Source organism: Xenopus laevis, chromosome 3L (genome assembly GCF_017654675.1).
Source record: "Xenopus laevis strain J_2021 chromosome 3L, Xenopus_laevis_v10.1, whole genome shotgun sequence".
Lineage (NCBI taxonomy): Eukaryota > Metazoa > Chordata > Amphibia > Anura > Pipidae > Xenopus > Xenopus laevis.
Window position 1 is genome coordinate 77,296,150 of NC_054375.1, and position 576,716 is coordinate 77,872,865.

General features: G+C 35.8%; 2 protein-coding genes across 9 annotated transcripts; both read right to left on the reverse strand.

The window, feature by feature from the left end:
* Positions 1–21,825: 21,825 nt before the first annotated feature.
* On the reverse strand, positions 21,826–457,193 carry grm8.L (glutamate receptor, metabotropic 8 L homeolog). Of its 3 annotated transcripts, XM_041586418.1 has the most exons (11): positions 456,406–457,193; positions 443,651–444,450; positions 278,089–278,305; positions 163,056–163,191; positions 162,450–162,604; positions 161,909–162,046; positions 118,029–118,229; positions 76,003–76,139; positions 61,089–62,024; positions 28,790–29,036; positions 21,826–22,324 (listed from the first exon to the last, which is right to left on the reverse strand). In XM_041586418.1, exons 2-11 carry the CDS (start codon positions 444,173–444,175, stop codon positions 22,275–22,277), a joined length of 2,742 nt encoding a protein of 913 aa, XP_041442352.1. In that variant the 5' UTR covers positions 444,176–444,450; positions 456,406–457,193; the 3' UTR covers positions 21,826–22,274. The 3 variants fall into 3 exon arrangements, with proteins under 3 accessions (XP_041442352.1, XP_018108078.1, XP_018108079.1); XM_018252589.2 differs by lacking the exons at positions 443,651–444,450; positions 456,406–457,193 and adding an exon at positions 334,353–334,592; XM_018252590.2 differs by lacking the exons at positions 443,651–444,450; positions 456,406–457,193 and adding an exon at positions 305,203–305,304.
* A 19,403-nt stretch (positions 457,194–476,596) lies between these two features.
* Positions 476,597–497,555, reverse strand: znf800.L (zinc finger protein 800 L homeolog). 6 transcript variants are annotated; one of them, XM_041586419.1, is made up of 6 exons: positions 497,232–497,555; positions 491,301–491,409; positions 490,748–490,853; positions 483,426–483,521; positions 482,681–482,824; positions 476,597–480,930 (listed from the first exon to the last, which is right to left on the reverse strand). In XM_041586419.1, the coding sequence occupies exons 2-6, from the start codon at positions 491,316–491,318 to the stop codon at positions 479,273–479,275; spliced, it is 2,022 nt and encodes a 673-aa protein (XP_041442353.1). In that variant the 5' UTR covers positions 491,319–491,409; positions 497,232–497,555; the 3' UTR covers positions 476,597–479,272. The 6 variants fall into 6 exon arrangements, with proteins under 6 accessions (XP_041442353.1, XP_018108080.1, XP_041442356.1 ...); XM_018252591.2 differs by lacking the exon at positions 490,748–490,853 and adding an exon at positions 491,550–491,647 and having other exon boundaries at positions 497,232–497,551; XM_041586422.1 differs by lacking the exon at positions 490,748–490,853 and adding an exon at positions 491,555–491,647 and having other exon boundaries at positions 497,232–497,259.
* Positions 497,556–576,716: the final 79,161 nt, after the last annotated feature.

A 576,716-nucleotide genomic window follows, 5' to 3' on the forward strand; every position in this document is an offset into this window, starting at 1 on the left:
TGCCCAGGAGAAGTAACCCATATCAACCATAGCAATCAGCAGGTAGAAATTGCGGGTCACCTGTTAAAAAGCAAACATGTCATTGGTTGCTATGGGTTACTGTTATTGGGCAAACCTAGCACCTTTTATTAAATACGGGGGGCTGTGTCCAATGTCTGTAATTGTAAAGCTATCTCACATCCCATGGAGAGGGGATCAAATGTAACAGTGCTTTGCCTGTTTCCTAGCTAAACAAGATCTAGCCTAGCCTAGATGGGGTTACATTATCTTGAGTTATTATTCTTCTAAAGCCAAAAGAAACATTGTTTTTAAAGCAGAATCACTAATTACAGTTAGTAAATCATTGGAAATTTCTCATTCTGATGGGGGTAGAAAAATTAAAACAAAAACACCCAAAACCTTTCAAATGAAACTGAATCTGAAGTGGCTAACGAATACCTATTAGTCACTAATATACTGTACACTAGTCACAGATTTTTTTTGTATTAAATTAAAGAGATAACAATGAAAAAATAAAATGAAAGAAGGGATTGTGAAATTTAGATTTTATTTATATATCTTAATATTGATATGCACACTCAAACTATGTATATAATGTATTTGTATGCATGTTTATAATATTGTGTGTACACCCCCAAAGAATGTTTGTGTTCATGTCTGTGTTTTTGCAGTACATTGATTAATCTCTAGGGGTTCTCTCTAGCCCATACAGTTTTACTCCACCTTGTATTCATACCTATAGTTCTGCATTTTATCGTGTCACTCTTCATTCCATTTATTGCCAACAATATCCCTACTGAGAATTCTGTGAAATTAATTGCTAGAATTTCCATTAAGGTAATTTTTTTAGCAGTACAGATATGAAAGGCAAGCTTCCTTGGCATTTAACTCTCTTGAAAGGCATTTGCAAATGTGGGATCTCAGGTTTAGGTGGGATTTGGAATATAAAGTCCTTGCTGAATAAATTTCAAATACTTTATCACACAGAGGTTTGAATACTAAAACATATAATTGAAGTTCTAGGTTCAGTGACCCCTCAAGTGAATATCTCAGTTAACAAAGTTTATAAAAAAACATGTTGCTTTTGGGTGAAAATAATGTTTACCAATTTGTAAAGTAATGTGGTTTTTGAAAAAAAAAAATACTATTTTTCTGAAAAAAGATGTTAGGCTTGATTTACAAAGCCAAGAGCAAAGTGAAAACTGATGCAAAATGATTTTTTACAGGCTGAAGGAGGTCTCTGATGTGCACTATGCACACAGCTTCAGAGAGACCAATGCCAGTAATAAAGAGCTTTTATGTGTCAGATGCACATAGTCAGCACACATTCCCAGGTTCTGTACAAATTTAGAATGGGTTTTAATCAGATTCTAATTCCTAACTGTAGCTTCATGGGAGTTTTTCATGGGAGTTTTTCAAGGGTAGTTTGAGCAAATACTCAAATTTTTGGGACAAAAAAACTTGACTTTTTCAAGATTGAATCCGAAAATACTCCAGCTAAAATCTGTTGAGGTTATGTAGAAGTCAATGGCAGAAGTCCCTTTAACCATTTGAAGATATTTTTTGCCTTCATGATTTTTGAGTTTTTTATGGTGGTTTGTGCTCGAAAACTCGATAAATAAATAAATTTGAGGTATTCATGTTTTTTCCCCCCAATTACTTTCAATTAAGTTTTTTTGCATTTGTTTTTTTTTTCATAAATCAGCAAACATTTGAGGTGTGGGTTTATTCAAGGTAGATAAAAAACCTCACAAACTCGACCTTTGATAAATCACCCCCTAGGTGTTGGCAAATGTAAGGCTTTCTGTTACATTTCCATTGTTTGTTTATTAAAATGCATCAACTTATGTAATGCTGCAGTCTTGATTAAATGCTATAACTCGGAAAACAAAAAACGTAGAAATACCAATACAAAACATGCAGTATCTCTTCGGGGCAAGTCATCATTCATTGCAATTACCATCCATTTGGCATTTAAAAAAATTTTTTTGTTGTTTTGTGTTTTATTTTCATTAACCTGCAAAATGTTTTTTGCTTAGATGCCATTCAAACACAGATATTGTGAGTTTTAGATAAAACTAATCATTCTGTCAACCCCTGTTCTGAGTCACCATGGAGATAATGTTGACAGATGAAAATTCTCCCGAGGAGTGATAACGTCCATATATCAAACCAATGGAAACTTACTTTGCATTGTCAGATAACAAAATTAACGTAAATGCTAGGAAATAAGAACAGGCACATTCAGTGGTCTAAAATCCCCAAACACTATTTTCTCAAATTCAAAATAAGATTTATGTAATTGGTGCACATATTGTTCACTGCTTAATACAGTAAATGCTGTTCAGTTAGTTCTGCACATAGTGTACTGTACACTGGAAAGAAGAATTCTCTAGGAATAGGCTGTAGATGACTTAAATGTCATTATTCAAATTTTATAAGCAAATGCTAAATGTATTTCATATTTTTTCAAAATACAACTTTAAATGATTTACATTATGATTTAGTGTAATTGTGTCAGATTGGCAGTTATGCAACAAATGTGGGAATAAAGAGAAATCACAATAGCAGCAGATCAGCATTACACCTTTCAGTTGCCAGAACATTGTGATTTTACAGTAGTTGCTCTTTGAAATGAAACAAAAATAAAAACCAAAGAGATTAAATGTAAGAGTATAATCAGGTATTGGTCAGCTTGACTCTATGAAGTAGAGGCCAACAAGTTTAAGTGCTTAAGGGTCCCTCCACCCACCATGACCTGACTTATGTAAATAATACACTGAACACATTGCATGGGATTGAACTGGCCACAGCGCAGTATTTATAACACATTATTTCCATTTGATACCATTTTATTAGCATATACCATATTAACATTAATAATTATCACATGGTCAAATCAAAATATAATTCAAATTTTCCAAGTTACCTCCACCTGACCAGTAACCCGCACCAGCAGCAAAGGAAACTGACTCGGTGGGCACGCAGTGGATCCTACATAAAACCAAGAAATCATTAACACCAAAATATCCACAGGGGAAACAGCCCTCAAACTTGGGAGTAACATCTCATAAGGTAAATAATCACCTTTGTCCATTTATTTTCCCAACTGCTGTAACCCCTTGTATATGTCTTGTACTTATATATTTTCAAAATATCATGCCTTACCTCCAAATGATGCTGTGACACTAATAACTGCCTTCTTAATGGTAGGTGGGAGAGACACTCTTTCCTGCACCTGCTTAAACTCAAAATGCCAGCAGCTTTGGCTTCTATTTTTCCAGCCAAAGCCTCCCATTGGCCAGTGCTTTCATTCCCATGCATCCTTGGTCATGAACCATTCAGCCTTAACTTAATTGGGCCATGGCTCACTAGAAGAGCAGTTCTTTGAAAAGCTTGTAGTGCTGTTGAAACGCTCAATAATAATGGGCAGTAGTGTGAAATTTACTTTGATATTTATGACTGAATTGTAGTGGGGCGATGTGTGCAAATGGACAATTAGAATCATAAGGTACAGTACCAGGTAGTTTTACTGGCAGAGTCTGCACCCTGAACCCTCACAAACATAGAAGTTTATAATGGAGATTAACTGTAACTGAGACATGTAACGACCTGTAACGAGTAAAAGATGCTACATTTACAGAATTGTTGTGCTAGATGATTTATCTAAGGAACTGCTCTCCTTGATAAAAGCCTTATTGATGGATGGAGGGACCCATATTGCATTGACAAATACAAATGAATCTCTGGCAAATGGAATGAGAAGGTGCAATGCTGATTGGTTGTTATTGAGAATTATCTTTATTCTGACATTTGTTTTGTTTATATTTAACCCTGCACACCATTTAGAATTACTTCATGTACCTGAGTGGGGGTGCTTCTGTATAATGACTAACCACTATTATCTTTTAAGAGTTTTTTGGGGTGGCAAAAGTTAGACACCCCCAAGTGATTATATATACTTACCTCACACCCCGGGCCGGGGCTCCTATCAGGAGAAAACTGCATTTGTCTGGGGGTTGTATAATGGAGCACTGTGATTGATTCAAATCATGCCTTGTTATCCCTTGCAACTTTTGAATTTAGTACCGTTGTTAAAAACTGTGCTTAGTTTATATCTCAATATCACAACTAATCAGTCGCACATTTTTAACATTGTATCCTGTTCATGTTTTTATGGGACGGGGAAGTACTTTTTTTAAAGATGTAGTTTTGTCTACATGATTCTTTCATGTAATGATTGATAGTGGCCTTACAACTACCAGGGGGACAACTAAATTGGTTTCATAAAGGTTATATAATTTGGTTCATTTCTTGGAACTACGCAATGAACTATGGCAGTAGGGAAGATGCAATGAGCAACAAGCAAAAATAAAAACGAGAATATAACGGTAAACCTATAGGAAGTGGGTGAATGCAACCAAGCTAAAGTAAATGACATTGAAAAACAGTATGTCAGAGGTAGCAATAAAGCCAGCACTAAAAAATGTATGAACTTTCAGGTAATTATGGGTACATTAATAATGATTTACGATAATAATCTATTTTCTAATAATCTATTTTCTGTACTGGAACAATTCATTCCAGTGTGAAAAAGATTTTCCAGATGTATGCAATAGGATAATGCCCAACTGAATTTGCATTGGGATTAACAATTCAGATATGTACTGGAGATCAGTGCTGCCAGTTGGCTCCAATACTTCAAAGAACCGAACATCTTCAAGTGCATAAAGCAGTATAAGACATTTCAACAATATGACAAATTGATCTGTTTTGATTAATCTGTCAGTTTGTAAAACCCTTTCCAAACAATTCAATTATAGTAAATCTGCCTCAGTATAGCTCCTATGGATGAAGCTTATTCAATCATGTATGTCCCAGAGTTAGTCATATCTTTGCTTCCATTATGAAGTTGCATAAATAAAAAGCATCCACATTTTCACTACATGATAAATGTATAAAGTTATTTTTGTCCTGTTTCCAAACTATCTGTAACATCAATTATGGTGCCCTGGAATACCGGTTATTTTGTTTATTTGCCGTGTCATGTGGTGTATTACACAATATGCATAGTCTGATCCCCAACCTTGCGTGTGCAATATTCAGAAGTAAAAGGAGTTGGGGAGCAACATATGCATGAAAAATGTTCTTGGGCTGCTAAATAAGTGCTGTGATTGGCCATTTGGTAGCCCCTATTTGGATTGTCAACCTACATTGAGGCTCTGTTTGGCAGTGCACCTGGTTTTTATACAACCAAAACTTGCCTCCAAGTCTGGAATTCGAAAATAAGCACCTGCTCTGAGGCCACTGGGAGCAACATCCAAGGGGTTGGAGAGCAACATGTTGCTCATAAGCTACTGGTTGGGGATCACTGCTCTTGTGGGTCCCCAGTGTATAAAACCACTCCATTTCCTTTTGGATCAACTTTTTGTCTAAATTATCACCCTGTCCCTCTCCATGCACACTGTCAATACCTTGAAATTGAATGCCATAGATTATGTCCATATGCATACAGCAAATGTGTGGAGCAATACTTGAAAGTAAATTTCCATTTACGAAATCTGCTATATGTTCTGATCAATGTATTTTTAACAGCCTTTTGGTCTTCCCTATGTATTTCGTTCCACAGAAACATGTGAATAAATAAACAACAAAAGTTGTGTTGCAGCTTATGTGTTTGATTTCCCAGGTTTTACCATTGGCCACAAAAGTTTTGGAACCAGAAATATATTTGCATTGCTCACATCCTCTACACTTACTGTATAAGAACCTGGATATTTGCAGCACTTCTGACTCCCCTTCAGTAAGATTGTCCTTTAAACTTTTATTCTTCCTGTAAGAGATGTGAGGGATTGTATCAATGCACTTTTTCACTCGGCTGTGACTTGACAAGATGTGCCAGTGTTTATTTATTATCTCCCTTATGTTGTTACTTTGTGCCTTTTACATCAGGATTAACCTGGTATAGTCCCTGTTGTGTGTGTTCCCACTTTTGTCTGCTGTAGCTCCATATAGTAGAGTAGAGAGTCCCTAGTTTGCATTAGCTCTTCCTGGTAGGCTCTATGGAGGGTCCAGGATTTGTAGCCCTGATCTTTAAATATTGTTTAGCTTGTAATTTAAATTTAGCATCTGAGGTACAAATTCTCCATAGTCTTAAATATTGAATTTTTGGGATTCTTTCTATAAAATTATGGGGATGTGCTGAGGAGGTGTGTAACAAATTATTACTTGCTGATTCCTTACAATATAGATATGTTTCAGTCTTACCCTCACTGTTTACCTCCAAAGTCACATGTAAAAAGTGCAACTTGGTCCTTTTGCAAGTGTACGTAAATTTCAAAATTAAATTCAGATTTAAAGTTTCTACAAATTCTGGGAGTAGTGATGGGGGACTCTGCCAAATTAAAATATCATCCATATATCTATGCCACGGTAAAATGTGGCATGTATATTTTTCCGTCATGGTTTCACTGAACAATTCAGCATCTGGGAGCTGAAAAGTTTCACGCAAAGCTTCTATAGTATATGAACCACTGGATGTCAATGTAGAATTTATTCTGGTTATTTTATGGTCTATCCGCTGTTGAAACAGCCTAGATTGAATACCCAGAATAAAGAGAGAGTTTTTCAAAATTGATGCAACTGGTATGTGTGGTGAAAAGAGGATATGTTACAATGCCAGTGAGTCCCAGAATCATAGGGAGTGCTGTAAGTAATAGCTACAATAAATGTGCCACTGAGGTTTGGGTATCCAAAATAGTGATTCTACATTAAAGGGTTCTGTAAAAGTATTTTCTTGGAGTGCCCAAAGAGGAGCTAAGGACTGTCCGTGAAGTAAAGGAACAGCCAATAATTGGGCTGTCTGATAGTAGGTGTATAGGTGTGGGAAACCCAGGCCATCAGAGTCTCTGGATCTATAAAGAATGATATTTAACCCTTGGGTGACCCCCCCCAAACAAAGGAAATCAATTTTGCTTCAAAGTGCTTAAGTTCAGTCCATTTGATCAGGATTCAAATGGTTATGGTCATCTTTATGGATGATGGTCATCTTTATGGGCCAAATTCTCCACAATCCATGAAATATGGTAATTGTCTCTATTCTCCACAAGTTTTGTGATAGTTTTTAAAATCTAGGCGTCATTGGTTTGGTATAGTTGCTCAGGGGAGCCTGGTAATTGGACACCTAATAGAGATATAGAAGTTGCCATTGAGGTCAGGTCAGCAGCTTAACTGCTTCATTGGAGCATTTTATATCAAGTGCTTCAGTTTTGTCATGATTGATGAGAAGACCAAAATGTTTCCAATTGTGGTAAGCAAGTTATACAAGTTAGGGAGAGAGATCAAGGGCTAAGTGATTAATAGTGTGCATCCACAAACAAACTAACTTTATAAGCAGTTGTTCCCACTTGACTACCGGATATGTCAAGGTAAGCTCTGAGTAAGGTAAGCAAAGGGTTCAATCTCTAAATTGAATAAAAGTGGGGAGAGAGGGCACACTTAAAGAGTATATTGAGAAATAAAAAAGCGGATGAAGTGAATGTAACGTTCCATTTCTTTAACAATTTGTTCACCTTAATTTGTTCACCTTAAAGGGGTTGTCCACCTTGAAACAACTAGTTGGTTTCAGATAGATCACCAGAAATAACAACTTTTTCCAATGACTTTCTATTTTCTATATGTGACGGTTTTTCTAATATTGAAGGGTAAAGTGTCATTTCTCTCATTCTGAAGCAGCTCTGGGAGGGGGGGTCGCCAATCCTGTAAACTGTTCTAAATGGATACATTTAGTTGATACATTTCTTATCTTTGTCCCTGCTGAGCAGAATCTCTGGGTTTCATTACAGGCAGCTGTTAGAATTGATACAATTGTTGCTAATACTCCAGAGATGCTGCTGAGAAATATATCAACCCAATGTTGCAAAATAATAACAGTTCAGAGTCTGCACCTGAATTACTGAGCTGCCAGACTGAAACACCAGAGACAGGGACATTAAACTTTAAACTTAGATTTTGGAAAAAACATAAACAATAAATAATGGAAAGTATTTGAAAAAAGTCTTATTTTCTGGGGAACAATCTAAAAACAACTGAATTGGAAAAAGTGTTTGGAAGGTGAACAACCCCTTTAATGGGGTTTTATTACATAACCCCTTTATTTGATACATTTCTCAAGTATTTTTGGAATATCAGCAACTATTGTATCAATTATAACAGCTGCCTTTAATGAAATTCATGATTTCTGCTCAGCGGGGCAAAGATTTGAAATTTATCTACTAGTAAATCATTTTAGAACAGTTCACGGATTCAGTGACCCCCCCCCCACCCAAAGCTGCTTCAGAAAGTCATACTGTGAAAAATTAAACTTCATTGAAATGAAATGTCAATATTAGAAAAAGGGTCACAAATTGAAAATAGAAAGTAATTGAGAACTACTGTACCTGAAACCAATGGAACTGAAAAAACAATTATAAGTAGCCATTCGTTTCAGCTGAACAATAGTTTTTACTAAATGTATAATTTAACATTCTTCATTACTAAACATTTTAATTGAGTAGTCTATTTACATTTTATGAATATTCTACATAATAAAAATCCCATTCACCTAAACATACCATTTCAGTAAAAATTCTTTTCAGCTTAATCTTCAGTTTCACTAACCAACTATACCATATAATTGTAATATGCATTCTCTTAAAAAGAGCACACAAGGGAAATGATAGCATACAAGGGAATGCTCGCATTTTAAAAGTGGAAATCTTAAAGAAATTAATGTTTGTTAAATGTGTACGAGTACAACTGAGGTTCATACACAAGAGAGCTGTCTGCCATTTGGAGTTCAGAGTGAAACCTATATGTCTTCTTTCTGCTATATTCGCTAAATAGATTATTAATTGGAAAATTCTGTGTATTTTAGAAATTATGTTTTCCTTAAAGGGATTCTGTCATGATTTTTATGGTTTACTTTTTATTTCTAAATGACACTTACATTGCAAATAATTTGCTCTACTATTTAAAATGTTATTCTTGAACCAACAAATGTATTTTTTTATCTGTACTATTGTTGTGGAGGCAGCATTGTGCCTGAGCTTTGAGAAGGGGCTAGCAATTCAGGATGAAACTGCTTTGAGACCGCTATTGTGTTTCCCCTTCCCATTGTATTATACCACAACATGGGTTGTGTTTGCAGAGCTACCAACTAGTGGTAGACATGAGAATAACACACAAGCAGGAAAAAATCACGGTTTTTCCTGCTTTAGTGCTATTCTCATGTCTACCACTAGGTGGGGCTAGCAATGCAAACAAATGCTTCAGATGAGGTGTCAGGTAGCTGCTATCTGGTTAGCTGCCCATTGTTCTGTCGATAGGCTGCTAATGGGCTGCTGGGGAGAGAAGGCAGGGTGATATCACTCCAACTTGCAGTGTAGCAGTAAAGAGTGAGTGAGGTTTCTCAGAGCACAAGTCACATGACCTGAGGGTTACCGGGAAACTTACAATATGTCTAGCTCCATGCCAGATTTAAAAAAATGAATTGTAAGGACTCACCCTTGTGGTCTAGTGGGTGGCGGAGACGCCCGGCACATGCTGCCGTCTTCCTCTAGCGCCGGTTTCCCTATGGTGCACGCCGCAGCACGCTTCCGGGTTTATGTGCCGGTGTGATGACATCATCGCGCAATGGTGCGAAATTCAAAGTATTTAAAGGGGCTTTGTAGTAAAACACATTACCCATTGCTAGGGTCAATTTCGGTTGTTCCTGGTGCTACTTCTAAATGATTCCTGTTGTTCTTTTGGTTACTGACCCTTGCCTAGCCTGACTATTCTGAACTCTGTATCCTGACCCTTGCCTGGCTGTTTATCCTGAACTCTCCTAGCTGACCCATGCCTGTCTGACTATTCTACACCTTCCAATCCTGATTCCGGCCTGTCTGACTATTCTACACTCTCCAATCCTGATTCCGGCCTGTCTGACTATTCTACACTCTCCAATCCTGATTCCGGCCTGTCTGACTATTCTATGCTCTCCAATCCTGATTCCAATCTGTCTGACTATCCTACCTCCGCTTGTGCTGGCCCGGCCTGCCTGTTCCACGCTGTGTTGTCTGGCCTACCTTCCTAGTGGTGTTCTTACATCCAGTATCCTTGGTGAGACGATCGTGCCCCTTTGCTCTTCCAGAACCTGTAGCTTTGCTCCTCTCTTAATAAGACCTGACGGCATCCAATTAGCCTAGGGCTCCTCCCGAGGTGAAAGGCGGCTGTTAAAGGCAGAAACAAGAGCCGAGACCAGGAAACATAGCACTGGTTCTGGATTTCGGGTGCCGTTCAAGACATGAATATAAAAACAGATTTTAAAAAAACAGATTTCAGCGCAGAATTCTACTGGAGCAGCACTATTAAAGGGTTGAAAAAAACATGTTTTCCTGTGACAGTATCCTTTAATTTAAAATTCAGCTAACATCAATATTACATTTTAGTACATAATAATTTTACTTGTCTATCCTGTTTCAGTGAAAAACAAACAGCTGTTTTTCTCCAGATCAAGGTCTCTGTGTCAGACTGAAATGTTGAGTAATAAACCTTTCTTTTTTTACATTTATATTTTTGTCAGTTCTTTAAATCCTAAGAGAGTTTTCCTTGATCCGGTGTATTTTTTTGTACTAGTACCCAGGTTTTCTTTCTGCACATGGTGTACACCCTTTGGACTATTTTATAATATATTGTAGTGTACTTTCCATCGAGTAATACTACACACATCAAAACCATGAGAATGAATAAATACACAAAATATCAATCACTCAATCTCTATTAAGGCCACAAGGATATACTGTGTTCAGCTTAAGACATTTAAGAAACCTCTTTATTTAAATCACCAAATCTTATATCAGGAAAGACCCTATTTAGAAACTGAAATTATACAGTTGTTGATCCATTGTGTTTTGATATTGTTGCTATTATGTGCAATGTCATTATTATTAAAATGTTCCACCACCCTTTTTGACAACATCTATTTGGTTTTTCCAATATAATGAGCTCCACACAAATGGCCAGAGTTACCATAGTGTTCAATGTTGAATATAATGGAATCATTAGAGTGAAAGAATTTCATATATTTGCAAGCCCTATATCTAGTGTGGCCACACATCTGACCATGACCCTGGTTCCTGTTTCTTCCTACTCCCAAATCATTATAGATGATTACAAAATCTTACAAAACTGCCTGGCTAGGAGGAGACTCACCATGGCTTAAATGAACAGTTCAGTGTAAAAATAATAAATGGGTAAATGGATAGGCTGTGCAAAATACAAAAAATGTTTCTAATATAGTTAGTTAGCCAAAAATGTAACGTATAAAGGCTGGAGTGACTAGATGTCCAATATAATAGCAGTATCCAACTTCCTGCTTTTCAGCTCTCTAACTCTGAGTTAGTCAGCGACTTGAAGGGGGGCCACATGGAACATAACTCTTTGGTGAGTTTGTAATTGATCCTCAGCATTCAGCTCAGATTAAGAATCAGTCATGACTCATGTGGCCCCCCTCAAGTCACTGATTGGTTACTGCTTGGTCACCAGGGTAACCAGTCAGTGGAAACCAAGAGAGCTGAAAAGCAGGAAGTAATGTTCTGTTCTTTTATGTCACTCCAGTCTTTATACATTACATTTTTGGCTAACTAACTATATCAGAAACATTTTTTATTTTGCACAGCCTATCCATTTACCCAATTTTTATTTTTATAATTGAACAATTCCTTTAATACATCAGTGTCTACACACCAACACATCTACACTTAGTGGCCTGAGTTGAGTATTCAGATAAAAAAATGTTAATCAAGCCTGAGACTTATAAAATAACATACATTATATTGCAGAGTGTACTGGCAGCTATCCACTTAACATCCCTAAAGTTCACTAGAAAGCTAGCTCTAACATTTTAAATCACTTCTGTGGGTTTTGCACATAAAATGGAAAACGAAACACAAAGTTGTAATTTATCTCCCTCATTTAGCCTTAACTAATGGTGCAATGTCAGTAATGAAATGGGATATAAACTCTTGCATAGCCTTGATGAATTGTATCTGCAATAAGAGTACCTAAGTCAATAATAGATGGGATCATTGTCAATCCATCTGTCATTTCCTTTGTGAGTTGCTTAAAAAGAAGTCTTTTCAGGCTTTATTGTAAAGCAGAATCTGTGTGAAGCATGTCCATATCTAATTAACAAAAATCATTAGCAGAAACTCTAGCCTTGACACAAACTACAAAGGCCAATTTTAGCACTTCAAGCTTGTCCTGATTATTGAAGAATTAAGGTATAGTTTTATGTAAGAGGTCACAGTTGTAACCAGGAACAACACAGTTAAAAATCAATGATGAGTAAATACTTGTCTAATATGCAGCAGTGTTTAGCTGTGTTAGAGCTGTCCAAGCAGATACAGACACATGATGACAGTTATTGGGAAAGAGGAATATGATAGTGCACTACCAAAGGCTTTATTAAGATGAAGCAGATATGTGCACGTGCTTTCAATTCCTTAATAAAATGATGCCGTTTCACAGACCTCAATTTATTCAGAGTGCATTTACATGTTGTCATTACTTTTTACTAATTTTCGATCTCACGCAGAATTTTGTGTTTAAACTAATTTTTCCCATTAATCAGCTAAAAGATACTGCAAAAAAAACATGCCCAATTTTTGGTATTCTATAGACTATAGTATTAGATAACTACACGAATCTTTTAATAAAGCATTCATAAAGTTTATCTATAGAAACAAGTCAAATCAACTGGACATGCTGTGTTTTTTTCCTTGATGACGTTATACCAGTCATCCAACTGGCTTTCTCAATTGAGAAAGCCAGTTGTATGACTGGTGAAATGTCTTTAAGGAAAAAAACACAGCATGTTCAGTTGATTTGGATTATTTCTATAGATATACCATGACCTGGATAAATTAGAATCTTCACAAACATTCATGAAGTTATTGAATTCATTGAACAAAATTACCTCATTGTGGAATGTGGGAAATGAAAATGGTTTCAAACAAAACAAAATTAGAAGCTCAAAGAGGAAGATGGGCATGTGGTTTTTTTTTTGCTTGTTTTGTCATTTTTCCTTATGAAGAAAAGTTTCTCTAGAAGATTGTGGAGCTGAAAATGGTGCAAACTAAAGCAAATCTAGGATGCTAGAGTTCAGCAGTGGAAAAGCTAATGCAAACCACCAAGAAACCATAAACTTTAAGTTAAAAATCATGTTACAAAATATGTTTGTAGGAATCTATGACCTGCACACACAATTTGTTCTAGAAAATAATTGCCACCTAGCAACAACGTATGAGAAGGTGGCATGCACGCAGAGATGCCGGAGAGTTTAAATAATTTAATAGTTAACTCCTGCTGGTGAAGTAATGGTACACCTTGCAACAAAGAACCCAAAATACATTTAAATGACTCCCTATGTGAAACACCTTGGGTAAAACTTATCTTGAATAATACATAAAAATGCTGGCTTTTACATTTCTTCACAATGACACGAGGAGTCCATTTTACCTGCAGTGATTCACATACAGTAGGGAGCAATTCAACTCTGTTGCATGTGGGGAGATTTCTCCAGGGCAACAATGGATTCTATCTGCTGTTGCCCTTAAAATTAATAGGGGCATGTGAAAATTTGAAATTAGAACTCAACACAGAAACATTTACCCACTTAATCATGTGCGATTTTTAGAAGCATATTTATGAATGGGTAAACGTTAGCATTCACTATTAGATAAATATACTTCTAAAAATCCTCAAGGAATGAATAGAAACTGGGTGAATTTGTCTGTAGTGAGTTCTAATCTCATATTTGGAAAAATGTGGCCAAACAAATAGATTTACTCCTCTATTGTAAATTTAAACTTTAAATGCATTTCTCTTTAAAACTGAATGGATGACCCTTTTTGTGACCCATTTATAGCAAACAGATTCAAATAGTTTAAACACCCATATAGGCCTAAGTCATACATCCCATTCCTAAGGATTTTAACCTGATTACAAAACCAAAAACACAAGACTTGTGAGACTTGTACTTGATAAAAGCTTTTTACTTTCCACTTTCTGTTTATACATGTAATTCTCTTTGCACCCTTTGATTAATATGCCCATTAATCCTTCATGAATCCAGTAATTCTTTTACCTTTTATCTAAAATAATTTTAGGTTGGGTATATGATCCAACCACTAAGTTAACTGTGTTATCAAATATGGTTTATCCACACATGGATGGCCAAATTATATTAAAATCATTGAGAAGTGCAGTCATATGACTAGAGAAGTAGCACTGTATCCAACTCATGATTCAATAACAAAATATGTGTACCAGTGGGAGCTTTTCATTTTAGTACATAGTACTCATAAAGACCATAGTACCAAAATAAACCTATTTACAAAGAGTGTGCCTGATTTGTGAAACACTTTGCATACTATAGGCATTCTACTGAACTCAAGACATTTAATATTTTACCTTAAGCATCAACAAGACTAAACCTGCCAGGAGGTGTATTGCCATTTTTAAAAAGTATTTATGGGTATATACCAAAAACATTGATTTATGGCAATCTGTCTAACCTTCATAATGAAATATATTTTGGATGCTTACATTATAAAGTAATCTTTTAAGTTTTCCCATTTAGTACTTCAGATTTCAGTCATAATGGAAATCATACTGACAGCTTCAATTGCAAGGTTAATATTGATTATTTTTTGAATAATAGAGCTGTATCTTGTATTTTCCCAGTTCTGTGACACTATTAAAATAGAGATGTGATTATTATTGAATAAAGGTCTACAAATACCCCTGTGCATAACACACTGGGCCCAAATAGTTTCTCTAAATTGACATTGTTAAATCTTTTTTGAATGTCATTCTGGAACTTGAATGTTATTTTGATTGCCTGTCAGATTTCAGCCATCACTTTTTCTGAGGACATATTGTGAAAAAAAAAGTTTTAGATTAATAAATAACCCACATTAAGTGAATCTTAGATGTTGTACTGTATATATCATTTATATCATTGATATAATTGGAGTGCAACTATAGTTCTGGGAGTGTTCTGACTGTTTATTGCATGTTACCATTTTTCCTCAGGTCATGAGAATCAACTCATTCTTGGAGCAGGTTTGGCACTAGTGCTTTGAGCATTGTATAAGAAACAATTTTGAACAGCATAAATCCTGATACAGGTATTGGACCTATTATCCGGAATCATCGGGACCTGGGACTTTCTGGATAACAGGTCTTTCTGTAATTTGGATCTTCATACCTTAAGACTACTAGAAAATAATGTAAACATTAAATAAACCCAATAGGCTGGTTTTACTTCCAATAAGGATTAATTATATCTTAGTTGGGATCAAGTACAATCAACTGTTTTCTTAATACAGAGAAAAAAGAAATGATTTTAAAAAATTTTGGATTATTTGATTATAATGGAGTCTATGGGAGATGGCCTTTCCATAATTCGGAACTTTCTGGATAACGGGTTTCCGGATAATGGATACCATACCTTTAATAAGTAAGGGCATGTGGTTAGCACAGCTGTGTTTTGTGCTCTAACAGGTCCTTTCTTTCAAGTTTGACCATAAGCATAAATGTTCTATTTGGGCTTCAGTTTCTTCACTTGGTAAGCGTTGGTATGTCCCATTATATTGGATGACATGGAGGAGGCCAGGAAAATGGAAAACTATCATACTAAGGGCAAGATGCAATTAGATAAGAGTTTCCATACCATAGTACCATTTATTTTAATGGAGTTTGCAAAGGCCAGAGTTCTGTAAAATAATAGTTTAATAACATATCTTGTTCTGGCATTAGCACTTTCAAAATAGGTGGAGGGACCTTTTACTGTATAAACAAAATTTATCTACAAAGATTTAAGAACAATTATACACAGATTTCTACACATATTCTAGTGTAAAATGAATACTGCATCCTTAAAATTAGGCACTTTTCTGATGACGATGTATAATCTATATATTCTTATTAAAAATATAGTTACATTCTTGCTTGCAGTGTGAAGGCACATGCCTATGATGGTCATTTAGCACAATACCCCAGACACAGGGGTTCAAAATCATACCATTAATGCTCATTAATTAAGCACTTGCATCCAGGTCATAGCTGTGCATAGAGCAGCACTTGTGGGTGCAAGGCACCACCATCTCTGCCTTCTTTCAACGGATAAGTGGTTAGGACAGGGCACCGTTTTTTGCACTCTATGCCCGCCAGCACATGCTTGCTGTGTGACATGCAAGTTTGGGGGCTAATAGGGGCTGGGATGCGGAATGCTTACATTCCACCCCTCTTAAATATAGTGCTAAACTCGGGCAGCTCTGTATTCATCCAGAAAGTGTTGCATATATAAAGTAGCTGATTCAAGGCCTTTTAAGGAGAAGGAAAAGTTAAAACTAAGTGGCTTATCAACTCTATGATCATAACTTTGTAACTAAAACGCCTGTTTTGTAAACACATGCACTTGCATTTATACTAAATGACTTATGAGACAGGGGACCAGGGAATGTGCATTGAAAAGTAGCACTTCCATTATACTTAAATATACTTTAACTTAGCCTTTTGAGTGCTCCCACAACCCCCCCCCCTTTTTGTATGTAAGCCTTATCAGAAAGGTCCACTTAAATATACCAGTAAACCCTCAAAGTAGTGCTGCTGAGTCCTCTGTCAAAAGAAACCATGCATTTTTTCCTACTATTACACATGGGCTTCTGTTTCAGACTTCCTGCCTTCAGCTTAAACCTCCTTGCCCCGGCCATGAGCATGCTCAGTTTTCTCCTCTACCCCCTCCCCCTTCTCTGCTTTAATCTGAGCCCAGAGCTATAAGTAAGCAAGGAGAGATTTAGGCAAGAAACAATGTCATCAAGCTAATACTGCAGCTGCTATCCTAAACAACCAGAGAGCTTCTAAAGCTTTTACTCAGGCATGGTAAAACATTCTACAGAATAAATATATCATTCTAGCTCGCACTATTGCAGCTAATCTATTGGCAATAAAATGCCTCCATAGAGATAAGATAAGCTTTCCTTCTCCTTTAACAGGCTAAATTAAAAACAACATGCTTTTGCTTGGACTAAGAAGGGAGGATATCTTGCTTTCCTACTGGAACTGCCTTGTGGTTCATTCATGGTGATTTATAGATTAAAACAAAGTCTGCATCTCTCTTCCTCCACTTCTGCTTATTGAAAACAGCAGTTAGAAGACATAAAAGCTGCCTAAACAAACAGAGTAATGGAGTACAGTAGCACAGTAACAGGTACTTAATTTGGGCTAGTTTAAATAGCCCACACCAAACAACCAGCAGGTTTCATTCACGGTCTGCTTTTTGAAAAGCAAACATCTAATGGTTAGTTTTGGTTATTAAAGGAGAAGGAAAGGTTAAAACTAAGTAAGCCTTATCAGAAAGGTCCATCTAAATATACCAGTAAACCCACAAAGTAGTGCTGCTCTGAGTCCCCTGTCAAAAGAAACACTGCATTTCTTTCCTTCTATTGTGTACACATGGGCTTCTGTATCAGACTTCCTGCCTTCAGCTTAAACCTCATTGCCCTGGGCAAGAGCATGCTCAGTTTGCGCCTCTTCCCCACCCCCCTCCCTTCTCTACTGTAATCTGAGCCCAGAGCAGGGAGAGACTCAGGCAGGAAGTGATGTCACACCACATTAATACTGCAGCTCCTATCCTAAACAAACAGAGAGTTTCTAGAGCTTTTTACTCAGGTATGGTAAAACATTCTACAGAATAAATATAGCATTCTAGCTTGCACTATTGCAGCTAATATATTGGCAATAAAATGCCTCCATAGCTTTCCTTCTCCTTTAAACCTTGAAAGAACTGTGTTTCTTTTGTTATATTATCCTTTTTATTATTAATGGCTTCTGGTCACCAGTTTTCTAGCTGTTGCTGTACAACCCCCCCCCATCCTAGTCACACAAGAGCAACATGCACTCAAGTTTTAAAATGTATAAACAGTCTGTAAGTCATGTAACTGGTTCTGGTAATATTATTCAATTACCTAGAACAGTGCTGTCAACTGGTGGTCCCCCACATGATAGTCTGCCTGCTGTGCCTGCTTACCTTGTGTACATTTTAAATACTCTGCCTGCCCTATGCTCCCTGTGTGTGCACCATACTCTGCCTGTGGCACGTGAGCCTGGTAGGGTTTGTTAAAATTAACAAGAACCTATTTGTTAATGTCTCTTAATTTTTTATGTTCTTTGAGCAAATTGTTTCATTAAAGCATGGAAGCACTTAGTAGTAGAATAGTGTTATTCTTTCTTAGATCATATCACCCAACAGTACAATGCAACCTTCCAGCACCTCACAGCTGTTTAATTGTTTTACATTTATTCAAAATAATTATGTATTCTGTATAATTACTAAGGACTGCGATTATCTGTCAGTATTTGCTTTTCACTCAAATGAAGCATGATACCTATTTCTTTCACATTAGGAGGAACAATTCACTTTCTTCATTGTAAGGCATGACTGACCCTTTGTCAAATTAAACGCATATACTGGGAAAGGAAAGTTTGTAACTGTTAAGAGTTTGTTTGTTTTTTTTCCAAATACGGCCCCTCTGTTTCTCTGCATTTTTATAATTAAAAGAAAAAAACATTTTCATTTTGTACAGTTCCGAAGCATATGTCTTATAACCATTTTATTAATAAGACTTAAGGTGAATGTTTATCCTGTCAGCTATGGCTGGATGTATGGTGCTACAAACCCATCAATGTTGAACTGACCCCAAAGAATTAAATATTATTTTATTTTAACACACACTTATGCTCCAAAAAGCCTTTTTTAATGTATCCTTGTAACTTTGTGTTCACTGGGTAAAATACATTCTTTATGACTGCTTTCTAACTCTAGGCCATACTGGCTTTATGAAACCTACCTACCTACACACTTACCTACACATTACATTATTGGTGAGTCAAACTTTATAAATGAATCTCCGTAATTTAGAGGAAAATCTATTAACAGGATCATTGAGGCTCTTCAGACCATTAGTCCAACAACTCTACTTCATAGGCATGCTTCTAAAAATAAATAAAATATATTTTTTATGACTTCGCTCTTTAACTATATGCCGTACTGGCCATACTGGCTTTATGAAACCTAAATTAGATATATATAATATATATATATATATATACAGACCATTTGCAACTGGTGGACTCTGCAAATTAATCTCCAATGACTGTGTGCTGGTTTGAGGAAAATAGTATTATATTAACAAAAAAGAAAACTGCACCAAACAGGACTTCATATAGTGTCAAAAAAACAAAAATGTATTTTCAAAGTTTCGGCTCTAGTGCTCGAGCTGTCTTCAGGAATAAGATTTAGGTTCATAAATATTTGGACAGACAACTTTTTTTCCTAATTTTGGTTATGTACATTATCACAATGAATTTTAAATTAAACAACTCAGGCTTTCAGCTTTAATTCAGTGATTTGAACAAAAAGGTTGCATAAAAATGTGAGGAGCCTTTTTTTTATCACTTTTCAGGGGCTCAAAAGTAATTGGACAAATAAAAAAAAACTGAAAATGAAATGTTAATTTCTAATACTTTGTTGAAAACCCTTTACTGGCATTAACAGCCTGAAGTCTTGAACTCATGGACATCACCGGGCCTTTACTGTAGCGGCTTTCAATTGCTGTTTGTTTGTGGGCCTTTCTGTCCAAAGTTTAGTCTTCAACAAGTGAAATGCATGCTCAATTGGGTTCAGATCAGGTGACTGACTTGGACATTCAAGAATATTCCACTTCTTTGCTTTAATAAACTCCTGGGTTACTTTGGCTGTATGTTTTGGGTCATTGTCCATCTGTATTATGAAACGCCTCCCAATCAATTTGACTGCATTTAGCTGGATGTGAGCAGACAGTGTTTCTGAACACCTCAGAATTCATTCGGCTGCTTCTGTCCTGTGTCACATGATGGATAAACACTAGTGTCCCAGTGCCACTGGCAGCCATGCACACACCCAAACCATCACACTGCCTCCGCCATGTTTTATAGATGATGTGGTATGCTTTGGATCATGAGCTGTTCCACACCTTCTCCATACTTTTTTCTTGCAATGATTCTGGTAGAGGTTGATCTTGATTTAATCTGTCCAAAGAATGTATTTCCAGAACTGTGCTGGCTTTTTTAGATTTTTTTTTAGCAAAGTCCAATCTAGCCTTTCTATTCTTGATGCTTATGAGTGGCTTACATCTTGCAGTGCACCCTCTGTGTTTACTTTCATGCAGTCTTCTCTTTATGGTAGACTTGGATATCGATATACTGCAGAGTATTGTTCACTTGTTTGTGAAGCAGTTTCTCTTCACCATGGAAATGATTCTGCAATCATCCACTACTGTTGTCTTCCGTGGACGTCCGGGACATTCACCAGTGCTTTTTCTTTCTTTCTCCGGATGTACCAAACTGTAGATTTTGCCACTCCTAATATTGTAGCAATTTCTCGGATGTGTTTTTTTCTGTTTTTGCTGATGAAGGATGGCTTGTTTCACCTGCATGGAGCGCTCCTTTGACTGCATGTTGTCTGTTCACAGCAAAATCTTCCACATACAAGCACCCCCCTCAAATCAACTCCAGGGCTTTTATCTGCTTCGTTGATAATGACATAACAAAGGAATTGCCCACACCTGCCTGTGAAATTGCCTTTGAGTCAATTGTCCAATTACTTTTGAACCCCTGGTCCCATTACTTCTGAGCCCCTGAAATGAAGTGATTGTTTTAAAAAAAAATGTTTTAGTTCCTCACATGTTTATGCAATCTTTTTGTTCAACCCACTGAATTAAAGCCGATAGTCTGCCGTTCAACTGCATCTGAGTTGTTTCATTTAAAATTCATTGCGGTAATGTACAGAGCCAAAATTAGAAAAAAAAGGTGTGTGTGTGGGTGTGTGTGTGTATGTGTGTGTACACTTACCTACACATTACATTATTGGAGAGCCAAACATTATAATTAAATCTCCCGTAATTTAGAGGAAAATCTATTAACTGGATCATTAAAGCTCTTCGGACCATTAGTCCCACAACTCTACTTCATAGGCATGATTCTAAATTAAAAAAGTAAGGAAATAATAAATATAGTATTTATTTCACTTATGTGTTCCTTAATTTATGATGATATGCATTTTATAAATTATCGCATTACAGGTTTTAGACTATAATACTTAATTGAACCTGCTGGTGTAGGGATAAGGATTTAAGGTTTTTGTATTTTTAAATAGTGATCCAATCTGAGGCCAATCAGAGGTCATTTTAACAATGTCCAGAGCAGAGGCATGTTATAGATGGTAATGAAAGCAGCAACAACCTGCTGTGCTGGGCAGTAATATTTCAGATCTCTTACATGCTGGAACTATTTTTAAAACTAGAGAAATATACCAACTTTTACTTCCCTTAAAATGATGGATGGATGAATGGTCATTGTCCTGTTTTTAACATGTGTGTCAAAAACTTAAGTTCTATATATAATGTAAAAGCTGTGTTATTTTTGATTAATTCAAAGCTAAATTGAAATAACAATAAAAGTGATAATTTTTAACCCTGGGGGCACAGGTGCTAATTGTAGCCTTTTTTACATTTGTGCAATGTGTGAGGCTTTGCAAAGAAGTCCTATAATGTGGCAGCACATTTTTGATATACTTACCACAATCAAAAATGTCATATACAGTAATTAACAGAGCAACAAATCAGGCTTAAAAATGAATTTGTTATTTGATGAAAAATGGGTAATAATGTTGTTTTTTTTATCACTTCAACAAAACAAGTCTCAACATTTGCAAAACATTCCTTTATTAGAAATATCTTTTGTATAAAAATGTGCATGCTTAAACCATTGCATTTATGTAACACAACCCAGGGCTTCATGTCAATCAGCCAATACAATGCACAAACTCATCTCCTATACAGACAGAACAATATAGGACAGGAATGAAATTCTCACAAATCACAAAACGAACTTACAATAATGATGTAACATATGACAGATTTTTTTTTCTTTTTGTATTTCATCAAATGTGAACAATAGGATTTGCTTAGTCAATTCCACATCTTTTCTTTTTTCATTCATGTGCTTTTCATTAAAATATTTCAACACTATATTTCAAAAATAAATCCAGGCATTTCTAGCATGTCCATTGTGTTTACTTTGTTTTTCCAAATGTTGCTCTTGGTTGTGATTGTAGAACATGGATGATCTTTTCCATCGAAGATCACATTTCAGTTTGCATGGTTGCTGTAACTGACATATGTGGTCTTGGTTGATGAAGCTATAAAATAAAAGAAAGTCATTATTGGATAATAATGATTTAATGGCCATTTCCACATGTAAATTAGCACCCCAGTTACTTGTTACAAGAATTGCTGGCCTTTCACTTATGAAATTGTGATACAAGTGGTTTGTAGTTTAAGTAATTATGTGATAGTCAATACATAGCATATTGACCCAAGGTATTGAGTTTTATTTTGAACAAGAACTATAATGAAAAGGAAAAATGGAACATAAGCGTCATCATACTGAAATAAGAAACTTTCTTAATATGATCAATTAAAGATTCTGTACAGTTTCTGAAATATCAAGTTAATCTTCACTATCAGCATCTCAGCATCTGTCTTCATTCTCTCCTGCGGGAGATTGGTTTCATTTACAAATCTCATTTATCTTTTGGAGGCTGACTCTCTTACCGTACTTAGCAGATATATTAGAGCTCATTTAAATAACTGATTATGATGCAAACAAAATCTTACAAAATAACTGACTTTGGCACAAATCTTGCATGTACACAGGCATGATTTCTTGTGATTTTAAAAGATTGAGCTCTAATACATCTTATAGGCAAAACAAATTCCCCCTCCCCCAAAAGGCTGTATTAGACCCAACTGTCCCTCTTGACTTCAGCATGAAGAGAGACAGATGCTGAGAGGGGGATAATGAAGAGATACTTGATTTGAGAAATGGTGCAAAATGTATAGATTATTATAGCGGTAATTAGAAAATGTCTTATTTCGGTACGATAAAACTTATATTTCATTTTTATTTTTATCAATAGATCCCCTTTAAGCTGAATTTGACTGAAATGTAGGCCTGTTCTTGCAACCATTAAATGCGCTTACATTAAAAAAAAAAAAAAGTTATAAAGTTATAGAACTAATCGTTTCACATGTTAATGCAAAATAACATTAACATATACATGTGTAGATGAGTATGATTTGGTTGCATATGATTACAGTTTCAAGTTGTAACTTTTTTTTTTAATGCGGTAATAGCAATCCAAAATATATCATTGCATTTACTAAAGATAGGGTGGTGAACACCACAAATATGGTGCTTGCCTTTATTTTTAAAGTACATAATTTAGCATGCTGTGTAAAAAGTGGAGCAACCAATCAGATTTTTCCTTTTGTTTTGTAACTGCTGAAATCCAATTGCTGATTAGTTCCCTGGGCAACATCACTGGTAGTGATGGGCGAATTTGGGGCGTTTAGGTCCGCCGAAAAATTAGCGAATATCCTGCGGAATTCGCGAAATGGCAAAATATTCCCGAAGCGATTTAGCGAATCGAGCTAAATCACGCCTGCCAAATAAATTCGCCCATCACTAATCACTGGTAATGCTTCAATCAACTTTTTACAAAGCATGATAAATATAGTAAGCCCCTAAGGGTTTTTTCCCTTAGCTACCCTTTATATCATCACATATAAAAATTGGAATAAGCATCTGTTAACATAGGTCATAATAAATATGTGATTATTCGAAATAATATTGCATTACCATATATCATTCATTTTAAATGTGAAATACATCACAGTATTCTTTCATCTGCTTACAGTGATCTATTGCAAAACAAATTAATACAAATGCATGTGTAGACTTTGTTATAGCTTTATATTCTAGTTTCCCACTGTAAGTGTTTTATTTACTAGCTGGCTTATCCTAAAGCAAAGGTTAATTGAGAGCCATTTGCTTAACTGAAATGTAGCTATTTGTAAATCTCTATTGCTGGAAGGAGCCCAAATGAAGTGAAAAGATATTGATTCAACTATTGATCACACCCTAATTTTCCTTAAAGCAGTCATTTTCACTTCCTCCCAATATTTCGCCATTGAAGATAAAAATAATGCAATTTACTGAAGTACAGTCACAATGGCATTTTGACTCTGCATGTTTAAAACACTTACTCGGTGACATTTAGATGTAATACATGGTTTTATAAATAACAGTGCTGTGTATGTCAAGTGCCCTGAAGTGAAGGATTTGAATGTTTGTATCATCTGCATTCATTTGTAAAAGGAACGAAGACGTGCATAATACTGGGGCTTTAGGGACAACAATTAAAAAAGATACATCACTTCTATGAATCCACTATGGGAACTGACATTTTACAAACTGCTTATCTATTTCAAGCCAAAAGCAGCCAGGCAGTTGTAGTTTAAGCAACCACTGTTGCCTATAATTAAAAATGCAATTAGTAGAGCTGCCTCTTGCAATGTGATATTTGCATTTTTGCTGTTTTTTTATCAGATATCTGCAAAAATATGTTTTCTTTTAATTCCAATAGGCCATGTTATAGATTTTGCAGTCTCTCACTATGTGCATGCAGTACATATTAGCAGGTGAAAAACATTTGACATTTAGCTCCATATAACTTCCATACAAGATGTTCAACAATCTTACTATATTGTACAAGTATCGGTAAAGTACAGTTTAAAATTATTTTTAATTGTCAAAAAAGAGAAAAGGGGTAAATTAAGGTCAACAGTAACACAATATTTTTTTTAAATATGATAATGAATGTGATGTTAAAAGCATATCCTTAATGAACTCATATTTATATTTAATTAGATCTATAGTCTTCTAAGTAAGTCTTACAGCATTTACAAGCTAGAGACAGCAAATATGCTGCCAAGAGCAGCTGTTTCATAAATTATAAATTATTACAGCTTAAAGAATATAACTAAATAATCCTTATACAGAGTAAGATACAATCGCGTATCTACAATAGGCTACACATTAAAGGAATTGTTCAGTATAAAAATAAAAACTGGATAAATGTTTCTAATATAGTAAGTTAGCCTAAAATGTAATGTATAAAGGCTGGAGTGACTGGATGTCTAACATAATAGCCAGAACACTACTTCCTGCTTTTCAGCTCTCTTTATTTCAAATGATTGGTTACCAGGCTGTAACCAATCGGTGACTTTAGGGGGGGGGCACATGTGTCAAAACTATTGCTTTTATATCTGAGCTGTATGCTAAGGATCAATTGCAAACTCACTGAACAGTTATGTCCCATGCGGCCCCCCTTCAAGTCGCTGACTAACTCAGAGTTAGAGAGCTGAAAATCAGGAAGTAGTGTTTTGTTCTGTTAGACATCCAGTCACTCCAGTCTTTATACATTACATTTTTGGCTAACTAACTATATTAGAAAATTTTTCATTTTGTCTATCTATTTACCCAGTTTTTGACTGAAAAATTGAACTGTTCCTTCAACACAAAATGTATCAACAGATAATTATATACTATATTTAAGCAAGACATTTACCAAACGTATTCTTATCAGATATCAGATATTAATTGATTTACATGTAGTATATAATTGATAAATGTAATATTAGTATTTATTTTGCTGGCACATTACTGCAGAATGACTGTGCTTACAACTAATTAAATGTGTGTGTAGTTTAGTTTTGTACTACTTTCCTTTATAAATTCTTTTATTTTGGTTTAAGTATATAATCTGGCTGTAATTATCACATAAGCTCCTTAACAAAGTTAAATTACAAGTGGATTAATCATAACCAAAAATACAAATTTAGGGATAGAAACTAAACACAAGCATAGTTTCTCTCTCTGCCTCGAGCTGTCAGACTTTTCCTTCTTTCCAAACTTTCAAAGACCCACCTGTTTAAAGAAGCTTATTCAATTTACCTTAATTAATCAATCATTGCTGTATCATAAATCACAAAATTGTTTCTAAAATCCTAATGTCTCAATTGTACCCTAACCTTTAGTTTGTAAACTCCTAATTTGTAGGGCCCTCTTCTCTTATTGTACTCTGTAACCCTTGTTTGTTATCCACCATTTATTCCATGTTTGTTATAACTAAGGTAAAGCACTGCGTATCTTGTCGGCGCTATATAAATAATCTAACCCGCTTGGATCTAACCCGCTCGGTTTTTTAACGCTTATTTATTATTACATTTTTCAAAAAAAAAAAAAAAGCTCTGATTTTCACTATTTTTTCATGAATTTTCCCTGAAATCTCCTTATTTTTCTGAGTTTTCACATGAAAGCTCAGAAAACATAGTGAAATTGCCCGAAACCCCTGACACAACCAAAAATCAATGGGACTGTTCCCATTGACTTTTATGCAACCTCGACAAGTTTGAGATGCCATGTTTTTATATTCGGGGTTTAATAAAAAGTCAGATTTTATTAAAAAAAATTATGAATTTTTCGGATTTCAGGGAATTTCGGGTATTCGGAGCTTAGTAAATAACCCCCTAAGTATTATGATACCCACTTCTAACAGGGCATGGTTATTGGGCCCTTCTAGTAAACTTTGTACCCCACTGAAAACACAATGAACAGTGGCAGTAGCTATGCAATAATTTGCATCCCATCACCCTGCACATGATAAGGGTAAGCAGGGCCGGAACTAGGGGTAGGCAGAAGAGGCACATGCCTAGGGCGCAAAGGTTTTGGGGCGCCAGGCACATACCTCTTCTTCCGCCTTCCCCTAGCTCTGACCCTGGCAGTTCCTCCTCTTCGGCGCGTATCTGCTCTCTTCCGCCCACACACGCTTGTGCGCTTGAGTCTCCACAACCGTAGCATCCTCTGTGTGCTTCCGTGCATGCCCACGTACGCACTTCTGTGCATGCGCACGTACGCGCTTCCGTGCGTGCGCACCTATGCGCTTCTGCGCATGTGCACAATCGATTGAGGAGTGGACGACCTAGCCGGCTGGATTGCCTAGGGCACCCAGCCGGCTTGGCCCGGCACTGAGGGTAAGGCTTCCCTGAAGACCCACCCTTTTATATAAAAAGCTAATTTAGTATATACGAATAGTCATTTGTTATGACTAATAATGTGTTGCTTTACCCATCCACCCGTAGTCTTTGAACTCATATCAAATTTGTGTTGTTATACTCTTTTAAATATTTTCTACAGGATTTATGGATTCTAGAGGAATATTTTGTATGAAACAAAAAAATGTTTAAATGCTAATGTAGCTTAATAAACCATTTCCTGTTGTATTTTTTTCAAGTAGATGTTCCTTTTTTTATTAAATGTCAAAACTAAACAAGTTGAAATGCAAATTCAAAATAATAAATAGTGTGTGCATACCTAATAGGACAGCATTTCTTTCCAGAGTACATTTCTTTTTAAAAATCAATACAAACTTCATCTAAATTCTAATTTATTCAAAATTTACTATTAAATGTCAGAGAATAGGATGGGGTACACCTTTGTGTTTTTCTAAGCTAAGGTTTTTGAGTAAAAAATACAATCTTTTTCTGAAACGTTCAAGAAATTAAAGATAAAGATAGTTAAAGATAAAGATTATAGCTGTCATCTTTGGGTGTTGGAGCTGGCATGATGCCACCCCAGTGTGTGATGTCATCAATCCGGCTTGGCAGATTTCTGTATTTTTATAGATCTGAAATGCACTGTAAGCTATAAATATAAAATTTATTTTACAAAGTGACAAGTTTCCTTATGTTAGCTCTCTCTATATACTGTATAAACACATTACTTATTCTTCATATACTGACTTAGAAAGCTCTCATGGCTTCTTCTAGCCAGAGGTTGTTTCATCATTTACAATAGTTAAGGACACTTTGCTTGTATAAAAAGTTGTGGTGAAATGTAATTAAATTATGTGATTAGTAATATCTATAGTTGATTATTATTGGCTGCTTAATCTTTTTATACGACTTTGGCTACGATTGCTAAGTGCACTATGAACAGTCCACATTTAAAGAATTTGGACTAGAAAGGTTTTCCAAAGAGCTCACCATGTTTGGCCTTGTCAAGCTGTTTGCAGTAACATAACACGAATAACTGGGTAAGTTAGGGATCAAGAATTCATGTTTTTCTCAAAGGAATATAGAAATTCAATTTACGTTAAACACAAAATTAGGTCCTACTATATTATCAAGCTAGTCCATTTCATCTTCATCAGGGCAAGATGAAATGGACATGTAATTAAGAAGAGATATTGGGTACCTAAAAAACCCTAAAACGGACTACTTCAGTAAATGACATGAACAAAGACCAAATAAAACAAATATAGTTATAATCTATAATTTTGCCTTTCTTCTATCTTTTCATGATTTTTTTTGCTGTGTGTTGGCAGTGTGAATAGAATAGTGAAAATGTTCTATCTGGTCTAACTTTTTAGCATAGCCCTGTGACTCCCTAGCCAGTCCATGGATACATCTGGAACATCTGGGATTGGCTCTCTCAAATCGGGGGGGGGGGGGGAGAGGAGCAAACTTGAGCATTCTCAGTTTGCTCCTCTCCCCTCCCTGTTTTAATCTGAACTCAGAGCTTTGAGCGAACAGGGATGAGACGCTGGCACAAAGTGATTTAACAGCAAGCTAATATGGCAGCCTTGGTAGCTTTCCTTCACCTTTAAAGGTCCAATTTTCAATTGCATTTAAACCCACAGAATAGTTATGCAGTTACTGACTCAAAAATTTAACTGCACATAAATAATCAAGTAACTTACTGTTTGTTTCAAGGCTTTCACAGAGTTCAGTTTTCACTTCACCATTTGGCCTGTCATTTCCCTTTTGGATCAGCTTGCTTTGCATGGTGGCCGCGGTCACAACTGCTTTGAAACTCCTTTTTCGTTTTTGAACATTCTGCTCTGGATGCAAAATTATAATGTAGACCTTGGGCATGTAAAGCATACCCAGAGATACAGAAGCACTTAAACTCATGGAAATGGTCAGTGTAGTTGTCTGGATATACATCTGTTGAAACAAACAGAAACAAATGAAAATTATTAAATATCTAAAAACTGTTTTGCAAGAACAGGTTTTATTGTGTTTTGTTGGCATAGTCATTTATCTGATAGGACTTGAGTCAATAGTTTTCATTTCAACCACAGACATTTTGCCCTTTAATAACTTGTATATTAATTACCCAGAGATGCAAATCTAAATTCTTAAAAGTGTTTTTTCTGAAGTATAGTGTACAGGTGCATGATCATACCCAAATTAACCTCTAAGGCAAATGAAAAAAAGATGCCTTGTCTTAGCAAACTGTTAAATCTGGAAAGCTGTTATATAACTGTCAAGCACAATACATTTTGTCTTCAGCTAAATAGCCTTGAAATTCAGCAGACTTAGTTAAATTTAGTAGTATACCAAAATAATTATGATATGCTTTTTACTCGTGCATAGAAATAGTTGCAAAGAATTTTCTTTTGAAAAAGTTATTCTAGAGAGCACGTCTATCAAAATAAAATTGCCTTATTTCTTACCTAATGGCTCATGTTTAGCGTGGTAGTGTTCTGGAATGCAATGTTAAATTGAATTCTTACAAACCTATATTCTCCTGCTTGTATAGTCATATTCATTGTCATATTATTATATCTACTTTATTAGTATAAAAGGAAACAAAAAGAACTTTACGGTTTTGCGTTAAACCAGGTATTGAAGCTATTAAAATGACATACTATAATTTATAATATGTTTCCATTAAAACATTAAAGAAATGTTATAATATTGTTATAGCAGTTATCTTGCTGGTTCAAGGAATATCTTTGCCAACAGCTAAGGAGCATATTTTTCAAAAAGCATGCAAAATTCTGCACAAATGTAACTACAAAAATCCCCCAATCTTAACGCCTAAAAACGTCAATAGCATAAAAAAATATATTTATCTTTATAATATAGCATGGCAAAACAATGAAATGGTGTTGTATGAGATATCTCCAACGTGGTGGAGAAATATTACTTTATATTTGGTCAAACAGAGTTGCAAACCATATTTGTAAAAAAGTTGAAAACTTAGCATATATATTCAATGTAAAAAACATGTAGACAACAGGTTTTTAAATAGATACCCGTCCATACGGAGATCTTATCACAAAGTTTTGGGTGCCCACTGCTCCCTTTCTCAAATAGATCTCTGTTCAATGCATGAACCACTTTACCCAGAAGCTATCTTAAGCCTTGCACTACCATGGGCGGTGGAAATTACGCCGTCCATGGTAGTGCAAGGTTTAAGAGAGCTCATATATAGTATATAAAGTTCAATAAAGCACAGCACTTCTGTCATTATTTCCGTTGCTTTTAATGAAGTTCACATAACAGTGATATATAGTATCCAGACAGCAACGTTTACTTTTCAGAAGAATCCACTTACTATATCTAGCCAGAAATATCTGGTCTATCTATCACAATTTATAGGGTAAATCAAGTCACACGATGCAATCACATAGTATCTCTTACAAAAAATATAAACCATTAAAATCTATGGGCCAATACACATTACCGAGCATCCATAAATGTTTACAAAACATTAAGGAGCATATAATAAACAATCAATGCAACTGTAAATATGTACACATTTCCCCCAAAAATATATATATATATATATATATATATATATATATATATATATATATATATACAGTGGTGTGAAAAACTATTTGCCCCCTTCCTGATTTCTTATTCTTTTGCATGTTTGTCACACTTAAATGTTTCTGCTCATCAAAAACCGTTAACTATTAGTCAAAGATAACATAATTGAACACAAAATGCAGTTTTTAAATGAAGGTTTACGTTATTAAGGGAGAAAAAAAACTCCAAATCTACATGGACCTGTGTGAAAAAGTGATTGCCCCCCTTGTTAAAAAATAACTTAACTGTGGTTTATCACACCTGAGTTCAATTTCAAAGGTTATAAAGCCATTTCTAAAGCTTTGGGACTCCAGCGAACCACAGTGAGAGCCATTATCCACAAATGGCAAAAACATGGAACAGTGGTGAACCTTCCCAGGAGTGGCCGGCCGACCAAAATTACCCCAAGAGCGCAGAGACAACTCATCCGAGAGGCCACAAAAGACCCCAGGACAACATCTAAAGAACTGCAGGCCTCACTTGCCTCAATTAAGGTCAGTGTTCACAACTCCACCATAAGAAAGAGACTGGGCAAAAACAGCCTGCATGGCAGATTTCCAAGGCGCAAACCACTTTTAAGCAAAAAGAACATTAAGGCTCGTCTCAATTTTGCTAAAAAACATCTCAATGATTGACAAGACTTTTGGGAAAATACCTTGTGGACCGACGAGACAAAAGTTGAACCTTTTGGAAGGTGCGCGTCCCGTTACATCTGGCGTAAAAGTAACACAGCATTTCAGAAAAAGAACATCATACCAACAGTAAAATATGGTGGTGGTAGTGTGATGGTCTGGGGTTGTTTTGCTGCTTCAGGACCTGGAAGACTTGCTGTGATAGATGGAACCATGAATTCTACTGTCTACCAAAAAATCCTGAAGGAGAATGTCCGGCCATCTGTTCGTCAACTCAAGCTGAAGCGATCTTGGGTGCTGCAGCAGGACAATGACCCAAAACACACCAGCAAATCCACCTCTGAATGGCTGAAGAAAAACAAAATGAAGACTTTGGAGTGGCCTAGTCAAAGTCCTGACCTGAATCCTATTGAGATGTTGTGGCATGACCTTAAAAAGGCGGTTCATGCTAGAAAACCCTCAAATAAAGCTGAATTACAATAATTCTGCAAAGATGAGTGGGCCAAAATTCCTCCAGAGCGCTGTAAAAGACTCGTTGCAAGTTATCGCAAACGCTTGATTGCAGTTATTGCTGCTAAGGGTGGCCCAACCAGTTATTAGGTTCAGGGGGCAATTACTTTTTCACACAGGTTTGGATTCTTTTCTCCCTAAATAATAAAAACCCTCATTTAAAAACTGCATTTTGTGTTTACTTGTGTTATCTTTGACTAATAGTTAAATGTGTTTGATGATCAGAAACATTTTGTGTGACAAACATGCAAAAGAATAAGAAATCAGGAAGGGGGCAAATAGTTTTTCACACCACTGTATATATATATATATATATATATATATATATATATATATATATATATATATATATTATTAAAGAAACACATACAAGTTGTAATCCTTGTTAAGTGCACCTGATTGCAGGGTTTTTAATCTGTTGATCCAGTATACCTCTCTACATTTGAGTCGCATGTTTCCATTTGATACTGAACCAACGCTCTGAGAAATGATTATGCACTGTGTCGTTTCCCCTATATACGTAAAACAGCAGGGGCAGTGTAAGAAATAAACACAAAAATCAGTGTATAATAGTTAAGTATGTCTATATCAACACTATCTATTCTAATATTAGAACATTGCAGTTCGAAACTACGTTGTCCACACCTAAACATGCCCATGCCTTATTGCACAATGTACATAGTCTTTTATAAGAAACAAAATGATATTGAAATGATATGAAATTATATTTTTATAAGAGTTGTTTCTAATATTTTTTGGAATTTGTTTCATATGAGGATATGGAACAAATAGATTTATAACATTTATATTTTCTAACATTTACATTTATATTTTCTTGATGCTGTCCACTATTTTTCAAGCACCTCATTTATCCCAAGAGGAGGAGGACACTGTGCTTCTACTTCCAAGTTATTTCAGTGATCTCTTAAGGGCTTTCAAGCCCAGAGCTTGATCTAGCACATGTTGCCATCATTGCAGTCCATCACTGACCAGTGTCGGCTCTCTTTACCTATGTCTGTCACTTTTCCTGTCTTATATTATTGTTTGCCTAGACTGTCTTGTTTTTTCACCTTTACTGTTTCTTTTTCTGAACTGAACTGCTTTTTGCCTGGTTTATTGAATAGTTAAGATAAAATATATTTTATTTTTTTTAAAAACCCTTACATCACAATAGATACATTGATTTAGAAAAATGCTTTTTTTTTGGAAGGAAAAGAACATTTTTACTGGTCATTTTCTGTAATTTCTAGGAGCACATTATAATAGTAGAAAAATAGATGTAATAGTGGATATAAAATCTAGGGGCGGCATTTATTTGGACCCTGCAAAGGATTTTGGTTTTGAAGTCAAACCTTTGTTTTAATGCTTGGAACAAATAACTGAGCATTTAAACATATCCTTATCAAAAATATGTTAAAGGAGAAGAAAAGGCTTGGTGCACTTGGGGGTGCCAAATGTAAGGCACACCCAAGTGATTGTATTGACTTACCTGAAACCCCAGCCGGTGCTCCTATTAGCAGAAAACTGGACCAGCCCGGGGTTATACCAGTGAGCACCACGGAGTGATCCACTTAAGTCTTCTTCTTTCTTCAAATTTCCCAGGGAAAATAGACGACTTTTTAGTTAATGTTAAAGTTTGGCTTTTCATTCTACTGCGGATGCGCAGCCGTGCGAAGAAGGAGGAAGACTGCTCCGTGGTGTTCACTGGTATAACCCCGGGCCAGTGCATTTTTCTGCTGATAGGAGCACTGGCCTGGGGTTTCAGGTAAGTCAATACAATCACTAACATTTGGCACCCCCAAGTGCACCAAGCCTTTCCTTCTCCTTTAAAGGTCAGCAGCAGCACTAGGCTATGACACCTCTTTAAATTGTTGATCTCTTATGCATTTAAAGTGGAGAGATAATATTATAGATAAATATTGTCCATGCTAGAATGATTCTTGTTAAAAAAATGGTAAAGGGATAATTCAACTTTAATGACTTTTTGTGTGTTATAGTGATATTATGAAACAATGTTCAGTTGGTCTTAATTGAATGAATTTTTTTTTAATTATGTAACTTTTTGTTCAGCAGCTCTCCCGTTTTGAATTTCAGCAGCTTTATACTGTTGTTAGTTTTCAATTTTATATAAAAATAACAATGTTTTATAAATTCACCACTCAATATAAAAGGTCATACATACAAAAATCATAGTCAACATTTATTGCTAGTGATGCTAGAAAAATGTCGCCATGTACAGATTCGCCACAAACTTTCGTGTTCTGCTGCTGGCGCCATTTTATCCTTCTGATATCCTTCCACATATGAGCTGTCCCGCTATCTATAAAAGGACATACACATAAATATATAATATTTTAATGTGGGATACAGAGCACTCAGATATTATCTGTTGGTGGTCAGATTTATTATTAGTTGTGCCTGTGTTTGTAAGCTATTAGTTATATATAAACTATAGATGGTACTTTTTGCTAAAACAGCAACATAGTACAGTAATACAAAAATTATGTGCACAAAAATTTTGTTGCCGCAACAAAATATTTGCAACAAACAAGTTTAGCAAATTTGACAGCAGTTTCACAAAATTTTGCTGAAGTGAAATGGGACAGATTCACTAATTACTATCACTCATTTCATAAATAAAACACACTATGTATATAGATGTATGTAATATAAGCATGCTTAAAAAAAAATAAATTGCAGATATTTCTAAAGAGAAATTCTTAGCCAGAAAATTATTTAGGTCACTGTCCATCTGTTATTTTCTCTGCCGTATAATTTGCATGTACAGTACCTTAAACCTATTAGTGAATTGTGTGTTGTTTCCAAGTGAAGGATAAATCAAAGCCAACTCATCAATGGACCCAGAGTTAAGGTGGCCATACACGGGCCGATAAAAGCTGTCGGCAGCTTATTGGCCCGTGTATGGGGGCCCCCGACGGGCTTCCCCGATCGAGATCTGGCCGAAAGTCGGCCAGATCTCGATCGGATGGGGTTAAAAATCCCGTCGGATCGCGGCCGCATCTGTTCGTTGATGCGGTACCGCGATCCGACCGCCCATTTGCGAGCGCTAGGATCCGATCGTTGGGCCCTAGGGCCCACGATCGGATCAGCCCGATATTGCCCACCTCAAGGTGGGCATATCGGAGGGAGATCCGCTCGTTTGGCGACATCGCCAAACGAGCGGATCTATCCGTGTATGGCCACCTTAAGTTTATAAAACTGCCCACCCTGAAAGATTTTATTAAGAGTCATGATCAAGTGTATTTTCCTCACACTTCATTTCAAACTATAATTTTCTGGATTCGTATTTGAAAGTATGATTACAGATCAAAAGCGCCTGCCCAGGTGTGTAGAAAAATCTAAGATCATTACTGATCTTAACCAATTTAGAGCATGTATAGCTTTGAGTTTTGTTTTAAAGCTTTCACTTTTACAATGTGCTTCTTTTTCTTTTGTTTAAAAACAAATTTGATTAAATTTGTAATATAGTAATGCAAGTACCAACTTTAAATTTATATAATGTATATGTAAGATGCAATAACATATGAGCTTCTGCAAATACTAGTGCCATTGTACTTAAGAGTGATCTGAATTGTCAGTGTCAGAAAATTAGGTCACCAGGTACTTTTTTTTCATATTTAGATGACAAAATAATTGATGAATAGTGAAAATATCAATTAATTTCTCCTGTTGCATCTGAAAAGTTCCATAAGTTTTTCCATAAATTATTTATTATTGTCCTCAACAGAATTTACAAAAAAATATCCAATCTATCTATCTGACTGGCTGTCTTAGTTCATCAATATATATGATGTAAAGAAATGCGTAGTGTCTAGCCCTCTAATGTAATAAAAGACCAATTTAATATTGCTTTCAGCGTGAGCAATCTATAAATTAACCCCATGGGAGTTTCCTCAGCATTTCATGACAAAAACCCTTGCAATCTAAATCAAATTATCTGAATGGGCTTTTAAAATGAAGAAAAACATTTGCAGGTTTTAGGCACCTTGGAGGCTTACATATCAAAAGTGCAATTGAGTGCAATTTTAGAGGGTTTTTCTTGAACTCAGAATTTAAAACAACTCAAATGTTTATTCATTAAAAAATCAGACGAAATATCAATAAATATATGTGTGTGCATATATATATATATATATATATATATATATATATATATATATATATATATAGGCTTGAATGAATAAAACTGTGGAAAAAAATAAAAACCTTGGATTCATGGTTTACTCATCATATCTGGTGAGATTAGAAGTTTAACATTTTTTTTTTTAAAAAAAAAAACTTGAATAATTCAAACTATATAAATAGTTAAAATTGTGGCTAGGACAGCGTTTAGATGCCAAAGTTTAAATTCAAGTTTTTCATGTTTTTTTTACCTAATAAATATCCCAAAATGTATATTCTATAAACCATTATTCAAATTCATTTTAAGAAAAAATGTTTATCACTGGAAAAAAATGAACATTTATAAAAAAAAAAAAACCTTAGTTTGCCCAGCTGCACAAATCTATAAAAACCAATATGCCTGCTTGCTTTAAAACAGGGACTAACATTCTACTTGTTGATTGGTTGACATAAGTTACAGCACCTCAGCAATCTAGAGGCAGATTTATCAAAATTCTGCCGTATTTCTGAAATGAGCAAAAGCTATGGTTTACATAAGGAGGCTGTAGTTGACTGGACCTAAATAGAACAGAAGCGGAGGAGATGGCAGATTATAAAATTAAATGGCACCTCATGACTGCCTTACAGGCCCAGAGGTTAATGAAAGTCAGCCAGATGCTTGGGGTCCCTGGTTCACATAATAGCAGAGCCTTCTGTTCGGTATTGATTATTCAATGTATATGTTTAATGCAGTTGTCTTCAAATGATCTGGCTCAGCTACGAAGCTTTTGGGGCAAAGCCATAGAAAAACAGCTGCCTTTAAAATGCAAAGCATTTTTCACTGCCAATAAGAATTCATATTGACAATACTTTATGGGGTTATAAATCCCACCTCCATATAACTGCTATTTGGAATTTGGAATGTACTGTAGCTTGTTCACTAAGAATGTTCACTAAGAAGGCTTCTAATTTTAACAGCCAGTTTTTGACCTTTTTAAAAGAGTTGCCTTTGATTGTTGACTTTGGCATGCAGCAATCAAAGGCATAAAAACAGTTGTATATTTGATAATCCAACATGTAAATCTTAATAAATGGTATTAGCATTAGAAACAAGTGCATTATTTTAGTAATGCTTGCATCTTTGGATACCTATTCTTATTCAACAGTTAACAGCTTAGGCTATTGACAAAAACTGTATCTCTGAGGCTAAAGTGAATGATAAAAGAGCCAGTAGACCAAGCAGTGGTCGAGTAGTAGTCAAGAACCTAATACATTTGTTCATTTTACAAAAAATGCATTTTCATATTCAATCACCATAAAGGTTTTGAGCTCCTTTATATATTCATAATGTGGTTTTATATGATATAGAAAATGTTCTATTGCCATTGATTTTTTTTATATAAATTTCTAAATTGCACTGTGACCTTATTAAAAAATTCTTTCAGCTTTAGCATCAGTACTGGAAGATTTGAAATATTCATTTCTCTTTCACTTATATAGCCTGAAATAAATAACCATATTTAAAAATAAAACAGTGAGCCTCATTAACCATCAATACACATAGAAATCCAATTGTAGCTATTCAAACACAGTCGGGCTCATTTATCAACACTGGGCAAATTTGCCCATGGGCAGTTACTTATAGCAACCAATCAGTGATTAGCTTTTTAAAGTCAATGGTAAACAGAACAATGAATGCAGCCATTTGATTGGTTGCCATGGGTTACTGCCCATGGGCAAATTTGCCCAGTGTTAATAAATGACCCTAACTGTGCCTACTTGCACTCATCTATATTGTTGTGACTAGTTTGGCCAAAGGTACAGCATGTTTTGGCACTAGGGAGCACTGTCGTATTCTTTAAGATGAATGTCATGCAATTGAAGACAGTGCATTCATGTGCCCACCTTAGCTGACTGGAGCAAAGTTTTGCTTATTTGCACAACATTTACTGCTTTTTGTTCTTATCTGTTTGATTACAGTGGCTTTTCGTAAAAGAGTTGCGTTTTAGAGTAGAAAACCTGGCTAATTGCACAAATTTGTTGCTCTTTGTACCTATTTAGTAAATAAGCCCTAGTGTCTTTATTTTCAGATTCATGTTTACTTTTATGTTCTTATACAGGTGTTCAAATGGCAAACATCTGCCTCCAAATCTGGCGCACCGTGTACAAGATTATACAATTAATACATTTACAACCAATAAGAATTTATAGCAGATATCACTGACAAACACCTCAGCAGATAATTCTCTGTGCCTTATTAAAATGCTTGTGGTTTCAGTATGAACATATTCAGATCATGTTATATATGACAGTTAAAAAAAAATCCACAATTGCTTTTGATTTTTAAATAATAGAAAATGTACAACTCTCTCAAGCAGAACTGACAATGGTAAACACTGACACATTCTGGAAATGAACACAGGTTATAGAAGCATATAGAACTTATTTGCTATCATAGGTTTAAACTGCACAAGTTCATTGAGACGAATAGTGATTTATTGCCATTAAAAAGGGGGGGGGAGAAAGGAGACTGGAAGACAGGAGGAGAGAGACAGTGTGGGAAAACTTTTTGAGAAGGAGATGGCGTGGGGGATAGAGTAATGACTCATCTTGATAGTTGTTGATAGAGTTGATAAATATACATGTACTGAAAAAAAATATTACAAAACAGATTTTCATATAATTTTTGTTATATCTATGTACCTTGAATGTTGGTTGATGTGTTAATCAAGCTTGTTCAATAATCATCTGCTGGCACACCATGTCAGCCATGTCAAGTGCATTGGCAGATAAGGAAATGAAGAGAACCTGCAGTTTCTTCTTCACTTTGTGCTATTTCAGGCCAAATACTGTAGAACAAAGCAATAGCAAAGTGGCCTTGACTTGTATGACCCCTTCCTAAGTTATCCATCCATGTTGACATGCAGGCTGACCAGTTGTTTACCATACAGGATCAGCATTTGTATGACTGGGAAGGAGACACAGACAGAGCTAGGACAGAGGGGTGAAGAGGGCAGCTTGGTATCTTAGCATTTTAGACTTATCTGGGTTGGAAGATTTGTAACAAGCACAAATGAAAATAGAAAAACTACAGATAGAGAGACAGAGATAAAAGATGGAATAGGGACAGGGAATATACAGTACAGAGAGAAATAGGACAGGGACAAAGGGATACAGTACTACAAGTAAAGTTATTGACGTAGGTGTAGAAGTGATAGGGAGGTGGCCAATATGGACATAGGAAAGCAGAAAAGAGATAGAGGGAAGCGCAATAGGGCAGCAGTTCCCAAATTAAGATTGGAGCAGTGGGGGGGGGGGGGGGGTGTCAGTCTGCATTGCCAAGATTTGAGGAGTTATTTTTGCTCTTGTAAATCCATATCTCATTTTACTAAAGGACAATATCTTGCTGGTCCTTCTGTTACTGACTGGAAGGGCTTGACAAATGTAAACTCTCTCTGATAATGTATTTTATGATTTCAGAGACCATACTGAGCATGTGCAGTGCCAGACATACTTAAGTCCTACTAAAAGTTGGGGGTTCAAGTTGGGGATCTGCTGATGACTTGTAGATCATTTTAAATAATCTATTACTATTAATGGGTTGCTGAACCTCTGGGTTTGTACAATAATTTCAGTATATAAATTGTAAAATTTATAACCACATTCTTTTTAGGCTTCAGTTCTTCTTTAAATGTAGTAGCTCACTGTCAGCTACTAACTAATATTATTAGGTCTTAATAAATGTTTAATTTGTAAACTAGTGTTTTATCTGTATTTTGATTTACTGTAATCATTTTCAAACAAGTATTTCATTAAAGCTTTGTGAACTTTGAACACGTGATATTTGATTCTCCCTTGCCTGGCTTATGTGTGCATCATGAAATCTGACATAGATAAGACCAGGTAAGAAAAAAAATAATAGTCAAAAATAAAAAAGTACAAAAAAGTGTTTGGACAGTAACCAACCCCTTTTAAGCAGCATAGCTTCTGTTGCTGACAATTGTCTTGAGTAATCAATCATTTTGCATATAATATTTTTCTTTGATTTCTAAATCTTAAATTTGATTGATTCATTACTCAGCACTGTTAATTTATTATTGGTTTCATTCCATACAGGGGTATATTTTACTACAAAATTACCATTATACTTTTCTAAAAGTTCACACTTTTAATTTGTATTCAGTATATACTCACAATTATAACTGTCAAATAGATTTTAAAATGTCCAGGATGTGGCTGTGGTGTGCACTTAGCAACTGATTGTAAATCCAGTGCCAGGTGCAGAGTACAGCGCCATAGTGAGGTTGGTAAGTATAGGGCAATCAGACGGCACTCCTTAACTTTTGCTTCTGAATGATGTGCAAGTTAGGAGATGGGGTGAGGATAGTAGGAGGCATGCCGATGTGCCTCTCCCCACCTGCCAATGGAAGTCTGTGTTATATTCATGGAACACAAGCAGATCTCTGTTCTGCTGCAGAAAAATGCAGGACAGGGTGCAAATGTACACCAAACTAGCTAGCTTGGGCCTGTTTTTTTTGTAATAGACCGCTTTAATATTTCTAAATGATTTTCATATGGTGCAGCTTTATTGTTTTCTACATATTTGTTTTCCTTTTAATTAGCTTAAATATATTGTTTGTTCTTCTTCAAGTATTTATTTTATACCAAGACGGAAACTCATTTTTCTCATCATGAAGATGCTATTGTTACTTCGCTCATAAGGGATCTCTGTTTTTCTCGTCCCTTATTCTACTGCTGGGTAAATTAATAGGGCAGTCCCCCTACTGCCAATTTATCACATCTTTAGTCTTTTTTGTTCTCTTCCTTAGAACCCACCTGTCTTTCATTAACAGAGCTCCCTCCATATTTTCCAATACTTTTTTTCTTGCAGTGATAATTCTGAATGCATGTTGATTTCAATTGCCACACAGATTGTCCTTCACCGCACACAAGCATATAGTAAAATAAGAGATATATATAAAGATATATCTGAACAATGCTGGCACCTGTGTAAATGATTTGTAGTATTTTTATTATGTGCCTTTCATTTTCATGGTCAAATGAAGGCTTATTTGAATGCCAATGAAAGGCACAGAAGAAAGTGGAGCAGGAGAAGAAAGTGGATACTTAAGAAGAGCGCTAACAGTTTAATAAATAAAGGAAAGGTTGTTCATTTATTGGGCAACTCTGAGAAAGAAGATCTATTTTTCGCAAACATATGCCTCATATTAGTTTTAGAGAAGTTTAATAATAAGCTATAATACAGGTATGGGACCTGTCATCCAGAATGCTCAGAACTTGGGGTTTTACAGATAACTGATCTTTACATAATTTGGATCTGCATACCTTAAGTCTACTAGAACATCATGTAAACATTAAATAAACCCAATAGGCTGGTTTTGCCTCAAATAAGGATTAATTATATATAAGTTTGGATCAAGTACAATGTACTGTTTTATTATTACAGAACAAAAGTGTATCATTTTGAAAAAGTTGGATTATTTGCTGAAAATGGAGTCTATTGGGGAGGGCTTTTCCATAATTCAGAGCTTTCTGGATAGAGGGTGTCCAGATACTATTTTTTCTGCTATTTAGACAGAAAGAAGACATATCTGCAACACTTATGTTGTTGTATTGTTTGTATTATATAATGACATAATTTAATGTCCTAACTGGAATATTGCATACTGAGAAAATTCTCTCTCTCTCTCTCTCTCTCTCTCTCTCTCTCTCTATTTCAATCCAAATGTTGCCATTGTTTAAACACAATTGCATTTACTGTCAGTCACTTCATGAAATGTGCTTAAAACCAAACTATCATCAAAAAAACTGGTAAAATATCAAATATATTTTCATAGCACTATTAAATACATTTTACCTAAGTATCAATCAAATGCAGAATAATCTGTAGAATTTGAGAAGGAAAAATACATTAGCATATCCTAATTTTCTTACAGCTCAGTGAAAACACACTGTGATAACAATGTATTCTTAAGTGGAATACATGATCAAAGCTAAGCTTTTCATTTAATAGCTTAAATTGCTTTAAAATGCAGAAGAGAGGACAGTATATGGAAAGTTTTAAATTACACTGTGTTCAGAAGTTTTGGAAAGTGTAAAAGTTATTTTTCAGTAACAAACAATTTTGTATGTGGAAAAATAGGTTGGGTGGCAGCTAAAACAAACTAGGTTCCCCTGGTGTGGAAAGTTAGAACTTGAAATTTGTTAGCATCAAGTACAAGGAATCGTTTTATTATGACAGAGAAGAAAAATAATTTCAGAATTTTCAATTTGTTTAAAATGAACTCTATGGGAAATGGTCTTCCAGTAATTTGGAAACTTTCTGGATAACAACAAAAACAATTTTAAGAAGTTTAACAGTGCTTATGGGGCTGATTTACAAAAGGTCGTTATTCCTTAATGCACAGTTTTGTGCATTATTTAAGGAATGGTTTATCAAAGTATTTCTGCATGCGCTAATAGACATATTGCAAGCGTTAATTCTACATTACCACAATGCGGTATTCTAATCGCATTGCCATATTTATAGAATAGAATTAATTGTAATGCATAATTCACAAACATCTTTTAAGCGATAAAAGCATAAAATAGTGTGATAATTACTGTGAAATTGAATGCCTCCCAGGAGTAGGCATTACCAAACAGATGGATTAATAGAGGAAGATGTAGTGAAGAGCTGTAGGACATTTTCATGATGCCTTCGGCAGGTCCAGAATGCACTACGTTCTGTATCGTGAAATTGTATAACGTTTCCCAGGAGAAGGGATGACTGAAATACTGTAAAAAGAGAATTCAAGGCACTTTTTCGACCTTTTGTGAATCTGCCCCTATGCGTGTTAAAGCTAATAGGTATTTTTTTATGGGAATATCACAGGTAGTGAGAGTTGGTAGTTTTGTTTCTAATACTATCATAATAAATACAGGTGCTTTATAAGGATGTGTACTTAGTCCTTTGCTCAATACCCATGATTATGTGGCCATATCCAACTCTAATTCCATCGTAAAATTTGGTGATGACAGTAGTGCTGGTCTTCCTCTTATAAGGCGGAAGTGGAGAATCTAGTATCATGGTTTTTAAGAGAATTTAATTTATTTGAACACCAGCAAAACTAAGGAGTTGGTGGTTAACTTAAGTTGGAAACAGCAGAGGACTTACTCCACACTTGCTATTGGTGGGGCTGCAGTATAGAGGGTGAGTAGATTTAAATATCTAGGGATCCAAATTTCTGAGGACCTGAAATGGTCTGAACATATTCGAGCATAGTCTAAGAAGACCAGACAGCGTTTCTATTATTTAAGAAAATTAAGGAAGTTGGAGTTTCAGCAGAAATTTTTATATTGGTGCTTTGGAGAGGGTTCTGAAACAGAATATCAGCTCATGGTTTGGGAATTGTGGTGTACAAGATCATAATAATTTACAGTAGGTGATATGTGTGGCAGAACATTGCATTAGATTGCTTTACCATCACAACAAGGTATTTATTTATGTAAGCGGATGTAGAGCATTCAGAATTATTAAAGATAGAACTCATCCTTATAATTATCTGTTTGACTTAATAAAATCAGGAAAACATTTTAGAAGTCTTAAGGTCAGAACAGAGAGATTTAGAAAAAGTTTTTTTCCTAAGTTAATTAGGCTTCTTATTCATGATATGCCATGATTATTTTGGTTTTGGTTACCCTCTGGTTTCTGTATTTTGTTAACAATATGGCTCATTGCACTTTTGGTACATATTGTTTATAATATATGCACAATGCACTCAAATGTATGGATATTGTTAGTTTTTCACAGTAGGAAATTTAGTATGTATTTTCATATTATAAGCATAACGCAGCTGTGTTTTTTGAAAAATATGGTACTACATTTTAATATATATTTAGTATGTATTGTTTAATGCATTGCATTGTCATTGTTTGTTGTATTTAAGCACTATTGCACTTTATTTCTTTATTTCTTTTAAAAAAATGTTTGTTTGCAATAATGTGTTATGGTAATATTCAAGAATTAGACCAAAACAGATGGGACATTAATTTGAAATTGTGGAGATACATAGAAAATATATACTGAGGCAAACTCATTTAAATATGGTAACTTATTTTTAACAGATTATTACCCTATAATGTTATGTTGGCATTAACAGTACGATTTAACACGCGAAAATATCTGAATAGTATGCGCCCCAGTAAAGAATATACATAAATCTACCCATGGCAAAATATGATAGGGAAAAAAAAGGAAAACATTTTTAGTGGTTGTACTGAATAGTTTCCTCATTCGTATTCATTAACGATAGTCTGCTATAAAGATTGTTGTCTATGATTTATTATTGCATGACCACAATAATATTAACAGAGCAGAGAACACATGGTTGATTTCAAGCAAGAATCCATGCCTAATAGAGTTTACTCTCAAAACTGCTGTTGCTTGAGGCATAGGAAATAATGTACCTTGCTATGAACAAATGGAACCAATGCAGAAATTAACCATGTGTACCTATTTCAATTTAAATTATGATTTCACACAGTTCTAAGTTCTTTTCATTTTGTGTCAGAAAAAGAATTCTGTTTTAGAGGAATAAATAATGGATAAACTGAACCATGTTTTGATTAAGGGTTTTTAGTACAGGTATGAAATCCGTTAGGGAAAGGCTGTGTCCCATATTTCCTTTTTCCCTGTTATAATAAAGCAGTACCCTGTTTTTTATCCCAACTAAGATCTAATTAATTCTTATTGGAAGCAAAGCCTATTGGGTTAATTTATAGTGATGAGCAGATTTTTTGTGAAAAGTTTGCAAAATTAAGTCAATAGGCGACAACTGCATTAAAATCAATGATATTTCTTGTGGTGACTTTTTGACTTTGTCAGCAACTTTTTTGTCCAAATGCATTAAAGTCAATGGGCATTTTTTTCTTATGGCGACTTTTTTTTTTGTCTCGGCAACAATTTTGTTTTGGCAACTTTTTTGTTCAGGTGGATTTTTGCCACAGTTTTACAAAAAAATTCGCAGATGGGAAATGCACAATTTTGCTGTGAATCCAAGCCTGGCAAAAAAAAATATATTTTTTCATCACTATTTATTGAATGTTTACATGATTTTCTAGTAGACTTAAGGAATGAAGATACACATTATGAAAAGACATTTTATCCAGAAAACCCCAGGTCTTGAACATGTAGGGTAGCAGGTTATATACCTGTATTTCATTTGAGCCTTAATACACAAACTGCATTAAACTTCATCCCACCACTTATTTCCTATGGTAGGATATTTATTAGGGTAACAGTAGATTGAAAGCAATACTGATGCATCTCAATAAAATGCAGAGGAACATTACAATAACCACCATGCACACACAAATTTAGTTTTACTATCAAATACATCTGAAAGGGTGAATGCACATTTAGTTAGTTTATCTGAGCTGAAAAATAACTTAAAACCTTCAGTGTATCACCCAAAAATGACAGCATAGGAAAAAATGAACTTGTAAAAATGAGGTTTTGTCCAAACGATCTCCACCTGTGTAGCTCACTTTCCTACTCAGGCCACACCAGCCAGGCCAAACTTGTACTCATGCAAAAAATGTAGGATAGGAAGGAGCATTACAATCCGCAGACTTGGCTGCAAAATTCCTTTATTGTCACATGTAGTGACAATAAAGGAATTTTGCAGCCAAGTCTGCGGATTGTAATGCTCCTTCCTATCCTACATTTTTTGCAAAAAATGAACTTGTGCCTTGTGCGCCTATCCCTCAATCTCTGTTAAAATTAAAATACACACAAATATACATGCATACATGTAAATGTAGCCTTGAATATTACTGCAGCAGTGCCTACTATAATTTGCTTGTAAGTGCCACTTAAAATTATTATATGCGGCTATATAATATATACACCTTTTTAACAAACAAAATAAGCAAAATGTATGTGGGTATATAAAGACTATAGATATTTTATTAGACGACAGTAACAGAGTTTTGCATTCCTACTTACTGTCTCCTCTATAATTAGATGAGTTATGCAGTTTAAATAGAAATGATGAGTTACAGTACAGTATGTATTAACAACCCCTTCCTTTCACCCCATTGTTTAACCTTACAGATAAGCTGAAGTCCATTATGCAGGAGGATTTAACTATGCAGATGTAATTCTCTACTGTGCAGGAACCACTACGTTGGAAACAATCAAATATAAATATTCTTATTTATTACAATATATTTATGGGGTTATCAAAGGTCTAATTTTAGAGGTTTTTACACCTTAAATGAACTCATAATTCGAATGTATTCTTATTTTAAAAAAAAAACTCAAATGGAAAAAACTCCAATAAGTGAGTTCAGGGTTAACCTGAAAACTCAAATTGATTGAATTTCCGGCAGGTAAAAACTTGAATCACTCAAATTGATTGAGTTTTCTGGCAAAATCCTCCAAAACTCAATCATGAAAGCTTTTAGCATCAAATGGTTCAAGGGACCTCTGCCATTGACTCCTACATGACCTTGACAGGTTTTAGATGGAGTATTTTTGGATTCAAGCTACTTCCATTGTCCAGGTTTAAAAAATTCTAGTTTTTTTAAAAAAAAAAAAAAAACTCAAACAATTGAAGTTTTTTCTTTTCAACAGCAAAAAATAGTTTTTGGACCAAAAAATAACCAAAGGTACCGCAATAGACTGAGGGGAAAATCATACCTTTCTTTAGTATTAAATACTTATACAGCTATAAGACAAACCTCATTAATTTTAAAAAGGTGCTTAATTGCTTATAAAAAATGACTGGCATATGCAGTTTTCTTTGCTTACACAAAAAATTCAGTAAGTTCTATCTTACTCTTAGGGGCACATCTATTAAAGGTCAAATTTTCTGGCCACAGGAAAAAAAGTTAATTTTTGAGATTTCTTATGGGACAAAACTGCGACAAATCAGAATCCGAAAATACTCCAGATAAAACCTGTCAAAGTTATGTAGAAGTCAATGGCCGATGTCCCTGTTCTTGCGTTCATGATCTTCGAGATTTTTGCGCATTTTGATGCTGTTTTTTGTGCGAAAATCTGAAAAAGTGGTGGTTTTCGAGCTCCAATTCTAAAAGCATTCTATCTTTTGTTTTGTTTAGCTTATTGTATTTTGTCTAATGCTAAAACAACTTTTCATGGATAGAATAGAATGCCAAAAATTTGCCTTTCCAGAACAGTTAATTATTATTGGAATAGATTTAGTTCACCTTTAAGAGTGAAATCAATTATTTGAACTGAAAAATGCCTTAACAATTAAACTTTAATCCTTATTTATTTCCACAGAACGTGGACAAAAATACACAATTTTGCTCTTTCATCAATCAAATCCCCCTTTTAGCTCCAACATTCCTTTAGCTAACAGAACATGAATGAACTGTTAAAAAGACAAATCACTTAAAAAATGCATTTAATCTCATAGTTTTTGATTATGATTCTAAGATAATGAAATGACTTACAGATTACTAAAAGCTTTTCAGCAACCTAGAACTCTTTTTTTAAATCAATTGTTCCCTACTTTTTGAGCAGATCTAAATTATGAAGAAATTAGGAATCACTGATACAATGATAATTATCAGACAAATGGGATGAATGTGCTCAATTATTTTGCACATATGGCTCTAAGTGTCACAGTTCAAGTACTTGATGTGGAAAATATTAAATGAAGTGTTCTTGTTTAGAGGATAATTTTATTTAGCAACCTCAAAGCAGTACATAATTCAGTTACTCTGTCACATAAAATGATTGAGGCTTAAATATGTAACAGCTGGTTACTGTAATGTCTGCATTTCTGCAGGACAGCCGTTGGCAAGGCAAACATACACGTACACATTCAATGTATTTTGCCTGTAACCTCCTTGAAATGAACAAGGCAACCACAACAATGAGTGCATAGAAAATAATCACATAACTTGCACCAGCCTTTAGCCCTAGAAACAATGCATATGAATCTAGACAACATTACAATGCCCGATGAGCTAATTCTGAGGATTTTTGTTTCCTTTGTCTATTAATAGACAACAATAAAAATGATCATAATTGCCTTCCACAGCGAATGGTTCATTATTCTAATTCTTGGAATATTCTGCTGTTTAGATAATAGACACAGGACTTTTGTTGTAGGGAATCCTTCAATATACCACATGCTTAAAGAGACAGACACAAATGTGAATGAATTTTATACATTTGTGAAATATTACTGACAAAACATTTTTCTCTTCGTTAAATGGCTGATGTGCTAACAACTAGCATTTTTTACCAAGCAGTAACAATAAAACATTATTTAGGGTCTTTATATTTGCTGCTCTGGAATGATTCCTCACAGAGAGGAAAATACATGCAATATGCTCAAAGAAGTTAAAAACATTTCAACAAGTAACACTAGTATCACATTTAATACATTTGACAATTCATTAAAAAATGTTCCAGACTAAAAAAAATTTTCCTGCATATTTGAAATATTGCATTTGGCATTTTTCAGATCAGTTCCTTGTACTAAGCTATTGTTTCCACTACATACATTTCAAGTTGTGCAAAGTTTGGCCAAATAATATGTCAGCTGTTCTATTGTTTGAACTTTAATAAAGATAGTGTGTATCTTTAGAAGTGTGCTTCTACAGAATAGAAATGCTTTGATAAATTCTCCTGAGAGGTAGGGAAAAAGAATCATGAACAGGATACAGTGGACTTAGAGACAACATGTACAGGATACCATAACACAACCATATATCTCAATTTTAAATTAGATTGTGAACATTTCTGGCTCAGTGGGGTCATATAATGTGATTTACATCTGATTATTGAGGTTAGATGGTGTCTGAGGTATAAGGAGAGTGAATTTGCAAAACAGGATGCAGAATCAGTATACCAGTGCATACTTCTGACAATGACTTAGTTGGTCAATGCCTGCTATGGGTACCCACTGGTTAATACCCACTCGAGCTTAGTAAATCTGCCCCTATATGACAGTGTGTTGGGAGTTTCCTTAACTGAGAAGCGTCTAGGGGTGTTTGTAGATTACAAGTTGTCTAATTCCAGGCAGGGTCATTCTGTGGCTACTAAAGCAAATAAAGTTCTGTCTTGCATAAAAAAAGGCATAAACTCAAGGGATGAAAACATAATTATGCCTCTTTATAGGTTCCTGGTAAGGCCACCTGGAGTGTGCGGGGCAGTTTTGGACTCCAGTCCTTAAGAGGGATATAAATGAGCTGAAGGGAGTGCAGAGATGTGCAACTAAACTAGTTAGAGGGATGGAAGACTTAAATTATGTGGGTAGTTGTCAAGGTTGGGGTTGTTTTCAAGGGGATATGATTACACTTTACAAGTACATTAGAGGACATTATAGACACATAGCAGGGGACCTTTTTACCCATAAAGATGATCACCACACCAGAGGCCAGCCCTTCAGACTAAAAGAAAATAACTTTCATTTGAAGCAATGTAGGTGGTTCTTCACAGTCAGGACAGTGAGGTTGTGGAATGCACTGCCGGGTGATGTTGTGATGGCTGATTCTGTTAATTCTTTTAAGAGTGGCTTGGATGATTTATTGGGCAGACATAATATCAAAGGCTATTGTGATACTAAACTCTATAGTTAGTATAGATATGGGTTTATATAATTTATCTGAGAGTATGGTGGGGTGTAGGTATGGATGCTGGGTTTCATTTGGAGGAGTTGAACTTGATGGACTTTTTCAACCCGATTTAACTATATGTAACTATATTAGGCCACAGCAACAATCTATTTAGAGTAGTTGCTGTGTTTTACTGGATTAGGGATACAATTTGCCATTTTATGTTAGCTGTTGTACACTTTATAACAAATGTTGCTTTTTTACGGAAAACTGGATTATTTTTTAATTCAAACACATTTGTTAAAGTAAGTGTAGAAATACATAAAATCAATAAGAAATTATAATTATGCTACTGTTTAAACTAACACTTTGGAAATTTCACTGTATAATTGCCAAGCATTGTTTAGTAATGAACGAACTACCAGTGATGTCTTAGAATTGTGTCATCTACGACCGCAGAAAATATAATTCATTCCAATTATTGTGTCACACTTTGTTATTTAGCATATACAATCTGCCAAAAACTGTATAGATGAAAGCTGATATACTTAAAAACATATATTATCCTTGACATAAATGTCAAAGAAAAGTTTCAATTACAATGCTTGCCTTTGATAAGACCAAATGAAAACAGCACATTACTACTCCACTGCATTTTAGCTTTGTATCTCTACTGTCAATAATTAGCTCTGCAAAGGTTTAAGCCTTTAAACCTTCACTACCTATAATTAATAGTGTTCACTGTAAAAGATAAGAAGAGGTGGTTATTAGACTGTAAGGTCTCCATTCACTTACCAGCTTAATGTGGCAAATTTTTCAATGACAGTACATAGGCTGTAAGCTAAAATGCACACTAGAGACGATTAACATTTTATCACCCACTCTGCTCTATAACATTTAGCTTCTTCCGGAGCAAGATATCAAAATGTAAATCCATGGTCAGCTTATTAATATGCATACCATAAATAATTTGACTGCATACACAAGCATTATGCTAATTGCCTCTGTTGAGCTAAGCTATCATAATTATTTCTTAACAATGCCAATGGCTATTGATAAATAGTGGAATGGCATACAACACACCTTGGTATGTTTTATTTAAAAGCCAACAATGTAAATAGCAAGCATGTTTGACCATGTGAATTGTATAGTAAAAATCCAAGATAATCCAAGGTATGAGTATTTAGAGTACTCTAAAATATAAATGTGTACCTTGTACAAAAGGTTCACTAGTTTATAACAGTTCACAAGTTAAATAATGGGAATGAGTTTACTGCACATTGCTTCTACCCAAAATTTCAGAGACCACCAAAGTATATATTTAGCTAAGAATTTTACTAAACAGAACTAAAAAAATAAATAAAAAATATTGTCACTTTATCTGCTTTAAATTTTCCAGTAAAAGTGCCAGTTCAATCCTTATTTTGTGTTACAATAATGTAGCTGTATCTAATATTAAAGGCAGTATTCATTGTATAGGGGTATCCACCTCAGCAAATATTAAAGGTAGATGAGAAGGTAGAAAAATAAACTATTTCAGAGCTATAAGCACAGGCAACACTTAGGGGATAGGAGTACTTTATCCCTCCCATGGAGAGCTACCTCAGTAAAGACATAACAAAATGCCACCATAAGACTTTTGTTCTTACACTAAGCAGGGCAAAAACTGAAACTGAATGTAAGGTGGCCATATACAGTACTGGCCAGTTAAAGCTGCTGATCTGGTCAGATATCACACATCTCAAGTAGGGCACAATGTGGAAAGATCTGTAGTGAAGGGCGAATCTGTGGCGTTTCGCCAAATAATTAGCGAATTTCCTGGAAAATTCGGGAATCGAGCTGTTTTTTACGTCGTTGCCGAAAATGCGCCGGCATCCAAAAAAAGATGCCGCCGTTTATTTTTTTTGACGCCGATGAATTTTTGCGCCAGTTTCGCAAATTTATTTGGCAAATCGCGGGAATTCGTGCCTGGCGAATAAATTCACCCATCACTAAAGATCTGCTCTTTTTACAACTCCGCCATACGAGCAGATCTTTGAATGTATTGCCAGCTTTAGTCACATTCATCTCTATCAAACACAATAAGCTCTAAGGGGCAGGGACTTCCATCCTTTCATCTCCTTGAAACTATGCACTCTTAATTGTCACGTTACTCTATTTATTTGTATTGTAGTTTGTACTTATTTGTATTTATTATTGCAATGATCTGCTTGTTTTACTAATTTATTGTTCTGCTGTACAATGCTTTGCACTAAAGTGGTGCTATACAAATAAAAATATACAGACATACATACATACATATACAATCAATACAAATCAACAGTCCACTGAGTAGAATCTGTATAATGAGCTAATCCATACCTTCCTGATTTTTATAAGCAGAATAAAATATAATATAAAATAGGATGGAAAGCAAGCTCAGAAATGGCACATTCAAAACTAAAGCTCTAAAATTGCTATAGGGCACTATTCACATACAGTTCATGCTATAATATAATATAGGATGGAAAGCAAGGACAGAAATAGCACATTCCAAACTAAAGCTATACAATTGCTATAGGGCACTGCTCATATACAATACATATGTCTATATTAAACATCTCTAAAATGTTTCTTTCATTTTGGCACTGATTGATCAAATATAGAACTGGGCATTTCTGAGGGATTGCCATCAGTTACATATTTTGCCTCTAGTGATATCTTAAAATGCAGTTTCAAATGATATGCCAAATCAATAGCCAGTCAAACACATCACTGACAGCCTGCAGCTGTAAATTCGCACAATTAATGCATATGTACAGTGTCTAACAGTATGTGAGGTGTAGGTGTGTGAGTGCATACATGTGTGGCAGAGCCCCCAAGGGAGAGGAGAAAATGACTCCCAGGATTTATTTGTTCCAAGAAAATATGTGTGTGCCCTTGGTGGACCCAATCACATAAAAATAAAAGCATCATATTTTAAAGGAATCAACTATCATTTCAAAATTACAGACCAGTCATGTGTGAGTGAGCAAGACGAGTGCACAAATGAACAAAAGCTGATCATTTCCCCATGAATAGGATTCTACATTCTCCATATTTAGAACATTTTCCTCACACTTACTGTAGGAACGTTTTTAATAATTCACACATTTTTAAAGAATATAACAATTATCACTCAGTAAAATGTACAGAGCATTAATAAATGACCCTCTGTTTCTGGATAGTTTTCAGTGGTCCTTGATACCCCTAATGCTATAAATTTGAGATATCTTTCTAAAGGGTTAAAAGCAATGTGCTGCACACAGAAGATGCATAGACACAAATGAAGTACAAATCATGACAGCTAGAATATAGTTGATGGTATCTGAATGTAATTTATTTGTGATTCATAGTTTTTTCAGGAATGAGAAGCTTACATTTGCAAGGTACCAGAGTGGAAAATAACTATTTAAATTGAGAGATTGACAGCATGAAGACCATTCATTGAAATAAATGATAGAAGGCATTAAAGAAAGAAAATTGATTATAGCTAATGTAAAGCCTTTTCCTGTCTCTCTCGTTACGATAGTAGATGTTGTCTGAGAAATCTTAAGTGCTGTTCAGCCAAGCTGACATGTAGAAAATATAGATCTAAAATCAAACAAGTGCAGTGGTGTAGAGAAATACATCACTTCTAACTAACCTGCCAGGTTACATCTAACTTACTCCCTTCCACACTGTCAGTTTTAACAGAATATGAGCATGAACTGTAGGGAAAAACTAATGGAACGGACTTTGATGTAAAATATTATATGGGCTCAAAATACCTCTACTAATTTTACATTTTAACATTATAATTTAAGTATAGTTTATGTTGTTTCTAATTTAAAACATAATATGCAATCAAAATAAACTGTTTATTCTTAAATTTAATTTATATGTTTGCAAAAACATAATTGTGTTAAACTTTTATCCGTGCAAATAACCAGGATTGCTCTCAAACTTCTGTGAATAGCCCTAAGGTACACATTAAATCTTGGCTGTGCCTCTTAACTTTATTAGTAATTCTGTCTAGATAGCACTAGATAAATCTTTCAAAGTATAAACTGTTTAAGGGCGTCCATTTGGATATGTTAAGGGATGTGATGACTAAGCCATGTTCTGGTTAAAAGACAAATTTTGGATGACACTGGGCTTCCTGATGCATATTCATCACATAGAGTTTTTTCTCACTGGAAAGTGTCTCACTCAGTAAATGCGTTGGGTCTTTATGAGAATAAATGTTGCTGCTCAAAAATTCGAATATATTTATTTAGGCATGCATGTAAATTCGAATTCACAGTAGAGCAGTATCAGTATAGGTATGAAGCCTATTTATGAGAAAGTTGTTACCCAGAACGTTGATTTGCTTTTTCCTTGAATTTCTTTGTAATTATAAAGCAATGCCATCTACCTTAACTTAGCCAGCATAAATCCATGTTGACTACATTATCAATCAAATATTTAAATATCTTAGTAGAAACGTATATAAATAATGTAGTAAAATAACAGAACCCCCTTATAAAGAAAAGCCCAGGTTCTATGTATCCCAAATAAGAAAATCTGCACACTTTGCTTCATATAAATAATGGTGTTGGGCTAAGCATATAAGAGGTTTTTAAAGTTGATACCTTTGACTTTGATTTATAGCCTGTGGCATTCGACTTATAGCCTTTTTTAAACAAGTTACAGTAAGAAGTATGTTATTATACAGTGTAAATTAAATGTGTTTTTACAAAAAAATACTGATACAAAAAGCTTCCTTTGAAATTCTCACTAAGGTGGGTAGAGTTCTATGACTCCATACCCATCTGAGAGCTGACATGTCATAATGCTCCCTATTCTGCCACTGCCCAGTTTGCATTATTGCTGATTATATTAAAACATGCGAATAAAGCATATCCTGGGCTTTAACGTCTAGAATTTCATGACTACAGTTGCAATCTTCTGATCTTTCTTTCTCTGCCAAAATACATTGTGAGGAAATTGGAATAAACAATTATGTGTGTAGCTAAAGTGAAATTGTTTGCTATTGCCTGTGGCTATAATAGCCATCAATCACAGCCATTTAACAAATGCCAAAGACAAAGGGAAAAGTGCAGAAGCAATTCTTCTGCATATACAAACCATTATTTAGCTCTTTATACAAAGAACTGTGCATTATGTAACAGAGCTAAAATATCCGTGACCTCATATGACAAACTAAAAGCAGTAATTATACCACCTAATGTAAATAATAGAGAAAGGAATACTGACTACCGCTGAACAAAATGCACAGGCAAGTGAAAAACAAGACATCTAAACTAATTTATCCAAGGTACACTCAAATAAGTGATTTATTATATGGAGATAATAAATTTGTATAAATATAAGTGCATTATCACCTAACTGTTAAATTGCTGTACATGTTGTTCATTTACAAGGAACACTATCATTTTTCCTCTTTAGATTATTTCTTGATTTCATGCATCTGAGTGCATCCATTACCAGGAGTGTTAACAGATAATTGTATTGAATTACTATGTAAAACACATTACTATATACTTTACATTGCAGAGCTTTTCACAAACCCAGGATGCATAAATCCAGCATGATATATAATAGCTGTATTTAAAGTAGATAGAAAGAAAACACATAGGCACAAATAATTCAAAGTTTGATCTGGACTCCCAAAGATTCGAAGGTGAACAGAATTTTAGGAGTTGATTCAACTGGCTTATTGATTTGATAGACCAGTTCAATCAGTTTGATAAATACTAATGTTTATCATTACCCAAGGCTACAGGACCATTGTCAGGATTAATTCCATACATTCCACATGCAATTGGATTTGTTATTCAGGATGATAAATCCTAAAATTGTTATAGATTAATTTGAATCAGTTCAAATTTTTTTTTTTAAATAAACCTTCCCCATAATCATGCCTCTGGTGATTCTTATCAAAAGAGCTGTATTTATTTAATGAAAATACCCTAGGGAACAATAATAGAGACTGATGGGGTCTTTTCTGAAGCAATTGCCCTCAGAAGACATTCAGGTTTAAACATGTAGTCAATATGTGCTAAATAAGTTCCAATAGGAATGAATAGAATGTGAGTTTTTATTTATTAAACTCAAAACTCACATTTTGATAAATCTTCCCCTGATTGTCAGATGGCAACCTTAACCTACCAGTCTGACTGTCAATTGCATCTCCAATAATTTCTATGTACTGCAGTTGCCTGGACATTGCATTAAATGTGCACATACACTTTGTCTGACAAATATTTATTTCACCTGGATTGAAATATGTATTGTCCCCACAATTCAACATTGACTACCTGAATCAAAGGTAGTAGCTTAGTAGTACTCTTGCCATACTCACTCAACAAAAAATCAGTTTATGCTCACTCGGGTATTGTATTTATGTGGCTAATTACAAAAAAATTGCAAAAAAATAGATTTATAATTTTATGGAAGGAAAACTAAACTAAACATGTTAAGCTCAATAAGCTTAACAATGGCTGAGCCTACCTTTAAGCTACAAAGGCACTAATCAATCTGTCTGTGAGCAAGTTGTTGAACAATTGACAAGTAGAAGACTGTTTCCCTTACGGTCAGAACTTGATAGTTCAGGACAAAGGTGTCCAAAGGCTCTTCTACATATTGCTACTTTTTTTATCATCTAAGATAAGGTTACAAGGTTGGCACCCTTCATATGTTATAGATCTTTTGTCTAATCATTTTAAATAAGTATCATACTTAAGACAGTAAGAATAACCTTAACATTTCTTTCCTTCTAAAGTTTTCCAATGGACTCTCTCGTGGGTGCAGAATTTGATCATAGTGTTTGGTTAGGTACAATAAAGCAAATGTGTTTCTCTCTCTAGAGCAGACCAGGGTATCTTCCATCTTAGGGGCACGTAAACAGGGATTATGATTTATATTTCTGTAAAATTAATTAGATAATATAGATATTTAAAATGGTTATCTTTCCAATTGTGTGCGATAGAGATTTGAAAAGGTAATATCTGGTCAAAATAAAGATAAATAAAAAATGTAAGGGGTTAAATCTTTTTACATTTGTCTTTTAATAACAAACTTTACAGCACAATTTATTTTCTTTGACTAAAAGGTTCAGCATTTAAATCACATGAGAATAATAGATCCCCAGAACCTCTAGTCCTTGGTGCAGAAATTTGATTTACTTAATGTGTAACCTGGGAGAATGAGCCACTGATAACACAAATGGGCACATAGTGCTTCCGCCAATGACTTGTAAATATATTTCTCCCCTTCAAATGAACAGTGGCTTACTGAACGATGCACCATAATTACACAGAGATAGTTGCTAAGCAACTAGAATGAAATCGGAGCAGAGGCCTTACCGAAACCTGTGAAACATCTGGCTAGTAGTCTTTAAATATAGAAAGGTACAGTCTTTAAACCTTGATGGCAGCATTGCAATGAGCGTATACGAATGTCTGCACATCTGTGGAAATGTTTATGATGAGTTATGTTTCTAAAAGGGTGATTTATCTAGCATGAAACCCATTGATTATTTGACTGTAGGCAATTTAAATGGCTTTACAGCTTTCATGCTGTGCAGATTTATTAAATCGAATGTTTAGAAGCCCATAGTTAAATTTACCAACTTAGAGTACAGTCTACAGAACAGACACTTCATATTATCAAATATTGTGGCTGTAACAGCCATAACAATAGAAGGACCCAGCGGCTAGTAGGCTGCCTGCATATCTGAAACAAGATGGTTGTTTAAACTGGCATAGCCTGATTGATTTCACAATTTCACATCTCCTCATCCATGTAAGTTTTCCCCATCCTTTGCTTAATCAGCACAACTGCAATACATGCCTCCAATGCAGCAGATTAAGAATGATTTGCTTGGGTGTGGACATACCCTTTTAAATGCAACACAGCAGGGTTTATGTCATTTTATTAACATTTTTTTCATTTTCATCTGCATAAAGAGAGTGAAAGTCTCAGTAATGCGCCAGTAACAGGGATCTATAGCAACCAATCAGCAATTATTTGAAATGGTAATGAGTTGAAAAATGAGGGCAAAGACCTCAATGCTATGTGAGACTTAGCATCAAAGTTAGTAAATTAGCTCCTGTGGTGAAATGGAAGTGTCTCTAGACTGTAGAGAAGTATTTTAAACCAGAATGCAAATCTTGGTGTGGTTGCTAGATACAGTAGCTCTAATCAATGAGAACCTATTAAAGTGTAATGATCATACAACAGAATTATAATACATTTGTGTCATACAAGATTCCGCTGACACTATATCCCAGGTCAGAGTAATTCTCTAGTGACTCTCTAGCCTCCAGCAAACCATACAAGAAAAGAATGTAAAAAATGTAAGTCAGTACAGAAAATACATTAAAGACAAGTATCAATGAACAGATAATGGGAAAATGTGAAGGGAGACATTCTATTACTGTTGTTGGATTAGGCATAAATTTGAATTTTCTTACATTGTGTTGATTATGTACTTCTTTAGGGAAAATGACTACTGTTTTTTTATGGTTATAAAAAGAAATGTACTTTTGGCCATCCTCAAGAATATGATGTCTGTATGTATTTTTTATGCAGTGGTGACCACAGAATGCAGCTTTTAACTGGTTGTAGTTAAGAAAATGATCCTGTAAATTTGCCAATCATGAGCAATTGACTGACGCCTGTCTAAAAAACTCATAGATATTCGTATTCTTTTTGGATCATTCAGCGTTATTTTTCATTTGTACTTTTTTATTCAGATCTTTAAATAAATGTCATTACATTTGTGGTTTTAGAGAAAGTGAGTTTAGTTGTATTTTCGAAAACCTCTAAAACCACTAAATTACGACCATTAATAAATAGGTCTCCACAACTTCTGTAGTTATTCTCTGAATGCTCCTTGTATTTGTGGGTAGTGTTGTGAGAGCATTTATTTATTTATTTCAGAAATGTAAAGAAGATGTGCACCCAAATTTTATTTTAATGTGTATAATAAGAGCAAAGGAGGGAATTGGCAGAAGCTGTTTTATATGTTTTTCTCTGTCATGCAAATGTGGTTTTCTGTTATTTGGGTGCATACCATATATTATATATATATATATATATATATATATATATATATATATATATATATATATATATATATATATATATATATATATATATATATATATATATATATATATATTCATTTCATGTTCATTTTAAGAGCTGTATTGTAGATCAGTGATGTAATTCTACTGTGCAACTGTAATCACAAAAGGGACACTCATTTTTCAACATAGGTAAATTTGCTCCTGGGCAGTATCTCATAGCAATCAGATTTTCAGCCAGCTGAACATAGAACTATGAAAACCAACATCTCATTGGTTGGCATGGGTTACTGCCCAGGTCCAAATCTGCCCAGTGTTGATAAATGACCCTTTAGAGAGATATAATTTAATATTTTTATCAGAAAACAACTAACAAGCCATGGCAGCTGTAAGAAAATTAAATTGTGTTTTTTATGATATAATGTACCTGGGAGCTTGTGCAAGATAGTTATATAGACCAGTGCAATTGACCATCCTCTCTAGGGTCTCTTTACCCCCCTCTCCCACCATGCAAGTAAAATTCTTTATGTGAAAAAACATCTTTACATTTATACAGGCCCCAGTGCATTCAGTGGCATTTTAAATGTGTGGGTTTAATGTTATTTGTGTAAAGGTGAAAAGTCAGTCAAGTTACAGTAAGTTTTGCCAAGCCATTACTGAGGATACAATACAAGTAGCAGCAAACTTTGTTTCCTGAAGCTAGGAATATATAAAAAAAATCAGCTAAAGCGTCAGTAGTCACAACAGCAAACATTATTGATAGTGGGAATTTCAGCCAGACCTTCCCCACAGTCACATAGTTTACTGAGAAATCTAAACATGGTCTAAGGTTTAGTATAACATTTCTGTCATGTAGAAGAACATCAAACAACAAATGACTGCAGATGTTTCCTTGATTTTAGTATATGAACCTTCAATTTACACAGCAAAACAAACTTCAAAAATAGATAAATGTGCTACTGGCCTGCTGAAATATACTGATTATTGTCTTGTTTACAGTAGATTAAAATATTTGCAACCACAGGCAGTAATGTGTTTCTCAATTGTATAAACAAATAAATATGATGATACAGAGAAAATGTAATAAAATGCGCTTACCCTGGTGGTCCAGTGGTGTGCCCCTGGCATGCGGGGGCGTCTGCCATGTCTCTGGCAGGGATGCCCGCCGCATGCGTCCAGTCTGTTCCTGTGCCGGCTACCCTTAGGGCGCAGCACGTGTTTATTATTTAAAGGTACATGCGCACGTGTTTATTATTTAAAGGTACAAGGCACAGTTTGGATTTTCACTTTACCCGTTATAGGAGTTTGTTCCTGGTGCTTAGCTTTTGCTATTCTGTTCCTGAAACCTGCTTTTGATTACCTGTTGTGACCCATGCCTGTTCCTGACGATTCTACCTTCTGAAATCTGACCCTTGCCTGTTATTTGACTTCCATTCTGCCACATCCCTCTGCTTGACTTCCTAGTTTGACCCTTGCCTGATATCCGACTCTGTTCCTGTTTAACCCTTCGGCTTGATTTCCTAGTTTGACCCATGCCTGCCTGACTTCATTGTATTCTGCCTGCCTCGACTCGGCTTGTCCTGATTACGATTCTGCCTATCGCCTTATACCTTGACCTTCTGCCCAAAGACTTTGCTATCCGGTCGTGCCCCTTTGCTTGTCCAGAACCCCTCGCCTTGCACCTCTCGTTTTAAGACCTGGCGGCATCTGAGAAGCTGAGGGCTCCTCCCGAGGACAAAGGCGGGAGCCGGGACCAGGGTGCTTGGAATCGGTTCTGGATTTAGGGTGCCGACCGTGACAGAAAAGTGGAATATATATATATATATATATATATATATATATATATATATATATATATATATATATATATATATATACACATGCTATTATTGCTATATATTATTTAAGATTCTTATCTTAAAGTCTATTAATAATAGCTGGAGTGCCTGGATCCTTGATGAAGGTCCTAATGAGGACTGAAACACTAGACTTCTGTATAAATGTGTAAAAAATAAAGAGAGTACTGGTTCTGGAATTAATAATTCCATAACAATCGATTGTTGTATATACTGTTGGTGTATATATTAAAGAAATGTGTCAACAGGTGTCTTTCCAGCTACTGTGAATTAAGATTACAAAAATTGTGAATACTACCAGTTCTCGCTGTATAACAGTCATAAGAACCATACTGAAAAGTTCTAAATGCGCAATGTAAGTAAAACTTGACTTTATTATTTTTGTTTTGTATATAAACAATTAAATAATTATTGCAAAATGTTAGTAGTTTCATAATATACACTGTGGCATATATTATTATAAAATCAAATATATTATTTTAAATATGAAATGTTACCTTTTGATTTCAAAACAGCATTCTAGAATGCACAGTACTTTATAAATACACTAATAAAATTAACATTAACAGGTTAATTAGTACTTACCCTTTCTGCTGACTGAGCTGTTCCAAAAAATATTGGAATAAAAGCTAACCAAATGATGCAGGTGGTGTACATAGTAAATCCAATAGGTTTGGCTTCATTGAAGGTTTCTGGCACCCCTCTAGTTTTAATGGCATAAACAGTACATGTAACCATTAAAAGAATACTGTATCCAAGAGAGCAAATGAGAGAAAGTTCAGATATGTCACATTTAAGAACTCCCTTAGCATTAACTGGATCAGGTGTTCTTTGTTCTCCATAGTCTATTATAATATGAGGAGGATCTACAACAAACCATATGAAGACGCCAATCAACTGAACAGATATAAGACTAAAAGTGATAACCAGCTGAGATGCTGGACTTATAAACTTTGGGGCAGTAACAGACTTTTTTCCTTGCTCAAATATTCGATGAATTCTGTTCGTTTTTGTAAGTAATGCAGCATAACTGAAGCACATGCCAAGTCCAAGAAAAATACGTCTCAGCGAGCAAACAAACATGTCTGGAGTGCCAATCATTAAAAAAGTAATGGAATAGCACAAAAAAATCCCTGTCAACAGCACGTAGCTGAGCTCACGGCCAGATGCTCTAACAATAGGTGTATCGTTGTATCTCACAAAGGTGACAATTACAAATGTTGTTGCCACAATTCCCAGAATGGCTATAAAGACAGGCACAACAGCCCAAGGAGAGAGCCATTCAAGTTTGATAATAGGAATTAGTTGGCAGCCTGTGCGGTTTGCATTTGGTTTTTGATCTAAAGGACAAAGTTCACAGGTCAGTTCATCCGCTTGATAATGATAACCGTCACATCTTTCACAATGCCAGCAGCAGGGAACTCCTTTCACAGTTTTCTTTCTTTCTCCGGGCTTGCATGGCAAGCTGCAAACTGAAGTTGGTTGCGTATGTTCTCTGCTTCTCCACTGCATGTCTTCCACCTAAACAAAGAACACAACACTTTCCTTTCATATCCATTTTACTTTCCAAAAAATGACAGATCAATGGCAATACAATTTAGGACAACAGGAAGCCCTTTCTACAAAAAGATAAGTTACAGGCTATATTTCACATATCCTGAGTAGGTTTGTAGAAAGTTTTTGTTTCTGCAGACTTATTTTCAAATTAAAATAAAGTTAATAAAAGTCGACTAAAGTGAGTTAATTTTTAACTAAAGACACATTTAATAGCAACAATCTATGTGAACATGTAATACAAACTTCCTTGACATAACAAGAAATAATGTATACAAAAGTGAACATTACTTAAATCAATTTTTGTTGCTGTTCATAATGTATATTATGTAAACATTATTATTATATTTTATTTAGATCCACTGCTCTTACCTATTTAAAATTGTACAGCTTAAGGATAATGGCCATCAAAAGCACCATCTTTTCAGCAATATACAGATGCAGCCACTTTGGTTTGTCTGTTTGACACAGAATAACTAAACACAGATATCCCATTTATCTCATTTAACACAGAAAACTGCGTCACAACATCCCATCTAATTAAAGCATTCACCATTGTTCACAATGGTGCTTTGGTATGCTAATGGAAAGGTTAAATGCATTAAATGAGTTAAGATGACTTTAGATAACGCAGTTTCTTCAATTAACCATGAGTCATGACGCATTTATCTCACAAATCCAAGTGGCTTCATCTGTATATTAACAAGTTGGGTTCAAAAAATAAATTTCATAGAAAGGCCACCTGTTCCCAAAGATTGGATACTTGTGGTCTTTTTACAAACTTTTTCTTTTACTGGTTATTTCTCATTAATATACAGCCTGTGAGTTTGTAGCACTGGTAGGTAGTGCTAATGAGACAGAAGTGTATCTGCTTCAATATATTGTACCTACAAACTTAGTCATAAACCCATTTTTTTTTATTGTGTAGTGCTCACACATTTTATCAGAACACAGCAGTTTCCATTTAAAATAGTTGTGTAGTGCTGAAGCATTTTATTAGAACACCGCTGTGACCATTTATACTACAAAACTCCATTTCTGCCACTGTGTTTCAACGCATTACAGAGGAGTCGAGCTGCTGTTCGGTAATTTTGAAACTAACACTGCTTTTTCTGCAGTAAATGGTTATTCATGAATAAATCTTGTTAAAATTGTATTGGTGAAAGTGTACAAAAAATTAAATAAAAACTCTAAGCATTCAAAGAATCATTCATTGCAGACTTCAAGCACACTAGGATAGCCAGATTATTGTGGACAGATAAAGATGTGACCCCAGTGTAGCTTGAGATTGGACCCTGACCCAATAAATGCTGACGAAGGACTTCAAAAACCAACCATTTTGAGTGATCATCATTATATATAAATGTGATGGGACTTGCATAGTAAGGCTCATTTATGAACACAAGAGTACAAAACAATTCCTATTCACAAAATGATTTGCTTCTATACGAGCTCCTTTCAGCTAGTGCCATTGTGCTGTTTCAGCAGATTTGACTATTTAAATAAAATTGCACACAAGGTACAAATTACAGGGTAGTCACGGTATTAACATCTGCCTTGGGGAAGGGATTCTTCCAGGGTTCCCATATAATGCTGTGCCTACTAACACAACTTAAAGTTGCACCTAGTGAATTATACACTAATGATTTTGTTGAAGAACCTTGCATTGGTGAGTCAGAAGTGGCACCATTGATGCAGACATGCAACTTGCTTACCAACACACCTGTATCAGCTTATTTTAATTGGGAAAAACAACTAAAATAAAACAAGTGAAGGTAATGTTTAGCTTTTTATAAAACCTGTATAAAGTACAGCTCAGTGCTGCTGAATGAATAACACCAACAATTAAAGCATGAAACATTTATTTTTGTTTTGTGTGTGTAAAATTGGTGAATTATTTTAGCATAAATTGTAGATTTCTGTTATGTTTTATAACAGATATAACCCTTTCCTTTCTTAAAAGGGTTGTTGGCCTTTGAGTTAACTTTTAGTATGATGTGGAGAGTGATATTCTGACAATTTGCAGTTGGTTTTCATTTTTTATTATTTGTGGTTTTTGAGTTATTTAGCTTTTTTTCAGCAACTTTCCAGTTTGCAGTTTCAGTAATTTGGTTGCTAGTGTCCAAATGACCTTAGCAATGATGCATTTATTTGAATAAGTAACTGGAATATGAATAGGAGAGGGCCTGAATAGAAAGATGAGTATTTCTATTCAGTCACTTAGTATAGCACATGACTGTATACATCATAACATAGCCAGATTGCCACTCATTCTTTTTAGAAACAGGCACATAAACCCCAGGTATGGGACCTTTTATCCATTTTTTTTGTCCATTTTTTTGATGCCCGCAAATTTTCACTGGCAAATTATCGCGGCAGTTTGGCGAATTTATTTGCCGGCGTTGAATGCGAGAATTCGCCGCCAGAATGCTTGGAACATGCGGTTTACCAGATAAGGGGTCTTTCCATAACTTGGATCTCCTTACTCAAAGTATACTCAACATTTAAACATTAAAAACCCCGATAGGACTGTTTTGCCACCAATAATTTCTTTTGCCATATTTTTTTGTTTTCATGTTTTTCACTGCAAAATGCATTGCAGTCAATAAGTGTTTTTTTTCTCACGCCAAAATGCATTTGAGTCAATAGGCTTATTGCAATAGCAATTGCATGCCAAAAAATGTAGCTCATTACTAGTAAATAAAAGCACAATATTTAAAAGCATAAGTAATTTACTTTAAAGTGGATACAGGATCCTAATGATGTCGTGATGATATTAAAAATCCAGTAACTCCCTCCAGATCTGCCATATGCAGGGATTATTCAAACAATGGATATAGCTATCTTTCTAACTCCACTAACATTTTTAATAGTTTATTTAAGGAACTTCTATACTACTAATGTCATAATTTGAAAAAGGAAGGCTGGTATTTTTATTGCAAAGCTGACATTTATAAAATGGAAAAAAAATGTCCCAAACTTCAAAAAGCCATTCTTAGACATTAGAGTAAAATGTGATAAGCTGGAAATACTGCCAGCACATATTTCTATTACTTGATCCAACCGTTTGTTAAGATATTATTTATTTCAACTGTTCCACAGAAAACTTTATACTTATTCAAACTCATATTATCGATCAAATCTAGAAATAATGCGCATATAAAGTGCACATTATTATGGATGTAAGAGGACATAGCACATTTGGCATTTACTGTTTTTTCCCTGAAATTATCAATGAAATAACATTTGTGCACTATTTTTCTAGGGCAAGTATTTGTTTAGATTAGTAGTTTAATTAGAGAAGCATTTAAGTTAAAACTGTGACTATCTGAAACTAAAGGTGAAAAGTTTGCAGGGTTGTAGTAAGCTATAGCAACTAAACAGTTGTTTGCTTATACATACAGTAGTTTCCCAGTAAATGCTACCTGCTGAATGGATGCACTGTTTATTACATTACCACCTAAGGGGCAGAAGAATTCCATGTTTCACATTTAATAACACTTTATTGACTGTCAGGGAATGTTTAAACAACTGTGTTCATCTAGACAGATGAATGTGTAATGTCATATACAGGTATACGATCCTTTATCCGGAAACCTAATATTCAGAAAGCTCTGAATTACGGAATGGCTGTCTCCCATAGACTCCATTTTATCCAAATAATCCAAATGTTTAAAAATGATTTCCTTTTTCTCCGTAATAATAAAACAGTAGCTTGTACTTGATCCCAACTAAGATATAATTAATCCTTATTGGAAGCAAAACCAGCCTATTGGGTTTATTTAATGTTTAAAGGATTTCCTAGTAGACTTAAGGCATGAAGACCCAAATTACGAAAAGATCCGTTATCCGGAAAACCTCAGGTCCCGAGCATTCTGGATAACGGGTCCCATACCTGTTACTCAATTACTTTCTTTGTGGTGGAAAAGCTTAGTCACAGCATAGCGTTCTAACAACTCTATTAATCCTTAACGCCAAATGCAAATTGGAAGGGTAATTACTGATTTAAATAACTATTTATCAAAGATATATGTCCCGTGACTCATATTTCATATACGTCCGAAATTTATTCAATTAACATATTGACATATTAAAAGTTTGTACATACTGAGCCCATGAGACCAACCTTGCACGTTTCGTAACCTTTCAGTACTTAATCATAGCTGTTTATGATTTCGATTATGATTTAGACAACTATTCTGTGCTGGAAAGATTCACAGATGAAATTCTTAATCTGTTAATTTTTTTACAGAGAGGTAGGCATCATCTGTTTTATCACCCACAGTTAAATATTCAGTACCACGGGTGATAAATCTCCTGAAAAAGACTTTCCATTGAATAACATTATGATCACCAGAAGTAAAACTTAGCTAATGAACTGAAGAAGCTGCTCGGATGAGTAGTGAAACGTCTTCATTGATTACTCAGCAAGTCCAGTAGTTTTTAGATTTACCTATACTAGATATACTGAACAGTGGCTTTTTTGGTTGGAGCTTTTTGTCACCAAAGACCCAGAAAAGTCATGGAAAAAAAGCATGACTTTTTTGGATCTATTATGCAAAATGGCAACACTTCCAAATCCAAAAATACTCCAGCTAAAACCTGTTGAAATTATGGAGATGTCAAAGGCATATGTTCCTTTTACAACAGGAAGATCTTTCATTACTTTATGGTTTTTGAGGTTTTCATGTGTTTTTTGCACTTTTGTTCAACAATATGAAAAAGTAGTAGTTATCATGCGACAAGTCGGAAAAATCAAGTTTTTCATAATTTTTATGCAACTTTTTCCCGTTTGGATCTTTTGATAAATACTTGATATAAATGGAAATGAGTTTATTCATGGTTTCTTAAAAATAAAAAACATTTGAGATTTAGTAAGTTCCCCCTTAGTACTCTCAGCGATCTAGCGTAACTACAAGAAATTGCCTCCCTTCACATTTTCAATTAATCTTGATAGGGAGTATTTAAACATAGGCAACAAGTCTCCCCATGTGCCATGGCCCTAAAGATGTAGAAGAAGGTTACTTTGGCAATATAATTGGTAAGATACTCATGGTACTGTATTACCAAATGTCAGTTGCCATATTAGACACGTTAAATGTCTTTTAACAGTCATTTCAAAGATGATTCATTCCACTTTGTTAGAGACAGGATTTCATAGCTTCTAATATACATACATATCAAAGCAATACCCCATTCCCACAGTTTCATTAAATCTTTAATCTGTGTACAGTTAATTTTCAGTTACTCAGACACATCTGCAGTGTTATCACTAGTTTTCAAGATCACCATAGCCTCACCCTGTTATAAATACTTAATTGGATGAGGCTCTTGAGGTCATGGATTTAGACTACTGTATTTTATTACATTTATAATTATTGAAGAAGCAGTCTATCTGCCAATGGGAATACATATTTGCTTATGTTCAGATATATGAACATTTATAGGTATAGAAGGATAGATATAACATAATGAAAATAAAAATAAGGGTAGCTCAAGCTTTATTTCAACCAATCTACTAAATGATCACACAGTCAGGGACAATGTTCCCTTTACATTGAGCATATTATTGTTTTACAGTTAGCTAAATATGTAATGCATGCAATTATTTTAAATTCATGCAATATTTTTTCATTCAAAGAGTTAACATTTTCTCAGTATGCATAATTCAAAATATATGTAACCCAAAGCATCCATTTCTCCGACAGAAATGGGAAAAAATAGAATGCATTGCAATCACTACACTCTGAATACATTAGTAAAACAAGTAGAAACTAGAGGACAAAATAAACAAAAAAACTAATGTGATAATGATAGCCTAGTAAATAGCAGATAATAGCATGCCTTTACTAAAATAGCAACAATTTATATGCTACCATGCCTGAAACGCATCTTATGCAGTTTGGTTAAGAGCATGGCATGGCATCGCCAAAGGAAGCCACTTGTGGTGGTACTCCAGGCCAGCAGCCCAGACATACCATTAACCACAATATAGATGTTCTTAAAGCTTTTGCAGTGATTGGTATAACCCTCAGAAGAAAAATTTAGCACACGTTTTACAAATGTTAGGGTGTAGGATATTTTAGGATATTAAGTATATGAGTGGAAGGTTAAAACAGGTAGAAGGTATTAAGAGAACAACTAAAAACCTAACAAATACCAAGAAAAAGCAGATTGCAAAGAGATTATCCTTATAGTGGGAGAGGAAGCTTGAAAAGCTGCAGTTAATGTAGCTTTAATGCAAGGCAAACCAAAGGAAGAAAAAGTCAAAGGAAAAGGTATGGACTATGGAAGGACATCAGTTGAGTCTGGGGGGATTAACAAAGTAGGTGATATTAATGAGATTGAAGTGAAATGTGTAGAGCAAAAGTTCAGAGAAAAGGGAGAGATCCATATTTTTAATCTGTTGTTTTATTGCTGCATATTATTTCCTGGAAGCTGAATTGTAATCTATATTCAGTTATGTACATGTATTTAGTCTCAGAATACAATTTATAGTGTGATATGAAATGGCTATTATATTTTTAAATGTCTACACTTCTCTCTTTGTTTCTTACTTTTTTTTCTAATCTCGGCAATATAGTGAGTAAGGGCTCCACAGCCTAAAAGACCTGCTATGGTCATTGTGACAGAATGCTCTAACATAAAAAAAGCTAGAAAGTCAATCAAAGTGCTTGTTAGGAATTCAGGTCTTTGAGAAAAAGGATGGATGCATAGAATCACTCTGCATAATGGAAAATATCCAATTTAATATTATTTAAGAATAAATATGACCATTATACCAGACTAGATAATTTTTTTAAACATGTATATGACCAATTTTTTGACTATGCTTGTACTAAGCATATGTTCAAAAAATTACAAAATAATACAGACAAAGAAATAATGAATAACCCATAAAAGGAGATGGGATGTCTTGGTCTGAAAAGATATGTTTGCCCACAGGCAACAAAGTACCCCATGTGCCATTGCCTTAAGAGCTACAGCACATAGGTGAATACGTTTTTGTTTTTTTCCTGGATCATCATATCCCATAGACTCCATTTTATCTAAATAATCCACATTTTTTAAAGATATATCCTTTTTCTCTTTAATAATAAAATAGTACCTTGTACTTGATCCAAACTGAGATAGAATTGAGATAAGAATCCTTATTGCAAGCAAAATCAGCCTATTTGGTTTATTTTATGTTTAAATGATTTTCTAGTAGAATTATGGTATAAAGATCCAAATTATAGAAAGATTAATTATCAGGCATTCTGAATAACAGGTCCCATACATGTATATCCAGTGATGGTGCAGGAAAATACATAATTTAATATTTGCCAATGTCTGAACTGAAGTAGTAAGTCCCATTTATATAGGGGCATCTTTAATTAGGTTTGATATGCTTGCTTGATATAACTGGTGATCAAATGCACAATATTCAACAGGGAAAAGTATAGTGTAGTAGTGTACAAAGCTATACAAAGGTTGTGGAAGCTATTAATGTGGCCCTATACACCAAGGAAACACCAATCTATTGTGATGCACTTGATCAAAGCCTTTGAAGTTACAGTAGATTAGGTTTGCCAATCTTCCAGCTTCCCACAGGGGGCAGTGAAACAAACCTTCATCTTCTGATTGATGTAACTGCCAGACTAGCCCATAGTACTTTGACAAGCAATATTTTACAGATTTTAAGATTGTACTGCAAAAAAACACTACGAAACTTCAGCTGGTTTGAAAAACACACACAAACGGTTAGTTCTGATTATCACACAAATCGTACATTTTTTCTTAGGGAGTCATTCCCAAGAATCAATTTTGTTTAGAAATATTTATATTTTGCAAGTAACACTGCTGTCCTTCGTTACAAATATTGTACATCTCTTTATATTGTCATTAGGGATGGGCAAATTTTTTCGCCTGGTTTCACCGAAAAAATGAGGCCTATAGACTTGTATGGTTGTGCTGCAAAATAAAATGATGCGTGTCAAAAATTTTTTGTTGCGCAACAAATTTTTTTTGACGCCCATAGCCTTTAATGGGCATCGGCGACATTCCGCCGGTGGCACATTTTTTGCGAAACGAAACAGGTTCAAATTCGCCCATCCCTAATTGTCATCATATGTCATCATATGTAAAGGGACCTGCCATGCGACAGCGACTTTGTACCAACTGAAGTTTTATCACAACACATCAGTAACATATATGATGTCATTATCTGTCTATACCTTTTTAGAAAACTAAAATATGCAAATTAGGGGTGGGAAGGGGAAAAAATGTTACTTCCTTGTTTTGTGACAAAAAGTCACGCGATTTCCCTCCCCACCCCTAATTTGAATATTCAAATTTGAATATTCAAATTAGGATTCCAATTCAGTTAGCCTGCCAGAAGGATTCGGCCGAATCGGAATCCTGCGGAAAAAGGCCAAATCCTGTCCGAATCCTGAACCAAATCCTGGATTCGGTGCATCCCTACAAACAACATTTATTTCCTCTATTCTGACAAATCCCAAACTTTAAAAATGTCTTCTGTTTATTAATCCCTCTTCCATTGTCGGACTGGGATGCCAGGGGCCCACCAGAAAACCTTAGACCATGGGCCCACTTTCCAAACTATTATTCCTCCTTTTCTCACTCAGCCTCTTTATTCTGCTAGTCTTTTATCTACCAACTATATTCTTCCATTATTATGGATTTTTTTCCCATAACGAAATAGGGAATGACCATGAAATAGGCAAAATGTTTAGAAACATGAGGGCCCACTGACACCTGGGCCCACTGGGAGTTTTCCTGGCAACCCTGTGGGCCAGTCCGACACTGCCCTCTTCTAATTGATTCTGTTAAGAGGATGTACTGTAGGTCAACATATTGATTCCAAAGATATCTTTGGATTTTTGCCCTAAAATTTTATATAGTTTGTAATACACTTAAGGGCCGATTTATTAAGGGTCAAAATGAATATTTAAAATTTTTTTTTTTTGTCAAAACTCTCAAATTTGAATTGTGAATCATCCAAACTCGATTTGAGTTTTAACTCAAATTCGAATTTGCAATGTATCATACTCTGGTTGTTTAAGAACTTGAATTTGACTATTTGCCACCTTGAACCTGCCAAATTGCTGTATAAGTCAATGGAGAGGTTCAGGGATCAATTTGGTGATGTTTCCAGCTTTCCTGACATTCCAGTTTTCTAGTTTTTCTAATTTGAATCAAATTCGATTCAAGTTTTAGGGCCAATTAAATTAGTCCGAGCTGAGAAAATTCTATTTTATTAATAAGTTTAGATTCAAGCTTAAAAAACTTAAAAAACTCACATGAATTTAAAATTCGACCCTTGATAAATGTGCCTCTAGAAGTCAAATTTGCTTGTAAGGATGCCTTGCATATTAATCCAGCATCTGCCAGTGCATTCATTTTGTTTTTGTTTTCTTCTGTTTTCAGGCCATAAATATTGGGGGTTTCAAAGATATCCTATTTCACAAAACCCCAATATTTATGGCTTGATAACAGAAGAAACAAAACAAAAAATTTCCAATAACGTTTTATTTCCTCTATTCTGACAAATCCCAAACCTTAAAAATGTCTTCCATTTATTAATCCCTCTTCTAATTAATTCTTTTAAGATAAACTCTATTGATTCCAAAGAGATCTCTGGATTTTACCCTAAAATGTTTATATAGCTCATATGACACTTGAGGGGCAGATTTATCAAAGGTCGAGGTGAATTTTTCCGAATTTCGAGCTATTTTTGGTGTACTTCGACTAGGGAATAATCCAAATTAGAATATGTAAAAAATTAGAAATTTTGAAATTTATCATGTACTGTCTCTTTAAAAATTCGACTTCGAACATTCGCAATCTAAAATCTGCCGAATTGCTGTTTTTTTCAATTCGAAATCCGACCCTTGATAAATATGCCTCTTGCAGTCAAATTAGCTTGCAAGGATGCCTTGCATATTATTGTTAGAAATCTATAAGTATTCCAAGCATCTGCCAGTGCATTTATTTTGTATTTGGTTTCTTCTATTATCAGGCCATAAATATTGGGGTTTTGTAAGATAGCCATTATAAGTGTTTCTATCACTAACCCTAACATATACAGGTGTGGGGTCCAGGGCCATATTTACAGTATATGTGTGGTGTGTATAGGCAAGGGCTTAATCCTAGTGCAGCAGCTTTGCCCCCCCAGTAACTGGAAGTAATGCATGGGAAATTCTGAGCTTTTTGGATAACATTTCTGTACTTCTGGTTACCCATGACATCCGTTGTGCCGCATGCCACACTACAATGCACCTTCTGTAATAAAAATTAAAAATCACCCCAGCCACTGCTGAATTTATACAGCAAGTCTCCTGCTGCTGTCTCTGTTAAAACATGGTTATGATGTACTGGTAGAAAAATACCCAAACATAAGGTATCATTTATTAATGACATGTTTTACCTTTCCCCTAGCCCATTTCCCTATTGTGCCCAAATCCACAACTGTCTGCATGCAAATTGTTGTAGAGCTTTGATTAAGAATACATATAAAAAGCAAAGCTTTCTGCTGACCATTTAGTAAGAAATATAGGGGAGATTATACAGTATTCTAGTAGTTCCTATTTTTAAGATAGCTAATGAAATATTTTTACATAAAAATGTACAAAATGTACAACAAATATGCCTTTTGTAATGTATTTACAAGGTAGTAAAAGTGATAATTAACAGTAATAATTTTTAAATATCCAAAGCAATATCAATAATTTTTGCACTCAGAATGTGGTATATTAAAGTAAGGAATCTCTTTGAAACTGATTGCTATGACAAGCAAATTATTACACAAAGCTCTAAATTTTCTGCATGGTAAATTCTTTATGCATCTGCAGAGAATATATATAGTTTCTACTGAATGTTGCTGTCAGTGGAAAATGTACAGGATTAGTAACCCACTTTTACAATTTTGTTTTTTCTAGCAGAGGTTTACTGAAGTGAAAATATTGTGTTTCATGCAGCCTTCCATAAGAGTATTCCCAACTCACTTTTGCTCAATTGCCTAATAAAAAGCACTATTTGTCAACATGGGATTTATTTTTAAATGCAGTGTCTAAAAGAAAAATTAACACAACAGTCTTTTGTTTGACTTTTACTCCATATAGTGCATGGCTTTTTGATGCACTAAAACCTTAACAAGACCATTAACAGTTTTACCTAGAATATGTTCTTTTTGAAAGCATACTGAACTCTGGAACATGCCATCTGTATTTCTTGATAAATTCTTTCCCTGATGAATATTGATTCTAGTCTTGTAGAGATTGCCCAGTAACAGGGAGAAAAATATAAAAATTAAATAAATGGACCTCATCTGGCAGTTCATTTGAACACCTGAGTCTATCCCAAAAGAGACGATAACCTCCTCTGAGTTCTAAGCTGTATTTAAGCCAACACATTTTGCAGCCAGTAATATCTTTTCAAATTTTATATTGAAATTCCTTTTTTTTATTACATCACCATAACAATCTATTGCAATGAGAATGATAAATATAACATATCCATATGATATACATAAACCCAATACCTTTTTTACATGGAAATCATGGATTTCCCTGAATTAATAAAACATGAATGAGCTACAAAATAAAAAGAATAAAATTACAAAGTAGGAAGTGAACAGCATATTGCATTAAGCATATCATGGCCTTGATTCCAGTCAGTTCTAATGACTTTAGTAAACTTGTCTTAGAGATTGAAAGAGAGAAAAGGGCACTTATAATAGCAATAACACATAAAATATAGATTTTATTAGACTGGTTAAAATTATCACACCAATATTAAAATATTATAAAACCAAGATACCCGACAACCAAGGCACAGTGTATATTACTGTGGGAGGTACAGAGGTATCAGTCAACATTTACTAGTTTCTCCAAATCTTCATATACTTCTATTCAGCGTTAGCTGATGGTTTTACTTTATCTGTGTTGAGGTAATCTATGTGAGTAGGTGCAGTTCAGCACTTTTTCTAGTATGGAATGATCACGGACAATTCTATATCATGCAATAGATCTTCCAAGATCTGCAGCTCACTGACAGCAGGGGGCTCAGCAAATCCAACTAAGTACAGCATGGCTGGGCCCCCTTAAGACTCAACCTATGGGGCCCAGAATGATTGTCCCCCCCTGATGGTGGCCCTGACTTAAAGGAACAGTAACACAAAAAAATGAAAGTGTATGAAAATAATAAAAATATAATGTACTGTTGTGCTGCAATGGTACAGCTTGCGTGTTTACTTCAGAAACACTATAATAGTTGATATAAACAAGCTGCTGTGTAGCCATGGGGGCAGCCATTCAAAGCTGAAAAGGGAGAAAAGGCACAGGATGCACAACATATAATAGATAAGCTCTTTAGTTTAAAATGGTATTCTTTAGAACTTATCTGTGATCTGTGGCGTATCCAGTGCTTGAATGGCTGCCCCCATGGCTGCACAACAGCTTGTTTATATAAAATACAATAGTGTTTGTGAAGCAAACACGTTCGTTTTACCAGTGCAGGGCAAAAGAACATTATATTGTCATTCTTTTAAAACATGTTTTTGGCATTACTGTTCCTTTAAGAAGACAGAGGCAGGAGGAAGTACCTGTCCTTTGCATGTTAAAGATGAAACCAAAATTATTTTCTTATTAAAATATCCATACTTTCACTTTCAATTCAGCACTTCCTAGATATCTACTCACTCCTCACATTCCTCCTCACTGTCTATAATCGTGTAACCTGTGCATGGGCATTAGGTCCCCTCATTGCGGAGCATATACAAGATTTTGGGCTGATACAAAATTTGCCCTAAAAAAAGTGTCCACAAAATGGTGCCTGCCTGCTTGTTAGTTACCAGACTTAAGAATACAAGTTTTGCTTAATTAACATGGTAGAAAATGATTTGGAATGATTTCTTTGGTTGACAGGACCCCTTTAATATAAGGCTTTCTTCCATTTAATAATATTAAAATATTGAAAAGTAATGGGGATTATATAGTTGTGTGCACTAAAACTTTGTGTTTATAGGTATTACACATATTCAGTGTAACTTTTTTTACTGGCCTTAACTAGTAGATTTTTATGTGCAGGCTTATTAATGGATCCTAGCAAAGGACTGTATTTGTTAGACTTATTTTTTGAAAAGTATATTTTAGAAAAAATTAAGGGTGGCATTCAATACATCACTGGTAAGTAAACAGGCACTGTCAACACACTGAATTCCTTAATTTTAGGATTATAGCTAATGTACAGGAGACAGTAGAGCAGAGAAAAAGGATTTACCAATCAAATATTTACTGGAGTAAAATAAAGCTTCTTATTATGCAGTGAAAACAAAAAATATCTTCAGAGCAAATAAATGCATCCCACTTTAGTGGATTTATGGTAATTAGAGCATTAGGACATTGATGTTATCTTTTTCCACTTTAGTATCTTACAGACGTTTCCTTTTTCTGCACTAAATGAGTAAATGGGTCATAAAACATATTAAACAGTAAGTCTAGTGAACATGTGGGCTTTCTGCCATTCTTAACCACTGTGTTGGGTCTGGCATGAAAAACTTGGCTGATTTTGGCAAAGAAAGGTAAGCCTTTGCATTATCATGCTGTTATGTCGAGTGTGTTTGAGGCGGAGACGACACAATGGTTCCAGATGTGAAAAGAAGGAGGCTACTGCCCAAGTAGGAATTTTCAGCAGCCTGATTTCAGCCCATATGTGGCACTGGAAACCCCCCCCCCAGAAAAAAAAAATATTTTTGTTTAGTATACACTTTGCCAAATACAAAAATGGATATACCAAACTGCACTCTCAAAAGATATACAGAAGTTTTCAATACACTAAAAGTATTTCTTTAACATTTTGATTATCATGTGGACTATTTATTTTAAACATTGTAAATATAAATGCAACTTTTTTTATACTAATGTAATTAATTCACATTGCTTACATTTAGATGTAATTGGTTGGTCCATTGTCCAATAACCTTGTATTCTGCCGTTCTGTTTGTTATTTGGTATTGGTAGATATCATATCGCCCAGGAGCATCCCCATTTTCATTGAATGTTACTGGTGTTCCAGCACTTCCTAAGAAAAAAGTAAAAGGTAAACTTTGAAGCATACTTATGTAAGAATATGTTGAATTAGCCATGTATTGATTTGTATTTTTCTATTAAATTATTATTCATTAAAGGATGCCCCACTGAATACTTGAGTTATAGTGAGTTTTGTTTTTCACATTCCATAATTTTACATTCGTTTCAAAGAGCCTAAAACAAAATATTAAGAGAATACAGAGGAACTATGACAGGAAGGCAGAAAGTAAAGAAAATCCTAATTATACTCAACACTTAACCAAGGCACTGGTCATTTGAAGATAGTAGCATAAAACTATGCATCTTAATTCTTTTGTATAAAGAACATTATGCTATAGGTTTTATGATAGTCACCATATAAATAATATAGTATATTGTATATGTTTGAATTCAATGTGAGGTTTCCCTTAAAAGTAACCGTTAAAAGTAAATTATTAGTATTCTAGGCTTTCATTTTTTATATTCATTTTATAACTACATCAAATTTGATATATAAACTATTATTCAGCAGGACATTATTTGAACAAACTGAAATGAATCTAAACAAAAAGATAAGAATAGAAAAATAACCACACAAATCTAGCGCCACACTGAATCTGCTTTCAGACATTAGTTGTCAATGTCACTGACCCTGGCAACCTGTTGTTATTTTAAATTTGAGGTTAGAGAGAGGAAAAAATGAAAGCATAGAAAAAGTGGATTAATTACAAAATAATAATAGAATTCTTGGCTGCAATGCATGTTTTGGTTGCATAAAAAACAGGTGTACTGCCAAGCAGAGCCTACTTTAGATTGCTTGTACATATAGGGGGTCACAAATAGCCACTCACAGACCTTATATGGCACCGCCTGCTTGTTTTGCTCTCTAACTCTTTTTACAACTGAATGTGGCTCACAGGTATCCCTGCTCTACAACTTATTACATTTGTTGTGCCATAGTCATATCATAATCTGTACTTAGATGAAAAACTACCCTACCTTGCACAATACACAAGAGTGGACTTGGTCTGTTTAGCTATTATCTGAGCTTCAATGATGGTGCTTAATTTTGAGTTTACAGATTAAAAAGAAACTATACCTCTAAACATTGCAGATTTCTATAATAAAAAGTCATATAAAACAGTCCATATCTAAAATGCTGCTTCTACTATTAATAAAGCCCTTTAAAAAAAAAATGAACTTTTCTAGCAGTTTTTGTTTATGGCTAATTTCATATAGTAAAATTGCAATTTTAAGTACTAATCTCCACCCTTTGGCTAGTATGAAGCACTGTGTTCACACACAAGGGCATGCATACCAATGATGTGGGGGTCGATAAAACAATCGGACCATGCCCAATCCTAACTTGCCCTCTCCAAAGTATATAAATAAGTGATGAAGGGAAGGAGAATGTTTCAGAAGATACTTGATGACCCGTTAAAAAATTGCCATTTTTGAGTTATATTGGGCAAATGATTTTGCACCCATATTTAAAACAGTTATTAAATTTCTTCTGCAATCCATGCAATTCCCATGAACTATTAATGCCATATACACTTTGACTATTTTATATTTGCTAGTGGAAAAGAAAGTCAAGAACAAAATTTGTATGTGTAAGTAAAAGATTTTTAAAGTTGGTTTTATCTTCATATGCTTGCTATCTGTCATGTAGTCTTTTTTTCATACAATCTTGTGTTCGCACGAGTAGCTTTATAATGCAGACTTATGGTAGCATCCAAAACTCTACTATTTATGCTGACTAAATGATTTATGTTTAGAGTTTTGACACAAAAAATACACCTAAAACAAAATCTCTTGACTCAATAAACAGCAACATTCAGAAGAGGAAAAACTGGCTACAATTCATTTCACAGAGAAGCAAAGCATAGTTGAAAGCAACAATGAAACAAACAGAATTACAATTATGCCGAGATTTGGTTAGTCAGAGTTCCACTGTTAAGAAAAATACAAGATGTCAGCAGAATGCTGGAAGTAATTTTTCGTAGAGTTGCCGAATAAGGAGAGACAAGTATTTTATACAACATTAATCCTGAACTTAAAAAATAAAATAGGACCTGCTATTTACTTTTATATATGTTTATTTTGAAGTTAACTCACATAAAAAACAAATACAAAATTAATTGAGGGGAAAAGGAGAGTTGGGATGGGGATAAAGACAAATTAATCTTTTATTAAAGGTGCTGCATGTTCAACTTGTGAATTACACTTAAATTTGCCTCACACTATTTTTTCATTGTGTGCAGTCAGATAATGAATGCATATTTACCGAAACTCTGCTTAAAGATTTATGATATCTTGCGTCAGTCACTGACACTTGTAAGTGGAAGTAACATACAGTAAAAGCAGATCAAGGAATGCAAAGTCCCAGCCTTACTGTACTGTGGTTATAGATTAACTGTGTGATTCTATGCATCACTGTCCTTACAATTGTGCTAACATCTTGTGCTAAATATCAGATAAACACAATTTCCACAAATTATTATTTATTGATTGATGCGTTAAAATCGAACCCAGTCACAAGCCCTAAATGCAATGTCACAGCTTAGATGATGCCCCTGTAGAAAGAAAACAAATTGCTCTTTTCTTGTGTTGACAGTGACATGTTCTATTTATAAAACAAGCACTAAAGAAAGCAACTCCTTTCAAACACTTGTTGACTCAAAACAATGTACTTTGTGGGGCATGTGTAGTTTAAACACTTCCTATCCCTCCTATGTTGTCACAACATCCATTATATACAAACAAATTCACCAATTTTAGCAATGCATATGGAGAACACTCCATAGGATCTTCAAGCAACTGAAGTTTGTTAGAACTCTTAATTTAAAAATAACTTCAGAAAGAAATCTGCTTTCTAAAAAAAAAAAAAAAAAAATTATATATATATATATATATATAGATATATATATATATATATATATATATATATATATATATATATATATAGATATATATAGATAGAGAGAGAGAGAGCGAGAGCGAGAGAGAGAGAGTTAGGTTCATAAATATTTGGACAGACACACATTTTGTAATTTTCTAATTTTGGTTCTGTACATTACCTCAATACATTTTAAATGAAACAACTCAGGTGCAATTGAACTGCAGACTTTCAGCTTTAATTCAGTGGGTTGAACAAAAAGATTGCATAAAAATGTTTGGAACTAAAGCCTTTTTTCAACACAATCACTTCATTTCATTCCCTTCATTTCAGGGGTTCAAAAGCAATTGGACAATTGACTCAAATGCTATTTCATGGGCAGGTGTGGGCATTTCCTTTGTTATGTCATTACCAATGAAGCAGATAAAAGCCCTGGAGTTGATTTGAGGGGGGTGCTTGTATGTGGAAGATTTTACTGTGAACAGACAACATGCAGTCAAAGGAGCTCTCCATGCAGGTGAAACAAGCCATCCTTAAGCTGCAAAAAACAGAAAAAAACCTGAGAAATGCTACAATATTAGGAGTGGCAAAATCTACAGTTTGGTACATCCTGAGAAAGAAAGAAAAAGCACTGGTGAACTCAGCAACTGAAAAAGACCTGGACATCCAAGGAAGACAACAGTGGTGGATGATCGCAGAATCATTTCCATGGTGAACAGCCAAACAAGTGAACAAAACTCTCCAGGAGGCAGGCGTATCGATATCCAAGTTAACCATAAAGTGAAGACTGCATGAAAGTAAATACAGAGGATGCACTGCAAGGTGCAAGCCACTCATACACATCAATAATAAGGCTAGATTGGACTTTGCTATATAAAAAATATCTAAAAAAGCCAGCACAGTTCTGGAAATACATTCTTTGACCAGAAAAATTATGGAGAAGGTGTGGAACAGCTTATGATCTAAAGCATACCACATCATCTATAAAACATGGCGGAGGCAGTGTGATGGTTTGGGGGTGTGCATGGCTGCCAGTGGCACTGGGACACTAGTGTTTATCCATGATGTGACACAGGACAGAAGCAGCCAAATTAATTCTGTGGTTTTCAGATACATACTGTTTGCTCAAATCCAACTAAATGCAGTCAAATTGATTGGGAGGCATTTCATAATACAGATGGACAATGACCCAAAACATGCAGCCAAAGCAACCCAGGAGTTTATTAAAGCAAAGAAGTGGAATATTTCTGAATGGCCAAGTCACCTGATCGGAACCCAATTGAGCTGCATTTCACTTGTTGAAGACTAAACTTCAGACAGAAAGGCCCACAAACAAACAGCAACTGAAAGCCGCTGCAGTAAAGGCCTGGCAGAGCATTACAAAGGAGGAAACCGAGAATCTGGTGATGTCCATGAGTTCAAGACTTCAGGCTGTCATTATCAGCAAAGGGGTTTCAACCAAGTATTCGAAATGAACATTTTATTTTAACAGTTTTATATTAACAGTTTTTTAATTTGTCCAATTACTTTAGAGCCCCTGAAATGAAGTGAGTGTGTTAAAAAAGGCTTTAGTTCCTCACATTTTTATGCAATCTTTTTGTTCAACCAACTGAATTAAAGCTGAAAGTCTGCAGTTCAACTGCATCTGAGTTGTTTCATTTAAAATTAATTGTGGTGATGTACAGAACCAAAATTAGAAAAAAGTTGCCTCTGTCCAAATATTTATGGACCTAACTGTATATATAGACATAGACAGTGGTGCAACTTCTTGAGTATGAGGGGTGCAACTGTGCAGCGCTCTGCCCCAAGTTCCCTGGAAGTCCTATTGACATCAGCTGACATATATAAACATATTCTAAAGGAAATGTTTTTTTGTCAGATGACATTCAGTACTGCTATTTTCCTTCTAAAAAATTATTGAAATAATGATTTTTTTTAAATTGACACACATCTTGTCTCTTCTTTGACTTTTTAATTTGTCCTTGCTCTCTCTCTTTGTTAGCTTAAAGATAATAATTTCATAGATTTTCTTTAAGTAGCAAACATTAAAAGACATGAACCCCCCCCACACACACACACAAATATGTAATCAGTGAACAGCCTCTTTGAGATCTGGTTGTTAAAATGTTAACAGTAAGGCTGCAGCATCCCTTAAATCACTTCGAAAACCTCTAACTCTCTCTGCCCCCTCCCTCCGGTATTTACTTTGGCCATTGGCTCATGAGTATGCTCATTTCTTCTCAGCTCAGATTAATGAACACAGCCTCTAGACTAACAGCCAATGAAGAGATAGCATTGCTGTTCTCATAGACACTCTAGCTGTTTTCTCCTAACCACCAATCCTGAGCTCAGCTTAACCATTACAGTGTTCAACCCCAGCAGAACTATTTATCAATGTATGCTGTGCCTGTCTAAACCTTCATTCTGCATTGCATGAACTTTACAGCGTACATGTTCTGTTTGCAGATGTCAATGTTACTGAGGTGTCAGAAAATGGTCGCCGGGTGAAAGCTGCTATTTGTTTTAGGAAAATGTGATGGTACTGGCAAATGGAGGGGATATAAGCAGTACAAATAATGTGGCTTGGGTTGGAAAAATATTCCCAATTAATATACATGGTAAGAAAATGTAGGCTTTACATGTCCATTAAGGAACAAATCGATTGAAGGTTGAAACAAATTTAGTTCAGTCTGCTGGTGATCAAAGACTCTCAAGATTTTTAATTCCACATTAGGAGAGTGCTTTAGTCTATATTTAACTGTTCATTACAATATACAGTATGAACACAACATTGCTCTTCATACAGACCCTTATATAGCCTCATTTTTAATTTAAGCACATAAAGCTGTCATATTGCATCTTCTGCAAAGGTGAAAACAAATATCCTATAAATACTCCACTGAGCCAGAACCATGGTGACTAACTGTCTCAAAATGACAAAACAGAATAGTTGCGTATAAAAGCAAAAGTCTTTTGAAAGCCTCTGAAGGACATTAGTGTACCTTATGAACAAGAATATATACACATTTCTCTCTCTCTTTGTATACATTTGCTAATATCTATTAGAACAGTCTAACAAGCACAGTCTTTTTTTAAATGGACATTTTTTTAATCACAGCCAATTCCTAGAGGCATCATAAGCCAACACCAGTCCAAATAAAAAGCACTTTAAACTAGGATGTGATTGGGATGAGAGGAAGTACAAGGCAGATCATTTTGGATGGATGCTGGGTTTTCATTTGGAGGGGTTGAACTTGATGGACTTTGTCTTTTTTCAACCCAATTTAACTATGTAACTATGTAACTATTTTGTGCATAAATTATTACAGTATTTTCAGTTGTGAGAATGCTTCACTCTGCAGGATCCTGACATTTACCATCTGCCTACTATTTCTTTTGCAACCTATTGTATTGTAAGTTCCTTAGCTATAAACCTTGAATGTTTTCAGGAGTGAGTGTAGAATATGCATCTCTCAAACTCCGATGCCATTTTTCAGTCTTTGATATTTTACAGCTGCCATCTGTCTGCAATTCTCTTTGTGATATTTTCTTTGTATCTATTACAGACTAAATTTTATATCCACACTAAATGTAGAATAAATGGTTAGCGCTAAAAGCATCAGAACAGCACAGACTCATACCCTCACATTTACTACCACTATACAAAACAGAAACAAAGCCAGAATGTCATTCATCTTCTGCAAAGCATTCATGCTATTATGATGTTTAACATGAATACATTTTTACAGGGCAGTGTATATCTGCTTGTTCAGAATTATCCTGAAGTAAACAATGCATCTCTTTAGTGACAGTAGATATTCAACAACATAGATTATGTACTGTAAAAGAACATAAATATATAGACAATGTAAAGAATGTTTTGCCTAGAACAAAAAATGAAGGTCATTACCCCATAAAGTATTGCTTATTTTTTCTGGGCCCATGCAATATAGAGCTTATAAGTGGTCAGAAAGTTCTATTAAACACCTTACAATAGAGTATAAAAAAAACCTTTTGCATAAAAATTGGCAAAGTGATCTAAACAGTATACAACCCCATTTTCAAAAAAGTTGGGGCACTGGGGAAAATGTAAATAATATAGATGAATTACCAAAGTCTTTGCAATTTTATATTAAAACATTTAAACATGTTGCAGGCATTCAATTCAAAATGAGCATATATTGTTCAGAAAAATAAATATAGCATTCAATAAATATGAACAATACCATTTCTCAGTTTCAACATCTGTTATCTTATCTTTGTACTGTTTGCAATTAAATATAGGGTTTAAATGCTTTTCAAATCATTACATCCTTTTTCGATTCATGTTTTAAACAGTGCCCTGACTTTCTTGGAACTGGGGTTGTTTATTAATATCTTAGATTACTATTTTAATCAATAATTACTGAATGCTTTCATAATTGCAGGACTGCCTTGTTGGGTACTAAAAAATTTGAATAACTGTGAATGTAAATAACAGTATAATACCACCTAAACACACCACTGGTTCCATTCAACAAGCCAAAGAAAACTGTTCAAAGTTACAAAAAGATTTTTTAAAATTGTCACTCTTAGATTAACTGCCCATGCATTGGTTACATCTCAAATTCAGATTTTCAAATCAGTCATTGTTCACATCTGTAATCCTCCCTGTATTGTTCACACCTGTTGCGCCTCTATTGTTCACACCCCCTAAAATCCTGTACTGTTTACACCTCACACCCAGACTGAAAGTGCCCACATTGCACTGTTGTTCACCTGTTCACACCTCATACAAACTGCTAGAGGGGCACCAGCACTGTGTCGCTGTATGTAGCATAGTATAAACTGTTCATTTTAGAGTCCTGATTGGTCTCCTGCTGTATTCTGCTTGCCCTATGTTCCATGTGTGTGTCATACTCTGCCTGCCCTATGCTACTTGTAAAATGTGAGCCTGGTAGGGTTTGTTAGTATTTAGAAATCGTTGTTAGTGGCCCCTAAGGTGTTTAATCATGTGCTGGGGGGTGCTGTGTTATCCACAGGGAAAGAGGCATATGGATTTAAGGGTACATTTTAATATGTATTCACATATGAGTGATGAGTGATGAGTGATATCCCTGCAGTGAACACCAACAATTTGGTTTTTGGAGTGTTACCACCATTAATGTGGATATGTTCTTAAATGTTACTGTGGGTGTAACATGGGTGTTTTTTAAAACGTTAAACTTTGGCTTCCATTATTAGTCCTCCACAACGTAGGCCAGAAAGATTCCGGCCTTCAGTACCACAGGAGTTGGACAGTATCTCACTGTTGGTACATATTTCAGCTTTCTGGTTCCTACTGTAGGTTAAAAGGGGTTTGTTCACCTTCCAAACCCTTTTTTCAATTCATTTGTTTTCAGTTCACCAAAAATAAAACCTTTTTTTCAATTGCTTTCTATATTCTTACCTGTTTCTTCTAATAGTGAAGGTTAAAGTTTAATTTTCACCTTCTTTTGTCTTTCTGAAGTAATGCTAGGAGGGTGATCGCCAACTCTGTAAACTGTTCTAAATTGATAAATTAGTTGATACATTTCTTATCTTTGGCCCTACTGAGCAGAATGCCTGAGCTTTATTAAAGTCAGCTGCTTAAAAAACAGAATGAATTAGTTTTAAAACATTTAATCTGAAATTTATTCAGGACCAATAGAATATTCCTAATTGTTTTATAGAAGCATACATAATTTTATTCTATATAGTACATATACTAATTGTATTCTATATGATTGCCAATGAACCAGATATCATACTGTCTCTTCCTACTACTTAAAAGTGACTAAACAAAAATGTTACAAGTTTTAGGTAAAATTTCATATATTTGTAACCTGTACTCATTCAAAGGGTTTGAATACATCTCCTCAACAGGAGTCTGAGGGGTGTTCTGTAATAAATGGCACAAAGTTTGCCCAGAAGCAGTAACTCATAGCAACCAATCAAAAGGTAGTATTTGCATGTCATCTGTTGAAAGGAAAGATCCTATTGGTTGCTAAGTGTTACTGCTCCTGGGCATACTTAGTGCCTTTACATATGGGGGTTTGACTTTCAGTTACTTGAAACAGACTAGACATTTATAAACTGGAGGGATGCATGGGCTAGGTAAGAAATAGCTGGACATTATGTGGCAGTCATTCTGTCAAACAACTGGTCATAGCATAGCGAGAGAGAATTTACTCATTTAAACATTACTTTTTCAACCTGTCAGCAGTTAGATTGTACCAACCCAGTAGGGATGAGCAACATTTTTTGCAGAATTTCTGTGAGTAAATTACGCACATGGATGAAAAAAAAAGTCACATTTTTGGCACACAATTTGGAATTTTGCAAAATTCGGCAAACCGATCAGATTCGCCCATCACTACTACCCAGCACACAATATAACAGCAGTGCAACACAGCTCTGTAACTGCATACTGAAAAAATATGTTCCAGATGCTATTAAATGCTACATCTGAAAGCCTTTGAAAATAGGTAAAAACTTCAGACAAAAAAGGGAATAATTAGAGAGAGAAATGTTAGCGTTACCAACAGAATGGAAAACAACAGATAAACATGTGAATGTAGGTTTGACAAGTCACTCTCACCACCTACATCCTCTCCCCTTTCCTAGTTGTACTTCTATGATGTGCTGAACTAGCCATGCTTAGATATTATGAATACAGCAGATCTACACATATCAGATGATCTGTCTTAAATGTTTTTCTCAGTCCCCAAAATTGCCACAGAACCAATAGCCCTCTCCCAAACATTCTATAAGAGAAGAAAATAGGTCTTGTTTGTTAAAGCGGAGGATGTAAATTCAAGGCACTAAGGGATGAACATTACTCTCCTTAGAGATTACAGAGAACTTGGGCTGGGACATAACTACACTCTGCAACGTGTGCGATTGAGATGCATGTAAAACAAACAAGGACTGAGTAGGAATTAAGGGGTTCTAGAAGAAATTATCTATTCAAAATATCCCACAGAAACGAAGGAAAGGATTTCACTGTACCATTTTTTAATTTTAAGACATTAATAATTTATATTGATTTAAAACTATGGTATATGTCAATACTTAGAATTGTCTTATTATAAATTCAGAGACAACTTATTCATCTATGTGTTCTTACAACCACATATCACTTAGTCATATCCTCTCAAAGAATAGAGCTTCCAAATGTTAGCCTACAAAATTCATTATCATGAGAACTAACACTTTGAAATATAGTACAAAAGCTTTTGCTACAGTATGTGATATATTTATCAGCATGTTTCTAAAGCATATCAGATGTGCACAAAATACAAAAATATGTGGATAAATGCAAATCTCTAAATTTAAGTAGACTGACTGAACTTGTTTCCTGTGTAAATATCAATATGATTATTAACCCTTTGCCTGCCAAGCACGTACGGCGTACGTGCTGGCAGGCAAATGCTCAGGCTGCCAAGAACGTACATTGTACGTTCTTTAGCAGCTGAGCGCTCTCTCTGCTTCGGCGGCTTTTGCCGCCTCCGCAGAGAGTGGGGAGAGAAGACAGCCCCCTAGGCAACGAGGCTGGGGGGCTGTCAAGTCGGATCTGCGACTCGATTGTCGCAGATCCGACTTCAAAGTAGCAGACGCATCGCATGGAGCGTCTGCTACTACACTCACCTTCTTCCTGCCTGCAGAGCCGCCCACGCACTTCCTGCTGCGCAGCAACTCTGCAGACACGCTGCCAGGACTCCTCCAAAGAAGACAGCGATTCTCCTGCTCCAAAAACGGTAAGTGCACGTTTTTTTACACACTTACCTGCACCTACACATACTTACAGTACATTTATGCATTTTAGTAAAGATTGGAATTTTTTTAAATTTTTTTTTTTTAATTTTAGCACACTTGGTCCCTTTTGTACAGTTATTTACACTTATTTACACTTATTTACATGTATTTGCACACTCAGATAACTTTTATTAGTGCACAAATATGTATACACAAACAGGTGTTTTTTTTTTTTTTTACGAATTCATTATACTGTTATCTTTTGTTTTTTTTGCCTAAAAACGTGTTATTTTGGCAGCGTGACTATTGGATAATCGATTTCGGCCACTAATTACGCTGTCAGAACAATTATTTTGTTATTTCATTGATTTACGCTATTTTTGTGGTTTTATTGCAATTTTATCCCTGCATTATTGTTCCCTATGTATCTTTAGTATCGTTTTGCTGTTTGGTGCTTTGGTATAGAAAGATAGATTTTACTTAGTTTGATCCGCCAAAATATGTGCTTTCCAAAAATATATGGGTTTCTGGGGGTCTTTTTACAGTTTGGGGGTCTTACGGCACATAACGTACAGTTAGGGTTCTCTTTTCTGCAGCTTAGTTGGCTAGCGTGAAAATTCATAGTTACGTTTTTCATTTGGGGTCCATACACAACACATACTTTGGTAAATCTATACATATTGGGCATCAAACTATTTATTAGACCTCTGACGTCCATATTTAGAGAGATTTTTCTTTGTACGTAAAACATTGTGTCCGATAAATGCGGCAAACTGCAACATTTTTAGGCGATTTTCAGAAATGTTGTAAAAACCTATATGTTTAGAAAAGCTTTGCAGTTTGGTAGTTTCGTGTAGAAAGACGTCGTTATCTTTGTTGGAATCGGCAGAATGTGTACTTTCCAAAAATGTATGGTTTTGGGGGGTCATTGCTGTTAGGAGGGTCTTGAGGCAAATAATATGAAGTCAAGGGTCTATGTTCACAGAAGGCGAATGGGCAGCGGAGAAAACTCATATTCACTATTTTTATTTGGGGTCCGCACATGCCAGCTGCCTTGGTATATCTATGCATATTGGGCATCAAACTGTTCAGTAGACCCTTGGCATCAATATTTATGGTGTTTTACAATTGTATGTAAGAAATTGGGTGAGATAAATGCGGCCAATTGCAATATTTTTAGGCGATTTTCAGAAATGTAAAAACAGTTGCTTTTATCGCCAAATTTAGGAAAGGCTTGCGACTTGGTACTTTGGAGTACAAAGACATGCATACCCAATTTGGATTCGCAGGAATGTGTACTTTCCAAAAATATATGGTTTTATGGGGTGAACGCACTTTTTTCTACCTTTGCCCCCCCCAAAACAATGTAAATGTGTTGATTTTGCAGTACCTGAAATGACAGACCATATGGGGGTCTTTGTTTTGGGGCCCCTATACGCCACGTGCTTGGGTACACCTATACATATTGGGCATCAAACTGTTCAGAGGACCCCAGGCTTTCATATTTGGGGTGATTTGTCTTGATACCTAAAAGTATGTGGGTAATACAATGCTGCAGGGTCGAAATTTTGAAGTCATTTTTGGAAATGTCCCCAAAATCACCAAATTTAGGAATGGTTTGCGGCTTGGTACTTTGGAGTACAAAGACATGCATACCCAATTTAGATCCGTGGGAATGTGTACTTTCCGAAAATATATGGTTTTCTGGGGTGAACTTACTTTTTTCTACATTTTCCCCCCTCAAAACAATGTAAATGTGTTGATTTTGCAGTACCTGAAATGACAGACCATATGGGGGTCTTCGTTTTGGGGCCCCTATACGCCACGTGCTTGGGTACACCTATACATATTGGGCATCAAACTGTTCAGAGGACCCCAGGCTTTCATATTTGGGGTGATTTGTCTTGATACCTAAAAGTATGTGGGTAATACGATGCTGCAGGGTCGAAATTTTGAAGTCATTTTTGGAAATGTCCCCAAAATCACCAAATTTAGGAATGGTTTGCGGCTTGGTACTTTGGAGTACAAAGACATGCATACCCAATTTAGATCCGTGGGAATGTGTACTTTCCGAAAATATATGGTTTTCTGGGGTGAACTTACTTTTTTCTACATTTGCCCCCCTCAAAACAATGTAAATGTGTTGATTTTGCAGTACCTGAAATGACAGACCATATGGGGGTCTTCGTTTTGGGGCCCCTATACGCCACGTGCTTGGGTACACCTATACATATTGGGCATCAAACTGTTTAGAGGACCCCAGGCTTTCATATTTGGGGTGATTTGTCTTGATACCTAAAAGTATGTGGGTAATACGATGCTGCAGGGTCGAAATTTTGAAGTCATTTTTGGAAATGTCCCCAAAATCACCAAATTTAGGAATGGTTTGCGGCTTGGTACTTTGTAGTAGAAAGACATGCATACCCAATTTAGATTCGTGGGAATGTGTACTCTCCGAAAATATATGGTTTTCTGGGGTGAACTTACTTTTTGCTACCTTTGCCCCCCCCAAAACGATGTAAATGTGTTGATTTTGCAGTACCTGAAATGACAGAACATACAAGGGGGGGTCTTCCTTTTAGGGCCCCTATATGCCACGTGCTTGGGTACACCTATACATATTGGGCATCAAACTGTTCAGAGGACCCTAGGCTTTCATATTTGGGATGATTTCTCTTGATACCTAAAAGTATGTGGGTAATACGATGCTGCAGAGTAGATATTTTGAGGTGATTTTTGGAAATGTCACCTAAATCACCAAATTTAGGAATGATTTGCGGCTTGGTACTTTGGCGTAGAAAGACATGCATACCCAATTTGGATTCGTTGGAATGTGTACTTTCCGAAAATATATGGTTTTCTGGGGTGAACTTACTGTTTTCTACTTTTGCCCCCCCAAATCGATGTAAATGTGTTGATTTTGCAGTACCTGAAATGACAGACTATATGGGGGTCTTCATTTTAGGGCCCCTATATGCCACATGCTTGGGTGCACCTATACATATTGGGCATCAAACTGTTCAGAGGACCCTAGGCTTTCATATTTGGGGTGATTTGTCTTGATACCTAAAAGTATGTGGGTAATACGATGCTGCAGGGTAGATATTTTGAGGTGATTTTTGGAAATGTCACCTAAAGCACCAAATTTAGGAATGGTTTGCGGCTTGGTACTTTGGCGTAGAAAGACATGCATACCCAATTTGGATTCGTTGGAATGTGTACTTTCCGAAAATATATGGTTTTCTGGGGTGAACTTACTGTTTTCTACTTTTGCCCCCCCCCTAACGATGTAAATGTGTTGATTTTGCAGTACCTGAAATGACAGACTATATGGGGGTCTTCCTTTTGGGGCCCCTGTATGCCACGTGCTTGGGTACACCTATACATATTGGGCATCAAACTGTTCAGAGGACCCTAGGCTTTCATATTTGGGGTGATTTCTCTTGATACCTAAAAGTATGTGGGTAATACGATGCTGCAGGGTAGATATTTTGAGGTGATTTTTGGAAATGTCACCAAATTTAGGAATGATTTGCGGCTTGGTACTTTGGCGTAGAAAGACATGCATACCCAATTTGAATTCGTGGGAATGTGTACTTTCCGAAAATATATGGTTTTCTGGGGTGAACTTACTGTTTTCTACTTTTGCCCCCCCAAAACAATGTAAATGTGTTGATTTTGCAGTACCTGAAATGTCAGACTATATGGGGGTCTTCCTTTTAGGGCCCCTATATGCCACATGCTTGGGTACACCTATACATATTGGGCATCAAACTGTTCAGAGGACCCCAGGCTTTCATATTTGGGGTGATTTGTCTTGATACCTAAAAGTATGTGGGTAATACGATGCTGCAGGGTCGAAATTTTGAAGTCATTTTTGGAAATGTCCCCAAAATCACCAAATTTAGGAATGGTTTGCGGCTTGGTACTTTGGAGTACAAAGACATGCATACCCAATTTAGATCCGTGGGAATGTGTACTTTCCGAAAATATATGGTTTTCTGGGGTGAACTTACTTTTTTCTACATTTGCCCCCCTCAAAACAATGTAAATGTGTTGATTTTGCAGTACCTGAAATGACAGACCATATGGGGGTCTTCGTTTTGGGGCCCCTATACGCCACGTGCTTGGGTACACCTATACATATTGGGCATCAAACTGTTCAGAGGACCCCAGGCTTTCATATTTGGGGTGATTTGTCTTGATACCTAAAAGTATGTGGGTAATACGATGCTGCAGGGTCGAAATTTTGAAGTCATTTTTGGAAATGTCCCCAAAATCACCAAATTTAGGAATGATTTGCGGCTTGGTACTTTGGCGTAGAAAGACATGCATACCCAATTTAGATTCAGGGGAATGTGTACTTTCCGAAAATATATGGTTTTCTGGGGTGAACGTACTGTTTTCTACCTTTGCCGCCCCCCAAAACGATGTAAATGTGTTGATTTTGCAGTATCTGAAATTACAGAACAAACGGGGGGTCTTCCTTTTGGGGCCTCCTATGCCACGTGCTTGGGTACATCTATTCATATTGGGCATCAAACTGTTCAGTGGACCCAGGATTTTATATTTGGGGTGTTTTACATTGATACCTAATGATGTGTGGGAGATATGTTGCTGTAGAGTGGAAGCTTTGAGGTCATTTTTCAAAAAATTCACCAATTTCTATAAAACACTATAACTTTAGGAAACAATTGCAACTTGGTGGTTTGGAGTACAAAGATATTTCTACCCATTTTTGATTCACCAGAATCTGTTCTTTCTAGTAATGGGTAGTTTTCTTGGGTAAACCTACTGTTAGTGGAATGTTTGGCCTTGAAATCAAAAGTATGCCGTTTGGGGAGTGTTGCTTTGGAAATTTGGTTGTGTACTGCTTGTAGATTTTGAGCTATACAAGTGAGAAATCTCCATAAAACTATATATATTTGGTATTGTCGCGTTCAGGAGACATAGACCTTTCTAAATCAGCTGTGTTCTCGTACGTAAAATGAATGATGTTTCTGATATATGTGATTGTTCTTCGTGCAACATGATTTTTTTCATTTTATTTGACACTTAGAATCCAATATTTTTTTAGAGAAGTAGAATTACACCAAAATTCTTGCATATTGTGAAAGTTCAGGTTGTCCTGAAAAAAACAATATATTGTTTTCCTGGGTTAACTAAAAGACCACCCCAGGAAAGGCCCTTAAAGTGAAAGAGTGCAAAATATCTAAAAACTGCTTGGCAGTAGATGTTCGCATCTAGGACAAAACGGCTGGCAGGGAAAGGGTTAACCCCCTAGCATAAAGAATGTAAATGAATTTGCTTCTACCAATATCTATACTAAGCCTTGCTGTTTCCCTTCAGAACCTGTTTCTGTTGCTCTGATATTCATGGAAAAACTGAAATGGATTTCAAAGTATTAATGTTTGATTTGCTGTTGTTAGCTTGTTTAAGATCCATGTGCTTACAGAAGACTCAGAACACACAGCAAAACCGGATACTGATTAATGTCTGTTTTAGATTTATAGAGACTAAATGTAATTGCAAAGTGCTTTTTTATCTTATACACGAGCAGCATTTGCATGTTTCAGTTAAAATATATAAGGCGTATATATCAAAGATTGATACAGCTGACATGATTTGAAGTGCATGACATATTTGCTCAGAAAATATGGTGCTTATGGTGTCAGAAAGACACATTGCAGATTGAATGCATATTTACAAATATTCTTTTAAAGAGACACAAAGATAAGAGAACTGCTGTATTTATGTGGGAGCAATGAGCAGGTGCTGAGGGCAGGAGCTATCTAGATGTAGTAACAAGACAGCATAGCAATTAGAAGATGTTCATGAAGAGAGCAACAGTAAATAAAAATGCAGACAGCTAAGCAGAAGTACGGCATGTCAGATTATGCTTCTAAAAGAAGAACAGGGATGGAGCTATACAAAAATAAACAAACAAAACCTACTTCTGTGATTTTCTTCTCAATGGAGCAATATATGTTGAATATTAAAAACATTGTTTTAGGCTAAATATGGTTTACATGAGTTATATATGATCTATATAAATATAAAATGTTTAGGCAATAAAACCATAAAAATTTATATGTATCAGAATTTGCTGCTACAAACTCAGATCAAAGCCGCTCGGGTTTTTTTAAGCTTATTTATTATTACATTTTCCCGAAAATTACCTTTGCGGGAAAAGCTCAGATTTTTTTCGGGAATTTTTTCACTCTAAAATCCGAAAACATTGTGGAATGGCCCGAAACCCCCGACACAACTAAAAATCAACGGAACTGTACCCATTGACATTTATTCAACCTCAACAGGTTTGAGATGCCGTATTTTTATATTCGGGCTTTTTAATAAAAAATAAATTCCGAAAAATTTGTGATTTTTTTAAAAGCCTATTATAACACAAAAAAAATCACGAATGTTTCAGATTTCGGGTATTTAGTAAATAACCCCCTATGAGTCAATACAATGGAAAATCTTATTCAATATTCATATCAGAAACTATTGATAATGTCTAGAACACAGTAGACACATATAGTATATACTGTACATGTTTACTTATTGCAGAACTTGGAAAAAATACTGTGATTAATGAAGTGAGCAAAATTGGCTTCTGTGAAGTTGCCTAGTTGAATGTATAGTGATTACTACTGTATAAAAGGTGCACTATAAAACTGGCAAGCCTCACTGAAACTCATTAACAATGAAATAAATACAGTCTCACTTACTGTATATTTGTATTATTATTATTAGTATTACTACTCAGAACTACTCCACTTTGTTTTAATTGTTAACATACCTAACGGAGTCTTGCTTGCATAAATAATTCAACAGACCTGTTCTATTATCTGGGCAGATGGTACATAACGATTAAATCCAGGTAAGCCAATTCCTAAGTCAGTGGGAAGTACAGCTGTATATTTAACTCTACACAGGATCTGCAAAGGTGATTAAAGCGAATGGACATTACTCGGAGCGATGGCATAATCATGGAGTGAGATTGATCGAAGTCTTGAGTGTGTAATACTGACTGAGAAGAATAGAAATTTGGCTGTGAGCCTGGCTTTAAAACCATATGCAACCAGTACCATAAGGACATTTCCCTTATTAGAACATTAAAATTTTTTTTAGTTTTTTTCAAAGTAAAATATGTTGATGGCAGACATTGTTTCATTGTAACAAAAATAAAAAAAAATATAAAGACGTTATATTCTGTAGAATTACTGACTATTAATGCTTACACCCTGTTATTATAGTTCATACTGTAACTAGTGATGGGCGAATTTGTCCCTTTTTGTTACGAATTTCCCACTAAATTCAAGAAACTGGCGAAAAATTCTCAAAGCGGGGATTTTGACGCTGGCAACAACTCGCCGGCGTCAAAATGGGCATCTGAACCATAGCAGACATTGAAAAAAACTTTGATGATGGCGTTGAAACAGTCACCGGTGTCAAAATTTTTTAGACGCCGGTGAATTTTTGCCAGCGAATTTATACGGAAAATTCGTAATTTATTCGCCCGCGGTGAAACAGGCAAATTTGCATCATCGCCCATCACTATTCATAACATTAGATAACAAGCAAAATAATCTTTTAGTTCATATTGTTATATATTTAGTTGATAATGATATGCACCTTATAGTCTCTTCTTTGTCAGGGGCTCTAAATTTAAAATAAAATAATTTTTATCTATACAATTTTGCTTACTTATTATTGAGGGGGGCTAAATTCATTCAGTGCAATTACCCTGGGTAGCAAGAAAGACTTCTACTTTAGTTTTAACTTGCGCTGGTCTGATCAAATGACCAAGCTTGATGGCTTGTGTTTTTGGTTTCTCTCAAAATCTACAATCTGAATCTGGTTAAATTAAACAGGTGCTATAGGCTTTCTAGCAGCAACTCATGACCAAAAAACAGGAGGCACATATAACCAAATATGTCTTAATAGCCTTTATGTCTACTTAAAATAATCGCTGACTCTCTTGCATACATTGACTATATAACAGTTTGATAGAATATGCTATTCTGGGACCATGCACGTCATTGATAATTTAGCTGGAGTAATAATATAAAATAGGTTCATGTAGTAATGCATTTTGAATGAGTAAAATGGCTATTTGTGGACAAATATGTAATTTTGAAAACTGGTTGAACTGTTTTCTCAGATAATGAGTGATGCATGTTTATATTTCCTTAGATTTTTATTTACAGTATGCAGCATCTCTTCTGTAATTAAGAAAATATATAGAGACTTAAATTGAGTGAGTGCAGCTGACAAGCCCAACATGATTAAGGTTAAAAGCCTTTTTCCAGAAATGGGTTAATTTATCTGTGCATTAGTTTTTTGTATATGCATTTAGATATTGAGCTCATAGTCATTTTAAAATGCATTATACACTACATTACCTTTTCAAAATGTTAAACTTAAATATGTAGTATGCCTTTAATTCTTCAGGGACATATAACTATTCAGTATGCTATGTAAAAATTATGTTAATTTGACAAACAGAACCACAAGCTAATGCCTGTTATTCCTTGGAGGAAATTAACCAAAAACTCCAGCAGTATATGTCCAGCCTCTATTAAAGTACTTACAAAACAATTATTAAAAATAACTGCTTAATGATTTTGAAGGCAAATTCACCATAATATTACACACACCTTGTGATAATGTGTTTTGTATTTTAAAATGAAACTTGATTGCAATGTTTTCCTCATGATTGCTAGCACATTTATTAAATACAAGTAGAAGTGAACAAAATGATTAAAAAACTTTAGAAATTCTGTGGAAAAGATAAATAAATGATAAAGGGGCTTCTGCCACTTTCCTCAGTGCACTGAGAAAGGGGACACACTGGCAACATTGTGGAGCACATTTACTGAGGGTCGAAGTGAATATTTGAATTGAAAAACTTCGAATTTCGAAGTAATTTTTTGGTACTTTGACCATCAAATAGGCCAAATTCGACTTCGACTTTGATTAGAAGTGAAAATGCTTAGACTATTCGACAATTCGATAATCAAAGTACTGTCTCTTTAAAAAACTTCGACACTTCGCCACCTTAAACCTGCCGCATTGCTATGTTAGCCTATGGGGACCTCCTAGAACATATAGCCAACATTTGGCTAAGTTTTTAGAAGTCGAAGTGAAATCTTAGGATCGTACAATTAAATTGTTCGAATTGTTCGATTCGAAGTATGAACGTAGTACGATGTTATAAATCCTACGAATTCGACTTAGAATGTTGAACAAGCCTATTCGATGGTCGAATTACGAACTTTTTTGCTCTTCAAGATTGACCCTTAAATCTGCCCTGTGTGGTTAAAAGTTATGAGCGAAAATTCACATTTTTTCACAGCAATTTTTTTTGTGGTGACCTTATTTGCACAAAACACAGAAGACTATTGGCTTTTTTGTAGCAGCTTTTTCGTGCACAGTACAGTACATTGGGTATATGGATGTTTTGTTGCCAAATTTAGAAATGGTTTTGGGAAAATATTAGCTAAAGGCAAAATTTTAACGCAAATCCATACGTATCAAACATTTTCACTCCTTACTAGCAGTTACTTGCTCATAGAGTGGGTACGCCACTTTGTATTGATTATCACACATAGTAAAATTGTAGAAGGGACTGTCTGCCCTGCCTTATTTTACATAAAGTATTAGTGATTGGTAAAACTATCTACATGATAATTGCCTTTTAGTAAAAAAAAACCCTCAAAATCTCCTAGCGAGGATCTTGAAACTGATAATCAAGTTATCAACTGTCATTTTTATTTATTTTAGAGCTTTCCTGTAATGAAAACAAAAAACATTTACAATAAAGGCTTCACTTATGGAAATGATTTTGTTTACCTGGAGACATGAGGGCTCATTTAAGAATGCTAACACAAGTGCAAAGCATTAAAACAAAATAAAGTGTAAATGGATGCTATTGACAAAACTACTTGTGCCCATACATGCTCCTAACCTATTTAGAATGCTCTGTAATGAAGAATATACAGTAATTAACAATAAAAGTAAAGATTAATTCCATCCAATTTTAAAGCTATGCAATCTTATTCATTTAAGATTACCGTAATAGAATTATTAATAAGAAAAAAAAAGTTGAGTTTTACCCCTGCCTCTGCATTAAGCCTCTACATTTTGCTGCTTCTATATTTAATAAAGAAAGATAAGTTCCAAATGTTGACCATGGATATATTTATATAAATGTGTATATTTATTTTCATATACACATGAACATACAGTAAGTATTCCTGGTTATAATAGTTCATTAGATACATTAGTCTAAAGAAAAGTCTGAATTGCTGTTTTTGAGTAAGGAAATGTTTTAACCCTCCGAGGCAAATTTGGAAAAGCTTTAGAATGGGTTCTTTGCATTCCTCTACATTCACTAGATGTTAAGCAGAATTTATTTGGCAAAAGTTTGAACTTGATGGACATACTCACATGGCTTGTATATATGGCCACAGTCATTTTCAAATTTCAAAGATTGATGAGTCATGTGTTTCAATTAGTTCTGCTCTACAGATAGAAAGTGAGGTGCTTCATCAGTTTTCCTTTAAATCAATAGACTTAAAAAAAAATGTATATATATATATATATATATATATATATATATATATATATATATATATATATATATATATATATATAACCTCCATTGGATGTGGTTTTATATATATATATATATATATATAATATAGTCAGGTGATCCCACTGGTGTCTAATAAAAGGGCAGCCAAGTTTGGGAGTTTTACTTTGAAAGCAGCTAGTAAGTTGCAGGTAAAACGTATTCGTCCCTTTTATAAAATGTATAATTAAGCCATAGAATTCTTAATGAATCAGATGAAAATTGAGCATAGGACTGGCCAGATATGGGATGACTTTGACGTAGTTGGCCAGCTTAAATATATTGCAATATATGGACAGACAATCCCTGTTTTGTTTAAAGGGTAAGGCATTTTTCAGTAGCAGTATGCACAAAATGTCTCTGTCTTAAATATAATGATAATGGGTTGAGTGCAGAGGAATCTTGTATTTGTCTATATGTATTTTGTGGTCACACCCTCATTGCACCCCCGCCTAATGATTTTAAAAACTAGTGGTGAGCACAACTTTCCCCTGTTTGTTATAGTTATACAAGAGCAGTGACCAGCTCCATGTTGTAGCTCCCACCCCCTCCAACTATAGTCAGGTGATCCCACTGGTGTCTAATAAAAGGGCAGCCAAGTTTGGGAGTTTTACTTTGAAAGCAGCTAGTAAGTTGCAGGTAAAACGTATTCGTCCCTTTTATAAAATGTATAATTAAGCCATAGAATTCTAAATGAATCAGATGAAAATTGAGCATAGGACTGGCCAGATATGGGATGACTTTGACGTAGTTGGCCAGCTTAAATATATTGCAATATATGGACAAACAATCCCTGTTTTGTTTAAAGGGTAAGGCATTTTTCAGTAGCAGTATGCACAAAATGTCTCTGTCTTAAATATATTGATAATGGGTTGAGTGCAGAGGAATCTTGTATTTGTATATATATATATATATATATATATATATATATATATATATATATATATATATATATATATATATATACACACTGTATAGTGGTTGGTGCAAACATACAGATTTTACATTGTTATGCTAGGAAGTCACAGGAGATATTTGATAATATAACCGTATACTATGTGAGGATTTAAACTGCATTGTTGACAGTGACAAAGGCTATAATGGAAATTACAGAAACTATGTGAATGAGCTTCATCATACAAACACATGTATTCTCTAAAATATATATATTCCCTGTTTTAACTTTAAACAAGGACTATGGTACACCTCTTATTAGTTTACTAGCCAAATAGGGAAGCAATTATGAGACACAATCACATGAATTCATTCACCATATTATCAGAGCAATCTAGATTTTTTTTCATTACAGGTGATAGAAATTCCATATATGAGGCAATTTATTTCTTGTCATTTGATAAAGGTTTGAACAAATAATATATTTAAACTTCAGATGATAAAAATGACATTTGATCATGGATAATAAGTTGATGATTGCTAGCACTGCTGTCACTTTATATTATTTTTCTGTCATCGCAATTGTCAGTATAGTCGAGGCAATAAATTCTAATATTTTCTGGATTTATTTTTGGAATTGGATCACTGAGCTGGCTGCACCTTCATATGATAACCATTATTGATTTCATTGGGCAGTGTAATTTTAGAGAATCACCGCAAAAGAAAGTAAAAGAACAGTAAATGCACTGCAATATATATATATATATATATATATATATATATATATATATATATATATATATATATATATATATATATATATATATATATATACACTATAACAAACAAGGGAAAGTTGTGCTCACCACTATATTTTAAAACCATTAGGTGGGGGGTGCAATGAGGCTGTGACCACAAAATACATATAGTCAAATACACTCTCTTGTATTTGACTATATATATATATATATATATATATATATATATATATATAGATCTATATCTATATATCTATATCTCTCTCTCTATCTATCATCTATCTATCTATCATCTATCTATCTATATCTATCTATATCTATATCTATATCTATCTATCTTTATATATTATATATTATAAGTCATGTTTCTCATTGTTATAAATAAGTGGGTGAGTTTAAAGTAAGTTTAATACACAGACAAAATTTGTTGGGCTAAAGCCTATATCCAAGTCGAAATAGTGCACACACTTCAAAATTGTGTTCGAGCATGTGCAGACAAACAAAGTAATTACATATATAAAATTGTCATTGTGAGTAGGGATGTCGCGGACTGTTCGCCGGCGAACTTGTTCGCGCGAACATCGGCTGTTATAGGCGTTCGCGTCAAAATCGTTTCGACCATTCGATCGCTAAAATCAAAGGATTTTCGTTCGAATCGAACGATCGAAGCTATTGGATTGAATGAAATCATTCGATCGAATGGCTTCGATCGTTCGATTCGAACGAAAATCGTTCGATCGAACGATTAAAATCCTTCGATCATTCGAATCGAACGATTTTCGGATGTTCGAAGTTCGCGAACTGTTCGCATTTTTTGCCGGTGTTCGCGAACGGCGTTCGCGAACACATTATCGGCAGTTCGCTACATCCCTAATTGTGAGCAAAATGTGCCTACAAACAGCAAATAGGTTTGTTTATCTAATAAAATACAATAATAAAATATAAACATTTATAAAAAAATAATTTTATAATATGGTAAAATACAAGCAACCAGAAGCTCCAGTAATTCAACCATCAACTCTCAGACATGAAATAAACTTTTCTGGCAGATGCTGCCTTATTCTTCTTATTATACATACAGGCATTGGATCCACTGTCTGGAAAGCTGTGACATATGGGAAGGCCATCAGCCATAGGGGGGAATATAATTAAAATTGCAAGCGATGTTTAAAATTGTATTTTTCTAATGTTGCTGCTTGCAATGTAAACTCATTTGCTGACTATTGCTAAACAAACGTTAGCATTAACACCTGCTCTGGAGTTTCGTTAAATCATTTGTCACAAAAAAACCTTTTTATTTGCAAATTATTATTACATACACTGCACATGTTCGCAAAAACTACTTTTCCAAGAGAGTTGTTGAGATCTGAAATTGGTGTGCAATGAAAATCTCGGTCACTAATGTTCTAGTTCTCTTTCAGTGTTTACTCTGTGGCATCCTCTGGTATCATTTCTCATGAAATCAAAGCACCAACGTATCTCCCCTATCAGAACCTGATATCTCTCTATTTATGTGCTGTATGTATACTAAGAATTGAATAAGCTGTCATCTAGATGGACAGTTCTAGCTTTGTGTTAACACAGGAATTGTGTTACCACAGAAACTAAAAGTGCTTTATTCCACCAGAGTGGACTTCTTCTAGGACTGACCAGAGGTGATTGTTCTACTAGGCACAGTTTTGGCTGATCTGCTAGAATAGAATGCTGTGATTTTACTAAGCTAACATTCCATATTCTCTGGCTCCATCCATGTTAGCATTGAAGGACAATTCACAAAATAGTTCAAACTCAAAGTATTAAAATACTTTTGGGTTTTAAAGATAAAAGTGGCATAATACAAGGGATATTTCGTGAATTTATTTTCAGCATTTGTTTTTCCTTAGAAACAGTTTTACAAAACAGTCTTCCAGAATGACCTGCCCTTTTTACAGAATGTTTGATGACTACAAACCATACACTATCCATCCAGTAAAACAAGTAGCAATGTTTTGACCATAGATGATTACATCTGTAAAGCTGGTCTAACAATTTGCATTCATTACATTCACTAACTTCTAGACAAAAATGAAAGACTGTAAGAAATAAAAACACAAGGCTTTTAGACTACAAAAATAGATAAATGGAACTGATTTATCTGAATTCATTGTAATTCATGCTGCATGCCTTGAAATATGTATTTGTGACTAAATTACCTCTGCCTTATGCCTGGATTTGAGTCATATAGTTTTATGATCAGAAATACACTGTAAATTAAAGCTAAATTTGCTTGTCTGTTTGCACAAACTTTTAATGTACATTGGCACCTGTTCCATTGAAGATTATTGTGTAATCTGACACTTAGTTCTTATTAATGTCTTGAACTGAGAAATTATACCAAAAATTTGTAGTTCCGGTTTCTGGCTTCACCCAATGGAACTGCTCTTCTTTTCCTCCCATGTCCTACAGCTTTTGTACCCCTATATGCTCTTATATTTCTGCCCCTGGCACTTATATACTCCATTTCTACAGGTCTTCTCTCTCAGAGGCTCCTTGGAACCCTCTTATTTCAGGCTCCAGAGCACTCTGCACTCACATTGCATTAATATTTTGCTTATGTATATGTGGGAACCCGTAGAGTTAATCCTATGGTCTAAGGGTTAATTCCCCTCCCTGGGAGACTCATTGCCTGAGATACGGGTTTTCTGCCTGAAGTTTCCAGGGGCAGAGCCTTTGGATTGGTGCAGCATGACTGATCACAAAAGGAACCACAAGGTGGTGCTGTGCAACCATATAAAAGAGGATGCCATGTGCTCTGTCAGCCATTACAGTTTCAGGTTACAGTGACTGCTGTTATCTGCTGTAGATCTTTGTTGCACTTTGGGATAGTGACAACACCGGCAAAATGTAGGCCTTCAGTGGAGTGCAATAGGCCTGCCAAAGGCTGGGCAGGATCCTCCAGTGCCTGGATAACTCAACTAAGATGGTTTGGAGTTTGGATGCCGGATTTCTGTATTCACCTTTGGAGATGGGTGAGAGATGCAGTTCAGCAGGGATGTTGTTTTGTGCTTGCGCTATAAACAGTGCTGGGAGCTATGAATGGTGGATCAAACAAGCTGCATGTGTTTCATGGAATGGATTCATTGCTTCATTGCTGTGGATGCCTGCTCCAGCTCTGGATGAGCCTACCCATATGTGTGAATCCCCAGGGTAAGGTGTGCCATGGGGAGGGTAGAAAAAGAGAGGATCCGGGATGGTTTCTGTTTATGACACAGGCTGTTGTTGATGCCTGCCACCAGAGAGCCAGTACCTAACCGGAGGGAAGGGTATTTTGGGCTGCTATTGCTACTTGGGAACTATTGTGCTCTTTGGGGAAAAGGGACTGAGACTCTTTGTCTGCCAATGGAGTTGCGGGACTTTGCCTGGCATGGAGGGCCAGGAAATGGACTGCCATAGGTTCCCATGGGAGTGGGTTATTTGATATGATGTGAATGTGTTTTACTTTCCCTTTAATATTACACTTATTTTATATAAAGTTATATTGTTATATAATAAAGTGTGTGGGTGATTTGTTTCCTAATGGGAATATCCTCAGGAGTATTCCAGGACCCCATTAGATTGAGGCACTGCCAGAGAAGAGTTTTCCCAGTACCTTTCAACATGCAAAGGGAACTCAGGACCCGAGTTGGTAAGTTGGTACAACCTTGGCACCAGGGGGGTCGCCAAGAGTGTGTTACATATATATATATATATATATATATATATATATATATATATATATATATATATATATATATATATATATATATATAATATATATATATAATATATATATATAATATATATATATAATATATATATATAAAGTTTTTGTGTGTATGCACTCTTACCAGATTTGTAGTTGCTTCGGGTGCGTAGGTCAATATTGGTATACAAAATGATTGAAGGACTCGCACACCATTCTTCAGTGAATAAAACTGTGTTATTTTATTCTTTTATGCATTTTCCAACGTTTCGGCCCCCATTTGGGCCTTTATCAAGGATATATATATATATATATATATATATATATATATATATATATATATATATATATAAAACTCATATATAACAGAGATTTTAGACTAATTTTCCCTCCTTTAAGAGGGGTGTGTTGCTTAAATATCATGTCTCTAGGGGTCAGTTATCAAATGGTGAAACAGACTGTCCACCAGAGGAAAAACTCTACCAGTCTGTATTAATTTCTTTGGGATTTTTTAGATGTATATCTTTCAGGGCCTGTGGTAAGATATATTTCACCTAATATGCACCTAAATGAGGACAAAGGAACAGCCAAAAGTAATTTTTATTCATCTCTGCATTTATGAACCCCTACTATTAAATACAGGTAAATGTATTCCCCACAGTTTCTATATAAGAACAACTAAAAAACTTTCACTTATTCACACCCTGGCGGAGAGTTTCTTTTTTTATTTTATTAAGGCGTTAACTTGAAAAAAAAGTTGAGTTTTTGTTTTACTTGGGTGTTGAATCATTAATAATAATGTACCTCTATTTTTAAATGACAGCAGCTTTTATAGTGTAAGAAAAACAAAAATGTACAGCATTGTAAATGGAACATTTTACAACAACATCCACACTCTAAAATTCCAAATGATTTTACTGAACACATATTCAAGTGGCAGTTTATTTTCGTTCTTTTCCTAACAGCTTTGGTGTATACAAAAATCAATTGGCTGCTGGTTTGGAAAGCCACATGAGGTACTTGCCTAGCATTTCCATTCAGCAAATTAACAAGTATCACTGCTTAAAAACAGTATAGACAAATTGCAAAAAAGTTTGAGATGAGAGCAAGGTATTTGAAACTGTATGTTGTAAATAGCAATACATCTTTCATGAGCCCTCTGCAATGTTTAATGATTGTAAATAAAATTCCAAATCCCTAAGTACCAATTAGGGAATATTTCAAGCAGTATAAACAATGTCATCATTATATATATATATATTGTCATTAATCACAATAATTGCTGCCCACGAGAATTTCTTTCAATTATCTTCATTTTGGACCACTTAAAAAGGAAAAACATTTAACTGAATAACATTTTGAAGTTTCATTTTAAGATGTTGCCCTTCTTGGAAATTCTTTGTAAAATTAAAGGTGTATGGTTAAAGGGCAAGTCAACCCCAAAATAAAAATCTGCCTAATAAAAGAAAACATTATTCTAACATTCATTACAAATTTTCTATGTTTTTTAAGGTATTTGTATATGTATTGCTATTCTATTTAAAGCAGTGTTTGTCGGTCCCTTTCTAGTCTCTGCCCTAATGTCTAAGACTGTTGATACAATGTAAGACAATGCTGGGGAACCAAGACTGTTGCAACATTGTTTAAAAAGTAACATCTGGGAGTTAAGCCACTGCTGCTTTTAATAGCATTTTCTTTACAAATAACTTTAAAAGCACTGAAAATCTGTAATAAATATATATGGAAAGTTGCTTAGAATTATGTTTTCTTTTATTAGGAAATTTTTATTTTGGGGTTGACTTGCCCTTTAAATAAAATAAAAAATGCAGACATGCTGTATTATGCAATGCTACTTAACTAGGAACAAGTTGCTCCAAGCATAGAATTACTCTTTCTTGCACTTTCTGTCCCTATATCGGGGGGGGGGGCAGCTCTAGTACTTTGGTTTTTAATAACAATAAACTGGACACAAGTGGTCCTCAAACCACAGTTATTCATGAGGGATGGGAGGCAAATGACTCCTTTATGTTCCCTTACTTGCATGTCATTCAGTGAGATTTCATTCTTTTTGTGTTTTTCAGTAATGTGGTTACAGTCTGAGATGTGATTTGCATGTCTCAACACTATGGTTGCCACCCGGCCGGTATTTAACCAGCCCAGCCGGTAAATCGCCAGCTAGGGCCGGAGACAGAATTACAAATTCACCAGCAATCCCTCCCTTCCCTGACCATCTCCTCTGACAACCCCTTATATGAATAGGCCAACCTACTCCCTTCCCATTTCCCCACCAGGTCTTTTCCCCACTCACCCGTCCAGTTCCCTGCCCAGTGATGATGTTGCCCCGCCTCCTATTTAACATGCCCACTCCTCAATGGCCCATGAGTCCTTATGTAAAAGTTAAAAAGTTCAAATTTTTGGTTTTAAGGCAGTGCTGTATATATATCAAGAGGCATGTAAATACCTTATAATTTCAGAAGACTTTACACTGCATATCTTGTATTGTGAATGGCTCCTTTTAGCCCTTCTCATCTTAGCCAGGTTGGTTTCTCAGCAGGGACTGTAACCCTCCCATTTAGGTGGTGTTAGCTTGCTTCTTCCAAAGTTCTGCCATAGAGTTAGACAGGGAAAAATGTAACTTTATCATGCTTACCGTGATTTCCTTTCCTGGACAACTACTTGTCAGCAGCTTGTCATCGATTTTCAGTATTCTAGAAGTTTGCCACTAGATGGCAGATTAAGGGTGAGATTGGGAAAATAAAGATTTTGGGAAGATCCTTCTAATGAGAGCAGTGAGGCAGGGCTATAAATTCTGACATGGAGTTTTCCAGGAAAGCAAAATTGATGTAAGTATTGGTAGAATTGTCCTTACTGTGCTTGCATTGTCTTTCTAATTTATTACTTTATTATCTTATGACCAATAAGATACAAATAGATCATATATTATATATTCTTATAATACAGCATATCAATGTGTGTCTTCCTGGTCTAATATACTGTATAAATATTAAAATTTTTGAATGTTACTTAAAGACTGAGTCACTGCCTATTTTTAACTGTATATTTCTATTCTTGTAACACAATTCAGAGTCCAAAGAAAATCATTTATGTAAATGATGTGTAACTTGTCAAATTGATCAATATCATGTTAACAATGAATGGAGATATATTAGAATGATAGGAATCAGATCATTTTGTTAGTATCTACCATCTTTTGAATAAACGTTTATCTAAAAATTATATCTTTAAAAAAGATGAGGATTTTTGTGATTCTCAGATCATACTGATACTCGTACCTTAAACAGTATAATAAACCATACAAATCTTTTTTGAAAAACGGAAGCACAAAAAGATTGGATGCTTTACAATATGTTAAAATAAAAAGGCACACAGTGTACAAGTTATTGCATCTTAAATTTGATTTTAAATTGCATCTGATTTGGCAAGCAATGGCCTAAATTATCTCTGTGCTTTATAGTCCTGCTGTCACTGGACAGAATTTTAACAATAGTGTGAGCTGTCTGTATAGAACATACAGTATGTCACAAAAAAGATGTAATGGGCTTGGGTCTGCTATCTGCCTCTCATTAAAGGGAACCTGTCATCCAAATAAATAATTTAAAATCCTATTTTATGATGTTAGTCAAGCAAAATTAAATTAATTTATACTATATAGACTATGTAAATCTTATTTTTTTTATTCTTGGACTTCAAAATCAGAACAAGCAGGCAGGTGGCATTTTGTGGACAATGTTATTAAGGCAAGGTTTACATCTCATACAAATCATATTTATGCACCCAAACTCTGGCTACGCAATTAAATGGTGAGAAGGGAGAGGGAAAGTTGGAAGTGCAGTGACAAACGAAGTTGCTCCAGCTTAACAATTAACTTCTGTGGAATAATAGTATTAAAAGCAGAGCATTGAATAGCATTCTCACATATGAATTACTTTTCTCCAAATGTGACAAGGTTAAATGGAGGGTGGTTAAAATAGCATCATCATTGGACTGGTTTTAACGATAGGCAAACTGGAGAGGATCTAAAAATTAGGAAGCATACTTTTAATATGCATGACTACCATCTCAAAGAACTTAATATCAATCGGAGTAAGTGTGATGGGACGATAGTCATTCATATTAGTATCTCTCACAACCAGCCATATTACTGCATCAAAAATGAAATGGAATTAACTGAGAAATGCCTGTTTTTCTTTTTTCTATGATCCATCACATATTTTTTACAAAAAAAAAAAAAGGAACCTCAGATATAATTTACTTGTGAAAGAGGTTAAATATTACATAAACCAGATAGCATTTATTCACATTAAAATCCTGTAGTACATTTATCAGGACTTCCCTGGGAAACTAATCCTGAGCTATTGTACACACTTCCCAATAATGTTTGACAAACATAGACCAATCAAAACAAAAATGGGTGACATGACAACCTTCATATTTAAATATATTGGTCCATTTAGTGCACTTAATTAAGGTAAATAAAAACATTACAGCTTTGGTCACCTTGTCATATTTTTTTCATGCAGTCCTTCGACAGATGCATATTATAAGACTACTTGTGTAAAAATATCATGATTCGAGATGTACTAACAATTCAAAAGCCAATCACAATACCCATTTTTTGAATTCAATAGTTTACTTGTCTGCTGTTAAATTTCTAAAATGTCATCAGTGTTTTTCAGCTGCCAATTGAATCATATCCCCAAAATTAAAATTCTATGTCATGTGCAGCTGACATGATGACACTTCTGTGTCTCCACACCTGCATGACAGAAATTTATAAAAAAAAAACTGCACAGCAATGCTTTACTAGAAATGATCTGTGCCACTTATTCCCCCTACTAACAAATCAGCCCTGCATCTTAATGTGATAGTTATCCTTCAGATTACCCCAAAGCTTAGATTCTCAACAGCAACTCACAGCACACTGAGCATGTGCAGTGCTATTGAAACTCAAACAAAGTCCTAACAAGATCCAAGATGGGGAGCTGATGTGGACAACTTTGAAGGATGTTACCATTATAGGGCTGCTGAAGATCTGGGCTATTACAGTAAATTTGATGAATAAAATATATAATCTCTAGCCAAGCCATATTCTTTTTTAGGATTTCATGAAGTAGACAACTGCTCTTACTGGCTACTCTGCTTCTGTCTCTCACTCCTAGAGAGTGATATAACAGGAAATAGTCACCACTTTCCACTGATCTCCAATCTTTTTCTTAATGAGGCCTCCTGCTTCAAGTTCCTGAAAGACTCCACCCTCCTCATAGCAGACACCAAAGAGACCTAGTATACTCTATATTTTTCACATTAGAAAGTATCCAGAATTCAATTGAGCCTGCAGTGATCTCTTAACTCTTGCAGAGTATGTCCAGGCAGAAGATTAACTCATACTCCCCTATAACTTTATAGTGCATTAGATTTGGGAGAAAATGTAAATATTATACATATATAGTCAAATGAACAACAAGAGTAAAATATATATGCATCTAAAGTATAATTAAAATGAAATACATATTTATAAAGCTGCAATTTTGAGCTCTTTTTATTTATATCCCATTTAAATTACACCACCATTTTACATGTCAATGAAGGTGGCAAAGTCTTTTTATGCATTAGCGGCATTGCTGCATTTGGGTGTGTGGATGCCTAATCACAAAATAAAGTTCCAGGAAAAACATCAAAATTAATAAGGAAATATATACTAGTAATGCTGATTGAAATATTTTGAATTCAGTACAAAATTGTCTATCTACTTTATTGGGACATAACATTTCAATGGACTTGCAAATTACAGGCCTGCTGGTCATGTATTCAACAATAAAGAATTGAGAACATTGCCTGCATAGCAGTTTTGCTTGCTGAGATATAGTATTTACTTTGAAAAATCAAGTAAGCCACTCAGCACCCACTGTCATCTGGATGTTACATTCAGAATAGCTCACACTTTATTTTCTCAGTAACACGTGAAAACATCATTTCACAATGATTAGCCTTTCTGAATGCCTAAGGTTTATTGAGATCATCGTTCTAATTTTAAACTCCAGAATTCCAGTTCACAGCACATGCACAGCTCATGGCACAGGATGCTGCAGAATCTTAGCTGACAAATACATTTGCAAGATTATTACATGAACTCAAATTAATCAACAACACCTTGACTGATGTTGACTGTCTTATGATGTAACTATGTTTTTTGTGAAATTCATGTTCCCCTTTGTAAATATACCAAAACAATTAAGATAATAGCAATGTTTTTTTTTTGTGGAATTAAATTGAATGATCATTTTTAGCTATTTGACTGAATGTCAATGCTAACTTAAGGTTAGCTGCATACAAATAATTGACCACATTGCTCTTTAAAACTAGTAGAAAAGTATAGTATAAAGGGCATTGTAAGGTACTATATTTTAGCATGACTATTGGCTAACTATAAGAACTGCATACAGATCAGCTTATAAGGAAGTAGTCTAATAAATAATACACTGATTTTTTTATTGTCTATTTAAAAAAACATTTTTTAATAAACAACAATAGAATAGCTTCAAGGCAGGAATATGTGAAAGAGTAAAGGAAAAGGATGGAAGAGAGTAAAAGATGGAAGGCTTGGGTATTTATTTCAGGCAGTGGATGTCACAGGAAATTCTATCCAGGGATGCCAGATGTTCTCACATTTTTGAGGACAGCCTCTGACACAGTACAGTATGTTTACTTGTATAGTTCTAGCTGTAGATTTATTTGTTTGATACATCTGGATGTTGGCCTGGGTCTTTTTTGGCATAAAAGAGACATCATAAAATAAAACTATCTTAGTCCTGAGCACAAGGGGGTGTACCAGTACAAGTAGGCATGCAATTGGATACAATACTTGAGGAAACAATAGGTCAAATAATTAAGAATGTCATAATTTATCTACTATTTGCCGGATAGAGCATAGCACAATTCACTAATTTGTGTTATTTTATGAAATCAAGTTGTACAACTATAGATTTGTTTCTTTTTAATTAAAAACCACTTATATAGTTAAGTCAAGAATGATAACACATCAAGGGGAAATGATTTTTAATACACTGGCTTTCATGTAAAATGAAAACATTGTACAGGTATGGGACCTGTTATCCAGAATGCTCGGGACCTGGGGTTTTCCGGATAACGGATCTTTCCATAATTTGGGTCTTCATGCCTTAAGTCTACTATAAATTCATTTAAACATTAAATAAACCCAATAGGCTGGTTTTGCCTCCAATAAGGATTAATTATATCTTAGTTGGGATCAAGTACAAGCTACTGTTTTATTATTACAGAGAAAAAGGAAATCATTTTCAAAAACTTGGATTATTTGGATAAAATGGAGTCTATGGGAGACAGCCATTCCATAATTCGGAGCTTTCTGGATATCGGGTTTCCGGATAAGGGATCCTATACCTGTATCTGTAAACTGTTCTGTTATACTGAAGCTTTACTGCAGTCAATCATTATCTAAATTAGATAAATAAATAATCCTGGGGACTTCTAACATCTGTGCATAATTTCAAACATAAAATGAGTCAGGGGTGACCTTGTCAGTCCCATTGGGCTTTCCTAAGCTTAAAATGATCCATTCCATTTGTGATACCTTTGCAGATTCAGCTGCTCAATAAAAGGTTATGACACTTAAATTCCTCCAGTGGTTGATCATTTTGAACAGTGTTGTCTACTCAAGCAGAAGGTTTACCATCACCTGACAATACAATACAATACAGGCCAAAGCCTGAAATCCATAGGGAGCTGGTCCTTTTCATTAACATTTTATTAATAATACCATGTACTAAGCATACACCTGATTGTGTGAACAATCTTGGATGTTATAGAACATCAAAATTATAAAGGGAAAATATTACATTCAATTACTTCTGTTAAATCTCGTATCAGTAAATTTGATATTTTAAGATGTATTATTGTAAGTTTTCCAAATCAGGCATATTTAATTGCAGGAATAATAAGAACATGAAAAATATTATGCATGCAATATAAGGCCAGGTTTTTTATCCTGTACTGAGCATCAGCTGTTTATTTCAGTCTATTAAAATATGATCCAGAAAATTACTCTTTGGCTATGATTGAGGTAGGAAGGTTATCTTTATGAAAACAATCAACAGAAATTAGTGAATTGCCGTTGCCTAAGCAAGGGAGTTTTCATGAATACATTCATCAGATCAAAGAAACATTGACATTAACTACTAATACTATATACTAAATGTAATATAGGATGTTTATGGAGTTTTTGTCTCAGGATTATGGACTCTTCAAATTCAGAAATAAGTACGCAACAACAATAACTAAAGATGCCAGTTTCTGAAACAATACAGCAAGTTTCAGCATTCAGTTACTTGTGTTCTGTTACAGTTTTCAAAAAAACTAGGTTTTAGTTGTTTAATATTTGCTATTTGTAAATATATGTCAGTAACAGTAACGAAATTGATTGGGTCACAGTAGATTACTTGAATAGTATGAAGTCCAGACATTAGGAAAATATTTTGGAAACTTTACTCTGAAAGTTTCCATAGGCCTATTATATGCACAACCCTTTGTGTTCACATAATGGCGTACAAGGAACTGTACTGTTTTCTGTACATAATGCCTACCTATCTATTTACTGTATCTATCTATCTATCTATCCATCCATCTATCTCTCTATCATCTATCTATCTATATAGATATTAGATATATACTTTATGTGGATGGGTCATAGCTCCCTGGAATGCAAGCTTTGTTACCTGTTATTTAGTATACATAAGGCAGGAGTGCCAGATGATTCAATAAGCAAGGAAGCCCTGTACTCATATGCTATGCAACATATTGTCTGTATCTCATGAATGTATTTTGTACTTTACATCTTGCCCCACAATGAGCACCCACAAGCAATGTTGTATTATTTTTAACAGCCACATTATAGAGTGCCAGTGTATGCAGGCACCTAATTTATGCCACTTGTATGTAAATAGAGGTTTCCTTTCACTTGACAGCACTGCACTCTGCATCTTGTGCAGACTTTTTTAAACTGGGTTTTAATTCAGCAATATCACAAATACACATGTAAATGACCACTAAGAGGCATGATTTTTCACTCTTCTGTGCTCTTGCACTTGTATCTGACCATTTATATGTTGTGTAAACAAGTCTGAATGCAGAGAGAAGATAAAAAATATTTAAAAATTACAAACATGCACACACACATACAATATACACACTATGGAACTCAAATATAACAGTATGGGGTTAATTTATTAAGTTTTGAGTTTTTGCGGTAATGCTTTTGGTCAAAAACTTTTAGAGATGTATTATACCCCAAACCTGGAAATAGCTAGAATCCAAAAATACACCATCTAGAACCTCTCAAGGTCATGTAGGAGGCAATGGTAGAGGTCCCTTTAACCATTTATAGATGTTAATAACCTTTAACCTTTAACCTTCATGATGTTCAAGTTTTTTTCAGAGGGTTTTTCACCAAAAACTCGATTAATTAGAGTTATTGGGTTTCACAACTCAAAATCAAGTTTTTTCCTTTCTATTTTTTTCTTCATAAGATACCATTCGAGTTGTGAGTGCATTCAAGTTTATTGAAGTTCATTCGCAGTATAAAAAATTCTAACATTCAACCCCCTATATGTCTCATGAGCAGACTGCCATAATACTGTAATTATTTAAAAGCAAACTAATAAGAGGTTAGACCCTTAACTGTACTTCTTGGGGGCCCTAGAATGAAGATTTTCTACCATAAATTTCTTCTAGCTGTCCAAGAGGTCCTTTTATCACGCATTACTGTACTTTAGGCTGCCAAAAATATACTAGTGATGACAATAGTATACTAGCTGAGCAGGCCATAGCTATGTAAAGTACAGTATGCTCAATCAGTATTATAGATCACATACCTTACATACCTTCATTCTTTAGTCAAAGTATTTATTCTGCTTAGGTAGTACAATCATCATTATCATTTATTTATATACCACATACATTAATTTATAATGACCAAGGACTTAAACATTTTACAAACAAGGGTTTACAGAGAATAATACAATTTGATGGCCTTACTTGCAAGAGCTTACAATTTACAGTACAATCAATATAATGGATATATGTGTTCTTTATTGCAGCTGCCCTTCTCTGGCCCATTCTACTAGACATGCCTAGACACTCCAATATAATGTATTGCAGTAACCTTATTTAATTATAATAAAGTGCCAAGTGCAACAAACTGTGCCATGTTTATTTCATAAATAAACACGGGTTTGGAAAAGTAACGTGCTGAAAAACTTTCAGGTAAGTTAGACCAAGGTTTAGGAAACAACTCAGTTTGTTGCACTTATAATTGATTTAGGGTACTGTACATTAGTATCTATTTGCACTTCCCTACAGATATTTGTTTTATAGAGGCTCAATGGAAAGTAAAAGACAATCTCATACAAACAATATAAATACATGTCGATACTGATATATAGTTAACAGTCTTACTAAGCAAACCTCTGCATTTTTTTTACTGAAAAATTACTTAAGGGATTATGTATTCTTGTTTTGAAACAAAACTATTTAAGATTGTAAGGGCATCAATAATGCTTATTTATAAAAAATATATTTTTAAAGATGTGCTTGCAAAGCTGGAAATATTTTTGTAAATGTACTGTAATTCAGGTGTTGTAATGTCACTGACACCTCGGAGGTGTCAGTAATTAACCTTGGTAATGTTGTCAATTTTGCATTTCAGAGATATGTATGTCAAGGAAAGGTCTTGTGGTTATAAACTGAACTTTAACTGACATGTTACATCATTACCGAGGTTGAAAAATGTCAACTTTTTCTGTTCCTTTGCTGATCTACAAAACTGCAAATAATAAAAGTTGCTTTGAAAAAAGTCTTCACTTTTGTCAACCCCCCAAAATTCTGCCGCTTGAAAAAAATCTCAAACTCTGACAAATTGGACAGTAATTGGATGAATATGTTAAGATATTTTCTGTATAATATTCAATTACATTGTTTTTTGCCATCATTGAAGTATCTGAATAACTTTTATATTCCATGTCATTTAACATGATAAACTCTTTCTTTCATTGTGGGTAACTTGAAAAGTGATAGACTATTCTAGTAAAAGGTCAGTGGTTTGTATGGGAAACTGTAATAAAAATAAGATAGGGATTGGAACATTTGTAAAAAAATACTAATAATAAAAATTTGGTTTATGGTTAATTTTTATTATGGTTAATTTGTGTTACATAGTCACATAGTTACATTGGGTTGAAAAAAAGACAAAGTCCATCAAGTTCAACCCCTCCAAATGAAAACCCAGCATCCACACACACACCCCTCCCTACTTTTACATAAATTCTATATACCCATACCTATACTAATTATAGAGTTTAGCATCACAATAGCCTTTGATATTATGTCTGTCCAAAAAATCATCCAATCCACTCCAATCCAATCCAATAAAGGCATTAACTGAATCAGCCATCACAACATCACCCGGCAGTGCATTCCACAACCTCACTGTCCTGACTGTGAAGAACCCCCTACGTTGCTTCAAATGAAAGTTCTTTTCTTCTAGTCTAAAGGGGTGGACTCTGGTACAGTGATCCACTTAATGGGTAAAAAGGTTCCCTGCTATTTGTCTATAATGTCCTCTAATGTACTTGTTAAGTGTAATCGTCCCCTCGCAAGCGCCTTTTTTCCAGAGAAAACAACCCCAACCTTGACTTGTCTACCCTCATAATCTAAGTCTTCCATCCCTCTAACCAATTTAGTTGCATGTTTCTGCACTCCCTCCAGCTCATTTATATCCCTCTTAAGGACTGGGTTAATGTTAATGTCAATTCTTTATTGCAGAAGCCACTCAGATACATAGTGACACATTGTTTTCAAGAAAATGTATAAGGTCCAATTGCTTTATACTTATTTCTACTAGATACTATGCATAACCTTACAGTTATCAACACTGAACCTCATTTGCCAGTTTGCTGCCCAGTTTACCATTTTAATCAAGTCACTGTGCAAAGTGGCAGCATCCTACATGGAATGTATAGTTTTGCACCATTAAGTATCATCAGCAAAAATAGAAACAGTACTTTACTGTGAATACACAACTCCAGGTCATTAATAAGCAAGTTAAAAAGCAAAGGGCCTTCTACAGTCCCCTGCATTACTCCACTAACAACACTGGTCCAATTAGAAATTGTGCCATTTACCACCATGCTTTGTAACTCGCCAATCACTTAGCACCATGCAAGACCTCCTGAGAAATGAAGTAAAGAGGTTTGTAAATCACAGAGCTAAGCTTGTGATGGTACCCTGAAATTAATATCATCCAGTCCTGGACTTTTGTTTACTTTTACATGTTCTAGTCTCTTTTGAATTTCCTCCTTTGTCACCCTTATACCAATACTTATAATATTAGAATTGGGTCTATTAAAAAGGAAGCCTTCAATAGCTGGGATCTCAGTTGTGTAAATGGAAGAATAATAACAGTTCTGAATTTTTGCTTTTTTCCCTGATCTCATCAACCAATTGACCTTCCTTTCTTAATAAGGGTCTCACTCCTTCTTGCTCAATTTTTTTTTAGTATTTATATATATTTAATGAATAATTTTGATTGATTTTAATCTTCATTGCAATACCCCTTGTCATCTCTTTTTTAGCTTGTCTGATTTATTTAAATAGTTTATTGGCCTCCTTGCACCAGCAAGCTTTTTACTTTATTTATCTGTAAATACATTTTTACATTTATTTAAAATTTTTACATTTATCTGTAAATCAAATTTTCTAATAATGCTATTCGCTATCAGCTCCATCTAGAACTTCTGTTCCAGAGTTAACCCTTCCATCTTCTTAATCTGGCAAATCTGTAAGGATGCACAAACCTCAGATCAACCTCCCTATTCCCTTTTCCCACATTAGACTTTCTAACTGTTACAATGTTACTAAATGTTAATTCAAATGTGAGCTGTTCCTTAAATATTTGCATTATGGCATTTTTATTATGATAAAATTAACTTTGCAGAAAATAACTTCTAAAGACTATGTTTTGTGGTAAGGCCTTCTATTTGCTGAGATCAGAATTGTTCATGAATCAAGTTTAAAAAATATTTGAGAAGCTTAATACCAATCAATATTAGAGTTATAAAAGCCCCATAATCAAAAAGTGTTTTATAAGTTATAAACCACCATAATCAAAAACTATTTTATACATTACAAAATGTATTACTCTTACTTATGTTTTGTAAATAACACTGGGTGCCCATTCAAACAAATTTGAGAATTATTAGAAATACTATATTAAAGAGTATTTAAGCATCAGCTCACCTTTGAATTAACATTTAGTAACATTATAACAGTTAGAAAGCCTAAGCTTTTCAACACACATAGAGATCCCCTCATTTTTTAAAGTGTACTTAAAATCAAGTTTCACATACACAACAAATGTATAAATTCATACAAATCTGGTTATTAGCTAGATATTTAAATATTGATAACTAGCAAAAAAATAATTTTGAGTGACTATCACCTGGTCAGATAAGAGAGCAGTGAATACTCAAGATTAAAAATCATTTTGGGTTGAGAAATTGAATCAAGGCACTATGTCTTTCTGGGTCAAAGAACTTGATTGCTTTAGACCAAGGATGTACTGTATGTTGCTAGCATAAGTCTACTATTTTGCCAAGCCTGTAGGTCTAGTTAGAATATGAAATATTATTAAGCAGAATGTGAAAGCAACTAAAGGGTAAAAAATTGATTCTAGGATATATATAATTTGTCAAGGTAATATGTATTAAAAGTTGCATGATTGCAATTGTGGACTCTCTAGTGGACTGTTAGAAAATCTGGCAATTTTTACATCCACTTAAATAATCTGTTGTATTGATTCCCCTTTTAGGTCTTCACACAAAGATGGAAATACAATAACTTTCACAAAGAGAAAAACAATTAGTCCAAACAAGAATAAAAAATTGCATTTCAAAATGTGATATTCTTCCTTAGACTGTTGATTGCACATTGTGAACTTTTAAGAAGTGCTTGAAGATTTCATAATGTTTTGGAGCAAACATAACTTTTTCAGAAAGAAGTTTTATTACACAAATTGTGTACAGGCGCAAACTGTAAAATTTGCAATCATTCATCCGCTGTCGGAAATTGACACTAAACAGTTTCCAGGTTCACAAAAGAGTAAAGACATACATTTTCACATTGTGAATAGATTTTCCGTTACTGACTTTTATTACATTCTCCTAAAAATGTCTCATATCTATTTTTGAATGTGAATCATCCCAAGAAATTTATAGAATGGCTAGAATTTACCTGTGAGTACAGTATCTGGACAGTGCTCCCTTGACAATGGTTTTGTACTACTTGTACTACTGCTCCTGAATATCTATGGGACACTATTCTGTAGTAATTAGGTTGGGGGGCACATATTGTAGGCAGTTTAATCTCAAATAAATTTCAGCCAGTAGAGATATCCCAAAACTAGCTCCTGCTGCCTCACATTTAGTAAATGCCTGTACCAGTGGTGCCTTTTAGTCTTCATTCATTAGAACATCTTCATTAGAACATCTTCAGGCTGAAAAGTATCAGTTCTGTTGCTTGTCAGGTCATTCCCATCAGAAATGTAGTTGGCAGCTGTTCCAGCGGTTTCTTTGCTGGCTGAAATACTCTGGTGAGAAAATGCTCCACAGGCCATCAGGCTTAGTTATCAAATGTGTATTCAAGCCTTATCTTATAATTTGCTTATTAAAAAGCTATGGTTCACTGAAAAAGTATGCCTATTTTATTGGACCATAGCTTTTTAAGAAGCAAATGAATGAACGATGTATTATCGAGGATCTGGAGTGCTTAAGTCTAATTTAAAATAAATGCTTGTACTCAACATTTTTATTCATTTAAATTAAGAAAGGTATTAAAAGCAGTATGAACAAATGTTTGCATGAAATGGCTTTGACTTAAGAAACTGACCTCAAAATACTGCACAATTTGATGGCTTGTAAAGCAATTAGGATCAGAATAAATCTTTCATCAGAATAAGTCTTTCACACTCACAAAAAGAATTATACTATGAAAATGACATTAAAAGCAGGTAAATATTTGACAAAAGATTATGTCAATGCACTTGTGTTTCTTAAAAGTTTCTGTCCAAAAAAAATATAATTAAAAATATTTAATTGTAATTTTTATTGTATACTGATTATTAAACTTACCATTGAAATTAACTGCCCGAATGTAACTGAGAAGCTCTTTTCCATCAATAGTTCTCATTCGTGGGCAGAGTCCAATATACCCAGGGCAGAGATCTTTGTGCATGTTATTCAGTGCATAAGCCATTGAATATACTGCATCTATCACAAACTGGACTTTTCCTTCCTGTTCATAATTGGAATGCCGACCAATTCGTTCTAATCCTGTAGAATGAGAGAATTGTATTATTGTTTTCTATAAAATAATTATTTATCATTTATTACTTATTTAGTCTTTCAAAAAATTTGTTTTTTTTAAGGTGGCCCAAAACTAAATTATGATGGATATAATGCAAGTAATGAGATGTATATAGGGTCGTTTACAAGCACAAGTACATGCTAAATTAGACACATTTCTGATATAAACAATATTCAATAAAGATACTTCAATTGAAACATGCTTAATGCACATCTGTATAGTTGTGCTATATGCCAATGTACTCATCCAATCGGCTCTGATAGTGTGCAAGAGTGCCTATACTGGCGAACCCTGGAGATAATTCTACACTGAAAATTGTTGTAGTTCCAACAATTAGTTGCATCAATAGGCACAACATACTTGCTCATAAGAATCATATGGCACAGCAGAAATGACAAAATTCCCACTTTGAATATGCAATTACATCTTCCCATGATGCTGTAATTCTGGGTACAAGGGCTGCAATCGGGGCTACAAAATGGCTATTTTTGTCTGAAAATTGCACACTGCATCTGGCATGTAACATTATAATATCTGTTTCCCTTACTGCTTCTCAAAGGAACCAGAAGAACATCTGCTGTTTTAAAGGTGATTGTGGCTGGCATGTGCATTAACCAGACCATTTGTCCTAGACTTTTACCATTTTGTTTTTGGCAAATGGTCTGCAAATGTTTTTTAAGAACATTGCTACACTCTAAAGCACCTGACCTGTCACCCTTGGGTGAAAAATGTATTCTGCACTTTTTACTTTAAGTAAATTGGGAATTTTGTCTATTGAAGAAGCAATGCATAAACTATATTCATTGGTAATGTTTTCAGACATTTTTGCAATTGTATCTGTTATTTTTCAGAGAGACCAGACTGCTTACTATAATAGCATACTAGCACATATGGCCTTTAGAGGTGCACTGAATCTGGGAATCAAAATAGGCTTTGCTGGGATACTAGAACTTTTTGAAGGTTTAAGTTGCAGTCGTGACTTTAAATGTTTAAGTGCTTTAAAGGGACTTTCAAAATGCATCAGTTAATAGTGCTGCTCCAGCAAAATTCTGTTCTGAAATCCATTTCTCAAAAGAGCAAGCAGATTTTTTTATATTTAATTTTGAAATCTGACATGGGGCTAGACATATTGTCAGTTTCCCTGCTGCCCCTATTCATGTGACTTGTGCCCTCATAAACTTCAGTCACTCTTTACTTCTGCACTGCAAGTTGGAGTGATATCACCCCCTCCCTTTCTCCCCAGCAGCCTAACAAAAGAACAACTCACTAACACAGATAACAGCTCACTAACACAGGATAACAGCTGCCTGGTAGATCTAAGAACAGCACTCAATAGTAAAAAGCCAAGTCCCACTGAGACACATTCAGTTACACTGAGTTGGAAAAAAACAGCCTGCCAGAACCCAGTTACATCATAAATTGCTGGCTTTTCTGAAATCGCATGACCAGGCAAAATTATGTGAGATGGCTGCCTACACACCAATATTATAAAATTTTAAAAAATTACACTTGTTGGTTCAGAAATTAAATTTTTCATGGTAGAGTGAATAATTTGCAGTGTAAACAGTGTAATTTAGAAATACAAGACAACACCATAAAAATCATGACAGAATCCCTTTAAAGCTCTGGACAATTGAACATGACAATTCTTGTTCACAGGCAATTTATTTATTTCCCTACTGGCCATATTATTTTTAATTCATGTAATTTAAAATTAAGAGCCAGTCATAGCCAAAGCCTACTATCTGTGTGAAGTACATCTTAAGTTCCATCCATGGGGATATATTTTGCTTTCACTGTCCAGTTAGATTCCTAATGTTTTATTCTTCTTACCGTTTGCACCAGGCTTTTGGATAATATTTTATCATGCACTGTTATTCTTTGGGGTGAAATGGATAATTTATTTTTTATTTTATGTGTAAAGGAAAGCAGGACCTGTCATAGAACAAGGTATTTAACTCTGAACTGAGCTCAGCACTCCTACCTGTATACATTTGGGGGCCGATTCACTAAGGGTTGAATATCGAGGGTTAATTAACCCTCGATATTCGACTAGGAATTAAAATCCTTCGACTTCAAATATCGAAGTCGAAGGATTTGGCGTAGATTGAACTATCTAAGGATAATTCCTTCGATCGAACGATAAAATCCTTCAAATCGAACAATTCGAAGGATTTTAATCCAACGATCGAAGGAATATCCTTCGATCAAAAAAAGTTAGCCAAGCCTATGGGGACCTTCCCCATAGGCTAACATTGACTTCGGTAGCTTTTAGATGGCGAACTAGGGGGTCGAAGTTTTTTGTAAAGAGACAGTACTTCGACTATCGAATGGTCGAATAGTAGAATGATTTTTAGTTCGAATCGTAGTCAAAGGTCGAAGTAGCCCATTCGATGGTCGAAGTAGCCCAAAAAGAACTTCGAAATTTGAAGTTTTTTACCTTCGAATCCTTCACTCGAAGTTAGTGAATTGGCCCCTTGATGTAAGGGTATGGCCCTATACATTTACATATGTAAAAGGGTAAGATTCCAATTACACACATGCACACACACTCATATGGGTAAAGAGACCATCAAAAATATTTTGTTTACTTTGCCATATGCTTTCAAATTATTACACTAGAACAACAGAGTTGAGAAATGAAAGAATACAGGAAATACAGAGATCTGTTATCTCAAAAAATGTAGCAAGGAAGGAAAAATGTTCAGTATTTCTATTTCTACTGTTACATAGAAGAGAAGAAAGTAAAGGTGTTAGAAAAAATGTGATAAAGTCATAATATATTAGTAATAAAATACAAAGACAAAAATGATACAAACAAAATAATAATACAAAACACATGATGGCTCGAAAGCGCAAGGGGGATAATTAAGTATATTTATATGTTTCCAGTGTTATGCTGTGATACATGATATAATCCCTTAACAACCAAAGTTATATGCAGTATAAGAAATTGCTTATGTATTTCAGCAGGGTAATACATTTTAGGAGGTGTTTAAGCATATTTTATTGACACTTAAAAAAACTCTACAGAGAATCTGAATCCAGGTTAAATTGAATGCTTCTATAAAGTATTGCTAAAATTTAAAATGTATAATTATCAGGAACAAATAACTTGGGAGGCTTTTAGATGAGTTTCTCCTTGAGCTATTTCTGTTGTTCCTCTTTATTTTCTCACTTTTTAGGCATAATCTTCCTCTAGCTTTACATCCTAAATTCCATGCCATTCCTTTCATATGATGGTCAAAACAGAACACTTTATTGTGCGAGTTTGCAAATATATCTCTGATAATAAACCATTCTACCTAATAAAAAAATCTTACATTTTAAAATACATACTTCATATTGTTGGACATCATGGACCTATATAGTAGAACAGATATGATTAATTTAGAAGCCATTCTTCAAGATTACTGCTAAAACTCCATATAGGCCAATGAATGACAACTGCATTCTGTACCTCTTGGAAGCAAGGAGTATTACTCAAGGTTAATAGCACATAAGGAATTTTGACCCCTATTGCCATCCAATGTAAAAAATGTGGCAATCAGTCAATTTGTGACAGGTGGACCTTCATGCAAAAATGTTCAAATAAGTGTATTTTACTATTTTGCACAGCTGTCACTGCTCCTTGTCCATCAGCCAGGGCATTTAATTACATTACAAACAGACATAGTATTCCATTGGGCGACAGGAGCCTAATGCTTCATGTGCCATTTGAAATTAATATGATTTAGGAATTTTCACTGGTAAAATATATAATGATAATTTTATTGGTTTACCTACATACTGTAAATTTATACATTCATAACATTTATGACAAAAGATACACTGTACAGAAATTTATCCAGAAAGTTATTATCCAGAAACTTCTAAAATTACTATTTCCCTTATTTATACAAGCAATTCTTCATGTAAAATCATTTACAAATGTATTTTTATTTAGACAATACCTTTGCCTTGATAGCTAAACTAGCATAAATTCATAGTAATGCTGAAACCCACCAAGGTTTTTATTTTAATATATCAATGATTTATAATAGCTTTAAGGCATGGTGATGCAAATCCAAATGCAGGAACCCTGTATTCCCAAATATTCCAGATGTTATTGGGTGCTGTGTATATGATTTTTAGTTTTTTTTTTAATTTGTTCAGTATGAATCTAATAGTAATTATTTTCCTTATAGATATATAATAGGAGTAAGGGTTTAGCGTGCCACCCTATTACAGTACCACTTACAACCAAAATAAGCAGCACTTTTTCCATACTAAAAAAAAAAAGTAAAAAAAAAAACCTTACACAGAAATAGTTACATATTTGTAAGTGTATGTCAACACATTTGAAAAACGTATTGGCCCCATTGATTAATTTATAATGCAGCCATTTCTTTGATGTAAGCTAGGTCAGGTACTTACAATAGTGCATTTCATCTTTACTAGTTATACACTGTGACTTGTGTCTCCTTTCTGTGCTCTGTTATTGAAACAAGGCAAAAAGTTTAATGATAGACCTCTCCTTTAAATCGGCATATAACAGCCTCCTCATTAACATTTTATTGTATATGTTTAGATTCTGCAAGAGATATAGACCCTGTTACATACATTTTTGGATTGGACATCAACATGAAATAATACATATCCTCATTATATTAAAACAAAGGACTATGCATATTTTTAGATTTGTAATTTTTTTGAAGCACTAAAATAATCAAACATGTCAGTATTTCAGCTATCCATTCCACAATGAAACTTTTAAATAAAATTAGTACCTTTTGCTGGGATGATATCCAATGAGAGCAGAGCACAGTTAACAATAAAGGGCCTTGTGCATTAAGAAAGAAAAACTTGCAATTGTATTATGCATCTCAAAGTCGCTAAAAATTAGAAAGTTTCTGTAGCTAAAATTGTTATCAGCGTTTGCTTACTGCATCAAGAATAAGCTGTCAATTGCCAAGCAATGCAACACATCTTTATTACATTACATTTGAATAAAATAATACAAAACGATACACGGGGTATGCTAAGTTATTCTGTTTTGTGCCATGACTTCTAGGCACTAAGGATCTCAGTGCTTTAAAGGGGACCTGTCACTCTAAGATATCATTTTAAATCCTGCTCCGTCATGTTAGTTGAGAAAAATAAACTTTACATACATAACTTACATTATATAAATGTTTTAAATCTTGTTTGTGGATATTGACAAAGTTGAGCTTGCACTTGGATGTAAATTTGATGCAATTATGCTTAAAAATTTGGCTGGCGTTATTTCTGGCATTCAGCTAGTGATGTGTGTGCCCGATATTTTCAGCAAACTATGCTGCAGAGAGTGAGGCATGCCACTGTGAGAAGCCTGAAGCTACTGCCTGGACCTACTGCCTGGTTCAGAGGTGACGGTAGCAAAAGTGTTCCCCTGTGTTAATAGGCACAACTAAACTTGAAGGATGCTGAAGGATTCGCAGCAGTTTTTATATTTTCTCCATTAATGAAAACTTTACTTTCGGGAACATTAAGTTCTTTGTACTAACTCCCAATTCTTGCTCCTAATGCAAATCACATGTGGGGAGAACAGATTTGGATAATTGTTTTCCACACAAATCAGTAAAAGAGCGATTAGGACATGATATACGACACCCTAAGAATGTAGGTTGACTATATAAATATTAAAGTTTGGCACATTTGCAAATACATTAGTAAATCTAAAACCCTTAATATTAACAGAGTCTTAATAAATCAGCCCCTGGATTGGGTATAATCTGTCAGATGAGGGAAGTAGGTTACTGAAACACTGAAGTTAACTGCAGACTGTATTAAAGATATAAGAAAAATTAGGCAGGTGGAATTAATGCTGGAGTCCATGATAAACAACACAGCAGATTATGCAAAGGTTACCAAATTATGTTAAAATAAAGGACACTCAAAAAACTTGTTAGAATGGTAACAAATATATAATTTTGTAATTTTGTTGCAATCAGTGCATCCCCAGAACTTGCATTTTAAGTAGTGACTATGGGGCAGATTTATTAAAGGTTGAGTTATATTTAACTCGAAAAATGTGTGTTTTTCAAGGGTATTTTTCAGTCAAAAAAACCTAAAATGTTTCTGGTTTTTAAAAGTTCTGTTTTTTTTTAAATACTCCAGCTAAAACCTGTCAAGGTCATGTAGAAGTTAATGGCAGAGGTCCCTTCGACCATTTGAAGATGTTAATAGCCTTCGTGATGTTTGGGGTTTTTTGGTGGGTTTTTCTTGATTAATTTGAGTTCTTTTCCCTCACAAAAATTGATTCATTCGAGTTTTCGAGTTTTTTCCATTTGAGTTTTTTCTTAAATTAGAAAACATTCCAGAGTTCAATTGAGGTATATACAAAACTCATAAACCTCTAAAACTCAACCGTTGATAAATAACCCGCTATAATTTTTTGACATTTTTTTCAACTTGCAGTATATTGATTTAAAGTATTACTAATCTATAGCGCTGATTAATGATTGATCAATACTCACATTCAGTTAAAACAATGTTAGAAGTGAGTTCCTTAACTTACTTGCGTTTTCTAGTATGAATGGCTTTGGGGGTTTTTTGCTTATGGTAGTTTTTTTTCACACAATAGAAACACAGGGGAGCTAAGTTCCTGACTCTCTCAATCTTTCTAACTTGAAAAAACCCAATTGTGGAAAAAACTGTTGCCAGAAAAAGCCAACAATGTGATTGTTTATATTTCACTTAGAAGCAGTAATGGAGAAGAACTACCTGCAACTATGATAGGTGCACACAAGTATATTAAAGGTATATGCACTGTATAATAGGCCCAAACATGGAATATAATTAGTGAAATACTTGGGTTTCCTGAAGTGCACAAATAATTATGAACCAAAACTTAAATTGCCATGCTTTGTGGTAATAAAGCATGTTTATGCAGAGTACAATTTAGGAACATTGACATCCCTCTTATCCTCTAAAAGAGAATGCCAAACGCCATATATTTGACCATGCTTTAGGTAGATAGAGAAATCAAGATGTGGAGATTTTTTACAAATTAGTTATTTAGCCTTTGTATCAATGGAAACAACAATCCATTCTGCCTATAGATGTTATAAAAATATTTTCTTGTGCAGTGCAGAATATTACAAAAGAAATAACAGTTTGGAACCACCTGTCCACTATAATAATTTTATTGTGAATGTTTGTACTTTGTGGCAACACAGCCAATCTCTGAATCAATGCTGTTTCTAAAATTATATGAACCATAACTGTAAGTCTTAGGATGTCAAAATTCATCATTACTTACTACTTCCAGAACATTTTAAGTTACTTATTAAAACTAATAATTTGAAGAAAATATTCATTCTACAAGTAGAATGTTTTTTGGTGATGAAACGATAATTAAAAAGTAACAATACAACCATTTTTGATTATTGCTCCAATTTTGTATGTCAAATTTTATAAGTATATTAAAATAGAACAACAAAAAATTACACTGCACATGCGGCTTACTTAAAGTCCCATCATCTTCTAACCTAAATGCCTGAATGTGCCATAAATTAAGGATTATATACAAAATAAGTATCTAATACATATTTTTCAGAGTTGGTTTTACCGCCTAAATCTGTAGACGTTAATATAAACCATTAAAACCTTGCTATGTGACTTTCTTTCTTACATCTACATTCCCTTTTGTTTATTCCTGGTGAAAATCACATTAGAATGCAGTTGTTGACTTTGAATAAAATGGTTTTCAGAATAAAAAAACAATTCAGTGCTAAGTACTTAATTGCATTTTATACAACTGAGCTATTAATGACTTACAGATAAAGCGCAAACCAATTTTAGAACATGTTAACCGTGTTTATTAAAAAGTAGTAAGGTTCTATAACTTAACAAGTTATAGAAGATTGGTCAGAAACAACTGCCAATTAAATAGCTTCTACCAGGCATGAAACGTTCACAAATGAAAATGTATAAAAAAAGTGAACAAACAGTTGTCAGATTACTCTAAAACTGTTCCTGGCCACATAACAATGATGTTTGCATTTAAATTGCTTTGCTTGAAGATTGTTGTTCTGGACACATTACTGGTAAAAAAAAAATTGATGAGCAAACTTGAGGTTTGTATTTTATATAACTTTCTACAGAAACTTTCTGCAAATTAGTTCACTGTCCTTTTCAAATTCCTTAGAAAACAGTTTTTTTTTACAGGCTGAATAGACAAATTTTTGTGCATGTTTATAATTGGGGCAATGAACAATTAAAATTTGTAGAGTTTCTAAATCTATTGTGCTGATATCTTCTGCTATGTATGGAGTATCTAGGAGTGCTTTAACGCACACACTTTTTTCATATAATATTTGATATAATTTTGCATTTAACATCCATTTAACAGGTATGTATACAAACACCATTTTTGTTTTAATAGTGAGTATTTCTTTAAAAGAGTATATCTATTTTGCATCTTCATTCTATTTTCAGTTGCCTTAGGAGAGTGACTTAACATCTAATTATCTTGTTTATAGAATTGTATGAATTTTTCAGATTTTCTGCCCGAACACCACAAAATATTTTGATTATTGCATGAAACCCAGTACGAATCAGGATATCTTCGGGACTTCTCCCATTGACTTATATACAACCTCGGCAGGTCTGAGATGCTGGATTTTCGGATTCTGACTTTGTCCATCCTCGGGGAAAATAAATCCTGAAAATTTGTTCGACTTAAAATTCGGATTTTATAGTAAAAAATACTAAAAATGTTCGAGTTTTTGGCATTCAGACTTTAATAAATAGCCCACAGAGTGTTGTCATTCATCAGTGCCTTGCACCAAATGAACATTACTGACCGTGTTCTTTGTTATTTTCACCCTACTTTTATTAGATTTGTAACCATGAAGAATATAAAAATCAAGGCATTTTTCAATATATAGACACTAAGGAGCAGATTTATAAAGGGTCGAAGTGAAAATTTAAATTTTCAAATTTGAATTTAAGTTTTTTAAGTGGAATTTGACTAGGGAATAGTTAAAATTTGATTCGAGTTTTTTAAAAAAAATTTAATTTGATTTCCAAAATGCATAATGTACTGGCCCTTTAAGAATTCAAATTAGACTATTTGCCACCCTAAACCTGCTGAATTGCTGTTTTAGACTATGGGGGACATACTGGGGTCAATTTGGATTTGTTTGCAATCTTTCTGAAAATCAAGTTTTTTTCAGAGAAAAAACTTGAATTGAATTTGATTCAAATTCGATTTGAGTTTGTAAGTCGATCCCATTCACCCGAGTTTAAAAAATTAGAATTTTTGGTAAATTTTGATTGGTAATTTCTTCTGAATTTCAAGTTTATGGGAGTTTTTACTAACTCTAAATTCAACCCTTGATAAATATGCTCCTAAGGGTTGAATTGAAAATTTGAATTTTCAAAAAAATTTTTGGTTAAAACTGTCAAATTCAAATAGGGAATTATTCAAACTCGATTAGAGTTTTTTTTAAAAAGAATCCAATTAGATTTCGAGATTTATCATACTGTAACACCTATTTGGGCCATACGGGGTTAATTCACCAGCTAGTGCACTAGACCATGGGTTACACGTGACTAACACTTGAGGCTAGGGCCTTCGCTATAATGAAGATTAAAGGTGTGGTGTAGTGTAACAGGCTACTGAGCAAAAGACTTGGGTGCCAGGAGGTTCTTAATAAAACAGGAACAAGGTTTATTACTATGCACGAAGCAAGTGACCACAGGTTTAGTAAATCACAGTGAATCAGAGTAAATTATGCAGGCACACATCATGCAGTTTACACAGGCTGACACTCCCTTAGGACAGACTTGGCAGGTATCCCACTTCACCTCTGCGACATATTCCGGTAGTGGTCTCTGGATCAACCGCAGGGCAATCACTCTCTCCTGATTCCGTCTCCGCTGGGATCCCTATACTACATGCAATATGGCCTGGGAGAGATACCTCCAATCTATCACTTCTATGTTGGAGCTCAGAACTGATCTTTTTAGCTCAACCCTGACTATCTTACACCCCTAGAGCATACTAGTACTGGGAGCTACACTTGCCACTTTCTATTCCTCATTCACAGGGTTGCCTGTTCCCCGAATTGGACACATGCCTTCTTCTGGGCCTAGCTGTACCCAGCCCCTCTGAGCACACCCAGCTGGATCACCATCCAGAGGCGAAAGAGGAAGAGGCCACTCCTTACACACACTATATTGCAGTGTGGCAGGAAGCCACCTTTTATAAATGTGCCTCCCCGTGTATAACTTTGCCTTTTATGTATTCAAAAGAATGCAAACATTTAAAAAAAAAAACAGTAATTGCAAAGTTTGTTTAAAATATTGCTATCAATATCATACTCAAAGGAACAAATAAATTATATTTTTTGCCTACAGTCTATATAGCAGTCAATATTTCTTACTGTAATCCATCCAAACAGTGAAAGCAGAGCTGCACAAAAATATTTACTATATGTTTTATTATTATGTTTATAATTCTTATTTATTATAATCCATATACATAATTTTTAAATTTCTAATGTTTTTAAATTAAATATCCAACTGAAATTAGAGGAACACACACACACACACAGTTTACTTGTTTTGTAATTAAACTTTTTGTACACCTAGGGGCAGATTTATTAAAGGTCGAGGTGAATTTTTTCGAATTGAAAAAATTTGAATTTCAAGTTATTTTTGTGTACTTTGACTAGGGAATAGTCCAAATTCTATTTGAATTTGCAAAAAATTAGAAAATTCGAATAGCAAAGTTTATCATGTACTGTCTCTTTAAAAATTAGACTTCAACCATTCACCATCTAAGACCTGCTGAATTGCTGTTTTATCCTATGGGGGACCTCCTATAACCCATTTGGAGTTAATTAGTATTCATGCAGAATAATGAAAGCTGTTATACAATCTTGTTGCAGCAACATGATATAAAACTAGCCGTTGATATTCAGACTATAATTAGGGGAAGATTAATCAAGGGTTGAATTTCGAGTTCACAGGAGTTTGTAAAAAATGACCAATCGAAATTTATCAAAAAAAAAAAAAATCGAATTTTTCAAACTCGGGTGAATGGGATTGACCCGCAAAACTACAATCTAATCCAATTTTAGACACCCAAAAAGTCCAAATTTTCATGAAATCTGTAAAAAAGGCAGATATGTTTAGATGATATTGTCAAATTGCAAATTCTGCTATTGACACCAACAGGACCTTAACAGGTTGAAGATGGAGTATTTTTCGGATTTGAACTTTTTGCATCCTCGGGTTATAATTAACCTCGAAAAGATTCCAATTTTTTTCCCACAAAAAATTTGGATTTTATAGTAAAACATTTTTTTTTACCTTTTAGCATTCGAACTTTAATAAATAAACCCCTTAAAAAGAATGTCTATTCTTTTAGAAAATTATGCAGAATTTGGACCGGATTGCATGTGTCTGGGGTTCTGATGTATGAATAACAAACTTGGAGTCATTTAGACCTTTGAGGCAGTTTGCAATGTGCAAAAAATGGATGCAATGTGCTAATTTTTTGCATCTTACATACTGGCTTTGTATCTTTAAGCACAGATTGTTACAACATTCTCCTCCCCATTCATGCCACCTTCCATATATATTTCTTGAGAAAGGTCCTAGATGGGGACCTAGATGGTCTGTTTTATTTTAAGATGAATGAATAAAAGTGAAGATTTTTTTCATTTTTTAAAAATCTCCAGTGTTCATCTATATTTTGGATGAAGTTTGTATAATTAGCATAGCATAGCACCTGGGTCAATGATTCAGTGTGGGAGTGCTAGACCTACTATAGATTGTGTGTGTGATATATGTATATAATTGTCTAGAGAGAGGCACACACTCACAAGACTTATGATGGAAAAAAAGGTGTATTTTATTCAGCAAAAAAACTGCTAACGTTTCAGCTAGCACTATTTGACAAAGGCTAGAGTGGTAGCTGAAACTTTAGCAGTTTTTTTTCATAATAAAATACACTTTTTTTCATCATAAGTCCTGTGAGTGCGTGCCTCTCTCTAGACGTGATGCTTATTCTTTGGCCTTCTGCACCCAGGAAAAGCTAATTTTTTAACACGAGCTGTGCCGGCACTCTGCAGTGTATATATATATATATATAACAAACTAGGGAAAGTTGTGCTCACCACTATTTTTTAAAAACCATTAGGCGGGGGTGCAATGAGGCAGTGACCACAAAATACATATATACAAATACAAGATTCCTCTGCACTCAACCCATTATCAATATATTTAAGACAGAGACATTTTGTGCATACTGCTACTAAAAATGCCTTACCCTTTAAACAACACAGGGATTGTTTGTCCATATATTGCAATATATTTAAGCTGGCCAACTATATATATATATATATATATAAAATTTGCAGAAGTATTGTGGACTAGTTATTAAATGTTACAAAACACATGAAAATACACCAGTTTGCAATATATTGGATAAAATGTCATGTATTTTGGTAACTGCCACACAAGAGTGCCTTTCTTTTACACCTTCTTGATTTTAGATATACTTCACAGTACATATAATCAGCATTAAAATAATTTAATAGAGGTTTATAGTGGATATGTTTCTCCTAAGCCAAAGAATCGTCAAACCACTAACATGCTTTAAACTTTATGAGCTGTTCATAGAGTTTGAAAGAATTCAAATATGCATATCAAATAGCTAAAAGGCTTTGCAATTTCATATAGAACATATTTATTGTATCTGTTCAAAGAAGCAATATTAGCTAGTTAAAGGCATCATTAGAACAAACCTTAGAGAAAATAATTCAACAGATTTCACCAATTGACTCCAAATAGGTTCTAGGAGGTCCCCATAGGCTAAAAGAGCAATTCGGCAGGTTTTGGATGGTGAATGGTCGAAGTTGAATTTTTAAAGAGAAAGTGCATGATAAATTTGAATAGAATTTGGACTATTCCCTAGTCAAGGTACACAAAAATAGCTTGAAATTCTGTTTTTTTTAATTCAAAAATTCACCTCGATATTTAATAAATCTGCCTAGATATGCTGTTTAGAAGAGCAATAGTGGTGAAAATTAGTCAAAATATTATTACTATAACTATTATAACTATATGTTGTAAGGTTTTGTGGTACCAATGGTTCCACAATGGTTTACATTTCAGCCTATAAGAGGAAAGTAAGCAGGACATACTGTACACTTAGGGGGTTATTTATCAAAATCTGTTTTTTTTTGATTTTTTAAATAAAAAAAAGTCAGAACAAACTAGAATCCACTGTATGAATGTATTTATCATTGAAAAAACTTTCTAAAATCGGGAAAAAAATTAAAAAACTGTTTTTGTGAAAAAAAAAAAAAAGAATTTTTGGGGTTTTATGCCATAAACACTTGAATTTTTCATGAAATCGCTTGAAAGCCCTGAATTTTTTTACAAGCTTGGAGATGTATTTTCAGATTCGGGCTTTTAGCAGACTCATATTCTGAAATATCCTCTGAAATATCCATATTCTGAAATATCCTCTGCTCAAGCTTCCATTCAACAAATGTTTTACATTCACTTTTCAAAGGTATTATTATCTGTACAGATACAGTTGTCTGTAGCAATTCCAACAATTTCATCCGATAGCTTAGATGTTTGGCAAATAGAGACAGTGAAGTCTATACCAAACAATTCTTTGACAGGAACTATAGTTAATATATATTTTACACATATATAATATATACATTATGACATGTTGCACATGCTCACAAAGTATTTGTGCCCTTGATGAACTGCATTAACAAATTAATCAATCACACATCAACTTTAAACAACAAATACTTGACTCCATGTCTGCTGGAGGAAAATTGATCCCACTGTCTCTCTTATCGGGTCTGTGTATAGCAGTGACTAGGAGAAATGCAATCTACAGTCACCCTCTGAGATTTGTTTGCAATGATGCCACAGATATACTTCAACTAAAAGGAAAATGGACCTAATCTCTCATCACTTTACATAGGGTGACTATAAAGCCAGTAGGGACAGTTTTAGTATATCGAATAGCAGCTTGAGGTCAAATTAATCATTCCTTGATTCTGTAGCTTGATGGGTGGATCCACACTGCAGTATGAGGAACTAGGATGTTATTTGTGTTTAATTTACTATCATATCTTGTACAATACTGCACAGCAATGTAAATATAAAATTGTAATGGGTAAAAGAACAACACAAAAAATACCTCTTCTATAAGGATTAAATATGCAAAGCATTCAAAATACAAGCTTTATTATTTTTTGTGCTTAACAAAAGAAACCGCGATAGCTAAAATATATGCACTAGCCTAATTCATTTATTATTATTATCTGTTCAATCACCAAGCACATTCCCACTTACATTAGCTTATTACAACATTCATATAAACACCAATATTTTTTAATTGAAAAAAAAAAAAAAAAAAAAAAAAAAAAATTATATATATATATATATATATATATATATATATATATATATATATATATATATATATATACACTAAATACGTTAATTTTGAAATAAATTATAAAAATCATAGCCCTGATACTATAGTTAAAGGAGAAGGAAAGGCTTCGTACACTTCTTGGGGTGCCAAATGTTAGGCACCCCAAGTGATTGTATTGACTTACCTGAAACCCTGTGCCAGTGCTCCTATCAGCAGAAAACTGCACCAGCCCGGGGTTATACCAGTGAGCACCACGGAGCGATCCTCTTCTGTCTTCCTCTTTCCTTTGCACGGCTGCGCATGCAAAGTAGAACGAAAAGCCAAACTTTAACTAAAAAGACGGCTATTTCATTCAATTGAGCATGCGTTTTCCCTGGGAAATTTGAAGAAATAAGAAGCCGGAAGAGGATCGCTCCGTGGTGCTCGCTGGAATAACCCCAGCCCGGTGCAGTTTTCTACTGATAGGAGCACTGGCCCAGGGTTTCAGGTAAGTGTATTTGTAATAAGTGATAGTAAAACATTTAATCCCTCCGGCATTACATACCTATTTACACGACCCAAAGGAATACAGCCCCCACTAGTATCCTCAGGAAAAAATAGTTAAAATATATGGAAGAATAGTAGTGAGGCACCATAATGTAGTATGACCAAATGTCATTTTATAACAGATTTGTAAAATTTTTTAATTTTGCACTGTCCATGTAGTGTCAAATGTACACATGCTCCAGCTAAATTACATATTCTGTAAATGTATGTATGCAGATAGTACACTTTTAGCTGATGCATTAAAACATGTGCAATGGCTCTTGCACAGTAATGTGAATAAAATACAATTGCACTACATCTTTGTTGTCGGTATGTCACCATTTCCAGTGCTTGGTGTCAAAATTATATCTAAATAAACTGGTATATTTACCCATATCTTATATTCTGGTATCAAGAACCCATTGCTTCCATCCAGAGCAAAAGTAATCAATAAATCCGGTAAGTGGGAAATGATACCAAAAGGCGCAGGAATTCTGCTGCAAGGTGCCTTGATTCAACTACTGTACATTTTTTCGAGCTTAACTGCTCTTTATCAACACTTGATAAAGAGCTGTTAAGCTCGAAACATGTAGTTGAATAAAGGCACCTTGCAGCAGAATTCCTGCGCCTTTTGGTATCATTTCCCACTTACCGGATTCATCAAAATTATATCTGCACATAATTGTTTAGGTGCAAGTACATTATGCCTATCAACACAGTGTGTAAAAGAAACGGATCCGCACACACACCGATTAGTGCAGTCGGGGATTATCCCCTTTTATTCAGCCACCAAACCAACGTTTCGAGGGGGAACACCCACCCCAACACAGGCCATTATGGGAGCCCTTTAGCTATTGCCACCACTAATGAATGCCATACATTTTTGCAAAGACTGCTGCAAACTTTGCGCAACTACAACTGTGCAATTGGAAATGAGCGCATTATGATATAAAGATGGATGTGTCTAAATTAGTGACTGGCTTGTTTCTGAGTCTGCAAAAGATGATAAGTAATTCTTGGTGTACTCAAATCATCTGCTCTTATTTACCAAGAATAAATAAAATTCCAGTGGATTTATGAAGCTAAACTTTAGCAACACTCAAACAAGCAAGCCCATCCCTTGTGAAATCAACACAGTATTATCTCAGGGTTCAAATGTCAAACTCTATACTTCTTTTCTAGTTTTGCCTGCTGAATATGAGTGCAACCATTTTTTTAGGGTTCATTTACTCCAATTAATATGCTGAGGGACTATCAGAGCTTTAAATATCTTAGTTCTTCAAAGTTCTATCCTTCAATCCCTTTCAGGCCTACTTGCCACTCGTCTTTGAAAGGTACAGGCCTGCTATTACCACCCATTTTGGGGTGCTTATTCTACCTTTTAAGATTCTTGCCACAAATTATCCTATACTTCTGACTAAAGCCAATAATTATCCTATACTTCTGACTAAAGCCAATAACAGTCTCTTGTCATAATGAAAAAAAAATTCTGTTCCATATGAAAACTGTACCTTTTGATTTCTATGGTTTCTAATGTACAGTATGTCCTGCACAGGCACTGACAGATACTGCAGTGACATTTATTTTTGACCTTGCTCCGTCTGTTTATAAGAAGGAGCTATCCTTGGTTTGGTTTTCTTCATTCCCTATAGCATTCAGATACTGAAGGCTATTTTTTTCCATCTAAGTGATCTTTCACCTTCATATACTACTAATGGACACTGTTTCTGTCTTTGACATGCAACTTGGCTCAAGACTATGCTGAATTGCTGCCTCTCTTAACCTGGACCCATCTGATAACAATTTCTCTCTCTACAAACAGGACTGTTTCATTGTAGTGACTTCCTGAGAAATTAGATTCTGCACCCTGGGAAGAAGGTAATATTTCTGCACCCTGTGAATTAGGTACATTTTTTTTATAATATTAGGTAAATAACAATATTAGCATTTTATAGCCTTTCCGTTACCTGTAATTATTTAAGTAGCTGCATACCATTGTATATAAAAGATAATAAAAATATATAATATTATCATAATACATACATTGATATGTTTCTTAACATATCTCGCTATACTGTAAATGTAAAATTGTGGAACAATGTAAAAACCAAAGCCTTTATTATTTTCTTTCTAGCAAATAATGTTGAATTTGTATACAGAGGCATATTGGGTCCAGGACAATAAGCAATCTCTAGAATTCAGACCACAATCAATTCCAAACAGAAAAAAATTGGTTTCTTTATGCTCATTTCCTAGATCAGCATTTCCTTAGCAAATGCATCATTCAAGACAAACAATGAATAAAATTGATAGGAAGTAAACTGTAAGGGCTCAAATATACGGTTTTTATGAATAAATGCATATCCAGGTCAAGTTCCATAATACAGGGAAACAGCTTATAGTACATTTATAAATAGGACTTTTTAAAGTCATTGTTCTCAAACTGCATTTTAACTTTTGGCATACAGTAGGTATTATAGAAGGAGGAACAAATCTACTCAACTATTATAGTTGTGCTGATCACATTTATTAATAAAAATATATTGCAGAGCAGCCAAAAATTTTTTATAGTGCATACAAGGAAATTATATTTTACACAGTGAATGCAACGATTTCTTTATCTGCAAATATATTAGGGAAAAGCAAACAGACACAATTCTGTGTTTAATTCAAATATAGAAGACATGGAGCAATGGAGAAAGTAAAAAAAAGATCACCTTTCTTTAAGAATAATAGCATTAGCAGATAATAATAGCAGATTTACTAAGCTCGAGTGAATCCAAAAATATTCGAATTTCAAAGTAATTTTTTGGGTACTTCGACCAATCTAATTGGTCAAATTTCGATCGAATCGAATGATTCGAACGATTCGAAGTAAGAATCGTTCGACCATTCAATAATCTAAGTACTGTCTCTTTAAAAAATCCTTCGACCCAAATAAAAGCTACCGAATTGAATGTTAGCCTATGGGGACCTTGTAGCACTTTTTATGATCGAATAAAAATCATTCGATCGATCGCATACAATTTTTATTCAATCGTTCAACCGAACCTTTTGCGCTAAAATCCTTCGAATTTGATATTCGAAAGGATTTTACTTCGAGGGTCGAATTAGAGGGTTTTCTAACCCTCGAAATTCGACCCTTGATAAATCTGCCCCTTAAATAGATGCAATTCCTAATGCCACACAATCAAGATTTGTGCCGATGAAAATGCTGCCAAAAAATGATCCGTTCACAGAAGCTAACTATCGTATGGATAAACATACTTAAGAATTACAAAACCAATCATTATCCTCCATAAATGTTGGAATAATAATAATAATCACAGAATTTTTGACTAGACATGTATAGTACAATATGTACTGATGGAGTACAGGGTCTGTCAATCACAGGGCATGCCATCTCATCTTACTGAAAACAACCCATAAAAATTGCTACCATAATTTCTGCAAAACACCCTTCTTTGCAAATCATTTCTTTATGCTGAAAATATTAACATTCATGTTCCGTGGAATCAGCCATACCCCTCTGCCCTGTATCTTTGCCCTCATCTTCAGTTACAGACATCTGAGCAACAATTTTTTTATACATTAATAGGATCTTTATACAACTAGCAACAAGACATCAATAATGTACCTGCCTGTCACTGAAATTCGATGCCTTGGCATACATGAAGCTCTGCTAGCCATCTTGAAATGATTGCTGAAGGCCTGCCTTTTCAAGTAACTGTGACGGTTCCCTGAAGACATCTTCAACCCTTTAGAATGTAATCTCATGCAGACAGGACCTTCGGGCCATATTTTTTTAGTCTATGTCATTTGTAATATTGTTGTACGATTCCTGTCTCAGATATTAATATTGGCTATTCCTATTGTGTCATCAATGACAATTTAGAATAGCAAAGCTATGTAGAGAGCTGTAATGTGTATCTCTGGCACATTTCAGTTTAATGAAAAAATAAATTAGTTTATTGAATTAAAAATACATACAGTGATGTGCCAAAATTATAAACGGGAAGAATGAATAGAGCATGCTATTTTCACACTTCCCTGTTTAGCTCTCTATGCTAAATATTTAATCCACCTAAATGGTGAACAAATGTGAGACAGTGATGTTATATTTTATACATCATTTCATAATAACCTTCAAATTACCATCTAAACTATTTGGGGGGGGGGGATCTGTCAACAGACAAAAACCAAATCGACCAGTGAAGTGTGGCAGCTAGGTCTTTATTAAAGGGATATGCAGAAACATGTTTTTTTCAGTTAATAGTGCTGCTCGAGCAGAATACTGCATTGAAATCCATTTTTTAAAAGAGCAAACAGATTATCCACATTAATTTTGAAATGTGGAATGGGGCTAGACCTAGCCAGTTTCCCAGAAGCCCTCATGCCATTTGACTAGTGCTCTGAGAAATTCAGTTACTCTTTACTGCTACACTTCAAGTTGGAGTGAGATCACCCAAACCTCCCCCAAAACCTCTACCAATACCAACACCAGGAACTTTTTCAATAAAGTCATATTCCAAAAACTAGTCTAACATTGACTTCTAAAGGTTGCCCCCATATCCATACTGCATTCTATATTGGTAACTCACTCTAAGTCTACTAGGATACTGCTTAGACATTAAATTCCACTGGCAATCTCTGCAAAACTCCTATGTCATCATTTGAGGGATCTTTGACAGTCATATAAAGTGATGGGGAACAGAGACATCCTTGATAGTGAAGGATAGACTCTTTCAAACACAACAGCACATGGGGATCATTTTGGTAGTGAATTATAAGTGACTGATCAAGGAAAGAAGCATTTGATAATGACAAGGAGGTCTGTTGATGTATGACATGGATCGAAACTAGGTTGTCACATAGTAATATTACCATTTACTGCACCATTTTATTCCCCTAGGAATTTCCGCCAGACTTATGCCTTTTGACAATTCTATGAAGACATGGGGAACAAAGACACCCTCGTTTTCTAGGGTCAACTTTTTTGCCTACTGTTTTGGCCTTATCAGGTAGTCATCTTAGCTCTGCAAGTTTATGTCTTGGAAATCTGAAAACCATCTCATAGAAATCAATATCAGTTCCCAGAAAGATAATCCGCTTATCTTTATCCACCAGTATTGTTAAAGTCATCTGTTACTTGATGGAGGACCAAAAAAAAAGAAAGACCAAGTAGCATTGTGTCTGTTTCATCACCCAAGCACATGTTATTTTTGAATTATTAACGAATAATCAGGTCAGTGGTCCAGCTAATGCAAAGTACAAGTTAATTAGGTAAACATATTTTTAATTATTTTTTTTTATTCCTTTTGCTATCCTCCTCATTACAATATTCTCCTGTAGTTCATATTTCAGAGTATACTGCACAGAACATTACAGATACATAAATATATGCTAAATAACAAACACCTAATACAATAGCAATTTCACAATAGCTGGGTCATGGAGTTTTATTCATAGTTGAAAAGTTCCAACAAACTAACATTTTGATTACATTTATTGTATCTTTTTTCCAAGAATAGTTTTTTACTAGAACTCATTTTGTTTAATGAGGATTCATATCTGGCATATTCTTTAAGATTATGTATACAGATCATCACATGATAACACTGCTAACATTGAGAGAATTTTACAAGAGAATTTTTAAATGTTTAAATATGTATTGTTTTTTTTTACTTACACATTACAAGACAAGATGTTCCAGAAAGATACACATATTTTCACTGGTGTTACTTATTATATTTCTTTTTCCAAGTACATATATCTTATGAAAGATCTCAGTAGTAGAGGATTTCAAGTGCAATGTTGTTTATTCATTTTGGGTAGAGCAATTACATCACATTTGAAAAAACACATGATACATTAAGGTTGTTATTTATCAAAGGTGATGTTGATTGTTACCTAAAAAAATTGAGTTTGAGTGTATTTTTCAGTCAAAACTAGAATTTTTGGGTAAAAAAGAACTTGAATTTTTAGGGTTTATTTAAAAAAACTCAAATTTTTCGAAATTTATTATACCCCGAACTTGAAAATAGCTTGAATCTGAGAATACTCCAGCTAAAAACTTTCAAGGTCATAAGTAAGTCAATGGCAGGGGTCCCTTCAAACATTTGAAGATGTTTGTAGCCTTTATGATGTTTGGGGGTTTTTCGGTGGGTTTTGCTTGAGAACAAATTTTCACAACAAATTCACTAATTTGAATTTTTTCCATTCAAGTTTTTTCTTAAATTAGAAAATATTCGAGTATTTTTTGTATAAAAAAACCTCACAAACCTCAGAAACTCAACCTTTGATAAATAACCCCCTAAATAACAGTGATTCGGAGGTCAAAACACAGAGCTTGTAAATCCTACAAAGCAAGTGATGTTTTAGCATCCAATGCTAATTTCTGTGAGATAAAGGTGACTCAGTTGAGCAGGAATGATGATCCCACAATGTCGTTTTGGGCATCTGGTATTCTGTTTCCTGCACCATTTGCGACTCACTTTTCTCTATCTGTTCTGCAAGATAGCATGGATGGGTTAAAAAGCAGTTTCTAGTATTTCTTTCCTTTCAAGCTGAGCTGCTAGGGGAACTGACACCAATCATCTTGCTTCTTCTTAAAATACATATAAAATGAACAAATTCAATAGTGGAAAATTAAACAAGAAACAATGGTTTGTTTTTATTGCCAAATCATGGAATGTGGAATGGTAACCTTGCCCTTCTTGCTTCAGCCAAAACAAATGTGTTTCCTTTGAATGGATAAGTGCATAATAAGATAAAAATAACAATGTCTAACAGAAGCATATGATAAATTATACATGGTACAAAAACTTAACAATAAAGACTATTTTATTCAAATTGGTGTTATTACAACATAGAGTTGGCATAGTCATTTTACTGTGGGCTTGAACACAATATTTTTCATTACAGTGAAGGTACCAATATTAATAAATGCAAGCTATGTATCAGTTTCAGTTGACTGCATTTCAAGATTTTCTGTCATAGAAAGTATAACAACATATGCAGATTAATTCTGAAAAGGAAATATATTTATATAGAATGGTACTGACAAGAATTGCATTGAAAATTGAACAGACAGAAATTGTAGTAGTTCATATTGAATTTCTCATAGCAGTAATGGCAGCATATGGTATACAGCTCAGAGCTATTACTATGGGACTAAAGGAGAACTAAAACCTAAAAACAAATATGGGTAGAAATACTGTATTTTAGATACTGAACAGCCTAAATTTTCAGAATCTCTAACAGTAATAATTTGGGCCTTCAAAGTTATCCATGGGTGGTCATTTTAGATTAGGTTAGGAGTGTCAGTAACATGCACATGCTAAGTGTGTTGTGGGCAGCTGTTGAGAAGCTAAGCTTAGGCGTTATTTCAAAAATGATTTCTCATATCACAAAGACTGATTTTTACATTTTGATGGCAATTGCACTGGTTTCTGAGCTAGAATATAATGGAAAGCTGAATAAATTAACATTGTATTACTTTTATATACAGTACCTAAGGTAATTGACAGCAACACAGAGCATGTGTTAGGTGTATTAATAAAATAGTAAATGGGGAACTACTGGGGACACCCTCATAAACTGAGACATTCACTGCTAAAGCACTGTGGTTATTTTAGGTTGTTACAGATGCCAACAACATAATGGGCAGCATTTATAGTCTACTTCTTTGTTAAGCTTTTAAAGGTATTTGTAAACCCAAGCCATGATATCACAGGGATCTGTCTGGGATTATTTATCAAAGAACAGTTCTAAGTCAACTGTAAATTAATGCATTGCATCTATGTGCAAATATTTTATGCCTATATAATGTATTTACCTGTTTTGCACTGAAATGGGGTGAGTGGTGGTTATGTTAATATGTTGCTTTTATTTAATATTTCTTATCTCTGCAAAATTTGCATCAAAAAAGCTTTTGCAGATTTTTCTACAGAAGCTTTTCTAAATGCATTTGAACCATGTTTTGCAAATTAAACTTTCAAAACAACTCTTCTATTGTTGTTTTTATCAAGCTGTGTTAAATAATTTATGTTGGAAAACTAGTAGAAAAAACATTGTAAAATAATTTATGACATGGCATAACACTGTCATCCTAAGAAATAATTCCAAATACAGACTATTTTATGGTGTTAGTCAAGAATAATATACTTCACTTAAACAATATAAATTGGGAATTTTTCATCTTGTTTCTTTTATTCTTGCAAAATTACATCAAGCAGGCAGGTGCCATGTTGTGGACACTGTTATAAAGGCAAGCTTTGCATCATTCCAAAATGTTGTTTATTTGCTAGAATGGGGCACCTGTTACCCATGCACATACACTGGCTACACAATAAGAGGGCGAGGATAAAGGGGGAATGTGGGGAGTGCATTGACATATATAAAGTGTAGAATGAAAAGTGAAAGTAATTTCCTGCCCCACCTTTATGCCCAAAGCATTTATAACAGGTTTAGCTTTTTATGTTTGGGTGACAGGCCTAATTAAGTCAGGGAGCAAGCAAATGACTGTTGAAGTGAATAAAAATTACTGTTGAAGTGAATAAAAATGACTATGAAGTGACAATCAATCATGGTTATTTACAGTGTTTTCATGGCAATTGCAGCTTTTGTTTTTCCTACATAATCTCTAAAATGAATACACAGATGCCTGACTTTTGACCATGATGCCTGACACCTACTGTATACTTTTGGTAAGTCAAATACAAGTTGCAGCAAATGCTTTTCTTTCTGCATTTGTGAATGAATGCCATGCAGTGTTAACAGCATTAGCACTCACTTACTTTTCACTGAAGACAACCCGATTGCTTGTTTAGATGCAACCTGCTAAGGAAACCAATCTCAAGAGTGGTGGTAATTCCAGAGTTGTGTGAGTCCTTTGAGCCCAATAGTTTTCAACTGCAACTAATTCATCAGGCGCACAAGAAACACCTGTCCTCACACTGGGGACTGGGGACAAGGATTGCAACAGGCATCCAAAAACAGCTGAACTGGACGCAGGGCAATCTCTCCCCCTATGCTGAAGCTCAAAACTTGTCCAAGCAGAGCATACACACAGCCTCACTAATTACTGCAGCTCCTTTACTTTCCACAAAATATATTTTAAAATGTTAAATTATTTGATTAGAATGTAATCAGAGATGGGCTTCCCATAATTCAGAGCTTTTTGAATAATGGCATAATGGATCCTATACCTGTAGTTTGTATTGTTCTACACAGTTTTGAGTCAATGGAAAAAAAGAGGCATTACTTTGAATCTCATTCCTTTTACAAAGTAATTAGGCCTTAAAATGAAATCCCAAATTGCATCACTTTTACATTTTGAGAATGAACTTACAATTTATATCTATATTCATTCTTCCCATGATCCTTCTATCTATGTTTATGTAAAAAGTCACATATGAAAAAAAATATTCTTTCAAAAGGTACTTGCTAAGGTTGTTCTCAAAGTTAAAGGTAACTGTAATTTGGCTGTGCATGCAAAGATTTGGTTTGGTACATCAATGGGCAGTTTCTACGGCCCTTCCTGAAATGCATTTAGATGACAGTCAGTATGGTATGTCCAAACAAATATATGATTTGTTAATGTTTGTTTTTTTCAAAGCATAAAAGTCACATCCTGCCAAACATACAGAACAATGATCTGTGACAAATAACTTCCATTTCACAAACAACCCACTGGGCTTACTAGTCATATAACACTCACATTTTTCTGTGTGTGGCTGTTTCAAATATGTAGGGGCACATTTACTTAGCTCGAGTGAAGGAATAGAATAAAAAAAACTTGGAATGTTTTTTCTGGCTACTTCGACCTTGGACTTCGAATTGAATGATTTGAACTAAAAATTGTTCAACTATTCGACCATTCGATAGTCGAAGTACTGTCTCTTTAAAAAAAACTTCGACCACCTGCACCTTAAACCTACCAAACCTCAATGTTAGCATAAACGAATAGTGCTAAATCCTTCGACTTTGACTGTCGAAGGATTTAACTTCGACAGTCGAATATCAAGGGTTAATTAACCCTCGATATTCAGCGCAATGTAAATGTGCCCTGTAGTGTAGTCTTTTTGTGAAAATGTGTAATTTTAGAGGTTTTTGTCTATTTCAAATAAAAAAACCACAAATGTTATACATTATAAAATATTTTATTTATTACTTATTCTTTATTAAAAATTCTGAATATAAAAACTTTGGCTGAATAAAATTGTGAAAAAAACTTCAATATCTCAAAATTTGTGATTTTACAAGCACAAAAAAATTGAAAAACTCAAATTAAACAAATAGTTGAGATTTTGCCTAGGACAGCTCCTATACACTTCTACATGACCTTACACGCTTTCAGATGCTGTTTTACATTCAAGGTTTTTATCTTAATGAAGTTATAATTCCAGTTGACGAGTTTTTATGAGTGCAAAAAAAAAACTTGAATCACAGCAACAAGCCAGATTCAAACATTGATAAATCAGCCCCATAATCTAATGAAGTGTTTTGGCAAAATAAACCAGTTTAGCACGAAAAATTCGAAAAAACTTTTTTTGGGTTAAAAAAATGTTTTTTATCTTTAAAAACTTGCATTTTTTTTATTTATTTTGATTTATTAAACCACAACCCTGGAAAAAGCTTGAATCCAAAAATACACCATCTAAAACCAGTGTTCCTCTAAGCTGTTTGTTAACATACATATACACAATGTATTATACCAATAAACAAAAAAATGTATAGAGCACAAAAAAATTCTATACACATACTATTTGCTTGGGCCAACTTCACGGTTATGTTAAAACAATCATATCTGCACACCCTTATAACAGGAAATATTGAATATTGGACTTTAAATTCTTTACAACTATTTTTTTTTATCTCTAAGTAGTTGGCAACCCTATAAAACTGTAGAGAAATAATTCAGGAAATAATGGTTAAAGGATCAGTAACATTTAATCTAAAAATTATATACTGTTACTCTTCCCTGTTGAAAACTGTGCTAAGGTTTGCTTCAAAAACTGGATTATGGTTTATACAAATAAAGCTGCTGTGCAGCAATGGGAGCAGCCATTCAAGTTTGATAGGGATCAGATAAAACTTTTGTATTCTACAGAGCCTATTACCAAAGGTGGGAATTAAACATGGATGAAATTTTGTTCATGGATTTCCACACATTTAAAGAATGAAAACATTTCCCTATTAAATGAGTTATTTGTAGATGTTGAATGAACAGATAGAAGCTGTAAATATATAACTTTTTACCCATAAAGCATCAAGCTTATCTTAGATCCCATCTATCAATTCCTCATTATAGCTGGCTTTAAATCCTGCATACAGTATAATATTTGAATTGAATTTATAGCAAAAATTGATTGCATCTAATAAACAGGCATTTTGTATTACATTACATCAAATAAAGTTTATTTCCATGTTAAAATATAATCAGCAAATGTTTCATTAGATGTGCTAGTCTTTATGTTTTATTGTTTTTATAAAGTAAATAATATACTGAATGATTAGAATAGATTAATAAAAGTCTTAAAATAATAGGAATGTATTGCCAAAATGCTTCTTGATGTGTGTTCAAAACAAAAATATTTTAGGCACTGGGAAATGACAAAAAACACACAAGAAAAAAAAGCAGAAAGCACCCTGTTAAGAACCATTGATTTTTTTTTACTGTAGTATTTTGAGCATTCAGAAAAAAACTCACCAAAATAAGTTTTCCAAAAACCATATTTAAAAGTAAAAGCATTATAAATAGAAGTCACTAAGCTGTTAGAGATGCATTAAAAAAGTTTTCTCAATCTTTACCTAAAATAACTCACCAGTAAAAGCATTAATTAAAAAAAATTAATCTTCAAAAGGCAATGTTAACAGAAATGCTTCAAGCTTTGGCAAAAAGCACAAAAACAGAAAGCACCCTACGAGTCATTGATTTTTTTCATGTAGTGCTTTGTGTGTACAGAAAAAAAAATAAGTTTTCCAAAAACAATATTCAATAGTATTAGGTTTAACTACTTCAATGAAAGAAATAGTATGCTGCCTAGTTATTTCAATAATTAACAAACTATCAATAGTACCATTATTATTTATCCCATTAGTTTCTTTATTTGTCATGAGATTTTTTTCATGTGTGGTTCTTTGCCATGCACATTAAATTTTCCAATTGCCAGTTTATTATGACATGGCAAAGCATTACTTAAACAAATACGCCATATTCTTTCTGCATCCATTAACTTTGTTATGACTCATGAAATCAAGTCAGCATAATGCTGAAATTTGAAATTAGATAGATACTGCAAGTGTCTTTCAGGTTATGTAATTTTTCTCAGTGATTGCTTCCTTAAGCTTTTAACATATATTAATTTATTTGTACACATATCTGGAACATGAATGTTTAACAGTATATTTGACAGCATCGAGTTTAAAGAAAATTAAAACTTCATTAAAATTAACATATACTGTAAGTTTTGTGGTCCAAAGAAATTATAATGTAATTTATCAAGTAGCAGAACTATCTGGTGCAGCAATCAAAAGACGATATTTCAAACCATAAAAATTTGGCAGTTTCATATGGAGCTTTTATTGTACAGCACATTTGGAATCTGGCATTTATTTTTCAGTCATGGTTGTTAGTTTAAAATAGTTTTTCATCTTTTGAGTGTCGCATGTGTGCATTATTGAACAGAACCGTTTTGTAAGATATATACAGTATGTTGTATAGCGGTATGACCTCACCAACAAAAGTCAAAACAATATAGAATAATGCACCCGAGTTTAATATAAGTATTGGAAACATAATTCTTCATACAGAAAATTTCTGTGGATAAATTATAGAATAAAATTCCTGCCGATTAGCACCGTTTGTACTTTTACTGGGTGAGGATGTTAATGGAAAATGTTTAATGTGTCAGACAACTATATCAATCATATAAGGATGAGGGTCTGGCACTGTGCATAAGGCTGCAGGGCAATTCAGAGTCATACTGTACATTTACTGCTTGGGTCTACAGAACTAAAAAAATGCAGCTTTGCTTGCCCACAGTTCCCACTTTGATCTTGAATTGTGGCACAGCACCTGCAATTCTACAATCTACAGTCACTGTCAGATAACACTTATAGGCTGCTATATAAGTAGTGCTATAGAAACTGCCTTTCTGCAAAATATCAGGTATCTAAGATTTAGAATACTTTTCACAAATAAAAATGTATCTAATGCATGTATCACAAAAAATAGTATTTCTATAATGACTAACATTCAAGTCTTGACTGCTAAGCATTTTAGATGACAAAGTATCTATGGCAACCACTAAAGCAATGAAGTCAGATTATGGGCAAAATGTACAATTAGAATTTTTAGCTGCCAGTTGCCTAACTTCAAAGTTCGCACACACACTACATTTTATTAGTATCATGTTATTTTTTATCATAGAAAAGAATTTAGAGTTTTCCACTCAGAATAGCAAAAAACACCATTTTCTGTTGCCTAGATGGGGGACACAGGCACCATGGGGATGAAGTTCCTGTTGCTTGGAGAATGGACACTAAGCTGTTAAAGTAGCTCCTCCTCCTGCACTGGGCTTCATCCTCTGCCTACTTCCTTTACCCACTTTAGTGTCCTCAGGAGGATGGATGGCAACAAGCTAGAAAGATTCATGGCAAGAAGCAAAGACCCGCTGGCAATGGCAGTAGACGCGTTAGTGGCACCATGGCCATTTCACCGGGTATACGCGTTCCAACCGCTGGCACTGATCCCAAGAGTCATCAGAAGGATAAAGGAGGACGGTACCGAAAGAATACGGATTCTGGTCACACAGGCCTTGGTTTGCGGAAATCGTCAGACTGGCAGGCGACGCTCCCTTCCACCTTCCAATCAGAAGAGATCTATTATCCCAGGGGCCGACACAGTTCTCCACGGCCGGGTTTAACGGCGTGGCTCTTGAGGCCCTGATACTCACAGATCAGGGGTTCCGAAGAAGGCCATACCTACGTTACTGAAGGCTAGAAAGCCAGTATCAGCACGGGTATGGAAGGCCTTCATATCCTGATGTGAGAACAATTCCAGGGACCCGCAGGTCATAAATGAGGGCAACATACTCTGGTTCCTCCAGGAGGGCTTCGATAAGGGCTTAGCTCTTAGTTCCCTAAAAGTCCAGGTGTCAGCCTATCCATTCTCTTCAAAAAACAGCTGGCTGTGCAACCAAATATCAACACGTTCCTAAAGGGTGCACTGAGACGGGTCCCACCATACGGTCACCCAATCCCTCCATGGGATCTAAATCTCATTCTATCAGTGATGCAGGATCAGCCGTTTGAACCTCTAGAGGAAGTGCCATTACCCACTTTGACAGTGAAAGCAGTATTTCTCCTGGCCATTACATCAGCTAGACGGGTTTCCGAGTTGGCAGCCTTGTCCTGTAGGACTCTGTTTACAATCTTCCACAAGGATAAGGTGGTGTTAAGAACAACTTCAGAATTTCTACTGAAGGTAGAGCCTAAGTTCCATATTAATCAGGACATATTAGTTCCTTCTTTCTGTCCAAATCCCAAGACGCCACTGGAACGTAAACTGCACACATTGGATGTAGTTCACACGCTACAGACATACATTTCAGCTACTAAGGATATAAGAAAAGTGGATAGTCTGTTCATCCTACCAGAGCGACCTAGGAAGGGCTTTCGTGCGTCAAAGGCCACGATTTCAAGATGGATCAAGTCGGCCATCCTCCGAGCTTACACAGTCAGGGGTAAGCCTCAGCCCTTCGGAATTCAAGCTCACTCTACCAGAGCCCTCAGCACTTCTTGGGCAGTACACCACCAGGCTTCTGCTGAACATGTTTGTACTTTTATTTAATGGTAGGGTTGTCCTTCCTTCTTCAGCGGCCCAAAAACTAAAGGGTAAAGGAAGTAGGCAGGGGATCAAGCCCAGGGCAGGAGGAGGAGCTACTTTAACCGCTTAGTGGCCATTCTCCAAGCAAAATGAACTTCATCTCCATGGTGCCTGTGTCCCCCAATGTAGGACAAGAAAAAAGGATTTAACGGTATGTATATAATTTATCTTTTTCTATTATACAGAATGTTAAGACCTGGGGTTTCCTAGAAAAGGAGCTTTTTTTGTAAGGTGAAGATGCCTCAAGATTAAGTATTAACAAACTTAATACGATTTTTTTGCAGTTAACATTACATTACATTACGTTACATAGTTACATAGTTAAATTGGGTTGAAAAAAGACAAGTCCATCAAGTTCAACCCCTCCAAATGAAAACCCAGCAAACATACACACACCCCTCCCTACTTTTAATTAAATTCTATATACCCATACCTATACTAACTATAGAGCTTAGTATCACAATAGCCTTTGATATTATGTCTGTCTAAAAAATCATCCAAGCCATTCTTAAAGGCATTAACTGAATCAGCCACCACAACATCACCCGGCAGTGCATTCCACAACCTCACTGTCCTGACTGTGAAGAACCCCCTACGTTGCTTCAAATGAAAGTTCTTTTCTTCTAGTCTAAAGGGGTGGCCTCTGGTACGGTGATCCACTTTATGGGTAAAAATGTCCCATGCTATTTGTCTATAATGTCCTCTAATGTACTTGTAATGTGCAATCATGTCCCCTCGCAAGCGCCTTTTTTCCTGAGAAAACTACCCCAACCTTGACAATCTACCCTCGTAATTTAAGTCTTCCATCCCTCTAACCAATTTAGTTGCACGTCTCTGCACTCTCTCCAGCTCATTTATATCCCTCTTAAGGACTGGAGTCCAAAACTGCACTGCATACTCCAGATGAGGCCTTACCAGGGACCTATAAAGAGGCATAAATATGTTTTCATCCCTTGAGTTAATGCCCTTTTTTATGCAAGACAGAACTTTATTTGCTTTAGTAGCCACAGAATGACTTTGCCCAGAATTAGACAACGTGTTATCTACAAAGACCCCAAGATCCTTCTCATTTAAGGAAACTCCCAACACACTGCCATTTAGTGTATAACTTGCATTTATATTATTTTTGCCAAAGTGCATAACCTTGCATTTATCAACATTAAACCTCATTTTCCAGTTTGCTGCCCAGTTTTCCAATTTAGACAAATCACTCTGCAAAGTGGCAGCATCCTGCATGGAACCTATAGTTCTGCACAATTTAGTATCATCTGCAAAAATAGAAACAGTACTTTCAATGCCCACCTCCATGTCAATAATAAACAAGTTGAAAAGCAAGGGACCTAGTACAGAGCCCTGCGGTACTCCACTAACAACACTGGTCCAATTAGAAAATGTTCCATTTACCACTACTCTTTGTAGTCTATCTTTTAGCCAGTTCTCTATCCAGGTACAAATACTATGTTCCAGGCCAACATTTTTTTAATTTAACCAGTAACCTTTTGTGTGGCACTGTATCAAATGCTAAATTTTTTTAATTTAACCAGTAACCTTTTGTGTGGCACTGTATCAAATGCTTTAGCAAAGTCTAAGTAAATCACATCCACTGCCATCCCAGAATCGAGGTCTCTACTTACATTCTCATAAAAAGAAATTAAGTTAGTCTTTCGTAATAAATTAGTTTAGGAGGTGCCGAAGTGTGCGCACAAAGCACTGAAGGGAGGGGGGAGGACAGAGGAGCGGTGTCGCCGAACCCTTATTAAAGACACAGCCGGAGCAGATTTTACTGTAGTAGAGTCGCCTATTTATGGTTAGTTAACTCTGTAACCTTTCATTTTTGCTGATGAATGTATATTAGAAAAACGACTAATATGTGCCCATGAATTAATTGACAAACTTTATTGTGAAGGTAAACCACCCATTTAACACAAAAAATAATGTACAAGGTTTAAACAATGTTCCTGTGAATAATAGGTTGTAGTTTATATTCCTAATCAATGGACAATTCTAAAAGCACTTCTTGTGAAGTTGATGCTACTGTTCTACCATAAAACAGTGGACCAACTTTGGGGCCATACCCACCCAACTGGTAGAAGACATAATAAGATATTGTCTTCAAATGCCACTGTGCACATAAGAAATGCTGTAATACCTTAAACTAAATTAAATGCCTTTACTCTTTCCTTTAATAACCTCTGTTTCTTTCAAACCAATATTAATATTATATTTCTGTTTTACTTCTTCTGGCTAACAGAGTTCTGTGAAATAACCGAGGCAGAGATAAACCTTCAGTCCTGCTGGAGTTTGTATTTTTTATTTGTTTGTTGGTTTGAATTTTTTTAAAATTATAGTAGATATTGATTCTTTTTCAGTACAATGTTCATTTCAAGTGTTGGATAAAAGATCTGACTCACTGCGATGACATGTATGGATGGTTTTTGAATGGAAAGACACTTGAGCCTTAATAGTGAATGAACGACAAGTATAATTTACCTTAAAGGGGATGTAAAGGCAAAAAAATTAAATCCCATTTTTACTTTCTTTAATGGAAAAAAAACTTATCTCCAATATACTTTAATTAAAAAATGTGTACTGTTTTTATAAGAAAACAGACTGTATACAGTGAAATGCTCCCTGCATTTACTTGCTCTGACTGCCGTGGATAGGAAACTTTAGATGGTCCCTAACTGCTCTGCAGGGAAACGATAATAATTATGAACAGCAGGGGGCAACCCCCCACTTACTTTACAGCCATGCAGAACTCAAGCAGCTTTGTTTGTTTCCCTGTAGAGCAGTCGGCGACTGTGTAGAGATTTGTATTGGATTTATTTTTGCCTTTACAGCCCCTTTAATGTTTCCAACTCCAATGGCAGGGACAAAGATCATGGAGCCAGATTTAAACATAAACTGGGAATCTCATTGAAGGATTATTTTGCTGCAGTCACTGGTTCTGCAGAGTTGGAGAAAGTATGTATTAAACTATACAAAAACTAAAAAATCCACATTAGATTGCATGACAACACAGGATCCAGTGCAGTCTGCATATTCTGATTATTAATAAGTCTTGCTGTATCGGCTTCTGGCAGATAATATTTGACTTGTGCTTGGTCAATGAGTGATCCAAGCCGCTATCAAAGGCATTAATAGAATCTGCAAGTATAAAATAATCCAGGTGGGGTATACCACAACCTTATTTCCCTTACCATGAAAAACCACCTTCAAATGGAAGATCTCAATCAATTTGATGTCTGAGAATCATAGCACTTGAGAAAATAATTTTCCTGTAAAATGGTTTGTAGTGATGGGCGAATTTATTCGCCAGGCACGAATTCGCGGCAAATTTGCGCGATTCGCCGCCAGCGAATAACTTCGCAAAACGCCCGCGAAAATTCGCCGGTGACAAAAAATTTTTTTCTAAAAAAACGGACGCCGGCGTAGAAAACGGGCGCCGGCATAAAAAAACGTGCGCTGGCGTCAAAAACGGGCGCCGGCGTCAAAAACAAGATGGAATTTCGCACGAAATTTGCAAATTTTTCGGCGAAGCGAAACGGCGCAAATTCGCCCATCACTAATGGTTTGCAATGATACAAGAATCCAGTTTTGATTTGTTTCCTGATTAGAAAAAAAATACTAATGAAATACTACAGCTGAATAAACTTTTAAACACACTGTGATTTGGGCGAACCAAAATAATATCCTATAAGTCAGCTGATTTATAAAGTTTGAATGATTAAGCCATTTAATCGATTATTTAATTGCATTAAAAATATCAAACTCACTACAATTTCCTCCAAGTTATGTGTACTAAGCAATTTCTGTTGACATTGCTTTGCCATTTCTCCCAACTTAATGCCCTTAAAATAGTTTTCACAATGATCCGCTAGCAGTTTCGCTACCTTCACCTCACTTCGTTAACTTAGAACTATGTATAAAATCCCTTGATACAGCAGTAGTGTTACATTAAGCATCATGCATGCATAACACCATCTATGTTACACTGTACACTAATCAACTTTCTATTAAATAATAAAATAAAAAATTAAATATTTGTAGGCAAATTTCATTAGTGATAAATGGCTAATGCAGTTGTGCCTTTGGGAGTATCTATATTTATCAATTTCTTGTCATGATAGCAGAAGCACGAGTCACTCTTACTCTGACACTTTAATTATATACAGTAAATGGTTTGCAAAGAGAACTTGGACACAAAATTCATAATTTCCTGCGATTAAGCGACAAGACTTGGTTCAAACGACTGTTATGGTTCCTGCAAGAATTTTCTCAAGCTATCAAGTAGCTGTGGAAAACTAGGGGGCACATTTACTAAGCTCGAGTGAAGGATTGGAATATAAAAAACTTCAAATTTTTAAGTATTTTTTTGGGTACTTCGACTATAGAATAGGCTACTACGAGCTTCGACTTCGATTCAAACGATTCTAACTAAAAATCGTTCGACTATTCGACCATTCAATAGTCGAAGTACTGTCTCATTAAAAAAAACTTCAACTACATACTTCGGTAGTTTAAACCTACCGAGGTACAATGTTAGCCTATGGGGACCTTCCCCATCACTTTGCTAAGTTTTTTTTGATCGAAGAAAAAACGCTCGATCAATCTTCGAATTAGAAGGATTTAACTTCGAGGGTCGAATTCGAGGGTTAATTAACCCTCAATATTCGACCCTTGATAAATGTGCCCCTAGAAGTAACCTATTCTGTATGTACACTTTATTCAATAACAAACAATGAAACAGCTATCCCTATATAACTGAAGAGCCCAAAAGTCTTAAAGACAAATATTGGAATCACCATTTATCAAGTGTTAAAAACATATACCCCTACATATACCCCTACTATACAGGCACTGATAATCCATTTAAATTGTTTTGCTGGATGCTTTTAGATCTGTTGTTAGTTAACATTTTTGTAGGAACCTCCAGGATTATTTGATAAAATATAAGAGCCCTGCTTTATCAGTATAAATAAAAGTTTTGTGTGTATGGTAAATTTTTTTTCCATTGACTTAGCCAGCCATTATATTTACCTTAAATGGTCGTGCACTGGTGGGTAAAACAATGTTAATGCCATGCAAAAAAAAAAAAGTTGGTATTTTACCCTCCTTTTCAGTTTAATAAAGCTATTTTTTATAAATACCTTCTTCATCTTAATAACCAGTTTGATTTTTTTGCTCATACATTGGTATTATTTCCTTGTATATTACAGCATGTTTGTGGGTAAATGGTAATCTGATTCTGGACATAAAGGGCAATTTTTAACCCAAAAAGATTCCAAGCTTTTTTTAAAAAAAAGGTATACTGCAATACAAATACAGCTTTTAGAACAGCATTTTCACAGTCTGTAAATTGGGCTGCCCCAACCCTGCCCCCCCCAGATACCCCATTCTCTGTCTCCAATCTGTTATTGCCAGAGTAGGGGAACAATGCCACAAGTATCCACCTTCAATACACCTCAGGCAAATATCTAGAGGCTTATGCCTTTCATATTTCAACACTCCTATACAATTTTGTTAAGTATCACATCCTTAGTTCCTATAAACAGTACAGTACAATGTAATGGATGACATACTATAGTGGGAGTGAATTTGGCAAATATCATTACAATTAATATACCAAGCATTTCTATTGTTTTGTCCATGCTCATTAGAAATGTGTTAGAAAGAGCCAGCCCTATCTTCAGTTTTACCAATGATGAATGTATTGGAATACTGAAAGAATATATTTCTATGTCAAGTGACAGGTTGGTTATGATGTTTGTTTAGTGTGGCTGATAAATGTTCTTATTATCTTGGGATTTAGTAATACTCCTATAATATTCTTATTCGTGTTGTTATCACAAATAAAACACACACATAACAATACAAATGTTATTATAATTTAAATTAAATGTAAATGTATTCTTAAAATAAACCCGTACTTAACTTAGATTAATTCAAAAGAAATAATTTGATATTTTATATAGGAAAATGTACTTTTAAGTTATACAGTTAAATGCAACACAGCCAGACTAAATAAGAAAGTTCATCAAAAATATAGGCAATGTAAAAACAGATTTTATTGTCCATTTATTTTATCTTAAGGGTATATTAACCATATTTAAAAAGTAATGCTATGTTGTCTCCAAGACCCAATTTACTATGAATGTATGTTTTTTGATAAAATACCAAATTTAAGGTGGGACATCCAATTAAAATATAATAACCTGCTACAATATCCAAACATGATGGTAAACACGATATTGCCATAATAGCAGCCTTCAGTGGCTAGGATCCTTGTTGGATAGTTTTACTCTAATGCTTACTATGTTGGAAAATGTAAAGTTATGTGACTTTTAATTTATGGTTAATAAATATGGCTGCTGCCTTTTAACCCATTAAAGAACGTGTCCATTTACTTTTTTAGTAATGAGGGCGGCAAGTTGCTAGGGAAAGGGGGACCAAGATATCATGCTGCCCATGTCATGCACATTTGAACAGAATTGTACTTTTATTAAACTTTAAGCCCCATTATAATCCCTGACATCCACATGCATACATGTGTATACTGTATGTTATGCGGACAGGGAGATATTTCAGATTTTAATACTGCTGCACACCATATACTGTATAGAAAGGATTTAAAAGGATTCTGTCATGATTTGTATGGTATATTTGTATTACCGTATATACCCGTGTATAAGCAGAGTTTTTCAGCATCCAAAATGTGCTGAAAAAGTCTACCTCGGCTTATACTCGGGTCAGCGGTACCCGAGTAGCTGAGATTGCAGTAACTTTTAATCATTCCTATACCAACAGTACACTTGGGGAGAGACTGCAATATCCCACAATGCCCTCTGTTGGTTATATGAAAGAATAACAGTGACTGCAATATCACACAGCGCCATCTGTTGGTTGTATAAAAGAATAACAGTGACTGCAATATCACACAGCGCCATCTGTTGGTTGTATGAAAGAATAACAGTGACTGCAATATCACACAGCGCCATCTGTTGGTTGTATGAAAGAATAACAGTGACTGCAATATCACACAGCGCCATCTGTTGGTTGTATGAAAGAATAAGTGACTGCAATATCACACAGCGCCCTCTGTTGGTTATATGAAAGAATAACAGTGATGGCAATATCACACAGCGCCATCTGTTGGTTATATGAAAGAATAACAGTGACTGCAATATCACACGGCGCCCTCTGTTGGTTATACGAAAGATTAACAGTGATGGCAATATCAAACAGCACCCTCTGCACATGGTAGTGGGACAGTGGGACAATGCACACAGTAATCCATTTGGCAATTCTCTGTCACCATCAACTTTGCAAAGAAGTCCGGTTGATCGCTGGGGGGTCGCTTTGGCAGAATGTGCGCTACTGGGAGACAGGGCTGTAGTTGTGTCTAGGCTTATACTAGAGTCAATAAGTTTTCCCAGTTTTCGTAGATAAAATTAGGTACCTCGGCTTATACTCGGGTCGGCTTATACTCGAGTATATACGGTACTAAATTACACTGTGTTCATTGCACCTAATTCATTCTAACTTTTAAAATGTTATTCTTGGACCAGCCATCTCAGGTCATTTTGCCTGGGCATGTGCTTTCAGATAGGCTATTGTTTATCCTACTCAATATAACTGAAGGAGTTGTTACTTATCCGGACTTGGGTTTTTACTATTGAGTGCTGTTCTCATATCTACTACTAGGTGGGGCATGGGAGAATTTTAGCAATGCAGGTGTCAGGGAGCTGTTATCTGGATGGTATCTACCTTACCATAGTTCTGCTGAAAGTCTGCTTGGGGGGGAAAGGGTGGGGTTGATGTCACTCCAACTTACAGTGCAGCAGTAAAGAGTGAATGGAGTTTATCAGAGCACAAGTCACACAACTGGGGACACCTGGGAAACTAATAACATGTCTAGACATGTCAGATTTCAATATTAAATATAAAAAAATCTGTTTGCTCTTTTCAAAAACAGATTTAAATGCAGGATTTTGCTGAAGGAGCACTAATAACTGATGCATTCTTAAAAAACTTGTTTTCCCATGACAGAGTGCACAGTCACAGGGGAAGAGACTACTTGCAGGCAGAATTGAGCTGCACCTCTAAGTTGTATGATTCAAATCACTCTTTTCAAAATGAACTGAATCAAATCAAAGTATAAACTAATGAGCATCTGGTGGAAACTGATTGCAAAAAAGAGTCACTGCTAATAGAACTGAATAAAGTTTCTAATGAATTGATTCACTCATACCAACTTGCAATTTACATCAGATCAAAGAGAAATAAAATACCTTACTGAAATAGGGATGTGGCTTTGCATCAGCAATTACATCCAGGTTTTCCACCCAGCTGCACAAAAGCCTTGTGCATATACAGCACCTTTTTCATACATGGCATATCTATAATATAACACCCACATTTGTGACACATCAGTGTTCAGCTGAAATAAAGCCATATATGTCAGATGTTTCCTGATTCATCTACCTCACAGCAAGGATCTGTGGGAATTGGCTATAGACTTTTCCTGTTACATTGCATAGTGAAAGAGACAGAGAGAGAGAGATTGATTTTGTGAATCTCCAGGAATATTAAACCTGAGCGTTGATATTTTTTTCGATATGATTGACTTTCTTCAACAGAGTTCTTTGATATTTTGTTGCATACACTGTGGCATTGCAGAAATTAATACAATTTCAATAAAGGTAAATTATTCGTAAAAAACAGATCTCTATTATAAAGTGAAAACAATGCAAGACACTGGACACTGCCTACCAGTTAAACACTAAGGTACCTATTGAAAAAGCATTTGCATTAATAAGAAAAAAATACAACTTCCCAATGTAATATTCTTTATATCAGTTTTATCACAAATTTGAATTGAGATCTATCTATCTATCTATTCATCTATCTATTTATCTATCAGTCATTTACTTTTTAGCAGTAAAAGCAAGCTTTAATAGAAGTCTTCAGTTACCAAACTAACAACTGTTCTAGTCCAAAGTGCACCCAAGTGTAAACCCATTATCCACCTATGACACTTCTCTTTCTGTAGTTCCTCTTTTGTTACAGGAGAGAACATACAGCAATTATTTCCCTTGCTCCTTTCTAGCATTTTTCTCTTAGTACCTGTAGAATCACTAGGAAAGTATTTGTGGTTGAGCCTATTTGTGTCAGTAAACATAGTCCACCACAAAATATTTGTAGCTGTCCTGTCCTGAAACCTTCTATACCAACCCATCAGTATTCAATTCAAAAAATCCCAGATATAAATTGTAACTGTTTGTCACATATTCCTATTGATGCTTTAAAAATACTAACACACACAGTTAAACCATTTCTTCTTTATTTTTTATTAAAACCTTTTAAATGTCATTGGAAGGGTAGAAACATCTCTGTCTATTAACCTTGCATGGTATAAAGGACAGATGTGACACTGAAAATATAGAATTAAGTTGTGCTCTTTGTAGGGAACAACAAAATTGATTACCATTTTAAAATCTCAACAATACTTTTTCAGAATTTGCCTAAAATATGTGTGAGAATACCTTTTGGTTCAGTGGGCTGGCAGGGACACCAGCCACTCTCTCTGCAGTGATGCCCGCAGCACTAACTTCTTCAGCACATTTGACGATCCCTGTTTGATGCCGTGTCTGTGCCGATTTTGGGTTTTTGCTCTGTTCTTGATCCTTGACCCTTGCCTGTCCCTAACTACTGCTACTTTGCTGCCTGTACCGACCTTTGCCTGTTTACTGATAACTCTTGTGAATTTTGATTTTGTACTGTGTATTGTTGGTTCTGACCCCGGCCTGTGACCCTGACTATGACCAGGGGTGCTCCGCCAATGAGGCGAGTTGAGGCTGTCGCCTCAGGCGGCAGCGCCCCACTAGGTACCAGGGGCAGCAAAAATGCTGCTCCTGGTACTTTAATAGCGAATTTCCGGGGGAGGGGGGCAGCATCAACTGCTGCTGCCTCAGGCAGCGGAAGGGCCAGGATCGCCCCTGACTATGACTCTGCCTACCGATCTACCTTCTGGCCCATCCTGACCATCGACTATGCTTCCAGTTCCCCATTCTTCTACTATATGTTCTGTTCCCTAGTCTGCCCAGAACTCTCTCCTCGGTCCTCTCACATTAAGACCTTGTGGCATGAGCAGAGGGCTCCTCCCCATACCAAAGACGTTTGCTATAGGCAGAGTGAGCAGAGACCGGATCCTTGGGGTTAGTTCGGAGTTTGGGATACCCTACATTACAACATAATTTCTTGTAACAGTAGTATACTACAGTATCAACAGATCATTGAATTATTCATATTCACACAAGGGGGCTCATTTATCAACACTGAGCAAATTTGTCCATGGGCAGTTACCTATAGCAATCAGTGATTAGCTTTTTGAAGCCAGCTGCAAGTAGAACAGTGAATGCAGTAATTTAATTGGTTGCCATGGGTTACTGCCCATGTGCAAATTTGCCCAGTGTTGATAAATGACCCCCACAGTGTGTACCAAAGGATCATCATCCGTGCAGGCACCTGGGCATGTCATGCCATATAGCTCTTTATTTTGCAGTACCCGTGTGTAAAATTGCCACCCGTGGCTAGTGATCAACCATTACTGTACTGTAAAAAGTAGGCATATTCACACTGGTGCAATGAACAATGGCACACTTTTATTGAAAGCAGCTTCTTGCAGAGAGGCAGGTTACACACTCAAGGATATTAATTACACAGTGAGCATTTCTCCAAAAGTTCTCCACTATTCACACTCTCACTCACCCTTCTTATCCTGAAGGCTCCAGTGTTACATTCATGCAGAAATGCACTAGCAAAGTGCAAATAGCCATTATAGGGATCCTTATGCTTCTTCCCTGCTATGTCATGTCCACATACAGAACACAAGTATCCCAGTTCTCATTACAGCCCTGTATGTTTCTTATAACTTAAGACTGAAAGCTCTCAATTTCCTAACTGATCTTATATATCCTCAGGGACACTACCCTAATCATTTCACTCCTCATCAGGACAACATGCTGTTCTTGCCTAACGCCTAAAGTCTAACTAGCCTCTCTATCTTTCACTTGTAATGTGAGCTCACACCCCACTATCAGCCACTTACTAGTCCTAAGGAAACCTCCCACCTGGATGGGCCACCAAAGTCTTCAATTCTGCCTGCTCGATGTTCTTAAGCCAAAGAGGAAATGCACTGCCCCAGCACCTCCTTACCTAAACTGCAGGGGGCATTCCCCTATAGACCAAATTTAAAGGTTGGCACCACTTGCTGGCTGCACTGTAACATTTCCCAACTATTTACATTATGAAAAATAAAAGCTATATAAAAAGTTTTATAAGATAAAAAAATAAAATAAAAGTTATTTTTTACATCTTTACAAATGGTCTCAATCCCTGTTATATAGAGGACTGCCAAGAGGCCAAAGGGCAGTAACAAGGTCAGGTTGATAACACCTTTATAAAACAATATCCTCAGCATCAATTTGTTTATACACTAATGTAATGGCTAGCCAGCTTACTCATTAAAACCTACTGTAAAAATAACATATTATTAAAAAAACAGACCCTTAGTTATCTGAAAAGTAATACATGAACAATAGTGCATGATTTATAAAAAAAAGAAATTCCCAAATATAGATGATCGCTCATGAAAATTTATTTATAAGAATTGTTATGTAGAGGAACACATAAATAATGCTGGGTAAGTTGTATACTACTCCAGGCAAGTATAATGGAGCACTGTTAAATAGGACTGCAATAAAGTATTGGGATTAAAATTACTAGCATATAATCACATGTGCTGCAGAAAGAGTGAGGCATTTAAAAAGATGATAGCTAAAATGTGAATTGTACCTTACTCATTATGAGACTGGAATGTTACCTTGTGCTTATTCTCTTTGATTTATATAATGGTGAAAAGACCAATGCCGTTTTTGAGAGTATGCTCAAGGTTGAACATATATATATATATATATATATATATATATATATTTATTATATATAGAGAGAGAGAGAGAGAGAGAGAGAGAGAGAGAGAGAGAGAGAGAGAGAGAGAGAGAGAGAGAGAGAGAGAGAGAGAGAGAGAGAGAGAGAGAGAGAGAGAGAGAGAGAGAGAGAGAGAGAGAGAGAGAGAGAGAGAGAGAGAGATTTGTGTAATTATGCAGTTGACGGCAAAGGTGAAAATAATGTTATCAGTTCCTTTTTTTTATCCCCAAGGATGCACTTTAGCAACAGCTAATTAAACCCAATAATACTGATAAAAAGCATTGCATTCATCATAATACACCTCCTTCTGAAATTGTGTTTGGTCTCTTTAGACCCACTTGATGGAGTAGGGGGTTGGTTTTGGAGAGCCAGAGGTAGAAGGCCTCAGTAGGAGAAATTTGCATCAGAAAGGATTTTACTCTTTTTTTTACTCTTACTCTTAGAGCAAAAGTTAGGCTGAGGGCAGTCAGAAGCTTCAGCAATGAGAGTAAGTACAATTTGGGTGTTACTTGCAGGGATGGGGCCTCAGATGATCTATAAAATCTTATATAACATACAGACTGCTATGTAAGGTACAAGGCAGACTTTTTCACAGTGTTTGTACGTTTTTTTCTGTTTACAAAATTAGTATTGGATACAATTAAAAAAATGGTGTGACTTGTTCTGATTGGCTACCACCCCTATAAAAAGCATGTAAAGGGATGTAACCATTAGTCTATGAGTGAGTGCCCCACAAGGCACGAAAAGCATTAGGCTATGTATGTCTTTTTTTTTCTAGTATTGGTACCCTCAGACTGGGGTTTATGCAGGGAGACCATATGCTATTATTTTCTTTGATTTGATTTGGCACAAATTTATTTATGGAACAAACTTTTATGCACAAAATTTACTCCATTTATTTGAGCCTGCTTTAAGTTCACATTTTCAGACATATTTGTTTTGCTCCATGAAAAGGACTTTATTTCTGTTTGGCTGAATACACATAAGACAAAAGCATACACCAGCTTGGACTTTACCTGTTGTCATCATCTCCTATCTATGCTGCTGTTGATACTACAATAAGTAAATAGATATTTTATGCATGGGATCCATTATCCAGATATCAGTTACCCGGTAAGCTCCAAAAAAAGGCTGTCCCACATAGATTCTGAGCAAATAATTCTAATTTTAAATGAAAAATATTTCCTTTTTCTCTGTAATAATAAAACAGTACATTGTACTTGATGGTAACTAAGCTGCATACATTCATATTGGCTGCAACTGGTGTTAACTTAATGTTTAATCAGTTATTAATCAATTATAAGTAGCCTTCAATATTGGGATTTTTATGTTCAGTCTTGATATTTAATGTTTTCAGTTCTTTTGTTCTCCATCAATACTCTTTTCCTCTTATTAATATATATTGTTATATATATCAACAATATAGACTGGATGTGATAACAGCTTCTGGTGTTTTTGTTATTGTACTGTACATTATGTCCAATTAGGGTCTGCAGGTCAGTAACCAAATGGAGAATCTTAAATGTAATTGGTATTAAATGAAATCGATAAATATTCTGTTTTATGCACATCCATGGTGCTTATAGTCAAATAAAATAAACTGTGAAAAACTTTCTTAAAAGCTTTTGATGGTATTTTATAATGCTGTTAGTTTTCAGAATTTTTCAAAAATTTAGATTGAAAACAAAAAGTGTAATTAGACATAAATCTTCAGAAAACACTGAATTATGGATCTCTCTAATCAAAAGTCACAAATAATTATGTGAAAATAATACTGTATATGTTTTGCTTACCTGTGCATTTCTTAAAATGATTGTTTCTTTTACCATGTGATCCCAACTTACATCCAAAATTTTCCTCCCAAAATTCTGCAAACCACACATTTCTACGGTTATTAGCTAAGGACCGACTACGAAAATATCTATCAAATCCTGTGTTGTTAAAAAGAAAAAAAAAAAACTATTAGTATTGGACATTAAACTAGGCAAGAAAGTTATTTAGTCGTTTTCAAATGACTTTGTTTTGTCATACAAGTCATACAGATGTTAATGAGGTCTTGCTGCCAATCTTGACAATATTCCTAGATTCCTAGTTTTTGCACTGTGTATATTATGTGGAATAGACATTAATGGAAAGGGATACACCCTTACTGATGGAACTGGAGAAAGTGTTATAATTTACAATTTACACAGTGTAGATTAACTGGGTGAAAGAAGACTTGTTAACTTCATAAATACACTAAACCAATCCCTAATAAATCAGACTGCACTAGTAAATAAAGGTATGTAAACTTTATGTCAGTAGAACAAAGTAGGAATATCTTGTAAATGTTACCATCTATTGATGCTCTCTTTGGTAATATTGTTACGGCTCCTTCAGCTATTTCTTCTTGCTGGTACACTGGTGAAATCTTAGAACCCCAGCTGTCTGAACCAATCCAAAGAAAATGGCCAGTTTGATTGTTTCTTTTGGCTGCTTCCAGAATTCGTCTGCATTGCAATAAAAGAGAAACAGAATTGATTCCAGTTGTGAGAGATTACTCTGATATAGTAAATTGCCAAGAAGAGAAAATAAGTTAATTCCAGAAAGTAACTTACACCTCTCTGGGTCTAGAGTTCATGTTAATTTGTTTCATTCTAGCTCTAATACGCTTTATGTCATCTATCATTCTCATCTCATGTATCTCATTTAATCTCATGCCTTAATCCATAGGATCTTGTAAAGTTACAGCAAGAAAGATTGAAGGTCCCAGTGGAAGACAAGAAAAGCTTTTTGTTTAAATGCAGCTGAGATTTTCTACACCTCAATTCTCACATGCAATTCTGAAGCACGGTAATATAAATGTGCTAAGAACAAGAGAGTGTGCTATAATTGTGCCTAGCTGTGATAATGACATATAAACAAGAAACAAAAGCAGGGGCATAGAGAGAAACCTATTACCTTATGTCATCTTCATTTGCAAAAATGATTATTGCACGTGCATTAGGGGTTTCCAACAGGCGTTTAATGATTTTATCAAATTCTCCTAGTTTGGGCTCCCGGGGGATTTTCAATGACTGTGCAATGCAAACACCACCTGTAAAGACATGATATTGTTCAGCCACACTTTAAAGGATTAGTGATTTATACACTCAAGACAAGTTTGGATTATAAAAACAGCTGAAAAATCCATTTCTGTTATGTTCCAGACATAAATCTGTTCATAGAACAAGTGAAAATATAGAAAATATAGAAATATTTTTACTTTGTTTATTGGTAGGGTTTTTTTTTCTTTTGGAGCAAATGTCATGTAGAAAATCTAGTTTAATAACACTAAGGGGCACATTTACTTAGCTCGAGTGAAGGATTAGAATGAAAAATACTTCGAATTTCAAGTATTTTTTTGGCTACTTCGACTATCGACTACAACTTTGAATCGAACGATTCGAACTAAAAATCGTTTGACTATTCGACCATTCCATAGTCAAAGTACTGTCTCTTTAAAAAACTTCGACCACCTACTTCGCCACCTAAAACCTACCGAGCACCAATGTTAGCCTATGGGGAAGGTCCCCAAAGGCTTTGCTCGCAATTTCTGATCGAAGAAAAATCGGTCGATCGTTGGATTAAAATCCTTTGAATCATTCGATGGAACGATTTTTCCTTCAATCGTTCGATCAAACGAATTGCGGTAAATCCTTCGACTTCGATATTTGAAGTCGAAGGATTTAACTTCGACCCTTAGTAAATGTGCCCCCAATAGTTTATGGAATAACCCATGTAGTTATGCTCACTTTAGACAACAGACCGGGATATAAATGGTTGTTTGCCGTACATTCCAATTGTTTGTAACAGAGGCTTGGAAATTGCACAGGCCTTGGTTTACTTTTTAAATTGTTAATGAAAGAAGTCTTTTAAAGGTTGATGCAGAAGAACCAACATTGCATATGCTGTGCCCAAAGTAAATGCATTGCATTACAACAGGTGGTGGGTCTGGGTAAAAGTCGATACATGGATCTTTCCTCACAAAGACAAGTTGCAGGTATCATTTTCATACACCATGCACAACAATCATGGTTGTATGAAGATGTGTTAAAACTACATCCTCCTAGAGAAAAACAAAAACTGAAAAGTGCAATCAAACAATTCAAATAACAGGGTTTTTTATTTACATGATATCTGCTTCTTGCTAGACGAATGTTACTTTTAACCTAAATGAAATCAAACACATTTTTAAAGAAAATAGTCCATATTATTCTACATCCTATGGGGCAGATTTACTTATGGTCGAATATCAAGGGTTAACTAATATTGAATATCGAAGTCGAAGGATTTAGCGCAATTCGTTCGATCGAACGATTTGAAGGGTTTTAATCCATCGATCGAACTATTTTTCTTCGACCTAAAAAAGCTAGCAAAGCCTATGGGGACCTTCCCCATAGGCTAACATTGACTTCGGTAGGTTTTAGGTGGCGAACTAGGGGGTCAAAGTTTTTTTTTTTTTTAAAGAGACAGTACTTCGACTATGGAATGGTCGAATAGTCGAACGATTTTTAGTTCGAATCGTTCGATTCGAAGTCGAAGTCGAAGGTCGAAGTAGCCAAAAAAAAAACATTTGAAATTCTAAGATTTTTTTATTCTATTCCTTCACTCGAGCTAAGAAAATGGGCCCGTATATGTTTGGTGGTCTTGTGTCAATGAATGTTGCAAATAGTACATTTATATTATTTTTATATTTATTATATAAAATGATGCTTGTAATCGATTCATTATTTTTTTTCAATGTTTGGAAAGAATTAAATGATACATCTTCCATCCCTACAAATATCAATATAAGTTTATTGGGGTTTAGAAATTTATGAGGCAAGACCAGTTTTCATGCAGACCTTTATGCAACAGTATATTTGTACATTAGGGACAGTAGTGTAAGACTTGAGCCCAGGCCCTAGTACCCTTTTTAAAGGGGAACTGTCATGAAAAACAAAATGTAACATGAGCTTCTTCCTTGGAAATAAGAGATGTAATAATTAAGTGTGCTTTTTGTCTACATTTAAGGAAACAAATTGACTCTGCCACAAGGCTGAGAGAGATAGTGATGAGTACCTTGATTATTAGCGAAGTTATTATATAAATATATTCATATTTGATTTTAATGCTTATATGACATTTCCTTTTTTATGATAATCCCCCTTTAATATATCCAAGTTTATTAGTTTAACATTTAAATTGTCAGTTAGTACTGAAAGTACAGTGAAATGAGTACAATCTGCATGACTGACTTTATTTACATGATGTCTTAGAAGCTAATAAAGAGTTATGAAAAATGACATTAAAGAATTAATATTTACTTAGAAGTTATTTAAGCCATTTTCAATTAGCTTGGATTAAACTAATGTACCCAATTAAACAGTTAGCATGCTCATTTTACTAAAGATACTGACGAGAAGATATAATCTTAAAAAAATGCATGTCATTGCACCAAGCAACTCAACAGCATGTGACCTTCTAATGACCAGTAGATGCTACCTGTCGTTTGGTCGCTATCACTTAATAGACCTGGTGCTTACTTTGTGAACTTTATTGTATTAATATAAAGACCATAAAGAACTTGCAGACATGGTGGACTTGGTAAATGCTTTTTAATTGCAATTTTTAAATGTCTTTAATAGGAACGAGTGATCTTTTTCACCTGATATAGTTTTGCTGCACGATTCACATTTTTGCCAGTTGTGTAAAATGGTCACAAATCCACCATTTGTTTTGTCTTTGCAGTAAAAAAAAACCTGACATCATTATTTTACACCTCTTTTCTTTAACATCAACAAATAACAATGGCGTCCACCCAGCCCTCTCCTTGTCCATGTGCTGTGTTTAGAAGAAATTGGCATACTATTTTTTATATGAAGAACAGTTGAAGCATAGAGGAAAAGAGCTTCTCTAACAAGGAAGGGCAAAGTATATGTTATTGCAGAGCTAAAATGCCTTAACTACAATGTAATTTTGCCTTTCCATTGACTAATGATTTTGGCATATTTTTAGGGGCCAATTTCACTCATCACTAGTCTTTAAATTAAATGTAACATATAAAGTATTTCACAGTATTCAAATAAAGCTAAAAATTTGTTTACATAAAGAACATATGCAAACTTTAATTAACCGTGATAAAATGTAAACTTGGCTTTGTCTTGTAACAAGCATAACATAAACATCCCCTCATATGAAACAGCCATGCAGAAAGCTGAAGGTTGATATGACCTGTGTGACAGAGCAATTCAACTCAATCTGTAATAGATATGTGCTATCAGTGATTCTTACTACTGTACCTCTGGAACCACCTGTGCGTAGTAACACTGTGATACGATACTACAAGTGAAATTTATGTAGGCTTCTTGTCTTACAGCATTTAAGTGGACACTATCATCAGACAAATAATTTTGAGGTCTGACAACAGCATGACTATTTTCTATACAGTATATAAATAGATTGTGGTTATGGAAAAAAAAAATTGAACTTTGATAAGTTACTTTTGTACTTTCATGATATATTGTATTTCCTATTATTCATATTCTTCCTGTCTTTCAAAAAAATAAAATCTTTCATCTTTAAAGTCTGTATAGAAGATCATTCTGTAACAGCGATTAGAGATCTATCTACTAAATAAAGTTTACTGGTCCACTGTCAACCAGACAGCTTACATATCTTGGAATAACCACACATTTTCTTAATATAGTGATTCACTCTGTCCTATATTATTGATCTGTTTAGTAAACTGAAACAGATCAGAACATGTTTCTGCTTTGGCTATGGATATTCTCCTCCTACAAATCTATACAGATCCCCTCCTCCTAATGTCAACACAGGATTAACCTTCCCATTCACACAGACACACAAACAAGACCAGTAAAACACTAGCTTTACACATGAGAAGATGGTAAAAACCAAAAGTGATGATGATGAAAAGTAACAGCAAAAAAAAGGGCTAAGAACATAGAAAACTTACAATACAGATCATACAAAAGAAAGAACATAAAAGATGGAAAAGGTGGTAATTAAAACAAAGATATAAGAAAATACATATCATACAAAAGAAAGAACATAAAAGATGGAAAAGGGGGTAATTAAAACAAAGATATAAGAAAATACAGAAAGAACGAATGGGTAGTAGCGGAAAACATAGCAATGGCTGACAGAATTAAAAGTTAAGAAGAGAAAAACTAATTTAATAAAGCAAGCACAAGTGCAAATTGGCAGACAAAGACATTATTTTCAAATGTACTTGCAAAAATACATGCGCCTACCAACTTGCATCAAGCACCAATTTTCTGGTTCATCCTACTCTGATTAATTATTTGCAATTGGGATTATGGATGCTAGGTAACCATGGAACAACCATCAACCCCACAGTAATTCTAACATTCTTCTAGCAGGTTATATTCATGGACACAAATGACTATCACCAAGGTAACAAGGCACTAATGCTGTATATGATGTCATGCACAATGGCACACTGGATTTGATGCTAAGCTCTGAAACTGCTGAAAATGGTGTGTAATTTATAAAATGCAGATACATTTATTGGTGGGTAAGGGCTGTTGTTGGGTAAATACATTTGGTTGCCACAATTTTCTCTTTTCAGAAGAATTTTTAGTTTTCAAAATCTACCACTTAGAGCCCATTAGAACCAATTATTATTCATAAAGACAGAGGATGCAACTTCAGCTGAGCATTGGTCATCTTGCATATGTTTGGATTTCTTTCCAAACCCCAAGTTTGGAAGTATTAAGTCTTAAATTACAGTAAGTATTAAGTCTTAATTAAAATGTTTCCATTAAAAGGAGAATCATATTCTGTTTCGATACCTACATTATCTCCTGTGGAGAGAGCATGGCTTGACCTGCCTATTACTGCTAAGGAGGTAGAAATGGCCATTCAGAAACTCCCTTCTAAAAAAAACCCTGGACTGTATAAGCTCCCCCCCTGGACTGATACATATCACTAGCACAAATAATAGTCTCTCGCCTCCTAGAGACTTTTCAAGTGGCCTGGGACTCTCAATTTCTGCTGCCATATTTTGCTGATGCTCTCATAGGGGTCATCCTAAATGGGGGCTGTGATCCAACTCTTTGTAGCTTACATTGACCAATATCCCTCATAAATACCAATGCTAAAATATGGAAGACCTAATACACCCAGGCCAATCCGACTTCATGCCTGGGAGGCAACTGACTTTAATCTCTGTCATCTCTTCACTAATCTACAACTCTCAAACACAAACAAAGGTTCCAGAGTAGTGGCCTCACTCAATTCCGAGAAGGTGTTTGACTCGGTAGAGTGGGACTACCTCTGAGAAGTACTTCATAGGTTTGGCCAACAAATTCATTCAGTGGGTCAAAATAATGTACAGGTCCCTGGTTGCCAAGGTTAGGGTCAAGAACTTTAGCCCCCCTCTCTTTCAATTGTCATACTTATATTTATGCATGCTGCTAAACATAAATACTACAGTGTTGCAAAGGTTTATACACCGACAAATCAATATGGAGCAGGCACTCAAGAAGGCAAAACTTCCACCAGGCAAATGTTCAGATGTTCAGATGTGAAAAAGTTTTATTGTGTCAGGCTGCTTGACACAATAAAACTTTCTCACATCTGAACATTTGCCTGGTGGAAGTTTTGCCTTCTTGAGTGCCTGCTCCATATTGATTTGTCGGTTTGTCCGCCCCCTGTGCTGAGGGCTCCGGGGCGGTGCACCTGGGCCACTTCCTTGATGTGGCGAGTAACCATTATACTAACAAGAGACCCTACAATACAGAAGCTTCTTTCAAAGGTTTATACACCCCAATTAAGCCCATTTTAAATAAATGATTACAGGCAACATACCAGCAAAAAAGGTCAGCAGATTAAAGCAAGCCTTTTGATGGTAGCAGACAAAAGACTGGAGCTTTGCACACTGCATAAATTGTAATGCCATGTTCTGTGTCAGGTTTCCCTTTAGTCTTGTCACTAACTGAGAGCTATAAAATTAATCCTAGAAAATGTTTTCTTGTTAGGTGATAAAGGTGATACAATTCTGACAATGTAATCTTAAAAGATACATAAATACAGGGGTCTGAATACAAAAATGCACCAGGTCATATACTGTATGCACATGCTTAAAAAATACATTACAGACCACCTTTTTTTTTTTTTTAAATAAAATGAACATACTGTATGTTTACATTCAAATTATTGAAACTTGGCATAAGCTAACAAAGAATTCAACTATATACATATTTATCACATGGTTCTACAATCAAATCAGTCAAATTTGCCAAGTACATACAATACCAAGGTATAATGATTTATCAGCTTGTTTAAAAAGTAAACTAATTGATAAATAAATCTGAAAATTGTCCAGAGTATCCAAATTTCCGACATGTGTCATTTATGCTTCAAGATTTAACTTGGTCACAGGTCAGACAAGGAGTAAAAATTCCAACACCTCAATGGCATGTCATTGCACACAAGCCTTTCCCTTCTTGGTCACAGCTTCTGTGACTATATTTAAATCCAGCTTTCTTATTTCACCAAATTATGTATTTCTGAATATCAGCTTTGGTTATGGTTTTTTAAATATCCATGAAAATCATACAAATTTTTGCCAGACAATGACCACTCTTCCGTTAATTACTTTTTGCCTTGTATAGTGCTTATACGTTAGTATTGTTTCCCTTGACAAATTGACTTCATTTATTTGTCAACCACGCTTGCCATTTTGAAACCAACTAGTGGAGTTCTTTCAAAAGCTGTAGAAACACTGTTCCATTTTTATAAATATTTTATACAGATATATACTTTTCAAAATGAACTTTTGAAATGAACTGTAGCAGGTTCTACTGGCATTTAGTAATTATACATGCACTCATTTTCAACCTGTAGTTCGAGACAGGTCTGTTTTATTGTGTATGTTTAGAAATCTGCCCATTGGATCATAAAAACTGGAATGACTTCTAGTAAGTAGTATTAGTATATACAGATACATACTGTATAAACAAAATTAAATATAGTTAAACAATATGCAAAGCAATATGTTAGTACAGAAGCCACACAGCTTTCCCATGTAATATCAGATGTATAATCACTTATATATATATACACACACACATATATATATATATATATATATATATATATATATATATATATATATATATATATATATATATATATTTATTTGATGTTATTCTGTGGATGCTTTCATTTACTTTTATATAACAATAGGGAATTAAACAATGAACCACTATACCATTGGAAAAAGGAAACTATATATTAAATCAATGATTCCAATTGTGAGGATTGCATATATACTGTATATATGCAATCCTCAGAAATGGAATCATTTTTCCAATGGCATAGTGGTTCATTGTTTAATGTCCTATTGTTATAGAAAAGTAAATGAAAGCATCCACAGAATAACATCAACCATTTATTATTGTGTGAATAAATGAGTGAATTGGCACCGCAACTATTTTTTGTAAACCAATCCCATGGACACAGGTAAGTTTAAGTGACTGCAGACTGACTTTATAAGTAACTTGATAGGGGATGAAGAATGTTTGTCTGAACAGTGAAATCTCAAATAACTCTAGAGACTTCATTTGCTCCTGAAATCAATAGATGCCTCTCCAGATCCTACTTGGATTACTTAAGAGGCATCACTTGCAGTGTAAATTAAATGACATGCCTAAAAGTTAAAAAACGTACAAGCGTTTTGATCATATAATTTTTTAAAGTTTACTTTTATTAATCATTGGTTACTGATCTTATTTACTTCCAAATGTTCATTGATATTTTTAATGTAGCCTGTATTAAGGTCCATCACAATCTCATGTTAGGTAAAGGCCCAACTGCAACCACAAAAAAAACAATTAGTTGTGTAAGAAAAGCCCCACTTTTATGAGGCAGAAAGAAATTTATATAAAACCTACTGGCAAGTAAAAGAAGAGTATGAACAGACTGGATTGAATTAAAGTTTTCCATTGCACTCATTTATATTCTATAAAATTTTCCCCAGTATGACTATTGCCTTGTCTTGTTTATAAGTTGAACAACAGGTATTCTTTCATTGTTCCCTGAAGTTTATATACTAAATATTCTTTTTTAGAAGGGTAAGTGGGGATGTTCAGGTTTCTAGCAATTAATTGACAGTAGCTATTTTACCATACTGTTTCACTATACAAAGATTTGTAGACTGCAGGCTGGGCTTCCTATAGAGGACCAAAGCAGTGCCTTGAGATTTTGATGCAAATACAAGTTGTTTTTACAAATTAAATCTTTTATGTTCTAATAATATATTTGGAACATGATATACAAATCAGATAAGAGATGTATTCAAATACCATCAGTAGTATTCATATATTCCTGACTGTCAGAAAGAAATTTTAACAAACTGGCACATTTTCTGCCTTGACAAATGTACCAATTCATCCAAATTAATTGAGCAGTCAAATGCAATTCATTCCTATGGGATGTTATAGTGCAGTAGTAACATGGCTCTATAACACCCAAACCAAAAGCTGATGTTAAAAAAAGATCATTGAGTTACAATGAAATCTTACAGGAGAGTCTTCAATTTAATGAAATAGCACAGATATGGAGGTATCGGTATTTAACGTTAAAATTCTGTTAAAAAAAGCATCTCCATCATTGAAACATCTGCCCCAAAGGAATACCTGCTAATTGCTGTTAAGTTTGCAGTACCGCTGCTCTATATGAGTACACAGCAGTTTCTTGGATTTTGGCATCAGATCTGAAACATTTGTACAATTTGATTTTCACTTGATTTTATAGAGTCTTTTCCCAACCTGCCTTTTTCAACTTATTTTATTGAACTAAGATAAAATTGTGTATGGTAGTTTGGTTGAACTTGATTTTATAAAAAGATTAAATAAATTAGAGTTTTAGTAAATAACCCCCTTATCGTAGTCCTTACTGCCTCTGAGTTTTACATTTAGCTTCCATGCCACCCCAGTGGGAGTCTCTGAATTCATTTTATAGAAATAGCTAAACAGAAGTTTACAAATCAAAATGTTCAGCCTTAGCTATTTAAACAGTTCCAGTATGGCAGTGATATACTGTATATATAGTGAAAGACCAGCTTTTACTAAGCTATGATTTATAGCTTTCCATGACAGTTTACTGGCAGTTGTAGTACTAGCTGTGTTGTCATCGATTGAATCTCACTGGTAAAGGCAAAGGGCAGAGTAACTCACTTTGGAGCAGAGATTAAAGTATTCAAGCTGTTTGGACAAAAAAGCTAAATGGACAGGTTCTTGTGACAATTAAAAGCAATGTTGGATTCAAAGAGAAGGACTACAAGCAAGCTGTAACACCTTACACAACTTTTACTGTCCTTATTAGAATCTACAAATCTCAAATTAACCGAACAGAACACTGCCAAGTCATTGCAAACACAGCATGCTTAGAGAAGTAGAAGTTAGAGAATATTATACTAGATAGGATTCCAATGAAGTCATTGACTCAGTTAAGACTTGACAGGATTGGCACTATAAGGGGAAACAAAAATTAGAATTTCACTATGTAATATTCTTTATTAAACAGTTACTATTATGCTATTTGAAGTTGAACAATTTTAGGACCTTCTTGAAAGTGTATTTAAGCAATAATTTGTATTACAATTACGGAGCACTGCAAATGCGCAATATGGGAAATTGGTCACTCAATGCATGTTTATGTTCACAAAAGCTCTATTAGATTTTCATAAAGGAAAATTTGCCTGTATATATTCTAATGACTTTTATTCAATCTCTCCATTTTTTACACAACTGCAGGCTCTAGAGCCATTAACAGAATCAATTAGCAGAGTTTTTAGTTTAAGACAGTCATACACAGACAGATTTAAAATACCAATCAGACAGAGGCAGCAGTTTCTCTGCTCATGTATGGCCCCTCCTCAATGTCCTCCCTGACAGATATTCGACTCATAATATATCAGATAGGTTTGAAAATTCTATCAGACAGGACCACAGTGGTGTATTGATGCAAACCTTTCCCGATGGGCCTGCACAGGTTTCTTCGATGGTTGACCCAAACTTTTAGATTAGCCCAATGTTTCTTTCTAAAAAAATATGGGCTATTTAAACCAACTGCATCCACCCAAAATGAAAAGCTGAGGCAGATGATACTCAGGTTTTTTTCTGAATCAAATGGAGCAGAGGTGTTTAAAACCATACTTCATTTTACAAACCATTTTTTTTTTTTACTTAGTCAGTTTTTTTTAGAACAATAGGATTTAAGAATGGGTCTTAATTCTACTTCTCTTCCCTTGCCAAATATATTGCCTTATCACACTATTAATTTCTATAAATGTTTTAGGTGGAAGATGAATAGTAAAGGTTTGGAAGAGATAAAGAAAGTTAGGGAGAATAGTAATTTTCACTGTATTAATTCTACACAGCCATGTAAATTGTTTGTTCCTCCATTCCTTCATAATCCTACAAGTTTCGTTAATTAAAGGTTTGTAATTCAGATCATATAATAGCTTGTGTCAGACAAAATCCGAACCCCATGTACTTTATGCTTACTGGTTGCCATTGATATTAGTTGTTTTAATTAGTTTGTTATGTTTATAGACAGGGCCTCTGATTATTCCAGAGGCCCTTTGGTCCATGTTTCACTGTTGGGCAATTGTGGCATCCTTGGAGTTTGAAAGAATTGTAGCCATTCATTGAGATCCATCTCTCTGAGGTCTAGTTCATCAAGGAATGTAGGTAGGTCATCTGGTCCAATGACCACAAAAATGTCCTGTTGTTTTTGGTAACTTGTAGGCTGAATGGGTTGCCCCATATAAAAGAAAGATTGCTGTCTTTAATTACTGTGATTAGAGGTCTCAAAAGTTTCCATTGTTGGAGGGTGGACCACAATAGATCTTGGATTATTAGAATTGAAACATTCTGGAAGATTATAGTATCTTGCTATTTGATTTCTTCTTTTATTAGATATCTGGTCAAGCGGCAAATTACATCTCTGGGCTTGTCTGTTGGCAAGCCTTTAAGTCGTAATGCTCTGTGTATTCTTTCTATCTCAAACCTGTTTTTCCAGGATATGGATAAAATTTTTTACCACTGTGTCTTGGAGACTTGTGCTGTCAACTTGTTCAGGAAGGCCTCTAATGTGCAGGTTACAACGTCTCTCACGATTGTCCAGATCTTCTGGACGTTTTTGTAACGAATAAAGCATTTTATTGTGTGTTACATTTGCCTGTATAAGAGAGTCTGTGGCAATTTACACAGATTTTTGTCTGGTCTCAGTTTCTGACAGGCGCGAATGTAAAGCTGAAATCTCAAGTTTCATATCTGCAACCTCATCATTTTCAAGTAATATAGAGTAAAGGTTCGGGCTATGCGCTTGTCCTTGCACCATCTTAGTTCGATGTGACGAGACCTCCAGGTCTGTGCCGAGAAAGAACTGCTTCAGCGAACATTGTGCTTCACTCACTTTTGGAGTTTTAGGATTCTCTGATGTTGTATCCTTAAGTTTGTTGTGTTTGCCCATGGTGGGAATGAGGGAGAGACACATTTTTGGGTGAGACAAGCCTGGAGACTCTGGATTTCGTGTCCACAATGCTGAGCTGCTGGCCACACCCCACAAACCATGTTCTTAACCAGTTTCAATTCAGCATTATAATAAATATTATGGAAAACAGTGTATAAACCTAAACACAAACTACTGCCACAAGTTTATTATATACTACTTTATTGAAGTTTATTAAAAGTAAAATAGGCTTAAACTTAAAAAGTGATAGAAGCAACAAATCAAAAAATATCACAATATTATGCCAACAGAAGTTATTTTTCAACTTGAAATGACCCCTGTGCTCCTAATCAGTGTTTGAATATTAAATTTGTGGGATTAAAGAATCAGGGTCTGATATTCTTAATGTTACACTGGTAAGGATTATGCTGCTAACAATTTACAGCATTCATTTGCATTTGTAGAAGTACAGTATGCTGCTTTGTTAATATTAGACTATTTATTTATTATACTAGAAACACAATCTGCTTTCTTACAGCACAAACATTTCAGATTCTAGCAGGTTTTCTCTTTCTTGCAGAAACGGGCAATTACCACAATGTTTTAAATAATTTTAATCTGTGCAGTCCAGGCCACTCTATCCATGCCCATTGCTGCTTTAATTAACTGCTAATGACTTCCCTGTCATCTTATGATTTTTTTTCATAACTAGCAAGAGAGGGAGTACAGATTGTTTTCGGTTTAATATACAGTAAACCGAAAAACTGAATTTCTTCTATCCAGTTATTTTGTCTTAAAACCTTTATGGCACTAAAATTTACCACAGTTTAATGATGTGATCTATTATATTTAAGTTTTCATCTAATAATTTAAGTATTTTAAGTATTGCCATTGATATGGATTTAATTAGTACATGGGAAAAAAAACAATTATTAAAAAATTAAGATTTACTAGTTTTAAAATAATATTATAGGAAATTGCAATGCAGTAATTTGGAGCTTTCTGAATTTTATGGTTCCGGATAATGAATCACATACCAGTATATTTAACAAGTTTATAGTAGATGTTATTGTATTATGATAGAAATGTGTCTAACTACTGTATAACACATTCTTGGAACACATGAACAAGCATAGAGAAATAGGAAAACAATTGTATTCCTTATGCTATGTGGTCTCTAGTGCTACCTCCTTAAGTCACTTGTATATAAGCCAACATGCAGTTTGCTTAAGTTTCTAATGATTTCTATATTTTTACAGATTATAGGCAATTATCTTTTGACCCAGAATACAGTATGTACAATATTGTTGCCTGAAAACACATATAGGTTATATGCTTATTGAGGATATGTCAACCATGATCAGATTCGATGTAATCGGGTAAACAGGGTCTAAAAATATTCAAATACAATCACTTAAAACTTAAAATGTGCAATGCAATATTTAAAAAAGTTAGAAGTGATAGAAGTTAAGATATGGTAGATATAAATATTCCGTTTTCATTCAAAATTAAGTTTTGTATTGTTATATTAAAATTGCTGATAATTATGTTTTTTTTATTAATTCAGAGATACACAATTTTACATTAAATGGTAGTGTTTTGGAACATCCAGTAGTGTAGAAGGTTTAGAGGTTATACAAATTACCACAGTGTGGGTCTGCATGATGACTTATCTCAGCACACTGGTGCTGTAACTGCTAACGGTAGCTGGTTTCATTCTATTCCATCAGGGCAAAAAGATAGATAGATTTATATAAAACAAGACAGTTGACATAATGTATTTTATGAAACAGCTGTTTGGAAAGTAAGGTTTTCCCAACTCTTTTTAGAGATGTAATATTAATTATTTATTTTTCATTTATTTAATCAAATCTTGGAACTGAATATGGCAAATAAAAAAAAAAAAGGTTCCAGGTTAGGTGGCTGATTTATAAATGTTGGAATTTTTATTTTTTTGTACTAAAACACAAACTTCAAATTTGAGTTTCATTAGTGACTTGAGGGGGTGCCTGCATGACCTGCATGCTGTTTGGCCCCCCTTCAATTTGCTGGCTAACTTAGAGTTAGAGAGATGTAAAGCAGGAAGTTGTGTTCTGGCTATTAACCATTCATTCCAGCCTTTAAATAATTCGTTTTTGGCAAACTAACTATATTACAAACATTTTTTATCTATTTACCCAGTTTTTATTTTTACACTGAACTGTTCTTTTAAGCACAAAAATAAAATTTAAATAGTTGGCATAGAAAAGTTGCCGAGTTCACATAGAGTGGGGGTTTCCTAGGCAAAATGTAAGCAGTTTTTTCAAATACATTTTTTAAGCGTTTTTTTTCCTGAGAATCAGTAGGGGCATTGAATCATGAGTAGGGTATGAATTTGATGTATTTCAGTTTTTGGGTTAATTTTTTATAAATGAATAATAATATTTTAAAGATTTAAAGATTTTATTAAAAAATGGTTTTGCTTTAACTACATCACAAAAATCAACAGCTGTTCAGGAAAGTGCAACAGTTAGCATCTGCAGCAACCAATTTTAAATAGCAAGTAAATAGTAATTCAAATTGAAAAATGTGTATATATATATATATATATATATATATATATATATATATATATATATATATATATATATATATATATATATATATATATATATATATATATATATAATATATATATATACACACACACATATATATATACATATATATACACACATATATATATACATATATATATATACATACACATTTTTATATATATATTTATATATATATACACACACACACACACACACACACACACACACACACACACACACACACATATAAATAATATTTGAGTTTATATTGAGGTGAGTTTAAACTTCAAATGATTTAACGTTTTAAAATTGTATTTTTGAGGTTCAGTGCAACTAATACTGTTATCCAGATTCCATGCAGTGTCTCTGTTTGTACACTGCCTAGTTCAGTAGCCAATCTTCTGTTTATTGAGTCACAGTACACAGCAGGTCATAAAAGCTTCATACCACTGACAAAAATTTACATTACTTTCTACAGTGCATGTACATGAAGTAAATTATCAGCACAGTGCATTTCCTTTGGCAAAATAGTAAGCTGTGTGAACATAGTGCATGTGCATACCTATACTAAAGTTTAACATCACTGTAGTTCGATAAAATGTGTATTATTTCCTGCAAACATAGTTATACTTAACTGAAAAAAATGTGTAATTGAAACATAGTAGATTTAAGTTTTAATGCAGAGTTCTAAACCCAATAAATTTCCCTGGGGATACCTAGATTTGTACACCAGATGGAGTTGGGGCACGGTTTAGCGTAACTAGGCTTGGCTGGGGCATTTTATGACATATTTAGATTCACATGAACTATGTCACTATATTATCTCTGCACAACATCTGTCTGCCTGATACTTTGAGGCATATTCAGCAAATTATGAATTGAAGTTTACAGTTTTTTTCACAAAAGCTTGAAAACTTACTGAAACGTGTGCTTATTTAGAAAAAAAAACCTTGTATTTAAAAAACTTCAAATAAAACTGGCGGACAAAAAAAACTCAAATTCAGCTAATTCACATTCAACATAATTTTTATGGGTCTTCCAACTCTCCAAGAAGTTTGAAAAACTCAAATGAAAAATGTTTGCGTAGGACAACTTCCATTGACTTTTACATGAACTTGCAAGCTTTTAGATGCCAAATATTTACATTTGAGTGCTTTTGCACTTCATAAACCACTACTATTTAATTTGAATTTGTTAGTTTTAGTTTTTAGTTTTGTTAGTTTAGTTTTAGTGCAAAAAAAACTGAATCACTGAAATATGTAGGGTTAAGGGACATGTAGCACAAACCCACCCCCCAGGCACATGTACCACATACTGTACATTCTCTATCTTTCATTCATTTGAATGAGAAATGCTGGAAACGGGCAGTTTTGAGTCCAAAAAAATCTCAAAAGAAGCATCGTGGATTTTGAACCATGTGATCATCAGTATTAAAAGGAATTCAAATTAAATCTATACATTACCACTATTTTATCAATACATTATTGAATAAATGTAAATGCACACAGTAGCTTATCTTGAATATTTCACCGGCCTAGCAACCAATAGTTTAATTTTACCATTATCAAAAAGTTAACTACAGGTATATTCACTTATCTATTGTAAAGTGGTATACCAATTTCAAATCAAAATATGTATGTAACAAAAAGCATTTCCTAATAAGGCAAATCTTGAGTTTGTCCTGGGACATTTATTATGTGTTAATCTAGGGGGAGAAATCACCAAGGTGATACATGGATATATTAACATAATTAAGCTTTAACAACAATTAGAAAACTTCTTGATACTGCTTTAAACCGTATTGACATAAATGGATAATTTTTATCAATTAAAGGACTACCATGAATATATTTGTTGTAAGGGTAAAATACTTGTTTACCAGCTTTTCTTAAGCAATAAACTATAAACGGTATTCTCCAGTGGGTAGTAAATTGGCATTATTATGAAAATCATGTAGAAATCTTCAATTTATTATGAGATTAATATTGCTAAATGCAATTTGGGGAAGGCACAGTATGCACAATAATGTGCTGTGCATAAATGAACTGCATTGGTCAGATGAGAGTAGAACAACATGAATGGACTTCAGACAGCCCTGACCTAAATGCCAACTAATCTACTGGGGGATGAACTGTAAAGAAAACTGTAATGCAAACTGCAAGCTAGGACTGATCAATTAACATCAAAGTCACTAATGCTCTTGTGCTGAATGCAAGTACATATATAGTGGAAAATCCTCCCTGGAAGAGTAGAGGCATTTTTAGCAGCAGAGAGCTGGACAGGCAGATATCTGGTGCAAACATTTTCCATGTCATGCAATAAATAATATGGTTCAGATAAAGAGCTTCTTACAAATAACTGATGCTTCTATTTAAATGCAGAATAATAATGGTGACTTGAAACAAGTGCCAAATAATCTTATTATTCCTCTATAAGTATTGCATGCATATAAAATATGTTAAAATGTTAAAATATTTATCTGGAATGAATGAATAAATTGTTATTAAGATGGCATATGTTGACAGCATTTGTATGCTTTAATATTTTAGCAAACTTTTTAGATCTGAATAAGAAATCAGAAAAAGTAATCATTTTCCCCTGTTAGGTCATCATTTTAAAAACATTCTTTATGACAAAAAAGCTTTTAAACAAAGTACAGTAATTTGCCCCTACCTTTTAAAGACAATAATGTGCACTGCTTAAAAGCTTATTTTTATTACAATGGATTTAACTTAAAAGTGCAATTAAAATATGCTTCCTCTCTAGAATTTCATTGCTTGAGTAAAATGTTGCCGAGATACAGTATTTCATGCAAAAATATCTTTACAGTATTACCAAAGAATTGGAGAGAAAGAAAAGAGGTTAGTGAAGTTAAACATAGCATTTAGTTCTAAAGCAAAACAAAGATTTTATTTGTGCCAGAAAACAATATGTAATGTTTAGTTAACTAAATACTGTTTAGTTGAAAATACTATTTTTTATAAAGATATATATATTGTTTTCTTGTCTGAGATAATAGTTAATTCTGCTTTCATCTGTAACAGGGTTCTAAGAAATATAGAAATCGGTTGTACTTAATAAAAGTACTAATTATTGATAATCATTCCTGCAGCTTGGGCAGAAGAGGAGGTTAAGAAATAACTATTCCAGTGATTTCACCTTTTTTTATTTAGACATTTAATATGCATACCTAGTTTAATACGCATTCTTAAATATATTTTCTGCAAGATACAGTATTGCCATCATTCGTAAACTAAGTATTCATCTTTTAAAAGCAAATGTAAGTAAATATACAGTAGCCCCATACTTTTAAAAAATGGCAACTGCATTTCATATGTTAAATGTTAATGGTTCCAACATTTGCAGTATTTCAAAACACAGCCATTTGGTAATCTTGACTAATTTGTGGTGGCCTATTTATCAAAGGTTAGATGTTAGTGGTTTTAGAGAAACTATGACTAAACTCACAAACTCAAAATTGAAGAATGTCATGACATTTATAAGTACCGAATAAAGTATGAACGGAAAATTTCCGTTGAGCGATGCACTAAAAAATATGAAAACCTCTAAAAATTCAAATATTTGGCAATTCGTAGCAATCGAAAAGTTTCGAAACTGAAATGGTCCAAAAGGATAATTGCAGCTCCCATTGACTTCTGTAGGACTAGACAACTTTTACCTTGCAAAGTTTTGTATTATTAGTATTCGTGACTTTTATACTGAATAAATCTCAAATTTTTAGAGCTTTAAAAAAAAAAATAGGAAAACCAAACATTTTTAGAGATTCATGGACATTTTTTTTTAAATTGTAAATGAGCCCCATAGTGTAAAAAGTAGCTTATGTCTTGGATTTTAGGGGTAATTTATTTATCAACTGGGATACAGTGCACACTGAAAGGTCTTCTGCCCAAAATCCATTGTTTTCCCCAGAATTCCAGCATTAAAGGGGACCCGTCACCCAAAAAAATTAATTAAATTAAACTTTAATTACACTATATAAATTATTTGAATCTTGCGTCCTTCAGTCTGGGATTTCAAAATTATAGCAAGCAGGCAGGAGCCATTTTGTGGACACTGTTATTAAGACAAGCCTTGTATCATCTCAGAATCCTGTTTGTGCACCAGAATGGGGGACCCGATGTCCATCCCCATGCCCTGGTTACACAATTAAATGGTAAAGAGAACGGGGGAATGTGGGGAGAGCAGTGACATCTAGGAAGTGCTGAATGGAAAGTGAAAGTAATTGTCTGCCCCGCCACTATGCCACTGGCATAGAGGAGGGGCAGACAATATTTGATTGACAGCTGAGATTTTTAAATGAGCTTACAACAGCTATGAATGCTTTAATAAAAAATAGAAATTGGATTTCATGTTTAATTTGAAAAGGACTTTTATTATACAGATTTTTGTGTCTGGGTGACAGGTCCACTTTAATGAAGGCGCTGCAAGCTATTGCAATATTTTATGCCAGATAATGTAGGTGCAAATTGTTTGCCAAATAGTGAATATATAGGCTGGACAAGGGTCCTACAAATAAGAATAATTTTGAAGATGTGAAATGTAAAGTGCATGGGTGCACTGTGCAAAGGCATCTCTATACTTACACAATATAAAGTTAGGTGCCTTGGATTTTTTAATACTATACCTGATACATGTCATGTTTCAAGTACAAGTTAACATAGGTGTGAGTGTATTCAGATGGATGCAAGACTGTGTGTGCATATTGACACTTGTCCAAACACGTTCCGCACACATCCACTTTGGTGTGCTGAGCACCATTTTGTCATATCATATCATGCCCAAGTGACACCATAAACGGTGCCCCCGGCTGCTGTAGTTTTCTGCTAATAGGAGCACCGGTCTGGGGTATAAAGTAACCTTACATTCACTGGGGATGTCTTACATTTGGTACCCCCCAATAACTAAGACTTCCATTCTCCTTTAAAGCAAATTCCTTTCTAACTTCCTATTAAAAAACTGTGCATTGTATTTCCTAAGTGATCCTATGATAGAAGGGGATCTTTCCTATGTACATTTTTTAATTGTGTGCTAAAATATTAGTTAATTTCTAGAAAATGGTTTTTTTTTTGCTTTTTTTAATAAATTCTTTATTTTGGTTTCATGCAAAATACAGAAAATACTTTGGCACAGTTCCAGTATATAGTACAGATCTCGTACCTATACATCACTAGGAATAATATATGTTATCTGTATTCTACATATCATGTAACCACTTTTTGTAAACATTAAACCATAAAATATAATATCAAACTGTGTTGGGCATATCTTTAACATCACATTCATTGTCATAGTGGTAATTGGAGGAGTGAGCACATGTGAGAGAAGTAGTCAGTTAATATATAGTTAATGAATACTTTGATTTAATATCAAGGGTCTCGCAAATGCTATTGGATGATCTTTGAGCTTTTCACGTTATAAGGTTTAAGTATTCAGGCTTTTCAGTAAACTGGAGCCACTAGAACCATTTCTGTGTTAAGTTTTCTTGCTGTTGCGAGTTGCTTGCCTCTGTTTTGTATTGTTCGAACTGGTAAATCTCGTTCACTTTGAGTGCCCAGTCTTTAAGTGTAGGGATTACTTTTGATTTCCAGAATAAAGGTATCAATGATTTTGCTACTGTAATTAGTGTTGAAATAAGTGCTTTTCGATATTGTGCTGGGGACATCTCGTTGCAATGTAGTAAGAAAAACGATGCTGAATCGGTTATTGCCATGTCCGTGAATCTGGGTAGTATCTGCTTGATTTGGTTCCAATAAGGTTGTAAGTTAGGGCAATGCCACATTATATGGCTAATAGTTCCATTAGTCTGTCCGCATCTCCAGCATACATCTGGGAAGATCCTGGATAATACGCTTGGTACTCTGTACCATTGTGAGAGTAATTTGTAGTTATTTTCCTGTAGTCCCGCATTTGGTGGATCTATAAGAATTTGTTATAATAAGTTCCCATTCCGCGTCGGTAAAATGCAATTCAGTTCTTTTTCCCATTTTCATTTAAAATTACTCGCTGGTGTAGAGGGGCGACTTATCATCAATTTATAAATTATAGCAATTTCATGGGGAGTACGCTCTGTTTTAGTGAACAATTGTTCAAATGGGGTATCCTCTGATCCTGTAGCGTCAGTAATCATCTTAGTGCTTAAGAAATGCCGTATTTGGTACATCCTTAACCTCTCAAGTGGCGTGATCTTCTATGGTGGTAGTATATTAGTTAAGGGTTTAATGGACCTGCCGTTAAGTAATTGAAAGGCCCATATTGTTTCTGTTTGGGTCCAGTTCTTAAAATGAATGGGTTGCATTCCTGGAGGGAAGTCTTGATTGTGTAGTAGCAGAGTTAATCTGGAATTTTCATTAATAAGGAGTTTCTTATGTTTCAGTGCATCCCAGGTGTTGGTAATTTCTTTGGTAATTGGGTTTGGTGATTTTGGTCTACAACGGGAACTTTTGGGCAACCATGTATATGTTTCCAGTGGGTATTCATAGCCATCTTCTGCCACTAGTGGCCATAATTTGAAGGTTGTAGGTATCATTAAGTCAATCATCCTTTGTAAGACCGCAGCCTTGTAGTATGCCCAAAAGTCTGGAAGACCCAAACCTCCTGCATCTTTTGGTTGTGTAAGGTTATCGAAATTTCTGTCTGGCTTTCTGATGCCTCCAGATGTAGTGGGAGATGATAGTTTGTAACTCTTTAAAAAGCGATCTGGGTATCTGGAATGGGATCGTTTGGAACAGGTATAGAAATCGAGGGAGTATATTCATTTTAATGATACCGATGCGGCCCGGTTTGTCCCAGTGTTGTAACTAGAAAATGTTTTTAAGCATTTTTGATATGTTTCCTTTGTCCTATGAAATAATCACAGACATATCAACTTGAATCCTTACTTACTATCATCACTCCATTGAAATACATAGAAACGTGACCTGAAACACTCCAAGCAGTCAAGCAGGGAGAAATATGGAGGAGGGAGGAAAATGGAGGAGGCAGAACAGGGACATGGTTCAACTTCTTATAATATGTAACAAGGAAAATAGGTCAGTGCAACATATTAACGTAACTAGCAAACATTTAAAAAAAAAAACAAAAAAACATGGAAGTCTTTTTTACAGTTAGTGATAATTCAAATGTATCAAGTCACAGCTGCTGTATTACAGGTACTGTTGCTTTTGTAAATTGTTACAATTTCCTCACCCAGGGAGTAGAAGTTTAAGAAGCAGTCCTGTAACTTAAATCCAGGGCCCTCTGTCTATCTCACTGTGCTGAACAGGCCTGTTGATGCTGACAAGACAGGGATTGAAGACAGTCCTGATTCCTTAGATTGCATAGCAAAGCACCTCAAAGGTAAATCAGTTTATACTTGTAAAGTTGATGATACAGACATCCTCCGTCTATCCTGGTTCTGATGTGCCAGCTTTAATACAAAAATAATTCACAGAAGAACTGCAGCACTATTGAAGGGAGGTCTAATTCTACCACTTGTGCCCTGTGCCGTTCCATGCTGGGCAGGCGCCCTAGGCAGACCGGGCAGTCGCGGCACCTGTTTAGCGTGCGCATGCGTGAATTTGCGATATATCGCGCATGCGTGAATTGAAGTTCGCGTGCATGCACAGAAGCACAAAAAGCGAGAAGAAACGCAGAGAGTCGGGCAGAGAAGGGAACCAGACTTGGGGTAGGCGACATAGGAGGTACGTGCCTAGGATTTGCATAGGTTTAAATTAACCATCAATGTATCCTTCACTATCAAAAGGTTTGGATTCATTTATTTTCTGACAGATCAGTTTACACCACAACACATGCAGGCACATATACACACCATTCTTTGGAGTTTAGGAACTTCTGCAAAAGTTAAAAGTCTTTTATTTAAAGTCACAATCATCTACAGAGTAGTTACAGCTCAGCAATATATGACATTATTGTTTTCATATTCATATTTCGTTGATATCATGACATGTTTCCCTGCTCCTTTCTTTCTCTCTTTCTTTCTCTCTTTCTTTCTTTCTTTCTCTCTCTTTCTCTTTCTTTCTTTCTTTCTTTCTCAAATATTTTTATCCCTTCCTACTCCTTTCATGACACAAGATCGATGTACAGTACAATGAATTTAATACAAGACCTTTGTGATATGTTAAAAAAACTGAACCCTGCATGCGGACTTTAATCTGCTGTGAAACAAGTCTTAAGCACAAAGCTTACAACATACTTATGTAATGCCAATCTGGGCTATCCACACCACAGATATTGAGCAGAGCATGGGTTACATTGGGCTCTCCCTTCAGGATCCGGGCCTTCGCTATGTGGAAGTTTTCCCTCTAAGGTGTAGTGCAACTACAACACTCAGGCTACTGTGCATAAAAACATACAAAAGATTGGGTGCCAGGAGGTTCTTATGATGCAAACAAAGAACTGTTTATTAGCCATACACAATGTCCAAAGGTTTACTCACATCACAGTGGATCAGAGGAAAAAGGCACAGGCACATCACATGCAGCTTTAAATGTGCTGACACTCCCTTAAAACAGACTTGGCAGGTATCCCACTTCACCTCTTCAAAATATTCTGGTACTGGTCTCTGGATTAACCTCAAGGCAATCATCTCTCCTGATTCCCTCTCCGCTGGGATCTCTATACTACAGGCAATATGGCCTGGGAGAGATACCTAGAGAGATGTTGGAGCTCAAAACTGCTCTTATCTAGCTGAACCCTGACTACGTTACACTCCTAGAGTGTACTAGTACTGGGAGCTACACCTGCCACTTTCTATTCCTCATTCACAGGGTTGCCTTGTCCCAGACTTGGACACATGACTTTCTGGGCCTTGCTGTACCCAGGCTCCCCTGGGCACACCCAGCTGGATCACCATCCAGAGGCCAAAGAGGAAGAGGCCACTCCTTACACACACTATAGTGCAGTGTGGCAGGAAGTTGTCATTATAGCTCTTGGCCAATAACACTGAGCTAAGAGAGGGGCCTTAAAGCCATAGGGGCAGATTAACCCCCTATAGGCCTCTACACTTACTTGCTACCTGTACTTCTACTTTAACATTTAAGGACATGCCAAATGTACAACTCAGTCTCCCTAAAGGTGGCAATAGACATTTTCCTGTGACTTTGATTCATATGATAATATCTGTGCTTATATAGCCACCTTTAGAATGCAAGCACTTATGCCACACAGGAAAAAATACTAGGGTAATTTATAAACGCAATGCAAAATTTGCACTTGGACAGCAACCAATGAAAACCAATCAAGTATTTGCATTTTTTGTTCTACCTGCGGCTGGCTAAAAAACGTAAATACTAGTTGGTTGCTATGGCTTACAGGCTAAAGACAACGTTGCTCAGAGATATAAAGGAGCCCTGTGTTGTAGCCACTTACAGAACAGATTCATTAAGTAATTAAGAATTAAGTCATTTGGATCTTTATACAGTACCTTAAGTCTACTAGACAATCATGTAAACATTAAATAAACCCTATTGGTTGGTTTTGCTTTTAATAAGGATTAGTTATATCTTAATTTGGATTAAGTACAATTACAGAGAAAAAGGAAATCATTTTGAAAAAATTAACTCAAAGCTTTCTGGATAATGGGTTTCCTGATCATAAATCCCATACCTGTAGAATCAGATTCCCACTCACAATTTTGAAAATCATTTTAATACATAAGGCAGTAATGACAGGCAGAATTTAGTCACTATTAAATCAAAATAGCATGTAAATATTTCAGATTTAACTTGGCGTTTGATTTTTACAGAGTTTATGTCAAGCCATGCAGTTTTTTTTTAAACTAAGCCATCTGTGTGATCTACAACCAGGGGAGTTACAACATGTCATTTTCAAACCTTTAAACAATTAACGTCAGATAGAGACATGTTCAAAATTAGATGACTCTTTACAGAAGAGCAACAGCTTGAAAGTAAGATAATATTACTTGAGGGCTTTTCATTTATTTCAGTATAAATATACATTTGTCTGACTAAACATCTAAAAGGTGATCATCTAACTAAGAGTGTAGGTACAAATATTTGTTGTATTCGCTTAAATTAGTTTACTTTCTATGGCTGCCCTCTATGAAATCAAGAACTATAATGAGGCCTTGTCTATGACTATGCTATGTCTCTTTGTGATTGAAATCTTCAAAGGCTATAATAATATGTAATATAAATCCATAGATACCTATTTCTTGAATTATATTATACTGTGTTTGCCAGGTTTGCACTACTGTACATTAAAATCTATATACTGTATTGGCAATTACACATATAAGTTAGTTATATGTATGAGATAAGAGTATGGATTTTATGTAAAACAAAACTACACTACATTCATTTAAGGGAAAAAGGCTGAGCAAACAAAAATAAGTTAGTAATGGAATATGCAGAGTATGCAATAATTGTTACTGAACCAACTTACATATAAAAAAAAATAAACAGCCTTTAGTTGCATAAGCCTACATACCTATCATTTGCCACTGCATTATTTGGGGGCCCATTTACTAAAAAGCAAATTTCATTTTTTCCTCTAAAAAAAAAAAAAATTGTGGTTTCCTATTTTTATAGGAAAGATTTATTTAGGGGGTTATTCATCAAAGGTCAAGTTTTAGAGGTTTGTGAGGGTTTTTTTTATATACCTCGAATGATCTCAAAAATCGAATGTTTTCTTATTTAAGAAAAAATTTGAATGGAAAATCTCGAATCAGTGAATTCGAGGTGAAAAAAAAGGCTACGAACATCTTCAAATGGTGGAAGGACCTCTGCCATTGACTTCTACATGACCTCAACAGGTTTTAGTCAATGGGAGCTGCACTGATCCTTTGGAACTGTTTAAAATCAATTTGGACTTTAGAAGTTTTTGGATTTTTTTTTGCTAGGAATTGTCTGAAAAATTAAAATTTTTAAGGGTAAAAATCAACTCGATCTTTGATAAATAACCCCCTTAGTGTAAAAACCACAACAAAAAAAAAACCCACTACTACAAAACTTTGCCAGGTAAAAGTTGACAAGGTCCTATAGATGTCAATGGGAGGTGTGTTGATCCTATTTTAAAACAATTTGGACTTTAGAAGTTTTTGGGGTTTTTATTCGCTTGGAATTATCAAAAAAAACTTGAGGTTTTAGGGTTATTTGAGGTTTTAGGGTTATTTGTATTTTTTTAGCATTATATCGTTATAGTCGTGGTTTTAAAAAACCTCTAAAACCGATAAAATCTGACCTTTGATAAATAGTCCTCAACTGTGTCCTTGCTTTCATGTTTATTCCACAGGTGATGTAACAAGATTTTTGGAGAACTTTATAGTGTATATGTATAGCCTTTTTTTCAGTGAGATGGTGCACATACTGTATTCAGAGTATTGCTGTGGCTTAAACAGTAGTGATGGGCGAATTTGGGGTATTTCGCTGAAAATTTTGCAGTGAAATACATGAAACAGCGAAAAATTAGCAAAACGGCGCCGGCATCTAGTTTTTGACATTGGCGTCCATTTTTTTAATGCAGACACAAATTCGCTGGCGAATCATGGGAATTCGACACGAATTTGTGCCTGGCGAATAAATTCGCCCATCACTATTAATCAGGTCTTGCAAGATATAACATACAATCAGATATGCTTACACACAGATGCATTACTAAATCTAGTGCAAACTTTTTCACTTTTATTACATTACCCCACGTAATTTACTGTAGATTGTTGCACATCCACTGCAGATTTCTTAATGATATAAAGGATACCAAGCAGTTCATGGTGACAGGAATTATTTTATTTTGGGAATTACTGATGAGCTACTTGAGTCACCTTCTTCACAAAGGTTCAGAATTCAGCACAGAGTGTGCGCCTTGTGATTCATCAATCATAATGGCAAAGGTTTACCTAAGCAGAAAAAGGAGCAAGCAACTACATGTAAACAATACACGACTATGTGTCAATGTATTCCACCATGTATATTCCACCATGTATCATCATTAGCTGCTCCACAAAAAGAACATTTAGTTCAGATAAAAATAGTACCTAAGTATTCTGCTATTAGAGACAGTATCATATAAACACATTAATTATGTTTAATCGTGACCTCCAGACAAACTTCAAAAATCTTTGACTCTTATTATATTTATTCTATCTTATTCTACCTTGTGCAGTTTACATACAGTAAAAATCATATATCTGCTGCAAATATTTTAAAGTAAGTGGCCAAAAGTCAAGATAGAATAGCACATTGTAAATTACATTTCCATCTTCCAAATAATGCATTCTGTTTATAACAATATTGTCACAAATTTTAGTTGCAAACACCCTGGCTGTCATTATTTTACATGATTTCCACATATAACATACTATTCTAATTAGGGATGCACTGAATCCAGGATTCGGTTCGGGATTCGACCAGGATTCAGACTTGCCAAATAATTCTGCAAGGCCGAACCGAATCCTAATTTGCATATGCAAATTAGGGGTGGGAGCGAAATTGCATGACTTTTTGTCACAAAACAAGGAAGTAAAAACATATTTCCCCTTCTCACCCCTAATTTGCATATGCAAATTAGGATTCAGATTCGGTACGGTATTCGGCTGAATCTTTCGAGAAGGATTAGGGGGTTCGGCCGAATCCAAAGTAGTGGATCCGGTGCATCCCTAATTCTAATGCACTGTAATATGATATCGCAAAACTAAGCCCTTATTATTGTCAAGTATCATATTCTAATATGAAGTAAATTAAATATGCCCTTTCAGTAAATTATCTAGTCACAACAAATACAAACTTTTGAGAGTCATTTATTAAGGCAATGGTTCTGTAATGTTTTACTTCATGTTGATTTAATGCTGACATTATCCTGATAGAACAGAAGGCTGTGAGCAGTGAGACCCATTTGAGTTTTTTAAAGTACACGTTGCTTACGGTTTTAAGTATGACATGTATCAGTTATCCTACATGCTGCTGATCAAGAAAGAAGTTGTATATTTCTAAATAACAAGGAAATACATTTTAGATAAATTACAGAGAGGGCTATAAATAATCTTAAACTGTACACTGATTTTGAGGTGTTTACATTTGCAGCATATTTATTGGCATTTGGCTAATCCTCAAAAAGTACTTTTAAATAATATTTCAGGCTGCGGACGTTAGATCAGCCCAGCCACTGCACAATATTGTCTGTAATTTGGGATAAAAGGGAAAAAGCTTTACTTGCATTGATAACACTAATAAAATGTGCAGAGACTACACTGGCAAAACAAATTATTTTTAGACTGGACTGCAGGAATGTACACGCCTAGTACACGCATGGGACCTGTTTTCAAGCATGCTCGGGACCTGGGGTTTTCTGGATAAGGTGTCTTTCTGTAATTTGGATCCCTGTACTTGAAGCCTAATAGAAAAACATTTAAACTTTATATAAACTCAGTAGGATTGTGTTGCCATCAATATATCTTAAATGGGATCAAGGTACTGTTTTATAATTACAGAGAAAAAGTAAATCATTTTTATTTAGAAAATTTGAATTTTTTGATTAAAATGGACTCTATGGGAGATAGCCTTCCCATAATTCAGAGCTTTCTAGATAATGGATTCCATACCTGCACTTGAAGTCAACAACAAGAAACATAGGTATGGGCCATATAAAACTTGTTTAATATAAATATTATATGAATTATTAATGATTACATTACATATGTCAATTAAGAGATATTATAAGATTTAGCTGAAATAAGTCATCTTAATTTTAATATGTATATATATTTAAAAATGTAATGTCATTTTGTCACACAAAATCAGATTTCTGTGCATTTAAGTATTTTATAGGTTCAGTGGATTTGCTTTGTCCATTTCTGTTAAATAGTCTCAATTTTTAAATCTGGACATCTTAACATCTTCAACAGCAGTGAGCAAAGTGCAATTTCGAGCACAATCACCATTTTTTCCCTCAATGAAGCACTTTCCCCCATAATGCCAAAGTTATTGTGGTTGTATGGGGGAAATGCACCTGGTACAATTGCTCTGCGTCTACCGCAATCGCCAAAACTGCACATACTGCATCACAAATCAAATGCAACTGCACTGTAGTCTCTCTGGCATAATTTCTGGTGTTTGGCGTGCAAGTGACATCTGTGTTTGATTCTGTGTGATCACAAGTGTATTGTGCTTATTGATGCTGGGTATGAAGGGAACTCTTGAGCTTGTCAGGAGGTCACTGTAGCTACAGGGATACCCTGCCTCATTAGGTACAGCAGGCAGGAAGGGACAAGAGGCACTGAGCACAACTAGGCTGATGTGCACGAAGCACATATTGATGCAAGTACCTTTAATCAAATCTTGTGAAGCTCAGTGTCTTACCAATAGCATCCTAAACATAGCTGGAGCATATCTACAGACATATCTACCTAGCATTCACAACAAAATATACAGTAGATGTAGGGGCACATTTACTTAGCTCGAGTGAAGGATTAGAATGAAAAATACTTCGAATTTCGAAGTTTTTTTTTTGGCTACTTCGACCATTGAATTGGCTACTTCGACCGTCGACTACAACTTGACTTCGAATCGAACGATTCAAACTAAAAATTGTTCGCCTATTCGACCATTTGATAGTCGAAGTACTGTCTCTTTAAAAAAAAACTTCGACCACCTACTTCGCCACCTAAAACCTACCGAGCACCAATGTTAGCCTATGGGGAAGGTCCCCATAGGCTTTCCTAGCAATTTGTGATTGAAGGAAAATTGTTCGATCGATGGATTTAATCGTTCAATTCGAAGGATTTAATCATTCGATCGAACGAACAGTTTTTCCTTCGATCAAAAGAATTGCGGTAAGTACAGTAAATGTGCCCCGTAATGTAAACATTCCCTAGTGTCCCAGAGTAAAACTAGATACTGTAAATCATTTTAAATCAGTTTTTCCCATTGGGGTGAAATAAAGTATATGTTTATATACAGATATAGAGCTGACTGGTGCTTATATTGGTGACAGTTGCTATCAGAAAAAAACTGTTGATAGTATGGCTCATGGCATATGGGTGCACTTTTCTCAATACAGTTCCAGTGTCAAATACCAAAGATCCCCGAGCACTCCCAAATTCCCCAGGGAACATTATGGAATATGTTCTTAAGCTACGAAGAAAATAGTCAGGCATAGGATCACTGATTTCACCATTGTGCTGTGTGTACATAACTAAAGATAGGACATTCTCTCCTCATGGCTCACACTCTGTGTTGCTTCTTTTCTGGGTTTTCCTTTTATGGAGGAACTTGTTTTGGGTTGACTTATGCAATAAATAAATAGTAATATACTAGGCTTCGGCATGACATTATTTAGCCTTCAAACAAATCATTTTCCCAATTAAATGATGCTATGTGGCCCTTAGGAAGTTTACTTTAACCCCCAGATAAATTATTTTGTGAAATTTTCTGCACACTAATCCTTGAAAACCTCATACATATCTTATCATTCAGAAGGAAAAGATAAACTTGGAATAGCAAATAAGACCACAGGGGGAAGTTTTTACTGCATAAAGTTAAATTAACTTACACCCAGTCACCAATACATAATACATGTCCATGGATAGAAACAAAAGAGTTTGATTTTAACTAAATTAAAGAAAGTCCAATAACCTATTTGCTATTATAATGTTCTCATGCCAGCTCAGTGATAATGTTAACTTATTCTGATTCTTCTGAGACACACTGGTATGCAATAACAACTTGCCTGACAATTGGATTCTGCAAGACAAACATACTAACAAAAGAATCTTGCAAAAATATTCATTTTCTAAAAGTAGTTTACCAAAGAAAATGCCTTTCCTAAATTAATATTTTAAAATAAAAATGTATTTTTTTTTTTAAACAAAAAATTACATTACTTTCCCTAGGAATTGAAGTATTACAGTCTTAAAAGTATAAGTCCTTAAATTTACTCATAAGCACTTATGTATATAGGATTAGAATACTACTTTATATGTCTGCATGAAGGAATATAATGGTTTATAAATGTGCCCATCTATTTAAATATCCATTTGCATCCACTTTTACGCACACACATATACAGTATATCCCATATAATTATATAAAATTTACACGCAAAAAAGCTGCATGTTTCTCTTCAGAATGTATAGACAACTATAAATCAGCTCTTACAACAATATACTGTAGGGACCCATAGGGTTAACATATCCCTATGGCTTTAACCTTCCTCCTTTTTCCTAGTTGCTGGGCAAAAGCCCATGTATCTATTGTAATTTAGATACACATAGATATATAGATATCTATAGATATATAGATATATGTATCATGTATCTAGTGTAATTTACATATCCTTATTGGCCAAGAGGTGTAATTACCACTTCATATAGTGTGTGGAAAGGGGTGGATCTTCCTCTTTTGCTGCTGGTGTCCTATCAACTGGTTGTTCCCATTGAGCCTGTGTACAGCAAGGCCCAGTAAAGCCATTGCCCTAGAGGGACCAGTACCTCTTGTGTCTGAGTCAGGGAGCAGGGAACCCTGTGAATGAGGTTAGCTAAAGACAGGGTTATATCTGTTATAGACATTGTTTTACAACATGATGTTCATTATACCTTGAGTTTTGTGTAGTGATGAGCGAATCTGTCCCGTTTCTCTGCAATTGCATTAAAGTTACACTATATGGTAATTCTGTAAGAACCCAAATTGAACTTTGACAAAGCTACTCCTTTGTGTTTGGAATCCCTACTTTTGGCATATTACACTACACTACAATGGGAGACTAACAGAACTTTAAAAATAGTTGTCTAGGGATAATACATTTAATCCTACCATTACAAATATTACAAATTATAAAAATTATGTATTATGGCACACACAGAAGTGCTAGATCACTAAGGGGTAAAGGAGCCTGCATGCCTCCCACCTCCTGCACTCATGAATACAGCACTGTCAAGTGCAGCTTGAGTTGAAGGCAAAGTGCAAAAAAAAGGCAGATTGCATTCATGTTTGCACTTTGCTCCTTGTCTTTGTAAATGTGCCCTAAATCATAAATATATAAAGGAATTGTATGGTGAGTCATTAAAAGCCAGTAAGATCAAAGAGACTCTGTATACTGTGGGAAAGTACGCCACATGTGGCTTCACTAAATTCAAGCACAGCTGTGGCCTGTTCTCACTGCATCATCGCTATTATCATTTATTTATATAGCGCCAATGAGATACACAGTGCTTTACCTTAGTTATAGCAAACAGAGAATAAATGGTGGATAACAAACAAGGGTTACAGAGTACAATAGGATCAGAGGACCCTACAAAATAAAGTTTACAAACTAAAGGTTAGGGTACAATTGAGACATTAGGATTTTAGAAACGATTTTGTGATTTATGATATAGCAATGATTGATTAATTAAGGTACATTGAATAAGCTTCTTTAAACAGGTGGGTCTTTAAGCAGTGCTTGTCACTCATTAAAAGTTAGTCAGATGATGGATGCTTTCTTAACTGTGTGTCCTTAAAATCTTAAATTAGGTTAAGTTTGAAGGCCAGGATTTCAGATTTACTTGTGTATGTATTTCTATTTGTCTAGGGGGCACATTTACTAAGCTTGAGTGAAGGATTCAAAGTAAAAAAACTTCGAATTTCGAAGTTTTTTTTGGTACTTTGACCATTGAATAGGCTACTTCAACCTTCGACTACGATTTTGACTTCGACTCGAACGATTCGAACTAAAAAATCGTTGGACTATTCGACCATTCGATAGTCGAAGTACTGTCTCTTTAAAAAAAAAAAAAAAACTTTGACTACATACTTCGCCACTTTAAACCTACCGAGCTACAATGTTAGCCTATGGGGACCTTCCCCATAAGTTTTCTAAACTTTTTCTGATCGAAGAAAAATCGTTCGATCGATCGTTTAAAATCCTTCAAATCGTTCGTTTCGAAGGATTTAATCGTTCGATTGAACGATTTTTACTTCGATTGATCGATCAAAGGTATTTTACTTTGAGGGCTGAATTCGAGGGTTAATTAACCCTCGATATTCGACCCTTAGTAAATGTGCCCCTAGGTGTCTGTCTCACTACACATACTTTGCCTACTACTATACTCCAATCTCAGGGGCACTGCTACCATAATGCAACTTTAAGAGCCAAAATTCAATTTTTTACAGTGCTTTTCTGCATGGGTGATGCGGCTCCCCTTCACCCCCATTCACCCCCCTTCAATGCTTAAAAAATAAGCACAGAGGGAGGAGGCATTAGAAAGGCTGCCTCAGGCAGCACAGGGACCAGGATTGCCCCTGCCAATGGGGGGAGGGATCAACCATTACAATTAGGGGCAGATTTATCAAGGGTCGATTTTAGAGTTCATGGGAGTTTGTAAAAACTCCCATCAACTCAAAATTCAAAAAAAAGACCAACGGAAATTTACCAAACTCGGATGATTGGGATCGACCCGCAAACTTGAATCATATTTAGAATAGATAGAATAGTTTTTTCTCTAAAAAAAAACCCCCTTGATGTTCAGGAAGGCTGCAAACTACTCCAAATTGATCCCAGGAAGTCCCCCATAGGTTAAAAAAAAAAACAATTCGCCAGGTTTAAGGTGGCGAATAGTTGAATTCTAATTCTTAAAGAGCCAGTTTTAAAATCTCGAATTGAATTTTAACTATTCCCTAGAAATCCAAAATTCTAATTTTCACTTCGACCCTTGATAAATCTGCCCCTTATTCTTCCTACACCAACAACAATCATATCAGCTTCCATTTCTGCCTGAAATCACAGAAGCAAAAGTATGAGAGGGTCACACAGAAGTACCCTATTATTTCTCTTTTATTTTGCATTTACACAACCGTAGCAAAAAACAATAGCAGAAAACAAGTTCTTTATTTCAGTCTTATTTTGTGGTATCAGTTGCTTTTTTCCTGCAATTTTTTTTTCAATTCCAATCAAAAATAAGAAGCTCACTTCTTAAAACTTGTGAGATTTTTATACGACAATATCTGATGGATTTTTTAAAAAAACATCTTAGGAAAACAACAATCAATGTGATATAAGGAACTCACTCTGGCATTGATTATCCTGAGCCTGGTGCTCTAAGCTATAAATATACCCTTCTGTGTAATAATTTGTGTCTCTGACACTCTGTGAAAGACACATTCAAAAGCCATGTAACTGATTTTCTATTAATATTTTAATATTAATATTTTATTTTATTAATATTATTAATAAATAATACAAACAGATACTGGACTTTACATTTGTAATAGTGTGTATATGTGTTATGTTACATTGTTTTGTATGTGATATAATACATATCAACAATATTACAAATTACAAAGTACTTAAAAAAATGCTTTTGTAAATATATTTCATTAGGCAAACCCACCTAAAATAAAATGGATAACCTATATAAAAATGTATTGATAATAAATAAATATTACTGTAATTGTGAACCTTTTCTTGGCCAATTATAGTCGACAAGCTTCCAAGAGTAGCTATTCATCAAGACTAGAATAATACTACAAACATGACAAATATATAAGGTGCCTTTTAAAAGCTTGTCTAATACAATTTATAACCAGCCTAATAAAAAGATTGCTCTAATTAAGCTTGTGCTCATTTATATTCAAACTTTACCCTTCCTGTTGCATGAATACCAGAAATTCAGTTTAATGTGCTTTATATAGTACTGTTCTGGTTATGTTCTTCATCCTTACAACAGTACTTTCATTATCTTTTATACAATAGTTTACTATAAAAGCTGGAATAGGCAACCTTTGGTTATGGAGTTTTTGAGAAACCACAGCTTCCATAATATTTAGCACCAACATAAATGATTTGTAGCTTGAGTAATTCAGCTTTTTTGAACCTATGAAAGTATTCAGTGATCCATCCATCATTAGAAATTTTATTTCAACTTTAACAGTTTGTATCATTGCAAAGTGTATGTAATAAATTGTCTTACGGAAAAAGTCACCTTTAGAGGAGAAGGAAAGGTATAATCATTAACATTTTAGGTGCCCCAATAATTTTAATCACTTACCCGAGACCCTGAGCCACTGCTCTTGTTGGCAGAACTGCACCACCTGAGTTACTTCTGTAGGAGCAACACGTCACAATCTTCTTTTGCTTGTTCGTTTATCACTGTGGCCAAGCCCAACCTTTTCCTTTTAAGTATAGCTTTTCACTCTGCTGCACCCCGACCAGAACAGAAATAAGATTTAGAAAAAGAAGAAGATGGCAGCATGGTGCTCCTGTAGTAGGACCTAGGCTGGTGCAGTTTTCAACTTCTAGGAGCACCAGGGTCTCAGGCAAGTGATTATAATTAGTGATGGGCTATTTGGACTACTTGGTCCAAATGCATTAAAGTCAATAGGCGTCCGAACAATTTTGACACTCGCCAATTTTGACGCACACCAATTTCCGTTGGTGCAGTGAATTTTTCGCCGGCGAATTGTTGCCACAGTTTCACTAATGTGCTTGCGCCAAAACGCAGAAATTCAGTGCAAATTCATGTCTGGCGAATTTATTTGTCCATCACTAATTATAATCAGTGGGGGGGGTTCTTAACTTCTTGATATACCTTTCTTGTTTAAGCAGGTCTTAAAAGCTTCATGCACAACTTTCAGTAAAATATTTGTCTAATAAATATATTACATAGCCAAATGCATATGTTATCTTACAGTAACAGTCAGTTTACTAAGGTGCGATAAGCAGCGATAATAGCCTGCACCAGAAAAAATCCAGAAAGTCCGCAAGAGCAATTTTTCTAGGCAGGAAATGTATAGTAAAAGAGGAATATAGTCAGTTTTTTAACATAAGCAATGAAAATTTGTGACTGCACTGGGAAAGAATACTTATAAATGTGTTTTTAGGGAAGACAAATTAATATAATGGGAAAATAATTTATTGCTTAATTGGCCATTTAATAACAAAATATATACCTGTTATAAATACTATTTTATATAAACCCATTCATATATCAGTGGTGCCAAAAAATTTTTGCAAGACCTAAATGAGTGCACTTTAGTAAACATGCTAACAGGGTTAATTTTTTCGCAAGAATATTCCCACAGATATTGGGCAATGGGTTATAGACAATTTTGAAGAACTTCAGTAAATGGACCCCTAAGGTGTTGTATACAGAACCTTGGTGAAAATCTAAGCCATTCTGCAGCTCCTCTTTATTTTCTATGCTTTACAGTTTTTATATTATTGAACATTTTGTTTGTTTACACTCTTAATTTTGCTACCGAAAAACAGGCAGTTTGTCAACGACCATAGTAACCAAATTATATTTAAAATATATAGCTAGCAAGAGTCAAAAAAGTTCACCACAAAAATAGAAAATGTAAATCATTTGTAGATTGTTTCAGAAAATTATTGTTTTTTTTATAATAATGCAATAATTAAAGGTGAACGGAGACTTTAAGAAAGGTTAAAAATTTACATTAAGAGCAATGGATTACATGCTGAAAAATAGATTAGCCCGTCATAAATCATTTAAACAGTATGCTCCATGTTATGATCAGATTGATGTTCCTCTGTAAATCTTGTAAGACACAAGCAGAATAATTACCAAACAATTTCAGTCCAGATAATGCAAACGTTTCAATTGGTAATTTAGACAAATTTACAGCAACAAATAAATATGTCATGCTAATTAGCAGTTTAATTATGGTGCCAATAATTAATGAAAATGAGTTATGCTGGAACACTGAGGAATGATTCAATTTCAGATGTAATGCATAATTAATGTCACCCAGCATGTTACAATGAATCTGGGAATCCAGCACTGAAAGTTAACATTAGAATTTGGGAGTGTATTTTGAATTAGCTGAAAAATGTTTCTTTAAATGTTATCTACTTGTCTCTGAATGCACATAAATATAAATGCAAAGGTATGTATATAGAGTTTCACCAGCTATATGATTATACATACATCTTTTTTCTTAATTATAAGATCCCTGTGAATATAAATTGAGGATGAAAGTGACTTTTTAATTTAATTCCATAAATTGTGGTTCTAAAATATTCTGCCACTGGGTTAGGACTCAGGAGGACATGAGCAAGGGTTTTTGTCATCAAAACCAGACTCCACTATTATATTATTATATATTATTGTTATATTATATTTTCCCAACAGTTTGTGATGTGAATAGGTAAGAGGGTTGTCCTGAAACTTTCTGCTACCAATAAGACGCTTTTAACAAACATTTGAATTTTTTTTTTTTTAGCAGATTAAAAATTGTTCTCTTAAGAATAATGTTTTTTTAAAAAAAATTATCTAAACATTATAAAGTGTAAGAAGAAACTCTATTAAAAAACTTAGGCAATCAAAAGCAGTCCAGGTCCTATAGAAGTCAATGAGAGCTGTGCTTAGTCTATTAGACATTTTTTAGCCATTCTGGCTGACTGAGGTTTTCGGATTGTAACTGCACATATCATTCAGACGATGTACAGTACAGATTCCTAAAAAACAGAACAGACATTTTGCATAGTGATATCTCTGAAATGGTTAATGCTATTGTCCCCATTACACATTTAAGGCATTTTTGGGGTTGCCCACATTTGTTGGAAAACAAATATCAGGTTTTCTGGATTTGTTACCTTTCTTTCCTATAAATAATGTGACAAAAAGAAATGGAAGGGCAATCTGGAAAACACATACAGCTCAGACTAAAAATTATTTGTTAAAAAGTAGAAAAAATCTTTATTTAAACAATCATCTCAAGCCTTTCGCATTTCATGTCTGTCTGACATGCAAAATGAGCAAGGCTTCAGATGATTGTTTAAATAATGATTTTTTTCTATTTTTTAACCAATTATTTTTAGTCTGATTTGTATATGGTTTCCAGAATGCCCTAAACTTTTTATTTCTTTCTGCACTGTTTATCCATCCCCTGGGCTGAGGGTCTGGGACAGGTGAGTTTTCCATAAGAAGTAGAAGTAGTACATTTGCATTTTGGATTAAGAATGTGACATCCTGCCCAGAGTTGAACTAGAGACTCAAAGTTTGCTGTGCAGTCTGAAATACTAAGTTCTAAATGGGCAGATTCCCAGGTCCATAGTTTTAAGCTTGCAGTGCAGACATAGTCTGCTATAATTGTTATTTATAAGTCCAAAGTTGTTCTGACAATTCCATTAGCTTCCTTTAAAAAAGCCCCAGCTTTGAAATCATTCTCGTTTGTTGTAGGTCAAGTCTGCTTATACCTGGGGACTCTGAATCCTTAATCCTGACCTATATCTGATTCCTGTCTCTTGACTTGCCCTGTTCTGGTCACCAGTATTAATCTCTTGGCTTTGACCTTGGTTTGTTCCTCTTTTACAGTTTGCATCTTCACGGTTGATTTCTCATTTTTTGAAGTCAGGATTTTTTTTTCCCCTAGAGCATTAGCATTATTTAAGAAAAAACTTATACAGAATAGTCAGGTTTGTGTTTTTCATGGAAAACAAATTCACATTGTTCCAATAATTTTCTATGAGACTGACATCTCAAATACAGTATTTGAATAAACTGGGGGAAAAAATAAAGTTGCTAGAGACAGTTCCCATTTAATTCAAAACTTTCTTGTGTTTACTTATTCTGGCAATTTGTTGTGATTTTTTTCTTTAATTAATCTTGTGTAGGGAGGTTGTGCAGTATCCTTGTACTTAGCCCTCTTCTACAGCAGTTCTCTGTAGTGGAGCAGGCACAGAGCCTGTGTCTGTGTGCTGTAAGCCATTGCCTAGCTGCTCAGTGATCTCAGGGCTGCAGGAAGTTACACAGCAACCTGGGAGAGGAAGAGGAAACAGGAGAGTCTGACAGAGGAGAGTCTGGTAGAAGAAAGCCTGGCAGAGGAAGCCACAAGGTGAGGAAAGAATAGGGTTGCCACATGTCTGGTTTTTGACCCCGACAGCCCAGTTTTTTGGAAGACCTGTCTGGGTCAAAACTGTCTGCCCAGTTTTCCAGATTAGTAAAACCGGGCAGAATTTCCTGAGAATGACACTTCAATAGGCCAATCATAGCCATGTCATAACCCTGCCCCCAACATCACCACCCCTGCTAAATCACATCCCACCTCCTGCTATGTCACAGTCCCACCTCCCCACCCAGAGTTAGTCAGGAGGAAAGGTGGCAACCCTAAGAAAGAAGATCTGAGAGCTGCCAGTGGGCCCAGAGTGCATTACCAAATCCGACTAGGTAGAGGCACTGCACTAATAAGTACCAGTCTCTCCCAGTACCACTGCAGAGTGGCTCAGGTTTGTCCCGTGCCATCAGGTGAGCAAAAAAAGCATTTAACGAGTGAAAGTTATAAATCAGTATTTGATAAATATGGTTCTTAAAATCCCAGTGCAATTTAACTATCCAGAGAGGTGACAATTGAAACTCACAAGATTGTGAATGCTGCGTAGTTACTGTGATAGAATTACCAAGGTGTCATGCAACTCAGCGAGACAGGTATTACTTGTGAGAGTTGCATGAATGGTTTGAAGTTATTTGAAGCTGCAGAGGTAAAGATACTAGAACAGCATTGTATGCAGCAGACAGGAGGTGTCGAAGCTCCCTCCTCTGTTTAGGGATGGTTTTGAATAGCCTTTTTTACACTTCGTTCAAACCAATGGTCTTCACTGTCCAAAATGTGAACTTTCTATCTTCAAAGGAGTGTCCCTTGTCTTTTAGGTGTAGAAAGACAGCTGAGTCTTGCCCTGTAGAGTTCGCCCTTCTATGCTGAGATATCTGCTTGAGGAGCAGTTGTTTAATCTCCCCAAGGTACAGATCTGTGCACTCCTCACTATACTGGACTGTGTATATCACATTGCTTTGTTTTTCTTTAGGTGTTGGATCCTTCGGGTATACCCATTTTTGTCTCAGTGTGTTGCTACTTTTGAAAAACACAGGCATGCGATGTTTGTTGAAAATCCATCTGAATTTCTGTGACACTTTAGCTTAGTGTTTCAACCTGTCTTGTTTTGACCTGGACAGCCTGGTTTTTGAAAGGGCTGCCTGGGTCAAAACTGCCTTCCCAGCATCACAGCCCCAGCCCCATTGCATCATGGCCCATCCCCTGTCAAGCAGGCCAAAAGGTGGCAACCCTACTCCAGCTACATATGGAATGATTATGTTGGGTTTACTCTGTGTCTCAGGGTTATTATATCTTTTTCTGTTCTTGTTGGGCTGTTGTGTTGCTGTTTGACAAAGGCCCGGTCTGGGTAGCCACAAGATTTCAGTTACTTCCCTGAGATGTTTTCAGCCTTATGAAGAAATATTACATCTTAGATCTGTTATTGTATTTCTTAATTTAAGTTCTGTTTTGTATGTCAAGAATAGTTTGTTTTCTAAAAGCTCAATATCCAGTAAATTTTTACCTTTTTATAAAGTTATCTAACAGATTACTCCTGCACACACTTGGATATAATGCACAAGGTCACGCAACCTGAACTGTTCTCTGTGTCATGATTTACAGCAGATAAATGATGCCTTGAGTCATCTCAGTCTTACAAGGTTCATGTTACAATCTGTATAACACGAACCTTGGTACTGAGATTGGTCCAAAGCATAGCACAGTAGAGGGTTTAGACAGTATCGTAGTGGTAAGTTGGCAAGGAGTCAAGGCCAGTGGTTAACAAACAAAATAAGAGACAGACATTGTCAATAACCAGGAAAGCAAATATAAGTCAAGGTTTTAGGCAAGATACTGCAAACACATAACTAGCTAAGGAATGTGTGTCAAAATGGGCTATTTGTGCTAGATGTAAAGTCTTAGAGCTGCTCTCCATACATCACGCATGGGCACAGTATAACTGCTGGTAGAAAATCATATGTAGCAAGTAACTGAATGGCTCATGATGTAAATTTTAAACATTGAACCATTGCACAATACATGTACAGAAGAAATATTGTCACAGTATGGGTCAACAAATGAATGCATATATCATATCATTTGCAAGCCCAGATTTACGGCGAGGCTGCAAATGCCCGGGCCTAGGGCGACAAAAATGAAGGGGCGGCATGCAGGGGTAATCGCCTCAATCGTAGAGCACTAAGCGATAGGGGATTGCTGTCCCACTAAGAAAATATGCGCATGCACGCAATCTTGCTGGAGGGACATTGGCCTCTGGGCGCTCTCTAGGCAAATCCACGCCTGATCATTTGCAAACTAGAACTTTTGTAGGATAATGTCAATTGAAGTGGCAGAACAGTGTGTAATAATGAAATGTGCTCCTTCCTTGTTTAATTATTTCAAAGCTGGTATCTTTTGATCTCTTTACTGGTAGAATATATCAAATATGAACCCAGAAACAGAATATACAGCCCTGGCAAGATGGTATTTTATATTGTTTTTGTAGATTCTATATTTGTTGGCATTTAAAGGGTTTAAACTAAACACAGCTTTTAGTAACAGTCTGCAAAAAACAAAGTTTTCAAATATTTCTTGTGCACTACAAAGGCAGCTTGTATTTCAGTGCTAGTGTTCCTTTCTGAGCCAGTTGCTTGATAATCTGGCTTTCTGGTGTCACTTGCTGTAACAATGAGGGTGACCAACACAGATAGCATACGATATGGATCATAAACACTAAAGCACCGCTACTAAAAATTATTGTTTTTAGGAATAGATGTGGGATATAAACTGCAGTCCATTCGAAAGCAGCAAAAGCTACTTAACCAACACCTGTTCTGCATGCCCTTTTCCTGTCTCTTCTTGTTTGGTAGCTTTTTAACAACAGAAACTCCATTACAGCCCAGATGCTTAAATATTATTAGTGACTTGATAGCCCATTGTAAATGACATTATTGCAAGAAAGTGTGTTTTTATGACAGAAGCCTATGTACGCATATAATTTATTTGTATTTAGCCTATTTGACATTGCAGTTTACATATAGTATGCAAGTGGGAATACACTAACCAAATTATATTTGTATTAATCCTTCATTGTATATTACAATTTTATATAGTATACTATTATTAGAAGTCACCAGGACATTCTATAACTATAGAAAGGCATGATGTTGTAAGCTATGCACCTTTATACAGGCATTGGAACTCTGAGGTGTCTTCTAATATAGGTATGGGACCTGCTATCAAGAATGCTCTGGACCTAGGGTTTTCTGGATAATGGATTTTTCTGTAATTTGGATCTTCATATCTTAAGTCTACTAGAAAATTCAAATAATAAATAAACCCAATTGGCTGGTTTTGCTTCCAAAATGAATTAATTATATCCTAGTTTGAATCAAGTACAAAGTACTGTTTTATTATCAGAGAGAAAAGGAAATAATTTAAAAAAAAATTGGATGATTTGGATAATATATAGTCTATGATAGATGGCCTTTCCTTAATTCAGAGCTTTCTGGATAACTGTTTCTGGATAAGGGTTCCCATACCATCATCTTCACATATTAAAATTTTTGATTCATCATTTCTATATGAAACACAAGATTTAATGAGTCATGTGACATCACTGATTATAACCGATTACATCACTGCACCCGTGTATAATCATTTCTTGTAATGTCAGTCAACAAAGCATTTGCTTGCAATGGTTTAGACAATAAGAATGTCAAAATATCAATAAACTAATGTCAATATCAGTAACCCCAACAGTAGGTATTTCAGACATTTATAATTATGCTACCTGTTTATATTTATGAATTTTTATAGATGAATTTCTAAAAATGCATATTCTGTTATCTGTACATAAACTTAAGTGTTAATTAAATATGAATACTATTAACACATATAAAAGAAGGAAAATGTAAAAGTGTATTTAGGATTATAATACACATATTTTAAATAAATATAATAAATCTCAGGCATTGCATACATATTAAAACTTAAAAAATTACACACAAATAATGTGTAAAATGCATTATAATTTTTTATGTCCTAATAAAATGTTATCACTTTGCAAGTGACAGCCATTGCATATACTTTTGTGAGGTTTTAATTTCAACATTTGCTTTAAAAACACAGAAAAAAATCCATCTGAAACCATAATTCTAAGAAAAAAAATCAGTTACATATTTATTTTCTAAAATAGCACAAAACTATGGGACTTCCATTTTCCCCATGGTTCCATTTAAAGTATTATTTATTTTGCCATTTACATTCTGCTGCAAGCCTCCTCTTCTTGTGATCTAAGAAAGAGTCCTCCACTCCTGAAATCCTTATCATGGCTTTCCATAAAGCAAATGAAAACGTACAGCCTCCTTCTCATAACTTTCCAAGACCTTCACAACCCCCACTACCACTTCTTTATCCTGCATTAAACTTTTGCCCCTCTTATATTATAAATAAACCCAAAGACCTGCTGGAGCATTTGTATACCATCTGACTTAGTAAGTGCACTTGAGAGGCAGAGACAACCACTGTAAATCACAGTAAGTGCTAGACAATTATAAAGTAAGCTCTATGGGCAGCAACCTCTTCCTCCTTCCTGTTTTCCTCTTGAACACTTAGCACTTAAACTTGATTATAACTATATTTTGTATTTACCTTTTATTTGAATATTAATTATGATTCTTTGTTATTATTAATTTTGGAGGCAAGTCACCCTGTTTTTTCCCACAATTCTAGCATAATTGCAGATGTGAGGTGGAGATGTATGTGACTCAGTTGCAATTGATGCAGTAAAATGCACACACTTGTGCATGCTCTTTTATATAAATTAAACACAAATGCTCTAAAATCTTTACTGTTTGAATGTATTAATTTACCTTGCTCACGCCTGACAACAGTTCATTTAGTAGTACATTCTGTACACTATCCAGTAGTATCCAGGGTTCCCACAACAGGTTGTACCAATAGATGCACCAGACTTGCACCCAGCACATTGGATGCAAATGACATTTGAATATGAGCTAAAGAAGAGAGGCAACCTTTACTAGATGGACCCGATTAGTGTCAAAATGAACAAGCAAATGCATAACTGCCAACTGTCCCGTTTCAGCGGGACAGTCCCGCTTTTGACAGCTCAACCTGCAGTCCCGCATTTGTACTGAAAAATCCCGACTTTCTCTGCACTGAACAGCCAGAAAAAGATACAAAGCTTCTAACTTAATTGGCTTTTGGCAGAGAGCCCAGAACAGCCACCAGGTGCAAGTAAAATACTTTTGTAACAATTTTGAGATAAGCAAATAAGTAATTGTAACAATTTAGATAAACAGGTCTCTTAGGAAAAGTTAGACTCACAGCTTAAAAAAATTCTTGTCCCTCTTTTTATATCCAAAATGTTGTGTCTGTTTTTACACATTAAGTGCAACTGCAGTGGGCACAATTCTACACTCGACTGCAATTATGCTGCAATGAAAATGAAAATAACATGACAAATGCACTTGCAGTCATTAAGGATCCCTTATATCTGTCATTTGACCACCTTATTTCTGTCAGAACGGTCCCATTTTGCATAAGGTAGATTTATCTCTTGTAATGTATAGCGCCATGGATAACATTGGCCCTGGGTTTTTTTTTTGGTTTTTTTTTTGCTTACTTACTAAAAAAGTTGAATTCTATAAATAGCTTACCTGTTATCTGTTCCTTTTATTATAGCAGCAGTGGTGATTGGCCTATTGTTGTTATTGAAGTCTGTCTCTCATGATACATAGTGTATATTTTATATATTGCTGGTAGTTAAGCTTTTTAAGGGTGCACAGGTATCAGCAGTAGAAGTTGAGTAACAGGACTGAGCCAGTACAAATGTGAGTTGCAGTTAAGGAATTGGTCCAGTCAGTTTCTGAAGTGCAGCCCTCATTTGAGGAAGGGCTGAACTAGTCCCTAAACATTTGAGCTGCATGTTTGTAAGCTGCACCTTCAACAAATAGTGGGAACACCCCACATTTCCATTTAACAGGTACAGATTCCATTTTTATTTGGGCTTAGACAATTATTTCCCCATAATCTATCATATACAAATAATAGTCAAAAATTTTAAACTGATAGTACGTCTATAATATGCCATACTTTGATTACAAATATATGAGCCTATATAATATTTTTAGTTTTAGTTTTACTGAGTAGTTGTTGGCTGTAATATATTTTTCTAATGGAATAAACAATTTCATTTATACCATAACGTAAGAGAAGTATTTAGTATTTTACCATAGATATGCAGTTTCTTTGTTGCACGTATTCTCTTCTTTAATCAGCTTTGGTCAAGCCTCTGATTCTTTCAATCTGCTTTACAAATAAGAGATTTAACTACCACATCAGCTAAGCAATACAGTAGCAGATCTTGTCAGTTTGTCCTTTCTTTCAAGGAATGCAGATATACTGCCCTTTTCAATAAAGGAAATCATAATAGGCTTAGGAAAACACTAAGGAGTCATGCATGTTAACCTAGACAAAAGAATGTTAGAAGTTTAAAGCATTCTAGTTTAGTACAGGGAATTGTAATCCACATTTGTGCTAAATGCTTTGAATGTGCTCATTATGCAAAAAAGTATAAAAGCCAAGCATATTTCAACTCTATCATCCGTCTACTGGGAATCATAATTAAAAAGTATTTTGGCAAATGCAATTTTAGTCAGTATTTAAGCAAGTGAAAAGAAGAGTCAAGCCTTGCCAATGTGGCATTATCTCTGAATTACAATGTGTAAGACATTTGTGAGTCTTTTCAACAGGAATTCTTGGAACAAAGCTTCATTCTGTTAAGCTAAGGAAAGATTTGAATACTACCTCTTATCATGGCCACATAAGGCACTTGCTAATAAAGCAAATATTTAAATCAATTTCTACGTGAATTACTAAACTAATTAAAACCATAAACCACAAACAAATAAGTTAAAGTAATTCCATTAATAAGAAAGAGGCATTCCTTTTAAAATGGACAGAAAATATGTAATATGAATATATAATAGTATTCCATTTATTGCAACATACAAGGATATTAGATGTCCCAAATGTGCTCTATGAATATACAGAAACAGGTTGCTTAACTCCAATGTGGTTACTTACATATATCAAAGCAGGTAAAGTGTTTGTTAATATGTGAAAAAATCTGCAATAACCTGTAATGCAGTGCAGCTGGGAAAAGTTTTGCTCCTGAAAGAGTTACTTTCGGTGATTGTGTGGGGTGTATTTCCTGTCTACAGGGCCGGATATTCCCTGAGGGCACCCAGAGGCCAGTGTCCTCTGGAGCCTCCAATGAGCAACCAAACATTCTCCGATGTTTTGGGGAGCCCATCTTCAGACCAATCATAGTAGTGATGTGAGGGCTGGCCCAAAACCCGAGGGGCCAACAGGTTTACCTGCGGGTTGGTCAGGTTCAGACGTCACTCGCACAAAGTACAGTATTCAGACACGATTGAACTGTGCACCATTTCTGCATGCAGCATTGTCTATTTATAGAAGCACATTTGTCCCACCCCCCTCCATGTCATCAGAGACGGGGCAGATCGGGCATGTGTATATAAATAGAAGCAGACACGGTACAGGTCAGGTTCAGGTTTTCAGCGGTGGGTTGGGTGCGGGTCGACAATGTGTTGACCCTTCACATCACTAAATATTAGAGGCTGGTCTACCCTGGTGGTTGACTTAGATATTGCCTTAACTATTGACATTTTGAAATAAACTTATTTTACCTCCTTACAAGCCTAAACAGACTAGCATGACTAGTCGGCCTACTATTAGCTCATTTACTACATCTGTCTCAAGGAAATTTCAAGTGCCTACTAAACCCAGAGGCTTTATTATGGTATTTTCTGCAATGGTGTGAATTGTTACATTCCTTGTAGCAGCGACTACCCAGTTTAGTACCTGCACCAAACTGGGAAGTGACTGGTTCAAGGGATGTAACAATGCAATGTTTCTAACTGGCATAAAGGTTCACAGATCTCAAGTGTTCATCTACATATTCCAAAATTAAAATGGCGGCAGTAGTAAACTGATCACATGTTTCATAGTTAGTTTATACACTATACCTTTCAGAAGACCATTGTTTGGTATAGAATCTTCAGAAAAGACATGGATGAATTGCTTAACTATAAAAAAGTACCCCAATTACATTTTGCAGTTGAAAATAATTGATTTCCCAGAAATTTTGGAATTGAGTGAAATGATCTTTCTTGGATTGCCTTAAGGGTTTAATAAAAATGGCAAAAAAAGATGGATATGGACAATATTAAAAAAGGCTGTAATAATGTAATTTAGTCTCTCATGATTAAATCATTTAGAAAGATGTGATCCTCGTGCATTTCTCATTTCATCTACAGTGGAAAAAGCAAGTTTAAGATCCATAATAAAAACTCAATTGAATTTGAAAATACAATTGTATTTGTGATTTATTATCATATTTCATTCCATAACTAATGTGTGTTCTAATTATTCTTTCATTTGGTCTATTTCATATTGGAGTTCTTTGAACATTTTACTTATTTCATATGAAATGATACACCTTCTAAATCAAATTTGTCTCAGTTTCGTTGTCATTGTATATCAACAATAAATCCATTAAATCCATTTAATTACCAGTCAAAGTAAGGAGCAAACTAAATTCTTTTCCATGCCTATTTGTTATTCATAATATATATATATATATATATATATATATATATATATATATATATATATATATATATATATATATATATATATATATATATATATATATATATATATTATATATATATATATATATATTTATTAACAATGTGTGTGTTTATGTTAGAAGTAAGTTTGTTTGGCATCAGTCTTATGTACTTTCTTACAATACTGTATATGTTACACATGTCTAATTCAAAAATTACTGTGATGCTGTACAAGTGAAAGGGATAGTACTAAGCTTTAACTGATCTTACTTTAGCTGCAGGCCATAAGTGCTCTCCTTTTATTGCAGTTTTTTCAGCTGCAAAAATTTGAATGGCATCTTTATGGTCTAATATTTAACATATGTTTGCGAGAACTGACCAGTTATCATAGCAGGAAAGTCAAATAGTAGTAAACACAATCTCTGCTTCACATGCTGTGTACTTTGATGGGGTCCCAAGTGATTTCCTGACCTGATAGTGTTCTGAAAGAATAATGTGAGGAAACAGCTTATACTCTCATCTATATCAGTGTTTGATGATTGTACTATCCCAATAAAAATATAATATACACATTTCACTTATATGTATGCTATTATCAAAGTCACGTATCATTTCTGAGAGCACCATAGCCTCTATAACTGATTTCGGAATTGTAAAAAGAAAATTCATCACTAAAGAATTTATTTATAAGTTTATTTGAAAAAAGTACATTAGTAAAGTTGGGTTAAATATTGTGAAAGTTTGTGATATAAAATTTATAGTTGTATAAAACGTATATACCAGTTACCGGTAGGATGGTTTACTTTTATAGATATGGTCCAAATTGTTTGTATCCTCTTCACCATGATTTACTAATCAACATTATCTTCAACCATGATATCTAAATCTACATTAATGTAAATAATGGTATATCAAAATTTAACTAGACATCACTAATTTAGCATACCCACAAATGTAAATGCAAAATGTTAAATGTTTTAATGAAATCTCTGAGATAAGTAAGACCTAAGGGATCATTAATTAAATAGTACACCCCTTGGCGCTCATTCAACCACTATAAGACAGGCTCCTTTGCACCCTGTACATGCTGGTCCTCCAAAAATTGGTGTATGAATGATGTACAAATTAAGGTATGGGTGAGGGAGGGTTGTGGAATCCCCTTCATAAATACAATTGTACTAAATGCAGAAAGAACTGTATTTTTGAGGGAACACAGGTCCTTGCGATCCCTTCTGGAACTCCAGAACCTGTGAACTGTGGGCTGCACCTGTTTTATAGAGTTTGTTCCCTGCCCCGCCATTGATAAATGAGCCTTTTGTTTCATAAAAAGTAGTTAATGTATTTTCCACTTACTAATGTGTAGTAATGTGTAATGTATACATTACAGAATGTTGACTAACAGCAATTTACTTTATATGTCTATATGTCTATCAGAAAACATTCTAAATGGATAAAATGTAGCTCAAAAGATCTGGTGTTAGAACTCAAAGAGGAATGGAAATTGAGACCATGATAAAAAAAAAAAAAAATCAGTTCTAAGTGCAGGGGAAATGTGTAGCCAAGTCAGAATTAAGGGAATATAAGATTCCCTGGACAACATTAAACATATTGTAGATTCAGAGGGCAGTAACTGAGAAGAGGAGAAGGTTGACACTTCTTTATACATTTCCAAAAAGGTAACTGCCCACCACTACTGACTCTCCCACCACCACCAGACTTGTGCCCCCCATTACTAAGCCATCTATCTATTAACTCCTTAGGCCTTGCCCCCTCCTAGCCCAGTACCCACTTATACAATGTTTAAGTGATAAACTAAAGAACTGTTTTTATTCAGAAACAGAATTTTCTTTATTCAACTTTTCTAATCTTTTATTTATAAAAGAAGTTTAATAAACAGCATATGAACAATGCCAAAATCAGACGCAACAGCAACAAATGCAAACTTTTAAAAAAGTTAAAAAAGTTTAAATCCTATGGTTCGCCTCCTCACAACCATGCCATTTGTCCACAAACCTCCAACAGAACTGTCGTTTTTAATGTATTTTCAAAGTGCTTTGATAAAAGTCCTTCTTTAATCAAAGCACAATGCAGGTATGGGACCATTATCCATAATGCTCAGGACCTGGGGTTTTCCAGATAAAGAATCATTCTGTAATTTGAATCTTCATTTCTTAAATACTACTACAAAATCCACTAAGGATTAATTAAATCGTAGTTTGGATCAAGTACAGGGTACTGTTTTATTATTACAGATAAAAGGGAAATTATTTTTAATGGAGTCTATGGGGCAAATTTACTAGAGGGCGAAAATTCACTAGAGAAGTAGCTAGACTAGCGCAACTTCGCACCCTAACGCCTGATGAAGTTGCACTCTGGCAAAGGGGCAAAACTACGCAAATTTACTACGTTTTTTTTTCTGAATGTTACATCTTTCGCCAGTTAGACCAGGTGAAGTGCAATAGAGTAGATAGGAGTTTGAAAAAAAAAAAAGTTGAAAATTTTTCTATGTCCCCAAAAAACCCTGGATTTTTTACCTTTTTAAAGGGTGATAGGCTGAAAAAGATCAAATTTTTTTTAGGGTGCCCACCTTCCCCCCTACATTTGATAACATATGGCACCTTAACTGTACTGTGGGCACATGTGTAGGGCATTAGAACACCTCTATATAATTTTATTAAGTTTCCCTGGGCTTCTGTAGGGTTCTGTATTTGCTGCAGAATACATGTCCATTTAAACTTAAATTTCGTGCCGTATGCAAATTAGCCTTAACTAGCGTAACTTTGAAACGCTGATCATAACATCGCTAACACAACTTTGCAAACGATTGATAACTTGTGCACAACGTTGGATGTTCGTGAATTTGCGCAGCCCTGACGAATCTACGCCTGGCAAAGTGCGGCGGAGGCAACGCTGGCGCAAATTCAGAGGTAAGTAAATTTGCCCCAATGGGAGATGGCCTTTTGTAATTCAGAACTTTCTAGATAATGGGTTTACGGATAGCAGATCCAAAACATGTATTATATTTCTATAGAGTATACAGTGGGCACATTCAAGGAAGTTTTTGCCGGGAAAGCAAATTTGGCTCTAGAGTACTGTGATTTTTGAAAATTCCTATTTTTCACTAAAATGGGGAGCTAATCAGCTTTTGGCACCCACACCATGTCTAGGAGCCAATTATGGAAACAACAATGAAAAAAAATAGCTTACTTAAAAAAATACATAAAATTAGTATTCACTTGTGAGTTTCAGAGTTAGCATAGTAAAGTTCATAACCGTACAGGATATGGGCTACAAGGATTAGTGAGCACAAACAAAAACCTTGTTGTTGGAGTGAAATGAGCATGTTTATGCATTTTATGCAAATGTATTTATATCTTTATGCAAATAATGTTTTCATGGAATCACTTGTAAATTCATTTTGAGGTTATACACAGGATTTTTCAATAAATGTATTCCTGGTGGATTTAGATAATATAAACCTCCTGCAAACAAAGGTTGGAGCTTCTAAGAGAGGAATTTTCTTTTACACACGCAAAATACACCTATGTTTCAAACAGCATTCATTTAAAGGGGTGATTTACCTTAAGCTAATTTTTAATGTCATAGAATTTTTAGCAACTTTTCAATTGGCCTTCTTCTTCTGACTCTTTCCAGCTTTCAAATGGGCAGGACTGGATTAAGTCAGCATTCACTGCCTGCCTGCACCCTCACTCCCAACCCCCTCAGGATCGCGTGCACGCATTGGGAAGGGACGCACAGCCAGGTATCCGCCGTCCCAACGTCACCCTTCCAAGCGCAATCTGTGGCAGAGGGGTTCGGAAGCATACTAGTGAACTGTGCTTCTAGACCCCATTCCCCATGTGAGGCTGGGCAGGATGCCGTCCCTTCATCTGTGCCACCCTAGGCCCGGGCCTTTGTGGCCTTGCCACAAATCCAGGCCTGCAAATGGGGACGGGTGACTGACCCCATCTAAATAACAAATGCTCTCTAAGGCTACACAACTATTATTATTGATACTTTTTATTACTCATCTTTCTATTTAGGTCCTCTCCTATTCATGTACCAGTCTCATATTCAAATCAATTCATGGTTTCTAAGGTAATTTGCACCCTATCAACCAGATTGCTGAAATTGGAAACTGGAGAGTTTAATCAATATTCATCACTATTAATCATACTCAAAGTTAACACGCGATAAATCAAGCCTCCTTGCCAGGTGATCTAATTCTTCTCCATGTCAAAATGTAAGCACATTACTCACACAGTTTTGCTTCTTGCCCTATTTGGTATGGCTGCTTATATATATCCATAGATGTTAAGTTGTATATACTGCAAAATCTATAATATATATTATTATAATTTATAACTTATTAAATGGCTATTCATGATTATTAGAAATTGGTGTTATAACCTAATAGCACCATTACCTTGTTAGCAATGTAAAAATGTTTGAGAATATGGAATGACTTTATCTACTCTTTAAGTCAACTTTAACTTTCACCAAGGTCTTTCTAAAAAGGAAGAATTCACTGGCATTTACACAAATGTTTTAAAGTGATGAAGTGGACTTTTAAGTGATTGTATGGCACTATGTTACTACTATTTGCTTCCACAGTTGCCTTAAAGTTACTGAAGACCTCACAGTGCACCACGGAATTTGAGGCTTTCCTATAATTACAATCTATAGCCTATAAGTGCAAATTGCAGTGGCTACTCCCATTGTACTGCCGACTGCTGTTTCATAGGGGTGAACACAGTTACATAGTTAAATCTGGTTGAAAAAAGACGAAGTCCATCAAGTTCAACCCCTCCAAATGAAAACCAAGCATCCATACAAACACACCCCTCCATACCTTCACATAAATTATATATACCTGTACTATATTAACTATAGAGTTTAGTATCACAATAGCTCTTGATATTATGTCTGTCCAAGAAATCATCCAAACCCCTCTTAAAGACATTAACAGAATCAGCCACCACAACATCACTTGGCAGTACATTCCACAACCTGCTATTTGTCTATAATGTCCTCTAATGTACTTGTAAAGTGTAATCATGTCCCCTTGCAAGCGTCTTTTTTCCAGAGAAAACAACCCCAACCATGACAGTCTACCCTCGTAATTTAAGTCTTTCATCCCTCTAATCACTTTAGATACATGTGTTTGCACTCTCTCCAGCTAATTTATATCCCTCTTAAGGACTGGAGTCCAAAACTGCACTGCATACTCCAGATGAGGCCTCACCAGGGACCTATAAAGAGGCATAATTATGTTTTCATCCCTTGAGTTAATGCCCTTTTTTATGCAAGACAGAACTTTATTTGCTTTAGTAGCCACAGAATAACACTGCCCAGAATTAGACAATGTGTTATCTACAAAAACCTCTAGATCCTACTCATTTAAGGAAACTCCCAATACACATCCATTTAGTGTATAACTTGCATTGATATTAGTTTTGCCAAAGTGCATAAACCTGCATTTATTAATATTAAACCTCATTTTCCAGTTTGCTGCCCAGTTTTCCAACTTAGACAAATCACTCTGCAAAGTGATAGCATCCTGGTTGAAACCTATACTGTAGTTCTGCACAATTTAGTATCATCTGCAAAAATAGAACCAGTACTTTCAATGCCCACCTCCAGGTAATTTATAAACAAGTTGAAAAGCAAAGGAGCTAGTACAGAGCCCTGCAGTACTCCACTAACAACACTGGTCCAATTAGAAAATGTTCCATTTACCACCACTCTTTGTAGTTTGTCTTTTAGCCAGTTCTCTGTTCAGGTACAAATACTATGTTCCAGGCCAACATTCCTTAATTTAACCAGAAATCATCTATGTGGCACTGTATCAAATGCTTTAGCAAAGTCTAAGTAAATCACATCCACTGCCATCCTAGAATCGAGGTCCCTGCTCACCTTCTCATAAAAATAAATTAAGTTAGTCTGGCAAGATCTATTATGCATAAAACCATGCTGGCACAAACTCAAAGTATTATGATTTTCTATGAAGCCCAGTATCTTATCCTTTATATATCATTTATATATATTTTAAAATATTTCCTAACACTGATCTCAGACTAACTGGCCTATAGTTTTGAGGCTAAGAACGGGATTCCTTTTAGCGGCAGCACATTAGCAATTCTCTCTCGGCACCATGACAGACCTCAATGAATCCTGAAAAATTAAGTAAAGAAGTTTGGTAATCACAGAGCTAAGCTCGCTAATTACCCTGGGATGAATACCATCTGGCCCTGGATCTTTGTTTATTTTAACATGTTCCAGTCTCTTTTGAATGTCCTCATGTGTGAACCATGCATCATTTGTTGTATTACTTGAATTGGGACTATTAAGAAGGAAACCTTTATTAACTGGTTCCTCATTTGTGTAGACAGATGAAAAATATGAGTTCAGAATCTCAGCTTTTTTTGTTCTCATCAACCAGCTGACCAAACTGACTTTCCAGTTACAAATACAGCAAAAATTAGCTGTTGGCTTCACTTTGTCAACATATGTAATACAACTGCCTGGTTACCAACCTGGTATTCTATGGTGCTTCCCTGCTAACCTAATCACTTCTTACATCATTTAAGAGTTAGCTGACACTAATTTGCCACATTACATATCTAAGATGCCCCATGTGCCAATTTTTAAACAAGTAATATGAAGCAAACATTTGTCAAAATTATTAGTTTGTTTTGTTCCTGTTTTGTCTCCATTATTACTAGACACATATTCTTTATCAAGATGTTATTGGCATAATTAAAGTCCCAGCTAGTCTAATTAATATTTAAGAGCTAAAAATATAAACTAATAAAGCAAATGTACGAAATTTTAGTTAGACATTTTTCTTTTGAATGTCTTTAGCAAAACAAGTTAAAACCTTAGTAAGTATTACAATATGTTCAAACCAAGAATAAATGCAAACTTGTAATGCACTCTGTGCCAACAAACTATCAGGCAGCCAGACACACTTCTTGTGCAGCTTGATGGCAATGGCCATTTTCCCTTGGAGACCTCCAAGTATGATTTAGCTTTCTGAAAATTTCTTATTTGTCTACACGTTTCAGTTTTTTGTATAGTTCTTTATTTAGCCGTTTGTTCAGCAGCTTTCCATATTGGAATCCCATCAGTTATTTGGTTGCTAGTAAACAAGCAATGTTTTGAATGAAAGACTGGAATGTGAATAGAAAAAGGCCTGAATAGAAAGATAAGTAATAGCAAGAAACAGTAGCCATAAAATTAGAACCTTACAGAACAAACATTTTCTGGCTGTCTAGGTCAATGACCCCCATTTAAAAACTATAAAGAAGTAGGAGAAAGAGAAAATATTCTGAAAGCTTTAAAAATGAAGGCTAATGAAAAAGTTGCTTAGAATAGGACACTCTAGTCTATAACTACATTTTAACTTCAGAAAATGTTGATAGAATTAATTTTTAATTCCAGTGATTTCCTGTCTTTCATAAGGGTCTTTTATAGGTACTTCTAAAGCTAGCAAAACCAAGAGAAATGGTCATTCAGTTTGCACTGCCTCTGTATGTTAGGTCACCAATTTATGAACCTGATTCTGTGAGAGTATTAGCAATCAGTGGCTATGGAAAGTCATTGGCTGAATTAAATTTGAACTATTAGTTATTTTTTAGATCACTAATAATTAACAGGTTCTAGAGATGAGAAAAAGTAAAATAATATAATAGTTGATAACTACAAGTTTAATATAAAAACAAAATTAAATAAAGAGCATTGACAAACTTCAAAATGCAAGCTGAGAATATTAATGGATAGTCATCAGTTTTTTTGTTTGTTTTTTTAATATGTGACAGATGCTGTCAGCAATACTTCTTCTTTAAAGGCAGTCCACCTCACCTTCTTAAATTATGTGTTTTGCACCAGTTTTTCATACCAAACTGCACTTTTTCTGGTTGCTGTTCTATCCAGTTTTTTGTTCAATTCCTGTATACATGTTTATCAATCTGCCAATAAGTGTCATAGTAGCAACTATTAGGTTTGGGAAAAATACATAGGGTTTCGATTGATGTTATTCCCTCTTATCATTGATTTTGTCTCTGCAAGGTAAAGATATATAATGACACAATTTACAATCAGACAAGTCTTCAGCAGCTATTGTAAGGATTGTGCATCAGCTGGACCTATGCTATCGATATAACACCTAGGTACAGAATTAAGCATTATGCATTCATTATTTTCCCATGCTGTGATTTATATGAAACTGCAAGAATTATGAATTCCCATATACAGTAGGCACTCATGTGTAAGTAATCCTGGTTGTCTAGGTGCAGAAACAGCCAATCTCATTTAATCCTGTGTAAAAAAAAAGTCGGCACTCACAGGTCTTATTAAAGGTCAATGCTTCTTTATTGTGGGGAGACTGAAAGTGCACTGAAAGTGGACCTGTGACCCAACAAAAATTATTCCAAATCCTCTTATCATGTTAATCAAGCAACTTACACTTTAATTACACTGTATAAATTATTTGAATCTTGTTTTCTTTGGTATGTGAATTCATAATTATAGCAAGCAGGCAGGTGCCATTCTGTGGACACTGTTATTAAGACAAGCCTTGCATCATCTCAAAATCTTTTTTGTGCACCAGAATGGGGGACCTGATGTACATCCTCATGCACTGGTTATACACTTAAATGGTAAAGAGAGAGGGGAAATGTGGAGAGTGGAGTGACATCTAGTACATGAGATATATATATATATATATATATATATATATATATATATATATATATATATATATATATATATATATATATATACTCTCATATCAGCTTAATGTATTAGAGCTTGAGCATGAAATTTCATAGATTTAATATTGATTAGGCTATGAATGCTATCAGATTCGAGTCCATTGAGATCCAGCGTTCTTTATTGCTGTAATTGTTATCATTGTTTCAAAAAAAACTCCACCTGAGTAGGCAAACCTAGTACCTTGTAAAACAGAAATAGTGAAAAAAAGTATAGTGATAAAATGGAAATGGGATGAAAATGACAAGCAGGAAGAAATGTTAATTCTATATATTACAAATAAAAATAAGTAGTAACTCTAATTATAAGGGGAGTGCAATAGAATTTACTTTACTGTTTTCATTCAGCTAATGGGAGTGAAAAGAAGAAACCTTGTTGGGAACGCATCTGTTCATCTGTATACGTTGTCATATTAAAACGATAAATCTTCCCAATTTGCTCTCTCTCTGCCTCTCTCTTCCCTTACAGTATGTGACATTCAAAATAAATGTACAAAAATGTAACCAACAGTTTTGAGACTTCCTCATCAGGAACAGGGGTGAAGGAGCACAGGAGAGACTGGGGAGTGTGGAGGGAGGGTAATGGAAGTCTAGGGGGGTTGACTAGTGTAATGTCACTTCTGATAGTATCAATTTTGTTTTTGAAGTGCTCTGCAAAATCTTGAGCAGAGACAGATGGGCATGGAGGGGTTGGAGAAGGGGAAAGGAGAGTGTTAAAGGTGGAGAAAAGTTGTGTTGTTTTTTTAGAAAGGGAGTGAAGTGAAGTAAAGTAATAAGTGAAGTATGTTTGTTTGGCTTGGAAAATGCTGGTGTTATAGGAGCATAGGGCAGATTGTAGCGCCAAAAGTCTGATTCTAAGCGGGATTTGCGCCAGCGATGCTCAAGTGCACGTGAATGTCTTTGGAGCACTTCTGTATGAGCAGTATGCCAAGGTTGAAGTGATTTGGGTCTAGCACATTTAGTTTTTGCAGGCGCAAGCTCATTAAGGGTGAGTGTGCTGTAGTAGACAGAGGTAGCCACATTAGCACAAGAGATGGCTGAGATATTAGAGTGAAAAGAGTCAAAGGAAGAAGAGAGATGTGACACATCTAGAGCTTGCAAGTCATGGTAGGTACATGTTTGGGAGATAGCAGGGGGTTAGGAGGGAGTTAGTGAGAGCATATTGCGATCAGGGGAAAATGGTGAGTTATTAAAATTGGTGGTTGAACTGAGTCTGGTAAATATGAGATCCAGAGCATTACCATTGAAGTGAGAGGGGGAGTCTGAGCACAGAGACATTACACACCAGTTGTTATTTTGACTGATTATCATAATTGATTGATATTTATCAGACTGGTCTATAGAACTTTTCAATTTGCCAGATAGATTTTTAAAAATTCCTGACAATATTGAGGAGCTGATTTATCAAAGGTCGAATGTTGGAGTTTTCTTTGCAATACCCAAATTGATCGAGTTTTCGGTGGAAGAAAAACTTGAATCGATTGAATCAAGTTATCTATTCAGGTTTTCAGTCAAAACCCTCCAAAAGAAAAACTCGAGCAGGCTGTTAGCCTCTTCAAATGGTTCCACGGACCTCTGCCATTGACTTCTATAGCACCTCAACAGGTTTTAGGTGGTGTATTCAAGCTATTTCCAAGGTCGAGATATAATAAATTTTAAATATTTGAGTTTTTTTTTAAAAAAACTTGATTGATTCAAGGTTTTTTTTAACCCGAAAATGTGAGTTTAGACAAAAAATACAACTCAAATTTTCTTGAAAAAACAACTTGAATCTTAATAAATCTGCCCCTGAATGTCAATATTTGATAAATCAGCCCCTTAATGTATATGCTTATCTAAATATAAGCCAAGACATTTTGGATTCTTTGTCTTAATGTTATCGTTGCTGTATATTATTATGAACGGAAAAAAATAAGAGTGGAGCTACCTTCAAAGCTGGTGGTGGCTCCAGGGTTACCAAAGCATCAACAGCGGCCCTTATGCAACAAGAGGTGGGAAAGATTCAGAGGCACCAATAGTAACTATGAGGCAGTTCAATAAGCAGCGAATGACATACGTATCTATAATGAATGCAGATGAACCGTAAAATGTCTGTGTTCCAATAAACAGGATAATACAAAAATTTCAGTTTATAAAGTTATTGCTTTGACAGCAAAAAAAAAACCGAATATGAAATATCCAGACTTCTTAAGTATTTTAAAGAGAAATGTTCTTAAACCAATCACCATTGCCAGGTTCAGATCATCCATAATGTATTTATTTGAGTACAACTTTTATTACACTCACATTTTACCTAAGTTACAGATAGTGTTAGCACTGCGCTTAATTTAGATATAAATTAGTCTCATACAGACTTTTCAGTTTTTCAAAGGAGGATCTAAAAAAATAAAATAAGACTAAATCAAACAAATGTGCTCCTCTGTTTAAGCATTGCTGCAGATAAATTCTGAAATCCTCAGGCATTAATAATTTGGTCCCCTTGATATAAAACACTAAAAGCTTCTTTGCCAAGGATTACTAAATATGCAAAGGGAAATAAATTCTTTTATAAAAGGCCTCTTGCCCCTGGACATGAAATGTATACGATTCTGTAGTGAAGGACTGAAGTAATTATCTACCCGAGGGAGCACTTCAGCCAATACTGTCTCAGAGTAGATGGAAATCTTTACTGCTCTTATTCCCTTGCAGAAGGAATGAATCCAAAAAGTGGCACTTAGCTTAATACTTTTGTGGAGGTTTAATACAAGACTCTTTGTCTTCAGAGTTGTGTATCTTATACAAAGAAACATCATTGTGCTCCTGTGGGATATCTCTCTGACTTTCTTCAGCTTTTTTCCCTGTTCTTTGCAAATATTTCAGCATGTATCTTTTAGTACATTCTCCTAAGGATTAAAAACCAGATTCATTTACATATTAAAATATGTCTGAATGCTTAATATACTGAAATGCAAAGTCCTGTGTTATTCTCCTACTATTTTTCAATTTTATGTGAGAAAAAAAAATGTTGAGCTTGTTGACCCCATTAAAAGTGATGGGTAGTGTTTTTTTATATTTGAATTTTAAATAAAAAAGCAAACATTTGAGTTTCTTTAAAATTATTAGTTTATTTGAAGTGGAAACCTCTAAAAATACACAAATTTGAATTTTGATAAACAGAGTCAGTATCAAGTACCTTGTATACTGATGGAATGACTTTAAGAGGTTATTTATTAAAGGTCGAGTTGTGTTTTCTCAAAAAATTGAGGTTTTTGCGGTTAGCTTCACTTAAAAAAAACTACGATTTTGGGGCGGACACAAATTTTTCCAGATTTATCATGTTCCAAGGCTGCAAAAAGTCTAAATCCAAAAATACTCCAGCTAAAACCTGTTGAATTTATGCAAAAGTCAATGGCAGAGGTCCCTTTAACCATTTGAAGTGTTTTTGCCTTCACAATTATTCGATAAATTTCGAGGTATTCACAGGTTTTTAGCCTATAAACTCAATAAATTTGAGGGAGTCATGTTTTTTCACTGATTGCATTCAATCGAGTTTTTACATTTGGATTTTTTCATAAATAAGCAAACATTCAAGTTTGTTTAAATTGTGAGTTTATTCAGGGTAGAAAAAAACCTCACAAACTCGACCTTTAATAAATAACCTCCTAAATTCTGTTTCATTTCAACTATGTGCGCATCTGGATTCTGTGATTAGGTGCTGTATTGCTGATACTAGAGGATTATTATGTTGGCAAGGGACACTGAACCTGAATCTTTGCACAAAATAGGGTGACTACAAACCATGCGTGTAACACAACTTTCGCAAAACATGTTTGTGTGCAATGTTGGGCCACAATAAGAACTAAACTATGAGTTTTCATACTAACTTCTTTGTGTGTACCACAATTTACTATACTCTTAAATCTGTGTGCACAGGCACAGCCAGAAAAAATATACAGTATATACAGTATATATATATATATATATATATATATATATATATATATATATATATATATATATATATATATATATATATATATATATATATATATATATATATATATATATATATATATATATATATATATATATATATATATATATATATATATATAGATAGATATCATGGTTTGTTTATCTCAACATCTCATGTATGAACTTATTGTTCTTTAGCCATTGAATTTCAGAGGCTATCTTGGACCTAATGGTGTTTACATTTATAGTTTAAGATCATGACAGTTTCTTCATGATAGGATGTTGAATGCACTAAGGTACTAAATTATTGCTGTTAAGGGTATTTAATTTACAGTCTTAAATGCTACTATTCTAAAAGTGTAACTTTATCTACAACCCTAATTTAATTCATAAAGGCATAAACAGCAGAGCGCAATATAGAGCTCTAGATAATCATACTCCAAGATTATTAACTGTGAATAATTAACTGAAAATAACACATTTCTTTAAAGCACTTAACGAGTGAGTAAAGGAATGAAATAGAGCATGATAAATAGGAAGGAAGAGGCAAATATACAGGAAGAGATTATGAATATTGTATATAGTAGGATGAAACTATCCTATTATATTTTATTAATCTGTAAATATTCTCTTCAATAGTGAGGGCCTTCAGGCAACAATTAAAACAGCAGGAACAGATGTCACAAAATCCAGTTAATTAAAAAGCAGAATGATTCTTCTACTTCATGTTACCTTGCTAAAGCTATTTGTCAGCATATCTTCTAAAGCAAAAGGTGGTACAGGTATTTGATCTTAATGATGATAATTTGATTTTAATACAAAATACTTGGACCTGGAGTTTTCTGTAATTTAGAACACTGTGCAGACCAAGACAGACTGGCTTTAAAATGGAATCCTAAAACATATGCACTAGCTTGGTAGGGAAAAATTGAGTATAATATATGTGGAAATCTGTAGTTCCTTGTGCCTACGTCTTAAACAGATACATTTTATACCAGACAAAAGTCCCCAAATATTAATTGTATTCATTTTTCTTTTATCTTCCATTATACTATATTCCTATTCTCTTTATTTTATACTTAGGGGCATATTTATTAAGGGTCGAATTGAAAAAACTTCGAAGTTTGAATTCAAAAAGACCAACCGAAAAAAAGTCGAAGTTTTTTTTGGTCAAATAGCTCAATTTTTGATCCAGTAGGTCCATATTCGGACAAATTCAAAATGTACGAATCGAAGGAATAAGGCATTAGATCGCATTTGATTCAAAGGTTTTTCTCAAAAAACTTTGATTTTTCAAAGTCCACCAATTGACTCCAGATAGGCCATAGGAGGTCCCCCATAGGCTAACACACCAATTCGGCAGATTTTAGATGGCAAATGGTTGACGTCAAATTTTTAAAGAGACAGTACATGATAAATTTCGATATTCTAATTTTTAAAAATTTTCAAATTCGAATCAAATTTGAACTATTCCCTAGTCATAGTACACAAAAAATAGCTCAACATTTTTTTCTCATTTGAAAATTCACCTCGACCTGTGATAAATCTGCCCCTTATTGTCATTTGTTCATTGCCCTCTCCCTTTTGCCTTGTCATAAAAAAAATTCTACTCAACATTTTCCTGTTTCTTTTCTCACCTGTCTAGCCTTTTGCCATTTATTTCTGTGTTCAAGTTCTGTCTTCAACTTTTTTTTAATCTTTTCTTTGTTTCTATCTTCATTTACCTCATGTCTCCTTTTTTCACCTTGTGTTATCCTTATCTGTAAATTTTTGTGGCCTTCCTTCTCATCCTCTTTTCCACTTATCTCACAGTCCTCTACTACTAGCAGTCTTTTTCTAGTGGGAATACATTTTTGAACACACTTTATTTTTGTTAAGAAGGAAAGTAGATTGCAAAAGAAGTCTAAAGATAATTAATGAAATATAGATCTTGATTAATTAAGCTGATGATCCATAAATATATTATCAGCACTGTTGCACTTTACTTGCGTCATAACAGAAATGTTCAGACACCTAGGAGGCAGCGGGGATGCCTGCGACCTCTCTCCTAATTCGCAGTCCTCCTCTTCCAGCGAGAATCTGTTTGGTTTTGAAACACACATCTTTTGAGCGAATTTAAAATATTTAATGGAGAACTATCGCGAAATTTTAATTTAATATACGCTTCTGCTTACTGAGATAAGAAACTTTGTAAATACAATAATTTAAATATTCTGCATCATTTCTGAAATAATCAAGTTTATCTTCACTGTCTCTCAGCATCTGTTTCTCTTCATGCAGCAGTTGGGTGTCAGATATTCATTAACAGTTAGATTCAATATATCTTGTAGGGGGGCTTCAGTTCCTAGTAGATGTATTAGATCTCATTCAAATAACTTACAAATCTAACAAAATAACTGCCATTTTCACAAATTCTGCATGTAGAGAGACAGGATTTCTGGTGATTTTTAGAGTGAGCTCTAATACATCTTCTAGGCAAAAGGAGCCCCCTTATAAGATATATTGGATCTAACTGTCAATGAATATCTGACACAAAACTCCTGCATGAAGAGAGAATGAAGAGGAATATTGAAGATGAACTTATTTCAGAAACATTTTAATTGATTGTATTTAGAAAGTTTCTTATTTCAGTATGCTTAAGCTTATATAACATTTTTATTTTCGTGATAGTTCCCCTATAAAGGCACCACATACCTATTCACATCATCTAATGTCAGTCCATTTCCTGTTAATTCCTGGGTGTGATTCAAGTCTGATTATTTGTTCTTTGACCATTGCATGTGCCTGACTTCTGCTAGTTCACACTGCCTGTACTGACCTTTGCCTGTTACTGACCATTTTCTTGGATCCTGACTTTGGACTGCGTTACTGATTGGTATTGACCTCAGCCTGTCCCTCGACCACGCTTCCTCTTTCCCCGTCCTTCCTGTCATACATTGAGATTACCTTGTCTGCCAAACTCTTGCCTTGGTTCTCTTACTTTAAGACCTGGCAGCATCCGAGTCAAAGGTGTATCGCCAAAGTGTCCAAAAGCACCCTGTGTGCCATTACCTTCAGTGTACACATTTATAAGACTCTGCTGCTACTGGGCATAGCAGGATAATAGAGGACCTTTGAAAGTCCATTGGATTTATTTGAAAATTTAATGATGGATAAAGTGGATTGCAGGAGTTTTCTTGAGAAATTATATATATTATGAGTTCCGTATTTAAATGCATTCTTTATGCATATAAAAGAAATGTAGAAATTCATGAAAAATATATTAACATGCTGGATTATTGCACTGTAAATTGCTGTTATAATGTGATCTCATTACAGAATTAATGAACAAAAAGGAAAATGACACACTGTCACTGCTGAAAATATAGCTCAACATTAGCACTAGTCTTTTTTTTTTCCTTTGGACAAGTAAATGAACTCTCATAATAAACTCTAGATTATTATATTTGCACTTATATGACTAAAAATATTTTTTGCCTCTAGGGCAGTAAGTAGCAATGCATTTTTATTCCACTTTGACCAAATTTTGATTGTTAATTGCTAAGACATTTTACCATTGGTGTAATTAGAAATAGAGAAAGATGTTATAACAATGATCAGACCTATTAACAGAAGCAAATTAGCAATTCATTAAAATTGCTTTCTAAATTAAGAGGGTAGAGACATTATTAAAGAAAACTTCAGCATTAAACCATAATGAGTGAAACATTTGTCACAGATAAAATAAAATGTTAATGACAACAATGCAAATTAACTGCCAGCTAACAATACTATATAACATAGATTTACAATGAAAAATATATAGGGGCTTGTTTAGTAATATTTTTGCAACTTACACTAGTATAGCTAAAGGCAAAAAAAATCAGTAAGTAGTTTTAATACAACTACAAGTTAAAAAATTCAAGCAAAGATCTCCTTGGCTGCCATGGACCACTGCACAAGAGAAATGCCATGCCTTTGTTAGTAAATTAGCCAATAATAACTGATGGAGAGATGCCAACTCTAAACTTGTATGCATGTAAAAAATATAACATCTAAAAAATTTGAGAAAAAAATGATATACTAAATCATTCCTGTTTGTGATCTATTAATGGTCTAAATAAAGTACAAATACCAGGGATTGTAAAAATCTAAAGCACACATAAAATCGCACTATTGTGCAATAAAGTTTAAAAGGAATATCGGGCAGACAAAAATAACACTCCACCTAATGTGGAAACCAACAGGGGCACACTATGTTAATCCAAATACTCTCTCTCTCTCTCTCTCTCTCTCTCTCTCTCTCTCTCTCTCTCTCTATATATATATATATGGTGCAGATTGCATTTAATAACTTAACATAAAACGGAAGCCAAATGGTTACTCAAAGACATAGGGTGGGTAGTAAGTATATAGATATTCAAAACACGGGATGCCACACTCGAATATACCCCAATCCAGTTATAGTAACTTCTTGATTAATAATTAAAACATTCAAAAATAAAAAAGGCTACAAACACCTTATTCCAACACGTTTTGAAAATATTACTCATCCAATTCTTCAGGGACAGGTGTACATGTGGCTTCAAAATCTATGTTTACCCATAATACTTTCCCTTTTTATTCAATCAGAGTAGAAAGCAAATTCCATGTACCTAGACTGAGGCCATAACAACACACAAAAAAACGGAGTCACCAAAAATTATTCATTTCTATAATTTTATATACCAAATCACCTGAGGGGTAGTTTACAAAGTGCAGGACAGGGCACAAGATGTAAAAAAGGACCACAAACCACCATTTGTTTGCACACTTGCACCTTGCCATTCACTTTTTTACAGTGCAGAGACATGATTGTTTCCCATGATTGCACCCCTTAGTGTTCTAACACTATGATCCAGGATCATAGTAAATATACTCTACTGCAGTCAAGCTTTATCTTTTTTCCAATTTCTTGGCTAAATCAGTCACATACCAGTCCAGACATGGAATTATATACTCTCTAAGATAAAGCATAACTACAGCTTTTGTCAAAAAAGCAGACTAAATCACGTGAATGTGAAAACGTCACAAGCAAGAATTGCACCCATTATATTGCCTACAGTATCAGTTTTATTTCAACTTGGCTTTATACAGCTGTAAGTCTGCAGTGCTTTAGTGTATACCAAATCTTTACTAATGATAATAATCAGCATCTAGTTGATGTAAGGTTTTACATGTATTACCAAATTTTTATTCCCATTTATTTAAAAAAAGACTTGCATTTTTCATAATTACTATATATGTTTGTCAAAATATTAAAGATCAATTCTTCTTGAGTTTGAGAAATACAGTAATAGCCATAATACATATAAAAAGCAATATTATTTATAGTGTACCAGAATATCCTGAAGCCCTTTAAAAGTCACACAATTACAGCAGCATTATTAATTATCTTAATTATTAATAAGTGTACATGCTACTTCTTTATACTGGATTTTCTAATTTACAATATTTTCTAAGACCTTCACCATCTGTTTTTTGTACATCTCATTTAACAGATGACATTCTTCTTTCTAAATCCAGAAGGCCTTTACTTTAATTACATTCTACTTGATCTTTCCTACAGCAGCAACCTTCCTTGCTTGCATTGTATTGCTCCACCGATGCTTGGAACTTGCAATTAGATAATACTGTACATATTTACATCAGAGCACTGATGAAAATCATGAATGCCATAAATAACCTTAACAGGTACTGTATGGTACACAGAATGTAAAATCCAGAAAGGCTACAGCAGACTTGTTTGTGTCCCAAAGAGCTTAGAGGACAAACTCAGAACTCAGAATAATATTGGAAATTCATTAGTGTCGCTTTCTGTTATGTCCATCTTTATTTCTTTCTTTATAATGTTGCCTTTTTCATATCTTCTACTAACAACTTCTTCCCAGATATTGCATGATGTTCATTGCTTCTATATTGGTGTAACAATAGAATACTTAGGTCTTGCAATTCATCTTTTAATGCTATGAAATATTAATAGGGAAACCAGCAATTTCTTTAGAAAGTGTGGGTGTTCTAAAAGGCACAATAAAGTAAAATTGAAGTTAGGAAGATTAATGTAGTAAAAGTGTTGTAGAAAGAATGTACAATTTAATAAAGCCTTACTAGTTTTATGGATAACAAATTTTTGTGCAATTTTGTGTTAAACTGTCCTTCTGGAAGCCACTTTTAAGAATTAGGAGTATTATTAAGGAATCACACAAATCTGTCAGGACAACTTCGCACAACTGTACTTAATACATGAGACAAGGTGACACCAGAAACTTGATTTTATTTTGTTTTAGGAAAATATAATGAAAGGTCACAAAATGATGAATGAAGGTGATAAAAAGAAGGAAAACCAGACACTCCAATAATAATGTTCCGTAGAGAGGGAAATGTGAATAATACAGTATAAGTAAAACCATAGTAATATTGTTTCTGTATAAAAGGCAACACATATAAGCTTTAATTACATAAGACATACAGTGTATGACATATTTGTGTTACCCATGGAAAATCCAGTTAAAAGTGCATACAGTAAAATACAGTAGATACATAGAACATTCCTTACTACATCAGGAGAAATTGTTGCATGGTTTGCATCTCTAAAATAAATGCAAGTATACTTGGGTAGGGATGGGCGAATTTTTTGGCCTCGTTTCACCGAAAAAATGACGCCCATAGACTTGTATGGAGACGGGCGTCCAAAAAAAAAAAGACGCGCGACAAAATAATTTCGCCGCGCGACAAATTTTTTTTGCCGCCCATAGACTTTAATGGGCGTCTGAGACATTTCGCCGGCGGCGAATTTTTGGCGAAGCGAAACGGGTCAAATTCGCCCATCCCTGCTTGGTAGCAAATAATACAATTAGACATCACAGTTCATACTCTTAAAATGTCCCATGAAATGTAATGAACTACTGGTTTAAAGATTTATTAGAACATACAGTAGTTTAAGTTAGAGTAACTACTGATAACTTGATCACTTAAATATCTGTTGCTTAACTTTTACATCATAACTCTTCTCATTGAAATATTCTTCATATGCAGCCTACAAAACCCTACAATTGGGAGCAATGCTGTCATGCTCTAATGAATTTGGAATGTTTGTTATCTAGTATTTATGGTAACCACTTTTGGTACACAATAAGCTATTGAGGTAATTTGAAACATTAGCAAAGTAAGAGGTTGGCACAAACTAGACCACAGAAGAAAAAATGTTCCTTAAAACTATTTATTATAAAGTATCTACTGTACAGCCTTTTAAAAAGAGAAAAAAGTCTGAGGGCACATGGAGCTTAGCTGCTTTCAGCCTTTCAGAGAAAAGCTGATCTGCTTCCTTCTGCAGCTCTTTTTTAAGTGCACTGCAAAGTACAGTTTATTTTTGCATGCAGGTATACAGAGCAGAGTTCGACCCATAAAACACAAAAACAGGCACTTCTCCATGACCCTGCTCTGAATCAGAATATGTATTTTTCAGTGCATTTAAATGTACGGCTGTAGGGAGTGGACCATTTTCAGAAAACCACAGGCTGAGAGCAGCAGAGCCAATCTCCATGTGCCCTCAGCCTCATGTTTCGTCCCACCAAAGGGCACTTGATGAAGACATTTTGGAGTCCATTTATTAAACTTCAAAGTTATCTGGTTAAGATTTTTAAGGAAAAAACTCCAAAGCTGCTAAAAATCAGAATCTGAAAATACTCCATCTCAAGACTTTTATGTAGAAGTCAATGGCAGATGTCTGTGAAGTTGTTTTTTGACATCGTGATCTGCATTGGATAATCCGTTTTGGTATGATAATCTGATAAAAATCAGGTTTTTTGTTTGATAATCTAATAAAATCAAGATCTTTTTGAAGCACCAATCGTACAATACAAATTGACACTGTTTTTTTCTCTCTGTTTTTTCAAAAAAATTATTGATAAATGAGTTCGATTTGTGGAAGGAAATTTGGTCGACTTTGTTTTGAGTACCTTTTACTTGATGATAACTAAGCTACATGAATCAGTATTGGTGGCAAAACAATTCTTTTGACTTCATTTAGGGTGTTATTTCTCAAAGGTCGAATTTTAGACCTCAAATTAACTCAAATGGTTTCTAATTTAAAACTCAAATGGAAAATACTTAAATCAGCGAGTTAACAAATCAAAAACTCGAATTAATCAAGTTTTCGATCAAAACCCTCTGAAAAAAACCTGAACATCATGAAGGCTACTAACATCTTCAAATGGTTCAAGGGACCTCTGCCATAGACTTCTACATGAGCTCAACAGGTTTTAGATGGTGTATTTTTGGATTCAAGCTGTTTCCAGGGTTGGGGTATAATAAAACTCAAAACATTTAATGGCTTTATTTTAACTTAAAAAAATCTAATTTTTTATCGGAAAACACAACCCTTAATAAATCTGCCCCTTAAGGTTCAAATGTTTTGAGCATATGGTATGATGATCAAAATAACAAAACATCCATTAATCTGAAAACCATGCAAGCATTTCCAAAAATAGGTCTCATCTGCTAGAATGATGTAATATTGGTTCAATGTGCAATACCTCTACATGAAACCAATTTTGTTTGCAACTTGTTACATAACAGGATGTAAATCATCAGTACTCATTAATTGTATTAATAGTATGGAACCTTTTTTGTTTTCCAGCTGCATAAAAGCATCAGTATTATAGTTATATGTGTAAATCATTTTGCAGACCATGGAACAGGGCATACTCCTTTACTATCAGTAATAGTTGCAATATTGTCAAATTTCACAGTTAGTTGATTCTTCTACTAAGATGACATGGTTATCAAATTTTGAAAAACAAATGTTAGAGTGATAAAAAGATAATGCCTTTTTCTTTTATATTTTTAAGAAATTATACATAATTTCACCTAAATTTCTTTGATGTCTCAGAAAGCACTCTGTGTAGTTCAAGAAAGTTTAGAGACATGTTGGGAACTTTTCTTTTTGCTAAATTGCTAGAACTTTGCTATTAAAATGAATATAATTTCTCTATATGAGAACTTTGCAGAGAGCAGTATTTATACCTTTGTTTCGAGAAAAGAAACATAGGCTGAAATTTCTGTTCGGTACCACATTGCAATGAACAAAGCTGTGAGCAAAGCCGAAATGATTGTTATGGTATAGTTTGTATTACTAAATTACATTGTGTACATTGCATATAATTAATTCTATCATTAACAATTTTAACATTGAACCAATAAGTGTATATTTTTTGTTTTAATATTGGTTTGTAGGCAGCCATCTCAGGTCATTTTGCTTGGTTGTGTGCTTTTAGAAAGAGCATTCACTTCACTATGGAACTATTTTCAGACTGGCTATTGTTTATTGCTAACTAGAGGAGTCACAGAGGAACTGGGATTTTACCATTCCTATTCTCATATCTACCAGGGAGCTGTTATCTTGTTGTGGAGTTATCTGGTTACATTCCAATTCTTCTGCTGATAGGCTGCTGGGAGGAAAGGGAGGGGAGCGATATAACTCCAACTTGCAGTGCAGCAGTAAAAAGTGACTGAAGTTTATCAGAACACAAGTCACATGACTGAGGGCACCTGGGAAACTGACATGTCTAGTCCCATATCTGATTTCAAAATAACAAAACTGTTTTAACCACCAATTCAATTAAAACTTAAAAGTTTTAATTGAATTGGTGGTTCAAACTGTTTTATTATAGCACTGCACTTTAAACCTTTAATTTTTCTGTGATGACTATAGGGTAATCAGTTAGATTGCACGTAAACATAGATATTGTTTAATAGGTAGTTGGAACCATTGAGAGACTGCTGAGCTAGTTTGAGCAAGTGGAGTACTTTTTCTTCTTTTTTATTATTGAATCAATCCTTACTGACTGAGGTCAGACCTCTGCTTCAACCGCAGGATAAATAAATTTGGAAAGGGATCACTTTTTGTTTAATTGAATATTTTATAGACCTTCATGTTTGTCTGAAAGTGACAAAAGACTACTAGTTCATATAATGATATGAGTACTTTTGGAAGAATTACAAGATTATTTAACTGAAATGAATGGAAGATTCAAGGACAGTATATTAAGGGGGTGATTTATCAAATGTCAAGTTCATTTTTACCCCCAAAAAAATGTAATTTTCCAGGGTATTTTTTAATTCAAAACTAGAAATTTTCATGTGAAAAAAAAATTGAGATTTATTTTACCCCGAAGCGGGAAAGGTTGAGTTGTGTTTTTCCTAAAACATTTGAGTTTTCAAGGGTAGTTTTCCGTAAAAACTCAAATTTTTGTTTAAACAAAATACGAATTTGTTCGAGATTTATTATGCCCCAATGCTGGAAATAGCTTGAATCTGAAAATACTCCAGCTGACATATGTTGATTTTAGTAGTTTTGAATAAGTCAATGGTAGAGGCCCCTCGAACCATTTGAAGATGGTTCATGATGTTTGAGATTTTTTCTTGTGGGTGGGTTTCACTCAGAAACTCAATTAATTTGAGCGATCAATTCGAGTATTTGAATTTTTTCACCCCAACTATACTGATTCAAGTTTTTTACATTCAAGTTTTTTCATACTTTAGAAAACATTCAAGTTGTGACTTTATTCAAGGTATACAAAACCTCACAGACCTCTAAAACTCAACCTTGGATAAACAACCCCCTAACAATATCAATAACCAACTTTAAAACTGAGGAAGCCAACGTCCATTGGAGTAAACAACTTGAAAAAGAATTCTGAAATGATAATCAACACTAGGGGGAGATTTATCAAGGGTCGAAATTGAAAATTCGAAGTAAATTTCAAGCAATTTTTATGTACTTCGACTAGGGAATAGTCCAAATTCAATTCGAATTTGAAAAAATATGAATATCAAAATTTATTATGTACTGTCTCTTTAAAACTTCGACCATTCGCCATCTAAAACCTGCAGAATTGCTGTTTTAGCCTATGGGGGACCTTCTAAAACCTATTTGGAGTCAATTGGTGGACTTTGAAAAATATTTCTTTAAAAAAATACTTTGAATCGAATTAGATCGCATTCGATCTTACTTCAAAATTTGACCTTTGATAAATCTGCCCCTAGGGGTATTACATTATGCTTTGCTGGAAACAGAAGATGATTTTATCTAAATAGCAAATAACCCTGGCAGAACAGAACCAAGGCAGTTCAAATAGTTGGTCCATCCTTACTATTTAAAATTGGTCAGCTACAATATTCTGGATACTCTGGAATGTACATTATTACATGATATGCCGATTAATTTATGGAAATAATATATTTTATATTCTGGAACTGTTCTAACTTTGAAAGACTACTTGAAAAAAAAAATCTTGCATTTCTATGCACCAAACATATTTGACAGATTTGTCATTAAAAACAAGACATTCCAAAAGCCATGTACACTGAACTGTAAAAGTACCATTTAACAAGCTGCAAAGCCTGCCAGCCATACTATCACAGTCCAGTAGAGTCAAGCACAAATTGCATTTAGCACCCTCTCTGATATTTTATTGCTTGAAAATGATGCTGGCACTACTGTTAATTCATATTTAGCTCTGTAACATTATCTGCAAATCAAAAATACATCCAGTCATGCAGTCAACCAACGCACTGATCTTGTGACTCTCAAACACACCCAAATATATTTAATTTACTGAATTTAATGAGTAAAAACATTAAAAACGTATATTAAATATACAGTTTAGTGAGAAAGGGCCATACACTGAATTCATTTATGCACACAGATTTATTCTTGAATATAATTCATACTAATTATAAATACGTGAAAGGAACATAAATCCTGGTTAACAGAGTGAGCTACAAGAGACCTGTCTGACAAAATATTCTGCAGACTTGCTATTCAATTTTCATCAATTAATGGTAGTACGCCAAAATAAAAGCTATTTTTTAGTTTTTAAAGCACATCAGCGACATAGGCGGAGGGTGATTTTATTGTTTGGGGAGGCTAAAGATGGACATACACTGTCTGACTTAAAGCTAATATTATATTCTCTGCTTATGTAAAAATGTCCTACCCCAACTACCTCCCACTTATTCAATGAGAACCGTGCAGAAATGCAGTTGGAACTATTTTTCCAGTCTAAAATATTCAGGTTGGGAAATGCCAAAATCGACACATTGTATAAAAAGCAAGACAGGCACAGTATATGATAGACACACCAGGCACGTTTTACCCAGCAGGTCCTGGCACCCCAGGCACAATATATGCAGTGTATAGACACCAATTATATCTTGATGCACACCACTTACTTGTCTTAAGAGGGTGCATTCATTTCCCAGACCGTTTCCAGGTTAAATGAGTATATATAACATACACAATAGGAAACAGCAGATACTGACACACCATATATATATATATATATATATATACAGTTGGAACTGACACAAGAAACATATGAAATGAAAGGAAGTGAAACACTAGGGTTAGGGGTGACAGGGACTGGAACAGCAGCTGCTGTAGTTACCCTCAGAATGTATTTTATACCTGCCAGAGTGTTCTGGAAATCACTGCAAATATTCTCTTACTATGGAGTAAACAGTGTACCTTTCATCCGTCTTTACATCGGCTGGTGCTTCCTGTCTGTAAAGTTTCTGAGCACTACCTACTTCTGTAGCTGATTGGATCATTTGTATGTCTGTATAGAAAGCTGTGCTTTCATTGGACAAGCTGAAAGCAGTAACAGCCAATCAGAGTGCAGCTTCTTTCTACAGAATCTGAGTCTAAAGGTAGGACGGGATCTGTCTACTGCTGTTTAAAGGGCCAGTGGCAGTCAGCAACAGAGCAGGTTTTATTTTTATTTTTACTTGTCAAACAGGTTTGGGGAGGCTTAGCCTCCCCTAGCCTTAGTGAAAATCCGCCCATGATCAGCGATGGTTTTTTGGTTCATCAACTCTTAGGACTGCTTATTCTGGTATTTCAAAAAGGAATAAAGGGCAGCATGTGACTGCTTAATTTCCTTTGTAAAGGGTAGCATCGACGAATTGCCCTTTATGGTTTCCACTCAAATTTCTGGGTTCTCCAGTTTATTCCTTTTTTTTTGTACCTTTTTACTATAGTTTCCATCTTTTGCTTATCCTGACCCTTGGCCTTTGAAGTAAATGGAAAATAACATTTGATATGTGTGGAAAAGATGGTAATATACTCAATCCAGGGCAACCCATGCATGTATGCACTCTTCTTGTCTGTTGCATCAATATATGATTCAACACCTTTTTTTCCCTCTTGCAAACAACAGTAGCAGGGTTAATTTAATACAGTAAAATCCTTCACAGTATTTTCATGAGAAAGCTTATTCTTAATAGGGTCACCATAACCAATATTTTAAGTCACAAAGCCAAACCTTTTTATGGCTTCAAAATTAATCTATTTTCATAAATACCTTTACCATCTGTCATATAAGGCCACTTATACTATACTTGTGTTAACTATTTTTTACTACCAACACCTCTCCAGCACTTGACTTATCAATACCTAGATGCTTAGGGTATCCATTGACATTTATTTGCTAGTTAGAATCAGGTTTTCCTTATATGAACTACCATAGACAACACTTTCATGAGGTTTCATTATTAAACTACAATTGTAATTCTCATACCGATGCTTCTGTTTTTGGCTTCTTTAAACTTACATATTCACATATGTCGGCAGCCCTTCTCCTTTATACTCCTTTTATTGACCTGTTAAATTATTCTGCCAACTCTCTTTTGCATAGTATTTGAATTCAATGCCAAAGCCTTCAAAGAGCATTCACTTATGCTGCAGTTATCACTGTCAGTATATCCATCAAAATAAAAATAGACAAAGATTCCCTTCTCATTCTTTAGCTGCTAATCTGTACTTTTCCCAGGAATTTTCTTGCCTTGGTTACCACGCTATTTACAAAAATTGCATACAATTTTAATGCAATTACAGGAGCTGATTCAGGTACATACTTATGAGCCACTTGTTTACCTAGGTGTTATGAGTTGCAATTAATTCAATCATTTTAAATATGGTATTATTACATATTGGACAATATATTAAACTGTTTAACAGCAGATTGTTTGTGCTTTTTAATATCATCCTAAATATTTCCACACGTGGGTGCAAATGTAAGTAATTTCCCAAAATATATTTAACTCCTCATTTGAAAAAGATGTATTGGTCTATAAGAGTTATTAATTTTTAACCTTTCAGATATTAGTTTAAGTGCAAAGTAATTGTCCATGAATATGGCATTCATATTTATTATGAACACACTTCTTGTAAATAAAAGGCCTTGGGCTGCAATGACATTTAATTTATTTCTGGTACTGCTAAAATCTTAGTGAGTCTGTGACAGTCTCTCCTTATGTGTAATTAATTATATTGATCGAATTGTAGCTGCTATAATTTGTTTTCTTGGATAAAGTTGCTGAAGAAATACAGACTTTTCAGAGTCATTGAATTCATTTAGTAGCAAATACACATAAGAACACAGTTGTGAAAAATAGATATACCCTTCATGTTTACTGCACAGTGAAAATGGGCAAGACAAAGATGATTAGTTATTAGAGATGATCCAACGCATTTTGTAATGTAGGGTATTCTATGGATATTAATTTATAATTGTGCTAAAATCTGAGAGAGAGTTTTATATGTTGTACTTATCTAAACTTGAAACCTATGGGTCAATTTCTTTGTTTAAATATAGTCCTAGATTGATTTTGGCATGTTGTTATCCAACAATTAAAAGAAAACATGCAATTCCCAGTGTGTTGGGAAACACTCTCTTCGCAATACCTTGTTTTTAACTGAATCTACAAAAACATGTATTGATAAAATATGTTTTAATACCAAGCCAGAGTTTAAAAACATTATGTAATGTTAGCAAGCCCCATATGAATGCTATTAATTTTTTTGAATCCTATGAAAATGTCAAATAATTCTGTTTTTTAATTACAAAGCAAATTAATTAAAAAATGTAATGAAGAATACACTGTAGAAAATAAATGATTTACCTACAGTTAAATGTTCTTAAAAATTGCAATACACTTTGTAAAAGAATAGTTTACGTATCTTTAAATTACATTATGTTCTTATAACAGGCATCTGCATCAATAAAATATAGGCAAGGTAAGGTTACAGAACTTATTAAATCTTGCAGGACCCATTAATGCCCTATATTGCCCTGTCTAATGTTACACTTTGTTTATTGCCACTGGATAAAACATCTGAAGTTTTTCATTGTTGTTTGTCACAAGAAAGAGATGCTTTTGCTTTCAATTTTATCTTTGTTATGTCCAAACAATTCTATCTAAATTCTAGTTCCTGCACTGACCCTGTTTATTGATTTCTTAACCACTCTGTCTTTGCTAACTCAGATACCCAATCTAGCAGAAAGTAGAGCAAGTTAAAAATCAATATTGATTTTGTTAAAAATGGCAATATAATAGCCTAAAAAAGAATAATATCAGTCTAAATATTTCTTTAACTCTCCACCTATTTAGGTGGTTCCCTATCTGATTGTTTACTCCCCCCCCCCTCTTCTCAACCCCTTCTCTCAACTCAATTTTCTCTACATCTTTACTACCCTTTCTTTTCCTCCCATGAACATTGCCAACAACAACGAATAATGGGCGACTTTGTAACTGTATAAACATGATGCATTTAATAACGTAATGTCTAATGGTATAACATGTTAAATCAATAAAAATCTTTATTATAAAAAAAATATCAGTCTAAATATTAGTATATCATTATGCCATACACCAGTATACAGAATAAGCAGGCTATAGTGGAAAAAAACTTAAATCCTGATGAGCATGTCCTTTGTATATACTTATGCATAATACATTTTTCCACTAGGCCAAGGTAAATTTCCTATTTTGTATAATTCAAGCTAAAAACTAAAATAAACCTTTCGAGAACATGTTCAGTATGTGTTCAAATACAAAATTGCTTACTTTAATCAATGTCAAAGTACTTTCCCTGAAGAGGTTTCTTTCTAATAAAGGAAGAGTTTACATTATATTGTTACACTACTTCTCTGAACAGCACTTGATATAGTCATTCTATTTACACTGCCATTCGCAAAGCTTCATTGTAAATAGAACTATCATTTGCATGATACATAATTGCATTATACATAAAGCAATTGAGATAGATATCACAAAGAACAAATACATTCAAACCTTAGACAGATACATGTGTTATTAATCACATGCTTTTGATGGCATCTGCCTTGCTGATATTAAGTAGAAAAATCAATGTGTAGATTATGTATACATTTTATGCTTGATGAAATGATCAACCATCCAAATAACGGTATTAATGAGAAGTAGGTGCATAATCTGGAAAATATTGAACAACTTCTGAATTTTAAGAGCAGAGAAAGGCAACGAGAGGAACCGCATGGCGAGAATAGACACTAGTCTAGAGCATATTGAAGACATAGAGATTTAAGCATTGTTTCATAAATTTGATAACTCGCCATAACACCAGTAATCTTTTTTTGCCCCATTGCATATTGATTCTTCCACTTCTGTTTCAGGTGGTTTATATCAATGATCTCCCAAGTAGCAATGCACACAAGAATCTGTTTTGCTGTGTGGTTTGCATCAGACTTGTTTTGAAACAATACAGCATGTAGCTAGTTTGCTTGAGGCATGCAGTATAATGAAAATTCTCTAGTAAAAATAAAGCACATACAAATGTACAAAAGAATGAGGAAAAATCAATTTTGACCCTTGAATTACTGTACATATGAAGTAAGAGATACATGAATTTGAAAAAAAATAAATATAGTAAACATTCATGGCCATCAAACACAAGCTTTCATTGTGGGGGAAACTCAGATGACAGCAATATATGCCATTTCCATAATGAAACACTCCATGGAGAACAACCCCTATTTCTATATACCACCATATTAAATCTGAAATGAGCATTAATCTCATTTATAGTCTTAACCTAGCAGCTGAGCCTTTATTCTTCCACTGAGTTCTTCAGGTCAGATTTTGGCCTCAAGAAGTAGTTGTAGATTATTTAGAGGCAAGTTTCATAAATACAATAATAACTCCAGTCATTGGTTTATACAGCCTTTTGCAGCAATGCCATATCCAATGATTATTTTTACTGCAAGCTTCATCTTATTAAATACTATGGAATCTGCAAATAGTATAGGTATGGGATCTATTATCTGGAAACCCGTTATCCTGAAAGCTCCAAATTACAGATAGGCCATCTCCCATAGACTCCATTTTATCGAAATACTCCAAAATAATTTCCTTTTTTCTGTAATAATAAAATAGTACCTTGTATTTAATTCAAAATAATATATAAGTAATCCTTATTGGAAGCAAAACCAGCCTGTCTGATTTATTTAACCTATACACAAAGTATGAAGATCCAAATTATGGAAAGATCTATTTTCCAAAAAAATTCCATGTTCTGAGCATTCTGGATAAAAGGTGCAATACCTGTACTATTATTTTAAAGTTGCATGTTGCGCAAAAATATATAATTATCTAACTCTAAATAATAATATGCTCAGTAACTTCCAGTGCTCTGCATTTTGCAGGATTATTGCCAGAGACATATTATATAGAAAAAAATGAGGTTGGGGTAAAAAGTGAACCACAAAAGATTTTTTATATATATAAGATTACAGATAGTTTAGTAAATATCAAGCCAGAACTCTAATGCTTGTGGATCTGTTTTGAATAGGACGGAGCTATACTTGAAGTTTGACTTTACTAAAGAAAGTGATATAGAGAGACATGAAACAAGTAGAGTAGTAATCATCATTCAAAGGGAGCACAGTGTTATCTGTTTTAACAAAGCATGATTTGTAGTCTTCAGTCTATCATTGAGTATGTTTGCTGTAGTGGGATGCAGTTAGTATTATAATGCACACAAGCTTTAGCAATACTAGCCTCTTTGTGAAAATGCAGAAGGAATGGAGAACTGAATTATCAATCCTTTATTATCATATCTACCATCATTGTTTGCTCTTCTGCGTCGTGACATCAATAGTGAGAGGCTACTGCTATTTACTATGTATCAAATAGCCCTTTTTAAATAAAAAAGAGTAAACAGCTGTTTTTGATTGAGACCATGAAGGATACCTTCATTTATCCAAGACATTATACAGGTATATAGTATCTATTAGTGGTTAGTAGAGTGGCTTTTAAGGGAATCGGTGCAAAAGCATTGCCCTTATCCCAACAGGAAGTGACACAGCAGCTAAGGAGTGGCAGGCAGGAAAAGGAAGTCACAGATATTGGCAAAAGAAGAGAGCCTGGCATAGAGAGCCGCATGGTGGACAGAGAAGGAAGCAAGAGAGCTGCTGGTGGGCCCAGAGGGCTGAGAGGCTGCACCATAAGTATTCATTTGGATCGGGCTGGCACAGGGAAGCCAGATACTGTGCCTGGAAAGACAGAGTGTGAAAGGAATCCAAACTGGAGGAACAACCAGCAGGAGATTCCTATCTGAGCATCCAAAGGGGCTGGTAATAGCACTGTATGACTGAATGTGCTGGATTCACCTGGAGAGAGCTCTAAATTATTCCAAAGAGGATTTGTGAGTATCCTGGTTAAAGGGACAGTACCCAAAAGAGGCGCTGAAGAATAAAGAGACTGTGTATTAAAGGACTTTGCTTTTATTAGTTAGGCAGATAGTTTGGCACTAGCAAGTTAGTAAGTGAGGCCCTATTGCCACCAGTTATGAGTGCTTCATGTACTTGTTGGCCATTTATTTTATATAAACCGTTATTTAGTTTAACCAATACTGTGTCTGTGTTATTACTGTATTCCTAGTGGGGCCACCCATAGGTGCATTCCTGGATCCCACTAGGTGGAGGCACTGCGCTAGTAAGTACCAGGTACCCAGTCTCTCCCAATACCACTGCGGAGTGGCTCAGGTTTGTCCTGTGTCATCAGATAAGCGCCACACATGGAGTCTAACACCGACAAAGGGGTGTCGAAAGGGTTACAGCTTCTGTAGTTTAAATGAATAGATAATTCTAATGGTGTAAAGGCCATGTGACTCATATCCCCAGAAGCTGAGGGGAATATAGAATTTTACCATTTTTCTCTCTGTATAATTTATAATCTTCTTTTTCTAAAGAGCTTGTTGACAAATAAGCCAATACAGCTTGTCCTGCTTTTGTGCTGCTATCGTTCTGGGAAGGCACTTAGTATACTAAAGCTTTTTAACAGTATTCAAAACTTTTAAAATCTAGCGTTATTGTGCAGTGTAATCAGACCATTTGCCATGCACAGCAAAAAGGAAGCAAACAATGTAGCTTAATGTTTCTTGAACGTCTGTATTTTACACTTGATCGCTTTGACTCCAGGGAAATCAAATTAAGAGAACTACTGGTCATCTAGCACTGCAAACTAGAATTTACCTCTATTTCATTAATTGGCTTTTCTTTGACAATGAGGAATGGGTACGTCAGCACACCAAAGGTGTATTTGTATTTTTCATATATTAGTATCCAAAAACATGGCATTGTTTATATCATTATAACATAGAGCGTAATTAAATTATGAACAATGTAGAATCATTTTAGTGTCATATTCATGAGTTATAAGCCTTAAGTACAATTTAAATACACATTACACATCTGTCACACTGTCTCTATGGTAAAATCCACAATCCTGACATTTTTATGGTCACAGTGCCTTTTCTCTAAACACACAGTGTATGAAAGTGATACAAGTTACTCAGTTAATTTTGTTCAGAGTAAATTTGCGTAATTGCAGTGGCTAAATGTACTGTATATTTGTAGGGGAATTCAAATGATTTTGGTAAAGGCAGCACCCAACTGCACCATCTCTGATTAAACACTTTAAAAAGAGTAAAATCCGTATTCGGCTATTCACAGTATAATTTATATTGCAAGTACTACAAATATATAGCCACGCAGACTAAGCCATTTTAGAAGGTTCATTTGCAGATGCAGTTAAATGTGCACAGTGTAAGATTCAGATGCCAATCATCATGTTCTTTTACCCACAAAAGAAACATTGTATCCAACACAATTTATTCAAGATTAACCAATATGCAAATTAACACAGATTTCTGTAAATCACTTGCAAGTGCTATAGACATTTGTGTTCAATTTTGAATTGAATTTGCCATATTTTCCCCTACAAAGTAGCCACTACTTCTTCACAATCCCATCATTGGTACGCTTGCATTTTTCAATGCAGGTTGTTGCTAAATGCTTGTAGTGTGTATGGCAGTACTTCCTGTGCTTGAATGTCCTTAGCATGTGGTTCTTTGACTGCAGCTTACTGAGGGAACCCTGGAATTACCACTACTTAAAATGTGGCTGCAGTTCCTGGGTGCCCCAGTGTAAATTGCTGTACTTTCACAAAACAGTGGACCAGAACATACATACCGGTGCCAAATCTAAATATATGGAAATGCAATATTAGTAAGCACACTTGCAGCTGCAGTTGAAAATGAGCCCTCTAGCCTTTTCTTTACAGCAATTCAGTCATTTCCCCAAGAAAAATGTAAAAATGAATTGAGTGAGGGTTGTTTTTATATCTGTACTCATTGAAGAGCATGTGCAGTACACCTACATAGACATTATTCTTGATGCAGTTTTAGAATATCTCTCTCTCTCTCTCTCTATGTATGTATATATATTTCCGTAAATTGGATCTTCCTACCTTAATCATGTAAACATTAAATAAACCCAAGATGCTTGTTTTGCTTCATATAAGGGTTGATTATATCTTAGTTTGGATCAAGTACAATGTACTATTTTATTATTACAGAGAAAAAGAAAATCATTTTTAATAACGTGGATTAATTGGATAAAATGGAGTATATGGGAGACAGCCATTCTGTAATTCAGAGCTTTCTGGGTAATGGGTTTCTGGATAACAGATCCTATACCTGTAGTTATATTGTTATATTTATCCATAACAGAATAATTGTGGAACTAGTGAAATCCATGCTTCATAAAGTATGAATCTCTTTCTATCAAGATGATATTAATTTAAATATTTGCACTGGGGATAATTTATGTGAAGAACTTAGATGTAATAGCTGTCTATAAACAGTAAGCCTGAAGTCAATTCCCAGAAAGATAATTAACATACAGGATTTCTGCATGACTCCAAATGCTTTCGCACTGTTTTCTATGCTGGCACAAGCATTGTAAATATTTAGTCACAACAGGTTTATGTATTCCCACCCAGATAATGGTTTTGTAGATTACTGTAGATCAGGTTCTAGAAAGTTTTTTGTTACTCCTTTATCAGAAGAACAGATCCATCGCACTTTTATTTTTATAGAACATATATGTTTTCTTCAATAGATATCTACAGAAAGGTCTTATAGTCTACTTTCATTTCAGTTTCCTCTGGCAGACATGTAGCCAAAGTATTGAAAATTGCTTCTGCAGGCAGTGTAAAAGCTTTCAACAATCATGATATACAGTTAGCATTTTGTTTTAAGCAGGGAGATGCAGAAACATTGCCAGCTATTTTTTAATGGTCTGTCATCTTAACTCTTTTTTAAAATCGCTAATCACCAGCTGTGTTAATGAAATTAACCTTTAAGCCAAGTGGGATATAAGAGTTTAGAAATATGGTTCTCTTATTTCCAAATTATTACTCAAGACATAACTGTTTATTTAAATATATAAATAGAGGGGATCACATATTGTTTCTCTGTATGCAAGCACAGCAGCACTCCTTAGTGTTCATGCACATTGTGTGTAGTGCAATGGTACTCTGCCCCTTGTGCTGCTAGGCATGTTTGCCAAATCATGTGCAAGTTAACTGGCATTTCAGGTAATTCCTCTGTGCCTCTGCATATGAGAGAGGAGTGTCTCTTTGAGATTTATTCTAGGAGCACAAAGGGCTGCAACTTGCAAAGCAATAAGTCGGGCCATGTAAGCAGTGTAAGAAACAGAGTGCTTTGCATACATTTTTTTGCACAATTCCCAAAGTTTAAATTAATAAGCCCTAGAGAGTCAAATGGCCCTTAAAAAATAGAGGCCAGTTTATTTAAATGCAATTCATGCTATTCTACATAAATTCAAAAAAAAGATCAGTTGGGCAACATGTCCATATTTGTGTATATATTAATATTATAACACACACGTATACAGTATATATATCCTATAATATTTTTATTAGCAATTTTATCATAGCACTGTCTAATTAAAGTTAATTGGTTTCCCAAAACTGGAAAATAATTTAAAAGATTTGTTTTAAAAAGGATGTTAACTTCTTATTAACTTACAGTTTGATACAAAGCAGTGTATAATTTGCAGGGTAGTCTTTGTCATGTATAAAAAGTCTTAAGAGAATATCTACATCATTGTGAATTTCCATGACTTCTGCATTGCTTTGAATACTGTTTTAACCACAGTAATGAGAACTGCTCTATCTATCATGATATCCGTGTCTTTTTTTCAGGTGCAAGGGAGGAGTTTTAATGAGTATATAGTCAAACTATGTGGCAGGTTTTTGTAATTCCATTTTTTTCAGTATATTATCTAAAGGATTAATAAAGCCTGTCATGGCTTTATTTATCTAGTTGTGAGACTGAAGTAATGTGAACATTTTAGAGGTAATTACTGGGTATAAGTCCTTTCCACTTTCAAATGTGAGAGACTATTTTTTTTATTATACTGAAAATATTTAGCTTGTTATTATGCATTTACAAATGAAGCGGGCTTAAGTGAAATAATTGTTGTGTCAGGTGCACAATTAAATTCTGCTTGATCTGTATGAGATTCATTCTGTAGCTTATATACTGTACAACATGTGGCTTTTTAATTATATAAGAAGGTACAGTACATTGCAGTATGAGCAGTCCTGCATTTGCAGGTTGCAGAATGTCATGGCCATTGCTCTGACACCAGTGTCTCCAACTATGAGTGGGGAAGAATAATAGTACACTAGTAATATAGTAATAGTAATATAGTATAATTATCAATCTGTTTTCATCCTTATTATACAGATCCAAATGACAGATACAGTATGAGTAGATTTTCTGGTACAGCCTAAAATAATCTCGTTGGAATGATACTGGCTAGAGCTGGCCATACACCAACCAACAAAAGCTACCATCTTGGCCCCTGTAAACAGCAGTTTGTCAGCCTGCGTTCTAGACTGTCTGCCCAACTAATATATGGTGGAAAATCATGTCTTAACATTCTCAAAAGTCTGTTAATGATTGCAAACAATATTTTTATTGGATAACATTTTCTAGCAATAAGCAAACAAGGAAACTCCATGTTTGGACATTGTGAGGTACAGCCTGCATGTTTTTGGAGTTTGGGTGGAAACCAGAGTACCCAGAGGAAAACTAGACTCATTAACTTTTTGAAAACAGTGCCCTGTTTTCAAAAATGTAATACATTTAAATTCAGGATCTAGCACTGCTGAGCACTGACAAAGGATAGCTTTCATAAAAATGCAAATAAGAGTTCAGTAAACGTGTTCTGTTATTATTGAGAGTTCATCAAATAGTTATAAAATAGAGAATCAAATCTGGGCATTGGTGCATGCCTAATAGAAAACCTGAAAAATACCAGCAATTTTGAATAACTTGACAAAGAATCTGTAGATGAAGGACTCCCATGAACAATCTTTTAGTAAAGTAAAGGCAGATCAGCCTCACAAACACTAGCGATGCCTTTTCTGTGTGTTTTTAGGATAAATACATTTCAGCATATTGATTACTGGCACAAGATACTGTAGCAGAGGTGACACTAGAGAATTAGAATACATCAGCTGTACAACATTTTATTTTACCTATTTAAATCATTTGGTAAAGTCTGTTTTAAAGTCTTTTGATTTGTCTATGTCTACGCAAGTGTGCTATGAATAAATAATTTGTGTCTTCTCCATCCATATTATAAATATAACACCTAAATTTCTTTTGTTCATCAGTTGTTGCTTAAATTTTTTAGTAATAGTGATCCCTTTGGTGGACAAACTTTAAGGGGCCTATTGATTAAGGCTCACATTTTTCTGGTCGAGTTTTTAAGGGTAAAAAAGGAAAAAAATCGATTTATTCTGCTCCAAAACTGCTAAAAATTTGAATCTGAAAATACTCCCAGCTAAAACCTGTCGAGTTCATGTAGAAGTCAATGCCAGATGTCCCTTTTACAACTGGAAGATGTTTCTTGCCTTCAAGATCCTCACAGGTTTTGGACATTTTGATTTCAGATTTCAGCATTAAGAGGCTCCATGATATATTTGCAGTACCTTCGTTAAGATTACTCAATAGCTAAATGAGGTAATATCTATAAAATAGCTCAACTTTCAACTGAAATGTAACATGATGCAACTTACTCTGCCTGCACTGGTTTCCTGATCTGCTGCTCCCTGTAGCTCCTCCACCACTGAGTGGGCTAAGCTCTCACAGGGAAGGAGGGCAGAGCCACAGACAGAGAAGACAAGGTACGAAGTAAAGTACTACAGCCACAGGGTTGGGGTTTAGGTGAGAGACACTTCAGAACATTTTTTTCCAGACACTAATTCACAAAGTGAGTGGAGTGGTCCTTTTGAACTTTAAGTTGAGCAGCCCACTGGGCAGATTGTCAGTCCCTAATAATTATGTCTTCCATTCCTCTAGCCAGTTAAATTGCACAACTCTGCAATCTCTCCAGCTCATTTATATTTCTCTTAGGGACTGAAGCTCAACACTGCACTGCATACTCCAGGTGAGGCCTTACCAGGGACCTATAGAGAGACAAAAAATGTAATTGTTATCCCTTTATTTAATGCCCTGTTCATTTGCGTTAGTTGCCACAAAATGACATTGGCTGGAATTAAACAACTTATTATCTACAGCCTATAAACTTGTTCTGGTAACACTATTGAGTTTCTGTCACTATGCAGCACTAAGATGGGGATTCGGTTAATGAACCTACTGTAAATACTAAATGGGTGGAAATAAATGGAGGGACCTAAGATCATGATGCCTGCTGTATGGGCATTGCTGATGAAAGTGTTCTAGAAAGTGTCTTGGGGCTAGTGAAATCCATACTTACACAGCTATCTAAAGGGCTGGGATGGGAGTATGGTGATTGGATGCTCAGCACCACATACAGTATCAGTCCGTCTTTCTTATACTGGGCTATAATGGCATGGATTAGTATAGCCGGTGAAACTTCTGAGAGTAAGGGTGGTGCTCTCTCTGTCCTTTGTGGGAGAGCTAGTTTTTGGGATATTAAATGTTTTTATTTTGTCACTACAATGCAAGATATGTGGAACACTTGCTAATGAAGAACGTTGTTTCACATTATACTCATGACTATATATAGTATTTCTTATTTATTAAGCTAAACACAATGTTTATTGAGGGTTATTGATGCAACAAAACACTGGGTGAGGTAGTGCCATGAATTACATCAGTCTTTTCTGGTATTTAACTATCACTGCCGGGGGGGGGGGGAATAGGTTTCCTGAAGATGGCTCCGGTGTTGAGCCGAAACATTAAATTAAAGTATTCATTTTTTTGGTAAAAAAATATATACATAGCTCTTAATTATATAGCGCCAAAACAATTACATAGTGCTTTGTGGCCATTTGTTTATCAGTCCCTACAGTCCCTGCTCCAGTATTTTTACAGAAAAACAACTGCATAAAGACTGACAGTCACTCATTATTCAGTTGATTTCTCTAAATATTTCAAGTATTCTATACTTTAGTGCTTTTTATTATAGAAGTTGCATTTGATTGTTGTGCATTTACATATCAGCAAGCTTGGCCTGAGGCACATATCTGCATAAATGTGGTTAATTACAATGTCTTCACAGCTCTGTAATTTTCTTTGTAGATTTGTAATGACATTTCTACAACCACTCCTTTAAACTGAAATTGGATATTTAAAGTTTAATGCTGTAGATGCATATAGTACTGGCAAATAATTAAAATCAAATGATTAATTATCCCAGCGTATTTTATAAGTTTGCAGTAAACTGCCTATTTATACTATACCTATTGTGGATTAATATATATATATATATATATATATATATATATATATATATATATATATATATATATATATATATATATATATATATATATATATATATATATATATATATATATATATATATATATATATATATATATATACACATAAGAAAATCCCCCTCTCATATATTCACAGAAAAGCATGATACTGGTTTTCATTAATTCATTATCTAAAATGAATAAAACTGCAATGTGAAAATATTCTGATTACACATTCTGTATATTTTCATATAGCAATTAACTGAGATAATGGTTGAGTTTGGGCAGGGACTACCAAAAAACTATGAAATAGACTAGAAGCCCCATAAATGGGTACTAAATACTGGAGTTATACCTCACATCTTATTACTAAAAAAGTAAAACAGGTTTAACTATGCAAGAATAGGGTGTAAATAAATACTGAAGTGATCTATGGTTTACAGTAATAAGTAAGTAATAAGAAGTTGCTCTGAATACCTAAGCTGAATATAAATAGATTTGGAAAATGTGTGTCTTTACTGACCACTTAAATGTTGGTGTGGGTGAGACAAAATCTTGGAGAACATAAAATTGACTTTCAGAGATTGAAAACTGGTCCTACTGAAATAAAATCCACTACATGGATTAAATGCTAACACTTAGGGGCCCATTCATTAAGTTCGAGTGAAGGAATAGAAGAAAAAAAACTTCGAATTTCGAAGTGTTTTTTTGGCTACTTCGAACATCGAATGGGCTACTTCGACCTTCGACTACGACTTCGAATCGAACGAAAAATCGTTCGACTATTCGACCATTTAAGAAAAAACTTCGCCCCCTTAGTTAGCCACCTAAAAGCTACCGAGCTCAATGTTAGCCTATGGGGAAGGTCCCCATAGGCTTGCCTAACTTTTTTTGGTCGAAGGATAATCCTTCGATCGCTGGATTAAAATCCTTCAAATCGTTCGATTCGAAGGATTTAATAGTTCGATCGAACGATTATTCCTTCAATCGTTCGATCGAAGTATTTGCGCAAAATCGTTCGACTTCGATATTCAAAGTATTTTCATTCCCCAGTCGAATATCGAGGGTTAATTAACCCTCAATATTCGACCCTTGATGAATTTGCCCCTTAATATACTGTATCAGAACATAGGGGCAGATTTACTAAAGGGCGAAGTGACTAACGCTAGCGAAAATTCGCCAGCGTGATGTCAATTTGTTACTTCGCCGATTTACTAACGGGCGCTGGCGTAAATTCGCTAGCGAAGTCGACCTACTCTAGCACTACTTCGCACCCTTACACCAGGTGTAGTTGCGCTAGCTAATTCACTAACTTGCGCATTTTACTGAACGTTACCTCTTGCGCCAGACTTGCCTTCACCACCTCAGACCAGGCGAAGTCCAATGGAGTAGATAGGGATTGTTTAAAAAAAAAAAAAAAAAGTCCCAAAAAATGCTGGCGTCTTTTCCGTTTTTAAGGGTGATAGGCTGAAAAAGATCGTAAATTTTGGGGGGCACCCTCCTTCCCCCCTACATTTCCTAACATATGGCACCTAAACTATACAGTGGGCACATGTATAGGGCAAAATATCAACTCTATTTTATTTAATGAAGCTTTCCCATGTTTGTGTAGTGTAATGTATTTGCTGCTACATATACGTCCATTCAACTTTAACCTGACGCCATATGCAAATTAGCGTTCTCTAGCGTAACTTTGCTTTGCTTGATGAATTAAAGCTAGCGCAAATTCACTACCGTTCACCTCCCTGAGCGCAACTTTGGATTTTAGTGAATTAGCAGTGCCCTGGCGAAGTGCGACGAAGGCGTCGCTAGCGCATTTTCCCTGCTTAGTGAATTTGTCCCATAGAGAGAAGTGGACTGTATAGTTAAAAGCAGCAACTAACATTTCTGCATTGAGTGAAGCATACTCAAACTTTTTTGAATAATTAAAAACTGTTTTAGGGGTTCTAAATAAAGTATGTCCTCTATTATTACAAAATGTGGCTTTATGCATGCTTATCATTTTTCACAGGGAAAATTAAAGGGATACTATTGACATACTGTAATTGCACATTTGATAAGATGAACAAAATGAATAGATCTTGTGTTGAATATTCTATGTCTTTTATTTTAAAAAAGCCATTATAAGTTAGTAATAATGTATTTTTTCCTAAACTCACTAATCCCTCTTCCCTATACACAGGTGTTTATTTAAAGGGAGATAATGAGCTCTGTACAAACAAACCTTGAACTGCAGCTTTTGTTAGGCTTTGCAATAAGGAGCACCTTATTTTACTAAGGAGTATTTGCTTTATCAGACTCTATTCAGCAGAACCAGAAACTGAAAAATATTGCCAATACGTATGTTCACTACAAGTCCAAAACACTAAGCTCATGTTAAAATATAAGAATACTGTTAATGGGAGGAAAGATGGGAAGATATACAGTATATCATATGATAAATACAGAAACTAAAATGGTATGTCAGGACCCTGCATATTTTTTATAGTATTACACTCAGCATAACAAAAAAATACTGTATGCACTTCTTGAAAATAAATTAGAAATACCTCTTTGTCAGTTTCACACTCAAAATAGATTTTTCCACTATGTATCTTCCCCTAATTTTGTAAACTTCTATCATCCAAAACAGTTGTATTAATATTAAGGGCAGAATGTTCAAATATGCAAAGAATTTACAAGAAAAAATAAATTGTGTTGGTTTACAGTTGATTACAAGCCAAAACTATTAAGCGCATATTCTGTAGTTATTGATAAGTTCGTCAATACATGACTTCATGGAATAATTATCACATGAACCATCAGTTAAATGAAGTAGAATTGGTGTGTGATATTTTTACAGAAATACCAATAATCCAGTAATTCTAATTAAAAGGATTAAAATGCTTAACTTCACTTATATTTAAATAAGCTTTGGAGCATTCCCCATAGTCCCCCCATTGCATATTAGCAGATTTATTCTGCAAGAAGGCAGAACAAACTACCATGCAGTTATAATAATGACAAATTTTCCCTTAAGTGGTCATATACCTTTAAGATCACTCCCATAGAAATAGCCTCTCCAACATATATGAAAGCTACAGTGTGACCAATTCTTTAGTAAGAACACACTTTTCCTAGGACTGCAACCAAACAGTGAGGTAACAGCCTATAAAATCTTGGCTAGATAAATCAAGTACTATTATATTTTACTATTCTATAATCAGCCTTGGAGTGTTCCCTCTTGCTTTGCATTTTAAGTTTTACTGATTGATTACCTAACTGTATAAACAGCCCAAATCACTCTTAAAAAACAAAAACAAAACTCAAGGAGGCTGATTTATCAATATTTCAATTTGGGTTTTTACCTTGATTAAGTTTTTTGTGCTAAAACTCACATTCACAAATTATAAGTTCAAATCAAGTATCTATGAAGCTAAAACAGCTCAATGTAAATGTTTGCAAGGTCATGTAGAAATCAACGGGGGTTGTTTTAGGTAAATATATATATATATATATATATACACACACACACACATATACATATATATACATATATACACATATACACATATACACATATATATACATACATATAATTTATATTTTAATAGATAAGATAACATTCATGTTTTTAAATTGTGAGTTTATTTGAAGTAGAAAAAAACTCTACAATTACACAAATCAAATTTTTTATAAATTATATGTTTTCAAAGATGTCCTGATAGCATTTTTAGTAGAAGCAACAGATGGTTATTAACTAAGGCATTGCAGAGTGCTAGGGATAGTTATTGCCATTAAAATGGCAATTTTACGCCACACTATTTAATCAAGTGGCCAACCTTGTCATGGAGACAAAGTACAGGGGGTAGCAAGAAGAGGAAGACCCCTGACCTCATTAAACATTATACTTTATACATTGATAATATTACCATTCTTTAATTATTCATATTGAGTAAAGAGTTAGCACATTAGTGGAAGAAAGGTTGTGGTCATTTACTAGGGATGCTTCAATTAAGCTTGATTCATCTGTACAGGGTTAGGTAAACAGTTATAGTGACCAAGTGATTTTAATTTCATGGCAGAAAAGAAGCTGAATATTCTTCTAGAGTTTACTTTTTTAAAGATATGTATCTTCCAGGATATTGCAATGCCATAGTTGTTTGTGAGGCCAGTATTCCCACATATTGAAGATATGAAAAGCAGCTCATGTAAAAAGAATAGAATAGGTAGGCAATATGCCTTCATTTTAATATATTAGAATATACAATATAAATAAATCATTCTAATGCAATAAAAAAGAACGGATATGTGTAATGTGGAGATTTTTTTATTATACAATAATAATAGTAGTAATTTGCAAAACAAAGCAAAAATCAATTCAAGTATTTTTGAATGCTAGTATGTAAATGAATTTCACTCAGTACAATGTAAGGTTCAGCTACAGGCTTTTCATATGAAAATGTCATGGGTACTGCAAACTTTATGCCATGATTAGCTAAAGAGCAACTGAAGAATGACTGAGTTGTTGGCAATTCTATTGAACTTGTTTGGAATGAATAATTAATGCATGTATCCTTATAGTAAATGGCCTTGAATTCACTTGTAAAGCATTCAAATGTTGGCTGTAAACTACTGAAAACAAAACAGTGTTTTTGAGCAACACAGTGTTGTCAATGATGAAGGGAAATTGACATTAAAAACAGAATGTATATGTCAGGAACAGAAATCATCAGAAAAACTGGCTTTCTAAAAATGAGAGACTTTGCCCATCTACCACATTATGTGTGATTTTGGTAAAGATGAAAGATAACCTTATTCACCTTTATTTCCTCTTCATTCATTGCAGGTCTATTAAACTTCAAACCAAATGACTAGTCTATAATAAGGAACACATTAACTTAGGCCAATCAGTGCTAATGGCCAGGTTCGACTGCAACATTGTTAGCTGGAAAGTACAATCAGCATTTCCCTCTCACTAATGAATACTTCTCCTACTCACTGCATTTCACAAATCTTATTATGCAAAGAAAGAAGCAAAAAAGATACCATTGCAAATTGCAAAGTGAAGGCAAGTAGAAGAACTGTTTGTTCCTATGCAAGAGTTTGAGCCTGTGAATAACATGCATATTTCTTCCATAGAGATTTATAGTGATGGTATAGCAGCATGTAATTTGCATTTAAATAAAGCATCTTTTAAAGCAATAGGTACAGCAATCTTTCCAATGACAAAGGTGCAAACTGAATGAGTAATAAGTGCCACAATTATTTTCCAGTTAACAATAACCCTTTTGAATTTTAGGTAAGTTCAGTGCATAGAGAATATTTCAGAAATATGCTTCTGATTATGGGCAAGACCTGTGTTGTGTTAGTAACTATGTGAAATGCCATTGCTACTTTATAGTACAGGAGACAGTGATTTAAGCAGCTGACAGCTATAGCTTTCATTAGGTTTTATTTGTGAGGTTTTGAAACCGTACATAAAAGCTCTCTCTAATACTCAACATACAAAGCTGTTTTTACCTATGAGAATAGAAGCTGTTCGGAGACCCAGTTTATTTATGAGCATATCATTTTCATTTTTTTCATAATTTTTTTCAAAGGCGACAGCAAACATTTCCCATGATTAGTTGCAGTGGGCATGCTAAACAGATATAAGGTTACCAATAGTGCAGCTGCTTAATCACACAGTATACAAAACCTAAATTCCCATTACTACCTTCTCTGATGTGTGCTAATGTAATAAAACCATTGCCCCGGCAGATGGAGGCTTCATTTCTATGGTATTAGTCATTCATAAAAGCCTGTCAGGACCTGTGCTACTTTCTACCCTTTGTGAAATACTACTGAGTAAGTAGTAATATGGTATGCAGAATTGCTTTCTCTATTACCTTACACAGCATGACTGATTTTGTGGAGCAATTTACATGGTTAGTTGATAGCATATTGCAAGAGAATCTAAAATACAGAGGCTTTACAGAAAGAGTACAGATAGTATGTTATAAGTGCAGTGCTATGGGAAAATAAAATGATCATCTAAATTGTTTTAACTTTACTTTGTCTCTCCCAAGTCTCATTAAAAGGCATATATCTTCTCATACACAGTAGATTGTGAAGTCACATACGCATGCAACAAATTTTAGTGATTCATCTGTTCATCATTCACAATCATCCTTTTCCTTCTATCACATGCTTATTTACAAGTTTTATTTCAGTGCTGATTGGGATTCAGAGCTGGATTATCTGGCTAACATATACTGCAGCAATGGGAAGGTTGCTAACCTAATAATAATACCAAGGGATAAATACAGCTACAGCTACACTGTACATTCCACATTATACAAAGCAATCTTTGCCTCTGCAGAAATGGTAAGTAGTGATGGCTGAAATTGAACCATTTTGCTTCGTAAAAAATGCGGCAAATTCATTGAAATAATTGAAAGCAGTTTAACTGGCAACATATCAGTGTGGTATGGCAGTATCACACACTCCGAAGAGTGGTAAGAACTGCTAAACAAGTGATCACCACTAAACCTCTAACATAATCTGATTTAGACATTGCCAACTGGGAGTAAAATACTATTTAACAGCTTCTTTCCAAGAGCAGTCAGACAAATTGCAAAGGAGTCCAGATGATAAGAAAGAAACAATCTTTAGGACTCATCTCCTGAACTCACTGCACTGTTTATGTTTTCCAATATATATTATGTATATAGTACTTACTGCACTTTATGATTGTACCCTGAACTACATTATGCTGCACAAGAATTCCAAAGTACGTCTGTACAAATGGCAATAAATTCCTACATGACGTAAATGGACGATTTTTCAAGTTGATAAAATGTATTTTTTCTCTGTAATAATAAAACAGTACCTTCCACTTTTTCATGGATAAGCAGCATGAATCCACTAATGACAAACCAATCCTACTGGGCTTATTTAATGTTTAAATCATTTTTAGCAAAAATAAAGGAGACATTTTAATAAAATTCACCAAGAGAAAAAAAAATCTGTACAAATAACAAATAAAGTTTGCTAATGTAATATTCTTCATTAAATGTGCATTTTAATGGCACATTGCATTTTTGAGTGTTTATTATGTAAAAAAATCTAAATTTCTTCCTTTAAGATTGTGATTTTTTTCTGTGATCAGATTTTTTTACATGTTTTTTGTCAAATTAAATTTTTATCAAAGATTAAAAATTTTGGCACCTAAAATTTACTGTGGTTATTTTTGAAACATCGCAAATGGTTACAGAGCTTTAATGCAAAAATTCATAAACCCCTAAACCATCAACATGTTTGCAAAAAAATAGTATCCATTCAGGCAAAAAAAAGGTAAAAAAAAAAGTGAGTGCTCTGTTGTCTTTAATTTTGTTAATGGCTTAACAAAGTTAACTTCAGTTCTCGCTATCTCTTTGGTGCAAATCCCACACTCTGGAAAGCAAACCATAAATACATATTTCCTATTCTTCTATTGTCATGGCCAATTTCCAATAAAAATATTAAATATTTTGTTGACCCTAAATCCAGGATGATTACACCTAGAAAAAAAACCTGCATACATACAGAACATGCATGATTTTTTCATAATAATTTTGAATCTTCTCTGTTTCAATGTTTAATATTTACCAAAGCTCTAACCAGTAAGAACATTTACATCTTTAAAAATCCATATGATGCAAACATTGTGAATACTGAGAAGGAGAATCCATGTTTTTGTTTCCTGCACAAAGCAAACTACGGTTTATGCCATGATTTGATAACATGCATATCATGCTCAACATGTCTTGGAGAACATTCTTTTTTGATACAAATGAAAATGTACGCGTCTCATTATGACTATTCATATGTTCATTATCTGCATTTTATATTTTTTATGGCATTGCAAATGCACATAGAATATATGGACATACGTTGTGTATTCTAGACTCTAATGGTTTAATCAATTGACCATTATCAATGTTATTCTCTTAAAATGTAATGAACACTGACAGTAACATCAGTTGAATTCTATATTTAAATTTCATTTGCATGATTTGTTTTTGAAAATTTTAGTCTGTAGGTTTTCTGGTATTATTTAGGTTGTTTGCTGTTTACCAAACTGATCAATACAAATTGAGTTCCCTTATCTAATACAGTCTTCACTCTTAATTACCTTAATATTTTCCTTTGAATTTGTGTCCCTCTACCTTTATGCAGTTTTGACTTTCCTCTCTGCTATGTTCCGAGCAGCATATGCCGAGCTCTTGCCTTGCACCTCTCACCTCTTGCAACTGAGTGAATCATCCAAGAGGCGCCTTTTAGCTTTTGTGTGGGCTTATTACAAATGAACTGTCTGAATCATATAACACTGCTATTTCACAAATGATATGTACAACATTCTTTCTGACATTTTCATTCTCAAGTTTTGTTTTCTCTTCCTACCTTTTTCTTTACTTACCTGTCAGTTTCCTCCTCACCATCTGTATCTTCAGCCATTTCTAATTCCCTTTCTGTTCATACCTACTCTCTTTTCTCTTCTATTCCCTTTTATGTATTCTGATAATTATACTTATCTTTTATTCCACTATTTTATAATTTGCAATATTTTATTTTAAATCTCACCCTGTGGTCTGTTCTTCCACCTTCAATATTTTCTTTTTTAATTCTTATTTTTGATCCTCCTAATCTCCCAATCCTCCTCCTTTTTTTGTTGTAGAATTTGTATTTTTATTTCATCTTCCTCTGCACAGATCTATTCTTTGATTACCACTCTCAATTCCAGGATAATTTTTCTGACAGTGAAGAAAATGTTTAATGAAGTGACATATCTACTGTATGAAAACTCAGTCACCTCTCTCACTTCAACAGCATTCTTCAAGATTTAGCAATGGGTGAATGTTAGCATTCACCATTTGATCAATATGCCTTTCAAAAGCCCATAGAAATTAATAGAGGGTGGTGGAATTTTACTGTGAACTCAAGTTTAACACTTTAATAAATCTGCCTCTAAATAAACCCCATAGGTTTGTTTTGCCCCAAATATGGATTTATGCAGTTTAGTTACCATAAAGTATAAGGTACTGTTTTATTATTACTGAAAAAAATAAAATGATTTGCTTAAAATTGAGTATACAAGAGATGGCCTTCCATCTCTGGCCTTTCAGAATAAAGGAATACCATACCTTTACTTGGGAGGTTTGTGAACAACTGAAACAGGTGCAAGACTAGTTCACAATAGTCACAAAAGCAGAAAATGCTTTGCACCATGTTTGCAATTTTAATTAGGGCAGTCTGAAAGAAATTAGTTTTTTGACCATAAGCATTTTTTCATTCCTGAGAATGAGACACATTTTAGTCATTTTGAGTCTACAGTGGTCATTCTTTCACCTTAAGCTGAAGTTGCCCTCACTTACTTCTCTTGAATTAAGGTGCAAGAGAAAGGTGCGTGAGTTCACTCAGTCTGGATTAAACTGGCAAAGCAAAAGCTCCATATCCACTTGACAGTATTTACTTGGATATATTTCTTGGTCTGTATGAGCCCTTATGTGAAAAACACTGTTTGGTAAACTATGCTACTTGTATAAACAACGGTAAATTTCCAGAAATTAAATATAATAGTACTAAGAAAACTATGCATACTAGAATAACCTATGAGACCAGGGCTTATGAATGACATGCTGCATAGCTACATTGGCAAAGGGACAGGCAGGAATTTAGATTGCTTTCTCGGCAAGTCATTGATTTTTATACATTTCTGTCAAAAATATACCCCTCTGAAATGTGGAATAAGGAAATTTATGTGAACCTCTGCCAAAGACCTTTAAGCAGCATAATAAATCAGTGGCAGCCTAAAGCCTGCTTTAGAACTAAATTTTGTGACATTGTGTGCTTCAAACGCTTCTCTTTCAGCAATCAAACATCAATTTAGATATTCAGATAAATTACAACTCACAGGTTCTTCAAAATGTTTTCAAATAGTCGTGCTGTGTTTAGCTATTTTAGAAAATATGCAATTTATCAGTAAGATCTTGTTTTTCTGCTGAAACAGAACAGCAAGCTGCACATTAAAAGAAATACACATCTTAAACAATATTCCTAGCTGAGGCAATACACATTTTAGTATCTCTGTCTGGAGTGATCACTAGAATGCATTAATGTTCTTGTACTGCTTCATACACATTATATTATAGCAGCATAAGACATTTCTAGTTTTAAAGCACTTGCTGTACTCTGTGTACAGCAAGTGCTTTAAAACTAGAAATGTGTTATGCTGCTAATTTGGCATGCTTGTCTTTATATGAGTGACTGCCTATTTTCCACACATTGTTATTTCCTGTTATTTAGTACACATATTTCATTGGTCTTAAAGTAGAAATTCTGTTTCAACATAGATCTAGCAAATATCTAAAAATGAAAATACAAACTATCCACTATAATCAACAACAGAAGGCCTAAGGCAATTTTTGGAAAATATACATGCTTATTAAGTGGTATACTAATTATATCACAAATTAACGGGTATTTTTCAGGAGAGGCAACTAATTCTACTATTATAGGAGCATGTTCATCAAATAAAGAAAATAGGGAGATAACATGCCCCTAAAACTCCTCTACAAGCAATGCAAGGCTGTGGAGTTAATTTCTGGCAGTGGCAAATTGCTAAATATACTCCATATTATACTTGAGCTATTTAAGTACAAATTTTTATTTTTCATAGGAACTGCATACAGCAAAAGAGTATACAGCTGACTGAGCCATAAGCATTACAAAGCAGTGCTTGTCACCAGTAGTTATGGGGTTAATGGGCAAGCTGTAAACTGTTAAAAGGTAAAAATAAAAAACTGCATGCAATGGCACAAAAAAAGCACAACTGTTATTTAATCTATTTAAAAAAACGTGAAGCCATTCACACCTATTTCTTCAGTCAGAGCAGGATTATTTGATTGATAGGTCTGCCCTGCCTGCTCCTTGGCTTGTCAAAACTTGAAAACAAATGAAAGACTTGGAGTGAGATGCCACACTGTAGCAGTCCTTTTATTGTAATATTTATGTCTGACGTGCTACCCTCTACTAATTCCCCTTTCTTTCCACAAGTAGCTGACTATTTCTGACAATTACTAAAATATGCTGTGGTATAGAACCATCCTTTTCTGGGTAAGTGTATAAAGGAAAACACTTTAGTCCCTATAGTTTCCCAAGGTGCAGTAACTCATAAGCTATGAGAAGTTTTTACAGGTAGCATTAAAAGTTAGCTGCAGATTGGTTACTGTAAGTGATGAGACCTGTGGCAAACTTTGCACATCCTCAAAGGCCAAAAAAGAAAACTTTGCTCTTATATTCATGGTCTAAATCACCTAACCCCCCTCTAACATAACAGAATCTATTTTAGATATCAACTATAATTTTATTGTGCACCAACATGTCTTGCTTGTTGAAGATTAACTTTGGCCCATCTAATCAATTATTTCCTTAAGAAGATGAAAGATGGAAGTAACTAACTCCCATGATCCTTAACCAGTCATTAGAAAGATATTGATAATTTTAATTGTAGTTTTGCAATAATGTGAGGTTTGAGGTATCTGGGAATGCATGATGTTCTGCGCATTTGGTTGCATAGAATAGTTCTAATGATATATTTTACAAATTCATTTTTATCATATCTAATTGCCTAATATCCTAAAGTCTTTAAAGCTTAAACCTGTATAAGATAAAAATGTACTTATTATTTGTAAAGTTAACCTCTGGCACAGCAGATTCCCACTGGGACTTCTCTGGAACTCAGAAGGTTATAAGTGGTCAATAATTCACAGTGATAAGTGATTTTGAGAATAATGCATACTTGCATAAATTTCTTACGATTAAAAGATGTAGGAATTAAAACATAAATTATTCAAAGCTGTAAATGTGGCATGGAATTCCACAGTACAAGTGGAACATTTTTTTTAATGTATGAATTACTGCATACTGAAGAGAAAAGAAACAAGGACATATCTGCAGATTTTAGCAGAGATATACCTAATCAAGTCAGGCTGTTCTATTATATTGGTCTAAGCAATACAACATCATTGAATTATGTGTTTTGTGTCACTAGGCACCTGATGACATATTTATATCTAAGAAATGTTAAATTAAAATTCAGTACCAAAGAGAATTATGATCGTGCTACATGAAAATATATCACTGTGATCCCTGTTCATTAATTCAGTGGAAAGAAAACTTTTTGTACCGTACTTATAATATATGTGTGCAATAGGGTAAATGCAATCTTAAAGTCTCAAGTCAACCAAAAATGATAGAAATCAACATGCTGTATAGATTGGTATCAGATTTGCAATTTAGCGATGTTCATTGTTATGTACCAATAAAATGAATATATACAGTATCTGTAACTGGCACCAGTGTATCTGTTTGAAATAGTCCTTTATTGTGCCAACTGGTTGTTCAGAAGGGGAATCACTGTGGACCAACTTTACACTTCTCTAGATTAAATTAGCTGCTCTATGAAGAATACAATGCAGTTTTGAAAATATTTTAGATTTCATATTCTTTGAGAATAGATTACATACTAATATCAATGCAGCACAACATGAAAAACTGAATAAGCATTACAGGCTTAGTAATACCAGGCATCAAAACTGCCCAACTGTAGTGCACACTGCATCACGGATGTACATATGGCAGCATGCTGTGTGCAACATGCAATTTTCAAACTCATGTATCCATGTCTGCACTTGACACAATAACAGTATTTGCACACAATTGAAATGTGTAGGAGCACCTACTGACCCAACATGCAAGGGGTACCCTGGAAATACCTCCTTCTCGTGGAAGGTGTAACAAACAGGATACCCTTGCACCAAGCAAGCTGTGCCATGTGTTTTGCTTCTTCCACCATATTCTAAAAAGAAAGCTCAGTAGATATATCAATAAAGGGCACAATTATATATGAGCCCAAGTATGAACAATTTTTTCCCCTTGTACTGCACCTTCAAATTAAATATAAACCTTCACAACTTCTAATTAAAGCATTTTTTATGTAGACCATAAAAAATGGTAAGATCAAATTAATATTATTCCGTGTTCATGTTATTTAAGTTGGGAATTGCAAAACCATAGAAATGTGTCACAAGAGTGTACATCGTGTTATCCCAGAGAGACCGTACAAAACAATGATAAGTACAGATGAATATATGTACTGATATAGACTACTTGTGGCCCAATTTTGCACCATCCCCTGAGGTATTTCACTGTAATGGATAGAGAACATTTATAAATATTAAACTCTGAAGAAAAATCTTATTTGTATGCATGTTTAATAGTACAGAGAACGTAAGGATGGCCCAAGGGCAGTAAAGTACAATATATTATTGCAGTTGTTTTGTTATCCTGTTTATATTAAACACAACCACAAAGCACATACATATTCTATCATTAGCATAAAAATAATAACCAAAAAGCCAGTTCCAATAAATTCCTGGAAGAATCCTCATACTTTAGCCTAATTTGTTTGAATTCTGAGCCAAAAAAAATTTAAAGGAATGTGTAAGTATTTTCACACATACATGTACATCACACCAAATAAAAGACACACACAGGTCTTTTGTACAAGCCTCAAGCATTAGGAAACCAACACATCAGTCAAACTGCAATCTCTCTTCGGAGATTAAATAGTGGTTCATTATTCAGTGCATTTTGGACTTTCTCCATTAGGCCTGTGAATGTAACTTAACTTTTGGCCTGGACATATTTTTATGCACCAAGGCACAAGACACCTGCAGTGAGAAACTGCACTGTTACCCTCTTATGGTACAATATATCTTTCTGTAATCATTTTTTGGAGGCTTATACATGTAACCAATGCACCCCATAATCAGTGTGATAGTTTTCCTTTCTACTACCTACTATATTGAATGGTTGTTGGGTTCAGATGACATGTTCAGATTAGAGATCAGTTACAAGAAAAATCCTTTCCAGAAAGGATGAGTTTTAACCTGCTGAACCTGTTATTGAAACAACTGTGGTTCAATGTGATTTGAAAAAAAATAAATCTTCAGCACAATTCAATTTCTTTTTCTCCTGCCATTAAAACAAAGTTAAAAGATTTAAAAAAAAATTAATTAAGAACCCAAGAATAAAATCACATATAACCCTAATTTAGTTAGTCTCTTTAAATAGCAATTAACCCTTGTCAATCCAGGGGCCCTGAGTCCCTTTTGTGTATGAAAAGTACTGGGAACTGGGATTTACAGCACAGTGCCTCACCTAGGGAACACTGAGAAGCCCACTCAGGGGATTTCCACTAGGAAAAATAAAACACACAGTTTGCAAATGAAACAGATTTAAACTTTATATAAAACAGTAGTGAAATAACTTGGGCAATATAATGCACAATGCACTCCTGCACTGGGGACACATGGGACCTATCTATCTCACTATTAGGTACCTGACTGTTTCTCCAACACATTCCATTTTCTTATCAAAGTCCCAATCCTCTGGAAGGGGTTAATGACCACACAGTTTAGTTTGATTGAAATATCCCTTCCCAAGAGCTCTTATACCCCAGGTAGCGGTACCTTTCCCAAAAGTACCTCTCCCTTTTTGGAACTTAGCAGCCGCTCCCACGTAGCAGGTAAATGCACAAGACCTGTCCTCAAACCGGGGCCCCACGTTTGTATCCTTGCCAGTATCCTTCCTTGGGTGGCTCACTCACCAGGGTGCTCTCAGAGGCAGTCACACTAGAGATTACAGGCAGCTCTGCAGCAGGATCAATCTCACCAGTGGCACCTTTCTCCTCCTGAGTCTCTAGCAGCTTGGCAGGGAACAGTATGGGATCTCTCTTCTATAGATGCAGCAGCTTCTCTGTGCTCACAAAAACTGATTCTGGCTGGATAATGCAGCATAAAACCCCTGTTATTCTCTGTTGGAGACCCTATACATTTAGCTCCAAAGTTAGACACACCCTCTTTCCCAAGGATGCACTGGGATGCCCAGCCAATTGGATGGCTCTCCAGCATGTAACTGGGCTGGATGATGTCACAGACAGAAAAACAGGGGAAGGATATATCTGATCCCCTACACACATATAGTATAGCTATTAGTAAAATATTGAATTCAATGTACAAAGTGTTAGGAGCAACTGCTACAGTATTGTGGTTCTTAAAGTCAATACACTTAAGTGAACCAATACAGAAACCTGTGGGACCGCACAAAGAACCATACTTAAATAGAGAATGTACCAGTGACAAACACACTTTGTAAACAATCCTTCAGCCCGTTTCCTATCAATGTGCAAACAGCATTATTAATTCAAACAGACCTTAGTTTAGAAAACAAACTTTCACTTTGCAATATATATAAAACGTTTTTTTTTTTAAATCATTTATATCACACCTCCAGGAACCCACAGTCCATGTATCTACTTAGTACATTATATAAAAGCAACTACATTTTATAACATGCTTTGCACTTCATAGACCCATGTTTTACTTCGAATATCTTACATGAGAATATAATCTTGAATGTGATCCTTTACCAAACTTTCAATTAACTTTCCCACTTTAACATTTATGGAACCATGATTACCAGGCTGATATTTTAATCCCCTAAAATAATTAAATTGCATCTGCTTTCCTTGAATCTATTGGTATTGTTATTTATCTTGTATTTATAACCTGATTACTTGGACATGGTCTATGAAGGTTTTCATTCATCCAGGTCATGGTATATGTAGAAGTAAATCTAGTGCAACTGGCCTTGCTGAGTAATCATCGAAGACATTTCCCTAATCATCCGAGCAGCTTCTTCAGTTCAACTGACAGGTACGGGAAGTCCTTAGCATATATATTCTTCCAATAATCCAGTCACAATGGTGCAGTGTAACTATCTAGAGAGGTGACCGCTGAAACTCACAGAGGTTGTGAATGCTGTGTAGGTACTGTGATAGAATTACCAATGTGCCATGCAACGCAAAAAGACAGGTGTTACTTGTGAGAGTTGCATAAATGGAGGTATGTGTCATGATCGCCGCCTGGAGCAGGTCCTGGAGCTCCGGGCGGCGCGTCCTCCCCTGCCGGCATCGCTCCCAAAATGGTGGCGCCCATGGCCGCCACGTGGGTAGCGGCGCCGGCGCAATGACGTCAGCGCGCCGACGTCGGCGCAAGGACGCCAATGACGTCACAATGGCGCCAAATTCAAAATAAAAACGCTATCTAGACGCCAGAATGGCGCCCAAGTATAGGAAACATTCCCTAAGTGTATCCTGGGTTTCCGGTGTGCTGATATTGCTAATCTTGTTCCTGATTACTTATCTTGACCCCTGCCTGGACTTTGGACTTTGCTGTTATCTGCCTGCCCCTGAACTCTTGCCTGGATTCTGACTACTCTTTGGATTAACCCTTTGGACACCGCGACCTTGCTCCCTCAAGAGGGCTTCCTCCTCGATCCTGACTACCTCCCTGGAGGGATCTCCTGGCTCCCTGACAGTATGAAGTTTGGGGGGCATTTATCTCTCTAAACCTTGAAATTTCGAGATTTAGAAAAAAAAAACCCACAAAATACTCATAAAACATTGGCAAGTAAAAGCAGTCAAGATCCAATAGAAGTCAATGGGAACTGTATTCATCCTATTGGATATTTTTTTAGCCATTTGGACTTTTCTAGGTTTCCTGGTTTTTTTTCGCTAGTAATTCTGCTTTTTTTCATGCAACTGAAATCAGACCAGAGAGCTATAAAACAAAAAGGTATAGCAAGGTAAATTCAAATTGAACTATCCCTTTAACCTAATCCCATCATTTTTCTATTTCCAGATTATTAAATCAATTCATATTTCTTACGGTTGTACAAAGAGGCTTTCAAAATTTCACAATATAAATTAGAAAATCCCTGTACACGTTTATCACAAGCTTCTCGAGCCAATATGATTTTCTTCATGCAAATCAACAATAATCATTGTTACTTCTCAATTTGCTAAAATTTGGTGTATAATGAATGTGTCCCTTGCCATTTCATAGTGCTTTCATCATTTGTTCAACCATTAAGATTTGACAAGGATTTTATGTAAGAGCTTTCGACTAGTGGGCATATTGGGATTACATTTGGTGCACTGGTGTATAAAAGATATTGCATTTAGAGCATGAAATTATCTGAATGAACAGTGGATGCAGTTTTTAAAGGAACATACAGTAAATGAATAATATGGTATTCTGAAATACTAGAAAATAAAGAAATAGAAAATAACAGAAAGTATTTTTAATAAAGAAAACAGATTATGTGCAAGGAAGAGTTTGCCCAAGGAAACAGTTAAACCATTTTGTGGACGATTATATGTTTCTAGTATAAAGGAGGAAATGCAAAGCTGTTTGGATACACTTTTTTGGGCAGTAGCTGTTCATTTCATTTTGCCCATATTGGGGCTGAAAAATGTAAGCTGTACGGTATATACTGCATTGACATAATGTCACTTCTTTATCCTAGTACTGTGTATTGGTTTGTTTTTCTTCACCTAAAGTAAGCATGGTTTCTAGTGATGAGCAAATGTGTCCTATTTTGCTTTGCCAAAAAATTTGCAAAACTATTAGAGTAACAAACTACATTAGAGTCTATGGGTGTTTTTTTATGGCACCTTGTTTCTACTCTGGGGCTACCAATAAAAATTGAGAGGGCAAAATCACATGCATGTTTGCTCATTATACTGCTGGACTGGACACATGCCCTACATTGTTAGAGAACCCCTTTATCCACTAGGCTTGTACTGATTTATTTACAGAAAAAAAAGTCTCCCATGTTGCCAATTTCTTAAAAACATGCCTGCAATTTTGACATTACCTCCATCGACCGGTAATGGTATCTACTACTACACTATGGGGCAAATTCACTAAGCAGCGAATTCACTAAAATCTGAAGTTGCGCTCAGGGAGGCGAACGGTAGCGAATTTGCGCAAGCGTAATTCGTCAAGCAAAGCAAAGTTATGCTAGCGATGCCTAATTTGCATACGGCGCCAAGTTAAAGTTGAATGGACGTATATGTAGCAGCAAATACATTACACTACACAAGCCTGGGAAACCTTCATAAAATACAATAGAGTTGTTATTTTGCCCTACACATGTGCCCACTGTATAGTTTAGGTGCCATATATTAGGAAATGTAGGGGGGAAGGAGGGTACCCCCAAAAAAAATGTACGATCTTTTTCAGCCTATCACCCTTAAAAAAGGAAAAAACGCCAGCGTTTTTTGGGAATTAGAAAAAATGTCAACTATTTTTGAAGCAATCCCTATCTACTCTATTGCACGTTGCCTGGTCTGAGGTGGCAAAGGCAAGTCTGGCGCAAGAGGTAACGTTCAGTAAAATGCGCAAGTTAGTGAATTAGCGTAGTTACGTCCCATTCGCCATAGCACAACTTCGTCTGGCTTAAGGGTGCGAAGTAGCACTAGAGTAGGTCTACTTCGCTAGCGAATTTACACCAGTGCCCGTTAGTGAATTGGCGAAGTTACGAAATTACGTCACGCTGGCGAATTTGCACCAGCGTTAGTCACTTCACCCTTTAGTGAATCTGCCCCTATGTTGTTGTTTAAGCAAAAAGTACTATCTATAGTATATATTACTACTACCTTACAAACACAGGCACAACTAATAATAAATCTGACAGCCAAAAGATAATATCTGGGTTCTTTGTATCCCACATTAAAATCAATAAACCATATATTTACTGTATGTGTATGTCCTTATGTAGATAGTGGGCAGCTCAGATCCCTTTGGTTGATGTGGATAAAGAAGGATAAAGTGATGTATGCATTTCTTATACGTGCTTTTGTTTTCGTGCAAAGCGAAACAAAACTACAAATTTTTTACTCAATTTCGAAAAGATTTTTACGAAGCTCGGAAGTTTACGAGGGAATGGTAATGGTTTCTGTTTCCAATTTTGAACACATAGAGGCCTGTTTATTAAAGGTCAAATTTTGGAGGTATTTGGAGGTATTAAAGCTTTTGAAGCCACAATTAAACAAATTTTCTCTAAAAACCACGAATGCCATGAAAGTTATTGAAAACTGTTAATGAGGAAAAAATGTTGCCTAATGCATTAAAAAGAAAAGAAAACCTCAAAAATTTTAGTTTTTCTGACTATTACAAGTGAAAAAAATCCTAATTCTCTAAAAGTCTGAATGGCTAAAAAAAGGCCCAACAGGATCATTGCAGATCCTATTGGCTTCTATATGACCTCAAATACTTTTACTTGCAGGAGTTTTGTATTAGTGTTTTCCATGATTTTACACTTTACACTAAATCTCAATTTTTTATAGTTTTAGAAAAATTTAAAAAACACAAATTCATGAAAAAAATAGAAATCCAAATGTCAGTAAATAGAGTTAACCCAAACTAAAACACAGCTCTGGCAAACAACACAATAGAGTGGGATTTAACAGTCTCAGACTATTCTGGCAGCTGCACAGGGAAATTAAACAATTTCATTTCCAGCATACAGCAATGACAGTATGATCCAAGCATGATAAAACAAAGGAAAAGACAGAGCTAAAAATCACAGTTGCCTATAAAATCTTCAACTGAGCTGCAAAGTACTGTTTAGAGATACAAATCTAAATACATTCTTACAAAGTAGAATTACAGTAGAATACTATGTATTGTCTTATGGCTCAGTGCAGGCAATGGAGAATGCAGGGAATGTGCATTTTTATCATCTGGCCACACCAGTGTCTTTATAATGGTGTAATATACTATATGGCCAAAAATATGTGGACACCTGACTCTCCAAAATATCATTCTCAAACCAATGGTGTTAATATAAAATTGGTCCTCCCATTGCTGCTATAACAACTACATTTCCAGAAACGCTTTCCACTAGATTTTGAAAAGATGTTGGGTATCAGGTCTTCCAATACATCTCACATGTGTTCAGTGGGGCCCTGAGTAGACTACTCCCATCTCAGCAAACCAGTTCTGTATGAGCCATATTTGTGCACTGGTGTATTGTCTTGCAAAAACAAGGACGGCCCTTTAACCAACAAATTAGGAAGTACAGAATTCTTATGGATGTTATTCCATGATGCAGAGGTACTTGTGTCAGCAATGATGGGTCTGGAAAGCATTCCACTACATTATTTCTGTTGCCAGAATCATTTAAAGTTACTGCACATATTTTCTGGTGTGTTATGTATCTACGTGTGTACATGTTTTTCTATAGCAATACTATAAGCAGTATGAACATAAACAGTACAAACAAAGGCAGTGCCATAAATAAGCAATTAACAGTATATTATTAAAAAAGACTAATCACCATAAAGACATCTGGATAGAAGGAGCTCTGTGTCCCATAGATCTAACAATATAAGTGGGTAGTTAGTTTTTAGACATAAATAAGAGGTTGATATGTGCAGACATTCTTAATGGCTATGGCAAGACGCACAAGTAATCATGCATTTTACTACCTGTTAGACTTAAATCTAGGCTCTGTCTGTTTACTTCTTGTGCCTATAGATTTGTGTATTGTATACTTTGAAAGTTGGTTTAAATGTTTATGGAAATCCTTTCATACAAATTAACTCAGCTCTTCCACAGAGATTTCTGCTAAAAGCCAATATACAGTACTTTTCATTTAACGTAGGTACTGTAAAATACATTTTTGCTCATTAGTGCCATTTCTTTAAAGTACTAATGAAACTTTGAGTTAAATATGTTTTACTGCTTTTTAACATATGGTCATGGCAGATGAACTGAAGGCTCTGCTATTAGAATAAATATGCAAGTATATGTCTAATTTATAAGTAGACATATACAGTAAAGACAGTAACTTTTTCTTTAAAGAGAACTAAAGCTTAACAAAAGAAATAGCTAGAAATGCTGTACATTATGTTGTGGGCTTCTGTACCAGCCCAAGGCAACCACAACCCTTTAGCAGTAAAGATCTGTGTCTCCAAGGATGCCCCAGTAGCTCCTCATCTTCTTTTCTGCTGATTCACTGCACATGCTCTGTGCTGCTTACTGAGCTTAGGGACCCACTCACAATATACAGTACACATAGAATATAAATATCACAATATAAGGTTATTTAGTAATTAATACAAATAATTACTACATGACATCACAGAAAAAAGTACAACTAGCATCAGAATTTACAGCATTGTAGCATCAGTTTATATTACAGGCCAATCTCATTTTCTGCTTGATAATTTGTGACAACCCCTAAGTTTAGCTTCTCAACAGCTGCTCAGAGCCCACTGAGCATGTGAGTGTCACAGACACTTTCCAAGATGGTGACCCCCTGTGACAAGTTTGAAGTGTTGGATCATTGCTGCTATTGAGATACTGAAACTTTACGCTGGTGCAATAAGTGCAGTATATAAAATATGGCATTTTTAGCCATATTCATTTATAAGGTTTACTTCTCCTTTAAGGGGAACTAAAGCATGACAAATATATTACAATAGCTTTCCACTCACTAGCCCACATGTATTGCTCTAAAGATGTGTACCTTTAAAGATGCCTAAATTACTCCTAATCTGCTCAGGCGCAATATTCTGTTCTGTTCAGGCACAATACATAGTTTGGTGTTGCTGCTGTCACTCAGTTTAAGTGATAATAAACTATATACTGTGGAGAAAGTGAGGTTACATCTCCCAAATGTATTTCCAAACCTAATAAAGGCTGTTAAGGAGGAACATAACAACTGATGAATTGTGTACTACTTATGAATGTAGGTGAATATTAAAACTAATATAATTTATTACATCCACTAAATGGTTAAACCTCTTAAAAACGCTTTACAAACTTGTAGGCAAAACTTGTGAGAGAGGCCCCTTATCATATAATCAGAGTATTGCAAACATTACTGTTGGATACACAGCACAATGTGTCAGATGTAATTTTAATCCAGTCTAGCAAAATATTCGGTTTTTGAGCCATTTCCATGTACAATTTCCAATAGTACTAAAAAAATAAAGACTTTTTTCACTTACTTTCTATTGTTTTATGATTTGTGATATATTATATTAAGTGGCCTATTAAAGAATCTTACCAAACTCTTATCCCGGGTACTAATTACCCAAAGTAGTGGCAGATCACTGTCTGGAGAGGTGCCCTTTGGAGCTCCACTTAAGGAAAAGGCTGAAAACTGGGAGTTCTCTTATGTATGCTGCATATTTTCTCTACTCTTACCCTGCAGAGTCTACCTGACCATTGGTGCTTGTGAGTATACAGTATGCCTATCGACTATTGTTCTATGTTCTTGCTTATCACTAATTGAACTCCTACATGGATTCTGTTCTTTAATACTGTAAATAAGTTCTATGGTTAAGCTGCAAGAACCACTGGCGCCCAATTATTGTGCACTGCAATGAGTTACAGTTATACTACAGCCTGCCTCCACACTGTTGCAAGGGCTTATCCCCTGACAATCAAGCTCTCATCCAGAGCATATATTGGAGTAAAGCTACTAGCTGAGAGTAACAGTGCAGCTCATTTTACTATAGCCTTACATAAAATTCATTGGTGCAGCTATAAAATCTTTCAGTCTGCAAGAGAATAATTCATAGGATGTATGTGGCCTTTCATTTCACTTTTCTCACCTGCTTTTTATTTGTTTTCCATATCATATTGCTGCCAATACACTAATTTTATTCCATTAACAGGGAAATCCAAAATGATTTCAAATGTGTAAGTGATTCACCCGTTCACTTTCTTTTGAATAGACTGATTAAACTGAAGCAGTGTCTGCATAAACAACTTGCCTGGCACAAAACAAAATACAAAGAGATCTCTGTAAAAGCTGTCACAGTGTATTCAGACCTGCTTCCATTGAAACCACTTTGTTTTTATCTTATGGAATATAATGAGAAACAAGGAGTGAGAAAAGTATGCTCTTTTATGTTTGGCTCTTACTATGAGAAATGCCATACGATCTCTAAGATTCACAATATTCAATATTCACAATAATATTAGAGGTTCCTGGTAAGGCCTCATCTGGAGTATGCAGTTCAGTTTTGGACTCCAGTCCTTAAGAGGGATATAAATGAGCGTGAGAGAGTGCAGAGACGTGCAACTAAATTGGTTAGAGGGACGGAAGACTTAAATTATGAGGGCAGACTATCAAGCTTGGGGTTGTTTTCTCTATAAAAAAGGCGCTTGCGAGGGGACATGATTACAGATTACAAGTACATTAGAGGACATTATAGACAAATGGCAGGGGAACTTTTTTTTACCCATAAAGTAGATCACGTACCAGAGGCCCCCTTTTCAGAAGAACTTTAATTTCAAGCAAGGTGATTCTTCACAGTCAGGACAATGAGGTTGTGGAATACACTGCCGGGTGATGTTGTGATGGCTGATTCAGTTAATGACTTTAAGAGTGGCTTGGATGATTTTTTGGACAGATATTATATCAAAGGCTATTGTGATACTAAACTCTATAGTTAGTATAGGTATGGGTATATAGAATTTGTGTGAGGGTATGTAGGGGTGTGTGTGTGTATGGATGCTGGGATTTCATTTGGAGGGGTTTAACTTGATGGACTTTGTCTTTTTTGAACCTGATTTAACTATGTAATTATGTAAAATACAGTTTTTGCATGATCAACTGTGAGCTCATAATATAACCAAACAATATTTAATGATGTGAGAATGCACTACAGAAGCATCAAAATGTTAACTGAACAATGAAATGCTTCATGTGTAGTACAGGTATGGGATCTGATATCCGTAAATCCATTATCCATAAATCTCCGAATTACAAGAAGGTCATCTCCCATAGACTACTTTTTAATCAAATAATTAAACATTTTTTAAAATTACTTCCATTTCCCTGTAATAAGACAGTACCTTGTACTTTATCCAAACTATTGGAGGCAAAATCCTAAGGTATGAAGACAACAGGTCCTCACAACTTATATATATATATATATATATATATTAGTGTATAATTTGTATTCATCCATGTATATAGTGTTATTCTACAATTCTTATTTATCAAGTGCTTAATCCTCCATTTATTAAGAACACACAGATTGCTACTACAGAATTAAACAGTCTACTCAATAAATTTGGCCTCCAGAATGATGTACTGTAAGATAAATGATGGTTGTGTAGTTAAGTTGTGTAGAGAAGTATACCCCATGCAATTCAATACTTTCAATCAACCTATATAAAAACAAGGGAAACTTTACTACTGAAAGTTTACTTTACATATCAGAATTATCTTTCTGCCTTGAGAACACAAAATTCAAACAGTTCACCATATTATTTTTTTATTAGAAATATAAAGTTTGTATAAGCCTGTGTTTATTTATTTAGAATGCCAATCACCTCTCTCATTTTGGGTCAGATTCGATTCTGAGAGGAAAAGGTTTTGTCACGGTCGGCACCCAACACCAGAACAAATGCCAAGCACCCTGGTCTCGGCTCGTGCTTCACCTGTAGTGTGACCGCCTTTGGCCTCGGGAGGAGCCCTCAGCTACTTGTCACCAGAACTTAAAGGAGAGGTGCAAGGCTAGAGGTTCTGGATAGGCAGAGGGGCACGACTGTTAGCGAGAGTCTTTGGGTAGAAGGTCGTCGTACAAGGAGTTAGGCAATAGAGTAGTCAGATCAGGCTGCGTCGAGGCAGGCAGAGAATAAGGGTAGTCGGGCAGGCAAGGGTCAAACCGGGATATCGATCAGAGGGGTTACGCAGAAGAGGTAGTCGGTGTTCAGGCAATGGTCAGGAATCAGAGGTCAGAATAGTCAGAAGCCAGGCCAGGGGTCACAACAGGAATCAATACAGAGTAAACAGAAGCTCAAACGCACAGAAGCACCAGGAACAAGATCCTATAACGGGCAATGTGAAAAACTGCTTTGTGGCTTTAAATATTTAAAATTTCGTGCCACTGCACGCTGACGCCACACGCCAGCGCGCATGCCCAAACAAATATGGAAGCGGCGCACCGCGCGCGCCCTAACAGTATCCCTATTGCGGCCCTGAGGAACGGCAGTGTGGCGGGCATCCCCACGAGAAGGCTGCAGGCGTCCCTGCAGACCTCCTCCCACTAGGCCACCAGGGTGAGTCATCACAGGTTTATTACATGAAAACACTACTAAAGAATAAAAGCTGAAGAAAATACTGGAAAAAAAACTATTTGGAAAGAGTTTTTTCTCCTAGAATTTAATCTCATCCATGACCTTTCCTGCAATAAACCATGAGGTAACTTTTTCTCACTGAATTGAATCTGGATTTTTGTTGGCTAAATGACCCAAAAGGGACATGGTGCTATCATTGTTATCATTTTATTGTTAATTTTTTCTCTCTTGTTATTATATATAATATATAATTATTATTATATATTTAAAAAAATAACATTTTACTGTTGCCATACAAAAAATTGTTGTTGATCATCCATTTTTTGTAGTGATGGGCAAATTTGCGCCATTTCGCTTTGCGAAATTTGCAAAATGGCGAAAAATTAGTGAAACGGCGCCGGCGACTCGTTTTTTGACGCAAGATTTTTTTTTTGACGCCGGCGAATTTTTGCGGACGTTTTGCTAATTGCGCAAATTTGCGGCCAGCACTAATTTTTTGTACTATTATCCCTTTTTTGCACTATGGCCCCTGAATACTGCATAGTTGCCTTTACTATTGGTAATTGTTGCTCTATTCATACCAAATCCATCTGTACTGTGGCCCTGAATACTGCATTTTTGCCTTTAATATTAGTAATTGTTGCACTATATTATTCCTTCTACTTTTACTTTCCAATATATCATGTCTATGTTCCCTTGTTCATCCAATTTGTTGATTTTATGACCCCCCTCGTAAACCTCTTTAAACAAACGTAGTGCTGTGATCATATCTTTGGAACTATCTTCACTCTTGCACTGCTCTGGTCCAATGACACGGCTAAGCGATTTAATTTATTTAACTAGCTGCAAACAACTCTAATTCCTTAAGCTGGCCATAGACGCAAAGATCCGATCGTACGAATCGTGGATTCGTACGATTTTCGGACCATGTGTGGAGAGTCCCGACATTTTTCGTCCGTCGGAGATCGGTCGTTTGGTCGATCGGACAGGTTAGAAAGTTTCTGTTGCCTGCCGATAATATCTCTGCGTGTATTGCCGATCGTACGATTTTCAGTGGGAGACTGTCACTAGTGTTGTCAGACATAAGTATCGTACGATTGCTGTCAGGGGCAGAACATTGGGTGATCTGTTCTTATTTGATCGGAATGGTAAAGACTTTGATCTGAATGGTTAGTGGAGGGTCGGGAGATGGGAAAGTCCGATCGTACGTTGATTCGTACGATCGGATCTTTGCGTCTATGGCCAGCTTTAGTCCTGTGTCCAGGAGTGACCCAGCCTGATCTCCCTATATCTTACGACATAATTTGGGAAAGCAGCATGTAGGCATTCTGCTCTCCCCTCGTTGCCACTTTAAACTAATCTCTACACCTCCTTCCTTCTTGTTCCATTCTTTTGAGGTGCATGCAGTTCAACTGTTCTACCCTCTTGCTGCACATGTGGCAGTTGTTTACAGACCTCCTTCTGCTAAATCTTCTGCTACATTACTCTCTGGCTTTGAATCTTGGCTCTCTTTTTTCCTATGTTCTGACAGCCCTACAATTATATTGTGTGACTTCAATTGTCACATAAATGACTCATCTCAGTCCTGGCCATTACTATTTCTCCATCTAACCGCCACCTTTTATCTCCAGCAGTGGAAAAATACAGCAACCCATAAGAATGGTCACTTCCTTGATCTGGTATTTACTAAAAACTTAAATCTTTCTGCATTTAACAGTAGTCCTTTTCCTCTTTCAAATCATCATCCTCTCTCTTTTTCGATCTCGCACACTCCCCCCTCTGCTAGCCTTCAACCTAAAATTCTGGTTTATATCACCCATGCTGTTGATATAACTGCTCTATATAATTCTCTCAGTTCTAGTCTCTCCTCCTTCTGTGCTTCCTCTGATCCGGATTCACTCGTAAATACAAATCTGTTCTGTCTGCTGCTATCAATACCCATGCCCTTCTGAAGCTACAATGCAGTTGGACCCACAATCCCCCTCCCTGGATTGACTCTCAGATTTCTGTGGTCCTGTACATAAACGGCAGAGCGCATGTGGTAGAAATACTGTAAAAAAAAAAAAAAAAGCAGACTCCTCCACTATAAATTTCTTATGGCCTGCCTTGGTACTGCCCTATCCTAGGCTATCCTATCCTATACAATGGTACACTCAAAATAATAAATCCAACCTATGACATATGTTTTCTATATTTAAGTCACCGCTTCATACCTCTACAAATGAGACGCTAACATTTGAACACCTACCAGGACAATGCTGACTTTAAATGCAAAGTCAATTCCATCCACAAGCAATTTTCCCACCCTTCAGATACTCTCACCCTTCTTCTTTCCCTCTTGAACTCTTTTGACCTTATAACTGAGTCTGTTTCTGTATCAAACCCTCTCCTGTCTTTCCCATCAGCAACTTGCTCACTTGATCCCATGCCATCACCACTACTAAAACAGTGTGCTCTGACTGCTAATGCCAAAGGACATTGCTCAATTCTCATTCTCTTGGACTTATCTTCTGCTTTTGATTCTGTTGACAACTCTGTTCTAATGCAAATTCTTCATTCACTTGGTATTAAGGATCAAGCTGCATCCTGGTTCTCTTCCTACCTTTCTGACAGCTCATTCTGTTACTTTTGCTAATAAATCCTCTCCCCCAGTTCAGCTTAGTGTGGGGGTGCCCCAGGGTTCTGTACTTGGCCCTCTGTTGTTCTCCTTGTACACTCTCTCTTTAGGAGACTGTATATTTTCATTTGGACTTAAATACCACCTGTATGCCAATGGCATGCAGATATATTTATACACCCCTTCACTAACCACTGAAGTTCAGAAACGATCGCAAACTGTCTATTAGCTATCTCATTATGAATGAACCAATGCCATCTCAAGCTCAACATGGCTAAAATGGAGCTCATGGTTTTCCCATCTAAATCTAGTCCATCTCTTCCATTCACTATTACTATTGATGGCATGACCATTAACCCTGTTAATTCAGCATGCCCGGGGAGTCATCTTTAACCAGTCTCTGTTCTTTTCTCTAATCATCATATTAATACTACTGCCAAAACCTGCCACGTCTTCCCCCACAATATAGCCAAAATACGCCCCTCTCTTTCACACATAATAGCCAAAACACTAATCCATGCCCTTATCCTATCTCATTTGGACTATTGCAAACTCCTACTAACTGGTTTTCCTGACTCCCAACCTTCTCCCCTCCAATCAATCTTGAACTTTGCTACAGGATCCTCTTGCTCTCACCTAAGCGGGAACCTGTTCAATCCCAATTAAAATCCTTAGCATGGCTTCCTGTTAAGCAAAGGATAGCATATAAAATCCTTCTGCTAATATTCAAATGCTTTCACTCCTCTGCTCCTCACTACATTTCTTCACTTGTCTCACTGTATGTGCCTGGCCATCTCCTCCAGCTTCTTTTCACACCATCTCATTCCAAAAATTTCTATCTTGCTGCCTTACTGATAAAGGGAGGTATCCCAAAGCATGTTGTGATTCACACAATAAAGGTGTTCTGCAGGTTGATAACTGCGCATCATCAGTTTTTTCCACTCTTTTACTTGAAAAAGAATAGCACACTGATGGGGAGTGCAATCTAAATCTATTTTACTTATAGGGGTAGTTCATCTTCACTGTTAGCTCAATAACTTTTTACCAATTTCAGTCCCACCCCAACCCATTTCCCATGAACAGTTCACTAATACAGTTGCCATTTATCTAAAAGTGATAATCATCATCATTAGCTGTGAGACTTCTTGAATACTGTGCCAAACACAAGTAGAGCCAATATTAATGCTGCAGTATTAGACCTATGAGAATGTATTGCCAAGGTCTGTCACAACACAAAACAAAAAAGAGGACATTTTCATAACAGCTTTTGTAGAACATCAGCTCATGTAATTGTGAAACTAAAATACCTATGAGAGGCCTGTCACAAAACAACACAAAGTAAAACAGAGAACATGATCGTAACAGCTATTGCAAATCATCAGCTCATGTACTTGCATCAGTACAATAACTTACTCATGGGCTGTTCATTACACTGCCCCTAAGCACTTAATGCAATTTAATAAGACATGCGGATTGACATGCAGACACATGTATATAATGCACATCATAACAAATGTATTTTTCAATACCTGAAGGTGGCTATATCTGCAGATACGTGTGTGTGTGTGTGTGTGTGTGTGTGTGTGTGTGTGTGTGTGTGTGTGTGTGTGTGTGTGTGTGTGTGTGTGTGTGTGTGTGTGTGTGTGTGTGTGTGTGTGTGTGTGTGTGTGTGTGTGTGTGTGTGTGTGTGTGTGTGTGTGTGTGTGTGTGTGTGTGTGTGTGTGTGTGTGTGTGTGTGTGTGTGTGTATTTTTTTTTTTTTTGTATAGGTATAATTATCTGCTACAACAATCTAAAATTAAGCACTCATTTGCAAACATTAGGATATGGCTCTCCCATGCTCATATATACATTCTTTTTGGCTGTACCAAATAATTGTCAAGAATATTTGTCACAAAAAAAACTTTTCAGTATAATATCTTGATATATACATGAACAGAAAGATCACTTCTTATACACTTAAGCTACAAAGAACAGTGTCAAAAATATATCTACAGTAACATTCATTGTTCCGCAGGGACCCAGGCTGTGTTTTACAAAACCATAGACATTAGTAACCTGTCAGAATTAAGTATAAAAAGCTGTTTAATGCAATCTTACCAATTTCCCTGGATAGTTGTGTGAATGCTTCTACACCACTCTCCCCATAATTTCCTTCTGAAGCTAAAGTGGATACATAGTTCCATCCTAGGGCTGTCACAATATCCACCATTGCCTGGGCTTGATAGGAGTCAGGCGGAACCACACGTGAAAAAAAATCATAGCGGCTGTTATCACTCAGTTCTGGAGCAGTAGATGCATAGCTGATCTGAGGTATCTATAAATTGAAAACAGGTGAAATGAAAATGCATTATATATTAGGTAGAGCTTTTGGTAGGATCACTTTCAAACATCACTTGTCAATCTCTTGCTTTGAGAGACATCCTGGAACTGAATGTTGCCTTCATTTCTAGATACTTTAATAAATGATTGGACTTGTCAATGTTCTAGCCGATAGAGACCAAATAATGAAGCTTCTAGCTATTTGCACATTGTCTCACGGGTTCTGTTGTGAACTGTGACACATACCAATAAAGTCTGCATCTAAAGTCCCACCAGAAACAAAAATATATTTTAGGCAGCATGTACTAAAATAAATCTGATACAGAGTATGACATTATTTCAAGTTGATTCAAATTGTTTATGACTATGTTCTAAGCATCCAAATTATCTCCAAATGCTGTCACTAATTAAAAAAGTATCATTAAGGGGCACATTTACTTAGGGTTGGAGTTAATTCAAAGTGAATTTTCGGATTCAAAAACTTCGAATTACAAAGTCATTTTTGGGTACTTCGACCATCGAATAGGCCAAAATTCTATTTGAATTGAAAAAACTTTGAATATAGACCATTCGAAAATCGAAGTACTGTCTCTTTAAAGAACTTCAACTTCGACACTTCGCCACCTTAAACCTGCCGAATTGCTATGTTAGCCTATGGGGACCTCCTAGAACCCATAGCCAGTATTTGGGTACGTTTCTAGAAGTCAAAGTTTATTTTTTTTTTGAAAATCGTTCGATCGATAAAATCGTTCGAATCTTTCGATTCGAACGATTTCTACATTCGATCAAAGTATTTGAATTCCATCGAAAACTGCTAAATTTAATTTAAAAAAAAACTTAGACTATCGAATTTTTATAATTATAGTTTTACCACTTCGAAATTCGACCCTTAGTAAATGTGCCCCCAAGTGTGATTCAGTGAAATGACAACATTTCTCAGCTATTTATATCAAGTAGAAAGTATCCAAAGTTAATTTAGTGACCTCTTCCATATACAGTATGCATACGAGGTGCACACAAAATGTATCCAGAGATTACAGTTTACAATTTCCCAGAGATTACAGTTTACAATTTCTGCTTAATATTATTATTATTAGAAACAAAGAATATAAATACAGCAACATCTACATTTGCTTCATATACATGAATGGATCCCTAAAAATCCCAGCAAAATAAAGTATGAAGACATTTACCAAGCTTACTGCATATAATTGTTGCACAAATGATAGGGAACATGATAGGGAACTGAGTTGATGGGGATAAATTAAGGTGCTCCAAAATTGAGTTGTGGCACAGCAGAATAGGGGTATGCAATATCTGGTGAAGAAAGACAGAATCATAATAAAGATATAAGACTAATAAGCCTTGCTTAATTAATGTTACAATAAATTGTATTTACTGTATATTGGTTTCAAAGAGGAATATAGAAATTTTTCATACTCACCGTAATTTCTATTTCCAAGTCACTTCCATGGCAGCATTCACCAACATGGGTTAATCCCGCCTATCAGGTCACTGGACAGGAAAGAGTTAACGATCGGTATAAATACCTTGCTCCTCCCAGCAATCCTCGTCTAGTAACAAGCTCCAGAAGAAGGGAGGGAAGTTGGTGAATGCTGCCATGGAAGTGACTTGGAAATAGAAATTACGGTGAGTATGAAAAAATTTCTATATTTCCCAAGTCACCCATGGCAGACAATTCACCAACATGGGATTTCCCCAAGCTTAAAGAAGGGAGGGACCATTATCGATCAACCAAAAAACTTTATTTAGCATGAACAACAGATTGCAAAATCTTTCTTCCAAACTTTGCATCTTGAGACAACATCACATTCAGTCTGTAATGACGAATGAAGGTACAAGAAGATGTCCACCTCGCAGCCTTGCAGATGAGGTCTGGCGGGGCCTTGGCTTCCGCCGCCCAGGAAGTAGCCATGGCTCTTGTAGAGTGAGCCCTCAGGTCCTTAGGAATCTCATTGCCTGTCAACCGATAAGCTAGAGCAATGCAGGAGACAATCCAGCGGCCAATCGTAGATTTAGCTGTTGCCATACCCTTTCTAGGGCCCCTCGGAATCAGGAATAACTTATCAGATTTTCGCCAATCCTTCGTTCGCGTCAGATAATGCGAAACGGCCCTCACCAAGTCCAAAGTATGCCATTCTCGCTCCTTGTTAGACTTTGGAGACGGGCAGAAAGAAGGTAGTGTAATTTCCAAATCGGCATGAAATTGGGAGATTACTTTTGGAAGAAACTCAAAAGATGGTCTCATAATCACTTTGTCCGGATAGACAACTGTGTCTGGCTCTTTTGCTGACAAAGCAGAAATCTCACCAACCCTGCAAGCTGAGGTAATAGCGACCAGAAACAGGACTTTCAACGTCGCATGCCAGTCCGAGGCTTTCCGCAAAGGCTCAAAAGGTGAAGACATTAAGGCTCGTAAGACAATCGTAAGGTCCCAAGGTGGAACTCTGGATTTCTTGAAAGGACACACCCTTCTCATTGCGTTGAAGAACCGGTTAACCAGAGGCTCCTCCGCCCAGGAATGACCACACAATGCAGATAATGCGGAGACTTGACCTCGCAGGGTGCTTGTGCTAAGTTTTCTCTGGAAACCCACAAACAGGAACTGAATCACCTGTTGGACAGTAGGATCTTTTGGGTCAAACTTGTGTTGTACTGCAAATTCTGCGAAACACTTCCAGACCCTGTAATATTGAGCCGAGGTAGAAGCCCTCCGAGCCTTCAATAAAAAATTCACCAGATCTTCCTGGAAACCATATTCTGCTAGCCTCTGCCTTTCAATTTCCATGCCGTCAGTGACAGGGAATCCACTCCCTCGTAGACCACTGGGCCCTGGGATAACAAATCCGGCTCAAGAGGCAGTCTCAGAGGTGGCTCCACTGCCAAACTCTGCAGGAGCGGAAACCAAGGGCGTCTCGGCCAATACGGAATTATGGCTATGACCAAGGCTTTTTCGACATCCACCTTTTTCAACACCCTCCAAATCATTGGAAAGGGCGGAAAAACATAACCAAATATCCTGCTCCAATCCTGGAGGAGTGCATCCACTGCTTCTGCCAGAGGACATGGTGCCCTGGAGAAGAACCTGCTGCACTTGTGGTTTTTGTCCGTGGCCATAAGATCGATTTCTGGCCTTCCGAACCTCTGTACTACGCCTTGAAAGGTTAGCAGACATAAACTCCATTCTCCTGGTTGCAAGGTGTTGCGACTGAGAAAGTCTGCCCCCGTATTCTGACTGCCTGGAATATGTAAGGCTGTCAGCCCTTCTAGATTTTCCTCTGCCCACGTCATTATTGGGGCCAGTTCTTTTAGCAGTCGGGCGCTTCTGGTGCCACCTTGCTTCTGCACATAAGACACAGTTGTAACATTGTCTGACTGAATCTTTACCCAGGCATGTAGAATCTTTTCTGAAAAGGCCAGCAATGCCTCTTTCACGGCCCGTAGTTCCAGAATGTTTGAGGAGACACCCTGTAGGTTCCAATGACCTTGAACACTGCGGCCTTCCAGTACTGCACCCCAGCCTCTCTCTGAAGCGTCTGTCGTGATCACCACATACGGGGGGTTTGCGAGGACCATCCCCTGAGTCAAATTTCCTACAACCAGCCACCAACTTAAACTGTCTTTGGCGTCCTCTGAAACTACAATTCGTGAATTTAGTTTCAACTGTCTTGAAGCATTCTCCCTCAGGAAGAATTGTTGGAGAGGCCTCATGTGCCACCTGGCCCACTTCACCATCTGGATCGTAGATGCCATGAGACCTAGGACCGACATGCATGATCTTACTGAGACTCTTTGTTGTTCTTTGAACTGTCTTATTTGTCTCAATATATGCTGTATCTTTTCTTGAGGAAGTGAAACTATTCCTTCCTGCGTATCCAGGTGTGCACCCAAGAAGACCATCCTTTGTGACGGAAGTAAGCTGCTCTTCTCCCAGTTTATTACCCAACCGAACTGTTGGAGTACCAGGATTGTTCTGTCCCTGAATTTCAGAGCTTCCTCCCTTGATGAAGCCACCAACAGAATGTCGTCCAGGTAATGAAATATAGGCACACCTTCTACTCTTAGAAAAGCCACGACCGTGACCAGGACTTTCGTAAACGTTCTTGGGGACGTTGAGAGGCCAAAGGGAAGGCAGGTAAACTGGACATGTTGACCTCTGAAAGCAAATCGAAGATACTTCCGGTGTGTCTTGTGCACTGGTACATGGAAATATGCGTCCTTCAAGTCCAGATTTATTAGCCATGATTGTGGAGGAACTGCTTGTAGGATGGACGTCAGTGATTCCATTTTGAAGCGCCTGCAGTTGACAAACTGATTCAGAGGGCGTAAATCCAGTACCGGTCTGAATGCCCCCGAGGCCTTCCGGACTAGAAAGAGCTTCGAATAGAAACCTAAGCCCTGTTGGGACTTCGGAACCCATTCCACTGCCCCCGAGTTCAGGAGTTGATCTACATACTCCTGTAACACTTGGTCCGAACCTGGTACCTGCGGGACTGAAGACATCTTGAACACATTGCGAGACGGCACCCTGTGGAACTCCAACTGATATCCTTCCTGAATCACCCTCAGGACCCATTGGTCTCTGATTTTTGAGGCCCAGACCGCATAAAAGGATGTTAGACGTGCCCCCACTCTGCTGGTCTGAGCCGGCCTGATCTCATTGCTTCTTCTCCGTATGGCTTGAGCTGAAAGTAGAACTTCTCCTATTGGGAGGCCTACTTTCCCCCCTTGTGGGCTTCCAATTCGTCTGTCTTCCGGCAGTCCTTCCATATCTAGGCTGTCTTGAACCCCGAAAGGACCTGTTAATGGGGGAACTAGGCCTCCCCCCTTGACGCCTGAATCTCTTCTCCTGCGGCAAAAATATACTCTTGCCCCCGGAAGCTTTCTTAATGATGGAATCGAGTTTCTCACCGAAGAGCATCTCTCCCTCAAACGGCAACTGACATAAATTCCCCTTAGAGGCTGAATCCGCCAGCCATGGCTTCAACCACAAAGCCCTTCTTGAGGACACCGAAAGTGCCATAGTTCTTGAAGCTAGATGTACCAGATCTAGAGAGGTATCTGTCATGAAATCCACCGCTAGTTTCAATTCAGACAACATTTCACGTAACCCAGACCTTTTGACATTAGAAGAAATAGCATCTTCCAGGTTATTCAACCACACCTTCATAGCTCTTGATGTGGAGGTCATAGCTACTGCCGGTCTACAAGTTGCTCCTGCCGCTATAAACGTCTTCTTGAGGTTGGTTTCGATCCGTTTCTCCATTGGATCACGGAAAGCTGCTGCATCATCCACTGGCAGCGTCGTCTTTCTTGCCAACCTTACCACCGCAGCGTCGACTTTAGGCGGATTGTCCCACAATTTAGAGAAAGACTCCTCCACCGGATACTTTTTTGCAAATTTCCCCTGGATAACAAACTTTTTCTCTGTTCTCTTCCATTCAGAGCTGATGATTTCCTTAATTGAATCATGCACCGGGAAAGTCACCTGTCTTTTCCTGACCGATGGGAAGAATTTATCTGCTGAACTAGACTTAGGTAGCTCTTCCGAAAGACATAGCGTCTTCCTTACTGCCTTTACCAGATTCTCTATCGCTGTAGGATCAAATGCAATCTCTTCCTCAGAAAACACTTCTCCCTCCTCTGAGAGTTCTGAATGTGCGTCCCCTGGAGAATACAATTCTTCATCTGACACATCCGATAGAGACTCATATGGCAAATCTCTGACCCTCTTAGCTTTCCTCTGTACCCCAGAGGTAGAAGCAGTAGCCTCTTGCATGCCTTGTACTACAGCTTGCTTGATGATGGAGACCAGAGCATCCAATTGTGGGGCTCCTGAAGGCTGAGGGTCTGCAGACGCTACTGGGTCCGTAGCTGAAGCCGCTTTCTTTGAGAGAGTAGGCTCCCCTTTCTGCAATTCAGTTGACATATGTAGGCTGAAAATGGAAAAGACAACCATCAGCCACTAATTATCGTTCTCTCTCATTACATCCATATATCCACAGCCAGCTTACCTAGGACCTTTGGGCTGAGATCCTTTTCCAGAGCCAGGCTGATCCATAGTAACCTGTAACACATTATTCCATAAGCATAAATTCAATTACAAAAGCAAGATTCCACTGGAAAGGCACTCACAGTCTGTAGCCGAGTGAACCAACGCTCTCCAACTTCCGGCGAAGTGTACTATCACACCCAGCCAAACGCCAGCCTTGCACACACTGCCAGCGTCTTCTTATTGCGTCACTTCCTGACGCCGTTTTCCCGCGCGTCAGTCCGGTCGCGCGTCACTTACGGGCGCGCGCGTCCATTTCCGGGCGCGCGTCTTCTTTGAGCACGCGTCTTCCGCGTGCGTCACTTCCGGCACGCGTCACTCCGTTCGCGTCAACTCAGGCGCGCGTCTTACACGCGCTTCCGCGTCCGTACTCGACGCGCGTCCGCGTCAGTATTGGCGCGTGTGCTCTTCCATGGAACAAAACACTTTACCCAGCCTCGAATCCATCTGAAACGGCTGATCCTCTGGACTGCTTCATCCTCCTCTCTACCTTTAGGAGGGAATTCTTACAGCAGCTCCAGCACACAACCCTGCCCAACGGGTTCTTCTCACCACAACCCGTATAGGGTGCACTTGGAGGCATCAGAGGGGAGAGAGAGAGAGAGAGAGAGAGAGACCCACTCTGGTATGGTAAGCTTAGCAGCCTTTTAGCCATCTGTAGCAGCCTGTAGCAGTCTGTAGCAGCCTGTCGTGACCTGGACAGGAAAAAAGACGAGGATTGCTGGGAGGAGCAAGGTATTTATACCGATCGTTAACTCTTTCCTGTCCAGTGACCTGATAGGCGGGATTAACCCATGTTGGTGAATTGTCTGCCATGGGTGACTTGGGAAATTCTGTTTAAATCAAATAACATTTTGTGGGCCCCATATTATTTTAAATAGTTTAGGAATAAGTGGGAAGCATCTTCTCTGTTTTTATTATGTATAGTTGTAGCATGTGGTACTAGCCTAACTACAATAAATAACTAAATATACCCAGCTCACTACTGACAAATACATACTTTGTTAATTATTGTAATCTCAAATTAGCCACAATCATCACTACAGTACTATGGCCTGATTTCAGATCATTGTCCAACCCAGAACTGCATTGGTGCACTTCCACCAACTGATAAAATAATTAAATTTATTTATTAATATTGCAGTTTGGCTATACACCTGGATAACCCATTGTGTTAATAATTAGCTTATCATCCCCCAAATCAGTAAGTAGGCATCATATGCTGTTTAGTATTAATCCGTAAAATAAATATATTTCCATCAGTATTTTTAGTTTATATTATCAACTACAGGGTGCATTCACAATGCCTTACACGGTGTGCAAAGTGCAATCTGCCATTTTATTGCACTTTGCCCAAGTGTGGGGCATTGGCACATCGTGCTACCCCATACCTGTGCAAGGTACTGATCAGAAGGAAGGGCAGGCCACATCAGGGCCAAGTCATCCCCACCTGCTTTGAGGCAGGTACAGGTATGAGACCTATTAACAAGAATGCTCGGGACCTAGGGTATTCCTGATAACTAATTTTTAAAAATTTGGATTATTTGTTAATAAATTAATACATTCTGGATAACCCTACAGGCTTGTTTTGCCCCCAATTAGGATTTACAATATCTTAGTTTAGATCAAGTACAAGGTAAAGTTTTATTATTACAGAGAAAAAGGAAATAATTTTTAAAAATTTGGATTATTGAATGCAATGGCGTCTAGGGGAGATGGCCAACAAAGCTTTTTGGATAACCAACCCCATACCTGTAGTAAGGACAGGTCCTGTAAAGAACAGCATGCCCCTGGCTGCAAGTGCTCTGAGAGTGATTTCTAAGGGGCATGCACTTGCACCCTGGTCTTTCAGAATGACCCCTTATGGTGCAAATGATCTTTATGGACATTACTGAAGACAATTTAAACCAATGACTGATTACAATTAAGGTACTTTTCAAACAAATTGTGCTTTTGTAGAATTTCAGCAGTTAAGCAAGTTTCATTAGGCCAAAAGTTTTGATCGAGATGTGTCCTTTTTCAAACTTACTGTCACTATGTGCAACCCTTGCTTCAATAAATTTAAACGAGCTAGCTAGATTTTCAGTAAAACAAGTATTCTGAGGGGGTGCTATATTAAAAGAAAGTCTTGTTTGGAAAAGCAAGACCAACATTCTTGCATTTTTGGCCTCCGGAGGGCATGTTTTATAACAATTATACAGTTCATTTAATGAACTATGTCATTAGCTGCATTATCCTAAACAATGCTATTAATAGTATAGTACTAGCTGTAGGAGAGACCTCAGGGCTATTGTTAGCTGCACTGAGGTCATATAAAGCTGTACTTTTTCATGCATACTCAACAGAATAATGCTATTCAAATAAATTCAAGTCAACGCGTGAGCTGACGCAAATCAGATTTTCAAGAATCCCACTAATTCAAGATTTGCAAGCAAATTTAACACACAGGAGCATAATATTTAAATCCTCTACTTCCCTGATAGTGTTCTCTGCTAATAGATTCATGCATAACATGCAAAGCATACATTTGCTTTTAATATGATCTTCAGAGGAAAAAACTCCTAAAACATATAGCATGATTTCATTTAATAATCACAATTTTATTAATGTGTTAAGGGTAAAGAATAATCTGTTAAACTTTAAAATGGCATCACAAAGGGATCCTTAGGGCATAGATTCTGAACACTCACAGGGTGACAGCTGCAGCGACTTTTCTGGCCAACACTGACATCTGCAAATTGCCATCTGCCAAAAAAGGAATGTATCCTGGCCAGTCACTCTACCTTGAAGACACAGATGTTTTTATTTTGTAATATAGCTAGTGACATCTACATTTAGACGTGTTTGCTTCAACGCATTGTAGTCTGCTCTTTGTAGATGCACAATGCTTTTTTTTTAAGTTTAACCTATTATAAAACATAGCGAATGATTCTGATTTGACAGCCTAAAAAATGGCAGATTGTATATAACAGGTATATAAACCCCTGCTGAAATAGAAATATTTATATGATAAAGTACTTTGAGTATTTACATTTCACTTATATGAATATTATTGCAGTACATAAAATCCTCATGATAAGAAATAGGTATTTATATTTTTACATGAATGAACATAATTCCATGATTATAAAACGGAAGTATTGTTCAAATTTTTAAAACGCTATTGCCCTAAAACTTTTTTCAGAGACTAAAGAATTGTCATTTTGCAAATTTGTCAAATTTTAAATTTGTGTTGTTTTATGTAGGGAAATGTCTAAATATTGCTTTTTTATATTATAATGTAATAAAGCACACAAACATGCATTATTACCCATTCTTTGACAATTAAATACAATTATTTCCAAAAATTCATGTTTAGACTAAACAAATCACAGTGTGTGGCAAGTTTAGTCCATGTTATTTTCTGGCAGCAGAAGAAAATTTTGAGTGATACTGAAATGGTTACCTGCACTCTCATGGAATGTACTGACAAATATGACAAATCAATATATGCTGCCATCTGATATGCCAGCAGTCTCTGTAGTCATGTACTTATCATTTGCAAAATAGCCGCTTTGCTGGCCCAAGACATCACTCAGTTGACATGATATCGCTTCCACTTATATAGCTGGTTTTAATGCCATTTTTTTTACTTTTTGTACCACATTCACAAAATGGTTTGGTAGCACTGAAGCAATACAACAGTGATGGGTTGCAATAAATAACATTGCAGCAGATGTAACCCACAGTAATCAGATATTTGCTTTTTAACAATTAACCAGCAAATCGTGCATAAACAATATATCCCATTCAAAGGCTACCACCACTTTTTCCCTTTTGGTGTGGTCGGGGCCATGCAAAACCCTATACACCTAAACATTATAAAATGTTTCTTTATAACCACCATAATGGCAAAAAGCATATACTAAATATTTAAACAAAAAGTATAGTTTTATCTCAGAATAACAGTAGCATGGAGGTGAAGAGTATCTTCTGTGTGTGCCCTAGAGAGCCTGACACTAAAAATAAAAGACACAAGAAAAAGAAAAGAAAAGTCAAATATTCGTTAATGCTTTATACTCTAAAACATTACAGTAATTGTCCCAGTCCTTTCCACTTGAGCACACAGACACACTTGTTGGTATTTAGAAACAAATCCGCCCTTGCTTTCTCTACAAGAGTCAGATCTATTCTTGATAATAAAAACAATTGAGTGATGGTAAAAGGGGATTTCTGAAAAAGTATAAAAATCTAATTCAGAAATATAGTTCAAAGACACAGAGATAATATTCCATTTTTATAAATCCTATTTTAGAGAATTTACAGAACAGTTTCTTAAAAGTTTTGTAAGGATAAAAATGCAATGCATGACAACGGTTTCTATATAACAAAACCTGTTATGGTATAATATAAAGTTTTACAGAATTTGTACAGTTTCAATGATAGGCCTGCTTTTGAGTGTCATAATATATCTTTCTATAAGTCACAAGAGAGAACAATGAAACAATCTAGATCTACACTTTCTTATTACTATTTTTCATTCTTATACAGTTGTAGCCTGAATAATCTTCCCTTGGGCTGTGGCAAATAAATCAATTTGCAACAGCTCAGTGGGGATGTAGCCCAGCTTTTCGATTGTCAAGATCCTTAGAACTGAGCCTGAAGAGGTATTTTGTTGTATCTAAAATATAGCATAAATATGTGGTTGACCGCTAAGCTCTTGAATTCAATGTAATTACAATGTTATCTGTAAATATCATTGAAAATGAAAGCACCATTGGTTTTTCACTTTTTACATATACAGAAACCTCCAAATTACTGAAAGGTCATCTCCCATAGACTCCATTTTATTCAAATAATACAAATTTCCTTTTTCTCTGTAATAATAAAACATTACCTTGTACTTGATCCAAATTATAATTAATCCTTATTGGAAGCAAAACCAGCCTATTGGTTTTATTTCATGTTTACATGAGTTTCTAGTAGATGTAAGGTATGAAGATCCAGATTACGGAAAGATCCATTATCTGGAAAAACCTGAGCATTCTGGATAACAGGTCCCATACCTGTACTATGCAATATTTTATAATTTAGGGTCTGGATTATAATACAGTAACATAATGATAGCATACAAAGCCTCAGTAATTCATGGAAACATTAGGAGGCAGATTTTTGAAACATCGAGTGTGTGGGCTCTGGCTAAAAGATTGCAGAAACTGCAATTGAGTTCCTGGACATGCTTTTGTGCAATTAATTGTTTTAGCTTGCTTCAGGGACTCACTGACTCACTCACTCAGTGTTTCTGCTGTTTGTTTTGCCTGAACCTGGACACTCAAGTAATCACAAATCTGCCCCTTGGGGTTATAAAATCAGTTGAAGGCCCACATCCAACCTAGAGGCCTTCTAGGTTTTCATTCATATATTATAAATAGTTCTCTGTGAACTCTTCCACCTATGTAACTAAAGAGATCACCATAGAAATGAATCTGGATCTCTATGAACCAAATGGAATACAGCATCATTTCTATCTCTATAAAAAAAAATCATCATAGTTGATCAGCTCCCCAAATTATTCTTGTCTGTGTGTGACTGCTAGCTGCTACCTTATGTGGGTATGCATGTATATCTTTATTTGCAATATTGTATAAGCTGCACTGTACATTTTTATAGTAAATAAATAGTATAGACAGAGAAACAAATATTGTGGTAAACAAAGTAAATACAGTTACAAAGCTTGAGACCCCTGTCTGATAGAACTTACTTTCTCTATATTATTAATAAGATAGTTTTAAAGGAGATGGAAAGTCGTTTACCAAAAAAAATCTCTGCAACTGTGTTTTTTATTCCTGAGAACTAGCATATTTCAGGAAAAAGATTTTCAAGATAAAATGAGAAGATTAAAGAGCCCTGCTTACATTAAATTACACTTAACTGTTGCAGACAAACGCTTCCAGTTGGTTCTCTAGTGTTTGTGGATTTGCAAAAAAAAGGGAGTGACATTACTATTGTATTGCATGTCAGTTGCAAATGGAACATTGCTGATGAATATTAAAATGTTACATTTTTGAAAATTTTTAACCCATAAAAATAATATCTCTATTCTATCAAGATTTTTTTTTCCCAACTACCTTAGAAATTATACTGGCAGGATTTGAAATCTTAATGAAACTTTCATAAAACATTTCAGTTAGATTTATTATACAAGCAAGATGACAAAAAGGCCTAAAGATTTAATTTGTGCCCAGGTCATTTTAAATCGATATGAAATGAAAAAGTTTAAGAGCTCCTGTCCACTTGGAATTGATTGCAAAATGTTGAACACAGCGTTCAAGCAGTGGAATTAGGAAACATGTAAAATATCTATTTTTCTGAATGTCAGCATCAGGAAAAGTATAAATTATTTCTATTCAGGCTTCAATTTGCAATTATAGTAATCTATTTAATTCATTCATTTTTTATAAAGTAAAAGGGCTCTGACTTCTCTGCTTTCGTAATAGTTTGCCAGTGCTAAAGATTTATGAGTGAATATTGCATGTTAAAATATCATCCTGCAATAACTGCTGTGATTGGTTTAGTAAAATATCAGCAATAATGTAATAATGCCTACATATCCAATACAATAGCTGAAACAGAGAAATATTCTGTTTCATATTATTTTCCCCATTGACACAAAGAATGATTTGATTGCAGATGATGTTGTAGGACAAACTTAACAATTAGGGGCCGAATTTCGAAGTACAAAAAACGTCAAAATTCGGCCATCGGATTAAAATACTTCGAATTTGAATATAAGCTTTTTCAGCAAATTTGGCAACCCTGCGATCGACTAAAAATCGTTCGAATGATTTAATCGTTTGAATCGAACGATTTAATCGTTTGGATCGAACGATTCGAACTATTTTAGCATACGATCGAAAGATTTTTATTCAACGTGTAAAGAGTTAGAAAAAACGTTGTAGAGGTCCCCATAGGCTAACATAGCACTTCAGCAGGTTTAATTTGGCGAAGAATTGAAGTCAAAGTTTTTTTAAAGAGACAGTACTTCGATAATCGAATGGTCAAATATTCGAACGATTTTTACTTCAAATCGAAGTCGAAGTAAATTCAAAGTCGTAGTATCCTATTCGATGGTCGAAGTATCCAAAAAATTGCTTCGAATTTTTTTACTTCGAAAATTCCCTCGAATTCACTTCGACCCTTAGTAAATCTGCCCCTTAATATATAAATTGATAAAATTACCACAACCCTATTGGGTTTTTAAGGAGTTATTTATCAAAAGTCAAATTTTAGAGCTTTGTGTGCTTTTTTTAAAGCTCGAATGAACTCACAACTCGAATGGTTTCTAATTTGAGAAAAAACTTGAATGTAAAAAACTTGAATCAGTGTAGTCAGGGTAAAAAAATTTGAATACTCAAATTAATCAAGTTTCCAAGGGGAAAACTCAAATTAATCGAGTTTTCGAGTGAAACCCACCAAAAAATCTCGAACATCGTAAAGGCTAATAACATCTTCAAATTGTTCAAGGGACCTCTGCCATTGACTTCTACATGAACTAGACAGGATATTTTCAGGTTTAGATCTATTTGAGGTTCGGGGTATAATAAGGGGCAAATTCATCAAGGGTCGAATATCGAAGGTTAATTAACCCTCGATATTCGACTGGGAATGAAAATCCTTCGACTTCGAATATCGAAGTCGAAGGATTTTGAGCAAATACTGCGATCGTACGATCGAAGGAATAATCATTCGAACGAACGATTAAATCCTTCGAATCGAACGATTCGAAGGATTTCAATCCAACGATCGAAGGATTATCCTTCGACCAAAAAAAAAACTTAGCCAAGCCTATGGGGACCTTCCCCATAGGCTATCATTGGGTTCGGTAGCTTTTAGGTGGCGAACTAGGGGGTCAAAGTTTTTTCTTAAAGAGACAGTACTTCGACCATCGAATGGTCGAATAGCGGAACGATTTTTAGTTCGAATCATTCGATTCAAAGTCAAAGTTGTAGTCGAAGGTCGAAGTAGCCAAAAAAACACTTTGAAATTCGAGGTTTTTTTACTTCGAATCCTTCACTCGAAGTTAATGAATTGGCCCCTAAATGTTTGAAAATTCTAGTTTATTTTTTAAAACTCAAATTCAAGTATTGACTGAAAATACCCCCAAAAACTAACATTTTTCATGGAAAAAACAACTCAACCTTTGATAAATAACCCCCTAAATATTTAAATTATTTTTCATAGACATGGAAATACCCCATATGTGGAAAAGCTCAGGTCCCATTAATTCTGGATAAAAGGTCCCATACTTGTTCCAACATCCATGATCTGTGTTACATGTTTGAAAACAGAGAGTAGTAGCAGGGCCTGAAGCCAGGTGACAAATAGCAGAATGCAATATATAGAGACATAAAAATCCAATTTATCAGAAAAATTGTTCAGAGAATATATACACTTTCCCTTTCATGTTTCAAACCTATGTAATAAATACCGTACATGCAGAGGTAAATGCAGAGGTTCAGCAAACCATTATGCAACGATTTTCCAAAATCTACTAAGTAAAAGGAGAGTAGATTTAGAAATTGTACAGTTGAAATGCAGTCAGTGTGACATGCCAAGTTCTATGCAGAACTTTACAGCTAGTCAGCCTAACGTGCATTTAAATTGTACATTTTTCTGCACTGTTACTGTTTTAAGTCAAATGGGTTTTCCTGGAAAAAATCAGCCAGAGAATTTGTATTTGCATGCCAAAAGTCATTCATATTAAACGATTGTAGCTTAACGTGGGTCTGGCTACTTCCATCTATATAATATGTGTAGTTCTACAAACCGAGATAAAGGTGCCTAAGATATGAATTATTTATACTTAGTTATGGCAACAGAGCCTTGGCATTGTTATACGTCTAGTGCCTTGTGAATCATCAGCTGCTTCCCTAGGAGTCTTGGGGAACATTATAGAGGCTGCTTGAAATATGTTGCTAGATTCTCAACTATTGATTATTCTATTTGTTTAATGTCTGTATTCACTAAAGCCAAGAGCAAATAATTCATATCTAGGCACCCATGTACTATTTACACATGAAATATAACAAACTTTAACTTGCAAGCTGCAACACTATGAGAAGATAATACTCTATTTTAAAACATTAACATTCTATAGTATCAAAACTTCAAGTAGGTAGTATTCTTCAAACTGCTGAAATTATTTTTTTGGCATTCTATTTGATTTAGTGTGGACTTTATAAAAACTTAGAAGAGTTTTTAGCAGTATAATACATTTATTACACCAAATACCTGTGTCAATTTGTCAGAATGAGTTCTTTAAGCAGCCAAATTACATTCTGCTCTGTGGAGTGATAGTGCTTAGAGTTGGTCAGCAGCAGCAGTTAACACTATCACCTACATAAATCCTTCCACCCTGATGCAAATTGCATGTGTGGAGAAAGGATTAGGGCAATTATATTCCATGATGGAATGAGCTGTTCACATGTGGAAAATAATCCATTAAATCCAAATGCATCCTTGTTAGCACTCATGAAAATTATAACTGTTTATGAATTCAGTTGACTAATGTATTAGCATACCCTTGGAAAATTATCTTGTTGTGGTATCATGGTGAGGATATCTGATTTGTTAAGTCAGTTTTGTATGATAATAGTAATAACTTGCTATATGCTCTCTAAACAAATAATTGTGTATTACAGAGTTATTTTTTGGAACCTTTGTAACCATCTCCTTTCCCTACCCTCTGATAAGCTCCCCTTCTTTTTTCTGTATGCCTTCCCAATTGCTTAAAAATAATGGAAAACATGAATGTATTTAAAAAAATATATACATTAAGGGGAAGATTTATCAAAGGTCGAATATTAGCAAATTTTTAATTCAAATGAACTCGAATGACCTCAAAATTTGAATAGTATTTTATTTTGGAAAAAAAAAATCGAAACTAAACTAGAATCCATTTTTTTCTCTGAAAACAACTAGAATGTCAGGAAGGCTATTAACATCTTCAAATGGGTCACTGGGCATCTGCCATTGACTTCTACATGAACTTGGCAGGTTTAGGTGGCGAATAGTCGAATTCCAATTGTTCCCAGGGTCCAGATATGAGAAATCTTTTGTTTAGATTTGAGTTTAGATTATTCCCAATTCGACTTTTTGAGTTTTAACCAAAAATCCAACTTGAAATTTTGAATTCGAAATTCCAATTTGAACCTTAATAAATCTGCCACTGAAAGATCAAGATCAAAGATCATAGTTGGAGCACATATTATCAAATACAACGAATGTATTTTTCATACAGTATGTTAATATATGAAATTAAACATTTTACAATATTTAATGCTTTCTCAATAAATTTCTGAACCAAAACGTGACTTATTCAGGAGCCCATAACTTGTGTAGTTCCTTAAAGGGGAAGGAAACCTCGTTGGCGCTAACCCCCCTCCCCCCCTCCCGTGTATTGCCCCCCCTCCCTCCTCCCCCCTGGCCTACCCCTCCCGCTGGGCAAATGCCCCTAACTTGTTACTTACCCTTCTGCGCAGGTCCAGTCCAGGGAGTTCACAGGCGACATCTTCTTCCACGCGATCTTCTTCCTCCTTTGACCGGCGTTTTGTGCATGCGCAGTAGGAGCATTTCGCCGGTACGGATCTACTGCGCATGCGCCAAAAGTCACGCGCATGCGCAGTAGATCGTACCGGCGAAATGATCCTACTGCGCATGCGCCATTCAAAGCAGGAAGAAGATCGCGCGGAAGAAGATGTCGTCTGTGAACTCCCTGGACTGGACCTGCGCAGAAATGTAAGTAACAAGTTAGGGGCATTTGCCCAGCGGGAGGGGTAGGCCAGGGGGGAGGAGGGAGGGGGGGCAATACACGGGAGGGGGGGTGGGGGGTTAGCGCCGAGGAGGTTTCCTTCCCCTTTAAGTCTTCTGCCTCCAGGACCACTTGTCTTTTTGTATTTTTCATACTGTTTATTTTTAAGGCACATAATAATAACAGACAGATCAAAGCAACAAGGAGGGACATACATACTTGTATATACTAATAATCTGTGCTGCTGGAAATGTATTATAGAAGGCGAGGAGCTTGAACCTCAAAAAGAGAACAGGTATTCGTTTTAACAATTAATTTAATGAATATTACATACAGGGAGAAATTCAGTGAAAAAAACAATTGTCCAACCTTGGCATTGTTATACGTCTAGTGCCTTGTGAATCATCAGCTGCTTCCCTAGGAGTCTTGGGGAACATTATAGTTTTATAGTTTAACTGAAAGCAAATGCTTTATGTATTGAAAAGTTAACTAAGTCAATAAAGTAAAGTAATATTGTTACATTTTTAGATGACACTTTTCTTGTATAATTGCTACATGGCTAACTGTGTTTCATCAGTCAGATTGCATTCCAAACTCAATTGTGCATATCAATAAGATTTGTAGTATCCTGCCAGGCAATATAGTATAAAGGTTATGCTTGTCAAAGTGAAATAAGAAATTGTAGCGTGAATGTGTAATATCAACTTATTATTTCTAAGTATTAGACTGATGATGGCTAATGGAAAAACAGCTGGAGACTAAATTTTGACTCACTGAATAAAATAGGCATGCTGTCATTTTTCGTATTTAGATAAAGCTCATCTTGCTTGTTTTACAAATATTTAATTCAGTGTCTTGTTGAAAAACATGAATACAATATATCATGTAATCACCTGCCACCAACACACAATTATTCTATGTTGGACCTGCACAAATATTTAACCGTACTGCAGTCACATTTAACTGACAATTATTACTGTTAAAATGTGATTTCTAAAACTTAAATTCAAATGGAATGGAGGTTGACCCAAACCTCATCTAAGTTATTTAGGCTTTACTAAGTTATCTCCATGTAACATACACTCTAGCAAGTGGTCAGGACAGGTAACCTCTATGGCAACATGATATGACTACAAAATGTTTAGTAGTAATGAATAAGTATTGTAGAGAATGTACACTAATTCTGCATTGTGAGAATGAACAACTTTTGGTCAAAATCTAATATTTCAATATTTTTAAAAAAAATATTTTAAGTAATTCATTTCTCAATTGTGAAAGCCAGTCGGGTTACTGGAGAAACGTCTTCAAAAAAAACACAGCAAGTCCAGGTACATGGATTGGAGTATTGGCAGGAGGAGAGCTGAGTTCTGCTACAAATAGCGATTTCAGTTGCAATTACATTTACAAATAACTTTAAAGGCACTGAAAATGTTTAATTACTATATACTGAAATGTATACTGTCAATACTTATTCAGCAATATAATTAAATAAGTCAATATTCAAAAATGGGGGTGTATTTCACCTTTGAAATCACATACTTAGTTGCCTTTTTTAAATTGGAGTATTAGAAAAAGGGGGCCCAAAAGTTGGTTATGTCATAGTAACATAGTAAGTTAGGTTGAAAAAAGACATCCATCAAGTTCAACTTTTCAACTATGTTAACCTGCCCAACTGCTAGTTGATTCAGGGGAAAGCAAAAAACCCCATTTGAAGCCTCTCCAATTTTTCTCAGAGGAAATAATCCTTCCTGACTCCAAAATGGCAATTGGACTAGTCCCTGGATCAACTTGTACTATGAGCTATCTTCCATAACCCTGTATTCCCTCACTTGCTAAAAAGCTATCCAACCCCTTCTTAAAGCTATCTAATGTATCAGCCTGTACCACTGATTCAGGGAGAGAATTCCACATCTTCACAGCTCTCACTGTAAAAAACCCCTTCCGAATATTTAGGCGGAACCTCCTTTCTTCTAATTGGAATGGGTGACCTTGGGTCAGCTGGAAAGACCTACTGGTAAATAAAGCATTAGAGAAATTATTATATGATCCCCTTATATATTTATACATAGTTATTAGATCACCCCTTTAGTGCCTCTTCTGCAGTGTGAACAACCCCAACTTGGCCAGTCTTTCCTCTCAATTTTCCATACCTTTCACAAGCTTAGTTGCGCTTCTCTGGAAACTCTCTAATTCAGTAATGTCCTGTTTGAGTACTGGAGACATGTAATTTTCCTTAAATATTTCAGGTTAAAACAGGGTTAGTTAAAAACCCATAAATGTCACCAGAGAATAAAGTCTAAAAAAAACTTCTGCTGCTGTTTAAGGAAATGACTTTATATTGTGGATACCTAAGAATTCCTGTGAATGGCCATTGAACTTGTACACTTGTAATGCAGAGCATGACTGATACCTTTAGTTTCAGCTGCAAAGAAAACTATGGAAAGATCACTGGGAGACAAATGACTAAAATGAATCTGCTAGAAAAAGATAGATGAAAAATCTTGAGAGACTTGGAAACAAGAATTCAGATGAGAAGAATGGTTACTGTAAAGTACAATTATGTTTCCATCATTTGAAATTGCGTTGTCAGGCTTTTGTCAGTGTCGAGATTATTTGTTTTACTAACATGTAGGCACCATGAGGAGACTCAAACTATTGAAAATGTTTTAATATGAGTAAAACATTTTACACACAATTAAATATTCTGTCTATTTCTATCCTGGTCTGGACTGCCTGTATTTCTATGGATGTGGGCATTTTAGCCATTTACAAAAGTGTGCTATTAATTTGAACAGGGTATTTGCCATACTAGCATTATTATTTATGTATAATGTTGCTTTCCTTGGAAATAGAAAAATAAGTGTGAATAATTGCTGATTCATGGGTAGAAAATACTGTTTTTTTATTCTCTTTTTATTGGATTATTTGAAATATACAGTAGGGGGGTTATTTATCAAAGGTCAACTGTTAGGGGCATATTTATCAAGGGTCGGATTTCAAATTTGAAAAACTTCAAATTCGAATTCAAAAAGACCAACCGAAATGAAATTAAAGTGTTTTTTTGGCCGATTAGGTTCATTTTCGATTGAATTGGTCAGTTTTTGGCTGAATTTGAATCGCACAAATCGGCTATTATCAGAGTGAGTAAGCTCCGATAATAGCCGATGACATTACTAAGCACCGTTTATGAGGCTATAATTTACAGGATATTCATGGCTCTTGTGTACTATAATGATATATATGAGCAATGCTTAAAGATAGAGATATATATATATAGATATATATATATATATATATATATATATATATATATATATATATATATATAGATATATAGATATATAGATATATATATATATATATATATATATATATAGATAGAGATATATATATATATAGATATATATATATAGATATATATATATATATAGATATATATATATATATAGATATATATATAGATATATAGATATATAGATATATATATAGATATATAGATAGATATATAGATATATATATATATATATATATATATATTTAAGTACTGGACAAATCTTTGTTGCTAGGGTCTGACACTATGAGAAGTATTGAAATTTGTCTATCATAGTATTAATAGAAGACCTCAGCAAGGGCACTGCATCCCTTCTAAACCACAGGTAGCAACAACTTTTTTGTACAAAACATTTTTGGCTGATTCCCAATACTGTTGCTACTCACAAGTCAGGATTTAATGAGCTCAGGTGAGTTACTCAGTGGGTCATCCACTTTAATTGATGAAAATGTGCTAACATGAAATAGACTACAAGCTTTATCTGCAATGTATAAAGGCCTAGAGCCACATTTTCAACCTTGCTCTACAACATAAATGAATACACATGGACTGAATGTAATGTAATACAGTGGCTTTTAATTATGCGTTTATAACACATGCACAGTGATGTAACTGGTAGTGATGGGCGAATTTGCGCCGTTTCGCTTCGCCGAAAAATTCGCGAATTTCGCGCGAAATTCGCGAAACGGCGAAAAATTCGCGAAACGGCGCCGGCGTCTCGTTTTTGACGCCGGCGCCCGTTTTTGACGCCGGCGCCCGTTTTTTTCGACGCCGGCGCCCGTTTTTGGCGCCGGCGCCCGTTTTTGACGCCGGCGACTTTTTCGAAAAAAAAATTTTTTTTGACGCCGGCGAATTTTTACCGCGAATTTTCGCGGGCGTTTCGCGAATTTATTCGCTCGGCGCGAATCGCGCAAATTCGCCGCGAATTCGCGCATGGCGAATAAATTCGCCCATCACTAGTAACTGGTAGTTTTTGCCTTGAATTTATACTTGTTCACAAAAAAAATAATAACAGCACAGGTATAAAGGGACATGATTATTCTATTTTTTCTTCCAGTGCTACTTCTAGCACATCTTTCAATGAAAAATGTTAATTTAAGCCCGTCCAGATAAGCTGGGGGAGGGACAGCTACACATTTAACTTTTTTGCAGCAAAACTGCATAAAATGTGTAGTGTATGTGAAGAAAATTGCTTTTGTGTTCAAAGAAAACAGCACTTTTATGCAGGCCTTATAAATGAGTTATTTGCAGTTAAATTAAATAACCGTCTAATGCAAAAAAAAATGCATTGTGAAATATGAATTATTGATGTAAAATATGCTTTGCCATTGTGAAATTTTATTACATACACTGCTCATATGTCTGTAAACTGTCAAAAGGAAACATTGTTGCTAACGTTCACAACGGAAACGTATTACATTTCCCCAATAGCGTGGTAACTAGGCCCATTCAAAAACCACACCAGCCCAAACTAAATAGAGTTAAACGTGGAGAACTGCCTTTAACATTTCTTGAATAATATTAATTAAGCATCCTTTATAATACTTATTCACTTGATTAGTCTGTGTAAATGATTTCCTCTCTAAGGACGTTGGCTTGCAAATCTGTCCTTAAAGATAAACCCATACAGAGCAGGTGAATAACTAAATAGATGGGTGCAGCAGACTGATTCACCTGTGCTATAGAAAGGACATCAAGAAACCAAGTACTGTTGAGAGCCCTAAGAACAGTTTTAGAAAATACTGGCCTAATACTACTCCAGAAAAATTCTGTGAATGCACTGAAGTACTTCTAGAGTTATTTCATGACTGATATTGGTGCCCTAGCAATGGATTACTGTGTTTGCAATATCTAAAATTATATTTTTCTGAAACAAAACCACAAAAAGAAAGGCATATATCATTTTCCTGTAAGTGATGATTGCTGTAGAGCTTGATGTAAGCACATCAGTATGGTAAACATAAACACAGACACTATACTATCCATACTGATTGCAGTATAATAGTAAAGGTAGATTTGCAATGTATAATAGTAGTGACAGCAATATTTAAATTAGCCCTAAATTAGCCCTTCTGGGCTATTTAAGTGTTTATTTACTAAATTTTAGTCTTAAAATGTCCAAACATTTATAAAACAACGTTGTCCCTGGTAGTGTGCATCCTGAGACAAGCCTTTTCTCATGGCAGAAGTGTTCCCACTAAAGAACATTATGTTTGCATCTTACTAGAACATTTATGTACTTTACGAGATGTTCTTGGGGGCACATACCAGAATTTTGAGTGGTGTTGTCATTACACAGAGGTAGATACCATGCTGTGGCTTGCATAAACAATCCTTAACACTGAGCTATAGAAATCAATACACATTTTTTTGCTTAAAAATAAAAACAAATTCTAACCAAATATTCAAGCAATATACAAGTAGTAGTTTACTAATTCTAAAAGGGGTATCAACTACATTTTAGAGCCTATACTTATATACTGCAGCAAGATGAACTTCCTATATCTGAGCTATAAGTAGTCCACATATAACCAATAAATCCTGTCAAAGGGAGACTATAGCAGCCCATATGTAAAGAAACTATCTCCATAATAGTATACTTTTCTAGTAGTAGTTGCCATTTTTAGTACTAAGGGTTGACCCCTGAAATGTACAATTCACTGTGCTCACACACAAGCAAGGTCACACATATTTGCTGGTTTACATCAGCCAGTAAATGTCTATCTTAATTTCCATACTTCTTCCTGTTACAGTTAGATCTGCATTATTTTCTGTCATGTGATCTCTGAGGAAGCACACAGACCATCACAAAATGGTGTCTTAAGATCAATGGGTAATATATACTCACATATATATTTGTCAATATGATCATATTCTTTAATAGGTCACTTATGATGATATACTGTACATTATCTGTTGGCTAAGTATTTATTTTGAAGGTATATCATAATATTGATAACTTGTTGCTAAGCCAGATCGCCATGAGAACTATGTATACTTTCGGAGCTCATAATGTTGTTCAATGGAAGGTGTTTTTTTTCAGGATATTTATCGGCCCCAATAGTAAGGATTTAACTATGTGTGACAAATCTCCTCCTGTGTCATCAACCTTATATACTTGTGACTTTGGTTGCAAATCTGCAATTCACAAAGACCTGGGGACTGGCCTGATTGCTGTCAAGAAGGATTGTTATCCTCTTCTGAGGCAAATTATAGAGAGGGGATATTGTTCTGTTAATCATCTACATCTTAGGAAGGATTAATTTGAGAAAAAGTTTGAACTTGAAGGATGTGACTTTTTTCAGTCTCAACTATTTGTAACTATGAGATCCACAGCCCAAACTACTCTCCACTTCATTTGATAAATAATCCCCATGTATCTTGCCATGCTATCTCAAAGTGACAATACGTAACAAATACAGAATAGGGAATAACAGGGAATGGGTTACAAAAGGTTGAGATTTTTTAATATAACAAACTATTAATGTATCATTTCTAACTATACATGTCATTATTCCAACATAAAATGCAGTCATTTTTCCTATGTTTAAAATGCTTTTAAAAGCCCCTATGCCAACAATAGATTAATCAAAGGGATTCAATTTGCGCTTGATTATATATTTTGTTGCATGGTAATTGCAATTTCCATTGATTTTGATATGGAAATTAGCAATCCATTCAACCTGATCTGACAAAAAATCAGGATGTTTGACTTGAAAAAAAAAAGTCTGCACATTGCACATAAAATGAATATTGCCTTTTGATGTTAACACAATATATTTTTTATCTTATTTAATGTTTATATGTGAAAGAGCTACAAGATTTAAACCCCTATCCCCGGTATCCTTGCATAAAGATAAGGTAGTGTTTTTCATAATCAAAAGTCTTTTTACCTTCAGAAATACATTGTGTCAGTAAAGTAAAACGGTCAGGCTGAATATGCACAAACTCGAAGCCATTACCTCAAATATTGAACTTTATTATTTCCAGCGGATCTACATATTTGTTGTTATCTATACTGCTCGTTTCCAAGATGATAACATGTTAGTAGCAGATGTCTTATAAACTGAGCCAGTAGTAAAATAAACGAGAAGAGCATTATCATATAATTACTGTTCATGCATAAATAATGGCATTGCATGTGCATGTTTCACAACAGTAGGGTGCTGACAAAAACACTGACTAACTGAAATGGCATTTTGTAATATCCTATCCATTCGCAATTGCTACAAGAAAGAAAAAAGCTCTACATAACAATTGCCATATTCAATGCACTCAATTGCCCAGTACTAAATGATCCTTAAAAAAACACAATGCTGTTATTATGTGGATATTTCAAAAATCTGTGTAATTGCTTCTGTAGCCCATTTTCATTCTGAAGTCATCAAGAAGCTTTTGAGCAAGCTTTTCACACAAGGCTGATTTTGGGTGATTTATCATCACAGGCAATGGGTTTGTACTGTGCATTCTTTCAATTGTGTATTCAGGATCTATATATATATATATATATAGAATAGTAACATAAAAATTGCATGTGCATGTTGAAAATGCAATGTTGTAAATAATGCTTGTCAGTAGTGCAGAATAAGATTTTCTAACAAACAGTATATCATATTTTTAATACCGCTAAGGCTGTAGAAATTATACACAGTTTGCCTTAATTTCTGCTACATTGTTTTTAAGCAAAATGCCTATTCATTTTATTCCATGGTGATATTAATAAAACTGAAAGCATGACTTCACAAAGGCAGTACTGAACTTATCTGGATACCCTGTTGATACTATGGGGCAGATTTACTAAATGCAAAATTGGCCTTTTTTTTTTTGTGAAAAGTCTCCAAAATGACAATTCGCAGGGACATCACCAATTTATTAAAAGGCAAAGCAACTTGCTAGCTCAAAAGCTCAGCGCTAGAGATTTTTCACTCTGTTTTGCTAGGTGAATTATCGCTCAGGCAAACGTTCGTTACTCCTCAAATTTTTCAAAGTGCGAACTTTCCAGTCAGTTACCCTTTTCGCCAGGTCATACTGTACCTGGAGAATTGATAAGATGAATCTACATCCTCAACATTTTGAGTGACTTCATATCCTGTATGCCAATAAAGTCCTTACAAAAGACAAAACGCTGACGTTTTTTAATATTTTAAAGTTGGATTATGTTTTATAGTTATAAAGGTTAAATATATGTTATTTACACTTCTTTTAAACATTTGAAGCTCATTCCATATTTGTTTTAGGATAGGCTCATGTCTAGGACAATAGAGGATTACTTTTGTCTTTATTTTGCTTCCTTGGACATATTTAATAATAAGTGGCCACTTCAGCAATTTCACCAACGATCGCTAATAAAGCCATATATATGACCTGTATGTACCCACCATATTTAAATTCACGTACGCATAAGTATGTTAAAGAAGTTTGGATAGAAAGAAAGTAACGCTAGAGTAAATTTGATTGAAATGTTCGTGCTGACTAAGCTTTGCAGCAAAACTTCACCAGTATTCATCTGGCGAGACAAAACTTTTCAAAAATGCGAATATTTGCTGCAAAAAACCATCTGACGAAGTTGCCCATGTCTGTAAAATGAGGACAGGAAAATGGAGCTCATGCCAGGAAACTGAAGAAGTTGACCTCAGCAAATAGGTGAGATGCTGAATTATAAAACAATATTTTTTAGAGCAAAGTTCTCTTTTATAAGGGGACACGGTGTAATGTGTAAAAAAAAAAATATATATATAGTTGTCATGCCCATGTTATGCTTGCTGTAGCTTAAATGGAGCTGAAAGAGTTGCACCCGTCTGTGTATACAGCACTACAAACATGACTGATTGCACATGGGAGAGACATAGGGGTAAATTTATCAAAGAGTGAAGTTCTGCCACTAGAGTGAAATTCCGCAGCTCTCAATTAATTTCTATGGGATTTTGAAAGGCGTATTTATCAATGGGTGAAAGTTCACCCTTTGATAAATACGCCTATAAAAATCCCATAGAAATGAATGGAGAGTGGCGGAATTTCACTCTAGTGGCGGAACTTCACTATTAACTTCACTCTTTGAAGTGAAAAGAGTATCCCTTGGCACACCCCCTTCTCTTAATATCATTGAGGCAAGTGTTGAGGTGCACTCTATGCCTGCTTCCAGATGGCACAGTTAGCACTATCATTCAGAACAAATAAGCTCTGCTTTAGTGTCAGGTGCACTACTAGCTTCCAATTTTACTCCTAATAGCATTAAGATCATCTTGCGCTGGTGTAAGTAAATCAGCTCTAAAGTCTTTTAGATGCAGGTCAAGTTCAATTCTTATTTTTCTGTGACCAGTAATGAAAGTTTATTATTCAGAAAAAACAGATTTCTACAAAACATTGTAAAGATAGATATAGGGCAATTTTTTCTGTGATTGTGTGTGATTCATTTTTAAAAATCTAAAAAAAATCAGTCATATTAAAATGAATGGAAAATTGGATTCATTATTTTTCCCGCGATTAAAAAGTTATCATTGATTCATGAATCATGATCTTATTATCTGGACTTTGTATAAGTTGTCATACTTTGTTAATAAATTGGGAACACATATGGATCAACATTTTTTTTCATCTTCCCAGTTCTTATATTCACTTTAACATTTCAGAAATTGATGTATTTCAGCAGTGCATTACTTGTACCAGTAGTACTGACAGCCTTACTCTATAAAGTCTTACCTAATAATGGTCATCTTTCTGCCCTAACTTAATTGCAGACTAATGCACAGTGCACTTTCCACAGCAACCATCAGACATTTCCATCAAAACTATATCTTCGAGATAAATTCATAGCTGTAATTTAAAAAAAATAAAAAAATCACAGGGTTAATTTACAAAGTACAGAGGGCATAGTGGAAAGTGAAAAAAAGGGGCACAAACCACCTTGACCTGCATTTTTCTGAATTGCTACAGGTCTCCAAGATGGAGAGTACAGACTGGCATGTGCCCCATGAATACAATGCTGTGTAGTGCCGCATGTGCCCATTCTCATTTGTTATAACGGTCATTTGACTAAAGTTTCTAAATTATTTTAGTTGTAATACATTTTATGTACAACAAGGTTAACTACCCATCCTCTAAAGTGCACATCATTCAGACACACAAGTCAGGAAGTGATAGAGGGTGCAGGGTGCAACAGAAACCTGTTCTTAATGTCTGTCCTATTTTCATCTATAAAGAGAATAACCAATGTCAATATGTCTTACATTAAATTAATACTTTATTTACAAATGGGATATTAGGCTTCCTATAGCGTAACTTTGAATTTGTAATGCTTCGAGTTAGTGACAAAGTACTAACGTGGAATATATCAGCTCCTAAGAGTAAAACATTTTTTGCTTATAAGTACACTACTAGTTTAGAACAAGTGAATTATGCTTGATACACAATTTCTTGTAACAAGTCAGAAAATTGATTTATGTGTGTCAGTGTCACTTCAATGAAATAGATACATTGAGTTGACTTTTAGCAAGGAATATGAACGATTTCAGATTAATGAATAATGCAACACCTTATTTTGGAACAAAAAGAATGGAAGACAGGTTTTACAAGCGGTGTATTACTGCATGTGCCTATTCTTTTTTGTTAACATCTTAAACAAGTATAAAGCACATCTTTTTTTGACAAGTCTCACTTTTAGCAAGTCAGATACCAGCTACTCCTATATGCACTTAAAACTGAATTGTTACTGTAAACTCCCAAAAATATCTCAAAATCGGCACTGTAGAATAAAGTATGCAATCCAAAACATCTTTTTTTACTCATATAACACATAAAAATATGGAAGTTCTAACTCATATATAAGGAGAACCAGGAGTCAAAGGATTCCCAGTATTTATGAATTTTAGTACAGTTAATATCTTGACTTTCAAAGCAGGTTTTTAGTTCATCACTACTCAAATGTTTTTGAGTAGTAGTTTCCAAAGTTTTGTAATGTGTCACAGATGACCCGAAAGAAAATAATGGTTCTAAGTGTAACAGGATACTAGCTGCTGTCACCTAGCATGTATGTGTGCCCTTGGTTTGTATGTGAGCACAGTGCCTCCTAAGAGAAAGAGGGGCTCGTTTATAAACAATGGAGCAAATTTGCACCTGGGCAGGACTCCTAGCAACCAGTCAGCGATTACCTTTTTTTTTCAGACAGCTGCAGGTAGAACAATGAAAGCAAACATTTGATTGGTTGCCATGGGTACTGTCCAGGAGCAAATTTGCATGGAATTATTCAATAGCGCATTATACAGAGAAGCATTATTTTCATGAAAAAAACAAATTCTGAAATAGTGAAGATGCAAACACGGTTTTGAGCTGTATTCAAAGGCAAATAGATTTGTGAGGTCGGGGGGCATTCTTCCCCTTTACAAAACACTGCTATGTCCCCATCTGAAATATGCATTTCTCCTAGCAGATAGGCAGATTTCATTTAGATGAAAAAGGTGAACATGATAGAATTTACAGTTCTTAAGATGTAAAAAATGAAAAACTTCTCCTTAGTCAAGTCTCTGAGAATTAACCAAAAGTGAACAGGCTTGCCAAGAAGCACATTCACCTTTCTGCACAAATCAATGACAGGCTTGTTAAAAATAACCCATGAAAAAAACATCTGTGAAATGAAAGCCAAAAAAACCTTTTCACTTGTAAATAGTTAACAGAAAAAATATTTGTAGATATTGAAATTACTGCTTTTTGATGCACTGACATTTTATGCCACGTCTGTAGAAATTCTGGAGTAAGTAATTTGATGTATCTTGCACCTTGGACTTGCCATTAAACAGTTTTTATCAGTAAAGGTGATCTTTAAGAGCCAGTACTGGAAGATCAGGGGTTCAAGACCAAACTTTTCAGCCTTAGTTTTTTTGCTGCCATATTTTAACTCTTACAAAGGCACTGGATAAGAATATGAGAAAAAGATCATAGTCAAAAGACAGAAGGAAAGAGATGTACTTTGTACATTGGATTCTGACAGTTTGTCAGGATGAGCAAGAGATAAGGTTATGGATACAAAAAAATGGCTTTGTCAAGAAGTAAGAGGGCAGAGATCTGCAACATTAGGTACTAACCAATGACTTTTAAGTGGTTTATAAATAAGAAAAAAGTTGTGAAAACAGAAGTTAGCAATATAGGTTATGAGGTGCCAGGACCCTGACAAACCAAAATGTGGGTGCCCAATTTAAAATACTGAAGTCTAGGAAAAGAAAGAAAGAGTACTAGTAGACAGTAGCCATTCACAGCAGCCATCTGTTCGCACATACAGGAGAAATACAGTTCAAATCACAATATCCCCCCTTCCCCGTCTCTCTCTGAATGGTGATGTTTTCATAGATATAAACCTTTGATCATATCTTTTAGTTCAGCTCAGGTTCCCTAAGTCTAAAAATGAATCGACATTTCAGATCAAAGACCTCTATAACAGCATGGACCTTGTGGGATGACAGTTAATATTTAAATAGCAATGAACACACAGTTCTGTCTCTGAAGTGGAGCAATGTACAATGCAGCCGCAGCTGCACCGAGCATATAATAGACCACTCGTGAATGAGTTTTTAAAAAAAGTGCATCCTTGTTCTAAGCAAATATCTTCTATCTTATATTTTACAAGCACTAAAGACTGCTATTAGCGAGAATCATTATTTCTTATGAACAAAAAAATGAAAGTAAGCTAAAATTAAGTAAAAATGGGTGGTCAAGTGGAAAACCATTAGGTGCCAGCGAACACATATTGATGCAATTCATCATGGTACCTAAATTCGAACACACTGCTGCACTTTTACAAGGTTGCCAAAGTGTCATGCCTTTTCTGTTAAATAGTGCACAATGTTGGCACTTGGGAACCCTCTGGACCTGGTGGTAGCTTAAGAACATATATTGAAGCAATTCATTATGGTACTTCCATTCAACCACACTCCTGCACTTCCATATGGTTGCGCCTCGGCTCTTCTGTTGAATAATGCACAACTGTGCATATTGGTGCAAAGGTACAGTACCCTCTGGATCTGGTGGTAGCTTCCAAGGCAGACTTGTGTCTAGTGACTCAGATGCCATTTGGATTGCATGCTCCCATAGTGACAAATCTTAGACACCATTTGGATTGCATGCTCCCATAGTGACAAATCTAATACTGCTAGATGCAACTTGCAGTAGACACAATTTGGAGCACAGCACTTTGCACACTGACCTTTGTAAATGACTCCTATATGGTAAGACACTTCTCGGGCAAATAAATGGGATACAAATGAATAGGAGAATTGTTACTGAAATATTCTTCAGCAACTTACTTCAAATGTTATGGATTTTTATGCTGAGACTTCATGGCTTCTGTGTATTTCAGAGTCTGTACATTTGAGGAAAATATGCTTTAAAGAAGATGACTATACTAACAGGATTGTAAAATTCACTCATCCACATTAACACAAGCATCAGCCTGGGTAAGAAGTAGTGCAAATAATTCAAATTATGTGTTTCTGTACTGGGCTTTTGTTTCCCTTTACTGTGAATGACCCTAAAGGAAACGTTATGGCTAGATATACAGTACTTCCTCTGTTATTGCCTTTCTTATATTTCCTCTTATAGCTTTAAGCCAAATGCTTAAAGGGATACTGTCATGGGAAAAAACATTTTTTTCAAAATGAATCAGTTAATAGTGCTGCTCCAGCAGAATTCTGCACTGAAATCCATTTCTCAAAAGAGCAAACAGATTTTTTATATTCAATTTTGAAATCTGACATGGGGCTAGACATATTGTCAATTTCCCAGCTGCCCCAAGTCATGTAACTTGTGCTCTGATAAACTTCAATCACGCTTTACTGCTGTACTGCAAGTTAGAGTGATATCACCCCCTCCCTTTTTCCCCCCAGCAGCCAAACAAAAGAACAATGGGAAGGTAACCTGATAGCAGCTCCCTAACACAAGATAACAGCTGCCTGGTAGATCTAAGAACAGCACTCAATAGTAAAAACCCATGTCCCACTGAGACACATTCAGTTACATTGAGAAGGAAAAACAGCAGCCTGCCAGAAAGCATTTCTCTCCTAAAGTGCAGGCACAAGTCACATGACTGGGGGCAGCTGGGAAATTGAAAAAATGTCTAGCCCCATGTCAGATTTCAAAATTGAATATTAAAAAAATCTGTTTGCTCTTTTGAGAATTGGATTTCAGTGCAGAATTCTGCTGGAGTAGCACTATTAACTGATGTGTTTTGGAAAAAAAACATGTTTTTCGATGACAGAATCCCTTTAAACCTTGCTTGGTAACAAGATCAAGGTTCTTGCTGTATTGTAGAATACAATTCAAAACAATCTACAGCAGGCATGACTCGGTTCAAATAGCATTCCTATATAATACCTTTAAATAATCAGAATTTATACAAAATTATAGTAGTCCAGTTGCTGCAACTTAATGTGCAGTCCATTGCACCTTCAGAATTCCATCAGCTTCCTACAGTGCTTATATGTTACACCTTAATTGCTTTAGAGATTCAGAGTAATTTAATATAGTATAAACAGTAAAAAAAAAAAAAAAGTGTAACTGAGACAGAAAAGATTATAAGAGATTGACTAAATAGATTATGTTTACCTTTGCCAAATACTATAATTTGACATCAGTGGAATAAAAATTGTTCTCTACATTTCACATTGACTATTTTTGTGTTAGTTACTTTACAAGGCAAAGTTCCTTCTAGCTTTTAAATAATGACATTTCATAATTACAAGATGACCAATGACACTGAGCGTTACGAAATGAGATAAGAGTTCAAGTAAAGGGGATATAGATAAACAAATATATTAAAATATGCCATAAGTAATATCCTAAGCATCTTCTTATTGCACCTCAAGGCAAGCAAACTTCAACAATTGTCAGTTTCAGAATTATTTCGCTTTCACGTTTGATTCAATGACCTGAATAAGTAATTGTAATTTGGGATAGAATTATACTTATACTTTTAAAATATACTTTCTTGTACAGACAATTTATTATTATTATAGCACAATGGTAGCACAATGTGGCATTTCTTACAAAAATTCATAACTGCAGGAACGATTAAGTTGCACTCATCACAACTTGCAAAGGGTGTGTCATATTAGGCAATCCCAAACCCCAGGGAAGTAAGTGGATTCTGGTCTAGGTGTGCACTTCTGCCTATAACAGTCACCTTTTGCTTTAGGCCCACACAGAGTCAGCTGCTGTCACAGGGCCCCCCTCCCGGCAAACCCTGGGCCCCCTCCTGAACTCCACGCCCTGCAAAGAAGATGTGCCGTGGCGGTAACTTTCTTTCTGGGGTAGCCTCCATGAACTCGCCATGCATGCAAAAGACGCATATGCACATAAGACGTGCCACTAACGAACAGTGCAGGATATTTTAAAGGAGATGGAAAGCTAAGGCAGTTTATTGCTAATATATTAACCACAATAGTACAAGCTAGAATGCTTTATTTATTCTGTAGAATGCTTTACCATACATGAGTAAACCACTCTAGAAACACTCTAGCAGCTGCCATATTAGCTTGATGTGACATAACTTCCTGCCTGAGTCTATCCCTGCTTACTCATAGCTCTGGGCTCAAATTACAGCAGGAAGGGGAGGAGGAAGGAAGGAAAAGGGAGGAGGAGAGGCAGAGAGGAGCAAACTGAGCATGCTCATGCCCTGCCCTGGAGGTTTAAGATGAAAACAGGAAGTCTGATACAGAAGTTCATATGTACACAATAGAAGAAAAGAAATGCTGTGTTTCTTTTGACAGAGGACTCAGAGCAGCACTACTTTTAGGGTTTACCTGTGTATTTATATAGACCTTTCTGATAACGCTTACTTAGTTTTAACCTTTCCTTCTCCTTTAAGAGACTTGTACACAGTGCTTAAATATCTAGTCTGTCCCTGGTCTTATATGTAGCACCTTTCCACTGCCCACATGTATTAGATAAATGTGTTATAGAAATTAAAAAATAGGAAGCAGTGAAAAGTCAACAGCAGAAAGGCTCAGTTTGTTGAATCATTATTTAGCATAGCTTTGATAGTAGTTTATTAAGATACCTTTGATGACCTTTAATAATGTCTTATTTCAGTTGTTCTACATTATACAAGTGAGATAGAGAGGTCCTTCTCCATATCCTAGTCAGTGAGTAATAAACTATTACATGTCATATATAAGTTTGTAATAGTATTTTGAACAAAATTATTTTGTATACAAGTTGTCTTTTTGTAAATATATATGGATTTCTTTTGGATTATGGTATACAAACAAATGAGATGATAATGGATTTTACATATGGACACTCAATCAGGACATTGAGACTTTTACAGCTACATAGCTGTTTGGTATAATATATTTATTTTGTACATGTACACTTGATCACCAGTAGGTGCCACTGTTTTATTTCCTGTAAAGGCTGCATTGCAGCACAATTTTACTATCACTGAGGAAGGGACATGTATTCCCGAAACATTTGAACGTGAAAGCACTATGGAATACATTTTGGGATCACCCTTATTGCAGCATTTAAAGGTATTGGCATTCTTTCATATTCTATTAATTTCTGGTATGTGGCTTAGCCAGGGCCATTATCTAACACCACATAAACACAGAACTCTATTTCAGACCCATCCAAACTTATTGAAACAGTAAATACTTCAGAATATGCAGTGTGATATTGATGCAGCTCCTTCTTTGAAGTAAAAGATTAAAAAAAAATCACATCCTTATACATTTTGGTACTTTTCAATAACATTTTTGAAGAGCACCAAAGGTTCTAAAAGATCCAATAATAGCCCTAAAACATATTTGACGATTGATTTCCAAGGAAAATTGACCCTTTCAATAGCAGGCTTTTTTTCTTTTTGAGTACTCTCTGTATAGAAAAATAGTAAAGGGTTGTGCTCTCTAGCCAACCAAGCTTGAAGAATTATAAACTTTAAAAAAAAAAAGTTCACCAGAAGTAGAGGGAACCTTATTATTATTACCACCATTTTTATTATTTACAAGTATTTATAAAGCAACAACATATTTCACTGCACAAGTGAAAGGATAATGAAAAGTTTGGTTGCATGCTTTCTGAAGTATGTATCAACCTGGCACCAAACTTAATTTGCAGAATAATAAAATACTTCTAAAAGAAACATTTACATTATTATTATTTATTTATATAGCAACAACATGTTCTGCAGCACAATACAAAGATGCATCAAACAAATGTATTTAACTAAATCATGGAACCAAATCATGATCTCCAAGAAGATATAATAATATGCAAAATATAGTGTTCCTTATATTACATGTTGATGGGTCAGGCCCAGTAAAGTATGAAGAGCTATGCTTACATTCATAACTGTGACTTCCAAAGAAACTGATCTGCACTTAAATGTCTATGGAATTTAAAACTATTGAATTTGCCAAAAAGCTTTCATCATCACAGGGATTTAAATTATGGTGGTAACCTTTACTACTGATTATCATCAGTATTATCATAAGTACTTTTAATGATGGCATTTTACTCACAAAGTCTTTAGAATGGAACATGTATTCTTGATATCTGTTATTCTGGAGTTCAGGATCTAAGTTAGTCTGAAGGATGCCTTCTATACTTGAGCCAAATGAAAGTTTATATGAAAAAAGCAAAATCAACCTATTCTATAAATTTCATTGGCACCATGTAAAAACTAGGTTTCCCAGGATCCATCCTTACTAATTTAGTAAATTAATTAGTTCCGTACACTTTCCATATCACATCTAACATAATCATGTATTCTGCTCTAATCTAAACAACAGTATGTAAAATGACAAGGATTATAAATGGATTAAAATATGAATGCTACCACCTCTTGTATTCGCATGTTTTCTTGGGTACGTTTAAGGACAAACAATGGAGAATTGTCTCAGATGGCTTCCTATTATAGTTAATCAACTACAGGTATGGCACACAGGCAGGTCCTTGCAGTGACAAAAAAAACAGACGAAATGCCACATGACATTTAACTCACTGAATTCAAAACAAAAATAAGTGTAGGACAAACTGTGCAACAAGCATCCTGTGATATATGTACAATTAGATATTAACAGCTTGGCACAATAATATACAGTTGTTTTCGATAAAATATATGATGTGTGTGGATGTTTTATATTTATTGTTAGAATAGTCCATGAATGATGCCAGCAAGCTTTGGACAAACAAGTAATGGGTTTTACAGATTACAAAGAGATGAGCAAAGAAGAAGTAAAAGGCAATAAATGATAAGAGCATTACTAGAAAAGTCACTGAATGAGTGCCTTGTGATTAAGATGGCTACTAATGGATACTCAGGATTAAAAGAAAAGATATATTGGTGAATGAGACAACAGGAATACAAAAATAGAAGTAGCATGTCAATAGCCATGGATTTTGCAAAAAAATCAACAGAATGCTAACAAATAATCCAAGCAGTCTGCACAGTTCTGACACTAATTACTTCCACGCCAGTTAGGTTTCTATGTGATTACAGGTAGAATCAGTGACAAGAGCAGTTACTGTATGTATAGGTTATTATGCCTCATACCATCTACTGTTATATGTATGATAAAAATGTAAATAACCATAAGAGAGCAATGTTGTGCCCAGAATAAATGCTTCTTTTAAAACCCATATAAGGATAAAAGCTTAATGTCAGTTTTGCTAAAGCAGTGCACTTAAACTTAACCCACAGTATTAAATGAATACTAGTCATTGCTTCTAATTAGCTTTGACACCTCTGGTGCTGTTTTGGTTCTAGCTGTTCTGTATGTAATCTCTAAGCCTTAGAGACACCTACTGTATAAATTAAAACCAGTATGCTCAGTGCTCCTTTATCCAGTTTACTTTCTTTAAAACATCATGTTTTTGTTTGAATTATATTTAGAATCATGCCTTACCATTGTGGCTCTACCATCCTGCATAAATGAATTTTCACACTTCTAACTTAAATAGGTAAATTGAACATGACGGCACATTTTACATATAGTGCATATACAATATATTGTCATGGATATGCACTCAGGGACACCATCAGTAGTGAAAAAATAAAAAGTGTGTGTGTGTGTGTGTGTGTGTGTGTATGTATGTATATATGATGCAAATTAAATACCCTTATTTTTGCACCAATAAAATACCTTGGGGGGGATCAAAATCCGATTTTTTTAAATAAAAAAAAAAACCACAATGTGACCTTATTTATTATTTAAAAAGCACGATTTATTCAGATCTGGGAAAAACCCGATAAAATTAAGTGGATATCAGAATCATTCTATTTTCTCTGTGGTTTTTCAGGTTTTTTCCCGAAAAGCCCCAATTTTTCAGATTTTTGCCCGAAAAGTTCAAAATAGTCAGAATTTTGGGCTAATTCCAGCACAGACCCTAGAAACTTCAAAATAGGATAGGGACCTCGCCTATTGACTGATATACAATCTCAAAAAAATTTGAGTTTTGTTTCCACTAAAAATTTGGATTTTATAGTAAAAAAAAAAAAAAAAAAAAAACTCACATTTTTCAAGTTTTTGGCATTTGGACTTTAATAAATAACCAAACTATTTCACTTTTATACTGACGCATCTCTTAATTTTTTCACCAGTGCGGACAGCACAATTCCATCCCACCCAGTAATAAGAGACATACTTGCCCTTTTACTAATTAAACAAATACTTGGATTCTCCATGCAACAGAGAAGTTTTGTTCTGAACTTTGTCATTATAAAAAATTGTCAGGATATTCCTGGGGCTTTCCAGCAAACATTGTGTGGCCATATATACAGATGCAGCCACTTTGGTTTGTCTGTTTGACACAGAATAACTAAACACAGATATCCCATTTATCTCATTTAACACAGAAAACTGTGTCACAACATCCCATCTAATTAAAGCATTCACCATTGTGAACAATGGTGCTTTGGTATGCTAATGAAAAGGTTAAATGCATTAAATGAGTTAAGATGACTTTAGATAACCCAGTTTCTTCAATTAACCATGAGTCATGACGCATTTAACTCACAAATCCAAGTGGCTTCATCTGTACAATCAAAGCTTTGTTAGAGAGGAGAGACCAAGAGTGATCATACCATCCATTTTTACTCCCACTTTCTTGCCTGCTGGGTGCAAGACCTTACAAAAAATGTATATGTTTGTTAGAGCCTTTTTAATAATACAGTAAAAGTGTCCGCTTAGGTTTAGATGATCCATAAGCTCTCACTCTGACAGTTAGTGGATTTAAAATATAAATTTATATTGACTTGCAACTTATTGAACAGAACCAGCATAAACCCACCCGTTGACTAGTTGCTAGAGATCCTGAAATCCTTTATGGCTCTAATCAAAATGAGAGTTCATTTGTTGGGAGTAAAATGAAGATTAGCAGATAGTCCTGACAGGTCGTCAGTGTTAAAGAGTTAGTAACATAATAAAATAACTATTGAAATGTTGGAGCTCACAGACTTATTGCTACATTTCATTTTGTGCAGATCAGCATTTTGCTCCTGGAATAAAAAGGTGGGTACCCTGTATTATTATTACCGTAATACCAATAAATTCCACAGTCCTGCTTAACAATGGAGGTTAAGGAGGTAAACAAGACCGTTCTAATTAGAGCTACAATCTAATGTCAGAACATTGCAGCCACGTAGGCGATAAAGGAGATCTAATCTACAGGTTCACTGCAGAGCTGGCACTAGATGAACAGCCATTATACAATTCTTAACATATAGCATTTTATATTAGCTTAACTATATTTTAACATTTTTGATTTTTTAATATTGGAAGCCTGTTTTGCATTGCAGGAAAGTTTATTTGACAATTCATACAAAGACCTACTTTCAATGGCTGTGTGCATCTGCACTTTAAGTGCCTATACAGGCTACATAGCAAAATATATGTATGGCAGCCTCAGCCTGAAATAGAAAATAAAAGAAACAGCAGGTTTCACAAACAGGAGGAAGGTGGGTGGATTATGGATGTAAAGAACACAAAAGTTATTTTAATTGTCATCTACAGACAAGATTCCAGCATCTTATCCTATACACATCCAATTTATTGCAATTCAGAGCTTCAAAAGCCCTAGGCCAAATTTCTATAAATGTTTAATGCAAGCTGAAACCTGGAAAGCCACAAACAAAAAACAATTATGTTTTACCCTATTGGATGAATTATAAGATCTATTGAACATTGCATATTGTATAAATCTACTTATTACATTTTAATTATAACTTAATAAGCATTGCTGAAGTGCAGCAGATGTTTGAAATGAAGACAAAGAAACCTATTTATAAAGTCTCATAAGGATAATGATAAACAGACCATGCATCAGTGCTGTAATAATCATAGCCTCTATACTCTGCAGCACCTAAAGACTCTTGGCTTCAGCAGGGCAGATCCAACCTCTACTACTCTACGGAGCACGGTAAAATAAATACTTCAATGGTCACCAATTACCTCTCTTCTTCCCCAATTTTGGGTGTCATTAGCTTTTTTGTAGGTAATTTATGGTAATTTATTGGCAGCACTATCCCAGTTTGTTACTGAGCTGGTTGTGCTTTTTTGCAAAAAAAAATACTTTCAGCAAATTAAAGGAGAATTCAACCTGTAATAAAAAATCCCTCCCCCCTACCCTGGGTCTGGGTAGACCCCCCTCCCTCCTCCCTCCATCCTACCTGCACCCCCAGACAAATGCCCCTAATGTTTTATTAACCCCTCCATGCAGATTCTGGCCTCTGAGTTCACGGCAGCCATCTTCTTTCTTCTGAAATTTTCGTGACTTTTGGCACATGCGCAGTGGTTCGGGACCGGAAATTTACTCCAACTGCACATGTGCCGAAAATGCTGTCAAGGCACGAAGCTTACCAGAGAAGAAGAAGAAGATGGCTGCCGTGAACTCAGAGAATCTGCACCGAGGGGGGACATTTGCCTGGGGGGGAGGATTTTTTTTTTATTACAGGTTGAATTCCTTTAATTTGCTGAAAGTAGTTTCTTTGCAAAAAAGAAATTGGTATATGATCAATCGCCATAAACTTGGAAGTGGGTAATCAGTGTCCAGCCTCAAGAAAATGGTTTAGCCACCGGTTTAGTGGTTTTCTGATCTCTATTGATGAAATGGATTAATTGGGATAAAATTATTAAAAAAATATTTTGCATGATTTTTTTAATTTGTACTATTTCTAATGGGTACTTACTGCAGTCTAGTATAACAAATATCAAGACTGGATTTACTGCACATTCAAGAATATTTTGTATCTGAATTATTAACATCAGAAATATATATATATTTTTTGATAAAGGCTAGAGTGCTAGCCAAAATATCAGTTCTTTTCAATAAGAGAGAGAGAGAGGGGGTGGAGGTAACTCCTTACTGTGCAGAGCTCTCAGGTTTAGTGATGGGCGAATTTATTCGCCAGACGCAAATTAGATGCAAATTTGTGCGATTTGCCGCTGGCAAATAAATTCACGAAACACCGGCGAAAATTCACTGGCGAAAATTCAATTTCGCGAATTTTTCAGCGCAAATTCAACCATCACTACTCAGGTTTATTTTCTTATCTAGTAAAGGGGAGACACTTGTTATCTTTTGGACTTGTTGGAAGAGGATGGATGGTGCTGTAGAGCCTAAGGCAATATACCAGTTATAGGAGAATGAAGAGCTACAGTATAATGTAGTAGAGAGTGAGGGATAGGTCCTGTATTAGCTTGATGTACACGTCACACATATGATAAGAGTAGCTAGAACAACTAATAAGGAAAGCATAGGGTTATTAACCTAGGCAATAATAATCAGCATAGGGATAAACTGATCCAAAAGAAAACCATCACTTTAAGGGCCTTGCACTTTTGGATGGAACCCATTAAGGGAGTACAGCTATAACTATTACCCTGTCTGGATTCATGCCCTGATAATCTGTAAAGTGCGTATGAGTATCAGGTTGGAAACCCTTTCCGTCACTGCATCAGTAAGAAGCCACATGAAATAGTTATGTGTATGTGTTATGTTTTGTGTGTTCTTCTGTGAGCAGCAGGTGTAGGAGCCACTAGAGCAGAATGGTGTTCAACATAGCCTTTTATATTCAATATAACTGTACATTAGGCAAACTAAAAGTCAACATCACATTAGGCTACAAATGCTATACCATGTTTTTTTCAGGCCAAGAAAACTAAAGTCCTTTAGCAGCATAGATACTTGCTTCAGAAAATGTTCACAAATGCTCATCTTCTTTTTAGCCAATTTACAGCTTATGCACTAGGCTGCAGGTTACCTTAGGTTTGGTACCAACATGAAATATACAGCATAGATACAGTTTTGATACAAGGCTTATTTTCAAGCAGTTGAGATTCACAATACATAGCAACACCAAGTCAGTGTATTTTGCTCTGTAACACCAGCTTCTCTTACACATATAACCTCATTTCCCATTGTTTTGATGATTTTCAATGACCTAGAAGCTTCTCAACAGCAGCCCACTGAGCATGTACAGTGCCAGTAACACTCAAAATATGGCCTAACAATATCAGATAATGGAAAGGTGCGGTTAACAATTTTGAAGGTGTTGAAGCCTTACATATTCTACATAGCTGTTTTTTAGGCTAATTAAAACTCAGCATAGAATTAGGCTAGTAACGCTATTCACTGTTTTGAAGATCTCTGACCCCTAAGTTTCTCAACAACAGCCCACTGAGGGCTGGTATTTTAAGTTCCAAATAAAAGCGTTCCAAATAAAATCACTATTAAAGACATCCACATGTTTTCTGGTAAACTCACTTCATAGTTCAGTCTAGTGTCCCATTGGCTGCTTAAGGGGGTCTGGACTGATGCACACATTCAGTACGTGTGTTTGGGGGCATGAGGTCTTGAAATAAACTTGTGTGTAATCATACATACATTCTGTCACAAGCAAATAGTGGGGATCTGCAATTACACTGGAATTTTGTGAAATAATGCTACATTGTGTGTAGAAAAATACATTTGCTGTGTATGGGGGGCTTTAGTGGAAATCTTGTAAATAATGCTGCATTAAGGGGTAAAAATGCTGATTTACATCCGTTTTCAACCCTTTTAAATTTAAAACATCTGGCCTTTTTTAGCACAAGATCATAATAGCAGAGCATTCCATTAATGTCGTAAACATTTTTCTACAGGATGTGTAGTGACGGGTGTCCTACTTTAAGGACAGGTGACAAGAGTGTCTTTGAATTAATCAAATTTCTTTGTTGACTTTGGAGATGAGTCATCTTTCCCTATTCAAGTCTAATTCATTCTGTGTGACTGCATTACAAAAAAGCAGCAGCATCCCCTCCCATAAAGCAAAAGGCTGCATTGTACGGTTATAAAGCGAAACTTTCATCGATTCAGAGCAGTATTTTCATTTATAATATTGGCATTATTTAAGAACCACTGGTTGAGACAGGTGTCAGATAAATGCAGAATTACAGGGAAAGAGAAGTCTTGCTGCTTGAGGAAAAAGAGCTATTCATACTTTTAACATATCTTTTTCACCAAAGCTAATCTTTATCTGTTAAGATTTTCTGATTCTGCATTAATATATGGTTCTGAAATGCAGCATATAGAAAAAAAAACTAATTTGCACAACAGCAGTAATAATAAAACAGGTTGGGAAAAATGTAAACGATGTCATAAATAAATTGAAGATGTATTGAATTTACAGAAATATCAAGAGCATTTTATATCAGCAGTTGCTGTTGATCCCTAGCTAGCATTTAATGCAAAATACTCATGCTGCAAAAAAGCTTATACTCTGTGGAAGCCATCGGCTTCTTAGTGTTTTCACAGCTCAGAAATATCCCGATTAAGAAACATAAAAGGTTTAGGAATTAACTTCTTAGGTATTAACTTCTGAGGAATTAACTTCATAAAACCTCCTGAATTCAGAGTCTGTGTTCTCCCTATTACTTATTTGTGTGTTATGCATTATAACATGTCCCTGTATCAATATAAAGCGTTTTTCTACAGTGAATAAAATGAAAATGGATGGGGTAAAATGCAAGCAATAAAGAATGAATTGAATAGAGGCACTGAGAGAGAAAAATAAAAGATAGATATACACTATAGACAAAGAGATAGATAGATAGATAGATAGATAGATAGATAGATAGATAGATAGATAGATAGATAGATAGATAGATAGATATTTAGTGTGCTCCCAACCCCTCAATCTCCCAGTTTAGCCGCCAGATTTAGACACAAGTCTCCGGTGGCAGCTGGTGAGATTTTTTATTTTTACAAAATAGATTGGCTATATAGGCACCGGAGGGACACCCCTTTAAATTTGCCACCCTATGCACAGGGCCTTGGGTGCCCACACCTGTATTTATATATGTAATTATAACTGAAGGCATTATTGTCCCCTTCTGCACTGCTGGTTCAACCCTTTATATATAATTTAAAATCACTGAAAATGTGTAATTAGGTAGGCAAACTTGTATATTAAGATTCACGACTACTTTAAGGAGGGACTGATTTATCATACCCCAGTATTTTTTATCGAGCATTAAAGGAGAACCAAACCATTTCTATTAAAATCCCCTACCCTACATAGACCCCCCTCCCTGGCCACCCCCCCCCCAGCCTAGGTATTACTCTTGCTAAATGCCCCTAACACTTTTGTTATCCCTCGTTGCAGATTCAGTGCATCGGAGTTCACAGGCGCCATCTTCTTCTCTTCTGTAATATTCGTGAAGTAATCACCGTAATGGCGCATGCACAGTTGGAGCAGTCTACCGTTTTTTTAACTTCTGCGCATGCGCCGAAAGTCACAGAAATTACAGAAGCACCAGAAGAAGACCTGAAAATTACCAAATAGAAGAATATGGCGCCTGTGAACTCCGTGAGTTAGTAACAGCGGAGGGAAGGTGAAAAAGTGTGAGATTAGTGGCAGCATTGTGGGAGGTGCAAATATGAAGCAGAGTGAAGACGGAAGTGGATGGCTGGGAGCCAAGCGTTGGACACCAATAGAACTTGGACTGGCACTAATTTTTTTTAGTTACGATAATCGGATTTATTTTCTAGCATTTTATAAACAGTTAATTTAGTAAAATTCCAGCTGCTTCTCCAGGAAGGTTACCCACAGGAACCAAGGAAAATGTTTTCGAATTATAGATGAGCAACAACTGCAACCTGCAATTTGCTGTTAGCTAACTGTACATGCTGCACTTCTAAGAAGTCATATTACAAACGAGAGTTCATTTATTGTGATAAGTGAAACTGCCCTGTTTTGCTTTGTTGAATTTTGCAAAATCATGGAAAGATTAACAAAAAAAATGCATTGGAGTCAATGGGTATTTTTTCTCACAACCAAATGCATTGAAGTCAAACGGCCTTTTCCATATCTTTTCCTGTGTAAAAACACATTGTTTTTTTATGTCAAAACAAATAGCATGGTGAATTTCTAGTGCAGATTCACAAAATTTTTGCTGCTAACAAAAATGCAAATTTCACTGCAAAAAAATTTTGCTCATCCCTACGCATTTATCAACACTAGGTAAATTTGCACCTGTGCAGTAACAGGCAACAACCAACACACATTTTGATTGTTTGTTATAGGCTGATTTTTTTTGCATATTGTTGGTAATTGGTATAGTGTTATCATATTGTTATCATATGTGTTATCTTAATGCATTATATTAATATTGAACATATAAATTAGCTTCCCTGCCAGCCCCTTTAAAGCTAGAATAATAGTTGTATATTACAACAAAGCAGGAAAGCAATCCCACATAATCTGTGGAATGAGAGGCCAGACAGCAAGAAGAGTAACCCCTGCTATGATTTCTATATGCAGGGGTCAAGTGATGCTGGAAAGAAATGGAGGAATTGACATGCAGAGAAGAACATCCAGAAATTCTGGACAGATAGATAAATACGTGCAACAGCATGACGGTATACATTGTAGTGTTGATTTGTATGCCTCACAATTTATAATTCCCTGAAGCATAAATGTGTGTTGTATTGCATGTTCTGCTCTAAATCAGAAATGCCAACTGTTTTTGAACTACAAATCGAAATCTAAGGATGTCAGGGGATTCTGTGAAACATAGGTCCGAATATGCAAGAAGAAACACTTCTGATCTGGATGTAATGAAGCATAAGAAGACAGGCTAGGCTACATTACCTTGAAGTGAAGCACGATAAAAAAATGTATGCCAAATAAATTGATGTAGGATTTGGGTGGTGCCCACTGATATGTTGCATATGCTGTGTGTTTAATGTGGATCATGTTATTGCTTTACTGTGCAAGATAACCACATAGGTGTCAGACATGTTTACTCTGTAAATGGGGGATATTAAATGCATATAGCACATATCTGTGAAGCTCAAACTGTATTAAATATGACAATTAAATAATTGAAAAGAGTTAATAGCCTTTAGAAATAAAGATTATGGTTAGTTTGCACTGTATAAAAGAAGCTTACAAGCTGATATCATTTTGCTTATTAATTAAAAAATCTAAGTCTAAAAAACTTGATTTATTAAAACTGCAAACAAAAACGTGAAATGCATAGAATTTGTTGTATACTCATAATATTCAATGGGTCTACCAACTCAAAATAAAAAAAGCTTTTCCAGTTTTGATCCTTAATAAATCTCTATAGTTCTAGTTTTCAAATATGAGTTTTAAGTTAAACAAAATTGTGATAAAAAAATCGGAATTAAAAAATTGATAAGTCAGCAATACAGTGGTTTTTTTTAAATGTATGTTAATGAAAAAAAATAAACCTAAATGCAAAGAACAATAGAGTCTCTAAACCTCAACAGTTACCAGATGTGACTATATATTTAGGGTAAAAATAATGGCAATAATAACACCAGAGAAATCCAGTGCTCCCAGTACTGACAGTCTTAACAAGATAGATTATAATTCTAATTAATGATCATTGACTAAATAAAAACATGCAACTGAACACTATTCTTCCACCACAATGCTATTTACAAAACTTACCATGCTATACAATTTTAAAATATTTATTATACCTAGCACACAAAACACAGTTCTAAGAACCTATATGGTCATTGCTCCATTTGGTGCAATGTTCTAATTAGATTCTTCTAGAAAAACTTTAACAAATGGAGATAACTTGTATCGGCATTACCTTGGGATGTCCTTCTGCCCCAAAAACTATGCTAGCTTTGAACTCATTTGTAACCCTTTGTTTCTCTACTAGCTCATAAAATACCAAAGACAAAGAAAATTATTCAGGTAATTTGATACACGGGTAATTTCTAAGTAGCACTCGTAAAGTGGTGTTTGACAATAAACATTCAACAAAAAATTCAAAAAGAAACCAAATGTATCTTAAAATAATACAAATTAAATTAAAGCTGTAAATTATTGGAACATCATGTAAAAATATATATAATGCATTTTGATTCTGTGTTGCTGCCATGGACATTTGGAAATTCCCTCTGCAAACAAACTTCTATGGACTACTAGATGCAAGCATATTACAAGGAATGCCCCACTGGAGTTGACATTTTCTTAGGCACCCCCAAATGAATAACATTTTTAACTTTTTAGCCCAGGCCTCTGCAGTGAACAATTTAAGGGGGTTCCACCATATTGACTTTTGATATTTACCTGCGATTCCTTGCATTGTCCTGGACAGAAGTCAGAAAATAAATGATGGTGTGCATACTGTAGGTATATCATTACACAGAAAATGTACTGTGGTGCATATACTGTATTTAAGTCATTATGCGCACAAGCATGGCAGTACCCTTTGATTCAACTATGTAATGAGCTGACAGCTAAAAACTGCCCATAATATATTGTTATTAAAATGCTTGAAACAAAGTGTCTAGATAGGGTTGTGTTTCTGTTTAACAATTGTTTCAGCTTCACATTGCTAATAAAGGAGATATCATAAACATCAATGAACATTTGCTACCAAGACTAGAAAGTGATTATCAAGGGAGAAAATGGTAAACAATAGCTACCAAAAGATCATTTGCTGCAAAGGAGATTATCAACAATGGCTAACAAGGGCAAAGATATTTAACATCTGCTTCTGATGGTGGAGATAGTGAACAAATGCTTCCAAAAAAGCAATAGTAAACATGTGCCACTAAGGACAGAGAGGACAAACACTTATTCAACAACTACCTGTACCTTTTGCTCATACTTTTAATACAGATATTTAACATTCTGTACATTGTAAAGTCACTCCTGTGTATTATGAAGATCAACGTTTTCATGTGAAGTCTGTCAAATGTAATTTACTCAACAATACTGAAACAGATTAGATTGATTTCCTGTTAAAGTGAGGCATTATAAAACCTTGGGCAATGTTAGCCTTCACGACCATAAACAAGTAATTGTGTTGAAAATGTGTTTTGTATATTGTTAATTGCACACTTTTCTTTTTATAAATGCTGGTTAAAGCTATTTTGTGACACGGAAATGGACTATAAATAGAGTTGTTCATAAATCATTGTTATATCTGCTGTTTATGTTCTGGGACTATGTTTGACACCACTTCATTTACTTAAATGTAAGTGGTAAGCTGTCAGGGACAATATGTATAAGAGCGCAGCTAATTTTGTGCATCTTGGTGTATTTGAAGCTGTTTCTTAGTTCTTGGAGCATAAAATATTAAACCCATAACCTGGACTTGATCCCAGGGCCGGGTGTTTCTAACCTTAGGCAAGTCGCTGCTATATAATATATTTGCATTTCAAGAGCCAAGCCATATGAGGCCAAAAATGGTTTTGTACTAGTGATGGGCGAATTTGCGCTCGTTTTTGACGCCGGTGTCTATTTTTGACATCAGCGTCTGTTTTTTTTATGCTGGCGTCCGTTTTTTCCGACGCCGGTGATAAATTTTTTTTTGATGCCTGTGAATTTTCGCGCCCGTTTCGCGAATTTATTCACTGGCGGCAAATCGCGCAAATTTGCAGCGAATTCGTGCCTGGCGAATACATTCGCCCATCACTAGTTTGTACCCTCTCCCAGTGTCTGTGAGGTTTCCTCTGGGCAGTCCGGTTTTCTCCCATACATACATACATACAAATTAAATGTCTTCTGATAAAATTTACTGTACTGTGTGTCTGTGAATGGGGCCACAGACTGTAAGCTCCACTGGGTCAGATACATTTGTAAATGATATATAATCAATGTGAAGCATTGCAGGAATGTATCAGCGCTATATAATTACTAGTAAAAAAAAAAAAAAGAAAATAAAAAAAGAAACACCTTTGCTCAACTGAATGTGCTGTTTAACAGTGAAAAGCAAAATACAAAATGCTTACCATTGGCAGAGAGCACTGTGTCATATATTGCCACGGACACTGACATATGAAGCCTGGACCACTGTAACATATTTCTTAGACAATGACATATGTTGCTAGTACCAGTGTGTCAAGAACTGCTGGGGCCACTGTGACATATTACTGGGTCACTGTAGGTCATGAAATATTGGGGCACTGGATCATGAACTGCTGAGTCTAATGTGTTATAAAATACTGTGGTGGATGTCAAACTAATTAAGTGGTATGATAAAATACCTTAATGTCAAATGAGCATGAGTATAACTAACTTCAATACAATACATCAAGATTCTGACGAAGGGATCATCCTATGAATAAAGGTCAATCACCTTTAAAATACGCATTTTCTCTGGTCAGCCAGTAAAACAATAGTTAGCAATTACTACCAATTAAGAAAAGAGACTGCATATCATAAACAAGTAAATCACAAGTATATAAAATGTTTGAATTAGAAAACCTGAGACCATAGTATCCTTTGGGAGGGGCGGGGGAGTTTGTGTATATCCAGTGCAAATTTATACACAAAGTCACACCATCCAGAAACAAAAAACACAATGACTTTGGGGACCAGTGCACACAGTTCTAGCACATGTTTCCAGGTACCCCATAAGCCTGTAATGGTAGGTGAGTCAAGGAAAGGAAGACACTAGGGTTAGGGTATCAAAAGTGCCAGAGGTAACTTCGTCTTTCAGCCACCTCCTTGCACTAATACCATACTGTATATTTAACCGTACTGTATATTTAACAGTAAATTCCTCAAATACCAGATCAATCTCATCAATATATTCCTCAGTGTTAGGCCAGATTTGTGCTCTTTTGCGATGTAAGCAGTAGTTATTTTTTACCAATGAAAACTCTCTTTCATACCAGAGGCCCTGTAGTTGTCTCCTGTTTAAGGGACACCTTTTGTTAATTGTTGGTGTTAAAATGCTGGTGTCACTGTGTCGTGAAATGCTGAGACCATTGTGTTATTTAATGCTGCATTATAAAAGTGGCTGTGGATAAAATAGTTGGGTTTGCATGGGGTTAACCATGAAAAAGGGGCTTAAGCTAACAGAGTTAGAAAACTAATAATAATTAAAACAATTAATTATATATATTTTTTTTAAAAATTGCACATAGTAAAGGTTTTTGGTCTATTTTCAGCATGTTTAGTCTCAATGCTTTCCCACATTATGATTAAGACCTTGTAGGGTCTGAAGGTGAATCCATCCTGTTTGAAGTGTGTCTGCTTACTAGTACTAGATACAGGATGCATGACACCTCAGAGTTAAGCATGGTGAGGGGATATTATTTTGTTTTATATATCCTCCAACACCGATGTGACTGCAGTTTAAAAATGCTTTCTAATATGCAAAGGATTTACATAGTTAATTCGGGTTGACAAAAGAAAATAGACTATCAAATGTGAACAACTTCAGAAGCAGTCCATTAATGTTCTGAAGTTTGTTACTGGTAAATGTTCATGGTTACATTTGATGAATCAGGGAGGTACCATTGCAGGAAAATAAGTCACACCTCTATGAGATTATTTGTTAAATAGAACAATGAAAATATGTTATTACTGCAGGAAATTAAGCCACACCTCTGAGATTATTTGTTAAGTAGAACAATGAAAATATGTTATTACTGCAGGAAATTAAGCCACACCTCTATAAGATTATTTGTTAAGTAGAACAATGAAAATATGTTATCACTTATTTTCAACATTTGGTCAGCAATTGTTTTTATTGCTGATGCTTTTGTAGTTTTATTTCATAGGAATATGCACAGCCAATGATGTTGTATTATCTGGAATCTCATTAGGACTTTACCTGCAGGCTTTTTTTTCTGTCTTGGAAACTGTGGTGATCTACTGTATATGTTCTTTTCAATATTCATGTATTTTGAGACAGATTTATAATACAAGGTTATTCTAAGGGGACCCTCAGAAAAGCTTTCATTAAGGCACTTAAAGCTAAGATTGACAGGTCTGAATTATTTAAGCCTGTTAGTGAAAAAGAGATGTGTACCAGGGGGAATACAAAGCAAAGATATTTAAAAAAAAAAATGCTTTATTACAAATTATACCAGTGTATCAGTTATATGCTTTTTGTAAGACAATTTAAAAAAAATATGTAGCTGCTAGTTGTGATAGTGAAGTGCTTAACTAATATAGATAACACACTCTACTCTTCATCCAATCATAACCCTAGACTCTAATCAGTATTTATACAAATAACTACTGAAATACCTGCAATGCAGTAAAAATATTGATAGAGAAAAGCAGAGGGTCTCATCACTTGCTTTTATAATCCGACCAAAGGGATTGTATTGCTTCTCTTACTATTGGCTGTAATCTATATTACATTGTTTTACGCAAAACTTCTTCAGTGAGGTATAAACAATTTAAATAAATTAAATAATTCTTCTTTAAAAATTGTTATAGTTTACAGGGAATCCTTTTCATTCCTTCTGAGAATATTTTGTTTATGCATACAAAACTTTAGGGTTTGTGTACAGCTTGCGATTGTGATTTATCAGTTTAATTTTATTACGTTTAATATATTAAAAATGGCACTCAACTGTCGATAAAATGCAAACATCTCCTCTGAAAAGACACCTACTTGTGCATTCAGGTAGCTAAGCCACCATATATAGAGTGAGCAAACCAACCCTCTGTCACTCATTACAGGAATTTACTGTTCCTCTAACAGGAAACAATTGCTGCTGTATCCAGAGTGCCCTCCTTCTGCCAAATACTATCCTCTATACTAGATACTGTTGGAGCTAGGGGGACGGGTGATCCCAGCAGATATAAGTCTGGATTAATTTGCAACTGCCATGCCACTTTTGTTGTGTGCAGTTAGGTTCCATAATGAATTCATAATTTATATTTTCAGTTGATATATTATTGTATTGTTGAATATTTCTCTCTTATTGTGATGATCCTTGCTTGGCTTGACTTAAGTTACCATAGAAACCAGCTATAGCTTCTCTAATATTGACTTGTAAATATTGTTTGCCATTTGTGATTTCCTGCACTCTGCTTATTTATACCCAGACCACATTCACTGGGACTACATTCAACTGTGAGTGCTATTTATGTTATAAAAAATGCTCTTTCGTTAACTGGTAACAGTGTTACTGATAAAAAAAAAAAACTGAAGGATTTTCTCTGTCTAGTATAAAAAAAATTGTAGAGTACAATTCAAAATATGTAGCTACATTAAGTTAAAGGAAAACAATACCTTCAGAATTAATTAACTGCATTTCATATACAGGTAAAGTAAAAACATCTTAGTACATGGGAGGTGTCTATTTAATGTTTATGCACAGGTGTTTTTTTAAGTTAATCAACCAGTTTACATAAATTGCATGGCTAAGTGTCCAGACCTCAGTAACTCAGAGGGCATGTTGGACAGGAACTTTGATAAAGACTGCTCAGCTTTCTGGTGTTTTAAGAGGTACAGATACATTAGCAACAAGGGGAAACTGTTGACCAAATGTGGCTCCACTATATGATTTGTGGTATATTTGCAGGGTACTACTATATAACCCCACATTGATTTCTGCTGTGATGTGTTATGCAGTAATCTATAGCAACATGCTACAAAACAACAGAATATATTGCAATATAATGATATAATACAGTGCCAATGCATTATATGATGCCATTCAAAATGGTGTGACTTCTGTGTCACACCATTTTTTACATTAAATAGCAGGCACAAGGCAAACAGTGCACTATTTAATAGTTTTATGTATTACCTACATAAAAATGGCTATACTCACCTAATATTGTCGATGAAAGATAATAGTTGTTTTGTCCATACCTCAGTCCCCCTCCCCCAATCATGCTCCAATTCACCCAGAAATGTACTGTAACTACATATGTATTATAGTAAAGTAATACCCCTTATTATGGTAAATATGTACTTTTGCATAGTATTGCATTTAGATACCCCGCATAACATTATTATATCATATTTGTTTCTATAACTTTTTATGCTTACAGGGTTCTGTTTCCAGCCTCGTGCTTCAAATATACAGGTATGTGCAAGTATCTTTGGGAATTATTAAAAGAAAAAAAAAACAACACAAAAGAATTTTCAATAAAAAACCTGACAAATAAAAGCTGTTGTGTGTCAGTGGAAATTGTCTCAGACAACTTTTTTTATTTTCCCAGTTTATTAAAACATTTGAGGGGTCATTCTGAAAGCCCCTGGATGCAAATACAAGAACACCAAGAGGTGCAAGAGCACATGCCTACGTGCCCACCCCCACACTCACCCCTTTTGAAACAAACACGGTTAGGAGTCAGGACCAAGGAGGAAGCTGTATGCAGCAAAGTCCAAGTCATGGTATCTAAATTGTTAAGAAAGTTTGTAATTAGTTTTAGGCAATAAAATCCGGGAAGGCAGCGAGCAGCAGGGTCAAAGTCAAAGCAGGAGGTTAGGAGCTCGTTAATCAAGTAAGAACAATATTTAGGAGCACCCAGTACCTATATCTGGCCATTAAACCTGGGTCTCTGGAGTCTTTTTATTTAATTTTTTATGCATTGCAGCTGCATCAGATAATGTCAGAGCGCCGCCATCTTAGATACCAAGCAGAGCACTCCGCAATAGAGCGATCCTGGCACTCACACAGTGGGCAAAGTGCAAAAAATATTTAATTAAAGCACTGCAAGGGGCATTGTGAATGTCCCTGAGATTTTCAGCAATGCGAATGTGACTATTAATGGAAGTTAAGATACTATTTTTGAACCTTTTCTACTTAATCGTTTTAAAAAAAATCACCAGCACATCCCTACTCCTGTAAGATTTGCTTGGTGCTCAGTGTTGGCATCCTCCCATAATACTAATATAGAAGGATTTCCTGGCACAAAAGAGCTAGTGCAAACAGTTAGATCCCTGCTAATTTATTACATATTACATATACTGTAATGTTTCATCAGGCATTAACTAAACCAACTGAATGAGCTCATATCAAAATGTGGGGTATATTTTCCCTTTCAATAGAAGCACACAGATTTTGTTAATGAATATCTGTTGAATAACAAAAGAAGAAACAGTTTAAAACCACACAGTGGATGTACATGTACAAGTGAAACCATTATAAACAAGCTTTTAAAAAAAGGAAAGCAAAAGTACAGGCAATGTTCAGTTAAAGACTTGGCAAAATTGTCTTATCACTATTAAATATTGGATTTAGAATTATTTTTAAAATAGTACAAGTAATATCATTTTTAACAAATACTAAGGGGCTCATTTCTTATTTTTCAACAATGTGTGTAAAAAAATTTTTTTATGTGAATTGCATTTGCATCTTGGCAGGTTTTGACGCTGAGATTTTTTGTACTTTTTTTTGTAAAAAGCATACGCAAAACCTGAACAGATTATGAATGCATCACTTTACTGAGGACAAGGCCCACCATTCTTTTTATAGTGAAAAAGTGTGGCTGCGTGTGACAAAATCTTAAAAAAAAAAAAGACTTGTCAATCTATACATAACATATATATCCATATATATATCTATATATCTATATATCTATATATCTATATATCTATATATCTATACATATATTGTTCTTTCCCCGAAAAACATTTTAACATTAAAAATGAACCACACTTTTCTATTTTTAACTTTCACTAGTTTTGCATTCTGTCATGTAGATCAGCCAAGATTTTCTCTAGTGATATCCACTTCCCAATCCCTTTCCTAATATCTTCTGAATCCCACTTTAATTACCATCTTAAGCATTATAGCCTTCTGGACAATCTCCAAATGTAATATGTTGAAATCTAGCTTAGGCTAATAGAGATCCTGTGGACTGATTAATTAAGATAGTACAGTGCAGCCTGAGAAATAATCTCTTTCTACTATAGAATCTGTGGTAGTTTTAAAAAGTAAAACAAGCGTTAAAGGTTGGCAGGCTAGTTTTGTAGAATGTTTTTAAGCAACTCACAGTTTCTTCTGTAGTACAAGCTTAAAAAGCTGTGAAAGTTTAATTATCTTAATAAAATGAACTGTGCAGCTAGGGAGTCTCTGTCAACATTTTACCAGATATGCAGCACACTTTTGGGAAAAGAGCAGCGTTTATCGCATTATGCACCCATGATGAGCAGTGGCCCAAGTAGAGTCAGACATTAATCTCTAAAAACAGTTTATACTGATTTGCATGTTTTATATAGCTATTTACATGGTCAATGTCTTTATGGAGTCCATGCTTGCAAGAGGGTTCAGATAATACAGTACTCAATCAAATCAATCAAAGTACTTTTCAAATGCAATGAAACATATTCTTTGTAACACAACTTTAAAGAAAGCTGTAACTTTGTATAGGTATGGAATGTGTTTTTCAAAAATGAAATGAAATAAAAATGCATTCCTTTTTCTCTGTACTGGAACCTGTTATCTAGAATGCTTGGGACGTGGAGTTTTCCGGATATGGGATCTTACTGCAAAGTGGATCTCCTTACCTTAAGTTTACTTAAAAATCATTTAAAATTTAATGAAACTCAATAGAATTGTCTCCAATAAGGATTAATTATATTGTATTTGGGATTGTGAACAAAAGGTACTGTTTTGTTATTACAGAGAAAAGGAAATCATTTTTAACAAGGTGAATTATTTGATTAAAATGGAGTCTATGGGAGATAGCCTTCGGAGATTCCTGGATAACTGGTTTCGGGATAATGGATCCCATGCCTGTACTGATAAAACTATCTTGTACATGTTCCAAAATAATATATAAGTAAGCCTTAATGGAGCCAAAACAATCCTACTGGGTAATGGTATGGTGATTAATTATGGAAAGGACCCCTTATGTAGAAAACTCACTGCCCCTAACATTCTGAATAACAGGACTACATACAGTACATGTGTTTTAATGGTGTGGAGGTTCTTATAAATCTTTATTCTTTCAATTATTATGGCAATATATAACAAATTAATTTTTCAGAATGATTATCTATTTCTATTCTAAACAACTCAATTAGTTAAAGATAAAAAATGTAATTTTAAAAATGATAAAAAAAAAATTGATTCTAATAAAGCATACAATACCTAACTACTCATTGAAGGAAAAAACCCCCACAAAAAAAATTAATCTGTAAACAGCCTCTTTGACATCTTTAAATATCTGCCACTCTGGTTGCTTAAAAGTAAGGCTGCAACACCCCCTTAATCACTTAGGATATCTTCTCCTCCTTTTACACATTCAGCTGCTCCCTCAGGAATTTCCTTTGATGGTTGGCTACTGAGCATGCCCAGTTCCAAGTTAAGGCAGGAATTCAGATTACAAAACATGGCCACTCCAGTCTGTTCCTATTTTTTCTCCTAACCTCCTCTTCTGAGTTCATCTTAACCATTAATCCAATCCAAGCAAAACTTTGTATTTTAGTAAGTTGTGCCTGTGTAAGCCTGCGTTCTTGATTACATGAACCTTACAGTGCGCATGTGCTGTTTGCAGATGTAAATGTCACTTATGATGTGTCAGAGGGAAAATGGCCACCGGGTGAAAGCTGTAATTTGTTTTAGGAAAATATTATGGCGTTGTCAAATGGAGGGGATACATGCAGTACAAATTATGACATTTTGATGGGGAAGATGTGCCCAACTTACAGTATATACATGTTAGGAAAATATAGGGTTACATGCCCTTTGAAACCCCATAAGTGTATTGTTACAAATAAATAGTTTGGTATTACTTACTTGAATTGTAGACTCCATTTATAAATGTTTCCTTACAGTTATTTACCAAGGCTCAATAAATTAAGCAGAAAAATTGCTTTTAAAAATAATCATTGGTGTGACCTCTTTCTCTATTCACACCATTATTTGCATCACATCGAGCTTCCTGCTTTAAAGTCCTTTGAAACATAAATACTAGCATAGTAACAATGGAACATATCCATTATTTATACTGGATGCATGTTATGCATAATAAAATTTCTTGCAATTATATTTACACTTTTTTTTTTTAACAGAGCTGAGACTGTACAAATCTACTTACAGTACTAGAAGGAGAGGGAGTGGTACAAAAAAATAAAAATATGCTGAGGGTACATGGATAAAGTAATACAGAGGTAGCAATTGAAATAAGGCAAATAATAAAATGTGGGATGGTCAGGAATATTATACCATACCATAACTGAGTGCAAAGAAAAGGGAAGGGAAATGAATAAGGCTGCAAAAGAGCACAAAGTAAACATAATAAGGGAGGTGAGACAGATTGGATGGTGCATAAGAAAATGAAGGCACTTGTAGAGAGAGGTGAAGGTTGATAGAGATGAGTAAAATTAGGAGTGTAAAGAAACACTCTGGACATGGCAGTGTGGGGAATCACTCTTTAGGTAGTAGCAGCAGCAACTCCTTTCACACAGATAGTAGACCGTACACAGGTTTCCAGTTGATCTTTGTATGTGATTTTTATTCCACACACCAGTTTACACACCAACATAAAAGTTCATAATCTTTTAGGAGACAGAAAACAAAACAGTTCCAGCTGTGCTGGTAAAGAAAAATGTCCTTTTCCCAAAGGATCCACAGCCCCACTTGGGCAATATAAGTCCAGCAAACAAAATAAACTGTTAACTCACAGTCCTTTGGAGATTCCCTGGGCTTTCCTCCTGGAAGCCACTCCCAAGCACTTTAGGGAAGTAGCTGGTAGCCAGTCCTTGCTACCGGAGAATTTGTCTCCTTGACAAAACTTGTGTCCAGCAATCCAGTCCTTATGCTTAACAACACAGGTCACATGCAGTTACACTGAAAACTTGTAACACAGCTCCAATAGCTCTCCTTTCTCTCTCAGCCAGGGCAGAGAACAGCCTTAATTGAGCCCCCACCTTTTTACTCCAGGTGAGGCTAATCATCTCCCTGCTTCTCAGAGCCTCATTTTCACATCCCACTGCACTGCTTAATAGAGGATTCTGGGAGAGATATACTTTCCATCTATGATTTTTCCAACCATGCTACAGCAGTAATACCTGGATTCCCCCAGTGGATTGCATTAATAGACACATCAAACTTGTGTCTAGCAAATCGTACAATTATGCCATGGGTGAAACCATGCATATTGGAGTGATTCCAACTCCACTATGAAGATGCTAGCCACAATTGAGCTTGATTCATGAGCTTATGTACATTAGCATGCAACTGTGTATGACAAATGTCTCAATGCCTGGTAAAAAGCTGGGCCTTAAAATGTCAATGGAATATATATTTATTTTTTCTTTTTTTTTAAATCACCTTCAGTTACTCATATCAAAAGGTTTAAAATATTGGCAGCCCTCAATTGGACATAGTTTTCACAGAATATAATCAATGTATTCTGAATTAAATAGAGAGTGTCCCACACAGCTGCTACCAATTTTTAAATGTCAAAGCATGATGAATATACTCTAGTTTCTTAATTCATTTTTCTTTTTCTTTTTCATTAAAACTATTGTATTCCTAACTCTGTCTCTTCCCCACTAGTTGTCAGTTATCAGTGGATGTAAGAGGTGTATTACAATAACAGCCAGAAAGAATGTATAGGGAGGCACGCCAGTATAGTGTGTCCCCATTGAGACTGAAAGCTGAAAATATATATATATATAAAAATTCTCAGAAAAAGCAGCAATTATCCAGACAGTGCTTAGATGAAATACAATTCACAGAAATTCATTGTATAAATACCAACAGGACCCCAGATATTATTAACCTTTTGAAATGTAACATTCTATTATAAGTTGTAGTTTCCTCCCTGGATTGGTTCTACTGTCAAAAACATTAGATAGTTTCAAAAACGGGTTGAACGCTTTTCAACAAGGGAAAAAACACAAGATAATTGAATAAATTAGTATTAAGCTAATCCAGGCACTGCTCAAAATGCTCTTTAATAGTGATGGGCGAATTTGCGGCGTTTCCCTTCGCTGAAAAAACGGCGCCGGCGTCTCGTTTTTGACGCCGGCGCCTGTTTTTTTGAAGCCGGCACCCGTTTTTGCCGCTGGCGTCCGTATTTTCTAAAAAAAATTTTTGAGGCCGGCGAATTTTTGCAGCGAATTTACGCGGGCGTTTCGCAAATTTATTCGCTGGCGGTGAATCGCGCAAAATTCGGCACAAATTCGTGCCTGGCAAATAAATTCGCCCATCACTACTCTTTAAAGTCAGGAAGACAGCTTCATTTGGGGGTTTTCAGCATCCTGTGGGTCAGCTACAAGTTAAGCAAGATTTAATTGAACTTGATGGATGTGTCTTTTTTGTCATAATTATGTAATAATAAATGGTGGTTGCATTTACACTCACTGTGCTGCCACTGTCAGTATGCAGCAACTAACCCTGGTTACATTCCTCATACCAACATTTTGGAAATAAAAAGTGGGACAAAAAAGTTGATGTGTGTAGCGCAGAAAATATGTTTTGACCCGCCCATTTTGTGGCCACACCCTCTAATTACCATGTTAATTTTACAAAATTTGGCAGGTTATAAAGGTTTGAACATATTTCTGTGTTTTTTTCAGTTATTACAGCTTTGCTAATGAAGGTAAATTGCCCTTTAAGCTTTTTACAAAAGTATATTATCTGCTGCTGTGGCTGTTCTGGGCTCTCTGCCAAAAGCCAATTAAGTGAAACCTATTATTCAGAATGCTCGGGACCTGGGGCTTTCCGGATAACGGGTCATAATTTGTATCTTCACACCTTGAGACTACTAGAAAATCATGTAAACATTAAATAAACCCAATAGGCCCATTCTGCTTCCGATAAGGATTAATTATATCTTAGTTTGGATCAAGTACAAGCTACTGTTTTATTATTACAGAGAAAAAGGAGATCATTTAAAAAAATTTGGATTAATTGCTTACAATGGAATCTATGAGAGATGGCCTTTCCATAATTTGGAACTTTCTTGATAGCGGGTTTCCGGATAAAAGATCCCATACTGTACAAGCGAGGGACTGGGGGTTGAGCTGTCTAAAGAGGGACTGTCCCTCTAAAAATGGGACAGTTGGGAGGTATGTGGTTAAGCATAAGAATACCCCAGTCTGTTTTAGCTAGGTGCATCTCCCAGCATAGGTTGGACACCTTTTCTGTGTTTGCTGAAGTGCATAGTTCTATGGGTGTTTGAAAAAATTATTATTTTAGTGGGATAGAGGTGGTGAGGCATGTATATACTTATTTTTTTTTCTCCTCCACCCAACCAAATTTTTCCAACGACTGATCTAATTTTTTATGCATTTTCAATGCTCCCTGTGCCCTGGGTTTATAATAATCATTTGGAACCTGCTTTAGGTTCTAGGCTTAAGATGAACTTTCTCAGTCATGATAAAAAAAATCAGGGATAAATCGCAGATCAAGAAAGAATTATAAGCCTTTCCATCTTGTATTATTTGATTTGTATGCATTTCATCTCTGGAACTGATCCCCCACCTGCTTTGCTAATGTATCGTTTAAATACAAAGTGTTGCATATATACATACCCATATATATAATTTATCGAAAATACCACACTCACAGGACTATATTATAGTTTATTACAAAAAATGGATTGACGTTTCGGCTGTAAACAACAGCCTTTCTCAAAGTGTTTGTGTGCTGCTAAGTGCCAACTCAAATACTGTGCTGTGGTGGGAACTGCCCAATCGGCAACTCCCTCGTTGTCCCCGAGTTCCACAGGACAGTATTTGAGGCACTTATTGTATATTGGCACACAATATTGACGTCAGCCGAAACGTCAGTCCGTTTTTTGTAATAAACTATAATATATTTTAAGTCCTGTGAGTGCAGTATTTTCAATCAATTGATTGACTGTTATAATACTTGCACCCAAGCGATTAACCACTTTCTGTCATGAGTGCCATTACGACTCCTTGGATACATATATAAATATTTATATATATATATATATATATATAAATATATATATATATATATATATATATATATATATATTTATATCGGTTCTATGGTTCTGCACTGGTACAGTTTGTAGCTATTCAATATATTGGTGCCCTTATATTTAACTTGCCTAGCAAGTTAACCACAACAGAAGACTACATGAAATTTATGAAAAAAAAAAGTGAAAAAATGATACATGCATATATAATATATATTATGTCAACTTTGAAATTCCCTTTTCAGTTTATATTTTCATATGTACACAGTGTTTATATGACAGTCTTTTCCATTACATTTTGCACTTGATACATGTTGACCATACGTTAACGTTAATCATAAAAGCCAAATTCTTTCATTTTCTGCATATTCATCTTTCACAAGATAACAATTTTTCCATAATACAAACATGATTTATCCTGATATGTTTTACATTCTTTATTTGCAATATCTATTTCCCAAAAGATGCTGCTTTGTCATGCTAGCACTTAAACAAATCATTTTTATTAGAATAGGAGTGTAATGCATACATTCCTCTACTTTCTACTTAATATATGTTTTCATAAACAGTTTTATTCTTGTAGTATTTTATCTAGGCAACATTTTTTGTAGCAAACATCTATTTCTTGTCATACTTTGATATGTATGTGTGACACATAGTTCATATATTTTTAAAATTATCTTAGGGGCAGATTTTCAAAGTGAAAAAAACTTTGAAATTCAACCATCGAATAGGGTAGTCCGACATTCGAAGTAGAAGGATTTTTAAGATCGTACGATCATACTTTGATCGTACGATTTAATCGTACGATCGTACGATTTTACAAAAAAAATCCTTCGATTTCTCAAAACTTAGCCAAATACTGGCTATAGGTTCTAGGAGGTCCCCATAGGCTAACATAGCAATTCGGCAGGTTTAAGGTGGCAAAGTGTCGAAGTCGAAGTTTTTTTTAAAGAGACGGTACTTCGATTTTCGAATGGAATGGTCGAATTTGTGAAGTATTTTCACTTCGATTAGAAGTCGCAGTCGAATTTGGCCTATTCGATGTTCGAAGTACCCAAAAATTACTTAGAAATTCGAAGTTTCTTAATTTGAAAATTCACTTCGACCCTTAGTAAATGGGCCCCCTAATGTTTCTTTAACATGGACTACTGCACACTAGATATTTTGATTTCTTCTCCTTGTAGCGTTAGCCAAAGCACAATGAATATTATCAGGTCACCTCCTGTTGAGACTGATCAAAAGCATTGTGCATAGCTTCTATACAAACACACATTCATTTTTTATTTAACTAAAAATCCAATTTACACTTCTTTTGTCATATATCTATTAAGGCCTTACATTATATTATTTCATTTCCAAAGTCTGTGGTTTTCATCCCCCCTTATAAATAAATGAATTATTATACAAAAGCATTCAGTATAAGTTCAGATTCCAATAGATAGAGACACAAACTACAAAGTTAATTAAAAGTGTTGCCAGTGGTGTTTTCTTACGGAATAATAATTTGTAACCGGATGATGTATTTACAAAAAAAGGAGAAAAAGCTGTTAATGAAACAGGAAATTACTTAAATAGTAGTCTCACTACTGGAGATAATATTAAAAATACACCCTTTATTGATACAACAATATAAAACACACCTATTAAAAACCATTTTATACCAGCAGTGCAGTAAGGTGAGATATCATTCCATACTGTATATATTATAATTAGATATATAATCCCCCATGTGTAACCTGGTACTGGGAGAAGAATCAAAATCATTCCCTCTTACGTCATCAGACATGCATCAGCCCTTTGATTTTAATACAATTATGACAATTAACTAGGCATACACATAAGTCATTTTTCATACATATAGCCTCCTGCTACAGCAACCTCTTCACATTTTGACCACCACTGGCTCCTAGGACAGGTGTTTTTTTTTTTATTGTATCAATAAAGTGTGTCTTGATAAATACACTGTTTTTTTTACAGTACAGGTATGGGATCCATTATCCGAACCCATTATCCAGAAGGTTCTGAATTATGGGAAGGTCATCTCGCATAGGCTCCATTTTATTCAAATAACCCAGATTTGTATAAACTATTTAGATTTTTTTTTCTGCAATAATAAAAAAGTATCTTGCACTTGATCCAAACAAAGATATAATTAATTCTTACTAATTCTTATCTAGTAGACTTAAGGTATGAAGATCCAAATAACAGAAGGATCCATTATTATCCAGAAAAGCCAAGGTCCTAAGCATTCTGGATCCCACACCTGTAATGTCTGGCGATGTGTGGTGTATTTTTTTGCCACTTTTTTACACAGTATGATAAATAGTCTATTTGTTATCCCCAAATTAAGACTGTGAATGTCATATGCTGTTATCACTTAACACATAATACATACACGGTGTAAAGACCAGCGCCGATTCTGGGGCTGCTGCCGCCTGTTCGCTAGTGCATTGAGCGCAATAGCGCTCTTTGCACTAGCGGAGCCGAATTTCCGGGTTAAAACCCTGAAGTTTGGCTCTTAAAGTTACAAGAGGCGGCTTTTTGCCGCCCCTTGTAACTGGCCGCTCGCTGCCGCCTGAGGCAAGGGTTTCACCTTGCCTCATGGCAGAAGCGGCCCTGGTAAAGACACTTACCAAGGGTCGGAATGGCCCTGCTGGACACAGGGAAAAAATCCAGTGGGCCCCAGCCCAGACCCACTCCCTGGACTGCTGTTGCTTACTTCCCACCCTGACCCTGGCTGCGACACACAGGAAAAGGTACACGCATGCGATGTGCAGGTTGTGGCTGGGATGGGGAGAGGGGGCGCTGTGGCTGGGGAGCCCAGGGCATGGTGTGGGGGGCCTCTGAGGCTGCAGGCCTGGTGGGCCCCCCACTGCACTTACCTAAGCCTTGATTGCGGTGCACTTGCACAAGTCCAGCCAATTCGGGGTCCAGTCAAATTTCAAAGTGACATACTGTGTGCAGCAATGATTACACTGGCCTCCATGTGCATCTCCTTATTTGCCACCTTTCCTGCTCTTTAAGGGGCAAATTTACTTACCTTTGAAGTTGTGCCACCGTTGACTTCACCGCACAAGGCCGCCAAATTCAAAAAGATCCGAAGTTGTGCACAAGTTACCGATCGTTTGCAATCAGCGATTCGAAGTTACGCTAGCGAAGGCAAATTTGCATACGGCGTGCAGTTAAAGTACAATGGCCGTATATGCAGCAGCAAACACATTACACTACACAAGGCCAAGGAACCTTAATAAATGTATTCTAATGCCCTACACATGTGCCCACAGTGTAGTTTAGGTACCATTTGTTATCAAATGTAGGGGGGAAGGAGGGTACCCTAAAAAATTTTTTAGATCTCTTTCAGCCTATCACCCTATAAAAGTAAAAGACGCCAGCGTTTTTTTGGGACTTTGAAAAAATTTCAACTTTTTTTGGACCATCCCTTCCCCTGGTCTGAGGTGGCGAAGTAAAGTCTGGTGCAAGAGGTAACGTTCACAAAAATCCGCAACTTAGTGAATTGGCGTAGTTACGTCCCTTTTTACTTATATACATTTCTACTTAGTGTGTGCTCCCACAACCCCCTCTTGTATTTGTAGTTACGTCCCTTGCCAGAGCACAACTTCACCTGGCATAAGGGTGTGAAGTAGCGATAGAGTAGGTCCACTTCGCTAGCAACTTTACGCCAGCACCTGTGGCAAAATTACGTCACGCTGGCGAATTTTTGCTAGCGTTAGCTGCTTTGTCCTTTAGTAAATTTGCCCCTAACAGTGATATGCGAATCTGACCCATTTCACTTCTCTGAAAATTTGCGAAATGCCAAAAATTCGCCTAAATGTATTGAAGTCTCTGGGTGACAACATTTTTTTTACACGCAACATTTTTTTGTAGTTTCGCAGCAAATTTTTGATGCGCGAGAATTTTTTTTTTCCCCATTAGAATCTATGAGTGTCAAATTTTGCTCATACCTACTTTTTAATAGTCGCTAACACAAAGCCTATTGGTTATTAAGTCCTGTCTTGTGTGTCTACTTTTGACCTCCGGTCTGACTCTCACTTGTGAACCTTTACTGCCTGGCCTGACTTGGATCAGTTTGACCACTCTCCTACATGTCTCTAGGTACTGCCTTCTGGCCTCTCTCCATTGCTGTGCTTCCTGACTGCATCCTCAAGCAAACTCCCAGCCAGTGTGAGGTTCTTGTGGGTCTTATTTCATCTCCCGGATTCCTCTGGCTTGTCACAGTGCCACCATAAAACCACTTCACTATCTCAGAAGAATCTTAAATGCCCTTATAGTTACAAATATATTCTAAATACAAAAAGTGTGTTGTATCTCACACAAAAGACTGAGCTACTTGATATCTCCAAGTTCCCCAGCAGAGGATAAATGTAAAAACAGGTTGTGTACACTCGAACTGGAAGCACCTTCTGCAGGATCACCGGGGGTGAGCATTATAGAGCTGATCAGTTTTTTTGGCTATTTTTGCTACATTATATATGTAAATGAGGGATTTGTAAATGGTGTTTCATGATGGCCACAGCTGCCATATGCCAAGATGGAAACATTATCAATGATGTTGAGTCAGTGAAGTTCTACTGCTAACCATGCAATAAACCTGCACACAACCATTTAAATGACATTGTTTTACCCTATGAAAGACTAAGGGGGAAATTTACTAAAGGGCGAAGTGGCTAACGTCATTTCAGCACTTCTCCGATTTACTAAGCTGGCGCAAATTCGCTCGTGTAATTTCGCCAAGAGATAGACTCTGGCGCAACTTCGCACTCTGATGTCAGGTGAATTTTCGGAAAGAGCTTTACTTTGCAAATTTACTAAGTTTTTTATTTTACTGACCGTTATCTCTATCGCTAGACTTGCCTTCGCTACCTCAGACCAGGCGAGGTGCAATAGAGTTTTAGATTTAGTAATTTTGCCAGCGTTCGGTAACCTGTGCGCAAATTCGGATCTTCGTGAATTAGCGTTGTCCAGGCGAATTTACCTCTGCATGATGAAGTCACTTAGCATATGAGCAAAAGCATGAGTTTATATACATTATGAAATTAATTGATTTCATCCATTAAAACGTAACCAAAAAAATGTAGCTCTGTATATGTGCTTTTGACAATGCAAAGTTGTTAGGCTGCAGAACAGACCAGAAAATAATCGAATGAGTTAATTTTTGGAAATGGCTAGGCCTGATATAAAGAAGTTATCTTGCTGTTACTTTACACTGAAAAATACAGATTGAAAAAGACTGTTTAAAAGATTGATGGTTAGGTACAGAAGCTATATATATTGATCAGATCTCCACTTTAATGTGGAACACATAAATGTTGAATTGTTTCCTTTGTAGCCTCCAGAAAATATTGTTATCATATGATTCATTTAAGGAAAGATCTGATCAGTATTTGTGAAACCAAAAAATAGAGAGTCCAAAGCAAGGGTTACCTTCATCTATATACATGAAAACAAGACTTAATTTCAACACATGCATACAGAACTTGCTCCATATCCTAAGGGCAAGCTGGATTCTGATTACTGACACAATTACTGATAAGGCACAGTTGAAATACAGTGCAGGATTGCTTGTGGTGTAAGCTGACTTGGAGAAAACAATGTTCCTTTCCTTAAGATAGCATGTAATATTCACAACACAAATGGAAAATAAGCATGATTTGTGCCCGTATGGTTCATAAATAAAGGGCTAGATGAGATGCAAGGGTGACAAAGTCATGGGTACAAAGTCTTTGTCCTTAAACCCCCAATTACTAGTCATTTGTGCATTGTTTGTCCAGGACTACTATAGTGCTTTGTGCTGTGCACTGAACTAGAAAATCCAGTGCATGCAGCACTGTACTTAATGGAAAAAGAATGTAGTAAGATTCCAACAACACATTCTCAGTTTGGGCCAGGTGTATTTTGAGTACATGCAGACTGAAACCTTCAATCGGTGACAGGCAACATGTCAGCCCTAAAGAGAGCTCTGCAAATAGTCACCAGAAAAAAACTCTGCAAGTTAAAAAAAACACAATGAAGAATTTTCACTCTGAGCAATTCTTTCACAACACTTCGGGTGCTGGGGCAAATATGTATATATTTTACTCTTCAAAGGACCCGCACTCCGATTTTGTTAAAAAATATAAACTTATTTATACTTGTATGTCCAACATTTTGACCCCATTAGGGCCTTTATGTCCAATGTTTCGGCCCCCAATAGGGCCTTTATCAAGGATCCTTGATAAAGGCCCTAATGGGGGCTGAAACATTGAATGAATAAAAGTTAATATGTTCACGAAATCAGAGTGCGGGTCCTTTGAAGATATATATATATATATATATATATATATATATATAGATAGATAGATATATATATAGATATATATATATATATATATATATATATATATATAGGTATGGGACCTGTTATCCAGAATGCTTGGGACCTGGGGCTTTCCGGATAATGGATCTTTCTGTAATTTGGATCTTCATACCTTAAGTCTACTAGAAAATCATGTAAACATTAAATAAAGCCAATATTCTGGTTTTGCTTCCAATAAGGATTAATTATATCTTAGTTGGGATCAAGTACAAGCTACTGTTTTATTATTACAGAGAAAAAGGAAATCATTTTTAATAATTTGGATTATTTAAATAAAATGGAATCTATGGGAGACGGCTTTTCTATAATTCTGAGCTTTCTAGATAACGGGTTTCTGGATAACGGATCCTATACCTGTATATACAAAATTAGCAAAGAGAACAAATCTGCGAATAAAAATTTGCATGTCGCAATGTAATATTTTTCATTAGGCTTGTATTGCATTGCGAATCTTAATTAAGCATTGTGAACCTTTATGACCTGCTTGAAGGTGGCGTAAACTTTTGGAGCAATCGCAACAACTTTTTCATTAAGAAGTTTAATTACATACACTGCACACTATCAAAAATTATTAAATTCACAATCGTTATTTTACTGTCGTGTGAGGGGCAAAGGGTTCGCAAAGGCAAAATTGATCACTTTGCGAACATTTATCCTGCACTGTTTTCCAGTAGATATTTTAATTCCAAATAAAGATTTTACTTGAAGACATTTACACAAGCTTGTCACTTTATCAAAGTGTTTCCTTCCCTACACAACCTGGGTTATTCTTTACTACTGTTTTATATTTATAGTGCACTTTGTACTCCAATGCTTTCATAAAGTTTTATAGGACAGAGCAAAAAAAGGTCACTTTTTCTTCTAACTTTTAAGTTGCTTGTATTCTCAGCCACCCCTAACTAAGAAGACTTTTACTCAGTACTGTGCGCCATTAAAATGCACAATATTGCTTGCATGTGACCGAATTCTTCCATAGAAACATTTAAATCACTGGTGCTAACTGAAAACTATGATAACTTCAACCTATGCTATAAAAGATATGCATTAGGCCTTACTGCAAACAGGTTCGTTATCGTGTAAACCAGTGACTTTTTAAATAGCTAGGTGTATCTGTCTCTTAATAACTAATTAATTCAGACCAAATAATGAGTAACTCAGCAGGTCTTTATTTGAAGAATTTTAAATGTACCCTAAAATGAAGTTGTTAATTTGAACTGACATACCAGTTTTTTATTTTCACCTCGGCCTGGGTTGTCTGCACTGTCCTTACTACCACTTTTCCCTATCTGTGGCTGAACCACGGCTACTAAGCCTATTACTCCTTGGTGGGGTGCCAGCTACCCTTTCTAACTTTGCCCTCACTGGCTATGGCACCTAGTGCCCCATTTAAGTTCTATCTATCTATACCTCTCAGAACCGACTAACCAAGCCCTGGGTGGAACCATACCTTTTATATCTTTTCTTACCTGTCTCACTACTTCCCTCTAGTGGCCGGGGCAGAAATGACATTTTTACATAACATTACTATATAACCCTTATATAACTAATGAGAACCCACCCACAAATCCTGTAAATACACCTTTTTAACACAACTTTTCAACATCAAAAATCACACATACACATAACAGGCATTTTCTTACAGTTACACCATCATTCACTGTACTTTTCGCATAACACCATTTTTATCCACCTTACATGCAGAGTGATTTTACTAAGTTGGAAAACCGGGCAGCAAACTGCAAAAATAATATAAATGCAAGTTATACACTAAATGGCAGTGTGTTGGGAGTTTCCTTAAATGAGAAGGATCTAGGGGTTTTTGTGGATAACAAGTTGTCCGGGCAGTGTCCTTCTGTGGCCACTAAAGCAAATAAAGTTCTGTCTTGCATAAAAAGAGCATTAACTCAAGGGATGAAAACATAATTATGCCTCTTTATAGGTCCCTGGTAAGGCCTCATCTGGAGTATGCAGTGCAGTTTTGGACTCCAGTCCTTAAGAGGGATATAAATGAGCTGGAGAGAGTGCAGAGACGTGCAACTAAACTGGTTAGAGGGACGGAAGACTTAAATTATGAAGGTAGACTGTCAAGGTTGGAGTTGTTTTGTCTGGAAAAAAAGGTGATTGCAAGGGGACATGATTACACTTTATTAGTATATTAAAGGACATTATAGACAAACAGCAGTTGCGGTTGCGGTTTACCTATAAAGATCACCGCACCCTTCAGACTAGCATAAAAGAACTTTCATTTGAAGCAACATAGGTATTTCTTCACAGTCAGGACAGTGAGGTTGTGGAATGCACTGCCGGGTGATGTTGTGATGGCTGATTCAGTTAATGCCTTTAAGAATGACTTGGGTGATTTCTTGGACAGACATAATATCAAAGGCTATTGTGATACTAAACTCTATAGTTAGTATAGATATGGGTATATATAAGTCATGTGACGGTATGGAGGGGTGTGTATGGATACTGGGATTTCATTTGGAGGGGTTGAACTTGATGGGCTTTGTCTTTTTTCAAGCCGATTTAAATATATGTCAACTATGCAATTTAATTCAATTCAAGAGAGTTGATGATAAAGTAAACAAAATATGCAAAAGTGTATTTACCACAAATACATTTCCCAGTCCAATATTTAAACATTACCAACTACAGTAGATGTATGCATCTATAAATATATGTCTTTTCTCCATTGTCAGGAAGTATTCCTAATTACCTCCATAATAAATTAAATCAAGTGAAACATTTGCACTGGAAGATCAGCCTAAATATGTGGATGATGCCAAAATGATAACTGTTGACTATGTATTAACTATGTATTAAGCATTGCAATGGGAGCATGGTTTAATTTTATACTTAATTCCTCCCCATGGAATCAGAATAGCCAATACATGGAGAGATAAATGATTTAATGAATAAACTCATCTGTCTTTTTCTTATTTGTCTTTGACGAAGAATCCATAAGGATAAGGGGATTAGCTATGGGTCTAACAGGGAAGGAAAGTAATAAAATCATTCTACACTGACAAACAAATGGGTGTAATTAAAGCCATTTATAGCATTACAAAAATGGATACATTTAAATACATGTCCTATTGATTGATGTCCAAACTGATGTACCAAATGTGGCACCTAATTCAAAATAATACAGTTTGCCCAGTCATTGTTGCTTCCTTGGATATGAAATTGCTTGTGATCCTATGAAACCATCTCATCATATAGTTATAGCTTATAGTTATAGATTTAATTTAAAAATAGTGATTAGTGAATTTTTGGTGCTTAATAGTTTGCAAAGCCGCAGAAAATGTTGTGAAACGACCTGTATTTGCTGGGGAACGAAGATTTGTTTCTGCATTGTTTAAAAAGTTAACAACCACAAGTTACATAAATGCTGCTTTCAATAGCAATTGTTTTTACAAATAACTTTAACATCACTGAAAATGTGTATTTTGGGAAGTTGCTTTGAATTATGTTTTCTTTAATTTGGCAAATTTTTATTTTTGGGGTTGACTTGCCCTTTAAGCAACTTTGTGTATGTTGATTGTATGTACAACCTGCACAACCTGGTATCAAACATTAGTAGGATATAATTCTTCACTCTTTTGCTTCTTTGGCATTCCCCAGCATGCTTTATGGGCCATAACAGAACAGATTATTCACATTCTTATTTTTACTTTGGGAATAAATTGTCATAGTCACATTGCCCTTTTCAGTAAAACCATTTATATATTTTAAACTCTTGAAAGTCTGAACACACATCTTCACATTAAATGAATAATTCATATCCATGATGTAAGAGGCTCTTTCCTATAGCATCTCTTTACTGCAAATTGTAATTTTTAAACCATTTTAGATAGCTAGAAAAAAAACCTGTTCTTCTCCAGAAATGAAATAATAATAGATATATAAAAAGCATATTTCTTTGAAGTTGCCTAATACTTTCAAGCACAATTAGATGTGGATAAATTTTTTTATTTTTATTGACAATATTAACCAAAATGACAAGTATTTCTAATCCTCATACATACTCTAATAACTTAGTTAACATGTTAAAGGCCATTTACTACTGGGGCATACGGTCCAGTCATAGAGGATAATATGACCTTGCACTGGCCCTCCAATTAAGTATGCATGATATGTAGTGATAAGTAAAACTGGGCCATTTTACTTTGCCAAAATATTCAAAAATGTCAAACTGAAATCAATGGTAAGGTCAGGGATCCCCAACCAGTAGCTCGTGAGCAAGATGTTGCTCTCCAACCCCTTGGGTGTTGCTCTCAGGGTCCTCAAAGCAGGTGTTTATTTTTGAATTCCAAGCTTGAAAGCAAGTTTTAATTCCATAAAAACTATGTATAGTGCCAAGTAGAGCTGCTTGTAGGCTGCCAGTCCACATAGGGGCTACCAAATAGCGAAGCATAGCCCTTATTTTGCACCCCAAGGGACTTTTTCATGCTTGTGTTGCTCCCCAACTCTTTTTACATTTGAATGTGGCTCACCGGTAAAAAAGGTTGGGGACCCCTGGGTAAGGTATTACATTGCAGTTAAGGCTTTTTTTTTGGTTATGCAATAGGATATATATTACCCTTACTTGTTAGAGAAGCTTCTTTCCACTGTGCTTCAACTGTTCTTCATAGGGAAAAAAAAAAGGTTCCTATGTTGCTAAATTCTTCCGAACATGAATATTTTTGGTGAAAATGCATTGCAACCATAATAGTCTCATTTACAAATATGGGAGCTTCTGCTAGGTATAAAGATAAGTGCAAGTTGTGTGACCTAAAATGACATACACATGTAATATGTTTCATAAGCAGAAAAGACATTTGCAAACACCATTGTGAACCGTCTGTGTCATTGTGTCAACTCCAGAGCAGGTGTTAATGCTAACCTTTGCTTGGCAATGCAATATTTGCCAGCGAATGATTTTACATTGTAAGCAGCGTTAAACATTCGCAAAAACACAATTTTAAACATCGCTTGCAATTTTAATTGAATTCCCCATATTGTGCCCATGTGCTAATTGCTTCTACTAATGTAGACTTGCAGAGTTTTTTTCTGGTGACTATTTGCACTTTGAACTTTATATATATATATATATATATACAGCATATATATATACAGCATATATATATAGCATATATATATATGCATATATATATATACAGCATATATATATATATATATATATATATATATATATATATATATATATTTCTTCCTTGCAACATAATATTATAGTACAATTAGAAAAATGTATACCTTCATCTGATGGGCTGAACAAACTCTGTAGGGAGTCTTTGAGAAGAATGGTAAAAAAGCCCAATATGACCTTCAGACAAGGATGAATCACCGCCAATTCTACATATCAGACATCAATACGAAAAAAATCCTCTGGGATAACACTTCTCTTAAAGAATGCATTCCTTGTCAGAAACAATGGTGTTATTTTCACCAAAGGAAATATTTCAAGAGCAAGGAAGAAAATAAAATGAAACCCAACTACGTTTATTTTAATGTTCTTTATGGGAAAATGTAACCAATACATTAACTCTCTATTCAATTTCCCTTCTCTGTGTTTAAGAAATGTGTCAGCATAACAGATTAATACATTTGCATTTATCTTTTATTCTCTTTTATCTCCACCTGCTAAAAACTTTTTTTACGATTCTACTAACAGACTTTCTACAACTCTGCCAGCACTAATCACCATAAGATATATAAATATAATTGTCAATTTAGTGCTGACATGCTTCAGTACTGTGAACCTGACAAGTAGTAATTAGAAAAAATGGAACAGAAGAATGAACAGATAAAAAATATTGGTGAGGGATTTGCCAGTAAGAGTCAGCAAGTGAACATATGAAACATAAGATATAAATGGGTAATGGGTAGTGCCGGCCAAAAATTGTTGTGCTGATGCAGACAAGATCAGAACCATTAAAAAGAATGGAATACTTAAGCCTAATACATTTTTTAATGATACCTTCAATTTAAAGGTCATTTGCTCCTCCAGTAGAAGACAGCAAAAAGGGAACAACTGATGGCTAGAAAATCTAGAGAAGTATAAGGATCTAGTAGGTTAATATAGTCTTGATGCTATAAGCTAACATTAGTTTTGGATAATTTAAACATAATAGTAAATAGTAAATGTGCTTACATGTATAAAACATTCTGACATTATGTCAGAAAGGGGGTATATCATAATGTATTCAATTATAAACTAATTTGAGATTAACTCCTTAATAGCTTTAGCTTTGTATGATTGTTAGATAATGGTGCTATTTGTACTCATTTCCTATTGGCTCTGGGCATCTTTTCTTTCTGAAGATCCACGTTTTGGCTGCTAAAGTGCTCCTAGACATGGGTGTTTTTATGCATTTATAAACACATGCTGAACATGTAAATGCATATATAAAATGCATATATATGTGTGTGTATGTGTGTGTGTGTGTGTTTTTTGTAAGTTTGAAATGCATCCCTCTATTGTCTCTTGAATGTGCATCAAGCAAAAGAAAATGCAGCATTTTGTGTCTAAAAAAACCCACATGAAACAATAAATGCAATAAAACACAATTTTATTATTATTATTATTATTATTAGATGTATTTATATAGCGCCAACATATTGCGTAGCACTGTAAAGTAAATGTGATTATACAACTAAATCACATGAATAATATACATAGAACATATGGAGTTACATACATCAATACCGTTACAAAAAGGTGAGGAAGGCCCTATGCATAGGCATACACTCTAAAGGGAAGGGAGTAATACACAAGGTGTGGGAGTGGGCAAGATCGAATTAAGTGGGTGAGAAATGTGGTACTGTATGTGGTGTTGCGTGAGGGTAGGCTTCTCGAAAGAAGAGCGTTTTCAGAGATTTCTTGAAAGCAGAAAGGTTGGGAGAAAGTCGGACAGACCGTGGGAGAGAGTTCCAGAGGAGGGGTGCCGCCCTTGCAAAGTCTTGAATGCGAGCATGTGAGGAGGTAATGAGATAAGAGTTGAGTAGCAGGTCAGTAGAGAAGCATAGTTAGCGGTTGGGTGAGTATATAGAGATGAGTTCAGAGATGATGGGTGGGGCAGAGTTATGAAGTGCTTTGAATGTCAGGGTCATTAATTTGAATTTGATTCTGAAAGGTAACGGAAGCCAGTGCAGGGATTGACAGAATGGCGAGGCAGAGGAGGAGCAGTTGCTCAGGTGTATGAGCCTCGCAGCAGTGTTCATTATGGACTGGAGAGGTGACAGTCTCTGGAGGGGAAGGCCAATTAAAAGAGAGTTACAGTAGTCTAGACGTGATATGATGAGAGAGTGAATAAGAATTTTGGCAGCATCTTGTGTGATAAATGATCGTATTTTGGATATGTTCCTTAGGTGGAAATGACATGATTTAATAAGTGACTGGATATGAGGAGTGAATGACAGGGCAGAATCTAGGTCTAGGATAACCCCAAGGCTGGGGACTAGGGAGAGGGGGTGATAGTGTAATTGTTAGCTAGGATGGATACTTCCTGGATGTTACTGGTGTTAGTTGGAGGAAAGAGAATCATTTCAGTTTTAGAGAGGTTTAATTTAAGGTAGCGTTGCGACATCCAGGTAGAGATAGCGGACAGGCAGGAGGAGACGCGAGTTAGGAGTTCTGGGTTGAGATCGGGAGATGAGAGATAGATCTGAGTATTGTCAGCATAGAGGTGGTAGTGGAAACCATATGAGTTGATTAATTTGCCGAGGGTGGAAGTATAGAGGGAGAATAGTAATGGTCCCAGGACAGAGCCTTGAGGAACCCTAACAGAAAGGGGTAGGGGAGAAGATGATACTCCATTGTACGAGACACTGAAGGAACGATTGGTGTATGTAAGAAGAGAACCAGGACAGGGCTGTGTCACGAAGGCCAAGCGACTGGAGGAGGAGAGGGTGATCTACAGTGTCAAATGCGGCTGAGAGATCAAGCAGTATTAGTAGTGAGAAATGATTGTTGGCTTTAGCGGTTAAAAGGTCATTAGTTAGTCGAGTCAGGGCAGTTTCCGTGGAGTGTTGTGGCTTAAAACCAGATTGTAGGGGGTCCAGCAGGTTATTGATTAACTGATGTGTTTAGGTACGCTCAGACCTACATATCAAATGCAGGTCAAAGGCACAAAAAAATGCCTATGAGTCAGAGCCCTAATATCGCCTGGGGCACTGAAGGCTATAATTAGCTATAGATACAAATACAACAATCAATCCCTTTTCCAAAGGTGAAGCTTTTAAGGAATTGTTACAGAATATCTCAATATCGTAATATACATCAAATAGATATAGTAATCATTTTGCAGCTTATGCCACAGCCATTAAAATCATTTCTTCCCCTTTACAATTGGCATGCTAATATTCAGAACTTTCATGACCTGTCTATAACCAATCAATTCATTGTCCAATTGTATAAATCCAAGACACTGTTATGCAGAAAATTATATTAACCTTTAGCTCAATGGGTTTAGCAATGACTACGTGTGCATTAATCAATCAAGTCTTATTTCATGTTCTTTACAAACAGAGGAGTTCCTTGTGCATGCAGCTTCATGCCGAAAGATAATTGAGTATGTGCTATATTAGAAGATGAATTCTCAAGGGTTTGATGTGTGTTGTGCATACACATGCAGCAGTTCAAAATGTACTGGGAGGAATGTGTTGTCACACATCAGATTAAAAATAGGAGTGAGAGAATAATTCTCAAAGATCCTTGGTGTAGGTGTCTAAAGCACTGTTACACGTTTTTTGCAATTATAAACATAACCCACATTATGTACAATTTACAGCAGTAATTTTAATTTCAGTTTAAGATACAATACCCCATGAACTACATGCACTTTTAAAAAAAACAACATCAAATACTCTACATAACAAGAGGATAAAATACAACAAAGTCCTCATCAAAACAATACAACATTTCACACTTTTGATCTTGAACTAATTTGCATCAGGACATCACATGAAAAAAATGCTACCCTTGTGTATAACAGCATGTGCCTTTACTAGGTTGTTGCAACTGGCCAGCATTGTCTGCCTTGAAGGGACCAATGAATATAGCTCCTTGCGGGGTGATAAGGATAATGTCAGCACCTCTACTGTTTCATGTATTTCTGATAAAATTGCAAAGAGAATGTAATTTATTTGGTTTGAACAGCACTGTATATGAAATGGAATGTAGTGTTTTACATGAGCTTTAAAACAAAGAATCAAGCTTTGGTACTAAATGACTTATGTCAGTAAAAAAACCAAAACAAATGTGTTCTTAGACCTAGGGTCAGAGGGTTATTGTGTATCTTTACACAAGCTTCACCCACTGGTTTCCAAGGCTTCCAATCTTCTTCTTCTTCTCTGTGTCCAATTTCATGGCCATCGTTAGTCATATTATGATCAATTTAAGATAGGGCTTCTGCCGCCAGAAAACATTTATACACAAAAAGCATATCCATGCATATGTGCTTATAGAAACACATCAGGCTATGATAATAACAAGCTAATCCTGGTTGCAGGGAATGGCTCAACTATCCCCAGGATTGTAGCAGAATTCTGGGCTGAAAGCAGAGATGTTAGACAAGTCCAAATTTTTTTTCCAAAACTCGAGGTTATTAGAGTTAGAAGGACAATGAATGACCAACTTATTACCAAAAATCAAAAAAGAATCCAAATGCACAATTAATGTTTTGGGATGATGAAGTTTTATGCAATCTAACTAGAGGTTAATAGATCACAAACATCTACAAATAAAGCATATGATTTTGGTATTTAAAACATATTTCAATATATCTTGTAGCACATGTAATGAGGGTCCTGGAAAATGTCAGCTCATTATAAAAAGATATGTGCTGTGCGTCCCAGTTGAGTAAACTGCAAAACTCTGTCTGCATAAAAATATAAGCCTGTTTTGTTATTTATTTTTAGCCTGTTTCTTAATTACTGAAAAGGAAAGGAGCAGATAGAAAGGTCAGCGCTACTGTGACAACATGACCAATGTCAAATGTGGTATTCATGACACCAAAAAGATATATATTATATGGCAACTTTGAATTTCTATTTGATATTCAGAAACATTTGTATATATGCTTCAAAATTCTGTTGTGATTTCCATATACAAGAATAATATGTCCTAATTGTGTTCCAAAAATCTTCATGTGCAATACTGAACACTGTCTGTACTGAAAACCTCAATTCCCTCAGAATTTAAATCAAAATGATTATGTGCAGCACAGAACAGATGTTTTCTTCAGTTTACTAATTGAATTAGGTACAGTTGCTATTTACAAGCAAATTGTAAATAAGGTTAGGTTTAACCAAATTGAAAAAGAAACACAGTAGTCTGTTATCCTGCAGATGCAAAGAATCTCAAGACAAGGGTAACATGTGCATCAAGGCTGTACACATTTTATAACAGATTTTAAACACTTTATAAATATTGATAATTAATTTCATCACTCAGTGAACTGTGTTGCATTATTTCAAAATATTAAAGTCTAAACTCTGCATCACACTTTGTTCTAGCCATGACTGCAAAAATTAATGCATTTTGTCTCCTAATTCCTACAGAGGTATAGTGTTTAGAGCAAATACATAATATGTGCATATTAGATAAAACAAAAATTTTGTTGAGACAGCAAAAGAGGGAGCAGCAGTTAAACCAAAGTTTCATGATCTCCTAATTTGTGATATGAATATTCGCCAGCTTGTATGTGAGTGATATATTTCATATACCTTATCAACTGTAGGGGGCAGATATTTCAAAGGTCAAAGTGAAATACGAATTTATAAAATTTGAATTTTGAGCCAATTTTTGTCTAGTTCGACTAGGGAATAGTCCAAATTCGATTTAAATTTGAAAAAAAAAAATCTAGAACCTATTTGAAGTCAATTGGTGGACTTTGAAAAATTGAAGTTTTTATGGGGAAATCGAATAACTTTGAAAAACTTTGAATCAAATTGATCGAATTCGTTATTACTTCGATTCGTACTATTCGAATTCGAAAACAGACCTATTTGGCCAAAAAAACTTTGATTTTTTTAATACATTTCATTTCAGTTAGTCTTTTTGAATTCGAATTTCGAAGTTTTTCAAATCCTTGATAAACCTGCCCCTTGATGTGTAATCAAACAAAGGTAATTTTGTTTTCACCCCAAATAGATGAATACATTGCCTTTTTTAGTTGAGTTTTTTTCTCTTTAGCAAATTTAGCTCGAAGAGAGAAATGTAGGATCGCAGGATATCTGAAATTAACACTGGCATGTTGAGTTAGCCAACTACAGTGGCATTTTCTTTTTTTAATCTTTCACTTTGCCCTCTTTAATACATAATTCTGTAGTATGGGTCTGTTACGTTTAAAAAACACTGGAATGAAAATTATTACTATGTTCTCCTTAAACTATGTCATCGCACTGTACCTATGTTGTCTATCACTAGACCCTTGAAGAGTGAATTGATTTTTCAAGAACACCTGGCAGATTTCTTGAAAGTGTTTGGATTTGTACCTTACTACCTCTTGGGGTTTGTTAGCATTTGGAAATTGTTGTTAAGGGCCCCTAAGGTGTTTAATCATGTGTTGGTTTTTTTTTTGTATTATCCACAGGGGAGGATTAGCCATATGGATTTAAGGGTATGTTTTAACATGACTAAAATTTTTCACATATGAGTGATGAGGGATTTCCCTGCAGTGAGCCCCAACCATTTGGTTTTTTGGTGCGCTACCACCATTAATGTGGATATGATCTTAAAAGTTCTTGTGGTAACATGGGTGTGGTTTACAGTGGGTGTGGTTTAAAAGGGGGAGTGGTCAACACTGACTTCCATTATCGGCCCTCCACCACATAGGCCAGTAAAATTTTGGCCATCGGTACCACAGAAGTTGGACAGCACTGACCTACAGTATAAACTCTGTGCAATTATGGCAACCTGCTTTGGCACCATATTCAATTCAGTCACAATAACCTACCTCATCTTTTTTCTTTCAAAAATTCTTTGAAATATATGGAAAAAAATCTACAAATGTATTAGGAGATACCGTTTTTTTTCCATAAATTTCTAAAAAACTAAAGCTGTTGAGCTCTGTACCAGTAAATATGTGCTTTGCTATACATTTAACATTAGTATTTGTGAGGGTTTTGTTTAGGTTTGAATGTTAGCTTATGTTCTTGATTTTGTTCTTGATTTTTGGGATTGGTATTTTGAGGCTATTACATAGACTTTTCATCATCTTTACTTTCCTGCTCCTTCCTTCAGCCATTCATTTGTTGTGCTATAGAGGACCACTGTTTTTTCTGTATATCCATATGAATTCAGATGAAGATTTTGGAAATGGTAATCTACTTCAACTATTTTAAAATAACTACAGAAAGAGACAAAGAGAACATGAGAATGGTAAAATGGTTCTTTAATGCATTTACGTAGCTATACTATTACTGCTCTGTCAAACTAAAAGCATTTCTCTGGTTGAAATACAATTCGCACAAGTTATTCCAAAGAGTAAAGAATGTGCTTTTATGTCAAATATGAAATGGCCCTATGTATGGGATTTCTATTTGATAGAAACCAAGTTACTATGAATCCATTCTGATGACAAAACAATCCTATTTTTTTAATGTCTACATTTTTAGTAGTTTTATAGCAAAGTGCTCCACATTTAGGAAAGACTTATAATACAGAAAAAAAACCCAGGTCTAAAGGATTTCATATTATAGCCACGAATAGGTTGTGACATATAAATACATCTAGACAGAAATACTCACAGTTCATAATTTATGTATATTTTCTTATTCCATAGATGTGCAACAGGGTGCAAAATCACAGCCCATTAAGCCTTATGCAGATGCAACAGAACCTGAATTTGCTGCCTGCAGTAGGTGCTTCCTAGTGTTCTCTATCACTGCTCAGTCTATTTTCTAATGATCCTCAATCATTCATAGAAATGTTACAACAAAATTACAAAAAAATTCTCTAAATGCAATACATGCACAAAATGCTACATATGCACCAGAAATGAAAAAAGTTAGTCCTTTAGTTTAGTCCCCTCCTGCCGATCCTAATTCAGTCTCTCAACTGTGGAATGCTTCATATAGGAAAAAAGGTGGATCAGCGCCTTTGGCAACGGAGTCGAACTCACCAGAAACAAAAAGAAGGGGGGAAAAAAAGAATCGACATATAGTATAGTATTTTCGGAAATATTCGTTCCACACCAGGTGCTTGTATATAAAATTTCTATTTTGTTATATTTGTTCCCCTTTTTCCAAAATTTCCTCTATTTTAATCCTCCATTTCAGGGGCTGTGCTTTTACTTCTCAACATGCATGTGTATCTTCCACCAACAAACGGTTAAAGTGCCTACTTACAAGACTTTTTATTTTTTCAACCACGTATAATAGTGTTTTCCTTTCCCTTTGGGACAAACTTCTGTGCCTTCCACCAAAAAATGGCTAAAATGCCTACTTACAAGACCTTGATGTATGACTTGCATATAGTATTATTATATGGCCCTTTCTTCTTTTCTCAGTTCCTCCAATCACTCCCACATGGAATAGAGACGTATATTGTGTAATACGTTTTAATAAATATTTAAAAACTTACATAAAAATTTTGCACTCACATTTTAATCGAGTTTCACAAACATTTCGATAAAATCAGCTGTCCTTAGCAGGTTGCCCAGGTCTTTCCGGGGTAGGAATAGAAGAGCGGCTTTTCCTATCCCTCGTGGTTGCGTTCCTGCTGGTCAGCGTCCTGTCCCCTACTGCCTGACGCGTTTCGCTGGTCCAATCAGCTTCCTCAGAGGCATGGGGATATCCGTCGCATGATTTCCTTAAAAAGCCGTTCCTCGGCTGGTTGCCATGGTTACCGCTGTATTTCCTACCGCTATGCGTTCCACATGCGGTCCAAAACTCTTTCCGATGTTTCTTCGTGGTTCGTTTCCATGTCGAAGTTTTCTGGGCAACCGCTGTTTGCATATACAATCTCCAATCGTCTACACGGTACTTTCTCATTCTTACTTATATATAAAGATACATCCTATCTACATAGCTAGTTCTCTAACCATCCTAACTTTTTCTTTAGCGCTGTTCCCTTAAAACCCCATGATTCATAGAAATGTGCATGTGTTGCCCACCTTCCACCATTCAGAATGCAGGCAGTGCTGCAAATGAGAAAGGCACATCTCTTTGCACTCTATGCTAGAAATGGAAAAGTTAGTAGTAGTAGTAGTAAACGACATCAGAAGCAAATTCAGTTGGGGCAAGATGCAGAAAAAAATATAATGCTTTGCTCCCAATTTTGAAAATGAACCCAAAAATGTTCTTACTTTAACATTTTTTGCTTAATATCTAACTCTTTTTAGTGGTTTATCTTTTACCACTGTTTGTCACAGCTACCGGGCACCTGGTGATTATCCATTTTCATGTTCACTGTAATTGGTTACATTCATTCAGATGTGTTCTTTCAAAATGAAATTCTTTATTCCATTCACTATATAGAATATCAGACTTTTAAGTCTGCTTCCCTCTGGGAGTATCATATGCTAAAACATGTATGCTTTTCACAAAGGGCCATAATTGAATAATAATGCAACATTTGCAAATTTTTCATTTCTTGTTCTTACATCTATTACAATATATACCTATCTTTAAGTAAAGCTGGATAAAACTGCTCATAGAAAAAAAGTATACTGGTTGCCAAACAAGAGTTCTTTTAATGTAGAAACCCATGTGTGGTCTATGCGGTTGGCAGAAAATATGGGTCTAGGCCAGCTTGTCTGTCAAAAATTCTTGTCTGTCAAGAAATCTTTCAAGAAAGGCCACGATAGCTGTTCATATTGAGTACTATATAGGTATCTTAAAGGGATACTGTCATGGGAAAAAAAAGATGTTTCAAAATGAATCAATTAACAGTGCTGCTCCAGCAGAATCCTGCACTGAAATCCATTTCTCAGAAGAGCAGATTTTTTTATATTCAATTTTGAAATTTGACATGGGGCTAGACATATTGTCAATTTCCCAGCTGCCCCAAGTCATGTGACTTGTGCTCTGATAAACTTCAATCACTCTTTACTGCTGTACTGCAAGTTAGAATGATATCACCCCCCTCCCTTTTTCCTCCCAGCAGCCAAACAATGGGAAGGTAACCAGATAGCAGCCCCCTAACACAAGATGACAGCTGCCTGGTAGATCTAAGAACAGCACTCAATAGTAAAAACCAATATCCCACTGAGACACATTCAGTTACATTGAGAAGGAAAAACAGCAGCCTGCCAGAAAGCATTTCTCTCCTAAAGTGCTGGCACACGTCACATGACTGGGGGCAGATGGGAAATTGACAAAATGTCTAGCCCCATGTCAGATTTTAAAACTGAATATAAAAAAATCTGTTTGCTCTTTTGAGAAATGTATTTCAGTGCAGAATTCTAACACTTTATGGATTTTGCCCCTGATGAAGACCACTTCTGTGGTCGAAACGCGTAGGGCCATTACTGGGCCGTAGCTAAATATGTGAGTGTATTTTTTGTAAATGTAATAAAATTTTTGCCTTTTAAATTTGAGTGTGCTGTCCCTATATTTAATTTTTGCAGAATTCTGCTGGAGCAGCACTATTAACCGATTCATTTTGAAAAAAAAATTTCTCCCATGACAGTATCCCTTTAAGGGTTAATTGCAGAAGAAGTTGCAGAATGATGCAGCACACTAAAAGACAAACATATTTATAAAAGTATTTAATTGACTCCTGTTTTAGGATAACTTCCATTTTAAAATATTATTTGTAAATGTTAATATGTCAGTATTTAACACATACATTATTAAACAATACTGGTATATTAATAACAGACTAACACTGACTAAACATTAAGTTTGGGAAAAGAAAGAAAATGTCCAAGGAAATATATGGTGAGACGGCAGTAGAATGGATGTCATCCTTGGGTAATCCACCTTTTATATTGTTGCAGGGTTTTTCACAACTATTGTGTGTATATGTCCACAATCAGTAGTGACATCACCAAAACTGGGGGACTGACAACCCTGTTAGTTCTATTACCCATATCACCATTTGCTTATTAAGAATAAAGTGTTGTTCATAGCACCATACAACAGAATATTAATTGTAACTATTGCTTTGGATTGGGGTGTAATTTGTAAATTCTAACACAAAATATATATTTACAGCTACCACTGGTAAAATCAGTTTAATCAGCACAAAACAGACTCAGCCTTTACATTTTCATGAACAAAATAAACATCCTGATCTATAATCCCATGATTATTTATTGTTCCCAAAAGACCCAAAGGCAATTTGAAAGTCCAGTAAATGAAATCTTCTTTTTAAGGAAAATATATGAATTCTTGAAAATATTTTGCCTTTAACATATAAGTGCTTATTTGAAGTATAACATAAATATGTATCAGGGCAGGGTTCCTGATGAAATGTTATATTTTATAGTGAACAGTGTTAGCAGAGGAAAAAAATATCACTAAGCATTTTGAAAAGTTTTATATGTTTTATTTTTTATAGTTCCAATGATGCTTCTCCTAACTTTGTTACTGTTGCATAGTAATACTTAATCACAGCTAAAAGGTCTTCTTCCTAAAAATCAAGCATCAGATGAGTTACTCAGAGAAACTGATATACTATCATACAAGTCTCTTAACTGCCCAGGGCTGTTTTTTTTTGTAAATTTTCAGGAAATTATAATAAAATTTGCTAGACTATGGCAACGAGATGGTTCTAAGATATGTGACCTATTACTTTGGGCTTATTTTTGATTTCTTTCAAACACAAAGATGATAGTAAAGTTAAAACGCTGGAGCACAACAAAGAATACAGATTTAAAGATATCAGTTTGTTTACATAAATTGCTGAATCTAAATCACCAAATAGAATTACATTCTACAGAGCATATGCTTAGGATGGCCTTAAGATCAAATAAATATAGAGCTGAATTTTCAACCTCAGGCACACAAGTACTTTCAGAGCTTCATAGGAAAGCAATGAGAACACAATATTTTCTTTGTTCTGCAATGGAATATGTATAAAGATGCATTCTCACCTGCCTTAACCTTGTTAGCCAAACATAATGACAACAATAAATTTTAATATGGTTCATTTGGAAACAGATTACATTTTGCTTAATTAATTATAACACTAAGGGGCCTATTTATTAAACCTCAAGTTTTTGAGATTTATTATAGCCCGAAAGCTGCTAACAATCTGAATCCTAAAATATTGCAGCTAAAACCTGTTGAGGTTATGTAGAAGTCAATAGCAGATGTCCCTTTTACAATTTAAAGATGTTACTTTACATTGCGATCTGCGCTGGTTTTTGTACAATATCTGAAAAGGTCAAGGTTTTCAGATGACCACTAGGAAAAAACATACGATTAAAGTGTTGAATTGAAAAAGTTGCACAATTCAAATTGACACACAATTTTTCACACCATCCTTTTCTAATAGATTTTTTGATAAATGAGTTAAATTCGTGGATAGGAGTTAGGTTGACTTTGTCTTAAGGAAAAAAAATAGGAAAAAATAGAGTTTTAGTAAATACTCCCCTTATAACATTCTACTGGCTTTTTATCCTATCCTTGTTATCTTCCAAATTATAGTAAGAAATGATTATGCCCTTTCTTGTAACATGACAAATGGTTTCTTTTTAAGTATTTTTAGGTTTTGAACCAAAAGAGCAGGAAGTATCATTATTAAAAGGAATGGCTAAAATGAATGGACCATCTTTTCTTCAATCCAATGATTAACTATAAAGTAAAACAGCGTGGATCACAATGTCAAGAAACATCTTTTAAGGACATCTGCCATTGACTTTTACATGACCTCAATAGTTTTGAGATGGAGTATTTTCAGATTTAGATTTTTAGCAGCTTTGGGGTATACTAAATCTATAAAAAATTATTTTCCTCCTCTAAATATTCAACCTTTCCCCTTTAAAAGCTTGACCAGAACAATTTGAGGTTTATTAAATAGGCCACTTGATATAAAACTGAATTTTAGGAGAAACCAAGTTGGTGCAAATGCATTTAAAAGCTTATTTCTAAATAAATACATTTGTTATTATAATTCATCACTCTGCCCCATCCTATATCGCTGAACTCATCTCCAGATACTCACCCAACCACTTGTTAGGCTGCTCAACTAACCTGCTCCTCAACTGACCTGCTGCTCAACTCCTCTCTCATTACCTTCACACTCACATTCAAGACATTGCAAGGACTGTACCCCTTCTATGGAATTCTTTCCCATATTCTTTCTAAATATGGAAATCTGATTTTTCACGATATTTTCCCGCAAACCAAATTTTCCGGAAAGTGTATTAATAAATAAGCCTGAAAAAAACGTGCATAACTGTAAAGTGTATCACGAAACGTGTCAGATCTCAGACGCTATGTTTACTAGATTGATACCATGTTTAAATAAAGTATAACATTTTTTTAACCAACCTGGAGACAAGCGATCAATTTTTGAAACCCAGGAGTGCGCTTCCTTTATTCTACTGTATTGCTGCAACTGTAACATACATAGTAACATACATAGTAAGTAAGGTTGAAAAAAGACACATGTCCATCAAGTTCAACCTTTTTTTTTTTCTTTTTTTTATTAACTACCTATCTGCCAGTTGATCCAGAGGAAGGCAAAAAACCCATCTGAAGCCTCTCCAATTTGCCTTAGAGGGGGAAAAATTCCTTCCTGACTCCAAAATGGCAATCGGACTAGTCCCTGGATCAACTTGGACTATGAGCTATTTCCCATAACCCTGTATTCCCTCACTTGCTAAAAAGCCATCCAACCCCTTCTTAAAGCTATCTAATGTATCAGCCTGTACAACTGATTCAGGGAGAGAATTCCACATCTTCACAGCTCTCACTGTAAAAAACCCTTCCGAATATTTAGGCGGAACCTCTTTTCTTCTAATCGGAATGGGTGACCTCGTGTCAGCTGGAAAGACCTACTGGTAAATAAAGCATTAGAGAGATTATTATATGATCCCCTGTAAATGCATTACCTATGCTACATCTCTCATTTTGCTTTTTCTGATCTTGCCTCTTCCCACACTTTGGGGCAGATGTATGAAGGGTCGAATATCGAGGGTTAATTAACCCTCAATATTCGACTAGGAACTAAAATCGTTCGACTTCAAATATCGAAGTCGAACGATTTAGCGCAAATCCTGCGATCGAACGATCGAAGGATTATTCGTTCGATCGAACGATTAAATCCTTCAAATCGAACGATTCGAAGGATTTTAATACAACGATCGAAGGAATATCCTTCGATCAAAAAATCTCAGGCAAGCCTATGGGGACCTTCCCCATAGGCTAACATTGACTTCGGTAGCTTTTAGCTGCCGAAGTAGGGGGTCGAAGTTTTTCTTAAAGAGACAGTACTTCGACTATCGAATGGTCGAATAGTCGAACGATTAGTTCGAAACGTTCGATTCGAAGTCGAAGTAGTAGTCGAAGGTCGAAGTAGCCCATTCGATGGTCGAAGTAGCCCAAAAAACACTTCGAAATTCGAAGTTTTTTTAATTCAAATCCTTCACTCGAGCTTTGTAAATGTGCCCCTTTGTGTCTCAACCCCTTCTCATTTAAAATCGTAAGCTCTTTTGGGCAGGGCCCTCTTCACATCTTGCATCGGTTAATGGTTGCTATGTATGTATGTTCAATGTATAAACTCATTTATTGTACAGTGCTGCAGAATATGTTGGGAGTTTGTAAATATATGTTAATAAGAATAATAATAATGATAAATATTGGTATCTATAATGGAAGAAAACAAACAAGGGCATATTACAACACAATAGCTTTATCCATTCAAACATTCCTCCTTAGCTGTTACTGCTTACTTGAATGGACCAAATGGTATAAAGGGATGAAGACATCGCTACTATATTACCAATAGTTTAATCCAAGCAATAAGCAACTGCTCTCATTATTTTGTGTCTATAACTGAAGAACACAGATGCAAATGGGCATATTCAGTCCATGATTTGCCTCAGATAATTGGGGGGGGAGGGCGAAGATAGCAGGGATTTCATAAATATAGCATCGGTGCTATATTGCCAGTATAGTTAAGATGTTGTGGGTAGCCAACTCTATTTTCAACTAATGAATGATTCGTTTTTGATTGTCTAAGACAGTCTGATTTTACTATCACAGTAGCAACCTGTTCATGAAGGTGTATTGTTTTTGGGGTTTTTTAAGACCTGAAACAATAATGCAGTATTGGATACAATTGCTTCCAATTTATATGAAATACAACATTTTTACAAACAAAATTGAAAAGCTGTGTTGATTATTCTTCATTGAGATTGCCACCTGGGGCACACAATAACCAGATATGCTTCTTCCATGGCATTTTAAAAGACTGCACATAAATGTACACTTTGTGGAATGGAAGTTAATTGAGACATTTTTTTTACAGAAGCACTTATACTTTAACTTTCCCCTACTTTATTTTAGGCAATATGGTATGATATACATTACTTGTTAGACAGATGCCAACAATCTACATCACATGAATGAATGGCATATAATGGGCCATTATTATGCACTGAAAAAGTAAAGTATGTTTTATTAATTTATGTTTTTACAATACAGTATTTGTAAATCTGTATAATTACTATTTCAATAAATATTAACGTAAAGGCATGATAATCAAATCATAATTAGCATATACTGTATATACTAATTATGATTGTTTTATGCCATTACCTCAACATTTATTGAAATAGTAATAAAACATAAATATATATATATATATATATATATATATATATATATATATATATATATATATATATATATATATATATATATATATATATATATATAAAAATGTAGGGATGTGAAAATGTAGACACCCTCACATATTATTGACAGGCACATCCCTACTAATATGGATGCCTAAATGGGTCCTAATGGGGACCATGTGTCTTTGCTTATGTAACCCCTGTAGTTCTCACAGTGGATGCTAGATGGCACTGTGGCATAGTATAATAGTCCTGGAAACCATGCGGTCAGGGTCCATTGCTGGCTGAACCTGTCCTCTGTTGAGCAGCAGAGGATAGGGGTAGTGGAACCCAGTTTGAGTATAGAAAAGTGATACTTATACCCTTATAGATCACTCTAGGAGCAGCTCAAGGCTCCAACAAGGATATTAAAGGGATTAAGATCCCGGGTATTACTGACCCCACAGTAGGGACTAAGTGTTAGACCCAGGGAGGTACATAGTCTTCTGGGTTCCACTTAGGGTGATCCTGAAAGTTGAGAGTATAGTACTTATGCTTTGTATTCCCTGGCCTGCAGGGATTCATTTTATACAGTACTTGGTATTGTGAAAATACAGTGTTCTTTTGGTTGATCTATGTTTTAGCCCATGTTCTATACTCCCATGTTAATTCTGGTATATATATATATATATATCAGGGTTATTATCCCTGACGAAGGTTCCAGTAAGGAACCGAAACGTTGGATCTTCAATAAAGACCTCCACTTTAGCAATATCGACTCGCTGTGATCTTCCTTGGAGTGCTGTCATTCTGTGCAGTATTGTTCTATATATATATATATATATATATATATATATATATATATATATATATATATATATATATATATATATATATATATATATATTCATGATCTCTGCAGTGCATTTCACAGAAGTCTTTACTTTAATAAGGTATGCTCCTGTATCTTTATCTATATCTCAACTGGTTTTGAGTGAAATAGCCAGCTTGCCAGACAGATTTACACATTTTTTTCCCAAATCATCATGTCACTTTGTAAGTAACCACGGGATATCTTGATATGAACATGTTACCCACAATTGGCTTCAACAATATCTTCTCTAGTCGTTTTTGCTTAATGTCAGCTTAGCCATTACTGTCACAGATATTATTGTGCCTATAATAAAATAATATGTTAGTTTAATACATTCAGTGCACAACCAGCACAAAAGCTGGAATTGTGATCTTTCATTATCCAGAATTCTTTTCAGATAAGGGTTTTTCTGTAATATGGATGACCATTAGGGGTGAACAAAATACTTCACCACATTTTGTTAATGAAAAACTGCCCATAGACTATAATGATTATTAAAAAAAATGTTGCACAGTTTGAAAAAATGCCCATTTGCTTCAATTCATTTGGTTAACTGTTTGCTGTTTCACAAATTTTTGGCAAAGTGAAACAGGTACCATACATTAAGTTTGCTAAAAACATATAAACATTAAATAAACCCAATAGGATTGTTTTACCACCATATGGATGTATGCAACTTTGTTACCATCAAGTACGAAGTATTATTTCATTATAGTGAAAATAGAAATTATTTTTTTTAAAATCCAGTTATTTGTGTAAAATATACTCAATGGGATAGCTTTCTGGACATTGGGTTTACGAATAAGAAATACCATACCAGAATAAAAAATAATGGTGATTACAAGATATATATAAACTTTCAGCCTTTACTGAGAGTTGGACCTGAGCAGTAATCCATATTTGGCACTAGTGATGGGCGAAACGGCGAAACGGCGAAACGGCGCCGGCATCTAGTTTTTGACGCCGGCGCCCGATTTTGACGTCGGCATCAGTTTTTTCAGTAAATTTTTTTTTGACGCCGGCGAATTTTTGCCGCGAATTTTCGCGGGCGTTTTGCGAATTTATTCACTGGCGGCGAATCGCGCAAATTCGCCGAAAATTCGCGCCTGGCGAATAAATTCGACCATCACTATTTGCCACAGCATTAAGCTATGTTGAGTCGAATACAGGAATAATGAAATCATGAAAGCATCTGTCAACGTAACTATTATTATATTATTTGACAAGCACTATATGCCAGAGTGAATTATGGGACAATTTATTTTTAATTTTTGTTACATGGGATAAGATATACAACTTTCTGTTGCAGATTAAGATATTGGAAGTAACTGGGCTTGAGTGACCTTCTCAAGATCCATGAACTTGAAGGTTCATTGTAATATCCTTATAATTTACAATGCATGATTCATAAATAACTGCAATCTTTATCAAATTTTTTATTTTATTTTACTTTTTTTATATTTAGTATTATTATAATCCAGATAAGACATCTATATAATTGATGATAAGTGTTCTAGATAAAGTAAAAATATAAAAAAAATGTAGCTGTTTAGGCAGACATATCTATAAAATTAAATTTCATAATCTGACATGAAAGGAAAAACAGGGTAAATTTCATGAACATAGCATACTTTTGGTGTCAGGGTAAGCATAGTCCTAAAGCACAATGCAAAAGGGTAGGAAGAATAGAGTTCATTAGATGAAATGTTTGAGTAACTAGAACTAGGTCCCTGTGTACTTTCCAGTCTACATTGTAGTAAAATTGAAAGCTAGCCATTCAACTAGGGTTATAAGGGCAGCACTGAATAGATTTATATCTCTTTTGAAGAGATGGAAAATGTAACTTTTGTAGAAAAGTAATTTCGGTTCCCCCCAAATTGCATTTATTCTACAGCAAAATGCACTTTCAGGCAGAATCAGTTTTATGAGTATTTACTTCTTAGACACATGCAATGGATTCAAGGAAATAGACACCAGTTTTATTTATGATTGCCTAGCCATTGAAAAGAATTATATTTCATAGCTTATTTGAAATGTTAATTTTAAAATGTATTATTTAAAATACCCTAATGCATCAGTAACCCAATAGTATATAGTATTTTAGACATATTTTTAATAGCAACACAACAGCTTTGCTTATATTAACCTTAGTTAATAATATATTTATTCTTTTGGTTCTTAAGGATCTTCATTACCTGGTCAAATTCACTTAGGGGCAGATTTTCTAATTCAAAAAATTCAAATGTCAAGCTATTCTTTGTGTACTTCGACTAGGGAATAGTGCAAATTCGATTCGAATTTGAAAAAAATTCGAAAATTCAAATATCGAAATTTATCATGTACTGTCTCTTTAAAAATTCGACTTCGCCCATTCGCCATCTAAAACCTGCCGAATTGCTGTTTTAGCCTATGACCTTCTAGAACCTATTTGGAGTCAATTGGTGGACTTTGAAAACTCAAAGGTTTTTTCGGGAAATACTTCAATTAGAATTAGATCCAATGCGCTATTACTTCGATTCGTATTGTTCTAATTCGGCCGAATACGGACCTATTCGATAAAAAACTGACCTATTCAGCCAAAAAAAAAACTTAGACTTAATTTCATTTGGTCTTTTTTAATTTGAATTTCGACGTTTTTCAAATTCAAAATTCGACCCGTGATAAATATACCCCTTGGTGTCAGAGTAGGATGCCTTGGGTCCAGCAATACTGTCTTTGCACAGCAGAGAGAAAGGGGAGAGAGAAAGAGAAAGGGTCTATTTGTTGTCTATGACCAATTAGTTGCTATTGCAGAAGCATTTCATACTATTGATGTTAAGTTCCAGCACCTAGGCATCCATTTTGTGCTCTGAGTGCACCGACCTAGTGTTGTTTGTTAGCTTTATATATATATATATATATATATATATATATATATATATATATATATATATATATATATATTGTTGAATCCTAATTAGCCTGATGTCTCTGAGGCCTATATAACCTCTGAACTCGGGTTCATTTCGATGCCATATAAGTCAGGTCAAGCTGAAAATATTTTTTTTCCCGTTTTGCTTGCAGTTTGGATATTTTGCTTATGTATGCAGAAAGAAAAATAATTGCACGGGAACATAATGAGTCTTAAGGCTAGCTGTTATATATGGTGGAAGATGGATCTATAAACAATATGTTATGTTATGGTACAGCCTTGGGCTTTGAGGTTACTTAGAATAAGAATTAAAATCATTTTGAAAAAAAGGTAATCATGTCTTTTATGCTGAATGTAACCAATCATGTATGGCTAACATTTTCTATGCTGATGTGATATAAAGATATGTGTAACAGTGAGTTTTGGGTAGAGAATTCTCCCAAGCTACTGAATGCTTTTGTATTCTGTGCTTGAATAAATTTCCTTCTCTGATTGAAACTTTCTACGGGCATTGGCTGTATCACTGGAAAAGACACTCACGAGGTCCAGACCCAACATAAGCCTTTTTTTCTATGAGGAACAGAGCATAGTGGAAAAGAGCCTCTCTAACAAACTATTACAATATATACAGTATGCTATTGAAGATCATTAAATGCAATCCATTCACTTAAGTGCACTTTAGTGAAATTTTGCAGTTTTGCATAATTTTTAACAAAACATACTGTAACACTGGGAGCTTGGTCATCACTAATTACATTCTCTAAAGGTTAGTTATAGTAAACTGATCCCAGGGAGACACACCAAACATCTATTTCACAATATACATGACGATAGGAGAATTCCCACAGTATTAATGAGAAAAATGCCATTGTTTGCAGCTTTTATAGACAGTTGTTCAACTTTTTCCCATCCATCTACAGGATATATTTAAAGTACACTGCATTAGGATTTACATTATAGAACTAATTGATTATAACTAAGTATGCTTTCCTACAATGAGTGCTTCAATGATTGATAACTGTACTAAATAGAATGTTTCTTACAGCAGTACTCAATGAGAATCATAGTTACAATGTACACTATAGATCTTTCTAACCAGGTATTTCTGATCAATGAAATCAATTTCTGCCAATCAAACTATTTTTATAATCACATATACTTCCCTTTCTTTCCACAACCATAGCTCTTAATATTTTTGCTGAAACATAAGACTGATAGCAGAGAAGGTTTATGAAGGGGTAATTTCTGGCTGGGTCATAAAGGGCTGACATCTAGTTCATTTTAACAGATCATTACATATCCATTATACCATAATATTTTCATGCAGATTTCTCTTTACATGTTCTGAAAAAGCACGGCTTTCAGTTTTCATTAGCTGGCCACATATAAAATACTAGGGAGTATATTTATCAAAGAGTGAAGTTATAGATCTCCTCAGTCCAAAGAGTGAAATACCGCATTTCTCCTTTCATTTCTATGGAATTTTTAAAGGCCTATTTATCAAATGTGAACTTTCGCTATCACCCTTTGATAAATACGCCTTTAAAAGTCCCATAGAAATGAATGGAGAGAGGCGGTATTTCAGTCTGCGGAATGTGGAGATCTATAACTTCACTCTTTGATAAATATAACCCTAGGTACTTGGGCTTCTAGGTGACACTCGTTCTCTGGTCTTGTTAAGTTATTATAGAATAATCAGATGACAGATGTCTTTTTTCTGAAGCTCTGTTTAAAACAATAGCAATTGCACTGGGCAGTGCATACAATGGTTAACATTTGGTTGCAGTGTTTATATTCTGAGGACATAGCAGGATTCACTAAATTAAAACACATCATATACTGTATGAGACTTTCTGCGCTTAATAAGGGAGTATGAAGAGAGATTTCTACTCACACATTATTTGCCTAATGACAGATATAATGATCGAAATTATATGTCTATGAAATAAATGGATTTGTGTTACCATAGCCACCAGCATTTTGAAAGGTCTGTAATTGATATTCTGTTTGTTTCCTGCAGTAGTTGTTTTTCTCTACCTCTTTTTCACCTCTAAGTGAGAACAAAATTATGCTCATATCAGATTTTAAAGCTGTTATGCAAACAATTTAGCAATTACATGCACATGGATATGCACAAAATAGAATAAAAGATCCCAAGTTTTTTTTATATGCAGTGTAAGAAGCAACATGGGACTGGCAGAGATATGACACTATTGATACTGTTTGTAGGGCAAGGCCACAACTTTTTATTGGTAAACCAACTTTCATTTCCCATTACTATCTGATCATCTTTAAATCTGATTCTATACCAGAGTAATTATCCTCCATTAAGTTGTAACAACCAATTCAATAGAGAATTGAAGCTGCCTTCAATCAATTTGGTTATTATATTACAGATGCATAACAGGTACACATGTATTCGTGAGTGTTTTTGCAGAAGATACTCAATTCACTGTTATCCACTTTCATATTTGTCTATAATGGGAATGGGAAAGAAACAAATATAGAGCTGCGCCTGCCTTTGAAACACATGGCTGTGCAGGTATTGGATTCATATTCTGGAATGCATCAATTGTTCAAAACCAAAGGCACAAGACTCACACTAAATATACTGTAGGTAAAGGAATTGAGGACCATAGTCATTTATTCCTTAGCATGCAATGTGTTTTATAGGAGACAAGAGGAAATTGTGAGATTTGTGGATGTAGTGCTTGTAACAGAGGCCAATGCTTACTAATTGAATGTGCTACAATCTGGCATGCCCCATTAAAATTAGTAACCAATCCCACTAGTGGAGTTATCTGTCTAGTAGGTCTAAAATCTTTTCTCAGTTGTACATATAGATTCTGAGGTTGAAATCTAATATTGTATGATTTTGCAGACTTTACATGGGATTTCTATATTTCACGGTTCTGGTCATGGCTCACACTTCTGCCTATAACAACTGCCTTTCACGTCGTGAGGAACCCTTTGCTACTTGGATGCCACCAGGTCTTAAAGTGAGAAAACCAAGATGAGGTTTCTGGGCAGGCAAGGGAACAAGAACGTATGACAGGAGGAACAGGGAAAGAGTAAGTGTAGTAGTGGAACTGGCTGGGATCAATAGCCAATCAGACAGCGCAGTACAGAGTCAGGTTCCAGAAAAGTAGTTCGTAAATGGGCAATGGTCGGTTCAGGCAGTGAAACAGCAAGGTCAAGGACAGGCAAGAGTCAAGAACAGTAAATTAGATCAAGAGCGCACCCAGGAACTATCTCAGAATAGGCCTAAGCTGGGCAATGAGTCAGTGAAAAGCAGGGGGTTATATAGCCAATGGCAATAGAGGCAATGCAGATGGCATGAAAACACCAGGCCACTGGTTCAAATTCAGGCTGGACGTTACAGGAATATTTGCTATTTGCAATCATGTAAATACAAGAATATATGCAACATTTAGCATATATTGATGTGATTAAGAAAAGTACTCAAATTCAAATATACTCCTTTGGTGAGAAGCAATGCACTCCTTCAGCATGCTCTGATGAATTTGTGCATGCATTGACACAAAGGAAACCTGTAAGTACCGTCATCCTGGATCTACCTTAACTCATGGATTTTAATAGTAGCAAGTTATCCATCTACTAATCCAAAATGTATGGCACATCAGATGCAAATGAATTCACCTACAAATATGCTGGGATTCTGTGGGTGAAAAATATGCTTATTTAGGCACCTAGATTGTAAATTAGCATTCGTTTTTTGATGTATTAAAATGTATAAAATTATCAAATATTAAAGGATGAGAAATTCTGAATCCCAAAGCAGAAGCATCCGACCACCCCTTACCCTCCTTGCTCTGTTTATGCTCTTTTGGTTCCATGCTGCTGGGACTGAGCAAAGCAATGCTTAAGTATTGGGTTGGAAACCCACCCTTGAAATTAGGTGGTTGTTCACAGTTCTAGGCCCCTATGAAACTCTGGGTTCCAGGCAGCTTTCCCCATCCTCCTCATAAATGTAGCTAGTATAGGCTACTTAATATTTTACTGTGACTTCCAAAATAAATCTTATATTCTGACTATTATGTATAACATAAATATGAAATCAGTTAAAGCTGTAGATGCTAAAATAGACAATTGTTATTGTAACAAAAACCTTCACTCAAACAGTGACAGCTGAACTATTCCATGAACAACCAGATGCATTTAACCTTGACATTAAAAGACAATTTAATTAAACAAATTTACGGGTAAAACAAGGTTGAAAATCAGGGCATGTTGTCGACGAAAAAGATATAAACTGATATCAAATGTCATGGCAAACCCAGACTTGATCATTAAAAATGACATTTCTAACTGCAAGCAGCAGCAAGTATTGAATTATCAGAGGCCAGTCACATGCAGCAACTTTTTGAAGCATTTGTCTCATTAGTTATTCAACCAAACAGTAATGGCTGTCTATATATTCAAGGATGAAGATTTTAAAATACCTAACTATATATTTTATTTGATATTAAAAAAATGCATATCAAACCAAAATCTAATGAAAAGCAATGAAAATGGAAACATTGACATTTAATCATGGCTTCAGCTGCAAACCAGAAAAATTACACATTACTAGGTTAAAAAAAATAGAATGAACGAGGCTACATTTTCCAAAGGATTCTTTTCAACTGTTTTAATTCATTTTAAAATAATGTAGAGAAATAATGGAAAGGGAATATCCCAACCTTACGGCTTGAGATGGACAGGGTACACCGATCTGGCCTTCCACACGACTAGATCGCAAAACTACACTTTTTCCAAACTAAGGAATCATTACTACGGGCTTCCCAAGAAATAGGCCAAATTACATATCAAGGCCATTCCATACACATTTTTATGTGTCTAGCCCCTCAAACAATACAAAGGCGGCAAGCTCTGAAATCAATTTTAACAATACTACAGCAAGCTAACATCCGCTATCAATGGAGCTTTCTATTCTCTTCCTCTTGTTCACCTACCAAGGCAAGCAATATTTACCAACTACCTCTAATGATGCCGTGGAAGTTTTACAAAGGCTACAATTTGAGATCAACCATCTCCTATTTTAGATGCCCACATTACAAATAAGGAAGTATCTAAAACAATTAAAGATTTTAAAAACCTAAATCACCTGGCCCTGATGGCTTTACAGGCGTATATAACAAAAAATTGGCCACTCTATTGACATTGTATTTAACCAAATGTTAAATTCAAAACAATCACCTTGAATGCTCGAATTACAGGTCAATATCTGCCATGAATATAAATATGAAATTGTTAACCAAAATATTAGCACGCTATTAAGTAAAGTTTTACCTGAGCTGATTGAGTTGGACCAAACAGGCTTCACCCTGCGACGACAAGCTACAGACAACATTAGAAGAACCCTACAGCTTATAAACATCTTACATAAACAATGCAACAAGGGATTCTTTTGATTCCATCTCATGGAATTATTTACACTTTATACTAGATAATTTGGTCATTGGCCCCCATTTTATCACAATCTTGAGAACGCTATAACATTCTCCTAAGGCGATACCTAAATGGGGGTCCTATATGGCAGATTCCATTAATATTGAAAGGGGCACCAGGCAAGAATGCCCCTAATGCCAGTCTTTTTGTTTTAGCTAAAGACAGAGCCCCTTGTAGAACTTATCAGGCAAGACAACAACATCTCAGGAATCAAACTAGGCCAACATATTCATAAACAAAGCTTGTATGTGGACGATATCCTTATAACTATAACTAAACGGCTTACCTAACTTCCCAACCAAATTCATCTTCTAGATAGCTTCAGGAAAATATTGGGACTAAAAATAAACCATACTAAATCTGAAGCCCTTAAAGGAGAAGGAAAGGATAAAATTAAGTAAGCTTTATCAGAAAGCTCTATATAAATACACCACTAAATCCTCAAAGTAATGCTGCTCTGAGTCCTCTGAGTCTGAAACACAGCATTTCTTTCCTTCTATTGTGTACACATGGGCTTCTGTATCAGATTTTCTGTTTTCAGCATAAACCTCCAGGGCTAGGGCTTGAGCATGCTCATTTGCTCCTCTCTCCCTCCCTCCTCCCCTCCCTGCTTTAATCTGAGCCCAGAGCTATGAGTGAGCAGGCCATGCAGAGACAGGTATTTCAATTCATTTGAATGGATAAGCACTAGACAAATTGAACAGAACTAAGTGCCAAGGAGATTTAAGCATTCCAAATTTATCCCACTATTATATATCGGCGCAACTGGTTCCTCTCATACACATGCATGCTTAAACATGTGGGTTACTGTTTTGAAACACCAGCTATGTCCAGTTACCCCATGCTCATTATTGTGGTGTCCCTTAGTCCAACATCCAGAAGTCAAGGAGCCTTTTTTAGCTCACTAAGGATCTGGGATAAGTACAAATCCAAAACTTTTATCATGTCTCACAAAAAAAATTGTTGTACATGTTAACTATTTTTGATGTTTATCAATCTTTTTTTCAATATTGTTGTGTTTTCACAACAAAATAATTTTGCAAGTTGAAACCTGTCAAGAGCTATTAAAATGAATGGTAACATCAACAAGTATTTCAAATGAATCCTTCCTCTACTTAATGTAGTAGAGAACTTGCTTGCATTTAATGACATAATTTCCTGCAAATGTCGAATGATAATAAACTTGCCCCTAAGTTTGCTAGAGGGATGCATGGGAAGAAGAGGTAAGATGAGATATGGAACTGCATTAGACATTCCCCAGGCTGGTGCATTTTTTCCCAAAGAGAAGGAACTAACCAGTGGAATCAACATTAAATCACTGTGGGCACCACCTAGTGTACTGTTTCCTCTTTCATTAAATACAAGAAAATATAGATCTTATAAAAATTCAATCTGTTTATTTTGTACAAAACGTTGAAGTATACTATATCTAGGGTTAAAAAGGCTAGTGGTATTTGGAATAAAAAATTGGCAACTGGGAGAAGTGATTTTCGTGAAATAAGTGTTAAACTTGATAAAAATGTGCTTGGAAGAAGTAGTTTGAATTAAATGTGAATTGGGTAAGTGAGAGACAAGTCAACATGACAGAGGCACTTTGGCTTCTCTAGTCAAGACAAGACATAAGGGAATGAATTCTATTCTAAATCCAATTATGTTAAATATAAGATTTTCCTTCCATCAGATAGGAATATGTACAGGGTGCAATTACTGCAAATGTGTTTTATGCAAATCAGCTTGGAAATGAACCAGTTTGGCTGACATGACATCAGAATGTACTATACAGTATTTGAAAGCACTGTAATATGTTGTTACAAGGTTTTTTATGCTGTATATATTGAAACATTTTGTTATACATATATTTCATAACTAATATAGGATAAGCTACTATAAATTTACCATTTACCAATCTACATTTTGCAATTATTGCTATGCAGGGATAAAAATGTTTCTGCCTCTTCTAAAAAAGAAAATACAACTTTTCTATAAAATGCCAGATCCCAAGTATTTCAGATAATGGACAGAAAACTTTTAAAACAGTAGTGTTTGGACTGTTATACATATATCATATACAAAGACCATTATACAAATAGGGTCCCATAACCAGATAAGACTATTAATAGATGTCACCCTGGATAGTAAAATTATAGAAAGTATATTTACTTTACAAAAACACACAATTGGAAACTTTGTATTGCCAGATAGCTCATACCTTTGAGAATGAGCTAGGCCAGAACTAGTCCTAATGACATCTCAGCTGACGCCCCAGAAAGATCATATTGACTGTTGGAATGTTTCACTTCACAGCTTCCCCAGTACACAGCAGCTACCACTTATACTGCAGTTTACAAATAGATTTTTCTCCTACTGTCCTTAACAATTGAAAATACATAATTAAAACAATTCAAAAAACAAAGTCATTCTTTATCCCGCAAACTGTCAGAACAGAAAGGTCCATGATTAAATCTAGGGGCACATTTACTTAGGGTCGAATATCGAGGGTTAATTAACCCTCGATATTCGACCGTCGAAGTAAAATCCTTCGACTTCGAATATCGAAGTCAAAGGATTTACCGCATTTCCTACGATCGAACAATCAAAGGAAAAATCATTTGATCGAACGATTAAATCCTTCAAATCGAACGATTCGAAGGATTTTACTCCATTGATCGAACGATTTTCCTTCGATCAGAAAATTGTTAGGAAGCCTATGGGGACCTTCCCCATAGGCTAACATTGATGTTAGGTAGGTTTTAGGTGGCAAAGTACTTTTTTTTTTAAAGAGACAGTACTTCGACTATCGAATAGTCGAACGATTTTTAGTTTGAATCGTTTGATTCAAAGACGAAGTCGTAGTCGAAGGTCAACGTAGCCAATTCGATGGTCGAAGTAGCCAAAAAAAACATTCGAAATTCGAAGTTTTTTTTCTTCTATTCCTTCACTCAAGCTAAGTAAATGTGCCCCCTAATGTGTAATTACCAGACTCCTGTAGGCTGCAGGTTTCTAAATTAAGGTTTCACACAGAGGAAATAAAAGCTTATTAAAGGTTAAAATACAACAGATAACAGATTTTACTATGGAAAAGCAAAGAACAGTAAGGCTCTATATGATATGTAAGGTTTGTAGGAGGTACAACATGATGCATGGATAGTATTTCTGCACTGTATTATAAACATTTTTTGCTAGGGCTTTGCTCAGGAGAAATAAAAATGTATTTGATGAAAGTGAAGATATATAATTATATTATACAATAATTGCTGTAGGTGAAGTTCTTAACTGGAGTCCAAATTACAGTTCTCTTCAAGCCTAGAGACTTGAACAATACATATTCTAGATTTATGCAGTCTTACTCTGAATACTTGTATCATGGACAGCATCACTCTTTTCGGCAACATTTCAGACCGCCATCGGTCTTTTATCAAGAATAAAAGCTTGATAAAAGACAGATGGCGGTCTGTAACGTTGCTGATTTGTTTGGGTCAGAGCCCATGAATTAATAAAGGCTTTTTAAAGAAAAGAAAAATCTTGAGTGGTGCTGTCCATGATACAAGTATTTGGCAAACAAGTTGAAGGTGAAAACTGTTGGACTTGCAATTTGAAAGGCACAAGTGCTGACTAAATTACCCTACGTGTAGTCTTACTCTGAAATTAGGGTCCCAGAATCCCAAATGCCACCAGGATGTGCTATGGTATAAGAAAATACATGTTGATCACTCTGGTGTTGTCAGGGAAGAAATGCTCTACCTATTGCAGATGTTGGTGTTGATAGGTGGCACAGGTTATTAATGCCAAAGTAATCAATCCTGAGCAGTGCCCACCTTTCAGATCCAGACTCTGCCATTGGAATAGTGTCACATTTTTCAAAGGTAAGTGATGACACAGCTGTGTTTTTTTCCTGAGCACCTGATCTCCAGTAATATCACAAAGGAAGCAGTGCATTGGAGTGCAAAGTTGAGTCAATATGAAATAACAGTTGTAAACACCAAAAACAGTTTACATGAGTTAGTCTTAAATCTGAAGTCTAAGTGTTTGTTGGATCACCCACTGAAAACAGTATATAAGCACTGTGAGAGTGATCAAAGAAATGTGTCCAACGATGAGTTTCCCCTTTATGTTCTCCATAGTGGGAGATGTAAGCTTCAAGGAAGGGGTTGCTAAACACAGAATGCTTTATCTGTTTAATGGCCAGACACAACAATCCAGTGCTCCAGCTCACATATTGGAATTACTTTCCACAAGACTGTCCTGTGGAATTCATTTCAATTGTAGTGAGAATATTAGGAAGGTTTCTCTCAGCAGGACACAGGGCAGGAAGAACATTTATCTCCTGTTCTTGGTGCTGCCATTGCAAGGAACTAGGGGAGCCTTTGACCAGAGTGTCTGAGAGAGAGAGGAATTAAGAGGAAAGGCAGGAGGCTGAACAATCCTCTAAAGACGTATCATGAGTACAAGGGTGACCCCCAAGAAATGTGTTCTTCCTGTTACTCCCGAAAGGGCCCAATGTAATAAGGGAATTCACCAAATGTGTGAAGGTAGTGCACAGTGGGCAGGATGTATTTTTATGATTTATGTTTTTTTTATTTGGAGCACTGAGCTTTAACAAATTATTACTGAGCAAAATGTGTGTCAGACACTGTCTTTTGTTTCCTAAATGGACAATTCTTTTAATTTTCTTTTTTTCATGTTCAAGGATTCTTGTACTTCAGCCATATTAAACTAGGAATATGGACACAGAAAGGGCCATATACCTAGCAATAAGTTGCCAGCACCCTGGCCGGTCATTTCTCTTGTATGAATACTAGTGATGGGCGAATTTATTCGCCAGGCGCGAATTCGCGGCGAATTTGCGCGATTCGCCGCCAGCGAATAAATTCGCGAAACGCCCGCGAAAATTCGCGGCAAAAATTTGACGGCGTCAAAAAAAATTTTTCCGAAAAAACGGGCGCCGGCGTCAGAAAAGGGGTGCCGGCGTCAAAAACGAGACGCCGGCGCGATTTCGCAAATTTTTCGCCGTTTCGCGAAATTCGCAAATTTTTCGACGAAGCGAAACGGCGCAAATTCGCCCATCACTAATGAATACTGCAACAATTTCAGCCTTATTGAATCCAAATACAAGCACACATTTCTATTAATATATATATTTCTTTTAATTTCGAGGAACTAAAAAAATTATTATATAAAGGGTTTGAAGGACATTTTGTTATGTGTAAAATATAACTTCTTGTCTGTCTCTACAATCACTTTTTCCTGTTTTGTTGCATATACCTCTGGGGTGGGGTGGGGGGGTAAGGTATTAACCCAGAATACAATAAATATCTTAACTCTAACTCTAAGGGTCAGATTTATCAAGGGTCGAAATTTATCATGTACTGTCTCTTTAAAAATTTGACTTAGACTATTCACCACCTAAAACTTGCTGAATTGCTGTTTTAGCCTAAAACCAATTTGGAGTCATTGGGTGGACTTCGAAAAATCAAAGTTTTTTTGGGGAACAACTTCAATCAAATTTGATCAATACAATCCAAATTCGATTCGAACGATCGAATACAGCCTATTCACCCAAAGTCAAACATTTTGATTTTTTTTTTTTTTTTTTTTAAATTCCGGTTGGTCTTTTTTTATTCGAATTTCGAGGCGATGAGAGTTTAAAATAACTCCCATGAACTCGAAATTGACCCTTTATAAATCTGCCCCTTAGTTTAGCAAATTATTTGACAGCATAGTATGTAGTGTAAAAAAACCACAAAGAATCATAAGCTGTTCTAGCAGTCTTAAGTCAAACATTTTGATTTTTTTTTTTTTTTTTTTAAATTCCGGTTGGTCTTTTTTTTATTCGAATTTCGAGGCGATGAGAGTTTAAAATAACTCCCATGAACTCGAAATTGACCCTTCATAAATCTGCCCCTTAGTTTAGCAAATTATTTGACAGCATAGTATGTAGTGTAAAAAAACCCACAAAGAATCATAAGCTGTTCTAGCACTATTCAGTATGATCAAGCATTGTAATCTGCAATATTTTTGCTATATTTAGACATATTTAGCAAACTCAAATGATCACAATATATTAATTACCCTAAACATGTCTAAGATGAATTAAAAGTGGTAGTGAGATTCCAAATGGAAAGAGTGCCAGCACTGACATGGATGAACAGACAGAAAAGCTGGCAGAACTGCATGAAATCCTGCCACGTACCCAGATGATGCTAACAGTGAAAAAATGCATATTAGAGTTATTAAAATCCCAGACAGCGAAATAGCAGCAGTAACATTCATAATAAAACAGCACTGAAATGTTACAATTCATCTATGGAGGAAAAGATTGATTCATCAAAACATTACACTGAGCTTTCAAAATGCTCTAAAGTCAATATTTTGTTTCAAAATAATGACTTGTCCTCTAAGTTTGCAGCGTGTGTAATTTTTTCATTAGGGTTTTGGAAAATAATGACACTGATAGATGATGGTGCAGACTAATGTTCACTTGTGAGACAAGTGTTTGTTACTTGAGATGAAAATGAACACTGCACAATAAAAGATAATGACTTCATTTTATGTAAAGGGAGCATATGATTGGTTCTTTTATGCTCCGATGAGACATGATTCTACAATGTCCCACAAAGTAAAACTTTTCTTTTTTTTAAATGAATATTCAAAGTAGCTTTGTCCATTAGTGCATTTATTATACGTATACAGGATGCTACTGGAGCTGTATATGTAGAGCACTTAAGTAGAGCAACATATCTAATGCAGCTAGTGCTAAATTTGAAAAAAAAAATCTTTTTCTTTCAATAACTCTTATATAGTAATATATACTTGTAAATCTTTAATTATTTTTTTCTTTATGCAAATGTTTACTTGCAGGAACTTTGTCTTTAAAATAAATATGCTTCGTTGGTATCCAAAATCCTGCTGTAATGTCCGTGAAGTGCCCAGTGCATAGGCGGGTTTATTTGATTTGTAGTTATGATAGTCTCTACTCCTGTCATAAAAAAGCTCAAAGCACATCTGCATACCTGTAACAACTTCCTTTCTTAATGAGATGCAAGAAATTAATTGGACTCCATACTTAGAATAGTGGCAGATACAGGGGAGGTACAGAAATTCCGGGTGACTTTACATTAACCCTTTCCCTGCCAGCCGTTTTGTCCTAGATGCGAACATCTACTGCCAAGCAGTTTTTAGATATTTTGCACTCTTTCACTTTAAGGGCCTTTCCTGGGGTGGTCTTTTAGTTAACCCAGGAAAACAATATATTGTTTTTTTCAGGACAACCTGAACTTTCACAATATGCAAGAATTTTGGTGTAATTCTACTTCTCTAAAAAAATATTGGATTCTAAGTGTCAAAAAAAATGAAAAAAATCATGTTGCACGAAGAACAATCACATATATCAGAAACATCATTCATTTTATGTATGAGAACACAGCCGATTTAGAAAGGTCTATGTCTCCTGAACGCGACAATACCAAATATATATAGTTTTATGGAGATTTCTCACTTGTATAGCTCAAAATCTACAAGCAGTACACAACCAAATTTCCAAAGCAACACTCCCCAAACGGCATACTTTTGATTTCAAGGCCAAACATTCCGCTAACAGTAGGTTTACCCTAGAAAACTACCCATTACTAGAAAGAACAGATTCTGGTGAATCAAAAATGGGTAGAAATATCTTTGTACTCCAAACCACCAAGTTGCAATTGTTTCCTAAAGTTATAATGTTTTATAGAAATTGGTGAATTTTTTGAAAAATGACCTCAAAGCTTCCACTCTAGAGCATCATATCTCCCACTCATCATTAGGTATCAATGTAAAACACCCCAAATATAAAATTCTGGGTCCACTGAACAGTTTGATGCCCAATATGAATAGATGTACCCAAGCACGTGGCATAGGAGGCCCCAAAAGGAAGACCACCCGTTTGTTCTGTCATTTCAGATACTGCAAAATCAACACATTTACATCGTTTTGGGGGGCGGCAAAGGTAGAATAAAGTACGTTCACCCCAGAAAACCATATATTTTCGGAAAGTACACATTCCCCTGAATCCAAATTGGGTATGCATGTCTTTCTACACCAAAGTACCAAGCGGCAAACCATTCCTAAATTTGGTGATTTTGGCGACATTTCCAAAAATCACCTAAAAATTTCTACCCTGCAGCATCGTATTACCCACATACTTTTAGGTATCAAGAGAAATCACCCCAAATATGAAAGCCTAGGGTCCTCTGAACAGTTTGATGCCCAATATGTATAGGTGTACCCAAGCAAGTGGCATATAGGGGCCTGAAAAGGAAGACCCCCATATGGTCTGTCATTTCAGATACTTCAAAATCAACACATTTACATCGTTTTGAGGGGGGAAAATGTAGAAAAAAGTAAGTTCACCCCAGAAAACCATATATTTTCGGAAAGTGCACATTGCCACGAATCTAAATTGGGTATGCATGTCTTTGTACTCCAAAGTACCAAGCCGCAAATCATTCCTAAATTTGGTGATTTTGGTGACATTTCCAAAAATCACTTAAAAATGTCTAGCCTGCAGCATCGTATTTCCCACATACTTTTAGGTATCAAGAGAAATCACCCCAAATATGAAAGCCTAGGGTCCTCTGAACAGTTTGATGCCCAATATATATAGGTGTACCCAAGCACGTGGCATATAGGGGCCCCAAAAGGAAGACTCCCATATGGTCTGTCATTTGAGGTACTGCAAAATCAACACATTTACATCGTTTTGGGGGGGGGGGGGCAAAAGTAGAAAACAGTAAGTTTACCCCAGAAAACCATATATTTTCGGAAAGTACACATTCCCACGAATCCAAATTGGGTATGCATGTCTTTCTACGCCAAAGTACCAAGCCGCAAATCATTCCTAAATTTTTTGATTTTGGTGACATTTCCAAAAATCACCTCAAAATATCTACCCTGCAGCATCGTATTACCCACATACTTTTAGGTATCAAGAGAAATCACCCCAAATATGAAAGCCTAGGGTCCTCTGAACAGTTTGATGCCCAATATGTATAGGTGTACCCAAGCACGTGGCATATAGGGGCCCTAAAAAGAAGACCCCCATATAGTCTTGACATTTCAGGTACTGCAAAATCAACACATTTACATTGTTTTGGGGGGGGGGCAAAAGTAGAAAACAGTAAGTTCACCCCAGAAAACCATATATTTTCGGAAAGTACACATTTCCACGAATCCAAATTGGGTATGCATGTCTTTCTACGCCAAAGTACCAAGCCGCAAATCATTCCTAAATTTGGTGATTTTGGTGACATTTCCAAAAATCACCTCAAAATATCTACCCTGCAGCATCGTATTACCCACATACTTTTAGGTATCAAGAGAAATCACCCCAAATATGAAAGCCTAGGGTCCTCTGAACAGTTTGATGCCCGATATGTATAGGTGTACCCAAGCACGTGGCATACAGGGGCCCCAAAAGGGAGACCCCCATATAGTCTGTCATTTCAGGTACTGCAAAATCAACACATTTACATCGTTTTGGGGGGGGGCAAAAGTAGAAAACAGTAAGTTCACCCCAGAAAACCATATATTTTTGGAAAGTACACATTCCCACGAATCCAAATTGGGTATGCATGTCTTTCTATGCCAAAGTACCAAGCCGCAAATCATTCCTAAATTTGGTGATTTAGGTGACATTTCCAAAAATCACCTCAAAATATCTAACCTGCAGCATCGTATTACCCACATACTTTTAGGTATCAAGACAAATCACCCCAAATATGAAAGCCTAGGGTCCTCTGAACAGTTTGATGCCCAATATGTATAGGTGTACCCAAGCATGTGCATATAGGGGCCCTAAAAGGAAGAACCCCATATAGTCTGACATTTCAGGTACTGCAAAATCAACACATTTACATTGTTTTTGGGGGGCAAAAGTAGAAAACAGTAAGTTCACCCCAGAAAACCATATATTTTCGGAAAGTACACATTCCCACGAATTCAAATTGGGTATGCGTGTCTTTCTACGCCAAAGTACCAAGCCGCAAATCATTCCTAAATTTTTTGATTTTGGTGACATTTCCAAAAATCACCTCAAAATATCTACCCTGCAGCATTGTATTACCCACATACTTTTAGGTATCCAGAGAAATCACCCCAAATATGAAAGCCTAGGGTCCTCTGAATAGTTTGATGCCCGATATGTATAGGTGTACCCAAGCACGTGGCATACAGGGGCCCCAAAAGGAAGACCCCCGTATAGTCTGTCATTTCAGGTACTGCAAAATCAACACATTTACATCGTTTTGGGGGGGGGGGGCAAAAGTAGAAAACAGTAAGTTCACCCCAGAAAACCACATATTTTCGGAAAGTACACATTCCAACGAATCCAAATTGGGTATGCATGTCTTTCTACGCCAAAGTACCAAGCCGCAAATCATTCCTAAATTTGGTGATTTTGGTGACATTTCCAAAAATCACCTCAAAATATCTACTCTGCAGCATCGTATTACCCACATACTTTTAGGTATCAAGAGAAATCACCCCAAATATGAAAGCCTAGGGTCCTCTGAACAGTTTGATGCCCAATATGTATAGGTGTACCCAAGCACGTGGCATATAGGGGCCCTAAAATGAAGACCCCCCCTTGTATGTTCTGTCATTTCAGGTACTGCAAAATCAACACATTTACATCGTTTTGGGGGGGGCAAAGGTAGAAAAAAGTAAGTTCACCCCAGAAAACCATATATTTTCGGAAAGTACACATTCCCACGAATCTAAATTGGGTATGCATGTCTTTCTACTACAAAGTACCAAGCCGCAAACCATTCCTAAATTTGGTGATTTTGGGGACATTTCCAAAAATCACTTCAAAATTTCAACCCTGCAGCATCGTATTACCCACATACTTTTAGGTATCAAGACAAATCGCCCCAAATATGAAAGCCTGGGGTCCTTTGAACAGTTTGATGCCCAATATGTATAGGTGTACCCAAGCACGTGGCGTATAGGGGCTCCAAAACGAAGACCCCCATATGGTCTGTCATTTCAGGTACTGCAAAATCAACACATTTACATTGTTTTGAGGGGGGCAAATGTAGAAAAAAGTAAGTTCACCCCAGAAAACCATATATTTTCGGAAAGTACACATTCCCACGAATCCAAATTGGGTATGCATGTCTTTCTACGCCAAAGTACCAAGCCGCAAACCATTCCTAAATTTGGTGATTTTGGGGACATTTCCAAAAATGACTTCAAAATTTGACCCTGCAGCATCGTATTACCCACATACTTTTAGGTATCAAGACAAATCACCCCAAATATGAAAGCCTTGGGTCCTCTGAACAGTTTGATGCCCAATATGTATAGGTGTACCCAAGCACGTGGCGTATAGGGGCCCCAAAACGAAGACCCCCATATGGTCTGTCATTTCAGGTACTGCAAAATCAACACATTTACATCGTTTTGGGGGGGGGCAAAGGTAGAAAAAAGTAAGTTCACCCCAGAAAACCATATATTTTCGGAAAGTACACATTCCCACGAATCTAAATTGGGTATGCATGTCTTTCTACTACAAAGTACCAAGCCGCAAACCATTCCTAAATTTGGTGATTTTGGGGACATTTCCAAAAATCACTTCAAAATTTCGACCCTGCAGCATCGTATTACCCACATACTTTTAGGTATCAAGACAAATCACCCCAAATATGAAAGCCTGGGGTCCTTTGAACAGTTTGATGCCCAATATGTATAGGTGTACCCAAGCACGTGGCGTATAGGGGCTCCAAAACGAAGACCCCCATATGGTCTGTCATTTCAGGTACTGCAAAATCAACACATTTACATTGTTTTGAGGGGGGCAAATGTAGAAAAAAGTAAGTTCACCCCAGAAAACCATATATTTTCGGAAAGTACATATTCCCACGAATCCAAATTGGGTATGCATGTCTTTCTACGCCAAAGTACCAAGCCGCAAACCATTCCTAAATTTGGTGATTTTGGGGACATTTCCAAAAATGACTTCAAAATTTCGACCCTGCAGCATCGTATTACCCACATACTTTTAGGTATCAAGACAAATCACCCCAAATATGAAAGCCTTGGGTCCTCTGAACAGTTTGATGCCCAATATGTATAGGTGTACCCAAGCACGTGGCGTATAGGGGCCCCAAAACGAAGACCCCCATATGGTCTGTCATTTCAGGTACTGCAAAATCAACACATTTACATTGTTTTGAGGGGGGCAAATGTAGAAAAAAGTAAGTTCACCCCAGAAAACCATATATTTTTGGAAAGTACACATTCCAACGAATCCAAATTGGGTATGCATGTCTTTCTACGCCAAAGTACCAAGCCGCAAATCATTCCTAAATTTGGTGATTTAGGTGACATTTCCAAAAATGACTTCAAAATTTCGACCATGCAGCATTGTATTACCCACATACTTTTAGGTATCAAGACAAATCACCCCAAATATGAAAGCCTGGGGTCCTCTGAACAGTTTGATGCCCAATATGTATAGGTGTACCCAAGCACGTGGCGTATAGGGGCCCCAAAACGAAGACCCCCATATGGTCTGTCATTTCAGGTACTGCAAAATCAACACATTTACATTGTTTTGAGGGGGGCAAATGTAGAAAAAAGTAAGTTCACCCCAGAAAACCATATATTTTCGGAAAGTACACATTCCCACGGATCTAAATTGGGTATGCATGTCTTTGTACTCCAAAGTACCAAGCCGCAAACCATTCCTAAATTTGGTGATTTTGGGGACATTTCCAAAAATGACTTCAAAATTTCGACCCTGCAGCATTGTATTACCCACATACTTTTAGGTATCAAGACAAATCACCCCAAATATGAAAGCTTAGGGTCCTCTGAACAGTTTCATACCCAATATGTATAGGTGTACCCAAGCACGTGGCATACAGGGGCCCCAAAACGAAGAACCCCATATGGTCTGTCATTTCAGATACTGCAAAATCAACACATTTACATTGTTTTGAGGGGGGCAAATGTAGAAAAAAGTAAGTTCACCCAAGAAAACCATATATTTTCGGAAAGTACACATTCCCACGAATCTAAATTGAGTATGCATGTCTTTGTATTCCAAAGTACCAAGCCGCAAACCATTCCCAAATTTGGTGATTTTGGTGACATTTCCAAAAGTCACCTCAAAATTTCTAACCTGCAGCATCGTATTACCCACATACTATTAGGTATCAAGAGAAATCACCCCAAATATGAAAGCCTAGGGTCCTCTGAACAGTTTGATGCCCAATATGTATAGTGTACCCAAGCACGTGGCATATAGGACCCCCAAAAGTAAGACCCCCATATGGTCTGTCATTTTAGGTACTGCAAAATCAACACATAAACATTGTTTTGGGGGGGAGCAAAGGTAGAAAATGCACATTCACCCCAGAAAACCATATATTTTCGGAAAGTACACATTCCTGCGAATCCAAATTGGGTATGCATGTCTTTGTACTCCAAAGTACCAAGTTGCAAGCCTTTCCTAAATTTGGCGATAAAAGCAACAGTTTTTACATTTTTGAAATTGCCTAAAAATATTGCAATTGGCCGCATTTATTTCACCCAATTTTTTGCATACAATTGTAAAACACCATAAATATTGATGCCAAGGGTCTACTGAACAGTTTGATGCCCAATATGCATTGATATACCAAGGCAGCTGGCATATGCGGACCCCAAATGAAAATAGTGCATATGATTTACTCCGCTGCCGATTCGCCTTCTGTGAACATAGACCATTGACTTCATATTATGTGCCTCAAGACCCTCCTAACAGCAAAAACCCCCGAAAACCATATGTTTTTGGAAAGTACACATTCTGACGAATCCACCTAAGATAAAGACGTCTTTCTACACCAAACTACCAAACTGCAAAGCTTTTCTAAACGTAGTAAGGTTTTTACAACATTTCTGAAAATCGCCTAAAATTGTTGCAGTTTGCCGCATTTATCACACACAATGTTTTACGTATAAAGAGAAATCACCCTAAATATGGACGTCAGAGGTCTACTGAATAGTTTGATGCCCAATATGCAAAGATTTACCAAAGTATGTGGCGTGTACGGACCCCAAATGAAAAACATGCATATGAATTTTCACGCTGGCCAACTAAGCTGCAGAAAAGAGAGCCCCAACTGTGCGTTATGTGCCGTATGACCCACAAAATGTAAAAAGACCCCTAGAAAACTATATATTTTTGGAAAGCATATATTCTGGCGAATCAAACTAAGTAAAATAAATCTTTCTATACCAAAGCACCAAACAGCAAAACAATACTAAAGATTCAAAAGGAACAATAATGCAGGGATAAAATTGCAATAAAACCACAAAAATAGCGTAAATCAATGAAATAACAAAATAATTGATCCGACAGCGTAATTAATGGCCGAAATCGATTATCCAATAGTCACGCTCTCAAAATAACATGTTTTTAGGCAAAACAAACAGTACAATGAATAAGTAAAAAAAAAAAAAAACCTGTTTGTGAGTTTTTGTGTATACATATTTGTGCACTAATAAAAGTTGTCTAAGTGTGCAAATACATGTAATTAAGTGTAAATAAGTGTACAAAATTGACCAAGTGTGCTAAAATAAAAAAATAAAAAATAAAAAATACAAATTTTTACTAAAATGTTTGTGTAAGTGTATAAATGTACTGTAGGTATGTGTAAATGCAGGTAAGTGGGTAAAAAAAACGTGCACTTACCAATTTTGTAGCAGGAGGATCGCTGGAACAGATAGAAGCAGCCAGAACAGCGTGTCTGCAGAGTTACTGCGCAGCAGGAAGCGTGTGGGCGGCTGTTCAGGAAGGAAGAGGTGAGTATGACGCAGCAGCGCTTTTTCCAGCGCATTTGCGTCTTTGAAGTCGGATCTGCGACAATCGTGTCGCAGATCCGACTCGACAGCCCCCCAGCCTTGTTGCCCAGGGGGCTGTCAACCCTTCTGACACTCTGCGGAGGCGGCAAAAGCCGCCGATGCAGAGTGTAGGGCTCAGCTGCAGGAGAACGTACATGGTACGTCCTTGGCAGCCTGAGCCCTGAACCGCCAGCACGTACGCCGTACGTGCTTGGCGGTTAAAGGGTTAATAACGTTGATTTCTGCAGTGACACCAATACCTTTGAGATATTTAGGGGCACAATTACTATTGGTCAAATATCGAGGGTTAATTAACCCTAGATATTCGAACCTCGAAGTAAAATCCTTTCGAATATCGAAGTCGAAGGATTTACAGCAATTTACCGAATTCTAACGATTCGAAGGATTTTAATCCATCGATCGAACGATTTTCCTTCGATCCCAAATTGCCTAGAAAGCTTATGGGGCCATTCCCCATAGGCTAACATTGATGCTCTGTAGGTTTTGGTCGCGAAGTAGGTGGCCGAAGTTTTTTTTAAAGAGACAGTACTTCGACTATCGAATGGCCGAATAGTCGAACGATTTTTAGTTCGAATCGTTATATTCGAAGTGGTAGTTGAAGGTCAAAGTAGCCAATTCGATAGTCGAAGTAGCCAAAAAAATACTTCGAAATTCGAAGTATTTTTCCTTCTAATCCTTCACTCGAGCTATATAAATATGTGCGTTATCATCACATTTTTTAACTCTTTATTTAGGGGCACAATTACTAAGGGTCGAAGTGAATTCAAAAATTTCGAAGTAATTTTTGGGTACTTTGATCATCGAATAGGCCAAAATTCGATTTGAATTGAAAACCTTTGAATATTCGACCATTCGAAAATCAAAGTACTGTCTCTTTAAAAAACTTCGAATTCGACACTTTGCCACCTTAAACCTGCCGAATTGCTATGTTAGCCTATGGGGACCTCCTAGAACCTATAGCCAATATTTGGCTAATTTTTCAAAGTCAACATTTTTTTTTGAAAATCGTTCGTTTGATCAGTTAAATCTAAATTTCTACGATCGATCGAACGATTTTAATTTGACCGAAAACAGCTAAATTCAAACAAAAAAAACTTCGACTTTAATTCGATGGTCAAATTTCGAAGTTTTAGCACTTCGAAATTCGACACTTAGTAAATGTGGTACTACAGTAAGAGCATTAAATATTTTAACCACCCTGTAGAGTGGAATGAAAGAAGAGATTAAATAAAAAAGGAAGGGAAAAAAATAGAAATGGGAATAAACAGAATTTATTAACCTGAACCCGAGTTCACCACATTTTTATATTATTTTATATTATTTACATTTTTATATTATTTATTCTGAAAATATACTACTAGTGTATACTGTATCAGTTTGTGAAGGGAAGGAATTTGGAGTTTATAGTTAGCTGTTGTTTCTGCCATTATAAAGATAAAAATAAGCAATACCCTCCCCAAAGAGAGAGCAGATAAATCCAAAAAAGATTCCTAGTATGAGCTGTCAGACATAGATTTGTGAGTGCTTTCTGGGGCTTCAGACAAACACAGACAAAGATAGTGCCTTCATTCACTGGGTCAGACTGGTCGAAGAGTCTGTGTTTCATTTCAGTATTTAATTATTTATAAGACTGAAAAATACATTAAGTCTTCCTTTCCACATCTAATTTATACCAAATGTTAAAGTAAATTGCATTTAGCATGTTGCATTATACATCAGGAATGTTATCTGGTAGAAATATTCGTGTATTTTTGTATTGTGCAAAATTGCATTTTAGACATTTTTGTTGCATTTATATTGGCAAGTTATAATGTTACATGGTTTACTGTCAATCTTGAAATGAAGCGGCTACATGTGCTGAGGGAATTAAAAAATATTTGGTGTCAAAGATTTAAACAAAGTAAAAAAAAGTCAAACAATTAAGATGTAAAAAAGTAAAAATTAAGATGATTTTCACTGCCTCTGAGATGCAGTAATTTTATTTTCATGTACTAAGAAGATGGGAATTGCTATATTAGAGATACAATAGTCTCATCTTTATCTCCCTATCTCTCTCTGTAATAGTTACAAGCAAATTAAAGAGTTCATTTCTGTTGCAGCACTGTTTTGCCCATGTTCTGCCACTTTTGAATGGTCTTGTACCAGTGACATCAGGCTATTGTTCCTGGGTTCACTGGGCATGTCCCCATTTAAGTTTCTTGCAAAAAAAAAAAAAAAATCTGACTTAGAGCCTTTTGGTGGAGAAAAAGAAAATTATGGGAATGTAAACATTTAATTTGAAATTATTCTTTTACTGCATAATAATTGGGTGTCCCATTGACATAGGCTGGGTCATTAAGCACTCTCCATTTCCTTATACCCAAGTCTTGTGTTAAAAACCATATAATGACCATATAAAAGGAGTACTTTTCTAGAATGATGTGGAGTTGTATAGCCTAATACAGTGCTCTGCAACTGGAGGCCCACTGGACATATGGGGATTTCTAGATGTTTGTATAGCCCTACACTAACCAATAGCTCTTCTTAAAAATGTGTATGCCACCAGAAAATTAAGATAACTTCGCCCAAGACCATGTAGTATAGTGACTATATGTAAACAGGACTGGTCTTATATGGTCAAGTATCCCTCAATAATGATTTTGCCTACATGAACTGATTTCTAAGACACAGTTACATAGTTCATTTGGGTTGAAAAAAACCCAAAGTCCATCAAGTTCATCCCCTCCAAATGAAACCCAGCACACATACCTACATACACCCACTGAAACTATTTATACCAATATCTATACTAATTGTAGATTTTAGTATCACTATAGCCTTGGATATTATGCTTATCCAAGAAATCATCCAAGCCCCTCTTAAAGGTGTTAACAGAATCAGCCTTCACAACATCATCCGGCAGTGCATTCCACAAACTCACTGCCCTCACTGTGAAGAACCACCTATGCTGCTTCTAATTAAAGTTATTTTCCTCTAGTCTAAAGGCATGGCCTCTGGTCCATTGATACATTTTATGGAAAAATAAATCTCCCGCTAGTAGTCTATAATGCCCTATAAGCCCTATAAGCTTATCTACAAAAAACCCTTCTCCATTAAGAAAACCCCAAAACACTGCCATTTGGTGTATAACTTGCATTTATATTATTTCTGCCAAAGTGCATAACCGTGCATTTATCAACATTAACATTGAACCTCATTTTTCAGTTTGCTGCCCAGTTTTCTAATCTAGTTAAATCACTCTGACAACGTGGCAAAATCCTGCATGGAACTTAAAGTTTTGCACAATTTAGAAACAGTACTTTCAATGCCCACCTCCATGCTATTAAAAAATAAGTTAAAAAGCAAAGAAAAGGGGCAAATTCACTAAAGGGCGAAGTGACTAACACTGGCGAAAATTCGCCAGAGTGAAGTCATTTTGCAACTTCGCAAATTTACTATCAGTCACCCTGGCGAAAATTCGCCAGCGATAATGATAGCCTAGCGCAAATGCGCACCCTAACGCTGGCGAAGTTGCACTCTGGCGAAAGGGGCGAAAATACGCAAATTTACTAACATTGGTCTTTTTCTGAACGTGACCTCCTTCGCCAGAGTTTACTTCACCGGGTTAGAGCAGGCGAAGTGCAATAGAATAGATAGGAGTTTTTAAAAAAAAAGTTGAAAAATGTTTTAATTCCCAAAATAGGTGAAATTTTTTCTAAGTCCCAAAAAACGCTGGCGTCTTTTCCTTTTTTAAGGGTGATAGGCTGAAAAAATCATACATTTTTTGGGGGGGCACCCTCCTTCCCCCCTACATTTCCTACATATGGCACCTAAACTATACAATGGGCACATGTATAGGGCAAAATAACAACTCTATTTTATTTTATGAAGCTTTCCCAGGCTTGTGTAATGTAATGTATTTGCTGCTATATATACGTTCATTTTGTACTTTAACTTGGCGCCGTATTCAAATGAGGCATCGCTAGCGCTAATTCGCTTTGCTTGACAAATTAACGATATCGCAACTTCGCTACCATTCGCCTCCCTGAGCGCAAATTCGCATTTTATTGAATTTGCGTAGCGCAGGCAAAAATACGACTGGCGAAGTGCGGCGAAGTGTGGCGAAGCGTGCGCTAGCGCAACTTCGGATCTTAGTGAATTTGCCCCAAAGAACCAAGTACAGACACCTACGGTACTCCACTGAAAACACTGGTCCAATCAGAAAATGTTCCATTTAACACCCCTCTTTGTAGTCTATCCTTCAGCCAGTCCTCTATCCAATTACAAATACTATGTTCCAGGCCAGTATTCCTTAATTTAACCATTAACCTTCTGTGTGGCACTGTATCAAATACTTTAGCAAAGACCAAGTCGATTACATCCACTGCCATTGCAGAGTCGAGGTTCATGCTCACCTCCTCATAAAAGACAATTACATTTATTTGTCAAGATTGGTTACGCATAAAACCATGCTAGCAAAACTCATAATATTATGATTTGCAATGAAGTCAAGTATTTTATCACTTAATACACTTTCGAAAAGCTTTCCTACCACTACACTAACCGGCCTATAGTTTTGAGGCTGTGAACGGGATCCCTTTTTTTTTTGCCCAGTCAAAATCTCCACCCAAAGGGATTCCACACCAACCCCAGTGCCATCCATGGTTATTTCTTTAGAGCATGACTTTAATTCAGGTTTCACATAAATACAAACTCCTCCATCCTGTTTAATTCTGCTGTCCCTCCTAAAAAGTGAGTAGCTATTTAAATCGACAGCCCAGTCACGTTTCATCCCACTGAGGTCTCAGTGATACCAACTTTATTTTTCATTATTATTTATCATTGCCCACCTATTCATTCTTGGGTATTGTGTGGAAAGAAGCAGAGCTAGCCTGTAGTGATGGGCGAATTTATTCGCCAGGCGCGAATTCGCGGCGAATTTGCGCGATTCGCCGCCAGCGAATAAATTCGCGAAAATTCGCGGAAAAAATTCGCCGGCGTCAAAAAAATTTTTTTCCGGAAAACGGACGCCGGCGTCAAAAACGGGCGCCGGCGTCGGAAAAACGGGCGCCGGCGTCAAAAACGGGCGCCGGCGTCAAAAACGAGACGCCCGCGCCGTTTCGCGAATTTTTCGCCGTTTCGCGAATTTCGCGTGAAATTCGCGAATTTTTCGGCGAAGCGAAACGGCGCAAATTCGCCCATCACTACTAGCCTGATATTCTCCTGAAGAAAACGCCTCTCAGCTCGAATAACTGTGAACCTCGATATGACATGGAACCAGTTTTTTGGTGGTTAATGTGAAGTTGCATTATTACAGTGCTAGTGATGGTCAAATAAATTTGCCTGGTACTTACAAAGTAGGATTTGTACAGGAGATGGCTATAACAAGCAGTTCCATAATTTTTTATAACCCCATGGCCAGAAAGTCCATACTATCTTATACTTTACATAACGGCTACATGATAAGGATAGACTGCTCCTTCTTGCAGTAGATAAATAAAAGTACAGAGATGTGCAACTAAACTGGTAAAGAAAAATAATAGAATAATTATATGATGAAGAAAAATTGGGGTTGTTTTCTCTGGGGAAAAGGTCACAATTGCATCACAATTGGATTGAACTTGGAACACTAAGGGTTATGGTACATGCATTATATTGATTGCCAGTACCTAGTAACCACAGGACTGTAGTTTCCCTTAATTCTCGATTTCATCTGTTATTTAGCTAAGTCATATTAGTTTCATGTAAATTTAAAAATTAGAAATAAACAAACCAAAGATTCAACTAGCGGCACTCAGTTCAATAAATTAATAATCTTCAGGATTTTTTTAATACCATTTAAATTTGCTATAGTGGTCTATGGTGCACTAGATCATGCAAACACAACCTCAATTCATTTTTAAAACCATATTAATTAATACAGTATGATATAAAAACACTATGTTTGATCAATGCTAGACCTGCAGTAGCAGACACTGTTCTTGGTGGTAGTATAGATATCTATTTAGGAGTGGGGGAGGGGAAGCTGGTTACTCACAAAACCTTCGCATTATCCAGATCCCAGAGAGCTGCCACATGAACTTCTTTGCACCCATTCAAATGCTGAAATCACTAATATTAGTTTCATGCCCTAGATGCTCTCTAATAGATGTAAGCCATGATAAGGAGGTAAACTTTGCCAATAATTATTGTCTTGCCTCAGTCTCTAAAACCTTTATGGAAACAATTGTGCTGCTTTTCCATAATCATTACTAAATACAAAATGTAGAAACATAAATATCCATTTATTTAACAAACTAGACAAACTATTTCCCTCCCTAACCCTCATGGCAAATGATGCTGTTTAGCCTTAAGAATGCAAGTAGACTGAACAAAAGGTTTCTATGGTAACCCTGCTAGATATTTATGAATACAAATGAAAACCAAAGCAGGGCTAATATTTTGTTCCAGATCTGACCCAAAGGGCACATTTGGTTTTACTATTTAAGTATACTTTGTTGTCAGATTCCTACTGTTCTAAAAGATTTTATACTGCATTTAGAGAGTACTACATATAAACCCCATCAGGCAGTGAAGTTCTAATGTACTCCAAATAATGCATTAAAACTTTGTTCCCAACCCATTTACAAAGATATATCCTCAAGAACTTTCAAATGTGCTTACATTAAAAAAACTCAGCCAATGCCATTTGAGAATAGGTAAGTAACAGCATTTAGAAACAAGTCCTCTATTCTCTAAATAAAAATAAATCGTACAAGTACAGAGCTCTTCAAACTTCATTGATAGGACTTAATATGGAGAATAATGCTCCCTGTTCTTTTAAGTATATTTTCTTTAATGGTGAATAATGTCTTTATGAGATAGCACTCTTGAATCATTAATCTTATATTCAGTAGTATTCAAGTTAATTATCCTGTATAAATATGTATCTTTATATGCGATACTTCTTTTAAACTACTTCCAATCATGTGTTGAGACAGATTCTTCAGACATGTTTAATAACTAATATAGCTCTAATTTATTTACACTATTAAACCTACCTTTAATGTATAGATTTAATCCTAACCCATAATTTGAACATCAAACAAAAGTATAAATATGTACATATAGAGCTGCGTTAGGTAGACTATGAAAAGAAAACTAATAAAGTAATAAATTCTCTTTTAAGAGAATTTAAAAGACCATTGGAACATGGCATTGTGGGAAATGTAATTTCATGTATTTCCCTTATTGATAAACAACAACACCTTGTAGGATATTGAGACTAACAGGTATGGGACCTGTTATCCAGAATGCTCGGGACCTGGGGTTTTCCAGATAACGTATCTTTCCGTAATTTGGGTCTTCATGCCTTAAGTCTACTAGAAATTCCTTTCAACATTAAATAAACCCAATAGGCTGGTTTTGCTTCCAATAAGGATTAATTATATCTTAGTTGGGGTCAAGTACAAGCTACTCTTTTATTATTACAGAGAAAAGGGAAATCATTTTTAAAAATTTGGATTATTTGGATAAAATGGAGTCTATGGGAGACAGCCATTCCGTAATTCGGAGCTTTCTGGATATCGGGTTTCTGGATAAGGGATCCTATACCTGTACTATACTTCTTAGGCCCGTTCCACATTCAATTGTTCGACCTCTGCAACTTCTCCACACAGAACCATACTGTTAAATAATGGGTGCCAGAAGCCGACATCTGGCCTAAATGATTCTATAACAGAAGAATAGTTAGGAAAGATATGTTTACAGTGAGCTGGCTGCAACCAAGACAAGCCTAAGCAGAAAAAAAACAAATATATATTTTTATGTTAAATGAAGGATAAAATTGACAGCACATAAGTAAAACACCCTGATCCACTAATGCACAAGAAGCATAGAAACCCAAAAGAATGTAATCACATTTTACAAGAAAATAAAGCCCAATTGAAGTTTTAGATCTAATTTTACATTCATTTTCCTTTATTAAACAATGAAGAAACATGTGCATGTGGCACATTTTGTTCTCAAACCATTACTATCTATATGCATCTATACATTTCAATAGAAGATTGGAGCTGATCTTTTCTATATACTTCAATGTAACAGCATGATCTAGAGTATATACATAAAAGCTGCCATTCTCTTTATCTCTAAGAAAAATGCCTCAACAGAGGAAAACAGCTCAAACTTCTTTGATAACATGCAAAGAAAGAATATTCACAAACTATAGTCTATTCTTTACTGGCTATAATATTAAAATAAAGGGCTTGGCATTTTTGGTTTTGTTGAAAAATTTATATTTTTCAAATATCATCTTGTGACATTGTGAGCATTATTCACTGTTAGTGGCAAATTTTGTCAATAGACAAAAAGAAACAGTAAGCTATTATACTACAATATGTAACGTCTGAATACTGCATCAGCCCTTATTTTTAATAGAAATGAACCCCGCAATTGAGGTCCAACATTTGTTGCAGCCCCTCTCTAACTCATAGCAAGGTTACATATGGATAGATGGACATAGCCTATTTGCCAAACACAATTTACCATAACTCACCCTCAGACTTCGTGACCTTCAGTCTTGCCCACCTTCACATTTTCTTTCGTAAGGAGCAATTTTTTTTCCAAATCAAGTGCAGCAATCTTAATAAGTAGTGGAAAATTCTTCATTGATGCATATTCATTGCCCATTAATGTAAAATGATAATGTAAACCTCACTTTTGCTCCCACCTCTCTTGCCAGACCTGGGACAGTAGGTCAGTGGAGAAGTCAATCTATATCACATTGGGCTATACCTGCTCTTTCTTTTCACCATTCTTAATCACAGCACCTTTTTCCTTATCCTCTGAATGCGTAGGCTGTATTTTTTTATAGTGTGTTTTTGCAGTGTAGTGCAGTGCATGTGGTGAAAGCAGATATAGACCTAAAGTATTTTAATAAATATGATTACTTTTTATTGCAGGCAAAGAAAAACTAAGGATGCAGCCTATACCACATTGATTAGCCTTTATTTATAAAGGAAACAACTTCCATAGTAATTGGAATCCTTTAGGTACATTTATGTCTGCAACTGCATTGAGCAAAGTGCAGTTTCAAGCACGATCACTGTGTTTTTCTTTCACAATGCAGCTTTTTTTTCCCCAAAATTCCAGCATCATTTTGGTCAAAAAGGGGCAATGACATCAGTACTCACCATTTATAAGGATATCATTTACAATATATTCATGGCTTTTGTGTATTATTAAGTGATTATGCACCTGAATAATTCCATTTCGAGAGGGAGGGGCTAACACATGCAGTGCAGCAATAAAGAGTGACTTAGTTTTACCAGAGCACTAGTCACATGACTGGGGGCAGCTGGTAAACTAACAATGTCTGGTCCCAAGTCAGATTTCAAAACTAAGTATAATCTGATTTCAGTGCAAAATTCTGCTGGATCAGCACTGATACATTTTGAAGAAAAAAAAACGTTTTCCCATGACAGAATCCCTTAAAAAATTAAATAGACCCAATAAGATTATTTGCCACCAATATGGATGCATACAGCTTAGTTACCATCAACTACAAGCTACTGTTTTATTTTTACAGAGAAAATGGAAATCAGTTTTAAAAATTAATTATTTGCTTATAATGGAGTGCATGGGAGATGGTCTCAGAGCTTTCTGGATAATGAATCCCATGCCTGTGTTTTGGAACCCTTAGGGGGAAATGTAATAAAATATGCAAAGAGAACAAATTTGGAAATAAAAATTTGCATATCACAATGTAATATTCTTCAATAGGATATTATTGCATTGTGAATCTTCATTGTTCATTGCAAACCTTGGAGGCCTGCTTGAAGGGGGCATAGATTTTTGGAGCAAACATAACAACTTTTCCATTAAAAAGTTGTATTAGAAACACTGCAGACTATGGCAAACTATAAAACTCGCAATCCCTATCCTACTGTTGAGTGAGGGGCAAAGTGTTCGCAAAGGCAAAATTGTTTACTTTGTGGACATTTATTCACATTGTGAAAAATATTTTCGTTAAAGATCAATATTACATTCCCCCCCCATTAGTCTATTATTTCCCATTCTATTTACGAAATTGTTACTCTAGAAGTAAATGTGACCTCAGTTAAGCATTTGTCACATTTCCCTCAGGTTGTCTATATCACCAGTTTAAACTGTTCTCCTGTATTAATTATACCAGTTTGCCAGCTAGAGGATTCGACTTCTAAAGATATTTGTAATCTGTAGGCATCAACTAATTTGAAATATAGTAAGTTACTTCAGTAAGTGAACATTTTCTTGGATGAGCAGCATAAATCTGCTGCCTTCTCTTTACTTCTGTAAATTATTTCCATGTTCAGCTTTGTCCCTACTCTCAACCTTTCCTCAGTTGTTCAAACATCACCATTTAACATGATGAAATGATCAATGCCTCAAGCTATGTACATTTTCTTGATTTAGTCTGCACAAGAAAGCCGAGTTTGACAAGCCTCAGAGCAAAGATTTCTTTGCTCCTACTGGTCAGATTCAGTATATTCATTTCATGCTTATTCATTATTAGTCCATGATGATAATCTTTGTCTGTCTTTAACATGACTGACCTCTCTTCAGACATATGACATTAGTAACACCTAATACAAAATATTCCAGTTATTGGATCTCTTTGCTATAAATCCAGTATGCAGAAATCTCCAAAATATTGCAGTGGCATTTTCCACTGTGCCCTAATTAAATCTTAACTGATTTGCCTTTTTCCTGTAATATAATGCAGTATATCCATGTTGACAAAATAATCCTTTTGTTTTCATAAAAACAAAATAAAATAGCAGAATTATCTTCCCTTGAGTAGATGCCCTTTTTATGCAAGACAGTACTTTATTTGATTTAAGTGGGTACTAAAGCCTGCTCCACTGCTCAACCAAACTTTACTCAATCCCAGATTGATATTACATATTATCAAGGTTGAAGCATGCTGGGAGCTGTAGTTCAGTGACATCTTAACCAATATTCCACAATAAAACTTTTTCAAAACTTTTTCCCTAGATCTCCACAGCCAATGGCTGCATTAAGATGCAATCCTCCAGTTAGAATCCCAGCTGTGTAAATCTGGCTGAATGTTCTTTGTACCAGCAGTTGGATGTCTGAAGCATTAAGCACTTTCATTAAGCAGTTTCCCAGTACTGGACAAGTCTTTCCTTTGTCCTCCTGTCTGATTTCAGTATCATATATTGAAAAAAAATGGCATTACAGTCTCTATATGTCACATAACAACAAAATGCCTGACATAGTACTGGGAATCAGCATTTTCATTGGTCAGTTATTGTGCACTTATAATAATGTTTTTGGTCAGTAGTATTCTCACTGGTGAATTTTCTTGCATCTATAATTATGTTTTTTGACAACTTCTATAGCAAAACTAGGGGGCTTAGAGGGGCAATGTAATGGTTGGGTTTACATCCCCTTTAATAGCCATGGAATTGCACTGCAAAGTATTCCCAGACAATAAGCCAGGGGTGTCTCTTTCTTTGAACTCCATTGCTGGAGGTGGTTGCTGGAGAGCCTAAAGTGGCCTCAGTAGTAGTAGTTGGTGTCAGTAATAAATCTAGGGTAACAAAAGCCCAAGAAGTCCTACACGTTTACATTATACAAACATATAATTCAATTAAAATTTTAACACAGTTCACTTTGTGTACCAGCTTTTTTAACTGGTTGATGAATAAAAACAAAATTAAACAGAATGTAATAGTAGAGCCGGATTACCAGTATAATGGAAACAACTTCCATTGTGCCACATCTTATAATGATATGTATCTGTATTTTGTAAAATCAGAATAGTTAAAAAAAACCTAGGGGCGGGTTTATCAAAGTTTTAAAACTAAATTAGACTTTACTAACAGGCGAAGAGGACAATTCACAAGCAAAAGAGTTCATTGCTAATGAAGTTTCGGATCCTTTCGCCAGGTGAACTTTCGTTCAGGGAACTATCGTTATTTCGCAAATTCACTAAAGTGCAAATTTTCCATTACGCTACGCCTTAGTGACAGCATATCCTGTATTCAGAAAAGTTGTAAAAAAATATAAAAACCTCTGGCGTTTTTTCATATGTTAAAGTGGGATTGTATTTAAAAGTTGAAACTTTTTGTTTTAAATTTTTTTAACCATTTGAGAGGCATGCCACATTTGTTTTAGGGTGGGCTCATGTCTAGGACAATAGAAGATCTATTTTGCCTTTATTTTGCTTCCTTAAACATTTTTAATAATAAGTGGCCACTTCAAGCAATTTCTCAATATCACTAATAAAGACATATATATGACCTACTGTATATGTACCCGCTCTATTAAAATTGACCTAAAAGTAAGTGTACTAATGAAGTTTCGCTAGGCAGAAATGAGCATTTGCTATAAAATGCTCGTGCTGACAAATTAACGCTAGCAAAACTCCGCCAGTGTTCGGCTGCAGAGACTAAACGAATAGTGAATTAGGGGCACATTTACTAAGGGTTGAATTTCGAATTCGACCACTGAATTTGATACTTCGATAGTCGAAGTATTTTTTCGATTGAAGTAAAAATCGTTCGTTCGATTGATCAACTTGAACGATTTTACAAAAAATTACTTTGACTACTCAAAACTTAGCCAAAGGTTATAGGAGGTCCCCCATAGGCTAAACAGCAATTCGGCAGGTTTAAGAGACAGTACCTCGATTTTCAAAGTCGACGTTTTTTCAATTCTAATCGAATTTTGTGGCAAAGTCTTTGCAGGCAAATATTCGACCTTTAGTAAATTTGCCCCATTAAGACCAACTAGCATGGGCATATAGGCACCTTAATAACTAGGTAGAGTTCCAGATATTATTTCAGTTTCTAACAAAGTATATGTAGTGAATGTTTGAGGCTTTTGTCTGTGCAGTCCCTGGGCTGGGAGATCCCAGATATACCTACTAGTTACAAAGACATAAGCAGGTAGAAGGGGGAACTGGCAGAAGTGGGGGTAAATGCTAAAGCCAACATGTGTGAAGAGAAGTAATTGTAGATTTAAAGTGAATAAAATAAAACTTGCGAGTGTGAAAACAGAGAAAGTTGTCTAATACAGGAAATACAGCTGCCAACACAAACAAAATAAGTGAGTAGATTTAGCTCTGTGCTAAATAGCATCAGTTCATTATCAGTATGGAAATGGGAAGGACTAAAAATCAGATGGATTATATAAAATGAGGCAAGTAGGTTAAATTACAATACAGTTCAACATCATCCTTGTTTCATATTTGAGTTTATGCATTGAAGCTCTAGGAGTGATTATTATATGGTACTTTAAAAGCAATTATTGAAAAAATAAATAAAAAATAAAGTGGGCTATTAAAGCACATTGTGACTTCTTCCAGCTGTTAAGTATAATTGCTTAGATAACAGTTTTATGCGTTCTCCCACTCTATTCTGCTCTTATGCTTACAAATATTCTTTTGCACTTTCTAACAATTTGGAGACAACTCTTAGCTGCAACACTTTAACAATACAATATCTGCAATTGCTGTATGGTTGGAATTGTTGACAATATACTTAATGTGTTTTTCCTGTCATACATATGCTTTTTTGTCAAGTCTTAACTCCTTGAGGTCTGTACTTGGAAAAGAATATGGTATATCTAAATAAACACACTTTATAACAATGCTTTTCTCTTTGATATATTTACTGTGAGCAATTATTTAACAGACTCCACTACACAATCTCAGGGTGCTGTGTATTATATTTAATTAATACATCTACAAGTGGGGTAAGAAAAGATGTAACTCTTGCAAGGTTCTGAAAATTTGGAAAGTTCTTTTCTAGTAAAGGAATGGGATCTGTCATCTAGAAAGCTCCAAATTATGGTAAGGTCATCTACAATGGACTCCATTAGCCAGAAAGCTCCAAATTAGGGAAAGGCCATCTCCCATAGATTCCATTATAATCAAATAATCCAAATTTGTAAATAATATTTCCTTTTTCTCTGTAATAATAAAACAGTACCTTGTACTTGATCCAAACTAAGATGTAATTAATCCTATTATAATAACTATATATTAATATAATAACTATAATTAATCCTTATTAGAAGCAAAATCATCTTATTGGGTTTATTTCATGTTTAAATGATTTTTAAATAGAAATTAAAGTATTATGATCCAAATTATGGAAAGATCCATTATCTGGATATCCCCAAGTCCTGTGCATTCTGGTCATAACTAGTGATGGGCGAATTTGCGCCGTTTCGCTTCGCCGAAAAATTCGCGAATTTCGCGCGAAATTCGCGAAACGGCGAAAAATTTGCGAAACGGCGCTGGCGTCTCGTTTTTGACGCCGGCGCCCGTTTTTGACGCCGGCGCCCGTTTTTGAATTTTTCCGGCGAATTTTCGCGGCCGTTTCGCGAATTTATTCGCCTGCTGCGAATCGCGCAAATTCGCCGCGAATTCGCGGCTGGCGAATAAAATCGCCCATCACTAGTCATAACAGTACTTGATCCCAACTAAGATATAATGTATTCTTATTGGTGGCAAAACAATCATATTCGTTAGTAGACTTAAGTTATGGAGACCCAAATTGTGGAAAGATCCAGAAAACCCCATGTCCTGAAGTTTCTGGAAAATAGATACCATTCCTGCAATCTTACATGGGCAGATTGTATAAGATTAAACAATAGTTTAACTACCTGTCCAAGGAATTTATGTACTTGACAAGTTGTACCTGTGGATTACAGTATTTAGGGAATAATACATGCAGGGGGCTATTTATTAAAGGCCGAGTTGTGTTTAACTCAAAAAAACGAGAGTTTTCGAGGGTAGTTTCATGAAAAACTTGAATTTTTCAGGATAAAATAAAACTTGAATATTTTTCAATGTATTATGCCCCAAAGCTGCTAAAAGTCCTATCCGAAAATACTCCAGATAAAACCTGTCAAGGTCATGTAGGAGTCAATGGCAGAGGTCCCTTTTTAAGATGTTATTTGCCATCATGATTTTCGGGGTTTTCACTGTGGTTGGCACTCGAAAACGCAATTAATTCGAGGTATCAAGGGTTTTTTTAGCCTATAACTCAATTTAAGTATTCAAGTTTTTTTTCACAGATCTTTCTAGAAGTCTGCTTTAATTATACACCTTTTGTAATGTACATTGTGGGGCATATTTATCAAGGGTCGAATTTCAAAATTCGAATTCAAAAAGACCAACCGAAATTAATTCAAAGTTTTTTTGGGTCGAATAGGTCAGTTTTCAATCGAATAGGTCCGTATTCGGCCGAATTTGAATCATTGGAATCTAAGGAATAGCGCATTCGATCTAGTTCAATTTGAAGTTTTTTCCAAAAAAAAACTTTGATTTTTCAAAGTCCACCAATTGACTCCAAATGGGTTCTAGGAGGTCCCCCATAGGCTAAAACAGCAATTTGGCAGGTTTTAGATGGTGAATGGTTGAAGTCGAATTTTTAAAGAGACAGTACATGATACATTTCAATATTCGATTTTTCAAATTTTTTTCAAATTAGAATCAAATTTGATCTATTCCCTAGTCGAGGTACACAAAAAATATCTCAAAATTTTAATTTTTTTGCATTGGAAAATTCACCTCGACCTTTGATAAATCTGCCCCTGTATGTTGCACTGCTTCTTTTATGAATATAATTCTTTATCCCTTTCCCCTTACCTTTCCCTTTTTACCACATCTGGCTTTTTCCCAGTCAGCTACTCTTACAATTTCACATTTCATGTCTGTTCTCTCTGTTGTTCAGTCAGGGAGTCCTTCCAGGTCAGAGTCTAATTTGTGTGTATGCTTGTTTCTGTGTCAGTGATGATGGAGAGGCATGCCATGTGTTGTCATTAGCAGACGGAGCATGGAAAGGAGTTGTACAATGTGAGTGTATATATATATATATATATATATATATATATATATATATATATATATATATATATATATATATATATTCTTAACTGTTTAAATTGAAAATTACATTTACAAGTAACTTGTACATTGTATATTGGAAAGTTGCTAATTTTCTTTGACTAGACAAAATGTATTTTTTTGTGATTACATTCCCTTTAAATGCTGACAAAGCTGTTTGGAGGAATACATGGCGCTGTTGCTTTACTGTCTACCCTGCTTCCTTTTAGTGACTCACTAAAATATATTTACGTTTCCATGCCTCCTTTTGCAGTAAGCAACATGCTATTTCCAGTTAATTTTGTCACCACCCTTCTGTGTCATTAATTCTGTCAACTGCAATATTGGGCTGCTTTCACCTTCATGTGTAAGACTTGTTTTAGGGGCTTCATGGTGTATAGTAATTGTTTGCATGTAATTAAAAAAAGATTATCAATAAAAAATATTTTTTGAATGACTGAAGGCCATACTATATTGAATGTTAAAATAAAGCAATATATATATATATATATTTTTTATGAACTTGTGTTTCTCATGTTTTACAGTGTAAAAGGGTGTATATTATGAAGTATAACCTTGCTATAATTTTTCACTTCAATTGTAAGTCCTTTTGAACACTCTGTCACTGCCATTCTGCTGAAAATTTGTGTAATTCTTTCAAATAAATATATAATCCATCAATGGCACTTTTCTTTTGTGACTTCCTTGCTTTGACTTATGATCTACAGGGAACAAAATAAATAATCCACATACACATTGGTTTACAGAATGCAATCTGGTCATACATGTCAGCCACTCTGCGTTGCTGTTTCTGAAATATCAATTTAGGATTATATTCCTGATACGCTACATATCTAATGTGTCCAATGCCTTCTTTTGCATGTTTTTAGAATTGTGCATACCTCCAAAGATGAACGCAGCACAGAAAACCCCAACAGTATACAATAAAGAATGAATTACGAATATTAGGAGTAATTTTTTATCTTTGCTCTATCTGAGAGAAAAATGCAAAATGTCATCTAATCTATCACTCATGCTGGTGGGCAAGAAACAATGTCCGATTATTTTTGAATATCAGTAGATATGAGAGGGTATGCTGTGCCCTGTCTTCCTTACTGAAGTCATTTATTTGTGTTTCACAGGCAATTACCACTCTCTGGAAAAATAGCATGTATCTGTGAATGCTGAAAATGAGAATTTGATGTACTTTGATCCCATCAAAGCTCTTTTCCCTTGATAAATATTTGTTAAATAAACTACAACTCCAGGATGCCATTGTTTGTCAGTAACCAAAGGAGTTGCCCTATGTTTTGTGCTACAGATGTGGCTGCTATTTTAGTTGTGTGGTTAATTCTCAGATATAAATGGTCAGATAATACAGAGTCATAAAACTGTAATACAGATTTTTGCTATGCAGACATCCTGTTAGGTACTTAAAATAAACACTGGTAAATCCAATCAAGTATCAAGTTGTACTTATGTAGATGACATTACTGTTCTCTAGATATTGATAGGACAAGCTATTTGCAGGAGACACAAAGAACTGAGCACAGGTTACAGTAGAGCACTATAAATAGAAAAGGTAAACCGGAAATGTCTTTCTATATTTGGTAGCATACCCCATATGCATTTGATTGATAGTATACTAATGCAAGGAGAAAAAGTATGCTTTGTCAATTCCTGATTATTTGTAAAGCACACCGGGAGACTGGAACTCTCTCCTGCATCCTGACACCTTGGTCACCAGTTGCTTTGGAGCACCTCTCTCTCTGGTGTACATCATGATGCCTGTCTGCATTTTCTTGCTGTTGCATTATTTCTCAGTGACCAGTCCCCTTTTAGCACCCATTTCCTGTTTACATTCCCATTCTAACATTGTACACTTGCCCAAGCTGGCTCTGATTTTATCAGTAAACACTATGGTTTTGCCACTGCCTGAACTCTGACTTTGATATTTGCTTTCTGACCTGACTCCTAGCTGGTTCACAACTACAAAATGCTAAAACTGTATTGCTTAGGGGTTCAGCATGGCCCATTATTACATATAAAATAGATATGAACATCTGCAAACAATTCTGCAATAGTGAATTTGGTACCACTGAAGATTTTTCAAATATTTCTACTCTGCAAATTGCCCATTAAAGATATATAGTCCACATAGACCCTTTTTAACTTTCTAAAGCCCTGTTAATCCCACTGTTCATAGAAGGAATAGACAGAAGGCAGTAAAATAGGCCAAATAATAGGGCACTGCATATCCTTGATCCCAAAATGGGGTTCAAAGAAAGTCCAAACCATTAACCTCAGGGAATATGGGTGATCTTTAATGGCGCAAAGATCACAACACAACTCCCAATGCCAGAGTGAGGTGTTTAATATTTATATATTTAATTTTTAAATATTTAAAGAAGATCTTTCCAAGATAAAGTGTTTGCATTAAACAAAACGGCAACTATATATATATATATATATATATATATATATATATATATATATATATATATATATATATATATATAAATAAAGTTTTCTCACAAAACAAAATAAAAGATAATATCCCTCAATAACCAAAAAATGTCATTACTTACTTACGATGTGTTTTAACATTTTTTTCCCCCATGTGTATACCATTTTGTACAAAGGCATACAACTGATCCAAAGTAAGCTTGTAACCTGTGAGTACCACTTAGAAAATGGGAATCAATTCCCCATGGTGTATAGATTACCTGCTGTGAATAGCTTCCCAAAAGCAAAATGCATTTTATATATGGCTCTGGGGAATGTAAGGGTGACTACACTTGTGTGCAATTCAATGTCTAAGACATTTCTATTTATTTTTCAATATTTACGGTTTCTTTTATGAGCTACAAACATATTGCTACAGCAAAAAGCACTAAGCCTTGGCAATCCATTAGTGAATGATGTCCTAAATAGTTAGTGAAAGGTGCAGTCTGTTGTACTTCAAGGCTGTTTATCCTTCACAGATAAATGCCCAGATTCTACAGAATATTCTGCTGTTTGGGATATCTAATGTATACAGTAACAAGAAAAGGCTTTACCATTTAGTTCTGAGACCCAGGGTACACACAATTTTGCCATGAAAATAAAACCTGAAATAAGGCACAAGCTCTGCATTTTCTGTTAGTAGGGCTTCACATAAAGCAGAAAGCAGTCAAAAAGTTGTTTCTCAGCTGACATGCTTTGTTTCTGCTTACTGATTTGAGGACTGGAACTCTCAGAACAGAGGTGAAGCTTATTTTTTTTTCAGGTCATTGCACACAATGCTTTAACATATCTGTGTATGGTTACTGAAAGACTTTGTGCTTGTGTGGCCATGATTTACATCAAAATATAGTATGAAAGCATGATTTGCAGAGACATTATGGCACAAGGGAATCAAAGTAAATGTTCTGCCCATAATGTACTTGCTGAACAAATGTATTCTGAAAGCCAGTGACTGCTGGTAGATGAGGAAGTCGCAGTGCTACAATAGCCATCAGAGACTGGGGCTGATTTATCATGACTTGGCAAAAGAAAAATGTTACTTTTAAAGATTTATTTTCCTAGCTGGAATAATACTAAAAATGTCCATATCCTCTCTCACATCTGATATACATCAGGGACTAAGGATTTGGGAGGGTATTAGTGCACAGCACTGCTGCTCAAAGTAGTGGAATACATTGTGACAAATCACCCAGACATCAGGTTTGATACATTGTTCACTCAATTAAAAAGTTCTCCAAAACAGACTAAACTGCTGGGAATCCTCCTTGGTGCCCCAGTTTGATCTCTGATAAAGCCCACCAAAAGAGCTTAGAGAGTTGGCAGTGGTAGCTCTGCAAAACAATATAAACCATAACAGTATTATTTGATTGCTATATAGTATTTACAAATTTCAGAAAGGTTAGGAGGATAATCATCAGTGCTCCCTGAAAAGAACTGCTGGGATATCCAGTTCAAGGCTTAATTTAAAAAAATGTATTACAGACATCTTAGTATGCACCCAAAAATCCAAAGGGCTTTAAATCTTTTTAGATTGGGACTTAAATTCTTAGAAGATATGAGTATAAACAATGAGATACAGTATTTCAGCCAAACTGCAATCGCCAAGTCCAGATGATTTCTTGTCTGAATATAAATGGATATGACATGTTAGGCATGTTGCATATATAAAATTTGGCTATGCAAATCTAAGCTATAGAGCACTATCAGACCAAGCTTGTGCCAGTGCAAGGTGACAGCCTTAATAGCACTATTCATGAGCTTGTAGGACATGTCCATAGGAATCTACATGTCCTTGCAATAACCTAGTATTCTTTATTCAGTGCAACAGAAGTTGCTGACAAATTTACCTTAGTACCAAAGTGTAGTTATTAGAAAAGAGTTTACTGCTGATTTTGATTTTCATTGTTTATTTCTTTATTTAATGGTTTAATGTTTGTTGAGCAGCTCTCTAGTTTAATATTTGAACTGTTTTCTTGTTGCCAGTGCTTTAAAGAGCAGACTAGGAAACAAAAAGTAAAGGATGGAAGAAAGTGAAAAAACAATTCAGCCACAGAATAAATGTGTTTGTGGTTGCTAGATGAGTTTGTTCTGAACAACCAGCATTGTGATTTAAGGTTAGAATAGTGACAATGCTGGGTTACGTTGAGCTCCCTGAAACATACTGCACACAATAAAAATTTCAACTGTGAAAAGCATGGCCCATTTAAAGATGTATTTAAAGGAAAAGAAAAGCACTGAGGGGTGTCAAAAGTTAAGCACCCACCTCTAAGGTGTGCGCTTCTGAATGTCCACACAAATTTGAGGTCAGCACACACAACAAATGGTGTGCAATGAATTTTGTGTGAAAACACAATATTTTGTATTAATTCTGACTGGAGCACACTTATTTAAAACTGTGCACATAAAAGAATTTTTATTCCATAACTGAGAAAACGTTGCCCCCAGTGATTGTATTCACTTACCTAATACCCCAGGCCGGTGCTCCAGTTATCATAAAACTGCCCAGGCCTAGGGTTCTTCTCAGCAAGCACCATGGAGAATTCTTTTCTTCTGCTTCAATTTTCTTTGTAACCCCCCGGCTGAAGCATGCACAGTAAAGTAAAAAAGTTTATTTTCACTCTACTGGAAGAGGATTGCTCCATGGCACTTTTCTGCTAACAAGCCCGGGAGAACCATGTAAATGAATAAACTTTTATCACCCCCCCCCCCAGTGCTTTCACCTTTCCTTTTCCTTTAAATACAGTGCTGTTTATACAGTATGTAGTCTACATTGAAGATATGCAACATACACTAATATGTAAAAATGTAAATGTAATAATAAAAAAATACGATTTTTGATTGCACTTTTTTGATACAATATAATACTGTATATGAATTATCAAAAAAGTATCCAAAACTAAAAAATTAACCAATTAACATCACAATATAAGCAGGGAAGGGGCAAAAATAAAGTTAGCTCCACAAGGCAATGCTCTCACTTGTACATTTCACTAAGTGGCTTATCCCCAGTTGCTTACCATTGATGTCAATAGGAAGCACCTTCTACCCGTTTTAGGCAATAAAGACAGAAAATGAGCTTCTCGTGTTTCTTTCCATTGCTGTTCAGTAGCAGTAATCAATATACTATTGTAGGCCACAGCCCTTAAAACAAACATTGGCTTGTGGTAACTTGATCTGTTTCATGACCTATTAGATACTTTGACAAGGATATTTTTTCCCATACACATCTAATTTCAGAAACACAAGACATACAGAGTAAGCCAGTGCAACAAAAGGCAACATTACATGCAGATTAAATTAGTGATTGAAGAGAAAATCGACCTTTGGATATTAATAGACTCATGGATAGATATATGGTAATATAGGGGATATAGTTTCCCTATAAGATTTTAGCCAACCGCAGAAATAAAAACCATAAAAATAAAATCATGTAAAAAATGAACACCAATTCACATCAAACTTATGCTTGCAGCATTATACAGTAAAATCTAAACAGCCATTGTCACCAGTGGCAATTTGGGATTTAATATGGACATAATGATCCACTGTATATGAATCCACTTCCTATTCTCCAAGACTTAGGGGGTTATTTATCAAAGGTGGAGTTGTGTGTTTCCCAAAAAATTAGAGTTTTCGAAGGGTACTAAGTAAAAACTCGAATTTTTGGGGATAAAAAAAACTTGAATTCTTCGAGATTTATTATGCCCAGTAGCTGCAAAAAGCTTGAATCCAAAAATACTCCAGCTAAAACATGTCGAGGTGATGTAGAGGTCAATGGCAGAGGTCCCTGGAACCATTTGAAGATGTTTCTAGCCTTCGTGATTTTTCACTGATAACGCAATCAATTTGAGTGTTCGAGTTTCTTCCATTTAAGTGTTTTCACAAATAAGCAAACATTCGAGTTGTGAATTTATTCGAGGTAGAAACAAACTCGACCTTTGATAAATAACCCCTTTAATGATGAATTTAAATTAAACAAGTTGAGTTGGAAAATTTGACATATATGGGGTTACACGCAAAATGACTGGATCATGGCAGAGTTTGTGACTTCTACTACATTTGGGGGATAGAAAGAATGTCAGTAAATATCTCCTAGAATTTATATATGATAAATAAATTACGATGCTGAAGTCTGGATTACTTTGTTTGCAACAGAAATATGACTAATAAAAATAGATCTGTTATTGAAATCTGCTGCTACATTTTAGAAAGAACATTTCAAACAGTAATATCTTGTCTGCTGGCATTGCAAAATGTTTGTCTCTTTCTGTGCAATATCAATGTCATGGCGTATCATATGCTCAGTTTCAAACAAAATATCCATTACTACTAAAAGCCAGAATTCAGAGACGTATATATAGAAAATTGTAGAAGCCTTCTTTCACTCAATAGAATCATTGTTCTGACCTTAATCTCTGATCGTAAACCACAAATAAACAGCATGCTATGTTGTCCCTTTTAAATAAACCATTGCGATGAAGGATTGATATATGGGCCTTGTAAAAACCCATTGTTTAACAATTAAATCCATAGTCCTTTGCCAACAAGATTTTTCATCCCTGAACGAGCCGCAATTATATAGCAACTGAAAATGGTATTGATTGGTCCAATAGTTAGACCAAAAGGCTGCCCACCAGGTCAAGAGTAACCTAGTTGGCAGTCAAAATCTGCCCATATATGGGCAGCTTAACCTTTCAATTTGTCAGTTTTTTGTTGGGTAAAACCAAGCTAGGGCTGCTGCCTCAGGGGCCTTCAACCCATTGTCCCTCTGCCCCAGCTGCAATCCCCATTCACCCATAATACCCCTCTGCCCCTTCCCTCCATGAACCTTATTCTTTTTGTAGCTGTGATTGGGCCAGGGTGCAAGTTCAGGGGCCAATGCCCATAGTCAGGGGGGAGGTCAGGGGGCAAAGCCCATAGTTTGAGCTGGTGAGCAGGTCGGGGTTGGCAGGTCACTGTTTTTTTCCAGTGTCCTGCCACCCCAGTTCAACCATGAACCAAGCAAACATTCCAGCATTTTACTGATCATTTGTTCACTCCTGAACATTGTAGTCTGTGAATAGGGTTTATATGTCAGATCAATCCCAGCTTCTCCTTGTGCAGAAAAAAACTATACTATGATGATATATTGAACATTTACAGAAAAGGACATGGCTTTAATCACTAAAATAGAGCATACTATGCATATAAAGAGTTCAGTATGCGCGGAAGATACATGTTGTAAGCTTTTGATTTTATACTAAAGCTGTGCACAAAAGTTTAGGTGCATTAATCACAGTCTAAGTTCCAATGAATATCTCAGTGGGCTGAACAGGCATTATGCAATGATAATTACCTTTCTGCAACGTTTAATGCAAAATTAATGCTTAATGATTGCAACAGATTAAAAAGATCAAACCAGAGAATAGAGCATTTGCAAAATTTTGCACACCCTGCAATTGATTCTGTTCAAAAGAACACTGTTATTAAGACTCAGACAACTAGATCTTAGCCAGCCAGCCAGCTAAACCTCACGTTGTGCATTTTATATCAACTTTTGAAAAAATTACTGTCTGATAATGTCAAAATTTAGATTACTCATCTAAAAACCCATAAAAAATGTACATAATCTTAAACTTGTGAATGCAAGGGAGGATCTGGGCCATGAAAAATCTCTTACAGAATTGCAAAAAAATTATCATACATACAAAACTGCACACTTAGATCACTCCCCTGATATGCTGAAAAGTTTGAGTGCCACTGGAGTAGTTGTCCACAGTTGCCCACAGCTTGGAAATTTTTTATCCAACTGTAGAGGATCAGAGAAGTCCTTCCCCAGTTTTTCTGTCTGTGACATAACGCAGCCCGGTTACAGACTGGAGAGCCATCCGATTGGCTGGGCGCCCCCATCCTTGGGAGAGAGGGAGTGTCTGACTTTGGAGTCATTTATACAGGGTCTCCAACAGAGCTAAACAGGGGTTGTATGCTGCAACATCCAGTCAGAACTAGTTTGTGTGAGACTGTCCAGTGTAGAGAAGCTGCTGCAACTCTGGAAGTACAGAGAGAGCCCATCCTGTTCCCTGGCCAGCTGCTAGAGACTCCCCACTGGGGAGGTTGATCCTGCTGCAAAGCTGCCTGTAATCTCCAGTGTGACTGCCTCTGAGAACACCCCGGTGAGTGAGCCACCCAAGAGAGGATACTGGCAAGGATACAAACGTGGGGCCCCAATTTGAGGACAGGTCTTGTGCATTTACCTGCTACATAGGAGCGGCTGCTAAGTTCCAAAGGGAGAGGTAGTTTTGTGAAGGGTAGCGCTACCTTTGGTATAAGAGCTCTGGGGAAGGGACATTCTATTTGAATTGAACTGTGTGGTTTCATAGTTACATTGATAAATTGGGTTGAAAAAAGACAAAGTCCATCAAATTCAAGGGACTGTGTTGGAGAAACAATCAGGCACCTAATAGTGAGATAGGTAGGTCCCACGTGTCCCCAAGGCAGGAGTGCATTGTGTATTAGATTGCCCAAGTTATATCAATACAGTTTTATACAAAGTTTATATTTGTTTCATTTGCAAACGGTATGTTTTATTTTTCCTAGTGGAACTCCCTGAGGTATGCTCCTCAGTGTTCCAAAGGTGGAGGCACTACGCTATAAATCCCAATTCCCAGTACTTTTTATTTTCAAATATGTATTTGGTGGCTTATTTAGGGGCACAGAATTTCACTTTAAATCGTTGCTGAGCCCTGGAGCTGGTATAGGAGCTGAAAACATACGTAATCACATCTAAACACATCTTTGTTGGTCTATAGTTCTCCTTGAAGAGGAAAATAACTCTGGAAAAGCAATTTAACTCCATGTGTCAAATCAATCACTGTTTTATGGTATAATGCGTCTTTTAAAGGCATTGCTTGTTTTAATTTGTACTACTGAATGATTACGCTTCCAGATGATACAATCTCAAGTACTGCAGGAACCACTGAGAATCCATATGCCTTTCATGTCTGAGAAACATTGACTATAATATAAAATGCTCTTTATTTATATATTGTCAGTTCAATTGTAAAATATTATTGTTTCTGATTATTAAACTCTACTAAACTCACTTACCAAGATACAAACACTGATAGCAGGAAGGGATTACCCATTTATCTGCTCTACTCCCTGAACTAATGCATAGAAACATATCTGAAGCTGAGACGTTGATTTCAGGCTTGTCTTATCTCAAACATGTCTGACATTGTCACCAGGCGTTCTGTTTGGAGGTTAATCCATTTAGCTACTATACTTTGTGTAAAGTAGATGTTTCTTGTATATTTCATCAAACTGCTACTCTCCAGCTTTATATCCTGACCTCTTGTTCTGTCATTTTGAGCGATCTATGAACAAGAATCTTGTTTTCACATAAGCTCTAGAAAATATGTCTGGCACAATCCTACTTTTTTCTATTAAAATGTGTAATTTGGTAAAGGCAAAATCGTGGTGGTAGGCATGTAGGTCCCAGTCCTTTACCTTTTAACCTTTACCAGCTTCTCATCTGGTGCAGCAATGTCTACATTTATATACACATGCTAGAGGAGAGAAACTGAATGCTGCACTGTGCGCTGCAATTGTCTTTGTGCCTTATAGTCCATCTCTGTGGCACTGGAACACAGACTCTATAAGGTTTACCTACTCAACATTATGATTGAGCTCAATTGTGGGTAGACATTGGTTGGGCCTTGTGTCCACACATCGGCAATAAGTAGGAATGCAAGATGACGAGTAGCAGTGTATATGTGTTAAAGGTAAAATGCCATAAACACAAGTACATACTAAAAGTTATAAATAGGAAAATTGCCAAATTTACCATAATACTGTGAAAAACTATACTTTACAATTATAGTTATCCTTGTAAAATATACAATTGTGTTCAGTTTTATACCACAGCTGAGCCGTGTTGTCATGTATATTGTGGTGCAAAGTTTCTTTCCATCTGTGTCCAACAAACATCCTTCCCAAAGGTCAACAAACACATTTATTGTACACATACAAAAACATCAACAGCATGTGCAAATGTATAGAAATTGTACTGAAATTAAATCATATGATATGTTCATTTGAGATCAAGCCAACCATTATAAGTGACCCATAGAGGCTTTCTTAGCATGCTAAAACACATCATTGTCTCTATATGGATCACAGCTGTATTATTATATTAAAGCAAATAATAATTTCCATTTACTGGCCCTTTAAACAGTTTTGTGCTAAGTCAGCTTGATAAATAGCTGGCCTCAAATGTTACATCGGTATTATGCCGTATGATTTCAAATAAAGGCATGTTAAAATATTTTGTGGTGTCACGTGGATGAAATGTTGTGCATTACAGTGTGGGGAAGAACTGAGATTAGCACTATGTGAAGAACTGTAGTATTAAGGTGTTGTTTGGTCTTTGAGTTGAATAAAAAAAAATCTAAATATCTAAAATATATCTCCAGTTCCCCTTACTGATTTACAGCCTTGAGATGGAGAAGTTACAAAATGTAGTAGGACAACTATGTACTGGAGTCAACCTACAGACATGAGATCTGCATTCTATCAGTAGGCCCATCAACGTCACCTCAAGGTAGTTGATTATGATAGATCTCATGTCACAGGATCTCACACTGATCCAAGAAACGTTATTAGAGAAAGGTCAAAGAAGACACATGATGGCTATTGAAGCTTCAGTGTCATATGATCTCATTACAACAGGATATCAGCACTGAAGCTTAAGGCGACAAAAGAAATAAAGCTCTCCAACAGAGAAGAAAGGCCTGAAGTAACATATAGAAACAGAAAACAACAATTATTTAGGAATATTTGAGAGTCCTGGTAACACTGCTTGATCATATTTTCATCACAAAATAAAACTCTCTTTGGGGCAATGCTGTGTGTGTGTGTGTGTGTGTGTGTGTGTGTGTGTGTGTGTGTGTGTGTGTGTGTGTGTGTGTGTGTGTGTGTGTGTGTGTGTGTGTGTGTGTGTGTGTGTGTGTGTGTGTGTGTGTGTGTGTGTGTGTGTGTGTTGGCAAATTTTTCACACGTTTCGCGAGAAATTAACGAAACAGGTGAAGAATTAGCAAAATCAAAATTTTGATGCCGGTGTCAATTCGTGGGTGGCAAAATTGGCTGGCAACATTTGACGCAGATTAAAGTCAATGGGCGTCCGTTTACTTGTTGCCGGTGAATTTTTGGAGGCAAATTTTCACTGCGATTTCGCAAATTTATTCCCCGCCAGCAAAATGTGGAAATTCGCAGCGAATTCACTAGATATTGGGCATATTTATCATGCTGTGTAAATCACTGTAGAAAAAACTTCACAGGCGATGTTGCCGTTTGCGACCAATCCGCAATTAGATTTCAAAAGTCACCTACAAGTTAGAAAACAAAAACAAATATCTGATTGTTTGCAATAAGCAATATCACTGTCTCCACTGTCTTACATGACATGATACATAGGCCTGTATCCAGTTTTATGTTGCTCAAAGCTTTGAATCAACAGATCATTTTGGCCCAGGTTGTCAGTGATTGTAACTGTCTATGTACCTATACTTCTTTTATTCAGTTCTCTCTTGGATTGCTGACTCCCAGTTGAGCCAAAAGTCTAGGATTAACAGTAAGTTTACATCATTTTTTTTGGGTTCAGATCCCATTTATATGAAAAACCAATATACATAAGGCCATAGTTTAAAAAGAAAACACCACATGTCACCAGTCCAAGTACACAATATTTGTCACTACTTTTTACACACATTTTTTTCCAACTTAAATTTGCTTCATTGACTTCAGTGAATTAAGTCAGGCAGCAGTTAAGCAGCGTATTTATGAGACTAATATTCCTAAAGGACTGCAACATTTCTACGTGGTTATAGGGTGTGAGCTCTCCAAAATGTTGGTATAATGTAATACCTAAAGCATTATCTTTATTTTATCTTCAATTTTTAATCTTGCTTGTGCAAAATTAAAAAAACAGTTGCAAGGCACAGAATGCAAGTGCAATGGAAGTGGCCCTACCCAATACAGGCATCAAATACAGAGGTCTGAGATGTGCCTTGCACCAGAGACACTTAAGTTGAGTGTTTTTGGGTTTCAACTGACCAGCCCCACACCATCAGAAAGCCAAAAAATGAAGTGTTATAATCATATTAATATACATGCTATTAAAAACATTGAATAGCTCTTCTAACTATTTCATAGTGAAAAATGTCAGAGAATTATACTTTATTTGATTTTAGGCCCAGATCACTTCTTTATAGTATGTAGAATGTCTCCACTGGTGAATGACAAGCATATTCTTGTTAGACAGGGAAACAGTATGTTTTAAACCTGAAGTGAATTTATCCTATATTTATCTGCCCACTTCTGTGACTTTGTATTTCCTTGGCTACTGCTGCGATTGCCAGTTATATGCTGAATGTACTTTGATTTGTGCATAACTTTTGATCCCCTATGCTGATACTTTCAAGAAATTTGTATTCAAGAGCAACAGCCACATTATAAACGTTTGCTTCCCTTTCTGAAGAATATAGTCAGTGCAGGACTCTTTCAGTGAAGGCAACTATCCCCAACTCAGCTTCCTCAAAGAAGACACACGTCCAAAGAACTTTTAAGGAATTGTTCAGTGTAAAATAAAACTGGGTAGGCTGTGAAAAATAAAAAAAACTTAAAACATAAAACCAATGGCAAATGGTTACTCACAGATATAGGATAGGTAATAAGAGTATTCTTGATTAATAATTAAACATTGAAAAAATTTAAATACATTTTGAAAAATAAAAAATTGAAACATTTAACATTTAAAAATACTGTTTGTAGGCTTTTTATTTTTCAATAATTTAAATAATAATCAATCAGTTAATATGATTAGATTGGGGTACATATGAGCTATGTTTTGAATATCCGTACACTTACTACCCATCCTATGTCTGTGAGTAACCATTTGGCATTGGTTTAATGTTGTTAATTAATGCAATGTGTGTACTTCCCCTTATTGCTTCTGTTTAATTGTGCCTTATCAAACTAGACTAATTAACTAATACACTGATTAAAGGGACAATTCCTATGCCTTTCAAATACTACACAACAAATTGTTCCTTTTTTAGTTAATTTATATTTTTTACTGTTTTGTAAAATGAACATTGGAAATTAAATTTTGGATCTCTTTTTCTAAACATTTTAAAAATGAATTTTTGTTTCCCAGCAGCATCCGCAGCTCGGGAAAACTGGATTGCTGAATTTTTAAACTGTTCCAGTACACTAATTGATATATTGCTTAGCCTCTACTGAACATGTTGCCTGAGCTAAAGTCTGTGGCAGAGCACCTGTCGGTGGTATTTCTCTGATGCTGCTGAGAAATCTATCAGATGAGTATAAAAAGACTAGTAACTTATCTTGCACAGTTTGTATGTGCGTGAGGAACATTTATTGTTTTTTTTAACTAAAGTTAAAGTTTTTAACTAAAGTTTATAAAATTAATAACAACAGAAAATAGAACACAATTGTAGATATTCATTGTTTGAAGAGTACAATTAAAATTATATCATCCCTAAAGGTTAAAGGGCTTTTTAATAAAGAAATGATACTTGTGGGTCTTGTGATTTTCCAGTATCTCGGACAATATCTGGATCTTGCACATGAAGGCAGCACTCACAGGTCTTGAGGGGGCAAATCTTTTTATTTAACCATTGTGACTTAATATTACCATTACCACTACATACGCCATTTATAAGAAATTACAAAAAGAACATTGATTTATATCTGGAGATATCATGTAAAGACATCCAGGCCTTTAAAATGTGCTATGCACAATTAAAATGTGCAGTGCAATTACTGTCTAATAAAGGATATTATGTTACAATATGCTAATTTTATGTTAATTGTTTTTCCGTTTACAACTTTTATTACATTACCCCCATGAGTTTAACAAACAGAAAGTGCTCTATCCTGTTCCTATTAAGTGAGGCCTAAATTTGTACAATTTATTTAAGGTAAATAGCACCATTTCTAATTGTCAAGACCGCCGGGAGCGCGAGGAGTCGCGTCCGCTCCCGGCGGCGAAGATTCCAAGATGGCGGCGCCCAGGCAACCCACGTGGGTTCCGACGCCGGCGCCGTGACGTCAGCGCGGCGCGACGGTCGCAGGCGCGCTGCCGCTGGCGCAAGGGCGCCAAATTCAAACATAAAAGGACGCCTGAGGCGCCAAGATGGCGCCCGAAAATAGGATTCTGTTCCCTGAGAGTTTCCTGGGTTCCCTTGCTGTTTTCCCTGCTTATATCTGCCTGATTCCTTGTTGTGACCCCTTGCCTGGACCTGGACTTCGCTCATTCTCTGCCTGCCATTGACCCCCTGCCTGGCCTTGGACTTTGTTTGTATTCTGCCTGTCTTTTGACCTGTGCCTGGACTTTGATTATTCTCTTGCCTTACCCCTGGATACCACGACCCTGATCCCTCCTGAGGGGCTTCCTCCTAGATCCGGACTACTCCCCAGAGGGGGCTCCCGGCTCCCTGACATTATTTTCGGGCCATGGATCCTTCTGAGGAAGCCACACCTCATGTCGGACGAGCGCTCCGCGGACTGGCATCCCGCATGGAGGACTACGAAAACCAGCAGGTTCGCATTGGGCAAGCACTCGATGTCCTGCTAGCTCAAGTGCCTTCTACGCCCTCCGCTGCTCCACTTACTGGAGATCCCCCCATGGCGGCAGCCTCTACGAACGCAAGCTACCCGACAGGTGAGCCTCGCATTCCACCTCCCCCTCGCTTCAGTGGGGACCCACAAGCCTGCAGGGGATTTGCCACACAATGCCAAATTCAATTTGAGTTCCAACCCACACAGTTTCCAAGTGAGCGTTCCAAGGTGGGTTATGTGATGTCTCGATTGGAAGGCAAGCCACTGGAGTGGGCAACGTCTCTTTGGGAGAAGAATTCCCCTGTGACTTATGATGTTAAAGACTTTCTCCAAGCTTTTCGCACAGTCTTTGATGCTCCAGGTCGGGTTACGAACGCCCCTGCCCGTCTCTTGCAGCTCGGGCAGGGAAGCCGCAGTGTCAATGAGTACGCTATAGACTTCCGAACACTGATGGCGGAGACTTCCTGGTGTGATGACGCTTACAAGGCCGTATACTACCAAGGCCTATCCATCCGCATCAAAGATGATCTCGTCTCCAGAGAGACTCCTGACACCCTGGAAGGACTGATTGCTCTATCTATTAAGGTGGACATTCGTCTCAGAGAACACCAGGTGGAGAGAGAGCGCAGCAGACGATTTTCTCCCATGTTGGCCCCTCGCTTTCAAAGGCCGATTCTACAAGCACCCACTGTCCCTGTGACTCATGTGTCCACGTCTCCCCTGGAGGAACCTATGCAAGTAGGAAAGGCTCGCCTCTCCGAGCAGGAAAGACTCCGAAGACGTATGGCAGGTCTCTGTTTGTACTGTGGTGGGCATTCCCATTTTGCCAACGCCTGTCCTGCCAAAGCCAAGAGTTTTGTACCCCGAGGTATGTCTCAGGTTTCTCATGTAGGGGGCATCACTTGAAGGCCTCAGGAGAAGTATCAAGAAAATTCACGCAGACTTCTCCTTCCTTTGCAGATTCACCTGGCAAGTAAGTCTGTCTTCGAAAGGGCCTTCCTTGACTCCGGAGCAGATGGCAATTTCATGGACGCCTTCTTTGCCGAACGCATGAAGATTCCCCTGCTTCCATTGTCTTCACCCCTGCGAATTACCGCCATAGATGACAAACCCCTGGAGTTTGAATTCGTCACAATGTTCACGGCGGAACTATCTGTACAAGTTGGGGCGCTGCATCAAGAAAAACTTTCTTCTTCATCATTCCCTGCCCTTCTACTCCAGTAATATTGGGTCTTCCGTGGTTACGTCTGCACAACCCCACCATAGACTGGTCCACTGGGCAGATCTCTCGTTGGAGTTTATTTTGCCTGCAACATTGCCTTCCGCCAAGACCCCTTGAGAAGGTGAATGTCTCCACTGCGGAACTAAAGACTTTGCCCTCCACTTACAAGGGATTTTCCGATGTGTTTTGTAAAAAGTCTGCAGAGTTCCTTCCCCCACATCGCTCCTACGACTGTCCGGTTGAACTCCTGCCAGGAGCTATGCCCCCAGAGGGCGCACCTACCCTCTCTCTCCTGCAGAGACTACCGCTATGAAGGAGTACATCCAAGAAAATCTCCAGCGGGGGTTTATCCGCCCTTCTACCTCTCCTGCAGGGGCTGGGTTCTTCTTCGTGGAGAAGAAGGACGGAGGCCTTCGGCCTTGTATAGACTATCGGGGTCTGAATAAGATCACCGTGAAAAACAGATACCCTCTGCCCCTGATTGCCGAGCTCTTTGACCAGCTGAAAGGGGCAAAGATTTTCTCCAAGTTGGATCTCCGGGGGGCCTACAACCTCATTCGCATCCGGGAGGGTGACAAATGGAAGACGGCATTCAACACTCGGGATGGGCACTATGAATATCTCGTTATGCCCTTCGGCCTATGCAATGCCCCTGCCGTCTTCCAGGAGTTTGTTAATGATGTGTTCCGAGATCTCCTAGGAAGGTTCGTAGTCGTATACTTGGACGACATCCTGATCTTTTCCAAGGACCTTGAAAGTCATCGCTCCCAGGTGCAGGAGGTACTCTCTCGTTTGAGGAAGAACTCTCTCTTCGCCAAGTTGGAGAAGTGTGTCTTCGAGGTATCCAAGATCCCCTTCCTAGGATACATTATCTCTCCAGAGGGATTTGAGATGGACCCCGTGAAAGTGTCGGCCATCCAGGAGTGGCCTCTCCCACTGAGTACCAAGGCAATCCAGAGATTCATCGGATTTGCCAATTATTATCGACAGTTCATCCGGGGGTTCTCTTCCCGTATTGCACCTATCCTGGCCCTCATCCGGAAAGGGGGTAAACCCAGCCTGTGGCCTCCATCTGCCATAGAAGCCTTTCAGTCCTTGAAAGAGGCCTTCACGTCCGCTCCTGTTCTCCGACATCCCAATCCTGCACTACCCTTCTGCATCGAAGTTGATGCTTCTGAAGTCGGAGCCGGAGCTATCCTGTCTCAGAGACACTCCACTGATGGAAAATTGCACCCCTGTGCGTTTTTCTCCAAGAAGTTCTCATCCGCAGAGCAGAACTATGATGTCGGAAATCGAGAACTCTTAGCGGTCAAGCTTGCCCTTGAAGAATGGCGTCACCTCCTGGAGGGCTCTGAAATTCCTGTCCAGATTTTCACAGATCACAAGAATCTGGAGTTTATACAGTCCCTCAAGAGGCTAAATCCCAGACAAGCCAGGTGGGCCCTTTTCTTTTCCCGATTTAACTTTGTTTTAACTTATCGCCCAGGTTCCAAGAATCTGAAGGCCGATGCCTTGTCTCGTAGCTTCACTCCGGTGGACCGTGACCCTGAGAGGCAGGAACCAATCATTCCACCAGTCAAGATCATTGCCTCTCTGTATCCCCAATTTGCCGACCAGATTCTGGCTGGGCAGTCTTCGGCTCCTCAAGATACTCCGATTGGCATGGCCTTCGTCCCTCCAGAACTTCGCCTGGCCATCCTGCAACAAACCCACTGCTCCAGGCAAGCTGGACATCCTGGTCCGGCCAAGACCCTTGAACTCTTGAGGCGCCTAGTCTGGTGGCCTGATATCCGCAAGGATGTAAAGGACTTTGTGGCTGCTTGTAATGTCTGTGCCACTTCTAAGCCTAGCCATTCCCGCCCCAGCGGGTTGTTACAGCCTTTGCTGGTTCCCTCTCGTCCGTGGACGCACCTCTCTATGGACTTTATTGTCGAACTTCCTCCCTCCGGTGGGAATACTGTGATCTGGGTTGTCATTGACCGCTTCAGCAAAATGGCCCATCTCATCCCTTTGAAGAAGTTTCCCTCTGCGGTGGAATTATCCCAACTCTTTATTAAGTACATCTTCCGCCTGCATGGTTTCCCGGTGGAGATCGTCTCCGACAGAGGCACCCAGTTTACCGCCAAGTTCTGGCGTTCTCTATGTAAAGACTTGGGAATAACACTTAAATTTTCGTCTGCCTACCACCCGCAGACGAATGGGGCAGCTGAACGTGTGAACCAAGCCTTAGAACAGTTCCTGAGGAACCACGTGTCTCTTTGCCAGGACGATTGGTCTGACCTCCTCCCGTGGGCGGAGTTTGCTCATAATAATGCATGTCATTCCTCCACAGGAAGGTCTCCATTTATGGTGGTGTATGGACAGCACCCTCAAGCCTTTCCTCAGGACTTCGTGTTGTCGGACGTCCCGGCTGCAGATGATCTGGCAGCCCATATGCTTGCTATTTGGGCTGCAACCAAGTCTAATCTGGAGAAGTGTGCTCTAGTCCACAAGACTTTCGCGGATCGCCGTAGAAGGCCCTCTCCTCCCTACAAGGTGGGTGATAGTGTCTGGCTCTCTTCCAGGAATATTCGCTTGAAGGTGCCATCTCCCAAGTTGGGTCCGAAGTTCCTGGGTCCGTTCCCCATCTTGGAGATAATTAACCCTGTAGCCATCAGACTTCAACTCCCACCAGAGATGAGAATCCCCAACGTGTTCCACGTCTCCCTGGTGAAGCCCACCATCTCTAACCGTTTCTCTGATGTCCAATCTCCTCCTCCTGCCGTCTCTGTGGAGGGTCAACAAGAATTCGAGGTGGAGAGAATCCTTGATTCCAGAATCTCCAGAGGGTCCCTTCAGTACCTCATCCATTGGAAGGGCTTTGGCCCCGAAGAATGCTCTTGGGAGGGACACCGTGATGTGCATACTCCTCGTTTGGTAAGAGACTTCCACTCCAAGTTTCCCCAGAAACCAAGTCCCGGTGGTCCTGAGGCCCCCCGTGAGGGGGGGGGTACTGTCAAGACCGCCGGGAGCGCGATGAGTCGCGTCCGCTCCCGGCGGCGAAGATTCCAAGATGGCGGCGCCCAGGCAACCCACGTGGGTTCCGACGCCGGCGCCGTGACGTCAGCGCGGCGCGACGGTCGCAGGCGCGCTGACGCTGGCGCAAGGGCGCCAAATTCAAACATAAAAGGACGCCTGAGGCGCCAAGATGGCGCCCGAAAATAGGATTCTGTTCCCTGAGAGTTTCCTGGGTTCCCTTGCTGTTTTCCCTGCTTATATCTGCCTGATTCCTTGTTGTGACCCCTTGCCTGGACCTGGACTTCGCTCATTCTCTGCCTGCCATTGACCCCCTGCCTGGCCTTGGACTTTGTTTGTATTCTGCCTGTCTTTTGACCTGTGCCTGGACTTTGATTATTCTCTTGCCTTACCCCTGGATACCACGACCCTGATCCCTCCTGAGGGGCTTCCTCCTAGATCCGGACTACTCCCCAGAGGGGGCTCCCGGCTCCCTGACACTAATACTCAATAGGCTAAGAAATCAAACATCTAAGATAAGTGCCTTCAAATGATTACAAATTGGGGAAACATTACAGTGTAGAGTTGTGTTGCTACCCTAATTTGTAATTTGCTTGTATGAACCTAATTCATGACTGGATGATACTGCAGGTAAAAAAAAATCAAAAAGTGATTCCCTTTTTTCTGTAATAATAAGACAGTACCTTGTATTTGATCCAATGGCTGGAAACAAATCCAGCCTATTAGGTATAATTTAATGTTTATACTTCAGGTATGAGGATCCAAGTTACTGAAAGATTAGCTAGCCTTAAGCATTTAAGCATTGTGAATTACAGGTCACATACCTGTACTGTCTAGTGTTTCTTTTAAAAAGTAAAAGCTGCTCTAGAAATCATATTTAATTAAAATCATTTATAAGAAAAAACATGAGGTGATTACTATTGATTGATCCAAAGATGCATCCAAGGGAACCTTCACTGCTTTATATGCTTTAAGTGCTACCTACACAAAGCTGCACCCTACCCTATGCAGTCGCAAAGAAGGCAGCAAAGCACAACACACTAACAGAAATATGTTGGAAAATAAATATACTAGGTTATTGTGAGCCAGAAAGAAGATTGCCTTATGATATTGGGAGATTACTGCACAATATTGGCTTGTTGATATTACACTGTAATCCAGCAGCAGGAGGGCTAACCTAGTGGCATTTATGTTTTTCACATGAAAAGAAAGGTTAATTCTTCCAGCACCTAAAATATGATTAAAGAAAAAGAAGTTAGACACACATTGAAAAGCTTGGACTTGGGTATCCTCCTGCGCCAGTAATGAAACTGTGGTGCAAAGTGCAAAAGGGTTTAGGAAGAGAGTTTGAAAACAACACAGAAGACAGAAAATCAACTCTTAATAAAACAATATGTACTTTACACAAGTGATGGAACCAGAAGGCTAGCTTTGCTGTAAGTGTCATTTTTAGGGGAATCGCTCAAAGCAGCACAAGGATTAATGCTTTTGCTGATGGCTGACAAGCTGAGTGGCAGCTGTGGCAACACAGTGTTAATATTGCTGTAGGTTGGGGTATCTATGAGGCTTAGTGGTTAATTACAACATCTTAAAGGGGACCCGTCACCCAAAAAAAATTATCCAAATCCTATTTTATCATGTTAGTCAAGCAAAATGAACTTTAATTACACTGTATAAATTATTTGAATCTTGTTTCCATCAGTCTGAGAACTCATAATTATAGCAACCAGGAAGGAGCCATTTTGTGGACAATGTTATTAAGGCAAGTCTTGTATCATCTCAGAATCTTGTTTGTGCACCAGGGGACAGGGACCCAATGTCCATCCCCATGTCCTGGTTACACAATTAAATCGTTAAGAGAGCTGGGGGAATGTAGGGAGAGCAGTGACATCTAGGAAGTGCTGAATGGAAAGTGAAAGTAATTGCTTGCCCCACCTCTATGCCTAGGCATAGAGGCGGGGTAGGCAATACTTGATTGACAGCTGATATTTTTAAATGAGTTTACAAGAGCTATGAATGCTTTAATAAAAAAAAGAAATTGGATTTCATATTTAATTTAAGAAGGACTTTTATTATACAGATTTTTATGTCTGGGTGACGGGTCCACTTTAACTCCACAGGCAGCTGTAGGGCCTGGGGATTATAGTAAAATCCCACTATAAGGTATAGAATAATAATTTATATTTGTGAATTTAAATATTGCCAATTTATTTTGGGCATATAGAAAGGGGCATCTGTGTGTCTAGGAAGGTGAAAAGTTCTGTGGAGGCATAAACTGACCCTTGCCTTTTATTCCTCAAACCTCTCCCCTCCCCATCCCATTATTCATATCTGTACAGGTACAGACATATCATTCACACACACACATATGCTATACCTCTATTGGGTCTTTCTGGCTTTAAATTTGAATCTACAGATTTCTCAGATACCTCTATGCATTCTTCAAACCAAAGAAAAAGAGGATATATGCATCGTTATTGAGAGACTAAAGAAGAAAAAGCCAAGCGCTAAAGGTTTTCAAAGTCTTTGTTGCAGCTTCCTCAGAGTGGCAGAACTTTACCCGGACCTCCAAAAAAATGTACAAACAAAAGTATTTAAAAGGAAGCCCATAAAGAAAACTAAAAGTGCAGCACCAACGGGCGCACAAGCACCTACACTATACCAGCGGTTGGGAAGAGAGGTACAGCCTTACCGGCAAGTGACGCATAGCGTGTGTATTATTTGACGCTAGAATGGTTGGCAAGCAGTGTGTGGAGCAGTTGCGCTCGCACCTATTGGGTAGCACTTACGCTACCGGCTGCAGCAGGAGGTGGTGTAATAGCGCTTGGCACTTGTTGACGCCATTAGTATACACAGTGTGATACTACGGGTATTTGTTTTTAACTTTTTTAATTGATCACATCAAGGGGCATGTGTCCCTGTTTATTTTACAATCACTTTCACATTACACCTGATATTTTAAGTATTTGGGGTTCACGATGAAATAGATTGGTTGATGGGGTTTTCCACAGTGAGATCAACACTGATGATGTCATCTCTTGCACACCCACTTTCCACGTCATTTGATCTCTTTGGCGCTCTTTTGCCTTGCTCTAAGTGTATAAATATGTTTGTTTGTTTTTTGGTGAGTTCTATCTGAGGACGGCTCGCATTTAGGAGCCGAAACGTTGAATAAACACTAAAAAGTTTTTTCTTTTCAACACAAGACCCATGAGTGCAGACTCTTTCATGCTTTATTGATTGTACAATTTCTTGTTCCAGCATCTGGGCAGTGACACTGACCAGTGATCTGTGTGCACCAGGCCTATGTTCTTTTGTGTGTATGTATATATATATATATATATATATATATATATATATATATATATATAAATATTTCTATGAGACTGGAGCACTCATGCATTCAAAAAGCAGCTGCCTGGGTGCAGTATTCCAAACTTATATAAACCAAATACTGTACAAAAACCGCACTCACAGGGCTTCTTAAAGGTGCAAAAAGAAAATCAGTTTATTTTGACGTTTTGGCTTCTAAACTGGAGCCTTCTATATACTATATATAGTAGAATGTAAGGTAAAAAGTAAGGAATCCCTCCTCACCAGTGAGAACTGGGAAAGAGACTGTGGGGTCACTTATAAAGTTCGTGCAACTCAAGTTTTTCCGCAAATGGTTGTATTGCCCATGTTATTTCCTGAACGCTAACATATTGCTCTGCTTTGCCTGTCTTTCCAGTTTTTGCGAATACGCATTGTGAATTAATTTCTGCAAATGGCATGAAAATGAGTGTGAGGTTGTTGTGCACAAAAATAGCATTGACAGTAACTTAAATTCACACTTTGCAAAACTGTTTTGCAAATATTTTCTTCGCCACCAAAGTTGTGGTGTAATTCAGTCGCAGAGTGTGCGCATAAATATTCGCAATTTGCAATTTTTGATATATTTAAAAAGCTCTTACAGACATTCGCGTTGTGAAAAACAATTCACAATTCTGTTTGCACCGCTTTTTATAAATATAACATGCACATGGCAAATATATTCACTTTGCGAACCAACCTGCCTTGCACGAAGTTTATAAATGACCCCCTCTGAGCTGCAGGTTGATGAAATAGCATCAGGTGCTCCTTACGACTGGGTGCTGAAAATCTAACAAAGACTTTTGTGGAGTTTGTACTCCTAATGCTCTAATAAAACAGGATTACAGTATTTTATTTTCTGCATATTTATATTCAGCTGAACGGAGTACATTTTTTCGTGAGTGAACAGCTGCTGAGTGATAAAGCTGCAACCCTGATAAACACTATTAACGTATCTGTGGTCTAGTGAGTACCCTGGGGGTGAATTCACCATATGCATGTAGAATGTTGTTGAACTCCACATCCCCACACAGTGGTTTCTTGGTTCCCCCAAAGGATTCCTTACTTTTTACCTTACCTTCTATTATATATAGATGGTTCTGCACTATTAGTTTTCTTTTATGCACTTCCTTTTAGATACTTTTGTTTGGATTATTGAGAGACAAGAGGGGTTCTCCTGTAGGTAATTATTCTAACATTATTCTAACATGAAAAAAAAATCTTTGAGGAAAAAAAATCAATATTGCATTTCCCATTTTACGTTTAATAAAATATCACCATTTCTTAATAAGCCTGCTATTTTGTTGGGAATATACAGAGAAAATGCCTTTCACAGATGTAACACCTCAGAACAGTGTATGTCTCTCACTAAGAAGTTCAAAGTTTTTGTTTTGTTGATGTAACTTTACAGCAACCTCGCTGCTACAAATAAGGGTGTTTTCATCTATTGGTGGTGTCTCAGGTTTGCAAGGAAACTTCTAAAATGAAAACAGCTGGAGGCACTAGAAGATCCAGTGGTGACCTTAAAAAACCAACTCCTATAGCTGTATGACTCACTCATGGTAAGTAGAAGTGCTGTTGTGCTATAAGCTTGTTTCTAGGGGAGACTCCTTACATAGATCATTTAAAAATAACAGATCGAATAAATACTGCATACAGAATATGCCAGTTCTGGGATACCTAAAATAACAGAATATAAATATTATTTTTTTCTTTTATTTGTCTAACTGGCCAGTTATTTAAATTTAAAACTTCAAAATTAAGCACTTCTGCAAACTGTGTAAGGTGAGTCTAGCCACTGACCTCCTACCCGAGGTCATAAAGTGCTGCTTATTAAAACTGTTTTATTAAAACAGTCTTAAAATATTTTATTTGAGCATGAAGTCCACCAAAAGGAAATTGCAAAATAGCCTGGTTACTTATAACTTGTTTTTCACCACTCCATTCCCCGTTAGGGTAACCAGTAATGAGATCAATTTGCTCTGTGAAACAGAACTACGGTATATATCATTTGTTGGCTTTAATTATACCTGCAATATAGAACACATTTCTAAACGCACAATTGTAAATGTTTTAAAGTCTTTTTGCTAAGGAAACACCAATGAAAAAGGTGGCACATCCAATAATCATCCTTATTTACTTGTTCTTGTGACACTACTGAAGCGTGAATTAGAATTAACGCTATTAATAGTTTCTTCTACAACACATTTGTATTTACACGCAAATAAGCATTCAAATGATTTATTTTAACAAATAAATACTAGTATAAAATTCTTGTTGCACTCTTATAGCAGAGTAAAATATTTCTATAACACTAATTTGTTGTTTGATATATTTACTCCTAGATCCCAGGTCCTAGAACTTTGTTATCTAGCACTTGCTTAGTTTCTCTCCACCACACAGACATAATAGCCACCCTACCCTGACAGAGTTCTGTTAAGATGCAAGAAAACAATTTTGCATATACCTTCAAATGTCATCAAATTTTGTCTTCCAACTGACCCCCCCCCCATCCTAATTCTGAAACCTCTAGAGTGGCCATTCCCTGCTGCATGAATCACTGCTTGTACAGGTAACACTGGAGTTGTCTGATAGAATTGTCAATCTGTAAATTCACAACAAAACCTGTAACTCACTGGAAGAAGTGTGAAGCCACTGGTTGGCAATCCATGCACAAGTACAGTAGCCTCCTTTGGAAACACAAACACGTAAAACATTTTACCGTCTGACTAACAAGATCCTTCCGAGGGATTTCATTTATTTACTTAGACAGATTCAGTGTTATTTTGGCCTTTAGTTCTACTCAGGTGTCATCCATTCCTGAATTTCTGCCTGTCAAGACTGCAGAGCTTTAAAGTTGTAAACAAATCTGCCCTACCAATACTGTAGGAACATTCCCATGAGCTTCAAATGCTTCATTTCAAAGACCTGGCAAGGATGGGTGTGAAAATAAACACAAATGAACAAACTATAGAATTTACTAGTTATTTATTGCATCTCACTTGCACTTAAGTGTTCATCTAATCATGATTAGAATACTAGAATAAAAAATGTTTTTGACCTCTACTTTTATGTACATCTAGGGAGCATGTCTTTAACAATAGTGCTGACGCTGAAATATTTCTTAAATTAGCACTTAAGTGATTTATCTTAGCCTGAAGTAAAGGCACATTTGTAAACAATATATCATCACATGGCCTTCCTAATTTGACACATTCCATGCCAAACGAGAGTATCCATGAATATCCATAAATGTATGGGATTAGTTTTGCTGTTTGACTTAATTTAAAAAATGTTCTAGGGCTGAAGGTTGCCAAATGTATAAACAATATTCAGAAATTTTCTATAAAATATATAGAGAGAAAATTAAATATCATACAATATTTACTTCATAGTAAATAGAGGCAAATTTCAAAAGTGAAATATTATTAGAATTGGTTTTAACTTACAGAATTCAGTCTCTTACATTGGGAAAAAATGCTGATCTGCATTATTACACAGGTATGGGACTTATTATCCAGAGTGCTGAAGCTGAAGCTTTTTGAATAATAGGTCTGTTCATAATTCTTGAATACCATGCCTAAAATCTGATAAAAATGTAATATTAAAAAAGGTGAAAAAATACCATTACAGTACAAGGCTTGCTATATTATTACAGAAAAAAAACAAATCAGTAAAAAAGGTTGATTAAAACTATCCACTGTAAGAAAAGCCATTTTTGGGTTTTAAATAATGCCGCATAATGGCATACCTTCTAATATTTGAAAAAACATGGTATTTAGGGGCCAACTGTCCCCTAAAAACCATGCCTATTTTACCAAAACACACCCTTTTCCCACGGTTTTATTGAGCAGTGCAGTTCAATACTGCATGTATTTCAAGCAGGAAGATTATGTAGCTGATACCTATATGATATAATGTTTGTTCTAGAAAACAAAAAAATGAAACCCATTTCCAGCCAGCAGCAAGCAGCAGCTGCCAATCTGTCTGTGTGATTAAGGCTTAGGGCAATGTCATAGAAAGGAATCTGCTGCTGTTGGGAAAGTGGTCTCTAATGTCCCTATTCAAAACAACAACACATTTCCAACCAACAACAAGAAGCAGTTACTAATCTCCTAGTCTGAATAAATGACATGTATATTGTGCCCCATTTCATTGACACCAGTTTAACCTCCATCTTCTGAACAAGGCAGTTATTTGGGTATTTATTAACTGTACGATGTTCCCTTTAATTTCTGAATTTTATGTCTGGGAGTGATTAACATGTACCTTTACTGTAACAGGTCATTATGTTGCATTCTTCCCCCTCAGGCCAGACAGACTTTTCAGTTGGTCATTATGATTATTTAGTGGCACTTGATGTTTATTTGCATCGAGCAGTATGGTTTGCAGACACTCTCCCTCCAGGGATAAATATTAGGCTTTGGTTTACACAGGCCTCCATGTTATTAACCCCTGCAGGCATTATACACCACTGTGTCTGGTTCAGGACAGGAACACATCTCTTTTAACCACATAAGGCACTCAGATCTGAGAAGCCCAAATAAGGCTGGGCACAAGGAGCCAGACCACATTCTTACTAGCACTGACCTTATCATAATGGAGATTAGAGAGAGTAAGCATAGGCAGCTAGAGCAGAACCTCTATTACCCTGCTAACCAATGGTCAAAGGAGGCTTAGCTCCCCCCAACGTTCTCAATTTTTAATCTCCCCCCTCCCCCCAGTACCAGTCCAACAAGCATGATAAGAAAACCAAATCACCTGACACTTTGGGTCGCTCTCGCACAAAAACAGTCTAGCCCTGATCAAAGGTATTAAACCCTTAGCCTTCCCTCAGTGAAGAGCCCTAGCAAGCCTCTCCAGTTTATGATATTTCCAGAAATGAATATTTACAGCTAGTCTACATTTGCATTAAGGGGTATGAAAAAGGTGATGCTTTGGATGGTTATAAATGTGTAATGTCAGTTTTCCAAACAGGATTATTATTGCATTAGTTAGATAAAAAACTGAAGTATATTTACTATAGACTCAAACAAACATATTTAAAAAACAACTGAGGTACAGTTACCCATAGTAACCAAACATATTTTTTCTTTTATTTTTGGACTTAATTAAACTAAAAATATTTAGAATTCACAATTCACAATTCTCCTAAAGATATAAATCCAGTCTTCTCTCTTTTACTGTGCTTTCCTAATAATAGCTTCTCTGTGAATTGGGTTTTACTGAGCATTTCAGAAGCCCTGGTGAATATGTCCTACTAGGCAGCCCTGTGTGAAAGATCTAAAGCCTATTGCTCAAAGGCATGTGAGTATGAACAATCTCTGTGCAATCTCATCAGCTGGGCAGTCAGGATGATCTAAAGATACAAAAGACATAACTAGGACTAAAGAATTGTCTACAGTGCACTTTCTCCACTGTGAAAACCAACTTGGGTTTGTACATTAGATAATGTACAGTGCAGATGTAATTCTGCTTTATTCCAAGATACAAGTGAAATGGAACTCTTGTATGTACAACATATTACAGCGCTATAATTATATTACATTTATATCATGGCATAATATATCCTAATTTAGCATCTAATATCTTAAATTGAAGCAGCAATTACAACAAACCTATATTATGGAAAAATGTTTTAATCTGATTGTAGAATCGAATCACATGAAATATATTTTATGTTTGAAAAAAAGGTTTCTATTACACTTATGAATATAAAGAAGACAGAATTCAACAGCTGATGTTTATTTTCAAAGGTGAGTATGGGATTTGTAAGACCAATAAAAAGTATAAATTCCTGGAAGATGTAAACTATAGGTATATAATACCATGTACCATGAACTGTAGAATTCGGTAAGTACCACTTTAAGATAGGAAACAGTTACACAGGTACGGAATTTATTATCCGGAAACCCGCTATCCAGAAAGTTCTGAATAAAAGGAAGGATTTCATCCAAATAATCCATTTTTTTTCAATTATTTCCTTTTTCTCTGTAATAATAAAACATTACCACCTTATACTTGATCCACTCTAAGATATAATTGTTATTGGAAGCAAAACCAGCATATTGTGTTTATTTAACATCTAAATTATTTTCTAGTAGACTTAAGCTATGATGATCCAAATTACCGAATCTGTTATGCATAAAACCCCAGGTCTCGAGCATTCTGGATAACAAGTCGTATACCTTTACCATCTCCAATTGACATGCCCAGCAGTTTTTTCTATTCAATATATAGTGAATAAAGTGCCCCTATTGTAAAATATAAGGATATTATTAGTTACAAAGGAATTTCATGACCATATAAAATCACGAGGCAGACAGCAGATTTTTATACAGGTCATGGAACTCCAAAGTGATTTCTAATACTCTCATATTTTGCAACAGGAGGAATTTTATTTATTATAATACAAAAAAGTTTTAGTGAGTCATGTGACAAAAAGGACATCACTAAGTGCAGATTACAACAATGACATCACTAAGTACCATTTAAATTTACATGATATTCATGGCTCTTGCTTTTTTTATGGTCATGGAACTCCTTGGTAACTTATAATATGCTTATATTTTACAATAGGAGGTACTTTATTCACTATACAAACTATGAGAAACTGAATTAACTGGGTAACATTCTTATGTAAAGTTGTAAATATATGTGTGGATATATTGTACGTATCAAGAAACACAGCAGTTAAAAAAAAAGAACAGTTTATTTTTTTTTATCTTAAATGAACATGATCAGATTTGCACCATTATCTCTAGATTGGGACACGTAACAGAATGAATGATGGAATGGCATATGATGAATGTTAGTTGAGATAATGATTTCGGTACCAAATACTATCATGTCTTCTCCATCATTAGCTGGCGGTTTCACTTATATTAAAAGACTGTGCGTAACATCAATAACTGCCACAAGCACAAACAGCCTAGTATTCTTTTTTAATAAACTAAAATTCACCAAGGTCAGAAAATGGTATTTTAATATACTATGGTACAATAAGTGTAGATGTGTGCTATGATGTAATATGGATGTTTCCTCTCATAAATAGGTATACTAAAGCAGCAAGCTTTTCGAAGTTGATTGATACCATGTCAGAAAAGTAATAAATCAATGTATTACCATTGGGTTTATTACATGTAAAACCATGAGTATGTTCTGAAACACTGTAATTGCTTATTCACTCTTTCCACAAATGTGTATTTTCTATGAAAGATTGGAAATGTCATTGCACATGACACTTGCAATGTACTTAACTATTCCTTATGAAAGTTATCGCCTGATCTGTTTGCAGTAGACCTGCTCAAAATAACCATATACTGATCATGTTACAATTTATTAAATGGGGATAGTAAAGCCATATAGTGGTCTGTTCAGGTGTATTTATAGTCATTGGGCTGTTCTAAATAACCAGAAATAGAGCAGCACTATAGAAATCCCCCCATAACCTTTTCTGCAACATAAGCTCTCACTCTTTGTACTGACCGATTAACACATACTGTACACAGTCATTGCCCACTGTGCAGGCAGGATTTTCGGTACAAATATGTGTGTGTATACACAAAAAGTATCTTCTTTAAAAATAATAAAACTGATCTTGGATTCCTAACAACCACATCATTCTTAACTATTTCATACCAGATAGCTTCCTGCCCACTTATTATACTAATAAACTACAAGTTACACTGACCTACATAAACCCACCAAGAAGACTAAACGGAGATGGATGTCAATACAATTTAACATCAATTTTAATCAATTTGATGGAAATGTCATACTGTGCCACTGACGGAATATCAGTGCCCTCTGCCCATTCATATACTTCACGAGAAACAGCTACTTTTAAAACAGTAAACATAAAGGGGAAGGCGTGAATATATTGCTTGTATTGCTACTTTACTAAATGTCAGGGCTTGTCCTTTGAGATCGTTATATTGCTTCCACTTACAAACAAAGAATGCCTAGAATTTAAAATCCATGGGCAGAATATGGCGTGTCTATATGGCTGATGTCTCACATATCTTTTCATACTGATGAGATATACAGTAAGTGCAGCTTCTAATCACTGACACTGGGGCCAATATATGGCTTCTGCTACACAGCATAGTAATAAGCAGCATAAAATATCTTGATAATGCTGATGCTTCATCATTCTTTGGTAACAGGGAACAAACACAGCAAGCACATACAAGTTCCATGGATGCTTCTCATTTCTTTTATAGGATAAGGGCCAAGCATGAATGCCCAGACTCTGCAGTAACAGGCTCCGGGTGATGAGTGCTGGCACTCCGTTGCAGGTTTCTGCTCAGATGCTTTTATCTAACTAGATGTCTTGTTTTCCATGTCTGTAGAGATGCTCACCAAAATTAAAGAAATACTGATACCACAATTTGACATCTATTATAACATTAGCAGGCTATTTATACATTTGCCATAAAAGTATTTGCCCAATTTATTTACCAATGCCACATTTGTGTAGCAGTAGTCTGTTAGCATTAGATGCTCTACATGTTGGCAAAACAGTTAGGCTTCAGAACTTTAAGTAACAATTACTTATAAAAGCAGAGCAATTAGCAAACAATCAACAATGCCTGTTGGTAACTTTGATTGTAAATTAATATTTTGAAGCGTAATTTTTTTTGTGTACCATTTTAAGAGAGCAAACTTGACATTCAGATATACAGGGGCGTAACTATAGAGGAAGCAGACCCTGCGGCTGCAGGGGGGCCCAGGAGGTATAGGGGCCCCATGAGGCCCTTATTCATATACAATTTCAATAAATATTGGAGAAACAAGTCAACCTCTAAACATTTTGGGGGCCTGAAAAATAATTTGCTGTGGGGACCAGTAATATCTAGTTACGCCACTGCAGATATAAAAACTGTATTGAGATGTGTATGGCTAAATGTGTAGATATTCTTTAATCAGATCTGGTAGAGAGAGAGAGAGAATATATGTGGTTTAGTTGTCATCTTTGTCGTAGTAAATAAGGTCCATCACATCAACCTTTTTTTATGAGCTGTTGAAACATGTTTTAATGTAGTTACCACATCAAATTGAAACAAAGCCTCTAGTTACTATACATCAAAAAGCTACTAAGGCCAGCTGATCTGTCTGCTAGGCAACAGAAATAGTTCTGTTTACAATTTAAGATGAAGAAAACATGTCACTGGATTTAGGAGTTTCCAAAAATGGAATTTATTAAAAAATCTTAAAAGGAGTTTCCAAAAATGGTTAAATGTATAGCTGCCAACGTTAATATACTCCCTGAACATTGTATTAGTCTATAAAAAGATATTGCATAAAACAGCTCATGTGTAAAACCCTGCTTCATGCAAATAAACCATTTTCATAATAATATACTTTTTTACTAGCATGTGCCACTGAGTAATCCTAAATAGAAAACTGCCATTTTAAAAAATAAGGGCCCCCCTCTGGGATCCTATGATTCACGATGCTCAGAAACAAATTAAACAAACCATACATGTTAGGTCACATGAGCCAATTAACAGACCAAGTTCTTCTTTTGCTGCCACACTTCTTCCTGTTACAGAGTTGTAGTATTTCTGGTCAGGTGATCTCTGAGACAGCACACAGACCATCATGAAATGGTGGGTCAAGGCAAGAGATGTTAAAGGGCAATATTTACTTAAATATATATTCCAGTTTGGTAAGATTCTTTAATATACCACTTAATTTGTCATAAACTATCTGTTGCTTAAGTATTCATTTTGGGGGTATAGTTTTCCTTTAATGCTGACCCTTGAATCGCTCTGTGTTTTTACTATGTTTCCATTATTTTCATTTAACAGTACCTAAAGATGCAAAACTGTGTGACATTTTTCTAAGAATTGTTGCTTGTAGTCAGGAGGGAGTGGAAAATGTGTGTTGTTGTTGTATGTTTATGTGTGTGTTCAAAGTGTTCATATTAGTGTGTGTGTTTTCAGCTGTGTCCTGTAATCATCTGGTTGATTTTGCTAATATAACAACTTAGCGAGAAGACTGCATTGCCACAACAAAAAGCCAAATATAGAATTAAATCAATGGTTCTTTCATATTGTGATAAACAACTCTCCTTTGCACCTGGTCAATTGTTTTGCTCCTGAAAGTGCATATATTCACGAGAACAATATACCATGTAAAAACATGAATTGCATAGTCACTCTCATTATTTTAAAACAGAACCAAGGGCAAAGTTTAACTCTTAAAATCTAGGGGTTTTTTTGTCACGGAAAGCAAACAAAATATTTCAATGAAAATAATGAATTTTCCTTTTAGCGAGAAGTACTTAGACTGGGTCCATAATTAAGTATAAAGGAGATGTCTCCTACTTTTGCAGGGAACTGTGCTACATCAATTACATGGGTAAATAGGAGATTTTCCCAGAGGAGACACCATGTGACCCCATATTGATCAAGACTGCAGAGGAACGCTATTTGCAGTTGCATTGCATAATGGAAATCAGGCGTTGGCTGTCATGGTTTCACAAGACAAATTGCTGGTATTTGAGACAAATCATAGCCTCATTCCCATGTCTGTTTCTTGCTTCTCAACTAATGAAAGGTTCAGTGTGCAGTTTACTTTCTTAATTAACTCTTACCCAATACTCTTGTTAGTATAGTGATTAAAAGGACATATCTGCACTAGAAATGCCATTTATGATCTATGATTTGGTTTTCAGCCGTGCATTATTCAACTTGCCAACGTCTCTTTAAAATGCCACATATTTAAAAATAACTACATCACCCAGAGTTTTCCGGGGGATACAAATAGAGACGGGCACAAAATAATATTAAATAAAGGAAGTAAATTAAACAGCAAACAGCTGCAGAATTTTCAATCTGTATCTTTTTTATTAACCTTCACATGCCTGAAGAAGCAAAGTAATTTCTGTGGAGCTTATTGGCAGTTGTAGATTTTTTTTCTCTTTCTTCCTTCGTTTCTTGCAGAGCACAATAATCCCAAGTCAGCCCCTCTAGCTGCAGTATAGCAATCACAAATCTTGTGCAGCTCTGTATCTGATGCCTTGACTCAGAACAGGAGGTGATGAAAATCAGCCGAGGATTCATCAGGGCAGTGTTAGGCTAATACACAGTCCTGCAACCAAGTCCTAATAATAGTGGAGAAATTACTCCCAATGAGAATCATTCTTCCCATCCATGCATCTCCTTTTCCGCCCACAGATCATCAAAACTGTACCTGTGCCTGCCATTAATTTTGAAACACTTAAAGCTGTCATTCTAAGACAACTACAGATTTTTTTTTTTATTATTTGTCAGACTGGCAGGTGAGTTTTATAGCACTGTAACCATGGCAACAAATGTGCTATGCAAAATGATTTGGAAAATAAATAAAAACAGGGACCACCAGGGCTAGCTTAATGATGCAATAACTTTAAAAATGTGGTTGACTTAGATCAGCCTTCTAACCTCCTGCTGTATTTGAAATACAACACCCAGCATCCGTTGACAGCTGTACGGTCATAGGCTGGACATGCATGATTTAGATTCTTGTCAGCACGTTTGTTTATAAACACAAAGCATCATATATTCCACTTTTTAATCATGACGGATTGTACATAATTTGAATCTAAAAATGTTCAAATGTTTTACTGACCTAGAATATAGCCTGTTTTGGCAAATATTGTTTCCAAATGAAGTCTGTTATTGCTAGGCAGCCTGTCTGTAAGACTCAGATGTTGCTTTATGGCACTGACATTTATTAGATCTTTTTCATTGACTTTGTAAGTACCACCAGTAGATGCATTTTATCAAATGTAATGGGATTTTAGAGAGATTTTATAAAGATGGAAAGAGACAAGAAAACGTCATGATGACTGCCTTCAAGAATATAGAATTAATGATTCCAATACTATAATCAGTTTAAATAAATATGGAGGATGTTACACAATAATTTAGTTGTGAATTTATGTTTACTTTAGTATACCACAAACATTACTATATGTACTGCATCTTTATGTATCTCTTTATTATTAAAATATTTAAAAAACATAAGAAAATAGTTCTAGTTGATTCCCTAATAAACACCAATACCCCTCTTTGGCAAAATAGCAGGTTTGGGCAGGGTGCAGGGTGTAAATAACATGGTGAATTACCCACCTCTTTGGCAAATTACTGGAAATATTTTTACATCTAAAATATTTACATTGATGAAGTCAAAATGCAAAAGATACTGGAAAAAGCAAAACAGATGAAAGTGCAGTGTTCTGCTTAAATACTCCAAGCCAGTTGTTTTTGTTTTTTTAAAGGGGTGTGCCAAGGCGGGGCACACCCCTTTGATTTTTGGTAGTGTCAAAAAATTGGCACTCCAGTGACTCTGACTTTCCTTCTCTTTCTGTCTGTTTTGGACTACATAGACAAACTATTTTGAATAATGCAAGAAGGGGATGATTTTTTATAGTGATAAAAATATGATTTTTTTTTTATAATAAGCGAAATGATAAGATAGATGTTTTGGCTTAGAAAAGATCAACGCCAATCCTTTTCTTTTAAAATGATGCAGTTCATGGCACACATTTTTCTACTAGGAAACTTGACCCAAAACAGATTTATACTTTTCTAGGTCTTTATTTAAACTAATAATGTCTCTCAATTGAAAGGCATTATCAAGTACAATCAATATTAATCTCACTGTGACAGAAGCACAAAGGAGACTTAATTTTTGCAAATAATATATACACATGGGCAATTGGATCTCAGTTCACAGTCAATGGTATACAGTTAGATGTCTAACTTTAGCAGGTTGCTAAATAAATCTGAAGTATCAAAACTTAATTATTGACAATGTTTTAAAAAAATGCTAATCAGTTAAGCGATATTACCAATTTTGTCAACAATTTTTGTTACCCAGTAAAAAACGTTATCAGTTTGTAAACATTTTTCCAATAATAAATCCAATTTTTAAAAAAATTAAGTAGGGATGCATTAAATATATTGCAATATATGGACAAACAATCCCTGTTTTATTTAAAGGGTAAGGAATTTTGCACTGATATCCATTTCTTGAAAGAGCAAACAGATTTTTTTATATTCAATTTTGAAATCTGACATGGGGCTAGACATATTGTCAATTTCCCAGCTGCCCCAAGTCATGTGACTTGTGCTCTGATAAACTTCAATCACTCTTTACTGCTGTACTGCAAGTTGGAGTGATATCACCCCCCCCCCAGCAGCCAAACAAAAGAACAATGGGAAGGTAACCAGATAGCCGCTCCCTAACACAAGATAACAGCTGCCTGGCAGATCTAAGAACAACACTCAATAGTAAAAACCCATGTCCCACTGAGACACATTCAGTTACATTGAGAAGGAAAAACAGCAGCCTGCCAGAAAGCATTTCTCTCCTAAAGTGCAGGCACATCAGATTTCAAAATTGAATATAAAAAAATCTGTTTGCTCTTTCAAGAAATGGATATCAGTGCAGAATTCTGCTGGAGCAGCACTATTAACTGATTCATTTTGAAAAAATGTTTTTTTCCCATGACAGTATCCTTTTAAGGCACAAAATGTTTCAATGTCCTTAATGTATTGTTAATGGGTTGAGTGCAGAGGACCTCTTGTTGCTGTATATATATATATATATATATATATATATATATATATATATATTTATTTATTTATATATATACACACACGCGCACACACACACACATATTTATATATCTATATCTATATGTGCCACAATATGTCACAGTGACTTTAATAATAATAATTATTACATTTAAAGACCCCCATTATGAAAAAATAAATATTGACGACTTCAGGAAACAACAAGTGCAAATGCAGAAACTTCCATAATATATATATATATATATATATATATATATATATATATATATATATATATATTGTGCTTTATAATGTGTATACAGTTCTGAAAATGGAAAATATGGTGAAAAGTATCAGTGAAGCCCAAAAGACCAATTAATTGGGTTCATTCAAGTAACTTATGGTTAAAATCATAGTATACGCTTTAGAATATTGTATCCCTTGTTGTAGAACATAATGATATCCATTATTGTAGAACATAATGATCTTATAAATCACCTAGTGATAGTACTTATTACCTGAAAGTTCCCTAACCATTACCACTGGCACTTGGTATATGGTCTACTGCCTTCTTATGGTCACATCAGTGAAGTCAAATTTCTTACAATGTGCATTATTTCCAGTATACAGCTGTACAATATTAATTTGTTTCCACTTCAACAAGTATATGAAAATAGGAATGGCCTCCAGGCAATTTTATGTCACTGTAGGACAAATCATGTAATTTATTTTCAATACACACTTACATGCTGCTAGAACAAATGTGAGCAATAATATTAACAGAAGGGAGACATTTTTAAATTATTAGGAAGGCAATTTCTATCTCTTGCCAAAAGCGGCAAGTAGCTGCCAAAAACATCTTTGGGTGGGGGGAAAACTCAACAGCAAAGTATAGGAAATGCACATTAATATTCCAAATATACAACTTAAAAACTAGTTCATAGACACCCTGTAATATTTGGCACAGGAATGATAAATTCTAAATTGGCAACTGGGAAAGAAAAAGAAAATGTAAAGTACTTTGTGTGTTAAAGCCAAACAGTCTTATTCATTTGCAGAGATACTAATAGCTTAGCTTGGATGTTGGAAGGTTGATATGGAAGGATTTGTACTAATAAGTAGGCTTCACAATAAAATATGTCTGTATCATCTAGAATGCTCATATTAGTATTTACAGCACTTGTCTTGAACAGTGAGAAGATTATATGTAATCTGATATGTGCAAGGTTATGTAAAATTACAGTAGGCATCAGAAGTAATAATTACTTACAACAGGCAAAACCTGTAGAAATCCTGAGATAATACAATCTGCTAATTTTGTTGTCAGTTTAAAGATAATCTTCAGAAATGTCTACAGAGCATAACATTGCAAATTATGTCTATGTACTGACCTTAGAAGTCAACTAGCCAGGAAAATAAAGTTATTTTCTTTCTATTTGTGATATTACATTTTAAAACAGACTTTTCCTGAATTTCACAACAATGTATACAAAGTAGACACATTAGCTGCTCCAGTTAAAACATTTCAGAACATGGTACATATACAGCAATGATGCAGTCATATAGAAAATGAGCATTACATTTAGAGACAAATTTATCAAGAGTCGAATTTCGAATTCATGTGAGTTTTTGACTCCCTTAAATTCTATTTCATTTGAAATTCAACCTGGCGAAATGTATTAATAAAATCGAATTATTAAAACTCGGACTAATTTAAATGACCTGAACACTTGAATTCGATTTGAATCTGATGAAACTCGATTCGATTTTTTTCTCCTAAAAAAACTCGAATGTTAGGAAGTTTTCAAAAATCTCCAAATTGATCCCAAGATCTTTCCCATTGACTTAAACAGTAATTCGGCATGTTTTATGTGGCGAATAGTCTAATTCGAGTCCTTAAAGGGCCAGAGTATGATAAATCTCGAAAATCTAATTCGAATTTTTAAAAAAACTTGACTCCCTAGTTGAATTTGACAGTTCTGACCTTAAAAAAAATTAGATTTTTCGATTCCGAATTTTTAATTTGACCATTAATAAATCTGCCCCTTAATGTAGTTGAAACAAAAAGCTGATTCTTCTTACTTTTTTTGTTGCTTTTTGGTTGCTGTCTGTGTTATCTGCTACAGCGTTGTGTTTAGATTGATGATCATTTGTGAAATATTTTTAAATCTACATATTTCCTATCTGACAGTCTTCTAAGCATAACTGCGGCAGTGTTTCTAAACTAAATTTATAGATCAATTTATTTTGTTAATGGTGTTCCTTTCCTAGCTGAGAATATCAGAGGAAAGCAAGAATACTTTTTGTTCTTTTAAGATGTCTTTTCTATCAAGACAAAAATACAGTTTTGTACCCGATAATCTTTGCTTGTTACAAAGATGATTCCAGCACTAACTGGGGTAAATGGGTCATTAAAACTAGTAAGCAATATTGTAAAGTTTCTTGGCAGAGAAACAGTTCATTTTCTTTAGTACTCCAATAGCACATGCTGCTATCGGAGTTTGGCAATGTAAGCCATTAAGAGAAACACGCTCTGCATACATTATTGTGCTTGAAATAAAAAGTATGTTAGTCATATCTACATTATTGGAAATGGAAAACAGATAAAATGAAACATCACCTTACCTTAAAAAGCCTTAGAATATTGGCAACCATGATAGATACTGAACTTGCTGCAGCTCCTATTACCCCAACTATTTTATCAGGCTTTGTAAATATAGGAGGATCTCCATTGGCACATCTCACATCAGAAGCATCTTTTTCTATTAAAGCTTGCACAAAGGTTAAAGATTGCTCTAAGGCATATGTATCCCTTGAGCAGGTATCAAGGATGCGCACTCCTAATGTAATGTTTGGAAGAAGGTCTGGGTCCTTATTGATCTGATCAATTGCATACATCATTGCCTCGAGTCTGTGAATTCCTTTCTCTTTTTTAAGATCTCCACATGGCACACCACGCTCTCCTCTTGCATGGACTGGGAAGAGACCTCCAAGTATAACGTCCCCTTCTACTCTGATGGAGTGAGCATATTCCTGGCCATTAGTTGTTTGCATCATGCTTGATATCCAGAAGACATACATTGCTAAAAATAAAATGCAGGGGCAAAGAGTTGATTGGGTGCTTCGGTATGTAACTTTTCTCGACGACATAATTGCAATCCAGAATCCAACTCTGATATGAAAAATGTAGTCTTTTCAAACTGCACCTTCCAGATGTTACCATCAGTGCCCAATAAAAAATAACATAATGTAGCAGTATACTATCAAAGTCAACTCAACACAGCAAAGTTAAGACAATCCATTCAATAAATCCAGTATAGCAAGTAGATACTTCATATGATCAGGTAGACCTTTCATGTGTTCAGGTTGAGGAACTGGTAGTCTCCAAGTCATGTCTTTTTGATGAATGTTCAGATAAGGTTATCCTATAAAATCAAAATCAACAGAAAAGGTTTAAAGCACAGAGTGCATTATTTATTTAATACAAATCAGCCAACCTCAACAAACCATAACACTAAATGCAATATTAAATGTCCAACAAATGATTTATTTTCTCAAAGCAGGTGCTTTTTTCTGAATACTTGGCTTACTTGGCTTGGGTGCACTTTGTGGTTGCATAAAAAACAGGTGTACTGACAGACAAACCTTCTGGTAGGATGCCTATATATTTGGCATCCCCACAAACTTTTTCATGCTTGTCTTGCTCCCCAACTCTTTTTACATCTGAATGTGGCTCATGGGTAAAAAAGTTTACATAGTTACCTAGTAAAATCGGGTTGAAAACAGACAAAGTCCATCAAGTCCAACCCCTTCAAATGAAAACCCAGCATCCATACACACACCCCTCCATACCTTCACATAAATTATTTATACCCATATCTATACTAACTATCACAATAGCATTTAATATTATGTCTTTCCAAGAAATTAACCAAGCCCCTCTTAAAAGCATTAACATAATCAGCCATCACAACATCACCCTGCAGTGCATTCCACAACCTCACTGTCCTCCCTGTGAAGAACCACCAACGTTGCTTCAAATACAAGTTCTTTCTTCTTGTCTGAAGGGGTGGCCTCTGGTACGGTGATCCTCTTTATGGGTAAAAAGATCCCCTGCTATTTGTCTATAATGTCCTCTAATGTACTTGTAATCATGTCGCCTCTAAAGTGCCTTTTTTTCCAGAGAAAACAACCCCAACCTTGATAGTCTACCTTAATAACTCAATTCTTCCATCCCCCTAACCAGTTTAGTTGCACGTCTCTGCACTCTCCAGCTCATTTATATCCTTCTTAAGGACTGAAGCCCAAAACTGCAGTGCATAATGCAGATGAGGCCTTACAGGGACCTATAAAGAGGCATAATTATGTTTTCATCTCTTAAGTTAATGCCCTTAGACAGAACTTTATTTGATTTAGTAGCCACATAATGACACTGCCCGTAATTAGACATGTTGTTGTCTACAAAAACCCCTAGATCCTTCTCAATTAAGGAAACTCCCAACACACTGCCATTTATGTTATTATTTTTACCAAAGTGCATTACTGGTTAATGACACATGTTATTTCAGATGCTTTTATAGATAAGGCAGTGCAGAAAAGTCAAGCCACTGTATTCCACCCCCTCTCACTGTGACAGGCACGGGATATGGCACACACATAGCAAATTTTGATGTGAAAAGAAATCTGCCATGTGTGCACTCACAGACCCCACAGATCCCAAGACTGTCAGTGCAGAGAGAGAGAGAGAGAGAGAGAGAGAGAGAGAGAGAGAGAGAGAGAGAGAGAGAGAGAGAGAGAGATAGAGAGAGAGAGAGAGGGTGCCAGTGGATTGTTTCTCCATTAGACTCCAAAGCAAAGGGATTTTGCTGTTTCAAATTACAGCCAGCTAAACTAGACCTCTACTATTAATCTGTCATTGCCACTTTTTATGTAGATATAATCTTTCTATGTCAAGAAAAGTGATCACCATGGGTCACTGAGGCACCTTTAATCCCACAGCCTCAATGAGTTATCAGGTCAATAAGATGGCTGTGAGGCCCATAAGCCATTCTTTAATTGTTTTCCTATCACTGATTGCTTTTAGACAAGTTGCATTCTTGATGTCGATTTTAGAAGCATAATTAACCATTAAGTACAGAATTTATCCTGCTGTAATTTACTTACATTAAAACCCTGCAGCTGAGACACAGAAATGCTAGTGCCGCTGTTGTGGGTAAAATTGCAGTAAGTATGACATTTTTACCCAGAGCCCAATTTTTTCCTTCTCCTATATTTGCATCACTAAAGTGTTGTGAATGAAAAAAACATCCAGAAATGAATCCAGGAAATGTAAGAAATGTTTTCAGTGATAAAGTACAATTCTTGGGAAAACATTGATTTTATATGCAGATATGAATGTTTTTTTCTGCAGTGCAGGCAAATCTGGAGGTGATTTATTCAATGGCATAATCTAATGAACAATATCATCAATATCATCACAAACAATGTAAGCATGGTCTACCAGGAATAATCCTAGAAAATGCTACAAAAGGTTTATTTTCTGCCACTAAAAACAGTACAAATGTATTTTTCCAGGAGGCCATATATATATATATATATATATATATATATATATATATATATATATATATATTTATAGGCTGTCACCAGTGGAAGAGATGTTCAAATGGGATGCAAACTAGAACTGCAAAGGAACAATTTGTGAAATCCTCACAAAGAAAAGAATACAAAAACCTGATCCTAGATGGAGCTTACAGGGAATGTAAGTAAAACCTTTTAAATAGAAAACAGCAAGCACACAATAAAATAAAAGGCTTAACACAGCATAAATTAATAATATAATAGTATACAGATAAAAGTTTAACAAATTTTAATAGCCTGTTATCTAATATGTTAATATTAAATTAGCTTACCGTATAAAAAGTCAATATAAAGGTTGCTAAAGTGATACTGCAATGCTACAATAGACTACAGCACAGTTTTCTAAACCACCCCCAATCAAGTATTATAGCTCTGGCTAATCCAACCCTGGTCTATGAAGCAGAGTTTTATAGGCATGAGTACAAATATAAACAGCTCTACAGAATATTGAAGGATCATCACTGCCCCAAGGCCAGTAGGAGTTATAGAACTGCTATCCTTGCTCATCAAACTTACGTCATGTGAGAGTGTCAGAAACTGTAAGTACAGTCCCACTAACCTGTGAGTTGATTTGGGGGAATTGAAAAAAAAAATATTGCAGTTCTCCTTTATTAGTGATTCTGACATGTTCATATCAATGAAAGCATGAGAGCTTAATAAATAAAATCTCACCCACATTCTATTCATTCCTGTGGTTTTTAGAACTGTATCTATCAATGGGTGAAAGTTAGAACTCACCATTTGATAAATACAATTCTAAAAATCCCATAGGACTGAAAACTTGTTTTTATTTATTAAGATCTAAAGTCACATTTTGATAAATCTGCCCCTAAGAGATAAAGGAGGTTATCTAGCAAAGTCTGCATGACAATAACTTGAAAAACTGGAGTTATTTTACTATAAAATCGAATTTTTAGTGGAATAAAAAAAACCTGAATTTTTCAGAATTTATTAAACCCAGAGGGTGTTAAATGTCTGAATAAAAAAGTACTCCAATTCAGACCTGCTGAGTTCATATAGAAGTCAATGGGAGGTGTCCCAAAGATATCCTGCACTGGGTTCCGTGCAATAATCGGAAGATTTTGTGGTTTTCAGCCAAAATCCTAAAAAAATCTGAGCTGTCACGCATCAAATCTGAAAAAAATTGTACAATTCATATTTTTTAATGTTTTCACATCGAGTTTTTTTCCCGCACAGTGAATTTTCAGAAAGATGGATTGATAAATAAGACTATTTTACCGCAATTTCCAGAAATTTCAGAGTTTGATAAATAATCCCCAAAATGATGATTTACTGTACCAAGGGAGCACAAATAACAATATACTGTTTTATTATCACAAAGAAAAAGCTAATACTTTTTTAATGGCCTTCCTGTAATTCAAATTTTTCTGGATAACAGGTTTACAGATAACAGATCCCATACCTGTACAAACATTTTTACAAAAGCAAAAAGTGATGAACAGAAGCACACCAATTTGTATCAGGTAGTGAAAAGCATGAAAAGTTGTGTTATGTTGTCTTTATTTCATGTTTACCACAATCCATTCCAAAAGGTTCCTTCTGCCAATTTTTATGACCCTGCACAGCTTGTTCACTTTGGTGTCATGATCTATGATGAAAACAAACCCAAAGGAGTGCTCTGTGGTTATATTCTATGAAAATTGAGTTATGTTTGATTTTTTTTTTTTCATTTCTTTAGTGTAATACTATTTTCTTTTTTATTTACTTTGTGTCAAAAAAATAGTATTGTGTATGTGCAACAGGGCCAAATATCTAAAAGAAACATCATTTTGCAACCAACTGCAACAGAGCAAGTATCATATGGACATTAGGCGCACGTGCACACACACACAACAAATAATGTGTCAGATATAAGAAGTCTGTGTGAGTTTTGAAGACAACATGAATTGCATGATCCTGTCTGGAATTTATGGCAGGGCTACCATGGAGAAGCTACTTATATACAAGGACATGGCAAAAAAAAAGATTTTAAAAAAACCAAGCGTAAGGAAGGAGCCTATGTCCAGACCACCAAGGTCTGAGAAAAGTGATAGGGCCAATGAGATGGAGCTCGTTTTCCTACATCTGGATCTGACTGAAAGTGAAAGGGTGCCAAATGTTAAACATAGAACTGGATCCATAACTGTATTGTTACTCATCAAGGGAATCATTAAGGTAGAAAGGTGCTCTTTATGGCCATATAACAGCTAAGAGGTATAAAGCCATTTTACAGGACCAGTGGCAGTGGATTATACATACACCGCTCCACTTAATGATGTTTCCATTTTCCAAGATTATTATACATGCATGCACAACGTTAAACAGAGAAATGTCTCTCTTTGTAACCACCTGTCCATACATCATTGCATCATTAAATAATTATGGGAAATTTTGAAGTATAAAGTAGATTTCCATTCTCTTCGTCCATAAAAGAACTGAAGACTTTTCTTCTTAAAGGATGTATATATGTATCTATACATACACAGAATACATATACTCAGCAATTTACCCTAGCTAGGATGATAAAGCTGTTTTGACTACTGGAAGGCTCAACCAGGCAGAATCTAATTTCTTGGGAATGAATTTATTTTAAAAAGGTAGGTTCCATGTGGTGTAGGTGTTAATCAAAACAGGGCTCCCCCACCCATATGACTATATCAACGTTTCAATTTCAATCTAAAACTAACTAAAAACAGACTGATGGGGTTGTTTACTACAGCAGGATGCAATATACGTGCAAAACTGCATCCACCCAAATTATATTCACAAAAATACTCCTGTCAATATAAAGTATGCTCCTTTATACTTGAGCCAAATACCAAATTGCCAGTTTCTGCATTGCGGCATAAAGCACAAGGTAAAAAAACCAGGGTGCAAAAAACACAAGGGGGGTCCCGGAATTAACACTTGCCTTAAGGAAATTTTGTTTCCAGGTTCCCTTTGCTTATTGTACCCCCACAATTACTGAATTAGACATAATTAATTGAGCACTAATATACACATATCAACACAAATGCAACTTGTAAGCAATTTTCCAATGCAGAAAAACCACTTCAGCAAGGGAAAACAGCACAGTGATTATGTGCAAGTTTAGCATCATGCACTTGCTTTGTGAGTGGCCTTCTAGAAGTTTAGCCACATTTTAAGAGTCCGGAGTTTCAACAGATATTTATCTGTTTTTGTCAATAATATTGTTTTTATTTTCCCGATGTATAATAATATTGTTTTTATTTCCTTGATGTACAAAAATAATTTTCTTTTGTACATAGAATTTTGTAGTAGTATGAATTAGAATTAGAATATTTTAGTGTTTTAAAGAAAAGAGCATTTGCTATTTTAACAGGCATCATCCTATGCTTTTTAATACTTTCTCTGGGCCTTTATTTAAAATTCTATAACTGCATTCATTTTATTCTTTAATAAAGAAAACAGCAGCTGTGTATCGTTTTATGATAAAACTGTAGAGTTGTCCCTTGGTGTCAATAACTCTCTCAATGACTGTCACAAAGCGTCTTTTTCTTGGAAAAGGAAGAGTCTTCCAAAATGTGACAAACAGCCACCCATGGGGCTTGATCAGCTTAGACATCTTCTTGAGAACCTACTCAGCTGGAAATTTCCAGACACACTTGCCATTTGCTGTAGAATTACAGTCAGCTCTGTTTGCCTTAAAGGCTAGAGACTTAAAACCGAATCTTACATGAACACTTTGCAGTTTGCATCCTGGCAGTCAATAATGGCGAACCTCCATGGGATATGTTCTATGATGTCATGCAGGCTTATTCATTAGAACACCATGCCTGCCATCTGTAATGGCCAGAATTCTATCTTTTGTTTACCCTCACCAGAGCAACACACAGAAATAGTGTCTCATGGGATGTAAAAAGGTCACTGACCCTTATCTTCGGGAAAATCTGTCATTCTGTTACAAGCAGCAAAAACAGTGAATAGTCCAAAGTACAATTCAGAAGCCAACCATAAATATAATATATAGTTGATATCTTTGAAACTGCATTACTGCACAAAATGAAGACAATGTTTAGTACTATTTTAGTGTTTGATACAGGACCTTTTTTTGTTACAGTGCATTCACCTGACCTGATTGATTCCATTAAAAGCTGGGTTTAAAGATCCAGTCCATATGAAAGATAAGAGCAACTTGGAAGATTAAAATACAATTAAAAAACAATTATAGTGGAGGATACTACCTTTCCATCTTTAACATATTATGGATCTATAGGAAGTCAATAGGAGAGTTGGGGAAGCTTCGCCGTCACTAAACAATGGAGACCATCTGCCTAGTGTCACAAATGATGTAAAACCTACCGAAGAACATGACCTCTACCTGCACCCCCCTCCCCCCCCCGACGATCCTATCACTATCCTATTTCTGTTGCTTATCTCCAATTGAAGCTGCACATTTCATAACATCTAAAAGATTATACACACACACACACACACATTATCAAGGATCTTGATAAAGGCCCCAAGGGGGGCCGGAACGTTGGAAAATACTAGTGATGATTAAATAAAATAATTTTAAAACACAAGTGGAGTGCTGGTCCAATCTGAATTTTATATATATATATATATATATATATAAATATATATATATATATATATATATATATATTTATATACCCAGCTTCATGGTGCACACCGTTGACAGTGTTTCTGCCCGGGTGTCAGCATAAAGGATATATAAAATATAAAGCAGGATGCGGCACTCATGGGAACTTTGTGCAAAAAACTTTTATTGGGCTCAACTTTCGTTCCCCCACAGGGATCTTGATCAGGAGTATACAGCAAACAACCAGTTTGCCCATCACTTCCAGCATTCAAACCACGGGTAAATTTTGGCATCAAAGCGCATTGCTAGGCATCCACTGCTGATGAAGTGCGCAAAGTCCCCGTGAGTGCTGCATACTGCTTTATATTTTATATACTGTTCATATAGAGAGAGAGAGAGAGAGAGAGAGAGAGAGAGAGAGAGAGAGAGAGAACATGGAGGAGCACTCACTAAACAAAAACACAGCATACCTGGGTGCAGGTAAAATGTGTACAAAACAACAAAAAAATACTGCATTCAACAGGCTCAGTAATTAAAGTAACTGATTTTAAGACAAGCAAAAGAAATTCATATTATTTTTTACTTCTTTTGCTTGTCTATTAAAATCAGTTACTCTAACTGAGCCTGTTGAGTGCGGTATTTTTTTTGTTCACTCGAATCAGTTTTCGGGCAAAACCCTCCGCAAAAAACTTAATCATCATGAAGGCTATTAACATCTTCAAATGGTCGGGGTATAATAAATCTCGAAAAAAAAACTAAAAAAAAATTTTACCCAGAAAATATGATTTTTGTCCAAAAAAATGAAATATTCATGGAAAACACAATCCGATCCTTAATAAATCTGCCTGTTAATGTTTAGTATTTGGATGATATGTGTGTGACTCCACCACTTATCCTAAAGTGTTTATTGCTCAAAAAAAGCTAAAGGGTGTTGCATTAAAGGTTTAAAACATTCATTTATTTCTGTCTCTGCTTTTGATTTTGTTGAAATAGCAAAAAATTGCAGACACAACTGCAGAAACAATGTGTCTGACATGGCCACTTGAGTTTGCTGTTACTGTCTCGTGTATATAATTGGGTGTTCAAATGATGGCTTCCATCCTTTTCACTGCCACCCTCACAATTTCAAATGATATATGAATGATCAATACAAATGCAAGCATGGACTGAGCGCTGAACTGGGAAGGGGGGAGGCTTTTAAAGCATTTAAGGATATTTTACGAATCATTCTAAGTAGAATGATACAGCCATTATAGTCAAATATGCCAAAGAAACAAATTATTGTTTCTAAATGTATGTATGTATATATATATATATATATATATATATATATATATATATATATATATATAAAAAAATTATCAGAAAATACACCACATATCAAAGGTCAATGGGAAAAAATAACAGGTTTAAAATTCTGATTGCAGCAATGTGTAGGACACACACACATGCTGGCGGGGCAGTGCAACGCTCTCTCTTCGCATGGCAAGCAACTTGGCCTTTTTGGTTATTTGCTTCTTAAAGGAGAAGGAAAGCTACGGAGGCATTTTATTGCCAATAGATTAGCTGCAATAGTGCAAGCTAGAAAGCTATATTTATTATTATTTATTATTATGTAGAATGTTTTACCATATCTGAGTAAAAAGCTCTAGAAGCTCTCTGTTTGTTTAGGATAGCAGCTGCAGTATTAGTTTGGTGTGACATCACTTCCTGCCTGAGTCTCTCCCTTATAGCTCTGGGCTCAGATTACAGCAGAGAAGGGGGGAGGGGGGAAGAGGAGCAAACTTGAGCATGCTCATGCCCAGGGCAAGGAGGTTTAAGCTGAAGGCAGGAAGTCTGATACAGAAGCCCATGTGTACACAATAGAAGGAAAGAAATGCAGTGTTTCTTTTAACAGAGGACTCAGAGCAGCAAACCAGGGTTTGCTGGTATATTTAGGTAGACCTTTCTGATAAGACTTCCTTAGTTTTAACCTTTTCTTTTCCTTTAAGTGCCAATAAACTAGACTATTATGTAAAGTAAAACACATAAATTACTTCCAATATTTTCAAACAACTAGTGCTGGTATCACATATGGATTAAAACAAATATCTGTTTACTTATTGCTGCCATAATGGATTCTCAGTATGATATTATGGTTGGGAAAACACTACAATCATTAAATGTACATTTAGGGGCAGATTTATCAAGGGTCGAAAAAGCTTCGAAATTCGAGCATTGAATTGGAATACTTTGACTTCGAATATCGAAGTCGAAGTTTTTTTACATCGAATTTGGCCATTTGGGGTAGAAGTACAATCGTTCGATCGAACAATGAAATCCTTTGAATTGAACGATTCGAAGGATTTCATCCATCGATCGAACGATTTTTCTTTGACTTCAAAAAACTTAGAAAAATGCTCTAGAAGGTCCCCATAGGTTAACATAGCACTTCGGCAGGTTTCATTTAGCGAAGTATTGAAGTCGACGTTTTTTTAAAGAGACAGTACTTCAATTATCGAATGGTCGAATATTCGAACGATTTTACTTCGAATCAAAGTCGAAGTCGAGTATCCTATTCGATGGTTGAAGTATCCAAAAAAATTTCTTTGAATTTCGAATTTTTTTACTTCGAAAATTCAATCGAATTCACTTCGACCCTTGATAAATCTGCCTCCTAATGTGGCTAGGGATAAAGAACCATCTTGTGTGGTTAACTTGTGGGAATGTTACACTAAGCATTATATACCTGCAGTGTACAGTTTTGTACCAATAAACAAAATAAGTATTACTTCAAACATTTGGGAAACCTCTTTATTTAGAGGAGGGAAACATAGCTGCATGCAGCCTGGCACAGGTCCACAGAGTGCTTAATCATTTTTTTCTCATGTCATGTGAAACCAGTTGTTAGCTGACATTTTTTTTTTCATTTACACCTCCTTTACTAGGCATACTATGTAATTCTGCACCAGTTGATGATGAACACGCAGAGGGATGAACATTTCAGCTGTCCTGCAGTTGGGGGTGGTGCTAAATTACAGTATTGTTTTTTGTAAAAGGGAATCCCTAACTATAAAGCTTTACTGTGACAGGGAAATAACAAACCTTTATCTTATCAGCAAAATGAATTGCTCTCAAGAAAAGAATTCCAGTGATCTACATACTTTAACTTAAACTACACTAAGTCTGGTTAATTGATAAAATCTTTCTTAATCGTTTTGACTAACCTCTAAACAAAACTGCAGAACTGAGAGGTTTTGGCACAATGAAAAGCAAAGAAACAGGTACAGTTTTTAGCGCAACTGTCAAAACAAGAGCTAAATGCATATACAGCATTAAAATATCTGTGAGAGAGTCAAAGAAAGTTTGCAGTTGTCACAATCACTTTCATTTTGAATGCATCACAAAAGGAAACACTGCTGAGTAGGGAGCACAATGTGAATATGCGCTGGTTTACAAAAGGAATAATGGTTTCAGAATGATCTGGGCCAGAACTCTTTTACCACTTGCAGAATAATTAATACAAATAATATGTCTCTAAATTAAAAGGTTTCTGGATATTATTCTTTTTCACATTCACTTACGCTGCTATGTTATAAACCCTATGCTGTAAAGGTATTAGATGTATGTGGTGAAATTAAAATATTCTTGCAAGCCATGTTATAAAGGTCATTAGGAAGGTAGCATGTCAGGGCCTCCATCTTTACATTGGTATTAATCAGTGGTGATTAGTTCTTTGTATGTTGAATATATTTATTTATTTATTTTTTTAACGATATAACAAATGGCTTATGCTGTGAATATAATTCTTTGAAGAACATTTATATTCATTATAAAAGGGAGCTTTTAAAAGCCTGAGGGTACTTTTCTTATGAAAGCGGATACTTCCTCCCTAATTATGTCTAAGCACAGAAATAGAACTCAGTAGAATAACATTTTATTTGGTACCTTGACAAATTCTTTTTTCTTAAGATTGACAAAAAATGTATTTTATTTACACAAAATGCTACATGCCAGAGAATCAGTTTCTTGTGTGATTCTATTATATATTTTCACCAGATGAACAAGCCTCAAGGGATCTTTGTGCAATTTTGCTGAGCAGATGGATTTTTGCTCAGTGTTGCTAACGGGCTCCCTGCATTACAACAATCATTTCTCCCCATATCTTTTTGGGAGATGAGTAACTCTCGGAGAAACGGATATGGCTCAGTGTGTACAGCAGGGGAAAATATACGACTGTTTCTGTTCATAGAAGACCAAATCACAGTGTCATAAGGAATGAAAGAAAGTTTATATTCCAATATTGTGCATGATATTATCTAGGATGTAAAATCTAGGAGGTATTTCTCATGGTGTTGATTCGGAGATGTGTGTCGTTATGGGGGCACTCTATACTAATTCTGGAATGATGTACATAAAGCTTTCAATTAATGCTAAATGGCAAACCTACTATTTACTGGAGTACAGGATTCACAATGGTACTTCATTCTGAGCTATGTGGCTGTGGAGATCCCACTTCTTCCATTAACATGAGCCTAGCATTACATCTCAGCATCAGTAAAACATATGTCATATATAGTACCGTTTTGATGTATTTATTAAATAATTTAAAGCCCTAACTTGGGCTCCCCTGCTGTAAAGATGAAGTATTTGGATTCAAGAAAATTGCAGCTATAATTGCTGTGTAAAAGCTTATTTTTATTTTAACTCAACACACTTTTAGTACTATATGAGGCCATCATTTTACAACTGACCACAGTGTAGGCTGTGCCTAATATCCCCTTGCAATGTGATTTATTCTTTACCTCAGATCAAGGCAGTGGTTGGCTTGCATTAAAGCTAATAACTCAGCACCCTTACCTTCCAGCCACCCATACCTCCCACACTTTAACAAGTCCTTGTGGCTCAACGCTGCAAATCAGATTGGCACGCTATCCAAATCCCTCCTCAGATTCCAACCTCGAGTCATTTACAGGCAAGGAAAACAGAAGTAACGTGAGAGGTTGAACTATAACGTGCGACAGAAACTGCCTGAAATAGCTAAGTATCAAGAGCTTGCCATCAAGCCAAAATACAGAACACTGCCAAAACCTTTGACTTATTTCTTTCTCTGAATCGGGCGCCGCAACTTGATGCATCAGCGGCAATAAGACAAAACAAGGTGGATGCCCCTATAGATGTGAGTGGTACGTACCGGCCAGCATCTGGCGCCTGCATCGCCCTGTCAGTGCAAAGGCTGCTCCCGCGCTTCTCTCCAATGAGCCGCACTTGTAGCTCTGTCCGTGGTGCTGAAACAGGCAGCTAGTCCTGAGCGCGCTCCTCCATGTGAATAACAAATACTCCCACTGGCGGCTATTGGTCTCTCACGCTCCCCTTCTAATCCACCTCTTAGCAGACGTTCGCCCTGACAGCGGGCAGCGAAAGCATCTCCTTAACTTCCCTGGCACTGGCATGGAATGTTCGCAGCCAAATCCTTCCACACAGCGGGCGTCAGAATGAAGTGAGCAGTGCGCGACAGTCTAGGTCCCGCTGCCTCCCCCACTCTTGCTGCCATAGCCCTCCTTCTTTTGTATGTCTCTTAGCCCCTATGCATTTCACGACGATGCACAATCCTCTGCAATCATCGCGCCCAGGGCTTTTTCCGGTTTAATAATTAATCAGTATACGGAATGCGATGAACTTGCCCGGACAGAATGGAGAGAAGATGATGACATTGAGTAGAAAGGGAAGGATTCTAATTAAAACACTATAGCACCAGTAAAGTGGGCTACATCAATCAGGGGGGTGTTTGTTGAAGTTAAACACAGGAACGTGCTCTTTTCACTCCACATTGTGCCATTTGCAGGGGAGCCATTCCATTCCTTTAGCCAAGTGTCATAAATAAAGAGCTCTTTTTCTGAGCATCTGGTGTTCTTCATTAAAAGGTATGTCTAATCTGCTCGCCTGCTTTACTGTACGTCTGGGAAGCTAATTTGGACGACATCCACATCCAGTATTTCTTCACCAATAAGAGAGCATTTGCTGTTATGCAGTCCATTAAATGTTGTGTAACTTTTATAATAACTTGTCTATCGATTTCTTGGCTAACACTATTTCACTTTTTTTTCCTACACAAGCTTCCTGGGCAACATAAGCCCTTTGATAGGAATATTTTACTTGGTCGGAAAGTTCCATCTTGAGGAAGGTCTTGGCAACTGCATATTCCCATTGCTTTCTGTCATGATAAATCTTCCCTAAGCTACAGTGTGCTATTCTCCTCACATGGTTCAGAACATTCCTCCCTCTTAGCCAGGCGTCTGCTCCTTGTTAGAAGATAGAACAGCAAATTATTGGGACATTGTATGGAGAGGGTAAGGGCTTTACACTACAATACTTTATTCTCTCTATTTGGAAAGGTGAAATCACACAATCAATAATTCTTCCTTCAAAGGATATCATTGGCTAATCCCTAGAAAATTAAAAGGCTACTGCTATTTCTTTTCAGGTTTCAGGTGGCTGACATGTTGAAAATGAATTACAAAACAACACTTTATTCTGAAGACCGTATGCATTTGGCTTAAATATATGTATAAAAAATTCACAATGATCATTTTCTTCTCTTGTATTTTCTTTTGAATTTGCATACTTTAATTAGGGACGCTTGATAAATAAAATACATTAAAAATATACCTCCAAACAAATAGGACTCCATAATAATATATCACATAAGCATTTTTGTGAAAAATTTATTTTTTTAATATGACATGCCGCTAGATTTTACCTAAATTGAATTATTGTAAGCATTAAAGCCTTTCCCAAACAAATTAAGGGCACTCATGCATGCTTGGTTACACCAACCAATGACTGAACAGAGTTGTGTTTTTTACTCCCACACCATTTCCTGTTCCAGTAAGATTCTGAGTTATTTTTTGTTCATATACGACAGGTATTGTGTGAGCAAGCACACAGAGCATAGCAAAATGGGGGCAAGGTAAGATGTAAAATCGAATTCTTGATTGATATGTATATGCCAGTTTGATAAAATTCTTTGATAGGTCAATTATTAAAATATGGATATCAAGGATGTTTGTTAGAAAGTCCTTTCAGAACATGTTGCTATGGGTGACTTCAATTATCCAGACATTGACTGGGGTAATGGGGTTGCTAAGACAGAAAAAGCTAGTAGGTTTGTAAATATGCTGAATGACAACTTTTTATTCCAGCTCGTTCAAGAACCTACTAGGAATAACTCTCTTTTGGACCTTGTAATAACTAACAATACTGAACTCATCTCTAACATTTGTGTGGGTGAGCATTTAGGGAATAGTAATCATAACATGGTCTCCTTTGAGATTCTGTTGCAGAAGCAATTCTATAAGGGAGTAACTAAAACACTAAATTTCAGACGTGCAAACTTTGACAGTATAAGGGCATCTCTGCAACATATTAAGTGGGAAATGCTTTTCACAGGGTTAAACACAGAACAAAAATGGGAAGTCTTTAAAATGCTGCTTAATAAATATACTTGTCAGTATATTCCACTTGTAAGCAAGGAACGTCGTTGCAAAGCAAAACCTTTTTGGTTCAATAGAAGCGTTGGTGTTGAGGTGGGTAAGAAAAGACGTGCTTTTAAGGCTTTCAAGTTAGCTGGTACAGCCGAAACATTTATAAGGTACAAGGAGGCCAATAAATCATGCAAAGAAGCTATAAGGCAAGCTAAAATTGCTATAGAAAAGGATATTGCAGCAAGCAGTAAAAAAAATCCCAAATTATTTTTTAAATATGTCAATAGTAAAAAAATGAAGCAGGAAGGGGTGGGACCCTTACTATCAGAGGGGGATCAGCTGGTTGATGAAAACAAAATAAAAGCGCAGATTCTGAACTCGTATTTTTCATCTGTTTACACAAATGAAGAACCAGTAAGTGAAGGTTTCCTTCTTAACACTCCCAATTCTAGTAATACAACTAATGATGCATGGTTCACACAAGAAGAAATTCAAAAGAGACTTGAACAGGTTAAGATTAACAAAGGTCCAGGGCCAGATGGTATTCATCCCAGGGTAATTAGCGAGCTTAGCTCTGTGATTGCCAAACCTCTTTACTTAATTTTTCAGGATTCATTGAGATCTGGTATTGTGCCAAGAGACTGGCGAATTGCTAATGTGGTGCCTCTATTCAAAAAAGGATCCCGTTCTCAGCCTCAAAACTATAGGCCAGTTAGTCTGACGTCAGTATTAGGAAAGCTTTTCGAAGGGTTAATAAAGGATAAGATACTGGACTTCATAGCAAATCATAATACTATGAGTTTGTGCCAGCATGGTTTTATGCGTAATAGATCTTGCCAGACTAACTTAATTTCTTTTTACGAGAATGTAAGTAGAGACCTCGATTCTGGGATGGCAGTGGATGTGATTTACTTAGACTTTGCTAAAGCATTTGATACAGTGCCACACAAAAGGTTACTGGTTAAATTAAGGAATGTTGGCCTGGAACATAGTATTTGTACCTGGATAGCGAACTGGCTAAAAGATAGACTACAAAGAGTGGTGGTAAATGGAACATTTTCTAATTGGACCAGTGTTGTTAGTGGAGTACCACAGGGCTCTGTACTAGGTCCCTTGCTTTTCAACTTGTTTATTAATGACCTGGAGGTGGGCATTGAAAGTACTGTTTCTATTTTTGCAGATGATACTAAATTGTGCAGAACTATAGGTTCCATGCAGGATGCTGCCACTTTGCAAAGTGATCTGTCTAAACTGGAAAACTGGGCAGCAAACTGGAAAATGAGGTTCAATGTTGATAAATGCAAGGTTATGCACTTTGGCAAAAATAATATAAATGCAAGTTATACACTAAATGGCAATGTGTTGGGAGTTTCCTTAAATGAAAAGGATCTAGGGGTCTTTGTAGATAACACGTTGTCTAATTCTGGGCAGTGTCATTCTGTGGCTACTAAAGCAAATAAAGTTCTGTCTTGCATAAAAAAGGGCATTAACTCAAGGGATGAAAACATAATTATGCCTCTTTATAGGTCCCTGGTAAGGCCTCATCTGGAGTATGCAGTTCAGTTTTGGACTCCAGTCCTTAAGAGGGATATAAATGAGCTGGAGAGAGTGCAGAGACGTGCAACTAAATTGGTTAGAGGGACGGAAGACTTAAATTATGAGGGTAGACTGTCAAGGTTGGGGTTGTTTTCTCTGGAAAAAAGGCGCTTGCGAGGGGACATGATTACACTTTACAAGTACATTAGAGGACATTATAGACAAATGGCAGGGGACCTTTTTACCCATAAAGTGGATCACCGTACCAGAGGCCACCCCTTTAGACTAGAAGAAAAGAACTTTCATTTGAAGCAACGTAGAGGGTTCTTCACAGTCAGGACAGTGAGGTTGTGGAATGCACTGCCGGGTGATGTTGTGATGGCTGATTCAGTTAATGCCTTTAAGAATGGCTTGGATGATTTTTTGGACAGACATAATATTAAAGGCTATTGTGATACTAAACTCTATAGTTAATATAGGTATGGGTATATAGAATTTTAATTAAAAGTAGGGAGGGGTGTGTGTATGGATGCTGGGTTTTCATTTGGAGGGGTTGAACTTGATGGACTTTGTCTTTTTTCAACCCAATTTAACTATGTAACTATGTAGCCCTCATCAATCATTATATATTTATTTTTTATTTAATGTAATGTTTGTTCCTGTTTTTATACTGTAATGTGTTATAATCTATGTAATAAAGATGTACATATCACTGCAAGCACTATAGGTGATCGTGATTGACCGATTCATGATTTTTCCTAAAAAGTCACAAATTGTGATTTTAATTGCGCCAGTAGTAATTATGCATGATTTTTTGATAATAAAATCGTACAATTTTAGATACCTATGCCCCATAGTGTCTTGACGCTATTTATTGTTTTTTAAAATCTACCTTTGCGGATTAAATTACATTTTAACTCAAAAACCTTGAATGTATGTGCAGCTATTTAATTGTGTTGCCTAAAATTTCCTTGAAGGCACATAATTGAAATGGTAGCATAAATACATATAAAGTTTTCTGATAAACGCTGTTAAAGAGATACTGGTATCAGAAAATAACCTTTTTATTATCTATCATAACATTATATTTGAATGCTATTTATAATTTTGTTATAAAAGTATTTGCCTGATGCTTTTACATTATCTTTCTTACCCCCATGTTCCTCTATGAGGGGGCTGCCATATCTGTGGAGCAGTAGTCCATTAGCATTAGAAACTCTAACTGACAGGAAGAAACACTGATATGTATAAATTCCTGATACGTTTGGTTTTCTGCATTCTGCAAAAAAAAAATACTTTGGAGGCACTTGGTTGCACCACTGTAGTTGTAAGTGTGTGTTCTTCCACTATATCTTCTGGATTTCTTGCTTATAGTGTCACTTGAGTGTGAAGGGTTTGTACTGGCCAAAGAAAGCTCCCAAGAGTGGTCTGCAATCACTGTTTTTGTATTGAATCCTATTCTTTACTTCATATTTAGGTCCATTTTCTAGGTAAAGGAACTGAAGGCACTAAAGCACTAAAAAAACACACACACATACACACACACCCAATGCAAATCTCTGAAAAAAGGAATTCTAGGGCTGCTATAGTTAGGCCCATAAATCTTTGTAGAGAGACAACTTTTTCAAATTTTGGTTCTGTACATTACCACCATGAATTTTAAATGAAACAACTCAGATGCAGTTGAACTGCAGACTTTCAGCTTTAATTCAGTGGGTGGCTCCCGATCTTATTTTCCGCTGATTCACTGCACATGCTGCTGCCACTTAGCTGATCAGGGACTGACTGACAATATACTTAGTGATTGCCTATGACTAAGTGCTAGGTAAGCATGAAATGCGTTAGGCTCCATGACGGGTTTCGTTGATATTTTATGACATGCAATAAACTTTGTATTTTTTAACTTTACAGCATGCTTTGGGAGTTTTTTTTGTATTGATTGACAATATAGTAATTCATTCAGATTTTCAATAACAGGCTCCTTTACAGGAAATTTACATCAGGAAGTTGATTTAGAGAAGAACACCATTTATAACACTGGGACAGTAAACCTCCATCTAACAATAAAAATGGTGGCTTCTGTTAGAGAGAAAAGCTGTCCTGGTTAAATGCAGTTAAGTGACACACATTACTTCCGACTCTTCCAAGGAAATCATCCCAAATATGGGCATCTGTATTTGACACAAATTAGCATACATTTCTTTGTGTTTTATTTGTCTGCGAGTAACAGATAGAAATTCCTGCTTGAAATAACAAAACTTTACATATTGATATAGATATACTGTATGTTACTGAATATTTATGGATGGGTAGAGAGGTAGACAGATTATGGACAGATTAAAAAAAATATATATATTTTCTTACACTAGAATTCTATTTTGGAAACAAGCTTGAAAATGCAAATGATTTTATTTTAAGGTGTATCAATATTTTTTTCTAAATCATTAAGGGCAACATCTGTCATGGGCCTCCTATGGATAGATTATAAGCAACCTTGAAATAAAGATGTTTCTCACTCTGTGGACATTCTGTATGTATCTGAATACAAACTCTTTGTCAGTTTTGGTAAACAGAGCAAGAATTTAGCTAATTTTCTTTTGGTGGATAATCATACATTGGAACTTATTGCCTTGGGTCCAAGAATGGTTTCAAATTAATACAGTCTCTGTGTATCTTGTTATGTATCACAATATCTAATATATTTTGATCTGAGCAGCATTAGGTTTATTATTTCTCATACATAATACATATACTGTGATTTGGTATATTACACCACCAATAAACCATATCAGTGTTAATCTAAATGCAAAGCTTTAAAAACTGCAGAAGAAAAGCCGTTCTATGTACCCACATCTTTCAGGTCCCATAGCTATGCTTGTCAGCTTCTTTAAAGTTTATTCAGTTTGAAGGTTTAGATTGGAAGTCTGATGCAAGTATATTAAGTTTTTCATCCTTAGGTCAGCAATTCAAATCTTGTGTTGAAGTCCATTGGCATTAACATGCAATTTCATAGATATATATATATATATATATATATATATATATATATATATATATATATATATATATAACTTCTTATCATAGTGTTCAACAGTTCTGGCTAAGGTCATAAGGTATCCTTATGTGAAAGGCTCCACGTCTATTCCTTATGGAGGTCTCTCCCACCTGGCATTAGTTACACAAGTTAACTCTGGTATCCTGGAGATATTGTTATAGCAAAGCAGCAACCTAAACATAGTACATGGTATCATGGAAAAATATATTTATGCACATTCATGCACGTTCAGGTACTATACTCTATAGCAGTGCCTGGATGACATACTATAAATTAATTATATCTAGATAAATAACATCCTTTCTGATTGGAGCCAAGAATGGTGATTGAGAGAATTCACTATAACAAACCCACAATGCTGGATACCATTACACATAAATCACAAGCTGTGAAAAGGTTTCATATTCATCGATACCCTATTCAAATACAATGTGCTTATCATTTTAGTATAAAATTATATATATATATACATATATATATAGTAGCAGGTTGCATATATAGTATATTAATATAAACATTATTCTTGCTAAAGAATAACACGCACTAAAAAGCAGCACCTTTCTTTTCATTGCTCAGTTACAAAGTGCTAAGTGGGATAACATTTTTAGAACTCTCTATCAGGACAGTCTGGTATTTTTAGCCTTATACCTTGCTAAGTTTTATTTTTAAATACAATTATGCTGGCCTCAGTCTATTTTAATGACCTGGAGTCATGCTGTAGTCTTGCAATTAACAGCTTCATTAGTTGTAATCAATGTTTTATGTCGTTTTCTTTTAAGATGAATTAGCTCATTAGACATGAGACTTGACACCTCTGGTTACAAAGATTATGAATGCTACAAGTAACTAAAGATCAGGGCAATAGCTCTTAAAACAGACCCGTTTATATAACACCATATCAATTATTTTAAACACTTTGCAATGTATGTTTATTCTTTATTCAGCTTCTGATTTACACCATTTACAGCATGCAATAAATCCCCAATATTATTTCATAAAATCTTACATTTCATTGCTTATCTTTATCTACTACAGGTATAGCATTTGTTATCCAGAAACCCATTATCCACGAAGCTAAATTACATGTTTAACCAAATAATTTAAATGTTTAAAAATTATTTTCTTGTTCTCTGTAATAATAAAACCTTGTGCTTGATCCCAACTAAGATATTATTAATCATTATTTCAAGCAAAACCAGACTATTGGCTTTATTTGAAGTATGAAGAGCTAAATTATGGAAAGATCCTTTATCTCGAAAACTCCAATTCCCTAGAATTCTGGATATATTTTGAAAGTATTTATCATTTACATGAAAGAATTCTATATCTCATAAATGCCTCTTAGTCACTGTTGTCAATGGCATATACATTATAGTTTTGTAGAGTGATGTGAGGAACCGGTTTGAAGGGACTGAAGTAGATTATCTTTGAGGAATTTAAATACGTGAGTGCTTTTATCTATAAACTGAATTGGACTAAAACTTCTGAGATGTTATATAGAAAAGGTATGAGCCACTTTTTCTTTCTTAGAAGATTAAGATTATTCAATGTATGTAACACATTACTCCACTGATGTAACACATTACTGGTGGCCGGTAGGGATGGGCGAATTTGACCCGTTTTGCTTTGCCCATAATTAATGAAATGGCCACAATTCTGCAAAATGCATTGAAGTCTATGGATGGCAACATTTTTTTTGATGCGTGAGGCAGTGCAACAAAATGTTATTTGTTCTGCAACAATTTTTTTGTCTACGGAGTCTATGGGTATCATTTTTGTGGTGAAACGCAGCAAAAAATGTCATATGTGGGAGCACACACCTTTAACAAGCTAAACCAGCAGCTCGAACCTCAACTGTCACTTAATTACCTGTTAATAAGTTAACTGTTTTTCATTTTGACCTCCTTACAAAGCACCTAAAATGCACATTTTTATAGCAGACAGGTTTGTCTTGAAACCACATTTGTCATTGTGTGTATAAACTATAACAAACAAAGCAAAGTTTTGCTCATCAATACTTAGGCGGGGGTGCAATGAGGCTGTGACCACAAAATTCATATAGACAAATACAAGAGTCCTCTGCACTCAACCCATCGTCAATATATTTTAGACATTATGTGCCTTAAGCTACCTAAAATGCCTTACAATTTAAACAAAACAGGGATTGTTTGTCCATCTATTGCAATATATTTAAGATGGCTGGTATGGCCAGTCCTATTCTCAATTTTCATATGATTCATTAATAATTCTATTGCTTCATTATACATTTACCTTGTTTGTTATAATTTATACAGGGCCAGCTCCATGTTGTAGCTCCCACCCTTCCCAGCTATAGTCAGGTGATCCCACTGGTGGCCAATAAAAGAGCAACTAAGTTTGTGAGTTTTAACCTTGAAAGCAGCAAGTAAGGTGCAGGTAAAACGTAGTCTCTGAGTAAAATGTATATTTACACAGTAAATATAATGTATAATTCTAAATTCTTAATAAATCAGATGAAAGTTGAGTATAGGACTGGCCATACCGGGGGTGACTTTGATGTAGTTGGCCATCTTAAATATATTGCAAGAGATGGACAAACAATCCCTGTTTTGGTTAAAGGGATTACCTGGCCGAGAAAGTGTTAATCTTCCCTTGTAGCCAATTAATAAAGTAACAGCTGAGGTTAGAGCTGCTAGTAGGTTAAAAAAGGGGGGGGGGTGCTTGAATAATATGTGCACTGGCTAGTAAGAAAGTGTTTTGGAGAGTTGTGTCTCTGCACTTTCTCCAGTTCATTAATATCCTTCTTAAAGACTGGACCTCTAATGAGCCAAAATGTATACTCCCTTTTTAAGCAAGACAGCACTTTATTTGCTTTAGTAGTTATGGAGTGACTACCTAGAATTATACAGTTTGTTATCCACAAAAATTCAAAAGGTGATAAAAAGCATTAAAAAAAACATAAAACAGGGATAGATTGTACTGTCAATAGTCGGGGTATGTATTTATATTGTCTTATATATTAAATACGTTATAGGTCACATAATAACTTCGGCTTGTTGGTTAACAAAAGATTACCACACAGAAAGATCAATATATTTCAGTAAATATGCAAGAAACTTCACAATATGAATATCAAAAAGGTAAATATATTACCTATAATTGGTTAACTGAGGAACATTATGTAGGCCTAGGTAATGCAATTTGATGCAGGGAAATAGCAATCCTTCCAGCTTAAAGGGCACCAATCATGACCAAAATCATTTACTAAGTAAATACACCATGTGAAAGTTCAAGAAATCCGATTTTGAAAACAGTTAGAATTGTTTGTATAATGTAAATCATCAGCTCACTATTCCTTCTGCAAGATCTCCCCTATATTCACTGCAGTTCTAGCTGAGGCAGCCATCTTGGATTTCACTGGCTCCTCCTACCTATATCTTCCCAGCCAACTGTTGCTCTGAAATCTCGCACATGCTCAGTTGAAATTCAACCCTTCTAAGCTATTTTCAAATCAGCCAAACCTCTGTGTTAGCTGCTGTTCAGTAGTGCTGCCACCTACTGTAAGTTACTGTGTGTGCCCTTCATTTGCATAATAATATCACCAGCAGGGGACAAGATAGGGAAATATCCAGGGGTGCTTCTCCAATGAGGCGTGTTGAGGCTGTCGCCTCAGGCGGCAGCACCCCACTAGGTACCAGGGGCAGCAAAAATGCTGCTCCTGGTACTTTAAGATCGAATTTCCGGGGGAAGGGGGGCAGCACAAACTGCTGCTGCCTCAGGCAACGGAGGGGCCAGGATCACCCCTGGAAATATCCTGATACATCTAGTGGAGGAGTTTACTAAAACAAGGCATTCTGGTAGAATACTCAAAGCAGTGTTACAATCTGAGCATGCTCCTGAAATTTGCATATTAGAGTCTTTGTTTTAGTCACAGTATGGCCTCCCTCATTTGACAAAGTAAGGGATTTTTTTAAAACCTGCATTTTTTCAAAAAACTATATATGTAGTTTGATTAAACGTGTTTAGCTTGTACTGGTCAGATTGTTAATATGTGTTTTTGGCTGTGATAGGTGCCCTTTAAGTAAAAGAAAAAGAGTAACCCGAGTTATTATTGATACAATAGTTGCTAATATTCCACAGATGCTGCTGTGAAATGTATCAACTAATTAAGCAAATTGTAACAGTTCAGAATCTGCACTTGGGTCACTGAGTTGCCAGACTGAAACACCAGAAAACAGGATCATTCAACTTTAAACTTCAATTTGGGAAAAACAGTAAAAAAATTAAAAACAGAAAGCAATTGAAAAAAGTTCTTATTTCTGGTGAACAATCTGAAAATAACTAAATTTAAAAAATGGTTATGGAAAATATGGTAATTTATGCATTGGAATATCATTTTTACATTTTTGCAATGCTCGATTTGAATATATAAAACATAAAATGGTCTATAAATAAATCAGACACTATTTAGAAATCTTACACCCTTCATTGTACTGCATTCAGGATTGTCTGATGAGTTTTTATAAAGCTGTTATTTATAAGCATGTGTTTGAAACAAAACAAAATTTACAGAGTAAGGTTACCCTACAAATTAGCAATTACATTTCATGGTCTGTTGTGATTCCTAGAATTTCAGAATGCTCATGTGAATCGTGAAACTGCTCACGATTTCCTGATCACAAACCTCCCATTTGCTTAAAGGCTTAAGAAGAGATTTTCAGCTACTTATTAGTTCTTCCTTCCTTGATTAAGATTTTGACGTTTCCATGTGTCAGTACAGCTCCTTGAGAATATAAAATAGGGTGAAATTGTATTGTACATATATTTTTGGGGGGAAGTATAATGAACATATCAAATATTACTGTGAAAGGAAATGCATGTCCATTTGTCTTGTGCCAGAACAAATTTCCATTCAATATTAATGGTACAGCTTAAATTACTATGCAGAAATATGTTATTAAATTTGCATGGATTGGAAAATGCAGTAACTATACATCTCCCTGGCTGTTTATGTTAAAATCATAGGCTTTCAGTGGATTGCCTTGCCATTTATAAAAAAAAGTGTACATTAAGAAACAAATTTATTATAAAGGATAAATAACAACCCAAGGCAAAGTGGGTTTAATTTTAGAGTAGTTGCTCAGGGATGCTGTTCAGTGCCAAGGACAACAGATTTATGCACATGAGTATACAGTCCACAAATACCAAAAATACCCGACTTTGCCATTACCTGATTCCAAATCTTAATTTGCCCCCAAACACACATCGAGATACTGTATATATATATATATATATATATATATATATATATATATATATATATATATATATATATATATATATATATATATATATATATATATATGCCCAACTGCTAGTTGATCCAGAGGAAAGCAAAAAAAACTATTTGAAGCTTATCAAATTTGCCTCAGAGGTTGAAAAAATTCCTTTCTGACTCAAAGATGGCAATCAGACTAGTTCCTGGATCAACTTGTACTATGAGCTATCTTCCATAACCCTCTATTCCCTAACTTGCCATCCAACCCCTTCTTAAAGCTATCTAATGTATCAGCCAGTACAACTGATTCAGGGAGAGAATTCCACATCTTCACAGCTCTCACTGTAAATAATCCCTTTCAAATATTTATATGAAGCCTTCTATCTTCTAATCAGAAAGGGTGACCTTGTGTCATCTGGAAAGACTACTGGTAAATAAAGCATTAGAGAGATTATTATATGATCCCCTTATATATTTATACATAGTTATCATAGCACCCCATAAGCACTTCTTCTCTAACTTGGCCAGTCTTTCATCATAGTTAAAGGGATACTGTCATGGGAAAAAAAATTTTTTTCAAAATGAATCAGTTAATAGTGCTGCTCCAGCAGAATTCTGCACTGAAATCCATTTCTCAAAAGAGCAAACAGATTTTTTATATTCAATTTTGAAATCTGACATGGGGCTAGACATTTTGTCAATTTCCCAGCTGCCCCATGTCATGTGACTTGTGCTCTGATAAACTTCAATCACTCTTTACTGCTGTACTGCAAGTTGGAGTGATTATCACCCCCTCCCTTTTCCCCCCAGCAGCCAAACAAAAGAACAATGGGAAGGTAACCAGATAACAGCTCCCTAACACAAGATAACAGCTGCCTGGTAGATCTAAGAACAACACTCAATCATAAAAACCCATGTCCCACTGAGACTCCTTCAGTTACATTGAGAAGGAGAAACAGCAGCCTGCCAAAAAGCATTACTCTCCTGAAGTGCAGGCACAAGTCACATGACATGGGGCAGCTGGGAAATTGACAAAATGTCTAGCCCCGTGTCAGATTTCAAAATTGAATATAAAAAAATCTGTTTGCTCTTTTGAGAAATGGATTTCAGTGCAGAACTCTGCTGGAGCAGCACTATTAACTGATTCATTTTGAAAAAATTTTTTTTTCCCATGACAGTATCCCTTTAAGATGTTCCATACGTGTTACTAGCTTAGTTGCCCTTCTCTGGACGCTCTGTAATTCAAAAATGTCCTGTTGGAGCACTGGAGACCAAAACTGTACAACAAATTCTAGATGGGGCCTTACCAGTCTTTGTACAGTGGCAGAATAACCCCCTCCTTCCGCAAATCGATGCCCTTTTTAATACAGCTCAAGGCCTTATTTACCCTTGATGCCGTTGACTAGCATTGCTTGCTACAGCCAAGTTTATTATCTTCAAGGACTCCAAGGTCCGTTTCCATAATGGATTTGCCTAGTGCAGTCCCATTTAGGGTATATGTGGCTTGGGTATTTGTACATCCCAGGTGCATGACTTTACACTTATCAACATTGAATCTCATTTGCCACTTAGCTGCCCAGATTGCCAGTTTGTCAAGATCCTTTTGTAAGGATGCTGCATCCTGGATGGAATTAATTGAGCTGCATAATTTTGTGTCATCTTCAAAAACAGATACATTACTTACAATACCCTCCCCTTAATCATTAATGAACAAGTTAAATAAAAGTGGACCCAATACCGAGCCCTTTGGGACCCCACTAAGAGCCTTACTCCAAGTAGAGAATGTACCATTAACAACCACCCTCTGTAACCATGTGCCTACATGCCTCTACCTGCCTGCCCCTCACAAATACACTACTGCCAGGCAGTGCTGTATTCATGGAGGAAGAACAAGTCTTTGTTCAAAGACCTTGTGTGACTAATATTAGGAAGACGCTGGGTGAGGGGTACAGGAGAAAACTATAAAGGTTTTTCCATGGCACATGGATATATGGTTAATAAATAATGGTGTAATAGAGAAAAGGGAAATTTGTAGTATACGTAACGTGATTTTTCTAACGTGAGCTTAATTTCATGGACAACTCCATGTCACACACAAGGGCTAGCCCTACCCCAGTGCTCACATGAGAAGGACCCTCCCCAAAGCTTTAAGATTTACATTGAGAGAACACCTGGTATAAAACCTGTGAACTCTATATCTGCAGAGGAAACATGGAGAGCAATAGAAGAAAAGAAGAGAAAAATGTGAATAGCCAGATAAAGAAAAGGAAATAGTCTACTTATTAGTTTGGTGTGGCTTTCCCCCCAAAGAGACCTAAGAGTGAAACGAGCATGACACTCCCCCTTGGAAGGAGAGAACTAAAGAGTAACAAGTATCAACTTCTCACAGCTGTACAAGGATATGATCTGTTCAGAAACAAAGTTTTCATACCATGTAGATAAGGCATAGAACCAAGTATTTATTTGATATGCTCAAAAATGAACCCACCAAATTGGAAGTAGAAAGACTAACAACAAGAAGTAAATATCATTATCGGTTATAAATAAGCTTATCGTGCAGAGTCTATTTCTATGCCCTTTATTATGAATAAATCCTGGTTTTATCTGAAAAACATACAGAGCAACATGACATTTAACCCTTTAAATGCCAGAGTACCATTTCATTTGTACTCTGTGCCAGATGTTTTTTTGGAACATTTTGTGCTCTCACACGTTAGGGGCAAATATTAAGTTTACCTAGGAAAAAAACACATTGGTTTTTTTTTTGGGAGAACCTGAGCTCTCTCAATCTGCCTGAGTTTTAGTCTATTTGCACCTCTGCAAAATGATTTATAGCGCTAAATACCAAAAAACAAAAGGAAACATTGTTATTCTTCATAATATAGGGAGAGAACTAAAGAGTAACAACAAGTATCAACTTCTCACAGCTGTACAAGGATATGATCTGTTCAGAAACAAAGTTTTTATACCATGTAGATAAGGCCTAAAACCAAGTATTTATTTGATATGCTCAAAAATGAACCCACCAAATTGGAAGTAGAAAGACTAAAACAAGAAGTAAATATCATTATCGGTTATAAATAACCTTATTGTTCAGAGTCTATTTCTATGCCCTTTATTATGAATAAATCCTGATTTTATCTGAAAAACATACAGAGCAACATGACATTTAACCCTTTAAGTGCCAGAGTACCATTTCATTTGTACTCTGTGCCAGATGTTTTTTGGAACATTTTGTGCTCTCACACGTTAGGGGCAAATATTAAGTTTACCTAGGAAAAAAATACATTGTTTTTTTTTTTTTTGGGAGAACCTGAGCTCTCTCAATCTGCCTGAGTTTTAGTCTATTTGCACCTCTGCAAAATGATTTATAGCGCTAAATACCAAAAAACAAAAGGAAACATTGTTATTCTTCATAATATATGAATTTATACCAGAAAAATATTTAATTTTACATACAAAATTCCAACTGATTTGGAAAGCCTCATGTCTCTCAAATGTCCCAATACCAGATTTGTATAGTTTTAGGGAAATTTAGGACTTCTGTACAGCAAAAACTCCCTGCAGTATATTACTGAATTTTGAAAGCACTAAGTCAGAAATCTGCATACTTTATATTCCAAAGCCGAAAAATACTGAAACAGTAGGGTTACTCCAGAAAACGATATATTCTGCTGATTCCAAAATGTATTAACTATCAAAATGTCTCTCTACTCCTAACTACCAAACATCAAAGCTTGTCTGAACTTAGCGGTGTTTATAAAAATGTATTAAAATTCTTAAAAATCACTTCAAAGGTTTTAATTTGCGACTGTGGGTCACTTCAGTTAATGAAAAATCAAAACATTGACTGCATTTTTTGTGGGGTAAAAACACAGAAATACATTTTACCCCCCAAAACCATATATTTTTGGAAAGTACAAATTCTGCCAATTCTAAAATGGGTAATGTTGCCTTTCTGCTCCAATATACCGAGTCACAAGGCTTTCCCAGAATTGGCAGTTTTGGTGAAAATTGATTCAAAGCTTCAACTTTGCAGCACCTTTGTATCACCCACTTATCATTAAATACCAAGAAGACGCACCCTAAATGATTGCCAGGGGTCCTCCAAACAGTTTGATGCCCATTGTGCATAGGATTACCAAAGTATCTGGTATTTAGAGCCCCCAAAATGAAGTTAGTGCATAACTAATTTAGTTATGTGGTAGATAAATACTACCGAACACATTCAGCATGTAGCAAATACAAAGTGTCCCAGTGCTGGGCACAAAACACAACAATTGAAGGATTCCCCCCTTGAGATCCCTCCCATAGAGTAGCGATCCGGGTGCACTTAGTCAATTGATGTAGGTAACACAATATAGAGGATTAAATACCCTGTGCCAACCCCTTCACCCACTTCGAGATCCCTCCCATCATGTGGTGTCCTCGGTACCCTCAATCAATACCCGTGATGAAGTTGCACCTTTCATCTTAAAGTAGCACACCAAACCAGTGTGTCTAAAGCGCGGTAAATTACTGCTATTAAAGCTGTTACTCGGATCATGATCACCCACATCTAGTTCCCACCCGATCCGTTTAGTTGAGCCCTTGAAGGTCTCTATCAGTAGTCCTGCCTAACCCGTAGCTAAAAAGTGTGCCTAGTACTCCTGTGGTTAGCCTATTTTTAAGTGATTTTATTGACTTACCTGAAACCCGGGCCGGTGCTACTATCAGCAGAAAACTGCACCGGCACGGGGTTATACCAGTGAGCACCACGGAGCGATCTTCCGGCTTCTTCTTTCTTCAAATTTCCCGGGGCTATCCTATCCTATTTTATGATGTTGGTCAAGTAAAAAAAACTTTAAACTTTAAACATTTAAAAAAACAAACTATATATATATATATATATATATATAATCTAAATCTTGTTTATTAGTCTTGGAATTCGTAATCACAGCAAGCAGTCAGGCTCAGGCTTTTGTGGACACTCCCATTGAGGCAAAGTCTTCCCAAAGTCTGTTTTATGTGCCAGAATGGGAAACCTGATGCCCATGCCCAGACAGGGCTAGAAAATTAGACAGTGAGGAGAGAGGGGAAATGTGAAAAGTGCAGAATGAAAAGTAAAAGTAATTGCCTGCCTGAGGGGTAGGCAATATATAATTGATAGTTAAGACTTTTAAACATATGTATCACAGGTATGGTTGTTTTAATAAAAAAAATTATTTGGGTTACATGTTTAATTTTAATCTTTTTCAATTTTGTCTAGTGTTGTTTAATATACTATGTGATTATTTGATACTGGTACAATGATTGGCAATAATGTTTGTATTGATATGAATTTGTTGTATGTTTATATTTTGGCATATTAGGCCAAATAATACATAGTATATGGTAGGCGCTGAGAGCTCATACCTGCCCTAACGCTACAATTATAGCCAGTGGTAACCGTGGACAATTCTTAAAAGATTTCCTTTCACAAAGAAAATTAAGAAACATTCTGCAATATTTATCACAAATAAACCTAGGTGACAAAAAATGTCCAGCTATTAAATCCATCTTAGACAAATTTATGTGCATAGCATTGAATGCTTATGTTTAATTCTGGGTATGCATTTTCATTTAAGCACTCAGTAAAGATTTCCTAGAATTTAAGTTATTGGGTGTGTCTAGTAAGCCATGGTTTCATCTCTATATTGCACTAATAATTATAGTTGAGGTATTCTGACTAATGGGAGTGGGAACATTTAATATCAAATATTTGGTCATTTATCGGTTGTCAGGCTGTGAACTTCCTTGAGAATTGAGTTGAGTATACAAATCAGTTAATTTATTATGTTAAACTACCCTTGTTTCTTGTAAAATGAAATCCGTTTTAGTTGTATTAATCTGAAGTGTTTATTACTGAAGCTTTCTTTGGTCTGCCATAAGATGTGTACCTTATGAAATCAATAGTTACTGAATATTGACCACCACCCCAATACTCATACAAATGAATAATGGTAAAAGGATAAACATATACATTAAAATATAAAAACACAACACTAAGAGGTGTAAACACAACAAAGCTCTCTATTTGAAAGAATTTCCTAATAAGGATATAGACCCCCATAATTATGGTAGGCTTAGTTGGGTAAAAACCAAGAGGCTCCCCCTTTTAAGTTTAGGGGAGATTTCTTTCCCAACACCTTTATGTTTATTTAATCCGTATGTGAAATAAATGATAAGGATTATTTACAATTGGGAGCAAGACCTAAAGATTCCATACATTGGCAGATCCGCTCGTTTGAAGAGGTCGCCAAACAAGCAGATCTTGCCCTGATATGCCCACCTTCAGTGGGTGATATAGGGCTGATCCAATTGTGTGCCCTAAGGCCCAACAAACAGATCACAACGCCAGGAATGCAGGAGGTTGGTGCAAGGACTGCTTTACTGAACCAATGCCGTCCTCGATCCAATGGAATTTTTAAACCTGCAAAACCTATATCTGGACGATTTTTCCTAGTTCAAGAAGGATTGTTTAATAGGGTACTAAATAAAAAAGAAATGCTAAACACCATTCCTGTATTTATATCTTTTGTTAAAGGTAAAAACCCTCACTAATCTTCATGAGAAACCAAAGGTCACAGGAGTGGATTCCTTTTTAAAAGACTTTTTAAAATTGTTTTCTAATCAAAATTTTCTAATATTGAAATACTGAATAAATAAAAAACAACTGAAAAATTGTCTTTATTTCTAAAGTGCTGTCTGCAGACAACTGTCTGAAAACTATGGTTGGAAGGTCTGAAAGTAATTGAGATTGTAAACATAGCTTTGGTTCAATTGTGGGACTGTTTTACTAAATCCTTTGCTCATTGCATCCCTTGTGTTTTGTTGTATTTTATGTTGATGCCTGACTTATTTTTGTACTATGAAAAAAACAAGTTATTTGCATCTTATGGCAGAAGTATAGTGTCAAAAAACAATTTCCATCTGTTAGGAAAATAGTTTCTCAGCGTGCCATTCATGTTCAGAAGCACAGGGACTTAACAGCATTGTGCGGGACAACTGTGTGATTTTACAGATTGGCCTGTGTGCACAAAAATCCTTGTAATTGTTTTTTAAAGAATATAACATTTTATCTTCTTTATAATGTGAAACTAGAATATGCTGCTTGAACACTTATACTGAATATTCATTCACAGTAGCAGAAAAATAAACCCCACATGGTGATGTTATGAAATATATAATTTACAGCATATTACAATCTGACAATGTTTCATGGTGTCCTTATATGAAACAGCCAACGTTTTATAGCACCTATTTCCTAATACAGAAATAAAGGTAAAGCCTCAATGCAAACGTGTTATCTGCAAGGAGTTTGTATGATCTCCTCTGTCTGCATGGATTTCCTCACAGATACGTTATTTAGCTGCTTATAATTTTGACCATAGTGTGTTTAAATGTGATAGGGACTAAGATTGTAAACTTCATTGGAGTAGAAACTGATTGCAATGATAATCTCTGTGAAGTGCTGTATAGTAAAAAAAAGCCTATACATCATAACCTATAGGCAAACTGAAAAAGGTAGATGATAGTGCTAGATATTCAAAGGATATGCCTACAACTTGATAAATATGATTAAGACTGTGTCCTGTACTTTACTTCAGGCTCTGTAAAAAGCAGGTTACTACTTCTAAATTCTATTGTTTTGGAAAGAGGACTGCCAGTGCATGTACATACTGCAAAAGTCAAATGGCAAGCACTGTAAATTTCCCAATGTAGAAAGTGTACAGGATTGTGAGATGATTTTATAAAAAGTTGCCGTCTATTTTGGGAGAGCCACTCCTCATTTCAAGTAAAAGCCTGCACAGTGCATAAGATGTGCATAAATATCCCTGCTTTGCATGGGTTGAAGCTTGGCAGCATTTATGTAAAACCTTAAACAAACAATGGGTGCATGGTCACCTTTATTCATTTACAATTTACAATATATTAGCTTTTGAAATAAAATACACTTCATGTGCGTCTTTTAATCATTTTAAGAACACAGGGGAGGATATATTCAATAAAATGAGTGAAATATACTAGTTGAAACATTCCAGTTCATTTTTATTTCCAGCAAATATCATACAATTATCCAAAAAGGGCATGTGCCATCACAGAACTATTACTTTTTTTAAAACACATTCGGATCACAGGAGTGTATTAGATCTGATAATATGCAACATCTATTTAAAAAAAATATTAAAACAAATGCCTGTTATTCATTTTTACAAAAAAAAAAAGCACACAAAAATTGTTTTTCTACTGAAAATAGTATGCAAGTTACGATTGTTTCATACAAATATACTGCTGGAATTAGACCATTTTCTGAACCTACCTTTTAGAACAAGAAAACTAACTGGGTGATGAAATAAATTGTAATTAGTTTAATAAAGATTTATGACAGAAGAAAAATATTATTGGACACTAATCGGCTATTAAATATGTGCCGACCAACGTACCCACAGTCAGGTTTACAACATATCTTTTGTTCATCTGTCGGTAGATTGTAATGACAGAGCAGCTTTGCTCACTTCCCATCCTTGCCCTGCCCTCTACACTGAATAAACTGGTTTGTTCAAAAGCAGATAAGGAGCTCTAAACAAATTGCCTTGTTTATAATCGGAGAGGGTGTAGGACATTAAGTTTAAAAAAAAACTATTTCTAATTGGGTTTTTTATGATGATACAAAATCAAGAATATAAAAGAATAGGCAAAAATGCATTTTAACAAAAGTTTTTAATTGTGCTGTTTTGTCTTTAAGTTGATACTGTCCTTTTAACATAGGTCCTTGGTCTTGAGGATTGGCCACTTCCTAATATATGTCAACAATATTTATTAAAATACCAGCTCAACAGAGCAGTTGCATGCCGGGAAACTCTTTGCATGGTATATTTAATAAAATGCAATGTCACAGGGGCATGCTTCTTCAACAAGCCAACACAGCATTCCATGCAAGAGTTATTCTGCATTAAAATGCTCGGATGAACAACTGATCTGCTGCTGGTGTTTCGCCTATATTGTTACTAACTGCACCTGGACAGAACACTATAAATAACATTGGCGGCTTCATTCCAAAGCAGACCAGTGTTTGCGTTTTCTTTTTTAGTATCCTTTAAAAGTCAAAATTGTGTTTTGTAATCACAGGGATCTCCAGAGTTCCAAACTATTAAAGTATTAAATAGTAATATATAACAACTTAAATTTATTCTAAATAACATTGAAAAAAGTCAAACATATTTTATGTATTTTTGCACACCATTAGAGAAATATTATAAGAAATCTATGTGACAATGTTTACCTTGGGTTCATTTCCATTCTATTGTGAAGTAGTTTTAGTATTTTCCTCCTGAAGTATACATACTTAACTCAGATAAACTTCATTAATTTATCTATAAACAAAGCTAAATAAATCATATAAATCAGGTAAGTGACAAAAACACTTCAGGAAGAGCACAAACTCCAAGTATACACACTCTTAAATGAGTGAAACAACACAAATATAGTCCATAAGGTAGTGGATCAAGTTACTCTGATCCAATACTAATTTCAAAATAAGAAAATAACCAGTCCCTGACATAAAACAAATTTAATCAAACAATTTCACAGTAAAGGGAAATAATGCATCCTTAGCAGCATTTAGAACATTCATCAAGGAGACTGGTTTAGTTTTGGCAAAGCATAGAGCAATTATAAGTCGTCTGCCTATTTTACTCTTCATTTGCTAGTGCAATCCGGATACCTTTTTGTACCAAAAATTGCAAGCAGGAATATTCTATGAATACAGTCACATATCCAGAGCTATTTAATATAAGCAAATATTAACCACTTGCATATAGCAAGGTAAGCAAGAGGTACTTTTAGCACAACAGATTTTCTTAGGAATAAAATTATAAATTTGCCACATGCAAATAATAAGTAAACCAAATGCAGTTTCTTGACTCAAAAGCATTTAAATTAAGTGCTTGAGTAGTGAAAGGCAGCTTGCCAAGCCATTTTATACTGTTTGATAGTCTACTGAATCAGCATAATGCAACTAAACGTCATGAACTGTATTCTAAAAACTCTTATTATGAAAAAAAACGATAGATTATTTTGGGCAAATAACAGTATAAATTAAATGAGGGAAGCATATCATTTTTATAATGAGAGAGATAGACTTACTTTTAAACAGGTCATCTAGAGTTCTTCACATTGAAAAAATAAAAGTTGCTAATGTTGCTTAGATTGTGGCAAAGCAATAACAGAATTATTCTAAGCAAAGTATTCCTTTTGACTCCCTTTTTATAACCTAGCAGTATTAATCTATCAGAAAATAAATATTTAATGATAGTTGTCAGTTGGATAGTTTTGTAGAATTATACAGTGCTAGGAGGTTATTTATTACATTTCAATCTATAAGTGAAGTAGAAAGTATTTACAATTATCCTTCATTTGTTTAAGTCACGCAAACAGTAAAAAGCTAAATGACCCAACGCAAAAGATGTAGTATCATCTCTACAGTACGTATAACATATCTTGTAAGTGCACTGCTTTATTCAGCAGCATGCAGGAAAAAACAAGAATCGGAGCAATACAAAGCCAAAAAATCATACAACAGTCTGATTGTTGTACTCCGTTTAGCACGTGTAATCATATTCACCTCCAAAACCCTGCACTACAAATAGAGTAACACCAAGATAAGCCTTAAATTTACAGAAATCATGTAGAAAGGATAAAGCTATCCTCACATAAGCGTTTTTGACCTTGTACTTCTTCCTTTCGTTTTGGAGTCCACGGGTGAGCTATTTGAATTTGCTCTGTGATTTCTTTTATGCTGGTCTAGATCTGTTTTTTTTGCAAATGCTTTGCCACATTTATTACATTTAAGCAGGGAAAAACTTTTGGTCACTTTCACTTCAATGCTCGCTTCTCCTGCATCTTGTTTTTTATTCGGAGATGGAGAAATTCCATCTTGTTTTAAAGTAAGCTGTTTTGATTTTTCGGTCTGTGGAGTTTTTTTCAAAACTTTTTCTAGAACGGTTTCAATGGGTTTTTTTATTGCCCTACTTTCCAAATTTGCAGTTATTTTCACTAGAGCTCTTTGTGACTTTTTATGCACAACAGTAATGTGTCTTATGACATCACGTTTCCTACGGGTTTCATAGCTACAAAGAGGACACCTATAAAACTTAACATAAATGTTGTTGCCATCTGTATGCAATTCAATATGCTTTGCAAGATTCTGTTTTGATGTGAACTGTCTTTTACAAAGTTTACAGAAAAGCTGCTTGAAGTCAAAGCCTTCTGAAAGTTTGGGCTTCTTGGATTTCTTCTTTTCACCTGGACTAGCCTTGGGAGAATCTGCATCAGGTTTAACTTTGCTTTTTTTTGCTGCTGCTATGATCTTTTTCTCATTTGTAGAATTGGCTCCCTTTAAGTCACTATTAGACAAATTAGAAACAGTTATTGTTGAAGGTTCTACGGTGTTTGAGCTTTCAATTTTCACTTTAACTTCTGCATTAGCAGCGTGATTCCTTTTTTTATCTTGTTTAGAATCTTTTCCAGAAACCATTGCTTTGTGTACTATATGAATATGCTTTTTTAGAAGGTAATGTGAAGTGTATCGTCTCTTACAATATGGGCATTTGCATGAGCTTAAACTAAAATCAGATCTCCCAGAAGGCTTTTGTGTACGAGGCAAACTCTTCATAGTTTTCTTAGAAGATGTAGTTTCAGGAGCCAAGTTTTTTCCAGGTTTTGCGGTTCCTTCAGGAACACTGGAATCCCGTCTCATTCCTTTGTGTACTTCATCAATATGTCTCCTAACATTGGCATTTGTAGCAAAGGATTTCTGGCACATGTGACAGCTTTTGCTTGATGTTGTGTGAGCTCTTTTACGCCCTTTTGATAGTGTTGGTATTCGTTGTACTTCAATTAATTTCTTTATATCCTCAAGCTTTTTTCTGTGTACTTTTTTAATATGTCGTCTTATACCTCGCCTGCAGGTGAAAACTTTCTTACAAACACGACAAGAAAATGGATGACTGCTGCTGACTGTTTTGATAGACTTTGGAACACAACTGAGGGCCTGTACTGGGTTGGAACTGGGTTCTTTTTTGCAATTATCTAAAGGAGGTAATTCATTATCTTCTGTTTGTGGAGTTGAAATTGTTGTTGAAGAGATTGTTCCTGTCATTTGAATCTCACCAGGATCAGTATCTGGTGGATTACGGTTATCTGTGCTGATTTCCGCAGCTGTTGTAACATACTGAAAAACAGCATTTTTGTTTGTCTGTATAGGTTCTAGCTGTATTACAAATTCAGATTTATCTGCTTTTGGGTAAATCGTGTCCAGAAGATCTTTTATTTCTTGAGCCGGTTTATCATTTTCAGTGGATGGATCTAATGATATATATGGGAAAATGAAAAATAATTATTGGTTTTGCTGACTGTAAAAAACAAAATTTAAAAACTAGGTACCATAATACAAGTTTAAAAATAAACGGAGAAAATCTTTTGAATATCTGATTACAGTTAGATGTTACATTAATGTGCAAGGGAGGCTGAAGCAGTGTGTACCTCATCGACTTCTAAGTTCACAAAGACTCTTCTGTACATATGCTAACAGGTACTGATAGAAAATGTTATGGCTAGACAGAATGTCAGACAATTCTGACACAAATTGTCCCGAGATATGACTCCATGTTTACAGACTTTTGGCCAATGTAGAAGAAAATATCGAATGAACTCCAATGGTTTCTAATTTAAGAAAAAACTTGAAAGCAAATAACTTGAATCAGTGAATTCGGGTCAACAACCCGGAAAACTCGAATTGATCGAGTTTTCAGTGGAAAAAACTCGAATCACTCGAGTTTTTGAACAAAATCCACTGTAAAAAAAAAAAAAAAAAAGAACATCATTAAGGCTATTAACATCTTCAAATGGTTCAATGGACCTCTGCCATTGACTTCTACATGACCTAGACAGGTTTTAGATGGTGTATTTTCAAATTCTAGCTATTTTCAGGGTCAGGGTATAATAAATCTTGAAAAACTTTAGTTTTTTTTAACCCGATAAATCGATTTTTGACTCACAAATGCTTTGAAGACCATGAAATTTTTCATGGAAAAAACAACTTGACCTTTAATAAATCTTTATCAAAGTTTAAACTTTAGCAGGTGCCATACAGGCCCCCTTGTTCATCTGCTTCCAATTGTCTTCTGTCACTTTGTAATACGGAGCTTGCATAAGCATGCACAACTGCTCCTGCTCCTTTAGACTAGTGTCTGTGAACTGACAGAAAAGTATACGTAATAGGAGAAGATTGTGTCTCTGCACAACTCTGCATATTTATGAGAGGTCCTTGCATAGGCACACTTTTATTTCTCCTTTAATGACAGAGGTAGCAGTCATCCGTTGGAGATCGCCTTTCCCATAGACAACAAAGCATCCAAAAATATTTGCAGAAGAATTGGGATTGCTGCATGTGAAACACTTTAAATATGGGAAAATGCAGAAGATGACATTTTCCTGCAATTAATGCTATTTTTACATGTGGCAATTCCAAATAACATTTGCATTTCAAGGTATTTTTAGACATTCTGTCAACTATGAGTGACACACAGCACAAGTCTTTTATTGCCCTAAGAGTTTAGTTTAAAAAAAAAAAAAAAGCATGGTGAAAAGATTAAGATAAGACATTAAAGGACATGTAAACCCTACATTCCCCTACCATGTATATAAGTCCTGCTTGAATTGAGCACTGTAATTGTTAAGAAAAATATAATTCTCCAGCAGAGTGGACAACTAGCAGTGCCATATCTTCATTGGCTGCTAGACTGAAAGTCTGGACGGTGTGTCTGAGAAGAATGAGCATGCTCCGTAGCCAACAGCCAAAGTAAATTCCCAAGGGAAGGGGCCAAATGGGTTAGAGGAGGAGAATGAATTTTAAGTGATTACGTTTTCCCATATATTGAAATGTATTCCCCTTGGAAAGCAAGCTGCATGTAAAACTCAGTCCCTATCAAAATGTCTAAATAAAATACTAGAATTATTTGATAAATATGCCCCCAAGTGTCAAAACCACTACAAAAAATCATGTCAGTGAAAGCAATTGAAAGCAAAATGAAGATTAAATCACATTTAAACTTACGTTCTTCCACGTGCTGTTTAGATAAGCAGTAGAATTGTTTATGGGTGATGAGATTTGGAAGTCCTCTGAAGAGGCTGCGGCATGACTTACATTCAAATATGGTATCCACTTCTTTTAATAACATGTGTTTAAGCTGCTTTGTACCTAATGGAAATATTAATATTTAGTGCTAAAAAATATATTATACATAGTCTTTACTCTACTTCATTCATATGTAACTTACAGCCACTGTATAAATGCAACCAAGATGTAGCTTCAGCAGCCTTTCTTGTGCCTATGCCACATTAACATACAAGAGACTGATCAGAGTTACTGCCTTCCTTTTAAAGGACATCAACGTGAACAAGAAGTAACAAAAAAAAATTCTATGGCAGGAAGAAGATAAAATGAACCTTAACAAGTGTTTGGATCCTTTTAAGATAAGCATTTTTTAACAAAGCCAAGCATGCACACATACAGAAATACAGTTATCCATTGTTTTTTTCTAAATAGTCAGATTTGCTCCCAATGTTTAATTAGTGTATGCAGTACCAAATTTATTGTACAGAAGCCAAAATGCCAAAATCTTAATCTTACAATCTTAATTTTCTATTTTTTACTGATATATTTAGAAAAGATGCTACATTTAGATATAAATAAATAAAAAATAGCTTGCCTAGATGACACAGATTGCAGTACAAATAAAGCAAGTGCACCGATATACTTCTATATATGAGTATTAATAATTTAAATACAAGTTTCATACCAGATCGAAAGCATTCAATAATTTGCAGAATACCAGATCTAGCAGTCTGCACAGGTTGCTGTAATAAAGGTGGGTCTCCAGGCTCCAGTGTTAGCGCTGCAATTATACAAAGATAAAATCTTACATCATAAATAGCTATATTTCATATTCTATAGTCATATTCAAACTCCAAAATGAACTTTCCTCCTGATCCCTGTTAATTGCTTTGATATATATTTTAAAGCTTCTATCATCACCTTTCACTTTACAGCAGAGCTATACAATAGAATATTGTATACATGAAACATACAAATTGCATAAAAATAACAGAGATAAAGAAGGTCTTGCAGAGAACACAGGGATTATATGCAGAGTTGATTTTAATTTGAGTAGGGTTTGGCTGCACTGGCTATGTGTTGTCTGACTGTGGCATGTATTGAGTTGCCTGACTGCTGCCTGGTCCTAAATATTTGGTATCCAGTTATTAACTTGTCCTGGCTACATGCTATAAGTTATGTTTCATGCACTTAGTCTTCAAGTATGCCTTAATAACTACTGATGACACATATACATATGTAGTACTGTATATTGTGAAATGTAAGCCTTTTTTGCGTTTTTTCTGCCCTGCCCACAATGGCATAAATCTCTGTATGTAACAAAAACCTTATAGAGCTCAGAAATACTACAACAAGATCAATGAAAATAGGACAATTATCTCCCTGATATTCCATAAATGGAAGTTCCATTAGTTCATTCCTTGTAAATGGCAATCTCCAGTGTATGATCTGCCCAGTGAAATCTGTTAACCTCCTAACACTCTGTGTTCTCTATGATGCTAATAAATCTGCCACGCTCACCTCTGCCCTGTGATCGGCTTCCCTGCTTCCAAGCAGCTTTCGGTTTTGTAGTGTGTGGGCCAGGCCGAAACCCATAGGTTGGGCAGGTATGAGCTAGCAAAAATGCATCCATTGTGTGTGTCAGGTGCATATAAATGATATTTAAATACCAACAGCTCACTAGGTCGGTGTGGGTTTGAAGCCGGCAGGATGGTATCGACTTTTTGACTTACATCAGTAATGGGTGTGTTTGCAGTCTGCACACTTCCACTTGATACATTGTGTTCTAGTTTGGGCTGCTCCCTCCAACTCCTCAGCTTGCTTAACAGTGTCATCCAGCCAGAGGAATTCTATATAATACATCTTATATCCTTACATTGACCAAAAATCTTTGATAAACATTCCCATGCGTTTTTTGTTTATAAAAAGTGTACACACCAATTTTTCATTATCTAAGCATTGTCTTTTTTCTTTATTGGATATTCTCTCTAACTGGGGTGATAAAGGTAGTAATAAAGCAACTAAAAGGCTGCAGTTTGGAAATTCTTGGTCTATGAGTGGTTATATAATCTCCAATGCTTAGAGGCACATTTATAAAAGGTCAAATTTCAATGTTTTAAAAAAACTCCCCATGAATTCGAAATTCGACCAATCGAAATTTATACAAAAAAAATAAAATTTTTAAAACTCGGCTGAATTAAAGCAACACGAAAACTCGAATCGAGTTTGAATCAAATTCTATTTGAATTTGAAATACTTGATTCAAGTTTTTTCTCCAAAAAAAAACAAAAACTTGAATGTCAGGAAGGCTGCAAACAACTCCAAATTGATCCATGAACCTCTCCCATTGACTCAAACAGCAATTCGGCAGGTTTTAGTTGGCAAATAGTCAAATTCAAATTCTTGACGGGCCAGAGTATGATAAATCAAATTAAAATTTTTTTAAAAAAACTCAAATCAAATTCAAATAACTCCCCTTGACAGTTTTGACCATAAAAAAATTCGAAAATTCAATAAATCTGCCCCCGTCAATCGAGAAATAATTACACTGAACAGAACTGAAACTGAAAACCACCTGTACTGAAGACTGCACAGTAATCATTTCTGTTTTAGTATTCTTCTAAACTACTTGAGCTAAACTGTATTTATACACTGCTCTCATTCTTACTACTGTCTGGAAAATTCTCTGCAAACGTTCAAAATCTCTAAAGGTAAAACATATATGTCTATGTTCAGCACAAAGTAAATAATGGCAACAAAATAGTCATCAAATAAAAACTGCAAGTTGTTGTAGAACTCGCTGAATGTTACAATGATGAATGTAAAACAAGCAGCTACTGCTAATCTCTTGCCTGAAAATGAGTTCTTGCAATAGCAGCCAGTTGTGAAATGGACCTTGTGGTATTTATTTAAAGGAGAACTAAACACTAAAAAAATATGGTTAAAATGCCATATTTTATATACTTAACTCATTGCAGCAGCCTAAAGTTTCTGCTTCTCAATATCAGCAATGATCCAGGACATCAAACTTGTCACAGGGGGTCACCATCCTGGAAAGTGTCTGCGTTTCTCACATGCTCAGTGGACTCTGAGCAGCTGTTGAGAAGCTAAGCTTAAGGGTTCCCGCAAATTATCAAGCAGAAAATGAGGTTGGCCGGTAATATGAGATGATGCTACAGGTCTGATTATTAAATTCTGATGCTAGTTGCACTGGTTTCTGTGCTGCCATGTAGTAAGTATCTGTATTAAATTACTAATCAGCCTTATATTCTATGGGGCAAATTCACTAAGCGCCGAACGCTAGCGTTACTTCGCTAGCGTTTGGCATTTTCGTTACTGCGCAAATTCACTAACGAACGCTGGCGTAGTTTCGCTAATGTTACTTCGCACCCTTACGCCTGGCAAAGTTTCGCTAGCGACGTAACTACGCAAATTCACTAACGCGCGCAGTGTACTGAACGCTACCTTTTACGCTAGACTTCCTTCACCATCTCAGACCAGGCGAAGCGCAATAGAGTAGATAGGGATTTCTTCAAAAAAAGTCAAAATTTTTTCTAAGTCCCAAAAAACGCTGGCGTGTTTTCTACATTATGGGTGATAGGCTGAAAAAGATCGAACATGTTTTTGGGGCTCCCCTCCTTCCCCCCTACATTTCCTGACTTATGGCAACTTACCTAGACAGTGGGCACATGTGTAGGGCAAAATAAAAATTTTATTTGAGGTTTTGAAGGTTTTCAAGCCATTTGTAGTGCTGATACGTATTCCTCCATTGAAATTTGAATTTGGCGCCGTATGCAAATTAGCCTTCGCTAGCGTAACTTCACTTCACTTAGCGCAACTTCGCAACCTTACGCTACCCCTGAGCGCAACTTCGGATTTTAGTGAATTTGCGAAGCGCTGGCGAAACTACGCCTGGCGAAGTGTGGCGAAGTGCGGCGAAGTTACGGCTGGCGCAACTACGAATCTTAGTGAATTTGCCCCTATGTGTACTGCATATTGTGAGTTGGTCCATAAGCTCAGGTAAGTGACAGCAGCTCAGAGCATGTACAGTGAATAAGTAGAAAAAAAATGGGGAGCAAAAAGTGCTGTGGTTGCCTTGGGCCGATACAGAAGCCCAAAACATAATGTACAACATTGCTAGCCTACTTCTTTAGTTAGGCTTTAGTTCTCCTTAAAATAACTAGAAGTTAAATTCAATAGTCCTAAAATGCAGATCAATTGAGAAATATATACACAGAAAAATAAAGTAAAGAGAAACTGGAAACAGGAAACCACCTGTACCCAAGACTGCACAGTAATCATTTCCGTTTAGTATTCTTTTAACTACTCGAGCTAAACTGTATTTATACACTGTTCTCAAAGTTAATACTGGAAAGATTTCTATACAAACTTTTAAAATCTTTAAAGGTAAAATATATGTCTGTCTATGTTCAGCACAAAGTAAATAATGCCAATATAATTTTAAAAAGTGTAAGTAAAAATTACAGTTAAATCCAATAGTCCTAAAATGTAGATTTCATGCTTGTGATTATGTGTAACCAGCCAGAATAAAATGCCATTGGCTCATGTGTTTAGGGGAACGGTTTATCAAACCATATAAAATAATTTATGCCAGAAAAACAATATAAAATGCTGTCAAATGCCAATGTCCATTATTTTGTTAGATTTTGATTGTGCTGGAGTCAGTTATTTGAGTAAGCCCGAACACATCTGCCAATAAAGGGAGTCCCCTCTGAAAAACATATTGGATCCAAATGAAAATCTTACACCTTACTCCTGCAAGAAGACATAGGGGACTTTTTATCATGCTGTGTAAAAACTGTTATCAAGTATTACTGGTGATGTTGCTCATATCAACCAATCAGATCTTTGCTATTGTTTTCCAAGTGTTGAAATCTAATTGCTGATTTTTTGCTCTCAGCGACATCACAGTTTATGCTTCACTGCCATCTCTTCATTGCTAGACTGGAGGGTGTGTTTAGTAAACGGATTTGAAAAGACCTGAGCATGCTCAGTAGCCAACAGCCAAAGTAAGTCAAAGAAAGCCAAGGGAGGGGGCCTGAGTGGGTTAGAGTAGGAGAAGGATCCCAAGTGATTAAATGGATGCTGCAGCCTTAATATTAACCTTTTAAAGGAATTGTTCAGTGTAAAAATAAAAATTGGGTAAATAGATAGGCTGTGCAAAATAAAAAAATGTTTCTAATATAGTTAGTTAGCCAAAAATGTAATGTATAAAGGCTGGAGTGATTTGATGTATAACATGTCAGTCAGAACACTACTTCCTGCTTTTCAGTTCTCTTGGTTTACACCAACTGGTTACCCTGGCTACCAGGCAGTAACCAATCAGAGACTTGAGGGGGGCACATGGGTCATATCTGTTGCGTTTGAATCTGAGCTGAATGCGGAGGATCAATTGCAAACTCACTGAACAGAAATGTACCATGTCGCTGACTAACTCAGAGTTATAGAGCTGAAAAGCAGGAAGTAGGATTCTGGCTGTTTTATTAGACATCTGTTCACTTCAGCCTTTATATATTACATTTTTGGCTAACTAACTATATTAGAAACATTTTTTTATTTTGCACAGCCTATTTACACAGTTTTTATTTTCACACAACTGTTCCTTTAAGGAACAGTAACACCAAAAACATGTAAGTGTTTTAAAGTAATGAAAATATAATGTACTGTTGAACTGCACTGGTACATTGGGTTTGTTTGCATCAAAAAAACTACTATATTTTATATAAACAAGCTGCAGTGTAACCACTGGGACAGTCATTCAAAGCTGAAGGCACAAGTTACACAGGAGAAAAGGCACATGTTACACAGCAGATAACAGATAAGCTCTGTAGTATAAAATGGGTTACTACTAGTATACATCTGTTATCTGCTGCGAGCCCTGTGCTTGAATGGCTGCCCCCATGGCTACAGAGCAGCTTGACTATATAAACTTTAATGGAGTTAATGAACCAAACACACCAGTTGTACCAGTACATTATATTTTCATTACATTTACATTTTTAGATGTCACTGTACCTTTAACAACCAGTAGCAAGAATTTAAGGATTAAAAAGAGGCTGTTCACTGATTAAATTTTTTGTGGGGGATTTACATGTCCTTTAATGTCAATTGCAAAAATGTATTCAAAGTAAACAAACAAACATCATAAAAAATTGGTGGACAAACAATTTGCACACAGCACTTTCAAGTGGCTGTTGCTTTTTTTGCCAAAATTTTACACAACTGCCAAAAATCAATACACATAAACAGAATATTTTTTAAACAGCAATGCAATTCAGATGAGCGGTGTACTTCATCAACATTGTTTTTCAAAGCATAATTAATTTTGTCAATATAAAACTTGTAATATTGAAGTAAATGTTAAAAAAATTTCTAGGTATGGGATCTATTATCAGGAATGCTTGCGTGTGTTTAAACCTTAAATCCCCAATTACACTATAAGCCACCAACAAGGATTCATGCAACTTAGTTATCATTAATAAGTAGAAATTTAACTTTTGGTCACCAGCAACCAAACACAGAAGCCATAAATACAGCACTCTCCAGGGTACCTTTAAAAGCAAAATTTTTATTCATAAGGTGCATTTTGCATAAACTCAACACACTTTAACACATTAAAAACACATAATACCTTTAACATCAATAGAATCTATAGTTTAAACAGCCCAGGAGAAGCCCCATACTAGGGTGAATCGCGCGTCGGCAGAACTGTGTGCAAGCTCTTGGTAATCCACATGTGCACTTAAAAAACCTTGACCATCGAATCAGTCAACAACCACGGAACGTCGCACAGGGAAAATGAAATGTGCCTTCAGGTATGCTAATGAGGCCAACAGTAGTGAAAGAGTTGGTCGTGAGTATGATGATATTGTGGTGCTGACTAAAATTGACAGATTGACCTTTGGTATTGATCTTTCAACCGGATACTATAATGGAAGCTTAATTCCCTTACATATTATTTACTGGAACTGCACGGAAAGCAATTGTTTGAGGGTCCAGTTGGAATTGTGTCTTTGGATTTAACTGGTTGCAACTACAACTCCCACTTACTGAAACACAACGTTCACAATTACTAGCTAACGCATGTTATCTGGACATATCTGGACCGGACATATGAAAAATGAACTAATTTATAAATTGTGGTTAAGATAAGTTGAACCAGATACTATAATGGAAGCTTAATTCGCCTATACATTTTTGTTGAAACTGCACGGAAAGCAATTGTTTGAGGGTCCAGTTAAAATTATGTCTTTGGATTTAACTGGTTGCAACTACAATTCCCACATACTGAGACAGAACATGCACAATTAACAGCTGCGCGTTATCTGGACATCATTTGATTGGGGTGTCTGGATTGGAACCATCATGAAAAATTAACTAAAAGTTTAAATTGCGGTTAAGTAAAGTTAATATAAGCTTACCTGTTTTCTATATATATAAAATAAAAACTTGGCTGCTGGTGCAACAATTTGTATTTAGTGTGCGCTATAGATTCTATTGATGGTAAAGGTATTATGTGGTTTTAATGTGTTAAGAGTTTATGCTTCAAATGCACCTTATGAATAAAAATTAGCTTTTAAAGGTACCCTGGAGAGTGCTGTATGGCTTCTGTGTTTGGTCGCCAGTGACCAAAAGTTAAATTTATACTTATTGTTTTCCATCCTTAGTACCACCCAGATTTGGGTTATCCAGACTTTAGATTAATTGGCAGTACATTTATTTGATTCTAGTTACCATCAATACAAGGTACTGTTGCACTAGCTTGGAGAACTGATTGTGTTTCAGCTTATAGATGCCTCTTAAAGAGACAGTATACACCACTTTTCAACATTAGCTCAATGAATAGCGCTTGGGCTGAACATACTATTTTCCTTTTGTTTTAAATAGGAAATATCAATAGTTTTTATATCTGATCCAAAACAAGAAATGGAAACCAGTTTCATTCTAATCCTGTAGAGCACACGAAGAGTTAATAAAATGTATTACCAGTCCACTGAAAAGCTTCTGCTAAGAACCTGCACAAAGATTGTTGCTTAGAGAAGAGAGGGGTTTGTTCAAATGTTGATAGAGGTCTCTGAACAAAGTCAACTTTCTTTTCATATATATATAAAATATGGATTTAAAAAAAAAAAAAAAAAATAGGCAGAATGAAATGAATACACATCCTATTAATTACATTCATTTTTAGCAAAGATGTTTTTGGTATATAGTGTCCCTTTAAATGTGACCTGTCTCCCAGACATAAAAATCTGTATAATTAAAGTACTTTTCTAATTAAACATGAAACATAAATCCTTTTTTTTTTTTAATTAAAACATCCATACCTATTATAAATGTATTTAAATATCTCAGCTATCAATCATTTTGGCTTTCCCACCTCCAAGCCTCAGACACAGCAATCACTTTCACTTTCCATTCAACACTTCTAAGATGTCACTGTACTCCTCACATGGCTAATGGCTACACTTCCTTTTCTCTTGTAAAAAAAAGAGCATATAGCTATAATATATGAACAATGCATATGAGATTATATATGTACCTGTTTCACAACATCCATGTTGGTGATGGTCAGTCTGACAATACTTGTCCCTTAAAGGTACTTTTTGAGCAGACAACCGAACATCTTCAGAATCCATTTCATTTTTGTTCTGTTGAAACAAAGAAACACATTTTTAGCAGGGTACTTGATTCTTTGCTCTCTGATCCACACATAAATCAACACTGAAAATGCATGCTTTTCAAACAACATGCAGGGATGCAATTCACAAGGGATACATTCGGAGAATACCTTACTGCGCAAAAAGTGTGTCTTCCGAAGTGTATTGTATTTTTTTTCCATGGTTTAATTTAAGGTAAAGCCAGTGCTACTAAAGCTGATGCGTCAGACTGTAAGATAAAAGTATATTTTATGTAAACACCAAGAAAAGAAAAAGTTACTGCTTTTGGCTCAAGTTGTTCTTTTCTTGCAATGTATTAGTGGAGGCAAGTTTTAGAAATTATTTTTACTTTAAAAGGTTTAAACAATTTTACCACATTCAGTAACTATTGAGAAGTATAGATGAGCAAAGCATGGAACCACCATAGTAAAAGACAACACAAAAAATGTTCATAGTTTCACAAACTGTCATGCCAAATACATGAAATAAATAAAATCACATTCTCTAATTGTCTGGAAATGTATACATGAATGAACCATACCAATGTGTGCAAAACATAATATCAAATAAAACAATTACATTTACCTAGTTTACTAGGTAGCAAATACTAAAGGCACAAAATGGAAAGCAGTATAGGTGATAAAACACTACCATGCAGCAAAATAAGCCTCATCGTTACTTACAAAAAAAAAAATGGAATTCTGTCTCCAAATAAACAAAAATTAGGACTTAGGATGCCCTATCCAAGCAGAAGGTTGTGTTATAAATCAACAGTAATGTTTTAATATCATCGTAAATCTATACTCTTTAACATTCTATTTTCAGAACAATTTATGACCTTCTTTCAGATCTGTTAACTGGAATACCTTGGACCTAGGGTATTCCAGATTTCCATGATTTTTTTTAATAAACACAAGCAGTATTGAACATGTATCCTAAGATTACCACTTGCCAATGTACATGAGGTGGTTAACACTTGTGAATTTTATAAGCATTGTATCGATGATTCTCAATTAATACATAAGTAAATAAAGTACAGTTATTGGGCTTACGCACTTCAATGCTTAGGAATCCTGGTTGGATAACATATCCCCATAGGCTATGCCACCCTCAGACCACTTTTCACATCCTTCCTACACTGTAAATGTTCTCCCTTTTCATGCAAGATGAAAAAACATAATGGACTACTAGGGGGATTTGACCTCCCCGCTCCTTGCACAAATCATATAACTATACATTTTCTCCAAAAGAGTTAAAAAGAAAAAAGGACCCAAGTACTATAAACACAATAGACCATGAAGTAAAAGGGACATTTTGAGCGATCATCTAAGAACCTTGTAAACCATATTCCTCAAGGAATACTCTTGTATCCATCACTACTAGAGTAAAGCAAATGTGGAACCCACAGTAGAAGAATACCACTACACTTGGAGGTAATGTAACATTTTAAAATGATATTAACCTATGTTATTTAGGCAAACAATATACAAAATGAGATGGGCACTCAAAAAGCCACATAGATCACCAAAGGAAAAAGTTAAAAAGGGGAAAAAATAACATCTTCACAGCCTTACACATTTTATGCTCCACTTAACCCCTAATCATAGGCACCTTGTTATGTGATCTTGGATAAAATGCATAAGGCTGTGAAGATGTAGTTTAAATTAATATTCATTTGGTAACCTATATGGATATCTGCTCCCCTTGCTCAGAGTCGGCTGCTGGTCCTGGACCACACTTCACCTTTTGTGATTATTACTGTTTTTTCTGTGGTGGACATATATTTTTGTTTTATACAATATGCATTGATTTATACAATACATTGATGAGAGAGAGAGGTTCATCGTGGATTGTATAAGCCTGAAGGCAGTAAACTGATCCAAGGCAATGCTGTTAACTAGATATAAATGGATTAGCTAAAGTTTAGATACATAAGAGCACAAGGACTAAACAGAAACATTTGTGCAGAGTGACAGATGGCAGAGTTCTTATAAACAGGACATTCACTTTCAACTTGAACATTTAAGTTCAAGTTGAAAGTAAAGTGTCAAAAGTATTTAGTAGCAGGTTCAGTCACTCTGGATGCCCTAGGTATGCATACCAGACAAGTTTAATACTTCCATACGGAAAAGCCAAAAATCTGGCTTTTTCTTCCCTTCCTCTGCTGTACAATCTGTGAGGCTTTTACAAAAAGGAAACTTCAGGGAGAAAAATCTTTTCAAAAAGCCCACAAGATAGTATCCCTGTAAAGGCTCTTACACATGGGTGTTTCTTCCTGCATCCAAGAAGTAAAGCCCCTTCTTTCAAATCACATTGCACTCACTGAGGTACACGAAAGAACCGAACACAGGTTGAGAACAACTTAAAGCACTTCACCTTCAATCATGGTTAGTGCTGCAGTATGGAAACACCAAAAATCTGTCCTTTTACATTGTTTCCATACAACATATTTGGGCAAATGACGATAGCCATTACAGTAATAATCCTAATGACACCATCGGATTTCTGCTACAAAAGTGTCTATTTTCTTTTAAATGTTTCAGTACTGTTTAATACAGATCTGACACTTCACCCGGCAGCATTTGCTTACTGATCGGTACTGTGTCTGGGGGAGGGGCTTCCTCTGATGTAAAATCCATGAAGGATGCACTTCAGGCAACCTGTGCAGCAGATGAAATCCCAGTTCCTACATCAGTAAAGAGAAACCTAAGGGAAAGGTGTCAAATGTGTGGTGAGCTTAAAGGGATTGTCCACCGTCAGTTCAGTTGTTTTCCAATAGAACACCAGAAAGTAACTTGTATTTCAGCTGCTTCCTATTATTTATCTTTTACTGTTTCTCTAAAAGCTGTAATATTGAAGTATAACGTTTCATTTCAACTTCTCATGTCTCGCTAGATCAGCTGTAGGAGAGGGTGAGGTCTGAGGTTCTAATTTGATACATTCGTCGATTTGTGTCTCATTGTTTGCCCTGCTGACCATAATCTGAGTTTCATTAAACTCAACTGTTACAAAAGATGCAACACTTGCTAACTCCACAAATCCTGCGGAGAAATGTATCAACTAATGTAGCAAATTGTAACCATTCAGAGATTGCACCTGGATATCTGTAGAGCAACAACACACAGTCCTGTGTATTTATAAACAACACTTATTTAAGATGCACATTATTGTGCTGCCAGATAGCACCTCAGATGTGCAGTGGCTAGCAAAAAACATATTTACATAGATAATTTGGGACAATAGTCCATCAAGTTTAACCTCTACGAATGACTCCCTTGTATATTCACACACATACCTTTATAGGTATATCCCATATATAATATAGTTACATACACATACCTATGTAGATGTTATGAATGATTACAGTAGTATAGTAGTCTTGGGTATTGTAGAAAAATGCAAGAGTCCTCTGCACTCAAAAATAAAACTTCCAAACTTTGCTGCCCTTTTATTAGCCACCAGTGGGAAAGGGCAGCCAAGTTTGGGAGTTTTGCTTATGAAAGCAGCAAGTAAGCTGCAGGTAAAATGTAGTCCCTTTGTAAAATGTATAATGAAGCAATAGAATTCTTAATGAATCAGATGAAAATTGAGCATAGGACTGGCCAGATATGGGATGACTTTGACAAAGTTGGCCAGCTTAAATATATTGCATTCAACCCATTATCAATATATTTAAGACAGAGACATTTTGTGTATACAGCTACTAAAAATGCCTTACCCTTTAAACAAAAGAGGGATTGTTTGTCCATTATTATTATGGACAAACAATGCCTCTTTTGTTTAAAGGGTAAGCCATTTTTTAGTAGCTGTATGCACAAAATGTCTCTGTCTTAAATATATTGATAATGGGTTGAATGCAGAGGACTCTAGTATTTGACTATATGTATTTTGCGGTCACAGCCTCATTGCAACCCCATAATGGTTTTAAAAAGTAGTGGTGAGCACACTTTCCCGTGTGTCTTGAGTATTATGTTTATCCAGAAAATCTTCCAAGCCACTCTTAAAGCATCAATAAAATATTCCTATCACAATATCATGTAGCGGGTATTCCACAACCTCACTGTCCTACGCGGCTTCAAATGAAATTGTTTCCAGTAATATATATTCATTTAAAAAGGGGAGCAGGAATCTTTTGACCAGTTTTGGAATGGCAACATCGCAGAAATGACTATGGAGCAGGCCCAGACTGGCAATCTTTGAGTTATGGTGAATCCCAGAGGAGTTGCTGTAAGATGCCAAAAACAGACACTTTTTTAATGTGTTGGGGAGGCTTTTTCGGACTCTCTATACTAGAAACGCCACAGCATACTCTGAATCCCAGTCTGGACCTGCTATGGAGGCAGTGCTACGTCAGGTCCTTAAAACATTGGCGTTGTTATACTGATGGTCATTACAGACAGGGAACAGTATATGCAATTTGCTAAAAATTCCTAAATAGATTAGGTATGCACCGAATCCAGGATTCAGTTCGGTATTCGGCTAAGATTTGGCCATTTTCAGCAGGATTCTGATTCTGCCGAATCCTTATGCCTGGGCAAACCGAATCCTTTTTCATCACAAAACAAGGAAGTAAAAAATGTTTTAGCTGTGCACTTCTATTTTTCCCTCCCCCTCACTGATTTGCATATGCAAATTAGAGTTCGGATTTGGTTCGGTATTCGGCCGAATCTTTTGCGAAGGATTCTGGGGTTCGGCCAAATCCAAAAAAGTTCAAAAATTTGCATCCCTAAAATAGATACCTTCATGGTGCGGCAGTTTATACAAAAATGTGAATAGGTCAAACACCATAGAAAGCACTACATTACACGTTCATTTACAGAGAGTTCAAATGATGGAATTTCTTTTTATTCACACTGAAAAGCGCAATTTTTTCAATCCATTTTGAGGAGAATAATTGAGGGAAACACTTGAGTTCAAATACCTGTGGCCTACTCTTTCATTATGCTCACATTTCAATTCCAAGCAAACAAATGGTGCCCTAATGCTGTAAATTCCCCTATCATGGTCTTGTCACGGATATTTTTAATGGCAATTCCCTTCACTGTGTAGTGTAGCAGCAGATAGTAGTTATTTGGACGCTGCTGTCGCTTGTGTTCCTGCAATTAGCAAGGGCTGCATTCAGATGCCCACTCGGCCCTTTGGGACCATTCCCAGGTAAGACATATGGCGCGCCTGTGGTTCACTAAATGTGGTTCACTAAATAGTACTTCTTATAGTGTTTCTATATGAATAGACTTATGAATAGACTAAAAGTGGTTGTAGGCGCAGCTCTGATGGTTGCCCCAAGCCTACGTGTGCAATGATCCATCGGAAGGAGCTTTGGATGCAGCAGCCCTGCTTGGGGACGATGCGCTCCCCCTCGCCTGGCCATTTGCGCACACAGCAACCCACAGTGGCAGCCCGTTTCCCCGGTAGCAACACAATACAGGTGGCTGCTGTATTAGAGGAGAGCCAGGCAGCGTGCCCGGGACAATGCTCCCAACTGCACAACAGCTGACACGGACTGTCCACACAGGAAAGGCTGGCACAGCCTGCAAATAACCCGTGCCATTACAGGCGAACACCAAGCCAATGTGGGGCTTTGGCGGATCAGGCGATGGGACGGCAGCTCGCTAGGGAAGCCCTTGAACAAGGAGAAAAGGCTGGGTAGAGACAAGAGTGGTCCCCATTGCTCTCTGATAAACTACAGGGCCAGACAAGGCGAGCGCGCTGATGCGCATCAGGCGCAGGTAACTGGCGGGCAAAGAGAGAAAGGGACGGGAAGAATTCCAACGTGGGGCTTAGTGTTTTGTATTTCTCTTATGCTTTGTTACCTCGAGCTCCGCAGAGAGTCTCCGATACATGGCTCACACCAAAGCGCGGCCGGAGAAGCCACCAAACCAACGCGCTCTCACCGTGCGCAACGCCAGCCAGCCAGCCTGAGTCTCAAGCCCAAGGCAGGAGAAGGAGGAGACAGCGCGTCATCAGCAGGCGCCGGTGCAGGGCACCACGGGCGGGGGCACTTACACTTGAATTTTGAAAGCAAAAGAGTGCACCAGGCACAGCTAGAGGCCCTGAGGATACTGGAGACCTTTCATAGGGCCGGGAAGTTTATTTGACTGAAGGGCAGGTGGATGCGCAGCGCTGCCCATTTGCCTCTGACCTGCGCGCCCGCCTGCCCCTGTGCAAGCAAGTCAGCACCTAGCTCCAAATATAGCTGCGCGCACCCGAACAGACTCCCCCTGTACTTGGTTCTGCCCGAGGTTACACGTTACTTGCTAAGTAACTACAGAATTCTGTATGTGAGGGAGACAGAACCTGCTTTGTGCTTGAAAGGAAACTTGGATAACAACATAAAGCAACGCATGGTCCGTCAGTAAACAAAAGAGCCACAGCCTGCCCAGGAGAAATACCAGTGGCTAAGATGCTATTTATAGAATGTGAATATTCCTGTTATAATTGAGGGCAATAGAATGACACAGTGACTAAGTATCTGCTAGGAGAGAGATGTATTTCCATAAGAGTGAATAATAAGCACCTGTTGCAGTGGTTTAAGAAGCACATTGAGACAGGGTGGTGCTTGACTTCCAGGGTGGAAACTGTGCATCGGTCACGGGTTAGCTATCCTAATGATCTATTATATGGGCGTTTTCCTTTACTAATAAAATATGTCAGTTTGGGAAATTAAAGTACCCTTTATATGAAAACAGTCAACGATAAAGAAATAGCCTCCAAAAAGTGTCCATGTCTGGGGCTACTGGCTGCTTTCAGGTCCCGCTGAATGTTTTTGGTCATTGACCAACCAAGAACTCAGTCACACACTAGTATGCTGATCCCACTGCTGGATTTGGCAGGTTGTAGTCTAAACACTTCCCACTCATTGGAAAAGGAAATAAGAGATCTACATTACAACAGCCATTTTCCCATTTTCTCAGTTAACTAACCTAATGGTTTTCTGACTTTCAATTCACAGACACAGTCACAACCATTGAGATCCAACATATGTTCATGGTCCCCTTCAATCATAACAAAGTCATAGAATGACATGGCTATATGAGTCATTGAGAAAACATTGAATATCTAGGGTTTACCCACATATCTCCAAGAGGTACTGGTGCCCAAAGCATATACATCTTGTACCTGCTCCCCTAGGCCCACCCCCACTTTTCCCAACAGTCCCAGATGCCACCTGCCCCCAACTTTCGGGGACTTCCCCCTTTACCAGGTAAAAACATTTTTCTCCTGAGGAAGCAGCTGTCCCTAAAAGTTTGTGCTTTCAGTTTCTGCTTTGCAATACATGCCACAGGGAGATAGCCCTCTAAGAATTCCATGTGGCTTATCCTGTTTCTATTTAGGACTTGTTTTTTTTGTACATTTTGGTTCCCCTCTGCTGAAGGTATAGGCTATGAGCACCAAGGCCACTTGCATTAAATTGGGAATCACGGTTGTTAGTGACTTTGCCCCATTCACTATCAGCTAGTATATAAGCAAGAAGGTTCACTGGAGCGCTAGTTAGTGCAATTAATAGTTACATTTATTAGAGATGCATGCAACTACACTAGTTCTGTACCAGAAGCAGAATCTGTATATATAAACAGTAAGTCATTACACTTTTTTTTAATATTTCTCTATATAGGATAGCTGAGATGCAAATTACCTAACTGGGCCCCCCATCCACTACTCAGGGCCCCTCTAGGAGTACCAGCCCCACTGTCTGAGAAATACTTCTATATGTAAGAGTGAGTGTCCAGGGACCTTGGTTTGGATGAAATATAATGTAAAAGGTGATGATCCATTTAATACAGTATTTGTATACTAAGATTTATTTATTAGATACAAAAACAATTACTATTTTATTACTATTTTTACTCACTACAACATTACATAAAATGTCTCCTAAATGCAGAAATTAATGTTTTGGTGTATTTCAAGTGGTCTGTTGCTGAGACACAAAACAGGCAAGGTTAGAACTAGGGGAAGGCAGAAGAGGCACCTGATTTATCAAAGGTCGAGGTGAATTTTCTAAATGAAAAAAATAGAATTTCAAGCTATTTTTGTGTACTTCGACTAGGGAATAATCCAAATTCAATCGAATTTGCAAAAAATTAGAATATAGAAATTTATCATGTACTGTCTCTTTAAAAATTCAACTTCGACCATTCACCATCTAAAACTTGCCAAATTGCAGTTTTAGCCCATGGGGGACCTCCTAGAATGTATTTGGAGTCAATTGGTAGACTTTGAAAAATCAAAGGTTTTTTTGGTAAAAACTTTTAATCGAATTCGATCGACTGTGCAATTCCTTCAATTCCAATTCGGCCAAATAAGGACCTATTTGACCCAAAAAAAACTTCAACTTTGTTTTGGTTGGTCTTTTTGAATTTGAATTTCGGCATTTTTTTCAATTCGAAATTCAATCCTTGATAAATATGCCCCTAACTGTCAGACTGTGCTATAAAATAAAACTACTTTGTCTCTGCAAATAAAGCTGTTTTGGAAGAACTACAATACTTGCTGATGTTTTTGTGAACAAAAAACACCTTTTTTAACTAAATAAATCAGACTGTTATTGTGTACATTCTTATTTTATATACAGAGTTAAAGCCCTTCTACCATTAGGACTATACTGAAGTGGTACTTTCTGAGATCCAGATATACCAGAGGGGTTGAAAGTGTAATTGGTGAGTTGCAAAGTTATCCTACTGTATAATCAAACCATGAGTAGATATTTAGGAATGCATAAAACCTATGAAATAAGCATATACTGTATACTACCAGTGATGTGTACATGTCTATAAAAATCATTTGTGTCCAACATCTAGCAATCGGTTGTGACTTGTTAGAGGGTATTTAAGTCACACATCGACCGCTGTTTGATATCCTAGATAAAGGTCCTAATGAGGACCCCATACTTAGGACACAACTGGTACGTGAATAAACATTTTTTACTTATCTAGCGTGTGCTGGTCCTACCTGAAAAACTGTACATATTTTTGCACCTTGAACAAAAAGCAGTGATATATATATATATATATATATATATATATATATATATATATATATATATATATATATACCCATTTCAGAAGTTTGGGGACTGGGAAAGACTTGCCTGGAAGTGTCATTTCATATAGACTTGTGACAAAACACAAAGATATCAAAGAATCAGGAGAAATGTAATCCTTTATATAATCCCAATGGGCTTTAAGTCTGTAATGATCACATCCTGTAACACTCTCCTGCCATTGGGGAGTAAGTTGTGGAAATTCATTTTCTTTTAATTTTCCTTTAAGAAAAACAATACTGAAATGCGCTGTATTAAGCCCTCACATTGGAATATTTTATAGAGCCATCTTTTTCAGTAAGAATGCATTTAAGTCTTTGGGGGTAAATACATACCAGTCCTGCACTCTTTTCTGGAAATGTTTTGGCCCATATTTCAAGGCAGATTTTCTTCAGGTTACTAAATTCATAGAACTATGTATATTCAATAAAAATGCATACACTGATAGACAATGATCCAATTTGGAACTTAATGTTTAATAGCAAATATTGAAGGAAACACAAAAGTTGTAATTAAAAAACCCAGTATGTTTTATTCACAAGAAGGCTTTATAGTCCATATGTTTCCCCTGAACAGATAGAACATGGTTGGTTCCGATGTAATCGCAAGGCACAGAGGGAACAACGGTAATCAAAATGTTCTAAAATAACCAAATTCCTCCAAGTAGAAATGAGCATAACATGTAATTTTCTGCAGAGAAACATTTTCTTTTAGGTTACTAGGTTCATCTTTGTAGAAATCCAAATTTCTGTGAAAATAACAACAGCATACATCATTTATTTATATGGTGAATAGTGGTAGTGTTTCACAGGAAGCATTTCCAAATGGAACTCGAGTAGACCAGTAAAAGGTGGCAAATGGCAAATAGATTATGGAAGTCCAAATAAAGCACATAATATTTGATACATTGTTTTCTGTTGCTAATGGGCACTCACAACAGGGCTGTATTTGTCACTGAAAATAAAATTTAGTACAGTAATTGTGGAGAGAAAGTACAGTTATGAGACCTGTTATACAGAATGCTCAGGACCTGGGGTTTTCTGGATAAAGGATCTTTCTGTAATTTGGATCTTCACACATTAAGGGGCACATTTATCAAGGGTCGAATATCGAGGTTTAATAAACCCTCGAATTCGACCCTCGAATTTAAATTGTCAAATTCGAATATCAATTAGAAGGATTTAGCTCAAATCCTTCGATCGAACGTTAAAATCCTTTGAATTGAACGATTCGAACAATTTTAAGCGATCGATCAAAGGATTTTTCTTCTATCAAAAACAGGTTAGAAAAGTGCTGGGGAAGGTCCCCATAGGCTAACATTGTACCTCAGTAGGTTTAAAGTGGCGAAGTATGTAGTCGAAGTATTTTTTAAAGAGACAGTACTTCGATTATCGAATAGTGGAACGATTTTTAATTCGAATCGAAGTCGAAGGTCGTAGTAGCCTATTTGATGGTCGAAGTACCCAAAAAATTACTTAGAAATTCGAACTTTTCTTCATTCGAATCCTTCACTCGAGCTTAGTAAATGTGCCCCTAAGTCTACTAGAAAATCATGTTAACATTAAATAAACCCAATAGGCTCATTTTGCTTCCAATAAGGATTCATCATATCTTAGTTTGGACCAAGTACAAGGTACTGTTTTATTAATAGAGAGTTATGGGAATTTTGTAAAATTTTAAATATTTGGATAAAATTGCTGAACTTCCTGGATAACGGGTTTCCGTATAATGGATCCCATACCTGTGTTACATTTTGAAAAAGTTATAATCTCTTTTGTGCTTGCAGGATGTATCCATCCTTTTTCTCTCAAAACAACTGTCATATTTTCTGACCAGTTCCAACTATGTTTTTAACAGACATAAATCCAGTCTGAACCCCGTTTATATCACTGCAGGTCCTAACAGGATTCATTTGCAGAGTGATTGAGACAAGAAAGATAAACTGGGCAAAGGAATTTATTCAAATTATAAATGGAATATGTGCAATATGTTGTAGTAAAGAGAAATTGCCCAGATAAATGTATTTTCTGTTTAAATAGCCAAAAATCTGGTTGAATTGCATTGTATCTCTATGACAGCTTTTGTTTTGTTGTACAGTACAAGTATGGGGTCCATTATCCAGAATTATTTACTTAAAATGTACTCTGTGGAGCTGGCCTCCAGTAATTTGGACCTTTCTGAATAATGGGCTTCTGGATAATAGATCCCATATCTGAACATAACCTAAGAGAGTTCTTTCATTGCTATTAAGGCCACATTCATCATAAATAAAAACATAAATAAAAACAAGCAGTATAGTCAAAACATTTTTTAGTTTGACTCTTTTCATAGCACATTTTTAAATGTTGCTAGTAATTATGTTAACCGTCTAGCGCTATGCTTTTATACTGTACAATGATTAAATGATTAATATATAATTTATTTAAATTTGAAATTGTCAAGGCAAGTAATTAAATTATTATATAATATTTGCATTGATTAAATTCTGGCATCTAGAAGGTCAGGTGGCAGGAGAGGATTATGAACTGAATAACTAACCCAGTAACTCCTTCACACAGTATACTTTGATTAATTTCACCTTGGCAGGTGGAAACTGTCCAATTCATTAGCGTTCCTTAGGGATCTTTGCAAAACCTAACCTTGCTTATAACAGTATAATCTCAGTGAATGACCTGCTTGCTTTTAAAGAGAAACGTCATCATTGAAGTCTGCCCTATTAAGAAACATTGAGCAGCATCTCTGAAGAGACTAAAGGATATAGCACAAGGGGAGCTTTGTTGCACGTGGGTAATCAGTCACGCATTCCTGTGGGTGACAAAATGACAGAAAATAATATTGCATTGCATTGATATCACCTAGTCCAAACCACAAAGATCATGTAATCACACAAAAAAAAATTCAGTAGTCTCAAAGCAGTGGATCAGGGGCCTAATATGAAGATCAGTTAGGATGAAATTTGAGGGCAATGGTTATTTTGCGAAACTAGATTGAAAAGGATGATAGATACAACATTTTCATATACAGTATCTATAACCTTGCTATGATATAAGGGGGACCCTGACAACATATTTAATCACACAATATCCTAAAACTACAATGCTAGGAGCATAACAGAGGCATTCCATGGGTTTCCATCTCCAGGATTCCTTGCACTTTATCCCAAATGCATATGTGCAATGCTCATTACCTCCTTTATTGGTCAGTATTTGTATGCAATTTTTGATTTATACACCCTTGTATTGTACAGCACAGTGGAATATGTTGGCACTCCAAAAATATGTGTTAATATTCAAGTCAAGACCATAGGCTCTACAGCAAGCAGCCAGATCCCAATAGGTAGCAACAAAATGTCCCTTGCAACACTCTTTTGCCCTGCTAGGGAAGCTACTAAACACTGTCCCTTTGGGCACAACATTTAGAAACCTGTTCATCAAAATCTGGAAAACCATGAAGAAACTGCACCTTGTGTCCTTCCCATTTATTTTTTCCTGGTATGTATATAGCACAAAAACTGGGCAACAAATTGGTAAATGAGGTTGTGTTCTCTGAAGAAAAAGCAAATGTGAGTAGACTTGATTATTCTTTACAAATACATTAGAGAACATTATAGACCAAGAATGTTTGTGTTTTTTCAAACCAAACTAACTATGTAACATGTAACAATGTGAGATTAGAGCTCTCCACTGAAAAACTTGCAATTCACATTTATCATTCAGTTAAGATATATTGTTGTAGCTTATTGTTATACAAACAGAGCTCTTGGCTTTTGGAGAATGGACCAGATTTATGAAAGAATAAAAAAGTGAGTGTCTAAAGACAACACTATATCAGAACTAGGCTGAAAGGTCACAATTACTGTGACTGGGAGCATAGGTTTAACACTTCTGTAATCATGACCTGCCAGTTTCACTGATAGCATTGATGAGCTGCCTGCAAAGAATTTCTTCTTTGAGTGTGGCATTCTTGGAAAACAATTGCCAAGTTAAATTAAGGATACAAATATGTACTTGCAATGGCATTGCAAGGATTTCGCAGCTTTAGAATGATTTGTTTGTTTTCAATATAACAAAATCTAATTCCAGAATTAAACAGATTGAATACATGCATTTAAAAAAGCACCCTAGTGGCATTTTGCTTTCAGGGTTCTGCTTCATGTTCTCCAGTTATTGTCTTTTTCCCCTACTTCCTTCTATGACCACTTTTTAACTGTTGAAGAGGACAATCATATATATGAAATACTGGTTTGGATATCTAGTATGAGTAATTCTAGAGCAACTGGAATTGAAGATGTTTCACTACTCAGCAGCTTCTTCAGTTCAACTGACTGGTATGGGAAGTGCCTGGCAAATAAACTCTTCCACTAATCCAGTCACAATGGCCCATTGTAACTTTTCAGAGAGCCGACAAGTGAAACTCACAGAGGTGTGAATGATGTGTAGTTACTGTAATAGCATTACCTGAAAAGTTACAATGGGCCATTGGGATTGGATTAGTGATAGAGTTTATATGCCGAGGATTTCCTGTACTCAGCAAATCCAGTTGCTCTAGAATTACTTATACTAGATATACCATGACCTTGATAAATGAGAATCTTCATAGTCATACTGGTATGGGATCCCTTATCCGCAATCCTCTCCAAATCTTGAAAAGGCCGTTTCCCATAGACTCCATTTTATGCAAATAATTGAAATTTTTAAAATCATTTACATTTTCTCAGTAATAATAAAACAGAACCTTGTACTGTCATCATATTCAAGTTAGGAATTTTATTGAAAATAAAGTTCTATGTGGTTATTATCAAGCCTGCAACTTGATTGACTGTAGTGAATCATTCACGTAATCATGGAGTTACTGCTGAGACATCCATAGCTGCATTGAGAGAGAGAGAGATCCAGAGTTTCTGGATGGATAATGACATTTTTGACTGTGACGTTATCAATTGTATAATGGCTCTGCCATAACAGTGTATATCATGTTATTCCACTTTCAATGCTTCAATAATTCAAAATCAAATGCATTCAAATGGTATAGCTATCACAAAATAAGCAATGTTATGCCAGCCTGACACTGACACATCGGCTGATACTGCTAATCACCAAAGACAACTGAAACATCTTTTTAATGAGCAGGATTCAGTGCTTACAGAGAAATTGGTAGTATTAAGCTATAAGTACAGAACCTTAGCATAGATAATTAGGAAAGTCAGTCAGATAGATAAATGTATAGTATAAATGCCAGCTACACATCCAATGCCTAATAGTGTTTAAACCTGCCCTTTTGTGCTATTAGTTTGTGATTTATTTAACGAGAATTGCATTATTTCCAGTCCGCGGAAGTAACCATTTATCAAGTATAAATGAGTTTTACAACTCACAGGTTCAAAGTGTCCATGAAAATGTTGCTTCTTTTGAACATGAATGATCCATAAAACATAGAGATAAAAAACACTGCAGAAAAGCTGCTTAACGCTGGGCACAAGCTGATAATCAGAGTTCCCTTTTTTTAAGCTAACATGCAGATAATTGAGCAGATTTAAGTTTTAAGCTTTGAATGCTGTTAAACTGTATACCAATAGTAAAAATTGCAGTTGCAATGTAACTAGCTTATGTAACTAATGCAATAAATGCTGTATAGCAACAATTTAAAGAGCAAGTCCTTATTACATGTACAGGTGCGGGACCTGTTATCTAGAATTCTCGGGGTTTTCTAGATAACAGATCTTTCCTAATTTGGATCTCCATGGCTTAAGTCTACTAGATAATCATGGAAACACTAAATCCAATAGGCTGGTTTTGCTTGCAATGAGGATTCATTATAGTTCACTTAGTTTAAATCAATGGAGTCTATGGGAGATGACCTTTCCGTAATTCTAAACTTTGTGGACGACACATTTCATTACGGATCCCATACTTGTACACACACTATTGCCAGTTTTATCAGGAGCTAATTGGAGTGTATTTTGTTGGGAGTATGAGTGGAAATCCGAGTAACTAGAGTTATAATAATGATATCAGTATTTTTCTGATTTGGTTTCTAGCAAAACAAATAGCATAGTAACATTCTAGTGTGAAGCTGCAATAGTTTTTTGTCACCACTGAAACTGCAAGTTACGTACAAAAAAGTTTGCTCATAAATATAAATTTATAAATATAATTGTCCATTGTTTAAACCTCATCTACTATGATACTATGTATGCTACATATGGTGATTGTTATTTTTGGTGAGTTTAATAAGAAGTAGTCAGAGTGTTGTTGATGACCTTTCCAACATAAGATGGTCATAAAATGGTGATATTTATATGGTAGATGGATTATGGCTCTCCCTGTACTCCTACCTCTGTGAAGGTTTGTCCCAGCACCTTCACTGTATGTCCCTGACTCACTTCCAGTACTAAATGCATCCCTCAATGTGAGAGACTTGTCATAACCTAAGTTTATGCAATATGGGTGAGGTATTGTGTTGGCTAAGTATATGTTTATATGGATCTATACACTGGAGAAACAACATTAATTTATATTTTGATGTTTCATATATGGTTGATCTCATATCGATCAGAATCTCCATATTTGTCTGCAGATATTTCTGCCAGCTTCTATAACTAGAGATTTAACCTAATGACATTCCTTCTTCTGCTCTGGTGTAGATGTAATATATTAGGCAAGTTATTTAATAAAAATCTGAATTTATCTCTTAATATTAATAAAAAAAAAAGCTTGACTAAATTCCCATGCCCGATTTTAGTTTATTTACTAATAAAAACTCAATTTAATCAGATGGTAAAAAAACTCGATAAAATGAAAAAGTCATGTTTTCGGGCTACAACCAGCGCAGACCACAATAACTTCTAATTGGGATAGGTGCCCCTCCCATTGACTTATGTAGGACCTCGACAGGTAGTGGATTTTCAGGTTTCAGGCTTTTTGCAGCATTGGGGTAAAAAAATTGAGGGTTTTTCCTCCAAAAATTTGTTTTCTAGTGAAAAAATTCCACAACTCGACCTTTAAAGGGAACCTGTCACCTTAAGAAATGATTCCAAATCCTATTTTATCATCTCAGTCAATCAAAATCATTATTTATAAAATATAATTTATTTAAATCTTGTTTCCTTCAGCCTGGGAAATCATAATTATAGCAAGCAGGCAGCTGCCATTTTGTGAACACTGTTATCAATGCAAACCTTGCATTACGTATCTCAAAATCTTATTTCTGTGCCAGAATGGGGGACCTGATGGCAATCTCCATGCACAGGCCAGGAGGGAGGGGGAATGTAGGGAGTGTACTGACATCTAGGAAGTGCTGAATGGAAAGTGAAAGTAATTTCCTGCCCTGCCTCTATGACTAAGGCATAGAGGAGGGGCAGGCAATATATGATTGACAGCTGAGATTTTTAAATGAGTTTACAACAGTTTAAACGGATGTATTTCATGTTTAATTTGAAAAGGACTTTAATTATACAGGTTTTTATGTCTGGGTGACAGGTCCCCTTTAAAGGAGACATTTTGTGTAAAAAATAAGAATGTACCAGTGCATTATACTCATTTAGATATAAAGATATAGAAGAATTGTGCTTTAAAAACTAGTGTTTCAGGATGATTTATTGAATATTTCTGCAAAAACCCTAATAACCCCTCCCTTCTCTTCCACTTCCTGCTCACTGAGTTCCCAGGCTGTGCAGGGGAGCCGGCAGCACTCTGCACTGCACTGTAGGACAGGAACCAATTAGCAGCTAGCAGGACCTGATAGGGAACTGAAGCCTGTCTGTGCTTATGTGACTGCAGGGCTGTGATTGGCTGTCCCCCTCCTACTGTCCTTCTGGCAGGGACCGTTAGGTCACGCCCACCCCTCATTTGAAACACAGACAGGGACCAAAGAACATCTATAGGGAGCTCCAATAAAGGGGCTATTTTTAAAGATATTATTAATTTTTAGCACCATGTAAAAGCAACACCATATATTACTCATAACTGCCTACAAAATTAGGGTTTTTTCATTTATCCTATATGTCTCCTTTAATAAATAACCCCTTAGCTGTTGTAAATACCCAACTCAGGGTCAGACTGGCCCGTGGGACACCAGAAAAAACCCAGTGGGCCCCGCCAACACAGACCTATTTCCCACCTGCCCTCCTTCACCACTCGGTAATGGGTCAGAGGGTGAGGGCCCCAGAGAGGATGTGAGGGTCCCTGGTGTAGCAGTCCCAGTGGGCCTTGCACACTCCAATACTATTCTGAACCAATTTGTTCCTCTGCTCCAGCAGAAACATTTGACAAGTTAATGTTGGCATTCTGTATGCAATATAAATATTATATATATATATATATATATATATATATATATATATATATATATATATATATATATATATATATATATATATATATATAATAAGATGTATTGGGAATTGGTATGGCACTATTTGATTGATATGAATTGTTTTAACACTATAAATATGAACATAATAATTGAAAACTATCATGGCAAGTGGATGAGGAAAGTGCAATTTAACCCTTATTACAATTGTACATGTGCACTAGCGGTAGCGGTATTGGCTCACACTATTTATTGTATTTATTTTATGATATTATAGAATTTTAGCTGTAAAGTGGGTTTGTTCTAATGGATGCTTTCAGAATGCACATAATTAACAGGAATTTTTTAATAACACAAGCTGACTTTTCTGCCATAGATTTCCTTTTTTATAAAGGTTCGCATTTATTATTATTTTTATTTGGGAACCAATGCAATGGCATCATGCTCTCTGAGTGGGGGCTGGGCCTCATCACAATGATCTGCTGTTAATTCTCAGACATCTCAGTGCAATAAATGAGTTACATGCATAGTCTGTGATACGACTGCTAATGACATTCTCTTTAATTTTTTTTTTTTTTACGTTACTGGTGCAGGTCTTTCATCATTTGTCCAATTCAATGATGAGGCTATTATTCATGATGCAAAGTATAGGAAACTTTGGGGGAGAAACAGATTTAATTAGCCTGAAATGTTAGTGCCAAACACTTATTTGTCAGTCTAATAGAGTACATTATATGAACAGTGAGAGCCAGTCACCCCACACAGCACTGGGGTCCTGAGTTTGATACCAGTCTGGCTACTTTATGCAAGGAGTATGTCTGTGTGGATTCTAGGTTCTACAACTTCCCCAATTCTAACAGTTACTAATGAGATTAGTTTAAGGACCTGGGACTGGGGAAGGGGCTAATGGGAATGATAAGCTCTGCTTAAACATATTTGTACTCAATAAAAAAGTATAACAATGTATTATATATACTATGTTAATGTGCTGTCTGGATCAGTATAGATTGCTAGCTATGTCAAAGCAATGCAGGCTGTGGGTTTCTATAATTTGAGCATAATGTTTATTAAAGAATGGTGTATATACAGATTGGGTATCTTTTTAATAACATAAAACAAGAGCAACAAATGTTCTTTTTATGGCACAGGTGTCTGCAAATACTGAAAAGTTAAAAAACAGATACATAGCCTACCTTATATGCCAGGTATCACTTCACCACCAACCCCAAGGTAACTGTGTTTAACACTAGTTTATGCCAAATTTAAAGCAAGGTACCTACAGTAATTGCTTTTTTCACCCTTTTACTACTGCATTTTGCATAAATTTGAATTATCAGACCATATAGTTCTATTTTAAAACTTTTGTGCCAGTTTTCCATTATCACAGTAATCACTTAATAATAATATACAGTAGAACCCCCATTTTACTTTTTCAGGGGACCAGAAAAAAATGGTGTACAATCCAGCAAAATGTATAATGAGGGAAATGTAATATGTATAATATATATATATATATATATATATATATATATATATATATATATATATATATATATATGGGACGACAAAGCAACAATGCAAAATGAGGGAAAACTTAAAATCAGGGGATGTAAAATGGGGGTTCTACTCTAGGCTAATGCCATTGATAACTTTTAAATCTGGAGGCATATATTTGTAGAAGACCCCAAAATCAGATGCATCAAACCAGTTTTAAACAGTCAAAACTCAACAATATTCTTCATAAATAAATATTGGTTTCTTAAAAATGTCTAAAACTATAACATGGCATTTACCTATCATGTATATGCTTCCATACATTAGTGAGTTGCAAAGACAAATACATATGTCAAACACTATTGTAAGGTTTGCAACAAAAAACAATGCCAGTCATCTGTTTATTAATCATTCAGCGTCCCTCAGAGCACAGAAAAGGGTTTGGTATTAGTGCATATCTCATGAAATTATAATACACCAGTTTGAATAATATGCTCCAGTCACTGAGCACAGTAGCAAGTCTACCAATACGGTGCTATAAGTTTCTGAGTGTGTACATAAATTCTACAAATTAAACTAACAATGTGCAAAGAAAATATATTTCAAGTCAGTGATGCATATGCCATTCTGCTGACTGACGGGCATATTATTTAAATAACAAACTATAAACAAATTAAGTCTGCTTGCGTACTGTCACATGAAGTTGAACAAAGAATTCGATTAAATCACCAGAATCGACTGCTTTAATAAGTTGTATTATTGGCAGAAAATAATATAAATTAGCTTTAAAACTTAAAAAGTAAAAGAAAGAAGTACTGCTATAGCATATGGTTCAAGAAGATATCTCAGTCGCAAAGCAGGGTATATAGAGAGTTAGTTTGCAGAGATGAGAATAGAAAATTTTGACTGGCCTGAGCAAAGCCAGACCTCAACCCAACTAACATCTGTGGGATGACTAGAAATACTAAGTGCAAGCTAGGCCAGATCACCTGATATCTCCCAGACTTACCTGGGACTGAACTGAAATACCAACAACAATGTTCCAAAATCCAGTGGAAATAATAACAAATAAAAAATGAAACAAATAAAAAAAGTATTGCAGAAGTGATACCTATATTGGCTTACAATAAAAATACATTGCAAACTTTCGGAGCACCAAGGCCCCTTCGTCAGGCAAAATAAAATCTAGTTGAAAACCTTTCTTGTACAGAACAGAAGCTTTTAGCAACAAAGGATGATCCAACTATTAAAACTCTGGGTTTCGAAATGATCTGTTGGACAGGCAGGTGCCTTGATACCTTTTGCCATATAGTTTCTACAAAACAATCAAAAGTACTTTTTTTAATAAGGAGATGGAATCAGAAGGAAGAGAGGGGCAAACAAAGGCTAGCAAAGGCACTTCAATGTAGCACTTCAATGCTGCCTGTTTGCTTAAGTGGGGGGGGGGATACTGGCAAGAGCCAATACTGTCTGATTACCTCTTTAATAGAATACATATTTCCTCAGGAAAAGTAGAATTTATCTAAATTATTTACAGGTTGCAAAAAGTTTTGGGTGGCATAGAACCACAGACACTTTGTGCCAAACAAAATGCTGCATATAATTTTTGTATATATTTCATTTTAGGTTCAGGAAGTCTTGTAGTTCTCTAGATCTATTAGGTCAGGGATGTGTCCATCCAAAGCATTTTATGGTCTTCACTCTATGGCATCCGTTTTATTTAATCTGGCCTTCGTTCAAGTTATTTGACAATAATCAGCCCATTGCATGTAATACAGGTATGGGACCTGTTATCCAGAGTGCTTGGGACCTGGGGTTTTCTGGATAAGGGAACTTTCTTTAATTTGGGTCTCCATACTTTTCTACAATTGTCTACTTAAAAATTATTTACACGTTAAACAATCCCAACAGGATTATTTTGCTTTAAAAAAATATTAATTACAGTATATCTTAGTTGGGAATCAATACAATGTACTATTGTTTATTATTACTGAGATAAAGGAAATCAATTTGGATTATTTGATTAAAATAGATTTTATGGAAGATGGCCTTTCCGTAATTCTGAGTTTTATAAATAATGGGTTTCTGGAGAACAGATCCCATACCTATATGTCGGCCAGCACTGCTATAGATAAACCTATACATGCATTTAAAAAATGTATGGCATATTAATTGTTCCATTTTTATATTAAACGCTATGGGCAGAAACTTTTATATAAAAACATATATCTCAGCATATTTCAGTTTTATATCTATGTAGTTTGTGTTATGACATTTTCTTCTGGATAACACTTTTAAATATCACTTGTGCTATAATGACTAGATACTTCACAGATTTGTTTTTGATTGATTAATCAACTAGCATAATCAAATTGGTCAACATGAATAAAATTACAGACATTCCAGTGCTATTGCTGTCATTTCACTTACTAACTGATCATAATCATAAGCAATGGGATTTGTCTTTAGAGCACACATAACAATTTGACATGATCAGCCATGTATACAAACAAATACTTCTTTTTCTGACAGTATAAGATGTGTAAGGACTGCACCAACAATACTTGCACAGTAATGCCATTATACATAGGGTCATTTTGCCAGTAATGCCATTATACATAGGATCATGCACTCATTTAGGAGCTCCCATTACATACATGCACATTGCTGCCTTCAACAGCATAGTACGTGTAACGTAATTTCTAAGTGATCAGATTTAGTTTTGTCTATTCTATAACCAATCCTGAAAATGTACATTGAATTAAGAACCTTTGAATAATAATGATGCCTGGCCAATACTTATTCCACTTGTTCCTGCGGAGATAATAATTGTAGTGGCAACAGAATATTGGTGCAAAATTAACAAGTGAATTGAGTAATTGCTGTACAGTTTTCATCTTGCTTCTGCTAATGCTTTAAATTGTAATCAGTCAGGAAGAAAGTTCTGCACATAAGCCTCAAGGGAAATTGTGTTCTAAGATACTAGAGATCCAAGTGTTACAGTCTGTCTTTTAAGGTAGATTACTCACTAGGACCATAGCCATTCACAAAAAAAAACTCTAGCCTGTCTGCAAAATCCATCCAACAGTGCTATCATCAGTTATGTAGTTTTGCCTAGGGTAATGTAAATAGCGGTTGTTTTTGTTTACATGAAAGAAAATGCTAATTACATTATTCTTAGTAGAGCAGACCTTCCATTTATGGAATATTAATATAAATTGCTAAATGAATATACGTTGTGTATTTGTTGTGACTGGTTGCTTTCCTTTGGACCACCATAATGGAAAAATGAATTTGTGAAAGTTCAACAATTCTAAGGTCTATTAAATAAAGAGAAATTATTGGATTTGGCTGTGTTGCAGATTACTTCTGGTAGTTTGAAGTGCCTGAAACAAATTTCATTTAGTGGGAGATTATTAGAGGTGTGAGGTAGGCTCCCTTACTCAAGGACATCTAAAGATTAAATAGACTCATAGGTACAGAAATAGTAGATATAAAACCTCACACAGTAACAAATCTCTTCAGTTTCCACTTGCAACATCATAAAGAGGAAGCTAAATCTATCACATTAGTTGTTCAGCTGCCTCTAACTTTAGGGAGCATTGCACAAAGCCAGATTCATAAGAAATTGAAGGGAAACTATAAGCCAAAGCATTGCAGGTCTCTATAAAATATATCCCATTAAACAGCCCATATGTAAAACACTATAAAGAAACACTTCATGAAAAAATATTATAGTACAGTATACAAATTATTAATTTATATTATAAAATATTATATTCTAATATCACTAATTAATTTTAATGCACTCTGAAAGTGCATCCTTTTTAGTGCAGCTAGACACAGCTCATTCAAACTAATTACTAAACAACCCTGTGACATGGCTATGTAATAAGCAATTTTGGCCTGGCCAAGGAGCATATTTATCAAAGGTCGAGTGATAGAGTTTTTTTTCCTCGAATTAACTTGAATGACCTCGAAACTCGAATGGTATCTTATTTAAGAAAAAACTCTAAACGTCTAAAGCTTGAAGAATATTACCAAACCAAAAACTCGGATCAAATTCGAAAGGAACTCGATTAAATGTCAAGAACATCTTCAAATGGGTCACTGGACCTCTGCCATTGACTTCTACATGAAATCGGCAGGTTTTTGGTGGTGTACTATCGAATTACAGTTGTTCCCAGGGTTGAGGTATGATAAATCTCGAATTCGAGTTTGGATTTTTACCAATTTGAATTTGTGAGTTTTGACCAAAATCCAACTCAAAAATTCAAATTTGAATTTACCATTCAAATCATAATAAATCTGCCCAAGTGTGCACTAGTCTAGGAGGAACTTGTCCCCAAGGCAGCTATTTTTAAAAAGCTTTGATTATTTGTATACATGCATGCATTAACAACCAGCTGTCAGAATTCTGTGAAAATATAAGTGTTCCAAGTGATTATGCCCAATCGTCAGTCTGCACAACATCAACAATCAAGTAGTTCTATATCCACCAATTACTCTTACAGCCCGCATCATATGAGAACTGCTGAATAAAAAGCAATAACTCAAAACCCAGAAATAATAAAAATGAAAACCAATTGCAAATTGCAAAATAGAGTGAATAGAGACAGTGGGATAAGGAACTGGAGGGGTCAATCTGCTTTGTGGCAAATGCCCTGGAGCGAATGGTTGTAGACAAACTAACACCCAACTTGCACCTTTAAGATTTAATAATTTGAAAATAAGTATTAACACAGCTATCTATACACAAGTTCATTTATATTCTCTATCACACACACACACACTTTGTCAGATGCCCACCTACTCTGATTTTCTTTTTCCTCACACAGAGGAGGAGCAGGAAGCTTACTGAGGGAAGGGGCGGAGCTAAGACAGAACTGCATAACAATAGGCAGTAAACTTAGCTGAATAGATTTGGGATGGTCCATTTAACCCCAGTATTTAAGCCTTGCTTAAACTTGTGGCAGCTCTTTAATGGAAATCTTGAGAAATGTGGTCATATAACAAACAAAACAAAACAAAAACAAAAAAACAAAAAAAAAAATATATATATATATATATATATATATATATATATATATATATATATATATATATATATATATATACAAATTCTGCGAAGAACCAGCACTCCCATATGTAAAAAGTAGTTTTTTTATTTCTGTTGCATTCCAACGTTTCGGTCCCTATTGGGACCTTTCTCAAGATATATATATATATATATAGAACGAAAGCGGAGTGGATCGCTTACTATACTTAGGGTTGCCACGTTTTTTATAAATTCTTTACCGGCTGGTGGGGGGTGGGGACACAAAGGGGCGGGCCATGATGTCAAAAGGGGGCGAGCCGTGATGTCAAAAGGGGCGTGGCCCGCACCACGGACACTAAAAGAAGCAAAAGAAAAGCTAATGTCCAGGGGATTGGGGGCAGGCCAAGGGTTCTTTTTAATCGTATTAAAATTTTACCGGCAGCTACATTGCCGGTAAATTTGTAATACTGGCCCCGGCCTTGGCAGGTATTTTACCGGCTAGGCTGGGTGGCAACCCTAACTATACTTAATGCTTTCCTTAACTCTTATCTCATGAGTACAATATACCACCGTGACTACTGTGGTTCTAAAAATGTCTTGCTCAATCTAAGTGAAAGCCACTGTATAAACTGTCACGATTTATAATGTGGGTTCTATAATATTATAAAAATCTTTATCTCACAACACCACGGGTTATTTTTTATTTTTAGGTTCACATTCACATTTTTTATCTTTATATCCGGTGTAATAAACAAAATCAAAAATACTACACTATATTATTTTTTCTATTTTTTATTTCCCCCCCATTAGCTATAGCTTTTTTGAGGTGCACAGCAATCGAACTTTGAACATTATGTTTTTCTAGTAGACTTATGGTATGAAGATACAAATTATGGAAAGATTCATTATCTGGAAAAACCCTAGGTCCCAAGCACACCTGTACTTTTTATTATTACAGAGAAAAAAGATAATTTTAATTATTTGCTTTAAATGAATTCTTTGGGAGATGACCTTTCGGTAATTTGGAGCTTTCTGGATAATGGGTTCCCGGATGACGGTTTCCATACCTGTATTACAAGACGAAAACAATTTGTTGAATATTGGAATAATGGATTTTAGTAACATTTCACTAGTTGTACCAAATTGCTGTTTCAGTCCATCAGCATACAATTATATTTCTAGTCTATAATGGGTGCTCTTGATGTATATTGTTTACTCTAAAAGAAATGTGATAACTAACTGTTACTTAGTAAAGCAAAGCATTATTAGTCTAAGATTTGTTCTGGAAAAAGTACAAAGCTACATTTCATTGGTTTCACTGGCAGCAGTAAGTATGGGGCTCTTTAGCTGTGAACCACATTTAAGTCATTGTGAGCAATTATCTATGCTTCAAATGTGTATGGACAGAAATGCCTTTGCTGCCAAAAAAGTGCTCCTTGCTGACTTACAGTATAATGAAGCCTGAAAAGATATCTGACAAAGAAGCAAATGATTCTAATATATTTGCCTTCTCCTGTGTAACAAAAAAAAAAACTATTCACACCCAACTTCACCAAAGGATAAAAATCCAAGTATTTTTCCTTTCCTTTTTATTAGCTTCTGCATAATAACAGTGAAGCAATTGAAATTTTGGAGGCTTATGCCAGAAGAACTCAGCTTGAGTGAATCAAAGCTTCCAAATCAATGAATGGGTAACTGCCATTATGTACACAGGCCTGCTAAAATAGGCAAGTAATTGTAAGGCAATCATCTACTTGAAATTGTGCTTCACTGAACTGTTACAGCTTAGTTCATGCAAAACTAACGCTTTTTATTACTTCCAGAATGAACCTGATTATTATTACTTTGGCATATGCACCACTGTGGTTCTTATAAAAAATACCTGACGATCATCAATATAAATGGGAGATTTATGGGTATGACTAGAAACTAGATTCTGGAAAGCCTAGCTCAGTCTAAGAATTCCAATCCCAATGAATTTTCTCATTCATGCCATAACACCCCCATTCTTTTAGCTTTCTCAGGGTTTAATAATATTCAGTTATTTAACCCTTGCAGTGCCAGGGCCTTTTGATCTATCTACACTGCTTTCAAGTAAATAAACAGTAAGAAATAAATTAAAAGGGAACCTGGAAAGTCTATATTGTTGGCATGATGACAAAATTATACTGTTGCAGTAGATCCTCTTCCTGCTTTTTCTTTCGTCAAATTTCCGGGGGCAGATGCATGCATAGTGGAATGAAATAGCTGTCTTTTTCATTAAAGTTCGGCAAGAGGGTCACTCCGTGTTGGTTGCTGGAAGAACCCTGGCCGGTGCAGTTTTCTGCTGATAGGAGCACCGACCCGGGTTGTCGGGTAAGTAAATACAAGGTTTCTAACATTTGGCACCCCCTAGTGGCAAATGATTTTCCTTCTCCTTTACAGGCATAGTTCACATTTCTTCTATGGTATAGATTTGTTTTATGCTAAGCAACCTTTTAATTTGTCTTTTTTTACTAGTTTTTTACTTATTTGCCTTCTGTTAATGCTTTTTCCTAAACACCTGACTACAGCAGCCAAAAACTATTGATATGTGATGCTACAACTTTGCAATTGTTGTTACATTTTACTTCTAATCTTTCTTTTCATGCCCTCTTTAATCAATCTTCTCATTGAATTTACCGCTGAGTTGCTAGGGTAGACTGCACCCCAAAGCCAGACTTATCTCATATGGAATCCACCCAGTGGCGTAACTACCAGGGGAGCAGGGGATGCGATTGGGCCAGGGCCTGCAGACCCTCAGGGCCCCCCGGCAGTTCGCGCACCGCTTATTCCGGCCAGTTCCGGGCATACGGAGGGGGCGGGGGGCCCGGCTGTGCATCCTGCCCCCCCTCTAGTTACGATGCTGAATCCACCACATTACTGAAGTATAGTGAAAGGCTGCTTACAGAGTCCTGGTATGTGGACAATGGCTAGCCTGCAGCATGTGCATTTTATAGTGATATGGTTTAGACTGAGGCATGGTCTGGCTGCACTATATTTTGCATACATACTGCCATTAAGCTTTATGAAAAATGCATTGGGTAGGAGTATGTCAAAATATATGTAGCTGCAGGTGAAGAATGTCCTCACATAAGGCAAAATGGTAATCCCTGACCTTTCAGTTAGAAGACTCACTTTGTTCTTGTCTGCAGCTCTAGTGAGATGACTGGTGTATGGTATCTCCCTAACATGTTTCAGGGCAACTTCAATTTTCAAGGCATTTCAACCAGCAAAACAATCCAGTCTATCAGAGACTATCCAGTCAAAGGAAAATAATTATTGAAATTACAATAAAAACCAATACAACATTAACATTACATGATAAATTCAATTGGAGAGGTTGAACTTGATGGACAATAATTAATTTTTTTCAACCTAAATAATGTCTTTCACTATATAACAATTAGAGGCAATAAATTTAACGGAAAAGCAACACCAAAAAAATGAAATGTTTTAAAGTATTTCAATTATAATATGCTGTTGCCCTGCACTGGTAAATATGTTGTGTTTGCTTTTGAAACACTACTATAGTTTATATAAACAAGCTGCCATGGGTGCAGCCATTCAGGGCTGAAAGAGGAGAAAAGGGCTCAGGCTTATGTAGCATATAACAGATAAGCTCTGTAGAATACAATGGGATTCTACTATGCAACCTGTCCCTTTTCTCATTTTTTCAAACTGAGTGGCTGCCCCCATGGCTATGCAGCAGCTGGTTTATATCAACTATAGTAGTCTTTCTGAAGCATATAATTTGTACCAGTGCAGGGCAACAGTGCATCATATTCACTTTAAAATTCTACAGAGAATACTTACAACATAACACTTTTATAAGCATATATCCCATATATGTATATTTCACATATATACTATATATTTATCTTGCACATATATTCTGTATGTTTATCTTGCACATATGTCCTGTATATGTTTTGCACTGAATGTAAGAATGTAAAGATATTGAAACAGTAGAATATTCATATTTTAAATGTAAGCATGAACATTAATTTAAAACATATATTGGCTACTTATTGGACAACTATATTCTGAAAAACTTTAACTAGTTACTTGCATATTTTTATGGCTATCATGGCTGTGGTAGTTGCTGTTGATTATTGGTTCCAAATTGAGGGGGTAGATTTATGCATGTCTGCTCTATTAATAATGTATAATTAAATATGATTTAAAATTAATAAGATGAAGGTGATATCTGTGCATGTCAGTGTATGGGAACCCACACACAATATTTGAAAATTCCAAGGCTGAAACAATGTTACTTTAGGCTAGGACAGGAATTTTCTATGAATAAAATTTATGGAAAAATGAAACCACAAGAGTAAAGCCATATCTATAATATATTTAATACTGTATGTTCAGACACTAATTATACCATAAAATAGTTCAGTCCTTAAAGCTACAATGGAAGAGTAGGTCACCACTAGCTTCAAGGACACAAATATACTATAATGAATTTTTAATATAACAGACTAGCCTATAAATCAGTTGCTCTTTAGTAATAATAATCACACACGCCAGAGGTCATAACAATCTTAATAACAGTATTTTATAGGGACTGCAAGGCTTACAGTATAATGGCAGTAAGGCAGCAACAATTATACATATTAAAAGACTGGCGTTATATGTACGTATTTTAACTGAAGGGAATAACATGCAAATTAAATGATCAAAAATATTTCAATTGACTCAATAAGTAACACGCTGAAAACTGAACACATATTCTGCTTTACATAAAAAATGTAAAATGTTTTTTTGAGGTCTATCTGTATGTTTTACATAAATACAATGTAAAGGATAATGATTATATGTTGAGAGTAAACTTGGTGCTTAGGATGTACTTTTTCCTATGCATCAGATTTTATTGCCACTGGTAATTTTGTTTCATATTTAGTTGGATCCACTGGAGTTAGATGAGAGCAGCTGGACTGTATAGCAAGTACTAACATCAATTGGCTTACATGCAGGTAAACAGTTCTGACATAAACTAGAGCGCTATAAAACAATGAGGTAAATAATTCAGAAACCACAAAAAATAAACAAATTGTAATACAATTGCCAATGTCTAATAGATTTGTAAACTAAAATACTAATGTGCTGATTATAACTGAAGGGCTGAGTTATATTACTGAAATGTAAAATATAAATGCTGATGACTACAGCTGAGAATTATTTCAACTATGTGTAATAGAAAAGTTGTCTCCTTGACAAAGACCTGTGTAACCATCAGGGAGCAATATCTACAGATATATGAGCATGGAGTGATTTTTTTAATATATTAGGCAACATGTGTGATTTAAGGTTCCTGCACAGGCTACAAAATTGATTCTGGTTTGCTGATGCACACGTAATAACAGGGGCGGTATGGGTAATTTAATCGTGGTGCTACTAGCATTTGACCTATAATTTATAGCTAGGAAGAAGTTAGCAAAAATTATGTGACTTGTATGGTATATATTCTGAGTTTACTTTGACTTAACCTTCTTTATGAGAACCATCTCTACGTTCAGCAACCCCACTATACATTCGCACATTAAAACTGGAGAGAAATTCATAAGACACAGCATTACCTAAATTAATATTTCAGTTCAATGTATCCTTTCACAATTTAGATGTCATACCAGTAAAGGTAAATGGAGTCATTTTAGTATAAATCGTTTTGGTGGGGGAGGACACAGGTGGAATTGGAAGCTCTATTACTCTTTATGGACTCCCCTGATCCTTTGGCCAGGGGTTGGGGGTTAGGGTTTGGTCAATGCCTTTCTCAGGCTCCTGCAACCAATTATAAGGTAGAAGTAATCTCTGTTGATCCTTTAGAATTAACCAGTGCAAATTGGGCATATGGGAAAGGGAGGTTTGCATTGAGGTGTTTGCTTTCAATTAACCCAACCCCCACAGAACCTACTGATATTTTAATATTCCTCACTTTCCATGTGGTGTGTGGTAGAGAGAAATCGGATTCACAATGGAGATAATTGCTTTAAATCAACCTCTCTAATGCAGATAGGTCTAAGGGGCTACTGATTTTTTTGCCTTGTCTGTTTTCTTTATAGAGCTCACCACTGAACTTATATAATTTCCCTATTATTATGTTCATATATGCTTTTATGTTCTATGTCACTTTGCATTTGTGCTTTATATTTGCATTTGTGCTTTTTTACAAATTATTATTTTTTTATTTTAGCAGTGCGGTATAAATGCCAATCTTTCCATATTTTAATCACAGTGAAATTCCCTTCAGTACTTAATTATTGGAAATTCTTCTTTTTATTTTAATTTTAGCTAGAGCTGCATTTGGGACTTCACAAAATAATAATTGAATTCATCAGTCTAGTAAATATATTTAAGATGTCTAGAAGGAAATATGGGTGGTTGAATTCATTTTAGATGAAATTCATTTTACTATTAATCTTTATATGCAGTCTAAGGCAACGGAAGCACAGTGATACAGGCTTTACTTGTGCTACAAGCCTGACACCTGTTGACTAGAAATAAACTAGATATTATATAGACATTAATATAGATATTATATAGACATTGCAAAAATGAGGGCAAGAGAACATTTTAATATAATCTCCATTGTTCTTTTATGAAAAGGACCCAAAGCACCTTTTGCTTCAGCTTCTATGTCAGTCACTAAAATTTTGTTGATATAGAAGTAAAGCACCAAAAGCTCCTTCAAGCATTATAGTAAGCTGGAATGTCACAGTGTCTCATGGAATCTCATGGAATCTGCAAAAGCCCTATTCATTCTGTGCTTTTTGTATATACGTTTGCTTGCAGTCCTGCCATACATTTTATGGGAAACCAAACAGGTTTGGCATGGTTGTTGTTTGAGTATGATTTCAAAGTGGTTTGTATTTCAAGGCCTGCAATAAGATGTATACATAGCATTCTTAAATGTTTGATTCTGTGTATTGATTAGGCTGCTATTCATCTGTCACATCATTTAGCTGAACTCTTGTGATGTAGCTTTTGAAGGAAAGCTATGCAGTATTCATCTATTGTTTGGTGAATTTAGACCATTGACATTGAGAAAATTTTTATCCTCCCATTCATTCTCTCTGTTTGTCTACATTGGTTTAAATTGTCTCAGTGTGATCAGCCAGACTGTCAACATTGACTTGTAAGTGCTTCAGCTGTTTAACCAGTGTGCCTAATATTGTATATGTATAGTTGACCAAAATTGTTGTTGAAGCTAAATTTCCAGATTCAAGCTATGGGTTGGCTTAGGTTCTTATGCAGGCAGGTCTCAGTCTATGCTCTTCTACTGCATGAAAAAAAAATGTTATTTATTACATGGGGAACAATGCATGAGAGAAAAAAGAGAAAGAAAGATACAGCTGGAGAACTTGTTAAGTTCTTGATAATTTGTACTACAGGAAGAAAAGGAAGATATCTGTTCATCACACTGGCCATATCAGCATAAATAAGCTTCCATGATGTGAACAAATTTTTAAGTTTAAGTAAATTTTAACTAAAGCGCGAATGAATAAAAGCGAAGAAAACACTCAACTCAAATATGTGAGTTTACTCAAAAAACTTGTATTAAATACATAGTTTAATTAGCTTAATAAATATTTGATTTGAAGTTATAATTCTAGTTTGTGAGTTTTAGTGCAAAAAAAACCTTGAATTGCGGTAAATATTAAATTTCAAGATTTGATAAATAAAGAGTTAGGGGTATTTACCAAAGGTACTACCTAGGCTCGGGGGGAGCCGGGAGGGGGGTCTATGTAGGGTAGGGGGTTGTAGATTTATTAGCAAGGGTTTGGTTCTCCTTTAACAGCATTAACAGTTTGTGATGTGCTTGGCCAAAGCCAAGCAACATGCATAGGAAATTAACCCATATGCCACATTCTCTGCAAACACTACAAGAGCCATCAGACAAAATAGCTTTTAAGTCCAGAATGATACTGCATTTGCAAGATTACTTCCTGCTTTCCTTCTGCTCGCTTATTTATATGTTAAATGAAAAATGCCTGTATCTGTGAGGGCTGCATTAATGTGTGAAATACAATGCCTTCTTTTGTACTTGTACTCCCGAAAAGCATGCTGTGCACTTAGATAAGGATATCCAAGCAGCACACTGTGCTAGACTTCAAGGTACCATTGTACATCATGTCTGCCTTGAGCAGAAGGTTCACTATAGGACTTTCAAAACAAACTTATCCACAGTAACCAATAAGATTCTCACAGCCCAAGCAGAAGTAGGACCCCAGTAAATATAAGTTTTCCATTGTGCCTTGTGCCCACAGACTTCATGACAATCGCAATGGTAACGTGGATGCGCAGGTAATGCCCATGTGCCACCTCTTATATAGTAGGTGCACTTTGTGCTAAATGGCCTCTATTCACTAACTGTCAGAAATGTGGACCTTGCAGTTTGCTTATTATAATAAAAAAGGGGACCATCCCCAACTGCAGAGTTTTGAGTGGGTGTGGATCAGTGTACAAAAATTGCTGTCATTAAGGGACCTTGCTGAGTCAACAGAGAACCAGCACCACTATTGTAGTTGAAGTGAATTGCAGGAGAGCGGTAGATACAACACATTGCATTTACCTTGCAGTTTACCCATCTTAGTAAATGAACCCTTCAAGCTGTATTTACCCAATGGTATAACTAAACAAAATCATATTTAATAACCACCCCATATCAAGCAAGTGTACCTATAACTAAAATAAAAAGTATTAAATAAAAAAGTCACATTTAAGCAGGTTAAAATGTTAAAGGCTTTGTTATTAGAACTGTTTTCAGCACAAGGATCTATTCAACAATAATAGCAATGTGATTTCTGAAAATTAACATGACACATTGTCTCTGTTTTAGTCAATATACTATTAAGTGTGGGATCAATAATGGAAATTGGAATTGCAGATAATATCAGACATTCTCAACTGGATGTGTAATGAAGACCTATCGGGTAAACTTGTCTCCTACCAAACAGAATAATCTGGTATTTTGTTGTTAAAGAAGTATCTAAAGTCAAATCTCTACTAGCCCGTTAGAACCCAAATTATCTTGCATTTGACTAATTATTCAGTATTAATATATGGAGAAGGGCATACTATTCTCATTTTACTTTAGCATATACATATTTATTTTGATAACTAAAAAACCTTGTTCAATATTGACTAAGGGTACAACTGTACAAACTGGATTTGATCTCATTTGCAAAATATAGAAATCAATAATTCATTGTGCATGAGTGACAGTGTGACAAGTGCACAAGTGACAAGTGATTCCTTTTATTCCCATGTCCTGGAAAATGTTAAGGGAAGAATCAGTCATTGACTTAAAGGGGCTTGTGCTATTTCTTGTGTGTATGTGTGATTTAACATTTCCATGTTGTCAGCTTCAGACTGTGCAACATTTGCTTTACTTTTGCTGCTTTTTGCTCCAGTTTATTTTACCACTTATATCATACTGCATATAAAGCATTATATCTATAGACAGTGAAGAATCCAATGTACTTTGTAACTGTTTTTGTAGGATAAAGTGCTAAGAATTTTTAAACAAATTAGCATTATCATTATGAGTTATATAGTGCCAGAGAAGCGATGGTGACCAGTCTGGTGGTAGAGATCCTGACAGTCTTGAAATTACCAATTGATATGTAGTGAAAATGGATAAACCTTAATTTGAGGGTGTTGGAAGAGAATTGGAAGAGTGTTATAAAAGGTGGGGAAATAAGTCAGGCCTCTGGGCTGTAAGCTTGGCAGAAATGGTGGATTTTTAGTGAATACGTAAAGGCCTAGAGGCTCTAGGAATGTATGGGATTGGAAATGGAATTTCATAGGCTAGCACATAATTAGGTTCTGGATGTGTGAATGTGAAGAGCCAATAACTGAGGAGGAGAACAGATGCACATCCAATGCATCTGGATTTGTGCATTGTGTGTTAAGTGCTTTGCAGATTAATCTAAGAATTTTGAACTAGAATAAGAGTATGACAGCAAGACACTGCAGGGATTAGTAGATTTGAGCAGCATATGTAGATTTGTAGGAGAGGTGTATTAGTTTGGCAGTCATGGTCATGATCTATTGGCTCGGGTCCTACAGAGCAGTGTGTTACAGTAGTCAATGTGGCATATGATGAGAGCACGTGAGAGTATTTTGGTCATCTCATTTGAGGAAAAGTCAAACATGGGAAATGTTTCTAACTGGAAGTGTCATATTTTTGTAAGTATCTGGAAGTAGGGATTGAATAAGAAGAGTAAAAAATTACTTCTAAGCAGCGCAGCTGGCAATTGGGGGTATATGGTAGTTATCAACATTGATAATTATTTGAGAAAGCAGGTCATAAACAAATATATTGTTTTAAATTTGTGGCAAAATCATTACTATTATAGGTAATTGGGATTTCTCTTGGGTAAGGTACACATGATCAACCATCAACACTTTTTTTCCACCAGCAGCCTCATAACAAGACCCTCTCTTCAGTTTCAAGAATATTTTATGGTTATTCCTTGTATAATATACAGTCATATGAAAAAGCACTTTGTTCCAAAAAAAACTGTGGCATGGCTAAATGAGCGTTTGCATACAACAAGCGACTCTGTTTGTGTTTGCATGAGTGCAGAAAGGGCTTCTTTCTCATCACCCTGCCATACAGATGCAAATGTGCAAATTGAGCTGAATTGTAGAACGATGTACAGATACACCATCTGCAGCAAGATGTTCTTGCAGGTCTTTGAGGTGATCTTTGGGTTGCCTGTAACCATTCTCACAATTTTCCGCATATGCCGCTCCTGTATTTTTCTAGACCTACCAGACTTAGGTTTTACAGAAACTGTGACTAACCATGATACTGAACAATATTTGTTTTCAGATCTTTTGAGAGTTGCTATGAGGATCCCATGCTGTCACTCTTCAGAGGAGAGTCAAACAGAAGCACAACTTGCAATTGGCCACCTTAAATACCTTTTCTCATGATTGGACACACCTGCCTATGAAGTTCAAGGCTTAATGAGCTAATCCAACCAATTTTGTGTTGCCAGTAATCAGCATTGCGCAGTTAAATGCATTAAAATTAGCAAAATTACAAGGCTACCCAAATTTTTGCACAGCCAGTTTTTCACATTTGATTTAATTTCACACAGGCTGAGAAGGCTTCCCAAACGTTTTCATATGACTGTAATTATATAAATAAATTATCTTTATATGATTAAAACAAAATTAGTGCATTAGCTGAGATAAAATGATCTCACACAATTTTGAAAATAAAATTTTTACATGTGCATTAGTATAGATGGCTAAATCAAACTCAATTTGGGGGCATAAAGTAAAGTAGCTCACCCCTGTTTTCTCAACTCTCTTTGTGACCTTTGTTCTTTTAAACAGAAAAACAACTTCCTTTTCAATGTCTCATTTTTTTAAAATTAGGCTAAAGACATTATTGTGTACTACCGGTAATTACTAATCCATAAAATGAAATTGGTGTAGTGGTCTCATTAGTTTACTGACTATTCTACTATTCTTTGTGTCTGTTTGATCTATTCAGGGACCCTGAGGTATTTAGACCTTGCCTCCTACAATTGGTTGTTGAAGTTTTGACCTATTTAATGTCAGTCACTTTAGTTAAAGTGGCATTAACTCCTATGCATATGCCTGACATTTCTGTGGTATCGGTGGAACCGGAATAATAGCCTCTGGCCTGCTTATGAATGTATAAACGATGCCTTTCCATTAAAATGTGATCTTCTCTTATCTGGAAAATGTACACTCCTGGCATCATTAACATAACTCCTTTTAAATGGCTAAATAACAGAATTACAAAAATCAATAGGCCATTGCTTAAAGGGCATACTCATTTTTTTTATCTCTTTTTATCGCCTATGTTTTCTTTCTTAGAAAAAATATTTTAGTCAAATTCTTTCAAAGAATTGTAATTTAAAATGAATTAATGCAGATTACAAATATATGATTTTTTTTTTTTTTTTTTTTAAAAATACAGCAATCCCTTTATAAATATAACTGCTGTGCTTCAGTCTGAAACAAAGCCAGCAATTAGCATCTGCTCTAATCTACTATAGAATTCATCAGAAATTTTTGTCACAGAATAAAGATCAGTTTGAGTAATCCATCAATCTCCTTAATGAAATTGATCATTAAGGAAAGTAGTGTGATACTAATGAATTTGGAAATTAAGCTAAGAGGGTAAGAAACACTTTCGAAAAGTTGATTTTAGATCTGAGCTTCATTTGTTTATTTTTAACATAAGCAAGGACAGTGCATGGATAGAGCAGAGCAGAATTATGACCCCAAAGCAGGTAAGATGATTTTAACAGAGTCACTGGAGAAAAACAACTGTTCTAGCTGAGCTTTATTTGCAGGAACTTCTCAGGAGTGGAAGCAGAATAAAGCACAAGGATGGTGACAAAAGCTTCTTGAAGGTAGATTCCAAGAGTGGATTGCAGGAAAAAATGTAGAAACAGTTGCTTGAGGAGACATCAGGGAATTAGGCAAGTAACATAAAGTATTGTCCTTAAATCAGACTGGGGCCAGTGTACAGGGAAGTATGTAGGTATAAGGAGAATTGGGGAGAAGAAGTCAACTCAATAATGCAGTCTAGGGTCAACTTAGAGGTAAGTCCAAACAGCAATGAGGAATGAGATGCTTAGAAATGAATGACCGGAGAAAGCTGGATAAACTACTGTAGATGGTGAATGCTGAATCTACAGTCTACAGTGGAGGATACAGAAGAAATTGGTGAGAGAGAAACAAAAGCGACAGAAAGGAGACTGAACTAAAGTGAATAATGTAACTGAATCTCCAGGTTTGCATATAAATTACCAGTAGCATAATGGCAGGCAAAAGCGAATGTTGTGCTCACCACTAAACAATTTTGAATTATTAAGTGGGGATTCAATGAGGGTGTGACCACACAATTAATACAGACAAAGAAAAGAGGTCCTTTGCAAATGCTTTCCAAGGTTAAAACTCCCAAGTGATAGTCCTTTTTATTGTATACTGCAGAGGCAAACTGACAGCAGCTGGAATGATGGAGCTTCAACAGGAAGCTGACCACTGCTGCAGTATAAACTATAGTAGTGAAATGGAATGCTGGAGAGATATAATAGCTCAAATAGAATGTACTATAAAGCACAATGACTACACCTTGGAGGATGGGTCGAATTATATGGGAATAACGGAGGAGGAGGTAAATTCTAGACTGGATCATTACTATGAGTAAACACCAAAAAGAGAATTTGAAAAACAATACATTAAGATGGAAAACAAGAATAAGCAATGGGAAAGAAGACCACTTGTCTTTCTGATCAGCTGCTCAGCAGTTTGACAGGAAAATTGTTTATGTGGTCAGCTAATAGGCTATTCACTAGTTTACAAAGTACATTTACATTACATTCCAGTACACAATTTAGATAAAAGTAGGAGAGTGTATTAATATTGGTTCTTCACAACACATTTTCTCAGTTAAATAGGTAAATTTGAGTATATCACTATTCATTATTAAGACCCCCCCTTCAACCTCATTCACCCAAAAAAAATGTATATTTTATTGTTCAGAATATAATACTTTGTGCTATACTGACAAAAATGTTCATGTTACCCCTAAGATATCCCTTTCCATTTATATTATTCAGATATCTTCTCTTTGGAATGAGCTTAGGTATTCCGCACATCTTTCACAAATAAGTGACTTGTGATATATACAGTACCTTTCTCTACTCATAAAAGATTCCTAAACAATAAGATACTTTCTCCAAATCAAGAAAATCTTTCAAAAGCTTTTCTTCTAAAATATATTGTATTACCTATCAAGTGGGCAATTGCTTTTGAGGGTGAATGGAAGGCAGTGTTTACCTATATTTATTATTTCCTTTTGAAATTTAAAAAAAAGCCATACAAAGCACTTTAAATGATGGTAGGTTTTCCTGCCATTATTTTATCCAAGAAATACAGCAGTTTGGGAACCCCTTATAATTCTTTGGAGTTTTGTTTATCATTGGCTGAGCTTTCAAAGTAGCAACTTCCTTTTAATATATAACATGCCTTATGGAAATAACAGTATTTCAGCAGTGACCTAAAGTTTATTGTATTAACAGAAAATATGCAATATGCATCATAACAAAATTGGACAGGTTCAGAAATTTGGACACCCCAACAGAGATATTACATCAGTACTTAATTGAGCCTCCTTTTGCAAATGTAGACGCCTCCTATAGCCTTTGATAAGTGTCTGGATTCTGGATGGTGGTATTTTTGACCATTCGTCCATACAAAATCTCTCCAGTTCAGTTAAATTTGATGGCTGCCAAACATAGACAGCATAGACATGCTTTAAATCATCCCATAGATTTTCTATGATATTCAATTGGGGGACTGTGACGGCCATTCCAGAATATTGTACTTCTCCCTCTGCATAAATGCCTTTGTAGATTTCGAAGTGTGTTTAGGGTCATTTTCTTTTGGAATATCCAACCCCTGCGTAACTTCAACTCTGTGACTTATGCTCGAACATTATCCTGAAGAATTTGTTGATATTGGGTTGAATTCATCCGACCCTCGACTTTAACAAGGGCCCAAGTCTCTGAACTAGCCACACAGCCCCACAGCATGATGGAACTTCAAATTTGACAGTAGGTAGCAGGTGTTTTTCTTGAATGCGGTGTTCTTCTTCTGCCATGCAAAGAGCTTTTTGTTATGACCAAATAATAATTTTTGTCTCATCAGTCCAAAGAACTTTGTCCCAAAATGACTGTGGCTTGTCTAAATGAGCTTTTGCATACAAGTGACTCTGTTTGTGGCGTGAGTGCAGAAAAGGCTTCTTTCTCATCACCCTGCCATATAGATGTTCTTTGTGCACATTGCTCTGAATTGTAGAACGATGTACAGATACACCATCTGCAGCAAGATGTTTTTGCAGGTCTTTGGAGGTGATCTTTGGGTTGTCTGTAACCATTCTCACAATTCTCCACATATGCCGCTCCTGGGAGGGGCTCAAAACGTTGCCTTTTTGTTAATGCTTATGGGCTAAATAAATCACTTATTTCACAGAGCAATAATTTTGGTGTGCTTTTAGATTTTGTCTGTACTGACTTATGTCCCCGTGCAAGAAGGAGACTTCTGGTTGAGCACCCACCACTTTCAACAAGTGGAAACCCTGCAGTAGAGCACTCCATTATCGTGCACCACAAGACGAGTGCGATGCCTGATTCATTTCGATAGACTATCTTAAAGGGGTGTAACTTATCCTTTGCCTACGTAATGCTGCTTTCTGTTAAATCTTAATCATGCTCATAACTGTCATCTTGTTTTCTTTTATATTGCATTATGTACAGTATTACCCAGTGCAACCTATGGCAGAAGAAAGTAATTCACTACATAAGGTGTGTTTTTCTGCTGCTGCTGAATATGGGCACTTTTTAACAGGAGATTTGAAATTGCTGTAAATTAATTAGTTAAACACTAAATGATTATATGTTCATCCTCTAACTAGCTTTGTTTGTGCCTCCACTAACATTATAAATACAATGAATCAAAATTGGGACAATGTAATTGAATTATAGAATGCAAAATCTAACTTTCTTCTTTAGTCTGCTGCCTGCACATTTGATATATGTTTCAGAGTTTGACTAATAGGTAATTGATCAATTTGTTTAACCGACCTCAAGGACAAGAAACTACCATAATAAAGATAACATTCAGACTAGGACAATATTCCAGCGTGATTTATAATGCATAAAACAACTTTATATTTTATAGAAATAGCCTTGCCCGCAGTTACTATTACATTTTATTATAGCCACACGTTTAAAGCAAGTTTGATAGCTAATGGCGATTTTTAACATTATTTACTAAAACTCAAATTTATCTAATCCTTTTATTAAATCGAGCTTGACCAAACCTCCGTCCACGATTTTATCTTATTAATCAATAAAATAACTTTATAATAAATATTAATTAATCAATAAAATACTCTATAATATTGAGCGAAAACTTGAATCATACAAATTTTTCAGATTTGATGACGATTTTTTTCAGGTTATTGCCGAAAACTCAGTTTATGGGACGAAACCCAGTGCAGATTACAATATCTTCAAATTGTAATGGGTAAACTAAATCTAGAAAAATGTTTTTCCTCTAAAACTTTGAGTTTTTGATCAAAAAACCTCAAGGTTTAGTAAATAACCCCCTTACATATCTTCTTGCCCTCTTTGTCTTTTCATCAGTATATATAGTGAACTATATATAAAACCTAACTGAGCAAGTTTACACTTCATCCTCTGTGTTATATACAATCATTTCAGCTTGATATGAAGATTCAGGTTTTAACGTTGAAATTACCTTTGGCTAACTAGATTTATTTTTAAACACTAATAAAACAGGATTTGGAATTATTTCTTAAGGTGACAGTCTTGGAGGTATATGATCGATGGTTTGTTTCTAGCATACAAATGTATACAGTAACATGGAGTAAACTGAAAAAAAGTCATAAATCCTTTCCAAAGATTGTTTTTTTGATTAATTGATATAAGTTTGTGTAACATTAATTTTCTACTTAGTCTTTTGATGTAGCTGAAACAGAAGCGAAATTGAGGCAAGTAATAAAAAACTAATGTTTTTCCATTAGTTATAACCTCATAATTTGGAGCTCAGAATGCAATACTGTGTGTGCTTTCTAGAAACCTAATTAAGAAATAGACAGCACTGCAAACGATTTTATGATGGCTAGATGCTTCAAGTATACATTTCAAGAAGTGCCTCTGTCCTGATAAGCAATGCTGTCCAATGTTTCTTGTAGGATATGATTAACATGTTAGGTAGCCAACAATGCACAGTCTTTACTTTCTATCCTTATCTAACTGATGCTAATAAACCTTGATGTCCTGACAGCCCTTACAATGTAATATGGAACACCCTTAACTGCATGTGTCCCTTTCAGCAACTGCTGTTGATCAGAATCATTTAGGTGAAGCCAGTATAGGAATGATTACAAGTTAGAACTAGACCAGTCTCTAAAAATCATTAGGAATTTTAAAGAAGAACTAAAGCCCAACTAAAGAAGTAGGCCAGAAATGTTTTACATGATGTTTTGTGCTTCTGTACCAGCCCAAGGCAACCATGGCCGTTCAGCAGTAAAATCTGTGCCTACAAAGAAGCCCCAGTAACTCCCCATCTTCATTTCTGCTGATTCACTGCACATGCTCTGGCTGATGTCAGTTACTGAGCTTAGGGACCCACTCACAATATACAGTACATGTAGAATATAAATGTCACAATATAAAGCTGATTGGTAATTAAAACAGATAATTACTACATGGCAGCACAGAAATCAGTACAATTAGCATCAGGATTTAATAATCAGCCCTGTAGCATCATCTTACAGATGCAGCCACTTTGGTTTGCCTGTTTGACACAGAATAACTAAACACAGATATCCCACTTATCCCATTTAACACAGACAATTGTGTCACAGCATCCCATCTAATTAAAGCATTCCCCATTGTGAACAATGGTGCTTTGGTATGCTAATGAAAAGGTTAAATGCATTAAATGAGTTAAGATGACTTTAGATAACACAGTTTCTTTAATTAACCTTGAGTCATGACGCATTTAACTCACAAATCCAAGTGGCTTCATCTGTATATTACAGGCCAACCTCATATTCTGCTTGATATTTTGAATCTCCTGGTAAATACGAGGAGATCCTGGTAAATACCAGGAGATCCAATAGTCAATGGGAACAGGAACAGAAAACAGGGGCACAGAGCGTTGAACCAGGCAGGACAAGGGCAGGAACAGGAAACAAGGCAGGAATCAGGCACAGGAGTCACAGGGACAAGGTGTAACACAGGATCTGGCTTTGGAGCTCAATGATAAAGCAATTGGGTGTTGTTTGTAACAGGCTTATAAAGCCCCTTAATTTGCAAATTACAAACACCTGGGTTTGATGAGAGTGGAGTAGGTGAGCAAATACATAAGGTGTCTGAAAGAGTGTCTTTCATCATCTGAGTAGAATCATATCCCAACCATCTGATTCTGATTTGCTGAGTCAAAGCAGCACACATTTTTCTCAATTAGTTATAGCCATTCGTAGAATTAAGAAATCTTATTAATTGATAAGCTTGTTTTCCAAAATGGTATCTGATTTATTAGTCAGGCTTTAAAACATGCCATGAGTTCACTGTAGAGAGTGTTTGGCACGTGTGCAGTTGAGTTCCAGGTTGCATTTTCCTTCTTGAGCTGATCCTCTGGGTACTGCATGCATTTCAGGTTACCAAGAGAGATTTAGTTAATCTTCAATTCCACTCATTTGGTATGGGGATACACAATAAATCGCCACATTTAATTTGATACCTAATTCAGTTCTGACTTTATCTATAGACTTCAAAGCATTATTTCACTTGATCCATTAAATTAGTTTATCTTCATTAAATTGAATCTGGTGCAAAATGTGGTAAGGATAATATCATAGTCCAGCAAACGTTTGTGATTTCCTATTGTTCCTTATCAATGGAGAATAAAAAATATTGCCGTTTCAATTTGTAAACATAATTTAAAAAGTTTCTCAAATATAATTTTTTATTGCAAGCATAATATCTAGATAATATTTCTCTCTCATCTGAAATGTTTTGGGTTATCCATGATATTTTTTTTAATTCAGCAAAAGTAGTAATATACAGCTTTCATCACTAAAGACAAATATGTAGTTAAACAAGGATCTAGGTGCAGAATGGCCAACTGTAATATTGTATATATTCTGTCAACTTTTTCTGGTGTATTCTTTTATAATACACAAAAGCTATGAATATCTTGTAAATTACATCCTTATAAATGGTGATTATTGGGGGCAGATTTATTTATGTTCAACTATCGAGGGTTAATTAACCCTTGATATTCGACTGGCGAATGGAAATCCTTCGACTGCGAATATCGAAGTCGAAGGATTTACCCCAATTCTTTCGATCGAACGAAAAATCGCTCGATCAAACGATTAAATCCTTAGCATCGTTCGATTCGAAGGATTTTAATCCATCGATCGAATGATTTTTCTTTGACCAAAAAAAGGTAGCAAAGCCTATGGGGACCTTCCCCATAGGCTAACATTGACTTCGGTAGCTTTTAGGTGGCGAACTAGGGGGTCGAAGTTTTTTTTTAAAGAGACAGTACTTCGACTATCGAATGGTCGAATAGTCGAAAGATTTTTTGTTCTGATCGTTCGATTCGAAGTCGAAGTCGTAGTCGAAGGTCGAAGTAACCCATTCGATGGTCAAAGTAGCCAAAAAAAACATTCGAAATTCAAAGTTATTTTTTTATTCTATTCCTTCACTCGAGAGTAAATGGGCCCCTTGATGTCATCAGTTATAAATGGTGAGTAGTGATGTAATTTCTTAATGACTTACAGAAACTTGTGAATATATAAACTACCCCTGTTGCAAAATATATTATATTGTATATACTGTATAGTATATTAGAAGTCAACTCAGAGTTCCATGACCTGTATAAAAACATTCAGTGTTTGGCCTCGTATTTTTATATGGTCATGTAACTCCTCTGTGACTTATAATATCCTTATATTTTACAATAGGGGGTACTTTACTCACTATATAATATAATATAAATTTAGCATGTATTTCTAAAAAATAAAAATCTTATTCAGACCATATACTGTATACCTGTTAACTAGAATAGTACAGAGGTATTTCCGTGACATCAAGAACTTTTTATGTTGCACTGCTTGTTTTTAAATGACATTCCAGCTTGCCATTATTAAGGAATTACTTGCAATGGCTATTATGTGCTAAATCCCCCTTAGAATAGCGCATAATGTTGTCTGCCTACAGGCCTTGTTCGGAAAAAAAATCAGATTAGTGCCATTAAAGAAAGAACCTTGTAAAAATGCACTTTTCAGACTTGATAAGTGTTCCCTTTGGAGACTACTACTTGGCAAATGCACCACTGACTCAAAAAGAAGTTGTTTATTGCAGAACACTAACTTTTTGTTCATTTTCACTTTCTCTGGTTAACACAAAGAACGCATTTTAGTATACAGTAAAGTATTATATATAGATGTAAAATGTTTAAATTATTATTATTATTATTAGGCAATGATTGTGGATGAGAACATCAAAGTTAGTCACAGACATTTAGGTCAGACATTGCAGACCTCAGCCTCCAGAGAAACGCAGGTTGAGAATCCACTCACTCCTCCTGCTTGATGTGCCTGCACCCAGATACATTATCTTGCCCCAGGTGTAGGCAGGTGCAGCAGTTTTCTGGACCGAAACGCAAACTCTTACATTTCAGCAACAAAAGCCACCACATCTGCCTGATCCTAGGCAGAGGTAATGTTGTAGTTTATTTTAAACATCCCAACTGAGATAAAATAAATCCTTATTGGAGGCATTGATTGGTGATTACTGGGTTTATTTCTGGTGCCTTGTACCATCTATATAGAAATTCCTTTTGATTTTCATTGTGATTTGTGCATCGTGCCATTAAACTTTATGAACTTGCTACATGTCCGTTTTACACACACATTTACAGTGTCACAGATTGTGGACAACCCACCCAGAAATAATACTGATATAGTGATCTCAGTAAACATTGCCCTTTTACCTTGGGTCACCATTTTGTCATATGATATGTTCTTCCTCAGAGATCACATGATCTAAATAATTCAGATTTGTTGAGAAGTGTGGGAATAAAAGTTCTGTTCATTTATTGGCTGATGTAACCTAATACGTGTCTTTGGTTTATGTGTGAACACAGTGAATTGTATAAGCCAGGGGACAGCTTTAAGGGGCAAATTCACTGACCTCCGAAAATTCGCCAGCGGCAGCTTCGCTCACTGTGCAACACTTTGCCAGGCGTAGATTCGCCAGGACAATGCTAATTCACTAAAATCCAAAGTTGCTTCCAGGGCGCCGAACACTAGCGTTACTGCGCCAATCGAAGTTGCGATAGCGTTGCCTAATTTGCATACGATGGGAAGTTAAAGTTCAATGGACATATATGTTGCAGCAAATACATAACACTATACAAGAAACATTAATAAAATAAAATAAAGTTATTATATTGCCCTACACATGAGCCCAGTGTAAAGTTAATATGTCATATGTTAGGAAATGTAGATGGGAAGCTGGATACGCCAAAGAAAATGTACGCTATTTTTCAACCTATCACCCTGAAAAAGGAAAAGACACTAGCGTTTTTTGAGGAACTCGTATCTACTCTATAGCCTGGTCTGAGGTGGCGAAGGGAAGTCTGACGAAAGAGGTAACGTTCAGTAAAATCCATATCTTAGTGAATTTGCGCACTTACATCCATTCGCCAGAGCACAAATTCGCCAGGCTTTAAGGAGTGAAATACTGCTAGAGTCTATCTCCTTCGCTAGCGAAGTTACACTGGTGACCAAAGTACCAAAATGACATCACACTGGCAAATTTTCGCCCGCGTTATAGTCACTTCACCCTTTAGTACATCTAAAAACATAGAACAAACATGGTTGTCATTTAAAACAATATTAAACCAACACTGTTCTCAATTTATAACTTTAAGAAGGACATGTAAGAGTGTAAAGGACCTCTATATGCAGTTTAACTCAGAATAGACTAAATAGAGCTTAGTCCAACTTTAGCCAGGCCATTTTTTAAATTTTCTCAGACTCACTTTCATCTAGAATGGTACCTTTCAATAATAGGCAGATAAAGCTATCCATACACATACTAATTACAATCTTTCCTGGAATGTTCATTCATGGATAGATAGATTGTTCGTTTGTACCTATAATGTAAAGAGCAGATATAGGTTGAGATTGTCTACCAAACACATACTACTAAAAATTGTACAAAAAATGTTTTTACTATTCTATCTGAGTATCTGAGGAATCACATTCAAGATTATGTTCTGGAGAATGGCATTGTGAGTAGTATGGCTTGGCATGGCTTTATGAAGGATAGATTGTGTTAAACAAATAATTTTTTTTATGATGAAGTAAGCAGAAATTGGGACAGTTGGGTTATTGTAGTTGTGATCTGTTCAGATTTTGCCAAAAATACAATGGCCTATAAACGACTGCTTACTAAACTGACATCTGTTGGTCTTGGTTATATTGTTTGTGCATGGATAGAGAACGGGCAAAATGACTGCCAAGAGGGTTTCTATTTTGAAGTCAGTAGGACTGACCTGGTAACAATACCCTTGATTTTGTCTGGATACTTCTGGACTGTATTTATACTTACAGTGTATTTTTGGGACTAAATATGTAGTATATGGGGTAGTATCTCACAGTAGCTCAGGAAACTAGATTAATCTGTATCAAAACAGGTTTTGGCACAGATTTGGCTAGTTGAGTGTATTCTATAGATCCAAAAACTGAGCAGATGGGTTGCAGAGAAGTAGTATGATAATTACAAATTTAAGAGGAATCAAGGGATGCTATTTTAATTATGGAAATAATATGTGCAGGCTTAAATGTTTAAACAAGGTACATAAAGTAAACAAGGGACTTAATAGTAGTACAAGAATGTTGAAATAATTAAGGGATAATAAAACAACATCATTAAGGATTCTGTGAGCTCTGCATTTCATTTACAATATCGTATATTATGCCTTGAATAATGCCATCACAAAATCCTTATTTTGCAGAAGAGAAGTTAACGTTGTATGCAACTCTAAATTACAAATTTACTGGTTTTATAGTCTTTTTAAATAATCCCTACCTATACTTTAGCAAAGTTTCAAAAATGTTCCCCTCTACTTCTCAAAGCTGACTTTCCAACTTTATAAAGGAATTTTAAAAAATTATTTGACCGTGAATATAATTTATATGATTAATTGGCCCATTACCGAAAATCAAATTGTTTTTAGTGAAGAGAATGTGTAAATATGGTTTTATCCTATTGCTTTGTCTAATATATAGTTGTGGAGTAGTTTCTGTGGACCTGTTCTTTCACCCTAATATTTTCCTCTATATATATATATATATATATGTATATATAAAGGCTTGAGCACACATTTCAAAAAAGCTTTCACCTGGGAGGGTACGTCAATGGGAGCCCCAATGGCTCCCGCATACGCAAATTGTTTCATGGCCCAATATGAGCAAACTAATATCATACCTGCCTTTAAAGACTCCCTCTTTCTATACCTGCGGTACATCGATGACGTGTTGATTATTTGGCAAGGAGAAAAGACAGATCTATTAAACATGGTAGAAAGTCTGAATAATTTTAATTCTACAGTCAAATTTACATTAACACATGATGAGCAAAAAATCCATTTCTTGGATGTGGAAATTTTTAAACAAAATAACAGGCTGGGTTATAAACTATACAGAAAAACCACAGATCGAAATACTTTGCTCTATTCTACAAGTTTTCACCCACCAAGCTCTAAAAAAGCAGTGCCTTTTTCACAGTTCTTGCGTACTATACGCAATAACTCGGAAAGTGACACTTGTGAAAAGCAAATACAAGAAACATTCGATCGTTTTGCACAGAGAGGGTACAAACCACATGTACTAAATACGTCATTAGAAAAGGCACGTATACACATGACACAGCGAGAGGAAATAAAATCCACCCCTAACAAACAGAACCGCGTCATTCTAACATCGCAATACACCACAGGATCACCAAAAGTTAAGGACATTGTCGATAGTCAATGGCCAATTTTACAAAGTGATAAAAACTATCTAAAAAACTGACAGAAATGCCTATGTGGGGTTACAAACGGGGGCCAAATCTGAAAGATCTACTAATGCAAACTGACCCAGTTCACTGTTATGAACAGAAAAGAGATATTTTAAGTAAACTAAAAAAAGGGTGTTATAAGTGTGCAGGTTGCACTACCTGCAGATCTATGATGACCGGTGACACATTTAGACATCCCCATTCGGGCAGAACAATAAACATCAGACATCGGATAACTTGTACATCGACCCATGTAATTTACATTATAATATGCCCATGTGGCTTAACATACGTGGGCAAAACTCAAAACACACTACGCATAAGAATGGGTAATCATAGATCGTCCATTAAAAAAGCATTTGAAACTGGAGAAGCAGACCAGCCCCTTCCACAGCATTGTTTAAAAGCAGGACATAGACTCCCAACCCTAAAATTTATGGGTATAGATTTGGTCCCAGAGCCGAATAGAGGAGGTGACTGGGACCGTTTACTGTTACAGAAGGAGGTCTTTTGGATTAGAACACTTGACACCTTAGCTCCCCGCGGTCTTAATGAGTATTGTTCCTTTGCACCTTTTTTAGAAACATAAACTATCTAAAACCATTGTTAGTATTGTAGAAGTTGATTATGCCGCTTTTTAGAAAATCCTCGACATTTAACATTATTTTAAATATTTATATATTTATATATTTACATATTTTTAAATTGGATTATTTATACACTAAAAGGGTTGTATCATGTTGACTATTAAGTATCACTATATAAATTGTAATAATTTTTTGTCTACTATGCTGATTATTATGTATCACTATATAAATCGTAGCAATTTCTTAAAGCTATATATTGAAACAATGTATGTTTAATCCACCGGTCACGCCCACAAAAGGAATATAATACGTTAATTGAATAACGAGGGTACACATGGGTTGATACATGTAATTGGAAAATGGGTGTGGTCTGGTGATGGGTCACAGATGGGTGAGTCTCCATATAATATGTTCACTTGTATTGAAATGTGTCTTGATAAAGGTCCCAGACGTGGACCGAAACGTCGATTAAATAAAGAAGTAAATTTTGAAAGAAAAATCCTGGTGTGCATCAGCATTCTATTATTATATATATATATATATATATATATATATATATATATATATATATATATATATATATATATATATATATTATTCGAGGGATCATCACTAACACCTTATGCTCAGCCAAGGATATTTTTGAAACCGACAACTTTAATGCTAAGCATAATGGCTGATAGGTTGCTGCTGACACCACAATGTAATGTGGTGTTCTCTGAGTGTTGTGGTTAGGTTTCCAAGGGAACTTTGCAATCATAATTAATACCATTCCAAATGGGGTTATACGTTTGTATGATTTTTTGGATAGTTACCCATTATCCCTTTACCCCCAGTTTTACACCACAACAATTAGTTCTGGCCCTTTAAATAATTCTTCAACTAGAACAATTTTTAGTCTAACCTAGGGGAACAGTTCTCATAAGAATGCCGATTTGATGATTTAATAAACCTTCCTCAAAAAGAACACAATTATATTGAAATTAGTTGCAAAGTGATATTTCTTATTTGATTTAGCTTTTAATTGTGTTCATTTAAACACCTCTGGAGCCAGCTAAGTGTACAGAATAAATGTAATTAAATTTAGTAGTTTAGTATTAAGTAAGAATGCTCCTGGTATCTTTCATTGAGAAACTGTAATGACTTTTACATTACTGTTGGATTGCAGACTTTAATTTTTATTTGAGAAATTGTTTGAAAATACTCATTTACGATGTTTCCTTATTGTAAATCATTTTGAATAATTCATTTACTCTATTGATCAGCTGTACAATTAAATCTTACTTTTATTGCACTGTGTTCTGTTCCTGTTACAGTTCTTCTGTTTCTTCAAGATAACTGATGTTTGCTGTGGTCAATATGGCTGTGCAATTTCTAATCCAATTTTTGCATCTGTACATCAGACCACTCATGCTGTTCCTTTTTTTCTTCATGTGTAAATTCAAGCTCTGTGCAGTCTTTCCCTTTAGATTTTCTGGTATAATCTAGAGAGGTGACTTCAAAAAAATCACTTGAGCCACAAAGCAGCATGGAATACTTTCTTGATTGTTTGCACAAATTGAAGTTAGTTGTTTACCCCCTAGGGTGCAGAAGTCATTTTTTGTGATTTTTCAAACTCGAAATGTCAATTTGTACTATTCACAGATTTCAGAAATAATATCTTACTGCAGAGCATAGTTTCTTTCTTTTATCATTACAAAAAAGAGCATCTGATTAATCAAACAGAATTTTGACATTATTGCTGTAGAAACTCACAAAGCATTATAATGAGAAATGAACAGCAATTATTTGCAGAACTACATAGTTTTAAGTGATGTGAGTTTATGCCTACTGAAAACTATTTGCTAATTCATATATCCTAGTTTTAGACAGAATTGCAATTTCTTCTGCCATGGCGCAGTTACTTATGAATACAGCGCTCATTATTACCCATGTCTGTTTATGTTGTACTTCAGGATGTATTGTATGCAATAAGAGTTTCTTGTCATCTCTCATATCCTACTATTTTCTACACTTCACCCTCTAACTTTGGAGTAGTCATGGCTCCCCAAAGGGACCAACTGCTCCAGCCTCATCATATAAACTAAATAGCTTTGCACATTTAAACTAATATCATTTTGTTGCTGAGTGGACGTTAAAGGGATTCTGTCTCATAAAAACATGTTTTTTTTCCAAAACACATCAGTTAATATTGCTTCTGCAGCAGAACCTGATACTGAAATCCCTGAGTGCCCAGTCCTAAAGACTAACACTCTGAGTACAGGGGGTTATTAAAATGCTTTAAAATGCTGTGAGTTTTTGTGACTAGAACAAACTGTAAAAAAGGAAGTGTATGGCTTCAAGTGATTCTCTGCCAGCTAAAATAGACTGCTGAAAAAGTACCCCGGGTGCCATAAGCCTGAATTAGATTGTATATATATATATATATATATATATATATATATATATATATATATATATATATATATATATATATATATATATATATATATATATATATATATATATAACAAAATCTTGGATGATACCCGCACTCCTTCACGTGTAGTTTTTGCCGGGTGCTTGGTCAAGTTTAGGCATATAAAAATTGTAGAAAGGACCAGCACTCCGTTTCCAAAACAATTCGATAATTTATTCAAAACTCACAGTGTCTCCCAGGAGACACTGTGAGTTTTGAATAAATTATCAAATTGTTTTGGAAACGGAGTGCTGGTCCTTTCTACAATTTTTATATATATATATATATATATATATATATATATATATATATATATATATATATATATATATATATATATATATATATATATATATAGAAAATTATACAATGGGTGCCCCAGCACTCTTAGAAGTATACTTGCTGTGTTGGTCGGTGCTCGCTCCAATAGGAGACGCCGTCAAATCCCCACATCAAATAGAGTATGTAAAGAAGAAGCAGCACTCGTCAATTGCAAAAAAGTGTATTAAAAGATCAGAGCATCACTCAAGGCAACGTTTCGGACAACATATGTGCCCTTTGTCAAGCCCAAAAAGAGTTCTCTCAGCTTATCACAGGTATCACATTATATAGGCAACAAACAGGAAATGACCTCAAAATTTGCATATACACAGGTACAGAGCATTATCATATACATGTATCTATAGAAACAAAAACAGGTCATAATCACGATTTAAACCCCGAGGATATAAAGATTTGAGCATATTAATCCACCATACCTCTCTTCTTTTAAGTTTCAATTCTCGATCCCCCCCTCTTTTCATGGGCGGTACTACTTCCAAAACCATAAATTTAAGCTGATCTGCCGTGTGTCCCAAATCAACAAAATGCTTAGAGACAGGTAATGTGGTATTGCCCAAATTAATGCTAGACCGATGTTGCGATATACGTGATTTGACCATCTGGGTGGTCTCACCCACATAGATGAGACCACACGGACATGTCAACACGTAAATCGCAAATTTTGAAATACACGTGAAGTGTCCTCTTAGCTGTATCTGTTGGCCAGTCTGGGGGTGAATAAACTCTCTGCCTTTCAATACAAAGGGACATTGTACGCAGCTAAGGCAAGGATACATACCCTTAGATCTACCTCCCCAAAATGTATGAGTCTCCTTGGGTTTAGTTCTCACTAAAGTGGAAGTGACATGTGCCCCAATAGTTTTGCCTCTCCTATAGGAGATAAGCGGAGGTGCTCTAAATTCTGGTATGGTAGGATAGGCATTTCGTAAAATATACCAATGCTTGCGTAGTAATTTACCAATAGCTTCGCTATTGTTATGAAACTGGGTGACAAATGGCACACGTTGCGTCTGTTTAGTTTTCCCCTTAGGATGTCTGACCCTTTGCTGGGCTTGTTGAATCACCTTTTCTGGGTATCCCCTCTCTCTAAACTTGTGGCACATAATTTGTTCCTGCTTCTCTTTTTCCTTCCCTTCACTCACTAACCTCTGTACCCTTGAGAGTTGGCTAACGGGGATTGATTTCTTCGTATGTGGGGGGTGCTGACTGGTAAAATGAAGAATTTGATTCCTATCAGTAGGCTTTGTGAATAAAGAAGTACATATAGAACCTTCTAAATCTTTGTATACTAGAACATCAAGAAAGTGGATTTTTTGGAGATCATAGACCAGCGTGAATGAGATTGAGGGGTGTACCCCATTAATCCTACCATGGAACCGCTGTAGGGAGTCAACGTCACCCCGCCATAACACAAATACATCATCGATGTATCTCCACCAGGCCAAACAATGTCTGGAGAAGTCTACATCAAGGTAAATGTGTAGCTGTTCAAGCCTTGCCATGAAGGCATTGGCATATGACGGGGCGACGTTGGATCCCATCGCGGTTCCACGTAGTTGGAGGTAGTACTGTTCCCGAAAAGTGAAATAGTTACAACATAATATGATCTCCAATGCCTGTAGGAAGAAATCAATCTGATGTACAGAGTACTGCGCTCCTTCCCTCAGTATCCACTGACTTGCTTCTAACCCATCACTATGTGGTATAGACGTGTAAAGACTGGCCACATCCAACGTGGCCAGAATTACACCCTCCCCCACATTTCCTAGTGATTGTAATTTATGAAGAAAATGTCCAGTATCCCTTATATAGGAAGGTACCTCTTGAATCAAGGGACTTAGTACTTTATCGAGCATTATAGCTAATGGGCAAAAAACCGAGTCAATGCCGGCCACTATAGGTCTCCCTGGTGGACACACTGGGTCCTTATGAATTTTAGGGAGAACATATATGGTCGGCGTGACTGGGTTCCTGACCATCAAATAATTCCTCAATTTGTCAGTGATCACTCCCCTATCAACCATATAATCCAGTAAAGTTTTAATCTTTCGTATGATGCCCAACAGGGGATCACTGGATAATGGTTTATAAACCTCCCCATCTGCCAATTGCCTCTCAATCTCTGCAATGTACTGTGTAGTGTCCATTACCACAATTGCGCCCCCCTTATCAGAGGGCTTAATCGTAATATCGGTTCTCCATGAAAGATCTCTCAAAGCGTCACGCTGTTGCTTGGACAAATTATGTGTCACAAATGAAGGATCACCCTCCACCTGACAAACATTTTTAACTTCTGCCATGATGTTATTAATATATGTTTCTACAGCAGCGTATGTAGTAGGAGGAACATACACACTTTTGCCGTATAAACCAAAAGTCTCAATGTCCAATGACTGGCTATCGCCATTAGAAGTCAGTTGTTCCTGTGGTTTCTGAAAAAAGTGAACCTTCAGCCTCAAAGTACGAAAAAAGCGGTATAAATCAACATCTAATTGAAACAAGTCCGTAGGTCTATCCGGACAAAAATTAAGACCCAGTGACAATACTGACTCCTCAACTGGTGTGAGCCGTTTAGAAGAAATATTGTAAATTACTTGCTTATTGTCCTCTTGCTGCAACCGCGTAGCGGTCGTCTTGTCATGCCTCCTGTGTTTAACACCTCCTCGTTTCCATGGTCTCCTTGGCCTTTCTTTGGGGATTTTGCCAAAAAATCCGCTCCCTGAGCCCTTTCTTGATTAGAGTAGTGGGAGTCTTCACCTCTAGGCCCCTGTACATGACGTTTTCCTTCAAAACGATAAAAAGCATGTTTATCTCTCACATCAGTTAACCAGGCATACACATAACCTTTTTGGTAATCAAGTGCATCTCTATCAAACTTCGATCGCTTCTGACGCTCTCCCTCTTTGCGATAGCGATCCAACTTTGCAATTAGTTGTTCATGCACCTGTTCCAGTTCCTCAAGTGGGCAGCATTGTTTTAATTCAGCTTCAACCTGGCTGATCTCTTGTTGGACCACTGTAAGTTCCTTATTAATATATTCAAGTGTCAATAGCATGATATCAGTGGAACATCTATCGACAATCTGCTTAAATTGATTACAATAGCCAGTATTATTGGCAAAAAGAGTAGGACGTAGACTTACTCGTAATCCACGTGGTATCCATGCCTTTTTGTGATACTCAGCTAAAGTCAGCCCGTGTAGTTCCAAATCCACCGTCCTCTTGCGCAGCGTTTCTAGTTGCCGCCGTGTATTAGTGACTGTCGGCACTTGCAGAAACTCCGCAGGACCGGAAAAGTGTGACAGGATACGCGTCACTTCAGCTTCCGTGTAGACTGAGGTTCCGTGATGCGTTCCAGCGCCATGTTGCGTTCCACTTTGATTCTCCATCGCGTCTAATCAACCCAATAAAAGGTGCACGTGGGCTACGGAAATATAGAAAATTATACAATGGGTGCCCCAGCACTCTTAGAAGTATACTTGCTGTGTTGGTCGGTGCTCGCTCCAATAGGAGACGCCGTCAAATCCCCACATCAAATAGAGTATGTAAAGAAGAAGCAGCACTCGTCAATTGCAAAAAAGTGTATTAAAAGATCAGAGCATCACTCAAGGCAACGTTTCGGACAACATATGTGCCCTTTGTCAAGCCCAAAAAGAGTTCTCTCAGCTTATCACAGGTATCACATTATATAGGCAACAAACAGGAAATGACCTCAAAATTTGCATATACACAGGTACAGAGCATTATCATATACATGTATCTATAGAAACAAAAACAGGTCATAATCACGATTTAAACCCCGAGGATATAAAGATTTGAGCATATTAATCCACCATACCTCTCTTCTTTTAAGTTTCAATTCTCGATCCCCCCCTCTTTTCATGGGCGGTACTACTGGGTAGTACCGCCCATGAAAAGAGGGGGGGATCGAGAATTGAAACTTAAAAGAAGAGAGGTATGGTGGATTAATATGCTCAAATCTTTATATCCTCGGGGTTTAAATCGTGATTATGACCTGTTTTTGTTTCTATAGATACATGTATATGATAATGCTCTGTACCTGTGTATATGCAAATTTTGAGGTCATTTCCTGTTTGTTGCCTATATAATGTGATACCTGTGATAAGCTGAGAGAACTCTTTTTGGGCTTGACAAAGGGCACATATGTTGTCCGAAACGTTGCCTTGAGTGATGCTCTGATCTTTTAATACACTTTTTTGCAATTGACGAGTGCTGCTTCTTCTTTACATACTCTATTTGATGTGGGGATTTGACGGCGTCTCCTATTGGAGCGAGCACCGACCAACACAGCAAGTATACTTCTAAGAGTGCTGGGGCACCCATTGTATAATTTTCTATATTTCCGTAGCCCACGTGCACCTTTTATTGGGTTGATTAGACGCGATGGAGAATCAAAGTGGAACGCAACATGGCGCTGGAACGCATCACGGAACCTCAGTCTACACGGAAGCTGAAGTGACGCGTATCCTGTCACACTTTTCCGGTCCTGCGGAGTTTCTGCAAGTGCCGACAGTCACTAATACACGGCGGCAACTAGAAACGCTGCGCAAGAGGACGGTGGATTTGGAACTACACGGGCTGACTTTAGCTGAGTATCACAAAAAGGCATGGATACCACGTGGATTACGAGTAAGTCTACGTCCTACTCTTTTTGCCAATAATACTGGCTATTGTAATCAATTTAAGCAGATTGTCGATAGATGTTCCACTGATATCATGCTATTGACACTTGAATATATTAATAAGGAACTTACAGTGGTCCAACAAGAGATCAGCCAGGTTGAAGCTGAATTAAAACAATGCTGCCCACTTGAGGAACTGGAACAGGTGCATGAACAACTAATTGCAAAGTTGGATCGCTATCGCAAAGAGGGAGAGCGTCAGAAGCGATCGAAGTTTGATAGAGATGCACTTGATTACCAAAAAGGTTATGTGTATGCCTGGTTAACTGATGTGAGAGATAAACATGCTTTTTATCGTTTTGAAGGAAAACGTCATGTACAGGGGCCTAGAGGTGAAGACTCCCACTACTCTAATCAAGAAAGGGCTCAGGGAGCGGATTTTTTGGCAAAATCCCCAAAGAAAGGCCAAGGAGACCATGGAAACGAGGAGGTGTTAAACACAGGAGGCATGACAAGACGACCGCTACGCGGTTGCAGCAAGAGGACAATAAGCAAGTAATTTACAATATTTCTTCTAAACGGCTCACACCAGTTGAGGAGTCAGTATTGTCACTGGGTCTTAATTTTTGTCCGGATAGACCTACGGACTTGTTTCAATTAGATGTTGATTTATACCGCTTTTTTCGTACTTTGAGGCTGAAGGTTCACTTTTTTCAGAAACCACAGGAACAACTGACTTCTAATGGCGATAGCCAGTCATTGGACATTGAGACTTTTGGTTTATACGGCAAAAGTGTGTATGTTCCTCCTACTACATACGCTGCTGTAGAAACATATATTAATAACATCATGGCAGAAGTTAAAAATGTTTGTCAGGTGGAGGGTGATCCTTCATTTGTGACACATAATTTGTCCAAGCAACAGCGTGACGCTTTGAGAGATCTTTCATGGAGAACCGATATTACGATTAAGCCCTCTGATAAGGGGGGCGCAATTGTGGTAATGGACACTACACAGTACATTGCAGAGATTGAGAGGCAATTGGCAGATGGGGAGGTTTATAAACCATTATCCAGTGATCCCCTGTTGGGCATCATACGAAAGATTAAAACTTTACTGGATTATATGGTTGATAGGGGAGTGATCACTGACAAATTGAGGAATTATTTGATGGTCAGGAACCCAGTCACGCCGACCATATATGTTCTCCCTAAAATTCATAAGGACCCAGTGTGTCCACCAGGGAGACCTATAGTGGCCGGCATTGACTCGGTTTTTTGCCCATTAGCTATAATGCTCGATAAAGTACTAAGTCCCTTGATTCAAGAGGTACCTTCCTATATAAGGGATACTGGACATTTTCTTCATAAATTACAATCACTAGGAAATGTGGGGGAGGGTGTAATTCTGGCCACGTTGGATGTGGCCAGTCTTTACACGTCTATACCACATAGTGATGGGTTAGAAGCAAGTCAGTGGATACTGAGGGAAGGAGCGCAGTACTCTGTACATCAGATTGATTTCTTCCTACAGGCATTGGAGATCATATTATGTTGTAACTATTTCACTTTTCGGGAACAGTACTACCTCCAACTACGTGGAACCGCGATGGGATCCAACGTCGCCCCGTCATATGCCAATGCCTTCATGGCAAGGCTTGAACAGCTACACATTTACCTTGATGTAGACTTCTCCAGACATTGTTTGGCCTGGTGGAGATACATCGATGATGTATTTGTGTTATGGCGGGGTGACGTTGACTCCCTACAGCGGTTCCATGGTAGGATTAATGGGGTACACCCCTCAATCTCATTCACGCTGGTCTATGATCTCCAAAAAATCCACTTTCTTGATGTTCTAGTATACAAAGATTTAGAAGGTTCTATATGTACTTCTTTATTCACAAAGCCTACTGATAGGAATCAAATTCTTCATTTTACCAGTCAGCACCCCCCACATACGAAGAAATCAATCCCCGTTAGCCAACTCTCAAGGGTACAGAGGTTAGTGAGTGAAGGGAAGGAAAAAGAGAAGCAGGAACAAATTATGTGCCACAAGTTTAGAGAGAGGGGATACCCAGAAAAGGTGATTCAACAAGCCCAGCAAAGGGTCAGACATCCTAAGGGGAAAACTAAACAGACGCAACGTGTGCCATTTGTCACCCAGTTTCATAACAATAGCGAAGCTATTGGTAAATTACTACGCAAGCATTGGTATATTTTACGAAATGCCTATCCTACCATACCAGAATTTAGAGCACCTCCGCTTATCTCCTATAGGAGAGGCAAAACTATTGGGGCACATGTCACTTCCACTTTAGTGAGAACTAAACCCAAGGAGACTCATACATTTTGGGGAGGTAGATCTAAGGGTATGTATCCTTGCCTTAGCTGCGTACAATGTCCCTTTGTATTGAAAGGCAGAGAGTTTATTCACCCCCAGACTGGCCAACAGATACAGCTAAGAGGACACTTCACGTGTATTTCAAAATTTGCGATTTACGTGTTGACATGTCCGTGTGGTCTCATCTATGTGGGTGAGACCACCCAGATGGTCAAATCACGTATATCGCAACATCGGTCTAGCATTAATTTGGGCAATACCACATTACCTGTCTCTAAGCATTTTGTTGATTTGGGACACACGGCAGATCAGCTTAAATTTATGGTTTTGGAAGTAGTACCGCCCATGAAAAGAGGGGGGGATCGAGAATTGAAACTTAAAAGAAGAGAGGTATGGTGGATTAATATGCTCAAATCTTTATATCCTCGGGGTTTAAATCGTGATTATGACCTGTTTTTGTTTCTATAGATACATGTATATGATAATGCTCTGTACCTGTGTATATGCAAATTTTGAGGTCATTTCCTGTTTGTTGCCTATATAATGTGATACCTGTGATAAGCTGAGAGAACTCTTTTTGGGCTTGACAAAGGGCACATATGTTGTCCGAAACGTTGCCTTGAGTGATGCTCTGATCTTTTAATACACTTTTTTGCAATTGACGAGTGCTGCTTCTTCTTTACATACTCTATATATATATATATATATAAATATATATATATATGTAGAAAGGCTGTGGCACACACTTACTGGAGCAAGGACCCAGGTGCTATTCAGAGAAAAAATGTATATCCATATAGAAAGATGAAGCACTCTGGGATTTGTCAAGATAAAAAAAATAAATTAAATAAATTAAGTTTTATCTTTATCCCAGTGTGCTTCAGCTTCAGCTATACATATATATATATATATATATATATATATATATATATATATATATATATATTTACACAAAAAAGGAGACTTATCACTTCTATGGGTGGCTTGTGTCTTCCTCCTTGGAGGTTCTTGGCTGTTCCTAACACTGAATTTTTCTGGACAGAGTTATCTGATGTTGTTCTTGGGATCTGTTCTCTCCGCTTAGGAGTCACAGCCTTGAGTGCTCCTACCACCATTGGGACCACATTGGCCTTCACTTTCCACATCCTTCCTAGTTCCTCTTTCAAGGATTGGTACATATCCAGCTTCTCATTCTCCTTCTTGTTTATCTCTTCACTTGTGGTACAGTGACTCCCAAGAACTATCACTCTAGATCAGGAGTCCCCAACCTTTTTCACCGTGAGCAACATTCAGATGGAAAAAAAAGGTTGGAGAGCAACAAAAGCATGCAAAATGTTCCTAGTGATACCAAATATGGCCTGTGATTGACTATTTAGTACCCCCTATCTGACCTGGCAGCCTACAGGAGGCTCTGTTTGGCAATACAACTGGTTTTTATGGATAAAAAAGTTGCCTCCAAGCCAAAAATTCAAAAGTAAGCACCTGCTTTGAGGCCACTGGGAGCAACAGCCAAGGGGTTGGTGAGCAACATGTTGCTCACGATCCACTGGTTGGGGACCACTGCCCTAGATCCTTAATACATTATACATTAAGAGGCATATGATAGTGACACCACAACTACATTAGATATAGTGGCAATGGGAACTTTAGCCACAAATACATTTTACAATGAAAATAAATTGTTCCTAACCCCACAAAATTCCTAAACTTTCCAAAAAGCAGGTTACCTAAAGGCTGGAGAAAGTTTCAACGTTATATAAGTTATAATAAACTCAAGCATCATTTTCATTTTTAAAAAATGCTCCCATGCACCACCTACTAGTAGATATGAGAATAGCACCCAAGCAGAAGAAAACCAGATCATTTAATGTACTTAGGATATATAATTGAATTGCTTATCTGAAAGCAGTTGCATTGTAAACATTTGTATTGCTTTGGATTAAAAATGTTAAGGCACTGTCAAAATGTTGAAGTACAGGGTATATCTATGAAACAGCTAGTTCTGCTCTCAGAGCACTGAACTAATGTTGTATATGTTATGTTGAGAAAACCTGTTGTGAATACAAATGCAGACATTATTATTATTATTGTGTATTTATGAAGTTACAACTCTGTACAGTAAAAGGGTGTATACACTGAACTTGTAGATTACATACAACAATACAACTGGTACAAGAGAAAAGGTCCTTGCTCAATAGAGCTTACAATATCTGCTGAAATTGCCATGGGTGTCGATGTTTTTCATTTTAGAAAAAGAGCTGCCACTTCTGCCATCTGAGTGAATTCCCACACTATATACAGTATGTATAACTGTATTTATATCGTTTAGGGTGGGTCTCTGATGGAGGGCATAGTCAACTGAACAGGGGAGAAAATGGATAAAACTCTTCCACCATAAATTACTTAACACTGTAACCTTTATAAATATAATGTCCTGTTATAGTTTTCATTTTTATACTATTTATAAGCCTTACATCTCCGCAGCTCCTCAGATTACTGAGTATCTTTGGTATTGTGGGGACCCATTGCATTCCACCTTGATAATATCCACTTTGTGTACACAACATTTGCAATGCAGCTATGGTGGTTGTTTTATAATCCTTAAACAAGAGACCAAAAACAGTATGATCAAGCTGACAAGGCTTCATGACATTTTTAGACAGGGTTAGATGAAAGCAGCTGACACAATAACAAAGGCCTGAGTATAGTAACAAGAGAAAAAAAAATCAAAGCACCTAGCAAACAATAAATATGGGACAGGCTCACATACAGCACCCACACAATATTGTATTTTTGCACTAACCTTGAAAATTGAAACAGAATATCAAAATGTAGTAAAAAGAAAGGCTTAATGCAATATCTCGACAAGAGTCTTGTCCTGTCTGAATATAGTAGGACAAAAGCAATGTGACAGAAGACTTTATAGCAGATTCACTTACCTAGGCTCAGTGGGCAAAGTGCAATTTCCAGGACAATCGCCATGTTTTTGTCCCACAATGAACCATTTTTTTCCCCAGAATTGCCAAAAGCATACAGCCGATTTACTTGCTGTTATTTCTGCTGTGCCTATCGCAGTTGTGTTGGCTTCAGCTGTGTTTGCTTTACCAGTATCCAGAAAGCTCAAAATTACAGAGAGCCATCTCCCATAGAGTCCATTATAAGCAAAGCATTAAAAATGATTTCCTTTTTTTCTGTAATAATAACTACGCTGGTACAAGAGGGGGGTTGTGGGTGCACTCCTAAGGCCATATAAAAAAAATATAAATACAATAATCCCCTGTCTAACAAAAGAAAAACAGGGTTTTTTGTTACAAAGTTATGATCATAAAATTGGTAAGCCGCCATACCACGTCAAGGTAAACCCCATACGGCGGTCCCTAACCTGTTTACCTGCGATCAAAATTTAAAACCTTGGTTTCAATCTGGACTAGATCCTCCCCCGCCACCTGCATATGCGGCTTTTAAAGGGGAGACTGCCCAGACCAACGCCCATTTAAAAAAAAAAAAATGTGAATGTGAAGAGACTATAATGAAGGAAAAGTAAAGTTGTATATATAAGTGCACACTTGTGTGTGTATGTGTGTGAGTATAAGTACAGGTGTGAGTATAGATTTAGAGGGAGATGAAAAAAGAAAAGCTAAATGTGGAGTGTGATAGGTGTAATGTGTGTGGGTCTGTGCAAGTGTTACCTAGTGATAAGTGCAGCAAATATAATGAGTGTCTCACAGGCGTTGGTAATAAAAAGGCCAAAGCCTCCCCAGCCGCTAGCATTTGTGGCTTTTAAGGGAGAGAAACTGCCCAAACCAAGGATTAATAAAAAGCAACAAGGACATAGGGCCACCGTTAATTCAAAGGGGTGGGTATGAGGGTGCACTAACCACATGAAGCTTAGCCACAGCTTCCGGCTACATTTCAGGTACAAGAGGGGGGTTGTGGGTGCACTCCTAAGGCCATATAGCTGTGGCTAAGCTTCATGTGGTTAGTGCACCCTCATACCCACCCCTTTAAATTAACGGTGGCCCTATGTCCTTGTTGTTTTTTATTAATCCTTGGTTTGGGCAATTTCTCTCCCTCAAAAGCCACAAATGCTAGCGGCTGGGGAGGCTTTGGCCTTTTTATTACCAACGCCTGTGAGACACTCATTATATTTGCTGCACTTATCACTAGGTAACACTTGCACAGACCCACACACATTACACCTATCACACTCCACATTTAGCTTTTCCTTTTTCATCTCCCTCTAAATCTATACTCACACCTGTACTTATACTTATACTCACACACATACACACACAAGTGTGCACTTATATATACAACTTTACTTTTCCTTCATTATAGTCTCTTCACAATCACATTTTGTTTTTTTGTTTTTTTAAAATGGGCGTTGGCCTGGGCAGTCTCCCCTTCAAAAGCCGCATATGCAGGTGGCGGGGGAGGATCTAGTCCAGATTGAAACCAAGGTTTTAAATTTTGATCACAGGTAAACAGGTTAGGGACCGCCGTATGGGGTTTACCTTGACGTGGTATGGCGGCTTACCAATTTTATGATCATAACTTTGTAACAAAAAACCCTGTTTTTCTTTTTTTAGACAGGGGATTATTGTATTTATATATTTTTTATATGGCCTTAGGAGTGCACCCACAACCCCCCTCTTGTACCTAATAATAACTACGCTGCATAATTACATATTGGTGGAAAAACAGCATTAACTCCATGTTTAAGTTATGGTGATCCAAATTACAGAAAAAAAACCTCTTATCTGGAAAACCCCAAGTTCCAGTTATTTTGAATAATATATTCCATATCTGTATCTTTTTATCCAGTTAACACTTATAATTGACGTTTGATGAAAGTAGTGGGTCCTGAAAGAGAAAGCTTGTTTATCAATACCAACAATTCTAACTTCCAGCAAATGCATTTCACTTTTCATCTTCCCTGTGTATGTACAATGACCAGGAACCCAAGGGGGCTGTTATATATAGACAAGAACATTATTATTCCTTGGCAAAATATCTTAAATAAAAGCAACCTAGGCCATTTTCACCTTAAAGGTGTATTAGACAGAAACATTATGGATTTAAAATTTATATGGCTGTTTGTCTTGACCAAAACAAGGGTACTCCAATGCCTGAATGATGATTTGTTCAAAAGCTATTGCTTTTAGTGTTATTGCTATTGCCTAGCAAGCATTCAATCATTTAAACCAGTGACACGCAGAAAGCCCTATACAGTAAAGAGGATAAGGTTATCTCATCGAAGCAATCTTTGCCGGCCCCTATGAAATGCATAGCAAATATATAAAAGGTTTTCTTTGCAGGTTATCTATGCCAATACTGTATATTTTACATATACTGTATAAAGAAAAACAAAGTGAATACAATTACTATTATAGTGCTTGTCCCTGTGTGTACATTTCTACTCATTAGAGTTTTACAGCACTGCGTATTCATGTAGTGCTTTATAAATAAAAATATACATACATAAGGTTTATGCAGTATTCTCTTTAATATAGCAGATTATAGATTGGCAATACTCTGGAAAAAGGTCAAAATGAAACTTAATATTAAAAGCAAATTGTATTTTTCTGTACTTGTAACAGGGCAAAATCAGATAGGCTTTAGCATGAAACCCTTGGAACAGAATCTAAATGCAATACCCACTAAAATAAGTATATCCAGGTATTCATCTTGAAGAATATGAGCACGAACACCACAAGTTCAGTAATGACTGCAGTCCTGTGGACTTTTACCATATAAATCAAAGACCACTTTGCCTGCACACGTCTATGAGCCAGAAATAATTTTAGCATAGGTTGCAATCATAAAAATACATTATGGGGGCAACAGCAAGGCAAGAACCTGTAGAAAAAATATCCCGGAGGAAAGTGAAATCCAGAGTTCTTATTAAATTAAGATCTAGGTTTAGAACCCACTCACTCTATTCTCCTTTCTACTTTGCAACGGGTGCTTCCTTTTTTTTACATTTGTGTGCTCTTTCAAATTAAAAATGATTTTTTAATGGTTCAATGATATTGATTCTGTAACTGATGAACCTAACACGTGCCTAAACTCTGAATTAAACAACAAGGGTTCATTTATACCTAAAGGGGGATATCCTTCCATTGAACGTTTCAAATTGATGGTACAATTAAAAGTGTACAAAATGTGGTCTAGGGGTATTATTCACAAAGAGAGTGATAATCTCTGTAATAAAAACATTGTTTATTGATCACTCAGGGGAAGTATATGGCTACTAATCGTCAAGGTTGACAAAGGAAGAAGCATAGTAGTTATTAACAGAGGAGGCAGTTTTTTTTGCTCTAAGAATAAATGTTACTGTGGATAAAAATTAGCTGTTTTTGTGTAAAATTCCAGTTAGCACATTTTTTTATTAAGAAACATAAGGATTGTTTTTAATGTTGTTGTAAGCAGCACAATTTGCATATACAAAACAGTGCTTACTAAATATAAAGGTGAAGGAAATGTATAATCAATGGGGGGTGCCGACAGGGGTGATCCTGGCCCATCCGCCGCCTGAGGCAGCCCCCCCTCCCCTGAAAATTCGCTCTTCGCAAGGACCTTTTCTCAGCATTTTTGCTGCCCCTGGTACCTTGTGGGGTGCTGCCGTCTGAGGCGACAGCCTCAACTTGCCCCATTGGCGAAGCACCCCTGGGTGCTGATTGTTAGCCGCTGGGCCTGTACTCCTGTTAGTAATAATTGCACTGGCCCAGGGTATTTATGTAGGTGCTACACATGGTGATCTTCTTTAGTTTTTCTTCTGCCACCCCAGGCCAGGTGCTCATGTCCAGTAGATTTTATGTTTGGGTTTTACTGCAGGTGCGAAATAGAGAGAAGATTTGGAAAGAAAAAGAAGATAATGGTGTGGAGCTCCAAACCCAGGCTGCTGCAGTTTTTAGCTTTATAGGTCTTGAGAAAGGTCCCAGGGAAGACCTAACACCGACCTAATAAATTTGCACTTTTTGTTTCATTAAGACCCATTAGGAATCCTTTTTACTTCTTTAGCAAAGTCGTTCAGGGCATGAACTGTAAGGTGTGCAGCTGCCTCATGTATTTATTTATAGTCTGTGGATACAGCACTGCAGCTTTTATCTAAATGAGGTGCACATGCACATCCCAAAAGATAAAAAGAAAAATAAGCAGCACTCTCTTAAAATTGACAAACATTTATTGAAGCATGGCAGCATTTTCATAGTATCCACTCCTTTTATCAAGCCAACAATAAAACATTGCAGCCCGCAGGTTTTAAGAAAGCAAAAAAAAAAATCACATGATTAATCACCAAATAGTCTGCCTGTACTTGGTTCTGTTTCAGCAAACCTGACAAAACTATTTTGTTCCATCATTTTCAATGGGCCAGTACAGGAATCCCCTTTTAACAACTAGCTTCTTAATATAAATGTTAATTCCTATTAAGAAGATTAACACTAGGAAAAGTCTCAGTGAAAACATCCCTTTCCAAATGTCACCATATTTCCAGTATTTGGTGTGAGAGTGCCGTGTGAGTCTGGATCTTTAGACACGTGTGCTGAACCTGATGATACAGGGCACTGAGAGAACCCGGGAACTATCGCCTCGTGCAGAAGTTTTGGTTGCTCCAGGGTTCCTCCGTGTCAATTGGCGCAGCACTTGATTCAAAACAGGAGGCAGAAGAAAGGCAGCAGCTACATACAGTATAGTTGCAAACATAACGATATGACAAGGGGCACATTTTACCATAAGAACATTTAATGGATGGGGTTTTACACAAAGCTGACTGTGGGGAAATGTTCGCAAACACAACTTGGTTGAATATGACCCCTAGGGTGTTTGCTGCTAAATCTCATATATCATTTATATGACTTTATATAACTAAACTAAAAATCTATAATACAAACGTTTCAAACGTAAATGGAGAAAAACAGGGTTAGATGCCATTCTTGGCACTCTATATAAACAAACACCTTTCTCATTAGCTGGCAAGAAATACTTTTATTGATTATAACAGTTTTACAGCATCTGCTGGGGCATGTTGCTGGCCTTTAGTTTAAATCGTTATGCTTAAAACTTCATTTGTAAGCATGCTGTCTTGGATAGAGCACATATACCATCCAGGATGACTAGTGTAAACATTTTTTGGGAACTATTGCAAAATATATTATAATTTATTTTTTTCTTTAAAGGGATACTGTCATGGGAAAACATGTTTTTCCAAAACGCATCAGTTAATAGTGTTATTCCAGCAGACTTCTGCACAGAAATCCAATTCTCAAAATAGCAAACAGATTTTTTATATTCTATTTTGAAATCTGACATGGGACTAGACATTTTGTCAGTTTCCCAGCTGCCCCCAGTCATGTGACTTGTGCCTGCACTTGAGGGTGGAACTACTTTCTGGCAGGCTGTTATCTCTCCTACTTAATGTAACTGAATCAGTCTCAGTGGGACTTGGCTTTTACTATTGAGTGTTGTTCTTAGATTTTAGGGAGCTGTTATCTGGTTACCTTCCCATTGTTCTTTTGTTAGGCTGCTGGTGGGGGGGAGGGAGGGTGATATCACAACTTGCAGTACAGCAGTAAAGAGTGACTGAAGTTTATCAGAGCACAAGATACATGACTTGCTGGAAGCTGGGAAACTGACAATATGTCTAGCCCCATGTCAGATTTCAAAATTGAATATAAAAAAATCTGTTTGCTCTTTTGAAAAATGGATTTCAGTGCAGAATTCTGCTGGAGCAGCACTATTAACTGTTGCGTTTTGAATAAAACATGTTTTCCCATGACAGTATCCCTTTAAGTGTATACAGCTAATATTAATCATGGATGAGTAACACAAGTGCCCCCTGCTGTTGTCTCTAGGTGCAGGTTGTACAGAACTTCAGAAGTTAAAGGGGTGGTTCACCTTTAAGGTAACTTTTAGGGGCCCATTTACACCTCTGATGAAGTGCCAGAAGGAGGCATGAAACGCGTCAGGTGACCTAACATGTCATAGGGTAGGAGTACATCTGCAATAGATGCCTGTTTGTTGTTTTATTATTCCAATAAAGCTGGACTGTGAATTTTATCTCATGTGTGAAGAATGGTTTTCTCACCTACCAAACCCCCTACATGTGATGTCTACTGGACTGGAGACCAGTATGAGGGAACCAACACACCACTGATATTGGACACAATGGAAGAGTGGCCACAGTATGGGCATGTGAGTTTTTTCCTTCCCATTTACTAAGGGTCGAAGTGAATTTTTGAATTAAAAAACTGAATTTCGAAGTAATTTTTGGGTACTTCGACCATCGAATAGGCCAAATTCGACTTTGTATCAAAGTGAAAATACTTCACAAATTCGACCATTCTAAATCGAATTGCTATGTTGGCCTATGGGAACCTCCTAGAACCTATAGCCAGTATTTGGGAAGTCCAAGGATTTTTTTTCGAATGTCGGACTACCCTATTCAATGGTCGAATTTTGACGTATTTTCACTTCGAAATTCGACCTTTGATACATCTGCCCCTTAGTATGCAATAGAATGGCCAATTCTAAGCAACTTTTCAATTGGGTTTCATTATTTGTTTTTAATAGTTTTTAAATTATTTGCCATCTTCATTTGTCTTTTTCCAGCTTCTGTAAGGCTACAAATGTATTGTTATTGCTAATGTTTATTACTCATCTTTCTATTCAGGCCTCTCATATTCATATTCTACTCTCTTATTCAAATCAATGCATGGTTGCTAGGGTCATTTGGATCCCAGTTACCAGATTGCTTAAAATGCAAATTGAAGAGCTGCTGAAGCTAAATTACTCAAAAACCTTTAATAATAAAAAATTAAAACCAATTGCAAATTGTCTCAGAATATCACTCTCTACATCATAATAAAAGTTATCTCAGTTACTGTTGTAAGCATTTTTCAATGCTTATCTGCTCTGTTCTATCAACCAATGTGATAGAAGTGATAACTTTTATCTAGTCTGTAGCCTGTGAAAACAGCAGATGCCTCTTCATGATATTAGCAGTGTTTTGATTTCTACCATTTCAAACAAAAATTAAATTTTTTGAGCATGGTTTTTTTTTTTTTACTATATTTGGGTCAAATCTGTTACAATAGGATTTTTCATTGGAAGATTTATATAAGTGTCATTTTTTTATATACACAAGTAAAAATATTTACTTTGTAAAAACTAAAAACTCACCAATTTCTTGGCACTTCAGAATTCACTCTGTATATTTAATCACTTTATATATGTCTGCTATTAATCATTCTGATCAGTTCATTGTCCATTCACTTTATTTTATTGAAGCTGTCTATGCGTTTGGTTTATTTAATTTCCATGCACTTCTAGAATCCACCGTGCATGTTTCTTCTCTGCTTCTGGCCTTTGCAATATGCTTTCCGATGGTGACTGACATTCATATCAGCATTTAAACACACCCTTTCTTCTAGTTTAGGTGCTGTTTTTGAAATAGATACGTAGATACTGTAAATTATGCAAATCAGAGCAACTGAACCCCACTGACACAGCTCTGAGAAATTGCTTGTCAAGAGAAGCACATGCAGGGATCAATATGCTAATGGTAAGAAGCTGCGTCATTAAAGTCCATTCATTACTGAAACCAGCAGAAGATTTAAACACAAAATTTGAAACCAAGGTGATACTTAAAATACAATCGAAATTCATGTTCAGAATAATCCTTTGCCTGAGTACCAGGAGGCAGGACAAAACACTTCCTTTTAAATAACCTTTTACTTTTATAACATTTCTCTAGGCAATAGTAGGTCGCTTGTAACTGGCTCAATTTGCCAGCTCCATCTCTGATATTTACAGTCTCTAATAAATAACTAGGCATTAATGTGACACAAATGTAAAATGTTGCAATATTTCTCAACCATGGTAAAGAAGATAAAATAGCACAGAGCTCCTAAGGTACTGAATGTCTTGTTAGTCTAGCAAATCCCTTTGATACATTAGATTTTTTTTAAAACATACACAAGGTAAGATTTACACATATATTTCACAACATAGAATTGATGTAAAAGTAGAAATTATATCTAACAGTTTTTTTTCAGTGTATTGCAGTGTTTATAAATTGTAAAAAGTTATTAATGAGTTCATATCTACGGTATTTTAAGGAACAGTAACACCAAAAAGTCAAAGTGTTTTAAAGTCATGTAGTGTTGCCCTGCACTGGTAAAACTGATGTGTTTGCTTCAGAAACACTACTATAGTTCATATAAACAAGCTGCTGAGTAGCAATAGCAGAAATTGAAAAAAGGCTATATATGGCACAGGATAAGTAGTGGATAACAGATAACATTTTGTTCTACAGAGCTTTTCTGTTATCTGCTGTGTAACTTGAGCCCTTTCTCCTTTGAATAGCTGCCCCCATTGCTACACAGCAGCTTATTTATATAAACAATATTATTGTTTCTGAAGCAAACACCACAGTTTTACCAGTGCAGGGCAACACTACATTATATTTTTATTACTTTAAAACACTTTCATTTTTTTAATGTTAATGGTCCTTTAACCTACAGAGTCCGTGCCGGTTAAACTTTACAAACCTTGCCTATGACGATTCATGAAAAGGTAAACAAAATTCCACAGGCATTCAAGGCACTCCATGGGAGGGTTGATACAAAAATAGCAAATCTGATAACCCCTTTGATGGCAGTTAATGAATTCTTTGCCACAATTTCACTGGAAGGTAACTGTAGAACATCACTGTAATTTTACGCCAATGTCACATTTTCATTCATCCAAGTCATGGTATGTCTAGTATAGGTAAATCTGAAAACAACTGGACTTGCAGAGTAATGATTGAAGACGTTTCACTACTCATCCAAGCAGCTTCTTTAGTGGTATGGTGTGGGAAGTTCTCGGCATATAAACTCTTTCACTAATCCAATCACAATGGCACATTGTAACTCTTCAAAGAGGGGACATCTGAAGAAGCTGCTCAGATGAGTAGTGAAACGTCTTCACTGATTACTCAGCAAGTCCAGTTGTTTTAGATTTACCTATGCTAGTCACAAGGAACAGTTTATCTGAATGATCTCTCCTCCGGTTGAAACCCCATAGAAGTGAGACCACCTTGTGTCACATTTGCCTAAGGCTTAGTTAGCTTTGGTGGCATAATAGACAATTTTGCCACTTAGGAAGCAATGTAGCTTATCTACTGGCATTTTAGTAACAGTTTAGCATTTTTAAGTATATATTAGTAATAAAGTAGAAGCAACTGATCTCCCTATGTGGTATAGGTAACCCATATGTCAAGACAACACTAGTGACTAAATCACCCAGCATCAACTCCCATTCCCTTATATAATTTGGTTCATGTCTCTGAATATTTTCAATGTCCAACGTATTACTGATTTCCAAGAATGATAGCCTATATTCCATATATGATCTTACCAATGCTTTACTTAGAAGCACTTTTGTTTTACTCAGAACTATTTTGCTATTTTATTAGCACTTGTATTATCAGTGTGTCGCTGAGCACTGTAACCAGATGTTGTACTTTATTGCCGAGACCTTTCCTCTGTCTCATCTGTTCTTCGTTTATTTCATCCATCTAATTAAAACAGTGCACATTCCATCCAACTCTGGCAGGACTTCTAAATCTTTCTGTAGAGCACATAGGTCAATCTTTGTTAATATGTTATTAACATAAAATATGGCATCTTTCTTCTTTGTGCAACTATAGAACCATTATTAAAAACAAAAATAGAATTGGACCAGGTATTAAACCCAGTACTGAACCCTTTTATAAGTTTACTATATACTGTATCAAACATGTCAATAAGAGGAAGTATTGCACAGCAATATGCTGATTGCCGTTTGCAAAAAAAAAAGTGGTCCCTCCCAAAAGATTATTAAAGCCATCCTCACACAGCAGTAGGATAGAGATTGAGAATTTTATAGTTTGTGATAGCGTGCAGTGTATGTAATAAAACTTCTTAATAAAAACGTTGTTAAGCTTGCTCCAAAAGTTTACGCCACCTTCAAGCATGTGTTAAAGGTTCACACTGAACAATTAAGATCCACAATGAAATAAAAGCCTAATTAAGAATAGTCATTGCGACATGCAAATCTTTATTCACAAATTTGTTCTCTTTACGAATTTTATTACATTACCCTGTCTGGGTGCGATGCTGGAGTTGGTAACTTTAATGTTGTGACAACGCATGAAAACTCAAAGTGAGACAATGTTTAAGCCTATCTGATTAGTTCACATCGAGGATTTTTTTCAAACAAACTGTCTTTTTTTCTTGGCCCTTTAGTTGAATGTAAAACATTGATTACAATATTGTGCAGATTTTTCAAGTGCAGAAAATTGGTTTCACCAGAGACTTTCCTTCAAACTACTGTGACTTTGTGCAAATGTATGCTGAGATATCTGAAACATGAACATTAATTGGTCTCTACAGTAATTTATGAAGTGGTTTATTGTCATTGAATTGTCTTTGTATAACTGATTTAAGAATGAGGGCCCTGTCCATTAGAGAGATTGCTTTGTTTTAATTTTTTCTTTCTAAATAATTTATAATAAATATGTAAAATTGTATAATGATTTAGATAATGCATCACTACTTGGGAAATTAGTCTCTTCTTTTTTTTTGTATTACATTTTTTATTTATGCACATGTAGCACACCCTTGAGTGTACTTTTGCTGTGTATTAAGGCTGTGTGTGACCAGGCTAAAACTGCTTGTATTGTGCCCTGGACCCCCAGTGTACCCGTGCAACTCCCTGCAACTCCCGGTACCTGGTGTAGATCAATGCAGCAGGATATTCAGCCAGACAGTTTCTTTGCAGTAAACTATAACTGGTTTATTTACAGAGAACAGTAACAAAGTAGTAGTTCACAGGCACTTTGATGTTCACAGTTATCATAGAATAGCTTCACACAGCAATAATCCCTCTAGAGAGTACAGGGTGCAGCAAACGGGCTAGTATTCAGTATTACAGCAACAATAGACGTGGGGAATAGTTACCACTCTCACTAGGCACTATCCCTCTGGTGAAACACTAAGGCAAGGGTTTCTCAGCCTGGGGTCTTGTATCTTGGCACCGGACTTGATCCTCACCTCACCCACTGTATTCAGCCTGGGGTCTTGGTATCCTATCTGGTCCTCAACTCACCCACTGTAGTCCCTGCACTAGTGGTTCAAATACCACAGGGTCCTAACCCCACTATTTCTCCTCGTTGGAGCCACATCTGCTCACTAGCTACCCTGAGCTGACTTTCACTCCTAGAGCGACTATTACAGTACTACTATCACTATCTTACACTTCACTAACTTTCTCGGCAGACCTAGACCTGTAGTACCTCTCAGTGAGGCAAAGTCCCAGGACAGACCCAGACCTCATGGTGCTAAACCCTTTTATATTATCAAACAGTGCCATCTAGTGGACAATCCCCAGGTACTAGTGTGGACCCCACTAGGGACATAGCTGCCTAACTTAACTAAAGAACCCTTAGGTGTCCAAATACTAAAGAGGAATGCCTGAGATAAATACACCCAAATCTCAGGGTCTCTACACACAGATATACTACACTGGCAATATATTCTTGTAAGGTAGAAGACTGATTTTACTATTCACAGGTGTTACCTTACAGACACCCTGTCTGAGGTGGTCATCAGGTTGCTATTTGTAAATAAAAAAGCACAAGGAAAGAAATAAACCAATCCTGGCAGTCCTCTGCTGGATACCTGAGGCTAAATCCTGCAGTGGAGCTGGTGGGATACCTGATTCTCTTAAGATCAACACATGTGCAGTGCAGAAAGATCATCTGCACATGCACTGATCTCTGAGAGGAAGCGCAGCACCAGACCTAAATCTAGTCCTGCATATAGCTAAGCTTCATAAGGATCCCTAACACTTAGCTCTGAGTTGGTATCCAACACTCACCATCATGTATAGTGGCATTTACTTTGTTTAAAGGAGCAAGAGAATCAGTTCAAGCACTGCCCACAAGTTAAACCATAAAATTCATTTTGGTGCTTAAAGGAGAATCCAACCCTATTGTTAAAAAACCCCTACCTCCTATCCTACATAGACCCCCCCAGTTTGCGCAAAACATAAAATTGCTCCAACTGTGCATGCGCCAGCACGCCGGTCTCATTCCGAAGTTTTCCGAAGAGAAGAAGATGGCGCCAATGACCTCTAATGCCTGAATCTGCACCGAGGGTTAAGTAAAACGTTAGGGCCGTTTGGCCGGGGTAACACTTAGGCTGGGGGGGAGGGAGGTCTATGTAGGGTAGGGGTTTTTTAACGTTAGGGTTGAATTCTCCTTCATCAGAGATACATATGCATTACCTTGCCTAAAGAATGTTATGTGCACTTGGTCTGTCTTCAAGCAGCAAATATTGCCACCTGGAATATTACAATGACAAAGTAATTTTATCCTTGGACAGGTCTGTACCTTCTGTTTGTTCTTTCTGTGGTTTGGTTAGGGATTATTATTATTATTATTGGGCCGGTTTACTAACATTTAGAGTTCTGTTTTTTTATCTGAATCGTTTTTTCTCTCTAAAAATTAGTTTTTTTATTTAAATGTCTCTAAATGTCTAAAGATTTATTAAGTGTAAAAACCATGAAAAACACGAATACAATATTTTGCTAAATAAAAGCAGTCAAGGCCCTATAGAACTCAGTAGGAGCTGTACTGATCTTATTGGACTTTTTTTTAGCCAATCTGACTTTTAGAGGTTTTCAGATTTTTTTTTGCTAGTAATTGTCAGAAAAACTAGAATTTTTTTTGAAGTTTTTGTATTTTTTAGCACATGGTTCAGCACTTTTTCTAATTTTCCTTTTTGTATCAGACCAGTAAACTTTAATTACAACATCTTACTTATCCTACCTTGAACCTATACCATGGCACATTCTCTTTCTATTTCAACCTGTCATCCTGTCAGCTTTATAATCAAGTTTGTTTGTAGTGCTCTTAGCCAGTTAGAGGTCATATAACAATTAACCCCCTGCTGGCATCAGGCCTGATCATTTATTTTATTCCCAGACTTGTTTTATTCTGTGGTGTACAGCAGAGATTTCTCTTGATTTGTGGGTAACGCAGACAGCATATTGTAAATTCTTCACGTGTAAATGTGATCAACACAAACACTTAATTCAATTTGCATATATATATAAATGCTTTATACTGTAGTAGAATCAGATCTTTACAGCTTGGTATTTTTATTTCCTATTACCTCAAGGAAGCTTATTGGAAATATATCACCTACTGTATTCATATTCTCAGAAACCTTCAAAATCATGACCTAATGCTGACCTTAATAGATGGAATAGTAATTTTATTCTCTCATTCTAAATAAACAAGACAATATTTACTTAGCGTTTTACTTCCCCAAGTTTACATCAGACCTTATCCACTAAAAGATTTTATGGGAGGGAACACTAGGTCATCCCTTGAAATGAGAAAAAGCTGATTTCATCTTCAATGTAAAAGGGTTTTTAAAGTGAAAGCTGTAAGGCTGTGGAATACTCCCAGAAGCTGATATAAATTCTTCTCTCAAGAAGGTTGCAGTACCATTTTTAAAAATAGAAGAAAATACAATTTGCTGCTATCAATACATGTAGTACTGGGGCTAGTACAAATGGTTGGAGTCAAGAAGTATGTTTATTGGCTAATTTCTGTATAATCAGAGACAGTTCAGAGTTTTGGCTTCTTCTGGATCAACCAAATGGTATTATTTAAAGCTTGATTTAAAAACATTTTAAACATACAGGCCAATTACACCTGAAGTTTCTATATAATTGTTATTAGAAGTGGTGGGATCTCACCCATCTTGTTACGTTTTGTTTCTTGGTTTTGCAATGAACATTTTATGTAAACATAGCAGATGTGGGAATAAATGATTATAAATGATATATACTGCTGTCAGCAGAGATCCATAAGTCTGTAAAATGAGTACTTTTTAGCAATGAATACTCACAACACTTATGGTGTATGGACATCTCAAGTACCAGTCAAAATATGGTTAGCCACTTATGCTTAAATGGAAACATTTAACATTCTTTTTATAAATCATCCATGGCACAATCGCTGACTGTTGTCTAGTCTGTTAACCACAGATCCATCAGGCAGTATGGAATCAAATGGTACATATTTAGCTGTAATTTTTCTTTAAATAGTCTGAGTGAAAAAACATTGCTTCAATTCGAATCATACGATTGACGCTCTGAAAACTTGACTTGACTGCAAAAACACAAATTTAGCAGATTATCAGCAAAAACCTAGACTTTATTGGATTATTCAGCACAGATAACAAAGTCAAGAAACAGCTTGTGCCATTGACGTCTATATGACCTCGACAGGTTTTAGCTTTAGTATTTTCAAATGGATTTTAAGTAGCTTTGAGGTATAATAAAGCTCTAAAAATGTTGATTATTTTTTTCTCTAAAAATTAGAGTTTTCTCCTTTAAAAACTCAAACAGCTAAATCTGAAGTTTAATAAATGGGCCCCTTTATGTCTGGGTGACAGGTCTCCCTTTAAAAAGGTTATCACAGCAAATTATGTCATCAGTAACAAGCTCAAGAAAGACATATTGAATGACCTACCAGGAAGTATAAGGAGTCTTTATACAAAGTCTTTATAGACTGGATAAAGTCCCCCAGGTACTCCAGCAAAGATGCAAAAGCCAAGCACTTACCTCCTGGCTATGACTGGTATAAAGAATCTACATAATCTGTAATTGGCTTTAAGGTGAATTGAGAGCATCTTATGGGGGAACTTTACAAGGGGCAATATCTGTGGATAAACCTTGCTAGCAATTCTGATGAGGGACAGCAGGAAGCTGAGGTATTCAGAAAGAATATACAAGCGTCCTATGAATTCCAGATTGGCAATATTCATCCTGTATCCTTTGATATATTTTCCTCTGGCTACCACAGGTCCGAAACCCATGTGAGAGATAGTTATATGCTGAGGTAATCAAGTTATACTTCGTACTATAATCCTTAGACAAGCAGACAACTTATTTTAACACTCGGGTTCACTCAATTTAGATGCTGTCCTGATGTCCCTAATTTTTTGATTCATTAATTATAAATAAAAGTTACGTTTTAGGTTAAATCATTCTCCTTTTCCATCACACTGATTTGTGGTTGGTAGTGCATAGATATAAAGGGTTCTCTAATGACCACCCTCTCAGTGTGTTATTTAATTTGTCTTTGGAAGCAAAATAATTTGGTTTGCACACATTGGTCTCCTTGTTGCTTTCTGAAATTATTAATATATACTATATATATATATATATATATATATATATATATATATATATATATATATATATATAATTGTGATAGTTCACGTCAAAGTTCGGGGAATGGAAAGGCTCCAAGGGGTGTTGAGTTATATTTTAAGAACGAGATCCCCACTAGACCTCACTTATGATAAGGAACCATCTTGATTCTATTGACTGGTTATGATACACGTCTCTCTTAAAGTTATTTTTGTAAATGTAATTAAATTGGTACATATATGTATTTATGTATTGATTAACTGTGTTTATATGTGCTATATGTGTTATAACTGTGTTTTTTTAATAGTGATTGACACATGGATTGTTGGAGTGAAGGAATATATACATATTGGACGTGGGGGTGGACTAATGACCTCTAATAAAGTGTTGAAATGGCAGCATGAAATTTATCAGGTTCTAGTAACCCACAGCAGCAAATCCACAAGCAGTTTGCATTCAAAAAGGTAACCAGTAATTGCTAGCTGCTGATTGGTTGCTACACATTACTTCATTACATTGCCCCATAAGGTTTCAAATGTTTTGGATAACCCCAAATTAGCTTTCCTATTAAGATGTTCCAGTTTATATATCATATTACAAAAACATACTTGGTTCTCACAGGTACAGTATTTGTGCCATTCTATTTAATTGATGCTAATTAAACACACTGCTTATACCTCCCCAAGACACTGAAAAAATAGATTTTAATGCATCTGAGAATTCAGGTTTACATATAATATGATTTTGCTTTTGATAAATATTTTGTTTCCTTATGAATTACATTCTGAGTTTTACGGAGTTCCGAATGAGCTTCAATCATTCATCCAACTGAAAAGCACCATACCTAATTAGTATATATTTCAAGCACACACTGTGCCAATTAAACACACCACAGTCATTTTCAACCAATTAATCTTTTTCTTTGCCTTTCCTAATTTCTTCCCCCAGAATACAGCTCTGTTAGATTGATTGCATCATCAAAGAAAGTAGTTGATATTTGACCTCCTGGGATTTAATCTTGATAGACAAAATTGCTGTACTTAAAGAATTAAAGCAATATACCATAAAAATAATATCAATTAGTGTTAATCCTGTAAATATTGTGGATACGAGACATTTGTGACATTGAAATCCTATATGTACACAGTTGGTTATGGAATTGGTGGAGACACGGACTCGGACTGCATACATACATGTATTTTATGTATGACTGCAGACATGAAAAAAAAATGGGTCAACCCAACCTGGGTCTTGTTGTCACACAAGGTACCTCATAATAGGAAATGTTTGCAACACACTCTAATTTCAGTGCAAATAACCAGACAAAGGTAGAATTCATACTGCATTTAGTAATAGAAACAAGCCTGACATCCTAACTACATAGGCTAATTAAACTTACACTCTATAGGAAATGTCCAAATTCATGTAAAATCTATGCAATTTATCCTAGTCCAGTGCTAAAAAATTAATACAGTTCTGGTAGGAATTACATTTCTCCATATATCTTTAAAGACCCATTGATCTGGACAGATAAGTGAGGGAGTTTTGTCACTTTTATGGGTCAACAAAATGTCAGAAAATACAATTTACTGTACAAATCTGAATCTCTGCTGGAAAAACATTTGAATCATGTAATTGTGCCAAATTGCCTTGTCCTGCCTATTATGTTATGTGATTCAAATCTTTTAAAATTCAGATTGACTTCCATAGAAAAATATTTTCCAACATTTTGGGAGTTATTTAATAAAATCCAAATTGATCTCATATTTTATTTAAAAAATAAAACCACAACCAAATGCCCATGCTCGATTTTAGCTTATTTATTAAAAATTAGATTTAATCAGATCGCAGAAAAACTCGATAAAATCAACCTAGAACAGACAAATTGAGATAACTCCCATTGGCTTATACATGACCTCAACAGATCTGAGATGGTGGATTTTCACCTTGTTTCCTTCAGCTAGTCTCCAGGGGGCAAATTTACTTACCTTCGAAGTTGCGCCAGAGTTGGCTTCGACGCACTTCGACAGGCGTAGATTCACCAGGGCTGCGCAAATTCACGAAGATCCGAAGTTGCGCACAAGTTACCGATCATTTGTGAAGTTGCGCTAGCGATGTTACGATTAGCGGTTCGAAGTTTGAAGCTAGCAATGGCAAATTTGCATACGGTGTGCAGTTAAAGTACAATGGCCGTATATACAGCAGCAAACACATTACACTACACAACACACTACACAAGGCCAGGGAACCTTAATAAATATGTTCTAATGCCCTACACATGTGCCCACAGTATAGTTTAGGTGCCATATGTTATCAAATGTAGGGGGGGAAGGAGGGTACCCTAAAAAAAAATCGATCTTTTTCAGCCTATCACCCTATAAAAAGTAAAAGATGCCAGCGTTTTTTTGGGGACTTAGAAAACATTTCAACTTTTTTTGGACCATTCCTATCTACTCTATTGCACGCCTGGTCTAAGGTCGCGAAGTAAAGTCTGGCGCAAGAGGTAACGTTCACGACAATCCACAACTTAGTGAATTAGCGTAGTTACGTCCCTTCGCCAGACCATAACTTCGCCTGGCGTAAGGGCATGAAGTAGCGCTAGAGTAGGTCCACTTCGCTAGCAAATTTATGCCAGCACCTGTTAGTAAATCGGTGACAATATATAAATGTATTAAAGTCTATTAATAGAGTAAATTGAGGGCAAAGCTTTACTAACCAAATCATTAAGGAGACCCATGTCTGCAAACCAAATTCTCTTGTTTCCAATAATACAATTACACAAGACAAGTGCAAACAACAGCAATATCCTCTCATCAAAGAGAGCACCAGACTTAGGTAAATGTATTCCAAGGTTCAGATCAGGGGTAAAATTCCAGTCATTTGGCATCCCTAGAGATGTATAAAAATATAGAAACAGCAAGCAGCTGTGTAGTATATTAAATTTCATGTATATATGATGCAGATTGCACATACAACAAATCTAAATACAATTGGCCGTGAAAAGTCTAAGAATCCATATGATGATCCAGTTATTCTTTGAATTGTCTTCAGCAGTTCAGATATGCATTGTAATTATTTCCTTGGTAAAGTCAAAGTAATTCTGATGAAATGTATCAGAAAAAAGAGCCTCAAGTACTGCCTATGAGCAGTGGAATTCTGTGAATGAACAAATCATCCCGGGGACTCTTTATGGGCAATAAAAGCAACATCCATGACCAGAGTTTATTCTGGAACTATCAGTGAAATTGAGGCCTCCTAGCCATGGTACATTGTCATTTGAAGCTTCTATATTAGGTAATATTGATGTTTTGGCTGCAACTGAGTTTTTCCAAAATATAATGCAATCTAGATTTTTTTTGTAAATATCCTAGCGACGATTTTAATTGCAAAAAACCCTGAGCTTAATATTTTTTCCTTGAATGGCTTTCAAAATTGGCCTCCGTATGTATTATCTCTCAGTATTTTTTATTTTTCACCTTTATGATGTATTCATATTGTTTACATGAATAAATATACATTAACATCAGTAATGGTCTTGCAGTTAAATGAACGTGTAAGTATTTAGAATACAATGTTCTTTTTAGCAGTGATTCACATTTTACTGTACAAATGCACAAATTTTTTAGCAACAATTTGCAATTTCTATAATTTCTATTTGTATCTCGAAATTTTGCTATTTTTTCATCACCTGTTCTCATTCTATTGCACTGGTCTTCTTTTTATATTTTATAGCAGCAGTTTGCTATCCTCTTTACAGTATGGGTTTTATATTAGCATTTGTTCTTACACTTTTAAAAAACACAGAAAATGTCAAATGTACATGATATGGCTGCAGAGAGACTAAACTGCTAAATTTCAAGCATAGGTTTCTCCTGGATGAAATCAAGATTAATACATGATTATACACTGAACTGCAGTGTTTGAACTCTAATACAGGTATATATTGATGTGATTTAATTTAATAAAGTTTAACTTTTTGCTTAAACCATTAATCAAGCCTATGAATCACAAGTGTAGGACCTCCCATATAAGGGAGTGGGCTGATAAAAATTATTAAGATTTAGAAAGGGTACATCTTGACCTACACTGTTAAATGACTGATGTACCCACATTTGGTATACCATTGTTAGGCATTGAGTTACTAATTTATAGTCTTATACTATATTGTATACATTTACCTATTCTGTTGTTTTGATTTGGCTTCGTTGATTAATGGTGTGTCGGCTCACAAATGAGAGACTGTACAAAATAATAATTAGCATGACAGCTGTTCTAGAACTTTGTTTTCTCTGAGTATCAAACATTATGCTCACCTAATGTGGATACCTCCTGTGATATTTAAATCCAAGCTGCTGACTCAATAAAATTTTTGACATGATTTACAAATTTAGAGTTTACTCAGTGTTTGGAACTTTGTAATTATAAAACCTCCTATTGCCTATTAGAGCAGTTGGTCACCCACAATAATGATTTTCTCATCTGATCTGGATTCTCGCTAGTAATTACATTCAGTCTCTAATAATGTAAATAAATAATTATAATAACTGTGCCATGATTGATTGATTGACTGATTTACTTGAATATGTAATTCTAATTTTGTGATTACTACAGGAAGCTATTGAGTATTAAAGTATCTAGATTATTAAAGATAATATAAGCAATGATAATAAGTAAAGAAAAGTAACAAGTAACATATGTAAAGATAAGTACAAGTCTATAAGACAAGTTATATTAACAATGTTTTAGAAATGTTTAGTGCTTAATGGGACACCCCAAAATATATTGCAAGTGATGAGGAACATTGAGGAATTGCCAAATAGTCTACAGTTTCTAATCTGCCATCATCTGGAATGTTGATCTTTATATCTGAACCTGGCATAAGTAAAATGTTTCATTGCTTAAAAAGTGTCAAATAGGCATACATTGTGAGTACTTAACATATGGATGACATTTTTGTTTAGGATAGGCTTCCATGATGCATTTTAATTGAATTAAATGTTTTCTTAAACATATAATAGAGCACGGAGAGGCAACCACTGGCAGAAGAATAACATAGGAAATTTTTCCAGTAGTGATGTAGGTAAATTCTAGTTCTTTTGAATAACTAAAGGCTGCCTATACCTGCAACAGTGCTTAGAAGGGTATACATCATTTAGGCTAAATCATGGGCCACAAAAACTGACACCAAGGGGTTTATTTATCCAAGCTTGATGGTTTCTAATTTATGGAAAAAAACTGTAATAGAAAAAACTAGAATCAGTGAAAAATTCAAATTCTCTAATTAATCGAGTTTTCAGTGAAATATAAACCTCAAACTCGTTTTCAAACGAAACCCACCGAAAAACACTCGAACATCATGAAGGCTACAAGCAACTTCATATGGTTCAAGGGACCTCTGCCATTGACTTCTACATGACCTCAAAAGGTTTTAGATGGTGTGTTTCCAGCTTCGGGGTATAATAAATATTGGGGAAAAAAATAGTTTTTTTTAACCTGAAAAATCGCGTTTTGACTAAAAAATACCCCTGAAAACTCTTTGTATTTTTCGGATAAAATACAACTTGACCTTTGATAAATAACCTCCCACTTAGGGAGTAGAGGAGGTTTTTTTTATTGTGTTGTGTCACTGTATTTACATATTTTTGAAGTTGCTTATAATTAATATTAAGATATCACTTAACTTTTTATCAACATAGACACAGAATTGCAGTAAATGGTAGAGAAGATACAGGTGGACCATTTGGTTTGTCCATTCTCTGTTACATTTTTAAATCCTTAAAATTGCTGATTATGACCCTTGTAGGTTTCAGTTCTATCTATTGATTTTTTCCTTATCATATCCATTTCTAAAATGAGATGGAATTGATTTTTAAAATGTAAATGCATAAGAATAAGGTTTTTCTGATTTTTTACCTTTATCTTGTGACTGCACTGCAGATGTTAATGTTTTGCTCTTACATGTTATAGGTACTAGTAAATTAGGTTAAAGGAATGGCAGCCATGTCAGGTCAGTCTTAAAAGTGTTCCTTGCAAGGTATTTATTTTGGTAGAGCACATAGCAAAGAGCTTATAATTACTGTTCACAAACTACTACACATTTTTGTGTATGCACAAATGTATGAATAGAAACTGACTGATGTGGTATATGACCAGTTTATCATCATCTGAGGCCCGGGGTGTTAAATATAAGTTTTAAAACATTGTACAGGTACACCCCATATTAAGCTAGGGTGAAAGGTTTGTATTACACTTTTTATTTAGAGGAATAAAAAAAGAAGAAAGAGTAATAATTCTATATTAGACATAGTCTCAGATAGTACCAATTTGTAGCCATACGAAAATACACAAGTGGAATGTGATCATCACTATGTTAATGTCTATATAGTATAATGTTATGTAAGCTAAGAAGGACAATCAGTATGAAAGCTTATGAGGTTCCTATTCTTGTCCAGGTCTCAATAACAAAAACTATTAAAAAACGTAAATATTTTGGCAAACTTAGAACAAAAGGCCAAAGACCAACAGCAACACTACGGGCAGGTTGGCTTAATATTGATTTGTAGGGAGTCAATTCAGTAAGGTTTGTATTGAATATCTCACAATATACAGTGACATTTCACAATACAAGGCTAATTAGTAATTAATTCAGATTCTCAGAAACCAATGCATTTGCAATAGAATTTCATATTCAGATCTGAAGCATCAGCTTCTCTAAAAGACAAAGCTCATTTTTGCTTGATGATTTTGGATAATCCTTAAGCTTAGCTTCTCAACAGCTGCCCAGAGCACATTGAATATGTGCAGTGTCACTTTTAAAAGATGGCTTAACAAGATCCAAGATGGGATCTGCAACAGACAGTCTTGAAGGCCTGGATCATTACTGATATGGTTGCTGAACCTCTTGCCAGATAGATTAAGTTAGTATATAAAGCACAGTATTATTAACCATATTCATGTTTAGGCTTTACTTCTACTTTAAAAGTTTTTAATCAATGTATTAACTCAACTTTTGCATTCAATGTAAATTACATACAAATACAATTTTCTTGCACTCAAATGGCACTTTATACACAGTAGCATTAGTATCTGAAAAAATAGTATTTTATTTTCAATAAACATTTATTTAAGTATATTTCTATTATTATATACAGGCATCAGGACATTAGCAGGATAACACTGATCTGAGAAAAGTGCAGAGAGGAGCAAGGAATTGAATAACTGGATGGTATATTTACATTGCAGGGAAAGACTGACAAAATTGTGTTTGTTTTCTCTGGAGAATTGGTGAGTGCAAAGCTATAGGAAAAATGTGCTAAAGGTCAGTAAAGGCAAATCTCTGTGGGTCTCTTTACTTAGAGACATGTACAAAAAGGTCACCCTTTACATTAGTGAAAAGAGGATTTTCACCTTCAGAAATGTAAATGGCTCTTCACTGTGTCAGTGGCGCAATTATGGAATCCTCTGCCTGGCTGCCTAGTGACAGATTCCCACATTTTTTTGGATAAGAAAAACATCAGGTGACAGCTTTTATAACTAGAACTGAACAAAGGAATAATTCTAATTATGACTCAGTAACAAGCAAATGAAAAATTGCCGAGAGGTACAGGAAGTTGCATTCTGCTTGATCAGCAATGTCAAATATGCCCTTGACATTGTAGATACAAAACAATGCAACGTCCTATAGCTTTTGCAAGTTCTGCTTCCATAGTTTTTCTCATTGGTCAACAAAATGTTTCACTTTGGCACTATGCCTTGATTGTCACAATAAAATCACTTGCTGTTTAAGTACTTCAGAGCAACTCGCATTTGCATTTTGTTAACTCCAAATGCATATATGAACCACTGTGAGCTCCAAGGAGGCTTTTGTGAATAGCTGTGTAGATAAAATATTCATTTTAAGTTGAGTTCTTCTAATAAAAATAATTTTTGCAACCCTGGATGTTATCTTTATTTCTGGGCGAGCCTGATGGACTACTTCCCTGTTATTTTAAAATAAACTGGCCATTCGAAGCTCTACTTGTATGGACAAGTCACATAATGAGAGAATCTATATCCTATTTATTCCTCCACATAGTAGGGCATCATTGTGAAAGTTTGGTCATCTGATAAGCACAGGGGCAAATGAAAACATTTTGGTCCCGCGTGTTGCCTGTTCAGCCAGGAATTAATAGTCTGTGTGGTCTTTAATAACTGTTAAATGTATACAGACCTGAAGTTTTATTAGAGTGGAAAGAAAATAATAAATGTGCATGAGGAACTACTGCCACCTGGCTGCACAACCTCATACCTTCTACAGATGTGTCCATATGGTTGGGCTGAGGCTGTTGAATACTGTTTAGCAAAGGGGATTGTAATAATATTGGTGATTCTGTTTTCTTTAGTGTCCAACCTTTTACCCTGGAAGCAAGCAACATACTTGGTGCTATTTTAATACAAACACTGACTTCAGTTTTCTCCAACAAGCTGAGGAGAATAATCACTTTTTCCTTTCCACGAATCCAGCTGATACAGCAGAGCAGGTGGCAAACGGGGTCAAAACAATGACGTGTGTATATATTTTCTTTGTGTTTCTGAAAGTCATCTTAGTGCCTAACCTTGGGGTTCCTTTCAGCTATGATATAGATTGCAGCAATTTCATCTGGTTTTATATTGGCAAGTCGATATAAACAGAAACTGATCATTCTAATATACACTACCTACTTTATACTTTCAGTGGAAAAAATATGAAGACATTGCTAATAAATAATGCCTTTTTGGAAAGAAAATAGGATTAAGGACATACACATTTAATATTTGCAACACATCACTATTTCAACAAATAGACCGCAGAATCAAACTTATTTATTACTTCAATCTTGACATGTTGCAAATTTTGAATAGCCAAAAAAAGGCGCTAGATTATTTGCATTCCACTAAACATGCACATTTTGTTTCTCGTGGAATTTTTAATGACTTTTTGGCACCATTGATGGAGCGTTAGCAAACAAACCTTTGTGAAAGAAATGTATGGAGTTCTTCCCCAAACACTGTTTATTGATTATGAAAGGAAATAATCACTCCACACAACATTCCTATATAAATTGGAATACA

Excerpts from the sequence above, each read along its gene's own strand:
- znf800.L (XM_018252591.2), bottom strand. The coding sequence starts at position 491,600 with ATGGAAAAAAAATACAATACACTTCGGAAGACACACTTTTTGCGCAGT. Across the intron at positions 491,410-491,549 it reads CACACTTTTTGCGCAGTAAG|AACAAAAATGAAATGGATTC; the intron begins GTATTCTCCGAA and ends TTGTTTCAACAG. Across the intron at positions 483,522-491,300 it reads ACATGGATGTTGTGAAACAG|CGCTAACACTGGAGCCTGGA; the intron begins GTACATATATAA and ends GTATAATTGCAG.
- grm8.L (XM_041586418.1), bottom strand. The coding sequence starts at position 444,175 with ATGTCGTCGAGAAAAGTTACATACCGAAGCACCCAATCAACTCTTTGC. Across the intron at positions 162,605-163,055 it reads GCAAATGAAGATGACATAAG|ACGAATTCTGGAAGCAGCCA; the intron begins GTAATAGGTTTC and ends ATTGCAATGCAG. Across the intron at positions 29,037-61,088 it reads CAGCTCAGTCAGCAGAAAGG|ATGTATATCCAGACAACTAC; the intron begins GTAAGTACTAAT and ends TTGTTTCAACAG.